The following is a 524,607-nucleotide window of genomic DNA, read 5'->3' on the forward strand; positions in this document are numbered from 1 at the left end:
TGCCTGATGAAAATATGGACAGAGGTTTGTGACATTGTACAGGAGACAGGGATCAAGACCGTCCCCATGGAAAAGAAATACAAAAAGGCAAAATGGTTGTCTGAGGAGGCCTTACAAATAGCTGTGAAAAGCAAAGGGGAAAAGGAAAGATATTCCCATTTGAATACAGAGTTCCAAAGAATAGCAAGGAGAGAGAAGGTCTTCCTCAGTGATCAGTGCAAAGAAATAGAGGAAAACAATACAATGGGAAACACTAGAGATCTCTTCAAGAAAATTAGAGATACCAAGGGAACATTTCATACAAAGATGGGTTTGATAAAGGACAGAAATGGTATGGCCCTAACAGAAGCAGAAGATATTAAGAAGAAGTGTCAAGAATACACAGAAGAACTGTACAAAAAAGATCTTCATGACCCAGGTAATCACGATGGTGTGATCACTCACCTAGAGCCAGACATCCTGGAATGTGAAGTCAAGTGGACCTTAGAAAGCATCACTAGGAACAAAGCTAGTGGAGGTGATGGAATTCCAGGTGAGCCCTTTCAAATCCTGAAAGATGATGCTGTGAAAGTGCTGCACTCAATATGCCAGCAAATTTGGAAAACTCAGCAGCGGCCACAGGACTGGAAAAGGCCAGTTTTCATTCCAATCCCAAAGAAAGGCAATCCTAAAGAATGCTCAAACTACCGCACAATTGCACACATCTCACACACTAGTAAAGTAATGATCAAAATTCTCCAAGCCAGACTTCAGCAATACATGAACCATTAACTTCCAGATGTTTATGCTGGTTTTAGAAAAGGCAGAGGAACCAGAGATCAATTTGCCAACATGTGCTGGATCATTGAAAAAGCAAGAAAGTTCCAGAAAAACATCTATTCCTGCTTTATCGATTATACCAAAGCCTTTGACTGTGTAGATCACAATAAACTGTGGGAAATTCTGAAAGAGATGGGTATACCAGACCAATCGACCTGCCTCTTGAGAAACCTACATGCAGGTCAGGAAGCAACAGTTAGAACTGGACATGGAACAACAGACTGGATCCCAATAGGAAAAGGAGTATGTCAAGGCTGTATGTTGTCACCCTGCTTTTTTAACTTATATGCGGAGTACATCATGAGAAACGCTGGGCTGGAAGAAGCACAAGCTGGAATCAAGATTGCTGGGAGAAATATCAATAACCTCAGATATGCAGATGACACCACCCTTATGGCAGAAAGTGAAGAGGAACTAAAGAGTCTCTTAATGAAAGTGAAAGAGGAGAGTGAAAAAGTTGGCTTAAAACTCAACATTTAGGAAACTACAATCATGGCATCTGGTCCCATCACTTCATGGCACATAGATGGGGAAACAGTGGAAAGAGTGGTTGACTTTATTTTTGGGGGCTCCAAAATCACTTCAGATGGTGACTACAGCCATGAAATTAAAAGACGCTTACTCCTTGGAAGGAAAGTTATGACCAAACTACATAGCATATTGAAAAGCAGAGACATTACTTTGCCAACAAAAGTTCGTCTAGTCAAGGCTATGGTTTTTCCAGTGGTCATGTATGGATGTGAGAGTTGGACTGTGAAGAAAGCTGAGTGCCAAAGAATTGATTCTATTGAATTGTGGTGTTGGAGAAGACTCTTCAGAGTCCCTTGGACTGTAAGGAGACCCAACCAGTCCATCCTAAAGGAGATCAGTCCTGGGTTTTAGAAGGAATGATGCTGAAGCTGAAACTCCAGTACTTTGGCCACCTGGTGCAAAGAGATGACTCACTGGAAAAGACCCTGATGCTGGGAGGGATTGGGGGCAGGAGGAGACAGGGATGACAGAGGATGAGATGGTTGGATGGCATCACCGACTCGATGGACATGAGTTTGAGTAAACTCCGGGAGTTGGTGATGGACAGGGAGGCCTGGCGTGCTGCGATTCATGGGGTCGCAAAGAGTCAGACACGACTGAGTGACTGAACTGAACTGAACGTATATTAATGCATATATATGGAATTTAGAAATATGCTAAAGACGACCCTATACACAAGACAGCAAGAGAGACATAGATATAAAGAACAGACTTCTGGACTCTGTGGGAGAAGGCAAGGGTAGCATGATTTGAGAGAATAGCACTGAAACATGTATATGTGAAACAGATGATCAGTCCAAGTTCGATGCAAAGAAATAGAGACAACCCAGAGGGATGGGACGGGGAGGGAGGTGGGAGGGGGCTTCAGGATGGGGACACATGTACACCCATGGCTGATTCATGTCCATGTATGGCAAAACCACCACAATATTGTAAAGTAATTAGCCTCCAATTAAAATAAATTAATTAATTAAAAAAAGAAAAGAGTCCATGACCTTTCTGACATTGTACTCAAGTAACTTCTGACTAGGTCTTGTCTTGACCATAAGGCTGATTTTAAAAAAGATTCTGGGTTTCTTCTCTTGACAGAAAAAGGGTAAATTTAGTTGTACTATATTTTCAGCAGTTATAATGAATGAGTGATTAAAATATAAGCAGGCCACCCAAGAACATAATACCCTTGATTGAAATGAACATACAAACTCTCATCTTCTCACCAAAATATTACTAAATTACATCAGGGTAGAATTCTACTGATCTGTGTTTTTTGAAAGTTGACTTTTCCTTTTATTTATTTGTCACTGTACTATCCTATATGGGCTATACTATCCTATATGTACTATACTATCCTATGGACTTCCCAGGTGGTGCTCATGTTAAAGAAGCTGCCTACAAATACAGGAGACATAAGAGTCAAGAGTTCAATCCATGGGTCAGGAAGATCCCCTGGAGGACATGGCAGACCACTCCAGTATTCTTGCCTGGAAAACCCCATGGACAGAGGAGCCTGGCAGGGTCCATAGGGTCTCAAAGAGTCAGAGACAACGGACTGACTTTTATTTTTTCATATTACCCTACTAGTATTAGGTTTTATTAGGTTCTATTGTAACTATGAAAAAAAAAAAAAAAAAAACTTGTAATATTTTGTTGGAAGATCATTTTTGTTTAAAGAACTATTTAAAGATTGATATTTATTGTCAGTCATAAAAGATGCAGCTTTAGGTCACAATTTAGTAAACAGAAATAGTAATTTTATAAAAAGTAATTTAGAAGTTAAAAAATGTAAAGGAAACATTCCAAATGGCAGTTGGTGACTCATTGATTATAGCATCTGATTATAGTCAGCTTGGATTATTTTTAGAATAAGGAAAGTACACACTCAATTAACAAACAACATGAAATCTTTCCACATATGTACAAAAATTTAAGAACATTTTCTAATAATTATTTGGTCATTTTTTCATTGCCTATTCTCTTCACAACTGATCCAGTAAAAGTATCCATGAACTATGCAAAGAGTCAGACATCATTAAGCAACTTTCACTTTCACTAGAAATGTTAAGTGGCTTTTGCAAGGTTTCATACCAGTTGGGGATTTTTAATTTGAACACATATTTGTCTGACTAAAAATTTCATGTTCTTAATCGCTATTTCAATAAATCCATATATCTCCAAACTTTTAATTTCCAAAATAGTAAATAATATTCTCACCATTCACCATCCATTTAGATAAATATTGCATAAAGTGAAATGTTGGTCCTTTAATGGACCGGAACCTGGTTATCCGGAGTCAAGGATAAGAAAGTTAAGAGAGAGAAAGAGGCTGATATCCCCTGGTTTACGCGGAAAGCCAATAGAGTCCTGTTCTTAGGGCTCGCGCTGCTGCACATAGGCACCAGGAGCCCTCTCAAGTGAGTGAAGGCACAGTGCACCTTCTCGAGAGGGTCTTAGAAGCCGGGGCAAGAAAGTGAGCTCAGCAGGCCTCCGCGCTCCAAGGAATTAGCCAGAAATAGAAAAAGAGAGAAAGACAGAAAGAAGGAATAGAAAGAAAGAAAGAAAGACACGGGGACCAAAGTTCTGATGGAGCAAAGGTGTTTTAATCAACATGGCGTGGGCATATTATACTGTCTTACAAGGTGGTTATTCTCAGCAAAGACAAAGATTAAAATTCCAGACTTACAAAACATAAGATGACCCCAATCAAGGAGAGAGTTGCAAATGATCATCTTTTACCATTTGGCTTATAATAAGGAAGAGGGTACTTATCACTGTAATGAGAAAGGCCTGGATTCCTCAGCCCCGGGAAAGGCATGCCTCTCCTCTTAATTCCTGAATATTCAGGAATCAATAAGGGCCAGAGGGTTCCTGACAGATCCAAAACAGCACACAGGAAGCCTTTTGTTAAATGCTTCCTGACAGTGAAGTGAAGTGAAAGTTGTTCAGTCGTGTCCAGCTCTTTGTGATCCCATGGTCTATACAGTCCATGAAATTCTCCAGGCCAGAATACTGGAGTGGGTAGCCTTTCCTTTCTCTGGGAATCTTCCCAACCCAGGGATTGATCTCAGGTCTCCCTCATTGCAGGCAGATTCTTTACCAGCTGAGCCATCAGGGAAGCCCAAATATTGCACAGTGATGTCTAAAAAAAGACAATGGTGACTAATTAAGTATCTGTATACTTCTAATCAGTAGTACAGTGATATCTTATGGTTTTAATTTGCATTTCTCTGATGACATATAATGGGGAGCATTTTTTCATGTTTATTCACCAACCATCTATATATCTTCTTTGGTGAGGTGATAAGGTCTTTGGCCCATTTTTAAGAATTGAGTTGGTAAATTATTTTTTTTTATCTTTTTATTTTCAACCAGCTGTATCATTAATTCTGAAATTTCTCTCTCATAGACAACATATAATTGTATCTTGACCTTTGTCCAGTTTGACAATCTCTGCCACTTAATCAGTGTTTAGCCCATTTACATTTAAAGGAATTATTCATATTGTTGGATTTATACTTGGCATTTTGCTATTTGTTTTCTTTAGGTCTCATGTCTTTTTTGACTTCGGCTCTTCCCTTCTTGCTCTCCCTATGTTAAATACTTTTTGTGCACCATTTTAATTTCTCTGCTGGTTTGACTATAATTGTTTGCCACTATTTTCCTATAGATACTTTAAGAAATATAGTATGCTTTCTAAGTTTTCACAATCTACTTTTGGTTAATAGTAACAATCCTGGCAAGCTGAACAACTTTCCTCCAATATAGCCTCATTTTCTCATATATATTACATATTGATATGTTATAAATCCAAAAGTAAAGTGTTAAAATTATTCTTTTGTATAGGAGGTGGTGACAAAAACCATCTCAAGAAAAAGAAATGCAACAAGGCAAAATGGTTGTCTGAGGAGGCCTTACAAATAGCTGAGAAAAGAAGAGAAGTAAAAAGCAAGGAATAAAAGGAAAGATATATCCATCTGGATGCAGAGTTCCAAGGAATAGCAAGCAGAGATAAGAAAGCCTACTTAAGTGAACAATGCAAAGAAATAGAGGAAAACAATAGAATGGGAAAGACTAAATATCTCTTCAAGAAAATCAGAGATACCAAGGGAACATTTCAAGCAAAGATGGGCACAATAAAGGACAAAAATGGTATGGACCTAACAGAACTGGAAGATATTAAGGAGAGATGGCAAGAATAGAGAGAAGAACTGTACAAGAGGTCTTAATGACAGGGATAACCACAATAGTGTGATCACTCCCGGACTGTGAAGTCAAGTGAACCTTAAGAAATGTTACTATGAATAAAGTTAGTGGAGGTGATGGAATTCCAGCTGAGATATTTCAAATTCTAAAAGATAATGCTGTTAAAGTGCTGCACTCAATGTATAGAAAATGTAGAAAACTCAGCAGTGGCCACAGGACTGGAAAAGGTCAGTTTTCACTCCAATCCCAAAGATGGACAATGCCAAAAATAGTTCAAACTACCACACAATCATTTTACATGCTAGCAAGGTAATGCTCATAATCTTTTAAGCTAGACTGCAACAGTACGTGAACCAAGAACTTTCAGATGTAAAGGCCAGATTTAGAAAAGGCAGAGAAACCAGAGATCAAATTGGCAACATCTGCTGGATCATAGGAAAAGCAAGAGAGTTCCAAAAATCATCTACTTCTGTTTCATTGACTACGCTAAACCCTTTGACTATGTGAATCACAACAAACTGTGGAAAACTCTTAAAGAGATGGGAATACCAGAATGCCTTACCTGTCTCCTGAAAAACCTGTATACAGATCAAAAAGCAGTAAATAGAATTGGACATGGAGCGACAGACTGGTTCAAATTTGGGAAAGGAGTACGTCAAGGCTGTATATTGTCACCCTGCTTATTTAACTTATCTGCAGAGTACATCATGTGATGAACGGATCTGTGAAAATGACCCATCCATCAATCAGTGACAATGATCCATCCATCCAGTGACAGTGGAAACAGTAACATACTTTATTTTCTTGGGCTCCAAAACCACTGCAGATGGTGACTGCAGCCATGAAATTAAAAGATGCTTGGTCCTTGGAAGTAAAGTTATGACAAACCTAGACAGCATATTAAAAAGCAGAGACATTACTTTGCCAACAAAGGTCCATCTAGTCAAAGCTATGGTTTTTCCAGTAGTCATGTATGGATGTGAGAGTTGGACTATAAAGAAAGCTGAGTGCCAAAGAATTGATGCTTTTGAACTGTGGTGTTGGAGAAGACTCTTGAGAGTTCCTTGGACTGCAAGGAAATCCAACCAGGCAATCCTAAAGGAAATCAGTCCTGAATATTCATTGGAAGGACTGATTCTAAAGCTGAAACTCCAATACTTTGGCTCCCTGAAGAACTGACTCATTTGAAAAGACCCTGATGCTGGGAAAGATTGAAGATGGGAGGAGAAGGGGACAACAGAGGATGAGATCGTTGGATGGCATCACCAACTCGATGCACATGAGTCTGAGCACACTTCGGGAGTTGGTGATGAACAGGGAGGCCTAGAGTGCTGTAGTCCATGGGGTCACAAAGAGTTGGACACAACTGAGTGACAGAACTGAACTGAACTGAACTGATCATGCTAAATGCCATCCGGATGAAGCACAAGGTAGAATCAAAATTGCCGGAAGAAATATCAATAACCTCAGATATGCAGATGATACCACTTTAATGACAAAGTGAACGAAAGAGCTTCTTGATGAAGGTGAGAGAGGAGAGTGAAAAAACTCTTAAAACTCAACATTCATAAAACTAAGATCATGGCATCTGGTCCCTTCACTCCATGTCAAATAGATGGGGAAAAAATGGAAACAGTGATAACACTTTACTGTCTTGGGCTCCAATATCACTGCAGATGGTGACTGCAGCCTTGAAATTAAAAGACGTTTGGTGCTTAGAAGAAAAGCTATGCTATACCTAGACAGTGTATTAAAAAGTAGAGACATCACTTTGCCGACAAAGGTCTGTCTAGTCAAAGCTCTGGTTTTTCCAGGAGTCATGGATGGATGTGAGCTGGACTATAAAGAAAGCTGAGCACCAAAGATTTGATGCTTTTGAACTGTGGTATTGGAGAAGACTCTAGAGTCCCTTGGACTGCAAGGAGATCAAACCAGTCCAACCGAAAGGGAGGAAATCAGTCCTGAATATTCATTGGAAGGACTGATGTGAAGCTGAAGCTCCAATACTTTGGCCATCTGATGCAAAGAACTGACTCACTTGAAAAGACCCTGATGCTGGGAAAGATTGAAGGCAGGAGAAGGGGGCGACAGAGGATGAGGTGGTTGGATGGCATCACCGACTCAATGGACAAGAGTTTGAGCAAACTCCAGGAGATGGTGATGGGCAGGGAAGACTGGTGTGCGGCAGCCCATGAGGTCATAAAGAGTTGGACACAACTGAGTGCAGGAACAACAAAGACAATCTTAGATCTTTTTTTAAAAAGTTAAGAGAAGAAATATTAAAATCTATTTTTAAAGTCACATTTACACACATATTTACCATTTCTGATACTCTTCATTTCTTTGTGTGTATTCAAATAGTCATCTGGCATCACAATATCCTTTCAGCCTACAGTATATCCTTCTCCTGGAGGCAAGCCTACTAGGAATAAGTTTCCTAACATTTTTTAACATATAGGAATATTTGTAATTTTCCTTCATTTTCCTTTGCTCTCATTTTGAAGGACAGTTTTCTAGAACATGAAATTCACTCATTTGTTTCTCATAAAATTTGCCATTTTTACTGACAATGCCAGTGAATATGGATTTCTCACTTTCCATCCAAATCAACCCAGCCCCTTCTAGCAGTGAAGCCACTGGTTTTTACAGCCAATCCCACCTTGGTAGTACTATCAAACTTGGGCTTGGGGAAGAGGAAACATTCCCAGGCAAGAATACCACAGACTCCCACTGCTTGTTCAGAAGTTCAGCAGTTTCTCATAAGTAAATACTTCCTGATTTGTTGTCTTTGGTCTTTTCCCAGACTCCTGAAATGATCGTTTTTTGAAAATTTTGTCTAGTTTTACACTTGTTTCTGAAGAACATTTTCTGCTAGAAATACTGTTCTCTGGTTTTATATAGATTAGATATTCTCAAAGAATTAACCTATAGAATAGTCACTGACTTAAGAACACTTTATAATTTTGGCTGCTCAAGGCAGCAGAAGTGATTTTCTGTACTATCATAGAAATTTATTGCTTTAGAATATCACATTATAACTTTTTTCTGCTGGAAGTACAGTTAGTTCCTTTCCATCAGAGATTAGAAGAGACTTACATTCTCTGAGCATATATACCAGGCCACTGGAGTGATACATTCTCTAATGCTCTATTTCTTTTCAAAATAATGATTGTGGGCTTTTTGTAATTGTAAATGCAACATACATTTGTTTTTGAAAAATTGAACAATACAGAAAAGAGTTCTCTCTCCAGAAATATTCTATAATGATACCACTTAGAGAAAGACATATATAATATCATAATTTACTTCACCTCTCCCCTTCTCTCCTTTGAATCTGTGTGTGTTTGTGTGTCTGTATTAACATTAGCTTCAGGAGGTGCACATAGATCTCCTATTGCTCTGAAGATCATAGCCCTCTTCCAAGATTCTAAGATCTGTAAAAAATCTTTCTCATACCAACTACTGGAGTAGAAGAGAAAGCTATAGCCCTCTGAACTTGAAGAGTGCCTAAGACATACATTTTGGTTATATAAAGATCAACGAAGATTCTGTTCTTTAAGGAGAAACCAGATGTTTAGCTCCAAAAGAAAAAACTATGTTGCTCTTGATATGCAAAACTTTTCTTCCTTGTGAGTACATATTTCATCCTTTAAGAATCGTTAAAATATAACATGGACTGAGATCGACTTGCTCTTAAAAACTATCATTGACAGTAGGATGGACTACCATCAGGAGAAAACTTGGACTAAGAAAGAAAAGAATCTTAATTTGAGTTAGCACCACCCTCCCTTTTTATAGGAAACACGAAGTATTTATAGCCAGGCCTAGGAAAAAGCAAATCTTCAATAACTAAGGGGATGTTGGTTGAAAGGAGCAGCCAAATTAATAGTCATCTTTAATGTTTTATCATGTTTCTTAAAGGGAAAAAATAAATGCACTAGGTTAGTTTGAGTTTTACTCATTCTTTAGGTGAAGTCAATAGGAAATCTCTGGTTACTGTCATTGATGGGGAAACAATTGGAACTGGAGCATTCTCTTCATGCTCAGTCCAGAAAGAACAGCGGGTTCCCCTTATCCCAGGAGCTGACACAGTCTGGAAAGAAGTCATCTTCATCATTTAACCAAAGCTGGGAGCATTTCCCTGAAATGCTGAGGACGAGTGAGAGAAGAAAAAGTTCCTTCTTCAGTAGGTGGGGCTAGAATTTCCCAAGAGGATAGTAGCTGTGGGGTGACTCAATTGAGGGCTTTTGATGGCAGAGCTGTGAGAGAACAGAGAACTGAGGGAAGAGGGGGTGTGGAAGAAGAGGCTGAGGGACCAGTCAGTGGACATTCTGAAAACCCATTTGGTAGCCATGATGAGGACCTGCTCTTGACTCAGTTCTAGGGAAGCTGTTAGTCTAAGACGTATGTTGTTACTGCACCAGAGTTCCAGACTATCTCAGTGGACCCAATGTGTACGGCACCTGTACTGTAGGTTTTTAGCTTCCTGAGAGCAACGCATTTCTGATATCCAAACAAAATAATACCAATTTCTTGTGTTTGGATTCCCCACTGGCAGAAAATCAGGTGACCACTCAACTTTCTCTGTACCCAAGGAGCACAGTCCTGGCTACACAAAGCAGTTGGGCTCCTTATTTCCACACACTCGTCTGTGAGTACTACCTTTACGCAGCCCAAATGCCCATTAAATTGCTCCCCCAAAGAAAAGCTGAATTCTCGCTGGAGCTATGAATTGCAACTTGTAAAATCATAATATTTTTGCAATCTGTGATGGTCACCTCAAAACTCTGTTAAAATGATCAGGGATTCCCTGGTTTCTTGTTCAGATCTTATATATAGTATCTTAATTATTCCATCTAATTTTTTTTTAACATGGTACCTGTTTTATTACAAATAATATCTTTAGGTGGGAGAAATGCAACTTCATCTATCACAGAAGGGTTATATTATCCTGCAGGCTTGGCTGCTAACTCAGCACGGCCAGGCAAACCTGCCCTCTTCTATAGATGGGCTATGAGCATTTGCTGGGTAGTTCTAACAGAGATCAGTTATCTTACTTACCTTGATTAAGAACTTTGTTTTTCCATAAACAAAGTTTCAACTCTCTATGTTGCTGAGGAAATTTAGAAGGGCTGAATGGTGGTGTGGTGCAAGAATAATGAAAGGCCTATGAAGTCAGGCAACCAGAAGACTGAGACATGTCATGATCAAAGTCCATTCACATCCTCTGAGGTCACTCATTACTAGTGTGTGTGATTTTTGTTTTCTCTCGAAAAACTAGAAAATTAGTGTCCCAGATCACGTTTCTGGAACTCAAAGAAACATCATAAGCAATGACTGAAGTGTGGATTTTATCCGAGCACTACAGTCTGCCTACACAGAGCATAGGCATGTGGAGCATATCTACAAAACTGTTCAGTGATTTTGAAGCCAATTGTGAAAAGCATACCTAAGGAGGGACTTAAGGCTGGAAATTCTGGCCACACTGGGGATAGACTGAATTAGGTCACAAAACTTTACTCTTGACATATTAAACCAACAGCTTAAGAGCAAAATTAGCTCATGCAGGGTCGCACCTACATTAACAGAAAAATACCTTTTGTAAATTAATTATCAGGCAACCTACTAAGTTTTTCATCCTGAAATAATAATCCTCTTTCAGCTAATCACACAGCTATAAGCAATACACAAAGTGAAATGCTCAAAATCTTTGGAGAGAAAAGAGAATACTAAAATCCACAACAAAAATCTTGCTCCAATCTTCATTTAGATCTGCCTGATAGCAAAACTCTTATTAATGAGGTTAACTTCATAATCATTTTATATGAAATAAAAATTTGATGGTTGCAGTATTTATTTTTTGCCCACAACATCAAAGGGTAAAGAATATATAGTTTATACTTACTTATTCCCAAGGAAGGCTTAAGAACTTACAATAATAACAACAGTAATAACAGGGAAGAATGAAAAACCCTTAATAATTACACTCTGAATCCACCATAGTTGACACATTTTCCAACAATTCCAAGTAGAAATGACTTTTCCAACTGCAAACTTGTTAGAAATAAAAAAGGGCAGATTTGCAAAATAAAAAAAACCCTTCTATTTGGGATGTTTCTTACATCAAATGTGGTCAGGATTAACTGTGTACTAAACCAACAGGGTCGGGAAAATGGAGATAATACTGAAAGGAGAAAGCTGTGAAAAGTTCGACAAATCGCCTGATACAGTTAAATAGGATGCTGCTGAAAACAATGCAAGAAAGAAGAAACTCTCTTAATGGGGCACTTCATGTGAATTAGCTCACTTAGTCATCATAACAATTTTATGATGTAATTACAACCATTATCTCTGTTACAATGAGTTAACCAAGGCTTGGAGAGTTTAAGAAGCTGCTTGCATGCATGTCTGACTCTTTGGGACCTTACTGACCATAGCCTGCTAGGCTCCTCTGTCATGGGTTTTTCCAGGCAAGAACACTGGAGTGGGCTGCCATCCCCTTTCCAGGGGACCTTCCTGACCCAGGGATCCAACTTGGGTCTTCTGCATTGCAGGCAGATTCTTTACTGTCTGGGTTACCAGGGAAGCCCTAGGCAGCTGCTTAAATCATGGTATTAACATATGATGGTCTCTCCAAGTCTAAAACTGCGATGGTGAATCATACAATCCCTTATCACTCAAAATTTCCAAGTCACTTCCTTTGCCTGGTCTTTAAATGTCTAATTCCATCTCTATGTCTTTCTCTTTGTCTCTCTCATACACTCATGTGTATGGCATCAGATTATCTCTGTCTTTTATTGTAGTAATTTGGCCTTTGTAAGCAGACAAGTAGCCCTGATGTTCTGTCCAAAAAGATACTGGGGGAAATACAGCATTGAAAAGAGCAGATACTAAAAAGAAAAAGAACCTTCTGTTCCTTTAACCCTGGCCATTATGTCCAACTGGTAATGCCAATCGGTGTTGCTCCATCAATAGGCTTTGCCAGATAGATTGTCCCTATTCCTAAAGGTTAGCCAGTTAGCTGATGTTCCTTCGAATTGGAAGAAGAAAATGATTATGTGCATAAACAGGTATAGGAATAAGTTTATGGAAGCCATTTTGAGTGGCAGAATTCCAATCTGCCCAAACCCTGAAAATGACACCAAGTCACTACTCTGAAGCAGCCGAGGTCAGAGGCTACAGCTCCATGTGACCTATCATCAGAGCACCAACCTCCAAGTTCTCTTGGCTACCATCTAAAAGTCAGATGCTCAGGTCCTTGATGACTATGCAGCAATGACAAGAAGAGATGATAAGTTGGGAACCATCACTGAATCAAAGTGCTGGCTGAACACTTGGTCCCCACTTCTGCTGTTCCATGTAGAAGGAACACATTTAGAGTTGCACCCTTGCCATCAGTCCATGTTCTTACCTACTCATGTCTAGAAGACCGTGAGTGAACCAAAGGGTAAATTTGGGAATAGGAAGTGGGGCATTCATAACTCATCTTTTCTTTGGCTCTACACAAAGCATAGGTTTTCTGCAAATGTCAGCCATTTGGTAAGCTTAAGTAGCAAATCCTCTGCACTTTCTGGGAGAGGCTGTCACTGGATGCTAAGTCTAATTCTACGGTATGGTATTAGGAAGCTTGTAGTCATGCACCTGAACTGCATAAAGGTCAAGGAATAAATTTTAAATGGTATTTAAGGTGTAGGATGGGCAGGACTTAACTGACTGCATATTGACAATGAGGGAGAAACTGGGTGGTTCCTGTTCCCAACATAGGTAACTGGGTGGATAGGCTATTACCAGGAAAGAGGACAATCAAGGCAGGCTTTTTTTTCACCACACAGCATGTAGGATCTTAGTTCCCTGACCAGGGATCAGACCCACGCCCCCTGCATGGAGTCTCAACCACGGGACCACCAGGGGAGTAAATACTCAATTTTCTTTCAAGGTAAGTTTTGAGATATCTCCTCAGCTAATGAGCTACTGTCCCTTTTACAAGGGCTGCTCCTTGCCAAAGGAAGAGTCACAATAGTCTGCACAATGGAGGCCAGCATCTGGTCGTATCTTACTGATCTAGAATGGACACTTAAAAACACTGTGCCAAATAGTTAAATCTTTTCTGATAGCTTGAGATCAGATCTATAGAAGGACAAAGTTTTTAAATCGTGGCTGGAATTTTGATTGTTTGTGCTTTGGGCAACCATATCCAGAGAGAAAACAGCAGTAGTAAGAGCAGTAGTAGTAGCAGTAGCAGGAAGAAGAGGAAGAGGAGAGACATGACTAAAGCAGGCACACCCCCAAACTAGCAGAGAGTAAGAAGGTAACCTGAGGGAGTACTGGCAGCTTCCCAGTTTTGGTCCTTACGTCTCGGTAACACTGGCTACATTGCTACCCATGTATTTCATAACCTCAGCCTTATGATATTTTTTGTCTCTTTTCTATTCAATTCGACTCTATTTTATGCATCATGTAGGGATAAAGATCACATACTGGCTTTCGGACATATCAAAATTTGAAGTATCCAAGTGCAAATATCTGTAGGATATTTGATATATTAGTCTGGTGTGCAACAAAGGGAGGAAATGGCTGGGATGAAATACATATTCGATAAATACATGTTTGGCATACAGGTTGAGGTTGCGCGAGAATGGCTATGGTCACTTAGATCATAGGAAAGGAGCTAAATATAATCATCTTAAAAGAGGATTAACGTGCTAGGGCTGCACTCAATACGCGAGCAAATTTGGAAAACTCAGCAGTGGCCACAAGACTGGAAAACATCAGTTTTTATTCCAAAGAAAGGCAATGCCAAAGAATATTCAAACTACCAGACAATTGTGCTCATTTAACACACTAGCAAGGTAATGCTCAAAATCCTTCAAGCTAGGCTGCAACAGTACATGAATCAAGAACTTTCAGATGTATAAACTGGATTTTAAAAAGGCAGAGGAATCAGAGACCAAATTGCCAACATCCACCGGATCACAGAAAAACCATGGGAATTCCAAAGAAACATCTAGTTCTGCTTCATTGACTATGCCAAAGCCTTTGACTGTGTGGATCACAACAAACTGTGGAAAATTCTTAAAAGAGACGGGAACACCAGACTACATTACCTGTCTCCTGAGAAACCTGGATGCAGATCAAGAAGCAACAGTTAGAACTAGACAGGGAACAGACTGGTTCAAAAATGGGAAAGGAGTATGTCAAGGCTGTATACTGTCACCCTGCTTATAACTAATCATGCAAAATTCTGGGTGGGGAGATTCACAAGCTGGAATCAAGGCTGCCGGAAGAAATATCAACCTCAGGTATGCAGATGATACCACTCTAATGGCAGAAAGTGAAGGGGAACTAAATAGCCTCTTGATGAAAGAGGAGAGTGAAAAAGTTGGCTTAAAATTCAACATTCAAAAAACGAAGATCATGGCATCCAGTCCCATCACTTCATGGTAAACAGATTGGGAAAAAGTGGAAATAGTGACGGATTTTATTTTCTGTGGATGTTGACTACAGTCAGAAAATTAAAAACTCTTGCTCTCTGGAAGAAAAGCTATGACATATCTAGACAGTATATTGAAAAGTAGAGACATCACTTTGCTGACAAAGTTCTGTATAGTCAAAGCTATGGTTTTTCCAATTGTCATGTATGGATGTGAGAGATGGACCATAAAGAAGGCTGAGCACCGAAGAATTGATGCTTTTGAACTGTGGTGCTGGAGAAGACTCTTTAGAGTCTCTTGGACAGCAAGGAGATCAAATCAGTCAATCCTAAAGGAAATAAACCCTGAGTATTCACTGGAAAGACTGTTACTGAAGTTGAAGCTCCAATACTTTGGCCACCTGATGCGAAGACCCAACTCATTGGAAAAGACCCTGATGCTGGAAACGATTGAGGGCAAGAGGTGAAGGTGGCAACAGAGGATGAGATGGTGGATGATATCACCAACTCAATGGACATGAGTGAGCAAACTCTGGTAGACAAGTGAAGGACAGGGAAGCCTGGCATGCTGCAGTCCATTGGGTCGCAAAGAGTTGGTCACGACTGAGCAACTGAACAACAAGAACCACAACACAGGACACTGATTCTGGAGGAAAGTCAAAGACCTGCTATTTCTGAGGGCATGAAAAAGATCCTTTGGTTTCTGTGGTTAAAAACAGAACTTTCCCTAACTTTTCAAGTTATTAAGTATGATTAAAGTCTAGAAAAATAATTAATCTAATAATACTATAAGTGATGAGTAATGGCAGACTGTATTAGAAAGAAACTTCTACATGCAAAATTGACATAGTAGCATTTATTCCAGACGAGCAAGAATGTTCATGCTATTTTCCATCTTCTTTCAGGAAAACCCAGCTACTAGTGGACAACTTTGATACCCTGTCACCTAATTCACAGAATACAGAAAGTCAGGATATAGTACAACTGATTTCACTAAAGAGTTTGGGAAGGAGTTCTCCAGTTAGCTACAAATGATGACCAGAATGCCTCATGGAGTTAAAACTTTACCACACCTAGTAAATTAGCAGGACCCCTGGGATGTTGTGTGGTATGATTCCCAAACATGTGTTAAGCATTATTTGTCACAGAACTTTGTGCAATAAAAGTTTATCTTTTTTATTAAAGATCACGAAGACATCTGTCAATTAAGATGGTTCCTTGGATCTTACTTGTTCCTTCCTTTTCCTTTTAAAGTCACATATTCCATTAAATTATTTTTTTTAAGTTTAGGCCTTGAAGCATATGCCATTTTCAACATGCCAATTCTTCTGCCCTAAATCCACGTTTAGCGACAAAGAAAAAGGACAGGAAAGAAACATATTTTAATTCTTCCAAGTTTTCTTTGACCATAGGATTTATGTCATTAGAAATAGAATTTTTTTTAAAAAAGTCTACTTGCTTGTACATTAAATTTAAGAGGCATAGGGCTTCCCTTGTGGCTCAGTGGTAAAGAATCTGCCTGCCAATGCAGGAGACACAGATTTGATCCCTGTTCTGGTAAGATCCCGGAATTCCCTAGTAGCTCAGCTGGTAAAGAATCCACCTGCAGTGCAGGAAACCCCTGTTTGATTCCTGGGTCAGGAAGATCTACTGGAGAAGGGATACGCTACCCACTCAAGTATTCTTGGGCTTCCCAATTAGCTCAGCTGGTAACGAATCTGCCCACAATGCAGGAGACCTGGGTTCGATCCCTGGGTTGGGAAGATCCCCTGGAGAAGGGAATGTCTACCCACTCCAGTATTCTGGCCTGGAGAATTCCATGGACTATATATAGCCTATGGGCTCACGCAGAGTCAGACAGGACTGAGCAAGTTTCACTTTCTGAGAAGATCCCACAGGCTGCAGAGCAACTAAGCCCATGTGCCACAACTACTGAGCCTGTGCTCTAGAGCCGGGGAGCTGCAATTACAGAATCTATGTGCCCCCGCTACTGAAGCCTGCACGCCCTACAGCCTGTGCTCCGCACGGGAAGCCACTGCAATGCGAAGCCTGCACAGCGCAGCTAGGGGGCAACCCCTGCAACCAGAGACAAGCCCGCAGAGCAACACAACCCCAGCACAGCCAAAAACAAACGAATAAAACTTTTCAGAAACTCAAAGGCATGGTCTTGAAAACAGTTACTTTTCTGTAGGATATTCACTATTTTGTCAGACACAGTCTTACTAACTATAGCTCTACTTCCCCTGTGGATTGAGAAATCCACAAGGTAAAATATACAGTTCAGGCAATATTGTTTCCCCTAAAAACACACTTTATTTTTTAATTTTTTGGCTGTGCCACATACCTTTTATGATCTTGATTTCTTGACTAGGGACTGAACCCATATCATGGCAGTGAAAGCACTGAGTCCTAACCACCGGACCACCAAAGAATGGCTGGAAAACACATTTTAAATGAAGCATTAGCATTTATTACAAGAAAAGGGACAGATTTAAATATAAATCTAAGCTAGTGTTTTGCGAACTATTCTGCAGGACACTAGCATCCCACAAATTCCCAATAGGTATTTTTAAACACAAAAGAGTTTTGATTGGGTCTTAGGGAGGAGGAAAAAAAGTTATAAAAGATATTGAGACAGTGAAACAAATTGAATATAGACTGTGTATTGAATATTTCTGTATCAATGCTAAATTCCAAGTGTGTGATAAAGCTTTCATGGTTGTAAAAAGGCTGGGCAGACTTAGCTTCCACTGCGGGTCCAGATGCATGACAACAGTGGTCCCTGTGCCTGACCTTAGCAGTTCTCCACCAATAGATCCACACTAGTGGTTTTGTATGCACGGTACCTGTCCTCAAATATAGGAAAAAGCATGGAATGTGTAAAAAGATGGGTAGTTTAGTATAGACATACATTATAAACAGAGAGAGGGAGGAAACACAGCAGGATTTGTAGAAGCCAGATTGTGAAAAATCTTATGTGCCAATCTGAGGGAATTAGATATTATTTTGAAGGCAAATAGGCAGGAAAACAGATAGGAAATAATGTGAAGAATTTTTGAAGTGCAGAGTAGCATGGTCAGGCTTACTTTTGAGAATTAAAACTGTCAACATTGCAAAGTAGAGGCTGGAGGGCATGAGACTAAAGATGAGGATGTTGTTAGAAGTTAAAGTAAGGAGATCAAGGACTAAAATAAGTAGTATCAGAGGAAATGGAAGATGGCCCATAATTGTTGAGCTAGCTGGAAGGCAATCCAGCATAGTGGTGTTATGAGCATTATTTTAGAGCCAGGCACTCATTTACCTACTATGTAACCATTGGCAGTAAAATGATCTAAATGAGCATTTCCCCCCCCAATGAAGTGAATACCAGTATCTTCTTCACAGGCTTGTGATTAAGGATTAAATGTGGGGTAAAAAATGATAATGTAAAAAAAGGCATTTAGCACAGGGCCTGGTACAAAAGTAGTGCTTAATTAGTTACTATTATTACTGCAATTATCAGGGAGCAAGAAGGGATTGATAATGACTCCCAATTAGCTAGAATTTGGTCTGGCTTTTCAATCCTACAGCCCATACCTTTTGTTGAGACCAGTGCTTCTCAAAGGATGGTCTCCAGAGCACCAGCAGCAGCATAACCCAACAACTGGGTAGAAACGGAAATTCTCAAACCCAGCAAAAACTACAGCCATAAACTCTAGAGGTGAGGTCCAGCAATCTACATTTTAGCAAGCCCTCCCAGGTGATTCTGTTATACACGGAGTGTGAGAATTACTAATTTAAATACTCATTTTCCCTAGTCTGAGCTCTTAAAACAGTCTCTTAGGGTATCCTTCTTGGCAGTCTCTTTCCCTTGAATTTATCATACAGAAAAGCCACTGGTTTCCTAAAAAACATGGCACACCTAGAGAGACCAGGATATGATTACCATCTCTAAGTCACAGTAAATGTTGGGCAAGTTTATTTATCCTATTAGGGCTTTAGTTTTCATAAACGTAAAAGGGAACATTAAACATGACATAATCGAAAATAGTACCATCATCTAGGAGATGCTCCACAACTGATGGTTGAACCTACGATCTCATACTGTTGTCAGAAATTAAGTCACTTGATTAAAGTCATCCAACTTGATAAAAGATCCAAGATTAGAACACAAGTTTCTCAATTATGAATTCTGGTTCTTTTCATGAGATAAGACTGTTTCTACGTAGTCAAAAACATTTACTCCAAAATAAAAAATTACATTAAAGTATTGTCAGTGTATGCACTATTTTCAAAAGTGAAAAATTATACTCTTTAGAAATGAATGAAGCTACATGAAAAGTTTTCAATGGTAGCTCTCAGTAAAAATTAAATCATAAATAAGTATACTTACCTGTTATCTAAACTTGAATGTTTATACTACAAACAGAAATAGTTGAAATATAAAAAGCAATTCATTTGTTTTTAAGCTTTATTTTATCACCCTTATCAAACAAACACACATCAAAAAGCATATCAACAGTGCATCTTATGGTAAGTCAGTTTACAACAAAACTGAACAAGGCAATTGTGTTTACAGATAGAGTTTTCAGCAAAAAAACTATATGCAATTCAGTTAATTGAAATGCTGTGTCCATACATTTTTAGCATATAGGAAAGTGGAAAATAAAAGTTCTTTGCTACTCAGCAAGAAAAAACATGTTTAAAAGACTTGAATAGAAATCAGAAATACAGAGATTTGAGAAAAGAATTTCTTGGTACTGATACACATCTACATTTATAGTCCTACTCAGTTATTTAAAAAAAAAAAAATCACAAAAAAATCAGACATCACCAAGAACAGAGAGCCACTGTGCCAAGAAATGCCAAGACCAATAAACTCCTGAAACAACGGGCACAAATATTATAGACAGCTATTGTGCACTGTAATATTCTTGTAGTTCTGAGGTGAAGGTAAACCAACAGGAGAGAATACTCCTTGTAACTGGCTTTGGTTTAAGTGATCATTCACATTTTTCTAACCATACCTTCTAAGCAAAAACACAGCTATTACATGTTATTGAGGGAAAACAGTAGTAGGTTTTAATATTCACAATCAACCACTCCAGTGCCGATACAGGAAGCCATAAACTATCAAAATCTGTTGATCATAACTGGATTTCAAAGAGTGAACAAAAGAACAAAGATGGAGTCCTTTGGGGGGAAAAAATCTGTTCTATCCCAGATTTGACACTGTTAGGAGGATATAAAGGAATGTTAAATTATTTATGATTTTTTTTTCAAAAAAAAAAAAAAAAGAATGAAGGAGTTAAATTCTGCTGGAAAGAGACATGACAGCTTTACACTCTGCAAAGTAAATATTCCACAGAGATGCATCTTAACCTTTTCTTTACTGTACTTAACACTACTTACTTTCAAAAGATGCTACCACACTGCAGCTGGTGCATACTACGCCACCCACCACACCCAATGTGCAAAGGCAAACACAGAGATGGCGAATCCCGTTTCTTTCTGACCCTTGATTTGCGTAAGTGTTGATGTATGCCAAATACACAAAAGATAGAGTCTCATTTAAATATTTATTTTTAAAAATTTGACCAAACTGAATATGGATATTTAATCTGGTCTCATACACTCTTAAAATAATTTTCCAGGGAAACAATGATGAGGAATGTATAGAAAAGGCAATGTTTCTACATCACAGGTACCAAACTTGGATTTTTAAAAATAAATATCATTTTTAGGTCATAAACTATATAAACAATTAATAATACCTGAAAAAGGAAGCCGTTTTCTTCCCCTCATCTCTTTGTTTATATTACTTTTCTCTTCTTTACTCTTAAATCTGGTAGATTTCTGACAACCCATGCTAATAAAATAATATAGCTATAGATAATTCAAATAAGTGAAAAGATTTTGAGTCCATAAATGCATGATTTTGGATGCGTGATACAGAACACCTCACTACATTTTCTTTTACACACTTACTATCCTGACATCATGAATACTATTAAGGAGAGTTTAGAAAGGGAAGGGAATTCCAGCTGGGACAGAACCGACTACATGCAATTCTCTTGCTGACAATCAAGAGTTTATGATAAGAAATAGCTCTGATGTTATTACCTAAGAGTTTTGCAAATAGGAATAAAAATTTTGACAATTCCAGTTTGGGGTTTTTTCTTCAGAATGTGACTTATTTTCGTTATACAAAGTAGTATAACAAAATAAGCTCTTTTACTTCACAACAAGGATCAACAGTCACATGGATCAATGGTCACATAAGGCAAAACAAGACAGAATGCTCTGTTCTCTCTGACCACAAAGCTAATCATAAAACATACATGACGTTCAAAAAAGCCCTCAGTTTCCTCTAGGATACTGTGACAGTTACTCTATTTAATGGGAAATAGCTTGCAATCATTTGATAAATTTCCCATGAATTTTGGCATTGATAGTGCCACAAATGTAACTGCCATGATTATGACAACTCTCTGAAAAGCACAAATAAAGCAAATAAAACATTAATCCTTCTAAATAGTGTAACAGACAACAAAAGTGCTGAGTTGTAGGAAAAAGAATACAAACTTCACATCAGGAGAACAAAGGTTATGTAAACTGTGTATCTCATATTCTGAAGATCACCTTCATGACCACCCATAGACAATTTCCTAAACGCTCTCTGGTTTACAGGTATTTCTTTTACAGCCCATTTCTCCTATAAAAGTCCAGAATTGCAGCAGTTAAAACTATTTACTTCTTAAATGTCCACAAGTACTTGTCAATCACTGTGTAAATCTACTGGTCAATCACTGTGTGAATTTAAAAAGCAGTGAAAAACACTGGATAACAAACATGATATATCCTGTGGTGTCAGAGAATACGCTAACCTAAAACAGAACAAACTCTCTAACATTTGGGGTACTTCAAAAACAAAAACAATCATACTCCTCTAACACTAAGAAAATGTAACTTACCCAAATATACAACAAGAGGCTCAGATGAATTCCATTTCACAGAGATTCAACATTCTTTTATTCACTGAGAAAGCTAGGAAGTGATACTAACCTGAAAAGGCTAACATCTCAAAAGTAAAGGTGATTTACTGAGCACCTTAAGAAATGGAAATTCTTTTGAGCTGTGACCAAAGTTTGGTCTGTATTGTGACCACAATTAACAAGAAACAAATTTTATCAGAGAGCTAGAGTAGTAAGATTTGAAGAAGGAACATAATATTAAAAACGGAACTACATCCAAGGAAGAATTAGATTCTGCTAGACGACTCTGGCTTTCCATTATATGTAATACTAGGGAAAAAAAAAAACAAATATGAACAGTTTCACACATACCAAAAAAAAAAAAAGACAAACCAAAGAAATCTTGGGAGTTTTATACTACATGACTCAAACCAGAAGTTATTCCAGGGGAAGGGAAAGGAGCAGTAACTACTATCATCTGGGAAGGTTTCACCCAAATGAGTTTAGTATTTTCCAGGAAACACAAGGCACTTGCTTAAATCTTTGACTGTCTACACATCCACCAGACTAAAAGTCATGATGCACTTCCATCTGCACCCTAATCTGATTAAAGCCACCTGGCACGTACCCTCGCATGAAAGTCCAGGTAAAACACGTGGTTACTGAGTGTCTCCCCCACCGCCTCACCCAGTAACTATGTCAGTATAATTACCATCAGTTACTATGGTGCTGATTTTCATTAAATTATAAAAAATAAAATGTCACACTGCCAAGTATAACTAGTAGCAGAAATTATGTAAGCTAGGCCTAATTTTATAAGGTTAGGACAAAAGCCTAAGAAAATGATGCCAAAATGTCAGTTACCTGCATCTGAGAAATAACTCAAATGAGTCCTAAAACAGCATCTGAGTACTGTAACTGTGACTATAATTTACTCCAGAAAGGTAACTGATTCCCTTACCAGGGTGAAAGCCCAGTGTACTAAGACAGAAACAAATGTTATGCCCATAGTTTCTCTTCAACTTCCTTTACATGGCAGCACTCTTTCTGGAAGCATCCCTTATAATAAAATTGCTCAAAGGTTAAAATATAAGTACAAGTAACATGATTCTAGAAGAGAAGTTAAATAATAATTCAGATTTTTTTTTTAAAGGCTAATTTAACATAGCTCAGTACTCTTTTATTTAGCAGCCAGAGTACCTTTGAAAAGAAGGCAATACCTGTCTCAATGAAAACAGGGAGAAGGATGAGAAAAATTGTATTTGTGGTTTTGTTCTAAAAGCAGCCATAGTAGTGGCCCAAGGCATAGCAGAGAATTTTTTTTCTAAAGATGTGCTATACTGATGGCCACAAGACAGGGAAGACATCCAGTAATAATAAATGCAATCAATCTCTTATTGCAAGAGGCTCATTTTGTTATTATGCCTTTAAAATGCAGCAAATAGTTTTTTTTAGCTAGTGCTATCTTTTACTGAGGCATCCAACCCCATTTATTCTTCTCTAAATACAGCATTAAAGTTTTGAAAGTGGCCAACTAGCCACCTCCTCCAAATATGTTTCCAAAGAACCAAAGACTTCCTACAGAATAATCAATTTACATGCCTTTTCTGGGACAAAAATGTACCAGGACAACATCATGGGACAATAAGGAAGAAACTTGAAGGCAAGAGGGAAGGAAGCACAGATATTAATTCAGGGAAAGAAAAATTACCTGAGATAAAATTTTCCCAAACTGGTAGGGGTTACGTGAACATGAACCTTCGTATGTTTACCCTACCTCTCCAAAAGAAAATTTGTTTTTAAAACTTCAAGGAATCAAAATCTCTGTGTATATATTTCATCCTAAAGGATGATGAAAACTGCATCTTTTAATATTTGGTTCAGGTTTAAAAAAGTTAACAAGATTAAACTTCTCATAATATTAGAAGAGGGAGAAAAATCTGCAAATGTCATCTTTGGTAGTAATGGACTAAGAGCTATAAAATAACAATTTAAATCAAAGGAGGCATCTTTTTTCAATTTTGTGGCTTAAATATAAAACATTTAATTCAATGCATGATTACTTAGGCTCATCAGTTATTCCCTCAGCACACTTAAAATCTAGTTAGCATCTGCTGTAATAAAATTCTACAGTGTTAAACACTACATATACTCATGATGTATACCCATCAACAATAAGACGATCAAAGAATGCTGTGAAATTCAGCATGAAGATGTTAGCAGCACACTGCAGCATTATGCTTAGAAGCCCACCTGCAGTTTACTTGTAAGGACTTTTCTTTTTGGTGGTGGTGGGGAAGGGAAATGAGAAAGGTATATGTGCTAACCTAAAATACTTGCCCTTAAAAAGAACTCATTTGCACTGTGTTCATCAGTATGTATGAAAGGACCTGGTGTTTTTAATCACCATAGAAGCTGCTACCCATACAAATATTTATGTTTTAGGAAAGCTTAGGTCTCCACAATACTCTCTTGAATTTTTACCTGAAACCAAACCAGCTAATAAACCTCTGAAAGGGCCAAAATGAAAAAGAACGGCTCTTCCTTCTAAGGGCACATATTAGAAGTTACTTATACAAATTTCCCTTGGGCACCAGGCCACAAGGTCTTTTGGCAATTCATTATTTATCCTCCTTATACCAAATTTGGCTTCATAATAAATATTAAAGAGAGTTTTGAAGAATTAGGTAACTATGATTAACTAAAATATCAAATAGTAACTGTGTGAACAGGGTAAAATAATTCATCCTCTAAGACATAAATTCTTAATTGGGCTCTCAATAACCTGCATGGCACCCACAGGGAAAAACTCTATGAGGAGCCTTCCAGCAGGGAATGATATAAAAGTGTTTTCCTTAGGAAAATAAATAAATAAATAAATTTTTCCTTTAGTTAAGAAAACAGAAACTCATAACCTGTATATAACTTTTTTTGTATCATCAGTGCTTTATAAAGATTTCCTAAGATTTAAACCTCTGAAGACAATCTACTGTAACGTGAGAGGAATCCATTGATTATCATTCCTAAAACCACGTAATCAATCTATACCCATGAACTTAGGAATACTAGTAGCCTCTATTTGGGGTCACGTTAGATTGCTATGAATCTTTTTAAGAATTCTTCATGAGTTTTTCTTTCTTTCTACTTCCACCTTATTATAGCTACACCTTTCTTAACTTCCTTGAAGTCAAAAGTCAGACCACCTGACCAACTAGGATGCTTTCTTCTAACTTCTCTTCAGCTTAGGATAGAGGTAAAGAATGGGGGAAGAGGAAAAGAAGGTGTGGGAGGGAGATGAGAGAAAAAGGAAGAAATAAAGAATCCTTGATTATGCACCCTTCACCTATTTTCTTTTCCTTTCACTCAACAATTAATTCTTTCTTTTTAACCAACATAAATTTTCCATCATAGTAGGCAGAACTCAATCATGAGAAATCTTATAATGATCCTAGAAGAGTCAGTATAAAACAGATGAGCTAATGCAGGGTCTAAAGCAGACCCTGAAAGATGGGGCAATCTATGTGTACCAAAACTCTTACAAGTTTTCTCACTTTAAGAGAGTTTCAATGTAATCCAGTCTAGACTTGTGTGTTCTGGGCCTCTCAGGAATGGACTATTTTCTCATTTCATTCTTTCAGACACACCAACTCCCAAAAAACCTGTATCCTAAATCTTATAGACATTAAACAGGTAGGGAAGAGATGGGCATAGACTGTATTAACCCACAAGATTCACACTATAAAGAATGCTACTCAAATATTCTCTAACCTTTCATACCTGCACACTCACTCAAGCATACATACTAGACATAAAAATTGTGCAAGATCAAGCATCAGCTTTCTATCTTAAAAGGCTTAATTAAAAAAAAATATATAGAGATAGGCTCACCGCAGTTTCTTTAAAGGAATATTCAGTACTACAGTACTCCTTTAAAAAAAATCATAACTCAGTGTTAAGAACACAGTAGGGAACTGCTGCTTGACAATTACTTAAAGTTACTGACAGCATCCAGTGCCGACTACGGATATCAATAAGGAAGAGCCATCTGACAACATAAAGGAATAACCTGCAAGTGATGTCACCAATGCTAACAAACTTGTTAATATTTCTATGACAGGAGAACATTCGTCCCTGCTTCATGATCACATGAAATAGTCAGTATCTTTTTAGGTTACATAGTGAAGAGCAGCACTTGCCCTACTGCACAAAAAAAGACGCCCCATGGATGCTCTAAAACCCCTCGGTGTATGGCTAAGAGGTCTTGGCCTACTCAGCGCCAAACGTCTGCAATGCAGTCACTGCTTGAGCGATGGCTGCACATTAGTAGGATTGAATAAATATACAAAGTATTCCCTTAAAATGATAAGGGGGGTACTCCTGCATTCAGATGTAGAATAACCCAGGAAATGGAAGAGGAGAAACAGGAAACAGTCCTCAGGTTACTGATTAAAGCAAAGTTTGATACAGATATCCCCTCTTGTAGGCACTCAGTGGGTAAAATGTAGCCACAACAAACTTTCCATCAAACATCCTTCCAGTCAGTAATTTCTGAGCAGCTTTGGAATCACCAGCATTGGCATACTCAACAAAGACCTGTAAGAGAACAGAGAAAACAAAGTAACTTCATTTTCATCAAAACTGTTTCAGAACAGTGCTTCTCCAACTTTGCACATGTGTGTGTGCGCGCGCGTGTGTGCACGTGTGTGTATATCACTTAGTGACCTTGTTACAACGCAGATTTTGCTTCGGTATAAGGTGGGGCCTGAGTCTCTTCATTTCTAAACCAGATTTCAGGAGATGCTAATGCTGCTGGTCCACGGACCAGCAAAGTTTAGAATACTTAGAACTCAGTTCAATTCTGAAAAAAGTTCCAGCAAAACATACATACTTTTGCCAAGTTCATAAAAGTATGTGGAACAGTGCTAAACACTTGCTGAAGACAGGGTCGAACAGCCCAGAGAACAACGACATTTCAACAGTGCCTCAAAGATTTGTAGAAGCCATAACTATAGTAAGGAAGAAATTTAAAACTAGGTAATTTCCTTTCCTAGGTAGATGAAATAGCTTAAATTATTAGTCTAATTTATTATGACAATCTAAAGCAAAAGTTACAAGCGAGTGAACTGACTGATCCTCAGTTACTGTGCAAGTGTGTGAACCAGGGAAAGAACTGCCTCTCCCACCTCAGTCGGATGCCCCCTTTGTTCGATCAATATTCTTCACACCGAGGTGCCAGCACTCTAGGACACTCAAGAGACTTTCAAGGTGGATGCGAGGGTAGACAGACATCAATCTCCAGATTCTTAACTGTCATTTGTACCTTTTCCTAAAAGTGGATCTACCTATAAGTTCAGGCAGGTTATCCCTTTTTACTTCCTCTCTCTTAGGAACCCTTTTCCTAGCTGAAAAATCAAAGTATTTCCAAAGGGCATAAAAACTTCCAGGACAAAAAAAGAAACAACTTCAAATCCAATACTTTTTCTTTTTCTAATGGACTCTGCCTGCATTGGTCATGCAAATATTTCTGTTAAGGATAAACTGTGACAATTAGACCTAGGATATTTTGGCCTGTGATGGCATGTTCTGAATTCATTAATATTGTAAAATGGACATGTAGAACTGATTCTGCATCTTCCATTCTATGACATTTTAAGCTATGCACTACTCTTAAAAGTTTGAGACCATCCAATGCTAAAAATTAATGCCCATTTTACTCATCTTAGATATAGTTGATATTTTATATCTCTTTTTCTTCCCAAAACCAATGTGTTTAGCTGTAGTTTCTAGCAATAAATACTTTTTCATTAAATATAAAAGGAAGATTAAATGATGTCCAATGAGAATATGAAGTTTTTTGATTTTTTAAATTGATTAGTAATTACTCTAAAATCTACTGACCAAAGTTCAATAAATGAGTAGACATGCACTTATATAAGAAATACAATGCTTCCTATCTTACTTCTTGCTTCATGGATAACCTACAGTTTTACACATTATATCACTGTAAAATAAACAGAGGAAACACATTTTATAACTTATTATTTAATAAATTACATTAGAGTTCTATCATTTTAATCTTGACTACTGTTTATAATTGTAAGAAGCATCCCATAATCTATATTCCAGTATTTTTTGAATATTCCTTAAAAAATTAACATGTTATTTTGAACTGAAAAATTCATGCTGACTTTACCAAATAGGCAACATCTTCAATAACTGAAAGAAGTTAAATCTGTGATTTTAAGAATTTGTCAAAAGTTGCATTCACTTTCCACTTAGAAGCTTATTTCTTTTGTTGATAAAGAAACTTATTTCTTTCGCTCAGTCATGTCAGTTCAGTTCAGTTGCTCAGTCGTGTCCAACTCTGTGACCCCATGGACTACAGCATGCCAGGCTTCCCTGTCCATCACCAACTCCCAGAGCTTACTCAAACTCATGTCCATCAAGTCAATGATGCCATCCAACCATCTCATCCCCTGTCATCCCCTTCTCCTCCTGCCTTCAATCTTTCCCAGCATCAGGGTCCTTTCCAATGAGTCAGTTCTTCACATCAAGTGGCCAAAAATATTGGGAGTTTCACCTTCAGCACCAGTGCTTCCAAGGAATACTCAGGACTGATCTGCTTTAGGATTGACTGGTTGGATCTCCTTGAGGTTCAAGGGACCCTCAAGAGTCTTCTCCAACACCACAGTTCAAAAGCATCAATTCTTCGGCACTGATAAACCCAATGTCTTTTTGCTCATGAAAGTGAAAGTTGCTCAGCCATGTTGGACTCTTTGCAACCCCAAGGAATGTGTAGGGGTGAATCCTCCAGGCCAGAATACTGGAGTGGGTAGTCATTCCCTTCTCCAGGGGATCTTACCAACTGAGGGACAGAACCCAGGTCTCCTGCACTGCAGGCGGATTCTTTAGCAGCTGAGCCACCAGGGAAGCCCAAAACTGCACGGACAGCAGAGGATGGTTTTGCTCCATCCACCTTCAGTCACAGGCCCAGCACACTTCAGCTGACCCACGCTGCTGTTACTCTTTTTGGTCATACTTATTTTTCTCCTATCATCTTAAAAGATGGATACTTCTCCCCTGAAAAGACTTTTCCGGTTTCTCTATCTTGCCACTCAGATTCAGTCAGATCATGTTAATCCTTCATTCAAAAATCTTCCAACACCCTTCCTTCTCATTCCTTTATCTGTCCTATACTCCCATACTTCCTTGAGCTAATCTCCCATTATTCTCCATTCTTCTCACTTTGCATAGCCACACTACCCTCCTCAAACCTACCAGGCATACTCAGGGGCTTGAAATTTGCTGTTCTCTTTGCTAGAATTCTCTTCCTTACTTCCTTCAAATTTTGACTCAAGTGTAATCCATTATGTTCTTCCTCACCTGCTTATTTAAAACTGCACTCCCCCCCTCCATAGCACTCTCTATATCTCTTCTACCATCTCTTTTCCTCCACAGCACTTACCACTATACATTGTTCTGTCTGCTTCGTTCACAGTTGTACCCCACCTGTTATGCTCAAAAAATATGGTTGAATAAATAAACAGCAAGGATGCAGTTATTACTATGCTCCCGACACTGAACGAGGTAAATGCTGTTATTACTAGACTGGCAATAATAACTTTTCACTAAGAGGAGAGTGAAATTTGTTTCACTTTTTTTCAGTTGCCAAGAATTTTCCTAATGCTTAACCATGAAAGACAAAATCCACAACCAGAGGTGATTTCACCAGGGGACATGTGGCACTGTCTATGGAGACATTCCTGGTGTCACAACTGAGGAGGAGGGTAGAAAGAGACCAATCCAGTGAGCAGAGGCCAAGGATGATGTTACATATCCTATAATGTACATGACAGCTCCCCAAACAAAGAATTATCCAGCTCAAATGTTAGTGATGTTAAGATTAAGAAACAGAATAAAACTATATTCTATTTTCTGGGAAAAAAACAAAAAACAAAACCTACCAATACAAGAAAGACTTAATTTAGGATCACAGAGTTTTCTTCAGAAACTGTGATCATACTTTTAGCTTATACATTCTAGAGATGAAAAAACTAAGGTTCCTCACAAAACAAGCCAAGTTGAAACTTGAACTCAGCTTTCAGGATTCTCAGTACAGTACATTTTCCTTGTTTAAATTATCACTGATAATTCTATTACAATCAGAACCTAACCTAAATGGTTTTCCAACTGTACTTAATTAGAAAAAACTGGGCCAAATATTTCTGTAGCTGACCCTGACCTAAATTAGCATATGATTCAGCTGGCTGTGTATAATGGCTTAAAAGTAGATTAACACTTAAGAAAAAAATTTTTAACTGATAAAAAGTACATGCATATTATAGAACTTTTGGAAAAAGAAAGAAGTACAAAAAAGTAGAAACCGTGATAATACGAATTCTTAATTCCTAGCAACATTTTGTGTGTATCTTTCCATAAAATTAAAACATTTTGTACAGGATTTTAAAAACCACTGAATCATTTTCAAATTATGGGAAATATTCACTTACTTGTCCTCTGCCAGGATTTTCTTTTGGAACAAGCAGAGATACCACTGGTCCATATTTTTGACATTCCTCTTTTACATCTTCTACAACATCTGATTATTAATAAATACAACAGTAATCACGTTGATATAATTTGCAAGCATTCATGATTTTCAGATTTTAAATTCAAGAATTCAAGAATCCAGATCTAGGTAATGAAGTCATTTTCTGTAACTTTTAAAATTATGCTTAAGTTAAGAATAATATAAATTTAATGCATTTAATCATTTTCTTTTTATATTTTAAATCTGTTTTGGTTAATACAGTAAAATAATTTGAAATCCAAAACAAAACTCTTCTTGCAACTTTCCAAAATGTCATCCTGCTCCCCTCCCTGAAGACAATAAGCATTATTAGTTTCTTCTGTAACCTTCTAAAAACTTTATAAGCTTACACAAGCAAACATAATCATATATGCTTTAAATAAAAAGTTCCACTCTTTTCTAAAACTACATTTTTAGATCTTTCAATATCATTACACAAAATTTTCTCATTTATTTTTATGGTGATTTAATATTTCACTCTATAAAAGACTGATAAATTCTCTAATGTGTCCTACTGATGAATAATTAAACTATTCCCAAATTGCTTGCCATTATAAACAATACTGTAATAGATAAACTTGTATATACATCTCATTTCACTTGTGTACTTACAAATTAACTTTCTGGAAATGGAACTGCTAGGGGAAAATTAATATGAACTTGTAATTGCTAGAGTTACCAATTTGCTTTTCATATAGGTTCACCAACTCAAACTCTCTCCAGTGACATATGAGAATATGCTTTCCTATACCTCACCCATATCTTCACTATCGATGTGACAAGTGACAAAGATATCAGAGTATAGTATTAATATTTCAACAAATGAGAATGAAATGTGTGTGAGATATGTTGCACATCCTTTCATATAAATTGTTTGCGTCCTTTACCCACTATCTCTTGGCTTGCTTTATAAGGGTTCTTTCTGTGGTAAGAACTGTAAATATTTTGTCTATGGTGGTTACGTCAAGGTAAAATTTGTTGAATTATAATTTTGAATTCTGGGCACACTAGTGCACACTGCACCTTCTCCACTCCAGGAATATATATATATTTTTTAATCTCCTATTTTTTTTCCTTTACCCTCTCCTGTCTGCCTGCCCTTTTTCCTTTCCTCCTTACCCTCTCCCTTCTTCCTTGTTTTAATACTCTAACATATACAAAATTTGCAATTTATTTTGGTCTCACTGGAAGGTTTGAATCTAACTTCTTCCCCACTACCATCACGATTATAAGACAGCTGTCCTAACATATATGATTTCCGGCAAGGCAAACTTACCTAAAACTACTGTAATTTGAAGATGACCTTGCTAATCAGAACTAACAAAGGTATTTAATGGTACTAAAAAGTCTGCTGCACTTTAGTTCATGTAAGACTCTTAAATAGTAAGATTTAATAGCATTTAAATATTTAAATGTTTAAATTAACATTTAAGCATTTAAATGCTTAATGTATTTAGAAGTAGGAAAAAAGGTGTTACACAGCAAGATACACAGAAAAGAACAGATACACTCTATCCTAAGGTTTACTCAAGAAAGTCCACGCTTGAATTTTATAGCAATCAAAATTATTAGGAGACAGAATTAAATACAGTAGGTAGACACTTAAAAGACTTAATAATTTGAAATAGATGTTGAGATTATTTAAAACTACTGTACAATAATGATCTAATTAAAACAATGCTGTTGTTGTTTAACTGCTAAGTGGTATCCAACTCTTTTGCAACTCTACGGACTGCAGCCTGCCAGGCTCCTCTGTCCATGGGACTTCCCAGGCAAAAATACTGGAGTGGGTTGCCATTTCCTTTTCCAGGGAATCTTCCCAGCGTAGGAACTGAACCCACATTTCCTGAATTGCGCATGGGTGGTTCAGTGGTAGAATTCTCGCCTGCCACAAGGGAGGCCCAGGTTCATTTCTTGGCCCATGCAGCCACAGCATCCCGTTCCCATGCTTCCCTTGTGGCTCAGCTGGTAAAGAATCTGCCTGCAATGCAGGAGACCTGGGTTTGACCCCTGGGGTGGGAAGATTCCCCTGGAGAAGAGAAAGGCTACCCACTCCAGTATTCTTGCCTGGAAAACCCCATGGATGGAGGAGCCTGGTAGAACAGTCCATGGGGTCACAAAGAGTCGGACACGACTGAGTGACTTCACTTCACTTCACCCACTCCAGTATTCTGAGCTGGAGAATTCCATGGATTGTATAGTCCATGGGGTCGCAAAGAGTCAGACACGCAAGAGTCAGTTCACTTCACTCCTGCACTGCAGGCGGATTCTTCACAACTGAGCCACCTGGGAATTCCAAAATAATGATGAGGGTAAGACTATCCTTCCAGATAAAAAGGCATCCTAAAAAGTATAGATTGGAGATTCCTACTACTGTCACAGATTCAAAGAAATCAGGTTTGTTTCATTTGTTAGGTAACTATATAAAGCTGAGGGACATAAAATGATTTACCCTTACAAGAAACAGTGTGGTAAAATTAGCTCCATCAGTAATGGTTTAATTTTCCACAAAGAAAATGTTCAGCACTAAGCAACTGATATTTCTGGACTTCCCAAGTGGGGGAAGTGGTAAAGAACGCACCTGCCAATGCAGGAGACACAGAAGACCTAGGAGACCTGGGTTCAATCCCTGGGTCAGGAAGATCCCCTAGAAGAGGAAATGGCAACCCACTCCAGTATTCCTGCCTGGAGAATCCCATGAACAGAGGAGCCTGGAGGGCTGAAGTCCACAGAGTTGCAAAGAGTCAGACACGACTGAAGCGACTTAGCATGCGCACAATTGATATTTTTAAGTTTGGTCCTGCTTTTTAGTCCATTCACCACTCTGCTTCCAGAATGTTCTTATTAAACCCAAGTTTGACTAGAACACTCTCCTAGTTTAAATTTTAACGGCTCTTTATTGCATTTTACAATGGACAAATATTTATTGGTTATCAGAAGCCAGGAACTATTCTATCCCTGATACAAAGTTCTTTTGTGTAATTTATATTCCAGTGTTACTATCTGAGATTAAAGTCCAAATTCTTAAACATATCAAACAAGTCTACTAGATACCTGTATTCTGGCTATCTTTTTAGCTTTAACTGACTGTTCCCCAATATCCTAAGATACAGCCATCCCAAACAATTTGCTGTTCTCTGAATATGCCACACTTTCTCTCATTTCTGTGTCTCTGAGCTACTTTTAGCTCAACCCCTCAACTTTTAGTCAAGCAACTTCAATTACTAACAGAACTCAGATATTGTATGTCTAGAGATGCCCATTCATGCATCACTCCGACTGAGTTAAATAGCCCTCCTCTCTGCCTCAGTACTTTATTGTAACCTTCAAATTTATATAACTAATTGTTTATATACTTATAATTGTTTATATAACTGTCTCCCCTATTACACTAAAGACAGGAAATAAATCCACGGTGGTAAGTGCATACTCAGTAAATATGTTGTGAGTGAATGAACTAGTAAAATAAATAAATAAGAGCTAAACAGAAGTGAAAGCATAGGGCAGGAATAGCACAGACAGAAAGAAAGAAGTTGCTGGGAAAGATAATCTTCTTTATGTATTTAGTAAAGGTTTATCAGATGTAAAAGAGTTGAAAGGATCTGAGGAATTGTTCCAGTCTGCCTGAACTGCTCTAACAAAATGCCACACACTAAGTGGCTTAAACAACAATCACTTGTTTCTCATAGTTCTGAAGGCTGGAATTCAAACATCAAGGTGCAGACAAATTTGATGCCTGGGTGTAGACAGCTGCCTTCCTGCTGTATACTCACATGGGCAGAGAAAGAGAACAAAGAGAAAGACTGCTCTGTCTATTCTGTTTTAAAGGCCACTAGTTCCATCAGAAGGGCCTCAGCTTCATGACCTAATCTAACCCTATTACCTCCTAAAGCTCCAACATTGGGGCTTAGAGCTTTCTCATAGGAAAATGCTGGGGGGACACATTAAATCTGCAGCAGGCATCAAAAGTAAGTATACTTCAGAGATCATACAGCTCAATATCCTCACTATATAAACTAGCAAAATATGAGAAAGCTATGAAATGGTTTGTCTATTCTACACAGGAAAGACACATTAAAATAAAATTTAGGAAGCACTGACCTTCATATTCTTCTTCATTCTCAAGATAATCATCGTCCAGCACATTCAGCAGTCTTAGCACTGGCGTAGGAAGCATCACCAAATCTTCAATATGAGGGGCTGTTAAATTCATTACAACACGGTTAAATGCTAACTCCTCCAAATAAACTGATGAATATTAGGCAAAGGAGTTTGAGAATATAAATTAGTTGATATCTTACTTGATTATAAAATAACCAAGAAAAAATAAAGATGTATACAACTTACCAAAAGGAATGCTAAAGAATGGGCTGCACAATGCCATTTCAGCAGGAATTCTTCTGCTTGGATCATCATGAAGCATGCTAAAACACAAAAATAGGTATCTGTACATCAAATCTTTTGACAATATAACCAAAAAAGAAAATAAAAACGTCTAAATATTCAGCACAACATTAATTATATTAGCATGACTTTCTGAATCATTCAACTACAAAAAATATAAATGCCATTCATGAGTAAACAGTTCAATAAATTATTATATATACCTAAGCCATAAGGCAGAAGAACCACAGATCAAATTGCCAACATTCACTGGATCATCGAAAAAGCAAGAGAGTTCCAGAAAAACATCTATTTCTGCTTTACTGACTATGCCAAAGCCTTTGACTGTGTGGATCACAATAAACTGTGGAAAATTCTGAAAGAGATGGGAATACCAGACCACCTGACCTGCCTCTGGAGAAACCTGTATGCAGGTCAGGAAGCAATAGTTAGAACTGGACATGGAACAAAACTGGTTCCAAATAGGAAAAGGAGTACGTCAAGGCTGTATGTTGTCACCCTGCTTATTTAACTTATATGCAGAGTACAGCATGAGAAACGCTGGGCTAGAAGAAGCACAAGCTGAAATCAAGATTGTCGGGAGAAATATCAATAACCTCAGATATGCAGATGACACCACCCTTATGGCAGAAAGTGAAGAGGAACTAAAAAGCCTCTTGATGAAAGTGAAAACGGAGAGTGAAAAAGTTGGCTTAAAGCTCAACATTTAGGAAACTAAGATCATGGCATCTGGTTCCATCACTTCATGGGAAATAGATGGGGAAATAATGGAAACAGTGTCGGACTTTATTTTTTAGGGCTCCAAAATCACTGCAGATGGTGACTGCAGCCATGAAATTAAAAGATGCTTACTCCTTGGAAGGAAAGTTATGACCAACCTAGATAGCATATTAAAAAGCAGAGACATTACTTTGCCAACAAAGGTCCATCTAGTCAACGCTATGGTTTTTCCAGTGGTCATGTAAGGGTGTGAGAGTTGGACTATAAAGAATGCTGAATGCCGAAGAACTGATGCTTTTGAACTGTGGTGTTGGAGAAGACTCTTGAGAGTCCCTTGGACAGCAAGGAGATCCAACCAGTCCATCCTAAAGGAGATTAGTCCTGGGTGTTCATTGGAAGGACTGATGTTGAAGCTGAAACTCTGATACTTTGGCCACCTCATGCGAAGAGTTGACTCACTGGAAAAGACCCTGATGCTGGGAGGGATTGGAGGCAGGAGGAGAAGGGGACGACAGAGGATGAGATGGCTGGATGGCATCACCAACTCGACAGACATGAGTTTGAGTAAACTCTGGGAGTTGGTGATGGACAGGGAGGCCTGGCGTACTGCAGTTCATGGGGTTGCAAATAGTCAGACACAACTGAGCGACTGAACTGAACTGAAGACATAATACTATATTTTAATTTAAAATGTTTTTCATTAATAAACACAACATGGGAAGATGATCCACATCCTGTAACACTAACTGAAAAAAAGCTAGACACAGATTTACGGTAACTGAATTTAAAAAAAAAAAAGTGGTGAGATGACTTTTGTCTCGTTAAAGCCTCCTAATAATAAAGCAACTTGATAGCAAAATAAAAAATTTATGGACAACATCGCTAACAAAAGTAAGTAACCTCACTAGACAACACAATCCAAGTAGCTAGGGACAAACCATCAATAGCAATAAGACTTGCACCAGATGGGCTTCTATGTAGAAGGAAGCAGAGAGAAACAACAGTTAATCTGATGACCCAGAAAAAAAAATAATCCCCCAAAACAGGTATTCACTGGAAAGCACAAAAAAACCAACTTGAGAAAAGCACTTTAAACTAATCAAGGGGTTATACATTCCAAATGAATGCAAGGGGCCCTCTGTAAGATTTGAGGGGGCTGAAGTAATCTAGACGCTAGAACCTCTCAAAACCAATCAGCTGAAGCTGCCTTCTAGGGCAGAGTCCCGCAGAGAAAAGAAATCTCGGGAAGAGAACCCACGCTGATGGGGTAAATAAAAACTGAGCGAGAAAGAGACAAAGACATCAGGAAAAAGCAGGGAACGGGAAGAGCCCACAGGATCTCAAGGAAAAAAGACACACACACAAAACAAGAGGAGGAGGAGCTGTGTGCAGTTAGAAAAGCTACACCTCTCTCTCTAAGCTTAGGAAAACGAATTTCACATGAAAATGGGCCACACACAAAGTATTACAGCAAAGTTCCTAGACGAGGAAAGAAGGCTGCAAAACAACCTGCCCTCAGACAGCAAATGCATGCAAGAAAGACATAACCGCAACACAGAGAACACTGTAACCAACCATCTGAAAATGAGCCCAGAGTATTTTTTACAAACATACAAGATACTAAAGAGTAACATAAATCAAAATTAGAAAATACCAAAAATCAGGTAACAAAACTCAGGAAAGAATTAGGAATAAAAGGAAAAAAATCATTTCATAAACTAAGCTTAAGCTAGAGGTAACATAAGGATGAATAAAAACAAAAGATGATGTCCTAAAGATAAACAGAAGGCAGAAAGGAGAAAAAATTGTTAAATCAAAAAGAAAGAATAAATAAAAAACTATTCAAGAGAGTCATAATACTGAATAGTCAGAGAAAATCTATTAATAATGCATATAGAATGGGAGTGCTTCAAAGAAAAAAAAGCAAAGTAATGGAACAAACACTAAGAACTCTAACTTAAGAATACTTTCATACAACAAACAAAAAGATCTAAAACTACATATTTCCTGAGAATTCAGACCCAGAGCAATCAAAATGTATTATTCTGGTAAAATCACTAGACATTTAACAAAAACATGAAATTCTCATGGCATTTAGACCAAAAGACCAAATTACTTAAAAACAAAGTGTCACTGGCACTCTGCTTTCAACAGCAACACTGTTTGCTAAAAGAAAATGGACTACAGTTGACCCCTGAACAACTTCAGGTTAGGAGCACACCCTTTCCCCAGCTGAAAATCGATTTAACTTACAGCTGGCCCTCCATATCCAGTTTCTCTGTATCCACAGTTCTGCACCACGGATTCAACCAACTGCACATCATGTAGTAACAAAATCTGTCTATTAACGGACTCATGTAGTTCAAACCCATGCTGTTCAACGATCAACTGTAATACGTTTAAAATGCTCAAGAAAAATGTCTGCCAAGGATTTTTATACTCAGATAAACAGACTTTCAAGTGTAGTAACACAGTTTAACTATTGTTAATAAGCAAGAGCTCAGAGAATATTAATCCTACGATCAAAAGAACAAGCTTCAGTAGACTAAAATGATGAGAATACAAGGACCAGTGATGAATATTAAATATCTAGTTACACACAGAACTAAGACTAAATGAGAGCGTTTGAAAAATAAGAGTGCATAGCATGTAATAGCCATATAATCTGACAACACGGTTATAACTATTTTTCAAAGGGGAGAATAGAAGAGCATATGCCAAAGCAACTGTTTTCAGTAATCTTACTATAGCACTATTATTGAGACTGTTTTAGTGTAATGTGGAATAAAGCGAATGAGTAATAATGAAATATTCTAATCTGGCATTCTCTTTGTCCTTAAGAACCATAATTCTTGACATAAAAGAAAAAGAGACATAAAACAGAAGAAGTAAAAACACTGTGGTACTGAATTTAAATCAGAAGTATCAGTATGAACCCCACCCACTTAACAGGCCTGGAAACAATGATCACCCCAATAGCAATGAGTACTCTTAATACCCAGACTGTGGTTCTGAGCTTGTCTGGGCTTCCCTGGTAGCTCAGCTTATAAAGAATCCACCTGCAATGCAGGAGACCTGAGTTCGATCCCTGGGTTGGGATGATTCCCTGGAGAAGGGAATGGCTACCCAGTATTCTGGCCTGGAGAATTCCATGGACTATATAGTCCATGGGGGTCGCAAAGAGTCGAACATGACTGAGTGCCTTTTACTTGGAGGCTCTAGCAAAGAGCACAGCTACTCGAACACCCTTGACCAAAGACCGGTTATCCTCTATCAGGGATGGTCAACCCCTTCGCCTGAGCGCACAGCTCCGGGAGGGCCGCACATGGAGCTGGGAGGGAGGGAGGAGACAGCTGCCCAGTCAGCCAGTTTAGCTGAACGGGGTGACAGATGTCACAACCAGATCGCCTCACATCCCAGACTGTGGTTTTAAAACACTACCTGCTACTAAAAGAAACCAGGCTTCTTAGAGAAATGGCTACTTCCAGGTCTGGAGCAGGAAATGCACACTTTGAACTGGAAACATCTTATCATACCAGATAGTGATGAAGCTATTAAAGATAATAAGGTATGCCAAAGCTAACCTGCAGAGCCTCAAGTTTATCAAAGATGAGATAATTTCAGCTTCAATTAGTATAAGAACTGGAACAGACTGAAATACACCAAATATCTTTAGATTCATTAGTTAATAATGACATTTTGACCTTTCAAAAAGGAAATGATCCACTCTGAAAGATGATATGGAATCAATTCATTATGAAAACAAGCCAATTAAGTCATCTTTAGTTAACTAAATAAGGAGACTAAGAACATCACTGTTCTACAACTCCTAACAAAGTAACGAATCTGGGCATTGAGTATTAATAGCTGTTAACACATCAAATGGAGATAGCCACATTATGTGCTAACCTAAAAACACACAGTACCATATATACAACTACCAATTTACAGAAAATAGGGCAATATGTTAAACTATACTACAATAACACCATCTGTAAAATTCAGACTGTGGATAACTATACTGAGTCAGCAATCCAGGTTGTTCAACAAATAAACAAGGGAAAAGGTGGGTAGGAGATGGAAAGGGACCTTTTAGAGTAAATGAATCTTAAGAGGGATTCTTAATAGAACAGCAACATTAAACTATAGTGTTAATTAGCCTCCAACTAATAAAAATAAATGAAAAAAGAAAAAAAGAAAAGAAAATCCAAACAAATAAACTATAGTGTTTAGGGATGCATACTTAGGTAACAGAACTATAATAAAAACAAGGAAGTAATAACAATGAAATCAGGGCAGTGGTTCTTTTAGGGACGAAGAAGGGGCTTGCAATTGGGATGGAGTACACTGAGGACTTCTAGAGTAGCTGGTAATGTTCTATTTCTCAACCTAAATGGTAGATACAATAATATTCCTAAGTATTCACCAGGCTATGCATTTTTTTTCAGTATTTATGTTTTATTCTAAAGAAAAAAGGTTTGAATAATTTGCACGCATACACAACAAAATACGAAGGAAAATACTGAAAATACAGCAAAGTGCTAACACTAGAAAATGAGCTTATAATTTTTTTCTCATCACAGTTTTTTATAGCTTCCAAATCTAGTATTAGTTGCAGAAAGAAAAAGAATAAAGTTATCATTAAAAACAAAAAAACTCTCAAGCTAAATAACAAAGTCAATGTTAGAACTTGGACTTCTGAGTCTATCTTAGAATCCATTATATAATTTGACTTCTATCCTAGAATTCATTATATAATTTTACACTGCCTCTTTTCAATGTAAAATGCAACAACCAATACCTAGTATCAATCAGCTACTAGCAGCTACTTAAAACTACTGTAATTTGTAAAACACACACACACACAAATATGTACAAGTAAAACTGATGAGATCTGAGTTCCATGGACTCTAACAATTTCCTAGTCTTGACATTGTACTCAGATTTTTAAGATGTTAACACTAAGTTGTACTCAGATTTTTAAGATGTTAACACTAAGGGAAGTGGGTGAAAGCAAAACACTCTATCTGTCCCCAGAGTTGTCAATGATAATTATTTAAAGTATAATATATAATTACTTTACATGAAACATTATTTTGGTATTCCAAAGTAAACTTGGTCTTTAGTTAGTAAAGACTCTTTAAACACCTATTCCCCATCATTTACAGAACTGCCAGAGTCACAGAAGGCCCAACATACAGTGACTCGTCACCCATCTTCCACTGAACAGCGCAAAGTAACAGCCTAATACCTGGTACTTGCCAAGAACACTCTTTTGAAAATAAATTTACTAAAATGACTTGACTACTTTGTTTCTTATTAGAAACCAGTCTGTATAGAATATTTAAAGATTTTTAATTCTAAGGAAGCAAAACCTCTACATGATTAAGCAAACCAGAAAATAATATAAATTCATTCAGGAAAAAAAGCAAGTTTAAAGTACATGTAATGTACCTTTTGATAAGGTCTCTTAGGTGATAGGCTGGAATTGCGGCATTCACCACTGCTTTACTGGCAAATATGTGATCAATAATAGCAGAACTATTTGCCTAAAAAGACAAAAAAGTCCTTCTTTGGTTATTCAATTCAGTCCTTATTTGTTGAGTACTAGGAACACAACACTTAACAGTTTGGTAAGTTAAATACAACAGAAAACACTCTCTTCTGAAAGTTTATAATCTTAATGAAGGAGATTACATACATTATTACAAAACTTCTAGAGACGAGGAACATTTTTTCTCTATTCTCAGTATCTAACACTGTGTGAACATTTACTAGGTGAATGAATAAAGAAATAAATACCAAGGCAACCATGCAGAAATGTAATTTAATGCAAACTGAGAAAATAAATGTGTGCTAGGTGACCCAGAGTGTCCTCATGATGAAAACCTCAACTGGTTTTCAGATGGAAATAAACTATCAAGGAGAAACCAGGGCAGAATTTAAAAATTGCATCTGTCACATTATTCATACCTTAAATCCTTGTGGAACAAAACATTTTCCCTAGGAGTGCTATGGAAGTGTGTACATGAGTAAAAATACTCAATTTATCATCATCACCAAATATCAATACTTAGCACAGGTCACACACTATGCTAAGAATTAGATATCATTTCAACACTCTTGTCATCATTTTACTGAAAGTAAACTACAGTTTAGTAAACCTAAATAAATAACTTAGAGGTGAAGGGAAGATATAAACCCTAGAGATTTAACTTCAGAGCCTAAGCTCATATTTGGTAACTGTCCCTCCAAGGAAAGTGATAAAATATAGAATGATACTTTTACCTAGGGGCAAATAAGGGGGACTACTTTAATACACATCAGCCTCTAAATTTCACCAAAAAAGAAAAAAAATTAAATGCCTAATTTAATAATTAACTAGATCACTGAATGTGATCTAATTCTACCTGGCCCTGTCCTAAGCCGAAAAAGTCTGAAGAATTCAAAGTTAGTCAAACCTAATGCAGGAAATTGATGTGTTTATCTGTATAAGCACTAGAGAAAGTACCCCCAAAGTACACTGGACTGTTTGCAGGTACTAATGACAAAGAGTGATACTGGTTTTACTCCCATGGCAGCACTTTTTTTTTTTTTTGCCAAAAGTAAGGTACAACTACTAGGCTATTAAAGTATTCCTTCCAAGAACTGTTTCACCAGATATAGATGACTAGGGGTTTAAGAAAAGTAAAACTGTATAACAGCCACACACATTATGTATTATATGCTCAAAAAAATACTTGCTTCATATCAAAATCAGTAATCCCTAAACACCATATTGCTTTTCAAACACCTAGCCTAAAAGGGACTGATACCATCACAACATTCAAGCCCCAATATGTTTGAATACATACTGCAGTTAATTCTTAACTCACAAATATGCAAAAAGTAAATTCCTATGTTAGCTGAACTTAGAACCCATGTTCCCAATCAAACAATGTTATAAGCAGCAGTCACTTTCTCAGGATAGTTCACAAATAGAGCACAAATAGGTAGCAGTGTGGACCTGCGGATAGAACACTGAACTTCTGACTACTAGGGACAGAATTTGGTCCAGAACATCCAGTTGTATGACCTTGAGCTAGTGGTTTTACATATTTGTGCCTCTGGGTTTTCACGCATAAAAGAATAACCAAAATCCACACCAACAATCCTCACAGAATACTACTGTATTAGTAATGTTTTAGAATGTAATACAATTACTTTACTAAACAAACCACTTTTGCTTCCTCAGGAAAAGGCATTCATTCAAACACTTTATTAAGCACTTATAACATGCCAGGCCTCAGCTAAAAACAGTGAGCATGCAATGCTCCCTAGCGCATCTGTAGCTATGGGACTGAGGTGTAGCATTAAAGGTAACAGTAAGGGGAATACAGAGGAGATAAAGCAATCAGAGTCCTCAACAAAAATCATTATAAATTGAGTACTCTTACACTGGGATTAAGGACGTGAAAGCGAAACACTGGTTCAGTTTACCTTCCATTCCTGAGATCTGACTGTATGTTTCAATTTCATTCCTGAGAACATTTCCAGTAAAATGATTCCTAGGCTCCACAGATCAACAGCTGAGGTACATTCTGTATCACTCTGCAGGCCAGCCTGGGCCAAGCAATTCTGCAGTTCTGCTTCAGGAGCCCGATACCCGTCTGTCTGAATATACTTTACATCCTAAAGAAAATGAGTAAGTATTATAACCAATCAAAAACTGCCCACCTTCCATCCATCTCTACAGTGTATTTACCTCTCAGAATGTGTGATAAGCTAATGTCAAACTGAATGCCAGAATTTTTAGTCCTTGGGGATCATAATTCTTTGGTTCATTAACTAGATAGTTCTCGAAGGCAAGCTGTACATTTTCCATACAACTGCTCGTTTCTTTAGATATTCTCTTGCCTGTGAGGCACTGCTGAGAAATAAGGACACTCTGCAAAGAGCAGATAAACTATGGAGAATGGACCATTTGCCAGAACTGTCACATGAGTTCTTCCATCACTGAAAACATCAGTAATTCAACAATTAATCAAACGCTCAAAGAAAAATAAAGTGTTCTATGTAAAGTACTTTTAATAATTTCAGAGCCCTCTTGTACTAGCTCTCTCCTACCTGACTCAAACGTGTGTTAGACACTCAGTCGTGCTCGCCTCTTTGAGACCCCGTGAACTGTAGCCTGCCAGCCTCCTCTGTGCATGGCATTCTCCAGACAAGAATGCTGAAGTGGGAAGCCATTCCCTTCTCCAGGGGATCTTCCTGACCCAGGAATCAAACCTGGGTCATCTGCACTGCAGGCAGATGTTCTACCGTCTGAGCCATCAGGGAAGCCCCAAATATCTCTTAAGTCTCTACTAAATCACCTCTGTTATTTCAAAATATTTGTTTTAGACCATTGAGGGGCTGGAGAGAGAAAGTATGTCTTACCTGATTGCCTTCTTTGAAGCTAAGTCCAAAGTCAATGAGTTTAAAACATTCATTCTCGGCACTCCACAGTATGTTACGCGGCTTGAGGTCTGCATGGACATAACCCTCATGATGAAGAAAAGCAAGGGCCTCTAGAACATCTCTGGCACAATGCTGTATCATCCACATGGAGCAACCCTGGTGAGTGGAATATAAAAGCAATTCCGAAACACTGACATCCAGGAGTTCAAGCAACAGACAGCGCGACGGCACGTTTGGAGAGAAGTGGATTGTGAAGACTCCATACAAAGTCACTAGAAAAAGAGATTAATTACAACACTTTAAAAACCAGACTCAGAATAAGTGACTATTAACGTAGATAAAAATCTGGGGTAGTCTAGATAAGGATAGCTTTAATGAGCAAGCCACTGTAATTTATTTTTCCCATGAGTAAGATTTCTGGGCAACTCGGTTATTTTATCTTAACAAAATAAGATGAGATGACCTTCGGCAGCAGGTTACTACTAAAAGATATTAAATATGACACAATAATTCAAACTGTGTTTCCCAAGCACTCAGGGATGGGTGAATATGCACTTAGGGTGCCAAGCAAAACTGATCAGAAGAAAAATCCAAATACTAAGTACTCTTAACGTAAATGTCACAACATGCAAAATCAAAACTGAAGATCCTTTCCTGATCCGGAATAGCATTCTATAATCTAAGTATTAAAAGGAGAGATTAAGACATTCAATGACGTTTTAACAATCTTGTAGAGATTCATCAAGTACTTAGGCCAAAAAAATTCCCTCCTAAATAGCCAGGTTATATACACCATTTAGCAACCCTTGGAAAAGAAAAAAAAAAAAGCAACATTAGTATTAAGAAATTCTTCTTTAAATGGTAGTATTAAAGAGGTCACTCTTCAAATTAAATATGGATCACGTCTGCCAGGAAGACATTTATTAGCCAAAGCCATAACTAATTATAAGCTCTCTGTTGGTATAAGAAGAAAGAAAACTGTTTTCGCAGATCAATCACCAGTAATCATTATATATCTCACATTCTAAATATCTGAATGATAAAACATGGTCTTACCTGGCTAAAAGTATAAGTGCACATGTATAATTTTCACACTTCCATACGAACACCTATGTAAAATTTAGGAGTCATTTCTCCCAAATCCATACCAAATATGTATCAAGAACAACCTATACGAGTTATTAGTATTGACGTCACAAGTACGAGAAATATTTCCCATTTTTCACTGGTGTGCAAAGATTCAAAATTTCCGTACAAGAGATGACAATCTACTAAAGATACACCTCCTTTCACTTGAGAAGATAATTCTCTGTGCAACATTCTCTAATGAGAACTGAAGCAAAACAGCATTTACTAAGCATCTACTACGAGCAAAGCAGACAATCTTTCCCGTATTGCAGAGTGAAAGGGGGATGGGAAACGGCCTTGTACCCGGTGATGAGTACAGGGCCGGACCCACTTCTCCAGCCTAAAAGACGGAAGACGGAACGCCAGCTGAGAGAGACAGCACGCTAAAACTGGGATCTGGGCAAGACAAGAAGGGAGGCAGCGGCAATTACCGATGTTCCTGTGCCCCTGCAACTGCTCCAGCGCCGCCCTCTCTTTGCGGAAACCATACTCGGCGGCCGAGGCCGCAGCCCCGGTGGTTCCTGGCGGTAGGAACTGCTTCAGCGCTCCTGGGGGCGAGCCGGGTGTGCCGCAGCAACGCACCCGATACACCGAGGCCGAGGAGCCGCTACCCAGGCGGCTCTGTACCTGCCACAGCCGCCCGAAGGCTTCCAGAAACCGCGGCGGCTCCGCGCCCCACGCGCAGCCGGATCCCGCCATCGGTGCGGACTGAGGGGGCTGACACGGAGCTGACTCGACGCCCGGGGCAGGCCGGCAGGGACTGCGGTCACATCCCCGCCCGCCGGACCAGCGGCTCCGCAGGGACGGGCCTGCAGCCGCCTCACCGACTGCCGGGACCTCAAGCCGCCATGACACCGGAAGCCGTCTCCTGGGGCGGGGTGGGGAGGGAGGTCCCAGAAGCCGGAAATAGGGGAAGAGCCAATCCTGCCAGCTGAAGGAGGCGGGCCTAGAGGGGGCAGGGCCTAGGGGTGACGGGATCGAATTAGGCTTGGAGGAGACGGCGGAGGTTGAGAGGTGGTGAAGTGTGGAGTCCTCACTGTTCCAGGCACTACATAAACTGGTCTCACACATGTTGTGCGTGCCTGCATGCTCAGTCGCCTCGGACTCTTTGTGACCCCGTGAACTGTAGCCCGTCAAGCTACTCTGTCCATGGAATTTCCCAGACAAGAACACTGGAATCTGTTGCCATTTCCTCCTGCAGAGGATCTTCCTCACCTAGGGATCGAACCCGTGTCTCCTGCATTACCAGGCTGATTGTTTTACTGCGCCACCTGGGAAACCCCTCACCCATGGTTACCTGACACTAAAGTTGCTCTTTTTTCCTGTTGAGGCACCTCACCACTGGAAACCTAGGAAAATAAAACCCTGCCTGCTTTTCTCGTAGCCAGTGTCTCAGAGGGAACACCCCACTTATTAAAACTAAAGGCATGAGTTTACTACCACCTCCACACCCATGGTCACTTGTGGCTGTAATTCTGGATGTCCAGGCCTCTGTGCCTCATAGTCTACTTGTGGCTATCTCATCAAAAAGCACCCAGTCCCAGGCAGATCTTCAAATGACTGCACCTCTGGTTGAAATCTTGACTGCAAACCCTTGAGAGACCCCCTAAGCTAGAACCACCTATCTAAGATAGTTTTGAGTTTATTCTTGCAGAAATTATGACAACAAATATGTATTATTATATGTTCCTAACTTTTGGAGTAATTTATTATGTAGTAAAAGAAAAAACCACTAGAAATTAGAAGGGAATAAATATATAGTTAATGTCTACAAAATTTATGATTGTCACAAACCTGTTTTGTAGACTAGTTATATACATCTATGCTCTCTCTAATCAGCAAAGAAGGCATGACTTACTATAAACATATCAATATAAATCATTATGATTAAAATTTTTTCTTTTTAATTTTATAAATAATAAATGATGTTTGCTATGGTTTTTATTTTTGTTATTATTAGTAGTGTACACCTTTTTCATATTTTTATCAGCCATTTTAATTTCCTCTTCTGTATGTTTTCTTGCAGAATCACCTTGTAGGTTTCCTTTTGCCCTGTACTTTCCTTATTCCAGTGTTCTTTCTGGTTAGATCCTTGTCTTTCCACATGGCTGGTGCCCACCAGGAAATACTAGCCACCCATTTGGAATTTCAGTCTCTAACTGAAAGGAAAATACTGCCCCTTTCTTTCTTGTTCTTTCTGCTCTCCTGAACAATATCTCTTTGCAATGTGCTATGGATTGAACTTCTCGGTGACCCCAAATTCATATTTTAAAACCCCAATCATCAGTGTGATAGTATTTGGAGATGAGGACTTTGTGAGGTAGTTAGGTCATGAGGGTTCCACCTTAATGGTAGGATTAGTGCCCTTATAAGAAGAAATGCAGGAAAGCTTGCTTTTGATAGGGACAGAGTAAAGGGACAAAGTAGGTGATTAAATAATGAATCTCACTAGGGGATTGTAAGTAGAAAAAATATGGGAGATCCTTGTAAATTAAAGATTATCCGAGAAAACAGGTTTGCTTAGCCACGAAACCAAGCAGGCTTGCTTAGTCACAAAACCATGCAACACAAGCATGAGACATGCCCCCAAGCAATAAAACAATGGTGACATGGGACCCACATCCTGCCCAATGAGCTCAGTAAGTTAATGATCTGTAGGATATGCTCTCTGCACACACGAAAAACACTAATTTGTGGACCTAGTTTGACCATGTCAGTCAGTTCAGTTCAGTCGCTCAGTTGTGTCCGACTCTTTGCGACCCCATGAACCACAGCATGCCAGGCCTCCCTGTCCATCACCAACTTCCAGAGTTCACCCAAACCCATGTCCATCGAGTCAGTGATGCCATCTAACCATCTCATCCTCTGTCGTCCCCTTCTCCTCCTGCCCTCAATCTTTCCCAGCATCAAGGTCTTTTCAAATGAGTCAGCTCTTTGCATCAGGTGGCCAAAGTATTGGAGTTTCAGCTTCAGCATCCGTCCTTCCAATGAACATCCAGGACTGATCTCCTTTAGGATGGACTGGCTGGATCTCCTTGCAGTCCAAGGGACTCTCAAGAGTCTTCTCCAACACCACAGTTCAAAAGCATCAATTATTTGGTGCTCAGCTTTCTTTATAGTCAACTCTCACATCCGTACATGACCACTGGAAAAACCATAGCCTTGACCAGACGGACCAGAAAACTCCCCTGCCAAACCTGGAAGAGAAGCTATTGATAGAAGCATGACATCTACTCAAGAATGAACAAGAAGTTCTCCCCCTGCCCTGATTTTCCTTTCATTATAAAACTGTAGTGCAGTAAGTTCTTGGGACAAAGCTTTTCTTGCCTGTCTACCTGTAAGCCTCACAAGCATCCTGTTCTAATAAATCACTTATCTATCACTTTGCCTCTCACTGAATTCTTGCTGCATTGAGACACAAATGGTTGTGTTATCAGAGCTCTTTGGAGCCCTGGAAACGACACCAAGTGGTTTCACCTTCTCCTTCTGCTGTCTGTTGTGTGAGGCCACAACAAGAAGTTGGCAGATTCTAAGCCAAGAAGAGAGTTTCATTAAGAACCAGACTATGCTAGTACCCTGATCTCAGACTTCCAGCCCCCAGAATCGTGAGAATATAAATTGTTATTTAAGCCACCCAGTCTCTGGTAATTTGTTATAGCAGCTTGAGCTAAGGCACTGTGATTATCATAAACTTTGGGCCACCCGAGTATTCCTGTAATAGAACCCATTTCTTCCAGTATTTCAAGAGACTTTGTTCTCATTGTCTTATTCTACACCTAAGGTAGGTGGACCATTTCGGTGGTCTGTCATGACATTTACCATCTTTTCAATATCCACATCCTCTTTAATGTCAGAAGCAGCTCTAGAAGGAGGCTGAGCCAGGGCTTCTGGCTGGTGCTTTTCCTCTGGGTCTGGAGACCACACCCTGGCATCAGAGTCAGACTTAATTTCAATCTACCATTTAACTGTCTATGTAACTCTAAGTAAACTAACCAAACTCTCTTAGGCACAGATTCTTTGGCTAATATGAAGACAGGATGAAATATCTGCCTTGCTTTACCATCTGAGCCACCAGGGAAGTCCATTTGCCTTGCTATAATTAAATAAAATAGCAAATGTAGATTATCTCATGAAGTACTTGACACACAGTAGGTGGGATCTCAGTAAGATTTGCTTATTTCTATAATTCTACACTTGGACTTAGAGTGACCACTAGAACCTTTCTTATCATGACTCCTCCTCAGGGGACTGCAAAGTTCCTACAGATGACTAACTGTGTTTCTTGGCACTACCTCTAAATATTTCCTCCAGGTATTCTGTCCGCTTGTGGTATGTAAAGGACTGAATCACACTTCTTTTCCTGTCAGGGTTACTGCCCTTCAGATGGAGGAGGATAATGTGATGCAGGATTCATTCTGCAGACACTTTTTGGAAAGTCGGTGTGAGCCAGCTATGACAGGGAATTCCGTCACCTCCAAAGATAGAAATCTTAATGTCCTGGAGGCTACTGGTGACTCACGTGATCTGGGAGAAAGTTAAATTTAGAGGGTGCATTGGTTCCCTCTGTTGTTACAATGGAGAAATTACAGCCTCTGAGGCCCTAGAACTATGTCACAAAAACTGCAGAAATAGTCTCCCAAACTCAGAGTGAAAGAGATAGAGAGTTTTGTTTCTTGTTTTATTTCCACCCCCCAGGTTGTAAAACAGGTGGCTGAGAGGGACAGCTGATTCACCCACTGGGTCTGATCACAGGAGCACTGTCCTTGGCCAAATGGCACAAGAGAGCTAGGCAGGTTCTCTGATGCTGGAGCTGCAGCAGCAGAGCCCGAGGAGGGGTAGAGTGACTTGGGGAAAAAAACTCATCTGCGATCAAAAAGGAGAGATTGTTTTGAGAAAATATGGAAACTAAACTTTATAGAGGGCTTATTGTGAGCTGTTACATCATGAGGGCTCTTTGATAAACAGTAGTTCTTCAAAAATTGTACAAAATTACTGCTTCCTGTCTACAAGCCTACATCACCCTTTGCAGTTATCTTCTCAAAGAAAGCAGGGCAAAACTTAACAGAGATGGTTTTTCCTTCAAGCTACCTTGGGGTCAAAAACCCAAAAGAATAAATTGAAGGGGTGTAAAAGGAGAGAGAGAGTAACTCAGCTATGCCTATGGGTAGGTATGCCTTTTCCAACTCTCATTCTTGGCAGGATAAAACAAAGTACTATGCTTGAAAAGAGTTTCAAAGCTATAAAACAGGTATTATCATTATTTTCCCTTAGAAAAGAAAGCAGTAAAACTGGAGAAGTCACAAATAGATCATGTAAGTCTCCAACCCACTTTTGTATGAAAAGTGGGTGCTTAATAATACAGGTGGGTCTAAATAACAGAAACACTTATTACTCAAGCATCAGTGAAAATCAGTCTAGTCTTGGCCTTAAGACCAAGAGAGATAGAATATTCTAGAGAGAGGACTGTGAGCCCAAATCCAGAAAGGCAGAAAAGCCAGGTAGCTTGAAAGCATTCATTCATTTTTTCCTGACTTCAATAAATATTTATAAAGAACTACTACAATTTTTGGACAAAGAACTCAGAGTCTGGTGAAGGAAACACATAAGATTTAAGAAAAATAAATACAAGTGATGAACTGTGCTTAGAACATAAGAAAAAGCTCATTATTTAAGACTGGGGAAAGATGAGATAATGCTTGTGGGAAAGCGATCTAGTAAACTGAAAAACACAGATGACCCCACACTTTCCCATTAAGGTGGTGTGATATCATCATCCCAAGAGGGAAGGGGAAAGAGGTGGAAATTGAAAGAGAAAATAACTTCAGTGAAATGTATTGAGAAGGAGGATGGCACTAAGCTTCTCTAGATTCAAAAGTGGGTTTAAATGGAATGGTACGTAGTTGTCCTGCAGTGATCAGAGCAGGGCAGAGGTTCCAGGACCCCGGTAGATACCAAAATCATGGATGTGCAAGTGCCTCATATAAAATTCTACAGCCCCAAGGACCTTCCATATTGCAGATTCCCCATTCTTAGATTCAACCAAACCCAGAGAAGACTGAAAATCCTGAATATGAAACTGTGAATGTGGAGGGTACAGTGTATTTTGAAAGTAGATTTGACACTGGATTTTTGATAATGTTTAGGAGGCAGTTCTGCATTATATACACTGTTGAGGAAAAGACCAAGTAAGAGGTGGGGGTATGCCTCAATGTCACTCTTGTCAACCGGCCCCAGCATCTAATTGTCTTGAAAAAAAATTTTTACCTGGGAATGCCAAGTCAACACTTTACTAATATCTCAAGCTTAATATATTTAAAACTGTACCCCTGATCTTTCTTCCCAGTCAGCTCCAAAACCCTGGAGTTATCCTTTGATTTTTATCTTTCTCCCATCTTCAAAATACCCATGGAATTCTCCAGGCCAGAATCCTGGAGTGGGTAGCCATTTCCTTCTCCAGGGGATCCTCCCAACCCAGGGATCAAACCCAGGTCTCCCACATTGCAGGTGGATTCTTTACCAACTGAGCTAGCAAGGAGTGCCCTTCAAAATATACTCAACCACTTTTTTTTTAAAGCCAAGTTCTAATTACCAGCCTGGTCTAAGCTTCCATCACTTCTTGCCTAGATCATTGAAATGACCTCCTAACTGGTCTTCCTGCTTCCACGCTTGTCCTTCTACAGTCTCCTCTCAACACTCTCAGGCCATTCATGTCCCTATCTTCCTTTCCTCACTCTCTCTCCCAGCTCCAACTCTCACAACAGCCGTCTTTGCAGACAGTGACATTTATGTGATGCCAACGTCTTGTGGGAGTGTTGAACAGTGAAAAGAAAATCAGCTAAACCAAGGAAAATCAAAGGCCTTGATGATCCAGAAATTTCATGAACAGTTATATATAATTAAGAATTGTCTCTAGATTCAAAACTACTGTGTTTATATTCTTGATCCTGAAGTAATAAAAATCATAACAGAGAGATATAAATCATCACTTGTTTTACTTAGTATCACAAATTGCCTTAATTACTAATTTGCACTGAGCTGCATTATTATTGCTTCAAGTGCTAATAGTCTTTCCTCTAAAATCTTAAGACTTTACTTATGAATTATTATCCTGGTTCTTACAGTTTGAGCAAATTTCATTAAACTTTTTGCTTCATGGGTTCATATCTGATATTAAACTGCTGATCCTTGCTAAATTACCATGTCTGTATATGGGTACTATATATTTTAATGTTTTATCTTTTAATACAATTTTATATCATACTTATTCTTTTGGAAAGAAATGAATGCAGAGTAAAAGCAGTTTGAAGTTTCTTTCTTTCTTTTTTTCCCCCTTGGTTAATCTTGAACTGTATTATAACATGAAACACATTGATGAGATATTGGCAAAGAAACCTAATTGGTGTCTAGTGGAAAAAGATAGATTCTATTCTATTAATATCTACACCCATCTCTTCCCTGATAACTCAGTTGGTAAAGAATCCGCCTGCAATGTAGGAGACCCCGGTTGGATTCCTGGGCCGGGAAGACCCATTGGAGAAGGGATAGGCTACCAACTCATATTCTTGGGCTTATCTTGTGGCTCAGCTGGTAAAGAATCCACCTGCAATGCGGGAGACCTGGGTTCGAACTTTGGGACCCCTGGATTGGGACACGACTGAGCAACTTTCACTTCACGGCACACCTATCTCAATCCTAACAAGGAACAGCAACAATTCTTCAATGTGATAAGGATGGGTGAAGAACAAGGAGAACATTTTCCTTTTCCCCAAAGTGGATCTTGCTCCTTTCTTACTAAAGTGTTCAACCTCTCTTCACATGGTAGCTGGGCATGACGTTCAGTCCATTACATAGTGCATTAACAGAGCCTACCTTAGAAAGTCAGAAAGGAAAAAACACTAAACTTTTCTAGTTGGAGGATGTGGGGTTGGAGGAAGGGTAGATTTGGCAAATTCTTAAAAATAAAAATCCATAAATTAGCAAATGAAATTTCTCAAGAAGATAGTGTCTCTAATATGTTTAGTATTCATCATCTAAAGTCTCTGTCCAGCAAGTATGTAACAAACCTCAGCAGAATTCCCAGTTGGGTAATACCATTTATTTGTAGATGATGTATTAAGACATCCAGGGTGATGGTTGAAAGCATAAGCTTTGGAGTTGAATTGTCTTGCTCCTAACCCTGGATTCACTACTTTGCCATCATGTGTGTGATCTCAGTCAAGTGACTTCTCCTGACTAAACTTTCAATTCTTCAATTGTAAAACATCATTTGGTTACTATGGAGACTAAAAGAAATACTGTGTTTAAAGTGGTTGCCAAAGAATAAGCACTCAATAGATGTTAGCTATTCTTCTCTGGATTTTGACTTATTTACCATGTGACCCCTCAGACTGCCTCGGAGAATCAGATTGAAGAACTCAAACTGTCTTACTGGTTGGGGACCTACAGATGGTGCTATGACCTCATCTGCTCTATTTTCTAGGACAGTGGTAAGCATTGATCAGGAACCCCTCAGCAAGATCCAGTGAGTAAGGATGCCAGCTGGAACAGCAGATGAAGTAGAAGGCAAGAAACTGAACTGACGCAGTGGAAAAATTCTTCTCTTTTATCTTTGAGCCTCATCTTGGACTGTTTTCTCTGGAATTTAGCCAGTGTGTTTTATTGAATGAGTAGACTTGATGCCTCCAAACCCCTCCTCTCCCCAAGTGATCATGAACCCAAGACATTACCCTTAAAACTATCTTCTTTTTAATGCTAGTGGTAAATAATCAGCCTATTAATGCAGAAGATACAGGTTCAATCCCTGGGTCAGGAAGATCCCCTGGAGAAGGAAATGGCAACCCACTCCAGTATTCTTGCCTGGAAAATTCTATGGACAGAGGAGCGTACAAGCTACAGTCCATGGGATTGCAAAGAGTTGGACATGACTGAGTGCACACACACACACACACACACACACACACACACACTATGATTTTAACTTGATACATTGACCCTGTCAGAAAACTATGTTCTCCAAAAAATTTTTCAAGACATGAAATCTTCATTAGTTGCTGCATGCGTGCATGCCAAGTCGCTTCAATCATGTCCAACTCTTGGCAACCCTATGGACAGTAGCCTGCCAGGTCTCTCTGTCCGTGAGATTCTCCAGGCAGGAATACTACTTGGTTGCCATAGCCGCTTTCCACAGCTTTTACCAAAAGCAAGAATTATTTTTAGTCTTCTGATTGTTGTTACTACCAAGACTAGACAAAATTCAATGGTGGCTCAGTGGTAAAGACTCTGTCTGCCAACGCAGGAGACGCATGTTCCATCCCTGGTCAGGAAGATCCCACATGCCGTGGAGCAACTAAGCTGGAATGCCACAGCCACCACGCCTGCACTCTGGAGTCAGGGAGCCGCAACCCCAGAGCCCGTGTGATGCAACTAACGAATGAAGCCCGGGCATCTGTACGCAGCCTGTGCTCCACGACAGGAGAAGCCACCCCAGTGGGAAGCCTGTGCGCCAAGATGGCAGAGTAGCCCCCACTTGCCTCAAACAGAGAGAAGCCAGCACAGCATCGAAGACTCTGCCCCCCCCCAAAATAAACAAATGTATTAAAAATTTCAATGACAAATGATTTTAGTGAATTGTAAAAATTGGTAAAACCGCTGATTCTGAAACAAACACTATTCAGTTAGGCAACTTTCTATAAGTTTTTACCTTTATATCAAAACAACTTAAACTTTTAGACATAGGGTTTTTGCACCTAAGATTTTCTGTATTAGTCTTCTGTATAAAGAGAAAATCTAAGGGAAGATATTTTCTGTGTGTGTATTAACTTTGCACATGTAGTATTGGAGATTAATGATATAATACACCTATACATAAATTAGGCAAAAGATTATGAATATAAAAAAGGGTATGAGAGAAATATGCTAGTGAATCAGCTATAATAAGAAGAAAATATAAAATGGTAGAGTCATGTGAGTTATAAGCTAGTCAGTTCAAGCTTCACAAGAAACCCCTTGGTGAAACTATTGAACAGTAGTGCATTATAGAGCACTAATGTTCAATGTAGACTAGAATGATTCTTTTGGAACTCAGTGCTCCCTAGATTTTTTATTTCACACACAAAAAAAATATCAAGCCATCAGGTATTAAAAATATCATCTTATTACTTGAAAGATGACAGTGAAAATTTTAAGCTATTGTAGCTGTATCATTTGCAACATCATATGGCTTTAAAAGCTTGAAAATGACATTCCCATAAAGCCATCAACTTAAACTGTTGATGAAAAGTACAATGTACTTAATATGGTTTTCACTGATCAGAATAGAAATACATTAAGAGGATGGGAAATGTATTCTGTTGAGGAATAATTACACTCAATATGTTCAGTTAGAAAGTTTATAAAGATATAATTATGTGATTATATATGCTTGGAAATATTCCCCATTCTCTGTTAACAGAAATATAACATCCTAAGTAGAACACTTGGGAGATGTCTTGGTTAGCAGGAAGATGCAATGTGCCAGTTATCAATTTATTGCCTTTGATACAAATCCATCTTTCTTTGGCCTGCTTTGGAATACTATGAACATTTCTGCATTGCCAGCTGTCTCTGTTAATAATATTGAGGGCACTTGGAGGGACTCTCCCAGAGGAGGGGGCTTCTCTCCCTTCTTCTGGAGTCCTTTGTTTTCCACCTCCAGTGTGGCTGCAAGTGACACGAGAGAGGCCTGACAGAAGCACCTTACAGTGAGTTTGTCCAGCGAATTTCTCTTTCTCCCTGTAGACTAAGCTGCAGTGGGTACTGACCAGGTTCTTGGCCTTCCCCAGTTCAGTTCAGTTCAGTTCAGTCCTCAGTCATGTCTGATTCTTTGAGACCATGAACAGCAGCACGTCAGGCTTTCCTGTCCATCACCAACTCCCGGAGTTTGCTCAAACTCATGTCCATCAAGTCGGTTATGCCATCCAACCACCTTATGCTCTGTCGTCTCCTTCTCCTCCCGCCTCCCATCTTTCCTATCATCAAGGTCTTTTTCAATGAGTCAGTTCTTTGCACCAGGTGGCCAAAGTATTGGAGCTTCAACTTCAGTATCAGTCCTCCCAATGAATATTCAGAACGGATTTCCTTTAGAATTGACTGGTTTGCTCTCCTTGCAGTCCAAGGGACTTTCAAGAGTCTTCTCCAACACCACAGTTCAGAAGCATCAATTCTTCGGCACTCAGCTTTCTTTATGGTCCAAGTCTCACATCCATACAGGACTACTGGAAAAACCATAGCTTTGACTAGATGGACCTTTGTTGGCAAAGTAATGTCTCTGCTTTTTAATATGCTGTCTAGGTCGGTCATAGCTTTTCTTCCAAGGAGGAAGCATCCTTTAATTTCATGGCTGCAGTTACCATCTGCAGTGATTTTGGAGCCCAAGAAAATAGTCTATCACTGTTTCCATTGTTTCCCCATCTATTTGCCATGAAGTGATGGGACCAGATGCCATGATCTTCGTTTTTTGAATGTTGAGTTTCAAGCCAGTTTTTTTTCCCTTTCCTCTTTTACATTAATCAAGAGGCTCTTTAGTTCTTCATTTTCTGCATAAGGGTGGTGTCATCTGCATATTTGAGGTTATTGATATTTCTCCCAGCAATCTTGATTCCAGCTTGTGCTTCATCCTGCCGGGATTTTGAATGATGTACCCTTCATATAAGTTAAATAAGCAGGGTGACAATATACAGCCTTGATGTACTCCTTTCCCAATTTGGAACCAGTCCATTGTTCCATGTCAATAGAAATTGACTAGAGGCCAGACAAGAAATCCAGGCAAGGCTTTATTGGGATTCCTGCTGCAACAGAAGAAGAGTGAAACAGACAACATTTTCCCTTGCTTGCTCACTCCCCAGGGGGTGGAGGGCGCAAGCTTGTTCTTTATATGGGGTGAGGGTAAGGGTTTGTCCAGATGTCCCCTGCTTTTACTCCCAACCCCATACTTTTGCTCTTGACTCTTCATAAGTGGGTTTTCCGGTCTCTTTGTATCTTTTGCTCAGAATTTGTCCCAGCTGTGCATGCACAGTTATCTTTAGTCCCATATGGTCTCTTTGTGTTTTGTGGCTGGAGGAGAGGTGTGTCCAGGTGCAAACACTGCAGCTCAGCGGCAAAGGGTCCCAGTCCCCAGCCTGCCCCATGGCCACACTCTCTCCCCCACGATCTGAACCTCAGCCTTGTGTGGTGGGTAGCTCTGCTGAAGTCTTTGCTTCCTCTTTGGACCTTCTTCCTCTCAGCCCTGGAGGTGGAAGTTGCTTCTATCTCCTCTTCTTGTGCTCCTTAGTGTCCTCTCTTAGCCCTTTCAGTTAACTGCCTTTTACCACAGAAATTCTTATGTTAAATTTTGCCTGCTCAAATTACTAGTGTGGTATCTGACCCCTAACTGGATCCTGATTAATAAATGAGATAGGAAGAGGAGGCCAATTGACTGTTGAGGCCAGCCTTTCTCAATCTACTTACCCTGGAAAAAAACCCGGAAATAATTTTCAGGTCCCAAGGAAGCCTTACTTAGAAATTATTAAATCTCTTGTTTATACTACCAGGAAGGTGTAGATAATAATGGCCAATGCTCTATTTAGAAGAAAATGATGATTTTCTGCAGATTTACTTATTTTGACCCACCTACTGCTGTATTTTTTTGTGTAGTTCTCCCTCCCTACAAAGGATCATAACTCTACCACAAATTATTAGTGTAGATAGAGAAAACTTTCCTAATTTTCCAAACTTTTCCCTCTGTTACCTTGACTTTTTTACCTTATCCAACGAGGCCTAAAAGTCTTATAATAAATTCCTAATCTGTGAGATGCTAATGAGGTATACTGTGTGTACTATTTCTTAGTTTTCTCCTATTTAAAACTAAAAATTACTTTATAGCTAGGCTTTCTTGAAAAATTTTGGAATTAAGTTTAGCTTATCTTTTCTTAAATCAATCTTTCTTTTCACAATTTTTTAAAATTCATAAGGAAACAATGAATTTTTGTTGGATAACTGACTTAAACTGAATAAGACTTAATTTTTCCTAAGGTGGCTTAGGTAATTTAGATTAAATAACAGCTATATATTTATTTTAATTAATGCTACCTACATGACATTTTATTAATACTTATTGATGCTATCTACATGACATTTTATTAATACTTATTGAATAGTTAATCTATTTAAATCATAAGCCAAACAAGGTGAATAAAAATCTAGTTAAGATACAAATTTATACAAGAATTAAAAAATATTTTCTTGCTGTTTGCTGTGATCTGGCTTAAATATAAATGCAGCAGTAACAAAATTAACATATATATGACTTTTTGTATTAAAGCATTATTTTTGAAACTACAAGTGCAGAAAAACTTTCTTTAAAAAAATTTTTAAGTTGAAGTATAGTTGATTTAAAATGTTGTGTTAGTTTCAAGCATAAAATTTATTTCTGTAATGTGTAATCCGTGCTAGATTTTTTTTGGCTACACAAATATTTAATTTTCAGTTGAACTTGGAGTGAATTTCATTTTCATTTCATTAAAATCCATTTAAATGGATTTCATTTAAATTTCATTTTAAAATGAAATAAGATCATTTTTTGATCTGTGGTGACCTAGATGGAAAGGAAATCTAAAAATGAGTGGATATATGTATACAAAAAAATGATTCAGTTTTCTATGCAGCAGAAACTAATACAACACCGTAAAGCAACAATACTTCAACAAAAATTTATGTAAAGAATTAAATGAAATAAGATCATTTTTGTCTGTCCTCTTGATGATTGGTATACCAGAAAAAAACATTCTTACCTATGTAAATAGTTGAATACTGCTGCAAAATGTTTATTGTTTTTCTTTCTTTTTTTTAATCTGGCTGTGCCAGGTCTCAGTTGTGGCATGTGGAATCTTTAGTTGCAGCATGTGAACACTTAGTTGTGGCATGTGACATCTAGTTCCCTGACCAGGGATCAAAGCCAGGCCCCCTGCATCAGGAGCTTGAAGTCTCAGCCACTGGACCACCAGGGAATTCCATTACTGTTTTTCTATGAATGGCAAAATCCAAAACTTGTCTAGGGGCAAGACAGTACATCTCATCTTTGGTGTGTGATCAAATCGTAGATCATGAATTTCTTTCTCTTCTATCAAAGCCAAGCACAGAGCATTCAGGAAAAAAAAAGTTTCCTCACCCCAGTCATCCATTTGGATTGGAAGTAGGGAAAAAAAAACAAAACACTGTTCAGTTTTGTTCTCTGTTATTTCCAGGCCATTTTCAGTAAGACTCGAAACTTGCTGGTTTCTTCTAATCCCAAGCAGCAGTGAAAAGTGAAATTTCGCTTTACAATGTGATTTTTTCAAAGACTCAATTTCCTTTTAAACACAAGATCTTGTATTTACAAATTTATATTTACAAATACAAATCTTGTCACTTAAGTTCAGATATTTTCTTCAGGGCCTTACAGAGACTTATTCAGCTTGTTCATGGGATCAAAAATGTCTGCTAAGCACAGTTTATAATAGCCAGGACATGGAAGCAACCTAGATGCCCATCAGCAGACGAATGGATAAGGAAGCTGTGGTACATATACACCATGGAATATTACTGAGCCATTAAAAAGAATTCATTTGAATCAGTTCTAATGAGATGGATGAAACTGGAGCCCATTATACAGAGTGAAGTAAGCCAGAAAGATAAAGAACATTACAGCATACTAACACATATATATGAAATTTAGAAAGATGGTAACAATAACCCTATATGCAAAACAGAAAAAGAGACACAGATGTACAGAACAGACTTTTGGACTCTGAGGGAGAAGGCGAGGGTGGGATGTTTCGAGAGAACAGCATGTATATTATCTATAGTGAAACAGATCACCAGCCCAGGTTGGATGCATGAGACAAGTGCTCGGGCCTGGTACACTGGGAAGACCCAGAGGGATCGGGTGGAGAGGAAGGTGGGAGGGGGTTCGGGATGGGGAATACATGTAAATCCATGGCTGATTCATGTCAATGTATGACAAAACCCACTGCAATGTTGTGAAGTAATTAGCCTCCAACTAATAAAAATAATAAAAAAAGAAAAAGAAAAAAATGACTGCTAAGAACGCTGGTTTCTGTAGTTATTCTTCATCTTCAAAGTACCCAGCAAAAGCTAGCCTCCTATTTTCTTGAAAGCAGTCCTGCAATTCACCTTTCAGTTCAAATCCCCTGTTAAGAAGTCTTACTTTGCCAGCCACCAGATATATGTGGGTAGCAGGACACTTGTGTTCTTTGTCCAGCTTTTTTTTCATAGACTTTTAAACATTTTTGAATGAATAGGTCTCTGTTTAATAAAGTTAAGCATTTTTTTGTAGCATCACCATAAGTTTTTTAAATCATTTCCCAGGGTTTTTCAATAGCACCTCTCTTTGAAGAAGTCAGTCTGCTGTGATAATATCAGGATTTTTTTTTTTTTTTTGTAATAACTAAACGTGAAACCTCTCATGGAACCAGCCATTAATGGGACACTATTCGTTGTACTTGCCTCCAGGATAACCATCTTTTCTAGAAACTAAGACACTCAACATTTCCTGGGTTTTTCTTGCTTTGCTCTACACTTTGCCACAGAAAAGGTTTTCTTAAATATTATCATCATTAAAAAATCTTGCAAATACTACAGAATATTTATTTCTGAGGTCTGTTAACTCATCAACCTGGGTAAAGAAATTCTGCTTCTTCAGTTTCTTATACAAAGTCTCTTCAGTGTTGTGTGACTTGTCATTGCTGTTGATTTGTTGTACTTTTGAGAGTGGAACTTTCTCAGTGTCTCATATTACATGCAGTAGACTAAATAATGGCACCTAAAGATATCCCTGGAAACTGTGAATGTTAACTCTGCTCTGACTTCACATCACCTTCTTCTCTATGTCAACTGCTCTCTTCTCATCTCCCTCTTATAAGAACATGTGACTGCATCACCATACAATATGAGATAATATCCTTATCTTAAAACCATCTGCCACATCTGCAAAGACCATTTTTCCAAATAAAGTAACATTCACAGGTTCTGGGGATCAGAAGTGGACTTGTCTATAGCAGTCAACATGAGCCCACCAAAATGGACTAGGAGAACTTCAAATACCAGTCCATGTGAAAGCCATTGATAATTGCCCTTTACTGTAAAAATGAACTTCTTTTATGTCTTTTATTTTATCAGTGCAGTGAAGTTATTCAGACGACTGTCATTTTCATGATTAACCTCAAGAGAACTTTCCACAAGCCTAGGTCTAAACTGTTTCTCTTTCATCTTATGACTCATCTTTGAAAATCATCACAGGTGATCATTGGTCATGTAAAACATAATTATTAATACAAAATGGAAAGATATAAAAACACAACCAAATGAAAAGATTGCAAGGAATGTGAAGACTTTACAATACAATCTAAAATTTACATACAACAAATAATCCATGTTCTGCAATGTTTACAATAATAGCAAAGCTACATGAACAGCTATGTTGTGGCACACCAAATTTCCTTCTTTAGAATAAAAATTTCCCTGTGATTTTCCATTATACTAGGTAAGTTTACTCACCACTTTTAAGGCAGCTGGTGGCTTGGTGGCTTACAAGAGGAGGTTTGGGGAGGCAAATGGAAAAGAGAGGCTGACGTCATCAGCGTATAATCACCCCATCCATGCAGTACAGTCCTCAGCAATTATCACATTGCAAACTGAGAATGAGCTAACTTAACGAGCATGGTCCTACTATTTGTCACAAAGGCCTCTGAATGAAATTGCTAGCAGGGCTGTTGGGCCACCATCCCTCACTGTAAGCTATAGCACTGAGCAGCACACAACATATAAAAATGGTAAGTTTTCATCCACAGTTTCTTGCTGAACTCACATGTGAGGTTTCCATGGAACCTGACTGTAAACTCTGATTTAGACTTTTTGTGACTACAAGAGTGAAGTAAGCCAAGAACAGATGCTTTTTATTCTTCTTTCTTTAACATACTTATGGGGGTGGTCTTAAGATGGCAGAGGAATAGGATGGGGAGACCACTTTCTCCCCCACAAATTCATCAAAAGAACATTTGAATGCTGAGCGAATTCCACAAAACAACTTCTGAACGCTGGCAGAGGACATCAGGCACCCAGAAAGGCAGCCCATTGTCTTTGAAAGGAGGTAGGACAAAATATAAAAGATAAAAAGAGAGACAAAAGAGTTAGGGACAGAGACCCATCCCGGGAATGGGAGGAGAAGTTTCCAAACACCAGGAGACCCTCTCACTGGCGGGTCTGTGGGGAATTTTGGAATCGCAGAGGGCAACATAACTGGGAGGAAAAATAAATAAATAAAACCCACAGATAACATGCCTAACAGCAACTCCCAGAGGAGAAGTAGCCCAGAGGCTTGCATCCACCACCAGCAAGCGGGGACTGAACAGGGAGGTGTGGGATGCATTGCTTAGGGTAAGGACCGGGCCTGAACGCCCTGAGGACAATCTGAGATAGCAACCCGAGCTGTGGGAAAGCCAGAGAGAGAAAAAAGAGAGAGAGAAAGAGAACTATCCCACGAAAAGCTCTAACCTAAGGCTTTTCTTAAACCTAACTACCTGGCCCGCTCACAGAACAAAGGACTGAGCGAATACCAGAGGAGAGCTAGCGGCTGCGGACCGGCCCATCCCCAGCTGGAGGCAGGGAGGCAGAGGGGCGCAGCCAGAGCTGGAAAGGGGCAATCTTAGCCCCAGAGACGGCATCCCCTACCAAACTGCGTGCAGGCTCCCAGTTGCTAACCAAGACTTCCTGGGATTCTGGATGGTTGACATCCACCAGGAGGGTCGCAGCCAGAGATCAGCTCCCCAGAAGAGACACACAGCACGCCTGGAATGTGGACAGCGGCTGGGACGGGGGAGGTGATAAGACGCTGGCCAAGCACCTGGTCGCCTGAGCTGCTCGGACCTGGGAAGGGCACAAAACGCAGGCCCAACCGAGTCTGTGCCCCTGTGGAGTACCCAAGAGCCTGAACCGGAGCGGCATAGACCTGGCAAGTGCACGCAGCTCAGGGCCTGCTTTAGACATTTCCCGGCAGAGCAACCTGGAGCCTGAGCAGTGTAGATTGGGAAAGCACACACACCGTGAGCGGGGGCAAACCCAGTGCGGCCCAGACACTGCGAGCACTCCCCACACACGCCAGTGGTGTTTGCAATGATCCTCCCTCCCCGCAGCATGACCGAACAAGTGAGCCTAAATAAGTGACCACCTTCACCCCCTTGTGGCAGGGAGGAAATTAGATGCTGAAGAGACTTGCAAACAGAGGAAGCCAAAATAAACAGAGAAGACAGAACCGCCTTGGAAGTGACAAGGCGTTTAATCTTGGAAGATTAAAACCCTGTAGTTAGCACTGACTACAATGGAAGGGGCCTATAGATTTGAGAAGTATAAGCTGAAACAAGGAACTGTCTGAAACTGAACTGGCCCTACACTGCCCGCAACAGCTCCAGAGAAATTCCTAGATATATTTTTACTATTATTTTTTAAACTTAAAAAATTTTTTTATTTTTAAGTTCTCTATTACTCCTTTGATTTTCATTCTTATAGCCTATTATTACCTTGCAAAAAAAAGGGGGGGGGCCTATTTAAAATAAACTTATTTGTTTTGATATTTAAAACAAACATCATATATATTTTTTTTAATTTTTGCTTTTTTTTTTAATATTGTATTTTTGAGAGTCTAACCTCTATTCTAGATTTTTAATTTTTGCTTTTTGGTATTTTTATCAAATTTGTACCTATAAGAATCCAATCATGAGTACCATTTTTACTTAGGAGTGTGATTACTGGCTTGATTGCGCTCTCCCCCTTTTGATTCTCCTTTTTCTCCCCCAGGTCACCTCTATCTCCTCCCTCCCCCTTCTCTTCTCTGTCCAACTCTTTGACTCTCTTTGTGTGTTCCAGGCATGGAGAACACGTAGGGAACTGATTACTGGCTAGATCTGTCTCTCTCCTTTTGATTCCCCATTTTCTCCTCTTGGTCACCTCTATCTCCTTCCTCCCTCTTCTCTTCTCCACGTAACTCTGTGAACCTCTCTGGGTGTCCCTCACTGTGGAGAATCTTTTCACCATTAACCTAGATGTTTTACTATTGGTGCTATATGGATGGAGAAGTCTTGAGGCTACCATAAAAATAAGACTGAAAATCAGAGGCAGGAGGCTTAAGTCCAAAACCTGAGAACATCAGAGAACTCCTGACTCCAGGGAACATTAATCAATAAGAGCTCATCCTAAAGCTTCCATGCTGCTGCTGCTGCTGCTGCTAAGTCACTTCATTCATGTCCAACTCTGTGCGACCCCATAGATGGCAGCCCACCAGGCTCCACCATCCCTGGGATTCTTTAGGCAAGAACACTGGAGTGGGCTACCATTTCCTTCTCCAACGCATGAAAGTGAAAAGTGAAAGTGAAGTCGCTCAGTTGTGTCCGACTCTTAGCGACCCCATGGACTACAGCCTACCACGCTCCAATGGTGCGTGATTTTCCAGGCAAGAGTACTGGAGTGGGGTGCCATTGCCTTCTCTGTACCTACGCTGAAATCAAGCACCACCCAAGAGCCAGTAAGTTCCAGAGCAAGACATACCATGCAAATTCTCCAGCAATGCAGGAACATAGCCCTGAGCTTCAATATACAGGCTGCCCAAAGTCACATCAAACCCATAGACATCTCAAAACTCACTACTGAACACCTCATTACACTCCAGGGAGAGGAAATCCAGCTTCACCCACCAGAACCCTGATGCAAGCTTCCCTAACCAGGAAAACTTGAGAAGCCACTTGTCCAACCCCACCCACAGGGAGGAACCTCCACAATAAAGAGGAACCACAAACTGCCAGAATACAGAAAGGCCACCCCAAACACAGCAATCTAAACAAGATGAAAAGGCAGAGAAATACTCTGCAGATAAAGGAACATGATAAATGCTCACCAAACCAAGCCAAAGAGGAGGAGATAGGGAGTCTACCTGAAAAAGGATTTAGAGTAATGATAGTAAAAATGATCCAAAATCTTGAAAACAAAATGGAGTTACAGATAAATAGCCTTGAGACAAGGATTGAGAAGATGCAAGAAATGTTTAACAAGGACCTAGAGGAAATAAAAAAGAGTCAGTCAATAATGAATAGTGCAATAAATGAGATCAAAAACACTCTGGAGGGAACCAACAGTAGAATAAGGGAGGCAGAAGATAAGTAAGGGAGAAGATAGAATGGTAGGAATAAATGAAGCAGAGAGGAAAAAAGAATTAAAAGAAATGAGGACAACCTCAGAGACCTCTAGGACAATGTTAAACACCCCAACATTTGAATCATATGAGTCCCAGAAGAAGAAGACAAAAAGAAAGGCCATGAGAAAATACTTGAGGAGATAATAGTTGAAAACTTCCCTAAAATGGGGAAGGAAATAGTCACCCAAGTCCAAGAAACCCAGAGAGTCCCAAACAGGATAAACCCAAGGCAAAACACCCCAAGACACATATTAATCAAATTAACAAAGGTTGAACACAAAGAACAATATTAAAAACAGCAGGGGAAAAACAACAAATAACACACAAGGGGATTCCCATAAGGATAACAGCTGATCTATCAATAGAAACTCTTCAGGCCAGAAGGGAATGGCAGGACATACTTAAAGTGATGAAAGAGAAAAAGCTATAACCCAGATTACTGTACCCAACAAGGATCTCATTTAAATATGAAGGAGAAATCAAAAGTTTTACAGACAAACAAAAGCTGAGAGAATTCAGCACCACCAAACCAGCTCTTCAACAAATGCTAAAGGATCTTCTCTAGACAGGAAACAGAGAAAGGGTGTATAAACTCAAACCCAAAACAACAAAGTAAATGGCAATGGGATCACACTTATCAATAATTACCTTAAATGTAAATGGGTTGAATGCCCCAACCAAAAGACAAAGACTGGCTGAATGGATACAAAAACAAGACCCCTATTATGCTGTCTACAAGAGACCCACCTCAAAACAAGGGACACATACAGACTGAAAGTGAAGGGCTGAAAAAAAGATATTTTATGCAAATGGAGGCCAAAAGAAAGCAGGAGTAGCAATACTCATATCAGATAAAATATACTTTAAAATAAAGGCTGTGAAAAGAGACAAAGAAGAACACTACATAATGATCAAAGGATCAGTCCAAGAAGAACATATAACAATTATAAATATATATGCACCCAACATAGGAGCACCACAATATGTAAGGCTAATGCTAACAAGTATGAAAGGGGGAATTAACAATAACACAACAATAGTGGGAGACTTTAATACCCCACTCATACCTATGGATAGATCAACTAAACAGAAAATTAACAAGGAAACACAAACTTTAAATGATACAATGGACCAGTTAGACCTAATTGATATCTATAGGACATTTTACCCAAAACAATGAATTTCACCTTTTTCTCAAGTGCACACGGAACCTTCTCCAGGATAGATCATATCCTGGGCCACAAATCTAGCCTTGGTAAATTCAAAAAAAATTGAAATCATTCCAAGCATCTTTTCTGACCACAATGCAGTAAGATTAGATGTCAATTACAGAGAAAAACCATTAAAAATTCCAACATATGGAGGCTAAACAACACACTTCTGAATAACCAACAAATCACAGAAGATATCAAAAAAGAAATAAAAATATGCATAGAAGTGAATGAAAATGAAAACACAACAGCCCAAAACCTATGGGACACGTAAAAGCAGTGCTAAGGGGAAGGTTCATAGCAATACAGTCTTACCTCAAGAAACAAGAAAAAAGTCAAATAAATAACCTAACTCTACACCTAAAGCAACTAGAGAAGGAAGAAATGAAGAACCCCAGGGTGAGTGGAAGGAAAGAAATCTTAAAAATTAGGGCAGAAATAAATGCAAAAGAAACAAAAGAGACCATAGCAAAAATCAACAAAGCTAAAAGCTGGTTCTTGGAGAAGATAAATAAAATTGACAAACCATTAGCCAAACTCATCAAGAAACAAAGAAAGAAGAATCAAATCAACAAAATTAGAAATGAAATGGAGAAATCACAGAAATGACAACACAGACCAACAGACAACACAGAAATACAAAAGACCATAAGAGCCTACTATCAGCAACTATATGCCAATAAAATGAACAACTTGGAAGAAATGAACAAATTCTTAGAAAAGTACAAATTTCCAAAACTGAACCAGGAAGAAATAGAAATCTTAACAGACCCATCACAGGCATGGAAATTGAAACTGTAATCAGAAATCTTCCAGCAAACAAAAGCCCAGGACCAGACAGCGTCACAGCTGAATTCTACCAAAAATTTAGAGAAGAGCTAACACCTATCCTACTCAAACTCTTCCAGAAAATTGCAGAGGAAGGTAAATTTCCAAACTCATTCTATGAGGCTGCCATCACCCTAATACCAAAACCAGACAAAGATGCTACATAAAAAGAAAACTACAGGCCAATATCACTGATGAACATAGATGCAAAAATCCTTAACAAAATTCTAGCAAACAGAATGCAACAACATATTAAAAAGATCATACATCATGACCAAGTGGGCTTTATCCCAGGGATGCAAGGATTCTTCAATATCCACAAATCAATCAATGTAATACACCACATTAACAAATTGAAAGATGAAAAAATTCTAATTATCTCAATAGATGCAGAGAAAGCCTTTGACAAAATTCAACATCTATTTATGATAAAAAAAAAAAAACCCTCCAGAAAGCAGAAATAGAAGGAGCATACCTCAACATAATAAAAGCTACATATGAAAAACCCACAGCAAACATTATCCTCAATGGTGAAAAATTGAAAGCATTTCCCCTAAAGTCAGGAACAAGACAAGGGTGCCCACTCTCACCACTACTATTCAACATAGTTTTGGAAGTTTTAGTCACAGCAATCAAAGAAGAAAAAGAAGTAAAAGGAATTCAGATTGGAAAAGAAGAAGTAAAACTCTCACTGTTTGCAGATGACATGATCCTCTACATAGGAAACCCTAAAGACTCCACCAGAAAATTACTAGAGCTAATCAATGAATATAGTAAAGTTTCAGGATAGAAAATTAACACACAGAAATCCCTTGCATCTCTATACACTGAGAAAACAGAAAGAGAAATTAAGGAAACAATTCCATTCACCTTTGCAATGAAAAGAATAAAATAATTAGGAATAAATCTACCTAAAGAAACAAAAGACCTATATATAGAAAACTATAAAACACTGATGAAAGAAATCTAGAGGACACAAATAAATGGAGAAATATATGATGTTCATGGATTGGAATAATCAGTATAGTGAAAATGAGTATATTACCCAAAACAGTCTACAGAGTCAATGCAATCCCTATCAAATTACCGACAGTATTCTTCACAGAACTAGAACAAATAATTTCTCAATTTGTATGGAAATACAAAAAACCTCAAATAGCCAAAGCAGTCTTGAGAAAGAACAGAAATCGAGGAATAAACCTGCCTGACTTCAGACTATACTACAAAGCTGCAGTCATCAAGACAGTATGGTACTGGCGCAAAGACAGAAACATAGATCAATGGAATGAAATAGAAAGCCCAGAGATAAATCCACTCACCTATGGACACCTTATCTTTGACTAAGGAGGCAAGAATATATAGTGGAGAAAAGACAATCTCTTTAACAAGTGGTGCTGAGAAAACTGTCAACCACTTGTAAAAGAATGAAACTAGAACACTTTCTAACACCATACACAAAAATAAACTCAAAATGGAATAAAGATCTAAACCTAAGACCAGAAACTATAAAACTTCTAGAGGAAAACATAGGCAAAACACTCTCCAACATAAATCACAGCAGGATCCTCTATGACCCACCTCTCAGAGTAATGGAAATAAAAGCAAAAATAAACAAATGGGACCTAGTTAAACTTAAAAGCTTTTGCACAAAGAAGAAAACTCTAAACAAGGTGAAAAGACAGCCTCAGAATGGGAGAAAATAATAGCAAATGAAGCAACTGACAAAGAATTAATCTCAAAAAGATACAAGCAACTCCTGGAGCTCAATTCCAGAAAAATAAATGACCCAATCAAAAAAATGGGCCAAAGTACTAAACAGACATTTCTCCAAACAAACACATGAAAAGATGCTCAACATCACTCATTATCAGAGAAATGCAAATCAAAAGCACAATTAAGTACCATCTCATGCCAGTCAGAATGACTGCTGTCCAGAAGTCTACAAACAATCAATGCTGGAGAGGGTGTGGAGAAAAGGGAACCCTCTTACATTGTTGGTGGGAATGCAAACTAGTACAGTCACTATGGAGAACAGTGTGGAGATTCCTTAAAAAACTGGAAATAGAACTGCCACATGACCCAGCAATCGCATTGCTGGGCATACACACCAAAGAAACCAGAATTGAAAGAGACACGTGCACCCCAATGTTCATCACAGCACTGTTTATAATAGCCAGGACATGGAAGTGACCTAGATACCCATCAGCAGATGAATGGATAAGAAAGTTATGGTACATATACACAATGGAATATTACTCAGCCTTTAAAAAGAATACATTTGAATCAGTTCTAATGAGGTAGATGAAACTGGAGCCTATTATTCACAGTGAAGTAAGTCAGAAAGAAAAACACCAATACAGTATACTAACACATATATATGGAATTTAGAAAGATGGTGATGATAACTCTATATGTGAGACAGCAAAAGAGACACAGATATATAGAACAGCCTTTTGGATTCTGCGGAAGACAGTGAGGGTGGGATGATTTGAAAGAAGAGCATTGAAACATGTAAACTATCATATGTGAAACAGATCATCAGTCCAGGTTCAATGCATGAGACAGGGTGCTCAGGGCTGGTGCGCTGGGATGACCCAGAGGGATGGGACAGGGAGGGAGTTGGGAGGGGGGTTCAGTGTGGGGAGCACATGTACACCCGTGGCTAATTCATGTCAATGTATGGCAAAAACCACTACAAATTTGTAAAGTAATTAACCTCCAATTAAAATAAATTAATTAAAATAAATAAATAAATAAAATACGTGTGTCAGGCATTCTCTACACACCATACATACATTAATTAGTTTAATATTCAGATCCACCCCTGAGGTGCATATACTATTACTGTCTTAATTTTACAGATGAGGAAACTGAGGTCATTAAGGATCTAAGTAATTTGTCCAAGGTAATACAGTTAGCTTTGCTTCTACTAGGTCGCTACCACTTCTGTCCTTTATTGTGCCCATCTTTGGATGAAATATTCTCTTGATATTTCCAATTTTCCTGAAGAGATCTCTATTCTTTCCCCTTCTATTGTTTTCCTTTGTTTTTATGCATTGTTCACTGAAGAAGACCTTCTTGTCTCTCCTTGCTCTTCTTTAGAACTCTGCATTTAGTTGGGTATAACTTTCCCTTTCTCCCTTGCTTTTCACTCATCCCAAATCCCAAGAAGGGCAATGCTAAAGAGTGTTCTAACCATTGGACAATTGCTCTCATCTCCCATACTAGTAAGGTCATGCTTAAAATCTTGCATGCTAGGCTTCAGTATCATGTGAACCAAGAACTTCCAGATGTCCAAGCTGGGTTGAGAAAAGGCAGAAGAACCAGAAATCAAATTGCAAACATTTGCTGGATCATAGAGAAAGCAAGGGAATCCCAGAAAAAATATCTACCTCTGTTTCACTGACTACGCTAAAGCCTTTGACTTTGTGGATCATGACAAATTGCGGAACGCTCTTAAAGAGATGGGAATACCAGACCATCTTACCTGTGTCTTGAGAAACCTGTAAGCAGGTCAAAAAGCAACAGTTAGAACCCTATGTGGAACAACTGATTGGTTTAGGATTGAGAAAGGAAAATGACAGGATAGTCTTTTGTCACCCTGCTTATTTAACTTATATGTTGAGCACATCATGAGAAATGCCAGGCTGGGTCAGTCAGAGGTTGGAATCAAGATAGGCGGTAGAAAGATCAACAGCCTCAGACATGAGGGCGATACCACTCTATTGGCAGAAAGTGAAGAAGAACTAAAGAATCTCTTGATGAGGGTGAAGGAGGAAAGAGAAAAAGTTGGCTTAAAACTCAACATTCAAAAAACTAAGATCAAGGCATATGGGAGCATTACTTCATGGTAATTAGGAGGGGAAAATGTGGAAGGAGGGACAGATTTCCTCTTCTTGAACTCTAAAATCAATGAGGATAGTGACTACAGCCATGAAATCAGAGGATGTTTGCTTCTGGGCCAAAAAGCTATGACAAATCTAGACTGTGTGTTGAAAAGCAGAGATATTGCTCTGCCAACAAAGGTCTGTATAGTCAAGGCTTTTGTCTTCCTCATGGTCATGTACAGTTGTGAGAGCTGGACCACAAGGAAGGTAGAGTGTCAAGGAATTGATGCCTTTGAACTGTGGTTCTGGAGAAGACTCCCAAGTCCCTTGGGCAGCAAGGAGCTCAAACCAGTCAATCTTAAAGAAAATCAACCCTGAATACTCATTGGAAAGACTGATGCTGAAGCTGAAGCTCCAGTATTTTGGTCAATTGATGTGAAGAGCCGACTCATTGGAAAAGTCCCTGATGCTGGGAAAGATCAAGGGTAGAAGGAAAAGAGGGTATCAGAGGATGAGGTGGCTGGATGACATCATCGTTGCAATGGACATGAACTTGAGCAAACTCTGGGAGAAGGTAAGGGACAGGAAGGCCTGGTGTGCTGCAGTCCATGGAGTTGCAAAGAGTCAGACATGACTGGGATATTGAACAACAACACAGCTAGCTTACACTTGGCACGGGTAACACTAATGACAAACCAATTTATCCCAATTTATGAATGACCAACACTCTTAAGTCTTCCAGAGATGTTAAGATGATATTTTAGTATTTAAATTAAATGAAGAAACATTTTGAAGTGAAATTATAGATTAAAATATAACATACATAGAAATGCATCCAAGTTGTGGGTATACGGCTAAATTTCACAAAGTGAAAACACCCAGGTAAGCGGCACTCAGATGAAGAAAATTTGACAGTCTGCTGATTTAACAGGCACTTATCTTCTTTTATTCCTTACACTTGGGACAGACTCTAGTTCATTCCAGTTTTTCAGCCTACGGGTCAGGTAGCCAAGGTAGAAGCCACTGGTCTTTATAGTAATGAAACCTACCTCACAGGTCTGTGGATGAAAGTACTTTGTAATCTGTGTGATCTTCAGAACCTTCTGTGTACCACTAAAGTTTAAACACTTTCTAAAGTCTCAGCTCCAGGTTCTTCTCCACCGCAAAAGTTGCAGTCTTTGATGATGCAATCCTGCCAAGTTCTCCTCTCTTTAATCTTTTATAGGACTTGTGCTGATATTATTCCACTGATAGTCATTCTGTGTTGCTCTTTACATCTGTGCTCACATGAATTGTCAGGGAAGAAAATATTTCTTATAACTGACAATAATAGATACTCAAGAAATTTTTGTGGGCTTGTCCGCTAAATATTCACCACTCACTTTGCTTTGGTATAGTGAGAGTGAATGAGTGTTCAGATGGACTGAATGTTTGTGTCCTATCCCCAAGATTCATATGTTGAAAGCCTAATCCCCGGTATGATGGCATTATGAGGCAGACATTTTAAAGTAATTAAGATTAAATCCTGTCATAAGGATGGAGCCCTCACTGAGATTAGTGCCTTTACAAGAGTCACAAGAGCTAGCTTCCTATGTTCTGCTCTCCATCATGTGATGATTCACCTAGAGGCTGCAGTCTACAACCCAGAAGAGGACTCTCACCAGATCCTGACCATGCTGTGCACTGATCTCAGACTTCCAGCCTCCATAACTGGCAGGAATAAATGTTTATTTTTATAAGCCATTCAGTTTATGGTATTTCATTACAGAAGTCTGAACTGACTAAGATAGATGTCAGGAAGGGCTGGGACACCAGATAGATGTTTGCATGAGTTTTATGGAATAAGATTATTACCTGGAATATTATTAACAGTACCATTAACTAGAGTTATTAACAAGATTATTGAATGGAATAAAATTTCAGAATCCACTTGTGACTTCTGCCTGAGATTTTCCATGTGCAGTGATTTACACTCTCAGAAGTTACCAAGCAGTAATGGGACTGAATGGGAGGTTGTTCTTTTTAGGTATAAATGACATATTACATTAGTTTCAGATGTACAATGCAATGATTCAATGTTTGTGTATCATTGCGAAATGATCACCACCAATGTCTAGTTAACATTGTCAAAACATGTAGTTACAAAAAAATGTTTTTCACTCTCTTATGAAGAAGAACTAAAGAGTCTCTTAATGAAAGTGAAAAAGGAGAGTGAAAAAGTTGGCTTAAAGCTCAACATTCAGAAAACTAAGATAATGGCATTGGTCCTATAACTTCATGGCAAATAGATGGGGAAACACTGGAAACAGTGTCAGACTTTATTTTGGGGGGGGGGGCTCGAAAATCACTGCAGATGGTGATTGCAGTCATGAAATTAAAAGACGCTTACTCCTTTGAAGGAAAGTTATGTATCAGGGAATGTTTGACGGGAGGATTCCTACGTGCTGTCTCTCATGAGTCCTTTGTCCCTCTTCAAGCGGAACAGCACGCTGCTCCCAGGGACTGAGGTCATTGTGTGAGGCAGGCTTGGGTCTCCTTTAGTAAACATTCTCTTTAGGAGAAAACTGCTTAGCCTTGTTCCCCTTTCTTGAGATATGGATTGTGTCATGACCTTGTGACTAACATTACCCCTTGTTCCCTTGGTAACAGTTGCTATACGTTTGGTTTTCTGATCTCTATCATTACCGAAAGAAGTTTCTTGTACCACAGCCTATATATACTCATAGAAAATCATTAAAGCACCTTTGCTCCATCAGAGCTTAGGTCCCCAGGTCTTTTTTGTCTCTCTCTCTCTCTCTTTCTCTCTCTCTCTCTCTTTTTCTGGCTGACTCTCTGGAGCGCGGAGACCCGTAGTGCTCACTTTTCTGCCCGGGCTTCTAAGACCCCCTCGAGAGGGCACCTGGTGCCTTCGTGAGCGATGCAAGTCCTGTGTCAAGGACTTTATTGGTCCTCTACGTAAACCAAGGGATATCAGCCTCTTTCTCTCTTTCACTTTCTTATCGTCGACTCTGTACCACAAGGTTCCAGTCCATTAAAGGACCCCAACAGTGATGACCAACCTAGACAGCATATTAAAAAGCAGAGACATTACTTTGTCAACAAAGGTCCGTCTAGTCAAGGCTACGGTTTTTCCAGTGGTCATGTATGGATGTAAGAGTTGGACTGTGAAGAAAGCTGAGCACCGAAAAATTGATGCTTTTGAACTGTGGTGTTGGAGAAGAGTCTTGAGAGTCCCTTGGACTATAAGGAGAGCCAATCAGTCCATCCTAAAGGAGATCAGTCCTGCGTGTTCATTGGAAGGACTGATGTTGAAGCTGAAACTCCAATACTTTGGCCAGCTCATACGGAGAGCTGACTCATTTGGAAAAGACCCTGATGCTGGGAGGGATTGAGGGCAGGAGGAGAAGGGGACGACAGGGGATGAAATGGTTGGATGGCATCACTGACTCAATAGACATGAGTTTGGGTGAACTCTGGGAGTTGGTGATGGACAGGGAAGCCTGACGTGCTGCAGTTCATGGGGTCACAAAGAGTCAGACACGACTGAGCGACTGAACTGAACTGATGAGGGAGATATATTTAATCTGAATATATCTGTTTTGCCCTTGTTAAAATGTTAAAACATTTTAAAGGTATCAACAATTAATGAATATTATGTGACAATTAGTAGTGTAAGCTGAAATACATAATAAAAATGGTTTGTTTATTATAATTTTATTATAATTAACAAGTTTGCCATTGGTATCTAGTCAAAACAAACTTTCCAGTGTTCAATTTAATGATACTGCCATTCTTAACCGAACAGCCTTAGAGTTTGGCAAGGACTATGAACTTGCTAGATCAAAACAACCATGAATTTATTAATGGCTCCATTTATTCATGTATTTTTTCATACTCACTATGTGTAAGTCATTGTAATAGTTGTTGGGCAAAAGAAATAGACCAACATGTGGCAAGAACAAATAAACTTTCTAAAACCAGAAGAAGAGTTCAAGAAAAGAAATGAATGTCTCACTCGCGAACATAATTGCAAATAAGATATTAACAAAATTATACTGAATGATAAAAAGCCTTACAAAATTGTATACTTATCTTATGATTCCATTCGTAGGAAATTGTTGAGTAGTCAAAACTAATGTATAGTGAAAAAGATCAGAATAGTGATTGTCTGGCCGGCATGGAAGCCAGGAATTAACTGAGATGCGACATAAGCAAACTCATAGGGATGATGGTGAAGTTCTATATTTGGATACAAGTTTGGGTTTCAGAGGCATATGTGTATAGAATTGGGGTCAGTCAAAGATGCTGCAGCCATGCACTTCAAATATGCTGTAAAAACATTAATGTGGTATAATGCAGAAAATGCGGGCTTCCTTGGCGGCTCGGATGGTAAAAAATCTGCCTGCAAGGCAGAGACATGAGTTCGATCCCTGGGTTAGGAAGATCCCTTGGAGAAGGTAATGGTTACCAACTCCAGTGTTCTTGCCTGGGAAACCCCATGGGCAGGGGAATCCACAGGGTCACAAAGAGTCGGACATGACTGAGAAAGTAGGCCCACGCACACACGATGCCGGAAACGCCCTGGGAGCGGGTGAGAGTCCATTCGTGCATTCAGTGAGTTTTATTGACTAACTGCTCCGTACAATATGCTGCTAAGGGTTTTTAAAAAGTGTTCCAGTAGAGTTCTTACCTTTGAGAAGTTGTTCTTAAGCTAGAGGTTCTCAGCAGACGCCCTCAGGAGCTAAAAAATATCATAGAACCAGGCTGAATATAAATACAGCAAAAATACAGTTATTTAAAATGGTTATTACAAAAGCAGAAGTTGGATTGCAACGTGCTAAACAGAGATGAAGAAATGGAGGCAGTGGGTGTAGAATATATATGAACTATTTGATGAAACATACTTTCTTAATCCAGAGAATTTTATAGATGACAGGAACAATTGCAAAATGTTTATTTTTAGCACTGCTCAAATGATACATTTTGTAAGTTTCTACTGAGTTTGCGCAATATGTGGTTTATTTTTGAGCTTTTTTCTGGGAACATAACTCCTTATAGTGAGTGTCAAAAGTGCATTCTACTACTGCATTCTGCAAACCCATGTCCTAGATGCTCTCAGGAAGATAACTGTAAAAGTGATGTCTGAAAAAAAGAGGTGTCTGGATAATCCTTTAGTTCATTCTTTATTCATTCCACATACATTTATGACATGCGCATGGAACAGACACTCTTCTAGGTACTCTGGAAATATCAGTGAGCAAAATAAAGATCCCTGACTTTTTGTTCAACTTATATTTTTATCCTACACAGACAAAAATGGTAAACATAATAAATAAATTAGTAAACTACATAGTACACGTGAAAGGTATAAGCGCAATGGTAAAAACAAAAAAGAAAAAGCAGAACAGGGAGAACCAAGAGTTCATAGAGGTGATGTGCAGGAAGCTGCAGTTTTACAAAGAGCGTAACAGGGTTGAGAAGACGACATATGAACAATAACTTAGAGGAGGGGAGGGAATTATCCAGGTGAATGAGGAAGAAGTCCAGCAAAGAGAATAGCCAGTACAAAGGTTTTGGTTCAGAGGCACGCCTGGCACATTGAGGAGCGATTAGGAGGCCAGTGTGGCTGGAGCAGAGTGAGCAAGAGGCAGAGTGAGCAAGGAGACCAGAGTGGTGGGTGCAGGAGAACACGTCATGCAGGACTCTGCAGGGTCCTTGATGTTTACTGTGAGTGAAAGGAAAGACCATTTGCCAAAGGTTGAGCAACAGGAAGACTGTTGGTTCAGGAATCTGACTAATCTTTTAAAAGAGCACTGCAGTGAGTGTATTGAGAACAGACTGAAAGGGGGCTAAACCAGAAGCAGAGAGATGGTAGGAGGCTATCCCAGTAATTCAATGATGTACCCAAATCCATCCTCCAGCCTGATACCAATGCCCGTTAGAGACACTCAAAGGGTGTGTAAAGAAGCAGAGATACCATCACTGAAGCACCTGGTGAAAGAAATAAGCACCAATCTGGGATGGATCTTTACCACTAGCTCATATAAGTGGATTCGTTTACCTGGTGAGTTACCCCACTAAAGAAATAACTGCTCTTTGAAGCAATACACAGTACAGGTCTTACACCTAAATGTGAAAATTCAAGATCTCAGGACCAGCAAGGCAGTATTGGGTAACCTGGCTAGGACTAAGAAAATTAAGCAAGGGGAGCTTATAAAGTGAGGGGAAACAGTGATGCTGAGAACAAGCTTCATTCATCCACAAGGTATTTATGAGTATTTTGTATGTCCTAGGAATTTGGCTAGGCAGTAGAGAGAGAGAAACAGAGAAGACATAGACACTGCCTTCAATAAGTTCACAGTCATGTTGAGGAGATGAAAAAGAACGAATAATTGCAAACCAATGAGCAATATTTACAGGATGAACTAGGTACAGTTACAGCCACAGAGGAGTCATTGGTCAAACTTGTCCAAAGAAATCAAGGAAGGCTTCATATGGGAGAAGGTATTTAAGTTTGATTTTGAAGGCTATATTTGTCAGTTAATCAAAGGAGACTGGTATATCAGGAACTGGAAAATGTTAAGACATAAATATAGACATAGATGTAAATATAAATATATAAAAACAGGGTCATTTGAAAGACCCTGTTCTCTTGGGGAAGTGCAAGTAATTCCATATGACTGGATCTCATGTATACAAAGAAAAGTGGAAGGAAAATAGTCCTGAGAGACAAGCAGAGGCCAAAACTCAAAGGGTTTTGGCTATTCTAAGGAATTTGCATCATATCCATGTAGTGCTCTCTTGATTTTCTACTAAATATCAATTTTGTACCACCTTCATCATGCACCATCCAAGTGACACTCTGGGCTTCCCTGGTAGCCTGACAATGCAGGAGACACAGGAGTCGGGGGTTCGTTCCCTGTGTCAGGAAGATCCCCAGGAGAAGGAAATGCCAACCCATTCCAATATTCTTGCCTAGGAAATCCCAGGAACAGAGAAGCTTGGTAGACTACAGTCCATGGAGTCTCGAAAGCGTCAAGCACAACTTAGCGACTAAAAACAACATGAATACTCTAAGCTATTTTTATTAACCCCATAGACCTTGACAGTAGTTGGTTCAGGATCTCTAAACCAATCTGTGGATGAATTCCCTTAACCAGAGAGACAGGTTCAGGAGTTGTACACATGATGAAAATGATCTAATGAAATTTGAGAAGTTTGCTAGAAGCTTCTGGGTATAGTTTTCTCCCTCCTAAGAAAGGATGGAAGAGGCAGTTTATTCCTCTCTCCAACATTGTAATTGTGAGTACCAAAACTGCTGCAGTCCCCCTGCAACCTACCTGAAGAACAAAACTCACAGTGGGAAAGGCACGCATAAGAGAACTACAGGGGAATAGTATCGGAACCACCAGAATAAGTCAACACTTAGGTCTGCCTTCCCTCCCAACTTTGTATTACATCAGTTAAGATTCCTTACTGAATTTCCTCATTGAATTAATTTAAGATAAGTTTTCTATTATATGCAACATAAACCATCCTAACTCATACATCCCAGTAGGGAAATGAATATATATTTTTTATTTCAGAAAGGTCAAGTTGGGGATTTGGAAGGGGTAAAACTAGAGGTAGAGTTTAGCAGAGAGGTAATTGAGCCATTCAGAAAAGATGATGAAACTGTAAACTTAAGTTACATATATGGATGGGAAGAAATGGATACAAGACTATTCAGGTGGAAAGACCATGATTAATCACTGGATGCAGGGATAAATGAGGAGGAATTTTTAATAATCTCCAGCTTTGGGGAGACAAGCTGGAGAGTAGTAATATTTAGAAAGAGAATAAAATTTGTTGTTGTTGTTCAGCCACTCAGTTGTGTCCAACTCTTTGCAACCCCATGGACTGCAGCATGCCAGGCTTCCCTGTCCTGCACTATCTTTTGGAACTTGCTCAAACTCAAATTCATTAAGCTGGTGATGCCATCCAACCATCTCATCCTCTGTCATCCCCTTTTCCTCCCGTCTTCAATCTTTCCCAGCATCAGGGTCTTTTCCAAAGAGTCAGCTCTTCGCATCAGATGGCCAAAGTATTGGAGCTTCAGTTTCAGCATCAGTCCCTTCAATGAATATTCAGGGTTTATTTCCTTTAGAATTGACTGGTTTGATCTCCTTGCAGTCCAAGGGCATCTTAAGAGTTTTCCCCAACACCATACTTCAAAAGCATAAATCCTTTGGTGCTCAGTCTTCTTTATGGCCCAGCTCTAACATCCATACATACACATGACTACTGGAGAAACAGTAGCTTTGACTAGACAGACCTCTGTTGGCAAAGTAATGTCTCTGATTTTTAATACACTGTCTAGGTTGGTCACAGCTTTTCTTCCAAGGAGCAAGTGTCTTTTAATTTCATGGCTACAGTCACCATGCAGTGATTTTTGGAGTCCAAGAAAATAAAGTCTGTCACTGTTTCCATTGTATCTCCATCTATTTGCTATGAAGTGATGGGACCAGATGCCATGACCTTTCTTTTCGGAATGCTGAGTTTCACTTCAGCTTTACTCTCCTCTTTCACTTTCATCAAGAGGCTTTTTAGTTCCTCTTCAATTCCTGCCATAAGGGTGGTGTCATCTGCATATCTAAAGTTATTGATATTTTTCCTGGCAATCTTGATCCTCAATTTTCCCCTCTCTTTCCCCCACTATATCCACAAATCCATTCTCTACATCTGTGCCTCTTTTCCTGCCCTGCAAATATGTTCATCAATACCATTTTCCCTCGATTCCTAATGTATGTGTTGTAATATTCATTAGAAGGACTGATGCTGAACCTGAAGCCGCAATATTTTGGCCACATGATGGGAAGAGTTAACTCACTAGAAAAGACCCAGATGCTGGGAAATATTAAGGGGGTAACAGAGGATAAGATGGTTGGATGGCATCACTGACTCAATGGATATGAGTTTGAGCAAACTCCAGGAGATGCTGAAGGACAGATAAGCCTGACATGCTGCAGCCCATGGGGTCTCAAAAAGTCGGACATGACTTAGTGACTGAACAACAAAATAATAATAGTATCATCAAAATTGTTAATAACAGCAATAAGCATTGAATGAGTTTAAGATTTCTTTGCAAGTCATACATCCTGTAACTGAGCTGGACCGTTTGAGGCCTTCCCAGAATAGACTGCAACCCATTAGGGTCCTCTGCCTGCCTTTTTTAAAAGGGTTAAAAATTGTATAAAAACTTTGGTAAGAGATAAATTTAATCAGAGAGTTGAGGAAACACAGAAAGAAAGGAAAACAGTCAAGCAAGATAATGTAATAATACTTAAGCCCTTAAATAAATTCAAGGAGTTTTAGTTCTTCCTCAAGGACTGTAGAGAGTGTTGAGTCATGTCCTTTGAGGTGTTTTGTAGACACTGAAATCCCCACCAGGTGAAAGAAGTTAACTTTATGCTGCCCATAAACACAGAGACACCGGACCAGCTGGAATCAGAAGGTTGATGATGCTGACTCCCGATCACCTCACCACCAACCAAAAGAATAGCCATGAGCTGATCATACCCTACTCGTTGAATACTAGAAGACTCCTCACTACTCTCTCCAGGGTGGTCACACAGTCTTGAGGGCATCAGTCTGCTATGGCCCCAAAGCAATGAAGCTGTTCTTTTCTATGTCACCCAAAACCCCACGTCTCCACATTGCTATTTGACACCAGTGAACAGAGGCTGCATTTCGGCACCAGTCCTTAGATATCTTACACACAATATACAATGAATATATGGGGCTGCTTTTCTGCAATCAAACCAGCCTTGGGTACAAGAGTACTCCTCATGGATCTGCCTTATTACCATGACCCTCTGTCCGAGGGAGACTGTGAGACCTTGCTTTTGGTGGATGGCAACTGTCTGTTAAATGGTGAACCCTCTGCATCTGTGTCTCATGAGAAGTAGCATCATCTTCCACATATTTGGAACCTTATGTTAAACATAGGACTGATAACAAGTAGAAAAGAAATTGTGCTTCACTCTTCTTTACATGCATTCTACCACCTCTGCTTACAATATTTAAAATACTAATAGTATCTTAAATACTATTAGTATTACACATTTTTATTTAGCTTTTATTTAGATTTAATATTTATCATTTCCTCTTGTCTCTCTCTGGGTCTACTAAGGTAAGTACAAATAATCACTATTATTTAGATAAATAAGCAAGCCCAAAATTTCTCAGATGACTTGCTCTCAGTAAAATCCATCTGATATCAGGTCAAAATGTCAGAACTATCCTACCAAAGTGATTGCTTAAAGGCTAATGTAGAAAGCAATGCTGACTTAATGGTAGTCTCCCAATAGACTATGGACCACTGAAACTTTTTCACCTTTTACCTACAATAGAAGTTAAAATCAAGTGAGTCAATCATAAGAAGAAGATATGTTTCTCTGGGGATACAGAGATGAGACAGGTAGCCCTAAGGTGTTCTGGGTCTATTGGAGGAAAGTGAGTTGAACAAATACTGTAGACTTAAAATTTCCAACTCTTGCCCATCTTCCTGTGCCAACAATGAAACTTCTGGCCTTCTTGGACCAATTCTTACCTGGGCCGCCACATGTATACCAGATCATGCAATGAATTACCACCTTTGCTGAGTCTCTACTTCTGCTGCTCCAGGGGTCCCAACTTGGCTCTGCATTGAAGCAATTTTATTATTTGAGACTTCCTTTCTAGTCTTTGTTTTTCTTCTGTAACCCAGTTCTTTCTCCTTTTTCTTACATATATTTCTACAGAAACTTCTGGGTCCCTTATTTCATAGTCCACAAATTTCCATATCTCTTTCATTTAATCGCAGGATGTTCACTTTATTAGTTATCCATTATTAGAATCAGGCTGGCTATCAACATGACTCTCATCCGCTTCTGGGGCATCCCATAACATATGGAGTGATTAAAGATCCTTAGGAAGTCTTATGAGGACCCGATACAGTCTGATTTGTCTCTTCAACCTCATTGCTACTCTTCTCTGCCTTGAAGTTAACACCCCAACAACCTTAAAATGCTGTGGTCTCTCATTTATATTCCTGGTTCCTGCTTTGCTGTCTGGAATGCTCTTCCTCTCACCCCTTATTTCTTCTTCTTCTACACAGGGTAACTCTTAATCATTCTTTAAGAATTAGCTAAAAATAGTATGGTAGTCTAGAGGCTAAGATTCAGTATTCCCAATGCAGGGGGACCCCAGTTTGATCCCTGGTCAGGGAACTAGATCCTACATGCTGCAACTAAACATCCTGCATGCAGGAACTAAGACTCAGCCCAGGGGCGTCCCTGGTGGTTCAGTGACTAAAACTCCACGCTCCCAATGCAGAGGGCCCGGGTTTGAATCCTGGTTGGGGAGTTAAGGTCCCACGTGCCACAAGTAAGACCCGGCACAGCCAAAGTTTTTTTAAAAAGACCCAGCTCAGCCAAATAAATACATAAATATTTTTTAAAAGAAAAGTTTATCAGTTTTACCTTTAAAAACTGTTTTTAATAAAAAATTAAAGAAGTTGCTAAAGATAATTAAAACAGCAGTTAACATTTAGTGAGGGCTTGCTAAGTGCCTAGAATATGGATGTTTTCCTTTAAATGTTTCAGCACTCAAATGTGGCAGGTTTTATTATTTTTATCATTTTTTAAATGAGACAAGTAAGATTTTGAGAGCACCTGAACTGCTTTCTCCAGGAGGACCCCACCGATGAACAGGGATTAGTGTTCCCATATTATTATCCTATGCATATTTTTATCATTGCACTTAGCACATAGTATTACGAGGTTATTTGTATATGTTTTATTTGTTTTCACTGGGCCAATGAATTCCTTGAGAACAGAGATTGTTTCTTACTTATCTGAATTTGCAAACCTAGCAAGATGGCTGAATTGTTGAATATTTGCTGCATGAATACCTTGCTTTATGAATGAATGAATGGGTGCCATCATATGGCCTGTTCAACTGTTATAAAAACATAGAGGAGGTAACACAAACTGCCTAGGAGCAGTGGAAAAAAAAAAAAAAAAACTCATGGAGGAGGTGTCCTCTGAAATGAACTTGAATGAAGAGTAGGAGATGTCAGACAAACAAAGGAATGAGAGAACAGCAATAGCTTCAGTTCAAGCCTTGCACAAAACTCAGATTTAAGGTGTCCCAAAATGTCTGTGCAAGGCTCAGAAGTAGAATATGTACATTTAGAAACAAAAGATGACAGTATAAAGGGAAAGGCCAGATTATAAAGGGCTTTGCATAAAGTACCTTGAATGATTATAAGCAGGGAAGAACCTGATTAAATTATTTGAATCATCTATTTAGACAGCGCATGGAAAATGGCTTAAAAGGAATATGAAGCAATCGGTGAGAAGTTAATTAAAACCAATCAGGAAAAAGAAAAGGACATGAGCAAAGGTGATAGCAATGAGGAAAGTGAAGAAGTTGGGATGGATATGATTTATAGGCTGTATAGATATGAATATATGGATATGATGGGATGGATATGAATAATAGGCTGAAGTGATTGAACTTAGTTACAGGCTAATTGTGGGAGGTGTGAGAGAAGAAGTTTCAAATGACTCCAGTTTTTGACTTCAGAAATCAGAAATGGGAAAATAGTAGTGCTATAAGACAGTAGTGAGAACCAAAATAAGAAGAAGAAGAAGGGCAGATTTTGGTGAGAGGAGGCACAGATAGAGAGGAAAGATAAAGAATTTTGTTTGGGATATATCAATTCTGTAATACTTATGTGATGTCCATGTAGGTTACATGCATTATCTCATTTATTATTTGCAAAACCCATCTTCAGTAGGTAATATATCCCTATTTTGTGGGAAAACGAATGGAACTTCTTATTAGCTAATATGTTCCCTCTCTTATCAATGTCCCTAATTCCAGTACTCACAGTGGTCCCCTTGGAACTGTGCTATAACATCCCAGGCAGGGAACTTGCCCAAGCTGGGAAACTGAGGGCTTAGCAGCAGATCCTGATATGTGGAATCTTGCATTCTGCTTCCTACAGATGAGTTACCTTTTCTTCTTTGCGGGCTTCCTTAGTGGCTCAGTCGGTAAAGAATCTGCCTACAATACAGGAGACCCAGGTTTGATGCCTGGGTCAGGAAGATCCCCTAGAGACAGGAATGGCAACCCACTCCAGTATTCTTCCTGGAAAATCCCATGGACAGAGGAGACTGGCAGTCTACAGTCCATGGGGTCTCAAAGAGTTGGAACACGATTGAGTGACTAACACCTTCACTTTCCTCCTTATGGGCTAGAATAGCAGTATGCCAACTTCCAAGCTTTCACAGATCTAAATGAAGACATTATGGAGAAGGTCAGAAGTAATGGAAGGAAGTCACAGGGGAGAGTTGGCCTTCAGCAAATAGCACCAACCAGAAAGTTATGTGGTAAGCATGGACAGGAAATATTACCTGATCTCACAGCCTGATATCGCATGCAGAAAACACCAATGTGCAAAGCATGGTCTGTGCAGGTGATACTGTGAGGTTAGAAGTTGGAACTGGGTCTGGCTTTATAATCTGTAGAGTCAAAACAGAATAGATATTTAGAGATGCAAGGAATTCATCAGCTGGTGTGGAGGGAAAGGAGGAAAGTAGCTTTCTGTAGGAAGGCTGCAGGAGAGAAGAACGTAAACCATGCTCAGGGAATGCTTACTGAGGAATATGGCAATTAAAGAAATCAGTTAAAAACAAAAAAAAGAAAAGGCCTTTAGAAAGTCTCTACAGTCTAAAAAGTCACAGTCTCTATATATTTTATAGCAGTTCATAGTAGAAAAATCAAGCAAAATACAAAGGCATAAAGAAGAAAGAAGAAACCCTCTAAAACCTTACCTTATATTAATGATCCTTATCAATATTTTGGCAAAATTCTTTCTAGACTTCTCTCTGTGTACATACATATGCAGATACACATACACATAAGTACATACACACACACACATACAAAGCCACACACGTGTGCTTAGGTGAAATCTTCTGATTTTTCTGATCTACTACATTTTATAACTCAAAAGATATACCATGGACACCTTTCTACATCCATGAAAGCATGTATTAGTAATAATTTTATAATTGCCCAGTATTCCATTGAGTGTATGTATCAGTTCAATTCAGTTCAGTCACTAAGTTCTGTCCAATCTTTGTGACCCCATGGACTGCAGCACGCCAGACTTCCCTGTCCATCACCAACACCCCGAGCTTACTCAAACTCATGTCCATTGAGTCAGTGATGCCATCCAACCATCTCATCCTCTGTCATCCCCCTTTCCTCCTTCCTTCAATCTTTCCCAGCATCAGGGTTTTTCAAATGAGTCACTTCTTCACCTCAGGTGGCCAAAGTATTGGATCTTCAGCTTCAGCATCAGTCCTTCTAATGTATATTCAGGACTGATTTCCTTTAGAATTGACAGGTTGGATCTCCTTGCAGTCCAAGGGACTCTCAAGAGTCTTCTCCAACACCACAGTTTAAAGGCATCAATTCTTCAGTACTCAGTTTTCTTTATAGTCCAACTCTCACATCCATACATGACTACTGGGAAAACCATAGTTTTGACTAGATGGAACTTTGTCAGCAAAGTAATGTCTCTGATTTTTAATATGTTGTCTAGGTTGGTCATAGTTTTTCTTGCAAGGAGCAAGAAAAGCTTCTTTAATTTCATGGCTGCAGTCACCATCTGCAGTGATTTTGGAGTCCAAGAAAATAAAGTCTATCACTGTTTCCATTGATTCCCCATCTATTTGCCATGAAGTGATGGGACCGGATGCCATGATCTTCTTTTTTTGAATGTTGAGTTTTAAGCCAACTTTTTCACTCTCTTTGACTTTCATCAAGAGGCTCTTTAGTTCTTCTTTGCTTTCTGCCATAAGGGTGGTGTCATCTGCATATTTGAGGTTATTGATATTTCTTCTGGCAATCTTGATTCCAACTTGTGCTTCATCCAGACCAGCATTTCACATGATGTACTCTGCATATAAGTTTAATAAGCAGGGTGACAATATACAGTCTTCACATACTCCTTTCCCAATTTGGAACCAGTCTGTTTTTCCATATCAGGTTCTAAATGTTGCTTCTTGACCTGCATACAGATTTCTTAGGAAGCAGGTAAAGTGGTATGGTATTCCCATCTCTTTAAGAATTTTCCACAGTTTGTTGTGATCCATACAGCTAAAGGCAAAGGAGAAAAGGAAAGATGTACCCATCTGAATGCAGAGTTCCAAAGAATAGTAAGGAGAGATAAGAAAGCCTTCCTCAGTGATCAATGAAAAGAAATAGAGGAAAACAATAGAATGGGAAACACTAGAGATCTCTTCAAGAAAATTAGAGATACCAAGGAAAATTTCATGCAAAGATGGGCAAATAAAGGGCAGAAACGGTATGTACCTAACGGAAGCGGAGGAGATTAATAAGAGGTGCAAAGAATACACAGAAGAACTGTACAAAAAAGATCTTCATGAAAAAAAAAGAAAGAAAGAAAAAAAGATCTTCATGAACCAGATAACCACAATGATGTGATCACTAACCTAAAGCCAGACACTCTGGAGTGCAAAGTCAAGTGGGCCTTAGGAACCATCCCTATGAACAAATCTAGTGGAGGTGATGGAATTCCCGTTGAGCTATTTCAAATCCTAAATGATAAAGCTGTGAAAGTGCTACACTCAATATGCCAGCAAATTTGGAAAACTCAGCAGTGGCCACAGGGCTGTAAAAGGTCAGTTTTCATTCCAATCCCAAAGAAAGGCAGCGCCAAAGAATGCTCAAACTATCGCACACTTGTACTCATCTCACACACTAGCAAAATAATGCTCAAAATTCTCCAAGCCAGGCTTCAACAGTATGTGAGTGTATGTGTATTGATTTACATAAAACTATAAGTTTTTTCCAGCAATGTAACAATAAAAGTTTTCATACTTAGATTTTTTTAAATCAATTAAATTAATTTAAGCTTTCTCTTGCAGGAAATTTATAGAAATAGTCCTGTTTGGTCAAACACTTGTACATCTAAAATTTTGATAGGCATTTACAAAATTATCCTGCTGCCCAAATATTGTACCAATTTACAACATGGAAAATTCTTCAAGTATTCTGTATTGACTTGGATTCCCCTGCTTGTGTCATGTCATGGAAAAATGAAGGTGACACAAATAACATCACACCCTCACACACATTCAATTTTATTTCCTCCAGATGACCTTTAAAGTTGGTTTAAAACAAAAATTAAAACTCAACCATGGAGGTTCAAGAAGGAGGGGATACATGTATAAAAGAAATTAACACAACATTGTAAAGGAATTATACACCAATTAAAAAATAAATTTAAAAAAGAATATACATGGGGAAAAAAACAAAAAAACTCAAGCATGAATGTCAGAACAGAATGTGAGCAGGTTTCTCCTGAGATGCTGGTCATCTGCAGCTGTTCACTAGCACAGTTCCTGCATTTACTCTATAGAAACAGGATGCACTTCCACCACAAGTGTGGTTCAAATGTCAGGCTGATGGTGCCACCCACATACCAAAAGGATCTGAAAGGTTTATTACTCCTATGATGAGACTTTCCGGCTAGAGCAGGACAGTCTTCTAGAGCTGGTCTGAAAATGAATGGAGAAAGCAATGAAAAGTGTTAAAATCAACCACAAAGAGAGATCAGACTTGAAAACTCTCTGGGTGAGCAAAACCAATTTAGCTATGCAAGCAAACTTCATTTGGCTTATTTTGCAAGACAAACGAGGTTAACTTGACTTGGGTCATTTCCATTTATGCCTCCTGAGAATCACAAATGAAACTTAAACCAATCCCCAAAACTGATGTCAGATAACCACTAACCAATTCCCGTTCATTAAGTAATTCTAATTTTGTAACAAATCACTGTAAAGAATAAACACTCCCTGCTGTCACATTACAGAAGCTACTTTATAGCAATATATCTTTGAGCCTCATTTCATGTTTTGGTTTGCAAATTGTCTTTTTGTGTGTGCACAACAAACCTTTACTAATTACCACTTAAGTGATTCGTTGGTTTTATTTATGTTTTTAATGAACTTTTGACAAAGGAGACTGGCTTAGGGCTTTCATGGTACATTGGAGTGGGGCTGGTATGAGTGTGGGGCTCATGTGTTTTGAACTTCTTGTTTATGGCAAAGGAGGGAATACCCAGCCTTTCTTAACAGCTTGATCAACTTACGGAGTTGTGGGGCAGAAGGGAAAAGGATGCGATGAGGCTTAAAAACCATCAGCAGTCAAACATCAAAATTGAAATGTGAGATTCTTATTGCAGTTACAAGGCCAAAACCCTGTCAGAAAGAGCTTAGCAGCTTCATGAAGAGCAGAAACGTAGGTCTATAGTCTTCTTTAAACCTCAACTGAAAATACCAAGCTGAAGATTGACAAATGGACAGTGTAAGATCTAAAGAAGTTGAAGCTCCAACACTTTGGACACCTGATTCGAAGAACTGTCTCACTGGAAAAGACCCTGATGCTGGGAAAGATTGAAGGCAGGAGGATAAGGGGACCACCTTCTCTGACAGGTGACATCACATGCCACCTGTTGGATGGCATCACCGACTTGATGGACATGAGTTTGAGCAAAGTCCAGCAGTTGGGATTGGACAGGGAAGCCTGGCGTGCTGCAGTCCATGGGGTCGCAAAGAGTCAGACACGATTGAGAGACTGAACTGAACTGAACTGAACTGAAGATCTAAAGAGTTCTCATTTCTGAAATGAGAATAAAATTCCCACTGGAGAATTTCAAAAGCCTAAGGCGTGCAAATATTAGAGAGGATTTCATCCTTCTTGTTATTCCTAGAACTGTCGTCCACTGAGGTCCAGCCAACATGTATGCATTGAAGACCTATATCAAATAGAGGAAATCCTTTTCTATGGAGAGCCAAATACCTACCAAGAAAACATCAAGATCCACATTTATCAAATCAACTCAACTTGTTTTACATTACAATAAGAAATTTAAAATGTTTCATTCATAGTTTTAATATTAAGCACAAGATACATAAATTTATAACTATTTTTAAACAATAATGCTACTAGTAATATATAATGGATATAGCGGATGAATTGGCTAAAGACAATGTGGTATAGATCTTCCTTGACTTATGATATAATTATATCCTGATAAACTCATCATGAGTTGAAAATAGTGTAAGTCAAAAACGCATTTAACACACCTAATCCATTGAGTGGGCTTCTCAGGTTGTGCTAGTGGTAAAGAATCCTTCTGCCAATGCAGGAGGTGTGGGTTCGATTCCTGGGTTGGGAAAATCCCCTGGAGTAGGAAATAGCAGTATTCTTGCCTGGAGAATCCCATGGATAGAGGAGCCTGGCGGGCTACAGTTCATGGGGTGCCAAAGAGCAACTGAGCACGCACACATGATCCACCGAACATCACAGTTCAGCTGAACCCACCTCAGACGTGCTCAGAACACTCACATTAGCCTACAGTTGGGCAAAAATAATTTAACACAAAGCCTATTTTTAATAAGGTATTGAATATATCATGTAATGTACTGAATTCCATACTGAAAGTGTAAACCAGAATGGTTATATGGGTACAGGATGGTTGTAAGTGTATTGGCTGTTTCACTGTATCAGTGTGATTGTGGACTGACTGGGACCTGTGGCTGCTGCCACTGCCCAGCATCAAGTGAGAGTATAGATGGCATATCGCTAGCTTAGGAAAAGATAAAAATTTGAAGTATGTTTTTTACTGAGTGTGTATCACTTTTGCACCACTGTAAAGTCAAAAAATCATAAGTTAAGCCATTGTACCCCAGGGACCATTCATTGCTATTGTTCAGTTGCTTAGTCACGTCTGACTCTTTGTGACCCCATGGATACCAGCATGCCAGACTCCTTTGTCCTCTAGCACCTCTCAGAGTTTGCTCAAATTCATGTCCACCGAGTCAGTGATGATTTCTAATCTTATCATCCTCTGCCACCCCCTTCTCCTCCTGCCCTCAATATTCCCCAACAGAAGGGTCTTTTCCAGTATGTCACCTCTTCACATCAGGTGGCCAGAATACTGAAACTTCAGCTTCAGCAACAGCCCTTCTGTTTTATTTCCTTTAGGACTTCATGTGAAGAGTTTCACCATTCATACCTGGAGAAAGAAATGGCAACCTATTCCAGTATTCTTGCTGGGGAAGTCACAGCTCAGAGGAGCCTGGTAGGCTACAGCCCATGGGGTTGCAAAGAGCTGGAGATGACTTAGCAAGTAAACAACAACAATATATATACATATTACTCAGTCACAGAAAAGAATGAAATCTTGCCATTTTCGACAACATAGATGAATTGAGGATATTATGCTAAGTGAAATAACACAGACAAAAACAAATATTGCACCGTCTCACTTACATGTGGAATCTTTCTTAAAAAATCAAGCTCATAGATAAAAAGAGCAAGTTGGTGATTGCCAGAGGTGGGGAGTGAAGGGGGTGGAAGAAAAGGGGGAAGGAAGACAAAAGGCTCAAACTTCCAATTGTAAAATAAAGTCATAGAGATACAATGCACAGCTTGGTGACTATAGTTAATAATATATATCATAATATTTGAAAATTGCTGAGAGAATAAATCTTGAAAGTTTACATCACAAGAAAAAATGTAACTCTGTATGGTGACAAATGTTAATGAGACGTATTGTGGTGATAATTCCACAATATATACAAATATTGAACCATTATGTTGTACACCTGAAATTAATATAATTGTATATGACAATCTTACCTCAATTAAAGTTTTTTTAAAAGGTAAAACCTTCCAATGAAGTTTTTTGGGTTTGAAGTTTTCTTAGTGGGAATCACTTTCCTAGTTACATGTTTATTGAACTATAACATACAGAAAAGTATTCATATGATAAATTAAGAGATCAATAAACTACCAGAAAGTAAACCCATTAGTGTCACCACTACTCACATCAGGAATTAAAAATTACCTGCAGCTCTCAAGCACCATCTCTTGCCCTCTCCTAGGAGTGTACCAACATGCAGTCTCTCCAGAAAGGTACCAGATATTCTGACTTCTATTACCATAGGTTAGTTTTGCCTATATCAGAACTTTACACAAACGGGGTCGTATAGTATATGTCTTTTTCCATCTGATTTGTTTTGGAGAACATTATACTTGCAGGAGTCATTCATGTTTTAGAGGCTAGCTGAAGTTCACGCAGTCATGAAATCAAAAGACGTTTGTTCCTTGGAAGAAAAGTTGTGACAAATCTAGACAGCATATTAAAAAGCAGAGACATTACTTTGCTAACAAAAGTACATCTAGTCAAAGCTATGGTTTTCCAGTAGTCTTGTATGAATGTGAGAGTTGGACCTTAAAGAAAGCCAAGCACCAAAGATTTGATGCTTTTGAACTGTGGTGTTGGAGAAGACTCTTGAGAGTCCCTTGGACTGCAAGGGGATCAAACCAGTCAATCCTAAAGAAAATCAGCCCTGAATATTCATTGGAAGGCCTGATGCTGAAGCTGAAGCTCCAATGCTTTGGTCACCCATTGGAAAGAACTGACCCATTAGAAAAGACCCTTATGCTGGGAAAGATTGGGGGCAGAAGGAAAAGGGGGTGACAGAGGATGAGATGGTTGAATGGCATCACTGACTTGATGGGCATGAGTTTGAGCAAGCTCCAGGAGCTGGTGATGGACGGGGATGCCTGGAGTGCTGCAGTTCATGGGGTTGCAAAGAGTCAGACATGACAGAGTGACTGAATTGAACTGAAGTTCCCTCATCTTCATTGCTGTATGGTATCCTTCTATATGTGTACATAACACTTTATTAATATATTCTACTAGTTGTGAGCATTTGCTTTTTCAGCTTGGCTCTATTGTAAATAATACTTCTATCAATATCATGTACATTTATCCATCTATCTACCTACCTATCTTTTTATTTATTTATTTGCACTTACATGGTCTCATTTATTTAAGGTATATACCTAGGAATAGAATACTACTGCCTCATAGAATATATCTATATTTAAACTTTGTGTATGTGTGCTAAGTTGCTTCAGTTGTGTCCAACTCTTTGTGACCTGATGGACTGTAGCCCACCAGGCTCCTCTGTCCATGGGATTCGCCAGGCAAGAAAACTGGAGTGGGTTGCCATGCCCTTCTCCAGATAATCTTCCCAACCCAGGGATCGAACCTGTGTCTCCTGCAGCTCCTGCATTGCAGGCATATTCTTAACCACCAAGAACTTTGATGGATAATAAAATACCATGTTCCAAAGAAGTTGCACCAATTTACCCTTCCATTTATAGTATATGTGTGTTCCCACTGTTCCACATCTCATTGGGCCACTGATGATGCCTCGTGTCATTAGCCTTTTTATTTGAACTGTTCCTCCTGGGTGTATCTTGGTATCTTAATTTAGTTTTAATTTTTATTTGCCTGATTCCTAGTGAAATTGAAACATTTACAAACATTTATTAGTTTGTTAGATATTTTTCAACTCTTTTGCTCATTTCTGTATTGAATTATCTGTCATTTCTTTTTCATTTGTATAAATTCTTCATCTATTCTGGATAAGACCATTTTGTTATATGTTTTGCAAATATCCTCACCTATTCTGTGCCTTCTTTACTCTTTTAATGATGTTTTGATGAGTGGAATTTCTAAATTTTAACTTAGTACATCTTATCATTTCTTTTAGGGTTATTTGTTTTAGGTTTGGTTTAAAACTTCTTTCCCTACCACAAAATTGTATAGAATACAGATATTCTTCTACAAATACAGTATCTTTTAGATTTGTTATTTTACATTTCACATGAGGGTCTACAGTACACTTGGAATTTTGTGTGGTGTAGGTAGTGTACGCACTTCATTATTTCCCATATGGATGGGTAGTCAACTGATCTAGCACTATTTGTGAAAAACTGGTATTTCTCTACAGCTCTGCAATACTTTGTTTGCCATATGTAAGTGTCTAAATACATCCAGTTGTGTTTCTGGAGCTTTTATTCTGTTCCATTATTCTGTTTGGCCTTTCCCCTGCTTCTGAATTGAAGTAGCTTTATAAATAGATTTTGATATCTGGTAGAAATGATTCTGACCACTTTCCTCATCTTCAAGAGAGTCTTGAAAATTCCTTGGACCACAAAGAGATCAAACCAGTCAATCCTAAAAAAAATCAACCCTAAATATTCATTGGAAGGACTGATGCTGAAGCTGTAGTTCTAATACTTTGGCCACTTGATGCAATGAGCCAACTCATTAGAAAAGACTGTGATGCTGGGAAAGATTGAGGGCAGAAGAAGAAGGGGGTGGCAGAGGAAGAGAAGGTTATAGCATCACTGATTCAGTGGACATGAATTTGAGCAAACTCTGGGAAATGGTGGGGGACAGGAGAGCCTGGCATGCTGGTGTCCATGGAGTCACAAAGTCGGACATGAATTAGCAACTCAACAGCAACAGAGTGTCTTGGTGTAGCAATCCCTTTCATTTTTATATAAATTTCAGAAACATTTGTCATTTTCCACACTAAAAAAACATATTGTGATATTGTTTGGAATTGTGTGTATATACATTAATCTGGATCCATTTACATCTTTACAACATTTATTCTTCCAAATTGTATACATATTCATTCATTCATTTGCATCTTCCCTTATATCTCCAAATTATGTTTTATAATTTGATTCTGGAAATCTAACACATCTTTTCCTAGATTTACTCCTAGGTCCTTGAAGTGTTTTGATATCATAAATGGCATCATGAATATTTTCAAGTTTATTTTTATAAATGGTATTGTTATATGCAAACACAATCAATGTTTTCATAGACTTTGCATACTGCACCTTTCTACGCTCACTGATTTTTAACAAATTATCTGTATATTCTTTGGACTTTATTGTCGAAACAATATTGTTTGTGAAAAAGGATGATGCTAACTTTTCCTTTTTTATTCTTCCCCTTTTTCCAATTATTATTTCTTCCATACATAGTTTATTTAAAATTCTATTTCTTGTTTCAAAATACTATAAGATTTTTTAAAAAATTTTCTGATAATTATTCATAGTCTACATTCATTATCATAAGAGAATATTATGGAGTAAATATGTCAAAATATCTTGCCTTGTGGGTTTGTCTATTTCTCCTCATTGGTCTATCAATTTTATATTCTATAGCTTAAGTTATCTTACTAGGTGCATGCAAATTTTGCGTGTGTGTGCATACTCAGTCATGTCTGACTCTTTGCAACCCCACGAACTGTGGCTGGCCTACTGGGCTTCTCTTCCATAGAATTTTTCAGGTAAGAATACTGGAGTGGGTTGCCATTTCCTCCTCCAGGGGATCTTCCTGATCCAGGGATCAAACATGCATCTCTTGTGTCTCCTACATTGCAGGCAGATTCTTTACCACCTGCCCCATGCAGGAAGCCTGCTCACAAATTTTAAATTGTTACGTTGTTGTTCAGTCACTAAGCCATGTCTAACTCTTTGCAAACCCATGAAATACAGTACGCCAGGCCTCCCTGTCCTTCACTCTTCCAGAGTTTGCTCAGACTCATGCTCATAAGTTGATGATACCACCCAACCATCTCACCCTCTGTTGCCCTCTTATGCTTCTGCTTTCAATCTTTCCCAGCATCTGAGTCTTCTTCCAATGAATCGGCTGTTCACATCAGGTGGCCAAAGTATTGGAACTTCAGCTTCAGCATTCATTGAATATTCCAATGAATATTCAGGGCTGATTTCCTTTAGGATTGACTGGTTTGCTCTCCTCGCTGTCCATGAGACTCTCAAGAGTCTTCTCCAACACCACAGTTCAAAAGCATCAATTCTTCAGCGCTCAGCCTTCCTTATGGTCCAACTCTCACATTCATACATGACTACTGGAAAAATCATAGCTCTGACTACATGGACCTTTGTCAGCAAAGTGATGTCTCTGCTTTTTAGTATGCTGTCTAGGTTCGTCATAGCTTTTCTTCCAAGGAGCATCTTTTAATTTTATGGCTGCAATCACTGTATGCAGTGACTTTGGAGCCCAAGAAAATAAAATCTGCTCTGTTTCTACTTTTTCCCTATTTGGGGAAATTGTTAAATATACAGTTATATTTTAAGATTATATTACTAGGTGCATGAAAGTTTTTAAATGTTATGTATTACTCATAATTATGTAATGTATTACAAATTATTATATATTGAACCTGTTTCATTACAAGCTGAAACTCTTCATTAATACTTTTGTCATAAATTCTGTCTTGTCTGACATTAATATTACTCCAATTTTCTTCTGCTTCATATTTACATGCTATGATCTTTCTCTATCCTTTTTTTTTTCTCTCTATCCTTTTATATTCAGAATTTCTCTGTTCATGTGTTTTATTTTTTGAAGGTACTAAATGTAGGTTTTATTTTCCTTTAAATTTTATTTTAAATTGGAGTGTAATTGCTTTATAGTACAGGAAGCTCAGCTTTGTTATCTGTGATGACTTGGGGGGAGGAGGGAGATATGGAGAGGGAAGCTCAAGAGGGAGGGAACATAGGTATATATATAGCTGGTTCCTGAAATTTGTATGTTTTGTATGTTCCTTTAGTAAATATTAAGAAGTTAGGCTTTGTTTATTTTAATCTTATCCATCAATTTTTGTGTTTTACTTGGAGCACTTAGCTCATTTACATTATATATAATTACTAATATATTTGAGTTTATGTTTCATGTTATTCACCAAATTTGTAATTATTCTGCTCTTGATGAATTTTTTTCTGATTTAGGGGGATTTGGAGAATATTTAGTAATTCATGTCACATCTTTTGATTTGCACTGTTCAAAATTTTATTGTGCTGTTCTTAGTCACTCAGTCATGTCCAACTCTTTGAGACCTCATGGACTATAGCCTGCCGTCTCCTCTGTCCATGGGGATTCTCCAGGCAAGAATACTGGAGTGGGTTGCCATGCTCTCCTCCAGGGGATCTTCCCAACCCATGGATCAAACCCAGGTCTCCCGCATTACAGGCAGATTCTTTACCAGCTGAGCTACCAGGGAAGCTACCATGGACACCTTTAGATTTGCACTGTTCAAAATCGTATTAAATATAACCTATCACTACATTTGATATGCAACTCAACAATGTACTCTTTTATGAGGTTTTCTTGTCTCTTTTTATGTTGTGTTTTTGTTTGCTTGTTCATTTAATTTGCCTATACACAGAAGGGAGATATGACAAGACTCTGTTTGTGGGAAAGGGGTAAGGGTGTCCAAGGGAGTTCTTGGGATGTTGGTTGGTTGAAAAGTCACTCTGGAGAGTCAGGATGTCTAAACATATTTCTAAGTTGCTTGTTGCGGGATGTGCAAGGCAAACCTCTCCTCCTCTACCTCTACTGCTGTGAATCTTCAGTAAATTCTACTTTGCTCACCAATCCTTTTATAAACATTTTTAAAATTACTTTTTATTTGGGGGCTTCCCTGGTGACTCAGTAAAGAATCCGCCTGCCAGTGCAGGAGGCACGGATCTGGGAGGATGCTCTCCGCCACAGGGCAACTAAGTCTGTTGAGCCTGTGTGCTGCAGCTGGGGGATCACAGCCGTGAGCCCATGCACCACAGCTGGGAAGCCGGTGTGTCCCAGAGCCTGTGCTCCACAACAGGAGAAACCACCACAGTGAGAAGCCTGCACATAGCAACTAGGAAGTGGCCCCGGCTCGCCGTAACTAGAGAAAAGCCCACACAGCTCTTGGATGGCACAGGGAGCGGAGTGCTCCCTTCATAACTAGAGGAAAGCAGGAAGAGTCAGCCCAGCCAAAAATAAGCAAATAATTAAAAATCAATTTTTCTTGGCGTATAGTTGCTTTACAATGTTATGTTCGTTTCTATGTGCAGTAAAATGAGTCAGCCACACATACACACATACCCCCTCCCTTCTGAACTTCCTCACTGCTCAAGTCTCCACAGTGCATTAAGCAGAGCCCTCTGCTATCCAGTAAGTTAAAAGTCCTTCCTTACGAGTGGATGTTCATTTTGACAGGGAAAGGCATTAGAAAAAGTGTTGCAGTACTGCCCTCTGCTCCGAGAGTTGCTGATGGACAGGGAAATCTGGCCTGCTGCAGTCTATGAGATCGAAAAGAGTCGGACGACTGAGTGACTGAACTGAACTGAACTGAACTTACTTCTCTCTACATCTACATGGCAGTGTTAGGAGAGGAATGAGGCACACGAACTTGGAGGCGGAGGAGATCATGAAAAAGTGTGTCTCTAGGAATTTACAGGGCTTCATGGCATCCGATCCCATCCCTTAATGGCAAATAGATGGGGAAAAAGTAGAAACAGTGACAGACTTTATTTAACAAAATAAATTAATTGATTTGGGCTCCAAAATCACTGTGGACAGTGACTACAGCCATGAAATTAAGAGACACTTGCTCCAAGGAAGAAAAGCTATGACAAACCTAGACTGCATATTAAAAAGCAGAGACATCATTTTGTCAACAAAGGTCCATGTAGTCAGAGCTGTGGTTTTACCAGTAGTCATGTATGGATGTGAGAGTTGGACCATAAAGAAGGCTGAGCATCAAAGAATTTATGCTTTTGAATTGTGATTCTGGAGAAGACTCTTGAGAGTCCCTTGGACAGCAGGGATATCAAATCAGTCAATCCTAAAGGAAAGCAACCTGAATATTCATTGTAAGGGCTAATGCTGAAGTTGAAGCTCCAGAACTTGGGCCATCTCATGTGAAGACTCATTAGAGAAGACCCTTATGCTGGGAAAGATTGGGGGCAGGAGGAGAAGGGGGGGAGGATGAGATGGTTGGATGACATCATTGACTCAATGGACATGAATTTGAGCAAACTCTGGGAGTTGATGAGGGACAGGGAAGCCTGGTGTGCTGCAGTCCATGGGGCTGCATAGAGTGGGCCCAACTGAGCGCCTGAACAACAACAGAGATTTGCAGAAACTCTGAAGGAGTTTTCCCAGGGCATGGACCTGGGGAATTGAGGTAATTCTGCCTAAATTTCAAGTGGTGGGGAGGGTTCACTGCAAGCTGTGTTATGTACCTCTGGAGTTATTCCTACATTAGCCAATCAGTCAGCTGCATTGTCTCTGAAATCCCCAAGAAAAACGCTTTATATTTGGGAGAAACCCCTCAGACCCCTGCCATTAGTACATTTGGGTGGACATTAATTAATTAAATTTATCAAGCCAGTGATTGTGTGAGCAGAAAATCTCTGAAGACTAACCATCCTGACCACTCACCACCTGAGATTAGTCAAATTGGTTTGCTGAACCTCTGTAGAGGGACTGCCCTGCCCAGGGCTAGCCAATTCCTAGAACTACTAAACAGCTCAACTCACAAATGCAAAGAATAGTTAGTCCAGAGCCTATCCTCCTAGTTACTAAGTCATGTCTGACTCTTGCGATCCCGTGGACTGTAACCTGCCAGGCTCCTCTATCCATGAAATTCTCCAGGCAAAAATACTGGAATGGGTTGCCATTTCCTTCTCCAGGGAACCTTCCCGACCCAGGAATCGAATCCGGCCTCCTGCATTGCAGGCAGATGATTTACCAGCTGAGCTATAAGGGAAGCCCAACCTCCTGACCAGTCTCCATTATCTCATACTCCCAGCCACCAGTTTCAATCACACAGGGCCAGATACCAGAAAACTAGGAACAGGCTCTATGTTCCAGAGCCCACTGAAATGATTCAAACCAGCCAATTCTAGACCTGCTGACCCTGCTTCGCCTATCCCTTCCCAGGGAAACTGCAATAGAGGTTACAGCTTCAGACCCCTTCCCTGTCCCCGCCTCCCCTACATGCTCTTGCACCTGTGACCTGTGCTTTTCCATGAGTCCCCTTCTCTTGGGAACTGTGAGAAATAAGGTGGCTTTTTTTCCTGGCAATAGTCTCCTGATCATAAACCTTAATGATCCTCAAGTTTGCTATGAATTCACTTTATTTTAAAACAGCACCATACCTAAATGGCGCTTCCCTGGTAGTTCAGCTGGTAAAGAATCCGCCTGCAATACAGGGGACCTGGGTTTGATTATGGCATCAGGAAGTTCCCCTGGAGAAGGGATGGGCTACCCACTCCAGTATTCTTGGGCTTCCCTGGTGGCTCAGACGGTGAAGAATCCACCTGCCGTGTGGGAGACCTGGGTTTGATCCCTGGGTTGGGAAGATCCTCTAGAGGAGGGCAGGGCAACATGCTCCAGTATTCTGGCCTAGAGAATCCTCATGAACAGAGTAGCCTGGTGGATCGGACATGGCTGAATGACTAAGCACATGTCTGGATATGCCAAACTCCTAAGCAGTCTAGGATTATAAGGGGTAGGAGCACTTTTCACAGGAGAATGCACATTGCTGGGCAATAAGTACCTGTGATACTGAATGGTTTGCCTTGGAAATGAACAGAGATCATTCTGTCATTTTTGAAACTGCACCCAAACACTGCATTGTGGATGCTTTTGTTGACTAAGAGGGCTACTCCATTTCTTCTAAGGGATTTTTTATTCTTGATTGATAGTATTCTATGTAGTTGAAGATGGAGAAGCTCTATACAGTCAGCAAAAACAAGACTGGGAGTTGACTGTGGCTCAGATCATGAACTCCTTATTGTAAAATTCAGGCTTAAATTGAAGAAAGAAGGGAAACCAGTAGGATATTCAGGCATGACTTAAATCAAATCCCTTTTGATTATACAGTGGAAGTGACAAATAGTTTGAAGGGATTAGATCCGATAGAGTACCTGAAGAACTATGGATAGAAGTTCGTAACACTGTACAGGAGGCAGTGATCAAAACCATCCCCAAGAAAAAGAACTGCAAAAGGGCAAAATGGGTGTCTGAGGAGGCCTTACAGATAGCTGAGAAATGAAGAGAAGCTAAAGGCAAAGGAGAAAAGGAAAGATAAATCCATTTGAATGCAGAGATCCAAAGACTAGCAAGACAGATAAGAAAGCCTTCCTTGGTGATCAATGCAAAGAAATAGAGGAAAACAATAAAATGGGAAAGACTAGAGATCTCTTCAAGAAAATTAGAGATACCAAAGGAAAATTTCATCCAAAATGGGCACAATAAAGGATAGAAATGGCACAGACCTAACAGAGGTAGAAGATATTAAGAAGAGGTGGCAAGAATACACAGAAGAACTATACAAAAAAGATCTTAATGACCCAGATAACCACAATGGTGTGATCAGTCACACAGAGTCAGACATCCTGGAGTGCAAAGTCAAGTGGGCCTTAGGAAGCATCTCTAGGAACAAAGTAATGGAAGTGACAAAATTCCAGCTGAGCTATTTCAAATCCTAAAAGATGAAGCTGTGAAAGTGCTGCACTCAATATGCCAGCAAATTTGGAAAACTCAGTAGTGACCACAGGACTGGAAAATTTCAGTTTTCATTCCAATCCCAAAGAAAGGCAATGACAAAGAATGTTCAAACTACTATACAGTTGCACTCATCTCGCATACCAGCAAAGAAATGCTCAAAATTCCAAGAACTTCCAGATGTTCAAGTTGGATTTAGAAAAGGCAGAGAAACTAGAGATCAAATTGCCACCATCCATTAGATCATCGAAAAAGCAAGAGAGCTCCAAAAAATATCTACTTCTGCTTTATTGATTATGCCAAAGCCTTTGACTGTGTGAATCACAACAAATTGTGGAAAATTCTTCGAGATGGAAATACCAGGCCACCTTACCTGCCTCCTGAGAAATCTGTATGTAGATCAAGAAGCAACAGTTAGAACTGGACATGGACTGGTTCCAAATTGGGAAAGGAGTATGTGAAGGCTGCATATTGTCACCCTGCTTATTTAACTCATATGCAGAGTACACCATGCAAAATTGCCAGGCTGGATGAAGCACAAGCTGAAACCAAGATTGCTGGGAGAAATATCAATAACTTCAGATATGCAGATGATATCACTCTTAAGGCAGAAAGCAGAGAGGAACTGGATAGCCTCTTGGTGAAACTGAAAGAGGAGAGTAAGAAAAGCTGGCTTAAAACTCAACATTCAGAAAACGAAGATCATGGCATTCTATTCCATCACTTCATGGCAAATAGATGGGGAAACAGTGACAGACTTGTTTTCTTGGGCTCCAAATTCACTGCAGATGGTGATTGCAGCCATGAAATTAAAAGATACTTGCTCCTTGGAAGAAAAGCTATGACCAACCTAGACAGTGTTTTAAAAAGCAGAGACATCACTTTGCCAACAAAGGTCCATCTAGTCAAAGCTATGATTTTTCCAGCAGTCATGTATGGATGTGAGAGTTGGACTATAAAGAAAGCTGAGCACAGAAGAATTGATGCTTTTGAACTGTGGTGTTGGAGAAGACTCTTGAGAGTTCCTTGGACTGGAAGGAGATCCAACCAGTCAATCCTAAAGGAAATCAGTCCTGAATATTCATTGGAAGGACTGATGCTAAAGATGAAGCTCCAATACTTTGACCCCCCAATGGGAAGAACTGACTCATTAGAAAAGACCCTGATGCTGGGAAAGATTGAAGGCAGGGGAGAAGGGGACAACAAAGGATGAGATGGTTGGGTGGCATCACCAACTCAATGGATGTTAGTTTGAGCAAGCTCTGGGAGTTAGTGACCGACAGGGAAGCCTGGTGTGCTATAGTCCATGGGGTTGTAGAAAATCGGATATGACTGAGCGACTGAACTGAAATGAGGCAGTCATACTCTAAATGAAGGATTGACAAACTGCAACTGGAGTCCCAGATTTTTCTGTTGCCTCTTTTTGTAATTAAAGATTTACTTGAACATAAAAAATAATACTATGTAGGATGACTTAGTTCCTCAAAAAGCCTTGGAGGAAATGAGGAGATATTGGTCAAAGGGTAGAAACTTCCAGTTATATGATGAATACATTATGGGAATCTGAAGTACAACATGGTGATTACAAGGAATAATACTTACTACATGAAAGTTGCCACAAGAGTAGATCTTAAATGTTCTCACAACATTTAAGAAATAGTAAGACATGTAAATAGTAAACAGTAAAACATATGTAAATAGTAAAACATAAAGAAATAGTAAGCATGTGACAAGATGGCCATGTTAGCTAACACTACGGTAGTAATCACTTGCAAATAGGAAGTTAAAAGGTTATACCTCAAATTTATACAATGTTACATGTCAATTGTATGTCAACAAAGCTAGGAAAAGGGGTCTTAGAAATTGCATTTAGGATTAATTCTGATCCTCAGATAACAGAAACAATCTTTTCCAAGAATATCAGTTGATCTAAGTAGAAAAGGCTCAGCAGAAAAGATTTTTCTTGTCAACACCAGGGTGGCTAAGTGTCCTGGGCTGGATAGACCTTTTTTGGTTTTTCTTTATAAGAAACATTAATGATGCCCCAAAGGATGGAAACCTCAAAGGACCTGAGGTTTTTCAAATCGAAGCCTAATATATTCTTTTCTTCCAGTTGGAGAAATATCCCTACACTCGTTGTGCATATCCAGATCTCCCTCCCATGTGCACCGGCCCCTTCCCCAAGAGGCTCAATGCTAGAAGATGTTAAAAATGGCCTTTGTTCGCCAGTGGCTAGGCGCCTTAGCCAGGCAATAGTCCCCCCAGACCATCCTCCCCAACAGTGCCCAGGGCTTCCTATTCCCATCACTGTCTTACATTTCTCATGTCATTTGATCCATGGATGTCCTACCTTCTCGATTGTTCCACTACCTCTGGATATACTTGGATTCATTCAGCATCTGTACACTCTTTTGAGCACCTGTTCTGAGCTGAGCAGAGCATGCTCATAGGTGGCTTCAGCAGGAGATGGGATTCCCTTTCAGCCAAAAGCATCCCCGGAAGGGATGCCATGAGCCAGAGAAGCTGAAAACTGATGACTTAGGGTGAACTACAAGGACGGCTGCAACCAGTTCTGAGGCGCTTGTGTTCAGCATTGAGCTTGAGCCACAAACATTGTTGATTCCACTGTGTATTTCAGACATAGTTTAACCCACTTCCGTGAGTCATACTTGGGCCACTTATAGGCTGAAAAGTCTTGGTCACTTCATCACCCCACCTCTCTCATTTCCTGAATCTTGTGAAACTATCTGAGTCCCACAGAGTAACCTTATTTCACTCCTACAAGCCAGAGCAGGAAGAGGTATTTCCATTTAGGCCTGCTGCCTCCAATTCTCTCCTCAGATTCGTCCCTCAACTTGGGGTACCGGAGGGCTCCCCATGGATCTGCCTTATTACCATGGCCCTCTGTCCAAGCGAGACTGTGAGACCCTGCTGCTCAAGGAAAGAGTGGATGGCAACTATCTGCTAAGAGACAGCGAGTCTATGCCCGGAGTCCTGTGCCTCTGTGTCTCGTGAGTAGCCTCACCTTCCACGCATATGTTAAGTGTAGGACTGATATCCAGGTGGAAAAGAAACTGTGCCTCACTGACTTTGCAGCCCAAATGAGCAGAATGAGAAATAGCTAGACACTGCCACGAGGGAATGGACGGAACAAGTCTGTCTAAGCTCCTCCACCTTTCCTTCTCTCCATGAGCAGACTCTGTGGAGCAGCAGAAGTGGGGCTACTGGTGAGGATAAGGCTTCAGGAAGCATAGGAAGGGAGCAGAGAGACAGAGAAGTCAGCCATGTGAGAAAGTTCCTCTCCTACAGAGGCTGGTTTATTTAGTACGGGAAACATGACACTTTAACCCGAGAGGCCAAGTTTTTACATGGCTGGCTCTGCTTGTGATTTTTCAGATACTAATAACGTTTCAAACTTTATTACATTTGTAAAAGGCTGCAATGGACATTATTTCCTTTCATCCTGCTTGTAGTCTGTCAAGGCTACCATTTTGTAGATGCAGAAACAGACCCTGCGATGTCTAAAACAACTTGCTTGTGTTGTAACACATCGGGCATTTCCAAAGAAGCTGAGTTCCATGTGAAAGTTTAAGCCAGAGCTTCAGAGCTACACTACTGAAGGAAGTTGCTCAGCCCAGTTTAGAAACCAACCTTAAACAGATATCAGGGGAAATCTACTATCTTAAAGGATCTTCTGTTTGTGGAGAACACTGAACTTTTTCTTTACCTGTTACAAGAATTAAAACCCAAGTGTCTCCAAGGATAAGCTTCAGTGCTTCTTAGAACTGGGAGTTACGAGGCCAAAAAAGAGTGTCATTACTGACAGAATAGACAGGGTGTCCTTCTTTCTTTATGTGACACCAGGAAGGCAGCCTTCAGGTGTTAGCAGCATGAATTCAAGTTACAAGTGATGTTGAGAGTGGTTTCATATATTTTTTAGCCATCACTAACTCTTCTTTTGAGAACAACATAATATCCTTTACCCATTTTTAGCTTGAGTTGTTGTCTTCTTTCTACTGATTTTTTTCAATTTCCGCATATGAAGGTAAAATCTTTTTTTTTTTTTTTTTCAAAAAAAGACTAACACAAGAAAACTACAGACCAATTTAAATTTCATTTACTATTAATTTTCAATAAACTACTCACAAAACAGAAGCCAGCAAGACATTAAAGCAGGAAATACACTGTGGTCCAACCTAAGAAACCAAGGATGGCTCCATGTCAGGAAAAGTATCAGTTTAATTGTGTGTTAATAGGTCAGAGGTTGCAAACTGTATAACTCATTCAAATTTGCTTAAAAGGTACTAAATAAAATTCAGCGTCTACCCCTCAATTAAACACATACTCATGTGTGCACATGCATGCACTCACTTATACACTCCTAACCATATATAGCTAGATAGATGCTTCCTTAACACCAGATGAAGCGCTAGAAGTATTACCCCTAAAATCATGAATGAGCCAAAGTGATTATAAGCACTACTATTTAATATTTTCCAGGAGATATCAGCAAGTGTAATTAATCAAAAGAAATAAATGTAAAAATTGAAAAGGAAGATGTAAAATTATTATTTACAGTTGACTTTATACCTTTGAAATCTAGATTTAACTGAAAAAAAAACTACTAAAATCTTTAAGAAAATTCAGTAGGGATATCAGCTTTTATAATTGAAATCTAAAAATCAACAGCTTCCATACTGAAATAATAACTAGTAAGAAAATATAATAAAACACCTCATTTACATCAGCAAAAATTAATAGTACCTAGGAATAAAAATAATATGAAATGTGCAAACTTAAATATCTCCTGGGGAGCTCACTAGAAGACTTAAATGGAAGGAAGAATTCAATTTGGAAGCTTACCAGTTCACCATAATTAATCTATAAATTCAGCATTTTTCTGGTAAAACAAATCAACAGAATCTTAAATTTTCTCTTCAAAGATAGTAAAATGTATCCAGATGGGAAATAAAACACAGGGAAACTGCCAGAGAGCCAGAAAAGTTTTTTATTAAAAGAAGGGGGATTAGCTCTACCAAATACTAAAATACATTACTACAGCAATTACTACAATAATTAAAAGAGTTTGATACTGAGAGATCAATTAAATATTTGGAATATAGAGTCTGATAGAAATAAAGCCAAATACATAAGGAATTTACTTTATATTTAAAAGACCATCTCAAATCAGTGAGGAAAAGATGAATGATAATTAACTGTGCTGGGACACTTGGCTGGTCACTTAGAGAAAATAACCTGAATCCCTTTCTTAATTCTTAAAGTTAATTCAAAGTGGTTCTAATACAGAACTTATTTTTTCTAAATGAAACCATGTGTATTAAAAGAAAATAGGAACTATTAAAAAATATTCCTGGAATCGAGGAAGTCTTTCTAACAAGACATAAAACCAGAAAACAAAAAAGAAAAGATGGTTAAATATGACCATTATAATGAGAACAATGACAAAAAAACTGTTATTAACGACAAACCAACAGAAGAAAATCAAAACTTCATTAACATGGAAAAGCTCTTTAAAAACAATAGAAAACTAGACAAAGTGCAAGAGGAGGAGATTCTTTGAAATGGAATATGAAAAAGAAAGAATAAGAAAATATTAGATAGCTAAATAAACACAAAAGAATACTGTGATACCATTTTTACCATTTCAGTGGTCCAGAATTAAAACTGAAAATACCCAGAGGAAATTCAATTTGGGGGAAGTAAAAGTGCTTGCACTTGCTAAATGCAACTTCTTTAAACGGTGATTAACAATCCAGTCACTAGACTTCCCTGGTGGCTCAGACGGTAAAAGTGGCTGCCTACAATGCGGGAGACCAGGGTTCAATCCCTGGGTCAGGAAGATCCCCTGGAGAAGGAAATGGCAACTCACTCCAGTACTCTTGCCTGCAGAATCCCATGGATGGAGGAGCCTGGTGGGCTACAGTCCACAGGGTCGCAAAGAGTCGGACACGACTGAGCGACTTCACTTTGTTTCACTTTCTATTCAGTCACTAAGCCGTGTTGAACTCTTTGGGACTCCGTGGACTGTAGGCCGCCAGGCTGCTCTGTCCCTTGGATTCTCCAGGCAAGAACACTGGAGTGGGTAGCCATTCCCTTCTCCAGGCGGTCTTCATTACTGGGGGATCGAACCCATAGCTCCTGCAGCTCCTGCACTACTGGCAGATTCTTTACCGCTGAGCCATTGGGAAAGCCTAACATTTGACGGCAAATCTCATTAATAATAATACATCTTATAGTTATTACTGCATAAGTATGTACAAATTGGCATTAACAAGACTGAGTAAATCCATATTTAATATGGAAAAAATTTCAAGATCTATTGTGAAAAAGGCAAGATATTAAGTATGATCCCATTTGTATTAAAAAAAAAGAAAAAAATGATGCCTATATCCCTGTATATCCATAAACACTTTTTGAAATGTGTATTAGAAATTTACAATATTGGTTACAGCTGGGAAATTTAGGAGGGATAAATGGGGAAGAAAAGGTTGTGGATTCATTCTTCTTACTTGATAACTTTTTCTCACTGTTTAAATGGTTTATATGTGCAGATATTACTTTGGTAATTTTTAAAAATGTTTATAAAAATGTAGTGAGTCCCTACTATCTATGCAAACACTGTGCTAAGGCCCTGGGGGATTTAAGGTGATTCCAATAGGCAACTTACAATTTTTTCAACATGTAAATAAATAAAATAAGGGTAAAGTATAAATTTCAGAAGAGACAGTTTTATACAAATTTAAAACCAAAGGAGATGATCAGTAAAGTCTTCTTAGAGGAGGTGATATTTGAGTTGGGACTTAAAAGAGTAGATAAGATACAGTTACACAGAAATGAGATAGAAGGCATTGTAGACTGGGGGAAAGGCAGGAACATAGGTCCAGAAAACGGATATTTTAAAGCATATAGGAATCACACAGGGTTCTAGAAAGGTAGTTTGGAAACAAATCAAAGTCAGTTTAGAGTAATATTATGGGTCTTAAAAGAATGACTCTGTAGTTGATGGGGAAACACGGATGGTTTCTGAGAAAGGAAATGACAAGACTGGTACTGAGTTTTGGGAACTTCAATCTAATAAGGATAATATACTGAAGCTGGCAGATAATGATGGCAATAGAGACTGCTGTGTCTCTAGATGGGAGATGGTGAGGCACTTGCTATGGTGGGGCAAGCAGTGGGAATGGAAATTAGAAGAAGGTGCAAGGGGGACTTCCTTGCTGACACAGTGGAGAAGAATCTGCCTACCGAGGTAGGAGACACGGGTTTGATCCCTGGTCCCGGAAGATCCCACAGGTTGTGGAACAACTAAAGCGTGTACCACAGCTGCTGAGCCCATGTGCCTAGAGCTTGTGGTCTGCAACAAGGGAAAGCAGTGCAGTGAGGAGGCCGAGCACCGCAACGAAAAGTAGCCCCCACTCAGCACAACTTGAAAAGGCCCATGGAAAGCCATGAAGACTCAGCATAGCCAAAATAACAGAATAATAAATTTTAAAAATTAAAAAAAAGGAGGTGCCAAGTATGTGAAATAGATAGGAGGGACCTCAGTCAAGATTTCAGCTTAGGTAATCTATACTGGGATTCTCTATAATAATTGACATTTATGCACAACTGCTCTGTGACACATCATGCTAACTTAAATATTCATCCAAAGCAAAAATCCCTAAAAAATTGAATACAAATAATAACAACAAATCAAACGGAGAGGCAGGAATCAATATCCATTAGACTCCTGCAGTTGATCAAGGTTCACCCTCTTCCCTGCCCATGTCACTAAAAGGCAAACAAAATTTCAGGCACCCTCAGCCTTAAGGCTCAGATCAAATAGCCCCCTCAAAACCCGTTTGGCCCCTTTCATAGTTCTTGTGAAATTTTATCACATCAGTATAGACCATTCGATTGTAATTTTTCAACAATTTTTTAAAGTCTCCCATGTCAAGGACTTCCCTGATGGCTCAGATGATAAAGCGTCTGCCTACAATGTGGGAGACCTGGGTTCAATCTCTGGGTCAGGAAGATCCTCTGGAGAAGTAAATGGCAACCCAGTCCAGTACTCTTGCCTGGAAAATCCCATGGACAGAGGAGCCTGGTAGGCTACAGTCCATGGGGTCGCAAAAAATTGGACACGACTGAATGACTAAGCTTGCACTTTCATGCCAAGCACTGTATAGATACTCAGTTAATGCCTTCAATACACCTCAGAGTCTAGAGCGAAAAATAGAGAAGTAAATGGGCCCTGTGAGGTTTGTGATAACTGATGACTTACGTTAGGGCATGATAGGAACTGAGAGAAAGGAATGATTCATTCATCAAGGAGTCAAGAGCCTTCATGGAAGATAGGACTTGGAGGGTGACTAGAACCGTCATTTGTTCATTCAGCAGCACACACTGAGTGCCTACTATGTTCTAGGTATGGTCCTATGCATTGGTGAAATAGTAATAAATGGCACAGACACTAGTCCTGCCCTCATGAAATGACATTCCAGTGAGAGGAGTCAATAAAGTGAAAACAAATCAGAGGCACATTTCAGCAAGGGCAGAGTCTACCTTAGGTTGGCTTCAGGAAAGATTCCTCTGAGAAGGTCATGTAAAGCAGTTCATATTCCAGTATACACCCTGTGTGAGCAAAGTGAAAATTATCTACAACACAAGTGTTAGCCTGTTTTTCTACATCAGTGCAACAAGAGCCGCTATGAAGGTGCTTTCCATGAGCCAAAAATTGTGCCAAGCATGTTACATCAATTATTTATGCTTTGGAAAGCCATCCTTGGTAGGTGATATATCCCTATTTTGTGGGAAATGGAATGGAGCTTCTTATTAACTAAGAGGTCCATGACCAAACTGTCATAATAGATTGTTATCTTGCCTTTCTTACCAATGTCCCTAGTTCTAATGCTCAAGGTGATCCTTTTGGAACTCTTTAAAGTGCCCAAGCAGGAGCCTTCCATGCATTGGGCTTGGCAGTAGATCCTGATATGTGGAATCTTGCATTTTGCTTCTTAGAGAACTACCCTTTCTTCTTTGTTGTGCTAGAATAGCAACATAACAACTTCCATGATTTCACAGATCTAAATGAGGTTTTTAGGGAGAAGGTTAGAAATAAAGGAAGTCACAGAGGAAAGTTGGTCTAGCAGCATATTATCACCGACCAGACAGTTATGTGGGTGGTAAGCATGGACAGGAAATGTTACCTGATCTCACAGTCTGATACAGTGTGCAGAAAACACCAATGTGAGAAACACTATGTAGGTGACTTGACAGTTAGAAGTTGGAACTGGGTCTAGCTTTATAATCAGCAGAGTCAAAATGGAATAGATATTTGGAGATATAAGGGATTCAGCTGCTGGTATGAAGGGAAAGGAGGGACTTTTTGTAGTCATAGGAAAGTTGCAGGTAAGAAGAACTCAACAGAAAGTTTTAACTTTCACAGTTCATGTAGCCCATCCTGATTTTTGCATTGGGTAAGGTTGGGGTTGGTGTTTTATTAAATATGGCCACATATTTGTTCCAGCTCAATTGTTGAACAGATTATTCTTTCTCCCAATAAATTGCTTTGGTGCCTTTGTAAAACAAAAACTATTAACTGTATAAGTCTGGCTCTATCTCTGAGCTCTCAGCCTTGATTTTTTTTTTTATGAAAATTCTATATTATGTTGGTTAGCATCAGTTTATAATAAGTCTTGAAATAAGATGGTGTAAATCACTCAACTTTTTCAAGGTTATTTTGACTATCTTAGATCCTTTGTATTCCACACATATTTCAGATTCAACTTTTCAACTAAGACACACACACATAAATATTGATGATAGACTAAGATTGCATGAATCTATAGGTCAATTTGGGGAGAACCAACATGATAATATTAATTCTTCTGATCCATGAATACAGTTTAACCTCTTCTTTCATTTATATCTTTTATAGTTTCTCTCAAAAATGTTTTGTAACAGATCTTGTACATCTTTTGTCAAATTTATCCCTAAAATTTCAAATGCTTGATGTTATTCTACATGATAACAGGTTTTAATGATTTAAATTTTTTAATTATTTTAATTTCACTTTCCACTTATTCAATTGAAGTGAGTGAATACACAATTAATTTTTATGTATTGAACTTATATCCTGCAACCTTGCTAAATTCACTTATTGGTCTAGTGGATTTTTTGGTAGAATTTCTGTATGATTTTCTATATTCCATCTGCAATTAAGATAACTGTACTTCTCCCATTTCAATGTTTCTGTTCCATTTTTTTTCTTGCCTTATTGCACTATCTAAGACTTTTAGAACAATGTGGAAGTGATGAGTACAAAAATCCTCATCATTTTCTGACCTTGAAAAAAAGTATTCAGTCTTTTCCTGTTAGCTATGTATTTAGCCCTTCTATTTCTAGTAGGGCTGAGTTTTTTGTGCATCAACTTAGATGGTAGTGTGAATTTTTGTTCCTGTCTCTCAATCAACAGGTTTTTTTTTCTTTTAAGATTCCATGTATAAGTGATACCATTTAATCTCTGACAGCATTTACCTCTGTTTAGCATGATTGAATAATGTTCTACTGTTTATACATACCACGTCTTCTTTATCCATTCATCAGCTGATGAACTTGTAGGTTGTTTCCTTATCTTGGCTATTGTGAATAATTCTGCAAAGAATAAGGGAGTGCAGATGTCTCTTAGATATCTTGTTTTCATTCCCTTTGGCCATATACTCAGAAGTGGGATTAATGAATAACGTGGTAGCTCTATTTTTACTTTTTTGAGGAACCTCTATACTGTTTTTCATAGTGGCTGTATCAATTTGCATTCCCACCAAGAGTGCACAAGTGTTCCCTTCTCTCCACATCTTTACCTACACTTGCTATCTCTTGTCTCTTTGATGATAGCTGTTCCAACAGATGGGCTTCCCTAATGGCTGGCTCAGTGCTAAAGCACCTGCCTGCCAATGCAGGAGATGCGGGTCGATCCTTGGGTTGGGAAGATCCCCTGGAGAAGGAAATGACAACTCATTCCAGTATTCTTGCCTGGGAAATCCCATGGACAGAGGAGCATGGAGGGCTGCAGTCCATGGAGTCACAAAAGAGTCAGACACAACTTAGCAACTACACAACAAAAACTCTAACTGGTATGAGGTAATACCTCACTGTTATTTTGATTTCAGTTTCCCTGATGATTAGTAATCATCAGGTTGAGCACCTTTACATATATCTCAATACAAATATATTATATTTGTATATCTTCCTTGGAAAAACATCTATCCTTTATGCATTTTGTAAAAAGACTTACATACGTAAACATTTAGGGTTGTTATATCCTCTTGATTAATTGACACGTTTATCTCTCTGAAAATCCCCTTATTTATTCCTGGTTAGAGTCCCTGCTCTGAAGTCTACTTTAGCTGACATTGCTAGCTTTACTTTTATTAGTATTAATAGGATATATTTTCCCCATCAATTAACTTTTAATCTAATTGTGGTGGGGTTTTTTTTCCAGTTAATTATTAGACTTTATTCTGAGAATTTCAACAAGTTTGCTGTTCCCCCAGTGGACAGTGGGATCACACTTTTCTGTCTTTATTTTTATATCAGGTGTCTTGTAGGAAACATAAACTTGAGTCTTGCTTTTTTATCCAGTCTAAACAATAACTTCCCTTTACTCAAGGCTTCTCTTGTCCCAACTAAAAAAGATTTTAAGTAAGACTCAAAAATATTTAACTTTTTCCAAGTAGCTTAATTGCACCCTTAGAAATGTGTTCAATAATATTTATAAGAATACAAAAATATCCCATCACCAAATAAGGTAAAATGTCAGAATGTTATATCTGATATTCAATCATATTGATGATCATATTAAATGCAAATGGTCTAAACATTCCTATTAAAGGGAAGGAGAAATGTTAATCAATAGAAACAAATTCAGAAATGAACCAACATCATTTTTTAAAGACATTAAGATAATCAATGTCCTTCTGGGTTATATTACACCAGAAGAAGAATTGACAAATCTTTGTGGTATGACCATGACTGTGTATTGCTATTCTTCTCAAATGAAGGCAAATTGGTTCTGATTACTTTGCTATTAGGAATTTCAGATAGACAGATGGTTTGCTTTTGCTTGGCCTACAGCAAATCTTTTCATAGACCTAGGTGCCAAATTTGTGATTATTTTATCCCCAAAATGTGCACATCTAGAACAGCAGTTGAAAATACAATAACCTTTGATTAATGTTGCAATAATTCATAGTCATTATCCAAGATATATCTAGTGATTGCACTGGCCAAATGGGTGAGCTAAATGAGAATGTGGTAGGAATCAATACACCACACAACTCATGATTTGATGGTGCTCTTAGTATAGAAATTTCTTCTAGGGATGTGAATTGCTTCAGTTTACTGTCTTGGAAGATGAAACCAGTTATAGGGGCTCATGCTTGGTCCTTCCTACTATTATAGTACTCATTCTATGATTCAAAGAACCAACAAGATTTTGTCAGTTTCCAAGTGTGCAAATGTTAGGGACTCTTTGGGACTCCAAGGACTGTAGCCTGCCGGGCTCCTCGATCTATGGGATACTCCAGGCAAGAATACAGGAGTGGGTTGCCATTCCCTTCTCCAGGGATCTTCCCAACCCAGGGCTCAAACCCAGTTCTCCTGCATTGCAGACAAATTCTTTACTGTCTGAGCCACCATAAACACCGCAAGATGGTTAGATGACATCATGGGCTCAATGGACATGAGTCTGAGCAAACTCCAGGAGATAGTGAAGGACAGGGAAGCCTGGCGTGCTGCAGTCCATGGAATCGCAAAGAGTCAGACATGACCTAGTGACTGAACAACAGTGAAGTATTTAAGTACATTCTGGAACTGGAGAAATAACCATAGGATGGTCCTGTGGCCCCACTGAAACCACTGGAAATAGACTCAGGTCAAAATTTATTATATCACCTGACCTCAGGAGTTCTAATTCTGAATTGCCGGATCAGGGGAACATTTGAGTCTCTGAGGATTAGTGTCAGTTCAGAGTCACTATCAAATAACCCTCGAAAACATGAGCACTTTTCCTTTTTCCAGTATACAGTCCCCCTGTAGGTTTTTCTGGGAAAGGCTTGAAGTGTTGTTACATTCCTTCTTAAAGGAGCCCAGAAACCCAACATTCCTTTCAATGAAAGGGATCTGAGACTGTGGACTGGATTAAATCTATAAATTGAATAAGTCACCCAAGAATCCTTATTCTATGACTCAAGTCAGGGTTCTTCTACCAGACCTAGAAGTTCTCTGTTTACTTTATATCCAACAGAACTTTTGACTGTCTATCATCATTCTCTGCTTTGCAATCCAGTGAATCAATTAAATATCACCACAGATGTCCAGTAAGCTATTTCTTATACTGTTACATCTCTGTGGTTTTTGATAACTGGCTCCCTTTGTCTCTCATTGAACACCAATACCTAACCTCATTGTTTCAGTGCACCCCATTATTTCCACTGAAATCAGGGAACCCAGTTTCATTGCAGAATTCCTCAATGTCAACTCTAGCCTACAGCACAGAGCCAGAGTTTTTCAAAGACGCTGGTACTCTCCTCGCAATTATTTTTTAGGGCATCATTAAGTCCCCTAAGGGGCTTCCCTGGTGACTCAGACCATAAAGAACCCACCTGCAATGTGGGAGACCTGGGTTGGGAAGATCCCCTGGAGGAGGGCATGGCAACCCACTCCAGTATTCTTGCCCAAGGACAGAGGAGCCTGGCGGGCTACAGTCCATGGGGTGGCAAAGAGTCGGACATGACAGCGACTAAGCATAGTTAAGTCACGTAAATGGGGGAGGGGAATAACTAAATAGTTTGCATAAATACATTTATCATAACATTCTCATCTTCCTGAGTTTTTAGATTCCTTTCTCTGTAGAATGCCAAGGAAATTTTAGCATTTTAATCTCTATGGAATGTGAGCCATTATTAAATCTATGCTTTATTTTATTTTTTTTTAATTAATTAATTTATTTATTTATTTTTCAGTGGGTTTTGTCATACATTGATATGATAAATCTATGCTTTAATTTACCAGTCTAGCAAAATGTTTATGTCACTCCCAGGTACATGAGCTAATATACTAGTTTCAAATCCTGGGTGAGTGTGCCTTTATTGATGAATTCAGCCAACAAACGTTCTATTTTATCCTTTTTGGTTTAACATCCTTTTATCTATTTCCACATGTACTCTTCGTACACATGTCTCCCAATGACTAAACCAATCAGAAGTCTGAGAGCAAGGAAGCCCATAGAGGTCAGAGCACAGAGCAGAGTAGGGAAAATTAGAAAGAGGATCTGGAGATATGGAAAATGTCCAGCACACACACATATATATACTGGTACTGGATGTATTAAACTTGAAGTGCCTAACAGACATACAAGAGAAGATGTTAAATAGTTGGAAAAAATTGAGTCTGGAGTTCAGGGGCAGGTTGAAGCTAGGACTACAGATTAAAATAAAATTTGGTAAGTGTTTATATTTTTACAATAGTCTTTCAGTTCAAAAACATTCCACCTCCTTTTGTTCTGTGAAGTATTTTATTGGTTAGATTTTCCATATATGTTTGGCACATTTCTTATTAAGATAATTCAGTGTAACCCAACAAATAGTGAGAATATGCTATGAGAAAGGTAATGCGCTAGAATGAACAAAGCAGACACTATTCTGATCTGAGTGTGAATTAAAGATGTTGTTGTTGAGAAACTAAGTCATGTCTGACTGGGACCCCATGGATTGTAGCCTGCCAGGCTCCTCTGTCCATGGGATTCTCCAGCAAGTATACTGGAGCTGGTTGCCATTTGCTTCTCCAGGGGATCTTCCTGACCAAGGAATCAGACATGCACTGTAGGTGAATTCTTTACCACAACCACCAGGGAAGCCCCAGATTACAGAAGAGGAAGTGGATAATTAAAATTCAGTGTGTGATAAATGTGTCTTTTCAAAAGTTCCCCTTTCCTACTGATGAACTGACCTGAAGCATTAGGTGCACTGACTCAGCGCAACCGCCTTGCTCCGCCAGGTCTTTGAACAGTGCCTGGATGGCAGAGGTGTCCTGCGGCTGGTTATAGTGGTCTGTAGATGTGACAATATTGTGATACTGATTATCACAGTTTTATAAGACTTGAGACCTGGTAAGACAGGAATATACACACACCAAGTAAACCCCATCTACCCATCACTCCTCTTCTCTCCCCAAGAGAAGCAGCTAAAGTCACCCTACCCTCTTAAAGGCACAGGGGGAAAGTCAAGGACACATATGTTAAGACTGTATTCAATTTACATCTGTTTTTTGAAAAGTCTTTTTCCTAAATATTGAAAAAAGTAAAACCTCCTTAAAAGAAAATTACTAGAGAATTAAAACATAGCCTTTGCCACAAAATGGTGAACTTCAAAAGGGATAAAATGGGTGAGGTTGCTGGCAAAAATAATACATATTCAGTGGTGGGAACTTTTTATCTCTTTGTTTTGCTTTGTGTTTGGACAAAGGCTGTTTCAGAGCAGTGGTAATTTTCTGGAATCTAGAAAGCTAACTGCTGAGATTACTAAAGGCTTAAATAACAAACTGCAGCTTGGTTTCAGTAAAGAGATATTAACTACTACAAAGAGTCAAATGTTCATAAAAGATTTTTTCCAAGTTGCAGAACAAGAGATGTTTGTTTGAAGATGAACAAATCATAAGAGAAGATTTACCTAGGTTATTCTTACATCTTTATCATCCCTCAACTAGTGTAAACAGAGTTCTGACAGATGGAAAAACTTGCACCAAAACCCCTCAGAATTCAAGGATGACACCACTGATACCCCTTCTTTCTACAATCCTTCTTCTTCCTCCCTTCATCCCTCCATTTTTTCCCTTTAATCTCAAAATTGCACTAAAAAGCTATTTTTATTCTAAATTTTTATTGTTAATTGTAATTTTAAAGTTTTATGGAGTTATTTTTTGATTACTGTATTTTGATTAATCTGATAACAGTTTATATTAGAAAATATACATTTTCACTAATTTATACTTTTATTTGTACTTTGTAATATACTTATGACTTTTAAAGTATCCTTAAATGTAACAAATACATAGTTTCACTGATCTTTGCTTTATAAGTAATAAAATATTGGCATTGTCAGTTTCAACAGTGCCAATGTGAACGAGTAGACAGTTGGGCTCATGGGCTGTACACCGTTCAACTTTACTAAGTTTTGCCAAATTTTTCTCTATGGCTTTGGTATCTAATTACACCCCCATTAGTAGTATATAAAACTTTGTATAGCTCCATATCACAGTCAATATTTTGAATTAGTAACTTTTACATCTTTGCCAATTTGGCATGAAATGATATCTAATGTGGCTGCTGCTGCTGCTAAATCGCTTCAGTCGTGTTCGACTCTGTGCGACCCCATAGACGGCAGCCCACCAGGCTCCTCCGTCCCCAGGATTCTCCAGGCAAGAACACTAGAGTGGGTTGCCATTTCCTTCTCCAATGCATGAAAGTGAAAAGTGAAAGTGAAGTCACTCAGTCGTGTCCAACTCTTCGCGACCCCATAGACGGCAGCCTACCAGGCTCCTCCATCCCCAGGATTCTCCAGGCAAGAACACTGGAGTGGGTTGCCGTTTCCTTCTCCAATCTAATGTGGCTTCATTTCTATTTCCTTGATTATTAGTGAGGCAACTTTTCATTTGCTTACTGATCATTGTACTTACCATTTTCTTATTGTACACTAATGTTCTCATTTTACATTAGGGTTGCCATTATCTTCTCCCAAATTGTGGACTTTATCACAAAAGTATATAGTATATTTATAGTATATTTTGATAAATAGAAGTTTTAATTTTAATATAGTGAGTTTTATTAATCTTATCTTTTGACTGATACTTTTCGTGACTTAAGAACTCCTTCCTTAACTCAAGGTCATTAAGTTGGTCACTTTTATTTCTCCTAAGTTTAGTGCTTTGTTTCTTTATAATTGGGTCTTTAATTGGAACGTGAAGCAAGAATCCAATTTTATTTGTTTCCACATGAAAACATTACCATTACCATTTAACAAACAGTCCCTCCCCTCCTCACTGATTCGTTATGCCAGCTCAGTCATATATCAAGTTTGTACATATTTATGGGTCTGTTTCTGGGCTATGTTATTCCATTAATGTTTTTTCCACTACAGAGCTGGTTCCTTACTGTTTTAATTATAGCTTTATAAGGAGACTTAAGACAGAAGCATCCCACTACACACACACACACACACACAAACACAACACCAGTTTTATTTTTCTTTTTCAAAAGTGACTAGACCATATTTTTATGCAGAGGAATGACATGATCTGACTCATATTTTTAAAAAGGACTACCCAGACTGTTGTGCAAAGAGTAATAATGACATTAGAGAGAGGGGAAAAAAATGCTAGAACTATGTCCTTGAATAGATGAAAGTGGATGACAACCAGTGGAAATAGGAAGGGTTAGCTTTGCAGATCAGCATGCAAAGCCCATCCATGGTGATAAGGGCAGAGTCTATGCCTGCAGATGTGTGGTGATGGGAATTTGGAAATTCTCTCCCGATTGCTTTAATCTTCTCAGTGAAGTCATCAGTTATGAGTGAGATGTTGAAGGTTTAAGAAGAAAGCAAATGGTATAGAATCACTGTTTGAGGGGAATAGGAAAATAAATGACTGACTGGAGGAATTACGGGTCCAGTTGAGATTTGCGGTCATTGATTTAAGTGAGAACGATGAACACGGCTATGTGTCTACCAGCCACATACGGTGGTAGTGAGTTGGGCTCAGTCAGGGTTCTGGGTTTGCTAATTAAGGAAATAAAAGGAAAGATGGTAAAGGAGTTGAAAAGAGTGATTATAACGGTGGGCAAGCCGTCTAATCTGGGTAAAGAAGGGAGTCAAGACAAGTAAGTGAAAACCCTGAAAAGTGATAGGATCGACGGACTGGAAGGTCTGTAGGGTCAAGGGAATGTTGGTGTCCGTATACTAGGGAAAGTGAAGATGGAAAGCAGGACGAAGAGAGTGGGATGCATGAAACTCACATTATGAGAAGGTTTCCATTATTGGCAATTATACGGTCAAAGTTACAAGTGAGGCTGGCTTTATGGCATGCAACCTTATGCAGCCACACAGGGCCTGACTCAGAGAGCCCTGTACTTGGTTATCAACCAAGTACCTGTACTGCTGTTACCATCCCCAAATTCTTAATAACTTTTAAACAGGGACCCTAAATTTTCCTTTTTCTCTGGGCCCCACAAATTATGAGCCAATCCTAGTGATGAACATGGGAATGAGTGGGCAATGTAGGGGAAGACAAGATTATTGGAGGAGGTGGGTTCAAGGAATGGAGAAATTGGGGTGTTAAAGAATAATCATCTTGTGAATTGAAATTGCCAACAATTTAGATAGGCATAGTACTGAAGGCAGTGACAGTGAGCGAGGAGCTAGAACCTAGAGAAATGAAAGACAATAACCCAGAGTTCAGGAGCGGTCATCAATAGAGACATCTTGATTGGGCAGTAGGTGACATATTCTACACGAAACTCAAAGCTAGAGTTTGGAGACAGGAAACAACACTGGATGCTACAGAAGCAAGAACTCTGGCTTCTCGTCCAGGCCTGCAAGGAGAGGTTATGCAGGTAACAGCAGCATCCCTTTAGTGGAGTCCCAGAGAAGCAGGGTCCTTGGGACAGAGACTTTGCCAAAAAACATCCGTCTAGTCAAGGCTATGGTTTTTCCAGTGGTCATGTATGGATGTGAGAGCTGGACTATAAAGAAAGCTGAGTGCCGAACAATTGATGTTTTTGAAAGGTGGTGTTGGAGAAGACTCTTGAGAGTCCCTTGGACTGCAAGGAGATCCAACCAGTCCATCGTAAAGGAGATCAGTCCTGCGTGTTCATTGGAAGGACTGATGTTGAAGCTGAAACTCCAATACTTTGGCCACCTGATGCGAAGAGGTGACTCATTTGAAAAGACCCTGATGCTGGGAAAGATTGAAGGCAGAAGGAGAAGGGGATGACAGAGGATGAGATGGTTGGATGGCATCACTGACTCAATGGACACCAAACTCTGGGAGTTGGTGATGGATAGGGAGGCCTGGAGTTCTGTGGTCCATGGGGTCGCAAAGAGTCAGACATGACTGAGCAACTGAACTGAACTGGCTGGGACAGAGACAGTGTGTCCAGGTGTCCTTGGAGCAACAGGGTGACAGGGATGATTAGAGAAGAGGTTGAAGTTAGAGGAGAATTTGATAATGGCAGACCTTGAGCACTAGAGAACACAAGGAAGGATTTCATGGCTGGGAAGAAGGGGATACAATAAGGCTGCACAAAGCCTTGTAGGATTAGAACACAGGGGGATAGACAACATGTGAGACTGGGATTCTTGCAGTGACTAACAACAGGGACAAAGGACATGATGAGATTAGCTGAATGGATTCCAGGTGAGGGTGGAGGGAAGACTGTGAGTGTTGGAGGATAAAGATGACTCCCTTGTCACCATGGTGACGGGGGCAGAAGGCACCAGTGTCTTTTTACCTGTCTTAGGTGTAGATGCACGCTGAAAAATCATGTATCTTTTTAAAAGTTTTATAAATGTCATCTATAAAGTAATAATTAGAATAGGCATTAAAACAAGTTTTTATGTTGACCCAATAATATTCTGGGCTTTCTAGATGGCTCAGATGATAAAGAATCTGCCTGCAATGTGCAGGAGACCCGGGTTTGATCCCTGAGTTGGGAAGATCCCCTGGATAAAGGAATGGCAACATCCAGTATTCTTTCCTGGAGAATCCCAAGGACAGAGGAGCCTGGTGGGCTACAGTCCACGGGGTTGCAAAGAGTTAGACATGACTGAGCAACTAACACTAATAATATTGCAGCCATATGAAGTAGATACTAACCTCACTGCTCTGTAATCTCTTACAGTGCTTTTTTGGATAAACATTTCAAAATAAATGCATATTGGTATTACAAGGTCAATAAATCAATTTCTTCTAAAGTTTTGCTGCAATTTGGTTTGCTATTTCATTAAAAGTGCTTTGCAAAGAGTAAGACTATATCTGAGCAATGTCTGTCTTTCTAACTTGATAGTTAGTATATGGCTTTTGGACTAATTAACACAGAACCTCCTTTTGTTTTATTCTTTCAAACCCCTCTAGTAAATATTTTCTTAGACTGATAATACAATAATTAATTAAAAATAAAATCATTTATTTAAGAATTTAATTTAGGCCATATAATAAATGAGTTTCAAGAAATCATGTGATCAGCCAAAAGCAGTGTATGAACCTTGTTTGGATCCTGATTTGAATAAGATATCTATGAAAAGATATTTGTGGGACCTCTTCCCAAGCAGTGGAATACTTTAATATGTCACATATAGACAAGGATTCATGTAAAAGGTTTTGTTGCTTATGTCATTCAGAGACACCCACTAGCTTATTCTGGCCTCAGGAAACACCACAAAAAGGGTTGGGATTTGAAGTCAGTTAAAGCCTCCAGACAATTGGCAATGAACTGTAAGTAGCTATCTGCCTTCCCAATTCAGTTGAAAGATGAGTCATCTGATTCCTTGGCGTGGGTGCAAGTGAAGGGGTGAGGAGCAATGAATCAGATCATTTGAACCTCATGTTAATGTTTTTGATCCTCATTTTTTACATTTTAATATTTCTTGGGAATCAGAACATAGGTAACAACTGAGAGAGGCATTTAAGGGATGCATTTTTTATAACTCAAAAGCCGTTATTAAATTGATATGGCATCCTACAATTGATGGCATCTGGGAATTGAAGAAATATTGTAATGTATGCTATTTCTTGCTCTGGAAATTGTTCAGTTGGGTCTGTTATCTAAATTCTAGATAGATTACTCATCTAGTGGCTCCTGGTCCAATGAAGCATAAGAACCCAACACACCACTTCCTTGCACATAATTCCTAACCTTCTCTATTTTAGTTACATTAACTGTCTGTAATGAGATCAATGACATTTCAACTAATAAACAACACAGGAATGGCTCAATGGTATTTTGCATAGTGTTTCAAGTAAGTGCTAAGTGAAAAAATTAGAGAGAAATACCAAGACAACGAAAATTCTAAATTTTCTCTCCTTATTCCCTTTGCTACAGCCCAGATTTCCATCAGAATAAAAAACCTCTCTTTCAAATTCCCACAGATGAGAAAGCCTGAAATGATCAGTTTCTTTTTGGGATTCAAGGATGACAAAGGCATTGCACAGAAAATACAGTGATAGATGTTACCTGGATTTGCATATAAGAACACTGTGATTCACAGAGTCATCTTTCCACAGGTTTAAAAATTTTGTCTACACATACCGAATCTTCAAAGAGAAATATGGGTATTACAACATACAGGTAAGGACATATAAGAACCCCTGTAACAAAAACAACAAAAGCTGGGGGAGAAGAACCTAAAAACATCTCTGAGATGTGGCCATGTGGAGGCATTCTACATTGGGAAGCACTGTGTAGGTTGGAGTCAGATCAGCAGTTAACCTGGTCTTCCTTTAAGAGAAATAGGGACACACTAGAGTTGGGTTCAATATTTTTTGTAAAAAAACAAACAAGGCTGTTTTCATAAATGTGAGGCACAGAGTTCCTCCAGGGGCAAATACACCAGCCTGAACCCTGTCTAAGCCTGCTGTCATATCAGAAGACTAAACGATAGGCCGGGTGAAAAGGGAAGGCGGGGAGAGCTCCGAATGTTAGGGAGTCGGGGGTGTGCCATACCTGGATGAAAATACAAAAGGGAGCGTCAGTCAACTGGCAATTTGGGGGATTTTGTTAATGTGTCTGGTTTACTGAGCGCTGAGCAGAAAAAACCTTTCTTCTTTCGAAGTTACTTCTCTGGCAGCAAGTAGAGTATAATGAATGTCATTGAATCTTTAATTACCACCATAAGTAGTATATAATCTGAAATAATCTTTATGAAATACTTGCAAAATGGTTAAGCAGATTTTTTACTTCAAGAATTCTCAGAATCTTTGATATGCTAATGTGCCCTGTGACTATCTGAGATTTGAATATACAATGATCCCCAGATACACACACACACACATATAATTTTTTCTTTGAAACAAAGGACATTGTTGAGGCAACTGACAAATTTTTGAACAAGATCTATGGATTAGTAAACAGTATCACATCAAGATTAACTTCCTCATTTTTAGTCTGGTTATGTAATATTCTTGCTTTTTAGGAAGTAGGAAGTATTTAGGTTAAAGGGATATCATGTCAGTAACTTTCATATATTTTTTTAAAAAAAGGATAAATATATGTACATTTGTATATTTAGAAAGTGAGAGGATGAAAGGCAAATACAATAAAATGTTAACCTTTGGGGTGCAGCTGAAGGATATACATGGAAATTTAAAGAACATTTTTGAAACTTTTAAAACAACTCATTTAAAAACATTTATTTCTTTGTTGTGCATATTTTGGGAAATTCTGGATAATTCCTTAACACCCCATTTTGTCTCTTGTCTGGAGAAAACAGAGAGGCATCCGCATCTGTTATAACAGACACAGGGGTGTTTCATGAGAAGCAGCTCTACATTAGGGCCAGTGCTAGATGCTGCCTTGCGCTGACGCAACAGCCTTTCGTGGAGCTGACTTCCACCTCAACCTGAGTCTCTGTCATGGAGGTTGACACATTGCAGGTCCCAGAGCTTTCCCATCACCAACCCTCTCTGCAGACCAACATCTTGGCCCTCTGAGAACCACAGTGATCATCAAGAGACACAACTACATAAGAACTGAGGAAGCTTTTGTGTTTTTAAATTATTTCTGTAAGATTACAGTAGAGGGGCTTCCCAGGAGGTCAGCTGGTTAAGACATTGCCTTTCAATGCAGGCAGTGCAGGTGTGATCCCTGGTTGAGGAACTAAAATCCCGTATGCTTCATGGCCAAAGACCAAAACATAAAATAGACGCAATATTGTAACAAATCCAATAAAAACTTTAAAAATGGTCCACATCAAAAAAAAGTGAAAGCATTATTTTTTTTTTAAAAAAATGACTAGGAAGTTGTACTTTGCTTATAGCTGGTAAACAGAAAACAACTGTTCATAATTTTACCTGAATCATGCTGACATTTCCATTTTCAATTTAAATCCGGACATTTTGGTCTTATTTTCCTCTCACGGAGGTTCTGAATTCTAGTATGTAGGCTTTTGTGGGTTTTTTTTTTTTTTTTTTTTTTTTTGGCTATGTGGCTTGTGAGATCTTAATTCCTTGATCAGGGATTGAACCCAGGACCATGCAGGGACAGCAACAATTCCTAACCCCGAACCACCAAGTATAGAAATTGCATATTTTGCATTTCCCATTGAAGTCCTCAGGCATTAGTCATTTACACACTCACATAAGCTCTTAGAGGGGTTACCCTCCACAGGGTGCCTACAAGAGCTGCCCCTAAATTGCCATGGATGGGAACTCACTCAATACTGCAGACTGAGGTGGGGACCCTTGATTGTTAATCGTCTTAACTCACAGTAGCTCAAGCCAGAGCTCTGTTTTTAAAGGGAAGATTTCTGTGTTTTGTGTGTGGTGTGCGCTCCCACACATGAGATGCCAGCCACATGTTTTCAGTTCGTGGCTCAGAGGCAGCCCTGAAAACCACTGTTGTGAGAAGTGTCACCTCTCACACATAGTTGCCTGGTGATGAGTGCTCTCCTTCTTGCATTTTTGCAGACCGTGGAAGGTGTTAAACGAGAGATCTTTCCAAACCTAAAGGAACTGATCTCCAAGTTTGAAAAGCCAAATCAAGGACTGGTGTTTCACCTTGTAAAGCCAATAAAGAGAACCAGATCCTCCCTGAGATGGAGAAGATCGACGATAGAGTTGGATGGTATTTATGGTAAAAACTTTCCTAGGGGGGCCAGACAAGAGCCTTAGTCCCACTTCTACTACCACCCTACTGGGTAGAATCCATACAGATAACTGCTCTTTCTATGATGTTAGCTCTAAAAAGCTTCATCCTGCAAACAGCATTTTCTATCTTGGGGAGCAGAGCCTTCATGCTTCTGGTGGTGGCAAATGCACAGAGCGCTCTGTGCTCGGGCAGCCCAGAGAGAGGAGGGGTTCCTGGGCATTCCGTGAGCCTACTTCAAACTCACCCTGTGACCTTGTGCCAATCACATATTTGGGAATAGATGGCCAAAAAGCAGAATTTTCAACTGAGAAAATTGCTTCAACTTCCTTCTCCAAGCCTCATCCTGTTACATTTTGTTCAATGTTTGCTAAGCATTGATTTATGTAGTGTTAGTGGACAAACTGGGCTTCCCAGGTGGTGCTAGTGGTAAATAACCCGCCTGCCACTGCAGGAGACATAAGAGATGTGGGTTTGATCCCCAGGTCTGTAAGATCCCATGGAGGAGGGCATGACAACCCACTCCAGTATTCTTGCCTGGAGAATCCCGTGGACAGAGGAGCCTGGCAGGCTACAGTCCATGGGGTCGCACAGAGTCAGACACGACTGGAGCGCCTTAGCAGGGAGCAGGGGCTAATTATTTCAGATACACCCCAAGAGTTATTAAGCCATGGTGGGAAATGAGACTGCAGAGGATCAGTAAATCTGAGTGTACAGCATCCAGGTCCTATCCCAAGCAGCTACTCTTGTGTACACCCCTTGAAATCTGTTCGCAGAAAAGAATCTAGTATATGTCAGTCACAACATAGTTGGAACTTAGCTCAGACTTCCTGAGACATTTACAGTTTAACCCTGTTTTCTCAAAGGGGGATGTATGGTCAGAGCTCCATTCAAGGGACTTCAGTCCTCAGTGGGCAGGTGACTCAATGGGAGCAGCGTGCTAGCTAGGGAGCATGGGGAGGGGGAACAGAGGGTTCCGGGAAGTCTGCAGTCACCCCACACCCACTGCACTCAGCCTACAGACAAGCTGCCCTTTAGACTGCCTGGGCAAGCTTCTCGCCTCCCCAAGACTAGGCATATTTTTTTTAATTATAAGAAAACAGCCCTCCTCTCCCATTGTTTCTCTGTCCCCCTGCCCTAGGCAGAGGAGTGTGTACCCTGTCACAGATTTGCTTGCTATAGTTGCTGCAGATGTGGTCCCATGGCCATTTTCTACCATAACTTACAGGAAAAAAAAAAAAATACAAAGAATTAAAGGGGGGCAGAGGAGCAACCTAGGAATGTACCTGTGCTGCAGTCCTTAGGCAAACCCTGATGAGCTGCTCGGGGTGCTTGAGGGCGGCGGTAGTATTTGTCTCAGGGATAGTAAAATAACCACAAATCCCAAGAGGAGAACCCTTTGGAGTTCATTCCAAGCATTGAGCGAGAGTCTCACCACACCAGTTGTCCAAGCTCAGGCAGCCTTGGCAGGACGAGCTCCCAAATCCTCAGCCATCAAGGGGGAAGGAACTTCCTCTGAGCTGCTCATCTTCTGCCCGTCCCCGTGGCCGCCCCCGAACAAGCCTCAGGTGTCCCCACTCTCAGGGAAGCACAGGTTCTCTGCTGCTGAGCGGAGGCGTCTGGTGCTGGAAACTCTGATACTTGACTTATAAACAGGCCCCCTATTTTGCCAGGAGAGCTCCCTGTGGTACCCCAGCCCTTGAAGAGGCCACTCTGATGTGGCATCAAGACCGCCCTATGCCTGGGCAGAGCGCTTCTTTCCCATGAGAGGTATTGGTCAGGGTGACTCCTGGGTGTGGAGCCTCACGGCTGATCTCCTTTTCTCCCCAGAGAACAGTGGCAGTGACTATGTGGATGTCCTGCCTTGAAGGTATGGAGACTGGATGAAGCACTTATAGAAGAGATGGGTGACAGCTCTCGCCAGCGATCCTGCTTCTCCTGCAGGTGTGGGTCTGGAAGACCAAACTCTAGGGGACAATTTAGACTCTCCTGGTCTGAGTGACTGAAGATGTTTTGTTCATCAGCCTCAGAGAAATCAGTCCCCTTGCCCTGCCTCCCATGCATACAAAACGAGGAGCTTCAAAACCCCATTCCCCCTCCCACTGTTCTTTCTTGGAATACGACTGCCTGAACCTATTCTGTTTGACTTGTTAAAGGTGCTACCAGTACGACACAGTTGACGTCTGGTCATCTTTCAACCAGGTGACCAGAGGGGAGAGAAGAGGGTGCTGGTGTCTACTTTGGAGCCTGAGTTCCAGTCATGACAATGTGATTGCAGACAAACCTCTTCCTCTTCCTAGGTCTCTGTTCCTTCATCTAAAAAACAAGTGGCTGGGCAGAGGACAGACAACGCCCCAGCCTCCCTGCTGAGGCTGGTTGAGGCAAGTGGCGTCGGGGGGCTCCTGAGTGATGGACCTGTATACCGGACCTCAGGCTCCCAAAACAGCCCACGCAGTCTCTGCACCTGCCCATGCTGGTCTTGGTGATGGGGGAAGCCCAGACCCACTCATGCACCCTTCTCCTCCGAGCCTGGGCGACCCGCCTCCTTTCTGATCTAGATCCCTTCCAGACATTGCCCTGGAGACACTTCCTCTTTGATTCTGCCTCATTTCATTTATGCACTTACCACTTCAACAGCACCAATGTGGTTCTGCATTGTGACACATGTGGGGATTTTGAAGGTGTATTTCCTGTTTCTGACTAGGCTTTAAAGTGTGGTTGAGTCTCCCCATGAATCCTCCACAGCGCATAGAAATGCATGCCGCACAAAACTGTGCCCCATTTAGAGACATTACTGACTCGGAGCCCATTCCCAAAGGGTTCGTCACCTTGGTTCTCAGGCCCTTTGTATTTTCCTGCTAGTTCACATTTTAAATTAAGACCTGCTTAGTGTGGAATGTACCACATGCTATGCCCATTCTCTGATCCATCTTCAAACCTTAGTGATTCATTTCACCCCACTGACCTTACCTTTTAAAGTTATTAAAGAGAGGAACTTGGAATTCTGGGAAACAAGAATAGACATTGTGGTTGGAACCCCCAAAAGCAGGAGCCATTCTGATTTCCTGGGTCACAGCAAACCATAGTAGAGAAGAAGGGAACTGCAGGAGCCACGTCAGCATCCTTCTGGTTGGCTCGGTAAAGGACACCAGAAGCAAACCTGCTCTCCAGGGTTCGGCCCCGGGCCTTTGATTCATTCTGCATGGTACAAAGAAGCATTTTCCAGTTATCTGGGACTGCAGCAATCCTTGGCACAGAAAACATGGTCAGTGGCAATTTCCTGAATAAATCAATATATATGAAATGTGGTCACTCATTCTGGATAGCAAAGATTTGTTTGAACTCTATACATCTCAAAATTAAGTAGAACATGATTATTACTTCAAAATCTTTCCATTATAACTCTCATAGAAGTGATTTCCTTTTTTCCTGAGCATCTATGCATAGCACCTTATGAGAAGCTTGATCCCTGGTGGAATTTCAGCCATATTTCTCAAACGAGCAAGCCACATTTAATAGTGGTTATGGATGTCATTGCATATTTCCCTGAAACTTAGAAGACCCTGAACAGGTCATATGAAGAACAGCTGAAAGATCTGAGTATGTGGAACTGGAAGGGGGAAGACAATAAACTACAGCAGCGGTTTCAATGTTGGCAGTGCCGTTCTGTGAAAGAGGGTGAACAGAAGATTCACTGGGTATGAAGCCAGACAGAAGAACTCAGACCAGTGGCTGGGTGTTTACAGGAGGGCAGTTTTAGCCAAACGTAGGAAGAACTCAATGTCGGAAGAACTCGGAGCTGACTGGAACAATCCTACATTCAGACAGTCCCCCGCCTTCTGGGGTCCAAATGATTTAGTTATGGAGAGTTGAATTAATCACATTATTTAACTCTTAACTCATCATCACGATCCATCCATATAAGACACATTCATTTTTCTTCCCTTCATCCCTCATTCCCATTCCAATGGAACCAGCTCTGTACCATTTGATACATGCCCTTGTATCTATGGGTTTCCCTGGGGGCTCAGATGGTAAAGAATCAGCCTGCAATGTTCAGGAGACCCAGGTTCAATCCCTGGATCAGGAAGATCCCCTGGAGAAGGAAATGGCTACCCACTCCAGTATTCTTGCCTGGAGAATTCCATGGACAGAGGAGCCTGGCGGGTTACAGTCCATGGGGTCACAAAGAGTCAGACACGACTAAGCAACTAACACTTTTTTCACTTTACTTACATGTATGCACTCTTGCAGAATGTACAGATTTGGCTGAGACTGTATATCTTTTATATTTACATACATGATACAGTGCTATTGACCCAATTCTGTTATTACTTTTTTTTTCACTCAATATTATGATTAGTTCTATTCCTTACTGTTGAGTGTACACCTAACCCAGTGCCTCTAACTAATGCATGGCATTCCACAGCATGCATCCATCACATTTTGTTTTCTCATCTCTCTAGAGGCAGACATCTAAGTTGGTTCCAACTCCCTTCTACTAGGACAACACTGTAATGAACAGCCTCTCTTTATGGACATGTAAGAGGCTTCCTCTGGCCTATATGGGTGGGTCACAAAGTGTACTCAGATTTAATTATGGCATAATGAAGCCATTAAGTGCTTTTTTGCTTATGCTTTGTGCTTTTTGGTCCCTGTTTTACAAGCCCTTCCCCACTCCAAGCGTCTACTGGCCTCATACTTTTACCTTCTACACTAAGGGTTTTAACGAAGGCAGGGACTTTTGCCTTTTTCAGTGGCATATATCCAGTGTTAGAAAAGTCCTTCGCTCCTAGTAGATGCTCAATAAATATTTGTTGAGTAAAGGATGAATCTGGGGTTCACCTTTGTCCATGGTGAGAGGTAAGAATCCAACTTTGTATTTTTCCATATATGTTGAAGTAGTTTTCTGACTTCTACTTGCTTAATAATCCATTTTCCCTCCTCCGGTTTATGGTTTATGGTTTCTTCTTTATAGCACAACTGTTCTAATACTCTGGCTTTGAAATTGTCTGTTAGGATAAGCACTCATTTTTTAAAATCATTTTAGCTATTTGTGGACCTTGATTCCTCCACATACATTTTAGAATAAATAAGTTTCTCAAAACATCTTGCTGGAATTTTGAGTAAACTTGCAGTTGGGGGAGAACTGAAATTCTTGTGGTGTTTTCCCATGTGTAAAATGCTACTCTATTTATTCATGCCAGCTTTTTTGCTCTTTAATGAAATCATAAATTTTCAATGTGGAAGTATTGTAAATTCTGTTAGGTTAATTCCTATTTTTAGTTGTTATAACTTTAAGTCATATATTTTATTACATTTCTAATAGACTATGACAGTAGCAAACTGTTTATGCTCTTGTTAGATGTCCTGGTTTATCTGTTGATTCTACTGTAAATTAAACTGTAAATTCTATGTAAATGATTTTGTCAACGACAAATGATAGCATTTTGTTCTCCTTCCTTTCAACACTTAATGTATTTTATTTATTTTCTATGTTTACTTGATTGGCTAGGACCTCCAGTATACATTAAATACCAATCAGAATGTGAGCATTCTTGCGTTGTTCCCATATTGTAAGAAATGCTTAGTCATTTTCTCCATTTATGTACAATGTTTGTTGTAGCCTTTAAGAAGGCTACTTTAATTTTATCAGAAATGTTTTGAAATTTATTAAGTGATTTGCTTCTGTATCTACAGAGATATCTACCACATTTCTTTAATCCTCATTCCATTATAAAGGTAAATTACATTAAATTCTTAACCTTATATCCTGCTTGTATTGCTTAACTTGATTATTTTACATTATTTTTAATAAATTGTTGGATTTGGTAAGTTATTTCATTTAAGATTTTTGTATTAAAACTTGTAAACCAAATAGACCTATAGTTTGTTGAATCGTGGTTATGCTAACCATGAAGAGTGGGTGAAGCAGTCTTTATCTTTTTCTATTTTTTTACAACAGTTTTGTAAGGAAAAGTCTGTGTGTTGTTTGAGAGCTCATTAATACTCTTAAAAGAGTGAGTTTGAAGCTCTGAAGGATAGGGCATCTCTTATTACTCTTTAAATATTGGGTTACCGAAAAGTTCATCAGGGTTTTTAGGAAAACACCCGAACAAACACTTTGGTCAAAACAGTATCTTTAATGTTCAGTGGTTTATTCAATTATCTTGCCAAATTTTGCATTCTTTGTTTTTCCAGGAATTTTACAAATTTTGTCTAAGTTTTCTAAATTGTTGGCATATAGTTAATACTATTATTATTCTTTAAAACACATTGTGACCGTCATTATATCTTCTTCTTCACTATGTATTTTATTTGCATCTTACTCTTTTTACCAATCAATTTTATGCATCTTAATTGTCCTTTTAAAGTCAGCTTTTAGTTTTAATTTTGTTACTGTTTTTTAGATTGGTATTCTATATTTCACTGATTTTTATCATTTTTCAGCTTATATGGCTTATCTTCAATATTTATTGTTTTGTAATAAATGTATCTAAAAGCTATGAATTTATCTCATAGTACTACTTGACCTGTACCCCACAAATTTTTGCATGTTTTTTATTGCTGTTCAGGTCAAGGTATTTGTAATCAAAGAGAATAGTAGTTTGTAATTTTTTCAAACATGTACTTTAGTTTTCACTTGAGTATAGATTGCAAACTATATAGTATTAAATTTAACATAATTTGACTTGATTTCTGAGGCTTCATTGATGACCTGGTATATGTGAACATTTTGTTAGGAAAGAGTTGTTTTTTCCATCCATTTTAAAGCTATCTTCACCAATGCCACCAATGTATTCAAGATTATAGACCATATAAGACAAATATTTTTATATTTTTATAGATGTTCTTATTTTTCATCTATTTGATCTATCAAAGAGAAAAGTCTCTCATTTTAACCCAATATATAATAGCTTAGTTTTCTAATTATAATAATTGACATATATTATATTGACATCTTCATAGTTCAGCTATTTTGAGGTTATATTTTTAGGTGTATGTATTTTTAATAACTATTTTATCTTAATATGCTTTTTTGAAGTATTTCTCTTTTTCTCAAAATTTTGCTTTTAATTATATTTTATCATACTTAAATTGCTATCTTGACTTTCTCTTCATCCATACTTTTCAATATATAATTTTCCATCCCTTTGCTTTTAAGTTTTTTCATATCTTTTGTGTTAACCCTGTCCTCTATAGACAAATATTACTGGATGTAATTTTTTCCAATTTAAGTTTTTGTCCTTTTTTTTTGGTAGGTTTGATACCCTTGTATTTATTATAAACTGTTCTATTTGAGTTTATTTCTGCCACTGTCATGGGCTGAATGTTTTTGGCCTCCCAGTGCCACGTGTTGAAGCTCTGACCCACAGTTTGATGGTATTTGGAAGTGGGCCTTCAGGAAGTAACTGAGTTTAGGTAAGGTGGTGGCCTCATAGGAGGTTCAGGGCCCTTGTAAGAAGAAGACCAGGCACCAGAGCTCTCTCTCTACCTGCAAGCCCCGAGGAAAGGCCTTGTGAGGACACCGCAGGAAGCCATCCTCACCAGACACAGAATCTGCTGGCACCTTGACCTCGGACTTCCCACCCTGCAAGAAAGTCTAGTAAAATGTGCATTGTTTAACCCACTCAACCTATGGTATTGAATATTTTGTTACAGAAGCCTGAGCTAAGAGAAAAATCTTACTCCATTCTTTCCATTTTCTATATATTTGTTTTCTTTTTTTTCTCCTTTAACCCTACTGATTCGGAAGCTCTATTAAAATTTTCTTTGGTGATGGTTATCTACAGCCTATTAAAAACCAGTATTTTTGCTATTCTCTATAGCTTTGTCATCTTTGTTAATCCCATCTCATTTCCTGATCTAAAATCTGAATTATTATTATCTACTCCTTTTGAGTCCCTTACCATTTATGTAACAGTAAGATTAACTGAATCAATTATTCATCCTTACTTCCTATGTACTTACAAACACATGGAACTCTTCTGAGTTCACGTCTTTTCTTACTGGAGTATTTCCTCCAAGAATATTTTCAAAGATGGTCTTTGAGAAATAAATCTTTGCAGTCTTACACACTTCATAATGGGCTTCCCATGTGACCCAGCAGTAAAGAATCCACCTGCAAATGGGTCGAGAAGATCCCTTGGAGTTGGAAATGGAAACCCACTCCAGTTTTCTGGCCTGGAAGATTTCCATGGACAGAGGAGCCTGGTGGTCTCGGGAGTCGTAAAGCGTTGGACATGACTGAGCGACTGAGCACACACATACTTCATAATAGTGTTTATACTCATTCACATGATAGTTGAACTGAATACACAGGCTTAGTGTCCTTTTCTTCCAACAATATCAAACATTAAGCCATTATTTTTTGTATCTAGGATTCTTATTGAGATGTCTGATGTCAACCTGATTCTACTTTACAGCCCATCTTTTTTTTTTTCTGGAAACGGTAAAGGTGGTTTCTCTTTTGGACCCTACATTTTGCGATAAATGTGTCTGAGTTTTTCCTCCTCACCCTGTTTGAAGGTCTATATGCCATTGTATTAAAATTTTAATCTCTCTATACTTTTGAGGAATTCTCATTTTTTTCAAAGATTTCCTCCCCTTCTATTTTTTGTCTCCTATGGAATTCCTAGTAAAAAAAAAAAAAGGTGTCATCTGTTTTATTTATCCTTTCACATACTACTTGTTGAACGATCTTAGGAAACTTACAAACCTTTCCAAAACAGATAGTACTTACCTCATAAATGTATGTTACTTTCGTCATGAAAAGCTGCCGCTTAGAGAAACTAGTTGCCAGAAACTGCAATGCCTTAAGTCAGCCACAAGAGGTCAGACAACCACCAAGAAATCAGATACTGAGGGGAAGTGTTTGTTGTTTTAGCACTGCTATGGTAGCTACAAAAGGCGAAACATTCCTCTCCTAATACTCATCTCTCATTTGAATGCTTAATCTCCAGGGTCAGTAACAGGATTAGTGCATGAGCCAGGCTTCCTTGAGTCTGCAATTTGAGATGCAGTAGAATTCTTCCACTCCTGCTTGGAGTGCAATTCATAGAGCACATTCATACCAACACCCTGCAGAGTGGACGTTTTCCAGAGGCACCAATCAGCTCTGTCACTTACTGGCAGAGTGACTCTGGGCAAGCTGCTGAAACTCTCTAAGCCTCTGGCCAGCCTCGTCTAGAAAATGGAGTTAATAAGTCTTACTGCATGGAGTTATTGTGGGAAGTCAGACACCATGCCAGGACGGGTTAATACTGAAACTGTAGTCCTCGCTGTCTTCTCCTTGTAAAATGAGGGATTTGGTGAATGGGTCTCTCAATTCCCACCCCACATGAATATTCAGTGCTTAATGAAATCACATTCATCCCTGCAGAAGGTCCAACTCAACAAGATGTTTCTGGGCCATGAACATTTCTGGGAAATTTTTATCAGACTGGTGTGATGGAAACAGAGAAGAACCATGTGGTGGTGGTGATGCTGTCTGCTGCTGGAATCTAAAATCCTGGGCCTACATGTCTAGCTCTATATTTTTATCAGTTGTAAGACTCAGGCAATCTGCTTAGTCATTACCTCAATCTAAGTGAAAGTGCTAGTCACTCATCAGTGTCCGACTCTTTGTGACCCATGGGCCATAGTCCACCAGGCTCCTCTGTCCACAAGATTTTCCGCGAGAGAAGACGGGAATGGGTAGCCATTCCCTTCTCTAGGAGATCTTCCTGACCCAGGGATCGAACCAGCATCTCCTATGTCTCCTGCACTCTACTGAGCCATTGGGGAAGCCCCCAATCTCAGTTTTTCCGTCTATAAAATGGGGCTGAAATAACTACCTCACAAGATACAAGGATTAATGAGATCATGTGTGTGAATTCTTTGACTGCAGTACGTTTTGTCTATACCTAAAGAACAGGCTTAGGAGGATTTCCCTTGCAGGGCTATCAAGAAAAACAAATGAGATAATGAATGTAAACTGATTAGCACAATTCCTAGAATACACAGGAGCTTTGGAAATATAATAAAGCATCAATTAGTAAGAAAGCCCACAATAGTAAAGTACGACTTTTAAGAACTGGACCTGAGGGCAGCTGGAGGATCTGCAAGACCAGAGCTGGAGTGTGACCCTTCTCACGTCAGGCTGGACGCATGTGCCTGCTTCTGCTGGCTGCACGGTGAGGTGCCACCTGTCCAGGGGGCAGAACTGATGAAGGCTTTGGATGAAGAGAAATGAGGACACACTGGTCCACTCATCATTTCCACTTTGAAAATGGCCTCTTCCCCAACCATCCCTGCAGTGGATGTCAGGTGCGGAAATCACCTGCGGGCGAGGCCCTGAGGGAGGAGCTGAAAGGAGGGGGCTGGCTTATGCCTCTGCACTCAGCACTAGACTGTGTGCGCGCCTGTCCTCGGTCACTAAGTCGCGTCTAACGCTGCAACCACATGGACTGTAGCCCACTCAGCTTCTCTGTCCATCGGCTTCTCCAAACAATAACACTGGGCTGGGCTGCCATTTCTTTCTCCAGGGGATCTTCCCAACCCAGGGATGGAATCCACGTCTCTTGCATTGGCAGGGGGATTCTTCACCACTGAGCCACCTGGGAAGCCTGTGTGTGTATGTGCGCATGTGTATAAAATCTCCCAAATCAGAGGATGAGTCCTTTGAGTTTAGCTCATTTCAAGGCTCTTTATCAAGCTCCTGTGATGTGCGGGGGCTGTGCCAGGGATCAAGGAGTCAGAGATGAAGGCGACAAGGCCCCGCCCTTGTGGGGTCCCGAGACTTGTGAGAGAGCCAGCAGGAGGTAGCTCCGGCAAGATCACATGGCAAGTGCCGGCCTGGAGAAAGATGCAGGGTGCCACCGGGAGCGGAGGATGGGCGGCGGGTGGCGTCTGGGCAGGGATCCCAGCGGAAGGGATGCCTGAGCTGAAATATGAAGGATGAACCAACACGGCCTGGCAAAGTCAGAGGACAGAGAAAGGATGAGAGGGGATGACCAGGTGATGGACTCTCTTCAACAAAGACACGGCAGTAATTCTGAGCAGTTTAGAGTGTGGGCGCTGGGACACAGATGCAGTAGTGGCAGATGGAGCCGGCAAGCTAGGCTGGGCAGGACTGCACAGAGAACCAGGCTCACCTTCTCCCAGGGGTGTCCCAGAAGAGGCCCCAGCCTCGTCACATCTATACCACCCACATAACCGCCAACTGAAGGATTAGGGGGATGTGGGGAGAGGCACGGGCGGGCTGCTGCCCATGAGCACAGCCTCCTCCCTCAGCTTTATCACACGTGGGGTCACCTTCCAGCTGTCCTACACAGCCTCTCCAAAAGACCCAGCTCCTAGAAATAACACACCTTGGCCCAGCCTACAGAGAACTGACCAGGTGTGCTGCAAAGACTTTCTGACAGCTCGTGACACAGAGAACCCAGGATTTCAATTGAGCAAGGACGGTTGACAGTGTACCAGATAACCAGAGTGACTGGAAGGTAGAACAAGCTTGTTCTGAGTTTTCCTATCCACTAACTGGGTCCATCGGCTGTGGGCTTAGGATGCAGGGGGAGTACAGTCCCTGGCTGAAGTTGCAGGGCTGGTGGAGCTCCCGTCCCTCTATTGGCCTGGGCCAACTGGAACCACGCCGCAGTAACCATAGGGAGATGCTGTAAGTTGCCATGAGTCAGCCCGTGAAGCAGGCTGAACACGTGGCTCTATTTACGTGCATGCTGAGTCACTTCAGTCATGTCCCACTCTTTGCAACCCTGTGACCGTAGCCCGCCAGGCTCCTCTGTCCATGAGATTCTACAGGCGAGAGCACTGGAGTGGGCTGCCGCTGCCCTCCTCCAGGGGATCTTCCTGACCCAGGGATGGAAGCTGCATCTCTTAGGTGTCTCCTGCATTGGCAGGCAGGTTCTTTACCAATAGCGCCACCTGCTGTACTTACCCACCAGCTTAAAGGGTGGGAGTTCCGTAACAACAGGAGTGTAGAGAGGTTCTGAGGCAAATGCCAAGGGAACTTTAAGGCACAAGGTGGCCAAGCCCATGGTACTGGAAGCTGCTAGACTGGTTAACTGGTGAAACGCAAAACAAAACCTGCAGTTTGCTGTGAGGTGGCTTCTGGCTTTGGGTGACTTTTTTCTTTTCCAAGAGTGAAACACTGGCAGTGTTTCCTGCCCCAAAACAGACAGATTCCTCGGGCACCTCCCACGGGAAAGTAGCCTGGTGTGTCTGAGTTGGTCCCTAAACATTTCCCCTAGCTGGCTTCCCTGTCTCTGTGGCCAGTAACCAAGTGATTTGCTCCATGGGGGTACAGCTTGCCTAGGCTCCCTTGAGCTGCACTATTTATCATGGCAGCAGCTGGAGATAAGCTGGACACAAAGAGGATTTGTGTCTCTGGGTGTCGGGCCCTAGATACGAACGTGGAGGAATTTTTTCATTAGTGGGAAGTCAGAGGAGAGGACTCCAGGCTCTCATCACACAGCCCAGTGCAAACGGCAGCAGGGAGGAGGGCACCCTGGAGGGGGAAGTCCCCGAAGGTGCTTCACTGGACGACTGAAATGAAGGTTTCCAGAGTGGATTTCCTTGGGAGAGATGAATGACATTAAATGTTGTCTGCACACACGAAGCTGTTTAGGGGGAGGTGGGGATTCTTCTAAGAGAGCCGAGTTTTTTTGTGTGGAATTAACTACTTGTTCCCACTCAGAAGGGAGCCACGACGGGGGGTGGGGAGCCCCAGAATGGGCACCTCAAACCGAGTGGTAGGCACGGCAGGGGCGACACTGAGTGAAGCGCAGGGAACCCTGAGGGCCCACATCTCAAAGGCAAGGAGCTATTGCCTGTAGGTGGCAAGCCAAACTCGGGAGGCCTGTGGTGGTGGAGATGAGACAGAGAGGATACAGGGTATTGAACACAGACGGTTCTAGAACACTCCCAGGATTCACAGACTAAGAGAGGATTCTGAATAAGTCTGAGAGCAAACTCACCAGGAAGCAGCTCTCTGAGTTCGGAGCAGTATCTGAGGTGCAGTCTGGTACTAGCTACAGTCATCCCATGACTTCTGAATCCCAACAGGAGCTCCCCACCAGACCTGAGGAATGAAGTGGGTTTCCTGAGGACCTGTGATTTGTTCATTTCCTTCAGCGATCACTACAGGCAGAGGAAAAACACTTTCAGCTGAAACTACCACCCCGCCCCTGTACTTTCATTGTGTAACAGGTCATGCTAACATGGCCTGTTAAGCAGAGCAGGAAGGCAGGCTCCCCGGTGCCCTCAGCAACCGTGGGCGTGCATGCCTGCGGGCTCAGCCGTGCCTGACTCTGCGATCCCGTGGACTGTAGCCCACCAGGCTCCTCTGTCCACTGTGGGCCTCGTGAGAGACAAGCAGGGATCTCTTCTCCACCAGTGTTACCGCTGTGCCCCAGACAGCCCTCAGTACACAAAGAGGCTTGGATATCTTACCCCAGCTTCTAGACCAAAGGCTCAGACCACAGCATTAAAGACCAGGTGACATATTCACATCCCTTTTCACACTTAAAAATTTCCTCAAAAAGTTTTTATTTTTACATTATGATTTTTCATATTTGATCTTAGCCCCAAATAATTACTTTGCATAATAGTGGGAAAGAAAAGGCATGTGAAAGGTACATTTCACACCTGAATGACTGCAGAAGTCAATCCTGAAGCTACTCAATGGGAGCGGTTGCCCAACTGGAGCTTACACTTAAAGGAAAAAGTTGCTACCATTAAATATTTAAAATGCCTTTTCCCATGCATGGAATATGTTGGATTGGTTTTTGAATTATTAGTACCTTCCCAGAACAATACCCTGAGCCTCACTGCAGAGCAAGCAAGCAGAGTGAAGGCCCATTGTCTTCTTCCTCTGAGGAACAAAGTGCAGGAGTGGAATTCAGAGCTGAAAGGACTGGAGACTTAGCCTCATGCCTGAGATGTTTTTTAATCGCAGCCAGGGAGGGGTCTCAGGCATCATCATGGGGGAGAATGACAGGGCTGGGCAGAAAGGGCCCATCCCTCCCCTTTTGGTTACGGATATGGCTTCTTTTCCTTCCTCTTCCTATCTTCTCTACTTTGTCCCTTTAAAGGAGGTTAAAGGTCCGGTCGGTTCTCAGCTGGGAGTCCTCTGGGTCATTCAGTCTGGCACCAGTCAGCGGATAGCCGGGGGCACCCAGGGGGCTTCAGGCCAGCACTGCTCTAAGCCATGCTCTCAGTAAGGAGCATCTGGGCTACTGTAGTCTGGGGTAAGTGACCACATCAGCAGTTTTGGCTGCTTTACTGACATTACTAATGACTTGGAATCTGATAGCAGCTCCGGTCCCTCCCTGAAGGTCTGCGTGCACACCAAACTCCGTTCCTGCCTCAATGGGAGAGGGGTATGGACCCCAAGGAGATGATCTGGTGGTCACTCTCATTTCCTGCTTCTTTCTGAGGGGGAGGGTGGCACCTCTGCACATGATGTGGGTTCCTTGAAATAGTCATAGTCCAATTTGGAGGAGGGAGACTTCCACAGCGGCCAGCCAGTTAGGGGAATAAAGGAGGGCACATCCCCACATTTCTGCCCAAGGTCTCGGGCTAGAGATCGGTCACGTCTCACTCTCCCAGGCTCACAAAGCAAACGGCCAGCGAACAGGTCAGCCTTCAGAAAAAGCAACCACTCCCCATTGGTTAGGAGAAAAAAGTCAAACCAGCAAAACCAAACCAAATTATTTTATTGTATAGTTTCTACCAGAAAATTACTAAAAATATAAATATAAAATCTCTAGAAAATACTCGGAATAGCTCTGTAATATTCTTCTTCCCTAAACGGGGGCCAACCTCTTTGTTCTTTAAAAGACGGATTACAAGAAGGTCTTCACCACCCACATTCGTTAATACATTACATTTCTCTCTGTGCCAGCTGAGTATGAATGTGCCACCTTTTGGCCAGGTTCTGGAAGCTCACCTTGCATCTGTCAGGGCAAAGCTATTGCTGAATATGGGGATTCAGGGGAGTGGGACCAGGATGTGAAGAAACCCCCATGGCCCCACTTCCGAGGACACAGAAGACATTTCTCCTCGGTGCCCTGTCCTGGAGCAGGCTGGGCCACCCCAGGGTCAAGCCTCCAGAGAAGCTGCAGTCACCCTGAGGGGTGTGTGCGGGCCACGCTGCAGTCACAGGAGGGTCAGGTGTTGAGATGGACGCAGGAAGCCAAGTGGGGTTTTGCATAGACAGCTGGTCTGCGCCAGGGCCCTCAGCAGGATAGACATTGCCGTTTCTGGTCGGCCTCTGGGCAGCCCTTATCCCCTAGCACCAGGCACTCTCTGCAGCATTTAGGACTCAATGTAGCCTGAGAGCTCCCCCATTCCCTGCTGCAGAATGGCTGAGGTGGTACCAAAGCGAGGCCACCTGGGCGCTGACACCGGGTCCCTCAGCCCCCTCCTTACTCAGCACTGGACACGCGTCTGGGGACACTGGGGTCGCCCTGCCCATGGTCCCAGGACAGCCTGGCAGGATGCCTGTGCTGACCCCTGGACCTCAGTGGCGTCCGGGTGGGGAGCGGACAGCAGGGTGTTTAAGCCAGCCCTGGCCTGCCACCTCTGTGCCTATGGCTACAGTATCATCTGATCAGAGCCACCCTGGGCCCTGGGACAGAAGCAGGCCAGAGTGTAGATACTTAGTAAGTTTCCCATCAGAGAAGCAAACTGGACTTCCGGGATGGAAGTACAAACGAAAGCGGGCTAGCTCCCAGCACGTGGGTTTATCTCTCTGTCCCTCACCTCCAGCTCTGTGTTTTGTGCAGAACCCCAAGCCCATATGGGAAAACTCACAGGCCCCCAAAATGCTAGTCCTAAGCACTTCTGCGCATTGAGGGCAGGTATCACATCCTTGTGATGTTCCTGGAATAAGGCAGGATTGACTCAATTCAGTAACAGCCTTGCTCACTTCACAGTGGCCCACCCGGTGCCTGGTGCGCTGGGACCCTTCTGAGGACGAGGCGGCAAAGCTTGGCTGTGAAAAGGCAAGGCAGGAGAAAGGCCGTGCTGGGGCTTGGCCACGTGGCTGCAGGCACAAGCACACATGCTGGTGATGCCCCGAGGCTCCCAGGGCCACAGAGGTGCTGAGGAGGGGAGCAGAGATTGGGGGATGAGAGGAAGTGGGCAGTGAGCTCTGGGGCACCCAGAAGGGGAAGCCAAGCGATGAAGAGAACAGGAGGCAGCAGGAATTGCAGGAAGAGGAATGGAGACCCTGCTCTGGCCAGACGAGCCCCTCTCAGCCTTCTCTCAGGGACCAGCCACCCTGCTCAAGAAAAGGCACGTTCTCTTCTTGCTGCCAAGGCCCCCAAGGTTGGGATCAACCCCTGACAGGGTCTCCTGGCCACGGGAAAGCAGCAGGACAGGACTCCTGGTGGGAGATAGGAACACAGAAGTGGGTTAACACAGGAGGGCGGAACCAGCGGGGTTGGGGGACTGTCAGTCCATCACAGAGACCCCAGAGGCAGGCGCATAGAGAGTGCCTCCTCCTCAAGGGCAGCCTGCCCATGCTCCTCACCACATTCCAACCTCTCACACTCTTCACCTTGGTCCTCACACTCTTCACCTTCGTCCTCGCACTTACCACACCTACAGCCTGGAACTACATCATGGCAGGCTGTGAGGCGCCCATAGCCCTGAGTCCTTACAACTACTCTTCCCACACCCTCCTCCACTCCTGCTGCGGGTTCTCTCGGGACCAGCTCCCTGGATGCCAGGGTCCCGGGCCCTCCCCCCAAATGACGTCAGAACTTGCTCTGCTGCTTCTGCCAGGGCCTGCCTAGCCCTGTCTTCACGCACAGCACGGGAGGCCCGGGTCCCTCCTTCTGGGCAGGGAGCACGCGCGTACCCGGGGCATCGTCATTCCCAAAGCCTCTGGACATGCCCACGCTGGGCAGGTGCTCGCGGAGGCTGGCTCCATGCCCTGCCCCAGGGAGGGCTCACCATGTTTCCCTGTCTAGATGAGCAGCACCTATGAACTCTGGGTGACAAGGCTGCCCAAGGTCTCAGGCTTCGTAAGCATCTCCCCCAGCCTGCACCCACTCGGGCAGAGGCAAGGTGATGGCCCGAGGCCTGCACTGTCTTGTGACCAGGAAGCGCTGTGGCTGGGCTGTGTTCAGGTGTGGCTTTCTGGGTCTGGGCCCATCACCAAGCCAAACCCAGCATCCCTCATCCACTTTGACTCCCCTGAGGCAGGAGGCCTCTGGGCGCCCGGGGAGGAGAGGGAAGGAACCAGGAGGGCGAGGAAAAGAGAAGAGCAGGCGGCATTTGGAAGACAGGCAAAGAGAACAGCCTTCACCCTGGGCTGCTGGCCCTGCACATTAGTGGGAAGCCAGGGCACCTTGGAGCAGAGGCGCCCCAACATCCAAGGGCTGCAGCCAGCATGCAGAGAAGCTGGGAAGGCATCCAAGTGCGTGCTTTTTCCATCGCATGGACAGACTCTTGAACTACAACCACTTGGACCTCTGGCCCTGCAATCACCAGGAGAATCACTCTGCCGTGCCATGTGCAAGGAGGACAGCAGGAGAGAGGACAGGGCCAGGGTGCACGGTGGAGCAGAGGGAAGGGGCGCTCGGCAGGGGCAGACGCAGCTCTACTCAAAGGACAGCAGGTCTGGGTGAGGGCCCTCATTGTCAACGCTGGAGGTCCGCGCCCGGGGAGGTGGGCTGCCGTCCTCCAGAGACTCGGCCAGGCTGATGGGGCTCAGGCTGAGTCTGAGGCCATTTCTCTCCATGAGGCCAGGGGAGGAGGCCCTTCGGCACTCAGTCACCTTGAGCTTGGGGTCGTCCTGGCTGTCCTTGTGGATGAGGTCAGGTACCGACACGGAAGCCTCTCCATTCGGCAGAGCGTCGCCCCTGTCCACCACCTCCGTGGTGGCCTCTGGCTCGGAAGCATCGACTGGGCTGGGTTGGGCGGAAGACAAGACCTGGGGCTGCCCAGATGACAGCTCTGTCCCATACTCCAGACTGCTTAGGACAGGCTGTGATGAAATCAGCATGTCCTGGGTGGTCTTCAGGGCCCGAGGAGTTCGCTTCCTGGTGGTGGGAGGTGGAGGATCCAGCCGAGGGAATGCTTCTTGCAGGGCTGACCTGTAAAGTTGACGTCAGTGCTCTGAGGCTGGCCAGACACCAGTCCCTGCTGTGTTCTCCCGTCTCTAGCTCCAAACGCATTTTCCACTCACCCACCCATGGGGGTGCTTTACACTCTGGACTCCTATTCTTGTTTTAGCGTTGAGTCTCAGCAGTGTGAGCACAAATGGCTTTGGGCCTGTCACATCCTCACTCAGTCTTCAGAGCAGTGCAGAGTGTTAACACTGGGCCCACTGGGGAACCGCATCACATCAGACCCTACGCAGTAGCTCTCAAAAGTTGCATCACCACCCTCCAAGTCCAGGTGTCTAAAACGAGGCTCAAAATGGGAGGCTTCCCCTGCATCTGCCCAAACATGGGCTTCTCACGTGGGGCTGGGTGTCAGAATCCCCCTGGGAAGCTTGCTTCCCACAATACCTGGGTTTGAATCCAGTTCTGCTCATCACTAACTTTGTACCCTTAAGTTCCTCACGTTACCACTCTGAACCTGCACCGTCTGCAAAATGGAAATGATGCGTCTACCTCAGAGGACGGTGGCAGGGTCAGGTAAAATAGCGCAGCTGAAGCCCAGCACAGCGCTAGGACATGATGGGCATGCCGTGAACTTCGGCTGTGGTGGTGCACGGTGAAGCCGGCTTCCCCAAACGTCACCCTTCAGCTACTCCTCATGTGACAACCTCACGTCCCTGCCCCAGGGTCACTCTCCTCTCGAGACACTACAGTTTATCTGCAAGCCTCTTCCCGGTCCACGACCCGCGGGGAGGTGATGGGTGGAGCACTCACCTTCCGTCATCCCCGTCAGCCCCGCTGGCCAGCTGGGCCCCCGCCGTCTTGTTGACCTCTGTCGCGCCCACGCTGCCCAGGCTCGAGGGCTCCTTTCTCCGCAGGAAGTCATTCACTTTGGCCCCCACCGCCTTGCCCAGGCTCTTGAGGTGCTGACTGCTGCCCACCCAGAGTCCAGGCCCCCCGGACTCCGCAGACCCCTGAGCAGCAGAGCTGGGGGCCGTCGGCCTGGACAAGTGGGGGAAGGAGCGGCTCGCCTGGAGCTTGGGAGTGAGGGCTGTGTTCAGGTTCTCAAACATGCTGTGGTCGACTACAAACAAAGAGGGAAAGAGAGAGAGCTGGTGAGGGGAGGGCGCCGGGACTTCCTTCCCCATGGCTGCCAGCCTTCTCCTTAGACCACACCCGGTTACCACAGCTCGGTAACCTCAGGAGGCTCTGGGAATGGTCGAGAGCGTGCCAGCAAAGACACTCTTGAACCTTCCAATCCCACTGTCTTGATGGGCTGTGGGACCAGAAATTCTAGTTCTGCCTCACCCTGGTTAATCATGATGAACTCTAGCCACAAAAAAAAGCTAACTTCTCCCTTTAAGCCTGCCTCCTTGACTCACAGCCTAACTCCTTACCTTGGGGTCACGAGCCTTCTAAAGTAAAGGAAAACCAGGATGAAACAATGAGATGTACATTTTGACAGTGCGGTGAGCACACACGGCAGTGATTTGGGTATTGGGGTAGAAGCTGGTGGAGGAAGGGCAAGTGTGAGGCCTGGAGCTGGAGGTTCTCTGCCAAAGAGCCACATGCGTAGCATGCTTTCTCTGTGGAAAATGCTCACGTCTCCTGCTGTGGAATCTGGGAGAATGGACCAGCTGTTCGAGGAGGGATGGTGTGAACCAAACGGACAAGCACTTGGTGCCAAGGAAGCAGGAGGAATGTGGCAAACACCAGCTCACTTAATCCTCATGACAACTTAGTGAGATGGGGTGTGGTTAAGGTTTTTATTATGGAGGAGGAAAACGGGGCTCAGAGCAGTGAACTGTCGGGCCTGAGGTCACAGGCCAATTACTGGTGCTGTGGGAACAAGATACCAGGTTTTCTCACCTAAAGCTCAGGGCTTGTCCTGCTCCTTCCCCTGCCTTGCATGCTGTCTAAATATGCCTTATGGACACTCCTCTTAGGGATCTCTCTTCAGCTGGAAGGATTAATTAACTCAAAGGGTGACAGAGACCCACTGAGTTGTTGATACCTGCAAGGCAGTGGCCATGTCTCATTCATCTTTGTGTCTTTGACAGCTAACACACAGTAGGTGCTCAAAATAAGTACCCTGAGCTGCCAAACCCATTTGCAGACAGAGAACTGTGGCGACCAAGACCGCAGCAGCCCTGAGACGTCTAGTTGAAACGGCTGGAGCTCAGGGTTCTAAGCCATGCTGTCTACACCCTGGCATGGGGCAGCGTCTCCCCACCTGGAAATTCAGCTCAGGCCTCAGTGCAGCCAGACGCACGCTAGCACCTTGCAGGCAGGCTGGAGGTTCCTGTCCTTCCCAACTGCTCCAGACACTTTTGCCAATCTATGGGGAGGAGAGCTTGGTTTTGGTCACAGGCTCCTCTCCTAAGTGTCTATTCTTGCTGAGCCTTCCTAAGAGGAACTGAGATTAGGGTGCACATTTTCTTCTGTTGAAAAAAGTGAAAGTGTTAGTCACTCGGTCATGTCTGACTCTTTGTGACCCCGTGGACTGTAGCCTGCCAGGCTCCCCTATCCAGGGAATTCTCCATGTAGGAATATAGGAGTATCCCTTCTCCAGGGGATCATCTCAACTCAGGGATTGAACCCAAGTCTCCTGCATTGCAGGTGGATCTCTGCCCTGCCCTGCTGAGTCCTGGGTCACAGGGAGCATTTCTCTGTATTGTGGTTTCAAGCAGAGATGTCTCTTCTGAGCCAACTACCTCAAAAAGCCAGATGGTGAGGGTCTTTGGAGGTAGGAGGCAGCTGTGGGAAGAGTGGAATCTCCACCTTTGGAGAGCCCCAGTCTTCACCCCTGTAACTGACCCTAACCCACGTGCAGGAGAAGCACCTCTGCAGGAGACATGCCAGGAACTTGATTAGGGCATAGCTGGGACACGGGCACAGAGCCCGCTGGTTCAGGCTGACTGACTTCCTGGTGTAGACCCACCACACCAGCAGGAGGTCCTTGCCCATCTGACAACAGGGGTATCAACTCGAGTCTTCTCCTGAGAGTGTAAATCCTGCCATGTTATCCACTTTCACATAATTTACCTATCACATTCTTCAAAGTCCCACATTCTTCAAAGTCTTCCTTGATCATGAACTCTTGAAAACTAGTGCATTTAATGATTTCCCCCCAAACCAGAAAGTATTTGGGCCACCATGAAGCTAGAGTGAGTGTTCAAGAGAGGTAGGCTGGGGAAGAAGGCCAATCCCCACCACTTCTGGGCTCACATAGTTCTGTGGCTGCTGCTTTGTTGGTTTAATGTGAACTTTCAGCGCAGACACATTCATTTCTAAAAGTGTAAGTACCTGGCAAAGAAACTTGTAAACTGTAAGCCCCTTTATTATAATTATTGAGGAAACGGTCTAATAAACATAACTTTCTGACTAAGCATCACTTTAGATTTCCTGTACTTCTTGCTTCTCTACCCGTCAGAATGTATATGCTGAATTCTTAAGTAATTTAAAGATAGCCCATCATATACTCTCTTCACAATTCTCTGAAGTCTTCTGGTAAATACATCTTGTCTTTATAATAAAATAAGCTCCTTGATGGACTGTAGCATCTTAAGTGATACTTTTGGTCTACAATGCTCAGCATAGGGCCTTGCACAATAGCAGGCATTTAGCAAATGGTTTAATTGAATTGACTTTTGACATGAATACTTAAAACTGACTGCATCAGGAGCTAACATCTCAGAGAAACTGTTTCTCCAAGCCCTTTTCCATTTACAAAAGTCATTCAAAACCCCCTCCTGCGGGAGTGGTCCACAGGGGCTCTTGAGGTCAGACTGGGAGAACTGCCAGCCTCCAAAGCAGGACTCTCCCTGGGGCTTCCCTCATCTCCCTATCCGAGGGGTGTGCAGCAAGCCCCTTTCCTGCTGAAAGCATTAAGACTGCACACACTGTCAGGACTAGAAGCGTGGTGGTTCAGAAAATAACAGTGACGGTGGAAAGGAAGGTGATTGGACCCCAACCAGGTGACCCTCCCAAGAGCACCCCCAGCATGCACACAGTCAAGCAGAGAGGAACATCTGGAGCCAAAGGCATCCATGAGAAAGACGGTGTCTTACCTGTCCGAGAAAGGGGCTCAGAAAGCAGGTGGGAAACAAACGAGAGAGAGACACGTTTTATGTAGTGACTGACCACGTGCGGAGTGTCGTCTCCTGTCTGGGCCACCGGCAACCACACTGAGAGAACACAGCGTGCAAGGCAGGCGCCCTGCTGTGAGGCACCCAGGAGGACCGGGTGCCTGTATGCTTTTTAATAACCACATCAAAACAGTATTTTAAAAACCCTCCCAATAGGCACTGATGTAGCCTCCTGTATTTTCCCCAATATTCTGAGCCCCCCTTTGCATTAGGTATATCTGAAGTTCCTAGCTGGCGGCAGGAGGAATGGAATGGGCCAGGGCAGGATGAAGTTCTAAGTCTCCTGGATCCTGTGTGCATCACTCCTTCCTTTGTTGTCTCATTTCCACATGTAAGTCACTAGATTTAAGACCAGGAAGATGGTCATTCACTCCAATCACATCAATTAACAGAATGGGAAAAGCAGGTGGCAGAGAGGTATGCCTCACACCCACAGGGAGCTAAACGGCAGAGCCAAATTTAGAACTCACACAGACTGACTCCCTGAGCCCTGATCTTTCTGCGGGCCACAACAGCCAACTGAAATTGCCAATACCTTACAGGTGCCAAGGTACATAGTATCAGTTTGCATCCCAACGCGTTCTAACATTCCAGGCCAGGCTGTGGAGGCAGCGGGAGGAGAGCACGTTCCCCACACTGCCCCCGGCAAACGTTTGAGAGTTGTGAACAAACACGGACAGAAGGACAACTCCGGCTCCACACGCAGTCGCTCACTCACACTTGGTCCACAAACAGAGGGGTCGGTCCACTGCTGCTCACAGAGTGGACCAGATCTTTCCCACACTGCACAAACATAACCACCTTTACATCTAAAGCCCCGTACGCATCTCATGGTGATGATCGAGAAGGGGGCGCCTTCAACTCACCCATCAACCCTTTAGCAGGCTACCCAGACTGCTATATGACAGAAGTGAAGCAAAGAAAAGAGGCAACCTTGCCACTCTGAATTCATAGCCTCATGGGAAAATAGCTTATAATGAGCAAATGGTGTTGAGTAAGCCACCCATTTATGTTTTAGTCATTTGCTAAAAAGAGACAGCACCAACCATCTAAAACAGTATCTGGTCCCTATTCTTGGGGAGAACATATTGAGTATTTAGGCACAAAGGGACATTATGTTTGTAACTTACCTTCAAATACCTCAGGGAAAAAAAAGTATACATGCATAGACAGAGAGGGAAGGAGGGAATTGATAAAGCAAATGGAATAAAATGTTAACAATAGGAAAATCTAGATACAGGGTGCATGGATGTTCTCTGTACTAATTTTATTTTTGCAACTTTTTATAAGTTTGAAATTATTTCCAAAGAAAACTATAAAAGAACACACCATATCCCAAACCAGAAGCTAAATTAAAACAACAAAGATATCTGGTGGCAGACATTGGGCAGATGAAAAAGGAAACAAGGAGGTCACTCAGAGAGGACAGAGAACCCCAGAGCTGGGGGTAGTGACAGCGACATGGAAAAGGGACACGAAAGAGCAGATGGGGGAGCAGACAGCATCGCTACCAGGTCTCTCCTGCATGCCTACATCTCTCTGGACATTCCCAACTAAGACAGGCCACTGAGGAATGCCAAATCACAAAAATCTTTAAAAGTGTTAATCTTGCTTGCACCAGACCCCATCCATCTTTGAGGGGCCCCTTACTGGTGAGTGGAATCATGTGATCTTCCTGTGATGTCACCTGCGCTCGGAATGTTTATCGTCTGGACAACCCAACCAGCCTCTGGGGAGCAGGTGTGCGTGACCTCCGTACCCTTCGGTAGTCAGAATATGGAGAACTTTTCACTCCTCAGCATTTCTGGAACTCGAATCTCTTCCCCTGCCCTGAACACTCTTCCTGATTTTATGTCCTCACGTGCCACCAGCTTGCCAGGTAAACTCTGGTGCCCCTGGGCCCCCCAAAATGTGGCTCTTTGAAGCTTGTAACTGAGTACTCTACCAGATCATGTTACAGGACCTCAAGTTAGTGAGAAAGTTAAATTACACATGGGGAGAAAATAATTTTTCAAAATGCTGTGGGTGGGAGGCATTTTAATTGGAGAAACCAGGTAAGTGGTCCCTGTTGTTTATTCATTTTTTGCAAGTGAAGAATGGGGGAAACATTTGTTGTCATGCTTTTCACCCTCCGAATCTGCGTGAACCCTCGAGGGGCCAGCCTGGCTATGTAAGTTGGAGAAGAAGAGGCTGATGAGTTCACCATGGAATAAAGCTGAATGTTCTGACTTGCTATTCAAATCATGGTCCATGGACTTCTAACATCAGCATCACCTGGGAGCTTGTCAGAAGTGCAGAATCTCAGGCCCTACCCAAGACCCGCTGAGTCAGAATCCGCACTTTTGACAGTATTTCAGGTGATTCCTATGCACACTAAAGTTAAGTGCTGCTCCATGGAGGAGTAGTTCTCCTAAACACCCACTGCCTATACACAGGACATTTGTATCCATTTCCCAAGCTGAGCACAGCTACTACTCTGAGATCTGAGGAAAGCCAGGTTTTTAAGCCAAGTATTAGCAGCCATCAGACAGCTAAGGTTCATCTGCACACTTTCTGGCTATGAGTTCCCACTTTTATTGGAGAAACCAGCTTTTCATCCTCAAAGGGATCTTGTAACAAAGCAACAGGGCCCATGACTCCCTCCCCTGGGCCCTGAAGGGACCCAAAACATGCAACATAGAGTGAACATATAGAAACACGTACACACACACGGTGAGCTGCAGGAGGGTCAAGAGAGGGGTGAGCCAGGCAGAAAGTTTCCATCTGGCCACTTCTTACATTCTCCTTTGGAGAGGATCTTTCCCAGGTCTCACTGAAACCACACCCTACTTGCAATTCTCCAGGAGGTCATCCAGAATAGCTCTGCCTATCTAGGTGCAAGAAAGGTCACTGTTTTGCTTCAGCTTTGCAGTGCCTTGAAAGTACCAAGGTTGAACCTCTAGGTATGTCTTGGGAGGAGGGTCCCAACAAGAGGACTCCCAACAATGCTCAGCTCACCGGAATGTTTCTCCTGTAACCCAGACATCGCAAAGACTGTGCTACCCACTGAGGTGTCCAGCCCAGTTCAGGCCCTGCTAGCCCAGTACCCAGGCAGCGTTCTCCGGCACGGGGTGCACAACATAGTGATCTCGCCAGGTGAGGCCTTCTCCGGCTGGGGCGGCACAGATGAGAAGCCGGGGGGATGGGGCTGTTTCCCTAAGGGCAAGGGGGGGGCTCTGCGTGGGATCACCACCTGCTGCCTTGCCCCCCGCAGTCTTCTGCCTGGTGCTTCTTTTAGCAGAGACCTGCAGGCCTGGGGAGGCCTCCTGCTTCTCCTCTCCTGTCTCACACTGATGGACAACAGCAGTCTCTGCCTGACCAGGCTGTTGAAGGCAGACAGACAGTGAGGCTGGAAAAATGACCACAACCATTGGTGGAAGGAAGAGGGAGTGCAGAGGTCTGGCAGTCTGCTCCTTTCAGGAGGCAGAGGAGAGGTGTCCTTAGGGAGAGACACACCTGACAAATACCAGGGCTTAGTTAGTGACTCCAATGGGAGTCACTGCCCAGAGGTCAAACTGTACCAGCAGAAAAGCAAACAGCAGGAAGGAACGCCTCAGACTGCTCTCCCCACCGCACCCTCTGCCTGCTCTCAGAACTGCACCCAAGGCGGGGCAGGGGTAACCTGAGGGCAGGCCCGACTACCTGTCTTCTTGTCCTTCTGCGTCTTTGCAGTCTCTGGCCACCCCAGGCCTCACTGCTCCCTGCCTGGCCTGAGGCTCAGACGCAGCTCTTTCATTTGCAGACTGCATCTCGGGGGACTCCCCAAATGGAGAGCAGCTGAGGTGGAACTGCACCATCTACCGGCCCTGGTTCTCCCCTTACAGCTACTTTCTATGCAAGGACAGAGAGAGCCACCTCGAGACCTACAGCTTCCCGGAGGTGCAGCGGGACGAGGGTCAGGGGGACAGCTGCCTCCCGGATGACACAGGCGAGAGCGTCTGCTCATCCTCTCCCTCCCCAGAGAGCACCTGTCCCCGAGAGGCCACCAGAAAGTCCAGGCGCGGCCCAGACTCCACAGACTCCATCACCTCCCAGGACATCCTGACGGCCTCCAAGTGGCACCCGGCCCAGCAGAATGGTTACAAGTGTGTGTCCTGCTGCCGTCTGTACCCGACACTGCACTCCCTCAAGAGCCATATCAAGGGGGGCTTCAGGGAGGGCTTCAGCTGCAAGGTGTACTACTGCAAGCTCAAAACCCTCTGGGGCAAGGAGCCGAAGGCCCGGCCGGGAGACAGGCTCTCCTTGGGCAGCGGCCAGGCCTTCCGGTAGGCCTGCTGGACAGCAGCGGCTGCCTTGTTAGTGGATGACGCTAGGTAAATAGGGGACGATACCTATTTATGTCAATAAACCAAGTCAGTGACGGCCTTTTGTTAAGTGTGAGGTCACCCTGTACCCCATCCTTCCCAGCCCTTGACTCCCATCCCGTTTCTCTTCTGCTGCTGGTTGCCTAGCAACACCAGGCCCATCTCCCCGCCTCTTTGTTTTGAAAGAATACCCAAAGTATGAGAGTATCTTCCAAGATGGTGGTTTTTCAAAGTGAGGTGCGCAGACCAGAAGTGTCAGTGTCCCCTGGGAATTTGCTAGAAATTAAATTCTCAGACCTACTGAATCAGAACACTGCAGGTGGACCCCTCGGTCTGTGCTGTAATTGCCCTCTAGGCAATTCTGATGCAGCTCGTGTATGAGAACCACCGCTCTCAGACCCTGACCGCCCTGCTGCTCCCTTTGTGATCGGTCCTGGCCCCGCACCGTGGGGAACCTCACATGGAGGGAGAAGGGTTGAAGGCCCTTTCCTGTCAGCCTGGGGAAGGTTGCATCGGCAGAATCTGCGTGCAGTTTGAAAGCTTCTTAGGTGTTAGATCTTCTGAGGGATGGAATGGGAAGGCCATGCCTCACACATAAGCCAGAAGAGAAGCAAATAAGGCTGGGGCCCATTCCTACCACTTATACCATGATGCTTCTCTTGAAAGGGACATCTCTGGCTGAAGTAGGTCATTTTTGACACATGGGACATCTTTACATAGCTCTGTTGAGTCATGGCAGAAAGGCCAGGTTAAACATGTGAAAACACTGCTTCTAGTACCAAGGAATGTCCCAGCAGATAGGCCTGACCCTTATTCCATTTTCAGGCAAACCTCACAGCCCATCCTGACACAGAAAAACGGATGAGCACCGAGTGGGCAGCAAGGACACCTGTTTTGGCCATTATGTGGTGGAAAAGAAAACAGACTTTAATGTTCAAGGTCTTATTTTTAGGCTTTATTTACCTCCCACTTCATCTCCTTAGTGACTCAGCGGGCTCCTTCACTGCAGGGGGATGGGGGCGCATTTCTTTTCAGGGACCCTGGCACCAGCCCTCCCCTTGCCTCTGCCTGCCCACTGGTTGGCCAAGGTGGGGAGGATCTCCTCTGACCCTTCCCGTGGTCATATGGTAAGTCCTTCTGAAGCCCCATATTATGGTTTAGCAAAGCTGCTTCTGCTTAGCACTGTCCTGTTCAAATACCACCTGCGGTTCCTTTGTGAGAGAGAGAGACTGGACTCACGGCCCCACCACGCCCCAGTCCTTTGCTGGGAGGCCGCTCCCAGCCCCACACCCAGCGCCCTGCTCCTCACCCCACCCCTTCATCTCCCTCCACCACCCAGTCGGAGCCTCCAGCTGGACCAGGAGCCAGGACGAGCAGGGTCCCACTCTGCCCCCAGGGGGCACGGTGGTCTGCAGGCAGCCCTGACATGCATCTACTTCTTCCAGGGCCTGGTACTCTGAGGGAGCAGATGAGAGGCTCTCATGACTCTTTAGTCCTCACCCTGACGCCCTCCTTCCCTCAGTGGAAAGCCACAGAAGCCTCGGAAGCTTCTCCTCGCAGAGGTCATTGCGCACATGTGTCCCCTGATGGGGGTCCTGCGGGAGCACAGAGCAGGGGGACGGGAGTGGCCCCGGGAAGGCTGCCCACAGTCTCGGCATGGTGTATGGGGGGCCCAGGAGAGGAGTCATTCCCCCTCAGCACAGCCCTCCCGCCCTTCTCCGGGCATCCGCATCACGGGCACAGCCAGGGAACCTACGTGCAGGCCTGCTCAGCTGTGTCCGTCTCTTTGCAACTCCATGGGCTGTAGCCCAGCAAACTCCTCTGTCCATGGGATTTCCCAGGCAAGAGTATTGGAGTGGGTGGCCACTTCCTTCTCCAGAGGGATCTTCTCGACCCAGGGATTGAACCTGCGCCTCCTGCCACTGGCAATCGTGGCAGGCGATTCTTTACCGCTGAGCCGCCTGGGCACAGAGCACAGTTTTAAAGAGACAGAAAGCCATCGAAGGCTGGGGGCTGAGCCCGAGGGCCACAGCACATGCTTATCGTGCGCTGGTGGGTGCGCAGAGTTGGCGTTTCCTCCCTAGGGACCAAGTGCTTTCCACCTTTCACATTTAATGCAGGGTCATTATGACCCCAGTGGCATTCTCAATATACAGAGTTCTGAGGTTCCGCGCTGCAGAAATGCACGCAGCAAACGCCTGCACCGCCCACACAAGCTCGGCCTCCCCCTGCCGGCTCCTCGGTGGTCCCCCGCACTGTGCCCGAGCCTCTGCCAGGCACCCTGGGCAGCAACGCTGGCTGCTTCTAAAATGCAGCCTCATTGCCTCTTTGTCGAGGCTTTAGGGGTGTACTGTATTCCCATTTTACAGAGGAGAAAATAAGGTTCAGTTCAGTTCACTCAGCCAGAGAAGGGCAGAGGGTATGTAAACCTGGTTGACTTGACCTCCCAACGTTCCTTCAGGCCTGGCTCACCACAGTCAAGTTTAACAAAACCTATGCCTATCAAAGGGCTATATGTTCCAGTCACGGCAGCCTGATTGTCACGATGCTGGTTTAGAGAGCTTCTCTAACGTCCATCTTTGCCAGCCTTCTGCCTCCCCTTTCATTTCTGCTCCCTGCAGGAAAGTCCACATCTCAGTGAGACAGGACCCCTCCGCTGAGCTGTGTCTCAGTGACACCATAATCCTTCCAGGCAGGTGTGGGAAGGTGCCTGCTTTGCCTCCAGTATGGACATTTCTGAATTGCTCCCATCCAGCATCCTACCAACTACATATTTCAGACATTTAGAGTCAGGGAATCAGTGAAATTTTATAATCTTGATGATCTTAACTCTATCTTAAAAGATCTATGATGTACTTTTTCAAGCACTCAAAACTTTGCTGCTGCTGCCGAAATATTTCAATGATGTTTGGAGCTTGAAAGGGCCTGGGGTATGGGAGAGTCTGAAGAAAAGAAACAGGTATAGACAAGGCATTACTGACATTTCGGGCTGGATAATTCTTTGTCGTGGGGGCTGATATGCACACTATAGAATATTTACCAACTTCCCTGGCTTCCAATCACTATGTCTCAACAGACTCCTTCCGAGTTCTGACACCAAAAAGACACTGTCAAACATCCCCTGGGGGAATACCACTGCCCCTGGATACGAACTGTTGGTACAGTTCAAGGCTGGTTGGGACAAACTGCCTCTGAAGGTACCACCTTCCTTGCCTCCTTGTTGGAAGCATGAGTTCTTTTTCTCAATACCACACCCTTGGGAATCGTGCGTCACAGAGCTGATGCCACCAGGCTTGAGGAGTGGGGTGGGGTGGGGTGGGGAGAAGGAGCAGGTGGAATAGAAGAAGCAAGAAAAGACAATGGAAAAGCTTTTAGAAATAAGAAAGGTTTATTTAGCAAAAGCCACTAGACTAGTGACAACATCCAGGCAGTAAGTGCACTTACATGAACAGAATCTTTTCCCAGAGAGTTGCTCCAACAGAGTTAATGCCACACAGTTTTAGGAAGTAGAAGGCTCAGGAAGAGGGAGAGAAATTGGGTGAGGGGTGAGGGGTAGGAGAAAGCAGTCAGGCAAAGAGAAAATAAAAAGAATACAACCCCTAAATGAGAGCAGTTGAGAGAAGTGAGGCTATGAAGAGGCTTTATAGACAGCATTGGTATCAGCAGGAATATAAGGAATATAATTTTCAGTTCCAATAGAGAGTCCATCCTGTGCAGAGCAATTCTTCCCTGGCCCCACACCTGTGAAAGCCTAGGGTGCCCAAGAGTCTGCTGGCACCCGGGAGAGGCTGGGGCAGGCACTGTAAGGGAGGCTCCCCTGGTGTCCACTCGTCCTCCACACAGGGCACAGTAGGATGAAAGAGAGGAGGGCAGGAGCTGAGTTAGCAGAGCAAGAAGCAGGCGGGAGGGGACAGGGTGACGTCACTTGGAGGCTGGGGTCCACAATGCTCCCTTTCCTGCCCAGTGGCTGGTGACCTGTGAAGGCCCCTAGATCTGTCCTTTGTCTCCTCCATCTCCACACACCCAGTGCACGCTGGCTGGGTCACACTAAGGATGATGCCAACACACAGTCCAGTGCTCCAGGGAGGGCCTGAACTGGGGAAAGGATGGGGCCAAGGTGGGTAGAAACCACTGCGGGGCCTCCTGAAGGGAAGGGTCTTGAATGGGTCCCAAGTCAGTGGTACAGAGAACTAGTCTCTCCAATTCTTCAGTCTCTCTACCATCTCCTTTCTCCTTCCCCTTTGCAATCTTTTCAAGACCCTTGTAGAAACTATCTTCCCCACCCACTCTTTGCCCCACCCCAAACACGCCCTCTCCTAGCACATTCCACACACCCAGTCCACTGGCTTCTGGCTTTGTCTTCAGCCCCTGCTTGCAGGCAGTGGGCCTGAAGAAGCCAGACCTTCCCCTCCCCTGAACACCCCAACTTCTAATGAGCAAAGAGGTCCCACACTCAAGGAAGCCTGGGTTAGGATTTTGTAAGCTAGAGAGGCTCAGCCAAACTGGACTCCTGACCTCTCTCCTTTGATTTCATGGTCCTTCCTTCCTTTCTGTCTCTAGACCTACATCCAATGATTAACTAGAAAGTATAACAAAACAGAGCTACCCCCTCTCCAACTAAATGCATATTAGGAAAAGAACACAAGTCTACTGTTGATTCCAACACTCTGGAGATTCCCATTCTCTTTAGTCACTTCTCACAAGCCCACACACATATACACCTTCCCTCACGTGCATGTCAAAGCAAGCACACGTGTACACACATGCACACACATGCACCCATCTCATTTCACTGATACCTTCATGCGCCAAGGAAGGCTAACATAAAGCTGCATTTATTTCCTTTGACTTGGACTTTCTGGTCTAGAGGAAATCCAACTGTAGCTATCAGCAGATCTGCACTTTCATTTCTGTATTTTATAAAGCCAAGTTAGGCTTAAAGAACTTGATTTTGAAACCACCACATCATTACCAATTGATCTGCAAATATTGGGTTTGCCATAAAGTTTGTTTGAGTTTTCCCATAGGATGCTATGGAAAAACCTGAATGAACGTTTTAGCCAACCCCATAGTGTGATACAGTCTGGGTCTGTAATTTGCTGTTCAAGATAAAGATGTTTCCCCAAACTTACACAGCACTAGCAAATCTCAGCTCTCTCTCCAGGCACCTTTAAATCTGTTACCAGCCACTCACAGTCTTACTGGGAGCAAAGACAAGTAAGCTTTCCCTCAGTGCCCCAATCAGCCCAGTGTATCAAGCGGTAATCTCCAGGCCTAGATGGTAAGAGAGAACTGCACATGGCACTTTTCACAGGTGTGCTCAAGGCACGCATCCACAGGGAGACCGGTCAAGGGCAAAGTGGCTCTGGTCCCTGACTTAAGTGGCAGTGATTCTGAAGAGTGGACTTGAGCAGTCTCAGCTACCAGCCTGTGTTCCTGTTTTCTTTTTTTTTTTTTTTGCAGTAAAAACTGCACACTTCCACCCAGTGGAGGGGACAGGTTGAGAGGTAAGGCTGGGGGCTCTGAGGCTTTTATAGAGGCAGAGTGCTACAACAGCTTCAGTAGGCACAGCCCTTGAGGCAGGACACAGGAGAGGGAGGGCAGTTTTCCAGCCTCCTTAGGGATGAGCTGGACTTGGAGGCAGGAGGTGGGCGGGGCATCCACACGAGGAATCAAACCTCGGTGATCTGGGGCAGTAGAGAGGCTGTCCTCCCCACTGGCTTCCATGCAGGGCCTGAACGGTAGTGAAGTCCCATCTCCTTCTGCATCAACACCGGATGCCGCCCAGAGAAAGCACTTGGATCCAATTCATCTGAAAGCTTATCCCCTCAATGTGACACATTCCAATCCACACTCACACTGAAAGGACTATCCTGTCCTCTAGCCTGGAGCGTTTAACCTCTACAGTCTCTGCAAAGGCTTAGAGAAGTTATTCCTCCCAGGAAGGTCGGGGAGAGTTAGGCAACTGGTATCATCCTGGCATCTAAACGCAAAGTACCTGAGAAGGTACGGATGGCTTCCCTTCATAGTCGGGACCACAGAAGTAGGGAGAGCAAGGGGGATATAAGGGCCTTACACGACAGACAGGGCAGCCTGATGATTCAGCAGGTGGGAGCAGGTCCTTCAGCAGCCTGGTGGTCAAGAGGGACCCTCTCCCAAAGCCATGGGCTCTGAAAGTCCCCTCCACCCCCAGCAGTCACAAGTAGGAGGGAGGAGTTGATTCACTTTTGGCAATCCAATCTTTTGCCCACTTGACCCTCCAAAGCAAAATCCTAAAGCTTTTCTGAAACTGTAAATGCTTCCAGACCCCTGGACATCCTCAGCAGTGCCCATCTGCCCACCAGCTGGCAGCCCTACCCAGGCAGCAGCCAGACTCGGCCCTCCACACCTCGGCCTCCGCCTCCTCGCCCCTGGGCACCTATACGGCGATTTCATCATCCAGGCTGTCGCCCAGCTCCTGCCTCTGCAGGACGTTCAGCAGGCGTGGCAGCTCCTCCTGGGACCACGAGTCCCGCTCCTCGCTCTCGTCCGTGTTGGACTCGTACTCCGAGGCGATGCCCGACTCTCGGAACTTGATGAGCTCCAGGCTGCCGAGGAGCGGCTGGCCCTGAGCAGGGGGCGGGGTGTCCTCGGGTGGGAGAAAGCGGAAGCACTCCAGCTTCACCAAGCAGTCGCGCCTACCTAAGGGGCTGCCCGCTGGGTGGGCGAAGTCGGCCAAGCCCGCGCCCAGGGGCGGCGAGTGTAGGTCCTCCGGCTTCGGGGTCGTGGGGTCGCAGAGCACGGGCAGGGCTCCAGAGCGGAAGGTGATCTCCAGCAAGCTGTCCTGCGAGCCCACTGGAGGAGGAGACAACGGGAGGAGACAACGGGAGGAGGGGTGGCATTAGCAAGGCGGTGGTTTGAAAGCCACGCTTGGCCCACCCAGACCCCTGGCCAACGTGGAGGAGGTGGGAAAGGGTGGGCTTTTCAGTTCTTCCTTCCACTTGACTCAGAATGGACATGCCAGGCTAGGGGGAGGAGCCGGTGGAGGAGGCAAAGGCGGGGCCATGACCGCGATGGGCCGGCAACACCAGCGGATGCTTTGAATGGGGAACGTGGTAGGGAAAAGGTACAAATTGAAGAGCTATGTTAAAAGTATGTAGAAATGTTTAGTGCAAACTTGTAAACTGGCATTAATACAACAGGGCTTTGATAAAGAAAAATCCAGAGGCCCTTTCAGAGTGGCAAAGTACAGTTGTTCCCTATCCATACCTTTGGGCCACTTTAAAAACAGAGTTCTGAGCTCTGCCTGAGACCTACCAATGCAGAATCTTTTGGGTTGGATCTGGGAGTATCCATTTTTTAAGAAGCTCACAGGGTAGTTTGGGAGAACTACTGGTATAATTCAGAAAGCATTTGTTTTATGATCAGACCCGAGTTTGAACCTTGCCTCCACACTATGCTAGTCATGAAACCTGGAGCTAGTTATTTAATCTCTGAGCCTGCTTCTCCATCTATAAAATGGGCACAGAATCATCTGCCATGGTAGGGATTAAATGAGGTCGTGTATATGGTCAGTCGATACTGGTCCACAGTCAGTGCGCACTTAGAGCAGCAGACGGCCTACGGACACGTTCAGCATGTCATAGAGACACACTCTTCCAGCACTTCCCAGGGCAGCCTGACATCCGCTGGGAGTAGAGGCAGCCATCTCAGGCTGGGAGCCAAGCAACCTCTGCCACTAGCCAGCAGAGTGTGCTGGCCACAGGGTCTCCTCTGCTTTACCCACAGAGAAGCGGACTGCTACCAGCCTTTTCGGTGCTACTGCGTTATGCAGGGGGAGTGAACTACTGGACAGTTTGACGTCTCCTGCAGAGCTCTCAGAGAGCATGACTCACAATAGATGCTCAGTGTATTTGATTGGAAAAGCCCTCTGAGAAGGAACTAGGCGGCCTCAGGATATGCAGAGCCTGCGGGCCCGTCAAGGAGAGGCTGGGTGAACGTGTGCCGGTGACCCCTGGGCACTTTCAAGGTCAAATCTGGGCACTGGGCTAGCAGCAGCCAGGACCCTCTCCGGCCCTGCCACTTTATAATTCCATTAAGTGTGTGGGTGGAATAGACAGAGCTGCTTATATTTTCTGCTCGGATACCAGGGCAGGCCAGGGGTCCAACAGAGTACCACCACAAGCTTTAGGGAAGAGAAAATGGTTCCAGAGCCTCCACAGGGAGGTGAGGCCAGGCAGGGCCTTCGCTTACTGGCATTCTGTCCTGACAACTTCAGCTCCAACTCCTGCACCTGCTTGACCAGCAGAGAGATGTGTTGGAGCATGTCCTTGTTCTGCAGCAGGAGCTGGTGCACACGAGCCTGGGCCTCCAGCCGCGCTGCGGCCTCAGCAGCCAGCTGGTCCTTCAGCAAGTGAACCTGCGGAGAGGGGGGAGGCAGAGAAGACAGCGAGGAGACAGGGCGGAGAGAAGAAAAGGATGTGAATGTAAACACGAGTCACTGGTGGAGGGCCAGGGCCAGACATGCCTTCCAGGTTCAATTCAAGACGGAGAAGCCCTTTCCTGGCAAAATGGGCACCTGGGCTTGTAATGCAGAGGAGGAACTGAAAGAAGCTGGGCCACTGGATCCGCATCCCGAGTGGGGGCCGTGACGTGTCATTCAGGTACCACTTAGAGTCCCACACAGAAAGCAAGAGGTAGGAACGAGTTGTGTCCTAGCCCCATCCCCGTCAGAACTGCTCTGACAGCTAACACACTACCGCTGTGCTGAGGCAGGTACCTTTTCCTCATCTTGTCTTTTAAAAAACAAAGCCAAAAAACTGATATGCTGACCCACTAGCTAAGAACAGTGTCACAGCAGACCCCTGTAACCATCCTCCTTCTCCCCTTCCTCACACCCAAACAGCATGAGAAACAGGAAGCCAGCCGCATGCCCTGTCTAGTGAGGCGACTGTAATGAAGGCTGTTTCTCCACGCCTGTGGTGGGTGTCAGCTTCCTCCCCTGACCTTCCCGTTCCCTTTTTATTTCTGGGGGCCTCTGGGAGCATGCCTCATACCTGGCAGAGGTCAAACAGCTGCTGACTGACTAACCCCAGGGCTTCGTCCCGCAGCCCCGACAGGGGCTGTCAGCCTGCGGTGACGGCTTCCAGAGCCACCCTCTCTGGGGAGAGGGGGACCCTCGCCCTCTCACCGTCCCCCGGTAGAGCACCCGGCAACAGCACCCTGAGTGCTCGGGGCCCGGGGGGCCTCTCTGCGCCCGCTATGCAGTCTGGGTGTGGGGACACAACCCGGGGGGGGAGACGTGGGGATTCGCTCAGGACTCTGGCTTGACAACACTAAGTCACACAACAATGACAACTATGTGTGACTTCTGTGCTAAGAAGTGGATAATAAAACGGCCTCTGGGAGGTTTCTGAAGGTCCCTGAATAACGGGAGCTCGTGAATTTGGTGGTTAAGACCAAAGCAGCCTGTACGAAAGAGGGTTTTCTTGAACCAAAAACATGGTGTGGATAAAGACACGGAGTCCGGAGGACCGGGGTGGGACAGGTAGAGCCAGGAACAGAGGAGAGAGAGGGAAGGAGCTGGGAGAGTCGATTCTCCGACTCAGACAACAAATGCTCTGGGTTTCTGAAGAGCCATCTGCTCCAAAGAGATTCACATTCTGTCAGGGAGTAAAAGGTCAGGCTCACCCCATGGTCTGGCCGAGCTTGGCCCAGAGTTCTGCTAGCGCAGTGCCTGCCCTCCCGGCAGCCAGCCCTCAGAGATCACACTTTTGGATGCAGTGGCTGCTTCCTTCCCCCAACTCCTCACCCCGGCCCAGATTTGAGGACCTGACCTTGCAGTTGTTGGCTCTGCTTCGAAGTGGAGCCACTAATGAGATTAGTTGCCACTTTCCATTAGCGGCTCCTGAGGTTAGGCCTATCGTTCCCCAGGGGGAGGATGCCTAAGGAATCTAAAGTGAATCTGTCCTTCACCCGGCGCTGCTAAGGACAAGACTGATCTTTCAGTCCAGATATCAGCCTCAAATAAGCTAAGGAGAGATCTAGAGTGGGGCAAGAACAGGGAAAGCAGTGGCAATAATATTTTAATCTAGTATCAGATGATAGATGGCTATTGAGCCCCTGTCTTCCTTGCAAAAATGAGGCATGGAGACAGTTCACCAAAAGAGTACCCCAAATCCTGCTGGTTCTGAGAATCAGGACAATTGCTGTGGGAACCTCACCCCTACCAGTACCCCCAGAGGAAACCACAACCTTCCATCTGCCAGTAAATGTAATTTATTCCAACTAAGAGCATCACTGAAAGGAATGTACTGGGCAGACAGAATTGCTAATTATCCATTTTCTATTTTCTTCAGAGCAAAACAGAAATATAAGGCATAAACGTGGAGCAAAACTTTCAGTGCACATAAACAGAAAAAGTGGAGAATCCCACCTACCACCAACTGACATCTACAGAGGGCCCTGCACACCAAGGCTGCAGACTCAGGTGCCCAAAGCCCACGTCTGAACCTGCCCACAGAAGAGGCCATTTGAGAGCACTGGACCAGAAGCTTACTGCTGGAATCTGTTGGTTACTCCCTACTGAACTGTAGGTAATACCCTTCTATCTGCACCTCACTCTCTCCATTCTTCAATGGAGGGGGTTGGTCAGAGGCTTGAACAGTCTATGAGTCCATATCAGGTGAATGGAATGAATAGTCAGTACCAGCGGCCATTGGTTAAAGGCTCCATGAAGAACACGCCTAGATTTCCTCTGGGAAGTCAGGGAATTAGGACTGGGGACAAAAGAGGAATTCCCTCCTGCAGAAGCCAGGGGGGTAATAAAAAACACCAAAATCTGGAAGTTTCTTTTGCACATAACCATTCTAGCAGGGGAGTTGCCATTAGTACATAAAAGACGACCCTTGAATCAAATCTTTCATCTCATATCCACAGGCACTCAGTACTATGAGACAAAGCTGTGTTTGAGTGTTCCTTGTATCAGCCTAAATAAGAACTTTAGCTTTGCAAACGCAGACTTACAACATTTCAGGTGTTTTCAAACCCTGGGAATGTGAAAGCACACGCTGCTGCTGCCGCCTGAAGCCAGCGCTAAGAAGCCCTTCTGTTCCTGCAGCCGCCCAAATGGGCAGCAGGTATAAGGCTCAGGCCTCCTACTGCAGCAGTCTGCACCCCAGGAGTACGAGACCCAGGCCAAGCTGGGACAAAACGGCCCGCACTTCCTCTAAATTTGAGGCAATTGAACAGTCCTTGTGTTTCGCATATGTGGGTCTAGCCACGAAGCACTGAAGTGAAGCAGCATTATCTTCAGCCTTGGCTTGGGCAGTCAGCTACAGCTGTGTGCTCGCTTCCCCCAGTGCACAACAGGAGTAGATACCACCTCCCCTTCCCTAGCAGATGGGACTTATTTGTATTCAGCACGCTCTTCTTTTAAAACATCAAACACCTTTTGCCAAGGCAGGCTATGTTAATTTCTGAAAAGGTAGCAGATAGTTTTGCTTTTCTGGAGCCATGCGGTCCTCGGCAATAACTATTCTGGGCTTCCCAGGAGACGCTAGTGGTAAAGAATCTGCCTGCCAAGGGATCGATCCCCTGGAGGAGGGCATGGCAACCCACTCCAGTGTTCTTGCCTGGAGAATCCCATGGACAGAGGAGCCTGGTGGGCTACGGTCCACAGGGTCGCAAAGAGTCAGACCAGACTGAGACGACTTAGCACACAGGCATTCTGGTCACAGACTAGATCGGGGGGAAGGCCACGCCTGGAGTCGGTGTCCAGTTCTGCGTTTTGGCCATAGCAGTACAAGTGTAAGTTCAAGCCTGTGCCGTCCAGCTCTGCGCCCCTTCCCCAGACTCAGACAGCCGCCCACAACCCACCCAGCAACACCAGACCACTGCCCACTGGCCCTCCAGCCTACTTGCCTGGACTCCAGCTCCTCCGCGAGAAGTGGGGGCAGGGCCAGGCTGAAGTTAGGGAGCAGCAGGCACATGGAAATGGCAGTGGAGAGAACCAGAGCAGTTTGCCCCCCAACACACTGGACACATAAGCGGAGGCAGGAGGCTCTGGCTCTGCATGCACGAGGCAGGGGCCTGGGCAGCGCACCCAGGGTGCTGGGGACTGGAGGAGCCACGAGGACAGAGGCTACATCTAGGGCCGGGGTGGGGGGGCTGCGGAGGGTTTTCAGCGCTGTTCCTCTAACCACGGCATACACAGTTGCAAAGCATTAAGTAACCGATCGCTTGTTTCAGAACAAGTGGCAGCAGGTAGAGAAGTCTTTCAATAGCAATACTGAGCTGCAGGACAACGTTTTCCCCAGGAGCCAGGCTAGGAGTTGGCAAACTGTGAACGGACCTGGCCTATTTAACTGCTGCCAGTCAGCCACAGTGCCCGGATCAATTCTGGAGCTACGTGGACCCAGCCCGTGGCCATGCGGGTGCCAGCTACAACCCAGCTTTGGTTCAAGGTTCGGTTATACTTTGATTCGCACCCTTGAACTTCTTGTCCATCTAAAAGCAGGAAGCTAGTGCAGCCACGCAAGCCTCATGCTGGGGTCAGGAAAGTGGTCCGAAGGGCTTGGGGTTCACCATTTATGCACTGAGATCTAGTCTAGAAATGCTTAAGAGTCAGCTGAGCAACACCTTTGCCCACGTACCTTGAAGGCCAAGGCAGGGCCTTTCTAGACCAACTGGGAACCAATTTAGGGAGAGGCTGGGAGAGGTCTTGAGGTCTGAGACCAAATCAGAACACTGTGAAGGAGATCTAAGCCTGGTCCCAATGATAACAGTAGAACAAGATGGGTCGGGTGCATAAATCATGCAACAAGGCACCCCAAGAGTACATCTGTTTGCAAGAAACTGTCTTTATCCTTAGCTCTTCTCAGGAGTCACACAGGATACTCCCAGAACAAAGGAAAATGTGTTCCCACCTGAAATGCTGAGGTCACAGGACTACCCACTGGAATTTCGGGGACTGCTGGCAGTTTTACAAAGACAGGCAGAAACCTTGCGATTTGATGGCAATAGCGTCTGACAGCACAAGTAAAAGCTGACCTCATGCTGGACACTGTGCAGAGAAACCAAGTAAGCCAGATTTGATATATTTTAAAAGCAGGAAAGATGTTAAGAAGACCTATTTATTAATCCACCTATATATATATATCTTATATCATTGTTTACACCCAAAGATTTGGGTACGAATAAAAAGCCCTTGAATCAAATGCTACGAAGAGAGTGAGAGGAACGTGCAGAGAAACCTGTAACTGAAGGCTGGTTTAGGACTGAATCGGTCTGGAGGACAAGAGGAGTTGAAAGCCAGTTGTGAGGTGTGACATGTTAGCTGTATTCCCAGGCAGCAAAGGAAGAAGCAAACTGAACAGACTGCCTGTGAGGACAGTGGGGAGGGGAAGACAACTTCTGTCAAGTGGCTCTGTGAGGACCTCAAGGGACTGTCTGACCCGAGCACTTTCGAAGGCTATGGCCCTACCCAAAGCCGTTTTATCCATGGGAGATACTGATGCGCTCCGGTGGCCTTTGAGTCATGTCACAGACTCAACAGATTCAACCAGGGCACTGCCAGCTATAATCAACAGATTCCAAGTGTGGAAGTGGCCGAACTGAGAGAGGCTCATCAAGGGAACTGTAGGCACCGCGCTCTTCCCCTCTCCTCGCTTCCCTGTCTTCTACAACACAGGCAGTTAAAACAGGGCCAGGAGAGCGAAGTCTCCTTGAGACAGATGCTTGATTCTGGGCCAGAGAACCACTCAGAGGGTTTCATCCTGACTGGGAGAGACCTATGATAAGCACAGGTCCCGTGGCTTTGCAGACTGTGCATCCTTCGACTACCACAACACTCTTCTTCTTGTGCAGATTATACGTTTTCAAATAGTTTTTCTTCAATATTTAGCAGTGACTTCAAATTCAAATGCCTCTCTGATAATATTCATCATGAATATGCATCAAGCTCATTCTTAGATAAATACTAATTACTTGGTAATGGATATGCTGAAAGAGAAAGGTATCGTGGTTGGAGGATGGATGTGGGTTGCCAAATGGCCCTGTGCTGGAGCTTTCCGGCTTTGTGCTCCTGCCAGCCATCACACCCGCCACATCATTAATTCAGGAGATGATTACAATTATTTGACAAAAGGCAGTGATTTTTTTCTCCCAAGTATCAGAAGCCATTAATGACATCCCTCCTCTTTGTTGTTGTTTTGGGAATACCTGCAGATCCTGCCAGTATCAGCACATATCCTTTTGGTTCATGGTCAGTATTTTTTAAAAGGCTCAAATCACTTGGGAGCAGAGCCCCGCTGATTTTATTCTCTTGAAACCCGGTTACAAAAGGCACCCATGAGGCTGGGCCTCAGGCCCAGGTCAGTGTGAGACTGCTGTAAGAAGGTGTTTTCAAGACCCAAGTCATTGCATCATTTTGGTTAGACTGCCAGATGCTTCCTCAAGGGGTTTGTGTTGGGAAGGACAGCTCTACCCGTGTGATTCACTCCACCGGGGGTCATGAGAAGGGTAGGAGAAGAAATGACAAGGATCAATAACAGTTCTCTAGAGAAGTCTTCTTATTCTCATTCCAGAATGCAGAAGGCCCCAGAGGCCAGCCTGACTGAGCAGATGTAGAATGCCAATGCCAAGAGTTGCCTTCCCAGATCTCTCCTCAACTCTCCAAATCCTGAAGTCCCCACTCCTCACTGTTTTCATCTACCCATTAGGTCCTGACCCTATCTGACTCTTACCTTAGGAGTCAGCCTTCGAATGGTACCAATGATGTGTCCACCATCCCCTGATTGCCCGGAGAGAAGATGCAGCTCAGACTCACAAGTTCCAGGGAAGATGTGGATGACAATGCCCTTCACAGAAAGCAAGCAGAAGGGATCCCTGCTAAAAGCAGCAAGGAAATCAGCTCGCCCCTCCTTAATAAAGCAAGAGCAGCCCAGTGAGTCCTCGGGGCTCAAACAGTGCTTGATTCCTGAAATCTAAGCCAGTTCTTCCCATTACGGCTCAAATACCTAGGTTCCTGTAAGGAAATGTACAAGAGAAGGAGAAGAAGGTAGCAGAGGATGAGCTGTCAGAAAGCATCACTGACTCAATGGACATGAATGTCAGCAAATTCAGGGAGAGAGTGGAGGACAGAAGAGCCCGGCGTGCTATAGTCCACGGGGTTGCAAAGAGTTGGACAGGACTTAGCAACTGAAAGACAACAAGTTCCTGGAAGTTAAATCCCATTATAATCAAGGCCAGTATGGTATCAAGTTCTGCCTGGAGAAATCTTTACCTAAATAGAGAAATCCTGCCTGGAATGAGTAGATCACTAAAGGAGGCATGGAAACGTCCATGGACAAGGTTTGCAGGATGGTAGATTCTGCAGGGGCATTTGGCACAAATTCGTACTTTAATTCTTTTAAGAGTGGTATCGCAAAGTCACACCTATCCTCACACCTGTCCTGACTCCAGAAGCATCCCTTCTCACCCACACACCAGGAAAAGAAGGCAGGAAAGGAAGGGTGAAATTATGTTCCTTAGTAAGTTCAAGTCATGACCCAACAACATCCAGCCAAGCCAGCCAAGCCCAACTCAGAGTGGGGGATACATGGGAAACCAAAACGTTTCTTCCCATTTCATCTGCATCCCCCCTTCCTCCTCTCCCCACCGCCCCCCTTCCCCAACAAGCAATGATCCAACAGCATGAGCCATCCCTCAGAGCTCCCTAGGCTTTAAAACCTGCCCTGTGCCCCTTGCTAGGGGAGGTGCGTCAAGCCCATGAGAGTGGAGCCTGCGAAGAAGGGAGGAGGCTGAGGAGAACCTGGGCCACAGCCACTTGCGTCTGCTGTTGCTGCTGCTGGAGGAGCTGCTGGAGGAGCTGCATCTGGTGGTGAGTGGACAGCGGCGTGCCCGCGCCCAGGCCCGGGGGCTTCGCGGAAGAGGAGGGAAGGAGCATCCTGGGCGAAGCTGTCAGCATGGGCTCCTGGGGGTGGGGCGAGGCCTGGAGGAGAGGAGAAGACCGGGTGTGAGCCTGGGCATGTGCCTCCTTTAGACAACTTACTGTCTTCAATATACACAGTATGTCTCACACGAGGCTGGGGTGAAATAGCCCACTTATAACCAAGAGCTGGAAATGCTGCGTCTTCAGTGGAAATGTGGACAGGACCCCTCCACTACCCCCAGAGGAGATGATCTGACGGCCTGTGCTGGGACCACAGTCAGAAAACCCCGTTTGTATAGCCGAGTTCCTGATGTGATAGGATGGGAGCCCAGGCGGCTGATCCTGTTCCATTTCTCGCCCATGGCTTCCAACTCTACCACATTGCTGAGTTACCTGAGGTTCTGGTCTTGGGTCTGTTTCTAGGAAAGATAGCTACCTACACCCTGCTATGAGGCAGCACCCACCTTCACTCTGCTGTGACCTCAGGGCGCTCTCCTCCCGGGTCTGCAGGGTCTCCTGAGCTGACCCCTGGAGGAAGAGGCCATGAGGGCGGTGCTCCAACCCGGCAATGCCTCCTCACAACAGGAGCTCCAGAGAAGAAAGTCTGGACACACACAGAATGTGGGCCAGGAGATCCTCTCTCCAAAAGGGGAACGCAGCTTCAATTCCCTTCCCTCCCATCTCCTTCCTGATGGCTGGAGAGTCACTGGACGGCTTCTGGGAGCCAGAGAACCCCACTGCAGCAGCTCCGCCGCTGGCCCTCCATTAGGCATGCAAGAAGAAGCGCCGGTGACGGAGGGCTTCTGCCACGTGCAGGGTACAAACTGGGTACCACAGAAGATAGCGGGCAGACAAGACGGAACAATACCGCCTTCAAACTGGACAGGCTTCCCCTTCCGATGAACTAGCCTAATGACCTCTTCTTGGGAAAAGCTGTTACATGATGAGTAAAGAGAGGCACTCATGATACAGGGAATTGGCAGGGAGTCTAAGGCAAGGGCAATCTGTCAGAATTTTCCTTCTGTGAGTGTGTGTCGGCGGCTGTGTGTGTGTGTGTGTGCAGGGCAGGGGCCGTGTGTGGGGGCAGGGGCCAGGGGTGCTGGTTTTGTCTTCAGGTTGGAAGTTCTCAGTTTCACCTGGATCATATCAGAAACCCCTTGAGGGCATCCGTCATCTCATCCATAAAAACAGGAGGTTGAAATGGAGGATACCTGAGGGGCTCTTGCAGCTTCCAACCTCCAATGGGCCAATTTCCAGCCTCCCCAGGAGCATCAAAGGCACACGATCCTAGCCACAGGCAGAGACAGCCCAAACTCACCCTGCTCCTTCAGCTAAGCCCCAGGGGATCACACTGTGTTGTGCAACCGTTAGCCACATGCACAGGTATTGTGCCCGGATGAGGTACCTTAAAGCTGGGGCTTCCAGTGAGAAGAAGGGATCTGTGGACTGATGGACCCTGGAGGGTAATGCATGTCAGGAATGAGCTCTGTGAAATCCCGACATCCAGCTGCGTCTAGCATCAGTTCACTGGGACTGAATCTCTAGATTCAGTCTGGAAGGAAGTAACACATGCTCTGGAGCACCACTGGCCTGGCAGAGGCCAAGAGGTGACCGCCGGGGGCTGAGGCCGTGACACAGGCCGCTCTGGGAGGTGACATGCACACAGATGGGCAGATCACCTGGCCGGGCTGCCCCCTGCCTACCTTGGGGTCTGTGTGGGCGCCTCCTTCCTTCCCTACAGCATCAAGGTCGGTCACGCCTCGGCTGAATTCCAGGGCGTCGTTCCCTGGGAGTGGGACCTCGACCGCATCGATGTCCGTCTCCTCTGCGGTGGCCGTGGAGGTCCTCTCGGCTCCGGTAAGCTGGCGGCCTACAGGGACAAGACAGAGCATGGGGAAGGGAAGAGCCACACCAAGAACAACATCCTCCTTTCCAACACTTTGATTTTCAATCGTGTCATGCTTCGGGACACCACTGGCTTAGTAATATTTTCATATATCTTTTCAACTCAAGTCCATTAAATGTCCAATCCAATAAGATGTTCTGATTTTAGTATCTTCTCATAGTTCAGAAACAAAGACAACACTTCCTCAAGACTGGACATGACTGCTTTGTCACGCTGGTGTGATGTTTTCACTGACAGGGTGTGGGGAACCTGCAAGAAAAGGATGACAGCCACCTCGACCTCACTCAAACTCAGGAGTGGAAACAGACTAGGGAAAAAAGTACTCTTTCAGTTGTGTCTGATTCTTTGCAACCCCGTGGACTGTAGCCCACCAGACTCCTCTGTCCATGGGATTTCCCACACAAGAATACTGGAGTGGGTTGCCACTTTCTACTCCAGGGGATCTTCCTGATCCAGGAATTGAACTGGTGTCTCTTGTACTGGCAGGTAGATTCTTTACCACTGAGCCACCAGGGATGCCCCCAAAGGTTTTAGCAGGAAAAAAATTACATAAATAGATACGTGTAGTTTTCAGTTCAGTCACTCAGTCCTATCCAATTCTTTGCGACCCCATGGACTGCAGCACACCAGGCTTCCCTGTCCATCACCAACTCCCAGAGCTTACTCAAACTTATGTCCATCAAGTCGGTGATGCCATATAAAAATCTCATCTTCTGTCGTCTCCTTCTCCTCCTGCCTTCAATCTTTCCCACCATCAGGGTCTTTTACAGTGAGTCAGTTGTTTGCATCAGGTGGCCAGAGTAATGGAGTTTCAGCTTCAGTATGAGTCCTTCCAATGAATATTCAGGACTGATTTCCTTTAGGATGGACTGGTTGGATCTTCTTGCAGCCCCAAAGGACTCTCGAGAGTCATCTCCAAAACCACAGTTTATAAGTATCAATTCTTCGGAGCTCAGTTTCCTTTATAGTCCAATTCTCACATCCATACCTGACTACTGGAAAAACCATAGCTTTGACTAGACGAACCTTTGTTGGCAGAGTAATGTCTCTGCTTTTAAATACGCTGTCTAGGTTGATCATAGCTTTTCTTTCAAGGAGCATACATCTTTTAATTTCATGGCTGCAATCACCATCTGCAGTGATTTTGGAGCTCCCCAAAATTAAGTCTATCACTGTCTCCCCATCTATTTGCCATGAAGTGACTGGACCGGAAGCCATGATCTTAGTTTTCTGAATGTTGAGTTTTAAGCCAACTTTTTCACTCTCATCTTTCACTTTCATGAAGAGGCTCTTTAGTTCCTCTTCACTTTCTGCCATAATGGTGGTATCATCTCCATATCTGAGGTTATTGATATTTATCCCGGCAATCTTGATTCCAGCTTGTTCTTCATCCAGCCTGGCATTTTGCATGATATACTCTGCATATAAGTTAAATAAACAGGGTGAAAATATGCAGCCTTGACATACTCCTTTCCCAATTTGGAACCAGTCTTGTTCCATGTCCAGTTCTAACTGTTACTTCCTGAGCTGCATATAGGTTTGTCAAGAGGCAGGTCAGGTGGTCTGGTATTCCCATCTTTTTCAGAATTTTCCACAGTTTGTTGTGATCCACACAGTCAAAGGCTTTAGCATAGTCAATCAAGCAGAAGTAGATGTTTTTCTGGAACTCTCCTGCTTTTTCAATGATCCAATGGATGTTAGCAATTTGATCTCTGGTTCCTCTGCCTTTTCTAAATCCAGCCTGAACATCTGGAAGTTCTTGGTTCATGTACTGTTAAAGCCTGGCTTGGAGAATTATGAGCATCACTTTGCTAGCGTGTGAGATGAGGGCAATTGTGTGGTAGTCTGAACATTCCTTGACATTGCCTTTCTTTGGGATTGGAATGAAAACTGACTTTTTCCAGTCCTGTGGCCACTGCTGAGTTTTCCAAATTTCCTGGCATATTAAGTGTAAGCACTTTCACAGCATCTTCTTTTAGGATTTGAAATAGCTCAACTGGAATTCCATCACCTCCACTAGCTTTGTTCATAGTGATGCTTCCTAAGGGCCACATGACTTCACATTCCAGGATGCCTGGCTCCATGTGAGTGATCACACCATTGTGGTTATCTGGGTCATTAATATCTTTTTTTGTTCAGTTCTTCTGTGAGTTCTTGCCACTTTTTCTTAGTTTCTTCTGCTTCTGTTAGGTCCATACCATTTCTGTTTTTATTGTCCCCATCTTTGCATGAAAAGTTCCCGTGGTAGCTCTAATTGTCTTGAAGAAATCTCTAGTCCTTCCCATTCTACTGTTTCTCTCTATTTCTTTGTCTTGATCACTGAGGAAGGCTTTCTTATCTCTCCTTGCTTTTCTTTGGAACTCTGCATTCAGATGGGAATATCTTTCCTTTTCTCCTTTACCTTTAACTCTCTATTCTCAGCTATTTGTAAGGCCTCCTCAGCAACGATTTTGCCTTTTTGCATTTCTTTTTCTTGGCAATGGTCTTGATCGCTGTCTCCTGTACAATGTCACGAACCTCCATCCATAGAATCAGGCACTCTGTCTATCAGATCTAATCCCTTGAATCTATTTCTCACTTCCACTGTATAATTGTAAGGAATTTGAGTTAGGTCAAATCTGAATGGTCTGGTGGTTTTCCCTACTTTCTTCAATTTAAGTATGAATTTGGCAATAAGAAGTTTATGATCTGAGCACAGTCAGCTCCCGGTCTTGTTTTTGCTGACTTTATAGAGTTTCTCCATCTTTGGCTGCAAAGAATATAATCAGTCTGCTTTCAGTATTGACCATCTGGTGATATCCATGTGTAGAGTCTTCTCTTGTGTTGTTGGAAGAGGGTGTTTGCTATGACCAGTGTGTTCTCTTGGCAAAACTCTATTAGCCTCTGCCCTGCTTCATTCTGTACTCCAAGGTCAAATTTGCCTGTTGTCCAGGTATTTCTTGACTTCCTGTCATTCCATTGGCATTCCAGTCCCCTATAATAAAAAGGACATCTTTTTTGGGTGTTAGTTTTAGAAGGTCTTGTAGGTCTTCATAGAACCATTCAACTCCAGCTCCTTCAGCATTACTGGTTGGGGCATAGACTTGGATTACCGTGATATTGAATGGTTTGCCTTGGAAATCAACAGAGATCATTCTGTTCTTTTTGAGACTGCATCCAAGTACTGCATTTCGTACTCTTTTGATGACTATGATGGCTACTCCATTTCTTCTAAGGGATTCTTGCCCACAGTAGTAGATATAATAATGGTCATCCAAGGTAAATTCACCCATTCCAGTCCATCTTAGTTTGCTAATTCCTAAAATGTCAGTGTTCACTCTTGCCATCTCCTGTTCTGCCACTTCCAATTTACCTTGATTCATGGACCTAACATCCCAGGTTCCTATGCAATATTGCTCTTTATAGCATCGGACTTTACTTCCACCACCAGTCACATCTACAACTGGGTGTTGTTTTTTGCTTTGGCTCCATCTCTTCATTCTTTCTGGAGTTATTTCTCCACTGATCTTCAATAGCATATTGGGCACCTACTGACCTGGGGAGTTCATCTTTCAGTGCCCTATCTTTTCACCTTTTCATACTGTTCATGGGGTTCTCAAGGCAAGAATACTGAAGTGGTTTGCCATTCTCTTCTCCAGTGGACCACGTTTTGTCACAACTCTCCACCATGACCCATCTGTCTTGGATGCCCCTACACATCCTGGCTCATAGTTTCATTGAGTTAGTCAAGGCTGTGATCCATGTGATCAGTTTGGTTAGTTTTCTATGATTGTGGTTTTCATTCTGTCTGCCCTCTGATGGAGAAGGATAAGAGATAGAAAGCTTCCTGATGGGAGAGACTGACTGAGGGGGAAACTGGGTCTTGTTCTGATGGGCAGGGCCATGCTCAGTAAATCTTTAATCCAATTTTCTGTTGATGGGCGAGGCTGTGTTCCCTCCCTGTTATTTACCTGGGGCCAAACTATGGTGGAGGTAATGAAGATAATGGTGACCTCCTTCAAAAGGTCCTATGCATGGGCTACTACACTCAGTGCCTCTGACCCTGCAGCAGGCCACGGCCAACCCATGCCTCCGCCAGAGACTCCTGGACACTCACGGGCAAGTGTGGGTCAGTCTCTTATGGGGTCACTGCTCCTTTCTCCTGGGTCCTGGTGCACAAGGTTCTGTCTGTGCCCTCCAAGAGTCTGTTTCCCAGTCCTGCATAAGTTCTGGTGGCTCTATGGTGGGGTTAATGGTGACCTCCTCCAAGAGGGCTTATGCCACACCCAGGTCTGCTGCGCCCAGTACCTGCCCCTGCGGCAGCCCCCTGCTGACCCGTACCTCCTCAGGAGACACCCAGACACAGCTCTGGCTCGGTCTCTGTGGGGTCTCTGGGCCCTGGTGCGCATGAGGTTTGCTTGAGCCCTCTGAGCATCTCTGACAGGTATGGGGTTTGAGTTAAACGTGATTTTGCCCCTCCGACTTGCTGGGGCTTCTCCTTGCCCTTGGACATGGCGTATCTTTTTTTGGTGGGATCCAACATTCTCCTGTCAAAGGTTGTTCAGCAGCAAGATGTAATTTTGGAGTTCTTGCGGGAGAAGATGAGTGCACGTCCTTCTACTCTGCTATCTTGTTATTCTTGGTGTATTTTTAGAAAATTTTATTTTGTATTGAAGCATGCATGTGAAGCAATTGTGTCTGACTCTGTGTGACCCCAAGGGCTGAAGCCCACCAGGCTTCTCTTCCCATGAAATTCTCCAGGCAAGAACATGGGAGTGGTTAGCCATTTCCTCCTCCAGGGCATCTTCCAGACCCCGGGATTGAGCCCAGGTTTCCTGCATTGCAGGTAGATTCTTTACCATTTGAATAACCTTGAATGGGGCATCCAGAGAGGTAGGGGTTTCCTCCGCCACACTCCTATCAGGCTGTCAGGAAAGGGGTAAGTCACCTCACTCCCTGGGCCCAGTTCCTTCAACTCTACATGGTGGCTGAGTTAGACGGGTGGGAGGGTTGCAGGCCTGGCGGGAGGGGGTGGAAATGAGGAGATTTGAGGCCCCAACCCACACAGCATCTGTCTGCGATTCTCAGGCCCTGTCTCTGACCATCCTCTTTCAAGAACAGAAGCCAGGGACGGGCCTGGAGCCAGCGGCAGCGGCACAGGAGAGAGAGGAGGCTGGTTTGTCATGCTTTGTCTGTGTCCCACTGAACACACTGACCATGTCTTTGATCACATGCTCAGCAAATGTGTGAAAGTCCTCCTGTTTCTTATTTTTCTTCATTCTCTGCTCTTCTTTCTTTCTTGGACTCTGTAGAAACAACTGGCGATTCTCAGGCATTTCCCAGGAAATACCTTTTCCTCTACATTCAGGACTAGGTTCATCACTAACTGTCTTCAAATAAAACTTAAACACTTTCAGAGACTAAGCACCAACTGTAAAACTGCACAGAGTAATGTAAGTAGGAAGTATGAAGAGTTGATTCCCTAAACCTCAAGCCAACTCAGAGAGCCAGGCTTTGATCATTTGAGGGTCTGCCTCGTAGTACAAATAGTTCTAACAAGTCTTCCCATGCAAATCCATGAGTCATCTGGGGAAGCAAGCCTGGTATGTGTGTATATTTGTATTTATTTAACATTCGAAAATCATTTTATTCTTTAAAATTTTCATTGGCGTATGTGTGTTTGTGTGTGTGCTCAGTCACCTCTGACTCTGCAACCCTATGGGCTGTAGCCTGCCAGGCTCCTCTGTCCACGGGATTTTCCCAGCCAGAATACTGGAGTATTGCCATCTCCTACTCCAGGGGATCTTCTCGACCCAGGGATCAAAATTGCATCTCTGATGTCTCCTGCATTGCAGGCAGATTCTTTACCACTGAGCCATGAGGGAGGCCCTTACTGGAATACAGTTGATTTAAAATGTTGTGTTAGTTTCTGCTGTACATCAAAGTGAGTCATTGATGCATATACATATGAAAGTGAAAGTCGCTCAGTCGTGTCTTGACTCTTTTCGAGCCCATGGACTATACAGTCCATGGAATTCTCCAGACCAGAACAGTGGAGTGGGTAGCCTTTCCCATCTCCAGGGGATCTTCCCAACCCAGGGGTTGAAACCAGGTCTCCCATATTGCAGGCAGATTCTTTTATCAGCTGAGCCACAAAGGAAGCCCCAAAATACTGAAGTGGGTAGCCTATCTACTCTTAAAAATTCTTTTCCCATAGCCTAGTATTTCAGAAGCAAACAGTGTGCTTGGTTTTCCTTCTGGCTGCTCTTGGAGCTGGGAGATGACTGTTGGGTGTTGCGATGGCATGTAACAGAAAGGAGGACCCTGGACCATGGCCCAGTAGGGCAGTTCTTCTACTTGTTAACCAGCCAGCAGGAGTATAGAGAGCAGACTGCTTTTTACCACCTCCTGCACCCAGAAGTGACCTTCTTGACAATCAGGAGGTTTACCCTGTGACAGGGAGGACTGATGGATAACTAGTGTCTATTTCTCAGTAGGTAGATAGTGCTGGAAACTGTGCATCTGGTTCTCCTCGCCCCTAGAGGAACAGACACGGTGAAATGGGGCTGCATTCGAGGAGAGCTTTCCATCAGCCATCAGGAGAGACTGGCTTCCACAGCACAGGGCATCCATCTGTCAAGTGCTCTTAATTAGCAAAAGCAATATCAACTGTGTCTTTCTGATCTTGAGGCCAAGGGTGTGTTTCATTCACATTTCCCATGGATCTGGCACAGAGAAGGTGTTTAGTAAATACTTACAAAAGAAACAGTGTTATCACAGGGTACAAAACAGGGAAGTGGGCTATACAGGGAGGCTGCCCCTCAGCCCTGGAAATCCTAATACAGTAAGTTCCCTACATGCAGACCTTCAAGTTGCAAACTTTCAAAGATGCAAATGAGCATTCACCTGTCCAATCATGTAAGTTAGCTCACGTGGCTGGTATACACTGCCACATGAGCACATCCTCTATTAGTGGTTGTGCTTCTGTGTACTTTACTGGACAGTACTATACAGAGTATGGTATCTTTATTTTAAGCCTGAATATACAGAAGGAAGTATAAAAGCAGCAGTGATGTGGCTGGTACTACTGTACTTTTCAAGGTACTGTGCCATATGATGAAAAATGGTTTTTTGTGTGTTTGTCTTTTATGTATTATTTGTGTGAAAAGTATTGTAAATCTTTTACAGTGCAGTACTATATAGCTGATTGTATTAGCTGGGTACCTAGACTACCTTTGTTGGATTACAAACACACACTCAGACCAGAATGCATTCGTATGCAGGGGACTGACCGTAGAGAAGGAAGCAGCACCCTGCAGAGGGTCTGGAGACCTGCACGCCAGAAACTCACAGGGGACCGAAAAATCTCCAGATTCTAGTTCTGCTTCAGGGGAAGTCATCAAGAAACAAACTTCTCAGACATTCTCTTTGTACTAGTAGAGTTTCCAAACCAACCCGGATGTAACTGGATCACCAACTATGGGCTGCTTTCTGAGATGATTTCTGCCACTCAGAGGGCCCTCTGATGATCACATCTGGATTCTTACAGCTTTAATACAGCTGATGGGTAGAGTTCATGCATACCTATTTCATTACACTTCACAGATACTTCATTTTTACAAACTGAAGGTTTCTGGCAAATCTGCACCATTTTTCCAACAGCATTTGCTTTCTCTGTGCCTCTGTGTCATGTTTTGGTAATTCTCACAATATTTCAAACTTTTTCACTGTTATTAGTTGCTATTCATTATCTGTTATGATCTGTGATCAGTGATCTTTTAAAATTTGTTTTAAATTTTTAGTTGGAGGATAATTGTTTTACAATGTTGTGCTGGTTTCTGCTGCACAACAAGGTGAATCTGCCGTGAGTATACACATATCCTCCTCTCTCTGGAGCCTCCCTCCCACCCCGCTCCCCACATCTCACCCCTCTAGGTCGTCACGGAGCACCAGGCTGAACTCCCCGTGTTATAGAGAGACCTTCCCACTAGCTGTCCATTTTCCATATGGTAATGTACGTATTTCAATGCTGCTCTCTACATTTGTCCCACCCTCTCCTTTACCTACTGTGACCACAAGTCCATTCTCTATGTCTGTGTTCTTATTTCTGCCCTGCAAATAGGTTCATCAGAACCATTTTTCTGGATTCCATATATATGCATTAGTATATGGTATTTGTTTTTCTGATTTACTTCACTCTGTATAACCTTCAGTGTTACTATTGTAATTATTTTGGGGCAGCGTTAATTGTACCCATGTAAGACAGGAAACTTAACAAATGTGTTGTTGTTTTTGTTACAAATGTGATATAGTATTATAGAATATTCAGACTGAAAGTATTTTCCAGGTGGACAGCAAAGGGACTCAGACAACATACACATGTACCCATGCTCCCCCGAATTCCCCTCCCATCCAGCCTGCCACATAACACTGGGCAGACTTCCCTGTGCCTACTGGTCCTTACTGGTTATCTGCTTTAAATATAGCAGTATGTACCTGACTGCTTCACTTGCTGCCATTTTTGCCCCCTGCTCCTCTCCACCACCACTGTGCCCATCTCTTTCTTTTTTCTTGGGCCTCCCTGTTCGCTAAGATACAACAATGTTGAAACTAGGCCAGGTAATAACCTACACTGGCCTCTAAGTATTCAAAGGAAAGGAAGAGTCACAAGTCTCTCACTTTTAAATCTAAAGCTACACAGGATTAAGCTAACTGAGGAAGGCATGTTGACAGCCAAAACAGGTCAAAAGCAAGGCTTATTGCAACAGTGAGCCAAGCTGTGAATGCCTAAATCAGAGCAAAGCCCTAACTCTCTTACATTCTATAAAGCCTGAGAAAAGTTAGAAAGCTGCAGAAGAAAAGTTTGAAGCTAGCAGAGCTTGGTTCATGAGGTTTAAGGAAAGAAGACATAACTATAAAAAAAAAAAAAAGTACAAAAAAGTGCTGCTATAAGAGCTGCAGCAAGTTATCCAAAAGATCTAGCTAAGATCACTAATGAAGGTGCCTACACTAAATAACAGGTTTTCCACATAGTGGAAAGAGCCTTACACTGGAAAGATGCTGCCATTCAGGACTTTCATAGCTAGAGAGGCTAAGTCAATGCCAGACTTCAAAACTTCAAAGGACAGGCTGACTCTTGTTAGGAGCTAATGTAGCTGGTGACTTCAAGTTGAAGCCAATGTTTATTTACCATTCTGAAAATCCTAGGGCCTTTAAGAATTATGCTACATCTACTCTGCCTCTGCCCTACAAATGGAAGAACAAAGCCTAGATAACAGCACATCTGCTGACAACATGATTATTTGATATTTTAAGCCCACTGTTGAGACCTACTGCTTAAAAAAGATTCCTTTCAAATTATTACTACTTATTGACAATGCAACTAGTCACCTAAGAGCTCTGATGGAGATGTATAATGAGATTAAAGTTTTCATGCTTGCTAGTGCAACATTCATTCTGCAGCCCATGGATCAAGGAGTAATTTCAACTTTCGGGTCTTATTATTTAGGAAATATATTTCATAATGCTATAGCTTCCACAAATAGCAATTCTTCTGATGAATCTGGGCAAAATAAATTGAAGGCCTTCTGGAAAGGATTCACCATTCCAGATGCCATTAAGAACATTCTGATTCATGTGAAGAGGCCAAAATGTCTCCATGAACAGGAGTTTGGAAGAAGTTGATTCCAACATCATGGATGAATTTGAGGTGTTCAAAACTTCAGTGGAGGAAATAACTGCAGATATGGTGGAAATAGCAAGGAAACTAGCATAAGAAGGGGAGTCTGAAGGTGTGGCTGTTTTCCCATGATAAACCTGAACAGATGAGGAATTGCTTCTCATGGATGACCAAAGAGAATGGTTTCTTGAGATGGAATCTACTTCTGGTAAAGATGTGCAAAGACTGTTGAAATGACAACAAGGGATTTGGAATATTACATAAACTTAGTTGATAAAGCAGTGGCAGGGTTTGAGAGGCCTGAGTTCAATTTTGTAAGGCAGAGGTAAAACACTATTAAAATGGCATTGCGTGCTACAGAGAAATCATTTGTGAAAGGAGAAACAACCAATGTGGCAATCTTCATGGCTGCCTTATTAAGAAATTGCCTCAGCTCTCCAATCTTCAGCAACCACCACCTTAATCAGTGAGCAACCATCAGCATTGAGGCAAGACTCTCTACCAGCAGAAAGATTATAGTTTGCTCAGGTGATAGCATTTTAGTAATGAGCTATTTTTAAATTAAAGTATATTCAATTACTTTTTTAGATATAATACTATTTCACACTTAACAAACTATAGTATAATGTAAAGTCAAAGTGAAAGTCACTCAGTTGTATCCAACTCTTTGTGACCCATGGACAATAGTCCACAGAATTCTCCAGGCCAGAATACTGGAGTGGGTTGCCTTTCCCTTCAGGGGATCTTCCCAAGCCAGGGATCAAATCCAGGTCTCCCTCATTGCAGGCGTATTCTTTACCAGCTGAGTCACAAGGGAAGGGCAAGAATACTGAAGAGGGTAGCCTATCCCTTCTCAGGTGGATCTTCCCGACCCAGGAATCAAACTGAGGTCTCCTGCACTGCAGATGGATTCTTTACCAACTGAGCTATCAGGAAAGCCTATAGTATAAAGATAACTTTAATGTGCACTGGAAAACCAAAAATTTTGTGCTACTCACTTTATTATGATATTCACTTTATTGTCGTGGTCTGAAACTGAACCTGCAGTATCTCCTAATGCCTGTTCAGTAACAGATCTGTTAGAACCAAGGGGATAAAGCTAGGGCAGAGAGAAAGAACAAGCTAGATGGAGGGATATTATTATTGGGTGTGACTGTCAGTGTATCGCGGCTTCCCCGATAGCTCAGTTGGTAAAGAATCTGCTTGCAATGTAGGAGACCCCAGTGAGAAGTGGGCAGGGTGGAGGGGAGGCCACGGGAGGCACTCTAGGCAGAGGGCAAGACAGGGGCAAAGATACAGATGTAGAGAAATCCACAGTGTGGTGGAGGCACTGCAAATGACTCTGTAGGAAGGGACCTGACTGAGAAGAGTCAGGATCTTATCTTGAAGGAAGAAAAGCAGGCACATGATACCGAAAGATTTTCATTCTTTCAAATTCTACCCGAGGGATGATGTAGAGGGTAGATCTATAAGGGACAAGATAGAAATCAGTGCTCTAGGTGAGAAATATGAGGGCTAAAGCTAAAGAGGTGGTGATAACAAAGAGCCAAGGAGACAAACCTGGAATATCTTCAGGGGGCAGAAATCACAGGACTTGGAAAGTAAGCGTCTATGGGCAGGGAACAGGGAGGGAAAGAGGAAATGGAGGAGGAGAGGCAGGGAGGAGACAGGAATACATGTAGAATGAGTTTTACAATTCTGATTTAAGTGACTGAGACTGGCATCCTGTACAGAACATTCCAGAAAAGAAGGATTATGGATAAGAGAATGAAATTGGGAAAGTTTGTAACAGCTAACTGGAGATACCCACTATCCATAAGTGGAGAGTTCAAGAAAAGTTCTGGCCTAGAGATAAATGTAAGTTAAAACCATGGGAAGTGAAAAAAAAAAAAAAGCACCTAGGACTAATCCCAGGAGAAATCCCCTGGGGATTTCACCTAAGGGGCAGGTGAAAAAAAGGGATCCTGGAAAGCATCTAGCAGAGAAAGAAGGAAAGAGTGACAGGAGTGGAGGTGGGGTGCCCTAGAACTAGAGAAGGGGAGTGATTCATTCCCCGTGATGCACACTGCAGAGAAAGGCTGGTTCAATTTGCCAATTAGCTGGCCCTTCAGTGACCTGGAGGCTTCCCTGGTGGCTTAGAGGGTAAAGTGTCTGCCTGCAATGCAGGAGACCTGGGTTCGATCCCTGGGTCGGGAAGATCCCCTGGAGAAGGAAATGGCAACCCACTCCAGTACTTTTGCCTGGAAAATCCCATGGATAGAGGAGCCTCGTAGGCTACAGTCCATGGGGTCACAAGGAGTCGGATACCACTGAGCAACGACAGAGGGAGATGCAGGGACAAGAAAGGTGTGATTTTTGCTTTGTTTTTAAGATGGAAAAGACTTGACCTTATCTATCTGCAGTGGAGAAGAAAGCACAGTGAAAGATTCAGGTGATGATTCAGGAGAGAGAGCTGATGGCTCAGGGTTTAGGAAGAGGCAAGATGAGGAGAAGTCAGAGGCAGGTGAAAGGGTTCATCTGGGACAGGAGAAGGACACTGAACCCTAAGATGGAAGCTGAGGGGACAAAGGGAAAGCAGGAAGGCTGAGGGCAAAGCAGCCTGGGGCCAAGTCTAGGAACCACAGACATGTATGAACCAGTGTCACAGGGCTAAAACGGACAGGTAATGTTGGGTTAACACAGAAGCTTTTACATGTCAGTTATGCCTCAAAACAAAATGGTTGGGAAAAAAGAACAAAAGATTATCAGCTCAGTCCAAAAGAGCTCGAAATGGTCACTTTTTGCCTCAAAATTGTAATATTAATAACTTAGACTCAAATAGTGCTTACTGTGTTCCAGGCACTAGTTTCAGGGATGTACATGTGTTATTAACTTACTTATCCTTATAACCACCCTGAAAGCTAGGCACTATTGTTATTCCCATTAGACAGATTTAAAAAACTGAGGCACGCAGCTAGTAAGACCGAAGCTAAGGCTCAAAGCCTGCCAATCTGGCTTTAAGCGTGGTGCTTTTAACCACTGCACCACCTTGCCTCCCAACAGCTCACTGCTTCCACCTGTAGGCTCAGCCACTCTGCTTTATCTTCTTCATTGCACTGACATCCCCTAAAAAGGCCTCATGTGTCATCTGTTTGACCCTCCACCCCAACTTCCAATGTGAGCTCCTCACCAGCAGGAGCCTTGTCTTCTTCACAGCATTCCCAGTTCCCAGAATCAAGCCTTGCATCTGGGGAAACTAATAAATACCCACTGAATGAAGGAGGGGAGCTGAAACCAAGGACAAAGAGCATCAGGCGACGGTGGCCTGCTGCGACGGAAGGGCAGGTGTGGTGGAGCCTGGAAGTGCCAGGAGGTCAGGGTGCCCGATCCGGAAGGTGTAACAGGGACACAGGAAATGCTCTGGACCCACCGGTCCCTGTCCAGATGACATGAGTCCTGTTTTAAGAGGCTCTGATCTCCAAAGGGCTCCAAGCCCTTCCCCACGTTGGACTGTCTGCCAACGTGGGAAGAGAGATGCCTTCAGGGGAACAGGATCTCTCCCAGGAAACCTGTCCGGGAGTCAGAGAAACTGCACAGGGCAAGGCAAGGCAAGCAGAAGAGGGGCAGAGGCCCCACCTGGCTCTGAGCCCCGGGGGGATGGCCAAGGGCAGCTGCTGCCAAAGGATACAAAGGACAGATCTCCCCCAGGGCAGGGAATGGTGGGAATGCGGGAGGAAAGAAAAGCAGACAGAGAGAGAGAGAGAGAGCAGCAGCACACACAATGAAAGTGAGGACCTTCATTAGAGGCGCTGCTGAAAAGCCCAGAAGGGGAAGGGCCCCACAAGACATCAAAGAAGACAGCAAAGCCTCCACACACTCGGATTCCTCCAGAGTAAACAAGTTTCCTCTGCACAACAAAGGGCCTGCCTGGGGCAGCTCTACTGGAAAGATAAACACCGAATTAAATGAAAGCTCTCTAATGTGGAAGCAAGGCTCTCCTTAAAAGGAAAAGAAAACCTGCAATCCACAGTTCCACTCTGAAGCTTCAAGGTGCCCCATTACAGAGAAAAATCCTAATGGAGTCAATAAATGCTTCTGGGGGAATCATTTACGGAAAAAGCATTTACGGTAAAAAGGAATGTGTTCCTAGTGGTTTATAAACAGTGAGGAAGCAAGTGGGGCTGCAAAGAGGAAGTGACTTCGGGGCTTGATAAGAAAACGTTTCCCATTCCAGATCCGTAGAATTCCAAACACTGATACTCAAAGGTGGTTCCACATCCTGGCCATGGCACCACACCACAAACACCGTGTACCTGATGATTCATCTAATGTGCTCTCTCATAAGATCATGGGACTTCAGAGATCTTGTCCACTGTCCTCACAGCATACATGAGGTCATGGAGTTGAGATACTGAACTGGAGAACTAGACAATGGCTAACATGTATTTAGAGTGTTCTATATGCTAGGAACGATGCTGATTTACCTGCATTATCTCCCAACACCTAGCTAGCAGGTAAGAAAGATCTAGGAAGGCTAGAAAGTTTGCCAAGGACCACCCAGCTAAGATCATGAACTCCTTATTGCAAAATTCAGACTTAAATTGAAGAAAGTAGGGAAAACCACTAGACCATTCAGGTACGACCTAAATCAAATCACTTATGATTATACAGTGGAAGTGACAAATAGATTCAAGTCATTAGATCTGATAGATAGAGTGCCTATCAGAAGAATTATGGACGGAGGTTCATGACACTGTACAGGAGGCAGGGATCAAGACCATCCCCAAGAAAAAGAAATGTAAAAAGGCAATATGGTTGTCTGAGGAGGCCTTACAAATATAGCTGACAAGAGAAGCTAAAGGCAAAGGAGAAAAGAAAAGATATACCCATTTGAATGCAGAGTTCCAAAGAATAGCAAGGAGAGATAAGAAAGCCCTCCTCAGTGATCAATATGAAGAAATAGAGGAAAATAATAGAATGGGAAAGACTAGAGATCTCTTCAAGAAAATTAGAGATACCGAGGGAACATTTCATGCAAAGATGGGCTCAATAAAGGACAGAAATGGTATGGACCTTCAGAAGCAGAAGATACTAAGAAGAGGTGGCAAGAATACACAGAAGAACTGTACAAAAAAGATCTTAATGATCTAGATAAGCACGATGGTGTGATCACTCACATGGAGCCAGGCATCCTGGAATGTGAAGTCAAGTGGGCCTTAGAAAGCATCACCATGAACAAAGCTAGTGGAGGTGATGGGATTCCAGTTGAGCTATTTCAAATCCTAAAAGAAGATGCTGTGAAAGTGCTTGCACTCAATATGCCAGCAAATTTGGAAAACTCAGCAGTGGCCACAGGACTGGAAAAGGTCAGTTTTCATTCCAATCCCAAAGAAAGGCAATGTCAAAGAATGTTCAAACTACCATGCAACTACACTCATCTCACATGCTAGCAAAGTAATGCTCAAATTCTCCAAGCTAGGCTTCAACAGTATGTGAACCGTGAACTTCCAGATGTTCAAGCTGGATTTAGAACAGGTAGAGGAACCAGAGATCAAATTGCCAACATCCTTTGGATCATCAAAAAAGAGAGTTCTAGAAAAACATCTACTTTTGCTTTATTGACTACGCCAAAGCCTTTGACTGTGTAGATCATGACAAACTGTGGAAAATTCTTCAAGAGCTGGGAATACCAGACCACCTTACCTGCCTTGTGAGAAATCTGCATGCAGGTCAAGAAGCAACAGTTAGAGCTGGACATGGAACAACAGACTGGTTCCAAATTGGGAAAGGAGTACGTCAAGGCTGTATATTGTCACCCTGCTTATTTTACTTATATGCAGAGTACATCATGCAAAATGCCAGGCTGGATGAAGCAGAAGTCAGAATCAAGATTGCTAGGAGAAATATCAGTAACCTCAGATATGCAGACGACACCACCCTTATGGCAGAAAGTGAAGAGGAACTAAAGAACTTCTTGATGAAACTGAAAGAGGAGAGTGAAAAAAAGCTGGCTTAAAACTCAACATTCAAAAAATGAAGATCATGGCATTCTGTCCCATCACTTCATGGCCAATCGATGGGGAAACAATGGAAACAGTGACAGACTATTTTTTCGGGCTGCAAATTCACTGCAGATAGTGACTGCAGCCATGAAATTCAAACATGTGTGCTCCTTGAAAGAAAAGCTATGACGATCCTAGACAGCATAGTAAAAATCAGAGACATTACTTTATTGACAAAGGTCCATATAGTGAAAGCTATGGTTTTTCCAGTAGTCATATGAATGTGAGAGTTGGACCATAAAGAAAGCTGAGTGCCGAAGAATTGATGCTTTTGAACTGTGGTGTTGGAGAAGACCCTTGACAGTCTCTTGGACTGCAAGGAGGTCAAACTAATCAATCCTAAAGGAAATCAGTCCTGAATATTCATTGGAAGGACTGATGCTGAAGTTGAAGCTCCAATACTTTGGCCACCTAATGCGAAGAACTGACTCATTAGAAAAGACCTGATGTTAGGAAAGATTGAAGGCAGAAGGAGAAGGGGACAACAGAGGATGAGATGGCTGGATGGTATCACCGACTGGATGGACATGAGTTTGAGCAAGATCCAGGAGTTGGTGATGGACAGGGAAGGTTGGAGTGCTGCAGTCCATGTGGTCACAAAGAGCTGAACACATTCAAAGAGCTAGCATTCAAGCCTAGAATTCATCTGAAAAGTGCCAGAACCCAAGCTCTCCGCTGCTTCTCTAGTCTGAGGGTCCAGCACTCCATCTGTCACACCACACGGCCTTTTCATTTCTGTGATAGTTAATTTTGTGGGCAAATTTGGTGGAGCCATGGTGTCGATACTTGACCAAACACTATTCTAGATATTGTGGTGAAGGTATTTTTCATATAAGAGTAAACATTTAAATCAATAGATTGAATAAAGCAGATTACCCTCCATAATATAGCTGGGCTTCATCCAATCAGTTGAAAGTCTTAACAAAACACAGACAGACCTCCTTGGAAGAAGAGGGAATTGTGCCAGCAGACCACTTTAAGATTTGAACTGCAACTCTTTTCTGGGTTTTCAGCCTGGAGCCCACCCTACAGATTTTGGACTCGCCACACCTCTGTAATCAGGTGAGCCAATTCCTTAAAATTAGTACATGTGTGTGTATCTCCCTAAGACAATTTACATCACTCCACAGGCCAGATTCTCACTTACACAGGTTGGGCAGGGCCCCATTACTTCCCTTTCTCTGCAGGGATGTATGATACACAAAGTGTCACATTCAAGCCATGCTCAACCTTCTTAAAGAGACACTCTCAGTGCTTCCACATCTTAACAGCCTGACAGGTTTTCCTAAAATGAACCTAGATGTTTCCACATGTAGAACGTCAGTTACATTCTTCTTAGGAGAATGGTATACAGAAGACGCCAAGTAGCTGAAGTCTCATGTATACTACTGTAATTAAAAAAAAAAAAAAACCACCAAAAAGGTCATAAAAGGAGAGGGACATGTAGCTGATGGGCCCAATATCTCAACGCCGACCATCTGTCACAGCCAGAAGAGTGTTACCATGCTGGTCTCTACCTGCAGCCTCAAGCACCGTCACTCATCACCTTCAGCACTCTCTCCAGCCTTCTTGTTGCCCCCTCTAGGCCATATGACCTCAATTCCACCTACTCCCAGACTTTCCAGGTGGCTCAGTGGTAAAGAACCCCCCTGCCAATACAGGGGATGCAGGAGATGCAGGTTCGATCCCTGGGTGAGGAAGATTCCTTGAAGGAGAAAATGTCAACCCACTCCAGAATTCTTTCTGGGAAAATGTCACGGACAGAGGAGCCTGGCGGGTTATAGTCCATAGGGTTGCAAAGAGTTGGACATGACTGACTGAACACACACAAACACACACACATAAAAACACACTACCTACTCCTGCCATTCAAGGTCATCCTTCTTCATCAAGCAGACTGTTAAGAAGTCACTCCCTGCTGAAATTTCTACTCAATCTTCATATTCATTTTGGCACAGAGTAAACACTGAATAAATGCTGCTGACAATGACTAAGATGAGACACATCCTTTGCCACAATCATTGACCACGGCCATCACTTTATTCAACAAGTATGTATTGTGTGAGGAATAGTCCTTTCCCCCGTCCCCCCACCCTAGAACTTGTCCTCTACTGAAGATAGATGGCACTGTGTATCGGGTAGACAGTGGGCTAAATGCTGATGGTAGCAGCACCAGCCAAGGGTGAAAAGAACATAGAAACCTAGAGGGAAGACGTGTTTAAATTTTTGGGAAGGGGCAGGAAAGGGAATGGGACAGTGGGAGCTGGAAGGCAGCCTTCCCAGAAGACAGGATAGTGAAGATTGACTAGAATGACTGCCTGGAGGTAAATGCAGCAAACGCTGACAGTTGGAATAGTACTGAAAATGGGAGGGAGGCGCTTGCGGAGTAGGGGGAAGATGAGAAAGAAAAAATGATAGGAAGGGGTCCCTGTTGGAGCCTCTATTCATTCCCCAAAGAGAATCCTTCCTGGTATCACAGGAAATCATATCAAGCTACCCCCACCCAAAAGAGCCCTGCAGGGTCTGGAGGGGGAAGGAAAGAGGAGCTCCCACAGCAGGAAGGGAAGACAACCTAGCTCTTAGAGTAGTCCACATGAAACGCTTTTCTCTTCAAAAGGCCAAACCACGCCATCCTGCCCTCTTTAGCAAATGGCCGAGAAGTCGGTTCTGATTAGGTACTTAGAGGCTAGCTCAAGCTCCTCAGACAGTTGTGTGAGAAGAACAAAGTTCAAACACTCAACCTCTAGATAACTTCTCTGCGTCCAACCTCTTTCACTCAAGGAATAAGTGGCTTCACCAGAGACAATGCCCTTTACTTTTCGGTTAGAATATCTTTGTATATGTGCATCCTGGCTGCCAGTTGTATTGTGGGTTCAAAAGCCTTTGAGGTGTAGCCATGACGCTCCACCACCAAGGGAGCAGGGCATTGCCAAAGAAGAGTTAATAATGTAAAGGCATCAATCTACTCCTGCTAGCAGCTCCGAGGGCAAATCCTCCAGTTCAGAAGTGAGCAGATCAGTTTTTGTTCTCTGAGCAATATGGCCAGCTATAGGTCTGCAATAATGAAAAGTAAAATCTTCCTCCCAGTATAGGCACTTAGTTCCTTTTTCCAGAATGAACCACAGCTACTAATTCTGGAGATGTTCTATGCATAGTGGGCATATATGAAAGCACATATTTACATGTATATATTTTTATACAATATAATTGTATTCACAGTTCTACATCTTGTTTTTTATTTTTTAAAAACTCAGCAAAATATCTTGGAGATGATTTTTTATCAGTTCACAGAGAACCAATTCATCCTTTTTAGAGGTTCTGCAATACTCCATTACTTGTAACCATAAATTATTATAAAATCCCCTCCTGCTAGTTCCAATTTTTATAACTTTATGTATGTATCATTTTACATATGTATGGGTGTACCCTTAAGAGGAATTCTTAGAAGAGAATTTGAGGGTGATTTGGGGGTCAGAGCATGTGAAATTTTAAATTTAATGATTTCCATATTTTTCTCCATAGGGTTTCTACCACACACTATGTCAACATGTGTGTCTGCGTTTATCTCTGGGCTTTCTATTCCAATCCACGCAGACACTTACTAATGCATCAGTGCAGTTTTACAGCGTTACAGTATGTTTTTGTGGAAGAAACATACTTTCCAGGAGTGACTGGAAAGTCATTCCTCTGTCATCATTCATCTTTTCTGGGATTTATCCTATTCTAGATTTTTCCCATTTTTAAAAATAGTGATAGATAACATGTATTTGGTGTTTACCATGTGCCAAGTACCAGATTTGGCATTTTAAATATATCTGCTTATCCAATCAACACAGTAACTCTATGAGGAAGATACTACTGCTATTCCTACTTTTTCCAGAAGAGGAAACCAAGGCACAGAGAGTTTATGGAATTTGCCCAAAATCACACAGCTAGTGACCAGTGCAACTTGAATGGAAACTGAAAATCTCTACCCTTCATCACTTAGCAAAACTGCCCTTTGCAATGGGAGACTTCTTTTGCCATTTTCTAATTTCTTGAATTGAATGCTTAATTAATTTGATTTTCATGACTGATCATCTATCACTATAAATAATTAAACCTTTGATTTTCCTCTGAGCATTCTTTTTATCTGTAGCCTATAGTTTTTACCAAGGTGCCTACTTTGCTGATAAAAATTTGTATTGTTATTTTAAATTTATAGATTAACATAAGGAGAATTAACATTTGTATGATGCTGAGATTTCCTAATCAAGAACTTTCCAACTATTTTATTTTCTTCATATAAACGTATATATTTTATTATGATTATTCAGGCATTTAATCTTTTTTAAAGATAAAAAAGTTTTTAAAGATAAAAAAGTTATTTCAGTGGATATTTTCTTCCACTTTGACTTCCAATTGGTTGATATTGGAACAAGAAACGACAGCTATCTATATGTATTTACTGGACCTTACCTCTAAATTCTCTTATTTCTAATAGCTTTCAATTTATTTTCATGGGCTTCCCACATAAAAATATAAACAATATTAACTTTTTACCTAATACTTATACTTCTTGCTCCCACATTTAATGTTAGAGAGATGATGAAGGACAGCTTCATCTTGTTCCTGACTTTTAATGAGACATGGAGACCGGAGATACTAGAATAATGTCTACCCTGAGGGTTTAGAGAACTACAGAATTTAGAAATAGAAAAAAAAAAAAAACTACTTAGATAAATGAAAATTATCTTATTTGTTTTATGAAGGTGATTTTGTATGAAAATTTTCTTCAGGGTCTGATTTGGTACTATAAGCAGCTCTGCCGTTAAAATGTGTTTTCTGATATCCAGTTTAAATGCTTCTTTGATAGTTTAAACATCTTTAATTTTCTGATTTTTCTAATTTTCTAATTTTATAAAAGTAATTTTCTAATTTTATAGAAATTATAAAATTTCTAATTTTATAAATCTTCTAATTTTATAAAAATTTATAATAATTTTCTAATTTATAAAAGTAACACACATTCTTTAAAGAAAACAGAATCTAGAGAGAAACAGAGCAAATGTGTTCCAGGTGAAGTGGCTGCTCTGGGCTTGGGGGACGACCCTCCACCCACACTGTGTATCTGCCTGCCTGTCCGTCCGCGTCCACGGCAGCGGCCGTGCCTACCTGGGCCTCCTGAGCTGCTGCTGTTCCTCTCACTCTCCCCGTCCTCCTGGCCGTCAGCATTCTGCTGTGTGTGCTGCAGGCTCAGCTTGTGGCAGACCTCGAAGGCCTGCCCCACCGTCCGGACGATTCGCATGGCTTGGCTCTGGGAAGGACAAAGGAAAGAAGAGAATGAAGGATGCGGAGACCCTCTACAAGGACACAAGAAGGGCCGAGGTGGGAGAGGATATGCCCAAGGCATGCAGACAGACTCACAAAGAAGTACGCAAAAACATTTTCCCTTCCCTCAAGTACTCCAGGAAACAGAAACTGTCACCAGAGTTTGGAAACCATCAGTCAACTGAATGGACAGACAACAAAGATTCCAATTCTGGACTTAGCCCAATCTACCTCCCAAGTTTGACAACAGTGGTTGATATGGTTCAGAACTCTCTTGGCAACCATGATCAAATGTGTCATGGGTTCACCACACTAAGAGTAACTCAGCTGTCATTTTCTCCTTCCTGCTAGAAATGGTGGGTTGCCCTGGTGTTCCTGCAGACCAAGGGCTGTGAAGATACAGGATTGAGAAGCCACGGTCTAAACAGCAGAACTAGCTGAGGACCAGAGTCCAGATCCCTTGGAACATCACTGGCAGCCAACCATATCTGAGGTGCGCTTCCCAGCCTTGGTCTAAAGACATGGCTCACTGGGCCCATTCCTTTGCTACTTTCTTTCTTTCTTTTCTTTTCATTCTTTCTTTTTCTTGCTATTTTACCTCTTTCTCTAACTGCCCAAGCATTGCGCTTAACCCTAGCTCTTGGTATTCCACTAATTAGTTAGGACAGCAGGTGGTGGTTGCTGTCTAGTTGCCAAGTCATGTCCAACTCTCTGCGACCCCATGGACTGCTGCACTCCAGGCTTCCCTGTCCTGCATCATCTCCCAGAGTTTGCTTAAACTCATGTCCACTGAGTCGGTGATGCCATCCAACCATCTCATCTCCTGTCACCCCCTACTCTTCCTGCCTTCAATCTTTCCCATCATCAGGGTCTTTTCCAGTGAGTCAGCTCTTTGCATCAAATGGCCAAAGTTACTGGAGCTTCAGGACAGCAGGAGACAGGACAGAAGAGCCTGTTCCTGAAAGGAGTCTTAAGTAGCCCATACAGGCTATGAGGAACAACCACACGCAAGATTTTCAGGGCATGGTCTCCAAAGTAGACAACTGATTATAATTGGTAATTGTTCTGCTTTCACTTTCCTTCAAAGACCAAGAATGAGTTCATTGTGCACGGTGTAAGAACTCAGGATGGGAAACTGAAGGTCACAGCTCCTTTTACAAAAGTGATCCCCAACCATTCTGCCACCACAGACTGTGGAGTATTTAACTGTGGCTGTCACTCTACGCCTTGAGTCAAAGATTAATCACATCTTGGATAATCTGACTTCAGGTCAGTTGTGACTACCTACTGACACCATCAGTTCACCCATCACGTTGGGAAGAAAAACAAAACAAAGTAACATTAGTCGTCAAGCAGAGCTTCTCATCAGCAAACCAATTCAATTATAGACAAAAGCAGAGTCCATTGTTTTGATAGCCTGTAAGGCCTTGTTGAGGGTAAATGGGTGATTCATTTATGCTTTTCATAATATTGAAGTTAGCTCATATTTCTCCATTACTATGCCAGGAACCCCTAACAGCCTTAGACCCCGTGTGTGGAACTGCTGCTCTAATTCACTCTCTGCTAGGTGCAAGTCCCCAGACGACTACCCTTACTATTGTCTCAAGCCTTCCATTACTTCTGTGTCTCCTCTTTTCATGTGTGGTTGGAGCATTCATGTTCATGAAAAGGTATCCTAGCCAGTCACCATCACAGGCCTACTTCAGATCTCAGGCAACTTCTCTTTCTGATGTTTCCCAAACTGCTTCCTAGCAGTGACTGTCTTAGAACCCAAACCTCTTTGAGCCCACAGTGCACACTCTAGGGATGTTCTTAACTTCTCTCTTACCTGGAACATCCTGACATGTCTGGATGATGACCACTTCCAGTGAGGCAGGAAGAAAGGAGTGATTTCCGTGGGACCCCCAACACCCAGCGGTGAGTCAGAGCCTCTGTCTGTATGTCCACGCTTAACTTCCCTCTGTTTTCCAAAGGTCGGGCTGAGGCCCCTTCTCCCACCGCGGGTTTGTGCTATCTGAGAGACAACAACTCCTTCTGCACCGGAAGCTGTGGAGCAGCAGGCCCTGGTCTTAAGCAAGAAGCCTCCATCTTTCTCATTTCTCAAATATATAAAATAGTGTGATTTAGAGGGCACAGTCCCTAACCAATCCAAACCAAGTGCCCCACAGTTTTCACATCTCCTTCGGCAATCAAGCTGTGCTCTGATGAGGAGGCTGAGCCAGGAAGCTCAATCCTCGGGTGAAAATGGAGAAGAGTCTGCTCTACTCAAAAGGGTTCTCCCCCCAGGCCTTAGATCTGGTGTTGCTTATTCTCTTTAAGAGAGAAAGAGCAGACTGCCTGTCTATGGTTAATCTTTTACAGCAATGCTCATTCCCAGTTTACCAAACCTTAGAGAGGCTGTAACCTGCCTACCAAGGACAGCCAGGGTCCATGACACACAGCCTTGCCCCTTCCCCTTCTTCTGACCTTTAGAAGTTTTGCTCTCTTAAGCATCTTTACAAGAGACAGAAAAGGACAAATTTGGGGAAGCTTAGAAATAAAATACTGTAAGTCTAAATGATATGCAGAGATTATGTATTTAATTCCATTACTTCCTTATTTTACATAAATTAACCCAGATAAATCATAGGGCATAAGTACCTGCAAAGGCTGAGTTAGTCTTTTCCCAACTGTATCATTATCAGAGTAGAGACCCAGTTTCCCTCTTAAAAACATAGTGTCCTCAATCGCTCAGTCCTGTCTGACTCTTCGTGACCCCATGAACAATAGCCCGCCAGGCTCCTCTGTCCATGGAATTTTCCAGGCAAGAATACTGGAGTGGGCTGCCATATGGAAAGTTCCAAATTTACTACAACATCTGTTGCTCTAAAATCTCAGGTTCTCCTAAGGAGGACATGTTACAAATTCCACCAAATCTCTAAGTCACAGACACATTCCTTAACTAACTCTTAAGATGACATTAAAAATGGAAGGGTCCTCAAACAAGTGTCCTTGAGTCTAAGGGATAAACCAGAGAAGGGACAGGATTTCTAAACGCGTCTTTGGAAGGAAACATACCGATAGAAGTAAGAGGATGTAGTTGGTTGGAAACGACTTTTCAGAGGACCTGCATTTCTCATGCATCAAGCTGACAAGAGATGATGAGATTCACTCAGGACTGAGCATCTGCAGAAACTGGACCCTGGCTCCAATTCCTATTCTCTCAACTTCATCAGGGACAAACATCTGACACACACCCATCAGTCTCAGCCAACTGTTTACAAGCCCATGGCTGTAAGAAAGTGGCTGGTCTTAATGCTTAATATTCATATTAATATTTAATATTCCATGTCTCATTTTCACATTTTAGTACATTTACTATGATAAGCAGCTGGCCTTGCCTCTATCTGATTCCCTGGAAAAAGTGGAAAACGCAGACTTACAGTTCACTGGTCCTGATCTCCCTATTAACATTTCTAACGAAATGACTCGCCACCTCCCATTTCCTTCCAAGGCTCCCTTCCTCACATTTGCAGTACAAAACACCTCTGTAAACTTCAACAAAAAGTGAATCACTGATGTTTATATTCTCTCCTTTACCTCATAGAGGAATAAAGATATGGCTAACATATATGAAAGCACCTCCCACAGTGCTTGGCATATACCAAGTGCTCAAGAAATGTTTTATGCTGAATATGGAATTCATTGCAGCAAAGGGGAAATAAGACAGAAAACAAACAGAAGTTCAGAAAAGGCTGGGCTTACTTCATCAATAACAGAAACATGAAGACATGAAGGGAACTGACTCTTAACGTAGGTAAGTTAGCATCAAATGGGCTAAAGTCATCATCTCTCTGTCCCCATAGCAACAGAGAAGAACTGGGCCAAATCATCTTTGGTCTGAGCTGCAGTGATGGTTTCTGCTGCAAGGAAATCGTTGAGTAAGAGTTCCGGATTGGCACATTCAGGGCTGAATAACGTTTTGATTTATCCTTTACTCCTCTTTAATGTGAAGGCTGTATTTCCATTCACAGTAAAAGGACACAGTAGCATATTTTATGAAGAGTTCTCTGCATTTGAATACATAATGAAGCTACCCTATCTGCTTCACAGAATGATTACATACATGTAAGAGACTGCCCTTCCCACTCACCGCTCTAGCAGTTAGAAGAGGCTGGATGACTCCCAATTCTCTCCCAACCTACTAGGTGAGTTCAGATGCCTCTTGACCTTTTAGGCTCCTCTTCCTTCACTAGTGAAAAGTCTACTTTCAGAAGATTCTCTTTAAGAACCTTGTTGGGGGAACATTATTTGGAGGTGGCTAGGAAGGCCAGCCCAGCTGGCAGGAGCTCCCATCACTGGTACCATCTGCTCGTGCATGGCCACCCTGGTGACCGCCTGCTGGACCTTCTACCCTTCTAAGCAAGGACAGAGATCTGCCTGCACTTTGTAATGTAGGAATCACACATGCTGGGATGTATAGTTTATAGACCAGGTCTAACTCAAGAGGGAGAAGGTTTCAGGAAAACGCCTTCCAACGGCCCGCACAGGTCACCAGGAGGCAAGCGCTCACGCTTCATGGCCTTTGGGAAGCACGCTGGGGTTTTAGAGACGTGAGGGCAGCCAGGGATGAAGCGGAGCCAATAACCAGCATGTTGGGAAGGCAGCCTTTTTCAGCTCTAGGATATGACCATTCTCTGGAATTTGCTAGGTTGAAAAAAAAAAAAAAAGCGTCATTATACTGTATTATTTCTGCACAAACCCAGTTCAGTGTTACATAAGCCACTGAAAGTACTTGGCCACATGGATCAAATCTTTCTGTTCAAAAGCCAGCTTTGTGTTCGCAGCTCTGAAGGATCTGTGGACTTTCAGCTGTCAAGATCAGAACGGATGTAGCTGCTTTGATGTTTTCAAAGCCGAGAAGGCATATCTAACCTCAGAGAGGTTCTAGGCTGCAGATGGAATGCACTGAAGCCCATGGGGGTGCCAATTACAGGCAATTTTGTAAGGAGAGGACTGGGTAAGAAGCTGTCTTAGAACTTTACACCACTTCCCCAAATGGCACCCAGAAACGTTTCTTTAAATCATCTATTTAATCATATCGACAAAACCCTCTTTCTCCTCCCTCCAACCTCAATCCAACACAGAAGTCAAGGTGCAAGAAATACCTAGTCTCTTCTGTATGCTTAATGTGGGTACCAACTGTATTGGTAGTCAGCATCAATATCTGATGAACTGCAGCAAAACTCATGAAAATATTAATAAGACTATATTCTCAGTGAGAGTGGACTATCTACTCAAAAGCAGACAAGAGCCAGCATTGGTACCTTCAGAAAGATAGAAATCAGAAAGTTGATTTTTGCATTTTACTGGCCCACAGGAAAATAACAGTCAATCATGATTTTATTTTCTGTTTTCATTTTAAGCCATCTTGTTGTTGGTTGGTCTTGTAAATCTGGGGAATCTTTTGAGTGCAGCATATATGTAAAGAATGGTAATTATTGTTAGTCATATTCCACAGCTGATTTAATAAATAACTGTGGCAGTGTTCTGAATTTCACTGTCCTGGAAAAAGTCCTCTCTACTTCACAATTCATGGAGATAACTAAAGGAGTCATCACATAAGTAAGGAAAGTGACTAGTGTGTGCTAAGTCACTTCAGTTGTGTTTGACTCTGTGCAACCCTATGGACTATAGCCTGCCAGGTTCCTCTGTCCATGGGATTCTCCAGGCAACAATATTGGAATGGGTTGCCATTTCCTTCTCCAGGGGATCTTCCCAACCCAGGGATCAAACTCATGTCTCTTATGTCTCCTGCATTGGCAGGCAGGTTCTTTACCAATAGCGCCACCTGGGAAGTCCAAAGTGACTAGAAGAAGCTCAAAATGCAAGGTGTATATGATGATGATGACGATGACAGGGAAAGAAGAGAAGACTTCTTACACTTCTTACAAGTAGGCATCTTTCTTAGTCTACCAGCTCTCTACTCCAATTTACATCTCCTTCCCCTGCCACTGTTTCCTCTGAGAACTTAAGATTTATCTGCCCAGTGCTTCTGAATTCTAAGAAACTTCACACTTCAGAAACTTCAGTAAGTCAGTTCTAGAATAACTCACAGGTTTATAATTCTTTTCATTTATCACAGCAAGAAAGTACAGTGCCCTTCTCTAGACCTTAACACCACAGAATCTCAGCAAAAATAGAACTGAAGTTCATGTTTCTTTAATGTGTTTTTTGAACCTTAGTAAAAGATTTAAGCTTATATCTATCAAGTGATTTCAATCTATAGAATCTGCAATGCTGAAGCAAGAAAATACATCTGAAATTGTACGCAGAGGGAGATCCAACAAACTTAGGCTCTGAACTGAGAAATGGGTTAGGTTTCTGTCTAACACGTTCTTTAATGGCCTTGATCATTTAATTTGATCAAGGCAATGCCTTGGACACCAGAATACTGATACTACAGAGAAAGTTTAGTTTCAAAGTAGGTTTACACTTTCAACATTGACAGGAGATAGTGGACCTTATAATTTCCATTGGACATCTGGGTTTCTCCTTATTCTCTGCTAGTCCATGAAGCACAGCAGCATAGAGAAAAGCCAAGTTACAACCTCAGTACTGTCAGTAACCACCCAGATGACCCCAGGGGAGTTAATTTACTTTTCCAGGTACCGACTTCATCTCCATAAACAAAGAGTTTTGCATTACATGAATTCTGAGACTTACGATTTCTGTATTTTGACTTCTCAACTCAACCCCACACCAACATTTAAAATATAAAAAAGAGCCTCCTCCCCTAAATTTAGGACCTATCTCTCCTCCCTAACTTGAACTTGTCCGGAAAAGTACTCATTCTTTAGCACATGACTGACATCATCATGCAAAATCCAGGGCAAGCCCTTAAGGACAGCTAGCCTTTTGTGCTGTGGCCCCTAACCTGATGGTGGCAGTATTAGAGGAAGAAGTGATTTCTCCTAACCCAAACCAGTTGAGCCGTGATTGTAAGCAGAACAGTTTCAAGGAGCTACCCGTGAAGATAATGGGGAGATCCCTGTGGCTCTTGTTAATCACCAGCACTTCACGCACTGATGCGCTAAAAAGTACAGTCACACTTAATCAGGGCTGACAGCCATATCCACCTGGGGCTGGGAGCGCATGACAGGACCGTGGCATCCACTACACAGGAGGGGTCAAGAGAACACACAGAGGCTTCGCAGGAGGCAAAAGGCCTTGCAAACGAATACTGTTATTACATCCCCGAGGGAGGGAAATGGGAAAGCCGTGTTGCTAGGAAGTGTCACTAACACTCCGGGCGAGGAAAAGACTCTCTTCCAACCCTTCCCTTCTGGCGCTGGTCTGAACAGTGCTGGGATCTCCCCACTACAAGCCTGGTGATCCCTCCTAGTCACACAGAATTTGTTTCCTGAAGGTCACACCTCACTCCGCACCCACAGATCAGCATTCCTGGGATGCCTTTCATCTTATTTGGTAGCTGGAGAAACTCAGACGCAGAGAGGCTCACATATGTTTTATGAATTTCATGTAACAGAGTCAAGTGGCCAAAGCTTGGACTAGGAAGCAGGAAGCTAAGTTATTATCTCAGGGGTATTGCTGATTCACTGTGTGACCAGGGGTATTTACTTTCCTGGGCCCTCTCTTTCTCCCACTATAAAATGGAGTCAGGATTAATCATACAGCGATATTAAGAGAAAAAAAGGAAAATCTGTGTGAAAATGACTTGGACCATTCAGAGTTAAGAAGCTCTTCATACCCCCATGACAATTACAGTAGAATTCATTTACAAGTAGACCTTGGAGAAATAGGTTACTCCTCAGTCATGCAATTTCCTGATGAAGAAAATAAAATGCAGTGGTGAAGGAGGTAAGCTCCAGAGTCAGACTTTCTAGATATAGTTCTAACTCCACCACTTTTTATTTTGGTGGGGGTGGGGGGTGTGCTACATGTGGGATCTTAGTTCCCCAACCAAGGATCAAACCTGAGCCTCATGCAGTTGGAACTCAGAGTTCCAACCACTAGACCATGAGGGAAGCCTCTGCACCACTTATTATGAGTTACATCCCTTAAGCCTCCATTTTCTCACACATAAAACGAAGAGCATCATAGGACCTACAGCTCACAGGGCTGCTGAAGGAATAAAGTAAGATAATTTAAATGAAGAGTTTAGAATAGTCACAAGCACATAGCAAGTAACTCAACTGACTGGATATTATTTGACTTAATAATATAAGGATGGATAATATAGAGTGATAGATGAATGACTGACAGTATATTATCTCCCTACAATATTCTGCTATCTAACTTCTGATGAAGGCCCAACTGAAAAAAATCAGCTCAAGATTAAAGTCCCAAAGACGAGAACCACATTGGCTACCTGGGTAACTAAAGGAAGATCCATAGGTATAGAATAACCACGGTGCTGGCAGCCAGGTGCAGGAAGGTCCTCTACCAGGAAATTTGAGAATCTGATCCTTATTATTAATTACAGAAGAGACAATCACGTCTCCCATGGTGAACTATTAGGGATGGATGACCCACATGAGAAGCCTGTCATGGGAAATGCCATGACGACACACTGGGGACATGACATGACGTGAAGAGCAATAACCAAGCCTTAACAAAGCAAGGAGCTCATGGACGTTTTCTCTACACTGTGATCAACATGAAGGCCCTGGAGGACACCCAGGTCCCCTGGCTTCCAGTCAAGAGCCCTCCACATGTGTGCTCAGTTGCTTCAGTCATGTCTGACTCTTTGCAACCCCAAGTACTGTAGCCTGTCAGGCTCCTCTGTCCATGGGATTTTCCAGGCAAGAACACTGCAGTGGGTTGTCAGGCCCTCCTCCAAGGGATCTTCCCGACCCAGGGATTGAACCCACGTCTCCTGTGGCTCCTGCATTGCAGGAATTCATTCTTTACTGCTGAGCTACAGTCAAGAGACCTCCCTACTGACCCACAACAACCAGAAACATCCCTACTAGACACACTTACTCAGGGCATTTAGTCCTTTCCCCCTCACCTCTTACGTATTCTTACCATTTGCCAATTAAAACTCCTTCCCAAGCTAACTATTATCTCTCCAAACCAGAAATGCTTTATGAGAAAGTAAATCACCAGATCTGGAGACTAACCAGGATAAGCTTGCAAAACCTTGCAGACGTGGTCCCACTCCTCCCCAACTCTGTTTCCTTTGCTGAACAATTAATTCACTTTTCTTTCCTGGCATGGAAACCAGCCCTTCCACCTATAGTTCAGCAGCAATGGGGCTCACAGCCCAGGCTGTCTGTAAACAATTCCTTCAGCCACGTGGCTACAGGCCAACAAAGAGCCTGAGAACCAGCTTGGAAGAGTTACAGTCTCAGCAGGTGAGGGCAAAAGGGACAGAAAATAAGAGCGCCAGAGATCAGCACTGGCGCTGAGACATGGACAAAACTGGTGTGATGGGGAACCAGATGACTACTCCTTTGTCACTGGGCAATAAGAACTTCACTCTGCGCTTCTCTTCAAGATCACACTTCCAGGGGGCATTGTTCTCAGACTCGGGTTTTGGCAGAAGGACTGGACGGTCCCACTGTGCTTGTGTTGCTGTACCAGATGAGACGGCAAAGCAAAGACAACGATCTCCTTTACCTGGAGTTCCTGCTCAAAATCCTTTTGTTCTGTATGTCTCCCTGATCCTAGCCAGCCAGTGCCTATTCATGGGATCTTGGGCAAGTCATTTAATCTTTCAATTTACTTATCCCATGAAAATTTCCATCTTAACTTCTTCACGTGGGCTTTTGGAAGGATCTAGTAAGATTAAACATTAAAGCACTCTGTAAATTAAAATATGCTATTTGTAACTTTAATAAAGTCCCAGATTCGCACAGTCCAGCCTCTGGACAAAACTAAACGTATGGTGGAGTACTCAAAATGAGTGAAAGGGCATCCTAGTCTTTGCTCCTGTTGAAGAGCACTGCAGAGGATCCAGTTCGTAAGTCTCAGGAACACTCTGCATTTCCTTTCCTTCCTTCCGAGATCCACTCCACCTCAAAACCACCCAAGTGCTTTTCCCTCTCCCAACCCCTAAATTCTCATCTCCAGTCCCTCTGGCTTTTCTTTCTGTCCTTCTCCTTCTGTTAGGGGAAGCACGCTGATTGAAACCACCAACCCTGGCCAGCCACCATAGTAACCGTTTGCATGAGCTGTTTTATGACAGGGCGTCCTGGTAAGGAACAGGGAACTAATAAGCCTCCACCAACCAGAAGAGTTCGGGAAAGGTCAAAAGGAGACACCACCTGTCCGACCACCTCCCAGAATCCTTCTCTCTGGCATCCATCTTGGCTGAACCAGGCGTGCACCACCAGGAAGGACTCTGAGTCAGAATGATTGGCTAAGGACAACCCAGAAACTAATCCCATCACCATAAAACCCAAGACTGCAAGCCATGTGGCAGAGCAGTTCTCCTGGGTTCCCTCACCCTCCTGCTCTCCACCCGGGTGCCCTTTCCCAATAAAATCTCTTGCTTTGTCAGCACATGCCTCTCCTCGGACAATTCATTTCCGAGCGTTAGACCAGAGCCCAGTTTCGGGCCCTGGAAGGGGTCCCCCTTCTGGCAACACTTCCTCCTCTTCCTATCAGTTCTTTCATAACCTACTTTCATTTTTTCCCCTTCTCAACTGTACTATTACCTAAAAGTGAAATCTGGCAACCTGCCCGTTTTTTTCCTTCTCCCTTTCTAGTTCTGGCTCTTTCCCTTCAATTCCACAGTTTGCATTAAAAAGCCTGAGAGTAGGTGGGTAAGGGCACACATCTCCTTAGAGGAAGAGGCTAAATCAGCAAAGTATAATTCTCTCTGTGGAGCCGGGGCGGGAGACGGGACATACATAATATTACAGTAAATCCCGACCCTGTCACGTTTTATTCTTATTATCCCCATTTGGCACAGCTCCCACCAATCTACTAAAGATGTCTTAGGACATAAGATGCATTAAGATGTCACACAGCATCAGAGAAGGGACAAGCAGGAGAGAATTCAGAAGTAGTCCTCTAGAAAGTCAGGGTCACTGGTTTGTGTCAAGAGCGCTAAGAATCTTACCATTCCACCTTTACCTGTCAGGGACCTTACAGACACAAATAGTAGTTTGCAATTCTCTTCTACAGAAAAGTCATTCCCAGGACATTAACACATACATGGAAAAAATAAGATTTCATGGCCAATTCAGTTTGAGAAATACTGGGTTAAACCTAAAGGGATTTCTCTAACTTAGGACTTCCTAGCACATTTAAATAGTTTTAATATGCTAAATGTTAACATATTATATGTTTTGGCTGGTAAATGTTTTACAGGATGCATTTCAGGAAATGCTGGTTTTGACACCCCTCCTTATTTTATAGAGAAGGAAGCTGAGACCTAAGGGGGATACTGACCCTCATGACATCATTCAGCGGTCCAGGAGAGTAGAGGGGTTACAGCCCATGTTTCCAAACCCCAGTTTTGTGCATTAGACTCCTGGAGGCAGGATAGAGAGGAACCCTGTCTCTACAGAACTGCAAAAGTTGCATTTACTCAAGCATCGACATTACTGTACCAAAATAACCATACAGGACAACCAATATCACAAAGTCTAACTAGATCCCAGCATGTCATATTTGGAGGTCACTGATCAGAATACAGAATTACGGTGAAGGGTCACTTCAGTGAGTGGCAACCTTCTTTCCTACCACATACCAACATAAGCATCACTCCTGGTGCTGTCTGCCTGCTGTGTTCCAGAGCACTTTTCCAGTGGCTGAGATCTCTCCAGTTGTTTGCATACAACTAAGTACCAAGTTCAAATGAAACTAAAAGAGAATTTCATTATACACAAGTAATGACTGGCTAGTGAGAGAGGTGCCCTGTATCTTGCATTCAAATAGCCACCTCCAAATCTTGCCTCTCCATCAACAGGGAGACAGGTCAATGTTGGGAATGCCCTGCTTCCATCAGAGGAAGAGATGACCAGTGACGACCCCTTTACCTTCTTCTTGGACTTAAAGACGTTACACCTGAAGACATTGCTGGCACCATCTCGAGCGATATAGCTGAAGATCTTCAAGTCTTGGGAATCATGAGAGACGTAGAAGATCCTATAGGGAGAACAACAGAAAAATGCACTGAAAATGGCTCAGGTTCAAATCTCCAACAAGAAAACCTCTGTTTGAGACACCCTGCAGACAGAGCTCTAATCAAGTTCTTAGAGAAAGCCTCCTTCCAATGAAAGTCACAAGGCAGGAGGTACTTTCTACAAGCTGTTCAAACACTGACGTTCCTGTGAGTGATCGCCAGAGGCTGAAGAGTGGACAGGGGTCGGACATGAACCCCATGCGAGCACTGGGCAGTACATCTTTCCTGGTCACTTGTAGGTTACAGGAAAAAATCATCTCCACCCTTATCAGAGCAGTAAGTCTGCTTCTAACCCAGGGAAACGTGGGGAGGTTTCCTAATACCTCCAGATGAGAAGACCTAGGGAACCAGCAATGCTAAGCACAGAGGAGAGACTAAGACACTGTTTCATTATCTAGGCCCCTTGGTGATAGCTCCTTCACTTTCCATCCCTCTCCATCAGGCCCGGGGCATCCATGTATTCATTCCATCGGTCAGCCAACCCCCCCAGAGGGCACACTGTGGGCCAGGCACCGTCCCAGAAGCCAGAGGTACAAGTGACAGGACAGAAAAAAGCCCCCGAATTCATGGAGCTCGCAGGCAGGAGATATCAATAAACAAATAGAAAATGAGTGCCATGAAGAAATGACGAAGAAGAAAGGACAGGGCATGGGGCTGCTATCTTAGGCAGGAAGGCCACGCAGGGAGGCAGAGACCTCACGGGAGAGTGTCCGTCACAGCGCTACGTGGGCAGAGGCAGGGCAGGAAGAGGGCCAGCAAGTTTCAAAGCCCACTGGTGTTGCTAAGGCGCTCTCAGAGTCCAAGGCGTGGCCCGAAGGTCAGCGTGGCTCGAGTCGAGGGAGGGTGGTCAGAGACAGGGTCAGGGGAACAGCCCAAGGCCAGGGCAGAGGAGGCCCTGAAGGGCAGGGGCTGTCTCACTCCAAGTGAGACGAGAGCCATCAGAGGTTACAGGGCAGCAGCCTGCCTGCCTGATGCTTTAGACGCAAGAATCTGTCCAGCTGCCGTGGGTGGGCGGTGGGGGTGGCAAAGGGAGAATCAAAAGCAAGGCCCTGAGTGCTGACTCTCAGAGAGACCTAGGCCCGGGTACCACCAGAAATGCCAGTCTGAGAGCTGTTAACCTGGGCAGGGGAGGGGAGCCTCGGGGGTATATCAGAGGAACTCATCTAGGGTGATCCAAGGAGAGTGTTGCTCTTTTAAAAAATTTTTTAACTGGAAGATAATTGCTTTAGAGTGTTGTGTTGGTTTCTGCCATATACCAGCTTGAATCAGCCATGCTCCAGATCAACCTCCTGGGGCCACATCATTTCCAAAAACTATCTTTTCCTCAATGAAAACTCCACTTTTCTATCCCAGGATTTCACAGGCCTGATATGTTTGACTCAGTGCTGTGTACCAGAAAGAGAATGGAATTTAGAGTCACAGTCACATCTCTGCCCTTTACTATTTATTATTACAAGGTGAGCAGGGCTTCCCAGGTGGTGCCAGTGGTAAAGAACCCTCATGCTTATGCAGGAGACATACAGACCCAGGTTCGATTCCTGGGTCAGGAAGATCCCCTGGAGAAGGAAATGGCAACCCACTCCAATTCTTGCCTGGAGAATCCCATAGACAGAGGAGTCTGGCAGGCTACAGTTCACAGGGTCACAAAGAATTGGACATGACTGAAGCGACTTAGCATGGACACAAAAGCCAGGTAATCCTCAGAGGTTCAGTCTTCTTATCTATAAAATGGGACTTTTTACAGTAACACCTTGCAGTGTTATTGGGGAGATCAAAGAATGAGTAAAGTGCCTTTTTACTTCTCCTTGCTGATATAGCCTCTAAGTAGTCTTTTTACTGAGATTCCAACCAAGGACCCCAAGAAGTATGAAGAAAAAAAAATCTAAATTCACCCTGAGGACCAAACTTTCTCTGCTGAATTCTACTAAAAGTCATTTCAGTTCATCTCACTTGTCCAACCAATTCCAAACAACACTGAAATTGAGGTTATTATGTTTATTTAATGTGGCTTCTAAGAAAGCTAATTTAACGTTAGGGGGCCCATACCACAAAGCACTGATCCTTCTAATGATGCCAAAGTGTCCTCCTAACACCGAATGGACAGGCCAACAGCTGCATCTCAGCATCTCCTGCCTGAGCTCCTGGCCCACCCAGACATGCCCTCCTGATCTTCTCTCAAGCTTCAAATTCATCACACCTCCCCCAACTAATCATCTCCCCTGAATTCTCCAAGCAAGCATGGCCTTCCTTCCCCCAAGCCTTCTCTTTTTATTATTTGTATGCTATTTAATGTTTGCTTAATCCTTAATACCAAACTGTCCAAATATTTACAAACTCTTAACAACTATAAATAGAAAGTATTTATGCAGTCAATTGCATTTTTCCAAATGTTTAAGCATAGATTGTACCCATTATGTTTTTGTAAGTCTAACACAGCAAATTTTCTTAAGTCTTTTAAAAATGCACTTAACGTAACACAATGATTACAAAATTTTTTTGTGTTTATACCTGAATCAGTTGTAAAATATTAATGTCACAGCTCAAAATGTAGCTTTATCTTTTTACTCTTACACAGTAGATTTGTTACACGCAAACTGAAGAATTTCTCAGCTTTACTCCCTCCCTCATATTCTCTTTTTAAAAAACATTTTCTGTTTATTTACTGTCTGTGCTGGGTCTCTGTTGTTGTGCTCGGGCTCTCTGATGCTGTGTGTGGATTTTCTCTAGCTGTGGCGAGTGGCCGAGGCCCCTCTTGATAAAGGGTACAATGTCCACTCAAGCCAGAGACCTGGGCAACACCCTCGACTCCTTCCTCCCTTGTTCTCCCATATCTGTCATCGTGACCAGGTTCTCTGCAGTCCATCTCCTTGGCACATCTCTGAAATGGCTTTTTCTTCAATTTCAGGGTATTGCCTTAGTCCACAGGTCCTTACTATTCATCTGGAGTCTTGCAACTCACCTAGGGTCTCTCTGCTTCCTACTTCATCTACTGCCAACCCACTCTCTATTCTGCTAAATGCTGCTAAATTCTGCTAAAAATGCTGTTTTTTAGTAACAGACAACATCCTGGCATTTCCCTTATAAAACCATTCAAAGGCTTCCTACTGCCCTCAGGATAAAGCCCAAGCTCCTCAACATGGAGTATCTACGCTTCTGCTTTCATCCCTCTCCAGAGGCCTGACCTACATAGCTCTTCAGGACTAGTCGCATACATCTGCCTGCCTCTGCGTCTGTGGTGACGCTTTTGGCATCCTTGAAGACTTGCTTCAGAGAAGGCTTCCCTGCCCACACTGCCCCCAAATCTGAGGTGCTGACGCTTCTGGGCTCACCTTTACCATAGCACGTGTCTCACATTATGATGTTTACACTGAAGCTTCTTGAAGGAACCGAGGACCACATCTTGGTACCCCAGTGGCAGCACAGTGACCGGCACAGAGGTCCCTAACATCTGCTTAGGGGGAGGCAGGCATCCTTGCTGTCATTAATAAGCACCCACAAGGTGCTCTGCTTGGCTACTCATCTTCCCCCAGAAGACAGGTCCTGTTAGTTCCTGTTAGTTCCTGTTAGTTCAGATGCATCACACATAAATCTCCTCTGACTTTTGAGTTTTTCATTTATTATTACGTAACATCCCAATGGAAACAGCAACCCACTCTAGTATTCCTGCCTGGAGAATCCCATGGACGGAGGAGCTTGGCAGGCTACATAGGGTCGCACTGAGCTGGAGATGACTGAGCAGATATACAATATCCTAAGGACTGAGAACTGGAATTAAAACCGACAGAGCAGGTATGAAGGCAGACGCCGACAAGACTCAGAGACGTGGAAGGCACTCAGGATGGTAGCAAGCTAGTGTGAACTTTACCTTTGTAGACAAAGCACGTTTTTGGCAAACACGACGACAACCTGGGCATGAATGAAGCCAAACCCTTTGACCTGGAGCTCTCCGGAGACAGCTCTGTTACATCTGAGATCAGAAACTTCATGTGCAAGTCATTAAAAGCCTGGAACCTCTAGCTAACCAAAAAGCCAACTAGTTAAGAGCTTGGAAAAATATCTACAACACAATCAAGAAGCAGGAAGTTTTTCCATGGGACCTCATTCACCCACAAATTAACAGATCAACAAATTAAGGGCTCAGGTCCAAATTTCTAAATCTACAAAATATACTCCAAATATACTATATTTCTTCATACTTTGGTTTGAAGAAATGTGTGTGTGTGTGTGTGTGTTGTGGGTGGGACACGGTTGTTGCTCGGTCACTCAGTCGTATCCCACTCTTTGCAGCCCCATGGACTGCAGCACCCCAGGCTTACCTGTCCTTCACTGTCTCCCAGAGTTTGCTCAGATTCATGTCCTTTGAGTCAGTGATGCCATCCAACAATATCGTCCTCTGTCGTCCCCTTCTCCTGTCTCCAATCTTTCCCAGCATCAGGGTTCCTTTCCTAATGAGCTGGCGCTTTCCACCAGGTGGCTAAAGTATTGGAGCTTCAGCTTCATCACCAGTTATTCCAATGAATATTCAGGGTTGACTTCCTTTAGGATTGACTGGTTTGATTTCCTTGGAGTGCAGGGATTCTCAAGAGTCTTCTCCAGCAACACAGTTTGAAGACATCAGTTCTTCGGTGCTCAGCCTTTTTTTGGTCCAGCTCTCACATCCATACATGACTACTGGAAAAACCATAGCTTTGACCATACAGACCTTTGTCGGCAAAGTAAAATCTCTGCTTTTTAATATGCTGTCTAGTTTTACCATAGCTCTTCTTCCAAGGAGCAAGGGTCTTTTGATTTCATGGCTGCAATCATCAGCTGCAGTGATATTGCAGCCCAAGAAAATAAAATCTGTCACTGTTTCCATTGTTTCCCCATCTATTTGCCATGAAGTGATGGGACAGAATGCCATGATCTTCGCTTTTTGAATGTTGAGTTTTAAGCTAGCTTTTTCACACCCCTCTTTCATGAACTTCCTCAAGGGGCTCTTTGATTCCTCTTTGCTTTCCATCCTTTGCCATAAGAATGCTGTCAACTGTATATGTGAGGTTACTGATATTTCTCCTAGCAGTCTTGACTCCAGCTTGTGCATCATCCAAGCCGGCATGAACTGACTCACTGAAAAAGACCCTGATGCTGGGAAAGATTGAGGGCGGGAGGAGAAGGGGATGACAGAGGATGAGATGGTTGGATGGCATCAGTGACACAATGGACATAAGTTTAAGTAAGCTCCAGGAGTTGGTGATGGACAGGGAAGCCTGGCATGCTGTAGTCCATGGGATTGCAAAGAGTCAGACACGACTGAGTGACTGAACTGAACTAAACTGAAGATCTTACTGGTTTCCTCGGTAGCTCTGCAGTAAAGAATTCACCTGCAATGCAGGAGATGTGGGTTTGATCTCTGAGTTGGGAAAAATCCCAGGAGAAGGAAATGATAACCTACTCCACTATTCTTGCCTGGGAAATCCCAAAGACAAGAGGAGCCTGGTGAGCTACCATCCACAGGGTTTCAAAAGAGTCGGATATGACTGAGTGGCTAAACAAAAGCAAAAGATCTTTTTACATTTATTCTGACTTTAAATTTCTTATAATTTCTTGGTGTTATTTCAAAATATGCATGTAATTTTCACTCAGTAATGGAACTATATGCTTTAAAGCTGAAGCAATAGACTTTTCTGCAGATTATGGTCATAAACATACCATAAATAACTGAAATATAAACAATATCTTGGAGAAATTGGATTTGGGGTTTATCATCATATTGGAATTCAAGTTGCCAAACTGATAAACACCACAAGACCCACCACCAACCCCAGCCCCCACCTCCTTGACTATTAATCAATAAGTAAATGTGTTTCTCTCAGGAAAATAGAAAAAAAAAGTTGGAATACAGAGTAGAAAGACATCTATGGAATCATCAGATGTGTCTAGCCCAGCACCCCTGTCATTCAGCATTTGTCAGTGATGGGCAATTCACTCTTGTTAGAATATCCATCCTCCTTTCTGAGGGCTTCTAATTACTTGGAAAATTTCCCTTACACTGCTTAGAAATCTACCAACAGGAATGCAGTAGAGGAAATGGCTGAAAACACTGTCCTTGGTGTAGGACAGACAGGGATTATAGCCTCAGGCTCTGCTACGTACTAGCTGTGAGATCCTGGTCATTATCTTGATTTCCTCATGGCTCTTCACTTATGAAGTGGGGGTAATCACAGTACTGCACCTCATTCACGAGGTTTAAAAAATAAATGTATACAGAAAGACCAGCTTATAGCAAATATTTAGTAGATGGTAACTGCTGCTAGTACTGCCACACTACTGTCCTAGTTCTATCTTTGAGGCCTTAGAGAACAAAGCTAATCCTTCTTCCAAGTGATGACCATTTGAATATTTGGAAACCATCACCAAATTTATATTTACTCCTCTCATTTTTCCTCTTCAAGAGTTCCTCGACCAGTCCATTTTCTAGATTACTTATTGCTCTGGTAATAAAGAGCATGGGCTTTGGGTTGAAGTCTTAGCTTTGCCACTTCCTAGCTGTTGGCCTTATGCAAACTACTGAGTCGGCATAACTCTTTCATTCCTCATCTGAAATAGGTGAATTAATGATCTCTTCATAGTATTAAGTATTAACTCCCCTCCAACATTTAGCATAATGCCTTAACACATGGTGAGTTGTTTGCTTAGTAAATATGATCTCCATCTTCCTTGTTAATGTTTTCTGTATATACACTCCAATTTGCCAATGACTCAAAATATAGTTTACAGAACTAAATGCATACTCCTAAGGGAATGAGAACACCACAGAGTGAATCTGGATACTTTCTATGCCCCAGAACTGAATTTTTAGCAGAGCCTCTCTGATCATTTTTTTTTTCTTTAGTTAACAGCATTTCACTGCTTATTCACACTGTGATCACCTCAAATGTTTAAAGTTAATTTGCACAACTGCTCTCAAGGCAGATTTCTTAAGCATATCTAGTAATTGGTTTTGAGGACTGGCTCAGAGTGATCACTATTTCCTTTTCCAAGCTCTCACAGATCATCTGCTTAACGATCTCTTCTAGAATTTTGCCTGGGGCAATGACGAGTTCACTAATCTGTAATTCCTAGGCCCAGATTTTCCTTTTTTCTGACAAGTGAATGTCTGATTCTTGTAATATTCTCATATCTCATCTATTCCTCATGACTTTGCAAAGGCAGCCAATAACGATTTTGTAATCACATTCTTTAGGAGGCCAGGTCCTAAGTGAGCAAGGCCTGGACACATTTAAAGGAGTGGGGGCGGGGGGGCGGGGGACACCTGCCTATTTCGTCACGGTTTTTTAACTTCTTCCATTTTTCAAATCACCTATGTTCTAGCGTTTCTAGTTTGAAGATCCAATAGTTCTCTACTTGAGGGAAAAAATAAAAAGGAGAGACATGGTAGAACAAAGCAACTTCAGAATTTCTCTTTGTCATGTGCTATTCTCTTTTCTTTTTTTAATCTTTTTATTGAAAGATAATTGCTTTACAGAATTTTGTTGTTTTCTGTCAAATCTCAACATGAATCAGCCATAGGTATACATATATCATCATCAGCCTTTTCCATGAGCCCAATGCATTCAGAGCTTGAATTCCTCTGCACTTATACTCGACTCTAAACTCTGCTTTCTGTACTTCTCAAAGGACATTATATGAAAATGTAGGTAGACACGTGATTTTTCTTCATGGTCTCACCTTTATGGACCCAGTTAGAATCTTAAGTTCTCACCTCTTGTTTCCTGAGGTCATAATCTTATTCTGTCATCATTCCTCTCTCTGAAAGTTACACACTCTAAAATGCCATGGCCATGTACCACTCCCACCCCAGCATTAGTATCCTGCCCCTATCTCCCCTCATCTCCATGGGGACTGCTGGCTGACCTCTCAACCCACTGGCCACAGAGAATGGAAAGGCTTTTGAGTCTACCTGCAATATTTCCTGAGTCCACATCCAAGCTCCCTCATCTAAGACCCACAGACACAGGGCTCCATAGAGAGGTCTCTAAGCTGCCTTCTGCTCAAATCCTGCTGGGTCTTACCTAGCCAGCTGGGACCTCAGAACAGAGGATCGAGACCTGCCTTGGGCCCAGGCAGACTCTCTTCCTTCTCTCAGGCTTCTTCCCTGATCCATAAAGTGAGAGCAATAAAAACATCTATCAGAGTGGCTGTAAACTTCTGGGATGGACAAATACTGAAAGTGGATGAGATGGCAGATGGACAAATATTCTATAACTCATTGCACAGATACTTTAAAACTGTGGAAATAACCCTGGAGACAGCAAATGGAAGAACAAAGAGAAATCATCACTGTTCCCCCAGTACCACCACTCTCTGGGGGTTCTCCAGTTTGAACGTGGAGCAGAGATTTTTCTTTTAAGGTCCTGGAAGGCAGGGACATCCTTATCCCTCAAGGACACATGGAAACGAACCAGGATTAAAAAGATAAGCTGCCAAGTAACTAGCAGATGGTGAGATCGAACCCAGTGGGTCTTAAGGTAAACCTCTGCAGGAAGCAGCAGCAGCATGGTGTGAAAAATGCAGAGGACCGACTCCAGGTGAGTGTGGCAGAAGCTGCGGTCCTGGGAAATCCCAGCGTGACTTCTGCCCGTGGGAGCAGTGACTCCCCAGACAGTCCAGTCTGTGCCACTTCTGCCTGGGGAGAATATCAGAAAAGGCAGAAGTCTGGAGGGAGGACCCCAATGCTTTCCTAACAGAAACAGACCCAAGAAGCCTAGAGTGATGAGCAACCCCATCCCCTACCCCCAGCCCTTCAGGCTGCCTGAACACTGGTATGTTTTCCTCTCTTCCTACCCAGTCCTGGAGCATTCACATAGCTTCACATTTCTGCCCCAAGTCATCATTCCTTTCCCTATGTCTCTTATTTTAATCTACTCTTTAGATAAAATTGCCTTTCATTTTGATCATTTTTCTTCTCGCTGCTTTGGTCTGATTATCTCTCTCTCCCACTGTATGTCAAGGACCCTTTATCACTTTGGCTGGTTTTCTTTTTTTCTTGGCTGGCTTTCTTTTATCAGAGGTTAATTCAATATTCTTCTTCCTCATCCCTCAATTTAGCCATTCTTGATTTCAGTACTGGCTCCATGAGACTTATCTTCTCCAGGCGCTATTTGTCATAAAGGTACGTGATCAACTCAGGAAACGGTGCCACAGTCCCTCATGGAACTGGTCTCCCACTTCACGGCTGTCTGAGGTGTAGGGATACACTGTACAAGATCTGCCTGCAGCCACAGCCCTGCCGTATCTCACAGACCTGCCTCACAGCGTGATCTGGAAAGAAGCCTGGGATCCTCGGGCTAGGAGAGACCTCATGAGACAGGCCCATCTACACAACTGCAGGTGGAGAAATTCCAGGATCACAGCTGATTTCCAAGGTTTCTTCAAGGCATTACATTATAAACATGTCTAAATTATTATGACAATTCTCTAGTGTGTACCTAGCATAAGAAGTAAGCAATCAATTGAATTTTAAAACCTAGTGAGTCAGACAAATACACATTTATCTTTGGAAAGCCTAGTTAAGGCACCCTCACATCCTATCTCAGCAGTTAATTTATGTTTTAATTCCACAGCTATTAGAAGTGCTTTCTTATGCCCCACAAAATCTCTCCTGGTTTACCTGAATCAACCAAAACCACCATATAGCAATTTCTAAATGCCAAGTGCTATGATAAGTTAATTTCTTCTTCTTGCTACCTGACAAGCAGGCAAAAAACAGGCCAGTGTCCCTCACAAAACCACAATAATCCTTTCAGAAACTCCAAGGCTTTAACTTCTCTGCAACACTGGTCATTTCTACAAAATAACTGTCACCTGCTGTTGGCTTTCAAAAACCAAATCTGTGTACACAGGCTGCCAATCCTTTCTCCTCTGCTTCTGTGTTATCTAGGTTTGCACATTTGGCATGCTCATGTTTCCTGGGGTCAGCCATCCTTCCTACACTTATGAGGACGCTCAGGCTTCCTGAAGTCTCTTGCTCAGAGATACAGCTTTCTTCCCAGAGTCAGGGAGCAGACAGAACACCAGCACACACAAATACAAGGGTGCTGCTTTGACTGCTGCGTGCGTGGGGAGCCTTCCTGAGAAAGCTGCATCTTCCACTTTCCCCAGGAACAATCTGTCCTCTTGCTTCTAAGACAGCGAATACTGCCCTTCTTTTAAGTGGTATGTGGAGAGAAAGGTCAGGCATCAATCTTCCCAATGCAAAATCAATCATAATCAAAAGCTCACATCCTTCCTGATCTACTACCCTGTTGTCCCTGAGATCCTTTGGTTTCACGGAGTAACAGAACTGACAAAACAGAGCTGCAAAGCCTCAGTTGAGTTGCCAGCCCTTCTAGTTTCTCAAAGCTCCGAGCTTTAGTTCTCAACAGCAGAATGGCAAGAGAAGAGTCTCACAGGATTGTTCTGTGAATCAAAAGAAATGATTTATCTACAATGCATGCACATAGTAGGGAATCAAAAAAATCTTTACTAAACTGAAGTAAACAAGAAAATTTGCTAATCTCACGTGTCTCTCTCGAGTGCCAGGCACAGCTCAAATCACACTACATGTAAAAACTCATTTGATCCTCACAACTTATGAGATAGGTACTACTACCATCCTCCATTCAACTGATGAGGAAGTAGGTTAGTCAACTTTCTCAAGGTCACATAGCTTGTGCATGCATGTGGGCTAAGTTGCTTCAGCAACCCTAGGGACTGTAGCCTGTCAAGCTCCTCTGTCCGTGGAATTTTTCAAGCAAGAATACTGGAGTGAGTTGCCATTTTCTCCTCCAGGGAATCTCCAGGACCCAGGGATCAAACCCTTGGCAGACAGGTTCTGTACCACTAGCGCCACCTGGGAAGCCCACAGCTAGCAGGTACCTGTATTAGTTTCTGAGAGCTGCTGCCACAAATTATCACAAAGTGGATGGTTTAAAATCACAGAAGTTTAGCCTCAGCGTTCGAGAAGCCAGAAGACAGAAATTATGATGTTGGCACGGTCAGGTCCTTTGAGAGCGTCTGCTGGGAAATCCATTCCTTGCTTCTGTCCCAGCATCTGGGGGCAGCTGGCAGTTCTTGGCATCCTTTGGCTTTTAGTGGCATCACTTCAATCTGCTCTCTCCATGTCCACAGCCTTCTTCCCTGTGTCTCCTCTTCATGTTTCTGTCTCCAAATTTCCCTCTTATAGGAACACCAGTCATGAGACTCAGGGCTTGCCGTAATCTACCATGACTTCATCCTGATTTGGTTATATCAGCAAAGTCCTTCTGCAAAATAAAGCCACGTCCATGGACACCAGGCGTTAGGACTTGCACGTATCTTTCTGAGGAGCACAATCTGGCCCGCTGCAGTCTCTGAGACAGAATCTGAACTCTGGCATCTTAAAGTCCTTCACACCTGGATCACCTGCTTAGTTTATTAATAACTGTCAAACATCATTTGATATTAAACTGTTATTACTATTGTTCTTATCTCTATATCCAGCTAAAAGTCAGTGCTGTGATACATTTTATGCCGCCTAGGAACTGTGAATTTCCTTATTCCAGGTATTTTTCCAAGCCCTGGATGTCTTTATAGATTCTTTATGGAAAAGGAATTCATTCTCACATGGGTAAGATTTTCAATGGGCACTTGAGCGAGTGGAGATTGAATGCTTTGCTGTCCCTGACTGCCCACCTTACATCTGAGTTTCTTCAACTAAACCAACTCAGGAATATGATAAATGTCCTAACATCTTAGTCTGCCCAAAGGTGGACTGTTCTTAGTCTATTCAAAGGACCAGGGATTCATTCCGTAACACACTCGTGTCTTCGGCTCTAATCCCTCACCCTCAGGCCGCTTGCTTGACACAGGACAGGAAGTAAAGACAAAGCATCTCCCTACCCAGGCGTTGGAGCATGGCTGGCTGGGCCTGGCTGACATCGCCAGGAACTCCTCTTACCTAGTATTTTTCTTCCGCTGATTGCTCTGACCTGCTTGCCTGATGATGCCAGATGCTGCACCAGAGGAGGTCTGAGTCACAGCTCACCTGAAGGCACCTCCTCCCAGGAATGGAGGATAAGAGAACAAGCCAGAGAGCTCAGGACAGGTGTTCACTCCAGGGGTCAACATCCCTAATTCTCACTGATGCCCCCAGGAAAACAGCTGAATCACTGTGATTTATCCTAGGACAACCTCCTTTCCATCATAATCTAGTTTCTTTCTGTCTGTCTTCTAAACTATAAAGGACCATGTATCTTTACTTTTAGGCCAGTAACATACCTTAAAAAAAAATGAACTGACTCATATTTGATCTCATTTCAATTTCCAATCACATTTTATTGGTCTTTTGTTTTTATTTAATAAGTCTGGGAAAGGGGCGAGGTGGGAGGCCGGAGGCAGCGAGGTTTGGCTGGCTTGTTTGCTGTATGCCAGAAGTTCTCTTATTGTCTGTCTTCCTGCCACCCAAAAGCAGATGTCGAGGGACAGTGCCTTTGGGGTGGTTCTGCATAACCTTTATTCTCAGAAGCGCACATCTTGCTCTGTATCCAGCCCCTTTCCTGCCTGATATCAGACTCTCTTGGGATACAGAGCTGAGCAGTTTCACAGGCTGTCCTTGTAAAGCTCAGAGCATGCTGATGGGGTGAGGCAAGGGCAGGACGGAGGATCACGGCGCCGGGGACACCGTCGTGGGGGAGGACGCGGCCGGCCGCCTGCAGCCGGGACAGCTACCCACCAAAGGCGGCGGGGGTGGGGGCGGCGAGGAGCTGCTGCCCAAGCGGCTTCTTAAAGATCCCGTCGGGGGTGGCAGGGACAGTGGCACGGGGAGCACATCAGTCTAGGTCCTGGCAAGAAACAGATAATTTGAGTCATCTGCAGAGAGTCTATTAGGGATGATTTACAAAGACGAAGGCAGAGTGCAGGGAACCCGGAGGATAACACAGCAGCCCTGGGGGCCCTCAGTACCCCAAGGCCAAGAGGGCAGGGCAGTGAGAGGTCCCAAGAACCCAGAGAGAGAAAGAACAGTGTGCCTGGACGGCAGGAACCCTCGTGACGGTGAAGAAGCCTGCCGATGCAGTCCACACACGCAGGCCTCCCTGGCACCTCACCCTGCGGGCAGCAGACCTGGAGGAAGGAGCTCAGGAGAGCGACCATCACGGAGAGAGAGGAGGGAGAAGGGTCTCCGCAAGGGAAGCGACACAGACCAAGCCGTGGCGTCACGAACGCCGCAGTGTGCCCGGGCACAGGGGCACAGACGTGCTGAAGGGCTGGCGAGAGAGGGGAGCCCGGCGGCAGGTCAGCGTCTGCCGCAGCGCTCCCGCGCCTCTGGGGCTCAGGGCACTGAGGGAGGGCTGAGCAGGGGGATGATGTAGGTGGTGGTCGTGGTGGTGTGCAGGGTAGATTGAGGAGTATACGGGCAGAAGGGAGGCCAATAAAGAAATTACTGCAACAGGGAATGTCTGGAGGAGGAGGGGGAATCTGCCCGCAGGGCTTGCCAGTTGGAAGAACCGGACCCAAAGCCCTGGTCTGCTGCTTTCAGCTGTGAGACAATGGGCGAGTCCCTCAATCCTCAGGCTTTAGTTCTGTCATCCACAAACATGGGGGCTGTCATGAGAACTGGCGTTTGGGTAAGTCAGGGGCCAAGCACAGGGTGGGGGGAAGGGTACAGCCTGCAGTTACGCAGTGCACAGACCGTGCAGCCAGACCGGTCAACCTGAGTCCAGGCAAGAAAAGCTGCAGGCCGAACGGAGGCCGTGGCACTGCTCCTTCCTCTGGAGGTGAGACAAAGGAGGTGGGGAGAGAAGATTCTGAGTTACGTGACTTGGGTGACTTGATGGGTGGATTAAACACGAACTGGGCCAAGGGGCTCAGAACAAGGAAGAAGCTGAGGGTAGAGGGAAGGAAGAAGAGGAGCGTGGCTCAAGGCATGTCAACTCTAGGAGCCACCAAAGAACTCAGACGGACTTGCCCATAAGACAACTGGAAACAAGGGATCAAGGAGAGAGGCAAGACTTAGGAGTTTCCAGACTCAGAGGGTGGCTAAAGCCATGGAAAATATGAGATCCCCAGAGAAGCCCGAAGAATAAGAAGAGCAAACATCATTGAGAGAATCCTACTTAACAGTGTCCATTTAAATGGAGGGCAGAACAGGGGGAATCAGAAAAAGAAAACAGAGCAGGAAAAGGCCAGGAGAGCGAAGAGGAACAAGAGCAAACCGCCATGGAAGCTGGGGGAGGAGACAGGCTCCAGGAGGGAAAGGCCTGGCACCAGGAGCTTTAGAGAGGACGACAGGAGGAGGACAGAAAGAAGCCAGAGACTTCTAACAGCAACTAAGGCATCCCTGGTGACCTAAGCAAGGGCAGCGTTCGGAGACAGCACAGGAAGCCCAATTATCATGAGCTCAAAAATGAATGGGGCTTGGAAATACACACAGCAAATGCGATCATTCCCAAGAGCCTGGCAGGAAAAGAGCAAGAGAGGATGGCAGGTTCTGGAAGTATCTTTTTTTTTTTTGTTCAGATGGTGAAACCTGAGTCTATTTATAGGCTAAAAAAGGAACAAAACAGAAATAGCCTCCAGATTGAGGGGAAATACAGAGAAAAGGACGGCTCAAGAAACAGAGACAGCAGAAGATGGGGTCCAACTTGGGGAAGAGACAGCAGTGCCTGCTCTGAGTCAAGACAGCACTGAGTGGGAACCTGCCGCATGGGGGGGGCATGCACCCCTGGCTGGGCCTCTCTCCCCTTCCTCTGTGGCCTTTCTCATGTAGCCGGGCCTTTCCCTGGCAGAGAGTTGAGCCTGACATGGAAGTAGGCTGAATGAGACTGGCTGAGGCAAGAGATCAGTACGACTGTTTAGTAAAGAGTCTTGATTAAAAGCAGAGGCTCTTTTACCTGTTCCAGAAAGTGAAAGCATTAGCCGCTCAGTCGTGTCTGACTCTTTTTGACCCCACGCACTACAGCCCGCCAGGCCCTCTGTCCATGGAATCCTCCAGGCAAGAATACTTAAGTGGGTGGCTATCCCCTTCTTCAGGGGATCTTCCTGATTCAGGGATCGAACCTGGGTCTGCCATATTGCAGGCAGATTCTTTACCATCTGAGCCAGCTACTCCAGACCTGCATTTTACTGTCCATTAACTTACTTTCCTTTCCCCAGGACACGGGTCAACAGGAAAGCATGTGGTCAGAAACATTTTGCTGCAATCTTCTTAGGAGATACATATGAATTCATCCTGGCTCTGACAGACTGAAGGACGGGTTTCTTGTAAATACATGGAGGGTGAGGAGGGAGATCTAGCCAGGGACACTAAAAGCTCTCTGGGGACCTGGTTTATGAGCACTTGCAGTTTCACTCATACATTTAGCTTGTCAATCAAATTCCTCTTTGTCCGCTAAGGCATCTAACCAGCTTAATTGTTTCCTCAGGGTTTTGCCCTTCCCATCAGTGAACAAAGGCATTGAGAGGGATTTGGGTTTTTTAATATAAAAAAATACTTCTTAACACACATATACACAGACATTAAAAATAGATGTGTGTGCATGTGCATTACATGCATGTATGTATATATACATATGAGTGTGCACACACACATATACATATTTTTTCCTTTTGTTATTACTATTTGGGAGTAGGGATAGGCAGATCCAGGCACGGGCTATTGTTTGGATGGCCACTCCAACTTTGGAAGAAAAACCATCAGCAGTACCTCACCACCTCCAGCAGTCAGGGTCATCCTTAACTACTGATTACATGCTAAAAGGAGACAATAAGGGACAATGAACCCAAGTGCAGATCATGAGCATCAGGAGTTGCCTTTCTGAGGCTCTTCCCCTCCAAAACACCTTTTACTGGGACCATCACCAAAAAACAAGATGTTCATTATGGCTTCATTTCTCAAATCAACCCTCTCCCATCACCCACTCACCCTCCAGTTATGAGACAAACTGAACAAGAGATAAAGTCAAAGACCAAGATAATCAGAAGAAGACCACTGACCCCTCATGTAAAGAGCCAACTGCACAGAAATAAGAGAGGATGGGCCAGCATCCACAGCCAACTTAAGGTGGGGAGCGGATATATGTTCAAAGGCAGCCTTGTTTTGTGGTTAATCTCACTGCATGAAGAGATGCTGGGCTTTCCAAGAGCAGAGTGAACAGTTCAGTTCAGTCACTCAGTCATGTCTGACTCTTTGCGACCCCATGGACTGCAGCACGCCAGGCCTGCCTGTCCATCACCAACTCCTGGAGCTTGTTCAAACTCATGTCCACTGAGTCGGTGATGCCATCCAAACATATCATCTTCTGTTGGCCCCTTCTCCTCCTGCCTTCGATCTTTCCCAGCATCAGAGTCTTTTCCAACGAATCAGTTCTTGGCATCACGTGGCCAAAGTATTGGAGTTTCAGCTTCAGCATCTGTCCTTCCAATGAATGCTCAGGACTGATCACTTTTAGGATGGACTGGTTGGATCTCCTGGCAGTCCAAGGGACTCTCAAGAGTCTTCTCCAACACCACAGTTCAAAATCATCAATTCTGCACTCAGCTTTCTTTATGGTCCAGCTCTCACAACCATACATGACCACTGGAAAAACCATAGCTTTGACTAGACGAACCTTTATCGGCAAAGCAGTGTCTCTGCTTTTTAATATGCTCTCTAGGTTGGTCATAGCTTTCCTCCCAAGGAGTAAGCATCTTTTAATTTCATGGCTGCAGTCACCACCTGCAGTGATTTTGGAGCCCAAGAAAATAAAGTCAGTCACTGTTTCCACTGTTTTTCCATCTATTTGCCATAAAGTGATGGGACCAGACGCCATGATCTTAGCTATTTGAATGCCGAGTTTTAAGCCAGCTTTTTCATACTCCTCTTTCACTTTCATCAAGAGGATTTTTAGTTCCTCTTCACTTTCTCTCATAAGGGAGGTGTCATCTGCATATCTGAGGTTATTGATCTATCCCTGGTAATCTTGATTCCAGCTTATGCTTCATCCAGCCTGGCAGTTCGCATGATGTACTCTGCATAGAAGGTAAATAAGCAGGGTGACAGTATACAGCCTTGACGTACTCCTTTCCCAACTTGGAACCAGTCTGTTGTTCCATGTACAGTTCTAACTGTTGCTTCTTGACCTACATACAGATTTCTCAGGAGGCAGGTCAAATGGTCTGGTATTCCCATCTCTTTCAGAATTTTCCACAGTTTGTTGTGATCCACACAGTCAAAAGATTTGGCGTAGTCAATAAAGCAGAAGTAGATGTCTTTCTGGAACTCTCTTGCTTTTTTGATGATCCAAAGGATGTTGGCAATTTGATCTCTAGTTCCTTTGCCTTTTCTAAATCCAACTTGAACATCTGGAAGTTCTCAGTTCACGTACTATTGAAGCCTCACTTGGAGAATTTTTAGCATTACTTTGCTAGCGTGTGAGATGAGTGCCATTGCGTGATAGTTTGAACATTCTTTGGCATTGCCTTTCTTTGGAATTGGGATGAGAACTGACCTTTTCCAGTCCTGTGGCTACTGCTGAGTTTTCCAAGTTTCCAAAGCTGAACAAAGCCACTTCATTCTCGGTGTTCTCAGCTGCAGGGATGTCTGTTCAATCGTCATTTGTGTGCTATTCATTATCTCCTAACAGAACATACATCCTGAAGTTCTAATGTTAACACTTTTTGTCACCTTGCCCAAATATCTTTACATATGAGTCACATTCAGGGCTCAACAAACATTTGCAGGTTGGTTGGCTCATCTGTCTGTCCGTCCATCCATCCATCCTATTCTGGATAAATGTCTATAGAAATGAATACACCCGCTTTCTGGGAATTTTATAAAGATTTACAAAGAAATCAATTTGATTTAATAAAAAATATGATTTAAGCACAATTATGTACAAGACAATAGTCAAGGAGACATAAAGATGAATACGATACAGCTCCTAAAAAATACAGGTAAACAACTATAGCACAAGGATGAACTTAAAGATAATGCAGCCTTGGAATCCTAGGGTCCATAGGAGAAACAGAAAATTAGATCCCTACTGTGGGCATGACATATATTTAAAATAAACCTTGAAAGATGATTAGGAACTTGACACGCAGCAATGTTAACCAAACACTGGGAACTTGATTAATCACAACCTGGTTATAACTGCCGCCAGCAAACAAGAAAAGCTGTAACTCAATAACTGCTTCTCAGAGGCTCCTGATAAAGGATGTGGGGACTCACAGTTAGTTTAGCTTTTCCCCAGGTGAATTTCCTGAATTCTATGCATTGCCCTCTGGACTCCCCAGTCAGCCTCACCTCCACAGTCTGAGGTCGGTGCCTCCAGAAAGAAAGAGCAGGCTCACCATGGCTGTGCTCTAATCCTCACCATGGCTGCACATTTAGAGGTGAGACACCGCACCCTTCCTCCAGACTGTGCCAGGACATGAGGAGGAGCCCCCGGGGGGCTTCCCAGCCAGGTTGGAGGACCAGGCGCTGCAATACAGCCTCGAGGCTGGTGTGCAGACGGCAGGTCCGGCTGCCACTGGGCGGTGAGCTGTGATTCTGTCTGCAGCAATCCTGGAGGCTATCTGTTAATAGTAAGGGCTAATCTGACAGGGGCTACAGCTCTGAAACAAGAGTAGTCTCTCTTCACTCATTTTTGGTGTTAAGGTTGGTCACACAATAATCCTCACACACTAGGAAACGCAGACCCTGCGCCCACTTCCCCACATCCAGGCAAATCCAGGACGCTCAGGTACCACGCACTCTCCTCCTACAAAAATCCTTTCCCCTCACACGGCCTGAAACCCACCAACACAAACCTGGTGTGTTCTGAGTAAGACAGCTCCTCTAACAACACACAAATACCGCCCGGAAGCTAAAGTAATACCTGTCCATCACTCAAGCATTAAATCACTGAGACGGTTAGACTGGTTTGTTTACTTCTGCTCCTACAGGAGGACTGCCAGTTTTAAACCTTGCTAGCTTGAGATGCAAAATATTCAGAGGTTTATAGTGCTTGTTGGCGTCAGGGGTCTTACCTTGGAATTCATAAACCTCAGGGCTATGGGGTCCATAAATGGTCAAAAAACAAATAAAAATTTTGCAAGTATGAAGAGACATTAATTTTTAAGGCAGAGAATCCAGTCCTCACCATATTCTGAAAGGTATTTGTTTCCCATGAAAGGTCAAGACCATTCAACGGAAAACCAGGCAAGTGCCTACTTGGCAGCAAGGAGAGAAGCCAAGCAGAGAAGGGCTGGTGTTATTTTGCACTTACTATCCTATCTGAGGCTCTTTAATGCTCCGGACAAATTCTAAACTGATTCTCTTTATGTATTCAAAGAGAAAAACAGGAAGCACATAGTAACGGCATTTGAAACCAGGCAGTCATTTAGTAATAGAACTGGGACCAGGCCCGCTTTCCCTGCTCCCCAGGTTCTTCCTCCGTAGGGAAATTCCCTCCCTGGTAGACAGTGTTTAATTATGTGAAGCTTTCTAAACATGGCCTAATTGAATTTTCCATGATTATTACTGTAAAAGATACCCTCCAAGGCCTGGCACAGAGACTGATCCAGAGGTTTTAACTCTGAGCACGCCAGTGGCTGTCTTTAGTCTTCTGCCGTGCACGCCTTGTCGCTCTCTGGCTGGCCCTGGGCCTCATTGAGGCTGTGCTGCTGGCCATGAAGAAGGGCAGTCCAGTGGGTAAGACTTCACCTTCCAAGGCACGGGGTGTGGGTTCCACCCCTGGTCAGGGAGTGAAGATCCCACATGCCTCGGGGCCAAAATACCAAAACATAAGACAGAGACAATACTGTATCAAATTCAATAACGAACTTTAAAATGGTCCACATCAAAAAAAAATTAAAAAAAAAAAAAAAAAGAAGGGTACAAAATAAGGCCAAGAGGATAAGCAGACTTAGCAGCCTTTTTGAAATGAATGTTTTAGTGCAGCAAACAAGTGAATCGAGCCTGCCCTAGCTTGGACATGCAGTATTTATTGAGCGCCTACTATGTAGTAAGGATCCTTCCAGGCACTCGGATACAGTAGTACACAAAACAGGCGTGGCTCCTGCTTCTGTGGATCTCTGGCTTAAGCGTTATGGTGACAAAATTTCCACTCTTTTGCCATGATTGAATTTAATAATCAAGTGGGATCCACCAGAGGCAGAAAGCAAAAGTAAAACTACCAAAGATTCAAGCTGAAGTCACCGGGAACCTTTTTCTCCTTTGCTCCTTAAGTAAGATGATTCTCTTAATTATTCTCAATATTCAGGCTGTCACTGGTCTGAATGATCCAAGGTTACAACAGTTCACAGACCTACACCGCTCTATGCTGTCTACTGCCACTATCACTTCTATGCGGACACTCTCCCCATCAGCCTCAGGTTACTGGGCCATCTCTCCCTTGTTCACTTCCCTGATATGATCTCTTCACATCTGGGGTGCGCTGCATTCCCCCTCACACTGCTTACCCGAAAACACCACACTGACTTTGGAACTCTGAATCAAAGCGCCAATGGGAAGACAGTGAGCACAGATGTGGAAGCAAGTTCCTGACACGTCACTGAGAGAAAAACGGGCTCCTGGCGGAACAGAGACATACACAGAATATCAAATTCTGAAAAAAATACCTGAGTGTCCATATTTGCATAGAGAGTGGCACTAGAAGGAACAAATGTTGAAGGAAGGGCATTTGACTTCTTCCTTGGTAAAACTGTGTCGTGATTTTATTTTTAGCAACAAACATGTGTCATTTGGTCATTGTAAAGCTCATACGTCAGGCATATTCCCCTGAGCCTTAAAGAGGAGTCCCTGCTTGGACCTTGAGGAGACAGGCGACGCCTTATCTGCTTTGGCATTCCTGGGGCTTTCCACACAGTGCATATGACTCTGACTCTGGAGTCAAAGAAATGAAAAAGGATGAGGAAGGAGAGAAGGAAGGTCTTGGATGTGTGTGGTAACCTGAGCAGGGGACACAGAGTCAGAGAATGAGTTACGTGTCAGCAGTCCCTTGCTGGAGGCTCACAGTCTATCCTAGGAGTTTACTGAGCCTTCATAAGCACAAAGGAGTTTACCAGCCTGTGATGATTAAACAGCAGAACTTGCTTTTAAGAAAAAATAAAGAATGGCACAGGACAAAAAAATGCACATATCTACGTAGGGTTGAAAGCAAACAAAAGAGAAGGCAGGAAAAAACGAAACAAGAGGAGACACAGAGGAAGAGAAGTGGTCCTGCGTCAGAACCGAGAAAACGCTGGTGCATCTGGGGATGTGGAGAGCAACAAACCAGCAACAAACATGGAGGGAGTGACCCCTGCAAAGTGATGGAAATCAATGTCAGACTGCAAGGAACTGGGGATGGCAGGCAGTGGTGAAAACATGCTCAGGGTTTGGGGAGGAAGTGGAGAGTTGACAAAAGTTGTGCCCTTGAATGGGGTGAGCAGGGATGAGGGGGGCGACTTCAGGACAGCTGAAAGCAGAACACACGGCCAGGGAGAGACGGGGAGCCAGCTCGTGGACAGAGATGGAGTGGCTGGGGACGAGGGTAGCAGCGCTCATGGTGCTGAAGAAACAAGTGAAGACGGGTCTAAAACACAGACAGGCAAGGGGCAGAGTGGCAGCAGGCCATGACACAAAGATGTTCGAAGAAAAGGAGGAAGTCTGAGAACCTCAGAGAAGATGGGTGTCACCTAAGGAGAGTGAGGATGTATCAACAGAATTGACAGGCAGTGAAAGGTTTTGGCACCTTAGCGAGTGGAATTTCTACCAGGGACTCAACACGGAGTGCAGAGCAGTCCTGGGGAACTAAATGAAGCCAGACAGAATGACTGTCCTTCCCCTTCTTAGTTCATGAGCTTCTCCATGCATAAAATTGGATGAATAACTCCTACTCATGCGTATGTATAAAAAGACACTGTCTGTGAAAGGTTCTGCAGCTGGAGGGAATAAAAACATCAACTCTACATGAAACATCCCTCATGACAGAATGATGGATACTCAGAGTTTCAGATGGGCTGGCCCTGAAACGACACAAAAGAAGTTAGGTAAAGATTGATAGGCTGGGCCGCTTCTAGATTCCTGGTTATCAGTTTCCCCAGTTTAGCAGAGGCCCCTCAAGAAACTCACACAATGGGAGGCTGAAGGAGGGAACATGCATCCTCAGAAAAATTAATATGGGAAGATGCACACAGCCACCCTTGTCCCTTGTAAATCACAAATGAGGAATGACACAAGAGACAGGTATGTCACAAAAGCAAAGAACTGGTTCCTTCAGGATCCTTCACATTTCAGCACCCCTCCGTAATCCAGTGACAACGAGAGGCCAGGGTTTGAGTTCAGGACTTGCGTGTGTGAAGGTTTGAGAGAAAGGAGATCATAAAACAGAACTGTCTGTATCTGGGAGGTCCCTATCTGATCTTGGAGGGTCAACATGGATTTTGGGGAGCGAGCTGTAAGAATTCCGAGACCTTTTCAGCTCCACAGAACAACAGAGTAATCAATTACTATTCAGTCTATCTTCTCTCCTAATTATGTATCTATATATCCTAAACTAGGATAGTAACTAATTTCTTTTAAAAATAATGCTTAAAAAACTATCTTCAATCCCTATGGGATCCCTTCCTTTTCCTTTTATAAAGGTGTTACTATCTCCTCCTTTGAAAACGTAGTTATTCGTTTGATCTCGCAGCTAAGCACCAAGTCATCATACCATGGTTCTCCTTTCTTTCCCTGGCAGATTCTGCCCCATCCTCCCTAATGAAAACGCTCTTGTAGAACTCACTACAAAGCTCATCTCAAACACCAGCCTGCCTTCTGCCTTTACTCTCCTTTCAGAATGGATACCCATTCCATTCCTCTTCAAGCCTTCTGAAATGTTGCCTAGGATATTTTCCACTTTACTGTCATAAGTATACTTACTCTAATAAGAAAGAATTAAAGAAGCACTCCTCTAAGCTTTAGCACTTGACTCTCCACATACTACAAGATAATTTACTATCTTTTGTCTTCCATTTTTGCCGTCAGTTTAATTATGTTCCTTTGTAGGCAGTATTTTTTTTCTCCTCCAGATTGTTTTAAGATAGTTATCTTTCAAATTGTGTAGTTTCATTACTATGAGACAACAGAGTTTAAGAATCAATTCCTTATTTTTAAAAAAGAAGAATTTTTCCTTACCTTGCTTCTAATTTGATATGCTTCCTGAATCTGAGGATATTCATCTTTCCTTAATCATGTCTGGCTTGATCATTTAAACTCTTGATTGTTCACTAAATTAAGCTACATGGGGTGTTTGATTTCCCAAGAAATTCCCAAGTATCAGGGAACAGGTTTATCCATCCCCGAGAGAATACATTTCGTTCACCTTGAAATCTAGTTTTCTGGCATCCTCCAAAATGTCCTGAATTGTGATATATGAGTTTGAAATGATAACAACAAAACTAAGGAGGCACCTAAATGACCGTGCTTGTTTTGAGAGGTGTACAAGACCGCGTGCAGCAGCAAACACAGAGGGCGAACGCTCAGCAGACGGGCAGTGCTCCGACCATTCACTAATCGCGTCATCACGGAAAACTTCCAATGTCTCTGAAGCTCAGTATCTTCACCTTAAGAATGGAAATGACAGATTCTACCACTCATAGCTGTTAAGACTGAGGAAAACATACATCAAAGCTCACCTGACTATAGATTTAAAGGCAGGAACTATGTTTTGCTCATTGCTTGTACCAGTTATCAACTTCTTGCCCTTTCAATACATGCTCTGTGATAACGGGCAGAACCCCTTCAAGTCTTCACTCCCTTCCACTGAGCAGGCTGTTGGAATTTCTCTGTACAGTGGAAGGACACTGCAGGAGGAATGGGCTTCGTTTCTGGCTGGTGCTCTGTCCCAGCCACAAGCCCAGAATATAGCCCTTCAGTGAGCTCAGGTTCCCAGTGTGGCTGGGTGAGTCCCACCTACCCATGAAGGTCCCGAACATGCCAAGCCGCCCATCCACAGTGACACCCCCACTCCCTCTGTGCGCCCACCTACCAGCCGCACTTCTCGTGCACCTGGCCCCTGAGGATGGCTTCCTATTTTCCCAGCAGCTGGGGACAAGCCCTGGTGGAGGCAAGCCCGTGAACCTCTCTAACATTCAGATGCTACATCACATCCTCCACCATGAAACGTGAGCCCCAGTCTGGGAGAGGGGTCTCCTCCCCCAATTGTCCTCCTTTTTGTGCTCTCCTTCAGCCCTAGAGGACTCTTAGAACTGCTCTTTACATCTTGAAGGTCCTGTTTTGTTATAGCTTAGTAATTCTTCATAATCCTTCTCCTATTTAAACACTGGGTGAGACCGTCTCCCAGTTAGACCCAGACTGACAAACCGCGGCTCTCCTCAGGGCCTTGCACAACGACCAGCAACACACATCCGCTCTCCACGCATTCTCTCCTCCCTTCCCCAGTTAGCCTTGAATAATTTATCTGACTTGCTCAAAAATCAAAGCATAGCTCCATGTGGAGGGTCAAAACCAGAATGCACTTCCTCCAACTTCTAATCATCTCACCAACTGCTTGGATGTTAATTAATGCCATTTCTGGGGAATGACTAGAAACTCTCTGGGGGTGGGGGATATACCTGGCTTGATCCTTTATACTCAAAACTGGAGAATTACTTCCAGTCTGGCTCCTGGAAACTTCAGGTTTGATTAATCTACTTCCTCTGGTTTAAAAAAAAAAAAAAAAAAAAGATTTTTATTTGTTTGACAATCTGATCCCTAATATGATGAACATAAATGTCCTAGAGGCTTTTTAAATCAAATATGTAAATTCTGTCAGTGCCCAATAAATCTAAAAAGGCAGAAGACATCAAGGCAGGGAAAACTGAGATTCAAAAGCACAGTGACTTCCATAACAGTATAGCCACTCCAGTGCTATTTTTAAACTTTTTTTTTTTTTTAATGAGCATGCCCTTTAAATCAGAAAAGGTAAAATAAGCGTATTAACTAAAGAAGTGAAGATAGAGGAAAAATAAAAACATGAAATCTTCATTTTCCAGGCTTCCCCATTTTATTCAACAGTCTTATCAGTGACTTGGATGAAAATATTAAAATTTCACTTTAAGAGAAAATGAAGACGGACAGTTAACCTGTTACTAGAAGCTGCTGTGATGGTTTATATTGGGTCAGTTCAGCTAAGCTACAACTATGTATCTCAGCATTCCCTTTCCTGTAGAACCACAGGGAGGACTGCTCACAACAGAAATTTGTGGGGATTTAGGAGGCTGAGATGAAGTAGCAATAATGCTCTGAAGGTCATTACTCATTAGAGGCAGGAAAGGAGGTACGAGTGAGCTGTAATTTGCCCTCACTCTTCTGTGCCCCATATCTGGCTCTCCTATCAGCCCTGCAGAACCACAGTGAACCGAGCACTGCCATCAGAAGCTGCAACTGCAGACCCAAAGGCAGCAGCCACCAAGGGTCACCAGCCTCCCACAGACGTCCGTGCCTGTTCCCTTCACGATTCCACCCTAGCACACGAAAGCACCTAGCTTCCTGCACGTGCTGGCCTCTAACCCACACCAGGACTGGCTCATGACTCCTCCTTGGTCTTTTTCGGACCTTTCACTTCCTGGCTCCTGCCATTATTGTGTAGGTCTAAATTGTTAGTCGCTCAGTCGTGTCTAACTCTTTGAGACCCTAAGGACTGTAGCCCACAAGGGTCCTCTGTCCATGGATTCTCCAGGCAAGAATACTGGAGTAGGTTGCCATTTCCTTCTCCAGGGGATCTTCCTGACCCTAAATCCTGTAACAAATCCCTCATGCCATAACAGTCATAGTTATCTGCTTCCAGGATTCACAAGTATCCAAAAGTTCTGAATAATAGGTTCAAATGAAATGCATCTAATTTAACAAAAGTGTATGTAAAGTTATGTACTTAGGCTAAAAAATAAAGCAGAAAACTGCAGAAATAAAGAATGGGTAAAAAAATCTTGATTGAAAGCAATTACTGTGAATATCCTGAGGATTCTGAACAATTAAATCCACCACAGTGTACGACTTAACACAGTTTGTTTAACACATGAATAAAACATAATATGATCTAATTCTTAAAAAACAAATGCAAAATTCTATATCATGAGGATAAATCTGTGTCTCTAAATTTACACTGGAACATTATATTAAATTCAAACATATTTTATGAAGAAATATGATGTTTTGAAATTAGGAAGTCTAGAAAAAATACGAAGAATGGTTTCAGAAACTTTAAGGAAATAAGATCAAATGTGGCTCCAGAGAAGAGAGCTAGGATAAATGGACAAAAATTACATAAACAGAGACATTTGCCTTCACTGAATGAAGAATGCCATAATGCAAATACTTTGGAGAAACAGAGGCATCCTATAATGGAGGGGAAATGAACCAGATGTTCACCACAGTACTTTAACCTCTTAAAGTTCATGACTATAAAAGTTACACAGAGCTCAAAGAGAAGGGGTAGGAAGTTTGTACATAATGGATGCAAAGTTTAGAGTTATGAAAACATTTTGGAAGCAGATAGCGATGCTGACTGCACAACACAGTCAATGTAATGAAGGCCACTTGTTTGTATACTTAAACGTGGACAGAATGGCAAACTTTATGTTTATATATACACACACATATATATATACACATATGTATATATTTCATCACAATTTAAAAAATGATTCTATTATTCTATGTGAGGGATGCAAGAGATTTAAACTGAAACTCTGATTTAATAAAAACAAAAGCTTCATTACCTCATTATTACTTTTCATTACCGCAAAGTCATCTCTTTTAACTAGGAAGACTGTTTTTACCATAAAGGAGTTTTCCTAACGTGAATGTTGCAGTAATCAAAGGCAGAGCAATTATGTATTCCTCAACAGCGCTACTGAATCCAACTAGAGTGGTTCCTTAAGGGCAGGAAAATAATTATCCCCAAGAAAAAGCACATTTGTAAATGTTACTATATATTATCATGATAATAAATGTCCTTATTGATGACAAAAGGGGACACACACAGTTTAGAAAAAAGTCCTCTTTCATCTACCCACAGCACATAGATAATATACACACATGTGCAGAGACTAAAACACAATTTAATACATGAGGGAAAAAAAAACCAGGAGGGGGGAAAAGTAACTAGGAAACTGGAATAGCATTAAGAAAACTTCATTCTTTTGTTCAAAAACACAGGCTGCTGAATTTTGATACATCAGGAAGATAACCGCAAGACATCTACAACCAGAAGGTCTGCTCTATGGAGGGTTTTGTTTTTTTTTAAGTGGGGTTGGCCAAAGAAAAATTCACTTTAAGGTTTCTTTGATGTCTTCTACTCCCCACCAAAACCCATTTTTCTTCTTAAAAAATGAATGGAAAAAGATATACCATACTAATACTAATTGGGAAGAAACCTTTGAAAAAGAGCAAAGTTGGAAAACTAAGACTATCTGATTTCAATGATTGTTAAGCTACCGCAATCAAGACACTGTGGAACTGGTATCAAGACAGACAATTAGATAAAGGGAACAGAATAAAGAGTTCTGAATAAACCACACAGATACAGATAACTGATTTCAACAAAGGTACTTCAGTGGAGAATGAACAATCTTTTCAACAAATGAGCCTGGAACAACTGGACGTTCATTTGCAGAGCAAAAACAAAACAAAACTGCCCCCAAATTACTTTTGATAGATTCCTCACATCATATAAAAATTGATTCAAAATAGATCATATACCTAAAGTCTAAAATTATAATGCTTCCAGAAGAGAACATAGAAGAAAATCTTTGTGACCTTGAGTTAGCAAAGATTTTTTAGATATGACACCAAAAGCACAAATGATATAATATGAACTTCTTCAAAAGACACTGCTGACATAAAGACAACCCAGGCTTGAATAAAATATTTGCAAATCAAAAAAAAAAAAATTTGCAAATCATATATCTGATAAAGGACATGTACCCAAAATTTATCAGGAACCCTCAAAACTCAATAAAAAGAAAGCAAAACACCTAAATTAAAAATGGGCTAAAAGACTGGAACAGATGCTTCACAAAAGATATACAAATGGCACATGTGATGGAAAAGTGCTCAACATCATTACTCACTAGGAAAATGCAAATTAAAACCACAATGAGATACTATATTACGCCAATATGCAGGGCTAAAAAGACTGATGATACTAGATGCTGGCAGAGATGTGAAGGAACTAGTGGGACAATCACTTTAGAAAAAAGTTTGGCGGTTTCATAAAAAATTCAACAGGGGCTTCTTTGGCAGTGCAGTGGTTAAGACTCCATGCTTCCACTGCGGGGGCGCAAGTTCTATTTCTGGTAGGGGAACGAAGATCCTGGAGTAGGCAATGGCAACCCACTCCAGTATTCTTGCCTGGAAAATCCCATGGATGGAGCAGCCTGGTAGGCTACAGTCCATGGGGTTTCGAAGAGTCGGACATGCCTGAGCGACTTCACTTTCACTTTTCTCTTTCATGCATTGGAGAAGGAAATGGCAACCCACTCCAGTGTTCTTGCCTGGAGAATCCCAGGGACGGGGGAGCCTGGTGGGTTGCTGTCTATGGGGTCGCAGAGAGTCAGACACGACTGAAGCAACTTAGCAGCAGCAGCAGCAACTAAGATCCTGCATGCCCCTGCAACACAGCCAGTAAATAAAGAATGGTGCAGCCAAAAAACAAAGAGACATACCTTAAAAGTCACTCTGAGATTCACCAACCAAAGAGATAACCACTTAAAATTCACTTTAAAAAGAAGCTCAGCATATACCTAACAAATAACCATTCTACTCCTGGATATTCACCCAAGAAAAACAAAAACATATATCTACAGAAAGACTGTATATCAACACTTGTAGGAGTTTTCACGGTAACAGTCAAAAACTGGAAATCACCAAAATGCCCATTAAATGTGAAGGGCTAAGTAAATTGTGCTATACAATGGGACGCGCTCAATGCGCTCGGTTGTATCTGACTCTTTGCAGCCTCGTGGACTGCAGCCAGCCAGGCTCCTCTGCCCGTGGAATTTTTCAGGCAAAGAGAGTGTAGTGGGTTACCATTTCCTACTCTGGGACATCTTCCTGACACAGGAATCAAACCTGCATCTCTTGCGTCTCCTGCATTGACAGGTGGATTCACCACTAGTCCCACCTGGGAAGCCCATACGATGGGAAACAACTTGGTAATAAAACGGGATAAGCTACTGACATATGCAGTGGCAAGGAATTCATCTTAAAATAATTATGCTAAATGAAAGAAGCCAGACCAAGAAAAAGTAGGGGTATACTGTACTATATACTTTTTATTCTATTTATACAAAACTCAAAGAAAATACAAACTCATATCCAGTAACAGGAGATGAGTAGCTTTCTGGGGACTTTTGGGGAAGGAGGAAGGGAGATGGGGCAGGGAGGGATGAGAGGGAACGAATACAACATGGTACAAGGAAAGTTTGGGGGGAGACGTATGCTTAGTATCTTGGCTGAGGTGACAGTTCTAGGAGTCAAATGTTATATGTCAGAATTTACCCAATTATTCATGTTAAATATGCTCAATATTTGTATGTCAATTATACCTCAATAAAGCTACTATAAGAATAAATAAAGACAACAGCTTATTTGGGATATGAAACTTTGGGGAAAGCTTCTTCTTTCAAACCAGGAAAAGGCAAGATTAAAGTTCATGGCCAGCACCCACACAGAGGTCACTTTTATATGTATATAACGCCACTGTAAAAAGTAAAAGCAAAAAACCAAGAAACGCTTCCTTTCACGAGGTTTGTCCATTCACATCCTTCAAGCCCCATTATGACGCAACTTGTTTCTGAAGCCTTTCCTTACCACTTTAGTAGAAAGTGATCATTCCCTCCCGTGAATCACCATAACACTTACGTTAATTTTTGGATTATTAATTCAATACATTTATCCATCTACCCATCACACATTTACTAAATGCCTCATAGAGAAGAGACACAGGCTCAGTGCTAGAAATACAAAACTGAGTTGAACACAGCTCTTCACTGATAAGAGTCTCATAGCCTAGTGGTAAAAGATACATTTTTAAGTGGCAGTAACACATAACAATTATTTCAACAAACACAAGTACAAAGGAAACACAGAGAATGAAATTCATTTTGTCAGACACACTGTCTTGTACTACAATGATTTGTTCAGTATTCCATTTCCCTACTTCACTAAAACTTCCTGAGAACAAGGGACTTATTTTAGTCATCTACTAAATTACCTAGCATAGTACCCAGGGTAAGTGTTCTAAATGCGTATATTTGTTTGAATGAATGGAAACTCCATTTCACAGTTATCTACTCTTTAATCTAGATGGCAAGGCCACCATAAATGCTGACTTCTCAGGTGAGTTCCAGCCTTAATTCACTTTGCCAACCAAAGCAAGTAATTTGAGAGGAGATAAAGTCAGAACTTAAATCTAGAACCCCCAAATCCCAAAGGAATAGCTAGTACCCTTTCCCCAGTGGAAAGAAACAGGAAGGAGGAAGAGGGGAACAGGGCTTGGCCAGCAGAGACCCAGGACAGAAGGAAGACTCACAGGGATCAAGAGCCTGTGTGGGTCCCAGCAGGGCCCTGGCTGTGTGTGTGTACCTCCATCAGGCACTCCTCTGCCCGGGGTACACGTGGACGGCAGTCATCTAGCTTCTGTAGGAATACCCGTCTGCCCGTGAACGCAATTGCTATGGATTCTATTTGGGACCTCCTGCTGCCCCAAACGAACGTAACCCCCTCACCCATGCTCAGTTTCTGAGGGGGCAGAAAGGCAGGACAGACTAACTGTGGGAAATTATAAGCGTAGGGTAATGGAAAAGATCACTTCTCTCATTTTGATCAACATACATACAGTCATGAAATTTCAGTTAAAATATAACTGATACCAAATGACAAGGTCTCAAGTTACAACTAAAAGAGTTGGATTAAACATCAAGCAGAAACCCTTCAAAGTTCCCTTAGTGCAATTATGAGAAGAATTTTCCTCTCTAAAAGATATGGCAGATCTGCTGCTTGTACTTACATCTACAGAAACAACAGGTCTCAGAAGGGTGAAGAAGTTTATTTTTATTTGTCTGGACCAACCACCCCGACAGATGGCTCCAAGAGATGACCGGTGGACCCTGGAGACGGGACTCTTACCTGTAGATAGGGTCCTGCATCACCAGCATCTTGCTCTCATCCCACGTCCACTCCTTTTTCTGCAATAAAAGAAGCTGTAAATGAATAAGTTAGGCTTGTCCTCAGCTACAGAACCAGGGCACACATTGAGCTACCAATGCTTATGCAAACACATGCGTTTGCTTCTGGCCTTGTTCCCTCTAAGAGGCCTGGAGTGGATTGCTCCAAATGGACAAGTGGAAAATGTCAAGTATCTGGTCTGATGTGTCTCCTTCAAGCACTTTAGGGGAGTGTCTCTCAAGGGTGCAGAGAGTAGGCAGGAGCCAAAGGGTCTCAGGGGACCACAGTCTAAATTACACTTTTGTGGAAAAGTAACCAGGAAAAAAGATCATACATCACTCCAGTGGAGCAGGAGAAGGAGGGAGAACAGAAGAGAGGAGTTGCCACAGAGACTGAATGATGCTATCAAATTCATGTGCAGTGTGGACCCCAGCCTCCCTCCCTTAAAGAGCAGAAGAAAAGGCTGAACGCAAGCCTGGCAAGCTAACTAGTACATTTACAGTCACCACAAATAGGATATTCACCTGGCTGTGAACCTAACCTACTGTGAACACAAGGGAGATGGACACTAAACACCTGGGGAAGTGGACAGGAACGGGGATGGAGGATGGCAGCGGGAAAGGATTCTAGGGCAATACTGGAACCCCAGATGCCTGATGAAGTCAGTGGCACCCCAGTACGTCAGGGGAAGCAGCCACCTCAAGCCCTCAGGCGCACCTGCAATGCAGGGACAGAGAACTCTGCTCCACCTTCACCGGCCTTTGTCAGGGGCAGTGCGTTCAGGAACTTGGGAGGAATACTCTTGGCTCTCCACGGAAGAGAACATGGGGAGTGGGTTCATTACCAGCTCGCAGGGCTGGAAGTCCTACACTCTTCTCGGCTGGGGAGTCTGCAGTCCCTTGTTACTCCTGGCAAGGGGAGTGTCTAGGCTGCCCATCCACAGTCTTTGCTGGCCTGGGGTGGGGGGAGCTTTTCTGTGTTTTCTGGCTGGAAGTTTTCTGCCTTGCTGGGCCTCCCCTTCCCTCCTCCTTGGGTTGGAGAGAAAGCAGGCTTTGCTAGGGTTCTGTGTCTGTTCCCAGTGTCATATCTGGGTGGCAGGCTTCTTTGACTCTGAGTCTGGGATATACGAGATGAAAACTAACCTCAGGACACTCATAACTGCTTCCTTCCTTGTGTCCCCAGCCAGGCTGCCTTTCCTCCACCTTTCAGAATCTTAACGTTTGTTTTACAGATAACAGTCAGGGTTTTCAGCTGCACTTTAGCAGGAAGAATAGAGAAAAATGCACGCATCTGAAAAGTGGAAGTCTGGCTTGTATGTTTTCACAAAACTCCAGATGCCAGGGCTCCGGCTCTTTGGAGTCATTCACACAACGACGGTGTAAGCTTGTGTGAGGCCAGTAATCTTTAGCTTTAACAAACATATCAGGTGATTGTGATGTGACCCTAGGGTTGACAGCCATTTTTCTACACTGATGAAAAGGTGTAAATTGAAATCCCTAATAGGAGAATCTCAGCATACTTCCTCTGGAGTCCTGGGCTTGGCACAGGAGGGTCTCTTGACATTCTAAAGACAGACAGCTGATGGGGATTCCATTACACTGTCCCTGGCCAGGACCCGTTCCTGGTGTTACTCAATGAACAGCCACTGTGAACTGAATACTGGGAGGGCTAACAAGTGAGGTTGCTCTGCTCCTGAGGGATCCAGCTTCAGTGTGCTCACCATCAGGAAAGTCTGCTCATTAGAGTCCTTGCTACTCTGTTGTAATTGCTCAAAGTTAAAAGAAGAGTTAATAACTCAATGCACCAAAAAGCCCATAAAGGTCCGAGGAGCTGCCACACCCACTGCCCCTCCAGAGGAAAGTAACCTCAAAGAGGGTTCTTTCTGAGTGTGGGTGACTTGGCTTACGCTGTATGCAACAGATGAACCGTCCTTGCTAATCAGCCGTGATCGACGGGGCTCAGAATCAGCGCCGCCTGCACACGAGCAAGGTCAAGTGTCACAGAGGGGCTGGCCAGACCTGCCCAGTCCTTGAGCTCCATGACGAGAAGACTCAGGTGTGCACGCAAAGTCTCTTTGGCTGTTTCCGACTCTTTACTATGCTATGGACTGCAGCCCGCCAGGCTCCTCTGTCAAAGGATTCTCCAGGCAAGAATACTGGAGTGGCAATTAAAGCCCAACTTGTCTACCTCTAGACCCCACATCTCTTTGCTACTCCAAGTGACAGAATCAAAGGTTTTCACTCTCCACTGTCAGGAAGCCTTTCACTTTCAACAGAGAGAGAGTGTAACGGGCTTGCAGTGCACGTTTTTATAAGACCGCTGAATGCAAGCACATCCTTAAGTACAGATTCTTCTCTTTCCTTTATCTAATTAGTGTAAATATCCAGTCCTCCACGAAAAGTTACAGTCATTCTGTTATTCCAAAATTTCCTGGCAGAGAGTGAAACCTGGTTCAGAGGTAGTCAGCCTGGAACAGTGCCAAGAACAGAAAACAGAGTCAGGGATATGGAACCCAGAAATGGATATGGCATCTTTGGAGGTCTTCCCTAGGAACCCAGAAGTAGAGGAAAACTCTGTACTTCCATTTATTTCCTACCCCACTAGAAATTATCAGGAAGCACATCACAAAATCTGTAACCCTTATTAATGTTCTTGAAAGCAATGGTGACTTCTTAAACAATTAAAAAAAAAAAGAAAAGAAAAAAGAAAAAACCACCTTGCAAAGGCCAAAGTAACTCAGCTTGGCAGGTTCCCCACACCTCCAGACAGAATGGGATTAGTCTGAAAACACAGCTACCACCCATCTTAAGGTATAACCCATACAGATCTAGAAAACACAATTGAAAACTGAAGCACTAATAAGCTCTCACATGATGCACAAAACCCCTAACATGCCTGTGTTAAAACTAGCAAAAAACATGGTAGAAAGAAGACTGGATTCAGTTTAGTCCCGACTCTGTGACTGCCTGGGTGACCTCAGGACCATTTCTGGTCTTCTCCTGTCCTCTGTTAGGGGATCAGACTAGAGCACTTCTAAAGATCGTTCTCCCAAATTCTGGTTTTATAATTCTAAGCTGTGTATTTTCATAGGAATGAACAGTACTCTTAGAGCCGGAAACTAGTTTCCTTTCGATGTGATATCCCAGTGACAGGATACAGGTTAGAAGTCAAAGACACTGGGTTGATTAATTAGGCACCTCCTATAGAGCATTTTTTCTCTAAAGGAGTCTGAGGAGATGAGTTCACACAGAGCAACACGGTGGCAGGAAGAACCCACTTGGGATCTGAACAAGACAGACCTGGTTCAAACCCCAACTTCACCACTGAAGGGACTTGAGGTCTTGGGCAAGTCACTCAATCTTCTTTTGCAAACCAAACCTAAAAATGGTACCTACCTCACAGGATGGCTGTGGAGACCTAATAAGTATACACTGCATCAAACAAAGCCTAGCAAATGGCAGGGGCCAAATTTCAGTGTTAGCTCTTATTGTTAGATGTACTTGTTATCATCTTAGTGTGTAATAACAATCAGATGGCTCCCACTGGTCTTCTGCCTTCCCAAACAGATAAAATAGAACCAGAGAGAACACATGGTCTTTGCCCTTAATGGCTCAGAGCCTATGGGGGAAAGACACAAATAACTAAAATGCAATGCTATAGGAGATATGATAGACTTATCTGGGCATATAGCTAATTTTGCTGGAAAGCTAATTAATTTTGCTAATCTAATACCCCTATGTATCCTACCCAGTTCCTTTAGACACAATACATATCTGTTAATGAGAACAGCAGACCCTTTCTAAAACAATGCTTTAGGGGATTCCAATGCACTTATTGGTGTGTATAAAAAAATAAACCACAGGAAACAGAGGCCCTTTAGTCCTTTTGTAGAAAAATCCTTTGGATGAAGTTCAAGACTAATCTTCTTTATTCAGAAGTCCACTCCCTAGCCAATGGTGCTAGTGTGATGCCAGTACTGTAATAAATAAAGATTATCATATACACAGAAAAGATCAGTACTTGGGCCTTGCTGGGAGTTGAAGATAATGTGCTGGTTGAGAAGCCACAAAGCAAAGCCAATCATCTTTGTGGCTGGGTTTATGCCACAAACACAACCTAAGATGCATAAGGGAACTTGAGAGTCATTATCTGTTGGTGCCAGTTAAAGACAACAGCATTTTAGGCACATTAATATAACCAAAAAGATGTTTTTGTTTCTCTTTACATCTCAATAAGAGATGATCCCAATATATTTGGCTACTGCCTGTGTTAGAATAAAGCATCTGATGGTCAGAGTCACTGAAGAAGTCCTGCTCATAATATAATGAAGTTAGCAGTTTCCACTGAGGCCTCTCTATGCCTAGGAAGGCTCTGATGCATGTTTTTTCAAATGGGAAGACTGATGGAATGAGAAAGAGGGAGAAGAACGTGACAGCCAAGAGTAGCAAATAAGACTTCATTTGATCCAACTGATAAGTACTTAATTCTTCCTGATTTAATGACACCCTCATACACAAATCATATTCACTCACCCAACCAGCCAACAGCCACAATCATTGGAAACACACTGTCTGCACCAGGCGTCCAAGTAAGTGCTGGGCTTACGGAGCTGGCCCCTTAACTTAAGCATTCTCTGCAGAACAGGAAGTCCCCGTAAACACTCTTCTCCCCAGCCGGGAGCCATACCATCATTCAACAGTCTTGGACTGGCAGCAGCTTGGAGGCTGCTTGGGGAAGTTCCTGACCTCTGAGGTTCCCATCCTGCCCTGGAAGTTCAGGAGACAGAAACTTTTTACACAAGCCTATTTGGTCTCTGGGGTCTGCTTTCTTGGTAGCACAAAAGGTTCTCAAAAGCCTGAAGAAGCACAGGTGACCTATACATACACACGCAAGCCCCTAAAAGCATCATTCCAGAGTCGGTACAGAGTAACTGGCCCGACAAGGTTAAAGTGATCGCCTAATCCAACTCATTTGAGATGACTTGCTTAGAACCACACAGCCAGGAGGTAAGAGTCTAGACTAGAACCTAGGTCTTCTCCTCTCAGCTGAGGGCTCCTTCCGATGTGCTACACTGACCTAGTAAAAAGCAACAAGCTCTTAGCAGGAGGAGGGGACTCTTTCAACACTTTTATTGACCAGTACAGCACACACACAGCGAGGCTATAACACACGGTGCCCACGGCTGAACATCAGCCATGCCTCTTCCCACACTCAGCCACCTGGCAGGGGCTCCACTCCTTATCACTGAGATGTGCCGACTGCTCCATTTCCTTGGAGAGAAGCATGGCCTGTCTACACTTGGCCTCTCTCTATTCTACAAACACACACACACACACGGTGTCAGCATACTCAGATACCAGAGGACAGTCACGTGGGAATAAGATGACAAAAAAGGCTGATTGCTGTTAATGTGCATTCATCTGTCAGAACCAGTGTAAAATGAACCCTGTGATTAAAGGCGTCATCCAAATCACAACCACGGCCTGAAAGGGCCGAGATGGGAGGGGCTCCCCTTTCCCAGGCCTGGCATCAGAAGAGTCACGCTGAGGAAAGACCTGTTGGATCAGCTGTTCTGGGCCGCTGGAGGGGGAGCCCACACCAGAGGTTACCGGGGATAGAGTTTCAGAGTGAGTCACCGGGTCCCAGGGACTCCAAGACACTTCTCCAGCTTGGTTTTCATGTACTCGGTGGAAGGAGGCTGGCTTCTCAGCCAGGAGACTCTGCCTCACATAGTTGTCCTTGCATGGTAAGTCATCTCGGGCAAAAAGCTTAGACTCTCTAGCCTCCGTTTCTCCACATGCACGATAAGCGTGGCACCATGTTTGGTCCATGATACACAGGAGACAGGTGAGATGGCAAATGAGACTGTCCTGGGCAGAACTATGAACGCACCCCATACGGATCAGCTCAGACGTATACTAAGTTACCTGAAAGGCAGGGAAGAGGCCCCGGGACAGCAGGCCTGGGAATGTAACTAACTGCAAAGCAAGCAGAGATTACATGAGGCAGAAGGGTATGGTCACTGGCGAGGTGGGGAGATGCCGAGACATTCAGCCACAAAAGCCAGAAAAGTCAGAGTCACGAAGGCAAAGCCTGGACAGTCTGTTGAACAGACTCAGGAGCAGCATGCACCCAGCAAGGTCACTCTGAACATCCGGTTTACTATGGAGCCAGAGGCCAGGAAACACTCCTGTCACACAGTCAGCTGACTTGCCTCATTTCTGTGCTCGGAGAGCGACCCTCTAGTGACGAGTCTTCTCACATCACGCGCCTCTGAGAGAAGAACGTGCTTGTGAGTCTAACGTGAGTACCTGGTCTAGAACACCGTATAATGTCTCAGACTGAACAAAGGACTTGATTTCTGGTTTATACATCGGCCTCTTTTGAGCTTTGTCAGTGTGAGTTAGTATCCTAAGGTCCATAATTTGAAAACCTATGAGTCTGAGTTTCAGACTCTGAGAGGCTGACAAATCGGCCACTGGCGAGGGAGCAGTTTAGTGAGGAAACTGTCTGTGTGGTGAGTTCCCTGAAGGGATGAGGTGCCATTAACGCTGACCAAGTGAGATGTCCAGGTGACTTTCATAGCAGGACTGGTGAGGAGATGGGACGATAATGGGTGTGAAAGCATCTTGCAACCTGAAGCATGTCCACAAATCACAGCTACCATTTTATCAGCTGGGATATGAGAGCACCAACCCATGAGTCACCCCTCACGTGAAGGGCAGAGAAAAGCGATCTGACAACACAGGATGAAAGCCAAGCTGGGGTTCAGCCTGGATGGCTGAATCACGAGCTTGGGTGCATTGGCCCATTTTTCCTCTGAGGATCTCTCTTGCTTTTCAATTCACGTTGGTCATCATCTGTAGTTTCTTTAACAGGGGCACAGGGATCCCACTGACTTGATAGGCCTCACTTATTCCAGTAACTCTCCTTCTCAAGAACCTCTGAGAGGACAATATTCTAAAGACTGTCTCAAGGCTAACTGCTGCGTACACATATGTGGGGTGGAGGGAAGGGGCAGAAAAGATCCCCAGGGTAAGAATACGATGGGGACTGTTGTCCCCACAGTGTAAGTTTATAAAGTCGAGGATATTTAATAAGCTATAACAAATTCCCTACTACTTGTAAATTTTTAAGGAGTTAATTCTTTATAAACAGTATACCATCTTCTATTTTCTTCCTATAAACTTCCAATCTTACAGCCATAAAACACTTTCTAGAACCACCCCTGGAGATATTTAGGAAGCATAAGAGAATGAATTTGAGTTTTATATGTGGGAGATCTTTGCAAATGTCCAGCTGTCCAGAGGAAAAAAAAACGGGCTGCCTTAAGAAGTGGTAGATTCCTCATCACTGGAGCGGTCCAGTCATACACTAGAGAATGTCTTTTGTGAGGAGGACAGAGAAGACTTAAATCCTTGGATTGGCAAAACGACTACAACTTGAACATCTACCCCTGACTTTCCTACTTCCATGTATTTATCTTTTAATACCTCTATGTATTATGTACCTACTACTATGTATTAGTATTTGTATTTACCGTCCATAACCCTCAGGCTCAAGGTCTGCCTTGAGTCCCATTTGAACTAAGAGCAATGGAGAAAAGTGAAAGTGTTATTTGCTCAGTCATGTCCGACCCTTTGTAACCCCATGGACTGTAGCCCGCCAGGCTCCTCTGTCTGTGGAATTCTCCAGGCAAGAATACTGGAGTAAGCTGCCATGTCCTTCTCCAGGGGATCTTCCCAACCCAGGGATCAAACCCAGGTTTCCTGCATTGCAGGCAGATTCTTTACCATCTGAGCCCGGGAAGCCCCGAGAGCAATAGAGGCTTGGAAGCAAAGGCAGCTCAAGATGTCTATACATTAGTTCAGGTGCTGCTACACCAATGGGTATAAAGCAAAGGCCTCAGCAGAGTCTGGAAACAGGAAAAAGAAAGTGCTTCTCCTCACACATTGTCCATCAACCAAGCCCTTTTCCATTTCTTTCTGGAAACACATACACTCTCCCCTCTGACTATTATGCGACTCTAGCCTTTCCCAGAACATCTTTCTCCTATAGCACATAAAACGGACACAAAATAGCCTAGTGTTTAGACAACGTACACTCACTTTCTTGCCTCTCCCCAACTCAGAGGGTGGCCCATCATATGAACCGATATGTTCTGCCTACTGGGGTCACACCCCAGCCTTCCTGCAGACTGAACAGTAGGTATGCTGAGTCTTGAGGGACTATTCAGGATGGGACAACTGCTTAGGAAGCCTCCTCTTACCTCCTCCCCCACTGAACCCTGCTGAACTTGAATTTAAGGCATTTCCCAAGATCAAGACTCAAAGGTAAAGGTATCAAATTGGGGAAAGGGGTGAATGCAAGGATGCCAGGAAATGAACCTGTCACTCATAGGACACAGGGCTAAACCAGTCAACTGACCCGGCCTTTGGTCCTTGCCTTCTCTCTGCTCCAGCTGCAGCCTCTCAACACTGTTGCTGGTGAGAGCAGACCACCTCACCAGATAAGGGAAGGATTCTGCCCAGAGAGTAGCCTAGAAAGAAAAGCTACCCCACGCCCATCTACCCTGCGTCTCTCTTCACCAGAGTTTGTGGTTCAGAGTCACTTACCTTTTTCTTCTTCTTCAGAATCACTTTCACTCCATCCACTGAAACCATAATGCTCACCTTCTTCTTCTTGATGTTCTTGGCTTTAAACTCATACTGCAAGTGAGAAGAGAACAAAGAAGCATAAACCAGTTAGAGCCAGTCATCTGCACAGACCCGGAGAGCCCGTGACCTGGAAAAGAGGGCCACGGATGGGGGTAGGGAGCTGCTGCGGTTTCTGGGGACATGAAGCACCTCAGGGGATGTAAAAGCAGGTGGATGTCTGTAGGCAGGGGCTTGGCGATACTTGGGTTGGAAGAGGGACTCTGAATGGTCACTGGTGTCACACCCAGCTATCACACTGGGCCATGCGAGTGGATCTGATCTTTTCTATCAAGATGAAAGCAGAGCCTACATTGAGAATCTCATGAGAAATCCAGACCCTTCCCTCAATAAATCATTCTGACATTTAATGACTTTCATTGTCAGTCAAGTTTTCCTTGAGTCTACCCAAATGCTGCTGATACTCTATTCCATCCTCAACAAAGATTAAAAAGAGCTGGAATCCATCCTCAGATCAGAATTTTTACCTTCTTAAAGATCATTATGAAATCTAAGTTATTCTCTACAAGGTCAAGTCCCAAATTCCCTTATCTGTAGGTCAGTCTTCAGATCTACCCACTAGTCTGAAACATTCTAGACAGTATTCTATAAAGGATCTGACTACTGATGGTCACAAGGGAGGGCATCACATCACAAGCCCTATATTCTAAACTTCTATCTGCAATCCTGAACAGGCCTGCTTCAGCCACAAACTATACTGCTGATAGATGCTGGCCTTCATCCTCAATCCCAGATATTCTTCTATTATATTTCTCATTCACAGCCACTTCTTAAGTTTGTGCAGGTAGTCAGAATGGTGCTATAACTCTACATTTTCTTCACTGAACTTTATTCTAAGCACTTACCCATTTTCATCTGCTCCCCATCTTGGTATCACACCTAGCAAACTTACCTGCCCAGCTCTCTAATCAAACACTTGGACCAGAGATTTAAAAATAATAATACAGGACCCAGGGCCAAAATGTCTACTCCAACCCATAGGCTCTATTCTCTGGGACCTTTTATACTCAAGACCCTTCCCCACGATGCTACCACCCAAGCTTGATAAAGTACCACCTCTTTGCCTGTACATCCAAAACCTATTTCTACTTGAAATAGTATTTTGAAAATAGTATTTTGAAAGACATGAATGTAATCCACCCTAACAAGATAAAAACATAACTTATCTTGAAAATCTCACAAGAAATCTAGAACCTTTCCTTGGCCATGCTGTTATACTCTGATTTCAAGAACTCAAATGAGAGCTTCCTACCTGCCTGTACTTGATCCTTTCCAGTGAAATGTCAGCTCATTTTCTTGTTCTGTTGCACAGCTAGCGCTGATGCCCCTTGGCTGTCTGCTTCTTAGAGATAAGGACACGACCCGGCTAACTGAGGGGAAGTATTTTTCTTCACATCATCAGGGCAGGTTCCAGTTTACTGCTGATCTGAGTCTCTAGGTGATAGCAACATAAATCACTCCCCAGTCTGGTGGTTGTGTCTGCTACCCTCCCAATCACTCTATCCTGTCAACAGCTGTCCTTTTCACCAGGGATCCTGAAAGAAGAGCAGCAGACACACAGGAGAAAGAGAAAACATCAACTTCAGACTCTGTTTCAGAGTCTGGGAACCCAGAGCCAATCAAGCAGAATACAGTGAAGGACAGGGAGACGTGCTATCTGTACTGGAGTCTGGCTTGTGAGACAGCCTTGGTCATGTTACAAATTGCTCTCTAAGTCAACGGCTGCAAGCTGGTGGAGGGCAGAGCTGTGTGATCGGCACGCAACGCAAAACACGGCTACCATCTGCGGGGTGTTCCCCCGACTGCGGCATTCCGCTCAGGTGCAGCACTAGATGAGCTGAAATTATCTCTGGGTGGGAGAGCCAGCAGGAGACTCTGTACCTCTGCTGACATTGGCCTTGTGCCCACTGGGAGTGGTGAACCAGCTCCATTTCCTGCCGCACCTGCGTTTACCCCTGCTTGCAGGCTTTCAATGAACACGGTCTTTCAGCTGTGCCTCCCTTGGAAACAAATCACTACAATCACAGCTGCTCCTGCCAGGAGGAGGAGTGCAGAGGGGTGTGTTCTGATGAGCTCAGGTGGGAGATAAGGACTTAAGAGTCCAGGAAACACCCGGAGGTGGACAAAACCTGCCCCAGATAGGTCAATCTCTGCCTGCTTTATTGTCTTTGCTCTCATCCAGGATGCCACTGCACAAGCTCCACACACTCCCTTCTTCCCTCTTTCCAGAAGCAAATCAAAGTAGCGAATATTAAGGGCTTCCCTGTAGCTCAGTCAGTAAAGAATCTGCCTGCACTGCAGGAAACCCACTTCGGCTTGGATTCCTGGGTTGGGAAGATTCCCCTGGAGAAAGAAATGGCAACCTACTTTCAGTATTCATGCCTGGAAAATCCCATGGGTAGAGGAAACTGGCGGGCTACAGTCCATGGGGTCGCAAGAGTCAGATACAACTTAGCAACTAAACCACCATCTCTGTAAGGCACGATGTCACTTCCCTGCCCTGGTTCTAGACAGCATATTATTGCCGGCTGAACCAGACCCATAAATGGCTTCTATTTCCAGAAAAATATGACTATGTCGCTTTATTGTTTGGTTCATGGTCCTATTGGTTTCATTCTCTTTGGGATTTTTTTTTAAATCAATATCCCTGCCCCCAAACCAAGGCTGGCAAGAGGCGCCCAGCCAGCTCTTGGCCTGTATATCTAAAACCTAAACCATTTCCATAGTTCGTAATTTGACAACCTTAGTCATGTCTTTAATACCCTGATTGTAAGAACTCAAAATGCAACTAAACATTCTCTTTGGAAGTGGAAAACAGCCTCTAACTCGATCACCGCCATACCTGCAGATGGCTCTTCTTTGGTGTGTGGACACAGAACATCATGGAAAAGCATGACCTAGGGACTGCACTAGACTCTCAGCGACAGGGACGACACAGGTGCTCCCCCACACGACAGCTGCTGGGTGCTCCCAGCAGTGCTTCAGAGTCGAGAGGGGTGAGAGAGGCAGGAACAGGCTTCCGGGCCCCGTGACAGCGGCCAGCATGGACTGCCTGAGCGCTGCCAAGGCTCTTTGCTTGGACCCACTCTGCACCTACTCCACATGCCTGGCGGTTGGATGTCTCAAACCCTTTCCAACCGGAGAACAGGTACTCAAACTGCAGTTCTGTTGAAAACCAGGGAAATGAAATCAAGTGTCTGAAAAGGTTCAAATCTTTATTATCATAAAACCATTTATTTATATGGCAATTATACTTCAATCGGACAATCATGTTATTGTGCTCGCTGGGGGGACAGAAAATGGATTTTAAAGAGAGAAGACGATAGGAGTGACCAGGGGAACAGAGAGAAGAGGCTCACAAGGACAAGCTCTCCTCGTTCTCAGACTGCACTATTCCAAGGGGTAGGCAGGTCCAGGAGGAAGCATCTGTGTTCTGCCGGCTAGGAATCTAGTCTGTCCAGGTCTTGCCAGGGGCCGAAGAACAAACAGGACTGCTGGTGCCACCGTCTGCGGCCCAGGCCAGCCTTCCACAAAGCCTGTGCCAGCTCTGAAGTCTGTGCCAACAGGCCTGGCTCTTCCCCCAGTGCAGCCAGGCTGACCTGATCTATTTGCTTTGCTAGTCAGAGCCCCACCAGCAAGGACAGATTAAGTCCAACAGGACCTGACCTTTTAGGAAAGAAAACATTACAAGCCCTGGAACACTAGCCACTGACTAGAGAGACCAAGTGTCTGGGTTCATAAACAAGAGCCTGGGGACCCTGTGTGGGAATAGTGAGCGTGCTGTGCCAACCAGTGAGGCCCGTGACGGCGAGGCTGGGTAGAGGGAGGGGCCCAGATTCAGTAGGTGCCAGGAGTAAACACCCAACCAGGGATGTGAGTACGAACGTTAACCGGACATCAAGAGAGCTGCCAACAGAACAGGTTATCTCTGAGGCCCCAGTGCTTCCTTGTACCCAGGTCCCAGGGCTAGGTCCTAATCCTGTGTGTCTCCAGTTGCAACTATAGGGTGTCCAAGAAGGGGAAGCAGGAGGTCTGTAACAGGTGTGTGTTAATGAAGGGACGGGCCCAGCCCTGCTGTACTGCAGAAATGAGTATTAATAACAATCACTTTCTTAGGAGTCAGAGGAAGCTTGGGGCTGTATAGACAGACAGACAGACACACACACACTCACACACATCCATTTCCAAAAAAATGTCTAGCTCCCTGAAGAATCCTGGATTTTTTTAATAAGGATCTTTGGTTCTTCAATTACCTTGTCTACAATTTACCTAGTGATGCATGCTCATCAGCTACATAGGAAGCTGATCCTCTCACTCTTCTCCATAAAATTTCCTTTGCCCAGCTCCTTCGCGCTGTCCCCGCAATGCTTCCACTTATAAATCAAGGTGCTACTTGACCGAGAGAGGAGATTTAGTTTGCAAACACAGATAGTGATGTTCTTGCTTGGACAAGCCCCTGGCTTATAATCAGCTGTGTTTACCACCTTTCTAGAATAAGTCTTATGGCTTTGCTTCCTGCGATCGACCACAGAAAATTTCAAATGAATTCTGGTAGTGCAGTTAGGCATTTTAATCACATTCTGCCCACAGTCTTGGGTTCAAGAGTGCAAACACATCTCTATAGCAAAACTGTAAGCACTTCAACCAAAGGCACCATTTTATAAATGGTTTGTAGAAAATCACTTTGCACTTAAAGTTGGAAAGTTTAACAATGTACTTGAGTGTGTGCGTGCTCAGTCACTTCAGTCATGTCTGACTCTTTGCGACCCCATGGACTGTAGTCCGCCAGGCTCCTCTGTCCATGGGATTTTCCAGGCAAGAATACTGGAGTAGGTTGCCATGCCCTCCTCCAGGGCATCTTCCTGACCCAGAGATCTAACTTGTCTCTCCTGTGTCTCCTGCAGTGCAGACAGATTCTTTATCTTCTGTGCTATCGGAAAAGTCCTGATTCCACCTACATGAGGTACCTAAGAGTACTCAAATTCACAGAGACAGAAAGTAGAATGGTGGTCATCAGGGGCTGGGGAAAAGGGGAGAATGAGGAGCTAGCATTTAAGGAGTACAGAGTTTCAGTTTTGGAAGAAGAAAAGATCTAGAGACGGACAAGGATGATGGTTGCACAATACAAGTGCTGTACGTAGATTTCATAGAACTGTATGTTTAAGAATGGTTGAAATGGAAAATTTAAAGCATATTTTACCAGGAGAAGATAAACATCTGAAACCACTGTAACAAACACATTTCTTCTCATGGCAAGTCCACTTTAATTCTGCTTGTGCAAGGACATTTCTGTTACTCTCCCACATGCAAGTCAAACATGCCATACTTTCCCATACTTCCCTGTAACTGCATTTGCTAATGTTTATGCCCAGAATGCCCTCCCCTCACCATCCACTTGATGAACTCCTGCTTATTCTTAAATTATCTGTTCTGCCTGCTCCACAGGGAAGCCTTGCAGGTCGACTCCCACTTCCCATATCCTCCCACAGAATGCACCATCGACTTGGCTGCTTCTGCCACATGTGAGCCTCTACCATCACTCACCATTGATAGGTTGTGGATTTCCCACTAGGCCAGGCCCTTCTTGAGAGCAGGAAACATCTTACACATGTTTGTGCCCAAGAATACAGCACCAGGACACAGGAGGGTGATAAATTAATGTCAAATAAATTAAAGAACACAGCTGACAGTGGTTATTTACCAAGCCTGAGAAAACATAACACTGTTTACAAAGGTAAAATAAATCTCCCATAAGTTAATTAACTGATTAACAACTCAAGTTATTAAAACCTAGGTTCCATTCCATGGGTATAAAGACTGTAAGAAGATCTGCTGCTGCTGCTGCTGCTGCTGCTGCTGCTAAGTCACTTCAGTCGACCCTGTGCGACCCCATAGACGGCAGCTCACTAGGCTCCCCCGTCCCCAGGATTCTCCAGGCAAGAACAATGGAGTGGGTTGCCATTTCCTTCTCCAATGCTGGAAAGTGAAAAGTGAAAGTGAAGTCGCTCAGTCGTGTCCGACTCTTAGTGACCCCTAAGAAGATCTGACTTTCTTTAATTCTTTTAAACTCCACAGCATGCTGGTAAGTACCTTATCTTTTGCTTGATCCATACTTCATTAAGTGAAATAGTTTAGAGCCTCCATCGTTGGTCAAGGCTGTTCTCAATCAACTTAGGTACAGAGGTAACAAATCAACAGGATGGTCATGCAGATGAACCTCTGTTCTCTGGGCAACCCAGCTTCCCTAAGATCCAGCTCCTATGCCTATGGAGCCAGAATCTGAAGGACAGGGCTGCCCAAGAGCATCCATGCAGTCCCTGACACTGCTGTGTGGCTCAGTAGCTCGTACTGTTCATTCCTGTGAAACCTCAGAAAATTGAGCAAGACCAACTGGTCAAAGCTGGTACTGAATCCACATTCTAGAATACCTGAGGTTTTTTGGAATACTAGGTACAGACATTTAGTTCCTATCTATCAACCTCAAGCCCAACATAACTTATTTTAGCAAGACATATCACTGAAAGTTGGGTGTAAATAAAATCCCCATCAAGTGCACATTATTTAAAAGAAAGCAGAGGAGCTACTTTTTAAAGAAAGGAATATTCATTGCCATGGTAACATAAATGTAGAAATTACATATTCACCCAGTTCTGTAGACCAGGAGATCTCAAACTTGTTTTAAATTCCTCTTGGGATACCTGATAAAATGGCAGAATCCGTATCCAAAGCCAGACCTCAGAGATGCTCATTCAGCCAATCTGGGATAGGGCCAAAAGTTGGCTGCTGCCGCTGCTTTTTTTAAGACAGGAGGCCATACAGATCACATTGTTCACAAACATTACTCTGGTCCACAGAAGCATACTACAAGAGCTTTTACATATTTTTATTTGTATCCAGAATTGCCTTAGACAAAAATCAAAGCATCTTGATTATATATGAAAATATTATATTTTAAGTGCAGATGCCATTATAACAATTAAAATATAGATTCTTAGGAAAGCACCAAGGCTATTTACAGTTATCCATTTTCTAAATCAAAGGCATTAAAATGACAAATATTATGCTGGGAGAGAATTACCCTGGGTGGTAGACATCAGGTGTTCAGACATTGTGTTTTACATGTTTTGTATCTCTGAAACATTTTTTACATTAAAAAGTATTTTTACTTTACAAATGTCTTTTCAAATTAGTACTAACATTACTGACACCATGATAAATGGTCCAGAAATGGAGTTCACTCATAGAAAAAAATACAATAAGAGGAAAAATACATACAGATGCTCAATCTCACTAATCAAAAGGCAAATCAAATGAGATTCCATTTTAATGTACCAAACTGTCAAATATTTTTACAAAATGATAATTGTCAATTATAATGAGAATACGATAGAAAATAAATTCTAGTGAGGGTATGATAAGAGAGATACGTATATACTACTGCTGGGAATCTAAACTGGTACAACTTTTTAGGAAAGCAACTTATAAATATCTATCAATCCTAAACACTGCTCACACCATTTGATCTCAGTACTCCCATCAACAAATTTTCCTAAAAAAACAGTCACAGGCTGGCACCAAGATCTGTGCTCAACGGTTTTCAGCATATCAGTTATGCAGAGGCTCAAAAATATACACTAAAATAAAAATGAACGGAAAAAGGAATTTCTCCTTCTTTCTATAAGCATCTTCCATCTTGGTGTGAAGGCTTTTACTCCACTTACTATGTAAGTTAGAGGAAATTTGAAATTTGTCCTCTTAAGGCAATTTTGTCTACTTTGGTTTAAGACAGTAGTCCTCAGGATTAACACATTCTTCTTTTGGATCATCTTTTAGGATATCCTTTCTTTTCTTCCCAAGAAGATCCAAGGTCACAAATGGCATGAGTAATTTAGAAATTCAGTCTGAAAGGCAGGAGAGAAGGTAACTTTCCCAACTTTCCATGCATGCATGTCTGCTCAGTCGCTCAGTCATGACTGACTCTTTGTGACCTCATGGACTGTAGCCCACCAGGTTCCTCTGTCCATGGGATTTTCCAGGCAAGAATACTGGAGTGGGTTGCCATTTCCTCCTCCTCCAGGGGATCTTTCCAACCCAGGGATAGAACCCACATCTCCTGCATTGGCAGGTGATTGATTCTTTACCACTGAGTGACCTGGGAAGCTCTCCTCTTTATACGGCTACACTGGCTACTGGTATACATTGTCAGTTTTTTCTTCTTTTTCATTGAATTGTAATTAACATGCAATATTATATTAGTTTCAGGTGTACAACATAGTGATTCTGTATTTTCATACATTATAAAATGTTTACCTTGACAAGTCTATTTACCATTTGTCACCATACAGCGTTATTCCAACCTTATTAACTATAGTTCCTGTGGGGGCTTCCCTCATAGCTCAGTTGATAAAGAATCTGCCTGCAATGCAGGAGGCCCTGGTTCGATTCCTGGGTTGGGAAGATCCACTGGAGAAGGGATAGGCTACCCACTCCAGTATTCTTGGGCTTCCCTTGTGGCTCAGCTGGTAAAGAATCCACCTACAATGCAAGAGACCTGGCTTCAATCTCTGGGTTGGGAAGATGCTCTGGAGAAGGGAGAGGCTACCCCCTCCAGTATTCTGACCTGGAGAAGTCCATGGAGTATGCAGTCCATGGGGCTGCAAAGAGTCGGACATGACTGAGCGACTTTCACTTCACTTCATTTCACTTCACAGTTTCTATGCTGTACATTACATCCATAATGTGACTTATTTATTTTATTGCTAGAAGTTTGTACCTCACCTCTTAATCTCTTTCACCTATTTCACCCATCTCCCCCAAATTCTTCCCCTTTAGGCAACCACCAGATTTTTCTCTGTATCTATGAATTTGTTTCTATTTTGGCTTTGTTTTTTAGATTCCGCATGTAAGTGAACTCTATACTGCATTTGCCTTTCTCTGATTTACTTCACTTAGCATAATACCCTCTAGGTCCACATATGTCCACATATGTTGACACAAATGGAAAGATTTTGTTCTTTTTTATGGCTGAGTAGTAGTCCAGTAATATTTTATGGGTGAGTACTTTTATATGCCACATCTTCTTTAACCATTCATTGATGGGCACTTGGGTTGCTTCCATATGTCAGTTATTGTAAGTAACGCTACTATGAAGACAGTAAGTATACCTTCTTGAATTAGTGTTTTCATTTTCAGATAAATATCCAAAAGTGTAATAGCTAAATCATATGATAATTCTATTTTTAGTTGTTTTTTTTTTTGAAGAATTTCCATATTGTTTTCCATGGCTGTACCAATTTACATTCCCACCAACATGAGGTTCACATGAGGGTTCCCTTTTCTCCACATCCTTATCATGACTTGTTTCTTACTTTTTCGATAACAGTCATTCTACCAGGTGTGAGGTGATATTTCACTGTGATTTTGATTTGCATTTCCCTAACGATTTGTGATGGAGAAGGCAACGGCAACCCACTCCAGTATTCTTGCCTGGAAAACCCCATGGGCAGAGGAGCCTGGTGGGCTGCAGTCCATGGGGTCACGAAGAGTCGGACACGACTGAGCGACTTCACTTTCACTTTTCACTTTCATGCATTGGAGAAGGAAATGGCAGCCCACTCCAGTGTTCTTGCTTGGAGAATCCCAGGGATGGCAGAGCCTGGTGGGCTGCCACCTATGGGGTCGCATAGAGTCGGACACGACTGAAGCAACTTAGCAACAGCAGCAGCAACGATTTGTGATGCTGACCATCTTTACATGTGCCTATTGGTCATCTGTATGCTTTCTTTGCAAAAAAAATTTATTTAAGCCCTCTGCTTATTTTTCAATTGGGTTGTTCCCTTTTTTTATATGAAGTTATAGGAGTTATATCAACCCCTTATCAAATACATTGTTCATAAATATCTCCTCTCATTCAGTAGGTGAATTTCGTTGGTTACCTTCCCTGTGCAAAAGCTTCTGAAATATTTAATAAACAAAAATTTAGAGGAATTCTTGTGTTTGAAATGCTTGGTATCACAGATGTTGACCAGATCTTTCATCTTATGAAGAAGCCACTGCCTACAGACAGTAAAATAGTTCCCTAGGTTCATTCGCAGAAAAGTCAAGCCTAAAGCTCATATCTTCTGACTCTTAGCCTGGTGCTCAACATCTGTTCCCTACAGCCCCAGCACCCCACCAGCCCAGAGTCTTGGCTCCAGAAAATAAAGTCATCACTCATTCCTCCCTTCATCCAATACATGTGCAATGAGCTCTCAGATATGCAGGCAACTCCACTTATAAGAGGAAGCAAGAAAGGGGGGAAGAACTTACTGGAAATTAACTTCACAGGATCTAGAATATTCTCAGAGTACTCAACGGAAAGCACACAATCTACAGCCCAAATTCTTTCCCACACTAATCGCACTGGCTGCCCTCATTTCCTGTTGCTTCCACCCTATTCCACACCCCAGGACACATGTCAGTGACCTGGGAAGGGCACAGAATGCTAATGAGGACAGAAAACACGGCCAAGGGGCCCTCTGAACATAAGGAGGGCTTCGGGGCAGGAAACATCCAAGTTCACTGCCTTCCGGAGCACTGTGAAGAGGGGCGAGAATTTCATCCAAACACAGATGTTCTGCGGGAGGGAGGCATTTTCACAGTGTGCAGAGACTGGCATGGTGGTGTGGGCAAATGAAGCAGGCCCCTGGATTTCAGGCCGTGTGCTCAAGGGAGCCTCTGAGCGGCGGCTGCTCCCTGCAGAGAGAAGACTAGACAGGCCCTGAAACACAGCCGTCACCCTCTCCGACTAGGAGCATGCTGACAGGCCACGGGGAGCTGAACAACACCCCAAATGATTAAGGGGCCCCAAGGGGTGATTTATGAAGCAAGATAAGCACCGCTACTACTAATAACCCACTGGTTTCAGGTTGCCTTTCCCTCCACTAGCTCTTGCAGCACAGTAAAAACACGTATTAGAACCTTCTCCTTTGACGTAAAATCAGAGGCATAGATGGGTGAAAAGCCAAAAATAAAACAACAAATCCTGACTGTGACCAATTCTATCCTTCTCCTCTAATATCTAACCCAGACCACCCTCTAGATGGTTAACACAGTATCTCATATAAGTAGGAAGATAAGGGACATTAAAGTCATCTTCCCAAGGAAGAAAATAAAGACACAACAGTGCTTAAACAGAATAACTCCTATCTACACACACACGCGCCTGAAGGAGTAAAAGCCTGCCAGTACTTAGTAGAGTCATGAATCTGGCTAAGGCTTGATTTATCTCTCTTTAAAAGAAAACAATCAACCATATTGTGTGACTTCCTGCATCCCTGATCATCCACCATGCACATCTCCACACTTACCTTGTAAAGTTAAATGAAAGAGTTCACATCAAATATTATAAAGTCCCTGAAGGAGCCACATTGGACACTGAGTCACAGCCGACATCCGCACTCCCAGCTGTGTGCCCCTGGGCACCTGACCTCTCTGGGCATTATTCTTCCCTTCTGTGAAATCAGGGTATTGGGTTAGATGCTATTTGAGAACATTCCAGCTCTAAACGTGAGTCTAGGTAATGCAAGGCTCACAGCCCTTGTAGGAATTGTGTGATGGGCAGGCTCACTTGAAGAAGGTAGGGGAGAAGGTATGGTAACAAGGAAATGAGGGTGTGTGAGCAGGGCAAGGCTGACTCAGTAAGCAGAGGGAGAGGATGGAAGGGAGAAAGAATGCAGACAGATAAGGGAGGGTTCTCACTTGGAAAGTAAATTATTAGAGTTTTGCACAGAAAGGAGGAGGGAGTTGCATTCTTTTGGGTTCTGAAAACAGTGAAAAGCAGAGGGGCAGATGTTAAACATAATATTGGCACCAGCACTGAGGATTCCAAAAGAAGAAACTTGGGAAATGGGAAACAACCTAGGAATGACCAGGAACATATATCAAGTACTGGGTTGTAAGAATAAAGGAAATGGCCAGATGAAATCACTAGACTGAGAACCAGGATAAGGAAAAGGCCTCTAAATCTCTCTCCCTAAACCATCTCTAAATGCTCTCAACAAGGATAGCACAGCTGAGCACAGAAGACATGTTTAACATCAAAAAGTCTGCCTTGTACTGGAGAACCTGGGTGTAGAAGTTAGAAGGGAATTTAGAGGTTATGTAGGCATCATGTGGGACTTCCTTGTCCAGCCTCTCCCAAGTCTTCGATCCATTCAACCTTTCTTCCCAAGTTTAGGCTTATCAGCACAATGAGAAAGAGATGAGATCTGGATAACCTGGGCTTGCACTCATCCATTAGTCATGAGTTCCCAGGTTTGAGAAGAAAACAATGGGAAGACCACAGTGAACACAGCAGAACAGATGGATGTACCGAATTTTATGGTATAACACAATGTATAAAGAAGGTCATTCTTGGGAGACTCTGAAGAAACTATCTGAGGAGAAGAATGATAAAATCAGACTTGGGAGGACTTGGAAGTAACCGTGTCATCTCTGTTAAGTGGTCATTCAGTCTAACGAATTCTGGCAGCTGTGTTTGAGAAGTAGTTTCTTACTACGAATTGAAATCTACTCACAGCAGCTTCCACTTAATGATTCTCTAAAACAGTACTTCTCAGACCTTAAGGTCCATATGAATCACCTGAGGATCTTGTTAAATTACAGATCCCGCAGGTCAAGGGGTGGAGGTGGCTATGGGGTGGAGGGTGGAGAAGGGAAGTTCTACCTTTCTAACAAAGTCCCAGATGATGCTGACAATACTGGCCCACGGCCCACACTCTGAATAGCAAGGCTCTAGGGCCAGAGTATGTAAGTCCAAAAAGTACTGGATATGCTAGCTATTTAAGCTAACGACCTCTAAGGTTTTCCTCAGTTTTAATGCTCTATGATTCCTACCCAGGATTGTATATGTCAATATTCTGGGTTACATCAAAACTGAGACAGGTTGTTTCTCATTAAAGGTACTTTCATATGGCCAAAAATCAAACTCAAATATACAGATGAGAAGCATACATTATCCAGAGCACAAGATCCCAGACTAGAATGGGATTCAGAGTGATGGACTGGTTTCCAAGCATAATAACTTCCTGCTGTCAGTAGGCGGCAACATTTCCTCGGGGTCTAAAGAATTGCAAAGTGGAATGAAGGTTCTCAACCTCGACTCTTCTTAACCTGGGAAGCTTAAATCCTGGTATCTCCATCCCACCCCTGGAAATAGGTTTAACTGGTATGGAGTACAGGCCAGGTGATTCCAATGTGCAGCTAAGGCCGAGGACCACTGAAGTCAAGTGCAGAAGATCCAGAGAAACAGAGGCCAGGAGGGTAGGAGGCAAACGCTGTTCTTCACATCTCCCCTGAGCTTCCCTCCCACATCAGGGCTGACTCAGATATACCACATGGTCCCAACCGAACCTCATCTTCCCTTTCAGCCCTTCATCACTAGGTTATTCCAAGGTGGCAACAGATTTTGCTTCCTCCAAATTCCTAGGTCAACAGATGACATTGGATCAAAAGTTGCCAAGATGGTTTATGTAGGAAAAATACCGTTATCCCTTCTTTTCTACAAGACTCAGTTTTAATCTCAGCCAAGTGCCCTACCCCAAAACTCAACCCCAGTACCAGTCTCAACTCCATGAGCTGGCAACACTTTTCCGTAAAGGGCAAGAGAGTAAATATTTGATGCTTTGAGAGCCATGTCGTCTCTGTTCCAACGATTCAACTCCGCCATTGCTGCACAAAAGCAGCCACAGACAATATTTAAATCAGTGGCTATATCTATGGTCCAATAACACTTTCTTCATAAAAACAGGCAGTGGGCTGGATTTGACCCAGAAACCAGAGTTTGCCAATCCCTGCTTCACCCCATCCGAGTTTCTTCTTAATTTTCTCTTTCTTCCCTATGATACCATGTTCAGGTACCAAACACAATGGTTGTGACATTCACAGTACAAGAATGAGACCACCGCATGGAGAATGGAAAATATATGGGGGGACTTGGGAGGCAGATGAGATTTGAAACATGGGCCTATTCTGATTATTCAGAAATGAGGATAAAAATAGGGAGAAGAAACCTCTACTAAGATCTGCAAAACTGCCAGACTTCTGATATGGGGCCTATGCTTGGGAATCTTTTCCCATGAAGTAATAATCTGTAATCTGAGGTGGATTTTCATCACCTCCACTGGAAATCTGAGGTCAAACTTGTCAGGAAAAGAGAGTAAACTACTAGGAGTGAGATAGGACTGGACCAGGCAAGCAAATGAACTATGACATAAAGCTCACACCTTCTGCAAAAATTAATTCAAAACAGATTACAGATTTAAATGTGAAACTATAAAACTTTTAGAACCAGAGAAAATTTTCATAACCCAGGGTTATATAGAATTCTTAGACATGACACCCAAAGCATGATCAAAGAAAGTTGATAATTTAAACGTCATCAAAATTTAAAACTTTTGCTCTGCGGAAGCCAATTTGAAGTGAATAAAAAGACACACTAAAGACTGGGAAAAAATATGTGCAAATTACAAATCTGGCAAAAAATATAACCAGAACACACAAGAGATTCTCAAAACTCAACAATAAAAAACCACCCAAGTAAAAAGTGGGCAAAGGACTCGAACAGAACTTCATCAGAGGATAAATATATGGAAGGCAAATAATCTCAAGAGAAGTCAATGAGGTTTGGTGGTTGGTTCACTGTTTCTGTGTGACAGGAGGAACTGGGACTGCAGGGAGATTCCTGCCTAGGAAACTAGGCTAAAAAATTATTTTTGCACATTGGAACCTTTGAAGTCTGCATCTTGAGTCTAAGTGCCTACTGAGACATGTTCAAACATCATTACAGCTCCCTCAGATAACAGGACATTCCCCCAAGTATGGAATAATAGCCTCCCATGAAAAGATGGTCAACATCATTAGCCATTGTTGTTCAGTCACCATCATGTCCAACTCTTTGCAACCCCATGGACTATAGCACATCAGGCTTCCCTGTTTGCTCAAGTTCATGTCCACTGAGTCAGTGATGTCATCCAACCATCTCATCCTCTGTCGTCCCCTTCTCCTCCTGCCCTCAATCTTTCCCAGCATCAGGGTCTTTTCCAATGAGTTGGCTCTTCGAAACAGGTGGCCAAAGTATTGGCACTTCAGCATCAGTCTATCCAGTGAATATTCAAGGTTGGTTTCCTTTAGGACTGATTGATGTGATCTCATTGCAATCCAAGGGACTCTCAAGAGTCTTCTCCAGCACCACAATTTGAAAGCATCAATTCTTCAGTGCTCAGCCTTTTTTATGGTCCAACTCTCACATCCATACATGACAACTGGAAAAACCATAGCCTTGACTAGACGGACCTTTGTTGGCAAAGTAATGTCTCTCCTTTTTAATATATCCAAATTAAGACCACAATGAGATTCCACTGTATACCCATCAGAATAGGTAAATTAGAAAACACTCCCACCACCAAGTACTGGAGAAGCCACAGAGCAGTTGAACCCTTGTACACTGCTGAAAGGAATGTGAAACAGCACAACGATTCTGCAAAACTGTTCTGAAGTTCCTCATACACATACACTTACCATATGCCCAACAACACCTCTGCTGTGTACTCACCCTAGAGAAAAACCTCTGCTCCTACAAATACCTGTACATGAATGTTTAGCAGCTCTATTTATAACTGTCAAAATTAGAAACAACCCAAATATCCTTCAAACATAAAAGTGAATAAAGGTGAATAAACGGTGGTACATCCATAAAGTGAAATACTACTGAAAAAATATAAGGAAATCAGATACTTCATGTGTGAGGTAGTGCTGCTATAAAGAATTACTGGTAAATCAGCTGAAATGTAAAAAATTAATATATAAAAGTGAATGATCTATTAATATGCACAAAACTGAAAGTGCTCAAAGATATCAATGCTGAATAAAAGAAGCCAGTCTCACAAGGTTATGAGACCAGTTCTAAAACATTCTCAGAAAGGCAAAACTACAGTTCAGAGAACAAATCGAAACAGTTACCAGGGAATAGGAGTGGAAGAAGGTATGACTACAAAGGGATAGTGCAAAGGAGATGTGAGGGGTGATGGAACAATTCTGCATCCTGCTGTGGTGGTGGTTGCATGAATCTACACATAAATTAAAACTAATAAAACTGTACTTTAAAATCTATTTTACCCTGTTAACTAAAAAAATGTAAAATGCTCAGGGCTGGATGAAACGTCAGGATGGGGGAGCATCTTTGCCCTCTCCCCAGGAACCCCCTGCCCCTCCAGGGTTGGTACAGACTGAATGTGGGTAGTGCTGTCCCCACTGAAGTGCAACCCAGACAATCCAGACCCCCTGCCTCCCAGGCTGAGCACAGGGGCTGCCCTCGGAGGCCCACAGTACCCGTCCAGCCAGGGGAACCTCGTAGCTGCCGAAGAGGATGAGGGCAGTCTGCCCAACACAAGGCATCCCTCCTGTCTATACACAGTGAGTACAGGCGCTGCCTGAATCACTCACTGCAGCAAAGGACACCCTGAAGGTCGCTGGACTGCTGTTCCCAAGTCTGCTCAACTCTGGGGAACTCGGCTTCTCCGGGAGGCCATTATTCCAGACCTGGAGGCATATCCTACTGCCTTAGAGACCCGTGGGCAGACCTGGGTATGACTCTGCAGGCCCTAGAACTGAAGAGCAAATTACAATGTTCCCAGGGCAGAAACCATTTCTCAGCCTCGTTTCCGAGGCAGGAGTTGCACTGCAGCCTCAGCGCTACGGTCACATGGCAATCTCGAGCCCACCGTCCTGCTGGCTTTGGAACTCCTCTGCCTGCCTCTGAATCCACACTAAGGAAGGCTAACACACCTGCGACTCAGACAGAAGGACAAACTGAATAATGAACACAGGCCCCCGGCAGCCAGCGGAGGGCAGGCCTGCAAGGGAGCAGCTGAGGGAATCGTCTGCTTGCAAGGATGGGGAATCCAGAGCGCTCAGCTCTACCTCACACCCCCCGATCCAGGGGCTCCAGTCATGCCGCTACCCCTTTTGGCTTTGCTCCTCGTTCTCAGAGGGTCAGACGCCTGCGTTTCCTTCCCTGCACAGAGTCCTGAGTGGACATGGCAAATCTGTGAGGCTTGCAGCAGCCCCAGCTTCAGCCAGCTATCCTGGAACACGTGCTGCAGAATCCCCTTCTGTTCTCCACACAGGCACACGTGGGAAAGCCACTGCGATGAGGAATCAAGAAGTCCTGAGGGCCGGAGGGAAACAGGGAGCTGGCGGTCACTACTGCGGACCCGAAAGCTAAGCACACGCCCGGAAACCAGCACACACGTGAGGCTGAACCCGTTGGGAAGATCTCCTGGAGAAGGGAAAGGCTACCCACTCCAGTATTCTGGCCTGGAGAATTAGAGTCCATGGGGTCGAAAAGAGTCAGACACGACTGAGCAACTTGCACTGCTAAGATATTACTCTAACACACAGGGTTTGGTCTTTTACACACAGCCTTTGATAAATTTCAGAGCACTTTCATTATATATTATCCTATTTAACCTTGGCCAGCGCTCACCAACTTGGCCCTCGTGTCTTTTTTAGTTTTCCTTTCTCCCCTTAAGTATTTCAGCCACACAGAAAATGTAAAGTAAAGTAAAGTAAAGTAAACATTCTCTGGGGACCCCTGTGAGGCGTTCTGAAGATCATGATGTGGGGTCAGGGGGCACAAAAACCGAACCCTGCCACCTGCCTAATCTTTCTGAAACATTACACTAAAAGACTCTGATCAAAAATTTTCTATACTAATTCACTGGCTAAGCAAGAAATTCAAAACTGATATTCAACACTTTTTATCAACTGACACAAAGTGGTCAATTTTCCTTCTCCCATCAAGCTGCTCCCCAACACACCTGGTTTTTAAGCTTTATTCCTCAGAACCACATGTTTGGTGAGAGAGCTTCAAAGATCACCACGGTGGAGCTAAGAAATCAAGCAGGCAAAAATGAGCAAGTACTCTCCAGCTGCATACTGCTTTATCCATGGAAGCTACAGTTCTCATATTTAATATGGTGGGTGGAATTTGATGTAATGGGCTTTGCTGGTGGCTCAGATAGTAAAGAATCTGCCTGCAATGCAAGAGACTTGGATTCGGGTCCTGGGTCAGAAACATCCCCTGGAGAAGGTGAATGGCTACCCACTCCAGTATTCTTGCCTGGAGATTTCCATGGACAGAGGAGTCTGGCAGGCTACAGTCCATGGGATTGCAAAGATTCAGACATGACTGAGTGACTGATACTTTAACTTTCTTTACATTTAATATTCTGCTTAACAAAAAGGGTCTTGACTTTAAAAAAGGAAAATTTAAAAATCATTGACTTTATGAAATACTATGTTACAATAGTTCAATTGCACCATGCTATATTCACTGTGAATCCTGAAGATACTTGGATTTTATCATGTCTGCACTCTTACGCAATTATTATCTGAAAACTTCTTGCTTGTTCTCTTCATATATCCAAAGTATTCCCATAAGTTGTACCTTAAATACCACTTCATAAAAATCTGCCCTATCATAACCTAAAGGAATTTCGTCCAAACTACTATGGCAATTAGCATTCAGGGGATTGATTTTATAATAATGCTATATATAAAATCTATCTAGTACTCTTAGAACATGGTTCCTTCTCATTTTCTCAACTAACACGTAAGTTCTTTGAAAACAGGAGCTATGTAGGTTGAGCTTTATATCCTCTTTAGCAATATTATAGGATTTTCAGTTAGATATAAGGACTTGATGCAACAATCACTCTGGTTGCTGTGTTGAGAATATAAGAAGGCAAGTAAGGAAGCAAGAAACTCACAAAGGAGACTAATTGCCCAGTGAAGTGAGAAAGTGTACAACAATAATACTACCCATACATAGAGGCAAACGGATCCCAGGCGGGAGGAACACAACCAATGGACAAGCTCTTGGCTAGCTGCCATTTAATTTTGGAGGAAGACAGCCTTCCAAATACAGCCAATGTCCTACTTTGATTTATTTTCCCTTTTAAAATACTTGGTTATTCTAATGGCTATGATGAAGGAGAGTCACGGCATCATAAATTCTCAGAATTGTAGGTTAAAGCTCTTTGGACACTTAGCCCAACACTTTGAAAAGTTACTTCAGTTTATGAAACAGACTCAGCTTATTTGCATCCTTTCCTAAGAGCTTAACATCTTTTAGGAAATCAGGCTGCTGGCTAGACCAGAAAATTGTTCTCGTTCCTACTTTTCCAAAAGAAAATTGGAAAAAGAAAAAAAAAAAAGAAACAACTATAGTCCTTAGAAAATGATCGTTAATGGGCTTCATTTTGCAGCAATCATCACATTCTGAGCCCAAATCAAAGTATCTTCTATGACTAAGTTACACAATGATATGTCATTTTAACAATTTATTGGCTGGGAATAATTGTGTCCCTCTCCCCAAGAAGAACTATTTTCCTTCAGGCTAAAATGAGTTGAGTTTCTTTTATTCCTTCCCAGTCCTTTTTTGATCAGGATGATAGTCAGTTGCAACTGATTACATTCAGATCACTGCTCAAAAATGAACACAGATTTTTAAAACCTGAATGAGTTTATTCATTCTAGCTCCCAAAATATCCACTATTATCTCTTTTTAAAAATATTTCAAATTACTTCTCAAAAAGGTCCCTCATTCCACATCTCTGTATCTCTCAACTCCCCCTCCAGTCACTACAAAGAATAAAAGGAAATCCAATTTAAAAACAGGGGCATTACATTTGATAGTGAATAATTAAAATAACCAAGGAACTGTGAGGGATATTTTACCATAAGAAACTGTAAAGTTTCCAAACCCAATGAGCTTAAAAGATAGAACCTGAGTCTTTCTCAAATGACACACTATGGCCCCTTCTAAGATGGAAATTCAGTTCAGTCATTCAGTCGTGTCCGACTCTTTGCGACCCCGTGGACTGCAGCCCGCCAGGCCTCCCTGTCCAACACCAACTCCCGGAGTTTACTCAAACTCATGTCCATTCAGATGGTGATGCCATCCAACCAACTCATCCTCTATTGTCCCCTTCTCCTCCCGCCTTCAATTTTTCCCAGCAACAGGTTCTTTTCAAATGAGTCAGTTCTTTGCATCAGGTGGCCAAAGTATTGGAGTTTCAGCTTCAACATCAGTCCTTCCAATGAATATTCAGGACTGATTTCCTTTAGGATGGACTGGTTGGATCTTCTTGCAGTCCAAGAGACTCTCAAGAGTCTTCTCCAACTTCACAGTTCAAAAGCATCAGTTCTTCAGTGCTCAGCTTTCTTTATAGTCCAACTCTCACATCCATACATGACTACTGGAAAAAACACAGCCCTGACTAGACAGACCTTTGTTGTCAAAGTAACGTCTTTGCTTTTTAATATGCTATCTAGATTGGTCATAACTTTCCTTCCAAGGAGCAAGCATCTTTTAATTTCATGGCTGCAGTCACCACCTGCAGTGATTTTGGAGTCCCCAGAAATAAAGTCTATCACTGTTTCCCCATCTATTTGCCAGAAAGTGATGGGACCAGATGCTATGATCTTAGTTCTCTGAATGTTGAGCTTTAAGCCAACTTTTTCACTCTCCTTTCATCAAGAGGCTCTTTAGTTCCTCTTCGCTTTCTGCCGTAAAGGGTGGTGTCACCTGCATATATGAGGTTATTGATATTTCTCCCGGCAATCTTGATTCCAGCTTGTGCTTCTTCCAGACCAGCGTTTCTCATGATGTACTCTGCATATAAGTTAAATAAGCAGGGTGACAATATACAGCCTTGACATACTCCTTTTCCTATTTGGAACCAGTCTGTTGGTCCATGTCCAGTTCTAATTGTTGCTTCCTGATCTGCATACAGATTTCTCAAGAGGCAGGTCAGGTGGCCTGGTATTCCCATCTCTTGAAGAATTTTCCACAGTTTGTTGTGATCCACACAGTCAAAGGCTCTAGCATAGTCAATAAAGCAGAAATAGATGTTTTTCTGGAACTCTCTTGCTTTTTGAAATTACTACTTTCTAAGATGGAAGGGGGAAGCCAAAGAGAAGAGCTCAGCTACAATCGGAAAAGGAGTTGATCTTCAAAGTGCCTTGGTTTGCCTGGATGTGCCTTGAGCACTAAGTCCTTTTCATTTTCACTGTGCTGGTTATTCAGCGGGTCCTTCTGAAACAGAGCAGGGCCCTATGGTCCTTGCCCCCTGCCCCATGTCCTCTGCCTGCCTTTTGTCTTTGGAAAACTTTAGTTAAAGAATAAGTTTAGTCAGAGAAATGAAAAATACAGAAACAAGGAAAACAGTCAAAGGAGACCAAATAATAATAATGTAGTCATTAAGCATAGTCAAGGGCCTTTAGTTCCTTCTCCAGGACTGTAGATAATATTCTGAGCCATACCCTGTAAGCTGTCTTACAGATCCGAAGTCCCAGGTGGAGAAGTTAGCTACATGATGCCCAGACTATGCCCACAACATAAGCGGCCATGGTTCCGAGAACTGGCCTCAGAGAAACGGGAACAAACAGGCCTGGATCAGTTGTCCCTAAAACAATGAAGGCGGTGCTGGTCAGACCACCTATGAGCAATGTGAAGATGACCGTCAGAGCTGATGGCGCTGTTTCTGCATGGAGGCTCCTACCTCAGCCTATAAAAGGTCTCACCCCTGCTTGCCAATGGGGGGGAGCGGCCTTTGGACAGATGTCTCCCCTAATCCCCAGCTGCCAGCATCTGAAATAAAGCAAACTTTCCTTTCCACCAGCCTGGCCCATTTATTGACTTTTGAGCAGTAAGCAGCTAGAACCCATACCTTTTGGTAACACTTTCAATCTGAAAACTTTTCAACTAGGAATTTTTCTTGTATTGTTTCTTTGCCAATTTCCTCCCATTTGTTTTTTTCTGTTTTGTTTTAAAGTCATATTTATCAGATGTTGGACTTCCCAGACTGATTCTCTGATTTGCTAATCTTTTCTCTCCCACCTTGTATTTTTATTCTAATCTTTAGCTGATTTCCTCTCTCTCTTTCTTAACCTTTCAACACTTCCACTGATTTCGTTTTTAGTTTGAATATCATATTTTTAATTTGGAAGAGTTCTCTGATTATTTCTTTTTCATAACATCCTGTTCTTATTTTAGGAAAGAGTGTCTTAATTATAGTCTTGTTTTTTTAGGTTTTCTTCTGATCTCTGCTATCTCTTTTCTTCAGCTTCCTCCTTCTGTTTTGTTTATTTTTGCCTCTCTATTGTGTAGGATGGTTTCCTCAAATATTCCATGATCTTGGACTGCCCATCTCTATTTGAGGAGAAAAAAAATGTCACAAGTTGACTTGAAATGCTCTGTCTGTGGGTGGGGCTCATGGTCTGAAAGTCCTGACAAGTGAGCCTTTTAGTTGCAGAAATCTTCAGGTGTCAAGGTCTAGGGATCATTTCCCTGGGACCATTCAGTTTCTCCAGAGGTAAGTCTTCTTATAATCAGTATTCCAGGAAGAGGGAGGGAGCTCTAGGGCCCTTCGAGTTCAATGTAAATATTTCTACTGAAGATCTTTTTATCTTGACACTTTACCTTTGCCTTTTGCAACAACTGGTAGCCTCCCTGTCTTGAGCCTCTCTAGAGTTTTCCCACGTCAATCAACTTACCTGTCCATCTGACACTGCCTCTGTTCAGTGAAAGCCATCAACACACCACACATTCTGTTCTTTAAAACATCACTGAAGTCTTTTATTGGCTATTTCCCCTTTTGTTCTCTTTGTCCTAATTTCAGTGAAGTTTGGGAGGGAGAGGAGATGAATACAGGTAGCCCATCCACCAGGCGTTATGACCATTTGCTAGTATGCGTGGGACCCTTTAGGAAAATTCTGTATGATTTTCCACACCAGTTTTAGCGATGTTAAAACTCTAATAGTAGCAATTTCTCTCTCTTCAAACATGGTCTGGAAGTAGGATTACCTCCATGGGGCAGACATAGCTCTTTGACCTGATTGCTACTTTGTCCGTTACCACCACTATTACCAATGCTGCTGCTACTAGCTTTTCCACTCCTAGTTTTAACACAATTACAGAAGTGCAGCCATTTACACTGTGGCCTAACATTCAATGACTCACTTCTGAAATATGTATCCTCTAGGAAGAAAGGGACAAAAGATCAGAATGATGAGCATCCTGGTGATATGTTTTAATAATTAATAGGCTCTTCTATCAGGACTAGTTGGAAATCCAGCATGCAACAGGACAAATATTCAGTACAGAACTATTCAGAAGGTGAACAGACAGATAGCACTTTGGTCAAAGCCTTCAACAACATCAACAAAACTAACCATGTTTGAGACTTGGCGGTAGTGGTGGTGCTGGTTTAGTCACCAAGTCGTGTCCAGCTCTTACAACCCCATCCACTGTAGCCCCCTGGGCTGCTCTGTCCTTGGGGTTTCCCAGGCAAGAATACTGGAGTGGGTCACCATCTCCTTAACCCGTGCCTCTTGCATTGTACGCATTCTTTACCATTGAGCCATCAGGGATTCTCTAATACTCATTAGGGTGGAAAACACCCAGAACCAGAAGACAAACAAAAGCTTCACTGACACTAATGAGATTAAAAAGTAACCCTCTTATAACCAGTATTAGAGTGGTGATCCATTGGATCATAGAAGAAGCTAGAAAAACATCTGCTTCATTGATTATGCTAAAGTCTTTGACTATGTAGATCACAACAAACTGGAAAATTCTAAAAGAGATGGGACTACCAGACCACCTTACCTGCCTCCTGCAAACTGTGTATGCAGGTCAAGAAGCAACAGTTAGAACTGAACATGGAACAACGGACAAGTTTAAAATTGGGAAAGGAGTACATCAAGGCTGTATATTGTCACCCTGCTTATTTAACTTATGTGCAGAGTACATCATGAGAAATGCTAGGCTGGATGAAGCACAACCTGGAATCAAGGGAGAAATATCAATAACCTCAGATATGAAGATGACACCACCCTTATGGCAGAAAGCAAAGAGGAAAGCCTCTTGATGAGGGTGAAAGAGGAAAGTGAAAAAGCTGGTGTAAAACAACATTAAAAAAAATGAAGATCATAGCATCCAGTCCTATCACTTCATGGCAAATAGATGGGGAAACAATGGAAACAGTGACAGACTTATTTTCTTGGGCTCCAAAATCACTGCAGATGGTGACACTGCAGCCATGAAATTAAAAGATGCTTGCTCCTTGGAAGAAAAGCTACGACAAACTTAGTGTATTAAAAAGCAGAGACATTACTTTGCCAACAAAGGTTCGTATAGTCAAAGCTATGGCTTTTCCAGCTGTCATATATGGATGTCAGAGCTGGACAATAAAAAATGCTAAGCACTGAAGAATTGATGTCTTCGAACTGTGATGTTGGAGAAGTCTCTTGAGAGTCCCTTGGATAGCAAGGAGATCAAACCAGTCAATCCTAAAGGAAATCAACCTGGAATATTCATTGGAAGGACTGATGCTGAAGTTGAAGTTCCAATACTTTGGCCACCTGATGTGAAGAGCTGACTCACTGGAAAAGACACTGATGCTGGGAAAGATTGAAGGCAGGAGGACAAGGGGACAACAGAGGATGAGATGGTTGGATGGCATCACTGACTCAATGGACATGAGTTTGAGCAAACTCTAAGAGATAGGGAAAGACAGGGAAGCCTGACTTGCTGCAGTCCACGGGGTCACAGAGAATCGGACACAACTGAGAGACTGAACAATAAAAGAGTGGTGATAATATAAGGTGGTAAAGATGAGTATCAAGTGTTGATACCATCAGAAAGAATGAAAGGGAATTAGAAAGGGAATAATTCTCTTACCAGGTGACTCATGGTTATGGACCGCCGTGCCTACCTGACATCTGCATCCTTCCTGGATACCACCAAAAATCATCCTTCATTCCAAACACATATCACATGGTGGGTAACGTCTTATTACTGATTCACTGATATTACTGATTCACTGATATTACTTCACTTCTTTTACTGTTAACTTTTCATTTGCTTATATTTTGTTTCCCTAATAAAATGGAAATTCTTGAGATCAGGAACTTACAAGCCCAGTGGTTAAGAACCTGGGTTTTAAAGTCTCACATAGAGACTGCCTGTAATTTCCGGATATACACCACCTCTCCTCCCAGAGTGATAGAACCCTAGTTTTTAGCTAGCATGGAGACACCTGGAATAGTGTCTTCATTTCCCCACCTCCCTTGCAGTTTATGTGGCCATGCATCTCAGTTTGAGGCAGCGGGACACACAGAAGATGCCCCATGGCTGCTTCAGGAAACCTACCTTAACAGACAGTTGCATGTGCCCCTGTGCCCCTCCTCGGCCACAGACAAGGCCATGCAGAACCATGAGGACGAGGTACGATCGGGCGAAGAAAGACACGTAAGCAGCCAAGGTCTCTGACACCATGGGCTGCCCAAGCACCTGGGGACAGCATTACAGGCAAAAGACAGGCGTCTCCCTTGAGTAAACTTCCTCTATTGCGGGTTTTTCTGTTTCTCACACAGGAAAATGGATCCTAATGTAAACAAACATAATTACACAGGCTTGAGTTCAACACGCAACTCAGTCAACCCCCGAGCTGAATTATCTCGGGCAGATCACCTGCTCCAGTTCGCTCACACATAAAATGGGATCGGCATGACTTGGAGCTGTTATGAGATGGACACCTCTAACAATCACACGCAACTGTGAGTGCTCAGTCGTGTCCGCCAGGCTCCTCTGTCCATGGGATTTTCCAGGCAAAAACACTGGAGTGGGTTGCCATTTCCCTTCCCCAGGGGATCTTTCCGACCGAGGAACCAAAACTGCGTCTCCAGCGGTGCAGGTGGATTCTTTACCACTGAGCCACTGGGGAAGCCGTAAGAATTGTAACAGGATTTTCATAAAGCAAATGAGTTTATGTTAGGGAGATGTGACTTACAGAAGGAAAGGAAGGCTTCTTCAAGGAATGGACACTTAAAATTTATAACATAAAGAGAAGCTAAGGAGGCAAAGAAAGGAGGAAAAAATATTCCAGGCAAAGGTGACTCCCTAGGCAAAGGCCTTGGGCTGAAGGGAGTCCAGAGACTACAGGAATGGAAAGAACAGTGTGAGCCCAGGAAAGATAAGGAGGGGAACAGTAAAGGGAAAAGAAGCTAAAGAAGTAGACAGGGGGCTACCCTGCAGCCTAAGACCATAGCAAGAAGTACGGCCTTTAGCCTAAGAGACAAAGGAAGCAATGAATGTGTGTAAGTTGGGAGGATGAGGAAGGTCATAACTAAAGACTCTGATTTCAAAAGCTCACCCTGGTCATAGTATGAAGAAGAGATCACAGGTGGGGCAATGCTGGCAAAAGTGTTGGGAGACCATTCAGATGCTACGGTAGCACTCCACTTGAACTAGGACCACCAGGAGGGCAGGGGGATGGGGAGAAGCTGCTGAATTTAAGACCTAGCTCGGAAGTAACTGCAACAGGGACTGGAGGAAGATCAAGGAACCGAGAGAGAGGTTACAATGTCTGTGCAACTGTGTATGTGGTGGTGCCAGTCACTGGACCAGGAGGAAAGGAGCAGAAGCAAACTCACAGAAAAAGGGTAAGAGTGTGACTCTAGACATGACGATACTTAAATTTCTGAGAAATCCAAGAAGAGACGTCAAGTAAGTGGTGGGAAAAATTAAAAAATTGAAGTCAGATAAGAGGTCTCTATCAAAAGTTCTGGATTGTCTGTGTATAGTTGTGAATATATGAGATTAATATAAAGACAGAAAATAAGTGAGACTCCAAAATGTATACACTAGAAAGAGAGGGTTCACTTCTCTATGAAACTATGGGAAAATGACATTTCTTGAATCAAAATAGCTGACTACCAGCAATTTCTATATGATTTAATCTAATAGAAAGGATGGCGAGAGGGGGAAAAGTCAGGCAGGTGTAATGTACTGACAAAGCCAAAGTTTTTAAAGGAAGTGATGATGACCAATGCTGGCATATGTTCCTGAGAAGTCAAGGAAAATGAGTGCAAAACATCCAGTGGGTTTGGAGAGACTGATCACTGTTTCTTTAACGAGAATTATTCTGGCAGAAAGATGGGGCTGAAAGTCAGTTTAAGACGAGAGAGAGTAAAATAAAGTATGGGCAGTAAGTAAGCAATTCTTCTAAAGATCAAACAAGATAATGTATCTAAAGGGATTAGAAGAGTGTCTAGGCTCATTTAAAGGGCTCAATAAATGGGTTAAACGGTTAAATGTTTTTTATGCTACTATTAAGACTACTGGTAGCTTTAAAACTCCCACAGCACGTTTAACAATGCTTTGCACTTGGCTGGCACTCAATAAATATTTTGGATACGATGATAACTGTTAAGCAGGAACAAAGGGATGCTAAATCATTCTACATAATTTGCAATTTAAGCAGCTATAAATTCTTCGAGAACCAGATGCCCTATTTTCCCTTCATTAAAATACAAGCTAATCTAAATACGATTCTGTGTTATTCATTCTCAAATGCTGTGAATTAACAAAATTTTCCCATTAGAATATCACTAAATTACTACCATGATGAAGTTACCCCCTAAAAAAATAAAATTTGAACTAGAAGTGAAATTGATTACATTTTATGATATTACTGACTATTATAAGATTTAATAAGGACACCTATGAGAGCCCTATAAAAGGAAAATAAGTAGGATCAGGAGCTTCTCTTTGCTATAGTCAATGAAAAGATGAGAGCTTCAGGAATATTCCAGAAGGTACACTGGCCACAGGTTAGGTATTCCTTTGTTTTATATTTATAGGTAATTGATGCTTGTCTTACCCACAGGTGAAATTTCAGAGTGTGAAGGACTAAACATCCAACCAACATGCAGAAAGAAACATGATGTTTCTAAGGCAAAGAGGGCCTTAGAAAACCAAAACAGGTGCAGGATCTTCATCATCTAGAAGAAAATCAACTAAAGGTGATTTATGAATTTTGCATTATCAGAATGGTCTTTGCCCATCTAGCACTTTTTCAATCAGGCATGACTCCCCCTTTACGCGTTCTCTCCCCACGAATCACATACACATTCCTTAAGACCTGAATATTCTGGATCCCTCAAAATAAGAAAGTTGCCCCTTCTTCTGAATCCCTACTATTCTTTATTCATAATTCAATTTCAGCACCTAATACAGTAGATTGTAAAGACGCTTTTATCTGTCTTTTCTCAGCTCAATCTCCCAACTGGACTAGGTGCATAGCAAAGCTGATACCTGGGACAGGCTGTGTCTTACTGCATTCTGAACATCCTATACAAAATTGATAACAAATGTTTGTTGGATAGAAGGTATATGCCTAATAAATTTAATCTGATATAATGTATCAAATTAGGAAGGCAATAGCCAAGGGCAGTGTATTAGTTTCCTATGATTGTTGTAACAAATTACCATGAACAAAAAAGTGGCTTACAAATGTCACAAATTTAAGGCTTGTTTTCCTTCTGGAAAACTCATTTCCTCAACTTTTCCAGTTTCTAAAATTTACCTGAATTTCTTGGCTCATGGTCCCTTCATTATCATCACAGCCAGCAGCACAGCATCTTCAAATCTCTTTGACATCCTGCTGTGCTCTCAGAAGGACCCTTGTGATTACACTGGGCCCATCTGGAAAAATCAGAATAAGTAAAGGGCCTCCACATGGGAGGTTAATCACACCTGCAAAGTATCTTTTGCCACATACGGTAACACCAGAACACAAACATCTTTTAGGGGCCATTATTCAGCCTAACGGGCTTCCCTGGTAGCTCAGATGGTCAATAATCCACCTGCAGTGCAGGAGACCGCAGTTTGACTCCTGGGTCAGGAAGATCCCCGGGAGAAGGGATAGGCTACCCACTCCAGTGTTCTTGGGCTTCCCCAGTGGCTCAGACAGTAAAGAATCTGCCTGCAATGAGGGAGACCCGGGTTTGATCCCTGGGTTGGGAAGATCCCCTGAAGGAGGGCATGTCAACCCACTCCAGTACTCTTGCTTGGAGAACCTCCATGGACAGAGGAGCCTGGTGGGCTACAGTCCACGGGATTGCAAAGAGTGGGACACGACTGAGTGCCTCAGCACAGCAAACGCGGTCTAACAGAGTCGGGCACACTGACAGCTGCAAAAACCAAAGGCCAATAACCTAAAAACAAGAAGTAAAAGAAAAAAATAAAGATGGAAAGTGAAGAAAACTAAAAATACACAAGCAACAAAAAATTGGGCAACCTGTGCCATATAACATGGGAATTAGTTACCTCTATGCTCTGTCAATGACCTGTGAGGGCAGCACCTGACTTTGGTTTAATATTACAAACAGAATTCAAAATAATGACTTTGAGCCACGAAAAAAGAGAGTGATGTTTCATTCTGTAAAGTTCAAGAAAGAGGGCATGAGAGATTATGAAATATTTCAATAAAATGATTTTCAGATTTGAAAGATAGGACTAAACCTTAGAGGGAGAAGCTTGAATTGTACTTAAATGGAAAATCTCATTCTCCAGTACTAAATGAGATTTATTATGTGTTATGGGCTAAATGAATGTTTGTGCCCCACCCCCCGCCCCAACTAAATTCCTACATTGAAATCCTAATCCCTAATGTGAGGGTCCTAGAAGGTGAGGCCTTTGGGTGGTGATAAGGTCATAGGAGTGGAGCCCTCATGAACTGCCCTTAAAATAAAGACCCCAGAGAGCTCGCTCTCCTCTGCATCATGTGAGGATACAGGGAGAAAATGGCCGTATGCGACCTGGCAGAGGGCCCTCACCAGAATGCAACCATCCAGGGCCTGATCCTGGACTCCAGCCTCTAAAACTGTGAGAACATAATACATTTGAATAATTACTGTCTGAAAGTTTGACGAAATCATCCCTTAAGAAGTTATTTTAGAACCAACACATGAACTACATCATTATCAGTCTCATTACTTTGTAACAATACTTCATTTTTAACTGGAATAGCCTTAAGTTGAGTTATCAAGATAGGGAAACATTAAACATGGTTTCAAGTGATCTGGATCGTGAAAAAAATCAAAAGTCATATATCCTGATAACTGTCAAAAGACTGAGCTGCAAGATCTGGATGCAGTTCTAAAGGAGCAAAGACAAAAGCAAAGCAGCAGTAATCACTAAAGTAAGAATTTAGCCTTTCCAGACCAACTCTTTGAACAGGGCACGCTCTTTGGAAGTACATAATGGTATGCTGCTTAATAAGACTCTGGCTCTGATCATTAGTCACAACTTGTATGTATTATTCATTAAGTCATTTACATTTAAAGAACATTTAAATGCATTCAAGTTAAACTAAACTATACATCTACTGTATATCAATGCCTATTTATTACACGTATTATTACAAAGCTCTGATTTGTATTAATGCTGACACTGTGATCCTTATGTATCTGGATACCATACCCTGGAGACATATTTCTCCTCCATTTCTTCCACAGATGATGGGAACTTGATTTCACAGGTTACAAGTTCCCACCCTCTAGACTTAAGAATCCCGATGATCTAAAGTCAAACTGTGAAGCAGGATTTATTTTACAGTCACATACACATAGCTTCACACACACACACACTCCATATGGGCTGTCCAGAATCGCTAGCCATATATATTTCAAAATGCTGACAACAGAGCCCCTTTAGCAACTTCCTAGGTAAAGCTGGGGTCTATCACTGAAGTTGATATATGGCACCCTTGGTGGTCACTAAGCCCCCATTCATACACATGACACCATTGTTTCCATAGAAATAAGATCAGGACATTCTCCAAGGGTGGAGAAACTAAAAGGGATTCTCAAAAACAACAAAATACAAACAGTGCAACTGGAATATGTAAGCTATCAGTTAAAGTAGCTTTTTAAGGGTGTCTTAGTTTCTTTGGACAAACTCTGGGAGATAGCGAGGAACAGCGAGGCCTGATGTGCTGAAATCCAAGGGGTTGCCAAGAGTCAGACATGACCTAGTGATTGAACAACAACAGCAACAAAGTTTCTTTGGAGAAAACCCAAGCAGAGAGTGCAGCTTTCTTAGTCACACGCAAAGGGGAAAAAACACAACTGCTAAGTTTCCTTTTGAAATGAATCCACTCTACTTTGCACAAGCCACATTTAAGAAATTTAGCTTTTCTTAAATTAACACTGGCAACCCTATGCCATATACATGTTAATGTTTCAATGCTTTTAAAAACACATTTAAAACCTGTAAATGATTTTTGACTTTGTATGATTATACACTGTGAACTTAACAGAGAGGAAATTTTAATGATTTTTTTAGCAGTTCAGCTAAGAAAAACAAATCTCATATGCAGTTAAAATCCATAAGAAAATATAAGAACCAAGTCACAATCATGTTGAATGTTGAATGTTGTTCAAAGATGGAACTATATGAAACTGGATGCAAAGAATGGCAAGGTCAAACTATTATACAAAATTTCAGCAGAATATTTTCAAAAGCAATCACAAAAATAAAAAATTCATGAAGAAGAAAAGCAGACACTAGTACCATCCTCTGACTGTACAAATGTAAGAGACCATATCGGTAGTGTTGGAAATGGCCTGCTGTGCGTATAGAAAGAAAGTGTTTATAATTAACAGCCTGATTCACAACTCCAGAAATATCCGAGGAATGCCTTTCTGGACAAGGGACAATCTTTTAGGAGATAGAAAATGTTGCCCAGGTCAGTCACCCAAAAGCAATCGAACTCAGAAGGGATGAGAGCGCAGTGGTGTGGTCCCAGAGAGACCACTTATGCACAAACACATGAGCTCCGTCCCAGAGGAGAGTCACAACCAAACGAACCGTATCGGGGTTACATGTTGTCTTCCTACTCTTCCTGAGCGACGGTGAGGATGATGATACCTGAGCAGCAGCGAGGAGAGAAACCACGAAGCTCACAAGTTGAGGGAAAGCGTCCTAAGGAATCAAAAACCACCCTGCACCTGCCACTGTGAAGCCACACAGCACCCCCTACCTGCCCCAGAGCTAGTCCTTTGTTGTCCATCCTACGTCAAATCCCCTAGGCTTCTACAAGCACGTAGTATTTAATGAAATCGGAAAAGACCCATTTACTTCCCTAGCGGTAGTCTTATTCATGGGTGTTGTGGCATTCCTGAAAACTCACATGTAGGAAGCAACTTAAAGAAATACCAGTGGCATAGAATGACAGCAAATACTTGCCAGAACATCACCCAATCTTGCAACAGGTGAGATAGGCACTGGTGTCAGAAGATTTCCACTGGAGACCTTAAGGGCTTGACCAATTGGGAGACACAAGCAGCTACAGCTAAAGGTCAAGCCATGGACATAAGGTAACAGGCAACTACAAAAGACCACTTATGTGTCCACCAAGGGAGGAGATGAGAGCTGAGGGAAGTAGGAGATTCAAGTGAGAGGAGAAGACTACAGATAAGATGGCTTGTGGGAGCTGGATCTGCGCCTCCTACCCATCTGAGCTGTTGTTTTTTTAATCAAGGCTCTCCACCCACCCGTCCACTGTCACCACCCCCACACCTCACTCATGGTCCTACTGGGAGACACAGGGCTAAGAGAGACTGTTCTATATGCAGGTCACAGAAAAATTATTAGGGTATGGCTCCTGATATCACGGGGCTCACAAAGAAGTGAGTAAAAGACAGATATCTAAAATAATTCTGACCCAGCGTCATAAACACTGTGCAGCAAACGGAAGGATGACCAGGAGCTGGCCAGGGAGATAAGGTGGCAGTGGAATATGAAGGCAGGGAGAGAAAAAGACCGTGAGCTGAGGTCTCCAGGTATCAAAGAAGTGTTCAGAAAATGCAAACAGCCCTGTGCATTTGAAAGAAATGAGCAGGGAGGAGTAGTTAGAAATAAGGCTTGGGATTTAGCCAGGGGACAGTTCATGGCCAATTTTTTAAATAACCAACACAAGACAATAAATCTGGTACATCTGATCCATGGAGTTACTTAAAGGGAGAAATGTCCTCCCTGAAATTTGATAAGAGAAATATCTACGGCCTGCAAAGAAAAGCTAAAAGAGATGTATGGCTCTTCAGACTCAGCAACCATGCGTTAACCATTAAGGTGGTCCACAGCACTAAAATGGCAATCTAACCTCAAGACCTGTGCATGCAGCCAGTGGCTCCTCCCACTCCGCTGCCCCTGCCCCACTATCACTCCGATGATAGTGCCTTTCACAATTCTTATGTATGTACCAGGCTGAAACCTGGATTTCTTACTGCTTACATGACCTCTGGCAGCAATTAGAAAAACCACATACAGATGTGAACAGAGAAACCCAAGGACTTCCACTGTTCTCCCAAAGTGTTAACTCCCTGACTTTTGGCAAGTCCCAGCCAGGCCTCCCTTTCTGTTCCCCTCCAACCAGAAGGTTCTGCAGCATGTGACATGGATTCAGGATTTGAATGTGGGTGGCTCTGGAATAAGCTAAGTTTATATTATCGTGGACGCCCATTTGCTCTTTCTGTGCATCTATCTCCCCTCCAGTGTGGCCCTTTCACCTCTAACACCCAAGCTTTCTGACCAACCCTTGGGAAAGACTTGTACAAAAATCAGTTTCCCCTAGGAATACTGCGGACTGAGAAGAGAACACCCTGTAAGTAGAAGGTGCTTCTTCTGTGTGTGTTTAGCTACTCAATTGTGTCTGACTCTTTGCGACCCTTTGGACTGTAGCCCACCAGGCTCCTCTATCCATTAAGATTTATTCAGGCAAGAATACTGGAGTAAGTCACCATTTCCTCCTCCAGGGGATCTTCCTGACCCAGATCAACCCACATTTCCTGTGTCTCAAGCACTGCAGGTGGATTCTTTACCCACTGAGCTATCTGGGAAGCCCAAAAAGTGTTTAAATGATAGAAGGTCCTGGATTCATTAAGAGATCATCTTAAAGAAGCTAATTCCTAAATAAGGGGGCACATTCACAAGCAGGTCTAGGTATCTGGCTCTGGTTGACAATCAAAATTCCTGACTCACACCGAATGTATGAGAGATGCTAAAACTCAATGATAAATGACTTCTGCTTCATCGACCACTCTATTATTGAGGGACAAAAGACCCTGTCCATATAACAAGCACACATGTGTGTGCACACATCCACATGTATAAGTACATGAGTGTCTCTAAGAGAGGAGGAAGGGAAGCAAAGAAGTGGAGGAGCAAACCTGGTAGCGTTAGATGAGTGACGCCAGCATTCAAAGATAACTCATTCACACAGGCAGGTCTGAAAGGAAGCGGTGAATTAAACACTGTCCACATAGATGCAGGCTTTGACCAACAGCTGAAAGTCCCAAGGACTCACAAGGAGAATATAATGACCTTCTGGAAAGAGAGTAAAATCCATTAGAAGATTAATTTCAGTTCAGAAGCCAAAGTAAGGAAAACAGCTCCAGAAATGTTTACTGATACAAAAGATGATGGTAGAGCAAAAACAATCACTCAAGTACTCTGACAGAATGCCAGTTATAGACTCACGGGCTGAACTCAGTATACAGTTGGTGCTAACTTGTCCCCTGTCTCCTTATCTCTATGCCAATTTACTGAATGCTTATCAACTATATTCCTACCCATAAAGCCTGGGCTAGCTTTCTCACCTAGAAAACAATCACTTCCATTGTTTGCTTTTCAATGTTTCTCCTGTGTGTAAGACTGCACTTATGCCATGAGTTTACCATGCTACAGACGTCATTCTCCAAGGGATTCATCCATCTGAACTTGTTTACTTATTGCTGTTCAGTCGCTAAGCTGTGTTCAACTCTTTGTGACCCCATGGACCACAGTGCACCAGGCTTCCCTGTCCACTCCACAGCCACTGGTTACAGCTTTCACTGTGGGACTCCTGTCCTGATCAGCATGTTATACATGGCGGTGGAAGGTCATGAAAGAGGAAATCAGAGAACGTAGATAGCTCGGAGAAATTCACTGCCTATTCTAAAAAAAAAAAATCTCCATCAGCAAATAACTCACACTGAAATCCCTCTCCTGGGCCAGCTAGCCAGGTCTCTTGGCAAGAAATGGTAAAAGCAGCAGAGGGAGAAGAAAGAGCTATTTGGGGAAGGGTCTAGGGTGTGCACTTCAGTCTGGCCAGGGCCAGCTGGAACAGACAAGCAGAGAAGATGTAGAAGATGTAGCCGGCTCTTTCTCCGGCTTCTGGAGAAAGAGCTGTCATAAATAGAAGCTGCCGGAGGGGGATGAGTCGGAACTGACCAACCTATAATACAAATTCTGGGAGCCACCTCAAAATAAAATGCTCTTCAAGGTCATCTTGAGTCCTTCCCAGTACCTTAGAACAGCCTGACGGATGTTAATTAACCCTCCAGATTCCATGGCCCCAAGGGAGATGTAAACGTGTTCAACTGATGAGTGTATTCAATCTGTACTATTCCTGGAGCTCTAACAGCTTCCTAAAGGGCCTTTTGAAGAAAAGCATTTTGACAGCACCATAGAATGACCACAAAGAGCCTCTCTGGAGAGGAAGCAGGAACAGTGGCAAAAGAAAGATCTGGGTCCAAATCCCACTACGTCGGGCATCCACCACTTGTGTGAGGCCAGGGGGGTCACTCAAGTCACCTAAGCCTCAGTCTCCCTACCTGCAAAAAGACGACAACATCGCCCGCTCCACAGATGGTGCTGGTAAAAAGCCCAGCCCTGTTCCTGATTTACAGTGGTCTACAGTTGTCATTTGTGGTATCCTACAAACAGTGCTATACCACACACAGCAGTAACTTAGAATTTAGCACATATTATCCTCACATCCTTCTCCTTTGTAACCCCTCACCAATACCAGCCTCTCAAGACACACCAGCCACTGCAGAAAATACATCCATGTAGATTCTCAAGGCCTCACGTTCCTTACTGTAAAATGACCGACATGTTTGCCTATTACTAGTCAGTCAGCAAGACAGCAGTGAGCCAGCTTGCCACTCTTGCCTCCCAAGTTCAACTTTCTCATGCTCCTCATTGTCTGCCAGCCCCATGGCTGTGCCCCTGAGGCACTCTCAGTTCTGAACATTATTCCCTACTCATACATGCTCACTTTCCCTAGAGCCCATCTCAGATTCCTCGGCCTTTGCTGGGGTTCCAAGTAACCTCAGCTTTAATTTTCAGCTGCAGCACTCATTAACAAGCTGCGAACTTCCTCTTCAGGATCCAAACATAGGCACTAAGCAAGAAGGCCTAGGGGAATGTTTCTGTACTACCAGAAGGCTTATGAAATCTTAATGAGAGGACGATCGGTCAGCCTAAACACGGTCAGATTATTTTCAAGTGAAAATCAGAAACACTTGTTAGGGTTGGCATGGTGTGTGCAGGGGGTCAGGGTGGGGGAAGGGGAGGTGTCAGCCACATGGGTGATGGCAGCTTTCATGTTCGCCCATTCCTACACAGGATGACACATGTAATTCCCAACCGTTGGCACCCTCCGAGCTGTTCCTGGGCTCCAGAAATCTCAGTCCTATGATCCTGACTTTAAAAAAACAACAAAAAAACCTAGTGTGAGTGACACAAAACATCTCATCAAAAACTCCTATTAGAAAAATAAACAGGTCTTAACTTAGTTTGGGCTTTCCTGATGACTCAGCTGGTAAAGAATCCGCCTGCAATGTGGGAGACCTGAGTTCGATCCCTGGGTTGGGAAGATCCCCTGGAGAAGGGAAAGGCTACGCACTCCAGTACTCTGGCCTGGAGAATTCCATGGACTGTTTAGCCCACGGGGTTGTAAAGAGTCAGACACGACTGAGTGACTTTTACTTCACAAACTTGGTTTAGCCAACTTGCCCAAATCCTATCCCTTCTTTCCTCCTTAATCAGTAAGGAGCCTCTAGAGGAGTCAATATTATCTCCCAAGATAGGAATTATCATTTCCTTAGTACAGTACATGTCTGCTTCTTATTTTCAGGATTCATGAATTTAAAAAGATAAATCTTCAAACTGTGTCAGCAAAAACTTTTTGAAGTGGCTTGGAAAATGAAAATCAACAGATAATCAAAAGAAAAAAGTCCACGAGATTAATCTGCTCTGGTGGGAAAACTGCAACTGTCTCACAAGATTATATCCACAAAGGTGGTGACATTTCCTCGAATTTCAGCATTTTAAGAGTTAAGAGAGAAGCAGGGGGATCAAAGATTATGGAAACACCTAAACTTTTACTTATCTTATTGACCAGAACGTTACAGATTAGTTGTTAATTTTTGTTTTCTAAGAATGCAAAGTGGTTAGTTATGTGTGTTTAATTTTTCTCTGATAGTTCATAAAGGTAACAGGGCAAAATTTCATTTGCTCCCACATCAGTAACTGCCCTCAGCTTCATTCATGAGAAACAGGCTTTGTTCACTCGAGGACTCAATCAGTATATATTTATTTGGGCCAACTAGGTGTTACAGAACAGTCCATTGGAACTTTCTAGAATAGTGGGATTTTATTTTTAATCTGTTCTTTATACCCTAGACGCCGGTGACATGTGACTACCAAGCACTTGGAATATGGCTGAGGAACTGAATGTTACTTTAAACTTAAAATTCCCACATGTGCCCAGTGGCTATTGAATTGAATAGCACACCAATAAGGGACAGCAAGACATGAGAAAGCATGAATGGAAAATCATGTTGTATCTGGAAGAACAAAACAAGGACATAAGAAAAGCTAACTCATAAGTACAAGTTAGTAAGTAAAACTGCCCTCCAAGTCTTCACGTTCTCGATGCAAAAGCCCCTGTTGATCAGCTGTCAGCACAACCATCACTTGTTCAAGGAGATGCTTCCAAGGGCTAATCATACCATGGACTCCTTCCTTTCGCAGATTTTAGTTGAATGTTCACACACATGTGTAATTATCTGATTAGCCCTTGATTCCAGTTTCTATCAACTTCATTAGAAACCATGTTGATTTTTTCTCACTACTGTGCTCCAACACGGTCCGTGGCACATAGGTTTAAAATTAACATGTGTCGAACAACTGAATAAGTTATTAATTGAGCTCCTGGATGTAAAAATGATCACAAAATATAAGGCAAAACAGAAATGTTTGCGATTGTTACTTGGTGTGGATGATGACAAGAGAATTAATCCTCTGAGCTGCTGGAAACCATTCTGCTTTCATTTAAGTAACAAAATTGCTGCATTTGCAGGACACCACAAGGAAAGGGACTCGTACAAGCTATCCCACGGTGCCCTATTTCAGTATTCTCTTCAGGACCATGCCAAAATATCCAGCTCATCTGTGTTCAGATGCAGTACTGCTTTGTTCTAATCCATTGCTGGTCACTGTGGGAGCTTTGGTTGAGTCATCTGGCCTTTTAAAAAGCGAGAGGCCTATTGGTTAAGTCTGCTGGGTATCTGGTGCTGGACCATAGACAATGCATTCTGGCCATGGATTAGGCTGAGAAAAGCACTCCAGGTCCCCCCAGCCCCCACCTCTGCCTGAATCCAACTCTATACCCAAAGTGCCATGGGCGTCAGGAGCCAAAGGAAACTGCAGTGGCCAAGGCCCGGGAGAGCTTGCTCCCCCATGCTGACACATTCAAGGGAACAAAGGCCTTCCAAGACGCACTGAGCTGGTCTGGAGATGGAAGGTCTTTATGCAGGTTTCCAAGGAGATGACTCTGATGCTGTTACCATGGAAACTGTTGCTACCATCTATTGTCCATCACCCCTTGACAGAAAGTTGGGGCAGGGGGTTTGTTGATGGAGAAGGAAACAAGAAGAGTTGGATTTAAGTCAAGATGAGGAAAACATTGATATGGGTTCCCTAAAGACTTCAGTGGTGTATGTGAACAAAACCTCCAATCACCAAAGGAAATGTATTAGGGACATGAGTGTCTATGGTTTGTTATTATTAGTATCGGTAGAGCTGGAGTAAAGCAGGACATGAGCATGACTTCTACCCAGTTGCTGGGGTTTGTCACCTAGGACCTCCGGAGGAAACACTCAAGCATTAAGGGTCAGTGGTGATGTACAGGCCATAACCCCTGACACTGCAGGACCATAAGCAAACGCCCTTCTTTCCTGCTGAAAACTTTCTTTCAAGTAGGAGAGGAGCATATTAGAAGTCCCTCTAATTTTTGTTATTATCTTATAATATCTACTACCAGCAAACTGGTAATTTTTTTTAATCTAATGAGAGCAGCTTATGGGAAAAATAGAATAGTTCCATAAACAACAAACACACAGAAATGCATTTGGGTAACAGAAGACATACTGGACTTGGCATCAAGGTCATTCTCATCATTTATTATATGCAGGGCCTCAGGCACTTAACTGCTTGAATCTCAATTATTTCATTTCATGGAAATAGTTACTGCCAAGTCTACTTCATATGGTACAAAGTCCTATGAAGGAATTACACTATCTATGCCAAGAACCAAGTACCTAACACACCTTACCCATATTAACAAAAGGCTTTGACTTCAATTACTCCAGGCAGGATTGCTAAAAATCCTTTTGTGTTACCCCTTTTGTGTTTGGAAAACAGCTGGTACCTAACCAATTAATAATAATATGACATTAAAATTATGGGTGATAAGATGGACTATGTCTTCATAGTCTTCTGCTTATTTTCTTAACTAGGCCCTCAGGCCATACGAAAGCATCAAGTCTGACACTTAGATATAACTTTTTCCCAAAGGAGTTTTGGAAAGTTAAATTTCAATTGGAAATAAGATACTGAAGTTACAGGGGGAGGTCTGTGGAAGAGCAGGGATAGAAAGTAGAAACTGGGGAAATGATTTGAATCTAGCAGGCATATTGTCAAACATGAAACATCTAAGTAGGGTAGAGAATGGGAGTTGGGAAAGATCTGGAGTCTGGATGTGGAAACAAGAATAGAAATTATATACTGATCCTACTCCAAACTAAAAAGCCTTCTCATCTTTCATACTCTTTATAAAAAGACAACAAAAAGTTTGAGATCCATCTTACAAAGTAAGCACTCGCAAAGCTGCCAGGTAGGACCTGCAGTCTGCCATACCTTCTTCAGAAAAGGTGACTCAGGCCTGGGCACTCCAGAAGCCAGACAAAGGAGGCATTCAGGATGGAGCAAAGAAAATGCAATTCAGTTCCTGTAGCTCTGAATAAGTTCCTTATTTATGTTTTTCTCTCAAATAACACTGCTGCACATTGTTGGGATACTCTCAGATCAGGATTATCTCTCTTGAGGTATCAGACAGAAGGGAAAGAGAGAGGCAAGGAATGCAAATGCCTTTCCAATCATGGGACTGGTAGCACTGATTAATCCTACATGCTAGGAAGAAAGGAACTGTGGCAACATGCTAGATGTTCTAGCTCTTGGCTTTAGGTCTTTCTTACCCATTATGAACCCAGCACCAAGCTAAGACCACACAGTCACAACAGGGGTCACTGAAGGACAGTGGCCAGAGAAATTAATGTCCTTGGTCCCACCAAATAAAGATTCATGCTTTGCTTTAAATATGGTTCCCACAAAAATGACTTCCAGAGCGTTAACAATCTCTGAACACCAAGATCTGCCCAACCTAATAAGAGACAGAATTTCTTCTCAACAATTTTGTGCCTCAGTGAGGACAGAATGTCCACGCTCATTTTGCCCAGATCTCATGACATACTCTCAGCACAGGAGAGCGCTCAAATGGATCTGACATGTCATACACTATTATCCGGGCTTCTCATTTTAGAGTTGAAAATGCTGAAGCCAAGAGACCCAATAATGACTTGTCCAGGGTCAGGAACCAAGGAGCACAGATTCCAGGCCAGAATATCACTGTATTATTTCTGTCACATTAAACCACCATCAACTGCCATCTTAATCCTGCATGTACTAACTTCATCTCTTCAATTAGACTAAACTCTCTTTGACAAGCATTTTATCTTCTCCTAGTAATTTTAGGCATTCATGCCATAACACATAGCACCAAGCTAAAGCATCTAAGGAAGGTACTGGGAGCTCAAGAAATGGATTCTAAAGCAAGTCTCAATTCACCAACACAGAAATCTTGGCTATTTCTGGGGTAGGAGCTGATCACTCCACCCTCCTTTGAAACAGTTTATTTTCCTAGTCCCCAGATCTTGACTCTTCAGGAAGAATTCTAGCCATAGGGGCATCTGGACTATTATCTTTAAGGAGAGTCAATGGCAACTTCCCCGCCTCTCAGGTTTTTAATGTTTTTAGCGTTGGTTTAAATACTATGGTTTAACACAGCTAGTGGCTGGAGCTGGCTGTGCTCTTTCAAAACCTCGAAATTTAAGGCATCCATCACCATCTCTCATTAAAATAGCCCACCCGAGACTCTTACAGAAAGGGATTACCAATTTCACTGCCAAAAAGAATAGAAGACTCACTCACACTACTGATATTCTGACATATCCAAAAAGCAAGCCAGTATTTGGGCCTAAATAGATCCTCGTAGTCTGACCTGTTTCTGTACTAAACCCGACTAGCTGGTATGATCTGAAAATGTCTCACTCAGAAAGCAATGTTTAAAAAGGAACTGCTGATGGACAGCAGTTTGGGTTATTTTCCAGTTTGGGTTATTATTATACTTAAGGCTACCATGAACATTCATGCACAAGTCTGTGCATGGACACATGCTTTCATTTCTCTTGCATAAATACCTAGAAGTAGAATGGTTGCATTATAAGGTAGGTAAATGTTTAACTTTATAAGAAACTGCCCACCTGTTTTTCAAAGTGGCTGTACCATTTTACATTCCCACCAACAGTATGTCAAGAGTTCCTCATCAGTACTTGATATGGTCAGTCTTCAATTTCATTCATTATTACAGTTATATAGTAGTATCTCATTATGTTTTAATTAGCATTTTCCTAATGACAAATGATATTGAGTATCTTCATGTACTTATTAGTCATCCACATATCTTCTTTGGTGAAGCAATTGGATTCAAATCTTTTACCCACTTTTTAAATTGAATTGTTTTCTTATCATTGAATTTTAAGAGTACTTTGTAGATTCTAGATAAAGTCCTTTAGATAAGAAAGCCTATAGTAATTGCTTCCCTTAAAGACAAAATGTCTTACTGATTTCCTTAAGCCTTTCCCTCATTCCACCAGTTATTCCTCCCCCGCTATCGTAGCATCACAATCTAAACATTTAAATGAAGGGACAAGCAATGTGGTCTTATTAGCCTCTATGACCCTGTCTGGCACAGCTGATCAGGAAGCAGATATCTTCTCATACCCCTGACTTTGACTCAAGTCCATTTTATACTCACACATTTCTGCGAGAAGTCAACATTAATGTTTCTTACTTCAAGAGACACTACCTTTAATCAGTAGTTCTCAGCAGGGAGACAGTTTTGCTCCCCTGAGAACATTTGGCAATGTCCAAAGATATCTGTGTCAAAACTAGGCGGGGAAGCAGTTGCTAGTGGCATTCAGCAGGGTAGAGGCCAGATATACTGCCAAATACACACAATGTACAGGCCAGCCCCCCAAACAAAAAATTTTGTGGAAACCCTGCTTTAAAAGTATTAATATTTGCCAGTACTGCTTTTAGATAATGCAATAGGAATACTGATTTAAGAGCCAGTATGGGTTCTCCTAGCTCTGTTACTAATTAGTTGTATAACCTCAGGCAAAGCACCTAAACTCTCAAAGTCCCCAATTTCTCATCTGATAAAGGCAAAGGATAACCTAAATTACCTCTAAGTTCTCCAACTGCAAAGAAATACAACCCTACTACCGTTTATGCAAAACCACACACACCTTCGCAGTCACACACACCTTTGCAGTCATGAAAATTACTTTATGTTTTCCATGTTTAAGGAGTTTGACAACATAATGATAAAGGTTTGTTTAACAGAATAGTCCCTGAGAATGTTTCTCATTCAAAAAGATGGGAATCAACTGCTGACCTCAGCAGGGACCCCAAACAGAGATGGGAAGACAAGAAGACCAGATGCGCTTCTAGCACCTGCTAGAAGAGTTCAGGTGTTCCCAGAACAGAAACCGTCCCACTGAGCTAGATCCCTTCCTACCCTCCTTTCTATCCTAATTCACTCAACGTCAATGATGTAAACATGAACTTAGAATGTGACCTTCACAGCACAGCAGGTGAAAACCCTTCCAAGGCCAATTTGCCTAGCAGATACAGTTTCCTACTCAAAAGTGAGATGGTGCCAGTGATACAGTGTGTTTGAAAATCTTGACAGAGCTCTGATAGGAAGAAAGTCACCTGGTAATGGAACCCAGGGACTCACCTCAGTGAAACAACAGGCTTGTTACTGCAAACCCAGGCAACACAAACCCTGAATCCTAACCAAGTTTCTGCCACTCATGGCCCCTTTGGGGGGAAGAAGATCCTCCACCAATTCTTACAACAGCTGTTCTGCAGGTTAAATGAGGCTGAAAATTGTTCCTAAGAGTCCCTGCAAGAATAAACAGACGGCTAACATCTCGGACAGCCCTGGGGTAAAATTATTTCATTTCAAACCGACAAAAAATTATAAACATTAATTAAGGAAGAAGATTTACCAGGAACAACCTGCCTCTCAAAAGTAATCCCAAGAGCTTCCCACAGATATTCCTGGTGAAAGCACCATGATTTCCACCATGATTGATGGTTAAGAAGAGGAGAGAGGTTGACTATGCACTCCTTGCACTTTTTCCAACAGGACAGGGTCAAAAGTTGGGACGTATTATTAACCACTGTCATCTCTCCTCTCTGTTTATCTTCTGTGAAGAGAAAGAAAGCTTCCCACATGCATACCTACAGGAAAAGGGGAATATAAAGGAGACACAATGTAGAAGTGAACACCTTGGTCTCTAATAGGAAATGTTCTCAGGCTGTAGCCCATATATCCATTACCACCCAACATCACCTACCTGGTTTGCCACCAACCAACCCAGAGCGTGACAGAACCATGAGAAGCATGCTTCTCTGTTCCAGCTGCAGCCCTTACCCCTCAGCTTAGTCCCGTCTGCCACCAGAACCATTCCACAGACAAGCCTGAGGCAAAGCCACTGCAGAGACTTGTGCAAACAGTTTAACTAATCAGGACGTCAGAACTGAAGCAGAGAGCACTATTCACTACCAGCCTAAAGACTGAGAACAGCAAGCGCCATCAGTGATGCCTGTAACTTCTAGTTAACCAGGTCCTCCTGCGTTGCCTGCTGTGTATGTGGGTGGGTCTGTATGTGCGCACGGAGTGGGGGAAATGTCAGCTCAAACTCACAGCAGCACGTAAAATCAAGTCTTCTTCATTAAATTGCTCATTTTTCTCTTCTACAGTTGCCTGTCCCCGTCTTCTCAAGGACCAGTTAGCAATAAAATCTGAAAGACAGCTGGGAGTGTTATGTTCTGTGTTGAACCAGATGACTTAAGCAATTCCTCTTCTCTGGGATTTGAGCCCTATCTCCTCTGGGCGCCCTGAGGTGCTGTTTCCCTCAGTTCTTGGAGGCTGACTATCCCCGTGGCTATTTCTATATAACAAATTACAACATCTATAACATAACCACTTTTTAATTTTTCCCGCACTTTTACAAGTTGGAAATGTGGAAGAGGCTGCACAGTTTTCCCTTGGGTTCTCATGCAGTTACAGTCAGAGGCTGGCTAGCGCTGCAGTCATCTGCAGGTCAGACGATGCTGGGCGTCCAGGATGGCTCACTCACAAAGTTGGCAGCCAGTGCCGACTGTCGACTGGAGCTCAGCTGGAGCTGTCGACCAGAGTGCCCATGCGCGGCCTCTCCACTGAGGCTGTATCAGGCTAGCGGGACTTCTTAATGGGCAGCTGGCTCCTCTCAGATAGTTGTCTGGCCCTTTCTGGAACCTAGCCTCACAAGTCCCACAACTTCAGAAGTCACATACTTCCAATCATTCTGTGAGCTATAAGTGAGTCCCTATAGTCAGCTCTTCCTGGGGTCCCATCACTTCCTGGCAAATAAAAGAGGAAAAAGGAAAAATAGTGACAGATTTTCTTTTTCTGGGCTCCAAAACCACTGCGGATGGTGACTGCAGGCATGAAACTGGAAGATGTTTGCTTCTCAGAAGGAAAGCTATGACAAATCTAGACGGTGTATTAAAAAGCAACGACATCACTTTACCAACAAAGGTCTGTATAGTCAAAGCTATGGTTTTTCCAGTAGTCATGGACAGATGTGAGAGTTGGACTATAAAGAAGGCTGAGCGCTGAAGAATTGATGCTTTCAAATTGTGGTGTTGGAGAAGACTCTTGAGAGTCCCTTGGACAGCAAGGGGATCAAACCAATCAATCCTAAAGGAGATCAACCCTGAATATTCATTGGAAGGACTGATGCTGAGGCTCTAATACTTTGGCCACCTAATGCGAAAAGCCGACTCATTGGAAAGGACCCTAATGCTGGGAAACCTTGAGGGCAGAAGGAGAAGGGGGCAACAGAGGATGAGATGGCTGGATGGAATCACCGACTCAGTGGACATGAACTTGGGCAAACTCCAGGAGATAGTGGAGGACAGGGAAGTCTGGTATGTTGCAGTCCATGGGTCACAGAGAGTCAGACATGGCTTAGAGACTGAACAACAACAAAGGTCAGCCCAGACACGAGGGGAATTAGTCCTAGATCTCACCGCTCAATGGTCTGAGTGTTAAAAACACTCACAGGCATGTTTTAAAATCCCACACTGACCTGCTTTAACTGTTTAAACATTCCAGTCTGTGTGAGGTCAGGAAATGTGCCTTGTCACTACTGTATCTCACACATAGCAGAGTGGCTGGCATACAACAGATGTTCAATAAACAGATGTTGAATGAATGCATGCATGACCAAAAAGAAAAATGAGCTTCCATAGTGGAGAATCAATTTTTTAAGAGGAAAAATTATCTCCTTCTCGAATGCAGAGCTCCAAAGAATAGCAAGGGGAGATAAGAAAGCCTTCCTCAGTGATCAGTGCAAAGAAATAGAGGAAGACAACAGAATGGGAATGACTAGAGATCTCTTCAAGAAAATCAGATACCAAGGGAACATTTCATGCAAAGATGGGCTCAATAAAGGACAGAAATGGTATGGATAACAGAAGCAGAAGATATTAAGAAGAGGTGGCAAGAATACACAAAAGAACTGTACAAAAAAGATATTCACGACCCATATAATCATAATGGTGTGATCACTCACCTAGAGCCAGGCATCCTGGAATGTGAAGTCAAATGGGCCTTAGGAAGCATCACTAGGAACAAAGCTAGTGGAGGTGACAGAATTCCAGTTGAGCTATTTCAAATCCAAAAAAACGATGCTGTGAAAGTGCTGCACTCAATATGCCAGCAAATTTGGAAAACTCAGCAGTGGCCACAGGACTAGAAAAGGTCAATTTTCATTCCAATTGCAAAGAAAGGCAATGCCAAAGAATGCTCAAACTACCCCACAACTGCACTCATCTCACACACTATTAAAGTAATGCTCAAAATTCTCCAAGCCAGGCTTCAGCAATATGTGAACCATGAACTTTCAGAAGTTCAAGCTGGTTTTAGAAAAAGCAGAGGAACCGGAGATCAAATTGCCAACATTCGCTGGCTCATCAAAAAAGCAAGAGAGTTGCAGAAAAACATCTATTTCTGCTTTATTGACTATGCCAAAGCCTTTGTCTCTGTGGATCACCATAAACTGTGGAAAATTCTTCAAGAGATGGGAATACCAGACCACCTGACCTGCCTCTTGACAAACCTGTATGCAGGTCAGGAGGCAATAGTTAGAACTGGACATGGAACAACAGACTGGTTCCCAATAGGAAAAGGAGTACATCAAGGCTGTGTATTGTCATCCTGCTTACTTAACTTATATGCAGAGTACATCATGAGAAACGCTGGTCTGGAAGAAGCACAAGCTGGAATCAAGATTGCCGGGAGAAATATCAATAACGTCAGATGTGCAGATGACACCATCCTTATATCAGAAAGCAAAGAGGAACTGAAGAGCCTCTTGATGAAAGTGAAAGAGGAGAGTGAAAAAGTTAAAGCTCAACATTCAGAAAACAAAGATCATAGCATCTGGTGCCATCACTTCATGACAGATAGATGGGGAAACAGTGGAAACAGTGGCTGACTTTATTTTGGGGGGCTCCAAAATCACTGCAGATGGTGACTGCAGCCATGAAAATAAAATACGCTTACTCCTTTGAATAAAGTTATGACCAACCTAGACAGCATATTAAAAAGCAGAGACATTACTTTGTCAACAAGGGTCCGTCTAGTCAAGGCTATGGTTTTTCCAGTAGTCATGAGAATTGGACTATAAAGAAAGCTGAGCACCAAAGAATTGATGCTTTTGAACTGTGGTGTTGGAGAAGACTCTTGAGAGTCCCTTGGACTGCAAGGAGATCCAACCAGTCCATCCTAAAGGAGATCAGTCCTGGGGGTTCATTGGAAGGTCTGATCTTGAAGCTGAAACTCCAATACTTTGGCCACCTGATGTGAAGAGCTAACTCATTTGAAAAGACCTTCATGCTGGGAAAGACTGAGGCCAGGAGGAAAAGGGGACGACAGGATGAGATGGTTGGATGGCATCACCGACTCAATGGACATGGGTTTGGGTAAACTCGGGAGTTGGTGATGGACAGGGAGGCTTGGCGTGCTGCAGTTCATGGGGTTGCAAAGAGTCGGACACGACTGAGCGACTGAACTGAACTGAACCTGAGTCTCATCTTTGTTTCTCACTGCTATAGTGGGGATACAAATTCAACTTTGAAGGGATTGTGTTAAATGAAATAACTTATAATTTATAAGGAGGATTTTCATTTTCCCAGAGTTGTGCAAAAGACAAGAAATGGTACCATGTGGCTAGACTCCCACACTGTTCACAGAGCTACAGCGCACACCTCCTTGTCCAGGTTGACACCTGTCATCCTATCTTAATGGGCTTCCCTCCCATCCTCCGCCCAGCCAATCTTTGAAGGACTGTCTCCATCTCCTCTCCTCTCAGAGAGGCAGTGTGGGGATTAAGAACCTGGAGCCTGTCTCTCCCCTTCTTCAGTGTAGCCTGGGACACATTACTCAGCCTTTCTGTCTCACTTGCATCTGAAATGTGAATGAAGATAGTGATAGTACCGACCTCATAGAGTTGTTATGAGGATTATATGAGCCGCTACGCATTGAGTGCTCAGGTCACTGAGCATATAACAAGTGCGATGTGAGTGTAGTTAGCCATAATTATAACTCCGGCCTTCAGAGATCTCTCTCTCCTTTGAGCCTACAATAAACACCCTTCAGATTCCCCCAAATGCTGTTTTCTCACATGCTGTGCCTTCCACAGGTAGCTTCTCTTAAAGGATGACCCTTGAAGCACTCAGAGCGGTACCCAGCACAGGTGCTGGTGATCACCCTGCTATCCGGAAGGCGCGTTCCCCCCTTTCCTCACCGTGGCTGCCCAATTCCTAGTCATCTTTCAAGTCTCCTTTCAAACGTTTCCTTCCAAGAAGGTTTCCCTTCCATCCTAGATTAGGCCAAGTGTCTTTCCAATCAAGATCACTGCCGGACACTAGGGGCCTTTCTGTAGACTACAAAAAGGCTCCCCTTCTCCAAGACAGCACATATCTAGAGGAGTGGAGCATGGGCTGAATTTCAGACTCTACTCACTCCTTGAACCAAGAACCCTTGAGCAACCCAACCCTACCTCCAAGTGTACCCACCGCATTTCTCACACTCCACTCATTAGCCCTGGACACATCTGTACCCTTTCAGCAGACTATAAACTCTGCAAGGGCAGGGCCACGATTGCCCCAGATGAAATCTCCAAAAGCTGTATACCACTCAGCACTGAACAGGTGTTCAGCAAATATTTGTTGAATAAATGAATGGACCATGTGCCTCATATCCTTCCCTGATGGCTGTATTTTCCAGGACCCCAGTGTAAGTACAAAGCCACTCAGTAACACAAACCTTTATCATCACCCTTAGGTCTGTGGTTTCTGTTGTTCTGAGTTGGGGGAAGACGGGGAGGCTTCTAGACCCTTCCTTCCCAGGGACAGGGTAACTTAGGCTCCAACTGGAAAGAGTACTCTGCTGTAGGGCCCTCATCCAGGTGACCTACATGTGCTCAGTCATGTCCGACTCTGTGGCCCCTCTGTCCATGGAATTCTCGAGGAAAGAAAACTGGAGAATTTCCTACTCCAGAGAATCTCCCAACCTCTGCAAATACAATTCTCCCTATTAAATGGCAAGGAGCTATATGAGGGCCCAACTGAGCTTGCCCCAGGCTCAGGTAGAGTGTGGAAGCCTTAAGTATTTCCCTGAAGATTCAGAAGGCACTGGATGAGGGTGCTGCCCCAGCCTCTGCCCACAGAGCTGGAGGGCAGCAAGCCTGAGGCCGGTGCCAGGTAAGCGGGCAAGCCTCAACACATACCCACCTGTCATGCGGTTCGGCAGTAACCAGACTTGGGTCATTTCCAGAAGTTATGTGGCCGGCATTTAGCAAACTAGAGGTAATTGTGGCTTATTAAAAAGGAGCAGCAATAAGGCAATATGGCAGTTTAACCTGAGCAGTTAAGGTATGGATTTCCACTAGTGTCTCTAGGGTGGTAGATAGGTAAGTGACTGTGCCAGAAGAATGCAAAGCTGCCTGGTCATAGTTCTGGCTTCCACTTTACTGGGACAAGTCACCTTCCTTCTATAAGGTATCCTTAAGTGTTGGCTGGCAATGTACTGGTCTTTCTACTTCCTGGAATTATTTTGAAAATTAAATCAGATAAACATAAAGGCAATTCAAAAGTAAATTATTCTATAACTTCTTATCACTGAGTTGTACAATTCCTCTGTCACCCTCATTCCAAGCTGCTTTTCCAACTGAAATCCTCTCCTGCTGTCCTCATTCTACACCATGGTCTCTAATAGCCCATTTATCTTAGCCAGTGATGTGTGACTCTTTTAAGTATATCCCCAGGTTCCTTGGGGGCAATGATCACCTCAGGTATTTTCTTGAGTACTTACAGCTCACAGCACAGTAGGATTCACTGAATATTTGCTTAACTGAATATCAACACATATGTGTATATATACATGCATACACATACATGTTCACCCTTTGCATCCTCAGCGGATCTGACCACTGGAATAGCAAAGATATCCCTTTGGTCACAGGCATCAAACGGCAGGGTTATTTTATGCTGAATTTCATTATACTCAAAATAGAGATGCAGTTACAGTCCATTGAGTTTTAGAAACAATTGACGTGTTAAAATCCAATTCAACTCAATAACTGAGAAAAAAGGAGCTTGCAATAAAAGAATATGATCTGTAGACCACACCAGGGTTACCTCATAGGCACATTCCTTAGAGGAACCTAATCATCTCACCTGCAGGCACTTGCCCACATCAGAGGGGCCATCTAGGGCTCAGATCTGATGTGGCTTCAGTGACTTTCTTACAAGACTTATCAACACAATCATGGTCAGAAAAAAGTCTATTAAAACAGATGTTAAAAGCAAAAAAAAAAAAAAAAAAAAAATCAGAGAAAATAATGTGCCTACCTTAAATAGTTTATTTTAATATAAAACATAAATGTATGTTCATTCACTGATATTTCGATATGGATTGGAGATCTTACTCTACAGATACACATTTACAGATTTCCCAAAGTCTTTCTGGCATAAATAATATACTGACTGATTTCTAGTTTTGCTTACTTCCAAGTAGATTAAGAACTTAAAGCCATAAATAAATGCAAAGGTTCCTGGGTGCAGAAATGTTCTAAGGCTTTTAGTTTCCCTCTAACTAGTTTACTGCTATTTTCTTCATTCCTAATTCACTGGCAACATCTTTTTTTCTGCATTAAAAAAGTTTTTTTTTATGTTAGAACATAGTTGATTAACAAGGTTTTGTTAGTTTCAGGTGTACAAAGTGATTCATTTATACACATATCTATTTTTTTTTCAAATTCATTCCCCATTTAGGTTAATACGAAAAACTGAACAGAGTTCCCTGTGCTATACAGTAGGGCCCTGTAGTTGATCTACTTTAAATATAGTAGGTGTACACGTTATCGGCAACTTCTTTTGTAGCAGCTCACTTTTATAAGTTTTGTTCACAACATTCAACTTAGTTCCATAAACATAGCATTGACAGGAGACTAGATGTGAAATACTGTGAAGAGCGCCTAGTGCATAGGAAGTGCTCACTGAATATTAGCTATTCTTTCTCACTGTTTCACTTATGTAATGATTATATTACTCAGTTACAGCAACAAACTTAGTTGGTACAAAGAGGTTTGGAAACAGACAACTGGCTCTTAGCACGTTGTTGCTGCTCAGCCGCTACGTCGTGTCTGACTCTCAAGACCACGAGCATGTAGCAGTCATTAGTGGATGTGTTAGGAGTTGTGAACATTTTGCAAAAGGAGTGAAGACCCACAAATAAGCTATGTGGAGGTCACCTGAGCGCTCCTTCTCTAAACCTTTCACGTCTCTCACCCTTGCCTAGTGATGCCATCCCCAACCAGAGCAAGGGGTCAAGGAGCACAGGCTGTGACCTGCATAAACCCACCCAACTGAGGGCGTGAGCGAAGGCTGAAACCCAGCCACGCTCCCCTCTCCACACCTGGGGCTGCATCCCACCCAAGGCAGAGGTGCCTTTCCCCAAACCGCACACTGATTCTCCCTCCTCCCGCCCCAGCCTGCCTCCCACCCTATGTCCTCCTCACTCAAGCCCCTGGATTACTCAGAACATAATGAAGCAGCACTGCAGGGCTTCCCTGCAGGCTCAGATGGTAAAGTATCTCCCTGCAGCGCAGGAGACCCAGGTTCGATCCCTGGGTCGACAAAATCCCCTGGAGAAAAAGGGCATGACTCCGCACTCCAGCAATCTTGCCTGGAAAATCTCCATGGACGGAGGAGCCTGGCGGGCTGCAGTTCACGGGGTCGCAAAGAGTCGGACACGACTGAGTGACTCAGTGCAACACGGCATAGGCTTAATGCACTGCGGCATACTTGGAAAAGATGCCTTCATTAAAAACAGCAGCACAGTCAAATACAGAAATGTTTGCGCGTGAAATGTGATGAGTCCTTTCAAGCCTGGCTCCCACCAGCTGGGTACGCAGCACCACCGCAGACAGCAACACTGCCCAGAGCCTAGCTGCCGGCCCGGCTGTGAGCCAGCTGTCTCACGCTCGTCTTATTTTTGCCCTCAGAACGGAGACAAGGAGACCGAACAGGATTCACACTTCTGTTTAGAGAGTGCACTTACGTTTTTCAAAATACAAAGCTAAAACTTCCCCTGCGAAGTCTCCCTTTAAGTGCGATAGTTGATGAAGTGTTAGAACAGGTGGTCTGTGTCCATTTGAGTTGAACATTCTTTCTGTGATTAAGGACTTGATTGTGCTTTAATTCTATAGACCTCATTTTCATTCTTGTTAATCACCTGTCAGTTGCCTGTGTTGGTATCAGACAGATGTAGTAGAGTTAATCCAAAATCACATGTGCTTTGAAATCTAGATTGAACAGTATCTTCACCAAAGCAGGCACCCAACTGAAAAAGGAATTGTTTCCCAGGGGGCCTTAAAGCCCTTGTAAATCCTTATGCAAAACCGGGAACCAGAGACTGAAAGTAAGTGACTGATGGGCAGAGGGCTGGAAAGCAAATCAAACCTCCAGACCTGTAATCTCAGAGTCGGCACTGCCTTCCCAGGTTCCAATTTTACAGTTAAATGGCTTAGCAAGGGCTTTACTGGTTTGAAGTCAACATTAGGAGACATTAGGCTCTACCAGCATGATACTGGCCCTTAGTCTCCAAAGAGAATTTGCCCAATTAAAATCTCAACATTGGTCCTACCTGAGGACCTTAGCTTTCAGGCTGAAGGTAAAGACTTCCTTAATTCAGGTGTTCCTCCTGCAAAGAAAGAGTCAAGAATCCTTTCCAGGAAAGGGGAGCTGGCCTCAACCATAACTGGGAAATGAACTGGTTTAAACCACCACCCTTCCAGCAGACACCAAGGTGAATTCAATAGCAAGGCGGTTCAGCTAGATGAGGCTGCTTGGATGCCTAAGCGGGAGGGGAGACAGACGAGCGAGACAAGCGGGACCTGAATGCAGAGCAGGTTGGTGAAAGAAGGCCTGAAACCAGCCAGCCGCTTCTGTATGAGAGGCCCAACCTGTGAACGGAGTTCAGGTTTAAAGAGGCTACCTCTAAACAATGAAAGCAGTAAAGGAGAAGACAGAAGCAACAGACTCCCCCCAGAAGCTGGCATGTTCTTTTCCAGAAGGCAAAGGGTGGAGAGAAGAGTCTGAGTACTAGAGAGACTTGTCCCACCTCCACACAGCTAATCAGGGCATCATATGGGGGAAGTCTGTTTTAACAGCAGAAAACTGAATCGATGGGAGTAAAAAGCTAGATACTCCCTGGGCATCCTGGGGGCACACTGCTCAAGAGTGCATCCCTTCAACTGTGGAAATATGAATGGCATGTTGTGAGGGATAAGTCAGCTAAAAATATTTTCCTGGGGATTAAATGAGATAGAATCTGTAAAGTAACTAACACAGATATAGGCATTTATAAGGGCTCAACATAATGGCAGTTTTCTTATTAGTAAGTGAGGAAAAACTGTCAGCACACTTCAGATATGGCAGGTATTCAAAACTGTTGGTTGGCATTAGAAAGCTGGAGAGCTACTAGCACGGGGAAGGTAGAGTTGAATTGACCCTCGGCCCTGCAGAAGGGGAAGGAGCCGGATGAATAGGAAATCAGGAAATCAAAGATCTTTGAGTAGGAAATCAGCAGTGCAATCGAAGACCTTACCACACAGTAGGTGATCGATAAGCATCTTTGCAATGAATGAGGCCCTCAACAACTAAGTTACAGTTGTCATTTACAGCATGACACCAAGCTGGGACTGGAAGAAGAGACATGAATTATAGGCTCTGCTCCTACCCAGCTCTGAAAATCCTTCTGGCCTCAGCTTCTCATCGAAGGGATGGAACAAAATGACCTCCATGACTCTTCCAGCTCTCAGATTCTGTACTTCTATGATTCATTCAACTGTCGAGACAAGCCCTGGCAGATGACCTGACAATATGTACACGTACTTCCTCGAATAGGGTATGTAGGGAAACATATTCACGTCAGGAGTGGCCGTGACAGGCAGGTTCTCCTGGAACTTGAGCCCCACGTGGACCAATAGACAGACTGTCAGGAATTAACCACCATCACCTTTTCATAACTGCTTCTTTGCCTTTAATCACACTGCCAGGCACATAGGCCTGGTTTTAATTAGTCAGAGCAGAGACTGCCTCAGTCCAGCCACCAAAGCTTTGATCTCCCCATGGGGCACGTTTCTGCACTGCTGACCATGTTCCAAGAGTCTGAAACATAAACCAGTGAAAGCCTTTGACAGCTCAGCCTTGACAAGGCTCCCGATGGCCCCTTTAGAGGTATCTGCAACATCGAGGGCCCACAAAGGGGCAGGGGTGGAAGAGGGGGCAGCGGAGAAAGGCAGCCAAGGCTGGTGTTGAGAAAGCACCCACAGCACCAGCGCTGGGGAAGGCTTCTCAGGTTGGGGAAGTTTTCAAACAAGTGCCTGGCAAGTTACATGCTGGTTGCAACACATGCAATTACATTGTGGTGGGGAGAAAAGGGGTCTGTTGTAAGGAGATGACTCAGAATCAGTTCAGATTCTGGTTGACTAAGTGAGCTTTTCCAGGAGGGGAAGGCTCACAGAATCAGGTCCTCAGGGCCTAACGTCAGGACAGTTGACAAAGGGAAAAGACCTTTCAAAAGAAAAATATCTGTCTCTATGGAATCTCTCCCCCCATGTATTTAGAATTCACTGAAGGAATTCCCAAATTTAAAACAATACAAAGTAGCAGCCCACACCTAAATGAACAGGCTGAGAAAGTTATGAGCAGAAGTAATGGCCCTGTCTCCTGTACAAACACAAATTCCACTCCGTTTGGCCAAGCAGAGGTTGTGCGGGGTGGTGGGGGGGGGGGGGGGTGTCCGTCCACAGAGTGCTGTGAACACATCACCTGCGGTTTCTGGAGTGGGCTCGCGCGATAGATAGTGCCTCCCGTGATGTGACTCTTTTGGATTAAACTGGAATCATGGAGATCAGGGCCGCATTTTTAAGGAGGGCAGTAGGCTGGGAAGGAGGGGACCATAAAATAATACAGGACGCAGAGAGAGGAACAGACAGGCTATGCTTGGGAGGGATTAAAAAGTTGGAGACCTTGGGCAGCAGTGATGTCAAAACAGTCTTGCCTACTTCACAAGAGAAACATTTCTTTGGAAGTTTTGGCCACAGCAATCAGAGCAGAAAAAGACATAAAAGGAATCCAGATAGGAAAAGAAGAAGTGAAACTCTCGCTGTTTGCAGATGACATGATCCTCTACATAGAAAACCCTAAAGACTCTTCCAGAAAATTACTAGAGCTAATTAATGAATATAGTAAAGTTGCAGGATATAAAATTAACACACAGAAATCCCTTGCATTCCTATACACTAACAATGAAAAAACAGAAAGAGAAATTAAGGAAACAATACCATTCACCATTGCAACAAAAAGAATAAAATACTTAGGAGTATATCTACCTAAAGAAACAAAAGACCTATACATAGAAAACTATAAAACACTGATGAAAGAAATCAAAGAGGACACAAACAGATGGAGAAATATACCATGTTCATGGATTGGAAGAATCAATATTGTCAAAATGGCTATTCTACCCAAAGCAATCTATAGATTCAATGCAATCCCTATCAAGCTACCAACGGTATTTTTCACAGAACTAGAACAAGTAATTTCACAATTTGTATGTAAATACAAGAAACCTCGAATAGCCAAAGTAATCTTGAGAAAGAAGAATGGAACTGGAGGAATCAACCTGCCTGACTTCAGACTATACTACAAAGCCACAGTCATCAAGACAGTATGGTACTGGCACAAAGACAGAAATATAGATCAATGGAACAGAATAGAAAGCCCAGAGATAAATCCACGAACCTATGGACACCTCATCTTTGACAAAGGAGGCAAGAATATACAATGGAAAAAAGACAATCTCTTTAACAAGTGGTGCTGGGAAAACTGGTCAACCACTTGTAAAAGAATGAAACTAGAACACTTCCTAACACCATACACAAAAATAAACTCAAAATGGATTAAAGATCTAAGTGTAAGACCAGAAACTATAAAACTCCTAGAGGAGAACATAGGCAAAACACTCTCCGACATAAATCACAGCAAGATCTTCTATGACCCACCTCCCAGAATATTGGAAATAAAAGCAAAAATAAACAAATGGGACCTAATGAAAATTAAAAGCTTTTGCACAACAAAGGAAACTATAAACAAGGTGAAAAGACAGCCCTCAGATTGGGAGAAAATAATAGCAAATGAAACAACAGACAAAGGATTAATCTCAAAAATATACAAGCAACTCCTGAAGCTCAATTCCAGAAAAATAAATGACCCAATCAAAAAATGGGCCAAAGAACTAAACAGACATTTCTCCAAAGAAGACATACAGATGGCTAACAAACACATGAAAAGATGCTCAACATCACTCATCATCAGAGAAATGCAAATCAAAACCACAATGAGGTACCATTACACGCCAGTCAGGATGGCTGCTATCCAAAAGTCTACAACCAATAAATGCTGGAGAGGGTGTGGAGAAAAGGGAACCCTCTTACACTGTTGGTGGGAATGCAAACTAGTACAGCCACTATGAAAAACAGTGTGGAGATTTCTTAAAAAACTGGAAATAGAATTGCCATATGACCCAGCAATACCACTTCTGGGCATACACACTGAGGAATCCAGATCTGAAAGAGACACGTGCACCCCAATGTTCATCGCAGCACTGTTTGTAATAGCCAGGACATGGAAGCAACCCAGATGCCCATCAGCAGATGAATGGATAAGGAAGCTGTGGTACATATACACCATGGAATATTACTCAGCCGTTAAAAAGAATTCATTTGAATCAGTTCTAATGAGATGGATGAAACTGGAGCCCATTATACAGAGTGAAGTGAGCCAGAAAGATAAAGAACATTACAGTATACTAACACATATATACGGAATTTAGATAGATGGTAGTGATAACCCTATATGCAAAACAGAAAAAGAGACACAGAAGTACAGAACAGACTTTTGAACTCTGGGGGAGAACGTGAGGGTGGGATGTTTTGAAAGAACAGCAAGTATATTATCTAGGGTGAAACAGACCACCAGCCCAGGTGGGATGCATGAGTCAAGTGCTCGGGCCTGGTGCACTGGGAGGACCCTGAGGAGTCGGGTGGAGAGGGAGGTGGGAGGGGGGATCGGGATGGGGAATACGTGTAACTATATGGCTGATTCATGTCAATGTATGACAAAACCCACTGAAATGTTGTGAAGTGATTGGCCTCCAACTAATAAAATAATATTTAAAAAAAAAAAAATAACAAAAAAAAAAAAAAAGAAAGAAACATTTCTATTAGAAGACACATCCTGAAACACAGCTCTAACACTGCCAGGTTCCCGTCCCCAAACTCTGCGTTTTTGCTATCCATGGATAAGACACACAATCGCCATGGCACTCGATGCCCTACATGGTATAAACCTAATGTAGCTTCTTATGCTTAACCCCACTAAACATCTGATTGTTCCAGGGACATCATATTAACTCACTGCCTGGATACCAGGCCCTGTCTTTTCCCACCACTGGGTACTATTCCCTCAGCCTATAGCTTTCACCCATCTTCTACTAAATGATACTCATTTTTCAAGATCCAAATCATTCTCCAAGAGCAAAGTAGGCTTCCTCAGCACTCCACATATATCCTGGAGGCCTGACCACATTCTGTCTTGTGTTAGCAGCAGTTTCTGTGCATGTTGCTCTTTCTCACTAGACTTTAAATTCCTTGCAGACAGAGATCATGCAAGGAGATCAAACCAGTCAATTCTCAAGGAAGTCAACCCTGAATATTCATTAGAAGGACTCATGCTGGAGTTCCAATACTTTCACCACCTGATTTGAAGAGCAGACTCATTGGAAAAGACCCTGGTGCTGGGAAATACAGAGGGCAGAAGGAGAAGGGGATGACAGAGGATGAGAAGGTTGGATGGCATCACTGACTCAATGGACACGAGTTTGAGCAAACTCTAGGAGATAGTGAAGGACATAGAAGCCTGGCATACTGCAGTCTATGGGGTCACAAAGAGTTGGACAAAATTCAACAACTAAACAACCACAAGAGACTATCTCTTAATCATCTTCACGTATTTCCAACAGCAGTAATGATGCTCTCCTCAAAAAAAGGTAATTACTATATGTGGAACTGTTGAATTTAAGAGAGAAAAAGACAATCGTGCCCCTTCATAAACTTTCCCTATGTGCCAGCATCAGATCCCAAATCCTAGAGTATATAGGTATCTGGAAAGGTGGTTAAATATATCACATAATTTCTTGGCAAAAGAGGAACCACCAATTAGTCCAGGCAAACTTTCACAAGACCTGCCACAAGGGAAAGCTTTTGGAGGCATGATTTCAAAGCTGTATCTCCCAAGTAAAACTCCCGGAGAGTCAAGTTATTCTTCACTTAGTCATGTCCGACTCTCTGAGACTCCAAGGACTGTAGCCCACCAGGCTCCTCTGTCCACGAGATTCTCCAGGCAAGAAAACTGGAGTGGGTTTCCATTCCCTTCTCCAAGGGATCTTTCCAACCCAGGGATCAAGCCCAGATCTCCTGCATTGTGGGCAGATTTTTTACCATCTAAGTCACCAGGGAAGCTGATGGGATTGGACCATGAAGGGCTAAAAGTTTAAGGATGCCTATAGCTAAAATTACTTGGGAGAAATGCAAGTGTCTGCTATGGGTACAAGGTTTTGCGTTGAATGACAAAAACATTCTTTAATTATGGTGGTGGTAGCACAAGACTCTCAATATACTATGAACCACTGAATTATACACTTTAAGTGGGTATATTGTATAACATGAGTAATATTTCAATGAAGCTATTTTTAAAGATGTGTACCAAGTACAAGCACCTTAGTCGGAATGTAAAAAAGTGAAAGTATTAGTCGCTCAGTCATGTCCAACTCTTTGCGACCCCATGGACTGCAGCCCGCCAGTCTCCTCTGTCCATGGGATTCTCCAGGCAAGTACTGGAATGGATTGCTGTTCCCTTCTCCAGGGGATCTTCCTGACCCAGTGATGGAACCCATGTCTCCTGCACTGCAGGCAGACTTTTAATGTTCTGAGCCACAAGGGAAGCCCCTTTACACTGAGGGAGGCTGGAAAATGGCCAGGTTAGAGTCAGAAGTAGCCTGACCCTTGCATTGCGAGTCAGGGCCCAGTCAACTGCGCCTCTGACCACAACCATGCAAGAGAGCGGCAGACACTGGGGTGAGGGGGAAGCTGCCTAGCAAGGACTATTTACTTTAGCCATGAGAATGCGCATACTGGGTTCCCAAAGTGTAATCCCTGCACCATCGCTATCAGAATTACCCGGGAACTTATTATTAATAGAAATGCCAGTTCCTGGGCCCCACCCCAGACCTACTGAGAGAAGCTACAGGCAGAGCCCAGCAATCTGTGGTCAAACAAACCCTCAAATAGACTGAGACACTCTGAAGTTTGGGAACCACTGCACTGCTTAATTCTTAACTGCACAGGCTTTACAGCTAGACTGCTTCCTTCTTTTATTAGCTATGTGACCAAAAGCCAGTTACCTAACCTCTATGCATAAGTTTCCCTCTCAAAACATGGGCAAGCTATCTTGCAGCTGTGTCAGAAGACCCCACACGTGCAATACACAACAGATCACAACATTCCCCATATTCAGCTTCCTTGAAGAAAAGAAAAAAGAACCTCTAAATTGCAGGACAGAGCCAAAGGGACAAAATGCTCTATACAGAGGATGCAATATATAAATCAGTTCCAACAACAGCCTTTTAATCCTCTGATTCCCAAGAGGAGAAAAGGAAATGAATAATGACCAAACTCTCCAAACCCAGCCATTCCCAAGCAGCTTTTGACAGAAACTGCATAAACCACCTGCTCTTATCCATAAATTCAGAGATCAGGATTTCTACTACCTGAAGGACTCCCAATCATGACTTTCCAAACTAATGGAGTTCAAAGTCAATCCCATTTCCAGTATTTCTATTTCTCGTTGGAGGTGTGACCAACTGAGACCCAAGGAACTGGGCAACCCCAGTCCCAACATCTGGAGAGTCAAAGGACAGCTCTGTGCTATACGAGCAAGGGTGTTACCTGAATTAACTGTGTGCTCACCAAAGAGAATCTGAAAATACATAAAGCTAGGAAGAAGAAACCAAGTTGCCTAGCACCACTTCCCAAAGATATCCTTTGTTAACATCTTAGTGTATATACTTTCTTCTTTGAAACACAGGTTTCACTTCAGTTTTGTTGCTATTGCTACAAAAAATTTTTTTTGTGTGAAGCTGTCATTTTACTACTGTCTGTGAGTCATAGGCAAAGGCAGAAGTGGGTCTCTGCTGTGTTTTGTAATTTTTTTTTTTTCCCCAGGAAGAGGGTGGGGTGAGATTCAGAGATCAGATCTATATTAAAGAGGGAGGTCTGGCCAGTCAGGGAGAAAGCAGGTTTATAAAACTGAAACAATCAGAATATGGATGGCGAGATTTTATGAAGTAGTATTAACTATAATATCTGCTGGCTGGCAGTGGTAAGAGTTTAGGGATTCCTGCCTCCAGTGTATGCTGAGCCTAACTCTTCCTCATGTCCTTGAAAGGCAGGATAACCTAGTAGGTTGATATAAAAGTATCTGTGGTTTGCCTTGCTGAACTTTGCCATTTGATATTGGAATACATTCTTAAATAAATGGGGTTATGGTCTACATCATTTTAATGTACATTTCTCACTTTATGTTTTTTACTAATAACATTACTTGCTATGTATTTTATATTTATTTTAGACTATGGTAATGATGGTAGACAAAAAGCAAATTTGAGCGATTTTCTTATCTGAGTTCAAAATAGGCCATAAAGCAGTGGAGACAACTCACAACATCAACAACACATTTGGCTCAGGAACTACTACTGCTAACAAATGTACAGTGCAATGGTGGTTCAAGAAGTTTTGCAAAGGAGACAAGAGCCTTGAAGGTGAGAAGGGCAGTGACCAGCCATCGGAAATTGACAACGATCAGTTGAGAGCCATCATTGAACCTGATTGTCTTCCAACCATATGAGAAGTTGCTGAAGAGTCAGGGTCGACCATTCTATGGTCATTAGAAGCAAACTGGAAAGGTGGAAAAGCTCAGTAAGTGAGTGCCTCGTGAGCTGACTGAAAATTTTTTTAAAAAAACCATTTTGAAGTGTCATCTTCTCTTATTCTATACAACAACAACAAATCATCTCTCAATTGGATTGTGACATATGACAAAAAGTGGATTTTATATAACTGGCAACAATCAGCTAAGAGGTTGCACCGAGAAGCTCCAAAGTGCTTCCCAAAGCCAAACTTTCCCCAAAAAAGGTCATGGTCGCCGTTTGGTGCTCTGCTGCGGTCTGAACCACTAGAGCTTTCTGAATCCCAGCGAAAGCATTAAACTTGAGAAGTATGGTCAGCAAATCAATAGATGCACTGAAAACTGCAATGCCTGCAGTTGGCACTGGTCAACAGAACAGGCCCGATTCTTTTCCATGACAGCACCCGACTGCCGTCACATACCAGACAAGCTTCAAAAGTTGAATGAACTGGGCTACAAAGTTTTGCATCATCCGCCATATTCACCTGAGCTCTTGCCAACTGACTACCACTTCTTCAAACATCTCGACAACTTTTTGCAGGGAAAATGTTTCCACCACCAGCAGGAGGCAGAAAATGCTTTCCAAGAGTTTGTCAAACTCAGAGGCACAGCTTTTTACACTACAGGAACAAAGCAACTTATTTCTCATTGGCAAAATGTGTTGATTGTAATGGTTGCCATTTTGATTAATAAAGATGTATTATTTTTAGTAGTAATAAAGCGTTTTTAGTTTATTACTTTATTTATTTAGTTTATTACTTTCTTACTACTTTATTTTTAGTAGTAATAACATGTTTGAACCTAGTTATAATGATTGAGAATTCGTGGTCCGGAACAGCAATTATGTTTGCACCAAACTAACACTTGTTCTTAGAGTTCATGGGGCACTGCTGGATCTGATAGAGCCTTAGATCCCTTGTCGCGCTCCCAGTGCTACAGCTCAGATACTATGTGTGAGGAGGGCAAGGCTGGTAGGGGGGTCCTGACTCGAGACCTGGGATTGAGGTTCAGAGCGTGCAGCAACTTGTCCAAGTTCATTGGCTCATAGACTGGAGACTTGGGTGTAGAATCCAGGTCTCGCGATCCCCCTACCATTTTTCTTTCTGGAAAGCTCTTCTTATCCTTTTTTTAAAATCTATTTCCACTAGGAGGATAATCGCATTACAATATTGTACTGGTTTCCGCTGTACAACAAAGTCAATCAGCTCTAAGTGCACACATATCCCCTCCCTGCTGAGCCTCCCTCCCACACCACCATGCATTCCGGCCCTCTAGGTCATCACAGAGCACTGAGCTCCCTGTGCTATATGGCTATCTATTTTACACATGGTAGTACATATATGTCAATAGTGTTACTCACTTCTTCGTGTCTGACTCTTTGCAACCCCATGGCCTGCAGCCCGCCAGGTCCCTCTGTCCATGGAATTCTCCAGGCAAGAATACTGGAGTCTGTAGTCATTCTCTTCTCCAGGGGATACCAAATGCTACTCTCTCAATTAAGCCGACACTCTCCTTCTCCCTCTGTGTCCACAAGTCTGTTGTCTACATCTGCTTCTCTGTTTCTGCCCTACAAATAAGTTCATCAGTACCGTATTTTTAGATTCCATGGATATGTATTGATATATATTTTTCTCTGACATACTTCACTCTGTATAACAAGCTCTATGTTCATCCACCTCACTTCAACCGATATTACAAAACTGATATTCTACTTACACACAATTCTAAATGCTATTTGAACTTCATAAAAGCCTTTTCCCAAAGTTTCTGCAACTTTTTAGAATACCACTTTTAACTATGCTTAATATTCCATTACGTGGCCACGTAATTATTATAGTTGTGCACCAGCTATCAACTTATTGCCTCTCAGCTCCAAATCCACGTGCTATGACCAGCTTTCTGATACCTGAGCTGGATCCCTTAAACTGCACTGCTTGATGAGGTAGCCAACTAGTCAAAGATGGTTAAGCCTCTGAAATACGGCTAGTGTGAATGAAGATGTGCTGCTAAGTATAAAACATTTGCCAGACTTTTAAGACTTAGTACAAAACATGTCAACTACCTCATTAATAATTTTATACCGATTATATATCAAAATAATATTTTAATAGTAGTAGTACTGTTAGTTGCTCAGTCGTGTCCAACTCTTTGCGATCCCACAGGTTGTAGCTGCCAGGCTTTTCTGTCCATGAAACTCTCCAGGCAAGGATACTGGAGTGGATTGCCATTTCCTTCTCCAGAGGATCTTCCCGACCCAGGGATCGAACCTGGATCTCCTGCATTGCAGGCAGATTTTCATATACTGGTTTAAATAAAATGCATTATTAAAATTAATATAACCTGGCTCTTTTTGCTTCTTAAACTTGACTACTGGGGAATTTAAATTACATATATGATGTGCATTATGCTTCTATTGGGCTGAGCCATTCTAAACGTTTTTCCTTTGCCAACTGGCACAGCATCAGGTCTTGTCAGCAGAGGGTGCTGGAAGGACAGGCTGGAAGAAGGGTTTCTCTTTCTGGTTCTCACGCCTTTGTTCTTGCTTCTATGGCACAGCAGGCAACTTCCTGGCCAGGGGTACGTGGGAGACTCAGTGGCATAACCAGCCCCCTCGTCTTGCTGGTGCCCCAATCCTCCACCCCCTAGGGGACCCCGGACGCTCAGTCTCCAATGTCTGAATCTCAGCTTTGGGGGACTCTCTTTCCTAGTTTATCCTTCCTTGGGTATTCTCCTTCAACTCTAAGAGATAGAAGGTGCTCTTGTAGTCTTTAAAATTCTTTTTACCCTTCTCAGCAGTTAGGTTTTCCCTCTGGGGGCTCAGACGGTAAAGAATCTGCCTGCAGTGCAGGAGACCAGGGTTCAAGCCCTGGGTCGGGAAGATTCCCTGGAGAATAGAATGGTAACCCACTCCAGTATTCTTGCCTGGAAAATTCCATGGACAGAGGAGCCTGGCAGGATACAGTGCATGGGGTCGCAAAGAGCCAGACACGACTGAGCAACTTTCACTTCACTTTTCATTTACTAGTTAACAAGTCTTTACATTAAATTCTCCCTGTTCAAATTACCGGGGTGATTTCTGTCTCCTGACTGGACCCTTATGAATAGTTTATAAAGAGGACAAAACAGGCTGATGAAAGAATGTCAGCAAGGCTTTGAGCAGTTGCCGTACGCCCTCCACTTCCTTCCATTCTCCTTCTCCAACACCATCTTCCTTATCTCCCCCGTTGCCACTTCCCTAAAAGCAGAAATGGATGTTCTCGTGCACCACTACGACTCTGCGACCATCACTCAGGAAATACTTTAAGAACTCGAATTATTAAAAAAGTCAATCAAGAGCTCCATCTTCTATTCATTCAACAAATATTTACTTAGCTTCTATCTATGTAAAAGTAATGTACTGAATGCTGGTTGCAGAGTAGCTGAGGGGATGGAAGGAAAGGTCACACAGAGCAAAGAGAAATGAACAGGTGAAACAGAAACTCTGGCTCGAAGAACCTAACAGCATAGGAAATAAACATAAAGGATGACACAACTCACTATAATGTAACAGGAAATAATATAAAATGAAAATAATTAAAAACAGTAGCTGTACCATTCTAAGTACCCTAATTGGGCATAGGGAAATATATAAAGAATACAGAAATCTTTTTATAATGGCCTCTCCTCACTCCAGGATCCCCTCTCTCCCTCTAGGCACCTGCAAAATGTCTTATTAACTAAAGGTTCTGCTTTCGATCGGCCCTGGTTCCTAGTCTCATACTGGTCTCTGCTTCCTTACCAAGCTACGAGTTATCCGCGCAGCGCAGGGACATTCTTGCAGACGATCTTGAACCACCAACAGCATCATTTCAAGTGGTCAAGATCATGGCTCCAGATTCCAACTTCACTCCAATGCCTATGCCTATCTTTAATAAAATATTAAGATATCTCCTGCTTCCTGGTAAATTTTTGTTTTAGGATTTCTGATTCTTTTGAAGAGATTCTCATTCTCTGCCAAAATTCTCCATCTTGTCATCTTGTTCCTTGAACTCATCCTGGTTGTTTTAAAAGTCCACATGTAATAGCTGCAACATGTGAAGCTCCTGTGCAGTTCTGTTTCTTTTGCTTTTTTTTCCTCTTATTTTACAGCCATTTGGTTTTACTCTTTAAAACATCTGGTAATATTTTACTGGTTGTCATACACTGCATATGAAAAAGCACTGAGTTAATTTGAGGATCTGAATGTTATTTTCCTCTGGAGAGGATTTACATTCGTTTTTGGCAAGCAAAAAAGGTGGACAGAGAAAAAGCACCTCAATCCAACTGAGCTGACAAAAGCTAAGTGTCAGCTAGCAAGTGCTGGCATTTCCAGTCTGCATTCACTCCCTGGATACAACCTTTCAGGGCTCCAAACTGAAAGTCAAGGTATTTACCATGGCCCCTCTTCCAAGGCAGGCCCGAGCTGCAGTTTCTGTCTCTGCAGGTCTGAGAGACTGCTGAAAGTTCTGCGCACCTAATGTGCCACTTACAAACTGCAGACACACGGGGGAGAAGGTAGCACCTCACATCAGCTCACTTCTCCGCACTTCACTCCTCCCTGGGATCCTGGCCTCTTTCAGCTGCACGCCAGCAGCCTTCTCCAGACAGATCTTATATTACTTACATTCACATACACGACACAAAAGCACATATATGTTTTTCTAGCATCCACAGTGGAAGGATTAGTATGACAGAAACTATTCTGAAAAAAGCTTGAAGAAACCCAGGAAAGAAAACTGCTAATTGTATGTCAGAACTTCTCAATCTAATCTGTTCTTCTAATTTCCCAGCCCTTTATGTCTCTGTGTAGTCTCACTGCTGTCTTCAAATTCACAGTCTCTTCAGCTACATCTGATCTACTGCTGACACCATTTTTTCATTTTCCCCAAGCCCCGTATTTTTCATTTCAGAAATGCCCACTTAGATCCTTTTCATACTGATAAATTCTTGCTTAACACCCTACCCTCTATTTTCATTTTAGAAATGACCTTTTCTGACTGTTCACTGCTCGTCTTTCTTACGTTTGGAATCCTGCTTGCAGGGTCTGCTGGCTGCCTCTCCAGCCTTGCTCTTCTTTGCATTCTCAGAAAGTTTCATTTGCAAACTTATCTTGCACAGGAGTTTTTCCCTTCTATTTTCCATTCCCTGGCAGTTGATACCATGGATGAATCTTGCCCTAAAAGACAATGCTAAACGAGGTTTGAAGGTAGGCTTTTAGGATTTTCTCCATTTATGGAGCAACAAAATGCTAGAGGTCATCTGTACGATGCACTGTTCTGGGCTCTATTCTCATACTCACCTCTGTTTCCTTCCTGGGCCAATGGAAGCTAGCCACCACTGGGAATCACTGTGAACAATCAGGCTACAGTCCGCTGGCAAGGATCACGGTCCTGACCATGTCTTCCTGCAGCGGCCTGGCTCTGACCTCCTGTCATGTGCAAGGTCACTAAAACCCTTTTCTAGGGCAGGTTTTGAAGTCTGGGTCATTGACCCTCACTCTTCTCCATTCCTGATCCAAGAAAGTTTCCTCTTGGTTATGAATTCATTTATGAGTTTTTTAAAATTATCTATATGTGTTTGGAAAAGAGAGAATTTTCAATATGAACAAAAAGTTCAACAAGAGGGAACGTAAATTGGTGCTGCCACTGGGGTCAACAGTATGCGGGTTACTCAGAAAACTAAAGACAGAATTAACATATGATCCAGCAATCCCACTCCTAAGAACACACCCAAATAAAACAATAATTCAAAAAGATACATTCACCCCTATGTTCATAGCAGCACTATTCACAATAGCCAAGACATGAAAACAACCTAGATGTCCACGGACAGATGAGAGGAAAAAGACGATGTGGTGCATATACACCGAGGAATACTATGCAGCTATAGAAAAGAACGAAATAACCCCATTTGCAGCAACAAGGATGCAACCAGAGACTCTCATATTAAGTGAGGTAAGTCAGAAAGACAAATACAATATGATATCACTTATATGTAGAATCTAAAATATGACACAAATGAATCTATCTATGAAACAGAATCAGGGACATAGAGAATAGACTGGGGGTTGTTAAAGGGAGAGTAGGGGAGAGAGAGGGATGGATTGGGAACTTGGGGTTAACAGATGAAAACTGGTATATATAGAATGGATAAACAACAAGATCCTACTGTATAGCACCAGGAATTATATTCAATATCTTCCGACAAACCATAATGTTAAAGAATATGAAAAGGAATGTGTGTGTATATATATGTATAACTCAGTCACTTTGCTATACAGCAATAATTAATAACATTGTAATTCAACCACACCTCAATAAAACTCTTTTAAAAGTTAACCAAGAAATGTTAATGCAGGCCTCTTAAATACTAGAAAGTTCTCATGCTTTAAAAAGGTTATGAAAAAAAGAATGTTATGATTATATTTTATATGTAGAAATGGATATATTAAATAACAAATGCACAAGGGGAAAACAGACTGGAAGAAAACACTCTACGAATGTTAGAAGTGTTAACTTCATCAGAATTATGGATGGTATTTAAGCTAAAAAAATATTTTAAATATATTTTCTATAATCATGTATTCATTATTGTTCAGGATGCTTTTTCTTTTTTAAACTCACCACCCAAAGGGGATTGAATGGTGCAATTTCAGGCAGCAGGAAGGCCTGTTCATTCTCCTCTGATCATCCCTCCCCTCCCCACCCACCCCACCCTACCCCAGAAAAATCGGCTCTTTAGAGAGAAAAGAGCTACTGGCACTGGAGAAAGAAGAGTTAAGAGCAGAGTCCAAGGCCTGTCATCAAAGGGCTATTAAAGAGGGGAGAATTTAAGAGCTCCCTGAGGGCAACACTAGCTTAGAAAGACACAAAGTGCTAATGGACGTATTTATCACTTATTGTCTAATGAGCAGCAGATTTTAGGAAGAAATATAGTCCAAAGGAGGGAAGATGAGCTGAATCAGCCTAAAGGTGGAAACTTAAAACAACAATTTAGTGATGGCTTGTTTTTTAATTCATTTATTTTAATTGGAGGATAATTACAACATTGTGATGGTTTTTGCCATGCATCAACATGAACCGGCCATAGGTATCCAGGTCTCACTCCATATCCTGAACTCCCCTCCTACCCTTATCCCACTGGCTCTGGGTGCCCTGCTTCATGCAATGAACTTGCACTGGCCATCTATTTTACATATGGCTTCAACAGAACTTCCACACACATGTCTCTTCAATAGCCTCAAATCAAATCCATTATTCTGTTAGGTTCCCATTCCCTTATTACTTCTTCATGGCACTTGTCACAATTTGCAAATTCACACTATTTTGGTAATATTTAGTATGGTTTTCAGATGCCCATTCACAATTCAAGCCCCTGAGTGCAAGGACAGTGTCTCTTCCGTTCACTGCAGAATCCCCACGACCTGGTACTATCAGTTCAGTTCAGTCGCTCAGTCGTGTCCAACTCTTTGTGACCCCATGAACCGCAGCATGCCAGGCCTCCCTGTCCATCACCAACTCCCGGAGTTTACTCAAATCCATGTCCATAGAGTCGGTGATGCCATCCAGCCATCTCATCCTCTGTCGTCCCCTTCTCCTCCTGCCCCCAATCCCTCCCAGCATCAGGGTCTTTTCCAATGAGTCAACTCTTGGCATCAGGTGGCCAAAGTATTGGAGTTTCAGCTTCAGCATCAGTCCTTCCAATGAACACCCAGGACTGATCTCCTTTAGGATGGACTGGTTGGATCTCCTTGCAGTCCAAGGGGCTCTCAAAAGTCTTCTCCAACACCACAGTTCAAAAGCTGGTGCTATAGCAGGTGCCAATAAACTTTCCTTAAATGAATGTCGAATACAAGCAAAAATATTTTAGCTTGAGTTCTCCATTTCCTCTATAATCTTGCTTGCTCCTGAACAAGTAAATTTAATTTCCTAAAACAGTATCATTTTTATAGAAAAAGAATTTGGGCTATCTGTATTCTGTGACTAAAGCAGAGGTAACTATTAGATTTACTGTATCCTAGTGAGTCCTGTGGTGTGGGAAACCTGGGTTCGATCCCTGGGTTGGGAAGATCCCCTGGAGGAGGGCATGGCAGCCCACTCCAGTATTCTTGCCTGCAGAATCCCCATGAACAGAGGATCCTGGCGGGCTACAGTCCATGGGGTCGCGAAGCATCAGACACAACTGAGCAACTAAGCCCAGCACAGTGAGAACCATCAGTAACCCAAAGAGGACCGCAGAGAACAAAAGGAACTCACAAGCTTCCTTGAGACATGGTTTGGAAACTTCCAACCCTTTTAAGTGAACAAAACAACAGATACCAGCAAACTGACAGCTTTAACCTAGATGAGTTAGATCTGTGATGCAGTCAAAATTTTAAGGAATGGAATAGGGAACAATCTTGATTATTAGTGAAGCATCTGTAGGTACTTTAATTCTCTCTGGAAAAGGGAGGACATAAGTTAATGAACCATAATGTACAAAAAGAACTCTCACAAGCACTGACTCACCTTATCTTTACACAAACCTGTCTTGAAAGAGAGGAACTGTGGGCACAGCCGCACCCAGTTCACAGGCTGGGAAGGTGAACCGAACTTACAGAGGTACGGTTGGGCCAGAGCACCTGCTCTACAGTGAGCGTGTAAGGGTGAACGGAGAGAAGACAGACTCAAAAGGCACACTTTCCCACGACTAGTCACTTCTGCTAGACAATGGTCTAGCCCTCTAAGGAAGGGTAGAGCTACCAAAAACTAATGAAAAAGAAATAAGGGAGTGATCTCCTAACCTACCCAGGAGGAAGGACCCCGGTCAGGGAAATCTGAGCTGATATTTATCACTGTGGGCTCATGAGGAATCAGAATGAAATGGTTTGACTTCAGTGGTCAGTATTTCGGGTTGTGGAAGAGTAGCAGACATCATTTTTTCAAGTTTCTGGGCCTCAGGTCTACTAGTGGAGACAGAATAATTTCCAAGAGGAAAACTATTTAGAGCTGCATGGTTACCAAGATGGTCCTTTTTTGGAAGCTCACTTCCCTGTTAAATACTGCCCAAGGGCCTGCATACCACCTGTTTTGCTCATTACTCTTGAGCCCCACCCCACCCCCTACCACCAACCCTGGCCTTCCTCTGCTAAGACAGGGCATGTTGGATTTGTGGCCCATCCTAGAAACACCATCAGTCTTAGACAAAACCATGGAGAGAATCTAGCCAAGTCCCCTGGCAACAGAAACAAGAACAGAGAGTTCTTGTCCTAACCTCCCTCTCTCTATATCATCTTATGCCAAAGTATCTCTGGATTAAAATTAGGTTCAAGAAATGGGGCCATAGCATCTCCTGTCTTCTTGTTCAGTACAATTCTTCACTTTCATTTTTTATTGATTAAAGCAAAGCTCTCTTTCAGAAGGGTTGTTATATGCATCCAACATAACACATATTTTTCTGTTTGACGTTTTTCTTGGCTTTCTCATTCTATGGCCCCATTTCTATAAAGCTCAACCACCTTGAAAATCAAATAATGCCCTACATTTCCACTGGCATATTTCTTTTGCCAACAAAGTTTATTGTTCTTACCAAAAGTCAAACCTCAACTGGAGAAGAAAGTAATTTGTGAACGTCATAAGCAATTGCCAGAATGTCAATTCTGAGAATACAGTGCCTTGACTCTAGAGGCAGGCAATATATATACATTAACTGAGTGAAGAGTCTCAAGGACTACTCCTCACACCTTGTTTGCTAAATAGATTCCTGACCTGCACTCATCTCAAGTGCTCCTACCTGTCAAATGTGGGCTGAGAAAGACAGGTCTTTTCTGTCTCTCTCTCCTAAAAACACTCTAAGATCTTGAACGGAAAGTGTTAGGACTGTGTGGTTTGCTAATTACAAGTTAATAACTCTGCACAGTCTTTAAACCTGTGAATGCAAAGTGCCAGCGAGTATAAATTAAAAGCATTATTTACATAGACTTCCTAAATGTGAAATAAAGGCTGCTTTTAGCAGAGGGACTCACCAGTAGAAAAGATGCCATCCAGGGTATCCAGGCACAAGTGAAAGGTGCTCTTCTGAGTAGGAAAAAACTCATATACATTATATTGTCATTGTAAAATACTGAAATATTTATCTTGACTTTGTGGCCTTCGGTTTCCTTTAGATATTTTTTTCCCTGCAGATAGGCTACATGGCCAACACAAAGAGTAGGTGCTCTGAACTGTAAGGCATACACTTTGAAAGTTACTTTTTATTGGTTTATAACATTATGTAAGTTTCATGTGAATAATGTTATATTTCAACTTCTGTAGACAGCACAGCACGCTCGCCACCAAAAGTTCAGTTTCCATCTGTCACCACACCGTTGACCCTCTTTACCATTTCACCCTCCCCCACCCACCTCACTTCTGATAACCACTACCCTGGTTCTTTGTATCTATATGCTTTTGTTTGGCTTTTTTCTTTTTTCTTTTTCATTTCACATAAGTGAAATCATGGAATTTGTCTTTCTCCATCTGACTTTCTGGCTTCCTATACTCAACTAAATTATGACTATTAAAACAAGTCAACTTAGATGATTCATAAAAAAATATTTTATGTAAAGTATAAGCTCAATTAGGCTACTTTCTCAGAAATATCCCAATCACAGTTTAATTAAACCCTGTTCTTAACTTCAGATTTTCATTATAATTTTTTCTATATTGACTTTGGAAACCCAACCCCTTTGAGACCTTCCTCTGAACATAATCTCAGCTTGACCTCAGAAGCCTTTCTAACCTGTCTTTCCTTGACTATTACAGCCCCCGAGCCCTTCACCCCACCACTATCCAGTTTTGGGCAAGGAGGAATCTATTCTGTGGCTGCTTTCAAATCGTCACAGGACCAGTCTTAGTTTTTTCCTCATCTCAGCTGAATTTCTCTGCTTTCTCAATATAAGATAAAAAAGGGGGGATGGTGGTATGAAGTTAGGGAGGTGTGCCTACAACTGTACCTCGAAGTTTAAAGCAGAAATTTTCATAACTAGATTCTAAAGATTTTATTTCACTTAACCTCTTACATGTATAACAATCACAACTGTCTTGATACAATTTCAGAGCCATTTTCTTCAACATCCTGAGTAAAATATTTAAAAGTTTTTGACAGAGGTGGTAGGATGGTACTACAGGCAATAAATGAGCTGAAATGTCAACTGATGAGAGATCATTCTTGGCTCTCAGAAGACAAAATGGTGAAAGGACAGTGTGATCTGCGTGCCCCTTCTCACACCACCACACTCGCTTTCTTCCATTCCCTTGACCGAGTCAGTCACACATGGCTTGAACCACCAGGAATGCAAATGCCCATTCTTAAAATAAGATGTCACATTTCTCCTTTCATTGTTCTTTCAGCAGTTTCATGCTTTTTCAGAAGGATCAACTGGAAACTGTTCCCAAAGAGGTAAAAACAGTACAACTTCATAACCTACCGGCAGACGCAATGGGCCACCTATGCTCAAGCACTTGCCTGTTTGGCTTATGGATCAGTCTGAGTAATTTAAAAAAAAAAAAATAGTTGAGGCTGATTTAGCATCAAATGATTTGCACTAAAAGCTATGAAATTTTTAAAACTCTGATGAAAGACACACCAGCGTGCATCTTTGATGTGTGAGACGGTGTTATCGACTGTCGCACTAGAAGGCGCTGGCAATGGAGGGCACCAGAGTCCATAACGAGCTCTGTAACACCGGTCAAGTGCAAGGGCCTCGCAGACGTCTGACTACGTTCAAGGAAGAAACGTATGACACCGGCCACGACAGACACTCTTCCTTGGGTGCCGCCATAAAGACACTGCTCAATAATACTGTTTCAGGTGAACATCAACGGCAAGCATTCAACCAAACTGACAGTACCTTAAAAAACTGGCACAGCCTCCAAGTCGGCTATTGCAAATCCAGCAATAAATACTGCAGAAATATAAAGAGTGCAAAGAGAGAGAAATGAATATATTCATTGCCACTTTTTTTATAACATCAAGGAGATTTTTAAAAGTAAGTATCCGACAGGAGAATGATTGTATAAATTATAATTTAATCTATGTAACAACACTGTGACATCATTAAAAAAGGATGAAGACCTGTGATAAACCATAATAAAAAAGAATATTTTAGAAAGAGCATATATAACAGATCACCAGTCCAGGTTTGATGCATGAGACAAGTGCCCAGGGCTGGTGCAGTAGGATGACCCAGAGGGATGGGATGGGGAGGGAGGTGGGAGGGGGGATCGGGATGGGGAATACATGTAAATCCATGGCTGATTCATGTCAATGTATGACAAAAACCACTACAATATTGTAAAGTAATTAGCCTCCAACTAATAAAAATAAATGGAAAAAATAAAAAATAAAAAAAAGAAAACTGGGGGAAATGAGGCTGAGAGAGGTATAGTCATTTGCCCTAGGTCAAAAGCCAATGAGAGCTGCGGAGATCAGGCTGTGAACCCAGAGACCATGCTCTTAGCGTGTGTGTGTGTGTGTGTGTGTGTGTGTGTGTGTGTGTGTGTGTGTGTGTGTGTGTGTGTGTGTGTGTGTGTGTGTGTGTGTGTGTGTGTGTGTGTGTGTGTGTGTGTGTGTGTGTGTGTGTGTGTGTGTGTGTGTGTGTGTGTGTGTGTGGTGTCTGATGTGCTTAAAAACAAAAAGGAGATAAAAACAAACACATGAAAAGATGTTCAACATCGCTCATAGTGAGTGAAACGCAAATCAAACCTACAATGAACTACCTCACACTGGCCAGAATGGCCATCATTAAAAAATCTACAAACAATAAATGCTGAGAAGGGTGTAGAGAAAAGGAAACCCTCTTGCGTTGTTGGTGAAATATAAATTGATACAGTCACTATGGAAGATGGTATGGAGATTTCTTTAAAAACTACCAGTAGAATTCCATATGATACAACAATCCCACTACTGGACATATACCCTGAGAAAACCGTAACTGAAAGAGACGCATGTACACCCATGTTCACAGCAGAGTTTTTACAATAGCTAGGACACGGAAGTGACATAGATGTCCATGAACAGATGAATGGATAAAGAGGCTGAGGTACATATACACAATGGAACACTCCTAAGCCATAAAAGAGAAAGCATCTGAGTCAGTCCTAATGTCAATCAGTCCTGGAAGAATCTAGAGCTTATTGTACAGAGTGAAGTCAGTCAGAAAGAGAAAAACAAATATTGTATATTAACACAGTGCAGGAAATCTAGAAAGATGGTACCAGTGAACTTATTTGCAGGACACAATGGCAACGCAGACATAGAAAACAGTCTTGTGGGCACAGCAAGGGAAGGAGGGGGTAAGACAAACAGAGAGAGCAGCACGGAAACACACCCAGTATCAAATGTAAAACAGCCAGCCGGCGGGAACCTGCTGCATGATGCAGGGAGCTCAACCCAGGGCTCTGTGACCACCGAGAGGGGTGGGTGGGGGAGGAGGTGGGAGGGGCTCAACGGAGACGGGAAATATGTATATCTGTGGCTGAGTCATGTGGATGTATGGCAGAAACCAGCATAGTATGGTAAACCAGTCATCCTCCAATAAAAAAAAAATTTTTTTTAAGGAATTGAAAGATTACTCAAAGGGTTAATGGTGGTAACCTCTGTAGAGACAGAGTATATCAGTATGACTTGATCTTTTAAACAATTTGGATTTTTCTTCCCCAGCAAGAGATTCTAGGTGTAACTGAAAAAGGAGAAAAATGAAACATAGAAAATCAGCAGGCCTTCAATGTGAATTCCTATATATGGTAACACCACGCAGTAAACCTAAGCACCACCTTAAAATGTGTTAAAACAGTGTTTAAAGGGTTTAGTCTTTTTGTTTGGGGGGTTTTTTGAAAAGAGCCCTGATCAATTTGTTGAGCCCTGACAAACAAATTCTGGATAATATGACTCATCTGATAAACATATCAAAATGGTGAATTGGAGGAAGGTGGTCAAAGGTAAGACTGACAACTTTCAACCCTGTCTATTACACTTTGTGTATTATAAGATACACAAGTATTAGGGATGTAGCCTACAATGTGATGTCTGTAGTTAATACTGCTTTATAATACATAAGAAAGTTGTTCAGAGAATAAGTTCTAAGAATTCTCTTACAAGGAGAAGTTTTTTCTTTTTGCTTTCTTCTTTTCTTCTTGCATTTCTTTGTATTGTTTCTCTGAGAAGATGGGTGTTAGCCCAACCTACCATGGAAATCATTTCACAAAATATGTAAATCAAGCCAAAATGCTATATGTGTTAGACCTACACAGTGATAATGAAACTCACTATTAAACTCATTACTATAAGAGTCATAACAAGTGATATGTCACTTATCTCTCAGTAAAACTGGAAAAAAATTGAGCTATACCTTCTGATCACGTAAGATAACGAAACCAGGACTGTAAGATACATGCTGCCGTATAACCTGATACTTCACTCAACAGGTTATGTACTTTGGTTCATGTCAGTACAGACAGTGCTATCTGATCATTTTAGGAGCTCCTTCACAGTATTTAGTTTAAATGTGGTTTAAAAGCCACAAGTCATTCAACCAATCTACCACTGATATTCAATTAGGTTGTTTCTAATTATAATTTATACTGTGTTTCACTGAATATTTTCTTTCACATATATTTTGGGTATTGTCTGAGCTTCTGTGGGTTAAATTCCTGGCAGTAGAATTATTGGGCAAAAAGGGGCAGCACATTTAAAGATCTGAGAGCTATTCAATGTTACGTGCCAGCCTGGATGGGAAGTGAGCTTGGTTACATGTATATGTATCGCTAAGTACCTTTGCCTTCCATGTTAAAATATCACAACATTGTTAACTGGCTATACTCCCAACATCAAATAAAATTTTAAAAAATTGAGAGCTATTACCAAAAAGCTTCATAGAAGGTTGGTCCACTTTGCAATCAGAGCAAATTCCCTATATCTTGGATATGTTGGCTATTGTGTAGAGATAACATTCGAGGAATTTTATTTCTCAGAGAAGCCTGACTAAAATCATCTAGCTGTTTTGAGGCTTTTTTCTCCCTTAAAATATCTGAAAGCAGAAGAACAAGATCTAATAATATTATCTACATTTAAATAGTGAGTCATATCAACTTCTTTTTCTATTTGATCCAACGATACTGAGAGCATATGTAAAAAAAAATTAAATAACCGTATATAAAGTGATAGGAGGCCACAGGAAAACAACAGATTTGCTTGATGAGACTGCCAAAGTGTGAGAATTCAGACCCAAAATGGTAATCAACATCCAGGACAACACAGGGAGACCTGATGAGTTTCTGTCCAACAAAATTCAGGAATCAAATCAACAGTGGCTCCAGGAATGCTAGATACCACACAAATGTCTCCAACGTCCAGACCACAATTTATCCATTTTATAAATGAGAAAACTAATTTTATCACAACTGTGCTCCCATCAGTTTGGTCAGACGACTTAGAAGTGCAGATTCAATGCCCACTCTGGGCATCAGACTTCTTGGTATGTTGTCTGTCTAACCCCTACTTCCATTCAGATGTTTGGCTTCTGTAACGGCAACTCAGATCTGTGTATAGCACACAGCAAATCCTTAACTTCTAGATGAACAGAAGAGAGGGAGGTAGTTACGAAGAAGGAAGAAACCTTCCATTTCGTAAGCATCTCATCCCTCACATCCATGTGTAAAAACAGAAGCTATTTCACTTAACATGTCAATATTTACTCTTTCTCAGGGACACAAGCAGATAAAAGCTGCCTGCTGAAAGGTAAAGTTACAGGCAACATTTTTCTAAGCCATCAATCTTTCCCTCAAGCAGCAGCAAGATCAGAGTAAGTCAAATGAATCACAGAATAATGCTTAAAACTTAACGCTTAGTCATCTTCTGAGAAGACATTTCCTAGAGGGCTGAACATTTCCAGGGGCTATTCTCCCTGGAACTCAGCCCTTCCCACCAGGGGCAACAAACCACTCTGAAGGTTACCATCTAACATTATCTTTAGCAGTTATTTAATTTTTTATCTTTGGTAGTTATTTAAAAGAACAATTACTGTGCCCCATCTGTTTCCTTGAAGATGCCAGCAATAGTGACTCTTTAAAAAGGAAAGGATCTGTGGTGGGAGAAGAGAGAGCAGGTGAAGAGTCACAGCTCTGATCCCTGGCACCTGGGTAAGAGAACAGGAAATGGATCACAGATTTATTTTTTTATTTTTTTTTATTTTTTTTCCTTTTCTTTACCAATTTTCTTCTTTCTTTTTTTTATTTATTTTTATTAGTTGGAGGCTAATTACTTTACAATATTGTAGTGGTTTTTGTCATACACTGACATGAATCAGCCATGGATTTACAAGTATTCACCATTCCGATCCCCCCTCCCGCCTCCCTCTCCACCCGATTCCTCTGGGTCTTCCCAGTGCACCAGACCTGAGCACTTGTCTCATGCATCCAGCCTGGGCTGGTGTTCTGTTTCACCCTAGATAATATACATGTTTCGATGCTGTTCTCTCGAAACATCCCACCCTCGCCTTCTCCCACAGAGTCCAAAAGTCTGTTCTGTACATCTGTGTCTCTTTTTCTGTTTTGCATATAGGGTTATCATTACCATCTCTCTAAATTCCATATATATGTGTTAGTATACTGTATTGGTCTTTATCTTTCTGGCTTACTTCACTCTGTATAATGGGCTCCAGTTTCATCCATCTCATTAGAACTGATTCAAATGAATTCTTTTTAATGGCTGAGTAATATTTCATGGTGTATATGTACCACAGCTTTCCTATCCATTCATCTGCTGATGGGCATCTAGGTTGCTTCCATGTCCTGGCTATTATAAACAGTGCTGCGATGAACATTGGGGTGCACGTGTCTCTTTCAGATCTGGTTTCCTCAGCGTGTATGCCCAGAAGTGGTATTGCTGGGTCATATGATAGTTCTAATTCCAGTTTTTTAAGGAATCTTCACACTGTTCTCCATAGCAGCTGTACTAGTTTGCATCCCCACCAACAGTGTAAGAGGGTTCCCTTTTCTCCACACCCTTTCCAGCATTTATTGTTTGTAGACTTTTGGATAGCAGCCATCCTGACTGGCGTGTAATGGTACCTCATTGTGGTTTTGATTTGCATTTCTCTGATAATGAGTGATGTCAAGCATCTTTTCATGTGTTTGTTAGCCATCTGTATGTCTTCTTTGGAGAAATGTCTGTTTAGTTCTTTGGCCCATTTTTTGATTGGGTCATTTATTTTTCTGGAATTGAGCTGCAGGAGCTGCTTGTATATTTTTGAGATTAATCCTTTGTCTGTTGTTTCATTTGCTATTATTTTCTCCCAATCTGAGGGCTGTCTTTTCACCTTGTTTATAGTTTCCTTTGTTGTGCAAAAGCTTTTAAGTTTAATTAGGTCCCATTTGTTTATTTTTGCTTTTATTTCCAATATTCTTGGAGGTGGGTCATAGAGGATCCTGCTGTGATGTATGTCGGAAAGTGTTTTGCCTATGTTCTCCTCTAGGAGTTTTATAGTTTCTCATCTTACATTTAGATCTTTAATCCATTTTGAGTTTATTTTTGTGTATGGTGTTAGAAAGTGTTCCAGTTTCATTCTTTTACAAGTGGTTGACCAGTTTTCCCAGCACCACTTGTTAAAGAAGTTGTCTTTTTTCCATTGTATATTCTTGCCTCCTTTGTCAAAGATAAGGTGTCCATAGGTTTGTGGATTTAATCTCTGGGCTTTCTATTCTGTTCCATTGATCTATATTTCTGTCTTTGTGCCAGTACCATACTGTTTTGATGACTGTGGCTTTGTAGTATAGTCTGAAGTCAGGCAGGTTGATTCCTCCAGTTCCACTCTTCTTTCTCAAGATTACTTTGGCTATTCAAGGTTTTTTGTATTTCCATACAAATTGTGAAATTATTTGTTCTAGTTCTGTGAAAAATACCGTTGGTAGCTTGATAGGGATTACACTGAATCTATAGATTGCTTTGGGTAGTATAGCCATTTTGACAATATTGATTCTCCCAATAGGAAATGGACCACAGATTAAAAAAAAATAAATAAAAGAGGCAGAAGGACCAGATTCTGGGGGCTTATGGGGTGAAAGGAAAATAAAAATGGGAGCCTATCCAACACCTACACAAATAATTCTGCAGTTTAAGTCTGACTTCCCTCATCCTCAGAGACAACTGCTACTAACAGTTAACATTACTAAGCACCTACCACATGCCAGGCAGTAATGGAACACTGGTCCTACTTTGTCATCTATCACAGCAACATAATGCAGTGGGTGTTTTCATCCCCATCCTACAAGCACAGAGTTAGGACCTGGAAGATGAAGGCGTTAGCTCGGTGTGAGACAACTGGTAAATGCTGGAGTTGTGCTTCATGACCTGGTGTTGCTGAGTGCTCTGCTCTGCTGTTAGCACTAACACCCCACTTGCATGCTGTGCTGCTGCTAAAGAGGCCTGCCCCTGGGCTTGTGGGGAATGTCTGAAGACGCCAAGTACTGCACGTGAAAGACTGTTGTAGGCCAAGTCACCAGCAAGTGCTTTGGTGGGGCAGAGAAGAGAAATTTGAAAGTGGCTGCCAAAGCAGACAGGGAGCCACTGCACTCAGAACTACCTACATCCTCCTGCAGAGGCAGCACACGACCGCAACCCCACGGAGGGAATGGACGGGGTTCGAAGGGCAGGCTGGCCTGGGCACGCCTAACAACCTGCCCCACTGCCAGAAAGGCTAGATTCCAGGGATGGTAGGAGGTTGGAGTCAGGAGGTCATTCCGTGAAGGAAGCTGGTCTTAAACTGTTCGTCCTGCTAACGAGCAAACCACGTGTGATCACCTCCCCCAAAGATCAGCAAGACCTTAATCAGTCCTGAAGATGCTCTCACAGGATTTGCTGGAAAATGACACCCATAGGACCAGGGTGGTGGTAGAGCAAGAACATCAGTGGGGTAAGTGTGGCCACTTAGGGTACAACCAGAGACACTCGGTCTCCGGTGTGTGAGAAAGCTCACAGCACTGCTGTGGCAGTGCGTTCATTAGCCTGACATTTGAGGTTGACTGTGTGGCTCCACTTCACAGATAGGGAAACTGAGGCTCAGTAAAGGGTAAGTGACCTCCCATCAACCCCAAGTGAGAATGTCAGTCATCAGGCTCCCAGCCAAAGATTCTTTCTCAGAGCAGTGGTTTTCAAGTGTTTAAAGGCTCAGAACAGCTTCAGATGGAATTGTCCCTGGAAACTCAAATTAAGTCAGTCAAAAGTAGGACTCATCTATCAGACGTAATGGTGCAGCCCAGGATCAAGTCCCACACTGGCCACTTACAGTTGTGACGTCGTGAGGAAGTCAGTCTCTGCAAGACAGTTTCTTCATGTCTAAGGAGGGATTATACTGCCTCCCTCACAGTTGGTTATGAGCAATCAATGAGACTATCTAAAGTTCCCAATGCTTGATCCATGAAGGACATTATTATTATTGCTACCACTCTATTTATGGGTAGGAAGGACACTATTATCATTCAGCAGCTGGTACAATGTCATCTCCAGTCATGATCATAAACCAAGCAGCAGAGGAGCCAAAGGTTAATTTTAAAAACTGATGCCAATCAAATTAGAGAAATATACATAATAGAGAAAAAGAAAGAAAAGTGTCCACGCATGTTTAATTATATTCACAGAGTTAACACACAGCCTGTGCCCTTTGTTCTGGCACCAGTGAGTCAGCCACATACACTCACTCTGCATCTTTGGCACCAACAATAATTAGGATATCCATATTCATTCAAACACCCTGGTGGCTGACCCAGATGCCAACAACAGATGTGTCGGAGCCAAAATGGGAAGTGGTAGAATACAATGACAAGAATGCCAAGATGGAGTTGGACAAAAGAGTTTGAATCTTGCTAGATTTGTCCTCTGAGGCTCAGCTTCTTCATCTAAGGAGATGACACATAGAAGTACCAGCTATAACCATCAAAACACAACACACACCAGATGAACATGGATGCTTTCTCCTCCCTTCTAAGTTGCTAACTTTGGGGCCCCTTCCCTAACCAGCAGGAAAACACCTGATGATAGTCTCTATAAATGGTTACAGTACCCACAATAATAATGCTTGTAAATGTGCCAAGCCCTCCTTTAAACATGCTATATAATGTTAACTCATTTAATGCTACCATAACCACAAGATTACAAAGCGCTGTTACCGTGCTTTAACATTTACAGCAGAGGAAACCAAGGCACAGAAAAGCTAGGAAACTAGCCCAGGGTCACACAGACAGTAACAGTAGTGTCAATATTCGAACCCAGGCTACCTGGTTCCAGAATAAATGTCCTCATGATACTATTAGTATAATGTTTCAGTTCAGTCGTTCAGTTGTGTCCGACTCTTTGTGACCCCATGGACTGAAGCATGCCAGGCTTCCCTGTCCTTCACCAACTCCCAAAGCTTGTTCAAGCTCATGTCCATCAAGTCAGTGATGCCATCCAGCCATCTCATCCTCTGTTGGCCCCTTCTCCTCCTGCCTTCAATCTTTCCCAGCATCACGGTTTTTTCCAATGAGTCAGTCCTTCGAATAAGGTGGCCAAAAAATTGGAGTTTCAGCTTCAGTATCAGTCCTTCCAATGAACACACAGGACTGATTTCCTTTAGGATGGACTGGTTGGAATTCCTTGTAGTCCAAGGGACTTTCAAGAGTCTTCTCCAACACCACAGTTCAAAACCATCAATTCTTCTGCACTCAACTTTCCTTATAGTCCAACTCTCACATCCATACATGACCACTGGAAAAACCATATCTTTTACTAGACAGACCTTTGTTGGCAAAGTAATGTCTCTGCTTTTTAATATGCTGTCTAGTTTGGTCATAACTTTTCTTCCAAGGAGAAAGCGTCTTTTAATTTCATGGCTGCAGTGTCTCCATCTGCAGTGATTTTGGAGCCCAAGAAAATAAAGTCTGTCACTGTTTCCATTGTTTCCTAATCTATTTCCCATGAAGTGATGGGACTGGATGCCACAATCTTAGTTTTCTGAATGTTGAGTTTTAAGCTAACTTTTTCACTCTTCTCTTTCACTTTCATCAAGTATAATGTTTACACCTCTCTTATTGAATATAGGCATTTTCTTTTACATTTCATAGTACAGTTGACCCTTGAACAAAGGGGTTAGGCACTCTGACCCTGTTAGTCAGTTAAGTTCAATTAGTCAGTCGTGTCCGACTCTTTGTGACCCCAAGGACTGCAGCATGCCAGGCTTCCCTGTCCATCACCAACTTCCAGAGTTTACTCAAAGTTCACATATAACTTATAATCAGCACTCTGTGTCTGCCATTTCTCTGCGTCCACCATTCTGTATCCACAGACGCAACCAACTGCACATTGTGTATTTACTGTAGTATTTACTACTAAAAAACATCCACATATAAGTGGACTAATGCAGTTCAAACTCATGTTGTTCAAGGGTCAACTTCTGTCCAGAATTACGAAAGGCTATCATACTATCTGCAAGTACACTTGTGAGGTTAACAGGACAAATTTAACATTCCCAGTTGGCAGATGAATAAATCAAAGCACAAAGGTTAAGTGACCTACCTAAAGTACAGAGTGGGAATCAGGGGCAGGGCTGGGACTAAAATGCACATCCCAAGAGTCAAACTGTAGAAGTGAATGGCCCAATGACTGTCCAGGCACTGATAAAATAAATTACATAGGTGTCATCAAGGTTCCCCCATCAGCAATACTTCACATATCAGCAGTATTTACTCTCCACGCTGCTTTAACCAGGGCAGAGGTAAGTACACATTGATCACGATACAATCTCCAACCCCACCCTAGACAGTCTCCTCTCATCACAACTGTGTGAAGAAGCATGTTCTTTATTGCTGGGAAGCCCACCGTACATCAGCCCAATGAGGTCACCAACAGAGATAAGACTGGAAATGGGACACAGGTGGCTCAGGGTGGTGAGCAACTAATGAGAAAGAAATCTGAGAAAGCAGTGTGGGGGGGTGACCATCGCGGTGGTGGAGAGAAGAGAATGTAAATAAATGTCAATGAAGAGTGATGACAGGAAGGAGGGAAAGAAGAAGAAGGTGGAGCTGGAGCTCTCTGGCAGGAAATGGAAGTGCACTGGAGGTTCTCTGTACCAGTCCCTGCTTAAATACAAGCCCATCACAGAGCAAACACACATAGAAGCCGGACTCCAACCAGAGGGTGCCAAAAGAAGAGCAAACATAACACGCACTGAGAAAGAGAGTCAACGAAAACCCTCCAAGATGCTAACAACACAAGGATGACCATGAGTTATCATTTTTCCTTTCCTCTTTCTTCCAGTGCTTCTGTAAGAATGCTATAGCACCTTATAAATATTGATAGGTGCCAGCTTGAGCCCAAAGTGACTTCACCTGAGGATTCAGGTGCCTGAGTGAAGGACCTCAGGGGCCACTCTGCTGGAAGACCATATGGATGATGGACTAAAGGGCCAGCTGGGAGAGAATGTATTTTTAGGGAAGACAGTTGGGTCCCCAGACTTGAACCAGTTAACTGGGCCTGGGCAGGGAGCAAGGCAGTTCTGAGCATAACACGGTGACAGTCACTCTGTTCTCTGACCCGGCATTCATGGACTTGTGTTTGCATCTTAGGAAAAGACCAAACTTCAGAATACCAGAGCACAGCAGACAACACAGCCCCAAGGCCCAGAAAATGAATTAGCCCAAAGCCACAAATAAAGGTCTCACCACTTCAGTGGAGGTCACAGCACAGTCTTGCCAACTGGGGGTGTCAGCCCCATCACTAGAATGGCCCAACAAGGCAGCGTATAATGGTGTGGCGGCATGACTGCGGTAAGGTGCCAACGGGCTCAATGCTGATAAGCGTCAGGGAGACCCAGTCCCAGCGCCCAGCAGGGCACTTCTGAAGACTTTGCCTCACCCCAGCGCTGGGCTGATGGCTCAGAATGGTCATCACCACACAGAGAACTCAAAAGGAAGTGACCTTCAGAATGCCAAAGGAGTGCCCCATGAGGAACCTCCCCGGGGTGCTCAGAAATACTTGGAGAGGCTTCAAGGGGAAGCAGCATAAACGTTCTCCTGTGGAGGGCAGGGACAGAGCCAGAGGAAGACTGCTTCATATTACTGAAGTTTTCTATTTTTGGTGCCCTATTCACCAATTTGGCCGGGCGAGGTGGGAGGTGGGGGTGGAAAGTAACATTTTTCAAAAACTTAAGAATTCAGAAACAACAGTAGTGAGCTAGTAATTTAAAGCAATTATAAGAAGCCAAAGAAACAGAGAAATACGACTTACAAACAAATTTAAGCATATAGATAGAACTCCTACATGGTGTCAGCCACTCTTTATGGAAGGAGAGAGTAGATAATCCCACACAAAAAATTAAGCAAAACAGTTCCATAGCTCTACAAAATGCTTCAAGAACACTATATATATATATATATATATATATATATGTATATGTATATATATGTATATGTATATATATATGTATAAGATGAAAGGCAAAAGAATACAGTTGACTCATGAAGAAAATATTTCAAAAAATTAAAAAGATGTGCAGGTTGGCAGAAGAGAGAGATTAATCAGCCGTTCGAATGATAGACGGGTAAGAAAAACACTGATTCATTTTTCAACAGAAGACAAATTATGAAGGTACAATCTGACCTAGAAGCTAACTATCTCTTCTGTCTTCTAGATGGCATTTTATTCCCGCCTTGACTACAGCATTTACTATTGTGCATTATCATTTCCTTCTTTCTCTCTCCAACTAGACTGCGAGCTGATCGCGAGCCAAGTTTTTTACTCACCTCCTTGTCTAGCACGATGCCTGACAAAGAGTAAGCATTAAATTAGTGTTCATTGAATGGGTGAGTGAATAAATGAATGACTAAATGAACACGTGAACTAAAAAACAAATGTTAAAGGGACTGATAAAAGCATATCTCTGGAAGACATGGGGAAAAGGAAGTTATGGTCCCACACGGCAACCAGAGAAGGCAACTCATACACTCGGCATGTTACTGACGTCCAGTTTATATATTCTAAAGGTTTCAGGGACACACGTCTGTGTCCACCAAGAGGCCTTAGGTCCTATAGAGCAAGGACCACAACTTCTATATACCCCTTTAGAGTGCCTGGCACAGGGCAAGGTTTAGAGCTTAAATAGATATTTATTAAACAGACTTGAATAAAGAAGATGAGAAGAGACAAGTAAAGTAACTCCTAGCAGGCAAGGTTCTTTCATTTTAATTTACAGGAGAAAGGAGCTGGCTATTTATCAGGCTTCATTGCGACAGGCATTCCTCAGGACAAAGACAGGCTTTCAGAACTACACGAGTGGCAGCGCCTTCTCCAGAGCTCCAGGCTTGGTATTTCCAAGGGAGAGCTAGGGGTCAATAGGAAAATGTGCTGGCACAGGCACATGCCAGGGAAGTTGGCACCGCACCTGCTCAGGCTGGGACTGACTCCAGGCAGCCTGACCAAAGTCAAGAAAGCTCATAATTCACGCAGAGGAGAACTGAAAAACAACCCAGTCAGTCAGGTGGCAGTGGATTGGGCAAGTGAATGTCAACTGCACTCAACAGTCAGGACCGGAAGTAGGGGACGGGAAGAGGCATGGGCACATCCCTTTTTCAGAAACACAGGACCCAGGTGAGGGTGAAAGGTCTCTGCTTCTTGGATTGGCCAACTCCAGCCATAGCAACCTGTCAGCAAAAAGCCTGCAGAGGATGAATGGGAGAGTCTCCTCTCTTAATGCAAAAATTCCTAAACAGGCAGCTCCCAGCTCCTACCACTGGATTAAAGGAGCGGGACAAAGAAGCCAATCATTAGAGAAGGAAAGGCTCTGAGACAGGAAGTGTAGTTGGTTATTATAGCTAGTGCTAAGGATGAGAGTTGCCAGGGTATTCAAACATGTATGGAGAATAAAGCAAGAGGGAGCTATAGCTATGATCATGAGTTTATGTCCTTTCTAAGGAAGCATGTCAGGGTTTTCAGGATTACCTAACTGTACCTAGACTCTTCCAGGTAAGGGAGATGGGCAGCAAGCCCTGCCCTGCTCCCCCTCAAAATGCCCTATCATACCTGCTTTGCCTCGACACAACTCCTGTCCCACCCATATTATTCAGCAGAGTCAGAAACGGTTACACTGAGCAAGAATCATATGCTTGAGTGTCACTTGAGTGTAAATGAGTCATGGAACAAACTCTGAAGGGACAGTCTCTAGACTCATCTAGTAACTGGTATTGCCACATGCAGCCGGGCTCATCGACCCTGGCCCCTGTGTGGCTGCAGTACTCCCAGGAGAGTTCAGAAGCTAGACTTTCACAGAAATAGAAAAAAAAACATTCTAAAATGTGTATGGAACTACAAAAGACCCAAAGAGTCAAACAATCTTGAGAAAAAAGAACAAAGCTGGAGGCAAGACACTCTTGATTTCAAACTATATTACCAAACTACTGTAATCAGAAACAGAACAGTATTGGCATAAAAAGAGATACATAGACCAATGAAGCGGAAGACAGAGTCCAGAAATAAGCCCATGGATACAGTCAACTAATTTTCAACAAAGGCACCAATCATATATAAGGACAGTCTAAGGACAGCATGAGTGAAAGTGAAAGTCACTCAAGTTGTGTCTGACTCTTTGTGACCTCATGGACTATACAGTCCTTGGAATTCTCCAGGCCAGAATACTGGAATGGATAGCTGTTCCCTTCTCCAAGGGGACCTTCCCAACCCAGGGATCGAACCTAGGTCTCCCGCATTGCAGGCAGATTCTTTACCAGCTGAGCCACCACGGGAGCCCAAGAATACTGGAGTGGGTAGAATAGTCTCTTCAAAAAATGGTGTTTGGAAAACTGGACATCCACATGTAAAAGAATGAAATGGTACCCTTATCTTACCCCATACACAAAAATCAGCTGAAAATGGGTTAAATACAAACGTAAGACTTGAAATTATTAAACTGCTATAAGAAAACATTAGGGAAAAAATTTCCTGACATTGGCTTTGGCAATGATTTTTGGATATGGTACTAAAAGTTTAGCCAACAAAAGCGAAAATAAACAAGATTAACTACATCAAACTAAAAAACCTCATAAACAGTGAAAGAAATACCCCCCCCCAAACAAAATGAAAAGGCAATCTATGGACTGGAGAAAATATTTCCAAACCATACATCTGATAAGGGATTAATATTCAAAATATATAAGGAACTCCTACAATTAAATAGCAAAAGAAATAGCCCAACAAAAAGTGGGCAAAGGGCCTAACTAACATCTTCTCCAAAGATGACATACAAATAGCCAACAGGCACAAAAAAAGGTGTTCAACATCACTAATCACAGGAAAATAGAAATCAAAACCACAATGAGCTATCATCTCACACCTGTTCAGATGGCTATTATCAAAAACAAACAAAAGATAAGTGTTGGCAAGGATATGGAGAAAAGAGAACCCTTGTACACTGTTGGTGTGAATGGAAATTGTGCAGCCACTATGTAAAACAAAATGGAGTTTCCTCAAGAAAACTACTATATGATTTAGCAATCCCTCTTTTGGGTATATATCCAAAGGAAATGAGATCCATACCTCAAAGAGATGTCTGTCTTCCCAAGTTCACTGCATTATTAGCCATAATAGGCAATACATGGTAACAATCTAAGAGTGTCTTGATGAATGAATAGGTGAAGAAATAATACTGTGTGTGTGTACACACAAACACACAATGAAATATCATTCAGCTTCATAAAAAAGATTGTTCTTTGCAACAAGATGAATGAACCTGGAGGTCACTATGCTGAGTAAAATAAACCACACACAGAAAGAAAAAAAACCGCATAATCTCACTTATATGTAGAATCTTTAAAAAGTCTAATACATTGAAGCAGAGAGTAGAACGATTACCAGGGACAGGGAGGTAGGGGAAATGGAGACACGTTGGACAAAGAGTAAAAGTTGCAGTAATGTAGGATTACTAAATCTAGAGAGCCAAGTATAGAATGATGCATATGTGCTCAGTCAAGTCTGACTCTTTCCAACCCCATGGACTATAGCCCACGAGGTTCCTCTGTCTATGGGATTTCCCAGGCAAGAATACTCCAAAAACACTGGAGTGGGTTGCCATCTCCTGCAGGGGATCTTCCCGATCCAGGGATCGAACTCTCATCTCCTGTGGCTCCTGCATTGTCAGGCAGATTCTCCACCAGAGTCACCTGGGAAGCCCTATAAAATGATGAGTATAAGTTAAATAATACTGTATGATTATGCGAAATACTAAAACTTTGCTAGGGGACTAGATTTAAGGTATTCTCATTATACCAAAAAAACAAAAAAAAGTGTGATATTAACTAGCTAAACTCTAGTAATCATTTCACTGTGTGTGTGTGTGTATATCAAATCATGTTGTACACCTTTTCAGTCTTTTAAACAGAAGCTAGAACACAGGAGTGAAAGCTTCAGGGAGCAGCCAGGACAGAAGGGACCTCTAAGCAGGAAGGAGGAGATGGTATGGATCACTCTCCACAGCTTTCCCCCAAGTTCCTCCTCACGACTTCCAATCTGCCTTCCTAGGCCTTCACCCCTAACTGTTCCTGCTCCAGGTAAGGGCACAGTGAGGATGTGGAGGTACGCAGCATAGGAATTAGACTGTTCCATGAGGGCAGGGCAAGCCCACTTTCCTCACCATTTCCTCCCAGCATCCAGCACAGGGCTAAATATTCACTATATGTTACCCGAATGAAGGGAAAGGTTATCAGCATGCCAGTTGTAACGGAGAGGCCTTAAGTTCAAGAAGTGGATCTACAGAAGACCTGCTCCTATCACTGGCCATTAAGTCCCTCATTCTTTAAAGGTCACAGAACACCTTCCCAGTCTGTAGAGGAGCCCACACAATGAAATATCTCACTCTTCCTCCACCCCTTCAAGTGTGAAATGAGGAACACTCCCCTAGAGAGCAAGGCTAGGGAAGGCTACTCAACAAAATGAGCAAAGCATTCCCTCCCATAATCTCCCAGGGAGTTCACCAGCTCTAATAACCACCAGGGGTTACAAACAGGTTTATGTTCCTGGTTCTGTCACTAATCAATCTGGAGACCTCATATCGACCATCAGAACCTTTGCAGTCTTTGTTCTGTTTTCTATAAAGTGATCTTTTGACCAAGGAGGGCAATAAGTCCTGAATTTAAATATGAACCACTCCTAGTAAGGCACATCTGAATCAGGACCAGGCATTTTAACCAAGTCAGTCCTCTGGTGGCCCCGTACCTAGAGACCCTAGACGTTTGTCAGTGTCCTTCAATCAGGAAACGGTGAGCTATCGGCGGACAACGGGATTACATGGAGAGATAAAAGTAGCGCCCTCAAGGTCTCAAACAGTCAAGGGAAAAAGGAGTTCTGACAGGAAGAACAACTGATCACCTGACTGGGCTGTTCACACAGTAGAAAGCAAGTTATTCTTTGTCTCCTGAAGCTGAAGAAAATCACCAATGAGCAGATACTAGACTTAACTGTGTCCCGCCAAATTCATATGTTCAAGCCCTAACCCGGCCCCTCAAAAGTGGCTGCATCTGGACCTGGATCTTTTAGGAGCTAACTATGGTTAAATGGGCTCGCCTGGTGGCTCAGACAGGAAACCCGGGTTCAGTGCCTGGCTTGGGAAGATCCTCTGGAGAAGGGAATGGCTACTCAGTTCCGCATTCTTGCCTGGAGAATTTCATGGACAGGGGAGCCTGGTGGGCTACAGTCCACGTGGTCACAAAGAGCTGGACACGACTGAGCGACTAACACTTTTTTTTTTAATTGTTAAATGAGGTCCCAAGGGTGCAGTCCTAATCAGACAGGACGGATGGCCTTAAAGAAGAAGATCTGTCTCTCCCCACGTCCGTGCAGCGAGGGGAAGGCCATGTGAGGACGTGAGGAGAGCACAACTGCTGGCCACCGAAGGAGTCCTCCTCACCAGACACCACGCCTGCTCACACGTGGCCTTGGATTTCCAGCCTTCAGAACTGAGAGGAAACAACTGCTTGCTGTTTACACCACCCAGTATATGGTATTTTATGGTGCTGTTATGGCTGCCTGAGACAAGACAGTAAGAGACTCAAGTAGACTGCTGGCTCTCCCCAACCTCATACGACGTTTGCCCTCATTTCCAAACAAGAAGGCCCCGTGTGGGTTCATCACCTCCAGGGAGAACCATGGCTGGGCTGACAAGAGAGGTGAAGACAGCACGAACAGAGTGAGAGGCAGGGGAAGGCCAAGGGCGAGGCAGGTCCACCAACTTCTTTCAAGTGGTGGGACACCCCGAGATTCCCAGGCTTGAGGGCAGAGCTGCAGACCCTCTGGCGTCACTGCCAGTTTAGGACCCCGCTGGCCCAGCAGCCCCTGACAGACAGTTCTCACCCTGGGCCACCCTGGCTGTCTGCATCAGCAGAGATGAAGAAACAAAGGCAGTCAGTGGAAAGAGGAAGTTGTGTCAGGGAACTAGCTGGGTACCTCAGCTTCGCCCTTCCATCCAGATAGCACCGACCTCCCACCCCACCGGCAGCGGGGCTTGGGTATGAATGCCCAGGGAGGGCCCCCCGAGGAGCCGCTGCCACGGCCTCAGCAGGCGACAACCTCGAAGTAATTACAAGTGGCATAAATATAGCCAGGCAATTACAGAGTGGGACAGGCCCTCCGTGGAGCCCTACAAAGACTCGCTCACGGAAAGCAAGGACTTCACGGAAAGACACTGGCCTCAGAAGGTGCAGCAATGTGACAGACACGGGCCTGAAAGAAGTAATTTCCAGAGAAAGTGGATTCATTTTGGTTCTCAGTCACAGACAGCTCCCATGACGGCTGATTCAGAGTCATGAGAAGATAGACGGACAGGGGCAGGGGAAACAGCACGGCTTCTGCCTGCCGCTCAGTAAGGCGGGACGGCCCACGGTGAGACAAGCAAGCAGGGCCGTGGCTTCAGCGTGGGGGCCGGTCACCGGCCCAGGGAGGTCAGGCTGGGGCCCCACAGCTGGCGGGCCACAAACATTTACGCGACACATGTCTGAGTGTCGACACTTCAGGGCACACCCCACTCAACAGTTGTTCCTGAAGAAATACAATTAAAAGTCCTGTTCGCTCCACCTCAGAGCCCTCACATTAACACCCAGCACCACCAATGAATTAGTTTTCTGGCAGCAGCTCTGCCTATCTCTTTCCCCTTTTCCTTTTTAAGGATCCCAAAGTATACGTGGAGAAGGAAATGGCAATCCACTCCAGTATTCTTGCCTGGAGAATTCCATGGACAAAAGACCCTGGCAGGCTACAGCCTGTAGGGTCGCAGAGTCAGACTCGACTAAGCGACTAACACACACACACATAGGTATACGTAATTTTTTTAAAAAAACAGAATTTTTAAAAATTTACAGGATCAGAAAGGAACTCAAGTCACCTAGTCTGATCACTCATTTGAAACTCAACTTCAAGCTGATCGCCTCAGCTGGAATGCCCCCAGGGATGAAACTTCTTCCCTCTAAAGCTTATTTCACTTTCCAACAACTCTGATAGCTAGAAAATTCTTCTACTGAGCCAGGATCTGCCTGCCTATCATCTGGTTCTGCTCTTAGGGTATCAAAGAACAACTGCAGGCCCGCAGCTTCATGGCAGCCTTTTCAAAAGCTGAAGATAGCTAGCAAGAGACTAGTGTTCACAGTGTTGGGAGATCCTGGCCCAAATTCCTAATCAAGTTCTCTTCTGTAAGAATAAAAGAAGTCGGCTTCAAGCTAAAATTTTTAAATCATAAATGTTCTGAGGTACAAAGGATGGTAAAGATCATTTAATTCATTTCTCTCCCTTCATACCTTCCCAGGTAAAACCCAGGTCCAGAGAAACCCATAACCACTTATGGTGAAACTCATAACCACTTAGTGGTATTCTGCAGCTTAGACCTGAGCCCCCATTTCCAGAGCCCTTTGTACTGAATTCTCCTAGAACACCACTTCTCATTTTCCCCAACAAAACTGTGCTCTGTCCTCACCACTACCTTCACACACACACACACACACACACACACACACACACACACACACTTCAGTCCATCACTGTTCCCAGCTTAAAGACGTAGACCTCTGGCCCTTGTTTACCCTGGTACAACCATACATGTAAAACTGAGTCCGTGGGGCACTTGGGCCCCATATCAGTATCCATCCCTGGAAGGGCACAGCAAATACTTCTAGAAACCATTCTGTGCAAAAACTACAAACAGAGGAGTTTTAAAGCCATAAATGAGATTCCAGAGGAGGGGAACAACTTTCCCATAGGTCTGTTACTTTAATCAATGTTTCCAAAGGAAATCTGAACAACGATGTGGGATTCACTCATTTACGTGCAGTACTCGCATTCAGAGAGAAGGAGACACCAGACCTGAGAGTTAGCAAGAAAGGCAAAATGGAAACCAGGAAACTGTGAGCATTTCTTTAACACACACTAATTGAGGATGATGAAGATGGCCTTGAATTTTTCTTTCTTCCCCCGCCTCACCTGAAGGTGGTGCAATGATGAAAATGAGCTAAGCAGATCTAGTGAACAAACGTCGATTAATTTGACGTATACTCTATGGCCAGAATACAGGCATTATGGAGATAATGAAAATTCTCCCCCCAGTATTTATAATCTGAGAAGTGGCAGTCCAGTGGTCAGGGCTCAGCGCTGTCACTGCCATGGCCCAGGTTCAACTCCTGGTCAGGGCACCAAGAGCCCACAAGCCACGTGATGAGGCCAAAGCAAAAAAACAACACAAAAAACCAAACAAATAAAAACACCAAAGCCAATCAAAATAGTTACCTGGGAAAAGAAACATTAAAAAGAAAGAAAGAGACTGTGTCAAGAACACAGTAAATGGTGACTCTCAACCAGAGTGGTTTCTGCCCTACCTTCAGGGTACATTTGGCAATATCTAAAGACATTTTGGGTTGCCACAACTGGAGGGTGCTATTGACATACAGGGGACAAAGGCCCGGGAAGCTCCTAAACATCCCACAGCTCACTGAATGGCCCCACAACAATGAGTCATCTGGTCCAAAATGACAGCAGTGATGAGGCTGAGAAACCCAGAAGTACATGCTCAATAAATATTGGTTAAATTGAATTAGAATTCATCCAATTCAACATTTTTTGAGCATATGCATGTGTCAGGCACTGCTATAACCATTCAAGAATCAAGGATGAGTAAGACATGTATCTTCTCTCAAGGCTACATAAAGCAATTATATAAATACAAGGAGGGATGTGATCCAAAGTTAAATTGGGTGTATAAATGCTGCCGGATTCTCAAAAGATGTGACGCCTGTAAGCCAGCATTAATCAGGAAGAAAATGGGTCCCCAGCTTGGTCTTGGAAGAAAGATGAGATTTGGATAGGCGAGCTGGGGGTACCCTGGCAGGTGAGCAGGCTGTGTTAAGGGATCGCAGTGGCATCAACGGCTTCACGATGAGAAAGGCACAGCTGATGGAAGCAAAAGAGCACCTCTGAGTCCCGCGAATCACTGCCAGCTGCAGGGGCCAAGGCTGGGCAGAACCTATGCATCTTCATCTCCTTCCTCTGTCCATTAAGGCTTTGCACAGGGTATGGCATTAGTGAATGAAGTCATTAGAAAATGACAGTAAAAACAAGAACAACCGTTTAATGAGCATTTGCTCCATGTCAGATAGTTTGCTTAACACTTTATCTGCAGTAACTCATTCAGTCCTTACCACAGCCCTGTGAAGTACACAGTATTACCACTCTTAATATGAGGAATCTCAGTGATGGAACGGACAGATAAATGAACAAATGAGTCAACCACAAAACAGCTTGAACAGCTCTGCTCCTTTCTCATCCTAACTAGGAATCTTCCCAATTCCTACCACTGTCCAGCTTTCCAGCTTGCTCCTCCTTTCAGAAGATTTACACGCAATGGGGCTGACCAGGATCAAGCTTGAAAAGCACAGGAGTCTGGTTGGTAGATGGTCATGTATTACAGTCCCTAAGGCCATATGGCGGGTTTCCCAGGTGGCTCCATGGTAAAAGAATCTACCTGCCAATGCAGAAGTCGCAGGAGATGCGGGTTCTATCCCTGGGTGGGGAAGAGCCCCTGGAGGAGGAAATGGCAAATGTACTCCAGTATTCTTGCTGGGATAATCCCATGAATAGAGGAGCCTGGGGGGGGTTACAGTCCATGGGGTCACAAAGAGTCGGACATGACTGAGTACGCACACAAGGCCATGTGGCACTGGCATTATGTCTAGGACTTCCCAGAATTTCTGTTGGCCAGAGGCAGCATCACACAAGGGAAGGGGGCAAGGCGGCTGTTGGAGGACATACTCAGGGAAAACATTCAGGATCCCGGGTCCACATTAACAGAAGGCAGCAGCACACAGCAGCTTCTTTTCACTAGCACATTTAGCACACCCTCTAATTATGTGATAAAAGTCCCACTGGCGACTGCTTTTTCCAGAGCAGCACATTACCACCATCCAAATATTTCTCAGTCTCTAAATAATAGGGTAGTCTTACTCGGCACGTATCTCCAGCAGCTGCAATAGCACAAATAGGTGCTAAATAATCCGTCCTATTTATGCAGTCCTCCTACCATTTATAGGATATTCCAGGGGCTTTATTTCATTGGGTCTAAACAATCATAGGACCGGTCATCTTATTTCCATTTTACAGTGGCAGAACCAAGGATCAGAGACATGAAGTGAGTTGCCCATGGTCCCACGGCAGGTTCTTCTGACCACAGCTGCCCTTTCTAGCAGCCCTGATATGTACCGAACACTTGGTCTTTGGCTTTGGGGCAATTTTCACTCTCTATTCCTTTCCTATTTAATGTGCAAACGAATAAAGCCTACATGCATGTTAATTTTTAAAAAATCACTGAGATTCAAAACCTGATACAGAAATAATCCCCTTCTCTTATTAGAACAGGCTCAGTTGATTTAAAGAGTTGGCACACTTTTTCTGTATAAGGCCAGATAACAAATATCTTAGGTTTTGTAGGACAGACTGTCTAATCACAATGACCCAATGCAAAAGCAGTCACAGGTAATCTAAAGATGAATGGGTGTGTTTATGTTTCAATAAACTTTATGTTTCAATAAACTTTATGGGGTGGGGGCTGATTTGCTGAAATTAAATCATAGGGTCTTCCCATCTGTTGTGGGTTCAGTTCAGTGTGTTGAAGCCCTAACCTCCAATCTGACTATATTTGGAGACAGGGCCCCAAGGGAGGTGAGTCTGGTTAAACGAGGTCATAAAAGCGGCGCCCAATCCAACAGTCCTTATAAAAAGAGGAAGAGACAGCAAGGGTGTAGGGGCACAGGGAAAAGGCTGTGTAAGGCCAGAGTGAGGAGGAGGCTGTCAAAAACCAGGAAGAGAGGCCTCACCAGAAACCAACCCTGACAGCACCTTGATCTGGGACTTCCAGGCTCCAGAAGTGTGAGACAATAAATTTCTGTTGTTTAAGCCACCAAATCCATGGGATTCTGTTATGGCAAATTGGTCTGCAGTCCAAAAAGCCTAATACACTATCCACTTACAAATCTGATCAACCCACACGAGTCAAATCTCCTACAAATTTAGGAATCAGAAAAATATGACAATTTTTTTTTTCATGGAAGTAGGTGAAAAATTCCTTAGTCCATTTTCCTTTCCAAAGCTCCCTGAATTAAAGATCCCTTTATCCTACTCCAACCATTTCTCTCAATACTGCTTCTTTTCCTCACTCCTCGGAGTTTTCCAGTTACTTATATAATATCCCCTAGAAGGCTTCATGCCACTCTTTTGCCTTTTAAAATGGAAACAGACAACCCCAGGTTACTCACAAAGTGAATTCACTTCAGCAGTATGAACGATTGCTTTGCTAGGGTAGAGGGACCAAACGGATGCACAACTTTGATTCCTGACACATACATTTCTGGTTAATACTTTAGGAGAGCAAATACAAGTCTGTAAGTCAGAAATGGTCGTCTTAAATTGTGGGAGAAGTGAACCTTTAAAATAGTTTGCAGGAAACATCTGACGAAGAGCAAGAAAAAGCCACAATAGGCCCCCAAGGGGTTTCCCAAGTGGCACAGTGGTAAATAACCTCTGGCCAGTGCAGGAGATGCAGGAGACATGTGTTTGATCCCTGGGTTGGGAAGATCCCCAGGAGTAGGAAATGGCAACCTGCTCCAGCATTCTTGCTTGAAAAATTCCATGGACAGAGGAGACTGGTGGGCTATAGTCCATGGGGTTGCAAAGAGCTGGAGATGACCGAGCAACTAAGCACATGTAACAGGGCCCCAAAGGATCACTTGATTTCAGAGCAAGGCTGTCTACAGAGTTCAGAATTTTGCAGGGTAGGTCACACAGCAGAGGGAGCAATTACAACCAAGCTAACCTACAGCCGGACAGCTACAACTCCCAGACCTCTAATTCTGTGCCAATCACCCTTTTTGCAGACCTCCGAAGTCTTCCTTAATAAAAAGATCCAACAGTGATGACACCAGAAAACTCCCTGGAAAGGATGTTACAGCATTCTGGATGAAAAACAGAAATGGAAGCATGAGTGTGGCAACATTAGAGTGGTTTTCAGAAAGAGAGGCAAGGAAAACTCTAACTTTGAATCCCATTTTCAAGAACTATCTTGCTTGTTAACAAGTTGTGCTTTCTCTGGTCCCAGTTCACTTAATAGTCACTCTCCCTCCAGAGAGGAAACAGCGGGAGGCAGGAGAGGAGGGGAGACACGCTCCCTCCTAATGCTTTGTCTTGTAACCAAGCAGCACAAGTCAGCTCCACTCCCCATAAGATAAACAGTCACACCACTGAAAACAAATTCAACAGTCTTTCTTAAAATTTAAAAAAAATCCTAAAATAAAACTCAAACAGATCCCAGAACTTTGAGAAGAAATGAAGTAATGTGTATTCAAGCATAAGCAAGACTAGTACATAATAATCAATAAATGTTTGCTCAATACATGTATAAACAATCACCAGAACCAGTTTCCTGTCCAGGACTCACAAGCCTTCTTTTCACATTCTAATCCATCAAGATGCGAGACATCAGTTCTGTTTCCAAAACCAACAGATTAGCACTCCAATTTCTGGTGCTATATTTGTGCTAAATGAGGTATCAAAACACTCCTTATGCCTGTGTTCTTCATCCTCATGAATGTTTGGCTATACAGAGAGCCCAGACATCTTATTCACTTCAGCAAAAATCTAGGATAAATTTCAGTAGCTTCTTCTCAAAGTGTCCCAGTCCTACCCATAAACAAATCACCATCCGTTCACATCCCACGCAGCCACAGGTGTGCACAGAGACTCTCCAGATAACTGCAGCATCACCAACCCAGTGACTCAGATTCATAATGGTTTCTAAGAATTAGGAAAAGTATAAGCTTGACATCTACTGCCCTCCAGCCCACTTCCTTCTGAAAACCACTGACAGCTGGGGGCTGCTACACTGATCAGAAGCTGGGACTCCACACCCTGGGGCAAAAGCACTAACCCAGAGAACATGCCCAAAGCAGACACGCAACACCTTTCTCCCAGCTCCTACTTCGAGCTGTGCTCAGAGAGACCACAGCAGTCCAACACGTGCTGGCCATTTGCTGGACTGGGGTTCCATGTCTAGTCCCCACCTGCCCAGACAGGGGCACACGCATAAACCTTCTTTACTCTTTCCATCAGTGACTACTGAACGGCTATTCGGTCTCCCAGTCAAAAGATACACAAAAATTGGAGGAGGTGACATGTACGCTGAAATCTGAAAGATGTCTCAAAGTTTCGGAGTTGGGAGTTAAGAAGACGTCAGCTCCACCTGGGAAGGTCTGAAGGCAGGAAAGAATATTGTATAGCTGAATGAAGTTCAACTGTAACCCAGAGACGGCAGCGGAAAAAAATAAAGCGGCAGAATCAGCCGGAGCCACCCCCCCCCCCGAGGTGCCCTCCTCAATTACATGAAGGAGTTACAGCACCCCAAGAGTAGGGCTGAAGCAGGGGGGTGGCATGACGGACTGGCACCTTCAGAAAGCTCATGCTACAGAGGATGCAGAGGAGAGCTGCACGGCGGGGCTCCTGCGGTAACACAAGCCAAGCTCAAGCGGGGCCGTGGTGGCAAGGGAAGTGAGGAAGAACCTGCATTTATTCCACACTTTTTGCGGTCCAGATTTTCATGTGCTAAGTAAGTCTCAGAATTCCTGAATACCCTATCAACCTCCTTTTTGGGCCTCTCTACCAAAAATTCCTCTGTGGTCCTACTGAATGGGCTATGATAACTTCTTTCAAAAGGAAGGTGGAACTTGCTTTTATGCCCTAGGTACTCAAGCCTTAACATATCATCTTACATTTATGCAGTACTAATATGTGCATTTTCATTTCATTTCATCCCCCAAGCCCTCTGAGAGAGGCAGAACTGGAATATTAGCCCTCTTTAAATGAGGAAACGATCAGAAAGCAGATGCAAAACCAGCTTCTAAAGACTGGTGAGTGACTTTGGGGATGGACTCTGCAAATCAGCTGGAAGAAGAGAGACAGTACCCTTTGATCACGTTCCCTGAGTGGCTCCATGTCCGGCTTCCTGCACTACATCTTCTAACATCTTTTCATGATGCAGCTTATCTTTTTAAAACTGCTGGAAACAAAGGCTTTGGAGGATGTGCCCCAGGAGGAGAAACCACTCCCGGATCCCAACTGTGCTTTGGTCACTGCCGTTAGGGCGCGCTGCACCAGGGCTGGAACCTGGGTGAGAACTCACACCATTCAACTCCTACACAAGGGTCAGTGCACTCATTACCTGGACGAATGAAGAGACATGTGGACAAGCACAGAGATGGGGAGATGGACCTTAAGGCTCTATAATCTCCCTTCTTTGTCTAATAATTAAAAAAAAAATCTTCAAAGGAACAATTTTCATGTCAGCAAAACCAGATCAAACGGGACCAAAGAAAAAAGCAGATTCCCCTGAGAGCCTCCCTGGATTGAGGTTTCCTGTGCCAGCCATGGAAACACTATTCCTCATTCAAGGCTCAATTACAGCCACACACACACACAGGTCACCACAAACAGCTGCCCTGAGTTGTCAGCAGACCCTAACTGACAGGGGAGGAAGGAGGACCGAATCGTGGAGACATCAGTTGAGCCCCTGTATCCAGGCATGTACGTGCATGTGCGCATGTGTGCTCAGGTGCTCAGTCATATCTGACTCTTTGCGACCCCATCGACTATAGCCCGCGAGGCTTCTCTGTCCAAGGGACTTCCCAGGCAAGACTACTATGGAGTAGAACTACAAATGGAGAAGGCCATTTCCTGCTCCAGGGAAGCTTCTCAACCCAGGGACTGAGCCCACGTCTCCTGCACTCGCAGGCAGATTCTTTGCCAGTGAGCCACCCGGGAAGCCCGTGTATCCAGGCACACCTCAAGCTAAACTCCAGCCTGACATCTTTTCTTCCAGGGTGTGTGTGCGCTCATCTGCTCAGTCATGTCCTACTCTTCACGGCCCCACAGACTGTAGCCCGCCAGGCTCCTCTGTCCACGGGATTCTCCAGGCAAGAATGCTGGAGATAAGCTTTTTATTCATGGTACTTAAAGTTAGGTTTTCTGATCATTTGGAGCAGAGGTGTATTAACTGATACAAAGTATAAACTGGTATTGTAGTATAACATTTCTGTAAAACCATATAGCAGTATGTGTCAACAGTATAAATTGTTCATACACTTTGACCTAACAAATTCATTTCTAAAAGCCTAACCCAAGCAAATAACCTAAAATATATGCAAAGGTCTATGCATAATGATATTTAGTGCAAAAGCACAAACTACAAAATAAACTTAGTGGTCCATGGCCCATGGTGGAGAAAACTTTAGATCAAATTACCTTATATCTTTAGGATAGAATATTATGAAATCATTGAAATGCTACATTTACCACAAATTATTAAATGTGAGGTTAAATGTTTTACCTGAAATCATACTTAAAAATTAAGATTCAGTGAATTCCCCGCTGGTCCAGGGATTAGGATCTGCACTTTCACTGCTGAGGGCCAGGTTCAATCCCTGGTTGGGGAACTAAGATCCCACAATTCTCAAGGCATGATGAAAAAATAAAAAAATTAAGATTCAAAATTGTTTATGCACTGTGATTTCAGCTTTGCAAAGAAAAATGAAATACACAAAAAAGTAGTAAAACTATCACTTTAAATGAAATTCATTCTTCTGCAGAGTAAACAGAATTACTCTCCTTAAAGTCTCCACTCAAAAGAGTTCTGTGATTCCAACATAAGGACCTCTGGGACCACACATGGATCCCTGGGACAGCCTTTCAAGTATTTCAGACCCAATCAAAGCCTGATTATTGCCCTTTCCAGGTTAAAATCACTGTTTTCCCAGCCATCCTCACAGACCAGAGTGGGCTCTTCCACTCTCCTGCAAATATGTTCCAATGTGTCCATATCCCTTAGAAAATGTGCTTTTCTGAACTCATCGCAATACTCCAGGTGTGGTCTAATAACTGGTGCTGAGGGTGTGGGGGGTCTCACCTTCCTTATTCTGGATACAGCATCTCTATTAATGCAGCCTAAGTTCTTATTATCTTCTAGCTCAGGATAGGCATGAACAGAGCATCTCAGGCTCCTAAGACAAAGATGGAATTCATCGCAACAATATACACATCCTCTCTCTTTGGACAACTCCTGATTCTCCAGAAGTCATCCTCCCACATTCCCCAGAGAATTCCTCCGGGGTGATATCGCTCTGAACTTCACTCAGAACAAAGTCCAGCTCAGCTGCTCAGTCGTGTCTAACTCTTTGTAACCCCATGGACTGCAGCACACCAGGCTTCCCTGTCCTTCACCAACTCCCAGAGCTTGCTCAAACTCATGCCCATCGAGTTGAACGAAGTCCAGCGCTTGCTAAACCCCAGGGGAAAAGTGCCAGGGGTGAGGCAACAGAAGGCCTGAGCGTCACAACTTTCTGGAGATAATCCTCTGCCCCCAGTGCCAGGCACCAGCAAGTGAGTGAGTGAAAGTCACTCGGTCGTGTCCGACTCTTTGTGACCCCATGGACTATATAGTCCATGGAATTCTCCAGGCCAGAATACTAGAGTGGGCAGCCTTTCCCTTCTCCAGGGATCGAATCCAGGTCTCCTGCATTGCAGGCGGATTCTTTACTGTCTGAGCCACAAGGGAAGCCCTGCCAGGCACCAGGGCCACACAGAATACATGGGGACTTGGGCCAGATTTCTATTCAACCTGTTTCTGTGGGCACAGGGAGGGTAGCCTCAAGCCCAAGAGTCACAGAGAGCTCCTTTCCAAATCTCAGAACATGCAGAGCCTTTTGGAAGTTGAAGTGGGATGCTTCAGTATTACTTCTGTGTCATCAAACATGTTCCAAGTGAAGTTCAGGGAAAGGTTTGAAAAGCCTTATCCACAGCAACTATCTACTTGTAAATACCTGTGTATACATACATGCACACACACACACAGGCTTTTACCCTATTTTGAGCAGCAGTGTTCCCCGTCCCTGAAGCATTTTCTGGATAAGGCATCACTAGGAAAGGGATGTCAAACAGCAAGTAATTTTTTTCCCCCAAACCACAGATAGAAACTGAAGCTAAGGAAGTGAGATGGGCTTCCCAAGATCTCATATGGTCAACTGTTCCCGATGCCAACAGCTTCTGCCTCCAGGCCCTCAGCTTCCACCACCAGCCACAGCTTTCTCCTATAAAGCCAGCAAGCTGCATCAACGGCCCCTGGATTCCTGGACCAATGAGATGGTTTGTATCCTGCTTAATTTGTATTTGCATATAGAACTCACAGTTTTTCATTTCAAGCGGGTAAATCAATTAGGCCAATCTGTTACAACTGTCCTCAAACCCAGAATTATATGTATTAGACACAAAATATTTGAACGTTAAAATACAATCCATTCAACTGTATTCCAGCACAGGAGTACTTGGGGAGTGGAGGGAGGTAAAGGCTGGCGTTTTATCAGCACTCACTCAAGGCAGGAGGATGTGCAAGGATTTATACAGATACACAAGACAAGCAGGCCATGCTCTGGCCAGGGATTATCCTGAGAATTTCCAGGAGTTCTAGTCTCTCAAATGAGCTAAGTCACAGAACTAGAACTAAATCTCCCAAGCAAGCTAAGTCACTTCGGTCATGTCCGACTCTTTGCAACCCCATGAACCATAGCCTGCCAGGCTCCTCTGTCCATGGGATTCTCCAGGCAGAGAATACTGGAGTGGGTTGCCATTTCCTTCTCCAGGGATTCCCAACCCAGGGATCGAACCCTCATCTCTTACATCTCCTGCATGTCAGGTTGGTTCCTTATCACCAGCACCCGCTGGGAGCTGTGTGTGGTCTCAAACACTTCTCCGGAAAAGCAAGCGTGGAAACCACTGCACACTCCTGTGTACACGTGCGCCCTTCCCAGACAGGCTGGGAAATGGTAGAGGCACCGTGACACGGGCTGCGGCCAGCTCTGCCAGTTAGCTCCTGCTTATCCTCAGCAACAACAGGATCACACCACCTACTGACCCTGACAAAGGTTTAAAGGGCTAGATAAAACAAGCGCAGTGTGAGGAAGCAACCAGCACAGCAGAAAGGCTATCAATGGGGCTGTTCCCTCTGCCACCCTTTACGGGGTATCTTTGCAAGATTCCATTAGGAGGGTAAAACTTCCATCTGGTCTCCTCCTGCCTCAGGTTCAAACACATAATTCTAGAAGCAGATCCTAGCAAGTTGATGGTCAAATGTAACCTAAAGCTGCATCTGTAGGAAGAGACAGTGAGAGTGTAATAAGTCATCACCCCTGTAAGGCAGGGGACTGGAACTTATCCAGGGATGAGGAAGCAGGACAACCAGGAGAAGTGCTGAGGAATATCTCAGCATCTTTAATCAATCATTCCATATTACCTACAGGGTATCACGCAGAAGAATAAAACCTGACCCTGATCTCCAACTGCTTACTATTTAGCTGAGAAAACAAGGCCCCGACCCCCGAGACTGTGGGTAAGACAATTCTTTCTCTTTGGCCTCAGAAGACACATCTAAAAGGGGACAGGGGTGAGAGTGCTGATCGAGACAGTCTCCTCCAGCCTCTCCACGCTAAACTCTCAAGGCAGGCACTGAGTGCCCATGTCATCTCCACTGCCAACAATGAGCAAGGCATAAGGAAGGCCCTCAATAGAGATTAGGCCAATAAAATCAGCTTAAGGAGGAGGGAATTAAACTTGAATCTGAGGACTCACAGATTTAGAGAATGAACTTACCGTTGCGGGGAGGGAGAGGGATAGTTTTAAGGAGTTTGTGATGGACATGTACACACTGCAGTATTTAAAATGGATAACCAGCCTATATCACACAGAACTCTGCTCAATGTATGTGCAGCCTGGATGGGAGAGGAGTTTGGGGGAGAATGGATATGTATGGCTGAGTCCCTTCACTGTCCACCTGAAACTATCATAACATTGTTAACTGGCTATACTCCAATACAAAATTAAAAGTTGTAAAAAAAAATTTTGAGTCTGAGGCAACAGAATCATTTGGAGATTTGCTTGCTGCATGCTGTTATCAACAAACATCAGGCTGATGTCCCTTGTCTCCAAAGCCTCAGGGAGAAACAGGAGTGGTTCCCAGGTCCTCCTGAGGTCCATCTTCTCAGCCAGAACAGCAAGAACCACCCAGAACACTGTGGCATCTCCAGGATTCTTGCGGGGTTGACTTTTGCTTCAAGTTTCTTAAAAACAGATCTGAATACAATTCTCATGCCACACTGCAGGGACATTTCAGCAACTGTCAGGAGCTGGCTCCTGCTCTCTGTTAACTCCCAGGGCAAAATCACAAAAGGCTAGACTGACAGGATATTACAAAGATCAGAAATTTTAAGCCTCAGCACCTGCGATTCATATGCAGATGACTCTGAAGACTAGAAAATGAGGAGGGCCATTGGGAAGATTATAGGCCTGACAACTCAGTCTGTAATTACAATGTCTTTCTCTTCCCAGGTCCCTCCCTAAGCCCCTAAAAGAACATCAGGACAGCCCACTCTCTCCAACATCGCTTTGCTCATCCTTCCCTCACCATCTTCTTAAGATGCCTTCTGGGTCAACCCCAGAGCAGGCAGTACCAAAGCCCTCAGTCAATGGGGGCCGTGATGCCTCCCCACCCACCCCGCCCTGGGGCCAGCAGGAGCAGATGCAGGCAGAGCCATCCTGCCCCAGGGCACATTCCAGGTGAGGCTGATGAGTAACCTGCCCTCCTCACACTGTGCTCCGTGCTGTGAGGCTCTCTCCATCAGAGCCCCAAAGAGTCACCGCTGAATACAGGCTAAGCGAGGACCGTGTGACCCACCCAGGCAGGAGACACCCAGGAAGGCTAAGTGCTCTCAGGCCTGCAGTCCTGCGATGTACCCTCTGGTCAGGCACTCCTGCCTCCTCACTCAGAAAAGTGACACTCTGGACAGCTGGCACCTGCTGGCAGGAGTGTCCCAGGGAGGGAAATACCGCTGGAGAAGACTCCTGAGAGGCCGTCGGACTGCAAGGAGATCAAACCAGTCAATCCTACAGGAAATCAACCCTGAATATTCATTGGAAGGACTGATGCTGAAGCTCCAGTGTTCTGGCCACCTGATGCAAAGAGCCAATTCATTGGAAAAGACCCTGATGCTGGGAAAGATCGAGGGCAGGAGGAGAAGGGGACGACAGAGGATGAGATGGTTGGATGGCATCACCGACTCAATGGACACAAGTTTGAGCACAATGCAGGAGATAGTGAAGGACAGGAAAGCCTGGCATGCTGCAGTCCATGGGGTGGCAAAGAGCCAGACACGACTTGGTGACTGAACAACAAGTCTTTAGGCCTAGGCCTCAGCAACCCTAAACCAGACTTCTCCTCTCTCCTGAACCTGAAGGAGGGCTGTGGAAGAGGAACTCTAAACTGTCTGATTTCTCAAGTCTGTGTTCCCAGGCTCTTTCTCTGCAGGCTTCCAATGGAAAAGCTCTGTGTGTTTTACCTAGTTCTTAGAGATTCACTTTAAGGACAGACCAGGCTCAATCCACTTGTTCCATTTCACAGAGACTCAAGCCTGAAAACTCCCAAGGGAGATCCAGCTACAGTTGAAAACCCAGCAGCCTCTGTTGCGCACCTCTCACTGTTATCTGCCTGCCCTCCACCAGGCATGAGAAGCTCCAAGGGAAACCGACACCATCATGCAATTAAACGTGGCAAAGCAAAACCAGCGGGATTTTTTCGCTTTGTTTCTGCCTGTATTTAGTCAAAACACCACTGTCCAGGTTTGTCTGTGTGTGGTCTTCGCGCTGGCCTGAAAACTCTCATTGAAGAGAAGTGACTGAGGATTTCTTGATTGTTTACCATACAGAACCAAAGACAATGGCATTAGCAGTTAATTATTACTCAAGGCATGGACTCTGCCCTCAAAAACGTGTGTTTTATGGACTTGCCAGTAAACGTCCACACAGTACATGGCCTTACTTACTCACAATGGAATGAGAAAGAGAGAGAGAGAGAGAACTACCAATAAACTCTTTTAAACTGCTCTTCACAATTTCTCATCTGGTTACAGATGGAAAATGAAAAACTCCTGCCTGAACCACCAGTGGGCTGGGTGTGAAAGAGAAAGAGGAACAAAAACGCTGGGGCCTCCAGCCCCACTCTGCCCTGAATTCATTCACTCAGTAAATGTTTACTGACCGTCTGCTAAATGCCAGGCAGTCTGCTCCCTCCAACTGGCCCCTCCGTCAATCTGTAAAATTTATAATTATTTAAATATTTATCCACTTATAGTAGAATACTGCTTGGCATTTTTTTTCAAAATGCATTTATTTCTGTAAGAGGCAGTCTTCCACAGTCTGTGGTGATGAGACCTGCAGCGCCTCCTTCCTGTCCTTTTCCCAAGGGCTGGCTCCCTCTGGGGACCTAGTGCCCGCCACCCCTCCCTCCCCCCAGCCCTCACACGGCTTCGCTGTGGCCCCGGCCCAGGCTGCACATTCCTGCAGGGCATGTCTTCCATTTGTATGCATCCACTCCCAAACTTCCGAACCAGGCTTCCCTGGTGGCTCAGAGGGTAAAGAATCTGCCTGCAATGCAGGAGACCTGGGTTCGATCCCTGGGTTGGGAAGATCCCCTGCAGAAGGGAACGGCAATCCACTCCAGCATTCTTACATGGAAAACCCCATGGACAGAGGAGATAGGCAGGCTACAGTCCACGGGGTCACAATAACTGAGAAACTAGAACTTTGAACACACCCCCAAACACTGACGAAGCACCTTCTACATGCCACACACCTCTTCTCCCGAAATCCCCACACACAGAGCTCTCCTCTCCTCTGGACCTCTGGCCTCAAAAAAGGTTGAACAAAACAATCAATCATAATTTCATACTGGAACCACTTGGTAATGAAGCTCATGAGGAGACGAACACAGCCTGAGTAAATAAAACCCAGTGGATAAACAGCAAGCCTCCGTGTTACCATTCACATTTCCTTTTTCACCACCAAACATATGACCTTGCTCCTCAGAGACAGTACACAGGCTTTCGTTTTACCACACTTTCCTTCACACCTTTAAAGAAGTGTGAATTCTTCAAATACTGTAAGAATAAAATAGTCAAGAGGAAAGACAGGGAAGACCCAGCACCCGAGGAAGACAGCAGGATCATAAACCTAAGAGAAGACTCAGGTCCTTTCTGCTCTTCGTTTCTATGATGCCCTGAACAAGAACACTGCCAAATGAGAGCTAGGCTTTCTTTCATTACAACTGGCGGAAATGTCACCTTACAACTCTGAGAGGACATGCCCAAGTCTCAGTAAGGAAAAGAACTCACTGGAAAATACGAGAACAGGAATTGGGAAGACAGAATGCAGAAAATCCAAATCTTAACACAACATTTAGGTGCTGGTAAGGGTCAGGAAGCAACAGTTAGAACTGCACATGAAACAACAGACTGGTTCCAAATTGGGAAAGGAACACGTCAAGGCTGCATATTGTCACCCTGTTTATTTCACTTATATGCAGAGTACATCATGAGAAATGCTGGGCTGGATGAAGTACAAACTGAAATCAAGATTGCCAGGGAAATATCAATAACCTTAGATATGCAGATGATACCACCCTTATATCAGAAAGCAAAGAGGAAATGAAGAGCCTCTTGATGAAAGTGAAAGAGGAGAGTGAAAAAGTTGGCTTAAAGCTCAACATTCAGAAAACTAAGATCATGGCATCTGATCCCATCACTTCATGGGAAATAGATGGGGAAACAGTATAAACAGTGACAGACTTTATTTTGGGGGACTCCAAAATCACTGGAGATGGTGACTGCAGCCATGCAATTAAAAGACGCTTGCTCCTTGGAAGAAAAGTTATGACCAAACTAAACAGCATATTAAAAAGCAGAGACATTACTTTGCCAACAAAGGTGCTTCTAATCAAAGCTATGGTTTTTGCAGTAGTCATGTATGGATGTGAGAGTTGGACTATAAAGAAAGCTGAGCACCAAAGAATCGATGCTTTTGAACTGTGGTGTTGGAGAAGACTCTTGAGAGTCCCTTGTACCGCAAGAAGATCCAATCAGTCCATCCTAAAGGAAATCAGTCCTGAATACTCATTGGAAGGACTGATGTTGAAGCTGAAACCAATACTTTGGCCACCAGATGTGAAGAACTGACTCATTTAAAAAGATCCTGATACTGGGAAAGATTGAAGGCAGAAGGAGAAAGGGACGACAGAAGATGAGATAGTTGGATGGCATCACCAACGTGATGGACAAGAGTTTGAATAGGCTCCGAGAATTGGTGATGGACAGGGAGGCCTGGCGTGCTGCAATCCATGGGATTGCAAAGAGTTGGACACGACTCAGCGACTGAACTGAACTGAATGGTCCTTCAACCTCCATATTCACACAACCAACTCTAAAGACTGTCTTACATCAATGAAGATATTCTTATCCCATTTACCCCTTTAATCCAATAGTATGATTCACTTAGGTATTCTGACAATGGCTTGCTTACTTTTTTTCAGTTCAGTTCGGTTCAGTCGCTCAGTCGTGTCCAACTCTTTGCGACCCCATGAACCACAGCACGCCAGGCCTCCCTGTCCATCACCAACTCCCAGAGTCCACCCAAACACATATCCATCAAGTTGATGATGATGGCATCCAGTTATCTCAACCTCTGTCGTCCCCTTCTCCTCCTGCCCTCAATCTTTCCCAGCATCAGGGTCTTTTCCAATGAGTCAGCTCTTCACATCAGGTGGCAAAATACTGGAGTTTCAGCTTCAACATCAGTTCTTCCAATGAACACCCAGGACTGATCTCCTTTAGGATGGACTGGTTGGATCTCCTTGCAGTTCAAGAGATTCTCAACAGTCTTCTCCAACACCACAGTTCAAAAGCATCAATTTTTCAGCGCTCAGCTTTCTTTATAGTCCAACTCTCACATCCATCTATGACCACTGGAAAAACATAGCCTTAACTAGATGGACCTTTGTTGACTAAGTAATGTCTCTGCTTTTTCATATGCTAAGTTGGTCATAACTTTCCTTCCAAGGAGCAAGCATCTTTTAATTTCATTGCTGCAATCACCATCTGCAGTGATTTTGGAGCCCAGAAAAATAAAGTCAGCTACTGTTTCCACTGTTCCCCCTTCTATCTGCCATGAAGTGATGGGATCAGACGCCATGATCTTAGTTTTCTGAATGTTGAGCTTTAAGCCAACTTTTTCAATCTCCTCTTTCACTTTCATCAAGAGGCTCTTTAGTTATTCTTCACTTTCTGCCATAAGGGTGGTGTCATCTGCACCCTTTTTATTTAGAACCAACTACGCACCTTGCTTACTTTTTATTTAGAACCAATTACATCCCTGGCCCTGGTACGTACCTACACTACACTACACTACACAGACACATTATGAAACATATTGTTGCTCTCAAGTAGCTGACAATCTAGTGGTAAAGATGAAGCTATCACACAAAAATTCAATCCAAGAATAAGAGCTTACCAGTGTAAATGAAATAGTATTGCATGAATGAGATGAATAGGAGCTGGAGTGGGTGGGAATGGATCATGGAAGGGAAGGAACATAGGAAGGAAAAAAGGACGCAGAATGACAACAGAGATGATGAAGAGCATTTCTAAACAAGAGGGCAGGTATGGATAAAGGGACTGGCAACTACTGTGGGCACTGCGGAAGCAAGAAAGGAGTTCAGATAGGCACCTGGCCTGCGTGAAGGACAGGATGTGCACTGGAGACTGGAGGAGAGTGGAGTCTGGGAACATATATCTTTTAAAATCAATCAGAAAAAAAAAAAGGAAAAAAAAATAATAAAATCAATCAGAAGAGCTCATTCACCCTTTGTGCCAGGTACTGTGCTGGTGCTGGAGACGCTGGGAGGCAATGTGAACAGGACAGCAGTTTCAAGGACCCAGACATATGGCCTCACACAGAAACAGCAAGTTCACTGGCAATTAAGGGGCAGACTGATAATGCGCCCGAGGTACTCATGGGCCAGTGAGGATGGGGCACCAACTTCATGCCGTTAAGAAAAATAATAACATCGGTATTAGTATTACCAAAACTGTTATTCTTAATGGCAGCCTCCGTTTACTGAACACCTACTGCATGCCAAGCACTACACTAAGTACTCATTTAATACTCAGAGAACCCATCAGTCACTACTCCCGCCTCTTTCCAACCAGAGAGGAAGCCAGTCTAACAAAGATCAGAGAACTGTTAATGGCGTTCAGAGAACAGCATCTCTGACACTCCCTCTAGCACGAGACACAAGCGATTCCAAAGCAGACAAGCTGCCTAGCTCAATCGGGTAACACACACCCAAGTGACCCACTGGCTGAACAATCCAACATAATGCTAGAAATCAAATCCAGTTTCTGTAAGCTCACTTTTTCAGGACTGAATGCCTCAACTTGAATTCAAATACCTCTCCCAGGAGTTAAAAAAAAAAAAAGTGAAACTCCCTCAAAGCATTAATATCTCCCTCCTGCCTCTGCACTGTGTCTCTCTAGCCTCAACCCCCCCAAGGACAGCCCAAGGCTGCTGGCGAGACACTGTCTCAGACCTAGGAGCCCAGACCAAAGGTGAAGCGAACACTGGCAATCCTGCCAACCCACGGTACAGCTGTTCTATGCTCCTTCTGATCCTCCATGAGATCATTTAATTAAAAAAAAAAAAGGACCATTTTCATTTCCAAGATTCCCTTTGGAACAGAGCACAAACCTTGAAAGGTTACAGGGAACTTTTCCACAGACACACAACTTAGAACAGAGAAGGGGAAACCGCAGTGCCCTTTGAGAAAGGTCTCAGAACAGACAAGGGCACAGCCTGCACTGAAGGCTTCTCAGTATGTGGGGGGCTCTTCGCAGTCAGAGAGAAGCTCCCAAACCAACCCAGGCCCCATGACCCAACGAGATGGACCAGCCAGGCTCTCTGCCAAGCTGGGCAGAACAGTCCTGCAAAATGGTCGTGCGCAAGGGAATATACCACCTGAGGCTTGGGTTCTTTTACTGGAGAGGGAGAAGGGGAGGGGAAGTACAGGAGTCTAGGAAGGTGGTGATGAGCAGTTGGGAAATCATGTTTAATAAGCATATGGACAGGGAAAAGGGAGTCAGAGACGGGAAGCAGGGCAGATCCTTCTGGGATATTTATTTAAAGTTACGCATGGGAAACTGTGGGCAAAGTGTGTGAATCTGACACTTGTTGAAGGGACAGGCCCACATCTCTGCAGAGCCTGTGAGACGGGGCGGCCCTGGCAGCCGTGTCACACTCAAGTTGGCAGCTTTGCCTGGGATCTTCTGGCAAATACTTGCCAATAGCTCAGAGGGCAAGGTAATTTCTTAATTAAAAAGAAAGAAAGAAAGAAACACCCATCTAGAAATGGAAAATAAAGTAACAGAATCTATATTGTCAGGAGTAGGGATCATGAGAAAAGAAGGGTCCCAGGCTTTGGGCAATCGATCAGGAAGAAACAGAAAATATCTGGCTTGATTTCCAAAAAGTGCCCCTTTTCCCTGGCCCCTCTGAAATCAGAAGGGATTCTTTAGGGAATTGTCAGGGAGGCAAATAGACAATCCAACTAAATTATTCAGATGGCAGCCAGAAGATCTGAGAGTCTTTGGGCTGCTATTCAGCAAAACAGACACAGTTAGTAAACGGGGAAGAGAAAAGAAGACCACAGTTACCATGGGCACAAATTATTGACTGCCCTCCTCCTCTGCTCTGGCCTAATTGCTTGTCTAGTTCCCTTTCCAGCCCTCAGGTCATTCCTACTTCTTCTCTTCTAGACACTTTTCTGAAAGTCCACATTCCTATCAGCTATGAGTAGCTTGCACTCTTTCCTTTAAGCCAAGGCTCTGAGACATACTCCAGTACAAAATGGCCCAGAATCTTATCTCCCGTCACCCCAGCTTACCTCTACTTCAGGACAGGAGAGCCTTTAAGTGTCTCCCTTAAGATAGTTCAAACAGACAACCTATTGCTAAGTGGGATTTAATACAGGGGCTCTCAAGCGGCCTATCTTATAGAACAAGCCAGGCTCCCAAGTTCAGCTGCTTTCCAACCATATCAGCTCCACCTCTCGGGCATTTAGGTATTTCCTTACAGTCTGAGCTTCCCTTGTGGCTCAGCTGGCAAAGAATCTGCCTGCAATGCAGGAGACATGGGATGGATCCCTGGGTCAGGAAGATCCCTTAGAGAAAGGAAAGGCTACCCACTCCAGTATTCTAGCCTGGAAAATTCCACGGACTGTATAGTCCATGGGGTCGCAAAGTGTTGGACATGACTGAGCGACTTTCACTTTTCACTTTACAGTCTGACAGTTACTCTCCACCCCCACGCCCCACCAGTAACAGTTAAGAAAAACCTTTAATGGTTAGAACTTTCCTGCAACATCCTGAGTGTTCTCCAAAGGTGGTGAGCTCTGTCATCACAGGAGTTTCCCAGCAGAGCATACGGGCACACCCCTTATTCACCAGGGGTCAGAATGGGACATTAAGAGGGTCTGGCTGCAATCAGGGGAATGGACCAGAGCCCCTCAAGTCTCACCAAGTCTGTAAAAAGGAGGCAGGGGGGACATGCTCTGTCCTGCAAGAAGGTGGTAAGAAGCACATCCGGTCTCCTGCTGAGCAACAATTGAAAAATCAAAAACATACCAGATCCACCGGGAAATATGCAAAATCAACTAAGAAAAACAGAAAAGTGCTCAGGTTGGTAAACCTGACTAGAATCAAATTAAATTACTTAAAAATCTATCTCTATATTTATACATACTGAAATCAAAACGGGGACGAGCCATTTGTGAAAGTACAGAGAAACAGATTTATAAGTATACATACATTGTGCATAGCGGCATGGACCAGAGATGGGTAACCCTGGCCGAAAGACACACTGCCAAAGCTGCAAGGCAGGAGACATCCTTTATGTCAGGGTAAAGGCTGTCATCAAGTCTCTTAGCCTGGTTCCCTAACACAAGCATCACTTGTATTCCTTGCTGTGAATTTTTCATCTCCAATGGCCTTCTGCTACTTTTTCTACTTCAACTCCAACCTGCCACACAAGGTCTTATGCTATGCTCAAAAGACCTTCATTCCAACCAGCTAATCACCAAAACAAAACCACACATTCTCCTTGCAGAACCTCTCCTGATACTTTGCCCAATTCAACCATATCTCCAGTATTCGACTTTCTCACTAGAGTCTGAGACATATCCTGAAATATCCATGGAAAAGAGAATTCAAGTTGATGGTGCAGATCAACAGCTCCTAACTTAAACACACATCAGAATCACCAAAGTTCAGTTCAGTTCAGTCACTCACTGGTGTCTGTCTCTTTGTGACCCCATAGACTGCAGCACACCAGGCTTCCCTGTCCATCACCAACTCCCGGAGCCTACTCCAACTCATGTTCATTGAGTCAGTGATGCCATTCAATCATCTTAGCCTCTGTCGTCCCCTTCTCCTCCTACCTTCAATCTTTCCCAGCATCAGGGTCTTTTCAAATGAGTCAGTTCCTTGCATCACGTGGCCAAAGTACGAGAGTTTCCGCTTCAGTAGCAGTCCTTCCAATTAACATTCAGGACTGATTTCCTTTAGGAGTGACTGGTTGGATACCCTTGCTGACCAAGGGACTCTTAAGAGTCTTCTCCAATACCACAGTTCAAAAGAATCAACTCTTCAGTGCTTAGCTTTAGTTGAACTCTCACATCCCTACATGATTACTGGAAAAACCATAGCTTTGACTAGAAAGACCTTTGTTGGCAAAGTAATGCCTCTGCTTTTTAATAAGCTGTCTAGGTTGGTCATAACTTTTCTTCCAAAGAGCAAGCGCCTTTTAATTTCATGGCTGCAGTCACCATCTGCAGTGATTTTGGAGCCCAAAAAAATAAAGTCTGTCACTGTTTAAATCAAAATCCCTAATCAAATCCCTAATGATTATACAGAGGAAGTGAGAAATAGATTTAAGGGACTAGATCTGACAGACAGAGTGCCTGATGAACTATGGACGGAGGTTTGTGACACTGTACAGGAGACAGGGATCAAGACCATCCCCAAGAAAAAGAAATGCAAAAAAGCAAAATAGCTGTCTGAGGAGGACTTACAAATAGCTGTGAAAAGAAGAGAAGCCAAAAGCAAAGGAGAAAAGGAAAGATATACCCATTTGAATGCAGAGTTTCAAAGAATAGCAAAGAGGAGATAACAAAGCCTTCCTCAGTGATCAGTGCAAAGAAATAGAGGAAAACAACAGAATGGGAATGGCTAGAGATCTCTTCAAGAAAATCAGAGATACCGAGGTAACATTTCAGGCAAAGACGGGTTCGATAAAGGACAGAAATGGTATGGACCTAACAGAAGCAGAAGATATTAGGAAGAGGTGGCAAGAATACACAGAAGAACTGTACAAAAAAGATCTTCACGACCCAGATAATCATAATGGTGTGAACACTCACCCAGAGCCAGACATCCTGGAATGTGAAGTCAAATGGGCCTTAGGAAGCATCACTAGGAACAAAGCTAGTGGAGGTGATGGAATTCCAATTGACCTATTTCAAATACTAAAAGATGATGCTGTGAAAGTGCTGCACTCAATATGCCAGCAAATTTGGAAAACTCAGCAGTGGCCACAGGACTGGAAAATATCAGTTTTCATTCCAATCCCAAAGAAAGGCAATGTCAAAGAATGCTCAAACTACCGCACAATTGCACTCATCTCACATGCTAGCAAAGTAATGCTCAAAATTCTCCAAGCCAGGCTTCAGCAATATGGGAACCATGAACTTTCAGAAGTTCAAGCTGGTTTAAGAAAAAGCAGAGGAACCAGAGATCAAATTGCTAACATCCGCTGGCTCATCAAAAAAGCAAGAGAGTTCCAGAAAAACATCTACTTCTGCTTTATTGACTATGCCAAAGCCTTTGACTGTGTGGATCACAATAAACTGTGGAAAATTGTGAAAGAGATGGGAATACCAGACCAACTGACCTGCCTCCTGAGAAATCTGTATGCAGGACAAGAAGTAACAGTTAGAACTGGACATGGAACAACAGACTGGTTCCAAATAGGAAAAGGAGTACATCAAGGCTGTATATTGTCACTGTGCTTATTTAACTTACATGCAGAGTATATCATGAGAAATGCTGGGCAGGATGAAGCACAAGCTGGAATCAAGATTGCTGGGAGAAATATCAATAACCTCAGATATGCAGATGACACCATCCTTATGGCAGAAAGCGAAGAAGAACTAAAGAGCCTCGTGATGAAAGTCAAGAGGAGAGTGAAAAAGTTGGCTTAAAGCTCAACATTCAGAAAACTAAGATCATGGCATCTGGTCCCATCACTTCATGGCAAATAGATGGAGATACAGTGGAAACCGTGGCAGGCTTTATTTTTCTGGGCTCCAAAATCACTGCAGATGGTGATTGCAGGCATGAAATTAAAAGACACTTACTCCTTGGAAGGAAAGTTATGACCAACCTAAACAGCATATTAAAAAGCAGAGACATTACTTAGTCAACAAAGGTCAATCTAGTTAAGGCTATGGTTTTTCCAGTGGTCATGTAGGGATGTGAGAGTTGGACTGTAAAGAAAGCTGAGCGCCGAAAAATTGATGCTTTTGAACTGTGGTGTTGGAGAAGACTCTTGAGAATCTCTTGGACTGCAAGGAGATCCAACCAGTCCATCCTAAAGGAGATCAGTCCTGGGTGTTCATTGGAAGAACTGATGTTGAAGGTGAAAGTCCAGTATTTTGCCACCTAATGCAAAGAGCTGACTCATTTGAAAAGACCCTGATGCTGGGAAAGATTGAGGACAGGAGGAGAAGGGGACGACAGAGGATGAGATGGTTGGATGCCATCATCATCAACTCGAAGGACATGGGTTTAGGTGGACTCTGGGAGTTGGTGATGGACAGGGAGGCCTGGCATGCTGTGGTTCATGGGGTCGCAAAGAGTCAGACACAACTGAGCGACTGAACTGAACTGTTTCCACTGTTTCCATATCTATTTGTCATGAAGTGATGGGACTGGATGCCATGATCTTAGTTTTCTCAATGTTGAATTTTAAGCCAACTTTTTCACTCTCCTCTTGACTTTCATCACGAGGCTCTTTGGTCCTCTTCGCTTTCTGCCATAAGGGTGATGTCATATGCATATCTGAGGCTATTGATATTTCTCCTGGCAATCCTGATTTCAGCTTGTGCTTCATCCAGCCCAGCGTTTCTCATGATGTACTCTGCACGTAAGTTAAATAAGCAGGGTGACAATATACAGCCTTGACGTACTCCTTTTCCTATTTGGAACAAGCCTGTTGTTCCTTGCCCAGTTCTAACTGTTGCTTCCTGACCTGCATACAGATTTCTCACAAGGCAGGTCAGGCAGTCTGGTATTCCCATCTCTTGAAGAATTTTCCACAGTTTGTGGTGATCCACACAGCCAAAGGCTTTGGCATAGTCAATAAAGCAGAAATAGATGTTTTTCTGGATCTCTCTTGCTTTTTTTGATGATCCAATGGAAGTTGGTAATTTGATCTCTGGTTCCTCTGCCTTTTCTAAATCCAGCTTCAACATCTGGAAGTTCACGGTTCACGTATTATTGAAGCCTGACTTGGAGAATTTTGAGCATTACTTTGCTAGCAATCTAGAGATCTTTCCCATTCGAGAATCACCAAAAACGCTTGTTAAAACAGACTGCGGGTTCTCCACCCCAGAGTCTCTGGTTTAGTAGATTGTAGGTAGGGCCTGAGACTCTGCATTTCTAACAGGTTTCCAGGTGAGGCTGCTGCTTGATGATCTGGGGACTGCATGCTGAGAACCACTAGCTGAAGCCATTCAAGTAATCCAGGATACAGAGTTGAGAGACTGAAAAGCCTGTCACTGACTGAAAACCCCAAACGATGCCCTTAACAGGAGACAATCGCCCCCATCTGAGCAACAGTGCATTGTTGGTCAAACACCAAGCCAGGATCTATGCAAGCAACCTGGGTAATGCTGAGGCTAAATAACCCTAACTATTATTATTCTCATTATTAAAATTAGTGGGCCAATATCAATTCATCAGATGGATCAAGAGTGAGTCAGTGACAAATATACAGAGGTCAATTGCAGGATCAACCTAAGCTCAACTCTCTCTTGCCCCCAGGCCTCTCTAAGGGGGGAGGAAGAGGAAGGGAATTTAGCCAGCTATCTGGGAGACAGCAGCAAGAATTCCTGGAATCCCTTATCTTCCTCTGCCAGCCTAAACACAACTCCTCCAGCAACTCCATAAATCAGTGAACACACACAAAGGGCCTGGGGGACTAGAGGAATCTTGTCCCACTGTACCTCCACACCCGGCCAGCAGCAGGCGGCTGGTGGACAGAACCTAGTAATGGCAAGATCTACGGGATGCGGAGAGGAAACACAAAGAAGTAAGCCAAGTGACTGCCCCCAGCAGGTCTGTGCATTACAGTGCCTTAAGCAGAAAGCACTCTCAAGCAGGAAAAGACTCCCAGGAAAAGAATACTCAGAAAAACATCATGAAAAACTCTACCCAGGAAGGAAGCAAGTTAGTAAGCTGAAGTAGAGGACAGAAGACTGAAAGATTCTCAGAGCAGTGCCCGTCACTTAGAAAGTGAGGAGCACTTTCCAATCTGAGGGCTTCATGAAAGCATCCATGGGACGCGCACACTGAAGCGCTAAAAGAAACAAACTGAAGCCGAGAGAAGAGCTGGTTCACCTAACGCTGATATGGGCAAGTTCAGTCACAGGGTAGTCGTAGATGGTTTTGGCAGGGGAACAACTGTTGGACTGTGGGGTCCAACAACTGCCCCGACGCAGGGCCCCTCCTCATTAAGGACTCCAGAAAAGCAGCATAATGGGCACTCCTCGCTTCTGCAAACAGATGCTGCTTTCGAAAACCTCCACTGTGCTCACCCTAATATCTCACCCCTTTTCCACTACCCTCCCCACAACACCAAAATTCTACCAACTCCTGATGTTCTCAGAAAATATGTGTTCAGAAGAGTCAGAAACCCTGGGAGAGGGCAGGGGGTGGGGTGGGCAGAATCCATTCAAGCAGAAGACGGATGAAACTCCAGACGTTAGCCTGGGCTTCCCTGATGGCTCAGATGGTAAAGAAACTGCCTGCAGTGTAGGAGATGTGGGTTTGATCCCTAAGTCGGGAAGATCCCCTGAAGAAGAGAACGGCTACCCACCCCAGTATTCTTGCCTGGAGAACCCCATGGACAGAGGAACCTCGTGGGCTACACTCCACGGGGAACCAAATAGTTGGACTCAGGACTGAGCAAGTAACACTAGCCTGGGGAGATAGGGGAGCCAAATATGTGCAGGGCTACCAAAGGAAAGAGATGAAGCATGTTGTATGTGGAGCTGAGGAGAAAGGTGAGAGGGTGAGGCTGGTACTGTAAACATTACCTGGTTTTTGCAATACCAACTACAAGAATTAAAACTCTACAAAACCTCAGTGACTGCCAGCTTACAGACCCAGATTGTAAAACATTAAACTCCTTACTAGCCATGTCCTGGAAGGCCCCTCCATGACCTGGGTCTGCCTCTCTCTCCAATCACAAGTCACGTCGCTCTCGCCTACGACACTTTATGTGACATTTCTTTGTGTTGCCAGGAGAGGCCAAGCTCATTTTTGCCTCTCAGTCTTTCACTTGCTGATCCCTCAGCCATGACCAGATCTTGGCATGACTGGCTCTTCGTCAACATTCAGGCCTTAGCTTGAATTACACCTCTTCAGAAACACCCGCCCCATCACCACCAAAGTGTGCCCACCCGACCCTCTCCCAGTGTCATGCAAGGTCACATCACCCCTTTTATTTTCTTCACAAGACTCACAACTATCTGATATTACGCTGTTTATTAGGCTGTTGTGTCCTTAATATAATGAATCTTCCCCACTTTAACACAAATTCCATGAGAAGAGACCTCACCCATCTGTTTCCCAATGCCGAGAACACCATTAGAGAGTGATACTCAAATATTTGTTGGTTAAATGAATATTTATTGAAACACCAGGCACAGTCCAACTTTTTAAGGATGAGAAATGTGGCTCTGAACGCAAGGCATGTGCTCCTGCTATCTAAATTAGAGAAAATTAACTTGTATAAAAAAGAGTTAGAAGAGCATTGAGAAAAATATGTCAATTTTGCCATAATAAATCATTAGAAGAACTTCAGTTCAGTTCAGTTGCTCAGCTGTGTCCGACTCTTTGTGACCCCATGAACTGCAGCACGCCAAGCTTCCTGGTCCATCACCGACTCCCAGAGCCTACTCAAACTCATGTGCATCGCGTCAGTGATGCCATCCAACCATCTCATCTTCTGTCATCCCTGTCTCATCCCACCTTCAATCTTTCCCAGCATCAGGGTCTTTTCAAATGAGTCAGCTCTTCGCATCAGGTGGCCAAAGTATTGGAGTTTCAGCTTCAGCATCAGTCCTTCCAATGAACAACCAGGACTGATCTCCTTTAGGATGAAATATTTTTGTGGTTTAAGGGACTCTCAAGAGTCTTCTCCAACACCACAGTTCAAAAGCATCAATTCTTCTGCGCTCACCTTTCTTTATAGTCCAAATCTCACATCCATACATGACTACTGCAAAAACCATAGCCTTGACTAGACAGACCTTTGTTGGCAAAGTAATGTCTCTGCTTTTTAATGTGCTATCTAGTTTAGTCATAACTTTTCTTCCAAGAAGCAAGTGTCTTTTAATTCATGGCTGTATTCACCATCTGCAGTGATTTTGGAGCCCAAAAAAATAGTCTGTCACTGCTTTCATTGTTTCCCCATCTATCAGCCATGAAGTGATGGGACCAGATGCCATGATTTTAGTTCTCTGAATGTTGAGTTTTAAGCCAACTTTTTCACTCTCCTCTTTCACTTTCTTAGTTCTTCTTCACTTTCTGCCATAAGATTGGTGTCATTTGCATATCTGAGGTTATAGATATTTCTCCCGTAAATCTTGATTCCAGCTTGTGCTTCATCCACCCTGGCATTTCACATGATACACTCTGCATGTAAGTTAAATAAGCAGGGTGACAATCTACAGCCTTGATGTACTACTTTCCCAATTTGGAACAAGTCTGTTGTTCCATGTCCAGTTCTAACTGTTGCTTCTTGTCCTGCATACAGATTTCTCAGGAGGCAGGTCAGGGGGTCTGGTATTCCCATCTTTTGAAGAATTTTCCAAGTGTGTTGTGATCCACAGTCAAAGCTTTGGCATAGTCAATAAAGCAAAAGTAGATGTTTTTCTGGAATTCTCTTGTTTTTTTGATAATCCAACAGATGTTGGCAATTTGACCTCTGGTTCCTCTGCCTTTTCTAAATCAGCTTGGACACCTGGAAGTTGACAGTATACATACTGTTGAAGCCTGTCTAGGAGAATTTTGAGCATTAGTTTGCTAGTGTGTGAGATGAGTGCAATCGTGCAGTAGTTTGAACATTCTTTGGCATTGCCTTTCCTTGGGATTGGAATGAAAACTGACCACTTCCAGTCCTGTGACCACTGTTGAGTTTTCCAGATTCACTGGCATACTGAGTGCAGCACTTTCACAGCATCATCTTTTAGGATTTGCAGTAGCTCAACTGGAATTCCATCACCTCCACTAGCTTTGTTTATAATGATGCTTTCTAAGGTCCAGAAGAACTTAGTTCAGTGCAGTTCAGTCACTCAGTCATGTCTGACTCTTTGTGACGCCATGGACTGCAGCATGCCAGGTCTCCCTGTCCATCACCAACTCCCAGAGTCCACCTAAACTCACATGCATTGAATCAGTGATGCCATCCAACCATCTCATCCTCTGTCGGCCTCTTCTCTTCCTGCCCTCAATCTTTCTCAGCATTAGGATCTTTTCAAATGAGTCATCTTCGCATCATGTGGCCAAAGTATTGGAGTTTCAGCTTCAACATCAGTCCTTCCAATGAACACCCAGGACTGATTTCCTTTAGGATGGACTGGTTGGATCTCCTTGCAGTCCAAGGAACTCTTGAGTCTTCTCCAACACCGCAGTTCAAAAGCATCAATTCTTCTGCACTCAGCTTTCTTTATAGTCCAACTCTCACATCCATACATGACCACTGGAAAAACCATAGCCTTGACTAGACAGACCTTTGTTGACAAAGTAATGTCTCTGCTTTTTAATATGCTGTCTAGGTTGGTCATAACTTTCCTTCCCAGGAGTGGCCGAGAGGAGCTATCCCATGTCCAAGGTAGAACAACAGCTGTGCTTTGCTGGAGCAGCCGTGAAGAGACACCCCATGTCCAAGGTAAGAGAAACCCAATTAAGACGGTAGGCACTGAGAGAGGGCATCAGAGGGCAGATGGACCAAAACCATAATCACAGAAAACTAGCCAATCTGATCACACGGACCACAGTCTTGTCTAACTCAATGAAACTAAGCCAGGCCATGTGGGGCCACCCAAGACGGACGGGTCATGGTGGAGAGGTCTGACAGAATGTGGTCCACTGGAGAAGGGAATGGCAAACCACTTCAGTATTCTTGCCTTGAAAACCCCATGAACAGTATGTAACGGCAAAAAGATAGGACACTGAAAGAGGAACTCCCCACGTCAGTAGGTGCACAATATGCTACTGGAGATCAGTGGAGAAATAACTCCAGAAAGAATGAAGGGATGGAGCCAAAGCAAAAACAATACCCTGATGTGGATGTGACTGGTAGAGAAGTAAGGTGCAATGCTGTAAAGAGCAATATTGCAAAGGAACCTGGAATGTTAGGTCCATGAATCAAGGCAAATTGGAAGTGGTCAAGCAGGACATGGCAAGAGTGAACACTGACATTCTAGGAATTGGTGAACTAAGATGGACTGGAATGGGTGAATTTAACTCAGATGACCATTATATCTACTACAGTGGGCAGGAATCCCTTAGAAGAAATGGATTAGCCATCATGGTCAACAAAAGAGTCCGAAATGCAGTACTTGGATGCAATCTCAAAAACAACAGAATGATCTCTCTTCGTTTCCAAGGCAAACCACTCAATATCATAGTAATACAAGTCTATGCCCCAACCAGTAATGCTGAAGAAGCTGAAGTTGAATGGTTCTATGAAGACCTACAAGACCTTTTAGAACTAACACCCGAAAAAGATGTCCTTTTCATTATAGGGGACTGGAATGCAAAAGTAAGAAGTCAGGAAACACCTGGAGTAACAGGCAAATTTGGCCTTGGAGTACAGAATAAAGCAGGGCAAAAGGCTAATAGAGTTTTGCCAAGAGAATGCATTGGTCATAGCAAACACCCTCTTCCAACAACACAAGAGAAGACTCTACACATGGACATCACCAGATGGTCAACACCGAAATCAGATTGATTATATTCTTTGCAGTCAAAGATGGAGAAGCTCTACACAGTCAGCAAAAACAAGGTCGGAGCTGACTGTGGCTCAGATCATGAACTTCTTATTGCCAAATTCAGACTTAAATTGAAGAAAGTAGGGAAAACCACTGTACCATTCAGGTATGACCGAAATCAAATCCCTTACAATTATACAGTACAAGTGAGAAATAGATTTCAAGGGGTTAGATCTGATAGATAGAGTGCCTGAAGAACTAAGGATGGAGGTTTGTGACACTGTACAGGAGACAGGGATCAAGACCATCCCCAAGGAAAAGAAATGCAAAAAGGCAAAATGTCTGAGGAGGCCTTACGAATAGTTGAGAAGAGACACAAAAAGCAAAGGAAAAGAGCACCTTAAATTTTTTCCATGTTTCAAAAAGGTAAAGTCTGCCTAGATAGGGATGTTATTTTGGTTTTTTATAATGGTAGTTTCAAGTAATAATTTCTGGATAGTTATTAATAACTAAAATGTTGAATACATAAAAGACCATTCTTAGATGCCCTATTGTAAGGTAAAATGATGTGATATAAATATCACAGCACATATAATATCATGCTAATCCAAATCTGTGAAAACTATTCAAATAATCTTAATATCAGCCAACTGTTAAATAGCTGAAGAAAAAATCAGCATGTTTAACACACTGGTATTGTTCAACAAAACTTCTTGCACTTCACGGATGGCATATAATACATGCAGCCCGTGTTCATACTGTATCTGTCATATTTTCCAAAGATTTAACAGTTGCCAGCCAATCTGCCTTCTGCACCAAGTTGAAACAAAATTAAGTCATTCTCAGTGAAGTTGGGTCTTCAGCCTTGTGACAAACACGAGTGCATCCCCTGCACTCGAAAAACTGCCTTTCAATAAACCAAGAGGTCTGCATCTTACCAGGGACATTAACAATAGAGCATTAATCAAGCATCATGAAAATGGCCCGGGAAGAGACTGTATATGGGCCCAACTCCAGCAACATAAATATAGGAAGAATTATCTCATTAAGCAGAAGTTTCTGGAACAGAATACTGAGCAAGTTTCCCAGCAAGCCACAGATAACTTTCAGAACGACTGCAAAGGGCACCATTTGCTTATACCAAATAGCATCTTTTATCTGAAAACTCCACGAGCCTGTGACATTACCAGAGGCCACTCCTGTGGAGGTCCTTAACATGAGCGAGGATCAGTGCCGCTCAGTCCAGGCTCTTTCTGCAACAGGCAGACAGAAAGTCAACAGGTGATTAAATTGGCTATGACACTGGGCTGCCACTAGTTCCCCCTGCCAGGAAGAGCGCTCCTCATGGTCAGAACGGCAAGTCAGGGACATAAGAACAGAGGTTACACTTCATTTACCACATAATCCTGTGGCCCTGGGAATTCTTCCCAGAGCTTTCTTATTTATGATCTCTATATGGCTGCATGCGTGTAGCAGCAGAATCAGGCAGGGACATACACAGCCTGGCTTCTGTCCTGCACATCACATGGCATCTCAGACACAGGGAAATTTTAAATCAGGGCAGCAGGCAACCAACTAGTCATGGGCTCCGGACACCCACTGCAACTGCAAGGCCATTCTGAATCAGATTCCTACTCACCATCAGTGACCTGTATAGTTCCACAAACTATCCCCCAGCATCCACTCTTCAACTAGCTTCACATGTCTATAAGACACCTCTGTACATCAAAGAGAGCAGCAGAGAACCTAGCACACTCTTATAGGCATATTTGGTACTATATTTGGTAGAAGGGTGCAATTTGGTAACATGTATCCAAAGCCTTAGAAGCTACATACCATTCAATGGAATAATTCCATTTAGCAATTTATTCTAAATGAATAATGTTGAATGCATTCAATGACAGAACTACAAAGATGTTGACAAGAGTTGTGAGAAGCTAGCAATAAGTTAAATGTCAAACAATGAAGGTCTGTTTAAATAAATTACAGTATATCCATTTACTACCATGTAAATATATCCAGCCATTAAAAATGATGTGCTTTAGAGCCTGAAATTAAGAAAATAAAAGAAATTGTATACTTAACTTCTTTTATGTCATTCTTTCTGCAGACCTGAGTTTTTGTTTAAAATTGTATTGCTTCTGCCCAATGGTTCTTTTAACATTTTTTTTCTGGTAGTGCAAATCAATTACACATACAATAAATTTCCTCGGTTCCTATTTTTTTTTTAATTATACTGTAAAGGATTATTCAGGGAGATTAATTTTATAAAATATTAAGTAAAAAAAAATTACAAAACCTTCTCCAAAATCTCATTCTTGTTAAAGAGATTCCATTTTGGCTAAAACGACAATCTAGGAAAGAGGCACCAATAGGTTTTACAGGGGCTACTTCTGCCCAGTAGGATTACTGACAAACTGTCTTCTTTTTCCCCTCATTTTTCTAAAAACTTTTATATAGTAAATGTGACTCAGGTTTTACATCCAAAAACACAGAAGTTGCTGTTTAAAAATAACTCTGTGCTCTGCGGAAACATCTCACAGGCTTTACACACTCATCTGTGGGAGACGATCACAACATCTCATAACCAAGCACAATGACGTGCATTATAACACAGTGCCAACCAGAATGGAGCTGCACTGAGCTTCCTGAGGCTGAACAAATGGTGCTGGATATAGACCCATCACATCAGGACTACGCTATCTTGATGTCATAATTACCAGTGTTATTTTAAAGCTTGCAAATAAATATACAAATAAACAAAAAGTTAAGAAAAGTAAGTAGGAAGGAAAGAGGAGGAGTAAAGAACTGGTTTTTCTGCCTCCAAGGCAACAGCCAATCACTAAGTTCATTCCCTTTTAGGATGTGCTCCCAGCGCATCTTGGTAGCTTAGAACCTCAGTGTCCCCTGGAAGAGAAGAAAGGTGGTGTCAACCAAAGGTTCAGAATTCAACTCTGATTCCAAAGTAGGGAAGTGAGGGATACACATGCATTCCTTCCCGAATGTGCATGCATAAGGTTTTGTATTTTTTTCATCACAAATCCCAAGATACTCCTTATGACTATATCTGGCTTTTATATCGTGTGCATGTGCTGTGCTGAGTCGCTCAGTCATGTCCGACTCTTTGCGATGCCATGGACTGGAGCCCACCAGGCTCCTCTGCCCACGGGGATTCTCCAGGCAAGAATCCTGGAGTGGGATGCATGCCCTCCTCCAGGGGATCTTCCCAACTCAGGGATCGAACCCAGGTCTCCCACACTGCAGGCGGATTCTTTACTGTCTGAGCCACAAGGGAAGCCCAAGAATACCGCAGTGGGTAGCCTATCCCTTCTCTAGGGATATTGTGTGTGTGTGTGTGTGTGTGTGTATGCAAAAATGTCACTTTATACATTATATAATAATCCTCTAATTAGTGATTCTAGCATTCCTGGAAGACAGGAGAAAAAGTTCCCTACTATTGAAAACCAGAGTAGAACTCTATGTCACCTGTCCCATGTGCCCTGAAGGGTAAAACACCCCAGGGTTAACTGGCACTAGAAAGGCTCCTGAAAATGGGAACCAACCTTCACAGCAAATAATGGAAAAAAAATGGAAGAGCATACCAAGACTTAATCTTTTTAAATGAAATAGAAATCATACAAATAGCTTATTTAAAATGCAAACCATTGCATAAAACGAGAAACATTTAGGTTACATTGAATTTTGCATCAATTCTTAGATTAGACTGAAAGTTAATTAATTATTGATTTATTGTTGCAATTTCCCCCTTACTGCAACAAAACTGCATACCACGACATCCTTCATGTCCCCTCTGACTTCCACACAACGCTACCAAAGAGGGTAATCTCTGCAAAAATTACTTAAGGGCTTGCATTTTCCCAAAGGAACTTCTTGATATTCAAAAATATTCAAATCCTTCTCTTTTGAGACTGGTTTCTCGTCAGCATTCTGGTTATTTTTCTCACCAATTATGAGTGGGTCTAAACGTGCTCGGTCCTCATTTGTCTGCAGAATGGTTTGAGTAGGGCTCCAGCAATCCTTTTATTGACTTTCATAATCCTACACCTTTTGAAAGATTTGCAATTTCACTTTGAAATATATTTGCATGGCATTTGCATTGTACTGCCATATCTGAAAGCCAAACACAGGCTGACAGACCTCAAGAATGGACAAGAACAAATGCCAGTGTTAGAAGGAAGACCAAATGGGTGACTCATGTTCTACTGCTGTGCAACAAATTACCACAAAATTCTCGGTTTAAGACAACAGATTTACTACCTGCCTGTTTCCTTGGGTCAGCAGTCCAGGCACTGCTTACCAGTCTTCTGCCCAGGGTCTCACAGGCATCAAGCTACCAGCCAGGCTGTGTTTCATCCTTGAGCTTTGGGGTACCCTTCAAAGCTCACACAGTTGTTTGCAGAATTCCACTCCTTGGAGTTATAGGAGGGAGGCACCATTGTCTTTCTGGCTGTCAACTGGGGTCACTCTCAGCTTCAGAGAGCTGCCCACCAATGGTTTCCACATGACACCACCTCCCCAAACATTCCAGCTCACATCTTCAAAGTCTGCAAGAGATGCTCTGGCTCCAGTCTGCTAAAAGAGATTCTTACATACTATGACAATCATGTAGGTGCTTATACAAGGGCAAGATGAACTGCAGGTCACCTTAGGGTGCATTTGTCACTTGGGACTATTTTTATAAGAAACCAATTTGTTAGTGAAAATTTAACATTACAATCACTGTCAATTTCCCAGGCAAACTCATAATTCAGAAATCCAGATAATGAACACATGCATAACAAGGACCCCCTAGTCCTCACCTCTCAGATCCATCCTCTTCATTCCCACAGTCAAGGCTCTGGTTTAGTCGCCAGCATTTCTTGCCAGCACTATTGATAAGGCATCCAGTCATGCTCCCTTCCCAAACCACCGTCTTCACTGTCCCTAGAGAGAGCTTAGTTAACGTGCAAACCTCACCTTGCCTTTTCTCTGCCTGAAATCCATCAGTAGCGTCCCACCAGCAGCAGGACAGATTCACAGATTTTCAGTAGACAAGTCAGTGCCTTCATGATTATACTGCCTTAGATGTCTAAAACCACATCCATCTCTCTCCAGGCCTCCCTGGTTTCTCTTCTTGAAGTCCAGGATATCCCCTCTGCCTGAATTTCCTCCTCCTCATCCATCCTTGTGATCTGAGAGTCAGGATCACAGCTTCTGTGAACCTGACCTTGACTTCCCCAGGAGGTCCCGCGTGGCCTGTCTTTCACATTCCCACTGAATCTTACATGGAACTATTACAACGTTTACCCCTGTGTGCTAGAGTTATCAGGCTCCGGGTCCTTCTCCCCACCACACTGGGAGCACTCGGAGGCCAAGAGCTAATTCTTTCCTTCCTGTATCTTAGCAGTACCAGGGAACAGAAGACAGTAATGGACTTGATTAATCACATCTCTAGTACAGGATTCCCAGGTGCCTTAGTGGTAGAGAATCCCCCTGCCAATGCAGGAGACCTGGGTTCGATCCCTGGGTTGGGTACATCCCCTGGAGAAGGAAATGGCTACCCACTCCAGTATTCTGGCCTGGGGAATCCCATGGACAGAGGAGCCTGGTGGGCTACAGTCCAGAGGGTCATCACAAAGAGTTGGACAGTACTGAGCACAACAGCAACTAGTACAGGATGGCGATTAAAAGCACAGATTATGAAACCATCCAATCTGAGTTTGAAGACCAGCGAGATCACTGCATGACTCCAACAGTCTGCTCAACCTTTCTGTACCTTAATCTCATCATCTCCAAATAAAAAAATTCTCTTTTTAAAAAACCTCTAAATCTCTATGAAAGAAAAAAAAAATCTACTTCCTAAGATGGCAATGAAGAGAAAACAGGTTAATATTTGGAAAGAACTTAGAAAAGGGCATGGCATAGGCTTAGGACCATACCAGTATTTGTAAGTAAAATAAATACCCAACCACCACATGATACACAATAATAGAAAATCCATCCAAAGGAGAGATGCCACATAGATCAAGGAGATAAGCCAATGGTAAAACTGTTATCATCAATACTTTTTTAAAATATTCCAGCCAAAAAAAGTATAAGTAAAAAAAAAAAAAATAAATAAAGCAAACTACAAAAGAATAGAGAAAGCAAAAATTGCAAAACCCTGATAATCTCAGAACCTGAGGGGTAAGTGTAAGAGCAGCTCTACTAGACTCTGCTTTTCACATGCTTGACAATTTCCAGAATGAAAACAATTTAAATCTAAATAGGCCAGGTGAGGCTTAGCATCCAGGGAGAGTAAAAGCACTTGGGCAAGGTGCTTTTGCCTCTCACAAATAAAGAAATGACCCTTCCTTCTGCTGTTCACAAGCTGAGGTGCATCCCTGGTGAGCCTGAGGAGATGCTCTGCTCCTCCCTCTGTAGCTGGGTGGATGCCTTCTTCTCCATCACACTTCTCTCTAGAGATGGCACGATGCCCTGGGAAAGTACCAACACCAAGAGATGCCAGCTCGGTCTCCTGTGAGTGAAACTTCCCCAGTCTCAGTCTCCTCATCCATAAAAACGGTAAACCCTACCTCATAGGTTGTTAAATGGATTAAATCATACATTTTAAAGAACAGCGCAATGTCTGCAAAGTGGCAGGTCATCAGCCAGGGTCTTTTAAAAATAAAAGAGTAGGTGAACTCCGGATGTCTAAACCCAACTTCCACAGGCCAGCAACTGTTCTCAAATCAAGGTGTGGGTAAACTGGGAGGAAGGCTGGACAACACTGACTGCATTGCTGGTTCCTTTCAGACCAGGGGCCTGAAAACCAGAGAGTAACCACATACCTGTAAAACAGACTGGCTGCCCCGACTTGACCCAGAGACCTCAAAGGACCACGCACGGGCTAGCCGCCTTCCCAAGTCCAACAGGATGAAGGGCTGGCTGAAGCAAACTCCCCACATGACTGGCTGCGGCTTGCTGCCACACCAGGGAAAGTGAAAGAAGCTTTCAGAGATGAGGGGTGAGCTCCTATTCTATGCACCAGAGCAAACCAGATCCTGACTCCAGGGCAGCACCAGTGACATAATCGCTCTACTCGCCCATATCACCTTCCAACTGAAAAAAACTCTCAACAACAGGGGTGGCAATGCCTACCACTTAGAGACAAAGGAGAAAGCTGGTCGGTATACAGACAGCTCAGCAACAGAACTAGTTAGCTTTCAGGGTGGTGACACTATCCAGGTGGAACTAGTGGGAGGCAGATGCTGAAAGCAAGGTACTCAAATGAGGCACATTTCTCTAGGTATTTATCCAGTTGATTTGAAACTTACATCCACATAAAAACCTGCATGTGTATGTTTATAGTAGCTTTATTCATAATCGCCAAATACTGGAAGAATCCAAGATGCCCCTCAATGATGGACACTGACTGGACGAAAAGATACAAATTGCGGTGCATCCAGCCTATGAACTACTTACTATTCAGCAACAGAAATTAGTGATCTATCAAACCACAAAAAGACATGGATGAATCTTAAAGGCATATTGCTAAATGAAAGAGGCCAGTATGGATCCAATCACACAATATTCTGGAAAAGGCAAGGATATAGAGACAGTATCCATATCAGTGTATGCCAAGGGTTTGGGAGTAGAGAGAACCAAACAGGTGGAACATGGGAGGATTATTTAAAGCAGCAAAATTATTCTGTACGATACTGTAAAAGTAAATACAAGACATTAAACATTTGTCGAAAACCCAGAGAACTTTACAAGAGTAAACCTTAAAATGTGTGCAAATTTTTGAAAATCATTTAGAGGGAGAGAAGAGAGGACGTTCCAGGATGGAATGCAAAGTGTGACAAAAGAATCGAAATGTAATATCACAAACGTATGAGACAACCATGCTTAAGGAAGTGATAGAGCGGTGGGTGTGCTGACCAACGTAATAGCTGGAAATGAGTGGCATCTATAAGAGTAGAAACAAACGGAACTGCACATTTAAGTAGTGTACACTAGTTGTCAAAATTGTTTCCCAGAGAGTGTGGGTTAACAACTCTCACAGTGGGGGAGGGAGAGAGCGGGACAAGCAGAGAAAGCAGCATCAACGTATGGACACTGTCATGCATAAAATGGGCAACACAGGGAGCCCAGTCCGGCCCTCTGTGATGACCCAGAGGGGTGGGGCCGGGGAGGGGATGTATGCGTAGTCGTGGCTGATTCACGCCGCTATGCAGTGGACGCCAACACAACACTGTGAAAATTAAAAAACGAAAAAGACAAAACGACATTCCACCGGAATTGAACTCGTTTCAGTCTGTCCCATTTGTCCCACTCTCTCCCTCCCCTGCTGTGGGAACTGCTAACCCACACCCCTGCGTACAGTACTTGATACACAGTTCCTTTTGCCTCTAGATGCTACTCATTTCCAACTACCACTGTGGTCAGCACACCCCACCCTCCCCCAGTTCCCTAAGCACGGTCATTTCACCCATCAGCTAACACACGGTGGGAACCTGGAATAGGGAATTATAGACAAGCAAAGTGAGGGGGCTCCAGTGACTCATGTGCTAAGGGATTCGTTTTGGAGATAGGGTATGAATTTACGTTTAGCTTAATACAGACACAGATGGTTACATACAGAAACACTGATAAACATGTGTATATACAAGAGTTGGTATACACACACACATTTCTTGACTGTCAGCAGAGAGAGCTAGAAGCAAAAACACTTAAGTAGCCACGCGCACACCGAGCACCCACATTTTGACTTCTAATATCATTCTTCAATAAAAGGAGATAAAGAATCATTCTCTTCTATCAAGGGCTTATAGGCACCACAGCAAAGTCTCAACCTCTGTGACGATTCTCAAAATTCAGACAAAGTCAGAACCTCATGATATTTCTATTGCGACAGCTACCTTATTACCAGGAAGTGTGAGAACTGACTTATTTTCCCTTCTTGAGAACTGGCAGAACACATACCTACCTTGAGCTGCCATCTGTTGGCGGACCCTTGGGCTTTCTCCCCTCCACAGCCTATCACGTGTTCATTCCAAACTTGAGTTCCTGGTTGGCTTTCTAAAGAGCTCTTGCTCGGGCTGGGTAAAGGACAGTGGGCAGGTGGATTGAGGCTTCAGGAGGTTTCTCCCACTGAGTGACACTGTGAAGCAGCCGGAAGGCTGAAGTCCCACCGCAAGGCTAGTAAGTGGCCCCTTGGGGATGACATCTTCACATAAAGGACTGAGAAGTTACAAGGAAAAAGACATATCACTCAAAAAGGGTGATGTGGAAGAACGCCACCAACTTTCTGTCGCCACACTAGCAAGGCTCGATGAGGAGACTGGCACAGCTGACTGCAGGGTGGCCACGAGGGGGAAGACGAGAAAGGGGGGGAGAGAGGCCCCGGGATGGAATGAACTTTCAGAGGAAGACGGGGGGCCCAGATGGAGCGGTGAGTGGAAGGAGATGAGCTCAGAGAGAAAGGCTGGGGGATTCTGATGAAAGACCGTAAAAAAGGTGATCGTCTCAGCGCTCACCCGCAGGACCCTAAGAATCAGAAGGCTCTGAGTTCAGGGGTAGGAGCAGTTAAGACAAGGAGTAAAGAACACAACCATGGCTGCAATAAGAACTAAGTAAAGGGGCTTCCCTGGTGGCTCAGTGGTTAAGAGTCCACCCTGCCATGCACGGGACGTGGGTTCGACTCCTGGTTGGGGAACAGGATCCCACATGCCACGGAGCAACTAAGGCCTATGCGCCTCAACTCTTCGCACTGAGCCTGTGCTCCATGGGAAGATGTGACGCAAGCAAACAAATGAAGAAATTAACGCATTTGTAATAAATAAATATGTTTTAAAAGCCAAAAAAAAAACTAAGTACAGAAGCTCCGTTTAAGAAGACCACAAGAGATCAGGCATGAGATAGCTAGGGCCTGGACCAAAGTGGAAGTTGCAGGGACTGCGAAACATGCATTATCTAAGAGATGCAGGCAGAATAAAACTTGATGAGCAGCAGCCGCACACACCTTAAAGGACCCTCTCCAACAACAGGAAGGGTGAGAGCAAGTCATCTGTTACCCTCTACAAAGCATGAAAACAAAGCAGAAAGAACCAGAACCGCAGTCCGCACCGCTGCCCCACAGTGGGATCCAGAGAGAGTCACAGCCATTCTGGGGATCAGGTTCCTCACAAGCAGGCTTGTGAGCTTGCAGTGTGCATCTGCCCCCAACTATCCCTGCCAGTAGAAGCTTAAGTCACACTTGGAGCATCTGTGTGAGTTGTGCCAGGATCCAGGCAACCCCTGTGTCTGCCTTCGTGTGCTGCCACCCAGCACCCGTTGAACTTAATTCCAAAAGCAGGGGTCTCAAGCTTCCCCGCAGCTTAGGGCCACCTTCTGTGCTCCTCTCTCTTCTGTTCTTCCATTCTCCTTCTCCTCTTGGAAGAATTCCTTCTTCTAGAGGAGAATTCCATTCTTGCCCACCTCTACCCAGCAGGCAGAAGAGAACTGCTACCTGCTGATTCTAATTTTTCTTCTTCCTGTTTCCTGTTTTCAAATTAATTTATTCCTGCTCACTTGCACCTCTGGACTTCAGTATAATTTTTCTTAGTAAACATGTATTAAATAAGTACCTGCTGCAAAAGGTCACTCAGCAAAGTCAGAGTTTGGACTAGAAAAGCAGATGATCTGAGTGGAAACTTGTGAGGGTTAATCTGATGTGTCAACTAGACTGGGCGAAGGGAAGCTGGGTTCAGCAGTAAGGAATATGCCTGCCAATGCTGGAGATGCGGGTGCCAGGAAGATCCCCTGGAGAAGAGAATGGTAACCCACTCCACTGCTCTTGCCCGGGAAATCCCATGGAGAGGAGCCCAGCAGGCTATAGTCCGTGGGGTCGCAAAGAGTCGGACCCAACATAGCAACTAAACAACAACAAAGGAAGCCCAGAGAACTGGTGAAACGTGACTTCTGAGTGTGTGTGTGAGGCTGTTTCCAGAAGAGGTGAGCACTGGAACTGCTAGTCTGAGAAAAGGAAATCGGCCTTATCAGTGTAGTTCAGCACCAGTCAATCTATGGAGATTCCAAACAGAACAAAAAGGAGGAGGAAAGGCAAATGTGCTCTGCCTGAGCTGAGACATCTGCTTTCTCCTGCCTCAGACACTGACACCCCTGACTCTCAGGCCTTTGGACTCGGACCTGGAACTACACCAGGGCTCCCGGGTTCTCAGGCCTTCAGGCTCGAACTGGACCACACCACCAGCCTTCCTGGGCCTCCAGCTTGCGGATGGCAGCTATTGGAGCGTCTCAGTTTCCATAACAGCATGAGCCAACTCTTCACCATAAATCTCTATTTATAGAGAAAAACAGAGGCAGAGAGACAGAGATTCTATTGGTCCTGTTTCTTTGGAGAAGCCGGAATAATTCAGAACCCCAGCTCTATCACTTGCTAACTAGGTAGCCTAAGACAAATGGCACAGCCTCTCTCTCTCTCTCTCTCTCTCTCTCTATATATATATATATATATATATATATGTATACAGGTATATGGCTATATACAGTCCATGGGGTCTCAGAGTTGGACACAACTGAGTGCATGTAAACACACACACAAGAAACTCGATTTGGCCAGAGAATGGGCAATGATGGAAAAGGAGTTTTGACAGACACCGTGAGGCAAGCTCAGGGAAGCTCCTGACCACCATCTGAGAGCGCCCCGCTTCATTCACAGGTAGTGGGGAGCCACTGGCTTGGGCAGAGACATGACAGACTCGTGCTCACCCAGACATCGTGTGCAGGGTGGACAGGGAGAGCCCTCCAGCTCTGCCGACACACTCTCCTCCATGAAGGTGGATGGATGTGCGCCACACACATACAGTGGTCCAACCTACACGCTCAGGAGAAACTCCTCTCTCTCTGGAGACAAGGGCACTGTATTCTTCAAGGAGCAGTCTGGGTGCCTTTTTCGCTAGTGGTAAAGTACCCACCTTCCAATGCAGGAGACATAACAGATGCAGGTTTGATCCCTGGGTTGGGAAGATCCCCTGGAGGAGGACACGGCTACCCACCCCAGTACTCTTGCCTAGAGAATCTCATGAACAGAGGAGCCTGGAGGGCCACAGTCCATAGGATCGCAAAGAGTTGGACGTGACTGAAGTGACTTAGCAAGCATGCTGGGTGCCTTTTAATGCAAGTAAGTGCAGAGGTGTCAAAACAGATTTAAATAAAAATAATAAATCAATATCTCTTTCAATAAACACTCTGGCTACTGACTCCCCACTGCCCTCTCGACGGGTGAAGTTGTTCAGTTTAAAGGCATCCAGACTCTTACTTACATTAAGTGTCATCCCTGCTAAATGAAGACCAGATGTGCGAGCCAAGAAATCTAATCAGGTTTAAAGAAAGGATTTCTGTGAAACACAAAACTGGGGGAGAAATAGGGTTCACCAGAAGACAGAAGTGCTGAGAAGAAAAGTCAAACCAGGGCTCCCGATCAATAGTCACTGGTGAGGAAAGGGAGTGCAGTGCCCTGGAGCCCATCCAATGAGGACCCTTACCTGGAAATGGCACCGGGCACCCTGCTAGGCTGTTAGCATCCTGTCACTCTTGCAGAAATCCCAGCCAGCAGCACCAGGCTTTTTATTTTGACCACAGAGTCCAGTGCTTCCAAGACAGCCCAGCCCTGCTCCCCAAGTAGGAGAGAAACCTTGGGTGTAAGCTGCATACCAGATGAAGAAAACCCAACCCAAAGCAGACCTAGCGTGGGAGCTTAAACCTAAACCAAGCCAGACACGACTGCAATTCCTCACGGCCACCATCCCTTAAGCCTTCTGTCCAACAAGCAGCTTTGATACCATCCAGAGAAGGCACTGCTTTTTTGTAGCCTGGGAGCCCCTCTTTTTATCTATTATCTCCAACAGGACTGCTTATTTTTTCAATGAAAGGAGGGAGGGACAAACCAACCCACATACCCATGAGCCTCAGACGATGCACATGGACTTTTGCTTTTAGGCTTAGGCTTTTGCTTTTTCAAGTGAGCAGGAGGCTTCCCCCAGGGACCTGCCACTGCTCTCTCCCCGAGCAGTGTGACCCTGTCGGATCAGCTGTTTCTGCAGCTGTACAGTTGATGTCACAAAGCCTAGCTGAGGACCAGGGAGGAACAGACTGCTATGGAAGCTCCTACCAGAGCAGAATGGGTCAACCAGCAGCCGGAGAGAGGTGGGGACAAGATGGCACCAGTTTTAACGGGAGTGCAAATACAGACTGCTGCTGCCTCTGCACGGAGCAGCCTGACAGAGCAGTCAAGGCCACACGCTGTGCACCACACACAAAATGTCCAACTAGCAGCCCGTCGCAACTCAAGTGACAGTGGTGATTTACATCTGCCTTAGAGAGGCAGCGTAGCAGTCAACAGCCCGGGTTCTACGCCATTTACTGACTGTGTGACCTTGGGCAAGTTACTGATACTCCTCTTCATAAAGTAATTGTGAGGATGAAGTGAGTCACTACAGGCCAGATGCTTACAACAGTATCTGTTACACAACTAACATTTATGTAGACTTGCTCTCACTGTTATTTTGGAATTCTACAGTTGATTCTTGGGTCTGATGGTTGGGTACCAGGAATACCTGAAAGAGATGAAACCATTGCCTCCCTGTCCTTTCCTGGTTTTTCCACCAAATGACTTAAACAGTTGAGGAGATACCAGTCAAACTTAAAGATATTAACAACTCATATATACCCAGGACTATTCAAACTGCCTTCTCTTCCAGCTCCTCCTGGGTAAACTAAGACCCGCCTGGGGCCACAAAATCCAGCAAAGACTGATGTGGTTGTAAACAAGGACAGAGTTGAGGCCTGTGTCTGAGCTGAGAGGTCCTTCCAGGGAGTGCCCCCGGCCCTCCTCTGCAGAAAGGTACCAGGGGGGGGGCCTGAGGTCTCAGCAAAGGCAGGAGCCCCGCCTCCGTGCGGAGCTGGAGAGAGAAGAGCCTGGGGAGTCTTGGGAAGGGCAGAGCCAGCTGGAGAGAAAGGAAAACAAGGATGCTGACTTCCCACAGGGAAAAGGGTTTCCCAGAACCTCCCTCAGCCCCACAGCCACCTGGAGCCAGGGGTGATTAGGTCACTCAGGACGCAAGTCCTGGCCAGAGAGGCAAGTCAGGAGCTCTCCAGCCCCGAGACCATGCTGTCCCCACCACGGCCTCTAAAAAGACAGGAAGCAAAGGCCCCGGGACCAGGCAATTCTGGAGAGAAGCTTTGTGAGGAAGAAGAGCTCAGAATGACTGTTTTCACTGGAAATCTAGGGTGTGCCGCTCCACCTATTTAACAAGCCCTTGGGTGATGAGACTATTCACAGAGGCAAAAAAGAATGCCAAATCTTCTCAAGATGGTTAGTGGTTAAGGAAACAGGGTAAATTGCTAATATCACACTAACAAGGGTGATTCCGACTGGGCTGGTTAGACAGAGCTCCTTGTGGAGAAGTGATTTGTTATTCCCACAGCCAACGCACACGGTGAAACGCCTCTCCAGGGAGACAGAAAGAGGACTTAGGAACAGCAGCTGCCGCCTTGCCTCTCACTGACGCGGTGCCAAAGGGCTGGGTGCCTGCCGCAGAGGCAGATGCGGCAGGTTTTCACCCCCCGAGACCTGCCAGCAGAGGCACCAGATCAAGGACAGCGATGCCAGGCCGGAGAGTCTACCAACAAGCATCCTAACCGAGGCGGGGCACCATCTCACTGCCTGGCGGGCCCGCGGGCTGCCTATCTGCACATGAACTTGGCAACACACAGCCTTCTCTGCGGTGTCTCACTGAACCCTCGTGAAACAGCCGAGGAAACTGGGGGACGTAACCACTTCCTCACCTTACGGAGAGGAAGACTGACATTCAGAGAAAATCAGTTTGTGCAAAGCAATGTGACAGAGACACACACAGAGGGCTTCTGCTTCCAAGCCCAGAACTGCTCAGGAGGGAACATTCCAGCAAATAAGCATGCCTGGGGGAGGCGTCTCTCCAGCCACGCAACCAGCAGGGGTGGAGAGAGGAGAGGCTGACATCCCGGAGTACCTGTTATAGGCAGGCACCTCAGGACCCAACAGCATCATTGCCTGGAAGTCCAACAGGGTTGACACTGCTCCTGTTTTACGAGAGAAGAATCAAAGCCTTCAGCCCGTGGTTCTCGTGATGATCATCGCAGTCCCTGCCCTAAAGGAGACACATCCACGGCAGTCCGCGGGCAGAGACAGAGGTCTCCAGGGAGAAAGCCTCTAGGAAGGATGAGAGCCCAGACGGACTTGTGCAGGATACGCAGAAGTTCAGTCCTTAGGCCAACGAATGAGGGGAGCTTCCCAGGCAGAGGGAAGCACAGGGCCCTAAGAACAGCAGGCATGAGGTGCCAGGCAGAAGCCCCCGGGCCAGACTCCAGCCTGCGGGTGATGACCTGTCACCACATGATCTGAAGTAGGACAACTCCTATCGACGTGCCTTTAGACAGCAGGGTGGGAGATGGGGAGGAGGGGGACGAGCCCAGCACACAGCGACAATCTGACGTGCAACTCCAATCTCTGCAAAATGACAGGGGTCCCACTGGGGAGGGATGAAGAGGGAGAGACACATTGAAAAATATTTCTGGGGCAAAGTCAGTAGCGGCGACTAATGTGGAGGCTGCTGACCGAGAATAGTCTAAGGTGACTGAGGTTTCAGGCTGACATCCTTGAACTGATAAGATGCCTTTCAGGGAGGTAAGGAAACATTAACAGAAAAAACTGCAGGGGAGAAGGTTCCAAGAAAAGAAAAGAGAGTGTGGAAATGATGCATTCTATTTTTAAAATACCGAATTTAAGGCGCCTTTGGGATATCCAAATGGGGGTGTCACACAGGATGTATGAGTCTCAAAATCTAAAAAGAAGTTTATGAAGAAAAATCCAATAGTGGCCTTATTTACATCTGGCGCTGCACAGTGTCTGGCAGGGTTCCCAGACTGGAGAACCGCACAATCAGAGACACACATGACACCGCCCGGACCGAGATCCGGTAAAGCGGGGACAGTCAGCACATTCTGGTAAGATCTCTGACCCAAGAGTAAGCAAACTGGAGTCTTGCCTTGGCTGTGATGCCACAACTGTACCTCGTGCAGGCTCAGGAGTGAATCCCAGATTCCCCACTTATCAGTTCTGTGATCTTAGGCAAGTTACTTAACCTCTCTATAGATGAGATAGCTTCCTCATCTACAAGAGGGGATGATCATCATACCTATACCACACTAAGTTAAGGTGAGGATCAAGTAATATAAAACTTGTAAAGCACTTTGCACTTGACTTGACACTGTAACACAGCACATGGCACAGTCTATAATCGATTCTGTGTCAGCATTGACCAGGACAACAGTAAAAGGGGAGCAAGTCATTTCACTCTGATGACCCTTGTCTGTAACAAAACAGGGGCAATATCTGCCTTAACTCGCTAACTTTGGAAAAAGTTACTGAAGACATGAGATGACAATGGACGTGAAAGCTGACTTTAATAACTATGAAGTACTACCCAAGTGAGGACTGAGCCTTTCAGCCAGGACAGAAGAGGCTTCCTTCCGGCAGTTCAGGGCCTCAGTGTTTGCTGCTGCACACGTTTTGTTCCGTGACTGTGCACCCCTGTCCTGCAACACACTGCTTTTGGCCCCAAGAGGAAACAGCCACACGCCAGTGCCTGCATAATGTGCAAGTGGAAAAAGTCACAGAAGAGAATACTATTCCACCATAAAAACAGGAATAAAATTTTTATTTATGCTACAACATGGGTGGTCCTTGAAAACATCATGTTTAGTAAAATAAGTCAGACAGAGAAGGACAAATATTATCTGAGATTCCACTTATATGAGGAATCTAGAACAGGCAAAAATCAGACAGATGGCAGGAAAGAGGTGACCAGAGGCTGAGAGCAGAGAGAGAGTTGTTGTTGAATGGGTATAGAGTTTATGTTGGACATGATTAAAAGATCTGGGGTACAGATAATGGCAATAGGTACAGAATATGTGAGTTATTTAATGTCACTGAATTGTACATTTTAGAATGGTTAAAATGATAAACACTATGTATATTCTTTTTAAAATGCACAGACATTACCAAACAAGGAATGGATGTTCAGTGCAACCTATTACTAACATGAACAAATAGGTCCCTAGAGATGGTGAATGTGGCAGTAATGAACCAGGGTTCTGTTCTTTGAGATACTGTCTATTTTTGCTTTTTTTTTATTGAAATATCGTTGATCTACAATATTGTGCCAATCTCCACTGTACAGCAAAGTGACTCAGGTATACATACATATACATCCTTTTTTAATATTCTTTTCCATTATGGTTCATCACAGTATATTCACTACAGTTCCTTGTGCTATAGATTGTGACCTTGTTGTTTGTTCATTATAAATGCAATAGTTTGCATCTACCAACCTGAAACTCCCAGTCCACTCCCTCTTCCCCTTGGCAACCACAAGTCTGATCTCTGTGTCTACGAGTCTGTTTCTGTTTTGTAGACAGGTTCATTTGTGCCATATTTTAGATTCCACATATAAGTGATATCATGATATTTGTCTTTCTCTTTCTGACTTACTTCACTTAGCATGATAATCTTTAGTTGCATCCATGTTGCTCCAAATGGCATTATTTTGTTCTTTTTTATGACTGAGTAGTATTCCATTGTATATATGTACCACATCATTATCTATTCATCTATCAATCAACACTTAGGTTGTTTCCAAGTTTTGGCTATTGATAAAAGTGCTGCTATGAAAATACAGGTGCATATATCTTTTTGAATTATACTTTTGTCTGGGTATATTCCCATGCATAGGATTGCTGAATTATACAGTAATGCTTAAATTCCAAAACATATAAACAACTCATATAATGTAACATCAAAAAAGCAACCCAATCAAAAAATGGGCAGAAGACACATGGCCAGTAGGCACATGAAAAGATGCTCGACATCACTAATTATTAGAGAAATGCAAATCAAAACTACAGGGAGGACCACTTCATACCAGTCAGAATGGCCATCGTTAAAAAGTCTACAAATAAAACATGCTAATGAGGACGTGGAGAAAAGGAATCCTCCTACACTCTTGATTGGTACAGCTACTATGGAGAACAGTATAGAGGCTCCTCAGAAAACTAAATATAGAATTACCGTATGAACTGAGTTCTTCATTTCCTCCTGATATGATGGATAAACATCACTGGTTTCAAGAAGAGCCCCGAACATTATGTCAGCACAAGAAACTGGGCTGAGCTAGGTAATATTCAAATGCTCCCATGAAAGCTCAATTACATTATTTCTTACTCTTGAGCATAAATGGCTGTAATAAAGTAAGTCACGTTTAAAAGCAAGCATGTGTTAGCTTTGATAACAACTGATTCTTGCTAACTCTTTCTCTATGTACAGATTAATGCATGTAGCAGCTCTGTCCCTGTTTTAAAATCATTCTGAACTTGTTCACCTCAGGAGGAGAACCAAAGCTCTTCACACAGAGTGACCTTTCAATCTGCTACAGACTTGGGGGAAAGATAAATGCATTTTCTCATGGGTGGTCAGGCACTCAGCAGGTAATAAGTGAACCAGATTCACATGATATGTGATTCCCAGGAATAAACTCCTGGAAATAATCTCCCATTCCCACATGGACTCCTGAGTCTCCAGCCACACTGCGCTGCTTGCTATTTCTTGAACCTGCAAAGCCCATTTCTGCCCCATGGCCTTTGTACTGACTGTTCCTTCTGTCTGGAGGCCTCCTCCAGATATTCACATGGCTTGCTTGCTCCGTCTCTAGGTCACATTCACATCTCTAGAGATTTAAATATCACCCTAAACTAGAGGCCTTTTCCAACAATTCATATAAGCTTTCACCCTTTACCTCCTGATACTGTCTATCCTCATGCTCTGCTTTATTTCTCTGCCAACAATTTACATGTATTGTCTCCTCATTTATCTTCATCCTAACTACCAGAATATAACCTCCATGCAGACAGGAACGTTGTTTTGTAAACTGTTATATCTACAGAGCCCAAAACAATATTGGCTCAAAAAAGAAAGTCAATCTACTTTTTTTTGTGATTTATTATCTTTATAAATTATATACCAAAGTTCTTATAATATTATTGACTGCATTTTCTGTTCTGTACATCACATTCCTGTGACTTACTGTATTATTAGGTTGGTGCAAAAGTAATTGCAGCATTGCACTGTTGAACTTTGCTATTTGTTATTGGAATGCATTCTGAAATAAATATGATTATGTTATATATCATTTTAATGAGCACTTCTAGCTTTATGTTTTTGGCTAATGACTTATCATTTGCTGTTTATTTTATATTTATTTTAGACCATAGAAGTGATGTTAGACAAAAAGCAAATTCAAGAGATTTTTTTTATTCAAATTCAAAATGGGTCATAAAGCAGCAGAGAGAACTCACAACATCGAAAATGCATCTGGCCCAGGAACTGCTAAAGAACGTACAGTGCAGTGGTGGTTCAAGCAGTTTTGTAAAGGAGACAAGACCCTTGAAAATGAGGCGCTCAATGGCCAGCCATCAGAAGTTGACAATGACCAATTTAGAGGATCACTGAAGCTGATCCTCTTACAACTACACAAGAAGTTACCAAAGAAATCAATTTCAGCCATTCTATGGTCATTTGGCATTTGAAGCAAATATGAAAGGTGAAAAAGTTTGATAAGTGGGTGTCTCATGAGCTAACTGAAAAAAAAAAAAATCACTGTTTTGAAGTGTCCTCTTCTCTTATTTTACACAACAATGAATCATTTTTCAATCGGATCATGACACGCAACAAAAAGTGGACTTTATATAACAACTGGAAACAACTAGTGCAGTGGCTGGACCAAGAAGCAGCTCCAAAGCACTTCCCAAAGCCAAACTTGTACCAAGAAAAGGTCCTGGTCACTGTTTGGTGGTCTGCTGCCTGTCTAATTCACTACAGCTTTCTGAATCCTAATAAAACCATTCCATCTGAGAAGTACGCTCAGCAAATCAATGAGATGCACCCAAAATTGCAATGCCTGCAGCTGGTATTGGTCAACAGAATGGGCCCAACTCTTCTCCATGACAATGCTCAACTTCATATTGCACAACCAACACTTCAAAAGTTGAATAAACTGGTCTACAAAGTTTTGCCTCATCTGTCATATTCACCTGTCCGCTGGCCAACTGACTACCACTTCTTCAAGCATCTCAACAACTTTTTGCAGGAAAAAAAGCCTTCTCGACCAGCAGAAGGAAGAAAATGCTTTCCCAGAGTTTATCGAATCCCAAAGCAAGTATTTTTAAGCTACAGAAAAAAACAAACATTTCTCATTGGCAAAAATGTGTTGACTGTAATGGTTCCTGTTTTGATTAATAAACATGTGTTTGAGCCTACTTATGATTTAAAATTCATGGTCTGAAACCATAATTACTTTTGTATCAGTGATTGCTTCCAAATAGGAAAAGGAGTACATCAAGGCTGTATATTGTCACCCTGCTTTTTTAACTTATACACAGAGTACATCATGAGAAACACTGGGCTGGAGGAAGCACAAGCTGGAATCAAGATTGCCGGAAGAAATATTAAAAACCTCAGATATGCAGATGATACCACCCTTATGGCAGAAAGCAAAGAAGAACTAAAGAGCCTCTTGATGAAAGTGAAAGAGGAGAGTAAAAAAGTTGGCTTAAAGCTCAACATTCAGAAAACTAAGATCATGACATCCAGTCCCGTCACTTCATGGAAAACAGATGGGGAAATAGTGGCTGACTTTATTTTGGGGGGCTCTAAAATTACTGCAGATGGTGATTGCAGCCATGAAATTAAAAGACACTTACTCCTTGGAAAGAAAGTTATGACCAACCTAGACAGCATATTAAAAAGCAGAGACATTACTTTGTCAACAAAGGTCCATCTAGTCAAGGCTATGGTTTTTCCAGTGGTCATGTATGGATGTGAGAGTTGGACTATAAAGAAAGCTGAGTGCCAAAGAATTGATGCTTTTGAACTGTGGTGTTGGAAAAGACTCTTGAGAGTCCCTTGCACTGCAAGGAGATCCAACCAGTCCCATCCTAAAGGAGATCAGCCCTGGGTGTTCATTGGAAGGACTGATGTTGAAGCTGAAACTCCAATACTTTGGCCACCTGATGCAAAGAGCTGACTCATTTGAAAAGACCCTGATGCTGGGAAGAAAGATTGAGGGCAGGAGGAGAAGGGGACAACAGAAGATGAGATGGTTGGATAGCATCACCGACTCAATGGACATGGGTTTGGGTGGACTCTGGGAGTTTGTGATGGATGGGGGCCTGGCATTCATGGGGTCGCAAAGAGTCAGACACGACTGAGCAACTGAACTGAACCGAACTGTTTACATACCCAGTAGTTTGTACCTCTTAATCCCCTTCACCTACTTCCATCCTCTTCCCCTCTAGCAAAGATTAATTTGTTCTCTGTATCCGTGAGTCTGTTTCTGTTTTGTTATATATGTTTGTTGTGTTTTTTAGATTCCACATATAAGTGAAAGCATACAATATTTGCTTTTCTCTGATTTATTGCATTTAGTATAATACCCTTCAGGTCCTTCCAGGCTGTCACAAGTGGGAAGATTTCATTCATTTTTGTGACTGAATAATATTCTATTGCAAAGTATATAAACCACATCTAACCATTCATCAGTTGGTAGGCACTTAGGCTGCATCCATGTCTTGGATACTGTAAATAGTGCTATGAGAATGTAGAGAAAAGGGAACTCTAGCACACTGTTGGTGGGAATGTAAACTGGTAAAGTCATTATGAAAAAAGTATGGAGGTTCCTCAAAAAATTAAAAACAGAACTAGCACATGATTCATCAATTCCACCGAATATTTATCCAAAGTAAATGAAAAGACTAATGCAAAGAGATATATGTACCCAATGCTCATTATACTTTTTTAATGAATGGAGAAAAAAAATAAGTTCTTGTGTCAGTACACTATTCTTTATATTGACAAGAATGCCTTGCCCAAGATAACCTAAGAAAGCAACAATTTGTTTCCTTTGGCTATGAAGACAACTGTAACATCCTCCTCAATCCACATCAAATGTTTTCTAAAATTTAATAAAGTATAGGCCCCTTTTTAAGAAAAAAAATTTGCAAACGCTCAACATTTGAATGAATAAATGAAGTAAAGTGAAATGAAAGTTGTTCAGTTGTGTCTGACTCTTTGCAACCCCATGGAGTATACAGTCCATAGAATTCTCCAGGCCAGAATACTGGAGTGGGTAGCCTTTCCCTTGCCAGGGATCTTCCCAACCTAGGGATGAAACCCAGATCTCCCGCATTGCAGGCGGGTTCTTTACCAGCTGAGCCACAAGGGAAGCTGGTATATTCACACTATGGAATATCATTCAGTAATAAAAAGAAATGAAATGCTGATACATGCCATAATATAGATAAGCCTTGAAAACATTATGCTAAGTGAAAGAAACCATACGCAAAAGACCATATATCATACGACTGCCATTTACATGAAACATCCAGAACAGACAAATCATAGGACAGAAAGTAGACTAGAGGCTGCCGGGGCTGGCGTGGGGGGGACTTGGGGCTGATTCGAAGGTGTTGGCTAAGAAGTACAAAGTCTCTTTGTGGGGTGATAAAAATGTTCTCAAATTGATTATGGTGATGGTTGCACAATGCTAAAAACCACTGAATTATATGCCTTAAATGGATGAGTTGCAGTATATATGAGTTATGCCTCAATAAAGCTGGTACCAAAAAACTCTTGGCAAATCATACATAATTGTTTAAATATGTAAGACATAAAATTGGATATAAACTATTTATACATACAGGTCTTTTTACAAAATTATAAATCAAACACAAATTATATAACCAATAAATTCAAAGTAAAAATGTTCATGTCAGAGGAGATTTTGTTATTTAACTAAAACTATATCACTTCTCACAACAGAAATATGTTGTGAGTACCTTATCCAAGTTTTTTGGAGTCCAGCAGACGCACAGTTGGGTGATAGTATTTTGACAACCAGCACAGCACAGGAGCCAACAAATCAGAAGAGATACTGGAACTAATAAGAACAAATGCCAGTCACACAAGCCAGGAGCAACTCAAAACGCCATGCGGGGAGCGTAGCCGCATTGCAGCCTCGCCTGCAGTCCTGCGCTCCATGAGCTGACTCATCTTTCTGCCACTCTGTTCCCACCACTGCAAAATCTTACCTCTACAAGGTATGGTACCATCACTGGTCCTCCACTTTAGGGGAATTCATTATAGACATATTGCAAACTTTTCTTCGGTGCATAGTTACAAAAGAACTGTCTGGTGCCAACACAAGAAAACAACCAAAACTATAGACGATAAAATCAGTTGGCAGCATTCAGCCATAACATGGCCCTTCCGAAAGACTGCAATAGGCTTATTTTACTTTGTCATTGGCTCAAATGACAACACAAAATTTTTAAATTCTTATAAAGAACTCAGACCCTGGAAACTACATCCTTAAATTGCAAGACAGCCACAGAACCCATTTTGAGAAACACTTATCCACAAACGAAGGGAAAAAGGTAATTGGCACGCAAAGCTGTTGCCTTTAAGAGCTAACATTTACCCGGTGCTTAAGCGTGAATGACAGCCAACTTGTATGGTTTTCTGAGCCCACTGCCCTGCCCAATACACATTAATTAGAAAGGAGAGAAGGGAATTATTATTTATGGTGCACAATCCATGTGCTAGGCACTCTGCTCAGTGCTTTGCACGCACTCACATAAAACTGAAAAATATATCTGCCAAGATATGCATTTCTGCTTTATTGACTATGCCAAAGCCCTTGAATGTGTGGATCACAACAAACTATGGAAAATTCTTAAAGAGATGGGAATACCAGACCACCTGACTTGCCTCTTGAGAAACCTGTATGCAGGTCAGGAAGCAACAGTTAGAACTGGACATGGACCAACAGACTGGTTCCAAATAGGAAAAGGAGTACGTCAAGGCTGTATATTGTCACCCTGCTTATTTAACTTATATGCAGAGTACATCATGAGAAACGCTGGGCTGGAGGAAGCACAAGCTGCAATCAAGATTACCGGGAGAAATATCAATAACCTCAGATATGCAGATGATACCACCCTTATGGCAGAAAGTGAAAAAGAACTAAAGAGCCTCTTGATGAAAGTGAAAGAGGAGGGTGAAAAGTTGGCTTAAAGCTCAACATTCAGAAAACTAAGATCATGGTATCCGGTCCCGTCACTTCATGGCAAATAGATGGGGAAACAGTGGCTGACTTTATTTTGGGGGGCTCTAAAATCACTGCAGATGGTGATTGCAGCCAAAAGACGCTTATTCCTTGGAAGGAAAGTTATGACCAACCTAGACAGCATATTAAAAAGCAGAGACATTACTTTGCCAACAAAGGTCCATCTAGTCAAGGCTATGGTTTTTCCAGAGGTCATGAATGGATGTGAGAGTTGGAGTATAAAGAAAGCTGAGCACAGAAGAATTGATGTTTTTGAACTGTGGTGTTGGAGAAGACTCTTGACAGTCCCTTGGACTGCAAGGAGATCCAGTCAGTCCATCCTAAAGGAAATCAGTCCTGGGTGTTCGCTGGAAGGACTGATGTTGAATCTGAAACTCCAATATTTTGGCCACCTGATGCAAAGAGCTGACTCATTTGAAAAGACCCTGATGTTGGGCAAGATTGAAGGCAGGAGGAGAAAGGGGACGACAGAGGATGAGATGGTTGGTTGGCATTACCGACTCAATGGACATGAGTTTGGGTAAACTCCAGGAGTTGGTTATGGACAGGGAGGCCTGGTGTGCTGCAGTTCATGGGGTCGCAAGAGTCAGACACGACTGAGCAACTGAACTGAACCGAAGATATCCCAACTTTACTGATTAAAGCCTGGCAGAGTAAGAAACATGTCCAAAATCATTCAGCTAGTCAATAGAAGGAAGAGGATGTGAACTTAGTACCTACGACCCCAATACTAGAGCACCTCAGTAAAGGGGGGAATCTTTCCAATCTCTGCTACAAGTCTAACTTTCAGAATAATGTCACCACCACACCACCCATCCCCGCTCCACTACCGCCATGATGTCCACAACGTAATCTCCAAAACCTGTGACTATGTTACCTTATGTGGCTAAAGGGACTCTGCAGCTCTGATTAAATTAAGAACCCCGGAAAAAAAAAAAAAATTAAGAACCCCGAGACAGGGATGTCATTCTGGATCGTCAGGAAGAAGAAGAGTCAACGTAATGACCAAGGTTTTACACGTGTTAGGGGGAGGCAGCAGCGTCAGAGGTCAGATGTGATTGCTGGCTTTGAAGATGGAAAGAGGCCAAGGACTAAGGAATTCAGGCAGCCTCTAGAAGCCAGAAAAGCAAGGGCACTGATTCTCCCTCAAGCCTCAGAAGGAAAGCAGTCCTACCAACTGGATTTTAGCCTCCTTTCAGACTTTTGACCTCCAGAAGTGTAAGATAATAGACTTGCTTTGCTTTAAGTCACTACGTTTGTAGTAATTTGTTACAGTAGCAATAGGAAATGAACAGGGCCATGCTAACGTAATGAGAGGAGGCCCGTGTTACAATCTAAGCTGCTCAGAGGTAACCTTGCCAACTCCGAATTTGGAAAGAAAAGGAAAACAATTAATGGCAAAAGAGAAAATGATGCTGAGGGTAGCTGCTGAGGGGAAGAGTTACACAAATGAAATGTTTCCTGGGCAAAGCCTTCCAGAAGGGAGTAAAGCATGGATTTCGTGGCTGAATGTATGAGGAGGCCACAAATGAATGAGGTGGCCGCATGCAGGGGCTGAATGCACATGGGCAGGGAAGCGCGGAGCTGGAAGGCACTTGCAACTCCAGCCACTGCTCCATAAAGCCCCGCTGTCCCCCAGTGCCTGGATCTTCCCCCAAGAGCATTTAGGGCCATTTTACATCTGTTGGTTCTCTTGAGAGAAATTTCTGGAAGAGGTAGCACTACTGGAAGGGAGCTGCAGGAGTGGGGAGGGCTTGGCCGTGTCCCGGTCACCTGCCCATTCTGCTCCAGGCCACTGACCACACCACTCCTGAGCAGTCCCTCTTGAGAGATCAACAGCAAACTGATCCCGTGCTGGACTACTGTGAAAGCTGCCTTCAGGGTGGCCCACACTCAGGCAGCCACGATGGGGGACCACACCTCTGTGCGCACCCAGCTGCATGCACACACCCGCAGAGCCCGGCCGCGGCCTCGGGGAGGCTGCACCATAGTTCTACCGCAGAGCGCAGTCCCCTGGGCTCTTAACAGGCACAAACCCGGTCTGTGGCCACAGACAGCCACCTTCTCTCCAGCCCTGAAGGTCCAGCAAGATGCCTCCCCCCTTCCCCACCCGAGGCTTCCCTTCCAGCAGCTGCAACAGGTTCCCAAGGGGAGGCAGTAACAGAACATCAGTTGCCATTCTGGAGCCCGGCCTGGCTCTCCACACACCAGCATCTTTGGCAAGTGACAAAGGAGGTCAGGTCTGACTTCACTGCAGCTTCCTCCCTCCCTGGCACCCCAGCCCCTCAGGAGAGCCTCGCTGAGGGTTTCACTGCTTTCTTGCTCACATGGCTATCAGCTAAGATTAATTTTCTCAGTCACTCAACAGAAGTCTACTGAGCAAAGGCTGGCATCCTGCCAGACACTGGGAATACAGTTGTTACAAGTGCTACAAGAGAGGGAAGTGCGGTGCCCCGAGACCATAGGAGAGGACAAAATGCTCTAGTGGGGGAAGCCTCCCCAAGGAAGCGAGGCTTGCCACCGAAATCTGGGAAAAGATGCTGGCTATTAAAAGCAGCTAGATGAAGCAGCTCAGTATCTGAGGGTATTTATCTATATGAAATGCTCTGAAACCCAGAAGAAGGTGTAAAAATGACACTGATGAGTACAATGATCCTTTTTGGTTTATAAAGTATTTTTTCATGCATTACCCCAGACTCAACAATAGCACCAGGGAAAACAACAAGTATCATCCTTTCCCCTTTATAAACAAGAAAACTGAAATTAATGGCAGTCAACACCTCACCAAGTTTACACACCAAGTCAAGGGGCTGCAAGTTCAACTCTCATTCTTCATTGAGAGCTCTTCTGACTACACAGAGCTGCCTTCCTGAGGAATCCAAAAAGTGCAATGATAGGGAATGGTATTAATCTTTGGGAACAAAGTTCTTGAAAATCATAGTAAATATTTGGCCATCAAATTCACCTATTCACACAGCAGACCCAAAGGTGCAAAGTCAGTAGCCTGATTTCAGTATTACCAGCCACTCTTCAACTTTCAACCAGTAACCTCCAAGCAAGTGATCCCACTGTGTCAGACCAACTGTGGGCTCACAGAACTTCTCTCAACTTTGTGAATCATTCTAAGTTGTACAATTTTTTTTAAAGTCATACCCCCTCTTCTATCAATGTCTTTGTCCAGCTGGTATCTTCTCAGGCCTCTGGGTCCTTGGTAGACAAGAGCGGGGCTTCCCAAGTGGCACAGAGGTAAAGAATCCCTCTAATGCAGGAGATGCAGGTTCAATCACTGGGTCAGGAAGATCCTCTGGAGAAAGAAATGGCAACCCACTACAGTATTCTTGCCTGGAGAATCCCATGGACAGAGGAGCCTGGTGGGCTACAGTCCATGGGGTCACAAAGAGTCAGACACGACTGAACAACTGAGCAGACAGAGAGCAGGATAATCATCCAGTGCTTCTGCAGAATATCTCTTAAGCTTCCTCCCTACCTGGGTCATCACAGAGATCAGAGAAGAGCACGTGGTCAAACTAGCATGAGGCAGTGGGTAAAGTACGTGATCTGAAATTAGAGGGCCTGTTGGTTTGGCCTGGTCTCCATCACTTAGCGTATCCTATTTGGTAGACAATAAACAAGTCAGGTGTGGTAGGTGGAATGACGGGCCTCCAAAGGTTTCCATATCCCAATGCCTGGAACCGATGACTGTGTTATTTTACATGGCAAAAGGACTTTGAAGAAGTCACTTAAGAACTGTGAGATGGGACGATGATCCTGAATTCTCCATATAGGCCCAATGTCATCAAAAGGATCTTTATAAGAAGGAGGTAGGAGGGTCACGGGCAAAGAAGAGGACATGGTGATGATAGGAGAGGTTAGAGTGACGAGGCTGTGAGCCAAGCAACACAGGTGGCCTCCAGAAGCTGAAAAAGACAAGGACAGACTCTCTCCTAGACCCTCCGTAAGGGACGCAGGCCTGCTGACACAATTTTATTTTAGTCCCATAAGGCCCACTTCTGACCTCCAGAACTGTAAGATAATAAGCTTGCCTTGTTTTAAACCAGTCAGACGGCATTGATTTGTTTCAGTAGCAACAGTAAACTAATACAGAAAATAACAGAAAACTGAAGATTTCTTAAGAGTAAGACAAACAAGGGAACAGACCATGGTCTTTACGTGTCAAGGGTCTCAACCTTGGGGAACACGGCAAATCCTGAAAAAGGAGACAAACAAAAAGCAGGTTCAAAAATGAGACGCAGACAAACAGAACAGACTTTTGGACTCAGTGGGAGAAGAAGAGGGTGGGATGATTTGAAAGAACAGCCCTGAAACATACACATCACCATATGTGAAATAGAGAGCCAGTGGGAGTTTGATGTCTGACACAGGGCACCCAAAGTCGGTGCTCTGTGACAAGCTGGAGGGACGGGGTGGGGAGGGAGGTAGGAGAGGAGCTCAGGAGGGAGGAGACACATGTATGCCCATGGCTGATTCATGTTGATGTATGGTGAAAACCATCACAATACCGTAATTATCCTCCAATTAAAAATTTTTTTTAAAAACTGCCGCTACCCACAGCTGCAGTTCATTCCAACTCAGTCTGACAGTCAAAGCGTCCCCAAATCCATCCCAACTCCCAGTTAATCAATGGAAATTCCTAGAAGCTGTCCAAAGAAAACAAGGATCCAAAACATGTGCAGTGAATTTCCACTGGCCTCACTCCGCAGTGGAAAGCATACTGGGTTGGGCATCAGAAGATCTGGGTCTTCCTCCTGTGTGACCTTGGGCCTCTGTAAAATCTGACGGACAAACTGATAAACTGCAATTACAGTCACATCAAACAATGAATGATGTGTTATGATTCTGGGTATTTGAAGTACACAATAGACTGAGTTTAATCAAGTACATTTTATTGAGGAAAACATTTAAGTCACTTGTTCATTCACAAAACACTACTGTGTTCTAACGTCAGGCATTAAGCCAGGAAGCTGAGGTTCAAAGACAGTGCAGTGTGATGTGGCCACCTCCCCTCAGGAGAGCAAGTCCTCCCTGAGCCACAAGAGTCTCATCTCTGGGGTCATCTGGCTGCAGTATCTACTGATCATTGACTCATCCAATCCTCAGTAACCCAGGAGCCTTCCCTGCCTCCCCCAAGTGGGGTAACACCTCCCAGTCACACACTTCCTTAGCTTCTTACCCTTTCACTAATAATGTATATGTGTCTAGCTTGCCCATCGCTGAATATTGGCAGCCAACAGAAAACTGAATCATCAGCACAGCATGTGTCTGTGCCAGGCGTCCCCTTCCCTCCTTCCTCCCTGTCCCATCTTCCTTCCTCTCATCAAACAGCAGGAAGAGGATTATTCCCTTCTCCAGGGGATCTTCCCGACCCAAAGGCAGATCTTCCTGACCCAGGTCTCCTACACTGCAAGCAGATGTTATACCATCTGAGCCACCAGGGAAGCCCCAAATGATCTATGTGAAAGAATGTGAAAAGTTGTAAGTGTACAAGGTACAAATACCCACGAATAATCGCTATTAGCCACAGAGCAGGAGGAAGCGCTGAACACCCTTCCCCAGCTGAGCAGGGCTGGCTCTTCTGCTCCTCGCTTCCTCCTCAGCCAACCCCCAGGTCTTAGGGTCCCACCTGCGTGGTCTCTGCTCTAAGTGGTCTCCAAACATAAGAACCGGGAACACGCCATGCTGGGAACCAGAGCCTGACCAACAGTTGTGCATCCAAGCAGAGGGACCTGGGGGACCTGGGCAGGGCCAGAAGTGGTTCTGCTTGGAATGTTAGAGAAGCAGAAGGTGAAGGTGCTAAATTAAGGGGAGGCCTTCTAAGAAATGCTGATGAATTCATCCATTTATGTGCCAACTCATACCATGCCACCTGTGCTAAGGCTGCACTTACAACCATTCACAACCCCAGATCTTGCCCTCAGAAATACAGGATAAGGAACTCTGACACTCTGGCATAGGGAGTTCAGCCAGGGGGTCCCTGTGGCAGCAAGCAGCCTGGCAATCCATTATGAATCCATGTCCTGCTCCCTGAAACCTCCCATGAACACTCCAAGTGTCTAATAGCTCCCATCCCAACAAATCCTTACCAGAAAAAAGAAAACTCATCTATTTAAAGAGCAATAAGACACACATGTTACTGAGAAAAAAAAAAATTTATGCTGCGGGGGGATCAAAAATGGTGCAACTATTATGGAACACAGTATATAGAATCCTCAGAAAGTTTTAAAAAAGCGTTACCATCTAACCCAGTAATCCCACTTCTGAATAACATCAGGGGAATTCAAAACAGGTCTCAAAGAAAATTTGCATATTCAAGTTCACTGAAGCATTATTCACAGTAGCCCATAGCCAAAAGGTAGAAGAAACCCAAGCGTACAATGGATAGATGGATAAAGAAAATGTGCTATGCACGTTCAACTGTACACACCCCTGGGAGCTCAGTCAGTAAAGAGTTGCCCTGTAATGCAGGAGACCCAAGTTCAATCCCTGGGTTGGGAAGATCCCCTGGAGAAGGAAATGGCAACCCACTCCAGTACCCTTGCCTGGAATATCCCATGGGCAGAGGACCCTGGCAGGTTGCAGTCCATGGGGTCACAAAGGATTGGGCACAACTGAATACTATGCAGCCAAAAAAGGTAGGAAACTCACGTGCTACAACATGGATGAACATTATGAACACTATGCCAGGTAAAATAAGCCAGGCCAGATGGTAAATACAGTATGATTCCATAAATATGAGGTATCTGAACAGTCAAATTATACACATAGAAAATATAAAGGTGGTGGCCAAGGGCTGTAGGAAGAGGAAGGAAGAATTAGTGTTTAATGGGTACAGAGTCTCAGTGTTGCAAAAATTTCAGAGTGACCTATCACACAGTGTAAATATACTTAACACTATTGAATTATACACTTCTAAATGGTTAAAATATCATGTGTTTTTAATCACCATAAAGAAAAAATCTTTGCAAGTACATGACAAAGAAGAAAATGCCGAAGACAGATAACATAAATTTTAAAAGAAAATCTCTATGGCGAGAGTACCCTGAGAAACGGGGAAAGAGGAAAAGCATCAAAAAAAAAAAAAAGAGGAAAAGCATCAGTCAAATCAACAGTCCATCTAGTCAGCTTGGAGTCGGCCGTGCAGGTGTAACACGGGGGCAGGAACAGGACCCCAAATGGCCGCTGAGGTCCCAGCTCGGAAGATGAGTCTGGGGACCTCAGGACAAGCCCGTCACTGAGGGCTTCCCTCTCTGGGAAACGGAGACAATCTGCACTGCTTCAGCCACCGTCCTGTCCAGGAAGACTGGCATCTAGAGGGCCTGGCATGGCACAACTCGTTTCACAGACGTAAGGCACCAAGGTCCTCAGAGGAACTGCTTTCCTCTGAGGACGAGCCCCTGCTTGGGACCAAACTGGAGGCCTGCATCCTGTGAGTCCACAAAAGCACCCAGGACCCCAACTCTGCAGTGTCCTGCCCAGCGTTAGCCAGGCACCATTCAACAGAAAAGGACAAAGTCAGGAACAGTCCTTCACACGGAAATCACATGCTCTGGTTCCTGACAACTGTAATTACAGCCAAAACAGCTTCTAAAAGGGAGGGAAGAAAAGAAAATAGCATCCCGGACCTAACAGTGAATTGGGGGGTTCAGGGTTCTCATTGGTGGCCAGACTAAACAAGTGACTGGACAGCCAGACCAAACAGCTTTCTGGCCAATTAATTCCTCCCTCTAATTTAATGAGCTGCTCATTAAGTACTGGAAGCAGGTCATAGGGAACAGAGCTGCTGGCACACGGCCTGCAGGGCTGACAGGTGACGAGGGAGGGGAGACAGGGGCCACACTCCAGCCCAAGGACTCCAGATCCCACGCACGGCCAGCGCCACCAGACGCCACGGCCCACCTCTGCTTCGAGACGCTCTTTTCCTGTACCTCCGTTCCTTCTACAAAGCTGGATTCCTGCCACTGACTCCGTCACTGGGGAAGCTCCAAGTCCCGACCTTGCAGTTCTCCAGCGGGAGTCATCGCCCAAACCAGGGAGCAGCGCAGTTCTGGGTGTGGATGCCAGCTCAAACTACTGACACCAACTTGACCTAGAATTAATTATCTAATGCCCCAGGCTTCCATGTCCTCATCTACAAAATATAAAAACAATACTCTCACTTCATCTAGAGTAGCTACAAATAATAAATAACATTATTTCCATATTAAAAGGCCTAGTAAAGCACCTATCACACAGTAAGTGCTGAATATTAGCTACTATTATTATTAATTACTCTAATAATGATAGTAATAGTAGAAACAACATATTCACTGTGTCCTAGTCGAGTATGAAGAACAGAGGGACTCTCTTGGTTGAAATCCCAAGGTCACAACTGTAGTGAGAGCAATAACCCACCCTCACAAGGGTAACACCCCAGATACACCCAGCCAGGCCTGAGCGGGAAGGTGAAGGAAGAGAAGAGGTCTGGGAATCCTGAGTGCCAGGCCTGAAGTCAAAGGCATGTTCTCATGAAACCAAGTGGAGAACTGCATGCAGGCTACATGCCCACCACTTCAAGACCTCTGTGACTCTCTGAGCCTCAGTTTAATCTAGATAATGAAGGCAACATGATCCCCTTTCACAGTTTGCTGTGAACATTAAATGAACTCATGTGAAAGTGACTCATTCCTGCGTCCAAGAAAAACAGTATTGATGTATTTCAGAACACTTTCAACAAATTCAACTTAACAACAAAAAATGCTGAAGAACTGGGAGGGTCAAAGCAGTGAATGGCCTAAAATAAGCAGGCTGACGAACTGCTTAGAGAAAACACGATGAATTGAGGTTTCTGTTGTTCAGATGAACTAAAAAAAAAAACTGAAAAAAAGCAAAATGAAGCTCCCAACATCTATATGTTTTCCACTGAAGTGAGTAGATTCTTCTAGAAGACAAAGAGCTCAAACCAGGCTGCATTCAGAATGACCAATCCAGCCACCTCCAATACCAATTCTCTCCAAAAAATCATTCCAATTCATTTGCCCAATCCCAGATCCACCTTCACACTGCACAAATCTAACCTCTTCTGTTTCACGACAGAGTACATGGGGAAATTCCTTCACAGTGGTCAGAAGACAAAATTAATTTTTATTCCATCTCTGATCCATGTACCACAGACTCTGGTCCTAAAGCAATACGTTGGAAAGTTGACCAAACTCTTTTAGAATATCCGAAATATCAGAAGAGAATGCACACACATGTCCAGAGCCTAAAGCAGCTGACCAGGGAAATTCTGTTGAAATCCCATATTTGTTCTTAAAAACTTACATAAATTTCCTTTATGCACCACAAAAATGCTTTACTTTTAAAAAAGTGCTTTGAGCCAAGTATCAGCTAACTACTAAACCTTTTCACTAAAAACTGCCTAACTTCACCAGCCTCCCTCTCACTCCCTGGCAGACCGCACCCCCTCAGGGGTAACTTGCATGTCAGTCTGAGATGTGGTAGTTCCCAAGACAGAGAGGGTGGCAGCCCTCCGGCCGTCATGTGTCCACCTTAGCCGTGGCCTTTAAGCAACGTCAACCACCTAACTCAGAAGAGCTCCCCTGGACAGGACGGGTGTCCTGCGCAGAGTGCAGCCATCCATCCTGGCAGCCTGAGCACTTTCTAAAAGGGCAAGCAGGGCGGATGCCTGAGTTCCAGGCCCACACAGCCCCATCTCCGGCCACTCACCCGGATCCGGCGCATGGCAGCCACAATCTCCACTCTGCTGTTGGGCCTCGGCACGTCCAGACTTCCAACGTACTGTGGGGAGAGACGCAAACAAACACTGGTTGAGCAGAGGGACGGCAAGAGTCCCTAATCACAGCAAGTCAGGGCTGGAAGGGTCTCCAGAGGTCACCAAGCTCATCTTCCCATTCTACAGATGAGGAAATTAAGAGCCAAAAGGATGTATCCTGACTACTCCTAACTTTATAAAAAGCAAAACGAGAAACTGTTTCCTTTTTTCATCTTGTTTTTAATAAGAGAGGCAGGCAAGGACTGTGTTTAAACAAGCAGGCTTCTGAAACAGAAAGGGCTGGGTATGAAGACTCTCCCACCATCTTTGTGACAAGCTATTTTGCCTTTGTCTCAGTTTCATCATCTGTAAAATGGGATTACAGTAAAGAGAAAATGGGATAAGGTATAAATCTCTTACAGAAATCTGGCCTTCATGCATTAAAGCAATCTAAAAGAGTAAAAAAGAATAATATCTACTTCTTTTTTAATTAATGAAACTTCACCGAGTTTGCCCTGGATGTTACAGAGACCTCAGACATTTGAGTAATTTCCTGAATAGAGAAAAGGAATGGACTAGTTATGCATTTAAAAATTTAACCTGATTAAACCAAATGACATACAGGTTGTTTAATATCATATATAATTTTTTGCTACACATGACTCAAATAATGCAGATATATGCAGAGCACTATGGTTTCAATGGTTTTAAGTACATCTCTCTTTTGTATATTAATGGACACACAGATTCATAGACACGCAGAGGAATTTCTTTTATGTGAAAAGGTTAATACTACTCACATTGTTCTGCAACTTGATTTTTTAACTTTAAAGATAACTTGGATATCTTTCTACATCAATGGATACAAGTCTATCACATTACTTATGATGACTCGGCTACTGATGGACACCTCCCCAGGGCACTCTTACAAAACTGCTTCCACAAACCTCCTTATCTGCACACTGCTGAGCTCATCCAGGTAGCCCTTCAGGCTAGATCCCTACAAGCGGGACTACTGGATCAAAATTACAGATAATTTCTAGATATCATTACTTAGTAGGATGAAACACAAGAGGACAGCCCCATCCTATTCCACACTGACCCACTGGGATTTGCCTTTTCCTTTTTACAAGCACATATAAAACAGCCCAGAAGATATCCCAGAAATTAATAACCCCAGGATAATTTAAAAATCTATGCAACCAAGGACCACATTAATAGAAGGGCAGGACAGTCATTTGCAGGAAACATACTTCCTGTGGTTACAAGAACAGGAGGTTCTTCCTAAAATTTGGAATGAGGCTGGCCTCAGTGAAAAGGGTTTCGAAAACTAAATACTGGGAAAGAATTTTCCTGCATATTGATCCACAGTGTTTGGTAATACAGTGGAGACAGTGAATCCCTGCCCCCTGTAGGAAGTCTGGGCCCCAGATGGACGGCCTCACCACGGCAGGCAAACAAAGCCCCCTCGACCTGAGGATCTAAGTGCACCGTCAGCTTCAACCATGGCTGGCACAGCTCCCCTCTGAGCTCCGCAAGATCCCGTGGTTTGTCAGCGAGTCAGTGACCCACACAGCCAGGAATGACATGAGGCCAGGTTTGTGACTGCCCAAGTTCAAAGCAAACCCCCCTGCAGCTGGGGGCAGTTTCCACACTCCCCCTCCCGAATGCTGCGTGCCTGGTGGCTCCTGCCCTGAACTCTGACCGGCCAGGACTGACTTGGCAATCAGTCTGAACACAGATACCTAAATGGATGCCCTCCCCCTCCTTTCTCAGAAAGGGGCGGCACCGAGAACTCCAAATCAGTCCAGGGTACAGACAGAGGAGAAGCGACATCGTCACGCTATTCGTGCCTCCTTCACGCCATCAGCCAAGCGGGCACGTGTGCATGTACTCACCATGCACCTTCATGCACACGGCAGTGCACACATGCTCAGCCACCGCATGTGGCACATGCACACACATGACTCACCACACACTCATCTCACACAGCCCACACAAAGCATGCACACGGTCATCCCACGCTCACTAACACATCCCACTTGTAGTCACACACACACTCATCTTCCTTCTCGACCATCTGAAGAAAATCACAAATCTGCCTTTCTGAGAAAGAGTATGGAGCAGACACCCATCTCTACCAGAGCTAGACCTTATGGTTATTCAAGGAGATTAAAAGCAGACATGAGGCAGGGATCAAAAACTAAATATCCACACTAATGACAAACCAAAAAACAGAGCAACACTTTCAGGGGAGCAGAGGACGGGTCAAAAATCAGAGGGTACGATAAGAGAGTACTGCCATTATGCACACGTATAACTCCATAAGAAAAAGGATCTCCATACCTAACCATTACCACCACCACCACAACTCATCTCAGTCCACCCTGAGGCTCCATTCTGGGCAAAACACAAGACAAAGTCTTAGACCAGACAGATCAGGAAGCTAGCTCACGCAACCACTTCAGTTTAAAAATATCAGGGCCTGCTTCCTTTTCACTACCATCCAGAAAAGAAAAAAAAAAAACTAGAAGGAAGATGCAAATTGCACTAAGTAATCAGCATACAAGATTTATGAGTCAGTTTTATCTGTTGCTTCATCTTCCAGATAAGGAGGAGTTAAATGCAACTAAGGTTAACCAAAGGACTTCAAATATTCTTTGTAAGTTTCCAGAGAAACCTCAGCCTTGGTGCCAGGTTAATACCTCATGAAGTTGTTTTTTGGGGGGTGGGGGGTGCTTTCTCTTCATTTACTTGCTTACACTCTATTTTCTAGAGATTAATTTCTGAAGACACTGACAAACTGACCTGTACTGTTTCCTGGTGAATCGTACTAAAAGCATCAAGACATAACAGCTTAACACAGTCACAAATATCATCACCACCCACTGACTTGCGAGACTTTCTGCCCTCACGCTCCTCAAGGAACAGCCCTTTATTTAAAAGGTTTCTGTCAAGTGTTTTTGGAGATCAGGAAAAAACTTATACATGAATCAAAAATAAACACATCAAATGATCGGCTTGTGATAATGCTGGAGAGACTGGTATCCTCAGACTTGGCCTCTGACAAACTGGACAAGATATAAAGAAATAACTGCATAAAATGTACAAAGAGGGAACTATGGATACACATAAACTATGCATATTAGTTAATAATAATGATCAACACTGGCTTATGAATTGTACCAAATGTACACACTAACGCAAGACAGTAATAGCAGGAGACCGAGCGGGGGGTTGAAGGGGTACATGGAAACTCTCCTTGCTACCCAATTTTTCTCTAATCTTACAACCACTCTAAAAAATTAAGTCTATTAGTTGAAATAATAAAAATAACTTTGAAGGCACTGGAGAGAGACCAAAAGCAGGCAGAGAGTGGTGGGGAACCAACCCTTGAAAGTAGGGAACCGCACTAGATAAGACCTGGTGTGTGCAGTTTTGCCCAACAGCACAAACCCACAGGGGCAACACGGACTGCCTGGAGCTTAGGCTAAAATGCTCACTCAGGGCCTGGGAAGCTGGTCACCAGGGGTGCGAGCAACCAGAGAGCCTGAAAGGGAGCAGAAATCACTGACGGAAAAGGGGCCCCGATCATGCACAAATGCTGCTCAGGTCTTGCATGACCCCCCAGCTGCACATGTGCACAGCAGGCTCCAAGGAGTCTGGCAGAAGGTGGCAGCTGCTCACCTCATGCGATCATGTAAGTCACTCAGTCATGTCCGACTCTGTGACCCCATGGACTGTATGTAGCCCACCAGGCTCCTCTGTCCATGGAATTCTCCATTCCAGAATGGAAGAATAATGGAGTGAGTTGCCGTTCTCTTCTCCAGGGGATCTTCCCCACCCAAGGATTGAACCCAGCTCTCCTGCAGTGCAGGCAGATTCTTTACCATCTGAGCCATCAATCTGCTTGTACTGCTCACGTCAGCAGAGGCAAATTTAGGATTTAAGACCTGTTGCGTCAACTGTCCTTAAGAACAAAAATCTACACTCCTCAGAAGAAGACAGCAGAATTTTATGTCAGTGCAGGCAAGACCACAGGGAAAGACCACAGTGCCACGTTCTCCTGGGGTAAAAGGACAGGGCCCCCACAAATGGGCACAATGGAATGGTCCCTGGATCTCCACATTCCCAACTCACATCTTCTCTCTGAAAACCACTCAGTGCTACAGCCTCAGCTCCCAGCACAACCGTGTGAGGTTCAGGAGGAGGCACAACTCCTATCACAGGGATTGACAATGAGGCCTAAAGCAGCTGGCAGATGGTAGACAAGCCCCCACCTCCCACCCCAGCTCCCGGCCCCCAGTCCAGGACCCTCCCCACCGTCGGCATTCTTATTAACTCTCTTCCTTCAGGTCCCAAACCTCGCCAGGTTTGAATTCCAACACTGTGCCTACCTTATAGCCTTCAAGTCTCCTGGCCACTGAGTCCTCTCTCTGAAAACAGACACAAGCAGTAGGAAATCTGGTGCGTGCTAAGTGGCTTCAGCCATGCCTGACTCTTTGCGACCCCATGGACTGTAGCCCTCCAGGCTCCTCTGTCCACGGGGATTCTCCAGGCAAGAATACTGGAGAGGGTTGTCATGACGTCCTCCAGGGGATCTTCCTGACCCCGGGATCGAACCCGCATCTCTTACACCTCCTGCATTGGCTAGTTCTTTACCACTAGCGCCACCTGGGAAATCTGGCATTCTGCTTGCATCTAGAAATCAGCAGCTGTGATGTTAGTCCCTTAACCAACCCTCTATCAGTTGCTAAAAACTTGGAATCATAGGAGCAGATGATTCCAAATCCAAAGGAACCTTAGGGACCATGTCCAAGGTTGTGTCTCAAAAGGAAGATTAAGTAAGAACATATGAAAAGCATTTAGCACGGCTGGGTATCCTGCCAATGCTTAGGAAATATTCACCACTATGACTTCATCTAAAGTTACTTTTTTTTCACATCAGTCTATATCTTTCCCAGCAGTTAACATGATTTGCACTTAGGGTTCTGCCTCATTTACATGGTCACCATCTGCCATGCCCGCTAGAATGGAAGCTCCTTGACAGCTGGGACCCTGCCCTCATATTTCTGCACTCCCAGCCCTTTGAGCCTGGCAGAGTAAGACTCAAGTATCTGCTGAACGAGTGGGGGCGACTGCAGCCCACAGAGGTTAGGTGACCTGCCCAAGGACGCAGCTCATGGAGAAGTAGCCTGGAAAGCCTGTTCTCCCAGGTGGCGCTTAGTGGCAAAGAACCCGCTTGCCACTGCAGGAGACATGAGACGGGGGTTCAATCCCTCGGTCAGAAAGAGGCCCTGGAGGAGGGACTGGCAACCCACTCCAGTATTGCCTAGAAAACCTCAAGGACAGAGAAGCCTGGAGGGCTACAGTCCAAAGGTCGACACGACTAAAGCACCTTGGCGCACACACACCCACCCGGATCAGCACAACTCCAGCGGGAAAGTTCCTCCCTGCCCACAGAAACTGCACAGCGGAGCGTCCTGCTGAGCGGGACTGTGAATGTGACCTGGGTGAAAGTTCTCGCCTCATTTAGCACTGAACAAAGCAGCATTAACTGCAGCGGCAGCAGCGGGCCCAGATTCCAGACACTCCGCCGATGGGGAAGGGGACGAGAAAGCAACGTGGCCTCGGGGTGCCCCACTCCCCACTTCTGTAGCCTGCCCCGTTCTCCAGGTGGTTCCGTGTGCGGAGGGGCAGGGGGACTGAGAAGTGCCCACACGGACATTCAGCAGCGTTCTCACCCCCGCCTGCAACAAGACAGAGGCCTCAGTGCAGGTTCCCCTCTCCCGCCTTCCCCTACCCCCCAACACCCACACACCAGAAAAGCTTCCAAAACGCTTGAAATGCAGCTGCACACCACGTCTTTATTTATTTGTAGTCTAAGAGGAATGAAGCACTTATATTTCTTCCTCTCTCTCTCAGCCCATCTGAAAAAGGAAGTACTATTTGAAGGCCATCTGATGCTACTGTGTCACTATTGATCAGGGGCTCAGCGGGGGCCGATGAATGTGCCGGAGATCACAGCAGAATCCTTCCTGCTCCTCAACATTAAGGGACTGGGTGCAAAATAAATAATTGTGGTGACTTGTCTTTATGCTAATGCCTTGCCATTCTCTGAAAGGCACAGAGGATGAGGCTGAACCGTGCAATGTGCCCATGGGTTCTTTCAGTCTCCATTAGCACAAGCTTAGATGGGTTGGTTTAATCATTTTTCTTTATTATGAGGACTCTGAATGATACAGCAAAGAGAAGAAAGCAGTAAGACAGAAAACTTGTTCTAGTCTTTCAACTATTTATTAGCTCTTGAATGAAAGCTTCAGCTCTGCAATTGAGAGCTCTGGTTGCATCACAGATGCAGGCGTGGGGCAGAGGCTGGCCTACATCCTGGTCAGGGAGTATTTTCCAGCCCTTACACCTGGAATGCTTACTCAGTCAGCAGGCTATTTCTCCTATAGAAAAAAAGAAAATGGGGGAAGCCCAAGGCACAGTGAGAGGCTGAGAATCATCGACAACACTAACATTCCATGATAAGGAAATCATCACCTGTAAAACAACCAGGTAAGCCAGGAAGAGAGAGGCAAAGAACATGATAAAATCATTAGGGAAGTCAGACGCAATAGCAGAGCTTAAGTAGCCTTAAAGGTCATTCGATCCAACCCTTCATTTTACAGAAGGGAAAACTGAGGTCCAAAGAGAACAGAATATATTTTGTGAGTGGCAGAACCAGAAACAAAGTGAGTCTGCCTACCTCGCACTGAAACACTGATACTTCAGTGGGAAAGAAGCAGTCAGGATGAACACAAGCCAGTGCCTCACTAAGGCCTAGGCCACTGCATCAAACTCAAATTGAGCTGGACAAGCAAGCCTGTATATGGACACCAAAATGATCATGAGGTCAAAAGCAAACCAATTAAAAATGTCAGGGCAGGGAGATGTGTAGAAAAAAACAAATGGATCATCATTTGACTCGTTGAATGACTTAAGGTATGGAACTGAAGATATTCATTATGAAAATGGAGCAGTGACACTGAAGGAGGGAAACATAATCCCACCACTGGAGAGGAGCAGTGAACCGAAGAGACACAGAGATGAGGAGACCCCAGGGTGACGCTGGAGAGGGTCTCCCTGCACCAACACTCTGCACCTGTCCTGCGAGATTCTAAGTATTTAAGCTCTCCAAACCTGTCTGTTGCATAGAATACAGTACATCTGAACTACCTAGAAGTCGAGGTTGTCGTAAGAACCAAATTAGATAATGCAGATGGAAGTGTTAGCTTTTAAAAAATCATACAATCATAGAGATCCTGTTCTTTACATCATTATGCTCTTGTTCTGTGGGCTTGTAAGACCCTGGAGATGCAGAACTTGTAGCTCTACAGTAATCTCATATTGGATTCTCAAAGACTAACGACTCTGCACAAAATGAGGTGGTTCAAAATGCCACAGAGTTAATGGGAGGATGGAATCAAGAATTCAACCCCAGCAGGCTCAGAGAGAAAGGACGGGATAAATAGCATGAGCAGACAGTGTCACCAGTGACCAAGCCACACAGACACAGACAGACTCCCCTTTCCCCACAACCACTCCCAGCAGGGAGGAGCTAACTATGACAGCACTCACAGGGCCTCATAGGATAGGCTCCCTCTGCAGTGAATACTTGGCCACGTTCCCTCTAGATGAACAGGCTGTCACCAGGAAAAACCTGCTTGGAGTTGGGATGCAGGATCTCTAGTACAACGGTCATTTGTCACTGAGCAAAGCCCCACAACTCAGTAAAATTTCCAGATAACTGGCCGGTACCTCCATTTAAAAACCAATCTTTTCTCTATTTTCTCTTTCTTGAGTAGAAATGGCCCTAAAATATATTATCCCCTTCCTTAATAACTGAGACTCTGAGATAGAATCCAACATACTTCTTCAAGATTCAGAATAACCATTATAAATATCACTTAATAAATAAGCTAATATCAGCAATGACTCCATGAGAAATGTCTCCAGATTACTGCTAAGACTTTTGAGTCCTTGTGGCTGATTTTTAGGATTTTTCTAACGCTTCCTACAGTTAGCAGCAAGAATGATAACAAAATGCCGTATATGCTTCTGCCTTTAACAACTGTCCCCAAATCCTCATGCACTAGCAACACAAATCCAACAACATATAAAAAGGATTATATACAATGACCAAGAAGAATTTATCCCAAGAATGCAAGGTTGGTTCAATACATGACAATCGATTAATGCATATACCATATTAATAGAACAAAGGACAAAGACCAAATGATCTTCCCAATAGACAAAAAGTATTTGACAAAAATCCAATATCCTTTCATGATGAAAACACTCAAACTATCAATGAAAGGGAACTTCCTCAATCTAATAAGGAACATCTTCAAAAAACCCAGGGCCAACATCACACTTAATGGTAAAAGATTAATCTTTTTCTCTAAGGTCATGACTAAGCCAAACATGTTCACTCTCACCACGTCTATTCAACATTGATCAAAAAGTCCTAATCAGGGAAATTAGGCAAGAAAAGAAATAAAAGGCATCCAGACTGAAAAAAAAAGAAGCAAACCTGTATCTATCTACAGATAACATGATCTTCATATAGAAAATAAGGAATACACACAAAACTCTATTAGAACCAATGAATAAACTAAAAATGAAATCAGGAAAACAATTCTATTCACAATAACATACTGTAATACTCAAAAAGAGTAAAACGGTTAGGAATAAATTTAAGTATTATATAAAATGTACACTGAAAATTATAAAAAAAAATTAAAAGACAGCATAAAGATAGCAAAAAATATAAATCATAATTCAAGACAGCATAAAGCAATGGAAAGACTTACCATGCTCATTGTTCAAAAGACTTAACACTGTAAACAGGCAATACTACCCAAATTGATCTACAAATTCAATGCTATTTCTACTAAAACCTAGAAACTTTTTATTATCAGTGATTCTGATATCAAATGTGTTGATTTTTCACACCAAGTAATTCTCTGTCATTGCTGCTGCTGCTAAGTCGCTTCCATCACGTCCAACTCTGTGCGACCCCATAGACGGCAGCCCACCAGGCTCCTCCGTCCCTGGGATTCTCCAGGCAAGAACACTGGAGTGGGGTGCCATTTCCCTCTCCTATGAGTAATTCTTTACTTCTCTGCAAACATCAATTGGGTATCCTACAATTTAATTCAATTCTGATCCTAACTACTCAGAGTGAGCACAGACCCTACAGTTAAAGGCTCAGTTCCATAAGACTGCCCTTCCACTTCGGATGCCAATCACGAGTCTTGGGTCTCCTGTATTTCTGGCCAACCAGCTAAAAATTATGGGTTCCCATGACCCCCTTTCAGATTTGATAATTTACTATAACAGAACTCAGGAAAACACTTTACTTGCTAGGACTGAATTACTACCAAGGATACAAATGAACAGCTAGATGAAGGGATGCATAAGGGAAAGTATATGGGAAGAGGAGCAAAGCTCTGGTAAGCTTTGCTTACCACCTTCCCAACATTAACCTGGAAGTTCCCCAAATCTCACTGTTCAAGGTTTTCATGAAAGTTCTATTATATAGGTATAGTTGATTAAGTCACTGGCCATTGAGGTTGGACTTAATCTCCAGCCCCTCTCACTTGCCCTGAGGTTGAGAGATGACTGAAAGCCCCAAAGCTCTAATCATAAGATTGGTTCATCTGACACCCAGCTCCCATCTCAAAGCTATTAGGGTCCCACTAAGAGTCACCTTATAAGCATCAATTCAGGTAAATTTGAAAGGGACTGCATATGAGTAACAACAGATGCTCCCCTCACCCCTATTATTCAGGAAATTCTAAGAGTTTTAGGAGTTCTGTGCCAGAAACCAGGGGCCAAATATACATTTATTAACCACAAAATCATAGAATCCCATCTTCCTTTTCTGTATAAACTGACAAGTCAATCCTAAAATTTATGCAAAAGTTCAAGGAACCCAGACTTGCCAAATCAATCAAAAAGGAAAATGTTGTAGGACTCAGACTTCTCAATTGCAACTACATAAATACAGTAATAGAGACTGTATGATACTGGCATAAAGCTGGACATACAGATCAATGGAACAAAACTGAGAGTCCAGAAATAAACCCTTACATTTACAGCCAACTGATTTTTGACAGCAGTGGCATGATAATTCATTGGAAGAAAAGGGTCTTTATAACAATGGTGCTGGGACAACTAAATAGTCACATGCAGAAGAATGAAATGAGACTCCTACCACATATCCCTTAGACAACAAGGAGATCAAACCAGTCAATTCTAAAGGAAATCAACCCTGAATATTAATTGGAAGGACTGATGCTGAAGCTCCAATACTTTGGCCACCTGATAATGAAGCGCCAACTCATTGGAAAAGACCCTGATACTGGGAAAGACTGAAGGCAGGAGGAGAGGGGGAGACAGAGGATGAGATGGTTGGATGGCATCACTGACTCAACGGACATGAACTTGAGCAAACTCTGGGAGACAGTGAAGGACAGGGAAGCCTAGCATGCTGCAGTTCATGGGGTCACAAAGAGTCAGACACAACTTAGCAAATGAACAACAACCACATATCATATGTGAAAATTAACTCAAAATTTATCATAGACCTCAATATAAGAGCTAAAAACAACTCTAAGAAGAAATTAAAGGAGTATGCCCTCACGACCTTAGAGTGGACAACAGTTTCGTAGATATGATACAAACCAAAGAAAGAAAATAAATTGGATTTAAAAGTAAAATTACTTGTGCTTCAAAGAATATCATCAAGAAAGTTAAAATATAATGCACAGAATGGGAAAAAAGATTCATAGATCATACCTGATAAAGGAGTTTAATCTAGCATAACTCTTAGAACAACAGGAGACAAACAACCCAAAGGAAAAAATGGGCCAAGGATATGAATAGACATTTCTCCAAAGAAGATAAGAAAATGGCCAACACGAACTTGAAAAGATGTTCAATCATTAGTCACGAGGGAAATGCAAATCAAGACGACAATGATATATTTCTTACCTACTAGGACCGCTAAAACAAAAAAAGACAATCACAAGTGCTGACAAGGATACGGAGAAATTGCAGTAGGAAAGAATGCAGCCACTTTGGAAAAGTTTGGCAGTTCCTCTAAAAGTTAAACAGAGCTAACATATAAACCAGCAGTTCCACTGGTAAGTTTAAACCCAAGAGAAATGAAGGTATGACCAGGAGTTCCTTGGTGGTTCAATGGTTAAGACTCTGTGCTTCCACTGCAGTGGGCACGGGTTCAATCCCTGGTCAAGGAAAGAAGATCCCGCATGCCATACAGCATCCCCCCCCCCCAAAAAAAAACAAGTCATATGGCTGTGCAACAACTTACACATGAATGTGTGTAGCAGCATTAATGGCAACCCACTCCAGCATTCTTGCCTGAAGGACTCCATGGACAAAGGAGCCTGGCAGGCTACAGTCCATGGGATCAGAAAGAGTCGGACATGACTGAGTGACTAACACTTTCACTTTTTCACTTTATCATAAAAGCCAAAAAATGGAAGCAACACAAATGTACATCAATGGATGCACGGATATAGAAAAGATGGCATATCCACACAATACCCTTTGGCAATAAAAAGGAATGAAATATTGATACATGCTACGGTAGGGATGAATCTTGAAAATATTATGGTAACTAAGAATAGCTAGTCACAAAAGGCTACATATATGATTCCATTTATAGGAACTGTCCAGAATAGGCAAATTCATAGAAACAGGAAGTGGAATTAGTGGTTGCCAGGGGTTGAGGAAATGATTGATAATGGTACAGGTTTTCCTTGGAGATGATGAAAATATTCTGCAACTAGATACCAGTTCCACAACTGTGAATATACTAAAAACCACTGAATTGTACAGGCTTATTAGGGTGAATTTTATGGCATGTGAATTATATCTCAATAAAGCTGTTATTAAAAAACAATGCCATAACTCTCCCCCTTTTGGTCTGCTATAGAAACAAAGAACCACTGCAGCCAAATCAGATTCTGAGTGCTCTCCCTCAACACAAGGCTATGAGACTCACCATCCATTCTGGCTGCTCAAATCTCTCTTCTGTGCCTTTCTGCATTGCTGCCTGTCATCAAGATGTTTGAGTTCACCAAATAAACAATCCCTGGGGGAAAATGAGCTATAACTGTACTGGATTTTAGCTCCAGTTGCAGAAGAAAAATTTCCCTCCCCCAAAGAAAATGAATTTTTCCTATATTGTAAGAGTTTAGCAATCCCATTTCACATTCCTACACTCCAGAGCAGTAAAACTGAACAGAACCTCACAAAGTAGATTATTTCTATATCATGCTGAAGTTTCCAGAGCACAGAGTCCAAACACCACGCCATTTCTGGGACTGCCCAAGTAAATCAGGCTTACTGAAGTGACCTCCAAACACAAACAGTAACAAACAAACTTCCAGACAGGAAAATATTTTTAAAGACACACCCCAGAAAAGGTAAAACAATACATTACACATTTTCCAACTTAAAAATCTCAACATTCAAAGACTGTGATTAAAATGGAAAAATGAAAAAGTTGTGTTATGACATTAAGGAAGTAGAATTTCAAAGTCAGAAGGGACAGTAAATGCAGATCACACTGCCTGACAGCCCCCCCTCTCCACACATACACCTGACATTTTTATCTCTTCTATAAATCCCTGCCAGGTTGTTAGCCAGACTACGCTTAAACACCACCACTGATGAAGTTCTTATCTCAGACAATAGCTTTAACTGTTGCAAAGTTCTCCCCAAAGCAAGCTAAAACTGTTCTCCATAAAAATTCAGACTCTACTCTCCCCTCAAACATGTAAAGATAGTTCTCATCACCCTGCACCCATGGACCTTCTCTTCTGTACATTATAGCTCTTCTCATCTTTAGAGTTCAAAGGACACTATGGATATGGCTTCACTACTCTCAAAAAGGTATGTCACGTCCTCCCAGCTCTGCCAAACAGTGCCCTGAGAAGCTAAGGCACAAGGAGTGGACAGTTTAAAAGATAAATGATCAGGAGAAAGGAGAGAGCAAGAGAGAGAAGCTAAAGTGGTACTCATGAGGACCAGCTGCTGAGAGCTAAGTCTAACAGGCTGGGCTTTCACCCTGATGCCAGCTGAACCCTGAGCAGCAGCAGGTTTAAGAACACCAGATAGAGATATGAGCCAACCTACTCTTGGCCCAGCCACTAGGCTGCACAGGCTTCTGATCTGTGTGAAACAGGGGCAATAAATACCAGCTCACGTAAGAGTTGGCAAAAAAAAAAAAAAAAAAGTGATGCACTTTGTATCTCAGAAGGGTGAAATGATGTAGAGAGATAAACAGGGTATCAAGACCAGCAGAGGAAAAGTTTATCTCTAATGACCTTTCACCTCTCACCTGTGGTCCCATCCTTCGTCTTTCCAGGTATCCTGTTTCTGGCCCTCCTCCAGGTGCAGAACCAACCATCCAGGCAATTTCTTTCCCCGCCCCCACCCTTTCCCCACCAAAACTTACCTGTCCTGGCTCCAAGGCCCCTGTCTCCATGCATTCCACACACAGCCAGCTAAGTAGACAAACTAGGACAACACTACAGCAAACGTCCTCATTTCCTATCCTAGCCAGAGGACACACTCGTACCTTAAGAGCATCTCATGGAAGCCAAATATCCTCAAAGGCGATTCCCTGGCCAGAGTTCTAGCACTGAGCATCAGATCAGTAGAGTGTGCATCTGAAGACAGAGATGCCTTTTAACTGTAGCCTTCAAATCACAACATAAGAGCTTCTATCTATTCTGCCCACGGTCTGGCCCTGCACAGAGAATTACAGAGTCTGGGATTAAAGACCCTTAAGGGAGGAAATGAGGTATAGGATAAAGTGCCTGAGCTTTGGAGTCAGACCTGGATTGAAATCTGAGCTTCAGTTTCTTCTTTATATAATGGGGCAAAGACTACCCCCTTACAGAGCCTCTGTAAAGACTGATGAGATAATGTACACAAGGTGCTCAGCACTCACGTCTTCTTGCAGCTCACTGTCCAGGTGAGTTCTCCCTGGGACACTTGGCTTCACTTATCAGAGCTGTGAGTTTAGAACTATCTGTTTGCTTCTTATATTATTAACTGCATTTCCCTTAACCAGACTGTGATAACTAAGTATCTTGTAGTCATCACCACTGTATTTTCAACACCTGTTACAAAACCTGGCCCGCCAAACCAAAACAATTAGTAGCTTTTCCAGTTGTTAAGGAAGAACCTTTAAGATGTTACTTAATTCTTTACCTACTTTCAGGCTGTCCCAGACTGTTGAGCATATTATCCAACATGCTATGATGATCCACTCAACTGTCCCCATAGCAGAGTAATTAACCATCATCATCACCACCAGGACAAAACAGTAAATATTTTGGCAATGATTTTTCAGGTATGGTGATCCAGGTAAATGACAGGAAGCACAAAGTCTGAGGAATCCAAAGTCACAGAAACAATTCCTCTCCCAAATAGTGGGAAAGCAGCCAGGGGGAGGAGGGCTAAAGAGGGCTACACATGGACTGTGAAGACTGAACTCCCCAGAGAGAGGAAATGATGGAAGAGAGACACGTTAGCACTGGAAGGCACCCCCTCTGGGACTAGCCTTTCAGTCCCAACTTTTGTTTTACTCCAACAAAGCAGGACACTGATGTCCGATGGTCAACTGCTTACTCAAGGCCATCCAGTTAGTCACCGAGTCCAGATGAGACTATGACCCAGGTGTTCGGGCTTCCAAGCTAATGTCCTAAAAATAACAGTATGGTAGAATCTAAAGAAAAGGCGTTGGCAGTCCCCATCCCAGTTCTACCCCTTTGAAGCAGGTCTATGAATTTCAGCCAGCTGGTCAACCTCCCTGAACTTCCTCTTCTTCATCTGTGGAACGGAACCCCACAGGGCTATCATGGGAATTAAGTCAGACTACACAGAAAAAGCGCAGCCTATCTTAGAGCTCTGTTCCATTCTTTCTGAAAAATCACAGAGCAGTTTTTATTTGCCAAAAATCAGGGAGGTGAGAAAAAAATGAGATTTTAAGGGGAAACAGCGATAACAAAGAAAGACTGAGGTCCATCATAATAAAGAAGCAGGTCTGGGAATAACTATCTGAATGGTTCTGAATGAGCACAAGTACCAAGTTGGGGAAAAGCAAGTGGCCCAGGGCCAGGAAAAAAGAGGCTGCAGGCAGAGGTCTTCTTTGGGACACACTAGAGATGTTTCAGAAAACAAAACTAAGTCTCTGCCACATCTACCCTAAAAGTTTAACCTCAAACCACACAGCTTGTGTCCCATTCCGATATGCCAACAAAGCACAGCAAAGGTTCAGATTTGTCTGACCAAAGTTTTTTTAAGGAGAAATTTATTTTTTAATAAAGATTTTTGTGGAGAGGCTCCTTACACACCACAGAGCTAAACCAACTGTTTAAATGTTGCTGTGAGAGGTCCACGCCATCCTTGGAGGCTAGGAGAAGGAGAAAAGAACGAGGGAGGGAGTGAGGCAGAAAGCCAGGATGGGAGAAGCAGCCTCTGGGGGTAGACGGAAATGCTGAGTCCTGAACCAGGGCCCTCAGCCACAAAGGAGCCTCCTGCCAGATGCTCACCTGTCACGAGCCACAAGATTCCCCAGGTACAAAAGCAGGGGCAAGGGCAGTAGGGGTGAAGGCCAACCAGAATGATTAACCACCCTGGTTTGCCAGGAGCTGTCCTGGTTTTAGCACTGCAAGTTCCACATCCTGGGCAAACCTCCATCCTAGCTGTTTGCAGTGTCTCCTCTCCTCCATCCTGGTTTCCCTAGCAAGAGGGTAAAACACTCCAGACCTCTGGGTATAGGGGTATAGGTGCCAGCAGCCTTGCCAGCTAAGCACACAACCTCTCAAAGAGGGGTCTTCTTAATGCCTCCACCTAGATTAAGTTAGAGAAAAGGAAGAAATAGGTGCTGAAAAAATAAGACCAGTCCCTTGCGATGTCTCCCAGGTAGGTAGGATGCCAAGCCTCAGGCCCCATCTTGCCAGAGTTATAAGGATGCTCTCGGAAAAGTGACACTCAGCCATGCTTGCGTCAGCTCCTCCAGGCTTCCTGTCCTTTTCCCAGGATGAATTTGGGAGTGGGGAGCAAACAGACAAAATGCTACTCAAGGGTATAAGAATTACTAATAACCAAGTATTAATATACAAATTCTAAGAACTATTTATTACTATGAAGTCTTACCTCTAAGGCTACTTTTTCTACATATACAAAACCAAACCAAAGGAAAACCACATACCCCATTATCACCACTGCCCCACTGCCCAACAGAAGGATACACTAACCTCTCTGGGTCTCAGCCTCTCTGAACATGAGTAAGAATACCTGTTCTTCCTACCTTATAGAGGGCTTGTGAGGTCAATGTAAACATTTTTTTTTTTTTTTTTTGTATTGGGGCATAGCCAATGAGCAATGTTGTGACAGTTTCAGGTAAATAGCAAAGGGGCTCAGACATACGTATACACTGTGAATACATCTTGAAAAAGTATGAAACCCTACAAGAGCAAGAGGTGACGTTGTTATCAGGTAGGAGTGATGTGGCACCAGGTCCCTGCCCACTAAGCCAGGAGCAGGAGGTACAGTCAGAGGGAAGAAGAGGGGCTGAGCCAGGCTGAAGCACCAGACTTTCTGGTCTGGGGCCCACAGACTCTCCTGAGCCTTTCTACAGCCCTACCTGCCTCCAGGACACAGAGCAATGTGCTCTGGTTGGGGGATTGTCTTTGGACATCACCTCTCTCCCGGAGAGGAAGAGGCCATTCTCAAGACGCCACGGCCCAAAATTGCCACTGAAGCATCGCCAGACTGTTAGTGTTGATGGTTTCCACTTACAGATAGCTCAGTGAGGTACTGACAGAAAGGGTCTAAACTTCAACATCACCACAAATTGACTGTTGGGGGGCAGTTCTCAAGAGAGTTACTTACCCTTATGAACCTCAGGATACTCATCTATCAAGTGGCGACAATACCTAAGAGGAGGGTTTCGTGCAAAAATTAACTAACATGTAAAGCACACAGAATGCACCTCACTAAGTGGAAGCTCTTCTACGAAAAGTTGAAAATACTCAGGATACCATAGCTCTTGATCCCTCCTTGGGCCACTGCCCAACTGTCCCACCAGAGGCGGCCCAGTGGTGCTGGGTATGAAAAACACCCTCAGGAAGGCGTGAGGATTTGGTGACTGTGGCTGCCCTGGACACCACCTGTCTACCTGGATGACATGAGACCTTCTTGAATGGCACAGAACCTTTACCATAGGGTTTATAATTTGGTGGAATATGGCAGAAGTCCCTAAGCAACATCCACGTCCTCCTCACTTTACTGAAATCACAGAATCTGGCAACATTTTCCAACCCCCCTCATGAGATGTTGCGAGTTCTGGCCGATGAAATGTGGACAGAAATGATGCTCACCGCCTCCACAGCTGATTATTAACAACTCCTTGCTGTCTCTCTAAGATGAACAGAGGGCGCTGTGGCCAGCGAGGAAGGCGGAACAAGATGGAAAGAATCTGCATCCCCAAGGGACTCACATGACAGTGTCCTTTCCACACCAGAAGTGAAGGAAGAAACACCGACACAAGCCACAGAGATTTTGTTATTTGGTGGCCAGCATGACTCTTGCCTTCCAGTATTTACACCCTTATATAGTCCTCATCAAGTGTGAACAGGCTGACCCGAGGAACCAGTAAGATGCTATGCCTGTGAAATAAGATGCTCCGGGTATGAACCCTGTAGCTAGGTTTTAAAAGCATTCAGCCCCCACCAGGCCGCCTCTCCCTCAGTTCTCTTGCTCTGGGGAAACCAGCCGCCATGCTGTGAAGGCTCCCGAACAGCTCTGCGGGCAGGTCCACGATGTGAGCACCAAGGCCTCCTGGCAACAGCCAGCTCCAGTTTGCCAGCCATGCAAGCGAACCATCTTGAAGGTGGATCCTCCAGCCAAGTCAGATCTCCAAATGACCACATCCCCAGCCAGCATCTTGACTGCAATTTCCTAAGGCCCTCTGAGCAAGAACTACCAGCTAAGCTGCTCCTAAAAACTGGACGCACAGAATCTCTGATATAATTAGTGATTACGGTTAGTTTAAGTTGCTAAATTTTGAGGTAACTGGCTACGAATACACAGAATATACTTATTCTACTAGCTCGTTACCTACCAAATCAATACAATACATGTCCAAAGAAAACTCAAAGGAGTCATCTAATGCATTCTGTTCCCTCAGGTTACATGTAACATTTAATGTAGGGAATAGATAATGGCTCCCCTGACCACACCAGCCCTGCCTTCTCACACACTTACACATTCTCTCTCTCACACAGACATAAATATGCTCAGATACATGCTCCAGGCCAATCTACAGTTGTATAACTTTCTTTCCAGTAAGGAGGGTGTTCTACCTATGGATTCACAGATAGGAAGGAACCTGGGGGACCCTAAGAGAATGTGCAGTTGGTATATGTTAACACCACACAGTAAGACAGAATTATGTGTGCGCGTGTACACATGTGCTATGCTAAAGCGCAGGAGAGAGGCTGAGCAGCCACAGTGGGGAGAAAGCAGAGGATCTTGACTAATGGGACAGCAGAATGAGGGGCAGGCAGCTGAATAAAGGACAGAAAGGATTTAGAAATAAAGCAGAGGAAGGGCAGGAAAGGTCCTCAGACACAGACTTTTAAAAAGAAAACAGAGCTATTCACTTTACCTCTCATGCCTCTGAGTCATGGACCACCTTGGCTTTAAAGCAAAAAACAGTTAGCAACACACCACGTGACTCCTAGGCAGCGCTCCTGAAAACCGTGGTGATGGTACCATTAAATCAGATCGATAGATAGAAAAGCATCCAGAGCACACACCAATCCAAACCCAGTTAAGCTGCATGCAAATGTCAAATCCATAGCATTGCAGAAGTGCAGAGGGACAAACGGCTCTGGGGGCAGCAGGCGTGACCCAGAAGCTCAACGTGCTTCTCAGTGTGGCTGAGGGGCTGATGCTGACCAAGCGGAGATACATGGATAGAAAATGTCAAGAAGCCACGCTGCTCACTGTGCAAAGTGCCCTGCCTACTACTCCGGGCAGAGCATCCATCAATGCCAAAGTCAGAGAAGCAAAGGAAGATGGACTCCAGCTCCCAGCCGCCCCTCTAACTTCAAAACCAAGGCCAGTGGGAACCGAAGGTTAAAACAGAGATTCAGAGATCAAGTCCCAAGTTGCCCAGGATCTCAGACAATAAGTGAGGCCTAACTCCAGGGCGCTTTCACAGGAGTCACTGATTCCTCCACAGTAACTCAGGGCTGCAGTACTGTGACCTGCGCTCTGGTTGGCCTGACACAATCTGCCTCTTCCTCAAGTTCCAGGGCATGTTTAGAAGAGCAGTACGCAGCCCAGAAAGGCCAAGAGGCACTTCTGTCTGCTCAGAGGCAGCCCCCTTCATGATCCGCCAGCTAAGAAACAATGGAAGAAAAACACACACACACACACAATCCTCTTCCTACGGTTCTTCCAACCAACTTGTCTCCTTGAACAAATCACCTGCCACTGAATTTGCCATCTATAAAGGATAAGGAATAACCATTTACTGACCTCCGTAGCAGGGAAGAAAAGAAATGGATCTGGAAAGCAGTGAGAGAATGAGGCAGCAAGCCCAGAGTATCACACAAGGAAGATTGAATCCGTCACTCTAATTTGACACTTTTCATTTAAAAAAAACTGTTGTTGGTTCTATGTTTTCCAGCAGGTTGAGGTCATTTATAAGACTGAAGCTCCATAAGGAAAAGCACACTGTCTTGCATTCATATCCAGCCCAGCCTGGGTACATGATAGGTATTCAAAGAATCAGAAGAGATTATTTTAAAAGTAAGAATAAAGGAGAGAGGTGGATGAACCTAGAGCCTAATACACAGAGTGAAGTAAGTCAGAAAGACAAATAGTGTATATTAACGCATATATATGGAATCTAGAAAGACGGTACCAATGATCCTACATATAGGCAAGCAAAGGAGACAGACATACAGAACAGACTTTTGGACTCAGTGGGAGGACAGGGTGGGATGATTGGAGAGAACAGCATTAAAACATACACATCACCACATGTAAAACAGATAACCAGTGCAAGTTCAATGCATGAAGCAGGGCACCCAAAGCCCATGCTCGGTGACAGCCTAGAGGGAAGGAGGTGGGAGGGGACACATGCATACCTGCGGCCAATTCATACTGACATATGGCAGAAACCATCACAATATTGTCCAGTAATTACCCTCCCTCCTAGGGAGATCATGAGCCCAAATTTCTATAATTAACACCTAGTCAAATCAACACTATAAATCTTAAAAATACTGAATGAAGGATTCCCTTCTGGTTGGCTTTGTGAATGCTGTTTTCCTACCCTGGCATCACCTCCCTCCTCCATTACACCATTTCGAATTCCACTCACCTTCCAGGTAAAGCTCAAATCTCATTTCCCTCCCTGTGCAGTATTTCCTGACCACTCCAGCTCAGAACAGTACCTCCCTCCTCTGAAGATCTGTAGCATGTGTTGAAACCATTTTTATAGCTCACACCTGGGTTGTTTTAATGTTTCTCACTTGCTCGTAAAACAGAACTTTCACTAGGCTCTCAGAATCTGACAGTCCCAGACTGTACTATGTACCTAAACCACATCTCCTACAACACTTAACAATAGTCATATACACACACAAGAGATGAATACAAAAGTTTTTTAATAAATAAGTGTTCAGAGTTTCCACTTCAAATGAATCAATTCATAACATTTCACTTCCTAGACAAACTTAAGAAACACAGACATATCAAATGACACGCAGTCCTACATACAGTTTTTAGGATGAGACCTCTGGTGTTCTAGAAAGCAAGTCTGTCTGTTTGCTCCTGTTGGCCCTGGATTTCAGCTACTCTCCCCAAGTTTCCACAGAGGTCAGAAGTGCCCCAGCCCCACCCTCATGCTTTAAGGCAGATCCCCAGATGGTGACAGTAATTGCCAAGTTACAAAGTAAACCGGGGTCAGCCACCTCCTTGCACAGACCTGGCAGTCCCCTTGGGAGATGTGGAAGCCTGCTTCTGCTCAGCGGGCAAAGCAAATGCCAGCTCTGTAGATAAAACAGGTGTCCCCCCATCACGATCATATCAACAAATTCAGGACATTTGTACCAACTGTTCTTGTCCTCTAGTACTGGAAATCTTCCAGAAGGAGAAAGAAATTCATCTTCCCACCATTCCAAAAGACTGTCTTTCCCCCTTGCAATATAGGAAAGACAAAAGCCTTTGCAGAGAGAGACTCAGCATGAATACCATCCTTCAGGAGCTTACAGCCCAATGTGACCCAGGCAGCCCTGCCAGTAGCCAGCAGCCATCCCCACTGAGGCCAGAAAAACTAACAGACGTGATGCCTGTCTTCTAAAAACCAACAGTACACCAAAAGACAGACAATGTGCTAAATAAGGTCACTGCTGTGAAGGGGTTCTGTCTACAAAACATAGCAGAAGCACAGAGGGACAAACACCGAAGTGGACCAGGTTCAGGTCAGAGGTCTTCACAGAAGAAGCAGAATTTGAGGAGCTGCCATCAAATGTGGACTGAGCAAGGGTCTGCTCCTGACAGGAACACCAGCACACACAGAGACAGAGGGAGATCAGCATGGCCCGTGGACCTGCTCAATGCCACGTGTCCTCCAGCTCCAGAATCCACAGCAAACTTCGGTCAGGTTTGCAGGGCAGCTTCCTGGATGGGGGATTCGAGAGGGCAAGAGGAGAGACCAGAGAGATGAGGAGGACCAGAACCAGAGCCACGGAAGTGCAGACAAGGATGAGGGAAGGCTGACAGGTAGCAGGGACAGACCTTGGAAACTAATCAGATGTGGCCATTAGGATGGAACTGAATCCAGGATGATTTTCACGGTTCCTTTAACCTTCCTTCAACCTTTTACCGACTATATCTCCACTTTTTACCTACTCTCTCCCTCTCACACCACTAAAGTTTTGCTTTGAGATATGTTATCCATTATACCTGTGCTTGCTATGACTCACTCCTCAGATCTGTGTAATTTAGCATAAATTCTGACTTGATGGCTGTCATCTGTGTTTCTTCCCACTCAACTGAATTCCAAAGGTGTCCTTTTGAACTGAATTTTTTCCCTCCCCTTTAGAATAGGTAAAATTTTGTGGAAATATCTTCTCTTCCTTTCCTCCTCCCTGCCCATCAAGTTCATTTCCCATCAAGTTCATGGGACAGGAACTAGACCTGATTCTATGTTCTACTTCACGCCAAGCATGTTCTTGGCACTCGATGAATGCTGATTACTTTGACCACAAAAAGAATAACAACCTACAAATACCCTAGCTTCCTGCAATTGAAAGGAATTAACCACACTGCAATTAAGAGAAAGCTGGAGAAAATATTTAGTTAGCAACTTCTCAAAGCAGACAATAAGACTGCGGCAATAAATACCACTTCCAACATATTTCTTTGGTAGTGTTTTATGTAACAGTCCAATAAAATGCTAAAGACCACTCAATGCCACAGCGGAATGCTAACAACACCCAATAGCTAAAATTGAAGAGATTAATCTATCACATAAGAGACAAAACAATAAACGTCAATAATTTATACTGATGTCAGATTATAAAAAGAGATTGTTCTAAAATTCAGTTTATATAAAATATCACACTGTTAGAACAAAATAGGAAGACAGTATGACCCCATTTGTAGACATTTAGAGAAAACTATAAATCGTCTCTAGGTTCAGGCACAATGGTAACCCAGAGGGATATGAAATATGCTAGAAGTGGTTCTATCAAGAATAGATAAGACAAGTAAGGGATAACTGCAGGCCAAATGTCTGGTGCTGAAAGGTCTACTGTGGCAAGCTAGGAAGTGTAACCAAATATAGGGCATCTAGTAAAACAGTGATTTGTTTTTTGCAGTTAGACTTTAATTCCAAGTGTCTAAGTCCAACATAAAGGACATAGGCAAACTAAGTGGACTAACATAAGAAGCCCACATCTGGAGACTATTTTAAGTAAATCACTTCCAGAGAACAAACTCAGATGCAACTGAAACAACGGACCCTGAAATCTCAGATAATCTGTGACATCATGATATTTCATCAACCTCTATCCCTGGGTCTTGCTGACATCAAGCTTGAAATTAGGTACCAAGTCAAGAGAGACCAAAAGGAAAAGCCAAAAAAAAAAAACAAGTCTACAGCTCATAGAGATCAGCTACAGCAAACAAGGAAAACCAGGGCACATTCAGATAAAGCTGGGACCTTAACAAGAAGAGAGCCCTGGTTTCAGAAGGCAGCTCTTCCCCCATCCTGGCACCCAGAGCACTGAAACCAAAGGGTCCAGAACCCAGGAGAGACCACTCACAACCCACAGGGCTGACGGAATCACAACATGCACCCACCCTAATCTCTCACCGTGAGATCCCCACGGGTTTCCTTGTTTGGGCCTGCGCTTTCTCCAATGGGACTTGCACTTTCTCCAATATACTTCACCTTCCCAAAAAGTTTGTGTATGCCGTCACTTTCTGCTCAGGAGAGCAGTGTGGCTGGTGTAGCACGCCCAGTACTTGACTTGGAGTCAGGTGCCCCGTAACATTCCTCCTCCCAGGAGACCTTTAAACCTCTCACCATCTTCCACCACGATCGGCAAGTTTCAGCCCACCTTTCCAAGCACACCCTGGGGTCAATGTGTCTGGGACACACACTCATGCCACTGCCGCCAAATTAGATTTCTCAATAGCCACAAAGGACTACACTGTACAGCCTACAGTTCTCAAAACATTTTCACACATTATCTCATTTGATCCTGGTAATAATCCTACAATACAAGCAGACAACATTGCTACTTCTATATCTCAGGTAAGAAGACTGAGGATTGGAGAAATGTGAATAGTTGCCCAAAGTTTCACAGCAATACGAGGATTAAAAGAGATTCTAACTCCCTTCCTGGTGTTTTTTCTGCCTTTATCTTAATTACGATCAAGAAAAGATGCCGCTGGGTAATACTAGAGCCCACAGAACAGTCCAAGAGGCCCATAAAAAGCACTGTTCTGCTGAGCTTGGACAGCAACTAAATCAAATCATCTCTGAAAACTTTCCAAACTCCCAGGGAAATGTCCTCACAAGGACTTTGGTTAAACAGGTTGACCTAAAGTAAAATCTAAATTAGAAGCCTCTTTCCATGGAAAGTCACAGATTTACTTGTTTCTGGCAGGTGATATAATGAAGACCATAATAAATCCTACTGTGCTCCTCTTTACGGCCTGCTGTGCCCTGTCACTTGTCAGAGAATCAGCAACATTTTAAGAAAGTTATTTGCTTATAGATCTGCTTCCTCACTGCATTGAGAGCCCCCAAAGACCTCTTGAATCCTCACATCTAGCATACTGCAAGCATCAAACATTCAACCAAATACAAAATACACCTAAGTCCTGACAGGCCATGCTTCCCAATGTATTCATTGAACCCCACTACAGAGACTGAAGGGGAAACTCCTCTATTTGAGGAAAAACGGTAAAAAAAATAATTGGGAAGCATGGCTTCACTCATGTCTAAGTCTTTTTTCCAAATCCCTTTCCCTATGTCTCAATTTTCTATTATTAAAAGATGAAGACAGGCTAAATCTATAGATGCCAAACATGGACTATCAGACCTACTTGACCTCAATCAATAAAATTTTTATCTGTTAGGCTCAGAGTGGGTCCTGAGACCCAACAATTTTTTTTAATTCCTTAAGTGATTCTAGTGATCAGTAAACCATTCATCCAACAAATGTTATGGCATCCCAGGCACTGCGCAAGGTGCTGGGTTTACACCAATAAAACCAATGTGGTACCTCCCTTGTTAAGCTGACCTCAGAGCCTGGCTTGAAGATCCTGGGTTAGATGATTTCTCATGCTCAACAAAAAAGGAACCTCTGGAAAGACCTCTTTCCTGCCTGGGACAATGCCATACCCTGATGTAAACCACGGAGAGACAGCCTAATGGTCTGTTCCTCCTATTCTTGTAAAGAACAGAGCTTTCAGCAAGAGCCAGAAGTCATGTGCATCTTGCTTGAGAACTAGAGCAGGCAGGTGAATACTCATCAGGGACAGCTTCAGAGGACACAGCATTTGAGCTGAGCCTATTAGAGAATCCCATGGACAGAGGAGCCTGGCGGGCTACAGTCCTTGGGGTCGCAAAGACAGACACAACTAAGCGGCTAACTCAGTTATTAGGATAAACACATACACAGAAGTGGAAAGAGCAGACATTCCAGGCAAGGAAACATGAGATGTGACACAGAGGTAGGAAGGCATATGGCATATTTGTGGCAGTAACAGGAGCACTAGTTGAGCAGAATAAGGGTGTACACTGTGGACTAATGAGCAATAATGGCTAATCACAAAAAAAAAAAAAAATGAACTCAGGTGACAAACAGCACGGCTTATTCGACTAGGGTGAGAAGATCTAGAGAAAACAGTTATACAATAACTCAAGGCATGTGTGACCATGGGCCAAATGAGAAGACAGAATTCTGGGGAAAGACGGAGCAGAGAAAGCTAGAATGGTCAGATTACAGGTAAAACTGAGCTTGAAGGAAGGGTACACATATGAAAAAAAGGCAGCGCAGAGAAACGCTTAGGTGAAGACCCAAAACTTCACCTTGGCGTGAGAGGACACGAACATTCATGAAGGGCTTCCCTGGTGGCTCAGCAGTAAGGAATCCGCCTACCAGTGCAGGAGACGTGGGTTTGAGCCCTCATCTGGGAAGTTCCCACGTGCTGCAGAGCAACGAAGCCTGTGCGCCCTAGACCACGCTCGCGACAAGGAGGAGCCCACACACCATCACTAGAGCGGCCCCCGCTTGCCACAACTAGGGAAAAAGTCCACTCAGAAACGAAGACCCAGCACAGTCAAAAATAAGTAAATAAAAATTTAAAAAAAAAAAAATCCATAAAAATCAGTACATTTAGCACCTTCACAACCTCATGAATCCCTGCGTGCAGAGTAAAGGGTAAAATCAAGCCAGGGGTTATCAGGGCCAAGGAAGAACCTCCTAAGACTGGGGAAGAGAATCAATGACTTCATCATACCCACCCTTAGGTGACTGGACAGCCACCCACCAAATAACCAGCTGACAGGAAAACCCCAGGCTGACATCACAGACTAGCAGCTGATCCCCAGGGGTTCAGCAATTACTCAGTTTAAAATGATTTCTTCAAATAATAAAGAGAAGCAAGAGTTGAATGTGGAGTAAGTTTGTCCCTGTTTGTACAATTTATACACTATAGTGAGTAAATTACCTTAATAAACAGAAGATACTCAAATATCTATACTGTAAGGACAGAGAAAAAGAAATTTTAAAATAGTGAAAAAATAGGAAAACCTGCACCTTTTAAAAAAAGATTACAAATAAGAAGCTACAAATAAACTTTGCTTTGGAAGACAAATAGTTTTGAGGATTTTCATTCAGTGATATTGGATAATGAGGAAGAAAATTATCAGTATTTAGAGTAGCACTGAATATTTCATTCTGCTATGATAAACTTTTTGTAAATATGTACAAGAAATGAATACTTCATGATTAGAATGAAACCATATGAGAATAGATCACTGAATGAACTGAAATAATTCAACTAAATGAATATATTCCCAAAGACAGACAATGAAAAATACAGACTACAAAAAAATTCCCAAGTGCATAGAGAAATGAGGTACATAATAAAGGCAGTGTTTCCACGGTGGAGGGATATTTACTTACTAATAAATAGTGTTGGGACAACCAGAATGCACTTAGAAAAATATAAAATTAGATTTTCATTTCATTCTATATACTAGGATAAGTACCAAATGAAAGAGAGATCTGAAGTAAATTTAAAAAAAAAATAATAAAACCACCCAATGAAGTACTAAAAGAAAACATGGGTAAAGTTCTTCACATTCCTCAAGAAAAATCTTACTCTGCTTCAAAATTCAGAAGCATTAAAATAGAAGACTGATAAATTTAACTAAGGAATATAAACTATATAATAAACTATATAAAAGCATAGCAAAAATAAAAACTACCATAAACAAATTATTGTTCATTTTTTTCCACATGATAATGTTGGTGCAGTTTATCCTTATTCTTAGGACATATATCTTAAGTATTTAGTGACAAAGTGTCCATTTCTACAACATACTTTCAAATGAAACAGCAAAACTGTGTATGTAAATATATTAAAAAAAGGGCAAAATTATTAAAAACTGATGAACTTAGGTGCAGAGTACAGTACTATTACACTATACTGTATTATATATTATACTATATATTAATTATATATTATACTATAATATATTATATATCAGAGAAGGCAGTACTCTTGCCTGGAAAATCCCATGGACGGAGGAGCCTGGTAGGCTGCAGTCCATGCGGTCACTAAGAGTCGGACACGACTGAGCGGCTTCACTTCCACTTTTCACTTTCATGCACTGGGGAAGGAAATGGCAACCCACTCCAGTGTTCTTGCCTGGAGAATCCCAGGGATAGGGGAGCCTGGTGGGCTCCCCCACTGACATAGAGTCGGACACGACTGAAGAGACTTAGCAACAGCAGCAGTATATTATATATAGTAGTATATACACAGTATAATACTGTACATTCTTTCAACTTTAAAAATTTTTTTCAAACATAAAAAGTTGTATGTGGTTAGGTGGGGCAGGGGAGAGCAACATAAAGTCAAATGACAAAGTAGAAAAAATATCTGCAAAGGATCACAAAGAGATCATATCCCTAATACACGAGTTCCTAAATGTTGAGAAGTAAAAGACCAAAACCCTGATACAAACATGGTAAAAGATATGAATAGTTCATTGAAAAACAAATGCCAGTGACGCTTATACAAACAAAAAGATGCTCAACCTCACTCATAATAAGAAGAAATTCAAATTAAAACTATATAGTGATAGTATTTCTCACTTATCAGATTAGCAGAAATCCAAGCTTGACTATATATTGTTGGTCAGGCTATGGAAACAATCATTGCTGATGGGAATGTAAAATGGTACAAACTTTATGGAGAAAAGCCTGGCAAAACTCATCAAAAATGCATATGCATTTACTTTTTGACTCAAATCCCACTTCAAGGAATTCACCCTTCCTCCCACCCCCTGCACTGCTGTCAGAAAAAAAAGTGATCAAATTATTAAATTACTTATGCCTACCCTAAGTTATACATTCTGACACCACTTCTAACAGCAAAAGACAAAAATTATCCAAGTTGAATAAACAATGTTCATCAGGATAGAAACTATACAGGTATAAAATGTGTGCATTGGAATATTACTCAGCCATAAAAAGAGATGCCTCTGAGTCACTTCCAGTGAGATGGATGAACCTAAAGTCTGTTACACAGAGTGAAGTAAGTCAGAAAAAGAAAAACATCATATATTAATGCATATATATGGAACCTAGAAAAATGGTACTGATAAACCTATTTGCAGGGCAGGAACAGAGAACAGATTTTTGGACATCGTAGGGGAAGGAGAAGGCGGGACAAACTGACACATTAAAACATATACCTAACCATGTATAAAATAGATAGCTAATGAGAAGTTGCTCCCTCTTCTCACAGGGAGCTCAACACAGTAGTCTGTGACACAGCCTAGAGGCGTGGGATGGGGTGGCGGGGGAGCGGGGAGGTTTAAGAGGGTGGGAACGTAAGTATGCTTATGGTTGATTCTCATCATTGTATGGCAGAAGCCAACATAATATTGTAAAGCAATTCTCAGCCAATTAAAAATGTAATTTTTTAAAAATAATAATAATACTTGCAGATACTTGCATAGATGATTTATCCACATAATTACATAGATGATTTCTAAGATATATTGCTGAATGAACAAAAAACATGAAGAAAAAAGGCAGAACCTAACCAAGTGATAAAGGTCAACATCACAAGTAATGAAAAAAACCAACACCTGTGCCTCCTTGTATGATGCACTTCTCTGGTGTTCCTGTCCCAAATGCTAACCCTGAATCTAATCACGAGGAAACAATCAGGCAAACCTCAAATAAAAGACATCTGCAAATCAGTCTGTAGTCTTAAAAAATGTCAAGATCATGAAAGACAAAGAAAAACTGAGGAGTTATTCCAGATTAAAGAAGACTAAAGAGATAACGACTTAAATATACCATACCATCCTGGATTAGATCCTAGACTAGAAAATATTTGTTTCATTTTGCTGTAAAAGATAATTAATGGTAAAATGTGAATAAAATCTGTAGACAGGATAATGTGGATATGGATGGATGGATGGACGGACGGACGGATGGGAGGGAAAGGGGAGAAGGGAGAAGCTAAGTGAAGGGTAAACTGGAGTTCTCTGTCATATTTTTGTGATTGTTCTGTTTGACATTAATTCAAAATAAAAACCAACATGCAAAATAGTAAATATAGCATGCCTCTTTCCAGTATGGATTTAGGGAAAGGATGAAAATGCTTTTACACTTGTAAAAGAGAAACACTGAAGATTACCAAAATCTAACAAAAATGTTTACATACAGGATGAGGGAGCACAGAAGGTAGAATGTTGATATCTCTGAATATACCAGGTCAATAGCTTTGAATTTGGAATCATATGTTTTACCTGCTCAGAAAAAATACAATTAATTTTTTAATTGAACAAATTGAAACAAATGAACCTAATATCTCAAGTTGGCAATATAAACATACAAAGAAAATCATTATTTCAATGGCTTTTAGAACACAGTACTTCAACCAACACTTGATAGAATATAGTCTAAGGAAAAGAGAACTGTGATGAATCAAACCTTATTCAGTATTATCATCAGTAGCAATGTTGATATTTTTAAAACTATGCTATATATACACTCTAAGAAAAGACAAAAGAGGAAACAATATTTTCAATGAAAAGAAAAATATGCAAGTATAAAATTAAAGAAGTTAAAATCCTGTAATATTCATTATCAGTGGAAAGAATAGCATTTTTTCAAAAATAAAAAGCTTCCTAATTCTAACACTGAAAAGGCCTCAAAGCCAGTACCCCCAACACCCAAACCACGGTCTCTAAATTTATCCTCTATTAAAAGGAATAGAGCTCCTCAAAGACAGGGCTGATTCGGGTCTAGGCTAAGAAATATACAGATCAGCTTCGGATATCTTGATGTACCACTAAGTATGGAGGCTATAAAAACGAAAGCAGGGGCGGGGTGGGGGGTGGCACGGGGCCAGGGGAGATAAAAACAAATGGGGTCAAGTCAGAAGGACACAGGAACGCTTTGCAGAGCACATCCCCATTAAAATATGATACAATATGAGTGTCAAAATAAACAACTGTAAATTTATTTAACACACTGAATATATCAACATCTCCTAAAGATTGTCACAAACATTCCAGTACGTGGGACACGCTGCCAGACAACTGAGCCAGTTTCTTCACAGTCAGGGAGAAGGAGGAGGGGCACCCCCCTCGACAGGAGCCCCGAGTCCTATCGACCCACTGCAACACGGGGACCGCACTTGATCCTGATTCCAGCCAGAGTAAAAAGACATCTGAAGACAACTGGAGAAAGCATCAAAGGGCCAGGTATAAGGATTTTTTTTTACCAACTGTCTTGAATGTGTAAGAAAAGTCTACTTTTTGTGGAGATTTACATTCAAGTATGCAGTGGTGAAACAATGTGATCTCATGATTTCCATTAAACTACTTCAAAATGAGGGAAGCAGGGTATAGATAAAGCAAATATGGCAAAATGCTAAAAATGATTGAATCTGGGCAATAAGTATTGGCGATTCATTACAGTATCCTATTTTTGCATATTTGGGGCCTTTTTCATAATAAAGAGTTCTTAAAACATAATTCCCAAAGACCAAAGACATGCAGAATGAAATATGATCTTGTTTTCTAGAAAGTTCTCTACTCTTACCATTAATTCAGTTCAAGATTTATTGACAATCTGTGTGGAATAAAAACTAAAATAATTTCCATTCTTATATGCCCACCAGATAGTTCACTGCACTTTTCAGCACTAGGATTGCTAGACATTGATGACACGTGAAAGCATGGTTCCTGAACACTTCTTGTATCATTAGAAGAGAGACGTATCTCAACAACAGATTGCATATGTCTTGCTTTACGGAGTTTTTATTTTGCTTATCATTGTATATGAGGGGAAATTGTCTATGAATAATCTTATAATACTCAATAGGAGCTTCTCTACTTAAATATACTTTGAAATTAATTCTTCTATAAAGTGAAGGAGTCATTTGTAATTACTGTAATCATCCTAACTTATCTGTTGATACATACCAGCTTTTAGGCTATTCTAAAATAGAGGTTCACTGTTCACCTACATTCTATCGTGCTCATTTCAAGTGGGCTTAGAAGTGAATTATTCCACCTTAACTGCAAACATTCAATTATTGCTTTACGTCCCCCATGTGGGGACATTATTCAAACAATCATCTCACATCTCCAAGGAGGTGAGGGTTATAATTTCTAAGACGGTCCAAACAATAACAGAAGAGTCCTTTCTCTTACATAATAACAATAAAAAGTAATGACTACTGACTTCCACTGTCATTCATATTTTTATTTTTTATAATGGCTAACATCTACTGAGCACTTAATATATGACAATGTGCTGTGTGCTCAGTCACTTCAGTCGTGTCCAACTCTTTGTGACCCCATGGGTTGCAGCCCACCAGGCTCCTTTGTCCCGTAATTCTCCGGGTAAGAATACTGGAATAGGTTGCATTTCCTGCTCCAGGGGCTCTTCCCGGCCCAGGGATGGAACCCACGTCTCCTACAATTGGATTCTTGACCTACTGAGCCACCTGGGACACTCTGGGGGCTCAGTATATGGCAGACATGGTGCTCAACACCTCATACAATCCCAGTTTACAATGCACCCACGGAGACTCAGATTTTTCATCCAAAGTCACACAGCAAATAAATAGGAAAGTCACCATCCTCCACAGTCTGCTCTGTAAAGGGGGACACCACTCCTATCACTAGCAGCTGTGAGATCTGGGGCACCTTACTTGGCCTTTGTTTTCCCATCCACAAAATCAGGAGATGGGGCTAAATAGTCTCTCAGACTCAGAACTGATCAGTCTAGCCCTCTCAGATGCAGTTTTCCAAATGAAAATCTAACGTTCCGAGTTCTTCAGCAGAAAGTATATCCTTACACCCTGACATGGCTTTGCAATGACCATCTGGCTGAACTCCTCATGACAAATTCTGCTCTACACAGATGTGGGTAGATGGGAAATCACAGTGCAGGGGACCCTTTCAGAAACAGTATCCAAAAGAGATAAATACCAGGATTAGAAGACAGCATCAACCCCTTTACAAGCATCTGAGTAGCAACGGATTGCCAAGGGCCGCACTTGTCAGTGGGAAAGAATCAGAAACAATTCTGGAAAGAATTATACAGGGAGAATGGGAAGAAATACACATTAGAAGGATACATGTGTATGTAAGGCTGATTCACTTTGGTGTATAGCAGAAACTAGCGGAGCGCTGCAAAACAACTAGACTCCAAAAAAGGTACAGGAAGAACTGAAACGGTTCTCTGTCTCCTGCATCAGATTCTCGGTTCTTTCTGTGCTTCCCTGTTCATAAACAAGCTTAATGGCTGTACAAATTTCCATCATTTGCATTAACTGTCACTTGCCTAGCAATTCCTCAATTGTGAGCACTTAAGCTGTCTTTCCCCTTTTCACTATTACAAATAAAACTGCACCGAATATAAAGATGTACGGCACAAAAGATTTTACTATACTTAGGCTATTTCTTTAGGACAGATCTCCAGAAGCAGGATTATTTGGTTAAAGGGTATGAAATGTTGAAGCACTGTAATATATATATACAAACACATATGTGTATATATCATATACAGATATATAATCAAATTCCTTTCTTAAAAAGTTTACAATCCCACTGGCAGCACAGGAGACATGCTATTACTCATAGCATAGGTTCCCAGTTGTCACCCTGGCCATATGCCGATTATTACCATCTCTCTGCCTCCCCCACGCCATCCGTTTTCCTTTCAACAAGCCAAGGCTCCCCAATATGTTTCGCTCTTCAAGTCTTCTGAGGGCAAATCCAGGCAATTCCAAGGGCCTCCATAAATCCCCTCATCTGACATGAATACCTTTTGCTACCCTTCAATATTTCATAAAGACAAGACAGAGATTCCTTCGCTCCAGCTTTTGAGTACTCCAGGATCCAAGAGAAAGCTACAGCTGCATAAAGGATTAGGAAGACTCTCATATAAATTTTAATAAAGGCAGAAAACAAAGGCCATCCAAGTAGGTTCCTACTGCTTCTCTTAAACTGACTGAACTCCCATCATGTTGGCATTTCTTTAAATAAAGAATGAACAGCAGAAGTACACCTCTGCTTACTTTCTGCCATGTGCTGGGTTTTGTTTCTTGGCTCTTGGGGAACATGGAGTAAACCAGCAGATAGCTCGGCTTTAATGAAACAGGCAAAAGCAGGGGCATCCCGCTACCATCCCCAGGGGCACGCAGACACACGGGCTTGCTGCCTGCACAATTTCATCTGCAGAGGACGTCCTTCCCAGTTCACCAGGCTCCTCAGTGCCTGTGCCGGACACGGAGCTCCCAGACCCCACTGCAGGCTGGAGGCAGGTAAGGACCTCTCTGGAACGCCAGGATCGCCTGCTCCCAGCCTCTCACTGCTCCTCCTCACAGGCTACTGGAAAGAGTTCCGTCCACGGTCCCCAAACAGACCCTCTTCAGATTATTATGCCTGTGAAATGATCCAGTTTCTTTTAAAAAGAACACATGCTAGGAAGGTCCAGAAATCAGTACCTCTAGCTCCTAAAATACACATGATGACAAATCTGATGACAGATCTCTTAAGTGACCTGTCATATCCTCAGGACGAGTGGCTCTTATGCTGGGGTCATAGGAATCGCATGAACTTTCTCATGGATTCCCTGAAGTACTATGCTAAGGTGTCTGTTTATGAGCAGTTTTCTGAGAGAAGCCAAAACTTTCATTAGATGTTCATGGGATCCACAACTCAAAAGAACCAAGGGTCCTCCCGGAGCAAAGTTTTGACTTATCCCCAGTGAACAGACACTTGCCCCCACTTTGACCCCAATCTCTTGCACAGCCCCAGACATAGTGAGTGCTTAGTACATGTGGAGCACGTTGAAAACTATCAATTGACTAACACAACTATTCAAAACATGATGGGTACACATAAGAGCTCTACAAACACTGGTTAATCATGAAAGAAAAAGTATGAAGGCTAGAGAGGTTTTTCTTAAAAAAAAAAAATTGTAATATCACAGCACACAGCACCTGCTAAGCAACTGGTATTGAGGAAACATCTCACAATCGTTTTAGCCATTATCTTTTTCTAACAATTTTATGAAGAACAACAAGATGCACCTGGTGCCCAGGAGATAAAACAAATGTTCGCTGGCTGATGTGTTAGAAAGTACAGATGAAAATGCAAAAAGAAGAAAGGCTTCTCCATCATCAGATGGCAAGAAGCTGTGATGGGTCTCTAAGGTCCCCAGGAGATGATGGAAGTCCCTCTGTATTTGTACACACAGGCATGCACGTGTGCCAGGCAGCTTTTCCGGCACAGACCTCCCTGGAGGGGCTGGAAGGATACAGCTCAACAAGTACTCACGGTGGGACCCTTGGTAGAAAGAGAACTAAAAGGTCTCCAAGCTGCAGCCAGACAAGATGCATTCAGTCCCTCTTTATGCCAGGAGCACAGTGGCACATTCACTCACCAACGGGCTCAACAACATGCTTGAAGAGCCAGGAGGACGAAGGTGGGCAGTCTTAGTGGAGAGTTAGCTGGTGTTCCACAAGGTACAAGGTTCTGAGCTGCCAGAGTCTTGATATGTCCCTGGGCTTCCCTTTGTCTGCCTCCTTTCCTCTCAAACAAAAAAGGACAAACGCTGGAGTGCATGAGTTCATGCCTCCCTGTCTACAGAAAGAAAAATTCATGGTAAATTACCTGGCAAGAATTCAGTTTAAAAAAAACAGCTACCAAGAAGTCGGCAGTCAAGTGTCAGACACTGACTACAATCCATTAAGCAACAGCAGATGAATCCACATGCATCTAGTCACTACTGCCTGACATTAATCTGATAAAGAGGACCGATGTATGGAAACCTGCAGGATCTGAAGACACAGCCAATGCAAACAGAACAAAATGCATAAAATGAGCTCCTATCCCCAGGACACCAAAGCCAGCATTTTCTGATTATTAGATTATACCCTAGAAAATGAATTAACTGTCCACAGAGGCACTTTTAACTCTGTTCTTACTCCCTAGTATATGTATCTGCAAGCAGCTTCATGAGAGCTCAAATAACTTAAAAAATGAAATGGGCTTAACTCCGATTCAGGCTGAATAAAGGCTGCCTCTTGTTTCAAAACTGATGGAACAAGCTCTTTTTGGGCTCTCCCAAAAAGAGCCCACAGATCTACATAGAAGCATCAAAAAATATAGAGGGAAATGTCTCTAAGGAAATTCCCCTTGTTAAAGAGGATGCTAGAGTAAAGGGGTAAGTAGGGCTGTGTTTGCATCATCCATGGTCACTGCTAAGACACCCACTCATCCTGAATCAGTAAAGTCAATAAATCATAATGCCAAGATGTTCAATCAGAAGTTACCCGGCCTCTGCCTGCCCCATTGTCTTTTCCACATATGTCATCTCTAGAATGCAATATTTTTGAAAGAAAACCTCACAGCATTCACAACTGTCCCTAACTAGGACTGATTCCATCATACAAATCTATCATAGTAAGTTACCAGCTCAGCCAAGATCTTTTCTGAATTGTAGCTGCATTAAATACAGAACATGAACAACGCCCAATACAAAGCAAGTGTTGAATGATGTAAACACCCTTAGAGTGATGGATTCCAGGAAAGACAAAAGAAGAAACGTGAGGAGGAAAGAGTCGTCCTCTGGGGGATAAAGTCCACAAGAATGTCAATCGCGTGAATGGATAGCTGTCCACACAATTTTACTAGGGAGCAATCTGTTCTGGAAACACTGAAGAGATAGGATCACGGAGTCTCCCACAGGGCATGAAGCGGCAGCCAACCTACAAAAGGATTAGCACACAACAGCCCTAGGAGTCAGAACTCAACAGGAACACAGTGACGCAGTGACCTGCACACAAAGGGGCTCCATCGCCTGGCTTCTGGAGAGGGTGACAGCAGCTGTGACCCAGAGCACACACTTCAGAGGCCAGCGCTCAACAGCCCAAAGTCTGAGATGAGATCCGTAAAGGCAACATTCCTGAAGCAACAGACCGACCCATCCAGCAATGGTAACTTGAATATCCTTTATGATAAAGGCCGATTCCAACTTCTTTCCAAACAACCTGCTACCTTGGATATTTGACATCTGGAAGGGATTTGGGACCCAGGAAGAAACGTCCTATATGCAGAGCACTGTTCAAGTGCTCAGTATTTTATACCTCATACCTCCCAGTATTGGCAATTTTGGGAATGAGTCCATTTCTTAAAGGTCAATTCTTCACAGAATGATCTCACCCAGAATAAAATCAGCCAAAATAACCCTCTGAATTCATTTTCTTTTTTCCTCTCCATTTCTTTTCTGAATCCAAAACTTTACACCGAAAGTGCTCCCGCAGCCTTCTGGATTGCCCTCAGCCTCTTTCACGCCAATGTTTCTCAAACTTTAGCATACAAACAAATCACTGAGGGATTTCATTTAGAGGGTCTGAGACAGGGCTTGAGAGTCTGCATCTAACAAGATCTCCAATGATATTGATGTTGCTGGACAACAAACCACACTCAGGAACAAAGCTCCAACCACCCCCAAAAGGTTTTCTCTAGACAACTCATCTTTCTAGAACCTCTTGCCAAAAACTTACGATGGGTCCCACCACACGTGGGTCAGACTCCGAACATCTCAGAGATTCTTTTTTTTCCCTCACTGCAGGGGCTTCTCCTGTTTCGGGCACAAGTTCCAGAAGCATGGGTTTCAACAGCTGTGGCACACGGGCCGTACAGTGTGAGAGCTCGGTAGCTGTGGCATATGCCCAGCCGTCCTGTGTATGTGCAACCTCCTGGATCAGGGACTGGACCCGTGTCTCCTGCACTGGCAGCTGGACTCCCAACCTCTGGACGACCAGGCAAGTCCATCTCACGGCTTCTTAACCCAGGTGGAAAATCTCCCAGGCTCAAAGAGATGAATTTGCCCAACATCATGCAACTTGAAAGTCATTACTTGGCTACTCAGAAAGTAACCAACAAAATTTAGAGTCACAGCACCCTGCTTCATTTTCTTCAACACACTTAGCACTCGCTGCGATTAGCTAGTTCACTTCATTTGTACAGTTATTCATTGTTACCCTGCTTCCCTCTTCCCACATTCCCAACACCCATGACAGTCTGTAAGGTTCCAAAGGACCAGGGTAGTGTTTTGTCTTGTTCACTGTTACATCTTCAGTACACAGAAAAGGGCCCAGCTCATAGTGGGCACGTGAAAATATATCTGGTACACAAACAAAACAAATTGCTTTTTCTTTCATGAGAGAATCTTGGCCATTCTGGGCCCCAGAAGTAAGTCACTGCTCGCTGAGAAGCCACTTAAGAGTGTGGCAGCGAGGATTAAGACCAAAACCAGACAAATGCAACAGAAGGTACCACCCTACTCCTACAAGAACTTCCAACGTCCATGACTTCCAAAGGTCATGGATACACAAAAAAAGACTTAAGCATATTTATAAAGCAGAAGTACAAACGAATATAACAAAAGTTCAAGAACATGACGGTCTGGGTAGACAGGTCTAAGTGAGACCTGTGGAATCTTCTTTAGACCTGATGATTATATCCCAGCAGGGAGGGTTGTGGAAGAGGAGGCTGGGCTATCAAGGTAGTGAGGTAGTGGGCTACCAAGGATGCACCCAACTCTCCAGATTAATTTTCAAATAGGATAGTTTACCAGATGTGATAGGGTTTTTAATATGTCAACCTGGCCAGGCTACAGTACCCAGTCATCCAATCAAACACTAATCCAGGTGTTGCTGTAAACACCTTCCGTAGATATGATTAAGATCCATAATCAGTTGACTTTAAGATTATCCTCAGTAACCTAAATGGGCCTGAGAATGCTATGAAGAAGAAATTCTGCCAGAGGACAGCAGTTTCAGTCCATGCCCAAGAGCTCCAGTCTGAGAGCTTGCCCTGAAAGTGTTAGACTTGCCTAACAGCGCCCACAACCACCTAAGCCAGTTCCCAGCTGTAAATCTCTTCACATCTCTCTCTTTCCAACTGGTCTGTTTCTCTGGGTGAACCGTGGCTGATACTCAGCGAAGCAGGGTGATCCTGTCCTGCCAGACAGCAACATGGCCTCTTCCAACACTGGGGTTTATGATGAATGATAGCACAGTTCTTCCCATTCAAATCAGGTAATGGTTTATGAGCCAAACACTGTGCTACCTTAAACTAAGACTATGCATAAAGGGAATCATATATTCCCCCTCACCACTTGAAATACTCTCCCTGTAAGCTCTGAGTTTCCAAGCTCTCTATCATGACATTATTCTCCCACATGAGAAGGGCACTCGGGAGCGACCAGAGGCAGGTGCTTTCCTGCAGCTGCCCTCCCTCCAAGGAGACGAAGGATGGACAAGAGAGCAGAGGCACCCTCCTCAGCAGCCCGAGTCCCACAACACACTCCAATGCAAGGCTGGCAGGACTCCACAGGGACACCAGACACTTCTGTAGACCTGATGCACAAGTGTGCGGCCGACCAGGTCACTCCTGGACTGCCTCCACTTCTGCCCCAACAGCCGTGCTTACTATAGAAACCAAGACCCCCCAGATCCACCTCCCCATAAGGCCATGGGGAGGAGAGGAAAGGGGTCAGCTTCCTCTCACCCCATCTCCAGACACCAAGATGCTTCACTTTGGATCCTGTCAACTTGCCTCCTCCAGTGACCCCATCCCCATCTCCCCTACCCAGTACACCCACCAACGGGCAGACCTATTCAAGAAGCAGCCCACATGTCAGAAAAAGCACAGACGCTGATGTCCGACAAAATGGAAGGGCCACAGAACCTTCGGGAGGCTATTTCACCTCTTTGAATTCACTCATCTTTTCACTGGAAATTATAGCAACTCACCCTGCAGAGTTGTCATAGAAAATATAAATAGTATGTCTAAAGTGCTGCTATTATAGTCAGCCCTTCACCAACCACAGGGTCCACCAACCGCCGGACTATGCCATTTGATATAAGGGATTGAGCATTCTCGCATTTTAGTATGGGGGAGGGGTGGAGAGGGAGCTCCTGAAACCAATCACCCATGGATACCGAGGACAACTGTATTCATGTCCTTGACATGCTTAAACTGCTAATACACCCAGCCTATGGTGTATGCATGCCTATACTTGAGGGAGTTCTTAAGTCAAATGATTTAACCTAAGTAGTGAAAAGAAAAAAACACATGTCCCTTTTCCAGACATGACATCTTCATCACACTACAGACTGAACTGTTCCATAATCTACTGGGTGCCTGTCTTTTAAATGTGCATCCATGTCAGAAGGTCTCTGATTGCAAGTTTTGAGAAGTCCAGAGTCTGTCTAAAAGTCCAATTATGTTTCTGATGGTGCAGAGCATGGGCAAAGAACACTTCTGAACCATCTCAGAGTTGGACTGGGCTCCACAGACAGCCACTGCTCTAAAGCCATCAACTGGTTTAGAGATAAAAGAACTGGAGTCCAGAGATGTTGAAAGAGGCGACCAAGGCTGTGCAACAGAGCCCGATGACAAAGGGATCACAACCCAGAGGCGACTCTCATACACCCTATGTTGAAGGCACAATGCTCTTGCCGTGAGATGACAACTGAAGCCTCTGTTCTAAGACTTTTGCTGGCTTCCACAGAGGCTATACGGTACCTCTGTTGGCGGTGTCAAGCAAAAATGTTAAGTACAGCAAGTCACTGAGAATACATCTAGTTCCCAAGCTATCATATAGGCGGGCAGACTGCTGACAAGGAGGCAGCCTGCAAAGTGTGATTACAGACAGATGGTACCAAGAAGCTGGAAATCTAGAAATGCATCAAATCAGACAGCACTGAGAACAATCAGGACCCCAGAGTGAACTGGTGACCTATGTAACAGCCCAACAAGAATCAGGGCAGGAGGGACCAGGGGCCTCGACTGTGAAGTGGACAGGAACAAAATTGAGGTTCTGGATCCTTCATCTCCCATAAACTGCTACTGACCACTATTACCACTGACTGCCGCCCCAGCAATGAGGCCCTCAGGACTGCAGGCTGGAAGGCCCGAAGGTCACCCCATCCTCCCCCACTCCCAGCCCAGGGTTAAATCATCTGGCAACAATCCCGACCAGGAGCAGTGCATCTTTACATCAGCTGTGAGGGAATGCACCCGCATCCCAAGAGGCCTATTCCATCTCTGGCCAGGAACATCCTCCTGGCACTTGGCAGGCACCCCACCTCTCCATTCATCCTTCAGGGACGCTTCTGTCTGCAGTGACTTTTTTGGCAACCACATCATACTGTTGACATTGCTTCCACTTGATGTCACTAAAGACCCTAAAATTGTTTTCAACTCCTGCCATCAAGCCAGGTCTCCCCTTATACTTGTCCTACTAGTTTTTAGATGAGAGAGCCAACAATCTTGGAGAATTTTGTCATTTCTCTGGAATGGAACTTCTCAGAAATGAGACCACTCACAGGTCAGTGCGCTCTACTCCATGGTCAAAGGCATCAACTCCTTACCCGAGCTATGCCCACGGCACCACGGGGCAGGCAACCCTGCCCTTCCCGTCGGCTTCCACATCCCCTCCTGTAGTCTCTTCCTGTTTCCCAGACAAACCAAGTCAGCGCCCACGATCGGGCTTAATTTTCCCTTGTTCCCTCTGTTTGTGCTCTGCTTAGACGCTCAGTCCTGTCCGACTCTTTGCAGCCCCATGGACTATAACTCACCAAGCTCCTCTGCCCATGGGGCTATCCAGGCAAGAATACTGGAGTGGGTTACCATGCCCTCCTCCAGGGTTTCCTCTATCTACTCGAGTCCTATCTATCCTCAGAGAAGCCCTGATCAGCTTAAAACAGCACCCCAGTCACACACTTAAGATGTTCTGTGTAACACTGCCCAGTTCTATTTCCTCATCGTTGCCTTAAAATATCTTGTTTCACTGTCTCACACCACCAGTTTTAAGTTGTTTGAGAACAAGAGAGCATGTCTGTCTTGTTCTCAAACATATCCCTGGTGTCTGAAAAGTACCTGGTACGGAATAGGTGCTCAGTAAATACCTGTTAATTGAATGAATTAATGAAAATCAATGGATGAGTCAAAGTAAGAGCAAGCCCTGGCATCAGACACACTTGGGTTCAAATCCTGGTTCAGCTCTTAATCAGTGCTGTGACCTTGGGCAAGTATTTAATTCTACCCAAGTTCCCACAGCTAGTAAGATTTTCATATGCATGCTAATAACAGGGTTTGTATCAGAATTTTACTGTTTTTAAATATTAGAAATCCTGTTTCCTACCATGTCCAACACACAATAAGTCCCAAACTGACTTTAGTAGTAATCATTATTCATTTGGTAATGTCGATGGTGTTGACAGTGCCAGCAACAGCCTATGCTATAATAACGATGGGTCACTGACATCATCTAAACGTATCACACGTTATTAGTTTCAGCATCTGCTCAAAGAAAAGGGCGGTGTGACAAAGATGAGACAGCATGGAGTCTGGAGTCAGAAGACCCTGACGACAATCACTGACTTGACAAGCCACTCCATCACTGATAAGAGCAGATGTGGTGAAGAAGAACACGTGAGATGGGTATTTATGTGAAGCACTTTCCAAACTTTACAGCACTATATTTATGAGTATTATCAATATTAAAAATGTCCTCATCCCCAGTTTAATGTTCCTCAGACCCTGGAGGCTGTGTTCACTTCCTTGGACTAGTTATCTGGCTAGTGAATGGTACCCAGACAGGCACAGTGGTCTATAAATTATCCAAGGCAAAAATTCTCTCAACCAACACAGCAAAAAAGAATACAGGCACCCTTCCTCACATAGGGAAACAACACATAGAATTTAATCCACCAAATAAGGGCAAAGTGTAGAGTACATGGAAGTGGAAGTCTTGAGGCTCTGGTTCAAATCCCAACTATTCCACTAATTGGCCAAGTGACATTTGGAGGTCACAGACCATCTCTAGGTTGATGGCTTTTCAAAGGGCCCTTGAACACTTGGGACTATGGAAACTTCTTTTCCATCCACAGAGACACTGCAGTCTGCAGTTGGCTCAAGGTGATGATGAGAGAAGACAGAGCCAGATGAAAAGGACAATCATATTCCACACCAATAAGTCTATCTATGAATGGTGTTCCAAGGGAGCAAGCATGAGTGGTCTCCCTCAGCAGTCATGGGCTTAGAGGGCTTGGTGAACAACTGAATCCCTGAATTAAAACCAGAACTGATTCCAGACACCCAGTGTGTGTTCTGTTTCCCTGTAGGAATTGATTTCTAATGTAAAAGACAACATGAAAATGAGGTTTAATATATAATCCCATTTTATATAGCTTTTCAGAAATTCACCTCTTCTGAGCTCTATTTATGTTAAGAATGCTATTTTCATTTAAAGTTTTACCAATGAAAACCTTAAACATATATGAAAGTAGAGAGGACAGTACAACGAATGAACTCCCATGATATCCATCCAGTTCCTCAAGAGCCCTTTATTTTAAAGCAAATCCAGCCATCATATTATTTTGAAAGCAAATGATGCAGCAAAAACAGTTCTAAAGCATAAGTGTATAGAGATACAAGCTTACCTCAGGAAACAAGAAAAATTCCAAATAAACAACCTAACCCTTCACCTACAGGACCCAGAAAAAGAAGAACAGATATAACCCAAGTTAGTAGAAGGAAAGAAATCCTAAATATTAGAGCAGAAATAAAAGAAATAGAGTAAAAAAAAAAAAAAAAAACAGAAAAGATCAATAAAACTAAAACCTGGTTCTTTGAAAAGATAAGCAAAATTGATAAACCTTTAGCCAAACTCATCAAGGAAATAAAGGAGAGCACCTAAATCAATAAAATCAGAAATGAGAAAGAAGTTACAACCTACACTAAAGAAATACAAACAGCACAATCATGAGACTACTATGTACGCAGTACGCATCTTTAAAAGATTAAGACCTTTCTTTAAAACATAACTGCAACATTATTTCACCTGAAAAGAATTACCAACTTCTTTCATCAAATGTCCAGTATTTAAGTTTTGCCTGTCTGTCTCAAAAGATTTTTGAAGTTTGTTTTAATTAAAATCCAAACTAAATCCAAACACAACAACTGGTTGTTAATATGTCTATTCTAACCTACAGGTTTACCAACCATTTCTTTCATAACTTAATGCTGGTAATTATTTTAAAACCTAGGTTATTTCCCTGTGGCATTTTCAATAGTCGGATTTTGCTGACTGCATTCCCATGGTACTGTTTAATATATTCCTCTGCCCCATGTGTATCATTAAAAAAACATTTGTGCAATCTGGAGGTTTGATGCTATTAGGTTCAATTTTCTTGGCAAGGCTATGCCAAGAGGTACCACATGTCTTTTCTGCTGTCAGCAGTCCTTGTTGTTCATTGCCTGGATTCATAAGTTTATGAAGTGTTACAAAATGGTAATGATTTTTATCATTCCTTCTTTATTTCTTAGCTTTACTACTTCTAAAGAGAAGCTTCCCTCTTCCCTTCATCAGCTCTTTGATCACCCTAAAGTACCACTTGTAAAATGTTTCTTTTCCCTTACCTACTTGCTTTCAAAATAATAAGCTAATTTCATCCCACCAAAAAAGTGACTGATTTTTTGAGTATCATTATAAACTCAAGTATTTAAACCTGTGTAATATATCTCAATCCACTGTAGTATTATCCTTAATAAGGCTCAAACTGCAAACTTTGGGCACTGAAGCCTCTTCAAGTTGGTCCTTTTGTAACATGAACTTGGAGGTCCTTCCCTGTTTTCTGGTGTGAAATCATGATTCTATCTTATATCTTTCTTCTGTCTCCTGCTCCATATTGGAAAGCAGATATTTCTCCAAAGAGCCCTGGTTCTTTTTATATGGAAACTGTATTTGGCAATCACTGTACAAACACTAGGAATACTCATTGGCATTGTTTCTGGGCCTTGCCAGTGGACAGTGCTAGAACAATTTTTTAACTTCTTATTTTGTATTGGGGTACAGCTATTAAACAATGTTGTGATGGTAGAACTTTTTTTTAATAACAAACTACTTTATGAGCTCGTGCTGCTGCTGCTAAGTCGCTTCAGTCGTGTCCGACTCTGTGCGACCCCATAGACAGCAGCCCACCAGGCTCCCCCATCCCTGGGATTCTCCAGGCAAGAACCCTGGAGGGGGTTGCCATTTCCTTCTCCAATGCATGAAAGTGAAAAGTGAAAGTGAAGCCGCTCAGTTGTGTCCGACTCCTAGCGACCCCATGGACTGCAGCCTACCAGGCTCCTCCGTCCATGGGATTTTCCAGGCAAGAGTACTGGAGTGGGGTGCCATTGCCTTCTCTGTTATGAGCTCATACATATGTCCAAGTCAAATTCAAGACTGTGGGGACTTTACTTACCTCACTGCTCTCGCGCTGGCTTCCTTTCCCCCACCAATGTGATTAGTTGTTCACTCTTTCCCACAATGCACACACAAGAGTCTCAGAATGACAACACCAACACCAAGGACAATAATATTAAAAAACTGCTTAGAATTTCTCTGCACTTTTGGTATCTTTATGGTATATGTCACTAGAAATGTATAATCAAATCACTGTCTTAAAGCCAGTTGGCAGAGTTCTCTGTGGGTTATGCCAACCAGCTCAATATACAGCTTTATTTGGTTTTCTCAGGGATTGCCTGTTTTTTATTTAGTTTTAAAACTATGTTTAAAATTTGCAAGATTCAAAGCCAAACTAAAAAACAGGGTATCTTTAGAGAAGGCAAAGTTTTATTTCTTTTCCCTCCAGCCTATTAACCTTTCTTTTCTTGAGAATAATCATTTTCTAAATTAGTATTTTCTGGTTTATTCTTTTTTAATGTAAAAACATTCTTTCCCTTCTTAAGTAAATTGTATATTGCCCTTTCACTTAACACATACGATGAAGGGATTTTTGCAGAAACTAACACCTATGGTTGGCCATTTTGCTATGTTAGTGAATACTGATATGACTCCAGTCAATAACGTTCAGGTAACAAAAGACAAGAGTTTCCCAGGTTGCTCAGTGGTAAAGAATCCTCCTGCCAAGTAGGAAACACAGGTTCAATCTCTGGGTTGGGAGGATCCCCTGGAGAAGGAAATGGCAACCCACTCCAGTATTCTTGCCTGGGAAATACCATGGACAGAAGAGCTGGCGGGTTACAGTCCATGGGGTCGCAAAAGAGTTGGACATAACAACAATAACAAAAGATGTATTACTACACTTCTGGTCAATAAGTTGTTCTTATATCTTAGCTATCACTGCATTATAGATCTATTCTCCATTCCTTTTTTTAGCCTCATAGTTCTCCACCATGTGAAGGCATCAGAGTACATCCAACCGGTGCTCTAGTGAGGAACATTTGGATCATGTTCAGCCTTTTATTACTTCAGAGAGCAAAACACAGACTTTCAAAAAATATTTTACCAGTAAGTCTTTGGAATAGAATTACAGAAAAGGGATTGCTAGATCAAAGAGTAAATGCATATGCAGTTATACAAGGTACTGCCCATTCCCCTTACAAAGATGAGTACTGGACTATTTTGCATTCCCCCCAGCAAATGGGAAAATGTATCTCTTCCATGGCCTTATCAAGAGAGTAAGGAGTCAAACTTGAAATTTCACCAATCTTTTCAGTGAGAAATGCTATCTCAGTATAGTCTGCATTGCTCTTATGAGTCAAGTTGAGCATTCTCTTTTATTATTATGAGCCATTTGGGATAATAATTCTTCACATTTCTGATAAGTTCAAAGGTCTATCATTGAACAGCATAAGCAGGAGAGATCATAGACATGTGGAATAGAGAAGATGTGGCCTAGTGGGAAAAGAGCCATGAAATGCAAGCAAAAATATAAGCCCCCAACCATTAGAAAATGTCAGTTTGAAACAGATACCACTTATTGTGGCAACCAAAACTATAAAACACCTGCAAACCAATAAAAGGTGGATAGAAATTTAAGAAATTACAAAATTTCACTGAAAGACATTTGTATTGTCTAAATAAAAGAGATAAACTGTATTCGTGGATTGGACGATTAAGTATCACAAAGATGTTAATTATCTCCAAAAAGATGCTATACATTCAATGAAATTCTGATTAAAACCCTCAATTCAAGAAGACAAATCAGTAAAGGAATTGATAAATACAAAGATCTCTATTTTAAAGAACTTACTAAACTGCTTCTAAAAATTTTATGAAAAAGCAAAGGCCCAAGAATAATCAAGACCATAAGATTGGGAATCGTCCTGCTAAATCACAAGGCTTACAATAAAACTATAATATTTAATTAAGACAGATGCTCTGAAGGAATGAGGGACAATACCCCAATGGAACAGAAAGCCTTGAAACATGCCTCTACATATACAGACAACTTGATATATGACAAAAGTGGCACAGAAAAATAGTGACTTGGCAGACGAAAATAGTGCCAGGACAACTGGTTATCTACATAAAGGAAAAAATAAAACTAGACTCCTATTTCAGACCATATATAAAAATAAATTCCAGAGCTATTAAAACACAAGGGAAATGGAGAAGACATACATTTTATGTTAAAATCTAAAACTTTTACATATCAGAAAATAAACCATAAAGATAGTGAAAACACAGGCCACAGAGTGGAGAAAAGATTGTTGTAATACACATAATCAAGCTTAGCATTCAGATAAAATTTCTATAAATCAAGGAAAAGACAAGATTCCATTGAAAACAAGAGAAGAAATATAAGCAATTCCCATATGAGGAAAACAACTAGTAAGAAATAAAGAACTGATGCTCTAACTCAGTGGTGGTGGTGGTAATGAGGAAAATGCAAATTCTAGAAAAATATTTCACATCCAGCATATTGGCAAAAAGTGTTAAAGCTAACAAAACTAAGTGTTAGCAAAGCAGCACGCAAGTACTGCTTATCCGTTTACATCCCACCAGTGACCTTACAGTTATCCAGCAAAGTGGAGGATGTGCTCAGCCTAGAGCCCTGCAAGTCTACTGGCGGGTGCATAACAAATTTACCACGGGCCTCAGAAGACCTGGGGATCTGTACAAGGATTTCACTACAACATTGTCTAGAACTTCAAAAACCTGGAATTAACCTAAGTACCAATTAACAGAATGGACAGACTGTGCTATACCCATAAAATAGAATACGACTACTTAGTAGTGAAAAGTTAATAAAGCTATTTGGCTACACCTCGAAAGCACAGTGTTAAGTAGGGGGTGGGGGAAGCAGAGTGTAGAAGCGTAACCAAGGATGCCCTCTCTAGCTACTTTTATTCAAGATAGCCTCCGAAGTCCTAGTCAGAGCAGTTAGGCAAAAGAAATAAAAGACATCCATATTGAAAAGGAAGATGCAAATGTCACTATTTGCAGATGACATGATATTGTATACAGAAAATCCTAAAGACTCTATCAAAAAAAACTCAAAAAACTGTTAGAACTAATAAATGAATTCAGTAAAGTTGCAGGATATAAAGCACAAAAATGTATTTTTATACACTAACATCAAACAATCAGAAAGAGAAATTAAGAAAACAATCCCATTTACAATTGCATGCAAAAAAAAAAAAAAAAACCCATAGGAATAAATTTAACCAAAGAGATAAAAGACCTATACACCGAAAACTATAAAACACTGATGAAAAAAATTAAAGACAAAACAAGTATATGGAAAGATATTCCATGCTCCTAGATTGGAAAAATGTTGTTTAAAATGTCCATATTACTCAAAGAAATCCATAGTTTCAATGCAATCCCTATCAAAATTCCAATGGTATTTCCCACAGAAATAGAACAAACAACCCTAAAATTTACATGGATCCACCAAAGATCCTGAATATCCAAAGCAATACTGAGAGAAGAACAAGGCTGAAGGCAATACGCTTCCTGATTTCAAACTGTATTACAAAGCAACAGTAATCACAACAAAATGGTACTGCATTAAAACAACATAGAGCAAAGGATAAAACAGAGGCCAGGAACATACCCATCGATATATGTTCAATTAGCTCACAACAAAAAAGTCAAAAATATACAATGGGGGATGGACAGTCTATTCAATAAACGGTGTTGGGAAAACTGGACAGCCACATGCAAAAGAATGAATCTGGACCACTGTGGATCCCATGGACTGTAGCCTCTGTCCATGGCATTCTCCAGGCAAGAATACTGGAATGGGTTCCCATTCCCTTCTTGAGGGGATCTTCCCGACCCAGGGATTGAACCCAGGGTCTACGACATTGCAGGCAGGTTCTTTACCATCTGAGCCACCACAGAAGCCCATCTGACAACATACACAAACTCAAAATGCATTAAAGACTTGAACATAAGACCAAAACCATAAAACTGCCAAAAGAAAACTTAGATGATAAAAGCTCCTTGACCTAAGTCTTGGCTACGGTTTTTTCGACCTGACACCAAAAGCAAAAACCAAATAGGACTACATCAAACTAAGAAGCTTCTGCAGCACAAAGGAAACCAGCAAAGTGAAAAAGGCAGCCTACTGAATGGGAGAGAACATTTGCAAATTAAATCATCTGATAAGAGGTTAGTATCTGAAATATATACAAGAACTCAAATAATTCAACACCAAAATGTTAATCCAATTTAAAAGCTGAGCAGAAGATCTGAATAGACGTTTTTCCAAAGGTGCCATACAGATGGCCAACAGATATTCAACCACACTCATCATCAGGGAAATGCAAATCAAAACCACAGTGAGATCACTTCACACTTATTAAAATGACTATTATCAAAAAGATAAGAAGTAAGTATTGGCAAGCATGTGGGGAAAAGGGAACCCTTGTGTCACTGGTGGCAATGCAAATTGGTATAGCTGCTATAGAAAATGGTATGGAGGTTCCTCAAAAAATTAAAAACAGAACTACCATATGATCCAGCAATTTCACTTCTGGTCATTTATCCTAAGAAAATGAAAACACTAATTTGAAAAGATACATGCACCCCCATGTTCATTGCATTATTATTTACAACCTAAGTGTCCATCAGCGAATGACTGAATAAAGAAAATATGGGACTGGGGGGGATTGTATATACATATACACACAGAGAGGAATATTACCAAACCGTAAAAAAGAATGAAATCTTGGAATTTTTGACAACATGGACAAAACTTGAGGGCATTATGCTAAGTGAAACAAGTCAGAGAAAGACAAATATGCTGTGATCTCACTTTACTGGAATAAAAAAAAACCCCACAAAACAAACAAAAATCAAGCTCATAAGTACAGAGAACAGATTGGTGGTTGCTGGGATGGGGGTTGGGGTGGGGGGTAGGGAAACGGGTTAAGAGAGTCCAAAGGTACAAATTTTCAATTATAATATAAATAAGTCATGCAAACGTGATACACACCATGGTCACTATAGTTAATAACTTGTTGTTGTTTAGTCACCAAGTAGTGTCCAACTCTTGTAACCCCATGAACTAGAGTCTGCCAGGCTCCTCTGTCCATATACTTCCCAGGCAAGAATACTGGAGTGGCTTGCCACTTCCTTCTCCAAGGGAGCTTCCTGACCCGGGATGAAACCCGCATCTCCTACACTGGCAGGTGGGTTCTTTTCCACTGAGTCGGGAAGCCCACAGTTAATAATACTGTATTGCATATATGGAAGGTAATAAGAGAACAAATCTTAAAGTTCTCATCACAAGAAAAAAAAAGTATATGTATGGTGACAGATGTTAACCAGACTTATTGTGGTGATCAATTTGCAACATAACGTTATGTGTCAATTACATCAAAAAAAAATATTTAATGTCAAAGGAGAAAAAAACAGGTGAAAAACACAGGTGGTGCATACCTACACGATCTTTATATTGTCTATATTTTCGCATGCCTAAAATCCTTACTCTTTTTAAAAAATAAAATGCATCAAGAGGTCCAACTATGGTTCAATTGATCATTTACACTGAAAGACATTGGTTCAATACCAACACAAGGGAGAGTCTTCCAAAAATTCAAGTCATTTCTACATAAAATATGCTAACCAGGAAACTGAATTTCCCATCACTGGAGCTATTTAAGCAAAAAAAAATGCCCTCCTAAGGAAGATGACTTAGAGGAAAGAACCATTAATATCTTGTTTACCATTCTATCTCCATGGCAGAGACTATGCTTAGAAATAGCTTGATTAATATTTGTTGAATGTTAAAAGCATTTCCTAAAAGTCTCATTAAATGTTAGTGAAATGGAAAAGAATAAAAACAACTCTAGAAGCAATAAAGTATATTAATTTATATTCACTAACAAGGATTAAATAGGATGAATGATAAGAGACTGGAGAAGAAAGCAATGTTAGATATCACCTCAGTTCAGTTGTTCAATCACATCCAACTCTTTGCAAACCTATGGACTGTACCACACCAGACCTCCCTGTCCATCACCAACGCCTGAAGCTTGCTCAAACTCATGTCCATCGAGTTGGTGATGTCATCCAACCATCTCATCCTCTGTAGGCCCCTTCTACTCCCGCCTACCATCTTTCCCAGCATCAGGGTCTTTTCAAATGAGTCAGTTCTTTGCATCAGGTGACCAAAGTACTGGAGCTTCAGCTTCAGCATCAGTCCTTCTAATGAATATTCAGAACTGATTTCCTTTTCGGATGGACTGGTTTGATCTCCTTGCAGTTCAAGGGACTCTTAATAGTCATCTCCAACACCACAACTCAAAAGCATCAATTCTTCAGCACTAAGCCTTCTTTATGGTCCAACTTTCACATCCATACATGACTATTAGAAAAACTAGAGCTTTGACTAGATAGACCTTTGTCAGTAAAGTAATGTCTCTGCTTTTTAATATGCTGCTAGCTTGGTCATAGCTTTCTTCCATGGAGCAAGCGTCTTTTAATTTCAGAGTCTTCAGTCACCATCTGCAGTGATTCTGGAGCCCAAGAAAATTAAGTCTTTCACTGTCTCCATTGTTTCCCATCTATTTACCATGAAGTGATAGGACCAGATGCCATGATCTTAGTTTTCTAAATGCTGAGTTTTAAGCCAACTTTTTCACTCTCCTCTTTCACTTTCATCAAGAGGTTCTATAGTTCTTCTTCGCTTTCTACCATAAGGGTGGTGTTACCCGTGTATCTGAGGTTACTGTTATTTCTCCCGGCAATCTCGATTCCAGCTTGTGCTTCATCCAGCCCAGCATTTAGCATGATGTACTCTGCATATAAGTTAAATAAGCAGAGTGACAATATATAGCCTTGACATACTCCTTTCCCAATTTGAAAACCGTCTGTTGTTCCATGTCCAGTTCTAACTGTTGCTTCTTGCCCTGCATACAGATTTCTCAGGAGGCAGGTCAGGTGGTCTGGTATTCCCATCTCTTTCAGAATTTTCCACAGTTTATTGTGATCCACACAGTCAAAGGCTTTGACACAGTCAATAAAGCAGAAATAGATGCTTTTCTGGAACTCTTGCTTTTTCGATGATCCAACAGATGTTGGCAATTTGATCTCTGGTTCCTCTGCCTTTTCTAAATCCAGCTTGAACATCTGGAAGTTCACAGTTCATGTATTGCTGAAGCCTGGCGTGGAGAATTTTGAGCATTACTTTGCTAGCATGTGAGATGAGTGAAATTGTGCAGTAGTTTGAGCATTCTTTGGCATTGGAATGAAAACTGACCTTTTCCAGTCCTGTGGCCACTGCAGTTTCCCAAATTTGCTGGCATATTGAGTGCAGCACTTTCACAGCATCATCTTTCAGGATTTGAAATAGCTCAGCTGGAATTCCATCACCTCCACTAGCTTTGTTTATATTGATGCTTCCTAAGGCCCACTTGACTTCACACTCCAGGATGTCTGGCTCTGAGTGAGCGTTCACACCGTCATGGTTATCTGGGTCATTAAGATCTTTTTTGTATAGTTCTTCTGTGTATTTTTGCCATCTCTTCTGCTTCAGTTAAGTCCATACCATTTCTTAAAATTATAGAGACCGTCTACAGTGAATTTGAAAACTATTCTAATAAACTCCACATAATTAGCCTTTGAAGAGTGTTTTACAGCTTATGTGTGTTATTTAATACTCAAAATAATCCAGTGAGGATGCTTTAACTCAATTCTATCAATTAAGAAATTGAAGCTGAGAAAGGTTGGTGGTGGTTTGTAGTGGTTTAGTCACTAAACCATGTCCGACTCTTGCGATCCCATGGTCTGTAGCCCACCAGGCTCCTCTGTACACGGGATTTTCCAGGCAAGAATACTGGAGTGGTGTGCCATTTCCTCCTCTAGGGGATCTTCCCAACCTAGGGATTGAACCCAGGTCTTCTGCACTGCAGGCAGATTCTTTACCAACTGAGCTACCAGGGAAGCCCAAGAAAAGTTAAGGGACTGGCCCAAAAAGGCTGAGCATCAAAGAATTGATGCTTTCAAACTGTATTGCTGGAGAAGATTCTTGAGAGTCCCTTGGACAGCAAGGAGATTAAGCTAGTCAATCCTAAAGGAAATCAACCCTATGTATTCGTTGGAAGGACTGATGCTCCAAGACTCTGGCCACCTGTTAGGAAGACCTGACTCACTGGAAAAGGCCCTGATGCTAGGAAAGGTTGAGGACAGGAGGGGAAGGGTGTGACAGAGGATGAGATTGTTGTGACATCACTGACTCAATGGACATGAGTTTGAGCAAGGTCTGGGAGATAGTGAAAAACAGGGAAGCCTGGCATGCTGCAGTCCATGGGGTGAAAAAGTCAGATATGACTGAGCAACTTAACAAGAAAAATGTCAAGGCTGTCCTACAACACAGGTCTGCAGACACCAAGCTCCTCCATCATTCTGTGGCAGAAGTAACCATGACTACAGGAAGAGAACTCCACTTACAGATGGTTCAGGGTCTAAGATGGTCCCTGAAGATGCTGACATACAGACAGTATAAGAGACAATTTAACATTCTCTCCCTGACTCCCAACTTTATCTTCTAATATGATATAGTACCCACATATCCTGTCTCTATGCCATTAATCAATCACCAGTAAGAAACGTAAGTTACGATGCCCTAGTTCCTAGAGTTGTTACCCCACGCTAAGCTATAAAAGAAACTTGGGTCACAGTCACATTCATGACATAAAATCCCTGCAGAATCCCAGAAGTGGAGCCTCAAATTTGAGAACTGCTTCACACCACCACTACTACCACAGTCCTACCTCATGGCAAACAGTACAAATTCGCAAAAGCACTGTAAGGAGTGGAGGATGGCACGTGGCTGCCCAGGGCTGGGCTTGGAGCTGGAACAGACAATGACATCGGGGACACTCCACACACACTTTGAGAGCTGGACCAGTTTGGAAGGGGCTGTGACAGGACAGAATTCAAGACTCAATCCTCAACTGTATGATCTTGGATAAATCACCAAATTTATCTGAGCCTGACCTTCAGCTAGCATCAAGTCAGAAGAAAGGAAGACCTCACCTCAAAATGTCAACGAATCCACCACATGTCCACATCCACCTCCCAGCCAGGTTCAGGACAGGCCCAGCTCAGATGCTCAAAGGAAGTTTATTAAACTATCCACCCATCAACAAGACTGTGTTTACAGTTAGCATTAACAGGCATGGTTCGGGGCTGCTTCTCAAACTCTGTTTCACAGGTTTCATGGGCTCCAGGGGAAGAATAAATCTGGCAGGAGTTTACCAAGTCTGACCTGGCATATATCACCAACATTTCAATGAGATACAAAAATCTGCAAAAGAAGCAAAGATTACCCTCCCCACCAACTCATTTGCTGTACTAATGGAAGATTAGGGTTGGTGAAGTCACGAGTATGGAGGAGGATCAGGAACCAACCTATGTCTAAGACGCTATCCGTGCTATTCCATCAGAACGCCAAGTCTACTTTCAGGGTGAGGCGAGAGTAGGCCATGAACTTCTCTCCCTCTTGGGGGTAACAACTTAGTCCCACCCATCAGCTGAGAGTTGAGTTAAGTACTCTGTTATTAGCATAGGTCTCTCATACCATACGCACATGGACATACTTGCTTTGAGGAAGTCTAGGAAGGTTACCAAGGAGCTCTCTACACCTGCTGAGTTCTGAATCAGTCACAGGTAACTGGGCTGCCAGAGGAACCTTACAGCCTACCTTCCTGGTCACAAACAGCACAAATCCTAGAGGACAAGAAATTACACTGTGGTTTCATATGGCCTAACTGCTTCACACAGCTGAATTTTTCAAGAATGTTCCTAGCGCCCCCTCCACAAACCTATAGTATATGTACCCTGGGAGAGACAAAATGCCTACCACACACCTAGGGCCCTACCTAGAGCCCTACCACACACCAAAAAAAAAGAGTCATGATACAGAGTTCTGTTCTGTTGCCTGGATAATTCTGAAGAGTCCATGGGATAAAGACAACTTTGCATGACCTACATCACACATTTCTATAGCACATGACCCTTGCAGCCAACAATGCCTTCTTGTGTATGGTCATAACCCTATAACCTGGCTTGCCATAGTACTCAGGAAGTGCTTGCTGACTGCAATAATGAAATAGTCTTCCATGATCCTCTTATCTTTGCACATTCCCACTGATTCTCTGCTCAGTGGAGCTCTGAGAGGTAGCAAACAATACAGCAGGGACTCCAGAGTCCCAGTTCCACTGGGAACTGCCTTTCACTAGCCAAAGGATGTTATGATATTCAGAGGCAGGGACCTAAACTGTTAGTGGACATAGCCTTCCACAAGTGCAAACTGAACCACCATTGGATCAAAAATAATCCAGAAAAAAATCCAGAAAGTTTCAAAAAGTAAAACTTGAATTTGCCATATACTGGCAACTATTTGCATAGTATTTACATTGTATTTACAACTATTTACATATTTACATTCCCTGAAAGCTCAGTTGGTAAAGGAGACCCCTAGTTCAATTTCTGGGTTGGGAAGATACACTGGAGAAGGCATAGGCTACCCACTCCAGTATTCTTGGGCTTCCCTTGTGGCTCAGCTGGTGAAGAATCTGCCTGCAATGTGGAGACTTGGGTTCGATCCCTGTGTTGGGAAGATCCCCTGGAGAAGGGAAAGGCTACCCACTCCAGTATTCTGTCCTAGAGAATTCCATGGACTGTATAGTCCATGGGGTCACAAAGAGTCAGACACGACTGAGCGACTTTCACTCACTACACTGTATTAGGTATTATACATAATCTAGAGATAATTAAAAATATACTGGAAGATGAGATCATTTGCACCGATAGGTTAGATGCAAATACTATACAATTTTATAAAAGAGACCTAAGCTTCCTCAAATTTTAGTACCCGCGGGGGCCCTAGGACAAGTCCCCAGGGGATATCAGGGGACAACTATAACTATCTCAAGTGAAGGATACAAAGATCAAACACAGTAATTAAAATGGTTGAAAAGCTACAAAAGATAACAGGTTGTGGTAGGGATGAGAACGCTGCAGCTGAAAACCTGCCTCTCTCTTCAAGGAACCATATTTCTCTGAGGGCAAATATACTTTTCCTATCGTCTTCCCTCATTTGATGTCACTATCACAGCACTGGGCTTTCCTAGTAGCTCAGTTGGTAAAGAATCTGCCTGCAATGCAGGAGACCCCAGTTCAATTCCTGGGTCGGGAAGATCTGGAGAAGGGATAGGTTTATACCCACTCCAGTATTCTTGGGCTTCCCTGGTGGCTTAGATGGTAAAAAATCCGCCTGCAATGCGGGAGACCTGGGTTCAATCCCTGGGTTGGAAAATCCCCTGCAGGAGGGCATGGCAACCCCCTCCAGTATTTTTGCCTGGAGAATCCCATGGACAGAGAAGCCTGGCGGGCTACAGTCCAGGGGGCTGCAAAGAGTCGGACATGACTGAGCGACTGACTAACCACACGCACATCACAGCACTGTAATAAGGAGAACGGTGCTGGTGAGTGCAGGAGAGGGTAAGCACTCAAATCCTCCTTCCCATTTCATCCAGGGAGGCTTCCCATCCTGCACACCTTCTCAGGATTTGCGGCCTATTATTTAGTACTCCACCATGCAAGGGAATTTGACTATGTTCATCCTTTCATGTGTTAGCCTCACTTCTCCAAACAGATTCATTCAATGCACATAATATATGAGGAACACAAATCATGTGCCAGGCACGGGGTACACAGCTATGAATTACTACCTCCCCGGCCAAAGAAACAAGAAGACCATTAGGAGAATATATGTTGAGATGAATAAATATCAACTCATTAAATCAGTCATCAATCATCATTCAACGAATAGCATACAGCTTTCAGACAAACACTTCCTTTTCTTGGAAGTGTCAAGGCCAGATTTATCACCTGGTAAAGTGAAAAGTTCAGTGGGACTGACGACGCAATTAGGTCTTCAGGTTCTGTCTCGATTCAGCCACCGGAAAGACATGATACTGATGAAATCCTGAGCTCCACCCCTCATTTATTCCACACAAACACGCAATTATGTGTGTCTCTATTTTAAGAAAACCCACTAAATGAGAACCTGAACTTCATAAAACAAAAGAGTGAATACCCTTCAATTTACTCTACATAAGGCCTCTTTGCTTCATAATAGCCTGTTTGCTCATTACACAACAGGGAGGCCAGGGTCTTCGAGGCTAGGAGGAGGCACGGAAGAGTTTTGCACTGGCTACAATGCCAGTCCTACCCTATTTTGGATGAAACAAGTCTCGAGTAAGTCACCTAAATCTCTCTGTAGTCTAGTCCCCTGGTTTGTAAAATAACAGCTACACTAATAACTTATGTATTTATATTTACACTTATACTTGGAACCTAAATCTAGATGGTCTCTGAGATCCAACTGGAACACTCTGCAATTCTTTTATTCTTCCCGTATCTTCTGTGGTCACATCCCAGTGATTTAAGGCCCACCTACTGGCTGACAGATCAATTAGAGCGAACAGCCAGAACCCAGCCAGACTGCACGTGGGCTGCTTGCTCCGGGCTGTGGAGGTGCCCTCTCTCTCTCGGAGGCGTGGGAGGCAGCAACTCTCGCTTTCCTCCCCTAGCTGTTCATCAATATGTTGCTCAAGTGTAACTACACGTAAGCAGAATTAATTCATTAACTTGTCTTCTGTTCTCAAATATTTACATCTTTTACTGCTCCATGGGGGGGGGGGGGGGAGGCAACTTTTAAAATCTCAGTGAGCAATTTGACCTATAATAGTGAAAATAAAAAGACAATATCAATTCTGGTTCAATGGCAGCAATGTGGTAGTGTAATTATTGGATCTTCTGTGTTCCTTACAAAAACAGAACGACTAAATAACAAAATTTAAACCTCACGGACAATATCCAACAAAATTTGGGGACAGGGCATCCCCATGAGTGCATGTTAAGTTGCTTCCTCCATCATGTCCAACTCTTTGCGACCCCATGAACTGTGGCCCACCAGGCTCCTCTGTTCTTGGGATTCTCCAGACAAGAATACTGGAGTGGGTTGCCATGCCCTCCTCCAGGGGATCTTCCCGATCCAGGGGTGAACTCAGGTCTCTTTATATCTCCTGCACCGGCAGGCGGGTTCTTCACCACTAGCACCGCCAAGTCCCAAGTACATGCAGTGGGGAGCGATGGCTAACAGCCAGCATGACACTGGTGTCCATGAGGGAGAACAAAGGGAGGCAGCGGGGCACGTGGGAAGCCTGGAGGAGGAGAACCTGGAGGACCAGCAGGGGCTCCTGAAGAGCACTGTGGGCAACCTGGAGAGTTAACAGCTGAAATGAGGGGCTCAGGGGGCCCACAGTGAGGTCTGCAGGGCTGGAGCATCCCAGCCCTATGAACCCTCCAAACTGGCTCACCAGGCACAACACCACATCAAGGAGAAACCACTGAAAGTCAAGTCAAACTTGAGCAGGAGAGGCAAGGGAGACAAAAGGGAAGGTTTGGATAGAAGTGGGACAGGGAACAGGACCACACCAATCTCCTAATCTATTAATGCATGGAAACAATAGAAGGGGAACTGTGACGGTAGAAACGCTACTGACCTAAGCATCCTTCTAAAGCTCAGAATAAGTTCACTTAACAAATAAGACAAGTACCAAGGAAACTCCATAGACATTTCTATAAGAAAAGGAGATTAAGCAGCAAAAATGTCATCTCTGGAGATGTGTGACAATCAAAGCATGCCAAAATGACATATTCAAAAAACCAGATAAGAATATAACATTTTAGAATGAGCTTAAAATATTTTAAATTATGCAAGACATGAAAGAAAAACATAAATTTGAATTATGAAAATTCAGAAGATGAAGTGACTGAATTCAAGAAAGAATCAGAAATTTTAAAAAGAAAATCATTTTAGAAATGAAAGCTAAACTAGAAGGAATATAAGAAAAAATAACCTTAAAATATCTGAAAAGTAGAGAAAGTTTTAAAATGAAAAAAAATATATAGGAGTTGACTTGTCTGACTCTCACTTTAGTCCCAGACATTTAGTGTGATCTGGACATTTACATCTGAAAACACTTTAGAAAACTTTCAACACACTTAAGACCCAGTGTGTTTCTCCATATTTGTCTCTCAAAACTTCATTGCAAAACAAGAAAACAAACAAAAAATACAGCAACGTAAAAACTGTACTTCATCAAAAACACATTTGTACTTCAAAGGACACCATTAAGAAAGTAAAAAGAACTCACAAAACGAGAGAAATATATACAAATCATATCTGACAGGGGACTTTATACAGCATAAATAAAGAACATTCATAGCTCAATAGCAAAGACAAAGAACTCAATTTAAAAAATAAACAAAGAATCTGAACAGACATTTCAGATTAGACATCTTACGAACAGACATTCGTAAGATGATGGACAAATGGATAGTAAGCACAGGAAAAGACACTGAATGTCATTAAGGAAATGCATATCAAAACCACGAGGAGAGACCACTTCACACTCTGTAGGGTGGCGATAATCAAAAAGTCATAGTAAGAAATGTTAAGAATATGGAGAAATAAATTGGAACTCTGATCCATTGCTAATGGGAATGTAAAATAGTGCAGCTACCTTGGAGTAGTCTGGCATGTCCTCATAAGGTTAAACATTAACTTACTATTTGATCTAGCAACTCCACACTCAAGAATAAACCTAAGAGAAAAAAGAAAACATATCTACACAAAAACTTGTACACAGAAATTTCAGAGCAGCATTATTCATAATAACCACAAAGGAAAAACACCCTAAATATCCATCAAATGATGAAAAGATAAAAAAAATGTAGTATATGAGTACAAAGAAATATTATTAGCAATGAAAATCAATTAAGTACTGATACACCCAACAACTGGATGAATCTTGAAAACATTATATCAAGTGAAAGAAGTCAGTCACAAAAGACCACATATTTTAAGATTCCATTTATACAAAAGGTCCAGAATAGGAAAGTTTATAGATATAGGAAGTAGAAGTAGACTAGTAATTGCATGGTGCTAAGGCAGGGATGGAGGAGGGAACTGGTTTGGAGGAAATAAGAAGTAACCATGTGGAGGGAGGAGCCAAGATGGCGGAGGAGTAGGACGGAGAGACCACTTTCTCTCCTAGAAATTCATCAAAAAAATAACTGAACGCAGAGCAAACTTCACAAAACAACTTCTGATCGCTAGCTGAGGTCATCAGGCGCCCAGAAAAGCAGCCCATTGTCTTCGAAAGGAGGTAGGACAAAATATAAAAGAAGTAACCATGTGACAGCTAATGAATGGAAGATTTTTGAAATAAAAACATTCTAAACTGATTTGATTACAGTGATAGTTGTACAACTCGGAGCACATTAAAAATCATTAAATTGTATACATGATATAGGTGATAGGATTTTATGCTATGTGATTTATATCTCCATAAACATGTCTCTAAAATTTTGTAAATATATATATACAAAGAGATAAAAGGAATCTGAAAGTGACAGATACTGAAGATGGGCAAAGAACAGCCAACATTTGGTTAACAGGGATTTCTGAATAACAGAACCAAAGCAAGGGAACAGATTCTAAAAAAAAAAAAAAAGAAAGAAAGAAAAAACTTATTCAAGAAAACATTCCCAAAAAAGAAAATTTTCTGATCATTGAAACCTCATATCTGAAGAGATTATGAACCTAAGAATACTGACTCAAAACAACTAATATCAAGCTATACTCTAGAAAAATTACAGGACTTAAAGATCACTTGGCCATCTAAGAAAAAAAGTATGTAAATTATAAGAGAGAGAAAATTATCAGACTTACAAGATTTATGTGAGAAGAAAATAGAGTAATATTTAAAATAAAGAAAATGTGGATCAAGAATTTTGTATCCAGAAGTTTTAACACAACTTTAGCAACATTGGATCCTACAGAATAAACTTTAGATGGCCAAAATAACTAGACACATGGAAGTATGTACTGGTAGTATTAAAAATGTAATTATTAAGGAACTAATACTCTGCAAGGCTTGCAGAAAGATACACAATGTTTAATGGCTGTATGATTGTGCTAGTTTCCTACGGCTGTTATTACAAATTACCATAAATTTGGTGTCTTAAAATAACAGATATTTATTTTAAATATTTTTTAAATCTCTTAGCTCTGGAGGCCAGAATTTCAAAATCAGTTTCACTTGACCAATATTAAAGCGCCAGCAGGCTGCCTTCCCTCCGGAGATTCTGGGGGAATATGTTCCCCGCTCTTGCAGCTTCTGATTGTCGCCAAACTACTTCAGCTTGTGGCTGCATTATTCCAATCTCAGACTCCAGGATCACACTGTCATTGCCTCCTCTGTGTATAATCTCTTCCCTCTTATAAAAACATCTGTGATGGCATTTAGGGCCCACCCAGATAATCCAGGGTAACAGCCCCATCTCAAGACCCTTAGTCACATATGCAACGCCTTTGCCTTATAAAGTAATATTCACAGGTACTAAAGGTTAGGACCTGGACACTTTCTATAGTGCCTTCTTCAAGAGAATCTTTAATGAAAAGCAGCTTTAAAGAAAGTATCAAGAGTAGTATGTCATGGAAGTGAGGCCTTTCTACTGCCATCAAGGAAAGAAAAAACGCTAGACAGATGGTCAGAGGCAACGAGACCCATGTATTACACACTCTCTTTCTTCCTTTGCCTGGAGTCTCAGGGCTCCTGTCTCCAGCTTCTAAAGGTAGGGACCTGGACACTTTCTTGAAGGGTCATTATTAAGTCCACCACCAGCAATCTAGTACAATCTTCTTTTTAAATGATGAGGGAGAAGGATGGCATGTGCAAAAGAAAGTTTTGGGTGTTTTCAGTATCATTATTGATGCTGGGGTTAGTATTGTTATTCTGAGACTGCTGATTGGATATTGTGGAATAAAGCAAATGGAGAATAAAGCAAGTCTTCATTCCCTACATAATTCACAGTATGGAAGAACGAACAGATGAAATATAGAAAAGACAGGTAAAAACCCTGAAGCCTTGAATTCTAATTGGAAATATGAACTCACAAGTATGTTCACATCTATTCATTCTCATGCTCGCTTCATAGTCTCCCAATTCTGTCTGCTGAAAAAGATCTAGAAACAATGGCCACCTCAAAAAAAAAAAGAAAAAAACCCAGCATCCCAAGTGCCTATATGGTGGTCCTGAGAAAAGATTTTGCATTAAAAGACATCACGTCTTCCTGGAGAAATGCTGATTTGCGTCTGATTCAGAAAATAAATGAAGAGTGGAAGAGAAGGGGAAGGAGAGCAGAGGACACAGAGAGGATCAACCTCCAGAGCTCAAAGAGGTGCCAGTTACCAGACCGGGTATTCACAAAGGTTAAGAGAGAAGGTATCATAGGCAGGGGAGGAAGGCATCGATCGGCCTGGACAGTCTCTCACAAGAAGCCAACACAGAAAGGCAACCGCTGGCAGTGTCCAGTCAAATACTTTGCAGGCGGAGGACAGCTTTGACCTATGGACTTTGAATATTCCAGCCTCACCAAGGAAATCATCACCATCGTGTGGGAGGGCACCCCAAACCCTCTTGGCCTGCTGACATTAAGTACACCCAATCACCCCTCTGATGGGGATCTATGCCCCTATAACCCCCACTCTCTTTTCTGCAGGGAGATGAGAGCTGCTTCTGCATCCACAAGAATACCCAGTCACTCCCTCAATTACATATTCCACCATAAACCCATCAAAAGGCATCCCAGCCCAATAAACCAGGCTCGTCAACTGGCATAACCCAGGTCTATTCATAAATGTCCCTGTTCAGTGAACACATCAGCTACATACTGCAATCACCCAGGAGCTTTTAAAGTTACAGTGATAGTGGAACCCCGGCCCAGATACATGAAATAAGAATCCCTAGGAGTAGTAAGCATCTGTTTCTAAGTTCTCCAAGTGATCCCAAAGTACAACTGGGTTGCAAAGTACTGTTAAAATATGAAATTAGGTTTCAGAGGAAGCAAGACTAAAGGTTAACCCTTGAAAAATGGGTTGCCCTTTAAGGCTAAGACTCTGATCCCTATGAAGCACACAGAGGCCTCTTTCTTCTTAAATGTGTACAATATCCAAGATCATAGCTCAGTCTTTTTCCTCCTTTGACTTTCTGCAGAATGTGACCCTGCAAGATTCTGCAGTTTTTCAAAACTCTTCTCCTTTGGCTGCAATAGGGAAAATTGATGACTAAGACATAAAAGACTTTTTTTCATGGAGCAGCAAAAGGTGTAAATATTTGAGAAGAGAAGACAAGTAATGAATAAATTCTGCTTATGTGTAGTTACACTTAAGCAATATATTGATGAACAGCTAGGGGAGGAAAGCGCAATTCCCACCTCCCACGCCTCCGAGAGAGAGAGGGCACCTCCACAGCCCGGAGCAAGCGCAGCCCCACGTGCAGTCTGGCTGGGTTCTGGCTGTTTGCTCTAATTGATCTGTAAGCCAGTAGGTGGGCCTTAAGTCATTGGGATGTGACCACAGAAGATACACGAAGAATAAAAGAGAACTGCAGAGTGTTCCAGTTGGAAGGGATCTCAGAGACCATCTAAGATTTCGTTCCTAAGGAACTCTTATTTTACAAACCAGGGGACTGGAGTACAGAGAGATGAAAGCAACTTGTTTAAAGCTTGTCTGATCTAACAAAGGGTAGGACTGGCATTGAAAACCAGTGCAGAACTCTTCCATGTCTCCTCCTAGTCTTGCAGATCCTGGCCTGCCTGCTGCATAAATAGACTATTATGAGAAACGAGTACTTGGGATGGGAGGTAAGAGGAGGGCCCACATCCCTCCACATGACATAGCCAAGGCGTCAAGGCTTCTCCCTTAGAAGAGGTGAGTCAGCAGACTCAAGTGTGTGCTTCAGACATACTTTTAATGAAAAACAACTTCAAGCTACTGCTGGAAAGAGGAAATAAAGAATCCCTAAAAGGCATCACTGTCATCATGCACTTGACATCCACAGGACCCAAATATCATTGGCCTCATTCTCTAACAAACCAAACTCTTGCCGAATTTCATGCATCCCCTACATCAGTTCAGTTCAGTTGTTTAGTCATGTCTGACTCTTTGCAACCCCATAGACTGCAGCACACCAGGCTTTACTGTCCATCATCAACACCAAGTTTGAGCTTGCTCAAACTCATGTGCATTGGGTCAGCGACGCCATCCAACCATCTCATCCTCTGTAGGCCCCTTCTCCTCCCACCTTCGATGTTTCCCAGCATCAGGGTCTTTTCAAATGAGTCAGCTCTTCACATCAGGTGGCCAAAGTACTGGAGCTTCAGCATCAGTCCTTCCAATGAATATTCAAGACTGATTTCCTTTAGGATGGACTGGTTGAATCTCCATGCAGTCCAAGAGACTCTCAAGAGTCTTCTCCAACACCACAGGTCAAAAGCATCAATTCTTCGGCGCTCAGCTTTCTTTATAGTCCAACTCTCACATCCATACATGACTACTGGAAAAACCAGAACTTTGACTAGACAGACCATTGTTGATAAAGTAATGTCTCTGCTTTTTAATATGCTGTCTAGGTTGGTGGACTCTTGGAGGACACAAACAGAACCCCCTACATATGCTTACTGTAATAGCTACTATGTGCCAGGCCCTGTGCTGGTACTACAGAAAAGATTGTGTTGGCCATAAAGTTTGCTCGGGTTCCTCAGCAAACCCAAACGAACTTTTTGGCCAACCCAATATAAAGTTGAACTATAATATATTTTATGGAGCCTATGGTAAGTTCACAAATATCAGATTATAAACCAAACGTTGCTATAGTAATTCAAGGAATAAGAAAGAACAAAGAGTTGGGAGGTGAGGAAAAAATTAGTATCTGATGAACTAAGCCTCATAAGGTAAGTGTGGAGTTGATGTTTTCATCCCAGGTCTACAAAAACAAAGCCAGCTTCAGGCCACAGGTTAAATGATCCTCAGGAGAAGAAAAGTGAAACCCATACCATAAAAATTTTTATCATCTTGCCAAGGGAATGGCTGGGAGAGCAATGTCACCAAATACTGCATTCTTGCCCCAAAATGTTTTTTGAAAAATACAACCAACAGGATCGGGAAGACCACTGGGCTGGGCAGGAGAAGCAGAATTACTACAGTGGACAAGAGCCATATTTGGGATCCCACTCCTAGCAAAGGCACCAGGTAAATGGGGTGAGGAGCAAGGCGGTGTGCTGTGTACACAGTGACATTAGCTTCATTCATTCATTTGTTCATTCAGATCAACAGTGCACCTGTAACGTGTCAGGCCCTGTGCGAAGCCTGGGGAATTCAAAAGTGAATCAGACAGGGTGCTCCTTTCTACTCCCACAGGCCAGGGGGAGTACCCCCTGGAGGGGGCCTGGGAGTGGAGGGAGATTGTAGGAAACAAATAATTGTAACATAGGCAGTCAGGATAAACAGACAGCCTAGGGTCACAAAGGGAGTTGCTATCTAATATCCCAAACAATCTAATTAGCCTCAGAAATCCATCATGGATTTGTCATCAGTTTCTGACAGAATCCCTGCATGAAGTTTTCATATTTCAGCAATGTCTAACAAGAGGCTGGAAGGGAGAAAGAAATGATCTAATCCTAACTGGCTGTGACTGTCAACTATCTAGGGTCTATGTTTTTACAGCCTTGATTAGCATCCCACTCAGCCCTTTTCTCATTTCTCAGAAGGGTTCATTCGGACACAGTTAAATCTCATCATTTTGACTAAATCGACCTTAAATTGTCAAATATCAGCAGTCTAACATGATTCCTAACCTCTGAGATAGTGTAAGACATCAAGACTGCTCTAAAAAGAGAATTCCACATAGGATATCAGGACACAGTGTAACCAAGGGCCCAACCCTCACAGGACCGCTGAGGAGCGCACACAGAGGTAAGTTCAACCACCCTTCAAGCTCATACAGCTCCCACGGTAGCGTCCTCCCAGTGGATGGAGCTTAAAGCTCTGTCTGTGACCTGTAATAACTCAGAGTGAGTTCCCTAAATAGTAAAGACTACTTAACTTTGTATCTTTTCTACTTCTGCTTTTCCTTCCCAAATAAAGCCGGGCCCTAAGAACACAATATATGTTGCTGTACTAAGCCTTTCTCTACAATTTCTCTTACACCTACCCTTCCATCTCCATGCCTGCTGTGATCGGCCTCGTTCAGGTCCTCACATGTGGAGATGTCCTCAGCATGCTTTTCTATTTTTACAACAACTCTTATCCATTTCCTCTTCCTAATATATAATTCTGTGTGTGCACACATATACATATGTGTGCATGTAAATATGTGTGTGCATGCTAAGTCGCTCAGTTGTGTTAGACTCTTTCCAACCTATGGACTGTAGCCCACCAGGCCCCTCTGTCTATGGGATTTTCCAGGCAAGAATACTGGAGTGGGTTGCCATGTCCTCCTCCAGGGGATCTTCCCCACCAGGGATCAAACCCACTTCTCCTCCATTGCAGACAAATTCTTCACTGTTGAGCCACTGGGGAAACGTGTGTGTGTGTAGCCCGTGTGTGTGTAGCCCGTGTGTGTGTGTGTGAAGCTGGTGTATGTGTGTATGTATACATTATATATACATATGTCTTTACATCTCTGAGAGGCACACATTTTTGTTCCCTACAAAATGGGCTTCCCCAGTGGCTCAGATGGTAAAGAATATACCTGCAATGCAGGAGACCTGGGTTCGATCCCTGCGTCAGGCAGACCCCCTGGAGATGGGAATGATTACCCACTGCAGAATTCTTGCCTGGAGGACCCCACGGACAGAGGAGCCCGGTGAGCTCCTCTGTTGCTCCATGGGGTTGCAAAGAGTCAGAGATAATTGAGTGACCAGCACTTTCATTTACAAGATGAAGGCACGTCTCTAAAGCCTGGTATTTAAAGCTTCCTGGGGTATGTAAGGGTCTTCTTACCGCTATTATTTTATTACCTCCTCTCCCCCACTAACACCACAGAGTTACCTTTCCTCTCCTCTTCACTTACCTAAAAGCTACCCATTCACTTTATTTACACACATAATCATTTCAAACTAAGAGATGCCTTCCTTATACCTCGTGGCAACTTCTGGAGTAGAACACGGGCCCTCATTCCAGCCACTAGCATCTCTCACCTGAAATATGGGATGAGCTTCCTGAACAGTCTCTCCAGGCCCCTCCAACCCACTCTCCACAAAACTGTTACAGTGACATTTCTAAATCTTAAGATGTATCATCTCATGCTCCTGCAAGATCCCTTCCAAAGTCACAGACTCAGCCACCAACAACAGCTGCTTCTAAACTGTCCTGTGTTTCAGGGATAAATATAAATGGATGAGCTCTACCCCAACACAGCAATGCCCCCACGAACAAGCTCATGAACAAAGCTCAGTAGAACATCTCTGTGTGAAAAAAGCAAAGCCTCATTCCTGCAAAGCCTTGGTCCAATTCTGTCCCAAAATTGGATAGGGAATGACCTTGAAAAAGTCACTTAATACTGAGTCTCTGAAACTACAACGATAAAAGGGAGAGAATGACATCATGCAGCACAGTCGGGAGGATTAAATGAGAAAGTTTATAAAACACCTGGCAGAATGGCCAGCACATAGTACCTGCTCAGTACACAATACTATCCCTGCGCCTGTCTTTCTGCATCTCCCCAGCTGGGCTGGCTGGTTTCCTTCTTGTTCCATCTCTCTGACCTTCAACACCAAGCACCGTGCTCTAAACACAGGACAAGCATAATAAACACTTCCTATGTGATTGGATTTACTCCTACCTCTGCAGTTAGAAATGTAGGAACACATCAAAGAACACAAGTTAGATTCAGAAAAGACTATCTGGGGGAAAAAAACTCAACAAATCTAAGAGAGTAAAATGAAGGTAAGTGATAAGAATTTACAAGGGAGTACACAGTGATTCATAAAGACCTCTACTTAGTAAAGACACCAGGTCCTTTCGATCTTTCCACCAAAACTACCTTGGCCTGTTCCAGCAAACACTGAGATTCTCCAGTTGTGCTCCTCGATTTGACTGGATTTGATAGAATCTGCCGGGGAGCTTCTAAAACTCCCAACATGCAGAACTCCCATTTCCAGAAAGATGGAGTCAACATACTTTTCCCTATTCCTTCTGCGATCAACCACCAAAACTCCAGGAATTATAGACCAAACAAGTACAAGACAACTCCGAAAGATGAAGAGAAGTCAGACCAGCCAGGGACCTCAGCACTCAAGAACCACGTGATAGTTGAGTTCTCTGGGTTCTTTTTGCCTCATACCTCCCAGACCTGTTGCTGGAGAAGCCAGTGACCCAGAAATGCCAATGAACACAGATCCAAAAAAAAAAAGATCCCAAGAGAAACCCTCTTTCCCTAGCAAAAGGACCAGGAAACAAAGGCAGCCTCATATGAAATGCCGCACAGAAGGCTGAAAGGGAAGCTGGGATGCCAGGAAGTCCCCTACAGGTGACAAGGCCTCCTCGTCTCCTTGCTGGGGTTTCAGAGGAGTCCCAGTGAAGAGTCAGAACTTTCACCACCAGCTAGGGTCATGAGGCAGAGTGTCAGGGGAGACCACCTGAGCAACAGTAATGAGGCACTCTGGCTCATCCCAGAGTGGCATCAGCTGAGGCTGATAAATGATCTAGTCTTCCACCCCACCCAAGAGTAAGGAGGCAGCACTCCCCTCCCCTCATCAGCCCACTGGCAGAGGCGTCTTGCCAAAACAGATTTAACTAAGGTCCAGAAAGTCATAACATAATACCCAAACCACCCAGGTTTCTGTTTTTGTTTTAATTATTTATTATTTTATTTTTTGGTTGTGCTGAGTCTTTGTCACTATGCACAGGGTTTCTCTAGTTGCGAACACCGGCTCTAGGGCATGTAGGCTTCAGCAGTTGCAACACTCGGGCTCAGGAGTGCAGCACATGGGCTGAGGCCGCTCCACGACATGTGGACTCTTCCCAGACCATGGATCAAAGCCCCGTCTCCTGCACTGGCAGGTGGCTTCATACCCACTGTGCCACAAGGGAAGTCCCACCATCCAGGCTTCAATCAAAAATAATGATTTTTGACCATCATTGTAGGGAAAGAGCAAATTAGCCAAGACGGTAGTGGTCAGGCTCTCTCGCCCCACACCCTCTAGCTCTTGCCCCACATTTTGTAAATAATGATTATGTAACAGCTGAGATCACTTATAGCACTGTGCATGCACGTCAGGAGGCACTCGCTTGGCCACAGGCTTTTGTTCTGCAAGCATATATAAGCTCCACCTGAAAAAGCCCTTGTGGCTGCTTTATGGCTATATTATGGCTGCCTTATGGCTGTGTCCGCTGGGTCAACCACAAGAGAATAGCGTGTCTGCTGCTGCTACTGCTGCTGCGCCAGCCCAGAGAGGATAAACTCATCTGCAGTTCCTACACCTCGAGTTCTCTTCTGGCTTCCCCACTCACGCCTTGCCTACCATGGATTCAGCGAACAGCGCGCACAGTGAGGAACAGCAAGACAATCATCATTCTAGGAACTAGGCTTCTCAGGCGGCTCAGTGGTAAAGAATCCACCTGCCGAGCAGGAAATGTGGGTTTGATCCCTGGGTCGGGAAGATCCCAGGCTGCTCAGCACCCATGAACCCCAGGACAGCTGAGTTCCCTGGGTTCTTTTTCCCTCACATCTCCCAGACCTGTTGCCGGAGAAACCAGGGACCCAGAATGTCAAGGAACACAGAAACGCAACCCACTCCGGAATTCGTGCCTGGAAAAATCCCACAGACAGAGGAGAATGGCGGAGTACAATCCATGGGGTTGCAAAAGAGTCGGGCATGACTTAGTGACTAACCAACAGCAATAATTCTAGGAACCAGAAAAATCTCAACATGAATGAGAAAAGACCATCAAAAGATGCCAGTACCAAGATGACAGATATATTAGAATTACCTGAGAAGGACTTTAAATTGGCCTTCACAAAAACGCTTCAACAAGCAACTATGAATATGCTTGAGACAAATGGAAAAACAAAATTTCAGCAAAGAAACAGAAGGTATAAAAACTGCAGCACCCACACTACACCCCATACTAATTGAATTAAAATTGCTGAGAGTTCCCAGCCATCAGTAATTATTTTTAACTCCCTAATGATTCCAATGAGCAGCCACGTTTGAGAATCAGTGCTCCAACTTAATGGTTCTCAAACTAAGGTAACCATCAGAATCACCTGGACAAAGGTGATAAAGGCAACGAGATCCAGGCCCTCAGCTACTCCAAGACTGGGCAGTAGCGTTTTAATCAGATTTCATGTGATTCTAATAGAGCCAAAAGCCTTAACTAATCAAAGCAAGTTTGCAGGTGATTCTCCTCATCTCAGGAGGCTGCAAAATTCCTGACCGGAGAGAGGAAACAGCAAAATTTAAGTGACCTTGAAGCAAGAGGTAAAGGTTCAATTATATTTAAAAAAAGTTTCAATCACACTTTGGATACGGGTACCCAGGATATAGTGTGTTTAACCTGGACTGCCAAATTTAAGAGAAAAAAATCTACACATATTGAGGGACAGTTTGAAAATGTAGTTACAGTACAGGTTATACATGTTTATGGGAAATAGAATGGGAGCGAGATTAAACAGTAGCTGTCACTTGGCCCATGGGAGACATTAATCTTCTCGGCAGCAGAAAAAGAAAGAGCTTCCACATAAGCACCTCTTCCAATCCAAAGAGACCACAACAAAAAGGGAAGAGGTTAAAATAAAGATAGAAAAAAAGAACACATCCAAAGAGCTTTTCCATTATGTACTGTGGGCTAAGATTTCCAACCAAAAGGCAATGTCTCCTGGGCTGGAAGCTTTTTCTGGCATTTATACTTTCCTGGAAGGACCCTGGAGGCTCCAAGTGGAGTAGAGAGAACTGGTCCTCAGAAAAAGAGCTGAAAAAGGCAAGGAAGAGGGCGTGGAAGTTGACAGAAGGAAGAGATGCAGTGGGGGAGTGGATGGCCCCCGTCACACAGGAAGTGCATAGGCAGAAGCTCAGCAAAGAATAACTCTCTCCAGGAAGGAAGGGCCTCCCAAAGCCCCTCTCCTGCCCTTCTACTTACTCACTGATGCCTTATTTCCACATCTGGAGACCATCAACATGGCCCAGCAGAGGTGGCCTGGCACACAGCAGCTGACCAGCCCCTGGTTACAGATTTAACCTCAATGAGAGGGGCTGAGACCACCGCCTTTAATAGACCATTTGCCCACTCAATCCAACCTAGAAGGATGGTCTCAGCTTCCTCATCTGAGAAAATGGAACCAAGAATACCTACCCTCAGGGAGCCACTGTAAAGATTAAATTAGTTTTGCATATGTAAAATTCTGAGGACCCGAATTGAAAGTAGTGAGTACTGGGCAAACATTAGTTCTTAGCATTCTCAAATATAGTCAGCACAGAACTTAACAGTGCGAGACTGCTGGGATGTGACTCGGAAATTTTTTCATTACTAAATGTGGGCCATGAGCAAGTTTCTCTGACCCTCTATGCCTCAGCTTCCCCATGAGTAAAACTCAAATGATGAGACACCTTACCTCACAGGGTTGTTGCGGAAGACTAATCATTTCCTAGAAAGAACTTGGCACTGTTATTACAGTACTATATTACAAAGCATATGATTGTAAATAACAGTGATTGTTATTAGCCTTCTGTGATGTGGACTGCATGAGGCAGGTATGTGAGGAGTCCCTTTCGTCCTTAAGGAGCTTATAGCCTAGATCAAGACAGAAGAAATGTACACCAGCAGGGAAGAACATCTCAGAACAGGGTACATGTGATGGTTCTGCAAGCACGCAAACAGTATTTCCCTCTGATGTGCTCACATCCAGGCTAACGGAGTTCAGAATGCTCTGAATACAGGGAGCATTGGGCAAGTGCACTCTTCTGAGCCCCGCCTCGGTAGGAGTCCCAGGTTGCATTCAACTCTCAAGGCTGATCATTTCAACAGTTCTGGAAAGCACTGCAGCTTCAAGAATAGGCAGAGAGGGGACTTCCCTTGTGGTCTAGTGGTTAAGAATCCACCTCCTACACGGGGAACACGATTTCAATCCCCGTTGGAAAAATCCCACGTCTCTGGGCAGCTAAGCCCATATGCCGCAACTACTGAAGCCTGCATGCCCTAGGGCCCACCCTCTGCACCAAGAGAAACCGCCTTAACAAGAAGCCACTGCAAGAAGCCAGCGCACCACAACTAGAGAGGAGCCCCGAGCTGCAACAGAGAAAGCCTGAGCGTAGCAACAAAGACCCAGCACAGCCAAAAATAAAAATACAAAAATTAAAACAAAAAAACTTTAAAAAATAAATGATAGCAGTAGCCACTGTCCTCAGTTCTCATAGATGGACCCATAAGAGTATCAGACACACAAGTCTCACTGAAGTGTTGCAGAAAACCAACTTAGTTTCCCACAACGGGTAGGGGACTAAGAGTACAAAAGCGCTCCAACACTCTGGGCACAGAACTTGCTGGAAGTGCCATTTTAAGTAACTTTTAAAGCCAGCTGCTCCAGTACTTAAAAGGAAACACGATGCCGAATATAACAATTGAAAGGGGAATTGTAAGCATCACAAGGTACTAATTAATCCCATGATGCAAGATTCCTCCTGCTTAGATTACCTCTGCTTAAAGAAGTATTTATCCAAGAAATTCAGAGAAAGATTGTGAAGACAGACAACATACTGTACTTAAGAGTCTCTGATTTTTAATCCGAATGAGGATTAAAAGGCTGGAACAAATGTGATGGGGGCATGTACCAGAAGCCAGTTAACCCCTCCTTATTCCTTCCCTAGGAGGCTGACAGCTATTTTAAGTCCACAAAGCAGTTGCACTGTCTGATTTGCAACTTTAGGAATCAAGAATAATACAGTAGCTAGATTTTTTTAAGCAGATATGTAGAATGAAGATAATACCCTACTAGGCCTTTAATTCACTAGAAAAAAAAAAAACAGAGTATATGACAATTTTTAGATTAAACCATGCACAGATGAAAATTAAATTGCAATCTGCAGGACTAAAGAACAACAATATTAAAAATAGCGACCCACTCATTGCCAGGCACTATGCTGGGTATTTGCATACGTAACTCATTTTCTCCTCTAATTAACCCTATGAGACATGTGACATTTGTATTCTCTTTTTACAGATGAGGATGCTAGAGAAGAAATGTTAACTAACTCAAACAAGTTCACACAGCAAGTGAGGGACAGAGCCAGGATTTGAACCCAAACACAATTTGGCTCCTGAATCCATTTATGCTATGCTATCAATCAAATTCATGTTATAAAAACTATAAAATAAAAAATAAAGAACTAGGGGAAAGGGTATCAAATCATTGATAAGAACATAATAGGTTGAAAATATTTTTTACTGCTAAATTAAAATGACAATTATCTACTCCTAAAATTGGCCATATGTTCTACAATCAAAGATTCTAAGTCTGCTGCACGTTGATCACTGGAATTTCATTTAATTCAGGAAAAACGTGTACTTTCTTTGGAAGGCAGTGGCAGTCTGTCAGGTGGGGATGGGGGATTCCTCCTGGGATCAGGGACTAGTCTCACTGGGGTCTGAGAGTTTCAGGCCTAAAGCAAGGAAAAAAGCCAGAGACCGGAGCCAGCTGAGGCATCTCCCACCCTTGGGTAATGCAGCAAAGTCTTAGCAGTCCTTGTAGAGAGCACCTTAGAAATAATACATTTTTTTTCTATATGCAAGGCACTGCAGTCAGCAATGCAGAAGACTCAAGGGGGCAGAGTGACAGGGACCCCAACGACGACCACTGGGGGATGAAAATCAGACCAGGGCAGGCAGCCGGAACGCACCCCAGGGTTCAGCCGGCTCCTGCCCCATCGAAGGAACCAGCAGCGCCCACTTCAGAGCGACAGCGGGCCGGGCCTGAGACACAGACGGGGTCACAGTAGAGGCTGAGGGAACGGTAGGTACCCCATTTGGGATGAAGCATGGAGTGATTAAAGGGGACCACTCAAAACCAGAGAGCCCTGAATATCAGGCTAAGAAGTTTTGACCTAATACGGTAGGCTTAGAAACTTCTCGTGTTTTGAGTAGAAGGATATCACAATCATATTTCAGGATAATTAACAGAGCAAAAGTTTATAGGATAAAGCAGAGGTCTCCAGAAAGTAACTGAAACAGTATGGTGAGAGGTGGCGTGCATCTGAACCAGGCAGAAATGAGAAGGAACAAGCAGAACGCATGGATGGATATCACTGTGAAAATTCAAGGATGCAGCAATTGACTTGAAGTTGGGGGCAGGGGATGTCTGGGAAGAGCCTGGCCACAAAAGGGACTCAATCCAGAGCTGAGTTCACTGTTATATGAAAGGATTCAAGCTCTGCTCCAAAGTGTCAATCCTGGGGCCTGAGAGGATAGTGGGGTCATCTAAAGAAGTATGAAGTGTCAGAGAGATTTGAATTCAAGATGATGGGATTAGCAACATGTTCAGTGGGGTAGAGCCAGCCAGCAGGAAGCTGAAAGAAAGATCTGGAAACTGAACCGGAGTTAGAGATCCAGGAGCCAACACACATAATGAGGGGTAAGGAAAAAGGATGGAATCAAGCATTCACCAGAGAGGTCAATGAGCGAAGAAAGAGCAGCCAGCAGAGAGGAGAAGGTACAGACAGGGGCGCCATGCATGGCCAACAGAGAGCCTGCAGAGAGCTGAATGAGGCATCCCAAGAAAGACAAGGACAGGCTGCCCAAGAAGAAAACTCAAAAAGGCTGAGGACTGAGAAGGGTGACCATCGAACAATTCCTATAGGGCAGCTAGGAGTCGGAAGGACACAGCCAGGGACTGAGTGAAAATTGAGAAACTGCAGAGAGCAGATCACTCTTTCATGAGGCGTAGCTACAGAAGGAAGAAGACAACATGCTGATGAATAAAAAGGTGGAGAGAAGAGAGTTTTCACAGAAGGGAAGGTCACAGCACACTCCTGGGCAGAGGAGTGAGCCAACGGGGGAAGATGGAAGCTTGCAAACATTAGGGTGGGGAGCGATGCGGTAATGAACAGACTAAGGAAAGGTGGGCTACAGCAGATGGAGGGCCAATGAGTCTTAAAAAGAAAGAGGGGGGAAAAATTAATTCTACTTCATAATTTAAAACTTTTGTGTTTCAAAAGCATACCAAGAAAGCGAAAAGACCACCCATAGAATAGGTGAAAATACTTGCAAACCTACATAATGAATTTGAATACAGAACATATAAAGAACTCTTACTGCGCAGCAATAAAAAAAAAAAACAAGATAATCCAATTTAAAAATGGGCAAAAGATCTGAACAGACATTTCTCCACAGATTTGCAAATGGCCAATAAATGGCCATGAAAAAATGTTCTATATCGTTAGCCATCAGGGAAATACAAATCAAAACTACAATGAGATACCACTTCATACCTACTAGGATGGCTAGAATCAAAAAGGTGGATTAAAAGAAGTGTCAGTGAGAATGTAGAGAAATCAGAATCCTAACACATTGCTGTGGAAAAGTAAAATGCTGCAGCCACACTAGAAAAACATCTACTTCTGCTTTATTGTCTACACCAAAGCTTTTGACTGTGTGCATCACAACAAACTGGAAAATTCTTAACGAGATGGGAATACCAGACCACCTTATCTGCCTCTTGAGAAACCTGTATGCAGGTCAAGAAGCAACAGTTAGAACTGGCATGGAACAACAGACTGGTTCCAAATAGGAAAAGGAGTATGTCAAGGCTGGATATTGTCACTGTGCTTATTTAACTTATTTGCAGAGTACCTCATGAGAAACCCTGGGCTGGATGAAGCACAAGCTAGAATCAAGATTGCCGGGAGAAATATCAATAACTTCAGATATGCAAATGACACCACCCTTGTGGCAGAAAGCAAAGAACTAAAGAGTCTCTTGATGAAAGTGAAAGAGGAGAGTGAAAAGGTTGGCTTAAAATTCAACATTTAGAAAAGTAAGATCATGGCATCTGGTCCCATCACTTCATGGCAAATAGATGTGAAAACAGTGACAGACTTTATTTTGGGGAGCTCCAAAATCACTGCAGACAGTGACTGCAGTCATGAAATTAAAAGACACTTGCTCCTTGGAAGAAAAGCTATGACCAACCTAGACAGCATATTAAAAAGCAGAGACATTACTTTGCCAACAAAGCTCTGTCTAGTCAAAGCTGTGGTTTTTCCAATAGTCATGTATGGATGTGATAGCCAGACTATACAGAAAGCTGAGTGCTGAAGAACTGATGTTTTAGAACTGTGGTGTTGGAGAAGACTCTTGAGTGTCCCTTGGACTGCAAGGAGATCCAAACCATCCATCCTAAAGGAGATCAGTCCTGAATATTCAATGGAAGGACTGATGCTGAAGCTGAAGCGCCAATACTTTGGCCACCTGATGTGAAGAACTGACCCATTTGAAAAGACCATGATACTGGGAAAGACTGAAGGCAGGAGTAGAAGGGAATGACAGATAAGATGGTTGGATGGCATCACTGACTCGATGCATATGAGTTTAAGCAAGCTCCGGGAGGTGGTGAAGGACAGGGAAGCCTGGTGTGCTACAGTCCATGCAGTTGCAAAGAGTTGGACACGACTAAGCAACTGAACTGAACTGAACACTGGAAAACACTTCGGTAGTCCCATAATGGTTAAACACAGTTACCATACAATCCAGCAGTTTCACTCTTACCTATCTACTCATAAGAAATTTAAGCATATATCACACAAAACTTGTACTTGAAATATTTACAGCAGCATTATTCATAATAGTTGAAAAACAAACAAGCTAAATGTTCATCAACTGATAAATGGAAAGACAAAATGTGATATATCCATATGATGGATTATTTGACCATAAAAAGGAATGAAGTCCTGATACATGCTACAATATGCATGAACCCTGAAAATATCATGCACAGTGAAAGAAGCCAGTCACAAAAACCCACACATTCCATGACTCCATTCATATAATATGTTCAGACTAGCCAAGTCTAGAGACAGAAAATAGATTAATCATTGCTTAGGGCTGAGGTGAATGGAGAAGCAGGGGGATGATAGCTAAAGGGTAGAGAGTTTCTTTCTCAGGTGATGAAAATATTCTAAAATTGATGATCGTGATGGTTGCACAACACTATGAACATATTAAAAGCTACTTAATGGTATATTTAATTAGTGATGGTATGTGAATTATATCTCAATAAAGCTATTAGGGAAAAGGGAGTGGAGAAAAAAATAACTTCTTTTTCCAAAAACACGGGGGGCAAAAGTAGCAGAGACCAAGCCCACAGCGTCAAGCAGGAAACTGGGAGGGAAGGAGAGGGTGGTGGGCACGGTTGCGGGCCGCCGGGAGGGCGCAAGTGCAGCAGGAGGTCACAGCTAAGGGCAGCCTCAGAGCAATGAGGTGAGAGGAGGCAGGTAACAACGATCAAAGAAAGCATTCTGAAGATCTGCCTTCTGGAAGTAGCACATTATGAGTGAACAATAATAAACAGCCAGTCTGATTAGGGTCTTGGATATGGGTGACTGGCAAAGGTTGCATGTCACGGACAGTGTAATCTTGACCACTAAATGGACTAATGGGACATTTTGGGCAAAGGAGATGTGGCAACATCATGGAATGTACTGACAGGATAGAAAGACATTTGCTTTCAAGTTCTAAAATACCGGCTGTGAAGTAACACCCTGGGACGCCTGAGAGTGAAATAAGGCTGAATAAAAACAGGTATCGTTTCTAAGCAGTACCGTATCTTTGAGACTCATCATCCCCCAGACTCATCTGGTCCAGACAGAAGGGAACAATGGATTTTAAAGCATCTGGACAAATACCTACTAAGGTGAAATAACCTGCACTTCAATGATGACATCAGCGAATACACAAGGGCATCTATCTGAATCTGTACTTGTCCACAATCCTGGAAGACAGGACTCTTGCGGATGGGGGGGTGGGGCAGGGGTGGAAAGGGTGTGGACAGCACACACCCAGAACACATCAGTGTTGGTTCTGATCACAGAAACGAAATCACAGCTTCTTATGAAGCTGTTAGGTTAGGTTCGAGTTAGAGTACCCCATTTATGGTGAATCAGTGTATGTAACATCCTAACCTGGAAGCCTCAAGACAGTGTGTTTAAGATTCATCCATAGGAAACTTGTGGTATGGGGTTATTGGAATCTCCAAAATCCACACCACATCATCAGCCAGTCAAGCCATTTAGCAAACAGGGAAATAATGACTAGAGAATTCAGTTCAGATTTGACCAAGAACTCACAAATCCCCCACATCGCTCAGCAATAAGACAATATATTTACAGCTTTCAGACTTTTTATAATTGGTCATTTCTTCCACTTGATAAATAATTTGATACTGTTGGTATATATATATGTACCTGATGTTGGGGGAAGGAGTTGTACACAGAAGCATGAGACAAGGTCCTCAGAGAATACTCATCATTGGAGAAGGCATATGAAGAAGAGAGAGAACACAAAATTTTACGGTTGACCGTGATCCCAAGATGGCTTCAGCATTCTCTCTCATCCTACGCGCACTCTTGCACAGTGACCATGAGGCTCTCCACCAAGAAGTGAAGTCTCCTGCTCCTCCTCTTGAATCTAAGCTAGGCGATGGCCTGATCTGACCAACAGAACACAGAAGTGATTCTGTGTACTTCGGAGCCCAGGCCTTAAGAGCTTCCACCTTTCCTACATGAAACATTCCCTGTTGAAAGCCAGCTGCCAGATCAAAGGGCCACCATGCTATGAGAAAACCCAAGCTACCCAGTGGAGAAGACCACCACGTGGAGGACCACCTCGGCACAGCCATGAGGTGGAGCCTTCTAGCACAGGACCCGCCATTGCAGAATGAAGCCAAGTGAGTGAGCAGGCCAGCACCACGGTGAACAGAAGAACAGCCTAGCAAAGCCCTGACTGAATTCCTGGCTCATGAATCATGAGCAGACTAAACAGACCTTGTCTTAAGCCACTGAGTTTTGAGATAGCTTGTTACACAGCAACACATAACTGAAACCAACTTGAAGCCAGGAAACTAGGAATGAGTCCCGGTTCTGTTCTTACCTAGCTACGGGTCCTTGGGTCAACAACTTCCCCTCTGGACCTCAATTTCCTCATCTGTAAAATGAGGAAGTTGTAGGAGTGAGCTAAGGTGCTTTTTATTTCTGATAGGCTATGCCATACACGCCCAGATCAGTGAGTGTACTAGGCGATGAGGCTAGGAGCACAGAGAGAGCTGCTACGTCAGGGTGAGGTGAGGGGCCACACACTAGGACTCAAAAGCACTGCGATGTGAGAATTAAGTGAGGCAGCACCTGAAACAGTGCATGGTCCATAGTAACTATTCACCAAACATCAGCTATAATCATTACCCTCTCATCAGTTCTGTGACCCTGGGCAAGTCAATCTCTCTGATTCCCTTTTCTTTTCCATCTGAAAAATGGAAACAACTCTATCATTCCCCCTGCCACATAAGGAAAACTTTGTGTGTGTGAAAGTCCCATGAAAATCAAAAATCAACCTACAAATGTAAAGCATAACTGTGCTATTAATACTCCTCTCCTTTGCACCATTATCATCAGAGGTCTTCTTCGCACCCAGCAAGCAGAGACAGTCAGTTGATGGCACTGGCCACCAGGAAGGTATACTGAGAGAGAGAAAGAGGGAGGTAGATAGAAAGGAGCCACACAGGCTTTCAAGCCTCGAAGGACTTCTACCACCCACCCATCAACAATGGTCAGTGAGCCAAGTGTCCTTTCTGACACAGGGCAGTATCCCTTAAGAGCAGCTCCCAGCCCAAGATTATATCTGAAAGAGTCCAGCCCTAAAAACTTGAATAATTTTCTACATCAATCAGAGAGGTCAGCAACCTAAGGATGCCCCACCGGTGAACCGTAAATCAGACCAACCGCCCAGCACAGAGTGAACATTCCATAAAAATTAGTAAATGAATGAGCATTGGATTTGAGAGTCTACAGTCAAAGCTCCCAGGTTTAAACCATAGCTCTGCCATACACAGAGCTAAAGCAGGCCACATATCCTCATTGATAAGATATAAGGAGATGCACCTACAGAGACCTCCAGGGAAGCAGTGAGAGTCACATGAAGTGCTGCAGGTGAAACACCTCTAGGATTCTGCTTGATAATTAAATGGACGGTGTGGTTTTTACGTGCACAGAACCTCTGACACCCAGATGCCTTTCAGTTCCTAGCCATAACCTTTCAATCTCTGCAGCACCCTGAAAATGAAAATGCAGCACATCCATCCAAAAAGTCACTCCATCCAGTGTTGATCCTGAAAAACTGCCAGCCCTTGGGAGGCAAAGATCTGGGCTCATTTTCCAAGGGTATCTGACAAGGCAGCATGGATACATTTACATTTTACAGCCTGTGCTTTTCCAAAACAAGGAATGAGTGTGGCGTGTATTTAACCCTGAAATCCCAGTGATCATCCACTTCCATGGACACTGCGCAGGAGGGATGTGAAAGCCAGCCAGATGAGGCACTTGCCAGATTCTCACGGGACAGAAAAGCTTCTACTTCCACCTCTGCTCAGGTCTCAGCTGACATGATTTGAATGTACTGGTGTCCAGCATGGATTACAAACAGCTGGGATTTAGAATCCAGTTCTCAAAGTCAGCCCTGCCCTTTCTTCCCCACTTCACCATTCTCAAAGCAGAACCCTTGGCGTGCTACACTCCAGATCTGTAATGGGAACACAGCGGGGACCAACTGTGGTTCCCCCTCCTCTTATTGGGCAACACTGTGTGTGAATCCAGGGAAGTTACCATAGGAACTGCACCCCCAGTGTTTCTCCAATTCTGGTCCCAACCACCTGCATTAAAGCACCTGGAATGCTCCTTAGAGGTGCAGTCCCGGTCTCTCCCCAGATGTGGCAGGTTAGGACTGGGGGCGGCAACAATCAGAGTTTTCAACAACCTCGCCTGGTGATTCTTATGCATGCTAGGTTATGAGTCCTAGTTAGGACCAAACTAGCAGAGACTGTGAGAAAAGAATTAAAAGGTTAAAAACACTTTAATTCTGATCTCTCTTCTGCCACCCAGTCTTGCAAAGCAGAGTACTGGTGAACCAAACAAGACCACAGCCAACTGCCCAGTTCATGCGTGTCTGAGAAAATTAAGTCATGATGTGATGAAAACTCATACCTTAAAATTTAAAAACCTGCTCACCAAAGCAACAGGCCCAGACAAAAATTAACCTATCTGATCTAGTATCAGACCAACCAGATCTATTCTGAGAGAAGCAAGATAAGATCTTGGCTACAGCCCCACTCTGGTCCCAGCCATACCCAGTAATTCAGTTCTGCATTCCACTGCAGGGCTTGATGTCTAGGGGAACAGGGGGTGTCCTCCTAGCTCTAGCAAATATGGTTGGGGGAAGGTTATTCAGGAAGTGGGAGAAAAGGTAAGATTTAACATCACCACAAGAAGGAAAAAAAAAACTGAATGATAACTGACTGCACTGGAGTCATATCAGACACTCAAAAAGATGTCTCATGAATCGAAGGAAATAGCCACCTGATGGAGTAATCCTTGCCTGAGATGCTTAGCACCTTACCTACAAAGTCACAAAGGAGAAAAAGGGAGCAGAGAGTAAAACTGCCTCCCTGTCGAAAGCATTACCTTTTCAAAACCAGCAAGACACAACCGACTAGGAGGGGTGGTATTTTCTGTCACTTATCAGTGACAGGCACACAGTAGGTGCTGAGCATCCTTGAGTCTTGAGGAGAGGGCGTCAAGAGGCATGAAGGAAGAGCAGAAGCACTCCTCCCTTGTGATGGGCAGGAACCCCGGCTGCAATCTCAGAAACCAGAACTCCTCACTCTGGGAAGTGCATAACAGGGGGGCAGCCTTATTCACACCTGATGGTGCAGTTCAGAGGCTTCCGCCCCACCACCCACCTTCTCCCAAGGACGGACCTGGGGCTCTGAGCTGAAAATTCCTGTTGCCGCCCCACCCCGGCGCCCACCGATAAATTCTTCAGCAGCAGTCCCCTACTAGCTGTTGAAACTTAATATTACGCCACAAAACTAGCAACCGGGTAGCTTTCACCACACCTCCCCCTTCAATGACTGGCACTTGCAAAGGAGTCGCGGCTAACAAGGCATTTAGGAAGTGACTCTGACACCTGGCTGGGTTTACCAGGAATCTGAAAACAAACCTATCCCTGTATTATTTTCTTCAATCAGGAAGCAGGTATTCCCCTTATAAATAGACCTTCCTGAAAGCACCTCTCCCACGGGATCCCAACAGGTAAATGACACCAAAGCTTCCCTAAACCGATTTTAAAGAACCAAGTCCAAGCTGCGCTCCCCGACTGGCTTCTTCTCAGAAGGAGGGATCCGGGAAGTAACTCAGTGAGTCCTGGGTGGGTAAGGACGGGGCAGTTTGCAGGTGGGAGGAGGGGGATGAAGCAATACCGCTCAAACTTTGCAGTTACTCTTTAGCAGTTCTGGGCAGGAACCCGCGGAATTCTATACCGAGAAGGGGAGTCATCCTCCCTAACAGAAAGGCCCCCAAATCAGCCTAGCCCAGCAGTTCTGCGTCCGGGATGGCTGCGCATCCCATCCGCTCAGACATGCCCCCTCCGGGACAGTCCCTTCCCCGGGGCCCCTCACCTTGGCCTCGAAGCAAATGCCGTGCTGGAAGGCGTCCTCGTTGTGCAAGGGGATCCGCAGGTCGTGACCATCGTCCACAAGGTTGTACTTGGTTTTGCTGGGCATGGTGACCCGCGGTGGACCGGCTCCTTCAGAGGCGGCGCTGGCAGGAAGGGGCTGGCGAGACCGCGGGGAGGGGAGGCGGGAGCCGGGGGCGGCGGCGCGCGGCGGGGGCGCAAGCAGAGGGTCGCCGGGCGGGAGGCGCCCCGGCCGCGCGGCGGCCGTGGAAGCCCGGACTCGGAGAGACGCCGAGGGCCGGGCTGCGCGGATGCGGGCGACGCGAGCGGCGCTGTGGCCGCGCAATTCCTGCCGGCGAGGAAGGCGGCGGGGGCGGCGGTGGGAGCGGGCAGCGCGGCGCCCAGGCCGGGGGAGGGGAGCGGTGGGCGCGCGGCCCGCGCTGGGACTGGGCGCGGCGCTGGCCCGGGAACAGAGGCGCGGACAGCCCGGGACGAGGAAGAAAAGGCGGCGGCGGCGGAGCTGGGTGCCTGTCACGGAGACGCCGGAGCAGCCGCCGGCGAGCGACTCCTCCTGCGGGGCGGGCCCGGGCCGGCTCCTCCCGCAGGGCGCCCAGGCTCCGCCCGCCGCCGGGCCGCCCCCGCGCTGCCCGCCGAGCAGGTGAAAGTCCTCGGGAGCCTCGCGCCCGGCTCTGCCCGCGTCCTAGGGCCGGACCCCGGGAACTTCGCCCTGACCCTGGGCCGCCGGGGTCCCGGGAACGCAGGCTCCTGTTTCTGTTTTTTACATGCAGCCTGAGCCAGGCTGCTAATAGTTAGCAGCAGCGGCGCCGTGGGTTTTCTGGTTTTGCTTTTGGAGGGGGGAGGGGCTGGTGTTTGTTGTTTTGTTTTTACGTTTTACCGGGAAGGCCCAAGTCCTGGCCCGTGTGTATTCAGACCTCTCATTCTGAGAGTTTCCTTTCTCTGGAGAATCAAGACTGCACCCAAATGGAGGACGGTCGCAGGTGCTTTGTGTTCGTTCCTTTGAGCTGTGTTTTGTGACTTGTATTATTGGGGTGTTGTGGGGGGTGCCTTTGGGGGTGGTGTTAGTATTAATATTAAAGCCATAAGCCTCATGGAAATGGAATAGGCCAAAGAAGAGTACCAAGAACAAAAGAACCCACAACGTTTCTATTCTCTTAAACAACCTACAACTGGCTGTGGACAAAATGGGCTTCCAAGTCGTTTCTGACATGTTACTCTTCCTATCGTAGGAAGTGCTTCAGTTCATTTGCTTATTGTTAAGAAGCGGCCCATTCACTTTTCTCCTTTACACCAAGAGTTGTTTTTGCCATGCAAAAATGTGCAAGGGGGTGGGCAAAGGGACATTTAGTGACCAATTATGTATCAGACGCCATGGGTAGAGGAACATGGTTTAATACTACCCCTGAGTCAAAAGTAACCAGACTGATTGGTGCCAAAGCTAGCCCAGCCTGACATCACTGAGAGCCAATGGGCAGCAAGTCTGTTGGATTCAAGTTAAACCTACTAATATCTTGTGGACCCATCCAGGACAACTTGACATACAGACGCTATTGTTGTATAGTCAAGGCCCCAAAAGCATCACAATAAAATCACTTCCGAGAGGCATGTCTTCCTATAATGTTTCTGTGATACATTTATATATGAGAATGCATTATTGTCATAAATCTATTTCTTATTTTGCCCCATAGTGAGAAGTACAATTGCTCTTTCCTGTATGTTGCCTGATCCCTACCTGCTGAAATTACTGGTCAAGACGTAGCCTCTTCTGGGATATCTCCTTATATGAAAGCAAGCTGATGACTAAAACAAATTAATCACGTACCTTCTGCTGTGTAAACTTTATTATATTCATAAATATTAGTAAGAACCAAAAATAATTTGCACGGAGGAAATGCACCACTAACCTTTTTATAAATACAGGACATGAAAGTCTAATCAGGCATGTTTGACTCTTTGAATGTCACCGTGGTTTTAATATGCATCATAATGCCCTCTCTAAAACCTGGCATAGGAACTCAACAACTAATAGGCAAGACCTTAAGTAACCACTTCATTTGCATCTCATATTCCCCCCTGAATTTAAAAAGTCTTCTGAACTCCAAATGGCCTTTATTTTAATAGATTAACTTGGGTCCCACTGGAATGCTACATTTACCAGGGTTTTGTATCTAACTCTGTAACACATTCTTTGTACACCAGACACAAAAAGCTAAAGCCCCACAGATATTTCAGGATCTAGTATAGAGACTGCTACATAGTAGACATCCAATAATTATTTATGGAATCGAATAATAGCTAATATTCATTGAGCTTTATGTGTCAGGCATTATTGTTAGAGCCTTGCCTATATTATCTCATGTAATAGTCACAACAACCCTAAGGTAAGCCCCATTTTATGAAGAAACTGAGGCAGAGAGGATCGCGTACCTTGCCCAAGGTCACACACTTAGAATGGAAAGAAGCCAAAATTTAAATCCAATTCTTTGTCAAGGAGTGTTTCCATTAGCCTGGATTGCCACAAAAATCTTAACTGCAAATGACATGCATATCAAATGCAGGGTCCATGTTTTATTTAGGTGTTTTTTTGTTGCTAAGCTATATTTGCTCCGCTTCAGTTAGATGAAACGTTCCCAAAAGGAGGGATCTGTCCTCATCTTTGGCCTCCACTTACTATATAACATCAGAGCCACACAGGCACAAAAACACCCTTCTTCCAGAAACAATGGGCATCCAAAGTAATTTCCTTTTTTTTTAGCAGATATTGCAATCTTGTTTTTGCACCTTTAAATACAATTGAACTTCACTCACAGTATTTCCGATTTTTTTGTATCTCTTAAAGTGAATGATAGGTACATGTATCGTTTTTCATATCCTTCAGTATTTTTAAAACTGCATAATATGATTTTAATCTGATGTATGTTTAGTTTAAAAAAATAGATTGCTAAAGCATACAATGCTTATGTTAAATTTTATTAAAATTTTGGGTCTCACTAGACCCAAAACATTTTTTTAAATGTCCACGTTTAAAAATGAATTGGAAAAAAATCCTAACACTGAACTCAAAAAATGGAAACTAATCAGAGATCTTCTAATCCAGCTCCTTCATAAATCCAAAGGAATAGAAACCCAGAGAGATTAATTTGCCTAGTCATCACTATAGGCTGAAGAAGAAGTGAAGTCAAGTCGCTCAGTCATGTCCAACTCTTTGCCACCCTATAGACTGTAACCTGCCAGGCTCCTCTGTCCATGGGATTCTCTAGGCAAGAATACTGGAGTGGGGGAACTAAACAGACATTTCTCCAAAGAAGACATACAGATGGCTAACAAACACATGAAAAGATGCTTGACATCACTCATTATCAGAGAAATGCAAATCAAAACCACAGCGAGGTACGCCAGTCAGGATGGTTGCTATCCAAAAGTCTACCAGCAACAAATGCTGGAAGAGGGTGTGGAGAAAAGGGAACCCTCTTACACTGTTGGTGGGAATGCAAACTAGTACAGCCACTATGGAGAACAGTGTGGAGATTTCTTAAAAAACTGGAAATAGAACTGCCATATGACCCAGCAATACCACTTCTGGGCATACACAGTGAGGAAACCAGATCTGAAAGAGACACGTGCACCCCAATGTTCATCGCAGCACTGTTTATAATAGCCAGGACATGGAAGCAACCTAGATGCCCATCAGCAGATGAATGGATAAGGAAGCTGTGGTACATATACACCATGGAATATTACTCAGCCATTAAAAAGAATTCATTTGAATCAGTTCTAATGAGATGGATGAAACTGGAGCCCATTATACAGAGTGAAGTGAGCCAGAAAGATAAAGACCAATACAGTATACTAATGCATATATATGGAATTTAGAAAGATGGTGATGATAACCCTATATGCAAAACAGAAAAAGAGACACAGATGTACAGAACAGACTTTTGAACTCTGTGGGAGAAGGTGAGGGTGGGATGTTTCGAAAGAACAGCATCGAAACATGTATATTATCTAGAGTGAAACAGATCACCAACCCAGGCTGGATGCATGAGACAAGTGCTCGGGCCTGGTGCACTAGGAAGACCCAGAGGAATTGGGTGGAGAGGGAGGCGGGAGGGGGGATCGGGATGGGGAATATATGTAAATCCATGGCTGATTCATGTCAATGTATGACAAAACCACTACAATATTGTAAAGTAATTAGCCTCCAACTAATAAAAATAAATGAAAAAAAAGGAAATAAATAATTTATAGATGGATATTAAAAAAAAAATAATACTGGAGTGGGTTGCCGTTTCCTTTTCCAGAGGATGTTCCCAACGCACAGACCGAACCTGGGTCTCCCGCATTGCAGGCAGATTCTTTACCCTCTGAGCCACCAGGGAAGCCTAGATCTCCTGACTCAGGAATCTTTTCATCACACAAATATGGATTTAAAATAAATTGATGGCAAACTTTATTCTTAGCACATTTGAAACTGAGAAAATCAGTTTTTGATCATAAAATACCTGCTTTGTTATGCTAAGTACATCCTATGCTTTGTCTCACTTGACCCCATGTGGTAGGTACTATCAGTGCCCATTTGAGAAGTGAGGAAACGGGCTGAGTGAGAGAAGCAGCTGGTGTAGATCATAAAGCAGTAAGTCCTAAGAATCCTTTCATGACTATAACCAACAAAGAATGAAGAGTGTGTCAGCTTGCTCAGCACTGCTCAGATACACAAACAGAGCTCATAAAATCTTATAAATAGTATTATTAACTGTTAATATGTAATGGTTTCTTCCCATTAGCTAACACTTAACTCCAAAAAGCTCTGATGATTTTTTTCATGGCACCATGTTTACTTGACAGTGTCTCCTTAGGCACATAGATTTAGAAATCATTAGCCTGTTTTAAAAGGTGTCAGTAAAAATATTAAGTGATTTCTCTGCCATCCCCCAACAATATCCTCTATCACTAATAGTCTCTAACACAAGTTTGGTTTATTATGATCTTTTATTTTGTAAGCAACAATTTTCTTTTGGCTGTGCTGAGTCTTCATTGCACGTGTGGGCACAGTAGTTGCAGTGCTTGGGAGCTTGGTTACCCTGCAGCATGTGGGATCTTAGTTCCCCATCCTGGGACTGAACCTGCATCCCCTGCATTAGAAGCAGATTCTTAACCACTGGACCACCAGGGAAATCATAAGCAACAATTTATGATGTTTGCCCCATAAAAAAAGATTATTCTAAAAGGTATTGCATATTTTGATGCTGGCCTACATATTTTTCCCCTTGTGATTGAAATTGACTCCCCACACTGGTAAGTAATGGGGGCACCCCATTACAACAGCAAGCTACATTTGCTATTGAGTCATTTATTTCTGTTTTAAAGGTAAGTTTTGAGGGTTTCCCTGGTGACTCAGTGGTAGAGAATCCACCTGCCAGTGCCGGAGGCATGAGTTCAATCCCTGGTCCAGAAAGATCCCACATGCCACAGCGCAACTAAGCCCATGTGCCGTTCCATAGCTACTAAGCCTTGTTTCAGAGCCTGGAAGCCACAACTACTGAAGCCTGTGAGCCCTAGATCCTGTGCTTGGCAGTAAGAGAAGCCATCTCAGTGAGAAGCTCATACACTAGAGAGCCCCCACTCGCCCACACAGCAATGAAGACCCAACACAACTAATAAACAAATAATTATTTTTTAGAGTCTTCTTCTACAAAATTATGCAAGTTATATTTTTATAAATTAAATACTTTTTCTAATCAACTTCCAGACGGAATGCTTTCTGGGTTCCAAGCTTTCCTTAACAGCTCACAAGTGCAGGCAAAATTAGAGAAAGGGGGCATGCAGGCTGAGTGGGAGGCAGTGGCTGGAGACCTTCCCTTCATGGCACTTTTCCACCCGCCCCTGGGCCAGAAAGGCATGAAGCAAATAGCACAGAAAGGTATGCTACTTTCAGAGGGCCCACAGGCTGCTTAGCAACCTTCTTTCTCTTGGAACGCTTACGGGGAATTAAAAGATCTAGAGAAGGGAGCAAGGTTTGAAGAATCTTGAGTTGAAGAAAGATGGTTGGGTTTCCCTTTTTCTTGTACATTCTTCTAAGAATATTTCTTGGATGGTGTAGCCATTCCCAGCTTCCAATTCAAAATATTGTTTTTCAAGTTAAAATTAATAGCTGTGTTTCTTGGCCCTGCCTAATATTTCAGGTGAGAAATAGTTATTGATGCAACAGTTTTTGGTCAAAAACCCTTTTGATTAAAGGCAATAAAATCATATTTAACAAGTATTTCTGCTATAATAGTTTCCCAGGGGTAGCAGGGTTTATAAGAGTGTTATATACATCCTTAATGTGACATACACTTTTAAATGCAAAAAGTAATTTAAGTACGATCAAAGTATAATGAGAGGCATCATTTCTAAGTGTCATGGAGGGAAAGGAAGAATAAAGCTCATTGGGACCAGCATGGTCAGGAAAAACTTCAAGAAGGAGGTGAGGCTGATTATTAGAGAAATACAAATCAAAACTACAGTGAGGTATCACCTCACCCCTGTCAGAATGGCCGTCATTAAAAAGCCTCCCAGGAATTCCCTAGTGGTCTGGTGGTTAGGACTCACCTCTAACTGCCAAGGCTGCCCGTTCAACTTGTTATCAAATAAATAATAAAAAGTCTACAAATAACAAATGCTGGAGAGGGTGTGGAGAAACTGATACCCTCCTGCACTGTTGGTGGGGATATAAATTGGTGTAGCCACTATGGAAAACAGTGTAGGGGTTCCTCAAAAACTAAAAATAGAATTACCATATGACCCAGCAGTGCCATTCCTGGGCATATATCCAGATAAAACCACAATTCAAAAAGATACATACACCCCAATATTCATAGCAGCGCTATTCACAGTAGCCAAAACATGGAAACAATCTAAATGTCAATCAGCAGATGAGTGGATAAAAATGACATGATACCTATATACCATGGAGTATACTTTTTATCTCAGCCATAAAAAAGTACAAAACAATGCCATGTGCAGCAATGTGGATGCAACTGGAGATTATCATACGAAGTGAAGTAAGTCACAAAAAGAAAGACAAATACTATATGATATCACTTATATGTGGAATCTAAAATATGGTACTAATGAACCTATCTACAAAACAGAAGCAGATTCGCAGGGCTTCCCTGGTGGTACAGTGGATTGGAATTCACCTGCCAATGCAAGGGACGTGGGTTTGGTTCCTGGTCCAGGAGGAGTCCACATGCCATGGAGCGACTAGGGCCTGTACGCCCCAACCACTGAGCCTGCATTCTACAACTACGAAAGCCCGTGTGCTAAAAGCCTATGCTGCACAATAAGAGAAGCCACTGCAATGGGAAACCCACACACCACAGCAGAGGAGGTCTGTTCACTGCAACTAGAGAAAGCCCATGTGGCAAAGAAGAGCCAGTGCAACCAAAAAATTAATTAACTATTTTAAAAAGAAAACAGACACCGAGATCAGGCTCGTCATTGCCAAAGGGGAGGGAGAGAGATGTACTGGGAATTTCTAATTGGTAGATACAAACTATTACATTTAGGATGGATAAACAACAAGGTCCCACTGTATAACACAGGGAACTGTATTCAGTCTCCTGGGATAAGCTATAAAGGAAAAGAATATTTTGAAAAGAATGTATAAAACTGAATCACTTTGCTCCATAGCAGAGATTGGCAGGACGTTGTAAATCACCTGTGAAGTGAGATGAAAGTGAAAGTCGCTCAGTCATGTCCAATTCTTTGTGACCCCAGGGACTGTATTCTCCAGGCCAGAATACTGGAGTGTATAGCCATTCCCTTCTCCAGGGGATCTTCCCAACCCAGGGATTGAAGCCAGGTCTCCTGAATTGCAGGCAGATTCTTTACCAACTGAGCCAGCAGGGAAGCCCAACTCTACTTCGGTTAAAAAGAAAGAACAGTCATCCACATTGGGTGGGAGGGAGCAGAAGAAAGAGGTGAGGCTTGAGTCCATCTTGAAAAGGAAAAGGATTTTAGTAAACAACAGAACAGGAGGTGAGCAGAAGACATGGAAACGGGGTCTGTAGAGGCCTTAATCTGGGGCCCCGGGTGATAAGATGACCAGCCAGTCTGGAGGCAGCACAGGAGGGCTTCAGTGTGGGGCCCAGATGACAGCCCTCTGTGGGAAATGTTGGAACTGGGATATGACCCAGGGTGCCAATTCAGAAAGATTACCCTCCTCCCCACGCCCACCAAAAAAGTGAAAGAAAACAACATATGTTTCCTGACCCTTTTGTTTAAGCTACAATTGAAAAATGGCACTTAGAGCTAGATGATTGGATTTTCTGTATTATAAGGCATGTGAGGGGTGGACTGGCCAGTCCTTGTGCTATTCTCCTCTACCCCCAAGTAAATAATGGTACAAACAGATAAAGCTGCAACCAATTATGCCTGAGGATAGTGGGTCCCAAAGTGCCTCCACACTGCTCGCTTCCAGATGCTGGTTTCCAATTCCTGCTTCTAGTCCACTTTAGCTTTGGGCCTTCTCACGGACTGGCAGTTTGAATATTATTTATGTGGGCCGTTAGTTTTGTTTATTTGTTTGTTTGTTCATTGGTTTGTTTTAGAGCTCCATAATGGCAAAGAGAATTTCTTTATTTTAACTGCTCCACTGAAAATTGATTTCTAGAGTCTTCACTTTTACCCCTCCAAACTTAAGTCTCTGTTCCTAAATCTGGGGTGACTTTTCATTAGTTATCTATTTAAAGCACCAAGTAAGGCCAACTGTTAAAAGTTGGAGCTTGTCTACTCAACTATTAATAAATCTACCCTGTCACTGTAAATGATCCTGGTTCCTCCTTATAAAAGCGACATTCTTAAGAAAGGATGACACAAGGCTGGTGAAAAGACTAGGGAAACACTTGGAAATGCAGTATAAGTAAATATTTTATTTTCAGATCTCTCTCTGGAGGTGTAAATCTTTTAAGCAGCTTTGTAGCTACTTAAAAAATAAAGCTTCCTCCAGACCCCCCACTAGTATTAAAAAAAATAAGGAAGAAAGAAAGAAAAATACAGATGTGCAGTGCACCCAGGTCCATTTGGGCATTTAATTCTCCTTCCCAGGTCCTGTATCACTCACTTGGGGCTTTGTGTGTGTGAGTTCAGTTTCAGTTACCCCAGACTTTGATTAACATAACAGGTTCTTCTCTCCACACGCTAATGTTGTCTTTTGAAGTGCACATAAAGGGAGTGGTACTGTGTTTTTTAAAACTCACAAGCATTTCAGGATAACTAGCAAATTAAATGTTCAGGCCGTATCCAGATCCAGCTTTAGCAGTTTTCCATCATTAGCAACTGCCTCATTCCCTTAAAAGGTCTTGTAATCTCTTTTATAAATCCCTTGACATCACCAGCTGGCCCCTCTCCACACCACTCAGAGCGTTTTTCCTGAAACAGTGCTGGAGGGGCCTCAGAATTTTCCACCTCTCTGAGCAGCCAGGGTAATACCATTCACTGGCCAAAGGCAGCCTCTGTAATCTGAGCTCCATATACATGATAACACTTTAATTGCAGCCAAGCTTAATTCAGAACAAATGTTCCTCAAGTCTGTACCTTTTTGGAGAAGCAGCCCAGCTAACAGCTAGAGCAGTGACAGCGTTGAGGTGAGGGTGGGGTTTGTTAATGCAGATCTGTCCGGACGAACGTGCTGAGCACATTACTAATGTGCTCCTGTGGCCCCATCATCTGCCTCCTTGTGGCCCATGTCCACTCCTGGGACAGGGACATCATTCCCTGTCTCTGCCTGTTGCCCATGACCACATATTCCAAGAAAGATCCTTGCCAAGCCTAATGGTGGAATGGGGTTTTCTAATTACTCAAATTTTCTGGTTAGTGGGAAGTTACCGTGGATATAGGGTTGACGAGTGAGAATAAGGGACTTCCTTGGTGGCTAAGTGGCTCAAACTCTGAGCTCCCAATGCAGGGGGCCTGGGTTTGATCCCTAATGAGGGGACTAGATCCTGCATGCCAAAGCTAAGACCCAGCACAGCCAAATAAATAAATAAAAGTATTCTGTGCTTCCCAGGTGGCGCAGTGGTTGAGAATCCATCTGCCAGTGCAGGAGAAGCAAGAAACAGGGGTTTGACCCCTGCATCGGGAAGATCCCCTGGAGGAGGAAATGGCAACCCACTCCAGTGTTCTTGCCTGGAGTTTTTCCAAGAATACTAGAGTGGATTGCCATTTCCTCCTCCAGGGGATCTTCCCGAGCCAGGGATCAAACCCATATCTCCTGCCTTACAGGCAGATTCTTTACCTTCTGAACCACCAAAGAAGCAATGGAATATTACTCAGCCTTAAAAAGAATGAGATGCTGAGGCATGTTCAACATGGGTGAACCTGATTACATGATGCTAAGTAAACCAATCACAAAAGGACAAATAGTGTGTGGTTCCACTGTATGGGGTTCCTAGAACAGCCAAATTCATAGGGACAGAAAGTGTAACAGAGATTACAGGGACAGAAAGGAGGGGAGAATAGGGAGTTAGAGTTTACTGGATATTGAGTTTCTGTTTGGAATGATGAAAAATTTCTGAAGATGAATAGTGGTGATGGTTGTTCCACAATGTGAATGTGATTAATACCACAGAACTGTATATTTTTAAATGGTGTAAGTGGCTTTTTAAAAGCTTGTTTCTAGAGACATTGTATCTTTAAGCAAGGTGTTTTGGTTTCTTGTGGAACTGCAGAGTCACTGTTACAAATATCAGTGATCATTCTTCTGATAAGCAGGAAATATCTGATAACCAGATGTTGATTGATGTGATCTTAAATCATCACACACGCACTCTACTTTGTGACACTTTAAGTTCTTCTGGAGACAGGTGGGATATTATATACACAAAGACAGTGACACATTTTGAAATGTTAGAATATTTGAAACAACTTGAGACCATCTCACATGCTACCTCAAAGCAAGTTTTATGGTTATTTCCATTGAAGTTTTGACAGATTTTAGAACTCAAAGGATTGTGTGAAATTGGTTTCCATCTAAATATCAAGGGTAGGGTAAAAAGTCTCTTACAAATTCCAGCCATGAGAGAGGGATGTCATTACACTCAGTATGCATTTACTGAATGACTATGTGTCATTGTCATGAAATATTTATTCAACAGATATTTATTTGTTGCTAATTATGTGCCTATGAAGAGGTCTGAACAGTAAAAGGAATAGATGAAATGATCCCTCTTCTCAAGGAACTCACTTCAATCTATCAGAGTTAATACTAGTATTCAGATAGTAAATAGATAAAGCAGCAAAAATGCCTCAAAGGGTACAAAAGTGATGCCATAAGGGTTCAGAGTGAGAGAAATTACTCTGTATGGCAGTAGGAGTGGATGGTAGTGGGAGATGGATGGTGACATAGGAAAAGCTTCGTGGAGGAGGTGGTATTTGAGCTTGGCATTAAAGGATTATATTGTGTTGGCCAAAAAGTTCTTTTGGGTTTTTTCATGAGATGTTACAGAAAAACCTTAACAAACTTTTTGGCCAACCCAATATTACTTCCATGGGCAAGATCAGAAAGGGGCATTCCAGGAAGAGGAAAGAGCCAATCAGACTCTTGCTAACTGTCACTTAACATACTGAAGGCTGCAGTGCCCGCCTCCCAAGCCTCCTCTGCAGGGACATCATGAGGTCACCTGAGACTCGTTTGTTGTAAGTCAGTGAGTCCTGCTCAGTTGTCCGCTGAGCCCTGCAGGCCCCCCCAGATTAATACAAGGGGCCTGACTACAGAAATTTAGAATGAGATAAGGAGTACTTGCCAAGACCTGTCTGAACTCAGACCTCCAGCCTGTAGCTTTGTGTCCTTGGACCAGAAAATGACAAGGGTCCCAAACAGGGCTTTGCTTCCGGTTTTAGCCAGTAAGAGCAAACGGAGATAGAGAAAGTAGTTGCTTGTTTTGAACACAATTCTTTATAGAAAAGAAAGCAATTAATGCTCTGGGCAGAGAATGAAGCCTGAACTTACCTACCAGCCTGTCTTACACACTTGTGCACACACATGCATACACATACATACATGATTTCAGGGGCCAGAAGGAATTGCAACACCTCTGTTCTGCACTCACCCACAGCCTGCACCACAAGACCAAAGGATAAAATCCCTTATTTCGCAACACAAATCCCACAGCAGCGATTACACATTGACTTCTGAGAGTCACACTCTGACAGAGCATGTTTTCTTGACATTTGCTTCTATGGAGAGAAGGTAGGCCTGCCCCCACCTCACCGCCCCCCCGCCCCCCGCCCAAGGAGAGGATGTGAAATCACATGTAATGATCTCCTGCCGCATGCTAGGAAGTGCCTGGCTCTTTCATTGACTTTATCTCACTTAATCCTCACAGCAACTCTGGAGGTTGGGGATCACCAACTCTACTTGTAACTAAGACCTTAGACCTCAAACTCATGCCTATCTATTCCAGATTCCAGGCAACATCCAAGTGTAGGAAAAATGTAGGATGAGGCAAGCTTTTCCAAATGCACTTTTCCAACATTTCCAGAGTTGACCTGATGCATGTGTGTGTGCTTGTGTAAACACAGGTGTAGCAGAGACACAAGCATGGGCTCAGTCATCACACAGCCTGAATTTAAATCCTGGCTGCATCTCTTGGGAGCTCTGTAACCTTGGTAACATAATTAACCTCTCTGTGCCTTTCCATTTTGTAAAATGTAAACAATGATAACATTTATGATATTTGAGATAGTCTTCAAAATAATATGGGATAAAGGATTATGTATGGATATAAGTGAAACAAGATTGGTCATGAGTTGATCATTATAGTTGCTTAGTCCCTAAGTTGTGTCTAATTCTTTTGTGACCCTATGGACTGTAGCCCACCAGGCCACATGGTGGGCTGTCCGTGGGATTTCCCAGGCAAGAACACTTGAATCAGTTGCCAATTCCTTCTCCAGGGAATCTTCCTGACTGATCAAACCCATGTTTCCTGCATTGGCAGGCAGATTCTTTACCGCTAAGCCACCAGGGAAGCCCTTGATAATTATTGTGCATGGGAGTTTATCACATTCTTTTGGTCTGCTTTTGCATATGTTTGGCATCTTCCATTAAAGAAGTTTTAAAGAGTATCATTCACAAGAGCCCAAAGGTGGAGACAACCCAGATGTCCATTAACAGATGAATAAATCAATGAAACGTAATACGTACATATAGTGGGATCTCACTCCGCTTTGAAAAGGAGTGAAGTTCTGCTCTCTTCCCTGTGGGGTCAGGCGTGCAGTGTCTGCAGACAGCAGCCTCTGTGGCAGTGTATGCAGCCTGCGGCCTCTGTGGGGGCCCTAAGCAGGCCTGGAGTCAGCCCTTGCCAGTGGACATTCATGACTGGCGTGTGTCCCCGGTCTAGGCTCCAGATAGGCATGTGCAGTGCCTTTGGAAAGCCCCTGGGCACAGTGGCCAGTGTTCACATTGCCCAAGTCATGATGTCCATCCGTACCAAGCTGCAAAACAAGGAGCCTGTGACTGAGGCCCTAACAGGGCCCAGTGCAAGTTCCCTGGCCCCCATAAGATCCATGTCTCCAAGAAGTGGGGATTTACTAAGTTTAAGGCTGGTGAATTTGAAAACATAGTGGCAGGAAAGTGACTCATCCTGGATGACTGTGGGGTCAAATGTGTCCCTAATTGTGGCCCCCTGGTCAAATGGCCCCCCCTGCATTTATGAGAGCCTTGTCTTGTCCCCTCCTTACTCACACCCACCAATAAATCCTACTTTCTTGTCAAAAAAAAAAAAAAGAATGAAATTCTGACACATACTATAGTATGGGTGAACTTTAAAGAATTATGCTAAGTGAAATAAGCCAGTCACAAAAGGACAGATATTGTACTATTATACTTCCATGAGATACCTAGAATAGACAATTTCATAGAGAGCGAAAGTGGAATAGAGATTGCCAGGTTTCTCTGTCCGTGGGGATTCTCCAGGCAAGAATACAGGAATGGGTTTTCATGCCTTCCTCCAGGGGATCTTCCCAACCCTGGTATCAAACCCAGGTCTCCCATATTGCAGGCAGATTCTTTACCATCTGAGCCACCAGGGAAGCCTGGAAAGAGAGAGGTAATGAGGTGTTATTGGGAATAGAGTTTCTGTTTGGGATAATGAAAATTTCTGGAAATGGGCAGTGATGATGGCTACACAACATTTAGAATGTGCTTGATACCACTGAATTGTACAATTCCACTGAATTGTACACTTAAAAATGGTTAAAATAATGAGCATTATGTATGAATGTGTGCATGCTCAGTAGCTCAGCTGTGTTAGACTCTTTGCAACCCCATGGACTGTAGCCCGTCAGGCTCCTCAGTCCATATAATTTTCCAGGCAAGAATATTGAAGCCTGGAGTAGGAAAGTTGCCATTTTCTACTCCAAGTTTTATATATATTTCCCCACAATTAAACAAACAAACAAACAATGAGATCATTCATTAAAAGTACTTAGAAGTTTGGACACATTGTAAACTCTCAATGTTTGTCATTTGGACTTCCCCGGTGGTCCAGTGGCTAAGATGGAGCTCCCAATGCAGGGGGCCCAGGTCCAGTCCTTGGTCAGGGAACTAGATCTCACTTGCTGCAACTGAGTTCACATGCCACAACTAAGGATCCAACATGCCACAACGAAGGCCCAATGCAGTCAAATAGATTTTTTTTTTAATTTGTTTTAAAAAAATGTGTTATTATTATCAGATGCACACCACAGTGGCACTGGTAGTACATGGAGACAAGAGGGTCCATGCAGTCTTTCAAAGGCATGTTTTGGGACTATGTTGCATTGTCTGTCCCCAAGGAGTTGTCTTCTCAGGCCCTGTGTTCAAACTTGTGCATGTCTAAATTGCCTGGATGTACAACCATGTGATGTGGGTCTTCTTGGCACACCCAGAGAGGAATTCATGACCCAATGAGCTACAAAACAATGTTTTGTAGTCACTACTGCTAGCTGTCAAATCAGTTGTAGGTTACCACGGCCAAATAGGAGCAGATCTCCTATGCAGAGAACTGGAAGAAAATTGGCAGGTACCCAGCAAGTCTCCTTCCAACCTACTACAAAAAGTGATTTCAGATGACAATGCAAGGATTCAGGCCACATACAGAATGCTCTTGAGCCCATTCAAAAACTTAATTAGCCACCACCGCAGTCACCCAATAGAAGTAGTTCTGGCAAACCTGTAGGATCTTCAAAAACCCAGCAAGCAGGAACAGAAATAATCCTGGTGCTCTGGCTGCACACACACACACACACACACGCACGCACGCATGCACACACACACCACCTCTGTCATTCATAATAAAGTTTATTTTCATACCATACATTAGAGTTTTCCTAAGCTCTTTTGCTGGTATTCTCTCATCTAATCATCATGAGAACGTTCTGAGAGAACTGTGAGTATGGTTCCCATTGTGCAGAGAAGAAAACTAAGGATAAGTCAAGTAGGATATTGCATTTTTCCAACAACAGGTAGGCAGAGTTCAGTTCAGTCACTCAGTTGTGTCCGACTCTTTGCGACCCCGTGGACTGCAGCACGGCAGGCCTCCCTGTCCATCATCAACTCCCGGAGCCTACTCAAACTCATGTCCATCGAGTCGGCAATGCCATCCAGCCATCTCATCCTCTGTCATCCCCTTCTCCTCCTGCCTTCAATCTTTCCCAGCATCAGGGTCTTTTCAAATGAGTCAGTTTTTTGCATCAGGTGGCCAAAGAATTGGAGCCTCAGCTCCAGCATCAGTCCTTCCAATGAATATTCAGAACTGATTTCCTTTAGAATGGACTGGTTGAATCTCCTTGCAGTCCAAAGGACTCTCAAGAGTCTTCGCCAACCCCACAGTTCAACAGCATCAGTTCTTTGACACTTAGCTTTGTGTATAGTCCAAGTCTCACATCGATACATGACTACTGGAAAAACCATAACATTGACCAGACAGATCTTTGTTGGCAAAGTATTGCCTCTGCTTTTTAAAATGCTGTCTAGATTGGTCATAACTTTTCTTCCAAGGTGTAAGTGTCTTTGAATTTCTGCCTGCAGTCACCACCTGCAGTGATTCTGGAGCCCCCAAAATTAAGTCTGTCACTGTTTCTATTGTTTCATCTGTTTGCCACCAAATGATGGGACCAGATGCCATGATCTTAGTTTCCTGAATGTTGAGCTTTAAGCCAACTTTCTCACTCTCCTCTTTCACTTTCATCAAGAGACTCTTTAGTTCCTCTTCACTTTCTGCCATAAGGGTGGTGTCATCTGCATATCTGACATTATTGATATTTCTCCCGGCAATCTTGATTCCAGCTTGTGCTTCCTCCAGCCCAGTGTTTCTCATGATGTACTCCGCATATAAGTTAAATAAGCAGGGTAACAATATACAGCCTTGATGTACTCCTTTTCCTGTTTGGAAGCAATCTGTTGTTCCATGTCCAGTTCTAACTGTTGCTTCCTGACCTGCATACAGATTTCTCAAGAGACAGGTCAGGTGGTCTGGTATGCCCATCTCTTGAGAATTTTCCACAGTTTGTGGTGATCCACACAGTCAAAAGCTTGGTCATAGTCAATAAAGCAGAAATAGACATTTTTTCTGGAACTCTCTTGCTTTTTCGATAATCCAATGGATGTTGGCAATTTGATCTCTGGTTCTTCTGCTCTTTCTAAATCCAGCTTGAACATCTGGAAGTTCATGATTCACACACTGTTGAAGCCTGGCTTGGAGAATTTTGAACATTGCTTTGCTAACGTGTGAGATGAGTGCAATTGTGGGGTAGCTTGAGCATTCTTTGGCATTGCCTTTCTTTGGGATTGGAATGAAAACTGAACTTTTCCAGTCCTGTGGCCACTGCTGAGTTTTCCAAATTTGCTGGTATATTGGGTGCAGCACTTTCACAGCATCATCTTTCAGGATTTGAAATAGCTCAACTGGAATTCCATCACCTCCACCAGCTTTGTTCGTAGTGATGCTTCCTAAGGCCCACTTGACTTCACATTCCAGGATGTCTGGCTCTAGGTGAGTGATCATACCATCGTGATTATCTGGGTCCTGAAGATCTTTTTTGTATAGTTCTTCTGTGTCTTCTTGCCACCTCTTCTTAATATCTTCTGCTTCTGTTAGGTCCATTTCTGTCCTTTATTGAGCCCATCTTTGCAGGAAATGTTCCCTTGGTATCTCTAATTTCCTTGAAGAGATCTCTAGTCTTTCCCATTCTATTGTTTTCCTCTATTTCTTTGCACTGATCACTGAGGAAGGCTTTCTTATCTCTCCTTGTTATTCTTTGGAACACTGCATTCATATGGGTATATCTTTCCTTTTCTCCTTGGCCTTTTGCTTCTCTTCTTTTTACAGCTATTTCTAAGGTCTCCTCAGACAACCATTTGCCTTTTTGCAATTATTTTTCTTGGGAATGGTCTTGATCCCTGTCTCCTGTACAATGTCACGAACCTTCATCCATACCTCATCAGGCACTCTGTCTATCAGATCTAGTCCCTTGAAACTATTTCTCACTTCCACTGTATAATCATAAGGGATTTGATCTAGGTCATACCTGAATGGTCCGGTGGTTTTCCATACTTTCTTCAATTTAAGTCTGAATTTGGCAATAAGGAGTTCATGTTCTGAGCCACAGTCAGCTCCCAGTCTTGTTTCTGCTGCCTGAATAGAGCTTCTCCATATATGGCTGCAAAGAATTTAATCAATTTGATTTCGGTGTTGACCATCTGGTGATGTCCATGTGTAGAGTCTTCTCTTGTGTTGTTGGAAGAGGGTGTTTGCTATGACCAGGGTGTTCTCTTGGCAAAAGTGTATTAGCCTTTGCCCTGCTTCATTCTGTACTCCAAGGCCAAATTTGCCTGTTACTCCAGGTGTTTCTTGACTTCCTACTTTTGCATTCCAGTCCCCTATAATGAAAAGGACATCTTTTTGGGGTGTTAGTTCTAGAAGTTCTTGTAGGTTTTCATAGAACCGTTCAATTTCAGCTTCTTCAGCATTCCTGGTCAGGGCTTAGACTTGGATTACCATGATATTGAATGGTTTGCCCTTGAAACGAAGAGAGATCATTCTGTCATTTTTGAGATTTCATCCAAGTATTGCATTTTGGACTCTTTTGTTAACTATCATGGCTACTCCATTTCTTCTAAGGGATTCTTGCCCACAGTAGTAGATATAATGGTCATCTGAGTTAAATTCACCCATTCCAGCCCATTTTAGTTCACTGATTCCTAAAATGTCGACGTTCACTCTTACCATGTCCTGTTTGACCACTTCCAATTTGCCTTGATTCATGAACCTAACATTCTAGTTTCCTATGCAATATTGCTATTTACAGCATCAGACTTTGCTTCTATCACCAATCACATCCACAACTGGGTGTTGTTTTTGCTTTGACTCTCTCTCTTCATTCTTTCTGGTAGGCAGAAGCCAGGTCTAAAAGGCAAACCTTCTTTTCATATCCCATACCCTCTGTACATTCCTTCTCCCCAGTCCTTGACTTCCATACCCCTACTCCTCTGTAAGCCTATCTGCCTGCAGCTCCTTTGATGGAAGGGGTTTCTAGAAAGACAACTTCTGCAAAGCTGAGGCTGAAGACTTGCTTCTTTGCCTTCATTAGGGCTCCTCAGGAGGATTGATGAACACGGTAAACTGGGGGTCAGTGCTCTCTCAGAAAGGCTTCCATGGATCCCCCAACCCTGACACCCCCCTCTAAGATCTTCTTTCCCATACTTCTACTCAGCTTTGCTGATCCGTGTCCCCCATAGCATCACTGCAAGATGAGGAGTGAAATGTCCCATACTGTCCCCAACAGAAGGACACTGTTGTTTTCCCAGCATTCATAACATCTTAGGCTTCCTTGATTTCTACCTCTGACATTTACAACACAGGAGCCCCCTCTTTCCCCCACTGCTCACAGAGTCTCCTTAGGATCTTTTCTGACACCCCGGCCTCTGAGTTTAACCTACAAGCACCAGTTGGGACAGTGGACTGGAGTCCATTGACCAGCCCCCATGCTCTCTCTGCCCAGGAGCAGAGACTAATGCTCTGCAAAGCTGTGGCTGAATCAGAATCACCTTCACTGTCCCCACAGCCAAGACTCTTCCCCTCGGGGCTCACTCTCTCTTAGTCACTGACTGCTTCATTCATGTATTCAGGAATGGTGTTACATGCTCACATTTCATCTCCCTACGCCAGTGAGTTGGTGTGAAACAAAATATCACGAATGACTTGGGAATGGAAATGAATTGTCAGGGAAAGCTCATCTGTGCCTGAAAATAATATTGAGATGACCACCCATGCTTCAGTGGAGCCCGTGAGTGATATCTGACATTCCTGAGTAGGTCTGGGTTGCGATGTTCTCCCAGGTGCTGTTTCACACACAGCCAGACTACTCAGTATGGTTACAGGAAACGGTTATCCCGCCTTTCTCCAGATTCTGCTAGCGTTGGCTAGGATCATGGATTAGGGATACCTTGTGAGATTCCCACCTCCAGTTTACCTCTGAGCCTCATCCTCCTCCCTGGTCATTCACAACTCTGATATCATTGCCATCCCCAGTCTCCTTCCATACGTGCTCCTGGTCATGCTAAGGTCTGTGCCCAGGACAGGGACACTTTCAAAGGCTCCAGGAAATACAAATCCATGCTCTTCTATCATTTCCCATTTTCTTTATTATTTAGAGAGATTTTATTAAGCTGGAAGACACCTTTGGGGTCAGCTCCTTTAACCCCATCTCTTTACACAGGGGGACTAAAACCCAGAGAAGTTAAATGAATTTTGAAAAGCCACGCAGCTGATAGCAGAGTTGGAGTTTGAACTCAAGCTTTTAGTTCCTGCCATCATCCCAGTCGCCAGCTATCATCCACCGGCCATGCAGAATGCTGCAGGCTATGCCCGTGGCAGGGCTTCCAGAGCAGTGACTGGAAGTGACTCTGTCCACTGGTCACACAGCTGATTGCTGCCCTAGAGCCCATCTGGTTTGCGGCAAAGCACCATTTTCTTCAGCAAAGCAGTCTCTGGTGCCCTCAAGGGGCAGAACTGAGTAGTGATGAACAGTTCCAATGGCAAGACAAAGCGTGGAGGAATAAACCCTGAGGTTTATTTATGCCTGAGGAATAAACCCTCTGATCCACCCCTACCCCACTTTTACAGACTGCTTGGGTTCACCTTTTTGTCTTAAAGATCATGAAACATTTTTAAGAATATCAACATGTGCTTGAAACACAAACTGCCCCTGATACTTTCATGCCCAGGCCCCAGGGGAAAACTGGAGAGCCCACAGGGCCATGCCGAGTGCCTGCCCCCCAAAGAATTTGAACTTGAAATGTGTCAGCAGAAGGGAAAAGTGGTGAGATGACCCTCAGCTGGAGAAAGAGCTGCTTGTTTCCTCTCTCTGGGTCCTTGGAGCCACAGGGCCTCCCTCTCATAAAGGACTGGAGATGAGTGTTCAGAGTCCAGAGCAATTAGTGACCTGGGTGGGAGGGACCATGAAAGGAAGAGTCCAGAGTCCTGGGAGTTTCCAGAGCAGCAATGACGGGCAGTAAGACCCGAGCTGTGATCCTCCTTTCTGCCCAAGAGCTGTAAGGAAACCAGTGCTGTCTATGTGATTGCTCTGTGAGAGATATCTAGAAACTGGCTTTTTCTCCACGAACAACTGACATAGACTATATGTAAGCAAAGCTAGTTGTTCTATCATCTGTTCCCATGGCCCTGTTAGGACGCTTTTCTTGTGTTGTATCTTGTTTCATCTCTGACTCCCAAACGATCCAATTCAGCAAACACCTATCAAATGCATCTATTTGGCAGGGACTGTGGGCTGCCACAGACTTAAGGAACTCTCATTTGTTTCCGAACCTCCTCCTTGGCCAGCACAGTGCAACTTGATAAGTATTAGTCTTGAGTACTGTTTTTTGTGGCTTCCCTCGTGATTCAGACGATAAAGAATCTGCCTGCGATGCAGGAGAGCTGGGTTTGCTCCCTGGGTCAGGAAGATCCCCTGGAAAAGGGAATGGCTACCCACTCTAGTACTCTTGCCTAGAGAATTCCACGGACAGAGGAGCCTGGCGGGCTGCAGTCCATGGGGTCACACAAGAGGTGGACACATCTGAGCAACTAACACTTTCACTTTTTTCACTGTGTTTTTAGGCAAGATGACTAGAGATACGATTCTCCATGTGAAGTGTGCAAGTCTAGATACCTAGATTTCTAGTTATATGTGTTGTTCTCACATATGTGACCAACAGGTCTTGTCCCCCTTTCACCCCCTTTTGTGGTTGATGGTTGTATAAATCGGGGTAATTGACTCTAGCAGCTATAACAAGCAATCCCACGTTTCAGTAATACAGCACAAAATAGAAGTTTATTCCTCATGCACACTGACTTGGAGTGGATGTTCCTGGCCAAGAAGCCCTTCTGGGCAGCTGTCTCTTAAGGCAGTGACTCGGGATTCAGGTTTCTTCTTTGCTGCTGTCTAGCTCTTCATCTTGATCAGATCCTCTACATGCAGTCAGATGGCAGAGAGAGATGAGCATCCACGCATCTGGAGCTTTACCAGCTCAGCCAGAGGTGACACACTTCTGCTCAAGATCTTTTGATGAAGACCAGTTACATGGTTCCTGCCACATGCACTAGGAGCAGAGACTTGTGGGATCTGGCTGGACCACTGCTTCCCAGCAGTTACTCTTCATCTTGGAAGGAGCATGAATTTTTGGCTAGTCATCCCTGCCAAAACAGCACTTTAGGATAATTAGGCATTAAAGTTCTCCTATGAGAGATAGAAAATTTTTTTTAAAAAGAATGATTGTTTGGCTTACAAGGGTTTTATTCTGCAAAATCCAGAAGAGGACCTGTTAGTAAGAAGATATGTTAAAAAAAATGTTTAAGCAATTTTTAATCCCAAGATCCTCCATAACCCTCGCAAGATCTCCATAGCTGCTTGTCTAGGTCACCATATGGGAGCTGGAGCCAGAGTTATAGATAGAGAAGGAGAAGTGAGCGATTGAGGACGAGATGGTTGGATGGCATCACCGACTCAAAGGACATGAGTTTGAGCAAACTCAGGGAGATAGTGAAAGGGAAGTCTGGCATGCTGCAGTCCACGGGGTTGCAAAGAGTCAGACATGACTTAGCAACTGAACAAACAAACCTTTCAAGGCTGAAAGAGAGTTTGAGGGAAAAACAAAAAAACCCCTTGCATTATCCTCTGGGAGGAAGATTATCTTTTTTTTCTGGTCAAAGTCCTCTTTCTTTTCACACTTCTAGGCATAACAGGGCATAAAGATAGGTCACAGAAAAAAGTGGGCTCCCTGTACCAGAAATTCTGAGCTGAGAAAGACAGTGGCTATATGAGATGTTTGGACCAAAGGAAGAAGCAGTTTGAGGAATCAGCTAGAGATGAAAATGAAGGCCTGGCCTCCTCTGGTTCTTTCACTAGCCCAGGAAGAACTGGATTTGAGGCCTCTGGTGTCTACCTCACTTTCATTAAAACATGAGACAAACATCAAAGGCTTTCTGGGATGTAGGTGAGGCATAACCTACAGGTGACAACTTGTCAATGATATGTGTTAAATTGAGTGGTGATCAGACTACAGAGGAGAGTGTAATTAAAACCTAGAAATAGTTCTAAGACCTGTGCAAAGACCCAAAACAGTCTGTTTTGGATAAAAATGAATAATAATATTTCACTCTTCCATCAAAACATGGATGTAAATATTCCTCAAGTCTCAAATCCTAGCCGCCCAGCCGCTTTGTGTGGGCCTAGGAGAGAGGGAAGGAGGAGGGTGAATTTGAAGGCTGTACGGTAAGTTTTGTGGGATAAGCCAGCTAACTAGTGAGAAATGGGCCTCCTAGAGGTGAGGGGGCTCCCACAGTACAATACGTACCCTCCATCTTCCCTGGAGCTACCAAGACAGAGGAAAAGAGGGAGGGGCCAGAATAGATATTGATATCACAGCATCATCACCGTCATTGCTGAACCCTGGACCACTGACTTATGGGTTTTGAAATGCTCCTTGAGTAAGTACAACACTGATGCAAAAAACTAGGTGGGGACTAGCCTGTAAGTAGAAGCTGGAAAGCTATAGCTACAAGGGATTTAAAACAGGAACTTAGTAGACATTACATTATCACCATCAGAGAATGTAGTGTCAAGAACCCGGCATGGTTTGTGATGTTTAAACTAAGGTTATTAAACTGTCTTCTAGGCCAGTGCTACAAACTTTGCGCACATAAGAATCATCCTGGGAGTGGGGAAGAGAGTGTTTTAAAGTGCAAAGTCCCAGGGTGCCAATTAGAAAAGAGGTCTGGGAGAGAAGCAGAAGTCTGCATTTTTAATTAGCAGAACCAGGTAATTCTCATATAGATGCTAGAGACATAGCTGAAAATAGCTGTTGAGTCAGAGGCTACAGTGAATTTGACAGAAATAAAAATGATTTCTATCACCATCCAGGAAAAAGTAAAATTTTTTTATTTCTAAGCAGAAAACATTATTACTTGATATAATGTTTTCTTGAGCTTTCAAATTTTGAATATGTGTATTTCATTTTTTGGCAGTGCACACTTTACATTTTAAAGCAGATCTATTTTTTACTTTTTAAGGCTAATTTTGTGTCTTGAGAAGGCTGAATATCAATTTATCTTTTTAGGTGCAGTTGTGTTGAGTCACTGCAGTTGAACGTTTCCAGCATGACAGGGGAATCACGGGTCTTTATTGAAACAGGTGACAGAAGGACAACCACTTATCCTATAAATGCAAATAGTCACAACAAGATTTTTCTGTTTAACTAAAACATGTATGTGAATTCAAAGGTAGTAGTGATTCTAATTAAACTGGCCTACAATCAACTTTTTAGAAACTCTTGTTTTTAATTTGAAATATTTCTTTATGCAGGGAGAATAGCATAAAATACTTCAAATATTAGTTTTTGTAGGACTAATAAAATTCTAAATATAATAAAATAAAATAGGGACTTCCTTGGCAGTCCAGTGTTTAGGACTCCATTCTTGCAATGCAGGGGGAATTGGTTTGATCCCTGGTCAAGAAACTAAGATCCCATATGCTTCAGGGAATGGCCATTAAAAAAGAAGAAGAAGAAAATAACAAAAGACTCTTTGAGTTGAAAGCAATCTTGAAAGTAAACTATTCCAGGCTCTCATTTGATGCTTATCAGACTGTGGAAATGGAAATAATGCAGGCCTTGGGAACATAAGACCTGCGTTTGAAAGACCTGAGCTTTGCCACTGGGACAGTAGTTGTATAATCTTAGACATGTGACTTAAGTTTTCTAGGCCACAATTTCCCCATCTGTAAAATGGCACAGAGACCTCTGCAGTCTTTTAGTCCTGTCATTCTGTGATTCTCTCCTACAGTTTCACCTTCCTCTTCATGCTCATTCATAATCTGCAGAAGTAATATGAGCTGATTTTCACTTTGCAAATTATTCTCCAATTTAGATTGAATGAATTAGAACATACATACGTACAAAGATTTTTTAAAAATCTAGACCTAAAATTAAAACTTCCTCAACTAAAATGGTTACAGTAAGAATAGATTAACTCCCAATAAAATCAGAAAGGACATTCTCTGATATGATGCCTAAAGAAGACAGTGGCAATTACCAAACCTATGGTACTGCTCCATAAGTTCAGCTTATATTTGAAGTGGAATTCTTCAACACAGATAAAGAGAGTCACAAATGCGTAGTTGTTATTGCAAATTATCTCTGGAGACACAACCCATGCTCTAAGAACTAAAACTCAGCATCTCTTTGATGCTTAATGAGATGTGCCATCCTGATTGAATATTATTTCCCATCAATAAAGTGACTTCCTCTCAACTTTCTAAGTAATCTATACAAGAATCTTCCACAAACCTTTCTTAAAAGATAACCTAGGTATCATCTTAATTTTAAAATTAAATAAATAACTTTAATTCAGTGCTTTGCACTTTCAAAACACAACACATAAATATGAACTCAATAATTGTTTGCTACATGAATGATTTAAATTGAATAAAGCACTAGGCACTTGACAAACTGGATCATTGGTACAGTCAAAATAGTGCTGGTATTGGGGTCTTGACCACCTCTTGCTAGCTGCATAATTGTAGGTAATTTACACAATGTCTTTGAGCCTCAGTATTCTCATCTGTAAATGGGATAATTCTTCCCAAACACTAAGGAGAATTAAAGTAGATAAGACCAAAAAATATCTATGAAAAACTTCAGCTCATGCTATTCTTTTGGCAAAAGTCTGAAATTTTTTCTTCTAAAGCTTTCTGAACATCAGTTCTAAAGTGTGGGCTTTTCTTCCCTCACATCAATCAACTCTCGGCCACTAGCCAAGTGTCCTACAAGGCAACTCTATTCCAACACTATCTGCTGGACATAGTGTTAGATTCCACACGTCAAGGATTAAGTCCCACAAGACTTCTCCCCAACCCCTACCCCACTTCAGACACCAGTCACAAGTCCAGGTTGTCACTTGCATTTATGACTGATTGGCTGTACATCAGAGGTTCCCACACCCACTCCTTGGGTTTGATTAATTTGCTAGAGCAGCTTACAGAAACGAGAGGAACATTTAATTACTAGATTACCAGTTAATTATAGAAGGACACCACTTAGGAACAGTCAGATGGAAGAGATGCATAGGACAAGTAAGGGGAAAGGGCCTAGAGGTTCCATGATCTCTCTGAGAGGACCCCTCTCCTCCAGTCTCCACATGTCCACCATCCCAGAGGCTCTCCAAGCCTTGTCCTTTTGGATTTTTAATGAAGGATTCATTACATGGGTATGACTAATTAAATAATTGGTCATTTGTGATTGATTCAACCTGCAACTCCTCCTCTTCAGAGGTCACGGGGTATGGAAGTAAAAGTTCAAACGCTCTAACCTCACAGTTGGCTCCCTTGACAGCCAGCCCCCATCCTTAGGTGGGGTCCAAAAGTTACCTCATTAATATGACAAAAGATACCTTTAGTGCTTTTGTCACTTGGAAAATTTCAAGGGTTTTAGGAGCACTGTGCCAGAAATGGAGATGAAGACCAAATATATATTTCTTATTATAAATCACATTGTCACACCTCTTATGACTGGGAAAAAGTGCTTTCCTGTCTATTCAACACCTAACTGGAAGTCCCAGCATTAAGGCAAGAAAAAGAAATAAAAGACACACAGCTTGAAAAGGAAGTGTTACTGTCTTAATTATCAGACCTGGAATTAATAAGTGGGTATATAGCAAGTCATGGAGAACATGCAAGAGGAGAGGGTATTACTAAGAGTCTCAGAAATAGAAACAATAGATGGATAATTTAGACAACAAATAGAAGCTAAGCCCACCAGTCATGGCATGTATCCCACACCCTAGTTTCATGAGAATTGTGTAGTACACTTGATATATTTTCATAAGCTTGCCTTGAAAGAACAAATTTAAGCTTTTTGAATCTGTGAGATAAGCTAGTTTGCAAGGTCAGTCTCAATAATGCCCACAATCTTACAGAGGGATGAGCTCCTTCTGGAAGCCCTGAAGTTTTTCTTGCAACTTAAATAGATAAGAAATGGTTTTTTCCTATGAAAGCCACTGAACTAGAGAATGAAACAAATGTTGCTTATGGATACCACCTATCTGAGAAAAAAATGTCAAGAATGTATTGTCCTACACTTAACATGTTTTAACAGATTTGTTAAATCTTCCTGCAGTTCTCTGGTGAGAAAGATTTCCCTGTGTTTATATCAGTAAGAAAATTTTCCTATTGCTGTGATAGATTAGATATGAGAAACAAGTCTTTGTATTGATTTTGCAAATAACTGAGAATTTACGGAAGAAAGACTTCAATATTTGCCCGAAAAGGATATATGAGAAGCCATATAAGTTATCTATATCTTTGCTAATCTCAATAATTTTATATAACAGAAGATTCAGTTACTGGAATTTGGAAACATCAATATACTTGCCTGACCATACTCCTGTGTTTTATGTGTTCTGACTAAAATAAAATTTTATGGTACTAACTACCTTAACCCTGTCCTATGCAAAACCCTGAGAAATCAGAGTATAATTTTGATATAAAACTAATTATATTTCAGTTACAATTGTTTAAAATGTTTTCCCATTTACCATCTAAGATAACCAGATATATCACCAGTGGTTTGCATACCAGCTGGGAAAACAGTGGTGTAGATGGAAAAGCACTATAATCGGAGGCAAAGAGGCCTCCATTCAAATTATAGCTCCTCTGCTCAGTAGTTCTGCAACCCTGAAGAGTCACTTAACATTTCTGAGCTTCAGTCATTTTAAAAGGAAGAAATGCAATAAAAAATATACCAGGGAATCATCTGGCATGTGATCATACAACTAAATACTGTCACATATTTCAAGGACTGTGTTTGCATTTGCACAAAGTAGAGTGTGATGCAGTCACAGTGAATAAAACCTTTCTTGTAGTTCAAAATAGAGAAAAATGGGGGAAGGACAGAGGCACAAGCCACAGGCATGCTGGACTCAAAATTATCTGCACTTTGGACATCAACATACTCAAGAGATTTACTTCTTTAGAAATATGAATAATGCATTCATGCCAAAGGTAGACTACTTGATGTAACATGACTTATCATTGCAGAAGAAAAGCTTTGTCCTTAAACTGTTTAAAAATTTCGACATGGTAATAATTATGGGTCAGTGATCATTTTGACATCAGAACATATCAGACTTTATTACAACACATTAAAAATTAAGCACTGTCACTTAAGGGATCACCAGGTAACAACACAATCAAAAACACCGATGTAAATGTGAGCCCAGTTCTAGAATATCCTTATATCTCACTTTTAAAATATTTTCAAATGGAAATGTAAGGTTAAAAATTTTGATGCGGAGGGAATTCCCTGGGGTTCCAGTGGTTAGGACTTCTCGTTCTCACAGATGAGGGCATAGTTTCAATTCCTGGTTGGGGAACTAAGATCCCACAAGCCATGAGAGGAAAAAAAAATGTGATGGAGAGATTTAAAGGTCACCATATTTTCATAGGACTTCCCTGTAGTTCAGATGGTAAAGAATCTACCTGCAAAGCAGGAGACCCGGGTTTGATCCCTGGATCAGGAAGATCCCCTGGAGAAGGAAATGGCAACCCACTCCAATATTCTTGCCTGGACAATTCCATGGACAGAGGAGCCTGGCAGGCTACGATCCATGAGGTTGGAGAGAATCGGACATGACTAAGCAACTAACACACAGATTTTCATAACATCAGGCCATCATTATGTCAGCTTAACTCTCATCTTACTCTTACATTTATACAAGCATCTCTATGTAGGATGTTTTAATAAAACCCTTATATATGAGTAAGCTAGTGGAGGTGATAGAATTCCAGCTGAGCTATTTGAAATCCTAAAAGATGATGCTGTTAAAGTTCTGCACTCAATATGTCAGCAAATTTGGAAAACTCAACAGTGGCCACAGGATTGGAAAAGGTCAGTTTTCATTCCAATCCCAAAGAAAGGCAATGCCAAAGAATGTTCAAATTACCACACATTTACACTCATCTCACACACTAGCAAAGTAATGTTCAACATTCTCCAAGCTAGGCTTCAACAGTACATGAACCGAGAACTTCCAGATATTCAAGCTGGATTTAGAAAAGGCAGAAGAATCAGAGATCAAATTGCCAACATCCGTTGTATCATCAAAAAAGCAAGAGAATTCCAGAAAAACATCTGCTTCATTGACTACACTAAAGCCTTTGACTGTGTGGATCACAACAAACTGTGAAAAATTCTTTATGAGATGGGAATACCAGGCCACCTTACCTGTCTCCTGAGGAACCTGTATACAGGTCAAGAAGCAACAGTCAGAACTGGATGTGGAATGACTGGCTGGTTCAAAATTGGGAAAGGAGTACGTCAAGGCTGTATATTGTCACCCTGCTTATTTAACTTATATGTAGGGAACATCATGCAAAGTGCTGGGCTGGATGAAGCACAAGTTGGAATCAAGATTGCCGGGAGAAATATCAATAACCTCAGATATGCAGATGACACCACCCTTATGGCAGAAAAAGAGGAACTAAAGAGCCTTTTGATGAAGGTGAAAGGAGAGTGAAAGTTTGGCTTAAAAGTCAACATTCAAAAAACAAAGATCATGGCATATGGTCCCACCACTTCATGGCAGATAGATGGGGAAACAATGAAAACAGTGGCAGACTTTATTTTCTTGGGCTCCAAATTCACCACAGATGGTGACTGCAACCATGAAATTCAAAGACACTTCCTCCTTGGAAGAAACGCCATGACCAACCTAGATAGCATATTAAAAAGCAGAGACTTGACTTTACTGACAAAGGTCCATATAATCAAAGCTATGGTTTTTCCAGTAGTCATGTATGAGTGTGAAAGTTGGATCATAAAGAAAGCCGAGCACTGAAGAATTGATGCTTTTGAACTGTGGTTTTGGAGAAGACTCTTGAGAGCCCCCTGGACTGCAAGGAGATCCAACCAGTCCATCCTAAAGGAAGTCAGTCCTGAATATTCATTGGAGGGACTGATGCTGAAGCTGAAGCTCCAATACTTTGGTCACCTGATGCGAAGAACTGACTCATTTGAAAAGACCCTAATACTGGGAAAAATTGAAGGAGGGGAGATGACAGAGGACAAGATGGTTGGATGGCATCACTGACTCAATGGTCATTAGTTTGAGCAAGCTCCAGGAGATGGTGAAGGACAGGGAGGCCTGGTGTGCTGCGTCCAGGGGGTCGCAAAGAGTTGGACATGACTGAGCAACAGAACAGCAACAACAACCAAAGTCTTAGCAGCACCCACCACATTGCAAAGGCCAGAGATGGGTCACATGCTCATCCTTAAATAAGAGATTGACAGGGGAAACAGGACTAACACGAGTTACTTAAACTAATCAGAACCTAACCCTGAGCAGGGAATGGGGCTACTTTCTGATGAGTCACTTGGAATGGGTCACTGTGAGCAAGAAAAAGGAAGGAAATTGGTACTAGTGGGTACAAATATATTAACAAACAAACATATTCCATTCACCAAAGTGCCTGAACTGGATATGAAAAGAGTAGTTGACCAGTTTAACTCTGTAGGGATTTAACAATATTGTTTTCCATATCTGGAGAGGTGGTCCACTTTCTGTTTAATTTCCACTTTTGGCCTCTTGGCTGTACTGAGTTGAATAGTGTCCCCCAAATTCATGTTCACTGGAACATCAGAATGAAACCCTATTCGGAAATAATGCTTGCAAATAGAGTTAAGATTATGTCATAGTGGATTATGAAGGACCTTAATCCAATAATTGATATCCTTATAAGAAAATAAAACAAGACACACAGACACTCGGGAGAATGCCAGATGATGGATGCAGAGATTTGAGTGATGCATCTGCAAACCAAGGAATGCCACAATTACCAGCAGCCACCAGAAGCTAGAAAGAGGCAAAAAAAAAAAAAAGCTTCCCTACCGCTGTCAGTCACCTTGGCCCTGCTGACACCTTGATTTCAGACTTTCAGTCTTAAAATTGTTAGAGAATAAATTTTGGCCATTTTAAGCCACCCAGTTTATGATATGCTGTTATGGCAGTCCTAAGAAACTAATACGTTAGCCATGTACCTTTTAATCTTAGTTTTAGAGGTTTCTTTAGAATTTCCAATATTTTTAATTCATTACAGCCTACTTTCAAATGTTATACAATCTCAGTTATAAATTAAGATCAACTTAAAAAATTTTCCCCTCCCATCTTTTGTGCCATTTTTGTATTTTATTTCTGCTTTTGTTATAAAACTCAGAATATATTGTGGGTTTTTTTTTTAAGTTTTGCTTTAAACAATTACATTTAAAGATATTTTAAATTAGGAAATGTCTCTTTTATATATATACATATCTCATATATATACATATCTCTTAATTCCTTTTGTACATCTGGTTTTCCATCTGGTATTATTTTTCTTCAGTCCAAAGAGCTTCCTTTAGCATTTATCTTAATGCAGATCTGCTGGTGACAAGTTTCCTCAGCTTCTGCTTCTCTAAAGATGTCTTAATTTTGCCTTTATCTTTGAAGAATATTTTTGCGAGATATAAAATTCTAGGTTGATGGGCTATTTTTTAAAAATTTTGGTACTTAAAACAGATCATCCCATTATCTCCTGCATGCATGCTAAGTCACTTCAGCCCTGTCTGACTCTCTGAGACCCCTTGGACTGTAGCCCACCAGACTCCTCTGTTCAAGGGACTTTCCAGGCAAGAATACTGGAGTGGGTTGTGATGCCCTCCTCCAGGGGATCTTCCTAACCCAGCGATCAAACCAGAGTCTCTTACATTTTCTGCGTTGTCAGCAGGTTCTTTACCACAAGCGCCGCCTGGGAAGTTCCCTTGTCTCCTGACTTTCATTATTTATGGTAAGAAGTTATTAAATTCTTATTTTTGTATTCCTGCATCTAGTGTCTTTTTTTTTTTTCTGGTTGCTTCCAGGATTTTCTCTTTACTACTGGTTTTTAATATTTTTTTTTATTATGTTCCTTTGTTTTCTTGTTTGTGGGTGTGTGTATATTCTGCTTGAGGTTCATTTAGCTCCTTAGATAATTAAGTTTTCAGTATTAATCAAAATGGAAATTTTGGGGGTAATGCATTTTGAAATATTTTTTGGAGTCACCCTGTGACTCCAATTACACGTATATTATGCCAACTGATATTGTCCTACAGGTCATTGTGCTATTTGTTGTGGGAATTTGTTTCCAGCTTTTTCTCCCTCTGAGGTTCAATTTGCATAGTTTCTATTGCAGTCTTCAAGATTATTATTCTTTTTTTCTTTAATTTATAATATACTACTAAGTCTATCCAGTGAATTTTTCACTTTAGATACTATATTTTTCAGCTTTAGAGAGTCCATTTGTTTCATTTTTTCATATCCTTTACTTCTCATACTCATATTTTGCAGTAAATCTTTTCAAGGCTCACTTTATTTATTTGTTTGTTTGCTGTATAGGACAATCTAGATATTTTCCCATTAAATCGTGAACATAATTATAATACTTGTTTTAAAATTTCACCTGCTAATTTTATTTGGGTCTGTTTCTATTGAATAATTTTTCTCTTGGTGATGGACAACACCTGCTTGCTTCTTCACGTGTTTAGTCATTTTTATTGGATGTTGGACATTTTAAATATAACATGGTTGATTGCATTCTGATGTCTTTCTTAAAGAAAATTTAATTTTGTCTGAGAAGCAGTTTAGCTATTGCAAACCATCTTGAGACTTTTTAAAGAATCTTTTTAGGGTAGATTTTGAATAGGCTTTACTCAGTGGTATTGGTAGCCTTTTTTGTTCCCCCTGATACCAACGAATTCTGATATCCGCTGGGTGTCCTACAATGCAATTCAATTCTGACACTAACTATCTGCAGCTCATGTCAAACTCTATATGCTTCAAACTCTATAAGACAGAACCAGTCTTAGTCCCTCAAGACTGGTCTCATTTCAGATGACAGTTACAAGTATTGAGTCCGTAGGTTACCCACACTTCTGTTCATTTTGGCTACAAAGTTGAGGATTTCCATGATGCCTCTCCCTTCAGTTTCAATAATTTGCTAGAATAACACACAAAACCCATTACCTACTATTACAGGTTTATCATAAAGGATACAATTCGAACAATCAAATGTAAGAGATATATAAATATAATGGGATCCAGTGGGGGCACATCATCCCCCCAGCACACTAATATGTTCACCAGCCCAAAAACCCCACTTCCAAGATACCCCATGTCCAAGGTCTGGAGCAGCAGCTGCGCTTCACTGGAGCAGCTGTGAGCAGATACCCCGTGTCCAAGGTCAGGAGCAGTGGCTGCACTTCGCTGGAACGGCCATGAGGAGATAACCCATGTCCAAGGTCAGAGAAACCCCAGCAAGACGGTAGGCGCTGGAGCGGCTGTGAGGAGATACCACATGCCCAAGGGCAAAGGAGAAGCCCCAGCAAGATGGTAGGAGGGACAAAATTGAAATTAGAATCAAACCCCACTCCTGCCAGAGACGCTCAGAGGGCTCAAACAAGGCTTGTGTGCACCAGGACCCAGGGAATCCACAGAGACTGAGACAGAACTGTGTTTGAGCATCTTCTGAGGAGGTACGGGCCAGCAGTGGACTGCCACAGGGATGGGGGCTCTGGGTGCAGCAGACCTGGGTGTGGCATCAGCCCCCTTGGAGGAAGTCGCCATTAACCCCAACATAGAGCTGCCAGAACTTACACAGGGCTGGGAAATAGACAATTAGAGGGCACAAACAGAACCTTGTGAGCACCAGGACCCAGGAGGAAGGAGTGGTGACCCCACAAGAGACTGACCCAGACTTGCCTGTGAGCGTCCAGAAGTCTCCAGCAGAGGCGTGGGTTGGTGGTGGCCTACTGCAGGGTTAGAGGCAGTGAGTGTAGCAGTACATGCATGGGATCTTTTGAAGGATCATCACTTTTATCTTCATTACCTCCACCATAGTTTGGCACCAGGTAAATAGCAGGGAGGGAACACAGCTCCACCCATCAACAGAAAATTGGATTAAAGATTTACTGGCATGGCCCTGTCCATCAGAAGAGGACCCAGTTTCCCCCTCAGTCTCTCCCGTCAGGAAGCTACCATAAGCCTCTTATCCTTCTCCATCAGAGGTCAGACAGACTGAAAACCACAATCACAGAAAACTAACCAATCTGATCACATGGACCACAGCCTTGTATAACTCAATGAAACAGCCATGCCGTGTAGGGCCACTCAAGACGGTCATGGTGGAGAGTTCTGACAAAATGTGATCCACTGGAGAAGGGAATGGCAAACCACTTCAGTATTCTTGCCTTCAGAACCCCATGAACAGTATCAAAAGGCAAAAAGATAAGACACTGAAAGATGAACTCCCCAGGTCGGAAGGTGCCCAATATACTGGAGATCAGTGGAGAAATAACTCCACAAAGAATGAAGAGATGGAGCCAAAGCAAAAACGACACTCAGTTGTGGATGTGACTGGTGATAGGAGCAAATTCTGATGCTGTAAAGAGCAATATTGCATAGAAACCTGGAATGCTAGGTCCATGGATCAAAGCAAATTGGAAGTGGTCAAACAGGAGATGGCAAGAGTGAACGTCGACATTTTAGGAATCAGTGAACTAAAATGGGCTGGAATGGGTGAATTTAACTCAGATGACCATTATATCTACTGCTGTGGGCAACAATCCCTTAGAAGAAATGGAGTAGTCATCATAGTCACCAAAGAGTCCAAAATGCAGTATTTGGATGCAATCTCATAAACGAAAGAATGATATCTGTTCATTTCCAAGGCAAACCATTTAATATCACCATAATCCAAGGCTATGCCCTGACCAGTAATGCTGAAGAAGCTGAAGTTGAATGATTCTATGAAGACCTACAACACCTTCTAGAACTAACACTCAAAAAGGATGTCCTTTTCATTATAGGGGACTGGAATGCAAAAGTAGGAAGTCAAGAAACACCTGGAGTAACAGGCAAATTTGGCCTTGGAGTACAAAATAAAGCAGGGCAAAGGCTAATAGAGTTTTGCTAAGAGAATGCATTGGTCATAGCAAACACCCTCTTCCAACAACACAAGAGAAGACTCTACACATGGACATCACCAGATGGTCAACACTGAAATCAAACTGATTAAATTCTTTGCAGCCATATATGGAGAAGCTCTATTCAGGCAGCAGAAACAAGACTGGGAGCTGACTGTGGCTCAGATCATGAACTCTTTATTGCCAAATTCAGACTTAAATTGAAGAAAGTATGGAAAACCACCGGACCATTCAGGTATGACCTAGATCAAATCCCTTATGATTATACAGTGGAAGTGAGAAATAGTTTCAAGGGACTAGATCTGATAGACAGAGTGCCTGATGAACTATGGGTGGAGGTTCATGACATTGCACAGGAGACAGGGATCAAGACCATCCCCAAGAAAAATAAATGCAAAAAGAAAGATGGCTGTCTGAGGAGGTCTTACAAATAGTTGTGAAAAGAAGAGAAGCAAAAAGCAAAGGAGAAAAAGAAAGATATTCCCATTTGAATGCAGAGTTCCAAAGAATGGCAAGGAGAGATAAGAAAGCCTTCCTCAGTGATCAGTGCAAAGAAATAGAGGAAAACAATAGAATGGGAAAGACTAGAGATTTCCTGAAGAAAATTAGAAATACCAAGGGGACATTTCCTGCAAAGATGGGCTCAATAAAGGACAGGAATGGACCTAACAGAAGCAGAAGAAATTAAGAAGAGGTGGCAAGAATACACAGAAGAATGATACAAAAAAAGATCTTCACGACCCAGATAATCACAATGGTGTGATCACTCACTCAGAGCCAGACATCCTGGAATGTGAAGTCAAGTGGGCCTTAGGAAGCATCACTACGAACAAAGCTAGTGGAGGTGATAGAGCTCCAGTTGAGCTATGTCAAATCCTGGAAGATAATGCTGTCAAAGTGCTTGTACTCAATATGTCAGCAAATTTGGAAAACTCAGAAGTGGCCACAGGACTGGGAAAGGTCAGTTTTCATTCCAATACCAAAGAAAGGCAATGCCAAAGAATGCTCAAGCTATCACACAATTGCACTCATTTCACACGTCAGCAAAGTAATGTTCAAAATTCTCCAAGCCAGGTTTCAACAGTATGTGAATAGTGACCTTCCAGACATTCAAGCTGGATTTAGAAAAGGCAGAGGAACCAGAGATCAAATTGCCAACATCTGTTGGACTATTGAAAAAGCAAGAGAATTCCAGAAAAATGTCTATTTCTGCTTTATTGACTACGCCAAAGCCTTTGATCGTGTGGATCACAACAAACTGTGGAAAATTCTGAAAGAGATGGGAATATCAGATCACCTGACCTGCCTCTTGAGAAATCTGTATGCAGGTCAGGAAGCAACAGTTAGAACAGGGCATGGAACAACAGGCTGGTTCCAAATCAGGAAAGGAGTACGTCAAGGCTGCATATTGTCACTCTGCTTATTTAACTTATATGCAGAGTACATCATGAAAAACACTGGGCTGGAGGAAACACAAGCTCGAATGAAGATTGCTGGGAGAAATATCAATAACCTCAGATATGCAGATGACACCACCCTTCTGGCAGAATGCAAAGAAGAACTAAAGAGCCTCTTGATGAAAGTGAAAGAAGAGAGTAAGAAAGTTGGCTTAAAGCTCAACATTCAGAAAACTAAGATCATGGCATCTGATCCCATCACTTCATGGCAAGTAGATGGGGAAACAGTGTAAACAATGGCTGACTTTATTTTGGGGGGGCTCCAAAATAACTGCAGATGGTGACTGCAGCCATGAAATTAAAAGATGCTTGCTCCTTGGAAGAAAAGTTATGCCCAACCTAGGCAGCATATTATAAATCAGAGACATTACTTTGCCAACAAAGATTTGTCTGGTCAAGGCTATGGTTTTTCCAGCAGTCATGTATGGTTGTGAGACTTGGATTATACAGAAAGCTAAGCGCCAAAGAATGGATGCTTTTGAACTGTGGAGTTGGAGAAGACTCTTGAGAATCCTTTGGACTGCAAGAAGATCCAACCAGTTCATCCAAAAGGAGTTCAGTCCTGAATATTCATTGGAAGGACTGATGCTGACGCTGAAACTCCAATACTTTGGCTACCTGATGCGAAGAACTGACTCATTTGAGAAGACTCTGATGCTGGGAAAGATTCAAGGCAGGAGAAGGGGAGGACAGAGTATGAGATGGTTGGATGGCATCACTGACTCGATGAACATGAGTTTGGGTAAACTCTGGGAGTTGGTGATGGATGGAGAGGCCTGGCGTGCTGCAGTCCATGGGGTCACAAAGAGTCGGACATGACAGAGTGACTGAACTGAAATGAACCCGAAAACCTCTCTAAACCCTACTATTTAGGGTTTTATCCATCTTAGGAGGTTTTTATGTAGGCATGACTAATTAAATCATTAACCGCTAACAACTCAATCTCCAACCAGTCTCACTTCTCCAGAGGTTTGGCAACATGGCTAAAAATTTCAAGTTTCTAATCGAAGCCTGGTATTTCTGGTAACCAGCTCCCACCCTGACGCTGGCTAGGGGCCTGTCAAGAGTTGTCTCATTAGAACAGAAGACTCTCCTGTCATTCTTATCACTCAGGAAATTCCAAGAGTTTTAGGAGCTCTAGACTAGGAACCAGAGACAAAAACCAAACGTCTATGACGCCACAGCTATGCTAGTAAATGTTTAACAACCAATTTTCCTGGGGAAAATAAAACAACACAGATTTATAATGTATGCTGATATCTTTAATGTAAATATCTCACCATGGCTCATATCCAGCTACCAGCATGATGTCACTTAAGGTGGTGTTGGGAGGAGGTGTGCACAGTTGGCCCCACAAACTGGTGTGAGCCAGCTCCACTCACCACTGCCTTTACTCTGATTTAGCTCTAATACTGAAAAATAACTGTCTTGACCTCGATACTGAATGTATAGGTGTTGGAAGAAGAACACTCTGATAGTTAGAAATTAAACATCTGTTCGACCTATGTGAGCTCCGATATCTTTCCAGTAACTGTTTCTTCTCTCACGGTTTTATTTGCAGAATCTTCATGGAGTTTTATTCTACTTATGTAGACCTTAGTGTTCAGCCAAGAATTCAAGAGGAACCCTTATGCAAATTTCTGAATCCCTTTCCCTATGTAACTGCCTTCTTCCTGGTACTCTACCTTGAGTGTTGAGGCTGTCTTGCTTTCCTGAACTCTAGCTCTTCAACTCAGGCTGCTGTGATCTCGGCTTTCCGTTTCTGCACTGCATTCTAGAAAGCGCCTGCAGCCAGGAGACTGTTCATTGTAGGTCTCACTTTGTTTCCCTTCTCTCAGGGATCACAGTGATGCGCTGCCTGTTGTGCAATGTCTGAAGCAGTTGTCTCACACATTTTGTTCAAGTTTCTAGCTGCTTATGGAGGGAGTGCAAGTCTGTTATCAGTTACTCCAGAAGCCAGAAGAGGGAGTCTTTCTGCTTTCACTGAAGTAAAGCAGATTCCTTTCTTATAGGGAGATCCCACATTTCTGATTTCATATTTTCCTTTTATAAAAATGGGGCTCATCTTATTTCTGTTTCCACAGAAACTATCAGCTTGCTACTGTTTTACCCTACCTTGCTTTAGATTGTCCATGCAGCCTGGAATAAGCCTTCTGAAGATAGCATTTTCAGGCGCACTCATCTGGCTTACAGATTCCAAGGGATAGACCTGGACTGCTATCCTCAGGTGGGGGCCATGGGGTCCAAAAATATCCACAACAGTATCGGAGGAGTTCTTTAGCTCAGGAGATTGTGAAGATGGTATGAGTACTAGTTGAAAGTAACTGAACTCACATCCACAAAAGAGAATCAAGTACAGTTTGTTACCTTAGTTCAGGATAAAATAATCATTTCAGGAAAAAATAAGACATTTGATGTCTTTTTTAATATTAACTTCAAATTTTTTCTATGAGGAAAGTAGGAAAAAAGTCTTTAGCCAAGTATGCCTGAGAGGCTTGTGTCTGTCCTGGCAAAATCTGGGTTTCTCTTTTCTCGCCTCCTGCAGGATCAGCTGATCCTCCTCTGAGTGTCCCAGGCTGTTCTTATACCATATGTATCTGTGCTGGAATGAAGCGTTCTTTATATCAGTGCCTTTCTTGCCAGATGCACGACTATTTTCAGCCTCTGCCTAAAATTGTCAGGGTCTTAAAAACTAAAATGTAATGAGATTTTTCTTTCTTCTATTATGATCTTCTATTATGACAAGTAGCCCCCACTGGCTACTTGTCGTCGGGGGATGGTGTCTTCTTAGTGGTGTGGTGTATTATTTCCTGTGGCTGCCGTGACAAATCACCGCAGACTCAGTGACTTCAAACAATAGAAATTTATTCTCTCACAGTTCTGGAGGCCAGAGGCCTGAAATCAGTGTCACCGGACCAGCAGCAAGGTGTTTACAAGGCTGTACTCCTTCCAGAAGCTGCTACAGGAGAGAGTCTGTACTTTGACTCTTTCAAATTTTAGTGGACGCAGGCATTCCTTGCCTTGTGGTCACATAACTCCAGTTTTCAAACTCAGCATCTTCAAATCTCCATCTGCTACTTCCTCACACTGTTTTCTCCTCTATGTGTATCAACTGCCCCCTGCGTCTCTCCAACAAGGACATTTGGGATGATATTTAGGCCCCACCCAGATAATCCAGGATCATCTCCTTATCTCAAGATCCTTAATAATATCTGTAAAGACACTCTTTACAAATAAAGTAACATTTACAGTTTCCATAGATTAAGATGTGGATATCTTTTTTGGGGAGGGGCAGATTTTTCAGGCTACTGTGTGGGAGAGTTCTGCTTCATGTTCAAGTGTATCACCTCAATGGCTATTGAATTCTGAGAGACATGTCTTCTGACCATGCTGTGGTATTTTGGGGACAACATCTAAAGAAAGAAAAAAATCAGAAAACTGAACTGAGTAGAAATATGGATGCTACTGGGTTCAGTTCAGTTCAGTTCAGTCACTCAGTCAAGTTTGACTCTTTGCGACCCCATGGACTGCAGCATGCCAGGCCTCCCTTTCCATCACCAACTCCCGAAGTTTATTCAAACTCGTGTCTATTGAGTCAGTGATGCCATCCAACCATCTCATCCTCTGTCGTCTCCTTCTTCTCCTGCCTTGAATCTTTCCCAGCATCAGGGTCTTTTCAAACAAGTCAGTTCTTTACAGCAGGTAGCCAAAGTATTGGAGTTTCAGCGTCAGCATCAGTCCTTCCAATGAATATTCAGGACTGATTTCCTTTAGGATTGACTGGTTGGATCTCCTTGCAGTCCAAGGGACTCTCAAGAGTCTTCTCCAACACCACAGTTCAAAAGCATCAATTCTTCTGTGCTCAGCTTTCTGTATAGTCCAACTCTCACATCCATACATGACTACTGGGAAAATCATAGCTTTGACTAGATGGATCTTTATTGGCAAAGTAATGTCTCTGCTATTTAAAAACACTATCTAGGTTGGTCATAACTTTCCTTCCAAGGAGCAAGCATCTTTTAATTTCATGGCTGCAGTCACCATCTGCAGTTATTTTGTAACCCCCAAAAATAAAGTCTGTCACTGTTTACACTGTTTCCCCATCTATTTGCCATGAAGTGATGGGACCAGATGCCATGATCTTAGTTTTCTGAATGTTGAGCTTTAAGCCAACTTTTTCACTCTCCTCTTTCACTTTCATCAAGAGACTCTTTAGTTCTTCTTTGCATTCTGCCAGAAGGGTGGTGTCATCTGCATATCTGAGGTTGTTGATATTTCTCCCAGCAATCTTGATTCCAGCTTGTGCTTCATCCAACCCAGCATTTCATATGGTGTATTCTGCATATAAGTTAAATAAGCAGAGTGACAATATGCAGCCTTGACATACTTCCTTCCTGATTTGGAACCAGTCTGTTGTTCCATGTCCAGTTCTAACTGTTGCTTCTTAACCTGCATACAGGCTTCTCAGGAGGCAGGTCAGGTAGTCTGGTATTTCCATCTCTTTAAGAATTGTCCACAGTTTCTTGTGATCCACATAGTCAAAGGCTTTGGCGTAGCCAATAAAGCAGAAGTAGATGTTTTTCTGGAACTCTTTTGCTTTTTCTATGCTATTGGGTAGCATAAGTTACCCAATAGTTGGGTAAATATTGTCTGTCTGCAGTTGGTAAACATTCTTCTTTGGGAGGAATTTCCAGAAGTTCAGTCATTAGGGCTGCCATGTTTCCACTGTAGGGGCACAAGTTCAGTCCCCGATTGGGGAACTATGATCCTGCAAGATATGGTGCAGCCAAAAAAAAAAGATTCTTCTTTTTATCCATTTTGGCTCCATCCTATTATCAAGGCTTCCCAACATCTATAAGAAGTACAGTGATATAGGCAAGGAGTGACAGATGACTATGACACTAGCATCTACTCTTGTTACAGGGTCTTCATTTATCCTAGAATTGTCCTGTTCAATTAGCCTCAAGAGAACCTAGATCAGTCAGGCAGTGCTAATTAGAGTCCAAGCAGAGCCTCCAAGAGTGTAAACAGAGAAGAAAAAATAGAAACAGCTAAAAGATAGGTTCTGGGTCCCAAACAGAAAGAACTGAAAAAGTAATAAAGGAGGAAAAATAAAAGATAAAGGAAAGAGGTAGTCTCATCTGGAGAGAAATAGTCAAGCAATAAGTGAGCAAGCATTTAACTAGCAACCATGATACAATGGAATATACTTGGGCTTGTTGTGCGTGCTTGCGTGCTAAGTCACTTCAGTCGTGTCTGACTCTTTGCGACCCTTTGGACCATAGCCCACCAGGCTCCTCTGTCCACGGAATTCTCCAGGCAAGAACACTGAAATGGGTTGCCATGGCCTTCTCCAAGGGATCTTTCTGACTCAGGGTCAAACCAGTATCTCTTACATCTCCTGCATTGGCAGGTAAGCTCTTTACCCCTAGCGCCACCAAGAAGCTCAGGCCTTGGTGAGGGGAAGAAAGCTAGTATGACATCATTCTTGTCATTAGGAAACCTTCAATCTAGGAAGACAGAAATGTACAAATCTAACTATAACACCAGGTGTATTACTAGAAGGACCATACAAAAGAAATAAAATTAATATGGGAAAGCTCACGTCTGGCTAGACGGATCAGGGAAAGTTTAGTGAAGGAGACAGTGTTTGAGTGGTACTTAGAATTGGTATAGACCAGAGAATGCGCACCCTGTGCGGCTGAGGCCTTATAAGTCACTGAGGCAAGGTTGACTCCAGGTCCTCACAGTTCCTTTCATTCCCCACAGCAACTATTTTAGACTCTCCTTACTCTCCTCAAGCTCCTTACACCACCCCTCTCTCTAATTCTCAACAGAGACCTCTTGGCAAGAATATTTCCAACTTCTTTCCTCAATCTATGGGTCTAACTCCACCATCCTCATTTCTCCTAGCTCAGGGAAGAGGTGTTTCTTTTCTGTGTAAGGCTGATGGATGACCACCTGACTCCAAGCCGAATTATTCCTCCTTCCACCTCTTACGGGACTCTGCTGTTATCCCCTTTCTCTTATATGAAGTAAGAGAGCACACTGGGAGTTGAATAGCCTGGGTTCAAATCTCAACTCTACTTCCTTCTGGCTCTTAGATGAATCCACGTCTTCTCTGGGCCTCAGTGTCCCTATCTGTACAATGGGAGCAGCAATGGTGCCTACTTTGTAATGTTGCTGAGAGGACTGAAATTAATTATTTCCTGTAAAACAAAGTCAAGCCTCTGGTCCACAGATGGTTTTCAGAGAGTGCCAGTATATATGTTTTACCTCCCCCACAATGAATTCTTTATTCTCTGCCTTAAATCATGTTCAAGTCATTGCTGTTCATCAGAATAAAACTCCTTCTCTGATCATCTTTTTTACCTTTTGCTCTATCTCTATACTTCTCTTTATAACCAGCCCTCTTGAAAGAGTGATTCATGTAGGGGGAAGCAGTGACATAAGCTGCAGAAAGTCTGGAACATTACTCAAGAACACAGGAATAGTAGAAAATGACAGAAGGATAGCCAGGGGCCAAATGATGAACAGTTGGAAGTATTAGGCTTTGTTCTGCAGGTTGTGGGAAACCAATAGCGCAGGGGAGTGAGCCGATGGAACTGCACTTTAAAAATGTTAATCAGGCAGTGATATGTAGTTGAGAACTCTGAGAAAGTTACTACACTGAGAGAGATGAATTTATGAGCCAAAAAGAGGCAATAACAAGAAGGGGCGAGACATGTAAAATCAACCCAAGTCAAATTGCAAGACACTGGCAGTGGGTAGGATGAGGGGTGGAGGAGACAAAAAAGAAATTATTGGTGATGACTGAGAAGTTTTCAACCTGATACCAGGCTGTCTGCACCCAAACAGGGGAATAAAGGGGAGGAAGAGAAATGGTTCAGGGAGGGAGACTTATGCTGGGAACTGCGGGGTGTAAAGAATGACACAAGACACCAGGTGTCACTCTACTCCTAGTCTGAAAATCGCAAAGAGGTCACTGTGGTACCAAAGGGCCATAAAAAGCTGTGATGATTGCCATCCACTGGCTCGGGCTCCTGTCCTGACTTCCCCTCCGGCAAGGAGGATACAGAAACTCCACACGCATTGGAGACTCACGGTGTATTACAAACATACACAGTTGACAGCTCTTTGGGAAGGCGATGCTCTGAAATCCCACCAAAAGAACCAGTCCTTTGGGCCTTTAAGGATTTTGACCTTGGGAAAGATAAGACTTTAAACCAGTGGTCACAGCCTCATATGCCTCGGTGACCTGGAGTTAAGAAGGTTAATGTTATGTGAGATGTGAATGAAGTGAATAATGTGAAGTGAAATGTGCTAAAACTAGAGTATGTCCTCCCTAAAGACATTCAAATTCAGAAATAAAAAACAATCACTGTGCTGGTCTAATTAAATACATCCGCGGCCAATCACTTTGCAACTTACACCTTAAGCTTCTCACTCAAGGAGTCTGTTGAGATTTCTAACAGTGAAGTCTTGGATGTATAGGAGACAGGATTGTGGAGGTGGGGTAGGCATTAGAAGTGGGGTAATTGAGACTTGGCCTATTAAATCTTCTGTATACACAATTTGTTTCTCTCCATTCAGAGGGATCACAGGCCCAGGCATTGGAGGCTCAGTTCTAAAGGCTCAGGGAGGCCAGGGTTCTGCTCTGTCGTTATGGAACCAGTGCAGCACATTATCTCATTCATCAGTCCCCAAACCTCAGGCATTTGTGAAGTTTCCAACTTCACAATCTTTGCCACGTCACCTCAACTGACTTAACCCTTTGGACCTTAAATCAACTCATTTTTAAATTTGACTTCTTCCTAAGCAATTTTGGGCTTCCCTGGTGGCTCAGATGGTAAAGAATCCACCTACAATCCAGGAGACCTTGCTTCGATCCCTAGGTTGGGAAGATCCCCTGGAGGAGGAAACGGCAACCAACTCCAGTATTCTTGCCTGGAGAATCCCCATGGAGAGAGGGGCCTGGTGGGCTACAGTCCATGGGGTAGCAAAGAGTCAGACACGACTCAGCGATTAACACTTAACACTAAGCAATATTTAAGAAATAGCAAGTTTTATGTGTGTGATGATCTGCACCACCAGAAGGTGGGTGCAGGCGTGTCGTTCCTCGACCAGATGGCAGCGCCATGTACATTATCTCTGCACAGGGTCCCAGAGTTCCGGTGCCCGGAGCAGTCATTAGATACTAGGAACCCTAGTCTGAAATGACTAACTGGGCACCA

The 524,607-nt window shown here is 43.0% G+C and overlaps 4 protein-coding genes and 1 non-coding gene across 8 annotated transcripts; 3 read left to right on the forward strand and 2 right to left on the reverse strand.

Moving 5' to 3' along the window:
- Nucleotides 1-19,416: 19,416 nt before the first annotated feature.
- UHMK1 (U2AF homology motif kinase 1) lies at nucleotides 19,417-46,059 on the reverse strand. Its single transcript, XM_065946626.1, has 8 exons — nucleotides 45,646-46,059; nucleotides 44,066-44,358; nucleotides 43,127-43,318; nucleotides 41,102-41,196; nucleotides 34,871-34,947; nucleotides 34,625-34,723; nucleotides 30,444-30,532; nucleotides 19,417-26,526 (listed from the first exon to the last, which is right to left on the reverse strand). The coding sequence occupies exons 1-8, from the start codon at nucleotides 45,911-45,913 to the stop codon at nucleotides 26,380-26,382; spliced, it is 1,260 nt and encodes a 419-aa protein (XP_065802698.1). The 5' UTR covers nucleotides 45,914-46,059; the 3' UTR covers nucleotides 19,417-26,379.
- A 57,385-nt stretch (nucleotides 46,060-103,444) lies between these two features.
- Nucleotides 103,445-126,710, forward strand: SH2D1B (SH2 domain containing 1B). Of its 2 annotated transcripts, none has more exons than XM_065924966.1 (4): nucleotides 103,445-103,650; nucleotides 121,973-122,036; nucleotides 124,373-124,538; nucleotides 126,381-126,710. In XM_065924966.1, the coding sequence occupies exons 1-4, from the start codon at nucleotides 103,517-103,519 to the stop codon at nucleotides 126,416-126,418; spliced, it is 402 nt and encodes a 133-aa protein (XP_065781038.1). In that variant the 5' UTR covers nucleotides 103,445-103,516; the 3' UTR covers nucleotides 126,419-126,710. The 2 variants fall into 2 exon arrangements, with proteins under 2 accessions (XP_065781038.1, XP_065781048.1); XM_065924976.1 differs by having other exon boundaries at nucleotides 124,373-124,529.
- Nucleotides 126,711-139,247: 12,537 nt separating this feature from the next.
- On the reverse strand, nucleotides 139,248-480,578 carry LOC136176466 (carboxyl-terminal PDZ ligand of neuronal nitric oxide synthase protein-like). 3 transcript variants are annotated; one of them, XM_065946705.1, is made up of 12 exons: nucleotides 480,336-480,578; nucleotides 397,933-398,004; nucleotides 241,911-242,003; nucleotides 233,257-233,315; nucleotides 201,973-202,081; nucleotides 189,824-189,965; nucleotides 168,768-168,934; nucleotides 166,945-167,124; nucleotides 159,387-159,552; nucleotides 157,836-157,988; nucleotides 143,438-143,747; nucleotides 139,248-142,654 (listed from the first exon to the last, which is right to left on the reverse strand). In XM_065946705.1, exons 1-12 carry the CDS (start codon nucleotides 480,438-480,440, stop codon nucleotides 142,159-142,161), a joined length of 2,052 nt encoding a protein of 683 aa, XP_065802777.1. In that variant the 5' UTR covers nucleotides 480,441-480,578; the 3' UTR covers nucleotides 139,248-142,158. The 3 variants fall into 3 exon arrangements, with proteins under 3 accessions (XP_065802777.1, XP_065802768.1, XP_065802787.1); XM_065946696.1 differs by having other exon boundaries at nucleotides 233,257-233,330; XM_065946715.1 differs by lacking the exons at nucleotides 233,257-233,315; nucleotides 241,911-242,003; nucleotides 480,336-480,578 and having other exon boundaries at nucleotides 397,933-397,937.
- Nucleotides 148,500-151,186, forward strand: SPATA46 (spermatogenesis associated 46). The gene is made up of 3 exons (XM_065924989.1): nucleotides 148,500-148,690; nucleotides 149,833-149,946; nucleotides 150,593-151,186. Exons 1-3 carry the CDS (start codon nucleotides 148,510-148,512, stop codon nucleotides 151,117-151,119), a joined length of 822 nt encoding a protein of 273 aa, XP_065781061.1. The 5' UTR covers nucleotides 148,500-148,509; the 3' UTR covers nucleotides 151,120-151,186.
- A 12,980-nt stretch (nucleotides 480,579-493,558) lies between the features above and the next one.
- Nucleotides 493,559-493,688, forward strand: LOC136156410 (small nucleolar RNA SNORA70). The gene has a single exon (XR_010660966.1). It is a non-coding gene; the product is annotated as a small nucleolar RNA SNORA70 (small nucleolar RNA).
- The last annotated feature ends 30,919 nt before the right edge of the window (nucleotides 493,689-524,607 follow it).

The sequence above is a fragment of the Muntiacus reevesi genome, chromosome 1 (assembly GCF_963930625.1).
Source record: "Muntiacus reevesi chromosome 1, mMunRee1.1, whole genome shotgun sequence".
In the NCBI taxonomy this organism is placed as follows: domain Eukaryota; kingdom Metazoa; phylum Chordata; class Mammalia; order Artiodactyla; family Cervidae; genus Muntiacus; species Muntiacus reevesi.

Bases quoted from the DNA above. Each gene is read 5' to 3' on its own strand.
- UHMK1 (XM_065946626.1), bottom strand. From the start codon at position 45,913: ATGGCGGGATCCGGCTGCGCGTGGGGCGCGGAGCCGCCGCGGTTTCTG. The intron at 43,319-44,065 runs GTAAGACATACT...CATTTTCTTTAG, and splicing joins GCTTCAAAGAAGGCAATCAG to GATGTAAAGTATATTCAGAC. The intron at 34,724-34,870 runs GTAAGTTGTATA...TGAATTTAACAG, and splicing joins ATTCTTTAGCATTCCTTTTG to CCCCTCATATTGAAGATTTG.
- SH2D1B (XM_065924966.1), top strand. From the start codon at position 103,517: ATGGATCTGCCTTATTACCATGGCCCTCTGTCCAAGCGAGACTGTGAG. The intron at 122,037-124,372 runs GTAAGGACATAT...GCATTTTTGCAG, and splicing joins ATGGGTATTACAACATACAG to ACCGTGGAAGGTGTTAAACG. The intron at 124,539-126,380 runs GTAAAAACTTTC...TTTTCTCCCCAG, and splicing joins AGAGTTGGATGGTATTTATG to AGAACAGTGGCAGTGACTAT.
- SPATA46 (XM_065924989.1), top strand. From the start codon at position 148,510: ATGTTTATCGTCTGGACAACCCAACCAGCCTCTGGGGAGCAGGTGTGC. The intron at 148,691-149,832 runs GTAAACTCTGGT...CCTGTAACCCAG, and splicing joins ACGTGCCACCAGCTTGCCAG to ACATCGCAAAGACTGTGCTA. The intron at 149,947-150,592 runs GTGAGGCCTTCT...TTTCATTTGCAG, and splicing joins CAACATAGTGATCTCGCCAG to ACTGCATCTCGGGGGACTCC.
- LOC136176466 (XM_065946696.1), bottom strand. From the start codon at position 480,440: ATGCCCAGCAAAACCAAGTACAACCTTGTGGACGATGGTCACGACCTG. The intron at 189,966-201,972 runs GTAAAGGGGTCG...TGTCCTTCCCAG, and splicing joins TCTTTAAGTCCAAGAAGAAG to AGCCAAGCCATGCGAATCGT. The intron at 143,748-157,835 runs GTAGGCGCGACT...CTTTGTTTGTAG, and splicing joins CCCAGCGGGCAGCCCCTTAG to TCGACCACAGCATGTTTGAG.